Source organism: Gallinula chloropus (assembly GCF_964237585.1).
Source record: "Gallinula chloropus genome assembly, chromosome: 13".
Lineage (NCBI taxonomy): Eukaryota > Metazoa > Chordata > Aves > Gruiformes > Rallidae > Gallinula > Gallinula chloropus.
In genome coordinates, this window is record NC_140098.1 from 20,319,819 (window position 1) to 20,851,248 (window position 531,430).

General features: G+C 52.7%; 20 protein-coding genes across 24 annotated transcripts; 14 read left to right on the forward strand and 6 right to left on the reverse strand.

Moving 5' to 3' along the window:
* Positions 1 to 268: 268 nt before the first annotated feature.
* Positions 269 to 134,967, forward strand: GNAO1 (G protein subunit alpha o1; the record flags this gene model as incomplete). 2 transcript variants are annotated; one of them, XM_084270030.1, is made up of 8 exons in its annotated part: positions 269 to 386; positions 523 to 565; positions 51,788 to 51,929; positions 90,013 to 90,173; positions 112,244 to 112,372; positions 113,057 to 113,186; positions 133,019 to 133,172; positions 134,762 to 134,967. In XM_084270030.1, the coding sequence occupies 8 exons, from the start codon at positions 269 to 271 to the stop codon at positions 134,947 to 134,949; spliced, it is 1,065 nt and encodes a 354-aa protein (XP_084126156.1). The 2 variants fall into 2 exon arrangements, with proteins under 2 accessions (XP_084126156.1, XP_084126155.1); XM_084270029.1 differs by lacking the exons at positions 133,019 to 133,172; positions 134,762 to 134,967 and adding exons at positions 119,837 to 119,990; positions 123,548 to 123,735.
* A 3,741-nt stretch (positions 134,968 to 138,708) lies between these two features.
* Positions 138,709 to 167,532, reverse strand: AMFR (autocrine motility factor receptor). The gene is made up of 14 exons (XM_084270097.1): positions 167,235 to 167,532; positions 165,698 to 165,790; positions 163,642 to 163,806; positions 161,674 to 161,826; positions 157,289 to 157,329; positions 156,403 to 156,535; positions 155,747 to 155,880; positions 152,886 to 152,996; positions 149,939 to 150,129; positions 147,779 to 147,882; positions 146,079 to 146,213; positions 145,086 to 145,169; positions 141,491 to 141,675; positions 138,709 to 140,414 (listed from the first exon to the last, which is right to left on the reverse strand). The coding sequence occupies exons 1-14, from the start codon at positions 167,472 to 167,474 to the stop codon at positions 140,264 to 140,266; spliced, it is 1,920 nt and encodes a 639-aa protein (XP_084126223.1). The 5' UTR covers positions 167,475 to 167,532; the 3' UTR covers positions 138,709 to 140,263.
* Positions 167,533 to 169,147: 1,615 nt separating this feature from the next.
* On the reverse strand, positions 169,148 to 176,173 carry NUDT21 (nudix hydrolase 21). Its single transcript, XM_084270232.1, has 7 exons — positions 175,971 to 176,173; positions 173,636 to 173,836; positions 172,134 to 172,197; positions 171,449 to 171,538; positions 170,722 to 170,797; positions 170,270 to 170,384; positions 169,148 to 169,449 (listed from the first exon to the last, which is right to left on the reverse strand). The coding sequence occupies exons 1-7, from the start codon at positions 176,084 to 176,086 to the stop codon at positions 169,428 to 169,430; spliced, it is 684 nt and encodes a 227-aa protein (XP_084126358.1). The 5' UTR covers positions 176,087 to 176,173; the 3' UTR covers positions 169,148 to 169,427.
* Positions 176,174 to 176,387: 214 nt separating this feature from the next.
* On the forward strand, positions 176,388 to 184,524 carry OGFOD1 (2-oxoglutarate and iron dependent oxygenase domain containing 1; the record flags this gene model as incomplete). The annotated part of the gene is made up of 13 exons (XM_084269902.1): positions 176,388 to 176,550; positions 176,638 to 176,783; positions 176,870 to 176,916; positions 177,351 to 177,451; positions 178,636 to 178,752; positions 179,223 to 179,314; positions 179,686 to 179,814; positions 180,184 to 180,297; positions 180,997 to 181,076; positions 181,212 to 181,516; positions 182,460 to 182,582; positions 183,250 to 183,308; positions 183,780 to 184,524. 13 exons carry the CDS (start codon positions 176,388 to 176,390, stop codon positions 183,939 to 183,941), a joined length of 1,638 nt encoding a protein of 545 aa, XP_084126028.1. The 3' UTR covers positions 183,942 to 184,524.
* A 3,896-nt stretch (positions 184,525 to 188,420) lies between these two features.
* BBS2 (Bardet-Biedl syndrome 2) lies at positions 188,421 to 208,309 on the reverse strand. Its single transcript, XM_084270082.1, has 17 exons — positions 208,181 to 208,309; positions 205,271 to 205,498; positions 204,773 to 204,898; positions 203,957 to 204,019; positions 202,213 to 202,290; positions 199,948 to 200,052; positions 198,936 to 199,022; positions 197,564 to 197,699; positions 195,534 to 195,673; positions 194,030 to 194,174; positions 193,306 to 193,477; positions 192,206 to 192,335; positions 191,166 to 191,297; positions 190,559 to 190,696; positions 190,007 to 190,119; positions 189,439 to 189,587; positions 188,421 to 188,865 (listed from the first exon to the last, which is right to left on the reverse strand). Exons 1-17 carry the CDS (start codon positions 208,295 to 208,297, stop codon positions 188,759 to 188,761), a joined length of 2,166 nt encoding a protein of 721 aa, XP_084126208.1. The 5' UTR covers positions 208,298 to 208,309; the 3' UTR covers positions 188,421 to 188,758.
* Positions 208,310 to 217,023: 8,714 nt separating this feature from the next.
* LOC311196336 (metallothionein-1) lies at positions 217,024 to 218,468 on the forward strand. The gene is made up of 3 exons (XM_084269880.1): positions 217,024 to 217,205; positions 217,489 to 217,554; positions 218,194 to 218,468. Exons 1-3 carry the CDS (start codon positions 217,175 to 217,177, stop codon positions 218,286 to 218,288), a joined length of 192 nt encoding a protein of 63 aa, XP_084126006.1. The 5' UTR covers positions 217,024 to 217,174; the 3' UTR covers positions 218,289 to 218,468.
* Positions 218,469 to 221,665: 3,197 nt separating this feature from the next.
* LOC311196452 (metallothionein-2) lies at positions 221,666 to 222,642 on the forward strand. Its single transcript, XM_084270021.1, has 3 exons — positions 221,666 to 221,816; positions 221,995 to 222,060; positions 222,410 to 222,642. Exons 1-3 carry the CDS (start codon positions 221,786 to 221,788, stop codon positions 222,502 to 222,504), a joined length of 192 nt encoding a protein of 63 aa, XP_084126147.1. The 5' UTR covers positions 221,666 to 221,785; the 3' UTR covers positions 222,505 to 222,642.
* Positions 222,643 to 234,636: 11,994 nt separating this feature from the next.
* On the forward strand, positions 234,637 to 307,475 carry NUP93 (nucleoporin 93; the record flags this gene model as incomplete). Its single annotated transcript, XM_084269905.1, has 21 exons — positions 234,637 to 234,815; positions 235,348 to 235,465; positions 276,176 to 276,238; positions 278,432 to 278,560; positions 285,559 to 285,633; positions 287,590 to 287,679; positions 289,498 to 289,637; positions 291,960 to 292,092; positions 293,631 to 293,788; positions 295,407 to 295,572; positions 296,295 to 296,388; positions 297,431 to 297,622; positions 297,827 to 297,953; positions 298,051 to 298,123; positions 298,513 to 298,557; positions 299,872 to 299,988; positions 300,514 to 300,632; positions 302,151 to 302,268; positions 302,642 to 302,725; positions 303,478 to 303,606; positions 307,222 to 307,475. 21 exons carry the CDS (start codon positions 234,637 to 234,639, stop codon positions 307,330 to 307,332), a joined length of 2,460 nt encoding a protein of 819 aa, XP_084126031.1. The 3' UTR covers positions 307,333 to 307,475.
* Positions 307,476 to 312,817: 5,342 nt separating this feature from the next.
* SLC12A3 (solute carrier family 12 member 3) lies at positions 312,818 to 321,195 on the forward strand (the record flags this gene model as incomplete). 2 transcript variants are annotated; one of them, XM_084270319.1, is made up of 26 exons in its annotated part: positions 312,818 to 313,117; positions 313,352 to 313,501; positions 313,724 to 313,799; positions 313,970 to 314,065; positions 314,182 to 314,321; positions 314,523 to 314,633; positions 314,818 to 314,929; positions 315,188 to 315,318; positions 315,580 to 315,664; positions 315,945 to 316,099; positions 316,419 to 316,526; positions 316,784 to 316,907; positions 317,009 to 317,110; positions 317,210 to 317,365; positions 317,443 to 317,542; positions 317,828 to 317,939; positions 318,467 to 318,607; positions 318,759 to 318,865; positions 319,028 to 319,110; positions 319,293 to 319,368; positions 319,575 to 319,654; positions 319,831 to 319,942; positions 320,237 to 320,323; positions 320,413 to 320,548; positions 320,654 to 320,721; positions 321,043 to 321,195. In XM_084270319.1, the coding sequence occupies 26 exons, from the start codon at positions 312,818 to 312,820 to the stop codon at positions 321,182 to 321,184; spliced, it is 3,090 nt and encodes a 1,029-aa protein (XP_084126445.1). In that variant the 3' UTR covers positions 321,185 to 321,195. The 2 variants fall into 2 exon arrangements, with proteins under 2 accessions (XP_084126445.1, XP_084126444.1); XM_084270318.1 differs by having other exon boundaries at positions 319,293 to 319,364; positions 319,553 to 319,654.
* A 2,609-nt stretch (positions 321,196 to 323,804) lies between these two features.
* TMEM170A (transmembrane protein 170A) lies at positions 323,805 to 326,698 on the reverse strand (the record flags this gene model as incomplete). Its single annotated transcript, XM_084269946.1, has 3 exons — positions 323,805 to 324,546; positions 326,312 to 326,482; positions 326,578 to 326,698. The coding sequence occupies 3 exons, from the start codon at positions 326,696 to 326,698 to the stop codon at positions 324,416 to 324,418; spliced, it is 423 nt and encodes a 140-aa protein (XP_084126072.1). The 3' UTR covers positions 323,805 to 324,415.
* A 357-nt stretch (positions 326,699 to 327,055) lies between these two features.
* Positions 327,056 to 385,895, forward strand: CFDP1 (craniofacial development protein 1). Its single transcript, XM_084270087.1, has 7 exons — positions 327,056 to 327,176; positions 327,254 to 327,368; positions 327,906 to 328,134; positions 330,207 to 330,325; positions 340,290 to 340,394; positions 379,443 to 379,601; positions 385,127 to 385,895. Exons 1-7 carry the CDS (start codon positions 327,107 to 327,109, stop codon positions 385,215 to 385,217), a joined length of 888 nt encoding a protein of 295 aa, XP_084126213.1. The 5' UTR covers positions 327,056 to 327,106; the 3' UTR covers positions 385,218 to 385,895.
* Positions 385,896 to 391,973: 6,078 nt separating this feature from the next.
* Positions 391,974 to 398,759, forward strand: BCAR1 (BCAR1 scaffold protein, Cas family member). Its single transcript, XM_084270238.1, has 7 exons — positions 391,974 to 392,047; positions 393,000 to 393,695; positions 394,944 to 395,105; positions 395,324 to 395,428; positions 395,839 to 396,981; positions 397,184 to 397,273; positions 397,547 to 398,759. The coding sequence occupies exons 1-7, from the start codon at positions 392,036 to 392,038 to the stop codon at positions 398,060 to 398,062; spliced, it is 2,724 nt and encodes a 907-aa protein (XP_084126364.1). The 5' UTR covers positions 391,974 to 392,035; the 3' UTR covers positions 398,063 to 398,759.
* Positions 398,760 to 400,515: 1,756 nt separating this feature from the next.
* LOC311196369 (chymotrypsinogen 2-like) lies at positions 400,516 to 402,776 on the reverse strand (the record flags this gene model as incomplete). The annotated part of the gene is made up of 7 exons (XM_084269917.1): positions 400,516 to 400,677; positions 400,760 to 400,893; positions 401,193 to 401,373; positions 402,116 to 402,194; positions 402,292 to 402,371; positions 402,491 to 402,594; positions 402,716 to 402,776. 7 exons carry the CDS (start codon positions 402,774 to 402,776, stop codon positions 400,516 to 400,518), a joined length of 801 nt encoding a protein of 266 aa, XP_084126043.1.
* Positions 402,777 to 403,771: 995 nt separating this feature from the next.
* Positions 403,772 to 406,064, forward strand: LOC311196594 (chymotrypsinogen B-like; the record flags this gene model as incomplete). Its single annotated transcript, XM_084270181.1, has 7 exons — positions 403,772 to 403,832; positions 403,954 to 404,057; positions 404,177 to 404,256; positions 404,354 to 404,432; positions 405,192 to 405,372; positions 405,686 to 405,819; positions 405,903 to 406,064. 7 exons carry the CDS (start codon positions 403,772 to 403,774, stop codon positions 406,062 to 406,064), a joined length of 801 nt encoding a protein of 266 aa, XP_084126307.1.
* Positions 406,065 to 409,798: 3,734 nt separating this feature from the next.
* On the forward strand, positions 409,799 to 413,346 carry LDHD (lactate dehydrogenase D). Its single transcript, XM_084270235.1, has 10 exons — positions 409,799 to 410,012; positions 410,226 to 410,367; positions 410,466 to 410,607; positions 411,241 to 411,400; positions 411,474 to 411,673; positions 411,765 to 411,893; positions 412,463 to 412,590; positions 412,674 to 412,764; positions 412,852 to 412,963; positions 413,057 to 413,346. Exons 1-10 carry the CDS (start codon positions 409,813 to 409,815, stop codon positions 413,220 to 413,222), a joined length of 1,470 nt encoding a protein of 489 aa, XP_084126361.1. The 5' UTR covers positions 409,799 to 409,812; the 3' UTR covers positions 413,223 to 413,346.
* Positions 413,347 to 413,500: 154 nt separating this feature from the next.
* On the reverse strand, positions 413,501 to 433,196 carry ZNRF1 (zinc and ring finger 1). The gene is made up of 5 exons (XM_084270236.1): positions 432,260 to 433,196; positions 416,176 to 416,271; positions 415,519 to 415,624; positions 415,355 to 415,445; positions 413,501 to 415,194 (listed from the first exon to the last, which is right to left on the reverse strand). The coding sequence occupies exons 1-4, from the start codon at positions 432,708 to 432,710 to the stop codon at positions 415,388 to 415,390; spliced, it is 711 nt and encodes a 236-aa protein (XP_084126362.1). The 5' UTR covers positions 432,711 to 433,196; the 3' UTR covers positions 413,501 to 415,194; positions 415,355 to 415,387.
* Positions 433,197 to 433,766: 570 nt separating this feature from the next.
* On the forward strand, positions 433,767 to 481,938 carry WDR59 (WD repeat domain 59; the record flags this gene model as incomplete). Of its 3 annotated transcripts, none has more annotated exons than XM_084269927.1 (27): positions 433,767 to 433,820; positions 437,793 to 437,842; positions 439,903 to 440,038; positions 443,974 to 444,059; positions 444,823 to 444,903; positions 446,843 to 446,880; positions 448,165 to 448,253; positions 448,654 to 448,770; positions 449,714 to 449,791; positions 450,679 to 450,835; positions 452,498 to 452,577; positions 455,137 to 455,269; positions 458,091 to 458,215; positions 459,089 to 459,253; positions 460,682 to 460,777; positions 462,193 to 462,349; positions 463,627 to 463,696; positions 463,815 to 463,968; positions 467,349 to 467,405; positions 473,410 to 473,543; positions 474,624 to 474,705; positions 477,182 to 477,294; positions 479,039 to 479,186; positions 479,280 to 479,369; positions 480,312 to 480,418; positions 480,636 to 480,778; positions 481,703 to 481,938. In XM_084269927.1, 27 exons carry the CDS (start codon positions 433,767 to 433,769, stop codon positions 481,936 to 481,938), a joined length of 2,976 nt encoding a protein of 991 aa, XP_084126053.1. The 3 variants fall into 3 exon arrangements, with proteins under 3 accessions (XP_084126053.1, XP_084126051.1, XP_084126052.1); XM_084269925.1 differs by having other exon boundaries at positions 479,280 to 479,352; positions 480,292 to 480,418; XM_084269926.1 differs by lacking the exon at positions 467,349 to 467,405 and having other exon boundaries at positions 479,280 to 479,352; positions 480,292 to 480,418.
* Positions 481,939 to 487,935: 5,997 nt separating this feature from the next.
* FA2H (fatty acid 2-hydroxylase) lies at positions 487,936 to 498,561 on the forward strand (the record flags this gene model as incomplete). The annotated part of the gene is made up of 7 exons (XM_084270105.1): positions 487,936 to 488,199; positions 493,236 to 493,331; positions 494,725 to 494,867; positions 494,976 to 495,082; positions 496,596 to 496,768; positions 497,244 to 497,496; positions 498,306 to 498,561. The coding sequence occupies 7 exons, from the start codon at positions 487,936 to 487,938 to the stop codon at positions 498,386 to 498,388; spliced, it is 1,119 nt and encodes a 372-aa protein (XP_084126231.1). The 3' UTR covers positions 498,389 to 498,561.
* Positions 498,562 to 500,773: 2,212 nt separating this feature from the next.
* On the forward strand, positions 500,774 to 505,340 carry MLKL (mixed lineage kinase domain like pseudokinase; the record flags this gene model as incomplete). The annotated part of the gene is made up of 10 exons (XM_084270153.1): positions 500,774 to 501,230; positions 501,381 to 501,494; positions 501,601 to 501,775; positions 501,876 to 501,973; positions 502,097 to 502,232; positions 502,728 to 502,812; positions 503,178 to 503,326; positions 503,529 to 503,578; positions 503,898 to 504,038; positions 505,128 to 505,340. 10 exons carry the CDS (start codon positions 500,774 to 500,776, stop codon positions 505,178 to 505,180), a joined length of 1,458 nt encoding a protein of 485 aa, XP_084126279.1. The 3' UTR covers positions 505,181 to 505,340.
* Positions 505,341 to 508,322: 2,982 nt separating this feature from the next.
* On the forward strand, positions 508,323 to 527,870 carry RFWD3 (ring finger and WD repeat domain 3; the record flags this gene model as incomplete). Its single annotated transcript, XM_084270148.1, has 12 exons — positions 508,323 to 508,705; positions 510,125 to 510,378; positions 512,081 to 512,175; positions 512,303 to 512,500; positions 514,519 to 514,610; positions 516,764 to 516,878; positions 521,995 to 522,223; positions 523,322 to 523,472; positions 525,512 to 525,688; positions 526,480 to 526,694; positions 526,953 to 527,170; positions 527,727 to 527,870. The coding sequence occupies 12 exons, from the start codon at positions 508,323 to 508,325 to the stop codon at positions 527,868 to 527,870; spliced, it is 2,271 nt and encodes a 756-aa protein (XP_084126274.1).
* Between the last annotated feature and the right edge of the window lie 3,560 nt (positions 527,871 to 531,430).

Consider the following 531,430-nt stretch of genomic DNA (forward strand, 5'->3'; position numbering starts at 1 on the left):
CGCGGAGGCGCTGCGCTGCCCGGAGGCTCACGGCCATCTGCTTTAATTCTTTCTTTTCCCCCCCGCCCGCCGGTGGCTGGCTTTGCCCCTGCCTCCTCCTCTCTGCCCGCGGGAGCCAGCCCAGGCGGCGGCGGCGGCGGCGGGGGCTGCTTTTCCCCCCCCCCCCTTTTTTTTTTTCCCCCTTTTTTCCCCCTCCCTTTTTTTTTTTCATTCCCCCCCCCCCTTTTTTTTTTTTCCCCCTTTTCCCTTTGAAATTTTCGTCGCCGCCATGGGATGTACCCTGAGCGCCGAGGAAAGAGCCGCCCTGGAGCGGAGCAAGGCCATCGAGAAGAACCTGAAGGAGGACGGGATCAGCGCCGCCAAAGACGTGAAACTCCTCCTGCTCGGTGAGAACCCGCTGGCGGCACCCCCTGCCCCGCGTCCCCCCTTACCGGCTCCCTTCCCCGCGCTGATCCCCTCCTCCTCCTCCCTCCCTCCCTCCATCCATCCATCCCCCCCACCCCATCATCTCTCTTTCAACAGGGGCCGGAGAATCGGGGAAAAGCACCATCGTGAAGCAAATGAAGTAAGTCCCGTGGGAGAACCGGAGGGGTGGGGTGCGTGTTTTGGGAAGGGGGGGGGGCGGCTAAACGGCGTTAACGGGAGGGAGAACGGGGCGGGGGCTCGCTGAGGTGAGTGAGGGCCGCGGGCGCCATGTTTACCTGAGGGGACCGGGAGGGCGGGAAGGCAAACGGCTGAGAGGGAGGGAGGGAAGGGGAGGGAGGAGGGGGGGAAGGAGGCGGGGGGGGGGGGGGGGAGTGGGGGGGGGGGAAGAAAGGCCCCGCTCCCGCTGCTGTTCAGGGCCGATGTGGTGCTGAAGTCTCGCCCGGCGGCCTCGCCCCGCCGCGGGCGGGGAAAGGGGAGGGGAAGGTGGGATGCGAGCGGCCGCTCGCATCCCACCTTCCCCTCCCCTTCCCCGCCCGCGGCGGGGCGAGGCCGCGCAGATGTCCCCCCATGAAGCGAACCGCTTGTCAGTTAAGCTTAATGTCGGGGTGTTATCTACCGGCTCTGCGGACTTAAAACCGAGGGCCGCTCCAAAAGCGCTCCCCCCCCCCCTTTTTCTTTTTTAAAATTGAGGTCTTCAGCCTTTTTTAATTAATAAAAGACCAGTTTGGCCGCACATCATCCTCCATTCAATTCCCAGCTCTCCAATCCAACCCCGACCCTGGGGTAGGGCTTTCCCCATGGCTGCCCGAGGTGGGTTCCAGAGCCACGGGGCTCCCCTCTCCCTGTGTTTAATTAGACGTTACCGTGCAATAAACTGGTTTAAAAAAAAACCAACCCAACAAACCACCCAAAAAAACCCCCCAAAAACCCCACCGCACGGTCCCTTCCCAGCCACGGCTGGAGTAATTGCATCCCATAGGAAAAGCAGATGCAGGGGAAGGCTAATAAAGGGGTGGAGGTACTCCCGTGGCAGGGTTATTGTATTATTCCACCACCACCACCGCCGCCTTCCTCCTTTTTAATTAAAATACAATGAAATACCCTGGCCTCCCACCGAAACAGACGTGACAGGCAGGTTCGAGATGGGCGCCATCACGGAACAAGCCCGGGAGCTGGGTTTGGGGTCTGGATTTTCGGTCGGGGAGAGGCGCGGAGCGGTTGCTGCTTGGCGATGCTGGCGGTGGCAGAGGGAGGTACCCCCCCCCCCCCTCCTTCCACCCCTCCACCCGCTTCCCCCGGGAACCGGGGTTGCTTAGCGAGGGGAGAGGCAGCAGAGCTGGGTGTGGATGGGTGCGCGGGGAAGAGGGGGCGCAGGCGGCGCTCCGCAGACCCGGGAGCAGGTGCCTTTGCGGGTGTGTGTGTGTGTGGGGAGGGCGGGTGCGGTGCGGTGCCGGCCGGCGGGCAGGTCCCGGTGCGGCTCTGGCTTTCAGGCGGTTCGCGTGGTGGACAGCGCCCAGCCGGGGACTCGAACCGCTGGTAGCGCCGCCGCTTCGGCACGGCTCGGCTCCTCCCGGAGGCGGCCGAGCGCCGCCCTCGGCTGCCTTCGGAGAGCGCTCGGAGGCGGGTGGCCGAGAAGCCGAACGGGTTCGGAAAAAGCCGAAGGGGGGCTCGGCAGTCCCTTGCCTTGCGTTCCCCTAACCGCCCCGCGGGTAGAGCGTGAGTGTGCGTGGTGAGTGTGAGTGCGGGCGTGCGTGCGCCGCGGGGGGCTGATCCGGGCCTCCAGCCCAGCTCCTCTCCAGCCAGGGTGGCTTAGCGGGTGACCCGGATATTTCCGTATCAACTCCGCGGCCGTCCAGCCTCCCCCCCCGCCGGGGTTCGCGGCGAGCTAAGCCATCATCCGCGCCCGAGGCAGTGCTTTTCCCCAGGCGCTGCGGGGCTGGGAGGTCTGTCTGCGAGCATGCTCGCCTCGGGGGCACGGTGGCCTCCGCAGCTTTTCCCACCGACGTTTGCATACCCTGCTTCTGTAGCGGCTCCAAGCTGTCCCTTTAACGCTTGGAGCGGGGGGGGGGGCTTTGATTTGGGGCTAGAGTACGGTGGGTTTCATTTGCACTGGCTCGTGTGTGAAGGGTGGAACTGGTGAGATGTTACTGCAGATGAACACCAATGAATTATTTAATCTCTAGGAGCTGCTTCTGCGGAATGGCAGGCGACGAGGTGTTGGTTTGAAGGGAGAAGCTGTAGGTACCATAATAGCGGTGCAGCAGTGATACACACGGAGCCCACAGGCAGGAGGGAGGGCAGGCAGTGACCATGCTGGCTTACACAATTAGTGACTCTTGTTTTCCAAAGAGCAGAGCTCTTGGGGTTTTGAAGCAAATTGCATCAAGATAATACCCTGTCTGCTGGACTAGATCAGTATAGTGAAGACTGAAATACACCCTGGGTATTTTTATATATATATGTATATTTTTATATATATGTATATAATTTTTATAAATATATGTGTGTGTGTATATATATATGTTTTGGGTTTTTTTTTTCTCCATGAAACAGCCTTTCACACATTCTAGGCCTGCAGCTACAGTGAAAGGGCTCGTACGTAGTGTTGGGAACTGGGAGGCGCCCAGCAGTGTGGAAACTCCAGTGAACTGTGGGGGAGGCTGGGGTGGGGACAGCGGTGTTGCTATGAGCACAGCAGCAGGCATCTGGAGAGAGCCGCGCAGCCGCGGGCGCCGGGGGAGAGGGATGTGCAGGGAACAACTCGGGGAAATTAACATTTCTGGAAATTAATTTAAATATAATGTAGGCATTAGCATTTCACCTGGTCAAGCTCCATTAGGCAGGCTTGCTGAGAACCTAATGAATTCTTAATAAAGATTAAATCGCGTGTTCATTAGATTTTGATGAAAGAGACTGCTATTTTATTTTTTTAATACTGTGTTATTGGTGTGCTTCTAGATAATAAATCTCATCCTCATGAATGGCTAAAGCAGCTTCACGCTTGGATATTGCCTTGAAAAGATGCACAGGAATCTGTAGACAGATGAGAAAACGCTAAGACAAAGGAAGAGAGAGCAGACATTGCTACAGGGACTAAGAAGAGGTTACATACTGCCCCATTAATCCTTGAAATGTTGGGTAGCAGGAGAAGAGTTGACAGGTAAAAATTACAGAAATTTAAGAGTGTAGCCAGCACGGGGATTGGGATTTGTAAAATACATTCGGGATGTTTTAGTGACATATTTGGAGATACCTTTCAGCTGGTGAGGGGGAGTTAGCCAGCAAAGAAAAAGGTACTGGTGACTGGCAGAGAGCTGTCACTGGACACTAGCGTGTACATGTCACACAGTGGCAACGCAGGCCAGGAATGGCACTTTGCCTAGCACCCAAGGTCATTTTGATACCCTTAACCCTTGCACTTTGACTACACCCATCTTGTCTGATAAGGTTTGCTTGTTATTTCATCACAGGCCAGTCTTGAGATCCAGATGCCTCAAAATGCAAGGTCAGGGCCAAGCTAGCTGTGAGACTCCAGAGTGTGCCGCGGTGTTCAGAATCAGGCTCTGACCAGACTCAACTAGAAACCAGCTTTAACCAAGCAAATCTGGGGCCTCCTTTTGAAGATCCAAGCCAGAGGGTGAGAGTTACCAGACAAGAGAAATTAATCTTCCACCCCATCTCAGCAACTACACTTTGATGTAGGACTGCAACGGATGTCGATATGTTTTTAGACCTTATGTCTTGAAATAACTGTTGAGCACATACAGAATTTGGAATGTGTGATGTTCTTTTCCGGAATACCTGGATTGTAGCATGAGATCGAGACTGCTATTTCTGGGGGCTTCCAACTCTAGTGAATGTGTGTGCTCATCAAAAGCCCCAGCCTAGGAAGACACCAAGCGTGTCTCCGTCTGTTACTGCTCAGCAGAATACTTAAAATACGTGCAATGGTCCAGTGGTGGGCAGGGGTGGACTGCTCAGGTGAGGACACCATCCACTGCCATCAGCATGAAGCTTCTAGGGAGTTCAGTGTGTGATGCTAACGCAGAGAGGCTGAGTTAGCTGGCATGGCTTCAAAAACAAGGTCCTGCCACCTACTCAGCAGCAGCCGTTCTGGTTGGTGAGCCCGGGCGATACTTCGCCTTCCCAAAGGAGGGGTTAGTGATGGATGGGGCGTTTGGAAGGAGACATGGCTTAGCCTGCCCAAAGGAAAGATCTTGGGGTTTGGATTTTGCCTCTGCACAAGGAGCAGCTCCTGTCCCCCGCTGAGCTGGGAGCAGGAGAGCTGGGTCCGGCTCCCTCTCCCAGCATGCCAAAGCTTGCAGCCCCGCATGTCCTCCCAAACAGCTGTGTCTCGCTTTGCCAGCGATGCTGGCAGCTCCTCACTTGAGAAGCTTCTTTGCTGTGCCATTTTTTTTTTTTGCAAAATGCTTTTATGTTATTTATGCCAAGGATGGGAATATGCAATCAGGAGAAAAACACACCAGTGTATGATGCTTATCTTTAAATATCTCCTGTCTTCTCCCCAGCAGCCATCAGTCCCAGTAGCCATCTGATATATCGCTCTGACCTTTTTCAAAAAGCCCCTCCAAACAGCCCCAGGCTGTACTTGCTCTCTGTGTAACTGAATTACTTATAATCTAATGAACTTCTTCGGAGTGCGAAGCTGTCCCCGCCCACTGGTTTTGCAGCCCATCTCAGCAATTTGATGGTAAATGCCATTGAAATGGAATGATGAGTTGTGAACACCCACTTGAGTGCTCTGTGTCTGTGTCTCAAAGCTGTAGGGATTTCACACTTGCAGCCCCTTCCCCCAGGAATACCTCACCCCAAGGGGGCTTCTAGTGTGGGGCTGCTTCGCCTGTGCAGGAAGGCAGAGGGAGAGGACTGCAAAATGTGTCTCCATGGTCTGTCCTCAAAGAGACTTTTCTGGGCTGCGGCACTGGGTGCAGACCCCACCCAGCCATGGACAGGCAGGAGGATGGTCTTGCTGCTTTGCTCTGGTCTGGGAACTGATCACAGTGTGAGCTGGCAGCTGGGAGGCACAAACCTCACTAGAGCATCAGGTCAAACAGAGCCCTCCTTCTCTGTCCATGTCTCCTGCTCCATTTTCCAGGATTTCTATGTCTTAAGGCCCAAAGTAGGGCAGTGACAGGCTGTGCCTGGGCAGCATTTCAACTGGGTTTCAATAAGCACGGGAAAGAGCTGCGGCCTTTCTAATGATGTTGTGTCATTCTCCCAAGACCTGCTCCAGTGCACTCTCCCCTGGCTGTGGATTTGGCACAGCACGCGTTGCACACTGCTGCTCTTCAGGCCCCAGCAGAGAGGAGACTCTGTTGGGGCGTTGTTTTGGCAGTGAAACCCGTGTCTGGTAGTAAAGCACCTGCTGTGGCAGTTCTGGGGTGTCAAGGTGATGGCTACTGAGTGCATTGCCTGCCTCGAGGAAGGTAGGGTCTCCAGCCAGGGCAGGAGAGATCACCCCAGAGGACTCTGCTGCAGGATGAGCTCTCCCATCGTTGCAGCTTTTTTTCCCAGCTCCTTTCCAGATGCTTTCTTGCATCCCTGGATGCTGTGGGTGCCATGTTCTACGCCCTGCGGAGACAGAGCACAGGGAGATTGCCTCTCAACAAGGCAGGAATAAGAGCTGGGAACAGAGGAGCATGAGGCTGTTCATTTTGGTGTGTAGTTGCAAAGGGTAATCATGTTTTCAGCACTTCCTTCCTTTTGGATTATTAATTGTGCTCATAAGCCAAAACATTAACAACCATAGTTCATTCCTTTATATTTCAGGTTCTTGTTATTAGACTGAGAGAGACTTCAGAGAAAAGCAGTAACAATATTAGCAGGCAAGACAGAATACATTTTGGGTTTGGGTGTTTTTTTTCTTTTTCCTTGACAGTTCTTAATTTGTTTCTTGTTTTAGGGACTCATAAAAGTAAAAATATCTCTCAGTGACAACAGTGAACTGCATAGCTTCTCCTCTTTCAACCTAGTTTTAAAACCTTAGAAGAAATTTGCCTGTCATATTCTGACATGACACATCTAGTCCTGTTGGAAATGTTTTAGCAATCTAATGAGATGAAAGCGGTTCTTTTAATGAGCTCTGAAGAAAGAGACAAATCTGCTGCACAAATGTAACCAGGGATCTGTTTTGTTTTACGGCTTGGCTAACCCAGAAGTCATAAGAGACATTAGATTGAGTCATGACAGATGAAAAAAGGTTGTGGTTTTCCTCTTCAGTCTGTCCTTTCCCATCTGTCTGGGATGTAACTTCCTATCTGATGGGAGTTATTCAGTATGGTTACCTGGGGAGTCTGGGAAAGATGATCAAAATGGGGGAGGAAAGAAAAAGAGATGGGTAATGGAGGTAGAGGCACTTTGTTCACATTTTTGCTCAGGCTGGTCAAGAGGCAAGATGAAGAAATGCCTCATTGCTGGCCAAGGCGGTAGCAGGTTGCTGGTCACCTGGAGAATAAGAGCCAGGCAGTCAACAAAGGCTTACAGACTCATAATTGGCTACCTGTGGTAGAGCTGGTTTCCCTCACTGCTTCGCTGAGGCACAGCCTCCCCCTGCAAGTATCGAGCTCCCCTGGTTTCTCCTGGATTTGCAGGATACAAACCCACAAATGAGTGTTGAAGCTGGTGGATTTGCTGACGGAAAGCCTGATGCAAGCGCAGGGTCTAAGAGCTCGATTTTGCAAACTTCTGAGTTCATTCACCTCCTGCTCAAGCTGTGAGGAAGGTAAAAAGCTTTTCTTTCGACCCAGCAGCAGTTCCCAGGGCACAGAAGGACCTACCCTCTATACTCTTTAAGTCCATGCTTAAACCCTGAGCGTAACTGAGTGCAGAAGACTGGATTTGGTCCTTTATACATGGTGAGGGTGTGAAGAGGAGCTATGGCAGAAGAGAATTGGCAAAACCATGTCAAATTCAGGTGGCATGGGTATTTGAAAGTCTTGTCACTCTTCCTGGTGCAATTGCCAATCTCCTGAGATGTGCAGTTTTCTGCAGAGCCTGAAATTGCTTCTGTGGAGACTGGTGATTCAATGGACTCGCACGATGACAGGGCGAGCTCTGTTTTCAGGATTTCTTTGCTTAGTTCTGTGTTTTGTTTTTGAAAGAAAACTTGCAGCTCCCCTCATGCCACAGAACAGTTAAAAAATCAATGCCTTTATTTTAGGCTCTGCACTCCAGAGTTGGGAACAAAATAAAGAGCAGCCCAAACGCAGACAAGGGAATTAAATACATCTCACTTGCTTGGTTAGTTTTGAGGCTGGATTCCTTCCTCTTTTTTTTTTCCCTTTTCTTTATTTTTTTTCTTTTCTTTTTTCTTATTATTTTTTTCCTTCTCTAGCAAGATAGAAACCAGCAACCTCACTTATTTCAAATCAGTTTGAACGCAACTGACCCCAACTCCTTCCTGTCTGTGATCTCACTGGACTTTGGGCCAAGCTCTTCCTGTGGTGAAGATGATGTCTGCTCAATGTAGAATTTCTGTGAGATGTGATGAATTTCCAGTCTTTGTGTGGTGCTTGGTGGGTTACTGAAAATAGCCAAGTTTCATTCACAAAAACAAAACCAGGAGACAAAAAGGTCTGGAACGCACATTTTAAAAAGCACTGGCACGTTAAACCTGGGGCCATTTTTCTTGCCTCCAAAATCCTGTTATTTCATCCTTAGAAAGAAATACTAATGATGTTTGCATTGGTTTTCCTAGTGCTGAAGAAATGCTCTGCATAATGTAAACATCCACCTAAACTGTTAATTGAATCATTCCCATTTTATTTTTAAGACTGCTCATGCAAATGGCAGATGTCGGGGGGTTGGGGGATTACAGTCCTGCTTACAAGATGCCATTAGGATTCTGCTTAAAATCAGAAAATGCAAAAGGCTGAAAAATGCTGCTGGGTAACATACAAAGCAAAGGGACTGATGGTTTTCTAGTGCTGAGCAAAAGGGAGAAAAAAAGTCCTTTAATCCAAAGCTCGATCACTGTGTGTTTATTGTGATAATAGAATAAAACTCTTGATGGAGTCATTTCTTAGCTTACCAATAAAAATGCTTACCCTCTCCAGCTCTCAGGTTAATTGAGAAAGAACTGAGGAGTGCTCTCACAGAAGGGAGCGCAGGGAACTGTGTAGTAAGCTGACATCAAGCCTATTCCCAAATTGCTAATCGATAATATTTTTGACATTGAAAAAGAAGGATTGGCAGAGCTGGAATTGCTCTGTTTTTCTTTATTCTTGGGCATGTCCTGCTCTGCTTGGTCACCAAAAATTGTATCAGTTTATCAGCAGAGCTTTCATCCAAGTATAAAACATGTAAGCTTGAAACAAAGGAGCTGAAGTGCACCAGCGTGAGGGAGAGAAAAGAGGGGTGGGTAATAAGGGGTCCCTCCAAGATCCTGTGGGATTTTGTGTCCTGAGGGGCAAAAGGCGACATATCACACATTCTGTTTAATACAGGATAACTTGTGCCACCTTTCATCAGAAATCCTGGTGGTTAACACTGCAGGAATTGCTTCTGGGGCAAGGTTGGAAGAGCTGATCATGGAAGTGCCTTGAGGTGCTAATCACCGTTCTCTGAGAAAGCCTCAGGTGTTGGCTGAGTGTTCAGGGAAAACTGAGAGCAGGATTTGGCAGAAGCAGGATCCGATGCTAGTAGAAAATCCAGGGTTTAATAACAAGGAAAGGGATTTTCTTCTCTTTGGCATAGAAATGCAGGGTACATGTTTCGCCTTGGGAGGCCATGGGGGATGTTCCAGTGAGCGGAGAGGAGCTCAGAGGGCTTTCACTGGTGCAGAAGAAAACCCTACATCAGAAATACCCTCTTCAGGGAACTCCTTGCCCCAGTGTTGGCACCTTGGCAGGGTGGTGGCTGGGAATGGATGTTTCACCTCTGTGTGTGTCCCTCCTCTGAAACGCAACTCCCAGCACCTAAAACAGTCTGAAAGGCAAAGCTGTGACTCAACACACTTTGAAGCTCTCCAGCAACTTCAGACTTTTATTAAATGCTCTTGTCTGCAACAGCATCATCATCAGCAACTTCTACACACTGTAAACAGTCTGGTACAAGACTTGGAGCATTTCTCCATCAGCTGGGAGTCGTTAGAGAAGGGGATGAGATAAGAATGGGTCCATATTGAGCAAAATAGAGCTTAAGTGATAAAAATGTATACTACCTCCAAGCAGGATGTGGTGATGCATCCTCTCCCTGTTAGAGCTGGTGGGAGTTAGTAGCTCCAGCGTTAAAGCACTAAGCAAAAGTGGATAGGAAGGGCTGAGTGCACAAAATGGATGTACAGCAGAACAATCTAGATAACAAATGAGAGGTTTTATTGCTAGATCTCTGGAGCTGTGGTATGCAGGAGCTCGCAGTGATGTAGTGATGTTTCTTCACTGCCGGTACAGTGCTCCTTAATCATTACAGCCCTGTTCTTCACCGCCTCGGTAGCGTGGGCCTTGCTGTAATCCGGCTCCTGCCTCTACAGCAAAGGTGGTGGAGTTATGTCATTTTGACAGCTCTCAATGAAGTAGCACCGTGTCTGTATTTCTGGAGGAGTTTGGTATGGAACTGGGGCAGGCCAGTCCCGGGTCTCTCCAAAGTTCACGGTGAGATTTTCAAATCACTTCCAGGGCCCCGCGATGTGGATCTACGCGCCCTGATTTGAGATGGTTGGGAGCTGAGCCTACGTGAATTTGTCATCCGCTGTTGTGCTCCTCTGTGCCTGGCATGGCAGGGCACCTGCTCCTCCACAGCGTGGAGGTTTCTGCTTAGCTTCATCCACAGAAGGGATGTACCATCCCCACAAGGAGTTCTACGTGTAACAGAATCAGGTTGGCTACTTGAGTAGTGCATAACTGAGGTTTTGCCCCAGTATATTTTGGGAATCCTTGCTTCTTGACTCACAGCCTCTTTGCATCTTTAGGCAGTGCAAAAGGGTATTACAGCAGGGGTGGTTACAGCCTGCTGCAGCTAAACCAGCTCTTTCCACTGGCCAAATAGAGCTCTTGCACATGGGCCATGTGAGAATAAGAAATGAGTCACTTGTTGGCAGGTTGGTAAGATGCGCTGACACCCGTGGGGTGCATGTTCCTTTCCAAGGTTAGGTGGGAACCCTGTCTCAGTGCCTACAAACTCTAAACTGGGCAGATACATCACTGGAACGTGCGTACCCCCACCGCAGACACTGCAGAGCCTTCATCATCACTTTATCAATAACACTACCACAAATCACTGGGATGAAAGAAAATTGCTGTGATGAACATACACCTCAGAACATCATCACACTGTTCATTAATCACCAGTCACCCTTCGGTGATTAATTATTTAGCCAAAGTGGACAAATTTTTCCACATGAATGAGAAGATGTTTACTTAATAAAGCAGAAAGCTCCTAGTAGCATGCCCTTGTTTTCCTCAATTTAGCTGTACAAGAAATTTGTATTCTCCCAATTTACAGCTCAGCAAAAAAACCCTACAGTGCTGTGTCAACTTGGTACTTTCAAGGTGGTACCCCAGGTACCAGGTTGGGGACTGGCCTGCTGGAGAGCGTTCTAGGTGAGAGGGACCTGGGGGACAGCAGGATGACCATGACCAGCCCTCTTGGCTAAGAAGGCCAATGGCATCCTGGGGTGTGTTAGAAGGGGTGGGGTTAGTAGGTCGAGAAAGGTCCTTCTTCCCCTCTGCTCTGCCCTGGTGAGATCACACCTGGAATATTGTGTCCAGTTCTGGACCCCTCAGCTCAAGAAGGACAGAGAACTCCTTGAAAGAGCCCAGCACAAGGCCACCAAGATGATGAAGGAGTGGAACCCCTTCCTTATGAGGACAGGCTGAGGACACTGGCCCTCTTCAACTTGGGGGAGACTGAGGGGTGACCTTATTAGTGTTTATAAATATGTAAAGGGTGAGAGTCAGGAGGCTGGAGCCAGCCTCTTCTCAGGGATGGCAGCGACAGGACAAGGGGCAGCGGGTGCAGCTGGAGCAGAGGAAGTTCCATGGGAATGTCAGGAGGAACTTTTTCCCTGTGAGGGTGCTGGAGCCCTGGAACAGGCTGCCCAGAGAGGTTGGGGACTCTCCTTCTCTGGAGACATTCAAACCTGGCTGGATGCGTTCCTGTGGGATTTAGTCTGGGTGACCCTGCTCTGGCAGGGGGTTGGACTAGATGAGCTTCTGAGCTCCCTTCCAACTCCTAACAGTCTGTGACTGTGAAGGTGGTTGCTGCCCAGCTGGTTCTTCAGCAGGAAACCTGCTGATGCTGCTCAGTGCATGCATTTAAGATGTTTAAATTGAAGGGCAGATACATAAGCTGATGGTCCTTTGTTTGTTACCTGCATCTCAGTACACATTGAGCCCTCTTGAAGCACTGGTAGGAGTGCTTTGCCAAATCCCGGCATTTCTCCAACACTGATGGCACCAGGGTCACATTAGAAAAGAGAAAGGGCTCCCAAGACCCCTGTCCTGCCAGCAGCCTGGTGCTTGATAAGAATTCCCCTGCCAGCATTTTGCTGCGTTGCTGGGACCAGCCAGGCCCTACCTCTCCAGCGAGGGGGAATGAGTGAGAGGGATGAGAGCTGCTCTTGGTACTGGGGATCCAGGTGCTGATGGTGAACCAAAATCATGGTACGTTCCTCTGTGACACTGATGTCTGTTCAGCATCTTTCACTGCAGCTAATTATTAGAAGAAAACAACAATACAAAACCCAAACACAGGAAGAGGATAGAAATACTGAGAGAACTCATGGATGATAAAGAATTAGAAATCAGTAATTTTCATGTGGTTCAGTAAATAATTCAGAATTTAGGCTTTACTTATGCACTTTCTTATTTACTTGCTGCTTCTGTTTACTGAACCTTTCAAGAAATAAGTTCATTCTTAATTCATATTCGGATAAACAAATTGCAAAGTTTTTCCTACACAACGGAGCGTGAAAATTGAATTATCATGCTGGGACTTTTAGCTCTGATTGGCGAGATCAAATTGTACCCTCTTTTTCCCATCTATGATCAGACAAATAGGTGAGGCCTTCTGGCATAAACAGACAGGATTAAATTGAAATTCCCATATTTCTTTTTTAGGTGCTCCTGCACAGGACTTTGCAATAGTTTTTTTGAGTTTTGAGTAAAAAATAAACAACTACTACTTACAAAGTGTCTGTAACAATGACAAGGTTGTCACCAGCCAAGGTGGGGTATTTAAATTCCATGGGAACTGGGTAAATGCACTGAGATGTTTAAAATAACCAAGACCATAACGTTCTATTGCTCCCTCCTTAACCTGGGCACAAGGCATCCTGCTCTACCTGCTCTCTAGGAGAATCCTCCTCATTTGGCACAGTGGCTGTGTTGCTTCTCCCGAGCTTGGTGCATAACTCTCCCCTGTCAGTTTTGGGAAGCGCTGAGCCCTGCGGCTGGCTGATTCCAAGACAGTAACAACTGCTCAGTACTGCTGACAGTGAGGCCCCAGGACTTGCGGTGCTGCCAAATTAGAGATGCTACTAATCTGTGTGTAGTTAAGTCCCTGCGTTAGACGTGGCTCATGTTTCATTCACGCTCTGATCCCAAACCCCAGAACAATTGAGTTTTCTAATGATGTGCCCATCAACATCAATGGGCTTGAACAGATCTGGGCTATTGCACACAAATAGGTCTGCGTGCACCTACGCTTTGTTGAAGACCACAGCATTGCTGCTGCTGCTGCTGATCGCTGCCCAGTTTTAGCATCACGTTGGCATCCAACCTTTGTCCAAACACTCATTCTGTTTCTCATCCCTTTTGGGAAACAGAGAGCAGGAAAACAAAAATAAAAGAAAAAAAAGATTTTTATGCTGTGGTCTTTTTCATGCCGCCCACATTTCCTTTTTGCCTCAGGTGCTCTCAGGTACCACTCTCAAATTTATTTCAGTTAGAGTTATTTGCCATGTTACTTGTCTGGGGAGAAGCTCTCACAAGGCTGCATCTGAAATGTGGTGTCCAGTTTGGGTCTCCTGAACCCAGGGGTAAACTACTGGTAAACTGGGGCCACCACCATATTTGGGGCTGGAGCACAAGATGAGTGAAGGGAGGCTGAGGGAGCTGGAGGGGAGAAAGCTGAGGGAGATTTCCCTCCTCTCTTCCACCACCCAGAGAGGGCTAGAGATGAGATGAAGCCAGACACATCTTAGAGATACTCAGTAAAAAGATGAGAGGTAACAGGCAGGCGTTTTATGGAAGTTAAGATAGAATATAGGTTGATGCAGAAGTGGAACTGGGTCCCACAAAGAGAAGAACTGTCATCCCAGGGGATTTTCAGAACTCAACAGGACAAGGACCTGTGCAGCCTCTCTGCTCTGGGCAGGGACCTCTAGCTCAAGTTACTCAATGATTCTGTGACAATAAAATCCAGCTTAGGCTCTCCTTACTCAGTGTTCCTAACTTCTTCCATTCTAAGTAAAGAACTACCCCTCTGGAAATCAGTGGAGGGAATGTGTTGCGCAGTGTCACTGGAGCTTTCCTTAGAATGTATGGAGAGCAAAGCTTAGCTGGGAATATCTGATTACTGGTTGAAATGCCCCTTCTCACCACTCTGGTTTGTTTCTTTGCTTCTGGGTAGTGTTTTCTCAGATTTATTCCCTGCAGCATTCCACATGTGGCTTTCCGAAATCCTAAACTGGGGTTTGATTAACATCTCTTTGCTGGTCACCTCTGCCTGTCTCTGCTCAGCCCTGGTAGTATGGTGATGCTAGTGTCGTGAATGCAGTGCAGTGAACCAGACTCTGCTGCCATCTGTGTTAACCTAACTCTAAAACAATAATCAAAAACCACCCCAGAAATGTCCGTTTGTCCATCAAATAGTCCAAGTGCACATCAAATACTTCCGTAAGGCAGCAATGTGGTGATGGTTGAGATGTGGCTCAGTAGCTCTTGGCTAGTTCTGTGTTAATTTTTGAGGGTAAATAAGTCATATTCAAAGACCGTGGTTCCAAATGTCTCCTTGTACCTTTAGGCATTTAAATGATGGGTGGGTTGTGGGGTTTTTTTTTCCAAATCAGCTTTATTTTCTCTATTAGTTCCTGTAAAAGAAATGCAAATCTTTCACTGGCTTGAAATAAATTTCCTGTGATCACAAGGCAGTGAAAAGGAAGGTGCTGCGTTTCCTGGTGTCTCAGTGTGTTTAGCCCATCTTCCCTGCTCACAGAGGTCAAATCCATTTAATCTGGTTATGCTATTTCAATCACATTTACATTTTTAATGCAAAGCTCAGGTTTGCTTCACACCAGAATGATCTCTCTGGTTTTGTAACAAGCTTTAGTTGTCCTGGGCTTTGGAGACTTCTCTCTTTTATTTCCCCTCAGCCTCAGACACAGTGTTGGTAATTTATAAGGTAGCTTTCTTCCCCCGAGTTGCCAGAATGCTGCAGAGTCCTGATTACACAAGTGCTGAACAACATTTTACTGAGAGCAGATGTTGAAGCCTGTATTAAAAGGCCAGCATTGCTGTGGCTAGCCTGCCAGTGGTGCCCGAGGTGGCTTGCACAGGTCCCCACAGCCCTTTCAGGGCAATGAGCCTTTTTCCCAAGAACAAGGTGCCGTGTGTTAAGGAACTTAGGAAGGGACAAGACAACACGCTGGACAGTTTAGTGTTTTCTGAAGCCACACTTGCTTGTCTCCCAGTGCCTTTCACATATGTGGCCCAAGTTCCTGCATTGTCCCCTGAGGGAATGGAAATTAAGTGCCCCAGATACTTATTTTGTTGACTTGTAAGGTGACTTAGTAAGAAGGAGGACAGAAACAGCCAGCCTGGGAGAGGTTTGGCACCACCAGCCAAAAGGAGCACTTGGTGCAGACAGTGAAATGCAGACCAGAGGCAGAAAGAGACAGAGCTTGATCTCTGAAAGCAGGAGTCAGATGAAGAATCATCATCAAGCTCAGGCTCTGGATAACAAAACGAGGTTATTTCCTAAGCAGGCATCCAGACGGCTGACAACAGCTTGATACAACAGTGCAGGGACTGGACACTGACACCTTTATGTGAACCTTGCTCAAAGCAAGTGCCAAGACTAAGTGGATCAGAGCTGTCAGAGCTGTTAAGGAGGGCAAAGGCTGGCAGGGGAAATGGCAACCCCCCACTTGCAGTGTTGTTAGATGCCTGTGGTAGGATGTGACAGTAAGAGAATGCCAACAAGAGAGAGCCTAGCAAGCCCCCTCTTCATAGTAGGCCTTGAAGACTAACTTTCTAAATGAGACTGCAGAAGCAGGACCCAAAACTGAAGAAGGCAAAACGACACCATGTGTTTTTCCTTTCTGAAAACACATCCTTCCACAGCCAACACTGAAGCACAGAGAGAAGAAAGGGAGAGAAACTGTTTCACTGCAGCTTCAGTTCCAAGCATGCCTTCTCTGGTCTCTGATTTATTCTCTCCTAGAAGCCCTCCCTAAGAAGAAGTTATTATGAGCAGTGGTCCTGACTGTAAGTGCAGAGACTCTGGACCATTTGCCCAAAGTTCATGCAATATGATGAGTGTAAAAAATAAATGCAGGCGTACACAGGGACAGAAGCAGATCTTATATCCAGTAGCAAAGTCATGCTTAATTATTAATGACTGAGTGCTGTAGTCTTTCACTTCGTAGCAAAACATACCCTGAATGTCTCGCAGGTTGTGTCAGATTGACAGGGCATCACTGTCAGAGACAATGTCAGCCTTTTGCTGATGGGTCAGGTGCTGTGTTTAAGAGCAAGGAAGGTGAATATTCAAATGGTTTGAATATTCTTTTCCTCTGGTAAAGAGCCAGGAATTCCAGGTTCAAGATGTGATGGATGGAAGTTGCCCTTGTCACAGACAAAATGGTATACAGCTTTGGTATAATGAATTACAGGCAGAAATTGTACTAGTCAGTGGAAAGGTCATTTTGTCCGGCTCTGTCCTAATGCAGAACTCTTCCTGATGTCATATTCCTTCACTGTGCTCTGTGATTTACTTGTACATGACCTAAAGCCACTGAGATTTTCACAGCTGTGTGATACCCCTAATTGCAGATAGATTTCACATTGAAGAGCTTTGTCCAATAGCCAGCATTTTTCATCTGAAATTTCCTCTTGCTTCTCCTAATCACTTCTCTGGTACAGAAGAGCTCTTAACAGTATCAGGTGTTGGAGTAGAAGTGCAAGCTGGTGATTCTCTAAACAGTTATTTTGCCAAGGCTTTTTAGCAGAGTTTGGGTGGGATGTTGGTGGGGCTTTCCTTTTCCCACACCAGAGATTTCCAGTGCAAGGGAGGCTGTCCTCAAGCACAGACAGGAGCTGTTCAGTCCCTGTGGTGGAAGAGGTGGTTGGAGGAAGTGATACCCGTTCAAGGTGGGAGGTTGCAGCGGTCACAGCTCAGATCCCTCTTAGGGAATCTCTAATGGGTTGTGTCAAAGAAAGCTAAATGAAAACTGAGAAGAAGGATTACGGTGATGACAAACACATCAGAAGCAGAGAGGTCACGCCTAGGCTGCGTTTGGAGTGCTGGCCTGCCAGGAGCTCAAGGCAGCTTTTGGGGAGCGTGGAGGAGAAATCTGGAAGTGATTCTTTCTATGGCTGTTTCAAAGCCCTGGCTGGTTAGGCTGACCCAGCAAAACAGAGACCGTAAACCCGCACATGGCTTCTTGTTCTCTGCATTGACAGATGCGTCACTCTGCAGTCCTGCTTGCCTTGCCCATGCTTCAGAGGCAGCAGCAGAGTTAATAGGGAGACTGGTCTCTCTGAAAAGCAGCCTTCAAGCTTCGCAGAGCAGCACGGGTGTTATTTGGCCTCTTGGTGGTTTTCTAAAAGTAGAAGATGCCCAAGAACTCGCTGTATCTGCAGCTGGTGCTTGCCAGAAACGCTTGTATGATCTGTATGGATGAGTGGAGAAAAGGGGGGCAGGAGGGGGAAAGGCCTCAGAGGGGAAACAGCTGAGGAGATACAAATGAAAATTCAATTAAACAGAAGACAAGGAAGATTCAAACTAGCACTGACGCCCTGCTCAAGGCTGCTGACGAGTCTTGATTTCATCTCTCAAACTAGTGAATGAAGAAGGCGACAGTGAAGAAAATAAATGACCACCCTGGAAGGAGCTAAATTAGATGACCAGGCAGATAAAAACATTCAAATAAGGATATCTTTCTATGATATGCCTGGGGCTTGTAACAAATTCAGCCAGAACAATACGTCTTGGGCACGTAACCATTCCACAGCTTGTCCAGTGTGTGAGGGTTTTTTTTTTCCCCACAGGACTGAGTTTATTTGCCGACTGGAAGACTTGAAATGGGCAATAAAAGTAATCCCCTGTTGCTTTCGTAGCCATCAGACTGACGTTAAGTGGGTATATTACAGTCAAAATGGTGGCATTGTGCACTCATTTTACCTCCTGCCCACCGGTCAGGGATATAGAAAGTGTTCCATGGTGGTTGTACTGGTTGCTACTGGTTTCCCCTTCTGTGGGAGAGGCGTGCAAGTGCTTGGTGTTTAAGCTGTTGTAGCAGAGAAGCTGAATGGTCTTTTCTCTCTTAAGATAAACTGTCATTCCTCCAGAAAGTGGCTGTCATCAATTTATTTCAGCTTTAGTTTGCTCTTTGCCAGCTGTGTGAGGAGCGTGTTCAATATAACCAGTCATTCCAATGGCTTAATTTCTCCCATAAGTATTTTGCTTCTTTTAGGGTGTCACCACAATCCCATTTAAAAGCCTGCTCATTGTAATTGAAAGCCATTTTAAGCTTGCATGTAGCACCAGGGTTTGAGCTGTGTTTTATTTCTGTGAAACAGAAATAATAGTTCGCGATGACAAGAGACTGGGAAGCTCAACAACAGCCGGGGGGGCTACTGTGCTTTCTGAAGGAAGAGGCTCATGGTATGTAGGCTTGATCCAGAACCCAGTGGAGTGAGTGTGAATCTCCCTGAGGAACTCAGTGGGCTTCTGATCAGGCTCTGAGTGCCAAGAGTGGTGAGCAGTGGCCAGAAAGAGGTTAGGCACAAATCAATCAGGGCCTTTGCCTTTGCCTGGGGGGTGCCTGAGCTCTCAACCTGTGTTTAGGAGAGGTGTTACCGAACCTTCTACAGAAAGCAAAGGGCAACAGGAGCGAAAGGGTGCTGCCTGGGTTGGACTAACCTACGTTTAGACCAAGCTATCTTCTAGACCACTTGCAAACGGTTACCAGCTTTGTTGGGAAGGAGAAGCTGGCTGATGCTATCTGTTCAATTCCTCCTCCTTAATTATTTTAGCTGATATCATCTATATGCTAAGTCAATCCCAATGAATGGCGTTTGAAACATCCAGACCGAAGTCATTACATTATCACATTCAGGCCAGGCTTTAAGTAAAAGAGATTTGGCTTGTTCTTTACACTGCTTGGCCCTTGTCCCGAATGTACTGCCATTATAACAGAGGATTATCTGCACTGGAGGTTTTCTTCATTTCCATTAGGAGAAAAAAAATTTCATTCAGCGCAGCAAGGGCAGCCTGAGATGGCAGGAGGAGATTGGCTGCACGCTGACGCCCTTTGTTATCCGCCGAGCAGAGCCTGACATCCCCTGACACTGCCGGGGGCTTGGCAAGGGGCTGTTATTTATTTCAGTGTGTGGAACACATTGTTTTCCAAAGGGAGGAGAATCGGCCCTTTATTGAACAGGAGTCGCCGGGCAGTGTAGTCACCGTAGTCACTGCGCTGCGGTAGCTGGGGTTTGTTGATAGAGTTGGCTTTTCAGCAAGTGCCTTTGTTGGGCTTATCTGTTCTGTTAGGCTGCATCTCTGTGGTGGTGGTGGAAGTGGATCTAGGCTCTCCCTGTCTTTCCCAGCCCTTTTCTGACATCAAAACAAGGAGATATAGAAACAGAGGGACTCGTATTTTTCAAGTTTAGGGATCTCCATAAGGCCCCTTCTCTGTGACATATAACAAACTTCTCGTGCAGAGATGCCATCTGTCCTGCCGTGGGCTGCCTGCCTTCAAGTGGGTTCCTCCAGTCCGTCTGCAGAGCGCGGAAGGCCCATGCTGCTCCTGTAAGCAGCCTGAGCTGGTTTTGAGATTGCACTGCACCCACACAGAGAGGGCTGCTGCTCGCTGGCGTACACCAAAGCTGCAGCAAAGCACTGCAGCCTCTTCCTCACCACGCAGCCCCTTGTCACAGCCCCCGTGACACATTTGCCTTAGAGTGGAAGCCAAGCCCGTGTAGTAACCTCACATCTTCCCAGAGCCTAGACACTGTGCACATGGTGTGTCCCCCACCCAAGGGACAACATATGAACATTGGACAAACCATGGGAATCATTACAGAATCATTAAGGTTGGAAAAGACCTCCAAGGTCATCTAGTCCAACCGTCCCCCTACCACCTATATTACTAATTAAACCATGTCCCTAACTGCCTCATCCAGTCTTTCTTTCAACGCCCCGAGGCACGGTGACTCCACCACCTCCCTGGCCAACCTATTCCAATGCCCAATCACTCTTTCTGAGATGCTGGACCAGTGGCTCTCAGGGCAGTTCCTCCAAGACACAAACCCAAAAGGGAAGAACAGCCCCTATTCTCTGCCAGATAATTGGAAACCTGGGCACAAGAGTTGTCCAGTGACTCCACACCCACCTGTCCTTCCCCATGCTTGCTCATCTCATTGCTGCAAGGCTCTGGGTGCAGCCAACCTCTGCATCAGCCCTCAGGACCAAATGCGGTCACAAGCCTGCACTGTGCTTCACAGCAGAGTTTGCACGTGCATCACTCATGCTCAATGCTAAATTCAGGTCTCTCTCTTGTTAGGGTGGCTGCTAAGGTAAGAATTCAGAGGGCCAGGTGTCTCACCAGCCAGTTCACCAAGTGTTCCAAGGTTTTCAGCTAAGAGGCTCTGGCTATAAATAAGTTTTTCCATGGAGGGGAGAATACGTAAGCGTGCAGATTGCTTTAACTTACCTTTTTTAACTCTAGAAAGATGTCAGCAGCAAAGCAGAAGGGGCAGAGTATTTTGTCGTGTGCCTGTAATCATTGGCAGTAAAATGCGGTTTGCTGACCAGGATGGAAGTGTGACTTCAAATCCAAAAGGAGGGAGGGGTGGCCAGCAGGGACAGGGAGGGGATTGTCCCTCTCTGCTCTGCCCACATGAAGCCCCAGCTGGAGTCCTGTGTCCAGAGCTGGGACCCCAGTCCAAGGAAGATGTGGAGCCCTTGGAGAGGGTTCAGAGGAGGCCACAAAGGTGATCAGAGGGCTGGAGCACCTCCCCTACAGAGAGAGGCTGAGGGAACTGGGCTTGTTCAGCCTGGAGAAGAGAAGGCTGTGGGGGGACCTCATTGCAGCCTTCCAGTCCCTGAAGGGAGCAGAGAAACAGGAGGAAATCAGCTTTTCCAAACGGCAAACACTGGCAGGACAAGGGGGATGGAGTGAAGCTGAAGGAGGGAAGGGTTAGATGAGATATTGGGGGAAGTTCTTTACAGAGAGAGTGGTAAGGGTCTGGAACGGGCTGCCCAGAGAGGGGGTGGGTGCCCCATCCTTACAGGTGTTCAAGGCCAGGTTGGATGGGGCCCTGGTCAACCTTGTGTAGATCCAGGCCTGGAGGTTGGTGGCCCTGCCTGTGTCAGGGGGTTGGAGCTCTGTGATCCTTGGGGTCCCTTCCAACCCAGACCATTCTATACTATATGGGAAGACGACTTTGGAAGCCAGGTTTCCTCTGTTGTCCCCAGAATATTTGGTCAGCCCAGGGATGGGAAAGGGACTCTGTCCTGAAGGCCAGGAGTGTGTCAGGGCTCAGCCTGGCATGCAGGAGTTGGCTGCAGATGTGGAGATGTGGTCAGGCTGTGCAAGACGCAGCATATCCCACACTCTGGGAGAGCCTGGTTGGGGTCCAGTGGCTCAGCAAATTTGTGATGCAACCAGGAAGATTTTATCCAGAGGTGCTGGTGTGTTACTTGTTGGCGTTGCTCTGATCAAATTTGGTTTGTTGGCATAGTAGTAATTATGGTACATGTGAAACTCGGGGCCATGAGCCAGTCAGAAGGGACAGGATACTGGATGCTGCGTGAGCCTGTTACCATCTCCATAGCTGGAGCAGCTATTGGAAGGCATTAATCCCCCTTTCCTGATTATCGACTTGTGAATGAATCCTCGCACACTCTCCAGCAGCAAAACTTGTGGGTTTTCAGGCTCAGCAAAGCTCAACAGAACCCAGACCTTGTCATTTATTTTCACTGTTACTATTATTTTTCTATTTCAAAGCAGAGTTTTCTGCTGCGAATTCCCCACTGTTTGATCACAAAAGCAAGCGAGGGAAATTGTTATTTTTCATCCTGAACCTTTTGTCCTTTTTATTTTTATAATCCATGTGAGGCGACTTTGCTGGTCATTAGCCGAGTTAGGAGAGCGAGCTTGCTTTGTTGGGCGATAGCGGGGAAACATCAAATGTCTGGTTCCACGGGAGCAATTTGCTCTCGAAATAAAGCCAGCGTTGAGAAGTTGCTACCCTCAGCTATATTTGTCCTAGTAAATAAACATCATCAGGATTTGAGCACAAATACACGTTGTTTTCCCCTGTTTAGCTATTCCGAGATTGTGTCAGGCTATCAAAATCTCCTCTGCATCGGACAGGCTGGTTCTGCCGCGCTCCTGTTTCTGCACACTGAGCCAAGCAGGGATCTGGTTTATTTTTTTTCCTCTTGGCATTGATCAGCACAAGGAAAAATACCCCTGGAAACGCGGCCCCGTTTGTGCAGAGCAATGTGTGCTTTTCAGGGGTTTGCTTTCTGGAGGCCAAGGTTTCTCTCAGTGGAATGACTTGCCTGGGTGATGCCTTAGGGTGGTGGGTTTGCATAGAGGGAACCAGGCTTTGCCAGTGTGGGGCACGCGAGGGACAGCACACCCTCAGAGCCCGCACTGCCTAGCCAGCCTGTGGCCAGTATGTGGTTGCCCGTGTGCTCAGCATTGGTGAGGCTGCACCTCGAGTGCTGTGTCCAGTTCTGGGCTCCTCACCATAAGAAGGACATCAAAGTCCTCGAGCAAGTCCAGAGAAGGGCAACCAGGCTGGGGAAGGGGCTGGAGGGAAAATCCTATGAGGGGTGGCTGAGGGAGCTGGGGGTGTTGAGCCTGGAGAAGAGGAGGCTGAGGGGAGACCTTATCATCACCTACACTGACCTGACAGGAGGGTGCAGAGGGGTGGGCGATGGTCTCTTCAGCCAGGGGACAGGAGATGGGACAAGGGGCAATGGGATCAAGCTGCCCCAGGGCAGGGTCAGCTCAGATGTTAGCGAAAAGTACCTCACTGAAAGAGTTGTCAGCACCTGGAACAGGCTGCCTAGGAAGGGGTTGAGTCACTGACCCTGGAAGTGTTTAAAAAATGGATAGATGAGGTACTGAGGGATCTGGTTTAGCACAGGACAGGAACGGTTGGACTTGATGATCTCAAAGGTCTTTTCCAGCCTTGTCATCTTGTGATTCTGTGATATGCACTGGCTTAAGCAGGCCAGAAAAAACCCTGAAGATCTGTCCTTGAGAGAAAGATTCAGTTTGCTAGGATACACATTAAAAAAAAAAAATGGTCATCAACCACTTGGTGATGGGCTGTTCAGCTTAAAAGTGAAATTCCTCCTTTGAACCTCACCAAATCAGGACCATGCTTCTTCCCTGACAGGCAGCGGGACCCAAAATAAAACAAAGCAGCAGCAGGAGGCCAAGCGAGACACGGCAGTGACATTTGTTCCACTTGGAGCAGCGGAGCCACCGCTGATCTGGGCTGGAGGATCGGAGCACATGGCAAAAGGTGGTTTCATGGGTTCAGGAGATAAACGTGCTGGGTCAGCCCCGAGCCACAGGTTCCCCTTGCTCTGCAGCGAGGTGAAACACAGTGGAAACAGGCAAATTTAATAGCCTTGAGCTGAGCCAGGGCAGGGTCAGATCAGACATTCAGGAAAGATCCTTCCCCAAAGGGCTGTCGGGCTCTGGGACAGGCTGCCCATGGAGGGGGGATTCACCACCCCTGGGTGTATTTGATAGACGGGCAGATGAGGTGCTCAGGGGTACGGGTTCATAGAGGATGGGTACGGTTGGACTCTGTGATCTCAAAAGTCTTTTCCAACCTAGGGATTCCATGAAATTGAGCCTCTTCACCAGCACTTCCTGTAGCCCTTCCTAGGAAAATCAAAGGGCTTGTGCAGTGTTCAGACTGAATCCTGGTGTTCAGTGGGCGTTTCGGCTGTTCCCACATGCTGCAGGATTCGCAGGGCGCATCCCTCTCCCTGCTCAAACGAATGGATGTCTGTACTTGAGGAGTTGACTGCCCCACCTGCTGCGCACCTGAGACACAAAGAAAACACTTTTCTGCACATTCTGATTAGCAGTAATTAGATGAGGGAAGTTCACGGTGATGGAGGAAGTCTCTTTTCCATGGAGAACCATGCGGTGGGAGTCAGTAACGGAGCAGGACAGCTCTTCTACAGTGATTAACTCCGGGTTTTGCCAGAGCACACACAAGCTGTAACCTGAGCAAGATCCCAGCATGCTAGGAACTGTACATCCAGCACGGAAGGATGCCACAGAGAGGCACATGTTCTGGCTGACTCTCCCCTCTTCTTCTTTTAAACCCTCCAGACTATTCAAATCGTGCCCTGAGCAGGGGAAACAGCGAGGTCCGGCTTCAGAGGGTTTCGCCTCAGGAGTGAGCACCTCTGGGGTATGTGCCAGTCCCTAAGCGAGGCAATGATGAGGGAACACTGTCAATGCTCCTTTACCCTACCTCATATTTTCACAACATTTGTAGGAGCTTGGGGCCTTTAAAGCCCCTACCAGATCTGGCAAAATTGGCCAAGAAATGTAAGCCTCACAGAAAGGAGAGGCTCCCACAGGAGCACGTGGGCGGATGTGCAGCAGGTGATGGATGCGCTAACCTCCAACACGTTGGAGGAACCTATTGCCCAGGTTTCCAAAGCCACCAGACAAATATTAAACCTGATGACGTGTTGGGCAGTAGGCGTACTAAAGCCACCCTGAAAACATTCTCCACTGAAACGGGGTGTGGTTTTTTGACAAGGAAAACAAATTCTGGGCTTACCAACCGGTTTTGATAAATAGAATCACGCTGATGAACAGACACTGTTTAATTGTTGCGATAACATAGAAACCAGGAGCTCAAAACCCAGGCTGACAGCCCCCTTCTTAGCACCTCCTCCTCTTGTTTTCCCCCCAAAAAAACCCAACAAAAAAGCTCAGATCCACCTTCTGCTGGAGATCACTTACATGCTGCTTTTTCAGCAGAGTTTTGGCATATTATTCTGCCACTTAGGCCAAATTCAGGAGTGACTCTGGAGATGGTTAAGATGCATGTCAGGAGGAAATTGGTCAGAAAATGGCTGTTGGGTGGGTGTGGGCAGCGCGGTGCAGCGTAACGCGCAGTGCTTCGGCACTTGGTGGGAGAGCAGAACTGGTTTAAGTGGGAATAACGTCCACGGATTTTGGGCGGGGGGGGGGGATGGGGGGGTGGATGTAGAAGCACAAACCCTGAAAACGGCCTTTTTCTTAGAGGAGAAGAAAAGGAGAGGCCGGGGAGGGATCTGTCAGTGGCGTGAGGGGAGTACCAGCCCCTGGAACAAAGGGCCCTGTTTGCAGGATGTGCCCTGAGGAAAATACAGATCTGTTCCAGCCTCCCAGAGCTCCCTCTTCCCGCTCCGCTTTCCCGCTGCCCTGTGAGCCACCCTCCCTGCTGGCCCCACACCCAAGCATGGTGCAGAAGGATTCATTTCGGCTTTTGTTAATTAAAACAAAGCCACACAAGGGCCCTGCCAAAGCTGGGGGTGACTGGCAGCCCCCCAGCCCCCACAATTTCACTTCACCGTTTCCTAAGAGAGAGGAGACCGCACAGTGCCGATGGCTTTGGGGTGAGGGGGAAGGAAGTGCCGCGGTAGCAGGAGGACGCGGGGCTTTTTGCGTAGATGGCTTGGTAGGCCAGAGCCGGGACACGCTTTGATCTGTATTCCTGGTGGTGGGACACGGGCCCTAATTGGCCTGAGAAGCAACGGATCTTTGTTGCTTTTGTGGTTTAATGAGGAAAATATTGTGTAACACGGTGATTATTTCCTCATCAAGCAAGCGGAGGAACGGAGTGGGAAAGGATCCCTGTGAGTGAATGAAGACTGCAATTTTAATTAATATTTCCTTGTGCTAGTTGGTTGCTCAGCTCTACAACCAGTTGTTAGCCCCAAATATGCCCTAATGTTATATAAATATTATATAAATTAATATTTAATATTATGCTTAATAGTACAGCAGCATTTGCCTTAATATGCAAAGCACTTGAGCTGTGCATACTTTCCACACGTGTGTGAGCCCGTTCAAGGGACTGCCCAGGGACTAAACTGGGGTGTATATTTTCGGGGGGCGGGGGGGCAAATCACTGTTTCTGTTTGCCAAAGCAATATGCAGCCTCTCTGTAGAAAGCCCCATGTTTCAGGAAGAGAGGCAGAGGCACTTCCCAAGCCAGTGAAGCTGGATCCTGCCCTCGCTTATACCCAGTGATGCCATTCTCTGCAAGCTGGTGAGATTGCCCCGCTACCCATCAATAGGGTGCTTTGTTTTGGGAGCGTTTTGCTTTGATGTGGTAAGACCAGATGGATAGATGAGAGAAAGAGGGTAGGACACCCAACACACCGCTGCATTTCAAACAAAGAAGCGTGAAGGATCAGAAGGATAAAACCCCTGTGATGCCTGCAGCATTTGGAAGAACAGGTTGGTGCCTCTCTGGGTCCGGAGGACTGTTTGTTATGGCCACTTCTGTTCTCAGGAAGTATTCAGCATGACTCTTTGCTACCTTTGGGTCTTGGAGGAAATGAATCTGATTCACTGAGCTTTCCCATGACATACCACTGTGGCGCTGCAGCTGGCCTGAGAGCTTCTTAGCTGATAACCTGCTGGATTTTAGGGGCCCCTCACTACAAGAAAGACATTGAGGTCCTGGAGTTCGTCCAGAGCAGAGCAACGAGGCTGGGAAAGGAAATCTTCCAAGGAGCGGCTGAGGGAGCTGGGGGTGTTCAGCCTGGAAAAGAGGAGGCTGAGGGGAGACCTTCTCACTGCCTACACTGACCTGACAGGAGGGTTCAGAGAGGTGGGTGATGGTCTTTTTGCCCAAGTGACAGGTGACAGGACAAGGGGAAATGAGCTCAAGCTGCACCAGGGCAGGTTCAGGTCAGACATTAGGGAAAGATACTTCCCCAAAGGGCTGTCGGACTCTGGAACAGGCTGCCCAGAGAGGGGGGAGTCACCACCCCTGTGTGTGTTTAAGAGACAGGCAGACAAGGTACTGAGGGATATGGTTTAGCATAGGACAGGTACGGTTGGACTGCATGATCTCAAAGGTCTTTTCCAACCCTGTGATTCTGTGAAAACACCACCAGTCCCTCTTTGAAGCATAATGTAAGCGAATATTGTTTGAAATGAAGAATCACAGAATGACAAGGTTGGAAAAGACATTTAAGATCATCAAGTCCAACCATTCCCATCCTAAGCTAAACCATATCCCTAAGTACCTCATCTACCCTTTTTTTAAACACATCCAGGGAAGTTGACTCAGCCCCTCCCTGGGCAGCCTGTTCCATATCCTAACAACTCTTTTCAGTGAAGCATTTTTTTCCTAACATCTGATCTGACCCTGCCCTGGCACAGCTTGAGGCCATCTCCCCTTGTCCCATCTCCTGTCACCTGGCTGAAGAGACCATTGCCCACCTCTCTACAACCTCCCTTCAGGTAGTTGTAAGCAGTGATAAGGTCTCCCCTCAGCCTCCTCCAGACTGAAAAGAAGAAGGAGTGGGGTTGGTCATCTTTAAAACAGCCATAAGGGATCCTATGCTTCAGTTCAACAGACAGAATTTTGGGGCAGTCAGTGAACATGACCAGACCTTTGCTGTAGTATGTAACTGTGTATAATAATCAATCTGAGCTTGTTGATATGTCTTTAAAAAAACTAATTGTGCTGTTACAATTCTATGGCTCTACTCATAATTTCAGTGCTTGCCACGTTCAGAGACCACTGCGGGGTTCCCCACTCCTGCTTTTCTCTGAAGTCTCATGACAGCCCAGGGATTTTCCTTAAAAGCCCATGAAGGCATGTGACTGAGAGACCTCAGTTCCGGGGCTTTTTGTTTTTTGGGGGGGCGGGGGGGGCGGAGGTGGGGAGGGCAAGGGGAAGAAGAATAAAGTCATCCTCTGTAGCAGGACAGAAGGTGAACCTTGGACCCATAAACTTTCAAAATCCAAATACAAGTAGAAGCACGTGTGTTCATTATACTCCAGAATAAGGGCTGAAAAAAAATTCCATTTTTATATGCTTCAGAGCAGCAATTTCCTACCTGCCATCACTTCAACCACCTGAAAATCTGCAAAACATCCAATAATTGAGGGGGTTTTAATCTTTTTTTTTCCCCCTTGTGTATATACCTTTGCTCTGTGTCCATGGCTGCACGGTTGTTATCCCTCCCGGAAAGTCTTTTACTTTGAACTGGGATATAGCAAGGGGAGAGGGATCTGCTAATCCTACTCAAGGTAGGAGTTCCCTCTTTATAACTACTTGTGCTCTCTTGGTCTGGAGGTTGGATAATTTAATTTCTGGCCCTAAAAGCGCACCGGACCAGGGCCCACACACCCCCCCCAGGAACAGCCATTGCCTGAACGCACCCCATTTGCAGAGACGCTTTTGGAAATCGCTCTTTTACAGTATAATTTCTTCCCTGTAGCCCTTAAATGGCTAAAGTGGGAGCAGTGCCTGCCAAAAAAACACTGTAATAAATAAGTGTTTTCAAAGAGAATGGAGGGGCAGGGATGAAACCTCATCCCCTCTCCTGGCGCTTCACGGAGGGCAGGCCCCTCGAGTGGCAGAGCCGGGATGCTTACACAGAGAGTGGGGCCAGCTCCCCCCCCACCCTGCCTGCTTTGCAGCAGCACAGTGTTTTCCTTATAAAAGCTCAGAAGTGTTAATTATCCGGGTTGGGTAAGAGCAGTAGCTATTTATCCAGCCTTGCTGCTTTCCCGCGTGAGCGGGGCCTGCATCCCCAGGGGTTGACAATGACAGGCCGCGGCGGGCCTTTCAGAGCCCAACAAAGGTTTCTTCAGGGCTCGGAGCAGCCGGGGCTGGCTCCCGCCACAGAACGGGTCTGTCAGAGGCTAAAGGAGGGAGTCACGCGCTAAGGCACATTTCTCTCCCTGCAGTGGGTTTCTTTCTCCCTGCTTCTCATAGGGCTTCCTACGAGGTTTTAATGGGGGGAGGGGGGGGGGGAAGCCGAAGGCCCAGAAGGGAAGAGCGACTTGTACAAACTTTTCCGGCTGATGACTGTCAGAACAAGGAGCAGGAGCACTGGCCAAGTCCTAATTCCCTGGCAAACCCCATGCGTACATCCAGCTGCAGTGAAAGCCACTCTGTTTCCCTGCGCTTGACCTGGGAGCTGGAGGCAGAAGGGGAAATGCAGAGATTAACACACAGTTTTAGACCCATTTTCCACACCCTCCAAAGCCTCTTCCTCCTTCGCTGTGTCGGTTACTTTGGGGACAGGCTGCGCACGTGCCAGCACGGTGTACTTTGGGCACCATCCATATTCATACCAACCAGGCTCCAGTTTCGCTCTGCACAGGCTTTTCTCCAAGCAATTTTCTTTTTTTTTTGCTGCTGTTGTTGTTGTTGCACAACATTTTAATGAATCAGGAATTTTAATTAATTGTAACCCCGGTGAAAACGCCAAGACAAAAGCGCAAATACAAGGAGACAGTTGCTCAGGTCAGAGCATCCCCAGCAAGCTGTGCTTGCTCTGAGATAGTGCAGTGTAATTACAGACGTGGGCACAGGGAAAGCTCCAGGTTCCAAACGGTGTTTTGGTACTGTAAAGAGATGTGGTGGTTTGTCCAAGCTGGGAAGCTTGTTTTGGAGCTCCGATGGTGACGCTGTTAACGGGAAAGCCACATCCCAGGAAGATTACAATGGCCTTTTTTCTTCTAGTTCTTTGGCTGCTTCCAGCAATCAGTTTCACTGAAGCACTTAAAAGGTTCTGTGTTTTTATGAAGCTGAAAACCAGATCCTTTCTAGGCTGATTTCACTTGCAGTGAATGTATTAGCATGGCTGCATATTTCCACCTTCTCCTGGGGACACGGCGTACACCTTGGGATGTTGATGGCTGACTGAGATCCCCTTCTTGCTCAGCCTGTCTGGAAAAGAAAAAACCTCATTCCAGCCTTGTTCTGTGTCATCTGGCCACAGTGCCCAGCAAATCATGGCTCCTTTGATGAAGCCGTTGAGGTTTCTCTGCCCAGTGACACAAAGGCCTGGGCCAGCTCCAGCTGATTCAACCTTCCGAGCCTGAAAGGAGTTCTCTATTCCCTCAATGTGCCACTGGGCAGAGTCTGGACAACCCCCATCACACCCTGAATAATAGTTTCTGAAAATCTGTAAAAGCTTTATTTATCTGAACTCCTAAATATTTAGAACTTGTTCATATCATTGGCATAGTTGCCCTGCTTCCCCTGCAGCACAGGGGCTCTAAAGGGTTTCTGCCTCAGGAACCAGCTGCGGGCAGCACTTGCAGGCTCTTGGCTGTTGTGCAAGTAAGTTCACCCGCAGAGACCCTGCAGCCTGGCCCCTTCCCTTTCTGGAGAGCCCATTGGATGGGTGGCACTTGCTGTCATGGAAATGGAATGATCTGGGTTCAGCTCATGCCTTTTCCACTAACGCTGATCCTTTCTCTTGCCGTTTCCTTGCCCACCATGGCACGTGCTGTGACCTGCCGCAGAGTCAGCTCATGGATGCGTGCAGGGAAGAGGCCTTGCTGCACGCGTGGGTTGTGCTCTTGCCCTTGGCTGCCTTCTCCATGCCTAGAGAGGAGCTATGCCCCATCTCAGGGCTTTCTTCCTCTGCGGGCACTGCTGTTTCTCTCCCAAGCTGTGCACTTGTTCGCAGGGCACAGCAGGAGATGGACTTCAACCAGAGCAGGACCAGACCTGGCTTTGTGTGCAGAGACTCTTGCTCCCCTTGTAAATCCAGAGCTCCGCCAACCTCAGCCACACGGCTTCAGAGGGTGAAGGCAAGGGTAGCTACACACTGCTGCCCGGGGCTGATGGCTTACTCAAATTGATGAGCTCCTTGTGAAGATGGCTCTAAGTGACTCAGCTCTCAATCTGTTTAGACCAACTGCACGGACCGAGGTGGAAATTGAGCCTGAGTCAGGTTACTCCCCCCGCCTCAGGTTATGCCTGGAAAGCAACACTCGGCCCGTGCGTGTTTCTTTGTCAGCCCCTGAACAGCAGAAGCCCCTCGCTCAAACCTACTCCATTACCTGTTGCCACCATCCAAGGGAAGGGCTGTGCACTTCAGGCTCTTCCTGTACTTCCTGGGTTGTTCTGCAGATCACCACTCCCATGTGGCATCCCTAGCTGAGCCCATTCCTCCCCACACAGCCCGTGGGAGAGGCTCCAGGCCAGCATGGCTGTCTGTGCCTCCAGCTGGGCCCGAGGCAGCCTGTGGGGCTGGCTGTGCATTAAAGGGCAGCTCGCTTCACCTTCTCCTGCGTTGCGTGCCACAGATCCAGGCAGAGAGGGAGCCTGTGCGTGTCAGCATCAGGATCCCTGGAGAGGGGTGGAACTGCAGGATTAACCATAACAGAAATTGCCGTGCTAAGCTTGCCCTGCACATCCTTAACGTGGTGGTGGGGATGTAGAGGAGAGGCTGGAGTGTGTTCTGTGACCCTGGAGCACACCACAGGGGGTTTGGCCGGGACAATGGGTGCCAGGTGGAACTCCTGCAGGGTTCCTGTTCCCCTTGCCTGGGCAGGTACAGTAACACCATCGTGGTTAGCATGACGTTAAGCCACAGGATGCTTCCCGTGAATGAGAGCACCAAAAGGAAACACCGAGGGTGTGTGGGAGAGGGATGGAGGGATGGCCACACCCTGAGCTTGGTCCTGTTGAGTGGAGGGGTGGCAAGCAGGTGGGATGCTCCTGCTACAGGATCCTTGGCGCTGCAGAGGAGGGACACCAAAGGTGTAGGTGGCACAGGCTGCCCCTGTGCTGGCAGGGGAGGTGAGGAGAAGCACCAGCACAAAACTCATTTCCTTCTCCCTGGCAGAGAAGCAAGTGGACTGCAGGGGCTGGTGCCAGAGGTTCCCACCCAGCCCCCAGTGCCAGGGTGCCTGTGGCTCCGGGCTTCTTCTCCACGGAGAGCGCTGGGCACGTAGGGCCGCTTTCAGGGGAACCCCTGTGCAGACCACAGCAGGGGCCTTTACTTTCTCAGCTCTGATGGATAGAAACTCACCCCCGCAAGCCCCCAGCCGCAAAGGCAACCACCCAGTCTGTAGCTGAGCAGCCAGTGACCTGGCGCCAGCCATGACTGCACGGGGCCAGCCATGTCCCACCAAAACATGCAAGCACAGCTCTTCCTTCCCTGGGTCTTCCAACTGTCAGTCCTCCTCTGCCCCATGTAATATCCACTCGTTTTTATAACCTTTCCTCAATTTTTATCTTCCCCGTAAGCAGTTTTCCCCCTATGCTGGTCTGTTTTCTTCCTCTAGACCCTTCCTTTTGTTTTTCTAGGCATTTAGGGGTTTCTAATTATTTTCCTCATTAATCCCCCTCCCTCCTTTTTTTCCTCCTTCCTGTATTTTTCAGCCATGGGTTCTCACACCTCTTCTCCCCTCCCAGCCTTCCTGGGAGGAGGCTGGAGCGTACATCCCACTTGCCTTCCAAATGTTGACAAGCCTGTTTTGGAGGATGAGTGACTGGCAGACAAACACCAGCCTCAAATACTCCGAATGCTCTCTTACTAATAGCTTTATTCTTGTCAACACAGCAGGCAAAATAACCCCCGAAAAGGAGAGGCCATATTTTTAGCCAACCTTAAAATCAGCCTCTAAAAACCAGCCTTGTGCCCAGCCATCTGCCTCACTCCCTGGACTCGTGTTCCCCAGCAGTTATCCAGAGGGCTGCTTTATTGTGACCTGGTAGGGATGTGCAATTAGACATTGGGCAGCGTGTGTTTCCTTCAGACGCCTCGCATCCCTGCGTAGCTGGGGCTCTGACACTGTCACTGTGCAGGAAGGCAGGAGGTGCTGACCTTGGGCTTCTGCTCCGGGCTTGGTCCCGTGGCTTGGACCTGGTGTGAAGGAACCAAGCAGGGTGAAATTTGAAGCTCACCGAAAATAAGGAATTGCCAACAGCGCCAGGCTTTCCCCAGCCACTGCAGTCACCCCCAAATCCAAATCTCCATTATTTCAGTACATCCTGAAGGAGTTAAAATTGGGGATGGCTTAGGGAAGATAAACAAGGATGTTTCTCTGCTGGCCTCCTGTGTGTGTGACCTCGCCTTCCTCCTCTCCTGTTGGCCTTAGGACAAGCCAGATTATGGAGTGATCTCTTCTGAACAGCCTTTGGTTCGTTAAGCTTGTAAGCAACAGCAAGGGTGGAATCCATCGCAGGATGGATGAGTCTTAGAAAGGCGGGCTGGGGTTTCCCTGGGAGGTGCTTGTAAGGGCCGAGGTAGCAAGGCAAGTGGTTGAGCGGCAGGTCCTCCCAGCAAGTCCTCATCCAGCCTGGCCACTTGGCTCTCCTGTTCCTAAATAAGGCCACCATCGCCTTCAGAAAGCAAGCTCCTCATGGGATGTTAGAGAGGATGAGGAAGGGGACCTTCCGTAGCCCCAGCACAGGCAAGAAGGCTGAGCAGTGCCCCTTCAGCCAGGCACCCCACGCTCCCTGCCCTCGTACCAACTGTGCTGTGAGCTGCACTTGGACACCCAGCCAAAATGATTACGTGTGAGCTGTGCCGTGGTCTGTCTCCTCGCAGCACTTGGTGTCAACACATCCTTTGCTCGAGCAGTGCAGGATTGCAGGCAGCATGCTCAGCAAGGGCTTCGTGCCCACTGCTCCTTTAGGCTGGGAAGAAGCCGGGGAGAAGTGGGGGTTGGACTGTTCACCCAAGGGATGGGTGATGGGATGAGGGGGAATGGGCTTGAGCTGCACTAGGGCAGGGTCAGGTCAGAAATTAGGGAAAGATCCTTCCCTAAAGGGCTGTTGGGCACTGAGACAGGCTGCCAGGGAGGGGGGAGTCACCGCCCCTGGGTGTGTTTAACAGTTGAGTACATGAGGTGCTCAGGGGTACTGGTTAGTAGAGGATGGGTGTGGTTGGACTTGATGATCTCAAAGGTCTTTTCCAACCTAGGGATTCTGTGTGATTCTGTGTTCATGGAGGGGACAGGGAGCAGGGCTGGTTTGTGCTGGCCTGTTTGGGATCTTTCCCCAGCCACTCCCTCACCAGGGACACACACCAAAAAGACATTTCACAAAAGAATTCAGTGGTGGCAGTAGTGTTAGAAGAGCTCTCTGCATTGGTTCATGGCACAGCAGCTCCAAAGCCGTTATTAGGATGCAAATGGGGAGGTACACCTTTTATTGTACCCTGAAGGTACGGAGCGGGGGGGCAGAGGGAGACCAGTAGTTTAGGAGAGCAAAGAGGGATGCCAGAAGTGAATGGTTCTGTACCTGATCTCAGTAATGAGGGATGCCATCAAAAATTAACAAGCAGCCACATGAACAGCACCACGTCAGCCGTGGTGCTGGGCGCAGAGTGAGCGTGCAGCGGGCTGCTCAGTGCCCACGCTGTTTTCCTTGGCTTTCAGGCTGAGGGGATGTTTTCCCTCCTGCAGTCTGGTCCTGCGTTCCCATTCGCATTCAGGGTACTAGTGCTGGAAACGTACAACTCCAAAGGAGACATGGCTCAAACAGACTGGTGAGGAGCTGCAAGGGCTGAGCAAGGTGGCATCAGAAACGGTGCTGGAAAACAGCTTGGAACAGGGGATGAGGGGAAATGGTAACAAATACAGAGATGCTGCATTTAAGAGGGCGAAACGAGACTGTCCCAGAGCTGTGCCTGTCCTCTACCTGCTTCACCCAAGTTAAGCCAAGGTTCTTACATCAGCACACTGCACCAAACGGAGCCGTGCTGTAGACCTAGGGATGCGGGGCAGGGGACGTGCCCTTGCTGGCTGCAGGAACTGTGGCACTCCCACTCTGAAATCCCCCCCCATCCCCTGTGCAGGCATGGGGCAGAGCAGACATCCTTCCCCAAGCTTTAAGATGCCGCAGCTTCTTGGCTCGGGAGGAGGACGGCAAACCGTGTCTCCTGGCTACAAAGTGCTGGGAAGGGCTTTGCTCTCCAAACGGAGAGGCATCTTCTCCTCTAGTGGGGCTGCTTCTGTTCCTTCGGCAGTCCCAGCTGGATGTGGAAGCTCCAGCCCAGCTGCGGGCTTTAGGACATGGTTTTAGGACAAGACCTGTCAGGAGGAATGAGGCATTTTGATGGTGTGTGGCTTATGCTGTGCCTGTCACATGTGCAGAGGAGAGGCGATGTTTGCCTTTGTGCCCGCTGTCCTTTCTGTAACCAGAAAAAGCAAGAGCCAGCGCGGTGTTTTCCTTCGGCCGCTCGGCGTCAAACATACCAATAATAGCACAGTCACACAGTCAGGGTTTGGGGGAAGGGACCGTGTCTCCTTCTTAAGGGACGAGGTCGGAGCACACTGGGGACAGTGCTGCTACTCACGTCATGAACAGAAAGTGACGGTCCTCAGCAAGTTTCTCCGGTGGCCTTTGCTCTTGGCATGAAGCTTTGGTACCTGCCATATGGGAAGGTCAAGGTGAAAGCGGGTCAGAATTCCTATGCAAAAGCTTCCTCTAGTCTAAGAGGAAAGGTCAGAACAAGTTTCTTCAGCCTTCAGAATGGTGGGGTGAGGGATAATGTCAAGAATCATAGAATCTTAGAATGCTTTGGGCTGGAAGGGACCTCAAAGGTCACCAAGCCTCAACCCCCTGCCATGGGCAGGGACACCTCTCACCAGACCAGGCTGCTCAAGGCCCCATCCAACCCAGCCTTGAACACCTCCAGGGAGGGGACAGCCACCACCTCCCTAGGCACCCTGTGCCAGTACCTCACCACCCTCAGAGTGAAGAATTTCTTCCTAATACCCAGTCTAAATCTACCCCTTTAGAAGGGGAGGTAGACTGAAAAGCCCCATCACTCTTGAAGCTTGCAAGGAACGAAGGCCCAAGCCCCACAGCTGCTCACAAGGTCCTGTCTCACGGGACACCCTTCCTGTTTGCAGCACTTGGTCAGGTTGGGACATGTTGCCCAGACCAGTAAAGGAGAAGTGGTACAGGAGGGTGTTGCGTAGGAGGCCAAGGTCTCTGCTAAACCCTGACCAAGATCTGTGCTGCAGACCTCTGCTGAAGGACAGCCAGGTTTGTTGGAGCCGGGGACCCAGGGCCAAGCACGGGTAGCAGTGACCATGAGTTCTCTGAAGCCCAGTGATGGAAAGTCACCCACACAGGCTTTTCCCATCGTTCTGTGGTGGATTTTTACTCACCACAGGTTTGGGGGGATTTTTTCTAGCTTTCACCCCCATTTTCTATCCATTCCCCATCTGTTCCCTCCCCCTGTTGTTTTCCTGAGCATTTTCGAAGCCTGCTGCAAATCCATCAGCCCTCAAGTTCTTGTTGAACTTCTGAACCCGCCCTGGTGGAGTGGGTGCTAAATCAGGCAGGACAAGTCAAGCCAGCTCTAATTCTGATGACAGCAATTGTGCTTTTGGAAAATAATTGACAAACATTCTGCATTTAGACAAAGCTTGTCTAGGGGAGCGAGAATGCTTATATTCTCCAGCTCTGGTCTGCAGAGCACCAGCGTTCGAGTAGGACATTTTAATAACATCCTTCATGGACAAGTGTTTTGCTTGGAACCCTTTTTTCCTCCCTCTGCTCAGACAATTGTCAGCGAAGGGACTCGCAGGGAACAAAATGGAATTAAATCTATTCAGAAAATTAGAACAATCTGCATGTCTTTCTCTCGGCACTGGATTCATTACTAGCGGGGCTGTAATCTGCATTTTTCCTGCCCGCAGCACACTCCCACTCTTACCTCTCCACAAGGATGCTGCTGTTCACAGATAAACAGGTCCTCCCTGAATGGATTATAGCTGTCAGCCCAAGGCAGCCCGGTGACAAGGGAAAAACAAACAAAAGCATTCCCAGGGCTTTGGGAAGAAACCAGAAACCCTCCTGAATTTCGGTTGAGTTCCTATCCAGCCCTTACCAGTCCTTTTGCTGAGACTGAGAAATTTGGGTGGTGAGGATGTGGCGTCTTTCCAGCGCCCAGCTGGCAGCTCAGGGAGCTGGAGTTCCCACAGCCGCTGCTCCAACCTGCCCCAGTTGAACTCCTTTCAGATGCTTTTACAATGCGGTTCCTTCTGCTGCCGCAGGTTTGTGAAACTCTTGAGTTCCTGGTTGGACAAAGTGATGGAAGGAAGGACCCAAACTGCCAAAAGCAATGGCCAAAGGGATCAGGTCAGTGAGGGGTGACACCAAGCTGAGGCTGGTGTTGGCATTCACACTCCAATGAGAGGAGAGCGAGGAAAGAATCTGTGTCCAGTTCTGGGCTCCCCAGTACAAAATGACAGGGATCTCCTGGAGAGAGTCCAGTGGAGGCTACGAAGATGATTAAGGGCATGGAGCATCTGCCCTGTGAGGAAAGGATGAGTGAGCTGGGGCTGTTCAGCCTGGAGAAAAGAAGCCTGAGAGGGGATCTGATCAATGGTTATCAATATCTGAAGTGTGGGACACAGGGGGAAGTGGCCAGCCTCTTCTCAGTGTCTGTGGGGACAGGACAAGGGGTGATGGCCTCACGCTGGAGCACAGGAAGGTCTGCACTGATATGCAGAAGAACTTCTTCCCGGTGAGGGTGAGTGAGCCCTGGGACAGGCTGCCCAGGGGGTGTGGAGTCTCCTCTGGAGATATTCCAGACCCATCTGGACACCAACCTGTGTGACCTGTCCTAGGGACCCTGCTTTGGCAAGGGGGTTGGATCTGATGAGCTCTGGAGGTCCCTTCCAACCCCCCCTACAGTTCTGTGACTCTGAAATGAGGGGCAGCTGAAAGGAAAATAAGTAGCATGTGTGTTGAGACTTGTGGGGGAGAAGGGAGATGATGTGAATTGAACAGCCAGGACATCAGGTTGGGTTTGAGGGGGAACAGACCCTTGAGAGGGGGCTCTGTGTGTGTCCCCTTGCCCCTGCCAGAGTGTCTGCCTGCCTCTGCCACCACTGCTGCTACTGGTGCATCTTCCCATCCCAGCTCTTCATACAGCTCCCTTCCTTTGATTTCTCCCGCTCAGTCCTTGTGTGCTGCCGGAGCCAGGAGCTCTGCTTTTAGCAGTAATCAGCTCACCAGTGCTTTTATCAGCCCACTGTTCCTGTAATTTACCGTGGTTTATAGCAATAACGAGGATTTGGGTATGTAAAGAAACCCTAAAGTATATACACATGGAAATCAACCCAGGGGAGCGCAGCTCCAGCCTTGGGCATTAGTGCCTGCAGATGGGCGAGGAGTGTGGAGCACAGGAACCAGAGCAGGGCAGACAAAAGCCACACATAATCTTCCAGGGCTGGGAAATGCTGTTTATCTTATTTGTTTAAATGACTGGAGAACAGAAAGCTTTCCTTTCCTCTCTTGCTCTGTAGCTGGGGTTGGGTTTAGCCTCTGCTGTGCATGACTTTGGCAAGGAAACCATCCTGCGTTGGGCCTGGTATGGGACTGGGAGGTGGTCTGGAGACTCCAGGAACCGTGGGCATGAGTCCATCGCCCCACCACAGAAACCAAAAGGATCGAAGGATTCCATCCAGCGTTATTCCGCCTGGAGTTCCGCAAATAATAATCAAAAAACCCCAACCAAAGCCAGGGGGAGGGGAATTTATTTAAGATTAATGTTCTTTTGGGGGAAAAAAAACTGTGAAATGCTTCCTTGGCGGTGATAGCTTCTAGCAGCAGCCATCAGCTGTGGTCAGCCGGGGGGTGTGTGTCTGCTTCGGGTGGACCATGCGTGTGAGCGCGGGTGGAAGCGCGTTGGTTTCCTCCCAGGCTGCGTCGCAGAGCAAATGGTGTATTCTGGGTGCTCGATTAGTGCTCCCATCGATAACTTCAGAAGCCTCCTTGTAAGGCAGCGAGGGGAGGAGATGCATCAGGGCTGTTGCTTCTGCTGGCAGCGCTGGCACTGAAAATATCTGGGTGGGTGAGTGACATTCAGGGAGCTGTGTTGGAGCTTGTCGGTAGATCCGTTTTGGCTGGACAGCGGGAGGTAGTTCTGATGATGAAATGCGTCACGCTGTGGATTATTATTCCTGGAGAAGAGGTGAAAACATTGCTGCCCAGAGTCTTCAGAGGGAGTATTTAGGTGTGAAGAGGAGGGAGCACTCCTGCACCGTGTCTATGGTGTTCTGAGGGTTTGGGGTCCCCAACAAGAGGTGTCAGGGAAGAGACATCGCTAGCACTGTGGCTTGGTCCCCAGAGGGCCCCTGGAGGCCATGTCAGCACATGCTGCCTTGCAGAGGGTCCCCTGGGGCAAGGCATTGAGGGAAGAGAGCAGCCGTGCCCCAGCCGAATGTGGTCCTTGGTGATGCTCGCACAGCATTATTCCTGGAGAACCCCCAGCACGAGCATCAGGCTCCTTCCCATCATCCCCATTCCCTTGCCCCTTTCGCAGGCTCCTGTTCTGGCTTTAGCTGGGATAAATGTGAGCCCCAGCTCCCGTTCCCAGACGGAGACCATCCTGCCTGAGCTAGGATGGAGTCATCCGCCCAGCCTGCCTTGTCCGGCCCTGCCTGCTCCCTGCCAGGGCAGCCACTTAGCGTGAGTTATTGCATTTAACGTTATCAATTGATTGGGTAATGAGCCGCTCGTTTGCCTTAGGTTACTCGGGACTGTGGCCTCCGCTTATAGATTAGGTGCTGGTTTTTTATCACACATTTCCCCATAGCGTGGGCTGTAAATCTGTTACGCAGACGTTAGCACACTGCAGTCACCACCGGTTAAAGGGGACATGGGCAGCAGTATTCAGTGCTACCTCAGCACTCCCTTAGGCCAGGTAATCTTTCTATTGGCTTTCTTTTCTTGCCCCCAGTGTTGCCCAAATGGTAGGGGTGCTCCCCAGACCTCAGGGTAGCAAAGCTGGGGGCTCGTCTCGGTGGCATTGTGGGGGAGAGACGGGCCAGAAGGGAGAGGAATGTCCATGCTATTGGAGTCTCCTTCTCTGGAGATACTCAAACCTGCCTGGATGCATTCCTGTGGGATTCAGTCTGGGTGGCCCTGCTCTGGCAGGGGGTTGGACTAGGTGAGCTTTCGAGGTCCCTTCCAACACCTAACGCTCTGTGATTCTGTTTGGAAAACTCAAAAGCTTTGAGAAACTAATGAGATGTCCAAAGCTTCCCAGATACTTTCTGGAAAAACACAAGCCTACCCTGGCACATCATCTGAATGCCAGCAGCACACCCACTGCGTGGGTGGGGAGGGAGGCAGAGTGGGCCCCGCTAATTAAACCTCAGCCTCCATGAATCCAATCAAGCCTCTCCAGAAGGCAGGAATGTTTTCCTGCCTTAAACTCTGTGACGATCAGATGTGGAGTAAATTTATTACGAGGCAGATTTACCCTCTCTGGCTGGGCGCTTGATAATGCAGTTCCGACAGCTGCTTTGAACTGCTGGGCGACGTCGGCTCTGATGCTCCGGGGAAAGGCTTACAGGCATGTGCAAATTAAATCAGTCCGGGATTTCTCAATTGAGGATGAGGACATGGGGGGATGACAAAGACCGATGAAAGCCATAGCAGGAACATGCTCATTTTCCGAGCTCTCTGTCCCAGCGTACTGCACAGGTACATTTATACCAGTGCCTAAATGTGGTTCTGCTCTGTGTCCAGCCAGGAATGCAGCTGTGCCAATCCCAAACCAGCTCCTGCCAGCGCCACGCTGGTGTCACCACGTTCTGCTGGAGAAACTGGCTGCCACCAGCCTGGCCAGGCGCAGCCTCTGTTGGGTAAAAACCCGGCTGGGCAGCTGGACCGAAGCGCTGTGGTGAATGGAGCTAAACCCAGCGTGAGGCTGGGCTCGAGCGGTGTTCCCCAGGGCTCTGTCTTGTGCTGGGCCCACTCAGTGTTCTTATCTGTGACTGGGATGAAGGGATCGAATGTTCCCTCAGGAAGTTTGTGGGGATGCTGAGCTGGGAGGAAGCTTCGATCTGCCAGAGGGTGGGGAGCATCTTCAGAGGGACCTGGGCAGCTGGATCCATGGGCTGAGACCCATGGGGTGAGGTTCAGCAAGGCCAAGGGCAGAGCCCTGTGCTTGGGACGTAACAACCCCGGGCAGTGGGACAGGCTGGGAGCAGAGTGGCTGGAGAGCTGCTGGTGGAGAAGGCCCTGGGGGTGCTGGGTGACTGTGACTGAGCGTGAGCCGACAGAGTGCCTGGGTGGCCAAGAAGGCCAACGGCATCCTGGCTTGTGTCAGACCCAGTGTGGCCAGCAGGTCTGGGGCTGGACTGTGCCCCTGTGCTCGGTGTTGGTGAGGCTGCACCTTGAGTGCTGGGTTCAGGTTTGGGCCCCTCACTCCAAGAAGGACATTGAGGCCCTGGAGCGAGTCCAGAGAAGGGCAACAGGGCTGGGGAAGGGGCTGGAGAGCAAACCTTCCAAGGAGCAGCTGAGGGAGCTGGGGGTGTTCAGCCTGGAGAAGAGGAGGCTGAGGGGAGATCTTATCGCCGCCTACAATGACCTGACAGGAGGGTGTAGGGAGCTGGGGGTTGGTTTCTTCATCATCCAAGGGACAGGTGACGGGATGAGGGGGAGTGGGCTCAAACTGCACCAGGACAGGGTCAGATCAGCCATTAGGGAAAGATCCTTCCCCAAAGGGCTGTTGGGCTCTGGGACAGGCTGCCCAGAGAGGGGGGAGTCACCACCCCTGGGTATATTTAACAGACGGGCAGACAAGGTGCTCAGGGATGTGGGTTAGTAGAGGACAGGTACAGTTGGACTGCATGATCTCAAAGGTCTTTTCCAACCTAGGGATTCTGGGATTCTGTCTGGTGAGCACCCGGAGCAGAGCAAGAGCCAAGGGTGGTGGGGAAGGGATGCCAGACATCCCCCAAGTCTTGCTTCCCAGCAGCATCCACATCTCTTCTCGGTAGCACAGCACTCCGGGGACTCCCCTTAACAGATCATCGGCCTGCAAGGAGAGCTTAAGTGCCAGCCTGGCTCTAAGCCAGGCTTTCAGGTGCAAGTGAGCATTGCGAGGATGCCCGAGGTCTTCAAGTCCTTTCTCAAACAGTGTCATGCTAGAACACCTTGGGGAAAAACTGGGCAAAAATCATTCCTTTCTCCTTCTCGTGGCAGAGGTAGGTGGGAGATGGAGCTGGGGCAGAGCCTTGGGCCCTCACACAGTTACAGTGCCCTGATGGGCGCATCTGCTGAGTTGGAGCAGTCAAGGATTTGTCTCCTGCTGCTGTTTTCTAAACATCAGCTGCGTTTCAGGACCCCTGAAGGGTTAACGCTGTTTGACTGAGTCTGGTGGCAGGTGGCAGGGAAAAGCCATGCATTTGTCTTCCCTTCAGATAACCTGTTCTCTGAGCACAAGCATAGAAGTTATGATTTAAATATATCCAAATGCATGTAATTAATCACAAGTGCAACATACCTCCTTCCCGCTGCGAAACCTTATTAGCAGTGTGGGTGGAATCCTAAAATACCGTATCTGCCACGTTTCAGCTCAAAACCGCTGCAGCTCTGAAGCCTCTGCACAGCCAGCACACCCGAGCAAGAGTTCGGAGCTGGGACCCGGTGTTACCAGGCACAAGGTTTCACCACCTCCTGCCTCTGCTCCATCCAAGCTCTGCTCCATCTGATCTCTATTCCGTCCTATCCACTGCTCCATCCAAGCTCTGCTCCATCTGAGCTGCCGCTCCGTCTGAGCTTTGCTCCATCCGAGCTCTGCTCCTTCTGAGCTCTGTTCCATCTGAGCTCTGCTCCATCCAAGCTCTGCCCCATCCCAACTCTGCTCCATTCTATCCACTGTTCCATCCAAGCTGCTGCTCCATCTGAGCTCTGCTCCATCCCAGCTCTGCTCCATCCCAGCTCTGCTTTATCCAGCCACATCTCAGCTATGAGCTGAAATTTCCCTGAGGCTCTGGGAAGTGCAGAAACTTGGCAGCCCCGGGGTGAGAAACACCCAGTTAGGAAGGGGAAGGCTGGGTTTATGCTGGGTGAATAAAGGGCGGTGGATGTGCCACTCTTCCTCTGCCCAGAACCATCATCTCACCAGCACCAGACCTCCCCGTTTTGATTGGCAAGATCCTCCGGCAGCAGAGGATCCGTTGCAGTCTTCAGGGACTTTTTTCCCCAGCAGCCAGATACTGTCCCTGGGATCATGATCCAGGGGGTGTGGTGCTTGGTTATATCCTCTGGCTTCCGAGCCGGGAGCACCAGAACTCCAGAGAGCTGGGAGCTGATGTTAGTGGAGGCTCATGTCAGCTTGGCACACCCAGGGGCTGGAGGGAAGCGCACTGCTCCGAGGTGCAGCCCCAGAGCTGTAACCACACTAGGGAAGATGGACAGGACACAAAGAACGGTGTCATCACTCTTTCCAGAATTGACTCCTCCTCAGCTTAACATGTTAAAACATCAGAAGAACTGGGGAAAAAAACAAAACCCCAACCCATCTGCTACCAGAGCTAATCAAACACATCAATTAACGCTTTGGAAAGACAGTTGCTGCTAGATTTGCTAGCCCAAAAAAAGCAAAGCTGCTTTAAAGCATCCCTTTGATTTCTGCTGAGTGGTTTCATGACAGCACACAATTCCCAGTGAGCGGCAGTACAGCCAGGACACACAGAAAAATACAGCTTGAGACAGGGGAGAAGCAACTCTGCATCCCAGTGGCTTTTTATATGGGGGTATGACACATCCAAGGAAGACGTGGAACTGCTGGAGAGGGTTCAGAGGAGGTCATGAAGGTGATCAGAAGGCTGGAGCAGCTCCCCTACAAAGAGGGGCTGAGGGAGCTGGGCTTGTTCAGCCTAGAGAAGAGAAGGTTGCAGGGGGTCCCTGAAGGGAGCAGAGGAACAGCAGGGAATCAGCTTTTTAAAGGGCAGAGACTGACAGGACAAGGAGGATGGAGTGAAGCTGAAGGAGGGAAGGGTTAGAGGACATAATTGGGGGAAGTTCTTTACAGAGAGAGTGGTGAGGGGCTGGAAGAGGCTGCCCAGAGAGGGGGTGGGTGCCCTATCCCTGGGGGTCTTCAAGGCCAGGTTGGATGGGGCCCTGGGCAACCTTGTGTAGCTCCAGGCCTGGAGGTTGGTGGCCCTGCCGGTGGCAGGGGGGTTGGAGCTCTGTGATCCGGACCATTCTATACTGTATGGGAGGATGACTTTGGAAGCCAGGTTTCCTCTGTTGTTCCCAGAATACTTGGTTCTGGAAAGCAACATCTGAAAAGGTTTTGAAAGGCAAAGTCACCTTCCAGCTATCAAAACACTTCAGATGAGGCAGATGGGAAACCAAAAATATGATTTAGGTTTGGGCAGTAAAACTGGCATTGAACCCGTTTGCCTCATTTTTCAGGCTTTGATGATAGTTAATGACAGCTTACAGAAGTTGTAAGTGATCTAAAAAAGCCATAAAAAGCTGCTTTGTGTCCTTGTCCAGGGGATGAATTTAACAAAACCATTAGTGGGGCTTTAAAACACTGTTTTGACTTTCTAGAACCAGCTGCGGGATGATCCAGCTGCAGTTGGATCCCCCTTGCATCGAAGAGAACATTTAAGAGGATTAATCCCAATAATTTTAATTCAACAAAATGACCTTATGTAACGTTACTGAGGAATTAATGAGAATTCTCTCATGTGGGTCATCACCGGCCCAGTGGATTTTGGGGGGTTTTTGTTGGGTTTTTGGGTGGGTTTTGTTTTCCTTTCCCCAGGGGATCACATCAGGCTCAGGCAGAGCGTGGGCAAAGTACACTGACCACGTAGCACGTTGAGTGGGACCGGGAGAGAAGTCGCTCAGCGCAGGAACCCTTTTTCCTGGGTTAATAATCACTGAATGATTATTATTTATTATTCATTATGATTCTTTGGGAATGCACAGAGAAGAATGCAGCTGTCGGCCTCCACTGATGCTGTTCAAAACCCGTTTGGCTCTGAGGTTTCTTCCACGGGAGAAATGCAGTCTCAGGGAGCACAGAGGCTGCTGCTGGAATCGGTGTGATCTGGCTGCCTGATCAGAATCGGGAAGAATCCTGACCTAATTGGGTTTCGACTGCATTTCTTTGCAGTCCTTTCGGAGCCGAGCAGGATGTGTATTCCAGCTGATTAGGAGCATGTCGGGTGTTCAAGGTTTGCTCTTGATATCCAAGGCCCCAGGAGAGGGCACGTTATCAAAGTTACACAACCACAAGTTTTAGTAAAAGCAAACTATGCCAATGGCCTGACATTGCGTAAAACCCTGTCCCTGCTCCGCGTGGGATGGGGGGGTCGGTCTGGCTTCCCATCGGGGCAGAGCTGCTTTTTGGGAGCAGCAGCAGCTGATTTGGGGCAGCAAGTGGGAATATTTTATCACTCCCTGCCCCACGCCAATCCCGACTGCCCCCATCCCTGTGCCTCCATCCCTGCTCTCCATGCTTCAGGGCGGGGCTCTGAGGTTTGGGTCTGGTACTGAGCCAGCACTAGGAAGGGGATTGGGGGGTGGGGGCTGGTCCTCAGTGTGTGCCCATCAGTGTGTATGCCTCAGCATGTGTGCATCTCCGTGTGTGCCCATCAGTGTGTGTGCATCACTGTGCATCAGCATGCTGTGCATCAGCGTGCATCAGTGTGTGTGCATCAGTGCACATGCATCAGTGTGCCATGCATCACTGTGCCATGCATCAGCAGGTGTGCATCAGTGTGTATATCAGTGTGCATGCATCTGTGTGTCCATCAGCATGCTGTGCATCAGCGTGCATCAGTATGTGCATAAGTGTGCATGCATCAATGTGCATGCATCAGTGCACATGCATCAGTGTGCCATGCATCACTGTGCCATGCATCAGCAGGTGTGCATCAGTGTGTATATCAGTGTGCATGCATCTGTGTGTCCATCAGCATGCTGTGCATCAGCGTGCATCAGTATGTGCATAAGTGTGCATGCATCAATGTGCATGCATCAGTGTGCATGCATCAGTGTGCGTGCATCAGTGTGTGTGCATCAATGTGTGTGCATCAGTGTGTGTGCATCAGTGTGCGTGCATCAGTGTGTGTGCATCAGTGTGTGTGCATCACTGTGCATGCATCAGTGTGCGTGCATCAGTGTGCGTGCATCAGTGTGTCTGCATCACTGTGTGTGCGTCACTGTGTGCATAACTGTGTTCATCAGTGTGCATTGGTGTGGGCATCAGTGTGCTGTGCATCAGCGTGTGTCAGTGCGTGTGGTCAGCATGCTGTGCATCAGTGTGTGTGCACCAGGGAGCCTGACCTTCGGGCGAGGAGCTTATTTGCACACTCGTTAGCACCAGGATGTCTGCAGGAATGTCTGCCTGTTGGTGACTCAGTGGGTGACCCATGGGGTCTGGCTGCACTGGGGATGCCATGGGTCCAGCACTTCCAGTGACCCACGGGTCCAGCTGCTCTGGGGACCCCATGGGTCTGGCTGCTACGGTGACCCACGGGTCTGGCTGACTGTGGTGACCCACGGGTCCATCTGACAACTCCAGTAGGGCTCAGTATGCTCGTACCTGCCCTCCCAAGGAAGCAGCAGGATGCTTTCCTGGCTGCTGCCGTGACATCGCAGAGGAAGATTCCGATTTCTTCAGCAGAGCATTCAGGCTCTTAAACTTATTTTATACACATACTTAAACCCGGAGTATCTCGCTCTGCTGCTTCCTGATGGAAAAGGCAAACACTGAAGCAGTGCTGACAAAGCCCAACCCAGACCCCCACCTCCACAACCAAGGACTCATGGCCCATCTCTGGGATACAGAATGGGGATCGCTCCTTGACAGCCCCAAGCCAAAAAGAAGTGTCAGGTGTAGAACTCAATTAAAAAATAATAACGATTAAGCAAAGACTCAGGAGCTGCTTCCCAAAAAGCCACGGGGCTGCGGGGACACAGCGCCACACCGGGAGTTTTCTTTAGGGTGCTTCTTTCTGGTTTGGGGCTGGATTAAGCTGGAGACAAGAAATATTCTGCATCTGTTTTCTACGCAACGGAAAACAAGCTGGAATCAGAGGTTTTCAGGGAGCTTTAGAGCCTCTGGAGAGCAGGAATGCTTCTGCCCTGTCCACATCCACAGATCTTTTGCAATGGATTTGAATAAGCTCGACCGTTTCCAGGACCGTGGATTTTGGCAGCATTTCAATCCCCTGATGGATTTGCTTATTTTTTGCCTTAACACGACCCAGCCGGTCAGTCAGCATAACGGCTCCGCCTGCAAGAAATACTTTGGTATTAAGAATTTGGTTTTCAGTGACCCAAAGGTATTTCCTCCAGTACAGAGATTCCTCCTTCCCTGTCTCCCCCACCCCCCACCAACCAGGAGTTTATCCCGGGACTCCATCAATATTTCTTGGACTTTTTCTTTTTGACTTGGGCTCTGCCCAGTATCACCAGAATAACCTGCTTCATCCCAGTATGAACCAGTAGCAACTATGTTTGAAAGGAAAAAGAGGGGAAGAAGGCAGGGGGGAAATAATCCGAAAAGTTTGCTGAGCAAAAATAGATTGTATGTGTGTGTTCCAAAATGTTCCACGTGTGATCTGCTTTGGATCAGTCTATAGATAAACATAGAGGTTTATGAGTTATAAACTCATATGGATGGATGGGAGGTATGGATGGGAAGGGTAAAGGGTAGGGAAGGGTAAAGGGAAGAGGGAAGGGTAAAGGGAAGAAGGAAGGGAAGGGAAGAGGGAAGGGAAGAAGGAAGAGGAAAGGGGGGAGGGGGAAGAGGGAAGAGGGAAGAGGGAAGAGGGAAGAGGGAAGAGGGAAGGGAAGGGAAGGGAAGGGAAGGGAAGGGAAGGGAAGGGAAGGGAAGGGAAGGGAAGGGAAGGGAAGGGAAGGGAAGGGAAAGGCATACTTCCAGCACAGGAAGGGCAAGTTTAATATCCTCAGACCACCCACATTTAGGCAACCTCTCACAACAAGGGGTATAAGAAGTAGTACCTCTTACTACACACTTACAGGCTCTGCCGGCACCATCTCAGAATGCTTCTCCTTGAGAGCTCTCGGAGGGCAGGTGAGGTACCAGAAGGCAGGGAAAAAATGTAAACATGGTGTCTATCTCTAAATATAGAGGGAGAAAAGAGGAGTAAGAATTATAGACCAGTCATCTTCTAGAAGGTTTCAAGAGAATTGAACTATCAATCAAATAATTTGCAAGCACCTAGGAGATAAAAAGGGGGATGAGTGACATCCAGCACGGATTATGCAGAAACGAGGCACGCTGAGCTCATCTCTTTTGATTGCTCGGCAGAAGGAGGGGAGTAGTTGGTGCTGTATCTAGATTTTGGGAAGGGTTTGACATGGACCCACTTGACTTTCACAAAGTGACCTGAAAAAAGCTGCTCTAAGTAAAACTGCTTCCGACCTTGCACAGAAATGGCTGAGTAGCACAACTCGTCCCCAAAGAGTCCCATTCCCGGTGGCTCATGGCCAGCATGGAGGCCCCTGTTGTCACCCAGGACCCTGCAGGGTCTGGCAGGGGTTGATTTTCTTCAAGATTTCCATCAGTGGACTGGATGAAAATATGTAATTGCCCGCAGCAGTGACGTGGGGCTGGGAGAGGTAGAGGATAAGCCTTGGAGCTTAAAATGATCTTGGCAGGTTAGAGAAGCAAGGACCAAGTCTAGTCTACTCTAGACTGAGTCTACTGCCTACTCTAGAGTGGGAGTCTCTGCTCCAGGAGGTTTTCAGGTTGGATGAAGGACCAGCACCCTCCCAGAGTGACTATGGGGACTTGGATCAGCCCCGTCTGGGATCCAGCCCTGCCGTGCTGGAGCCACTGTCTGTGACAAGGGCTGGGGTGGTGTGTGGTGACGTAAGCCAAAGCGAGCCGCTCGCAGAATGCACCCCCTGTTTCCCAGCCTTCCCTTCTGTTGGCAGTTAAGCAGCAATCACTGAGGCATCGGGCACTTCTCTGGGATTAATGACTTGCTGGGGGGGGGGGGGGGGGGGGTGGGGGTGGGTGGCAGAAGATTGGAACCATTTTTCCCCATCAAACACCTGTCTGTTAATGTCTGATCACCCAGCGTGTGGACGTACTGGGCTTGCTGGGAGCAGTAGAGGGTTCCCATTCCCTTCAGAGCAGAGTGTTTCATTAGTTGCTTGGTGAATGAAAGGGCTTTTTAATTGCTCGGGATCACTTTTAAAAATTACAGCATCATCTCCCCCCTGCTCCACCACCCCTGGGGATCCTCTTAAATCCCATCTCTTCTTTTGCCCTGGAGAGACCCGGCTCTGGTGTTCCCTTCACATTTCTGACATGGGAAGGAATGCAAACTGCTTAGAGAAGAGACGATTCCTGGTTTCAGTGCTGAAAGCCCTCCCTTCCTGTAGGTTTGCTCTAGGACTAGCTCTGTACAGCTGCTGAAGGACTAGCCCAGCCTGCAGGGACATTTCCGGACTTCCCAGCCTTGCCACACTGCTCACGGCTGTGAGTTCCCACGTGCTTTCCATTTTTAATGGTGGGGCTCACTATGCCATCCAGACCCCATTAGAATCATGGGATCATATAGTCATAGACTGCATTAGGTTGGAAGGGACCTTTAGAGGCCACCTAATACAACCCCCCTGCAGTGAGTAGGGACATCGTCACTGGATCAGGTCGCTTGGAGCTCCATCAAGCCCAACCTTGAATATCTCCAGGGATGGGGCCTCCACCAGCTCTCTGGCCAACCTGTGCCAGGTTGCTGTTCCTTGTTCTTGTGTCCTGGGACCCACAAGCCAGCTAGAGCCCTCTCCCATAACCATGTCCCTGCCAGGAGAGCTGTTGGGGCTTTAGATGTCCTCTAGGCAGTAAAACAAGCGCGATAGTGGGTGAGGAGGAAGGTGCATCCCAGACCAGCACCAATGTTACCAAAAGGCTATGGAAAGAGCTGCCACAGGAGTTCAGCCATCAGATGACCAAGGCGAGCAAGAGCATATAGGACAGTAAACCAGTTCATGGTGTCCTAGTAGGCTCGTCAGCGGGGATTTGCTTGCTCCAGTATCAGGTGATGTGCTAGCGGTGCAATTAAGTCACCTGGAGGAACTTCCTACAACAAAACTCCAACACCAGCACCTGTGGCACTGTGTTCAGTTGCCATGGCTGCCTTCCCAGGGAGGTGTGACACTACAGGTGGGGTGGGTTTTATCTCCATGCTCTTTCCTGCCCCCTTTAAAAATAACTCTGGGTATCTGCTCTTTGAAAGATGCCAGTCTGTTCCCAGGGGGATACTGCGGCCACCCCATCACTTAATTCTGCTCCTTCAGCACAAGGAGCCCTGCTACTTGATAGGGAGCTTAGTGCCCCGTCGTGTTTAGAAACACAGAGTGAAAATGTCAGGCAACAACTTCCCAGTGCAAAGCCAGTGCTGGTTTGACCTCCAGAGAAGACAAAAGCCCTTTCCCATACCACTGCTCAGCCCTCTTCCTGCCGTATCACATCCCCAGCTGATGCCCCTTCCTCTCCACCCCCCTCCACATCCCCCTCCTATGTTCCCTTCTCTTGGATGCCCCACAACCAATGTTTAGTCCCCTCTGCCCCAAAGTCCAGCCCATCATGCTTTTGCTATCAGCCTGCCTGCCTTCCCGATGGAGCCCCACTCTGCCGTGCCTGTAGCTGGGGGGGAGCTGGCACTGTATGGCCAACTTGAATCCCAACAGGATTGATGCAGATCCTTGTGCTTGGTGCCAGCTGTAACTTTTTGGGCTTGACAGCGACTTTTGACAAAGAACACATTTCCCTGAAGTTCAGCAACTTCTCTGAGTAACAGTAAATGATCCGTGAGATCCAGTGCCGACGCTCTGCTCTGCTGGCTTTCCTCCCTCTCCATTACTCCGATGTTGCTCCTCCAACCTGGATTCACTCAAACTAAAAGCTGTGGAGTAAGAGGTCTGCTATTGCCTGTAACCTTTCATCAAACCAAAAACTAGCTGTAGGAAAAGTTTTGTCACATCAGCAAGTCCAGATTTGCTAAGCCAAGAAAGTTTTCATCCTCCTCTGCTCGTCTCAGCCTCGACAGGACACAGCAGCAGCCGCCCCATGCTGTTCCAATTCCCTTTCCCAGGGCTGGGCTCCCTGTGCAGGGGGCTCTGCCTGGTTCCTTGGATCAGTAGCTTAAACATTTCCTGGACACCAGGAATGCAGCACTACCCATCATTATCTGCCTCTAACCGCAGTCGTAGTTTTCCAGGAGTCGGGGCGTTGGGGCAGGTCTGGTGGTGCTCAGGACCTTAGTTTGTGTGGATCTGATTTAGGGAAATAAAAACAAGGAAACAAAGATCCTGCTGCAGGCAGGATGCTGGGTTGGATCGGTGACCGGATCGGTGACTGAAGGACTGTGTGCCATCCAGTGAGATCTGAGGATGAGGAAGGATGGACCTCATCTCAGCTGAGCAGATCATCCTCTCTGCCCATATTTAAGAGACAGGATCATAACTTCTGTCTTCTCCGGGAAGAATTATTGTCAAACACAATTAGCTTTGCAAATCCTGGCTGTTTGCTAGGCACACTGGGCTTAGTTCTTGAGCTCCTTAGAGATGAAGAAATTACAGGGGTCAGCCTTCTGACCTGAGCAAGGGCCGGTGAGAACTCGCTTCATCACGTAGCGAGCTCGGTATTAAACTCTGCAGAGTTTAATGGAGTCTAAAGCACAGGGTGTCCAGCGCGCGGAGCTGAGCACCACGGGTCTCTCTCCCACCCTGCTTTGGGAAGGGATAACATAAGGAGGCTCTAGGCAGACAAGCTGCCAGCACTGGTGTCAGAGGCGGGGGGGGGGGGGAAGGAGAGGGGACGGGTTGTGAGTGCCTGGGGTGCTACACAACTAAGTCACCCACACCTGTGGGCCCATGCAAACAGGAGGGCTGTGATACTGGTGTCTTTTGTAAGGCACCCCGGGAATCACTAGTGGAAGGACTGGATAGGAACGGGGTGGGGGGGTGGGGTGTGGCTTTACCGTTTGTTTCAGGGGTTAAAATCTGATTTTATGGTCATTGGAAACATTTGACAGAATTCCTTAGACCTTGAGGGGAATGATAATGTCGTTCTGTGACCAGCAAGCTTGCAGACATGAGGCCCCCCAGGCTCTGGTGTTCCCGGATGGGTTGGGAGGGGAGTGCTGTATGCGCCAACCCTGCATGAAGCCTTGAGAGAGAGGAAAAGGGATGCTAATTCCAGGCACCAGGCTCAGACACACTCCTGGTGAACAAGAAGAAAGGTTTAAAAGGAAATGCTGACTGAACTGAGTGCATTGAGCTAGCAGATGTGCTCTTCAGAAGAGCACAGCTCTCTTCTGAATGTCTCCCCCATGGAAATTACATTCTCAAGAGGTTTTTGTCCTTTGCATTTTCTTCAGGATCATCCATGAGGATGGCTTCTCTGGAGAAGACGTGAAGCAGTACAAGCCGGTGGTCTACAGCAACACTATACAGTCCCTGGCAGCCATTGTACGTGCTATGGATACCTTGGGCATCGAATACGGTGATAAGGAACGACGGGTAAGTTCAAGTCACCGCGGCTTGGGTAGAGAGAGCTGAGCGCCTGGAGACTCCAGAGCACAACTCGGAGGTGTTTGCACAGTCTGAGGGCTTTGGAGGGGGGAGGAAGACTTACACCCCACCTTGTGCGCCCGTTGTCTGTGCACCACTGTGTACGAGACGCAATGTTTGTATGTCTACACCAGGAAACGCAGCCCTGGGGACCTCTGTGCCACCACAGCTGCAGATCCTCGTGCTTTGGCGCTGACCAAAGGAAAAGGCTGTTGTCTAGGGGTCTGATGGGTTTGGGGGAGCAGCAAGAACATGTGTGTGTGTGCCACACATATGCCAGGTACACAGGCTGCAAGAAGTGCTTTGCCACTCGTCAGATCCCTGCCGTTCTCCTGCAAAGTTTTTTGGATTAACTGGACTTCTGCAGGGTGTTTACTAGCCTGTCCCTGTTCAGGTGTGGCCAGGCAGCAGCCTGCCTTGCAGACAAGGGGATGCTTTACTCCTGTGGACGGCAGCGCCGTTACCCTGCGCCTTATCAGCACAACGGCGGCGTGTCTGGCAGCCTCCCTGTGCCACGCACCTCAGCCAGCCTGTCCTTTTACAGTCACTGCTCTGTCCTTACTCCATCCAGCTCCCTATTTTTAAACAGTGGCTCCTCTGTGAGGTGCCCCTGCCAGCCTCCGCCTTTCCTTGTTGCATTTCTGGCTCCGACCGAGCCCACGCTGACAATCTCACAGCCCAGCAGAAGCCAAGACCGCCGGTTTGGGGTTGTAGGGGTTTTTTGCCTGCTCCCATCCCAGAGAAAGTAAAATTACTTGTTTTCCCTGGGAATAAAATCATTTCAGATTAAAGACCTGGTAAAGGCAAAGTCCGATATGGCGCTGAGTTTATCATGACTATTTTTAGGTAGCTATCAAATGGCAGATGTACAACATACCCCAAACTCCTTATCTGGGGGCTGATAATAAAAGCATTTGCTAGAGAGGATGCCAAAATCCTGCTGCAGTGTGAGGGTATCAAGGGGTACCTTATTTCTCCCAATCACAAAGGGGCGTTTTGATTTCTTTGCGTCTAGGGATTTTTCCCACAGGAACTCTAAATCCTGGAGACATTTCCATCCCCACCGTAGAGACGACACCATAATGGAGTTCTTGTGAGCTTGCCGAGAACTAATGCTGATGGCTTTCGAACCGAATACATTAATCTGTTGATTACCCGGTGACTCAGCTCTCAGCAAGGCAACGTATCTTGTCTCAGCTCAAAACCTATGCCCAGGAAAACAGAAACAAATCATTCTCCGTGGCTGAGAAATACTCTGTGGCAGACAGATTCAAAATGTGGATTTTCATTTTTTATTTTATTTTTTTTTTTAATGCCTGAAGTCCTAATTTGAGGAGGGAAAGTCAGCACTGCTTTAGTAGGGGGTGTGGAGGGGGGAAACTGTTACCAGGACGGCCAGGAATGAGGGATGGAGTACTGAGCTGCACTATGTGTTGCGTCCCTTTATCTTCCTACGGAAAAGGTGCCAAATGTTCTGTGGACCATACAATAACCTGGGCTGGGAAGGACCTCAGGAGGCTTCTAGCCCAACCTCCTCCTCCTCCAGCCAGGTCAGCTCTGCAGTCAAACCAGGTTGCTTGGGGCTTTATCCAGTCAGATCGAAAATCCTCCAAGGATGGAGATCACAGCCTCCTTGGACAACCTGTCCCCCACTTCACTGACCCCTTGTAGATTGTGAGTTAGATGAAATTCTCCCCAGCCTAGTTTCCTCCAAGGTGTTTCGTCCTGGAGGAATTACTCCTGCCTTACAACAGCCTTGTGCTGACTGCGTACAGGCAAGCCTGCAACCAACCGCTGTGAGCTGCAGAGCAGCTGGGGAGGGCTGAGAGCGTCTGTTCCCTCCTTGTCGAGGGGAACAGTATTCCTTCCTCCAGCAGCAGACAGAGGGGAAGGAAATCAGGTCCCTCCAGCCATGGTCTTCCACTGGCTCCTTTCTCTTGGTCACCCTCCACGGCAAGTTGCCACTACGCAATAGTATTCATTTTAATCTGGCAAAGAAGCGCGTGACTTCTGCTACCCTGCTCTTGTTATTAATTCCCTACAAAGAGAAGCCATTAAAGAGGCGATTTGTTGAGCATTACGCTACACGGTTCATCCCTTTGCAAGGGAAGCTTTGCTGGTTTAAAAGTCAGCCCTCAGCTGAGGGCTCCCAATGCAAATCGTGGAGTGGGGGGATTTTCCCCTACTCATCACTTAAGCCCCCAAGAGAAGAGAACTTGGGAGGGGGAGCGGGGGATGCGGCATCTCTGAGCCTGATAAAGCATCCAGGAAGGATGGGGCAGGTTCTCCCCAGGGATCACTTGGCTATTATGGCTTCCCGCAGCCCGATCTCATGGGAGATGCACCTGCCTCTGCATCCTCTCTGAATGGCATCCCGACAATGTTCAGAGCAAAAAGAACCCCCAAAAACCCCTTCCCTACTTAATAAATGCGATTGAGATGATTTGGGCTGCTGTTATTGAGAGGAAATGACCAAATCTTCTCTCAGTGGTGGTGTTCTTCTCCTGCCCATAATTATACCTCCAGTACCGAGCCGAGCGGAGCAAAGGACAGGGTGAAGAGCCCAGACCAAATCCCTTCACTTTTGACAGCCAAAGGGAGATCCATGTAGGAAACACGGACTAAAAAGACACAAGAAATCACAAGCAGCAGATGCTCCGGGTCTCACTGACCCTCTCTACTGACCAGGACCTGTCCCCAGGTTAAGAACAAAATGGTCCATGTGCTGGATTTCACTTCTGTCTGTGCTCCTTGCTCCGGGGAGTGGGTTTTCTCCCAGTTGTACCTGGCTCATGGGAGGTTCCGGGCAGCCCCTGGGTCCTTGTTTTGTATCCTGACATCTCATGGCGCATAACGGCCACGGGGTCGATCTGTCTGGCTACTCCAGACCCTCTGGCCAGCCCATGGGGCACTACACAGTCCTTACCTTGATAATCAGATTAACAGGCAGGGAAGAGTCAGGCTGAGACATGCAGCCTCTGGATTAAACGGGTCTCTAAAGTGCAAATGTATTAATAAAGCAAGCCGATTCCCTTTCAGTCTGCCTGGAGCAAAGGTGGAACACAGGTTTAAAGCCAGGAATGTGGAAGTCAGGGATCTGATCATGCAGGAAGGGCAGGGGAGCGATGGATTTATGTCTCTCCATTTGAAGGGCCACCTCCGAGGTCTAGCTTCAGGAATCCAACCAGAATGTCTCGTCCTTGGCGGGTCAATGCTGACCCGGGGAGCCACGTGGAATTGCAGCGCCGATCCCATGTGGGTGAGATGCCAGAGCTGCAACCAGGCAGGGGGTTGGGAGTGTCCACAGTTTGGAGGCAAGGAGCCTGCCCAGGCAAGCATGCTGCCCCATACAAGTTGGTGTGAAGCAAGGTTTTTTCTACTTGTCAAGGAATTTGAGGATTTTACTTCATTCCAGGGAGGTGTCGGTTTGGAGCAGCTGGTTACTACCGCCTGTCCCTAAGCCAAGCTCTAAGAAATGCAAAAAAAAAAAGCTGCTAATGACTTTGGGGAGGGCGGGGGAGGTTAATGAGGGGAGGAACCCAAACTGGTGGCCCATGAGGGGATGGACGCAAGGTTCCTGGGCTTCTGGGGACACAGACCTTGCTGGTCTGCTCTCCTAAGCAATGGGAACGTACCCACCGTGAAGCGTGACTCAGGGCCACTTGGCAGAGGAGCAGGATGGAATGGGGGAAAAGGGAAAATGGGATAGAGGGAAGATCAACCACCCCGGTTTTTGCCTGGGGTCAGCATTTGGGTGTCCAGCGGCAGTGAGCTTGCTTGCTGCATGCAACATCCACAGCCTGTATAACCCTTCCTGCCCTACTGGGCCTGCTGGATTCACCACGCCGGACAGATATTCCACCCTATCCTTTGCTATGGCATAAAGATCCATCCCTGTCTTCCAGTAAGACCAAAGCCACCCCTCTCACTCGCCTCCCTTGTCGTCGCTCCACGAGGTGCATTTCAGCTACTGTCATCCGAGGCTCTGAGCAGTGAGACAATAAAAGGCAGGGTGTTCCTTGAGAGGTGGGAAACGTAAAACACTTGTTGTCACAGCTGGCCTTTTTGCTGGGGAGATGGTGGGCTCGGTCAGGAGAGGCTTCTTGCTGCTGGCTGAGATGGCCAAGGTACTGGGAATTGCTGCTGGGAAGCGGGGCTGGAGGAGGAAGGGGAGATGGCAAAGAGAGAGGAATCACAGAGGAAGTGATGTGGTGTGTGGCTAGGTGCAGCTCTGGAGTCTCTCTAACCATAAGCCCTGTCTTCTACAACCCACCAATGTATTTTCCTCCCCTGCCACCTCCCAATCCCTTGAGCTCCTGGAAATACAGAATCATTCCCTAATAAATGATCCCAGTAAAGTAATTTTGGATTGTGAAGACAGTTCATGGTATCCCTTTGTGCCAGCTGAAACAGCCTGAATCACGTTGCGTCAGGGGAAGTCTGGGTTGGGTAGCAGGAAAAATTTCTTCACTGAAGGCTTGTCAGATATGGGACCAGGCTACCCAAGGAGGGGGTTGAGTCACCATCCCTGGAGGTGTTTAAAAGAAGAGTACACGTTGCACTTGGTGATATGGCCTGGTGTTGGGACTAGTAAGTCTGGATAGATGGTTGGACTGAATGATCTTGAAGGTCTTTTCCAACTGTAACCATTCTATATGATTCTATATGATTATTTATAAGTCTACATCCGTGACTTTGCTCCACCTCTTGGGAGAGTCAAACTCAAAGAGATCCCAGCCAAGTTGGTTTGAGACCCACAGCGGGACCTGGGGGACCCTGCTTTGCTGCAGCAGTAATAGCACAGCTTGGCTCAGCACTCCCACAGAGCTGAAGTGGTGGCCATCAAGTCAATGATGTAAAATTATCTCCATAGAGCGAAAAAGATCACCCCAGAACCAGGGGCTGCTTTGCTCTGGTGGTGCTACTAATAAAGACAGGGAGATAAAATAAGCTTGTGTCATGGCTAGAAACACACTGTGGCTTGCTCTTGCAGACAGAATTTGGCCTAGAAGGACCAACAGCTGAAACAGGCAGGTAGGAGGTAGCCAAATCTTCATGTAGAGGTTCACTTGTAGGCTGGGTTCGTCGATCTGCCCTCCTTTCCAGCCCAGGCAATGACTATAGAACGCTGGTGATTCATTTAGGGCTGAAATGTGACCTTAGCTCTGGCACCGCCTGGATTGCAGCTGCTTGTTGGGCAGCAGGAGTGGTGATGAACACCAGCCCTCTGCAAACATCTAACGGTGCTGGTGGGCAGGAAGAAATCCTGAGTGTGTGAAGGAGGGAGGTGATTCCAGCCCTGAGGAGAAGGGGAGGAACAGGCACTCAAATAAAAACAGCCTAGGAAGTGTAGTTAAAAACCATCGAGTATAATAGCAGAGGGAACATCTAGGTGCTGTAGGCAAGCGACCGAGTTGCCCGGACACTGCCACAGAAAACTCTAAAACCCAAAACTTTCCCCAGGGTGGCCCAATGCACCCATGTTTAGTTAAAATTCCTAAAGAGTGAGAAGAGGCCTTGTGAAATGGAGCCAGAGGGAGGCAGGGGAGAGTGGGCGGCAGTCGCGTAGCGAGTTGGAAACGCATGTGGTGTGGAAGGCTGGAAGGCTGCTCTCTGGAAGGTGCCACCGTACTGAGCGGTTGATGTGCCAACGTGATGTTTTTCACGTCGGTCCTGCTTCAGGATGTCTGTGGTGTTGGCATGGCAACGCTTTAATTCTCCCTCAGAAGTAAACACTGGGTCTGCTTTTTGGGTTCTCCCCAGACCCCGTGGGCTGGTGGTGAATGAGCAGCAGTCAGGGCATGGGGTGGGATAGAAGTTCACCTGGTCTTCCAGTCCATCTGTGCAGTCAGAAACCTGTTCCTAAGAATTGCTTTTCGAGGGAAAAAACCCAAAATCAATGCACTTCAGCATCATATCTGAGTGAGCCCAATGAGACTCACACCTCAAAATGCTGCCCAGATCTGGTTTTGGCATTGGCCATGCACTGATGGCTGGTGACACTTGCCATCCCTGCCTCCTTCCCAGTCCTGAGATCAACTTTACAGCTAACTGTCCCATAAATCCACTGACCAGAACAGATGCCATCAATTAAAATCAGCCTTTTAATTTTCTTTTGAAGAAAAACAGAGGGAAAGAGATATCTCAGGGGATCATTGACAAGAGCGTGACTAAGGTCATCTAGCTCCATCTCCAAGCTCTGGGTTGAATCTGATCACGTCTTTCACCACCTAAGGAGTGCTGAAGGTGGTGCTCAGAGAGACACAGTGGGAGGACAAAGCAGCGGCTGCTGGGGCCAGGATGGGCTCAGGGCACTTTCCCTCTCCCCTCACATCAGGTGAGAGGTGAGGACAACCTGATTTTGACAGGCCACCCAGCCCTTTGGACATCAGAAGCGCAGAGGGATGAGACAGACCTGAGGACGGCCGTGTGTGGGGGAACCTGTGAAAGCAGGCAGTAGCCAAAAGGCAATTGTTGAACTGTGGGTATTGCCTTCCTCCTCAGGAGGCACCAGGAGGAAAGCTTGTCAGGTGAATTCTCCTGGCAGCATCTGCTCCCTGGCCAGTGGCAGGCTCAACCTCTTCAGCTGCAAACCCAGCCTTAGAGAGCCACTTTTTTTACTCTTCTTTTTTGCTCTCAGCTGCCAATTCAGGCTTGATTTCTGAGTCCTCAACAATGCTGGTCCTCCAGAGGTCCCTTGAAGGAGATCCCCACCTCCCCCAGACCCATCCAACAGCCCTGTCCACCCAGAAGTACGCACACCCTGTGTGTAGGGAGATTACTCCTTGCTTGCAAGCTCTCCTTTCCCTGAGAGGGGGTGTAATTTTCCTCCACAAGCTTTATGTGCTTGATACCAGGGTGGGTTTTTTTTGGATGATGCAGGGAGTATTTTTAGTTTGAAAAGAAGAAAAAACCCACAACCCCAAAGCTGTTCCCTTGGAAGAAGAGCTGCCTGCCTTCCCCTGTGAGATTTGTTATTCAAACGCAGCCGCAGTCAGGGCTGCTGGGGAGGTGGGGTGGCAGGGAAGCGCCCAGGGGACGGTGAAGCATCCACAGGACTGTGGCATGAGCAGTGTGTTAATGAGAGGCAGGGTGCTGCTTTCCATCCCCACGAGGTACTGATGGGTGATGGCTTCTCCGTGCGCCCCTGGGAAGTGCCAGAGTGGGACAACACAGTTAAAACCAAAAAAATATACTTGGCAGAAGGGCATGGCTGGAGCAGGTGAATCCTTCCAGAGAGCTACCACCACATTTGAGACCTCAGCTCAGGATGGCTGCCTGCAGCCCGATGCAGGCAGGGTGCTCTCCTCAGGTGTGCCTGCGAGTCAGCTCTCCCGGCAGCAACCGCAGAGAGCAGTGAACTACTCAGCACATTTCAGCTACATGTCAGTTATTAGGTGGATTTATTTCCATCCCTTCTGGGAAGCGTTGGGAAGCGCTGCTGAGTCACACTGCTTACTCACTGGGTTTAGGAGTGCCATATAAAAGATGTGTTTCCTGGATGCCTTCTATGATGTTCCCATTGTCCGAACGGCTCCAGATGTAAAACAAAAACATTCAGACAGGGCATCCCCGGCCTGAAACGGATCTCTGGTGTGTAACTCACAAACAGGTGTAAAAACAGAGACCTCTCCTGTTGATGATGTTCCTTCGGGAGTTGCAGTGAGGGATAGCACAGGCTTTGCTCCAAAACAGCCTGGGACAGCCCGGGAGCGAGGTGGGAGAGCTGGGGCTCACCATGCTGGGCACGTGGGAAGGGAGGGATGGGATGCGTGGTCCTTGTTTGCACCAGGTGCTGGAGAACTTAGGACACAATATTCTCCTGCTGCTGGCCGCAGGTGTGCGGGGAGCTCACTGAGAGCCCAGTCCCTTCATACTGGAATTAACCCAGATGGGGACGGGACTGGAGTGGAGGGATGGCAGACATGAGGGGCTCCTTACTGGGACGCAGGTTTGACAGTACTGTGTGTGTTGGTTAATAGCTGATTAAAGGTGGGAGTGCACTTAACAGCTACAGTCAGTCACCATCACACACAGACTGGGGCGTGGGGGTGTCCAAGGGGTGCTGCAGGGACCGGCTGCAGGAGGAGCCCAGAGAGGGTCAGGGCTGCTGCAGAGGGAGGCCAGGCAGCACCAGGTAGGACTTCCTGGAGCTGCATTCAAAGGAAGGGAAAAGATCAAGCCGCAGATGAAGGTTACAAGTGGCGAAGCCTCAAGAGCTGCTGCAAACCAGTATCCTTGTGCGCTGTGGTAATGTTTAACCCCGTGGTCAAAGATAGGGAGAGACAATGTGTGGTGGGGACATGGGGGGAGCAGGATGTGCAAATCAGACCGTGTCTGGTTTAGGGATTTTGATAGAGAGTCACTGGGGGGGCGGCAGGACACCTCATCCTTCCCCAGCAGAGACCCCTGTCCACAACACGGCTCGCTGGAGTCGCTCCAGGCGGCGCAGCGCATCCCTCCTAAGTGTCAAAACCCACTTGGGAGCCAAAGAAAACCTCACCCACGGGCTTTGAACAAATTCCCCTCCTTTCTGCTGTGCTCTCCGTTTTCCAGGGCTGTAGGAGTTGCTGGCTCGCGGCACATTACATCTGTGTCGATGCCATGACTGCTGCTAGATAGCTGGCTTTCCCTTGGTAAGGAATAATTCCTCTAGGTCAGTGATTTACAATTAACTCTTCGTTTTCCTGTGGGTTGGTGTAAGACTAGATCAGCTCTGCTGCTTAAAAGGGAATTACTCTTGATTTAGGTGGAGATCAAGGGGATGGAGAATTGAGTGATGGTAAGGACAGTCTCACAGTGATGTGATCCAGTTAGCTACATGGTTGTCACCTGCTTGTGAAAGCATCTTTCTGCATTTTGAGTCTATACCTGGGGAGATGTGTGCTCCTTTTTGGGAAGGGACCTACCTCACTGATCCGATCTCACCTGTTTGGCATATGTTAGGGATGTATATAGTCAGGAATCCAGGCTGTTGGGCCGTGTGTTGAACACAACCAGAGTCAGGCTGACAGTAAAACAGGAGCAAGACCATCCCATCCAGCTCAAAGAGCTTTTATGAGTAGGGATGGGAAGGGAACATATTGCACAGAGGAAACAAGCATCCTTTAAGGAGAGAAGATGCAAATGGACTTACAGCTCCAGAGTAGGTATTCACAGGTTGGGGAAGCAGAAGGGGTCCCATCCTGCTCCCTGCTTCCCACCGGCAGCTGCTGTGCTCCGGAGGAGGGAGCCTCCTTGGGAAGCCTCCCTTGGGAAGGGCACGGCTCGCCCCTCGGCAGCACAGCCCGGCTCCTGCCGTGCCTGCCCATCTGTGCAAGCAACACCAAGCAAGAGGAGGCAGTGGCAGAGGAGCAGAGCGCTCTTTGTGGATGTTTGGCTTGCCACTTTTGTCGAGGTTTTAGTTGAATTCATGAGAGCTTTTAGATGGCATTCCAGGCGAGAGGAAGAAAGAGATCCCAGTAGTCACCATCCAGCAAGTTTGAGCTACTTCTGGGAAGTTACAATGTACTTTCTTCCAAGTGAGAAGCAGGTCTCATCTCCTGTCGTGTCACTGCATCTGTGTACTTTCTTCCCTGCGACACGGGGCAGGTTTTGGCAACACAACCTGTGTGGAGGCGCAGCGTGACATTTCCATGGGTGCCAAAGACAGGGGAATTTAGGGCTCATTTTCCCTCACCAGCACCTAAGCCAGAGGTGTCAAGGCTGTTTTTTCTTCCAGCTTTTATTCTCCTTAATTACTGCTACTGGTACTTTAAGCTTAGGAAAGCTTTTCTCTTGCCAAGTCCCACTGCCATATTTATGAGGTACGCAGAGGTTTTTAACCAGTGAGATCTGCACCCTCCTTGTTGGAGTGCCTTGGTTTGAAGCAGACTTTTGTTTTAGGGCAGCTTTCCCAGGGTGCACATTGCAGGCGAGTCTCAGTCCTGCTTCTGGTAGCTTCAGCGACACACCTCGTGTCTTCCCCTTGCTGGCTTCCACTGGTGAGAGAGATCCTTCACCCTGGAAGCGGCACGGGGTTAAATCTGCAGTTGCTGTACACATGCTGCTATTGCAGGCTGCTTTATTTAATTTGCTCCAGAGGCAAAAGACCTACCAAGGCCGAAAAGACCATATTCAGCATTCCAGCAGATCATGAGCCAAGTTCAGGCTGGTCTTGTGACGAGTGAGTAGGCAAAAATCCTTATTTCCTCAACTTTCTCTCCAAGAACAAAACCTCAGGGAAGGCTGCGGGAGGATTTGTCGCAGCGCACGAGGCTCCTTTGGCTCAGCTGCTCTTTGTGCCGCTGCGGACTCAGGGACAAGTTACCAACCATTCCTTGTTGGTGATCCAAGCAAAAAATGTGCAGGCACAAAGCAATCCCAGCCCTAAAGCCCTGTGCTGCGTACCAGGAGGAGGAAGCCCATTCCCTGGCACAAGGACTCGGAGCAATTTCAGCATCTCGGCTCACTCTCAGGCCATGTGGTTTCCAAAACCAAGAGGAACTGGACCCAAACTGCACCTCTACTCATCCCACAGCCATGGGCTGTACACATGGACGTGGTATTGTATCAAATCTCCTCAAAAGCCACCTCTTGGGCAGACAGCCCTTTCATGGCTACTGGGAGGAGCTGTGGAAGGAGCTGTGGGCTGTGAAGTCTGGCCTTGATTGGGCACTTGAGGTCCCCCAGCAGCATGCCACCACAAACCAGCCACGCTGCTGCCTATGGGCATCTCCAGGCTTCCTTCCCTAGCACCACAGCACAGGAAAACCAAGGAGTAAGCCATGCCCAGCACGTTTTGAACCAGAAAGCACCATCAGCTGATACTTCTACTTGGAAGAAGGAAAAGAGGTGATGAGGACAGAGCTGCTAATAGAAACCCACACGGGCAGCGCCTCTGAGCTGCCCTTCCACCACTAGGCATCTGTCCCCTCAAATCTGGGCAGGCAAGACCCTGTTTCTGGGGTCATGCTGCTTGTCAGCATGCATTTGCAGCTTCGTTCCTCTGGGCCGATCCGGGAGCACGAGGAACGGAGGGAATGGACAGGCGACCGCGCTGTGTCCCTTTCTCCTTCACCATCAACTTTGCAAAGAAAGAGAGGGCAGCAGATCAACACTGAGGGCTGATGGGGAGGGGAGGCCCATCACTCCACACGTTGTTTGACTTGCTGTGGACCCCACCCTGAGAGATGGCCAGGAGTTGGTTGCAGTGCTGGGGAGGCTTCAGCGATCCTTTTGGAAGAGAACTGAGCTCAGGGGCCGAGTCCGCTGCAAAGCACCAGCTTTCAGCGGGTTCAATTCCAGATGTAAACAGATGTTCTCCCCAGCAGCCCTAACAAACCCTGTTACATGCATTGGGCAACATGGGCACACCAGGCAGTTATAAGCCCTTTTCCATAAGAAGCTGTAGGGTGTCGCCTGGGATCAGGAAGAGTAATCCGGCAAGTTCCTTGAGCCAGAAAAAATCAGATTTCCCTTCAGCCTGATTAGGCAGTTCCTTGTTCAGAGCAGGAGCTCCTGATCAGATTGCTACGCTCCACACCATGAAAAAGGTTTAATAGTGCCAGGACAGTTTCCAGTGAAGCATTTGTCCCCATCCCACTCACCAGCGCTGACCCGGGCTCTTCTCTCGGCTCTTCTATGAGCAGGCTGAAGAGCAGGCTGAAGAGCAGGGTCTTCTCAGGTGATGCTGACAGCTCTGCTTCTCCCAGACAGCTCCTCTTGGGATGTTGTGTGAAGCAATTAGCTGAACTGTGTGCATGCACATGTTACAGCTCTAAATTTGGGGCATCTGAAGCAGCGCCTGGTGCCTAGATCTGGATAGAGGTGTCCTTGATGCAGGCAGAAGTAAAGCACTTGCTGGGCAGAGTGAAAGGAGACCCATTTCCCTGTGCGGGACCACTGGCAAAGCTCCTCAGATGGGTGCCTCCAGCTCAGATAGGGAGGATGGGGCCAGTAGGTTGTAGTTGAATGCTAAATATGGTATCAAGTAGTGGAGTAATAGAAGTAGCATCTCCGTAAATGTAACAGGTTGCTCTAAAGGCCAGGTCTCCTGGCTCTGGGAAGGGCTTGTCTCCAAGAGCAGGCTCTGCCCCGTGTGCCCACACAACATGGCAGTGTTGAGCCACCAGGGAGGGCAGGTGGTTCGTGTGGGTCATCCCCAGCACCAGGCCTTCATACCAGGGCCACAAAGGGGACAGTTCCTTTGGGTCTGCACATCGCCGTCATCTCCCAGGGAGCCACCCTGCCTTCTTCACACGTTGGTCCAGTGATGCTGGAGCCAGCCAGGAAGGCCAATAGATATATTTGCAGGTTGTGCTAAACCACAGGAGACTACAGTGAAAGTCCTGCTGCTGACACTATGTGTGTGTGTCCCAGGGGGAAAAAGTCCTCCAGCACCCTGGCCAGGAGCCCTCTGTACTGGCAGCCCTGTTTGCGAGGCAAAGTAGGTTGGGAGATGATCTCTCAGTGACAGCAACTCATCTTCAACCAGGGACTTTAAGATGTTGTCTACGAGCCCTTAGTCTACAACCAGGAGAGATCATAAGCTGAAAGACTTAGTCCTTGCTTGTGGAACTAGAGAAACTGATCTTCACTGTCCTGGGGAATGGCCATCTGGGGTTTGAGGCAAGTGCTCCGGTTTCTGGAGAAAGAGCTGATCCCATAATACTCTTTTGCATCACCAGATTTTTGAGAAGCAACTTTTTTTGTTGGTCTCTCCAGCTGTCCTATTTATAAAAAGTGTGTAATTCACAGTGCTTCCTAATTAGATGTTGTAACTACAATCCTGTTTCACGCCACTCTAATTTGCTCCAGCGCACTATTTTAAAGTTCTGCATTAACTATATCATGCAGGGAGAGCTCGTCAAGGGTTGGAAGGCAGCAATTAATGCGCTGCTGTGATTTGTGCATACAGCTGATGTGAGCTCACGTGGCGGCATCCCATCACGACGCCTGAAAACCTGACTTTAAAATCACAGACACTCTTAAAAGCTCTGTCCGAAGTTGGGAGTCGCTTAGTCCAAAGTGTGGCAACTCAGAGCCAGCTTGCCAGGCTCAAAAAGGTTTCACAAGCCTGGTCACTTCTGACCTTCCCAAAAGGACTGAATTTTTAAGAGTCCATATTTGGTAGATCTGCAGAGCAATCTGCCTCCCAAGTTTGTGGCTGACATTCAAATCTCTAAAAATGGAAATGGGCCTTTGCCACTTGAACTTGAAGATATTCATTACAGAGGGGAAGATCTTGGGAGTAGCCAGGCTAACGTGGTTTAAGCAAACACGCCTGGATTAGCAAAGGGTGGGATTAGACCTTCCCCCTCAGCCCACCAGCATGCATAATGGCAGGAGAGGTGTGGGCTGAGTCTGTCCATCGCTATGAGGGAGTACATGTGTACAGCCAGGTCTGTGCCCATCCAACAGCCACATAGGCTCAGCAAGAGACTCCAAAGTCTTCAAGAATACCAAAGATTTCCTTAATGCACTGGCAAAATGAGCCATGGGAAGACTTCCCATGCATCTTTGAACCTTGGACCTCTGGTAGGGTCTTTGGAAGTGTTTATTAAAAAAAGGGGCTAAACACATTTCCCTGGTATTCATAGAGGGAAAAAACAGGGTAAGGCTGTAGGGTCCCTGTGGCATTTTCAGGGGGCTGTTCTCAGCTATCTGTTCAGCTTCAGAGCTCCAATTTGGGAAAACCCAAGTTTCTAAAAGTGTTCTGTATCTGCCTTCACCTCCACCCTGATCTTACAGACTGAAACCTTTGAAATCCTGCAGCATGCGTTAATACAGCAGAACTGGCCTTGCCAGGCTTCTACATTAGAGAGAGTAGCAGCCCTAGGTCAGGACCTCCCTTAGCTGAGCTGTTGGAAGAAACTAGTGAGAAGATGCCAGGGAATGGTCTCTCCCTCTCCCCCAGCCCTCCCTGCTCCAGCCACGCCAGGCAGTAGCATCATCCCACCGGTCATAAGCATCATCCTGCCAGGCACGAGCATCATCCTGGCACTGTGGACGTGTCCACAGCTTGTGCATATCCAGCTCTGTGGAAGTCAGTCTGGCCCCAAGGCTTGTTTTGCTATTTTACAACAGAACAAACAGAGCAACGTTTCATAACGTCCTAATGAGGCACTCTGAAGAATGCCCAGGAGACAGAGACGGTATCAGTGATCCTTGGCACGGAGAGAAAAATCAAAGGCATTTGTTTGTTATCTGAAATGTTGATCTCTGCTCCTTTCCTTGGTGCGCAGGCATTTTTATAGGGTAGGTTCCTGGAAGTACTCAGATGCTCATGTGTTCCAAGAGCAGTATTTATTTTCAGCTCTACCTATAAAAACAGAGACCGAAGCAGAGGAATATTCAAAGCCAGTAGGGGGTTATTCCGCTTTGTGCTCTGCGTGGCCCCGAAAGACCTAATGCTTGCAGACCCATTCTTCTCCCCATCGAATGGGGATTACATCATTGACTTAGGAAAGAGGAGTCTGCCCACTGAATTGCCCAGGGTGGAACCAGGAGGACCCCAGCTGAGATGGAGTTGAAAAGACTTCAGCTACATCTGGCCAGGACATCATCTATCCACAGTATCATGGAATCACAGAGCTGTAGGGCTTGGAAGGGACCTCCAAAGATCATTGGGTCCAACCCCCTGCCAAAGCAGGTTCCCTAGGACAGGTCACACAGGTCGGGGTCCAGACAGGTCTGGAATATCTCCAGAGAAGGAGGCTCCACACCCCCCTGGGCAGCCTGTCCCAGGGCTCCCTCACCCTCACCATGAAGAAGTTCTTCCGCACGTCAATCCTGTAAGAGTGAGTGCTTGGAGCAGTTGACCTTAATCTCTGTTTCATATGTTGGAATCAAAAGCCGGTGCCGTGAAGAGACACCACTACAGCCACACATCCCACGTGGCATCACAGCACCAGACAGCTGACGAGTGTGGGCTCATCCCCATCCCAGGGAGGGTCCAAGCCCCATGGCCAAGGCCAGCTCTCTGAGCACTGCCGTCGTCCTCTCACCTGCAGAAAAGCCAGCGCTACCTCTGCATCATGACAGCTGCTAAAGTCTCACCTACAATCCTGCTGGTGCCTTCAGAGAACACACTGTTCGTGCTGGCAGGCTCACTGCTTTTTATAAAGTTCTGACACTTGTTAAACACCTTCCACTCCTCCAGCCTGGGTAGCCAGAAGACGTGTTCCAAAGGCAGGGATACCGGTATCCAGACACTGGTGAAGGCTGCTGGATTACTAAGAAACCGGGCAACTGGAAGGCATTATCCCATCAAAGGAAGTAATCTCCTGCAAAAAGTGTTTCCTAAGGATGCAATGCTCTTCTGCTAAGGTTGACCTTGACAGGCATTTCTCCATTCTCAGTTGGATCTGGGAAGCCAGTATGTTAATGAACTCACTGCCGAGCAATCTAATGTGATGCTGTACACTCTGCTCACGCTGGAAGCCCAATTAAGCGGAAGAGAACAATGAATTTTTGCTTATTTAATAACATTTTTTTCTGAAAGTCGCTATATAAAAAACCCCCACCAGATTAAATAGACGATCCCCCCTCCCCTCCAAAGCCAAAATTATCTCAGCTCAGTCAGATACATTCATTTGTCCATTTAAAGAGCTATAATCCCTCTGGATTATAATCATCTATCCACCCATCAGGACTGTATCAGCCATCCAGCTTGGAGAAATGAACACTCTTCTGTTATTTGGGAGGACACACAGGCTGTTCCACAAGATCAGCCCATGCCTATTAGTTCAGAATGCCTCTGCAAGAGGTGGGGGGGGAAGAAGGAGAAGGGTGGTTAAAAAAAGCGATTCAGACATTAACAATGTCATGGCAACAGCAAATTAGAGCCTCAAAAGCAGAGCTCAGCTCACTAAAGGTTTAGGGAGTCACTGCACTGCGGGGCTGAATGGAATATTCAGCACATAAAAGAGGTCCCCAAATGTTTTTGTATTTGGGATAATGACTCCAAGCCAACTGCTATTTAAAGTATATTTCTGCCTGACTGTGGATTTATTTTATTCCCCTCACCCCCACCCCAGAAGATTTAAAAATAGTGTACGTGTCAGGTAAACACGGGTGTAGTTTGAATCGTGGGGAACTTTGGCACTGGCGAGTGTGAGTTCAAACATCAGCCCTTGCGCCTGTGGAAAGTGGCCGTGGTAGTGGGAATGGATGGAAAGTGGAAACTGAGTGGTTTGGGAAAAGCTCCTGAGTGGGAGATGCTGTACGTTGAGTGAGGTGATGTAACACGAGGTGACAGCCTGACCCGGAACCGGTAGTGGGGTATGCAAGATCAAATTCTGTGGCTTCACCAAATAAGCCTCCTTTACCGGTCCTTCCCCCTCGCCGCCCTGTAGCTCCTCTTCTTGGTTTAGCAGCCTTTTGCTTCCCAGTGACATCAGGCTGTCCCTGTACCCAGTGGCCATCCCCACCTCCCGTAAGCTTCACTTGCCTGATCTTTACTTCAAGCTTCATTCTAGCGTTTAGTCTCTTGATTACATTAGCTACCCATGGCTGGGACCAGTAATGGGATGGGATCAGGGAGGAAAAACAACCTGCATTGTGAAAAGTGTCCTCTAGTTTTCATTTGGGCTTATGCCAGGCTGGCAGGGAGAGAAAAACTCCAGCAGAGTATGTTCCTTACACTGAAGAAGACTCAGAGGTGTGAGAGCACTCAGTTTTTGCTTGTCTTGTGTTTGTGTCCTTCCTTCTGTCTTTTCTCCTCCACACCCCTGTACTTTTTCCCTCCCCTTCGCTATACCAGCTTGGGGAGCTGAAACAAGGTTTGAAACTCGTTGGGACTTTCTGTCTGTGTACGTGGTTTCTCATGGAGCACTCCATGCTGGTGGTCTGCAGGGTCACAGCTAGCATTTCCAAACTCACCTGCCTGGCGCTGGGGAGGGGGGGACGTAAATCCCGAGCATCCCAACCTGTTGCAATATTTTCCCATTCGGCCGCCACACCCTGAGATTCTCCCCACTTTGAAGGTGCCATGCTGGCTGCCTTTTCACTCCATCTCTGCTTCCCGTTGCTCCTGAAACCCTTTCAAGTAATTTCTCCCAGTGCTGGAATCTTCTGGGATTTGAACTTGATCTCAAAGTGAAGTTGTATGTAGTGCTTACACACTGTAGTGCTTACACACCGTAGCGCTTACACACCCTAGTGCTTACACACACAGCCCTGTTCCGAGGGCTCAGGCCAGTTCAGCGCTGTGAACTTTCCCAGTATGCTTCAGACCAAGTTCTGTCTCCCAGTGACTCAGTACCAACGTGTCTTCAAGCCTCACACTGTTGATGCACGAGCATTAGCAGGACTGTAAAAGTTTCAGGCTTTTACAGTTGGGCAGCTGGAAGCTCCGGAGACCTGGATCCAAATCCGCTGTCCCCTGTACCACTTACTGAGATGTTGAATCGATCAGTACCAGCGCTGCCACTGAGCAAGGGTGGAAGCTTTTAGTGGTGCATGCGATTAAGCCTAAGCAAGATAAAGAGGGCTTTCAGCCTGCAACAGTGCCTTAAGTTAGGGCACAGTGGGGTTTAGAGTCTGCTGATGTAGCCCTTACCATTGTCAGTCCAGGGCACCCTCATGGGGTTGGCTGATGAAGAGGATTTTTGGCTGGATTTGGCCAACAAGTTGGGTGGCAAGAGATTTACATCACCGTTCAGGGGAGGCTGCACATGCACAGAGCAAGGTCTGAGTCACGTAGCTAAGAGCAAAAGCTGCAAACAGAAAGAAAAGGTGTCCAGACATCTGAGTCTGAGGACTTCCCAAGGGTCCAGCTTCCAGTTTATGGTACAGTTTGCCATTGTCCTCTTCAGTGTGTACTCACCTACAGACCCAATTCTCTCCCATCTCGCTGTCCACCTTGCTTGTGCTGGTACAGGAAATATTCATGGGTGGTGTGAACCCTTGCTCATCTGCCTTTCTTGTGGCTCTTCTTCCTCCCAACAAACCCACCGGGTGAAAGACAGTGGGTTTGGTGCTTTGTTTTTATGCAAGGGGTGTATTTGCATGAGGCTCAGGCAGCCTTTGTTTCCCGAGGGCGTGTGCCCCGTGGAGATGCACCCAGTCGTGCTTCCCTGTGTCTGTGCTGCTTGGTAGCTCAGCTCAGGAGAGCTTGTCTTTATCAGGCTCCCCAGGAGTGTGTGAGGAATGAGCACAACTTAGGCCCTCACAGCGGTTTGTTCCCCTGACATTTTCCTGGAGAAGCGTGGTCGCGGTGTGAACTGCGTGGGGGCAGAGCTGGCTCAGGGTACAGATTCCTCCCTGGTGCTGCCCGGGCTGCGATGTTACACACATCACTCTGGAAACCAATGTGCTGTTGGAAGCACCTTTTCCCTCCACCTCCTCTTCCTCATCACCTCCAAACCACCTACATCTGCACAGCTTTCGCCTCCCATTTGAAACTTCCTCTCAGGCTTGATTTCCATCAGCACCTTTGAGCAGAAGGGGCTGCCAACCTTGCTGTCACCCCACATACGTCTCAGATCTACACAACCGCTGTAAAGCCTTCTTCATTTTGCCCATCCCACGCTTGGAATGCAGTAGGTGGGGAAAGCAGGAGGAGAGGAGAGGCTGTTTTCTGGCCGGTGACGTGCTAGGTGGCATCACTGCCACAACACCAAAGGATGAAGCTGGGGATTGTTTCCCATCCCCGGAGCAAAACCACGCAGGTGCTGCCCTTGGTTCTTCACCCTTGGGGCAAAGAGCACCCCAGATACTCATTGCTAACTGCATCCTGTCAGCAAAACCTTCCCGATGGCCCATCTAGCACATCATTTCTGGGCATCTTAGTAGAAGGAGCTATAAACAAGCAGTTACCTACAAATTTATGGGTCTGCAGAGGAACATGTCCACTGTAAGCCTTTAACCTTGACGTAGCAGTTGCGCGTTGGGAGGGAATGACCACCAAGCCCAGCAGTGGCAGCTGGTTTCAGGGTCTTCTGTCTGTCTGTTCAAGGATAAAGTTCCCTCCTTGCTGCCTGACACGAACAGGCTCTGAGTGATGGACAGGAAACTGATATTTTTGGACGTTTTAATCATCAAAACAAATCAGATTCTTTTTTTTCCCCCCTCTCCCTGCACATCCATGTGGATGAATTTTAAACCAGCTCTCCTTCCCCTTGATAGAAGGACCTGAGCCCGTGTGCTCTATCCAATTTTATTTCTTTCCCTGGAAGTCATTTTCTGTCTAAAATCCCATAATTTTCAGGGAAATTGGTTCTGCCGGAATATTTGATGGTGAAAAGCTGAACAGAAGAACGTTTGAATGCCTCAGTCTTTGCTGTAGCAATAGCAGCACTTTGCTGGGAAGTGGCAGAGAGAGCAAAATGAAAACAAAAGGGAAAAGGCAAGGAGGACATTTTGTCATTACTGGTGTGGAAACGCTTGGTACTGCCTGAGCGAGAGAACTTCATACTGTCTGAACGTGGCATGGAGAGCACCACCTGCCAAAATCTGCTGGCAACAGGCGTTTGGCAAAACCCAGTGTAACTTCTTGTCATGGCACAGAGGAGAAACCCCAGCATCCAGCTGGCTCCGACGGACACGGGCTTGGCAAAGCCAAACAGGCGCCTAGCGTGGAGAAAGGGGCGGAGGGGGGTGGAGGGAAGAAGCCTGAATTAGCATGAACATCCTCTCTCCCTCCCCACTTAAATGGGTGTGAGCGATGAGTGATGAGGCTCATGGCAAGCGTTGGCTGCAGTTCCTTGAGGCTGGTGGCTGGTGGTAGGCAGTGTGAAAGCAGCCCCTGCCCCTCTCCTCTGCAGGGGGACTTCTGGATGCAGTTCATGGTCGGTGCTGCTTCTTTCTCCCAGATCCTTCATCTGGCACCAGAGCTTCTCAGAGCAGGAGGCAGCATCTACCCACCAAGCATCTGTCTCCTAGTCAGAGAATCACAGAATCACAGAATGCTTTGGGTTGGAAGGGACCTCAAAGATCATTTAGTTCCAACCCCCTGCCATGGGCAGGGACACCTCTCACCAGACCAGGCTGCTCAAGGCCTCACCCAACCCAGCCCTGAACACCTCCAGGGAGGGGGCAGCCACCACCTCCCTGGGCACCCTGTGCCAGAGCCTCACCAGCGCATCCTCCTGCAGATGGACACATTCCAGCCTTCATCTCACACACTCCTGTTGCCTTCACTCAACAGAAGAATGGTATCAGAGACACTGGAGGAGCAGGCTCATGGTCTCTGACTCTCCTCTCATGTACATTAGTGGAAACAGGAGCATTTTCACCGGTGTTGCAAGCTGGGAGAGAGAGGAAATGGCACATCTCCAACCTATGTGCTTCTCAGGGTTGATGTTCACCACCAGTTGCAGATGAGCAAGATGGAAAGTGTCAGCAAAGAGACAAGAAACAGACCGGGGAGGAAAGAGGGTAAATGAAGCAAGGACTGGAAGCAGGCGCTTGTTGTACTTCTGGAAACGCTTCTGAGCTTGAAAGCATCTGAAGTAGGGGAAAAACTCCGTGTTGCTGTCATGGTCCCAGGAGAGAGGGGCACAGATCTTCCAGTGTGTGAACTTCAGAGAAATGTAGTCATCTGTTCATGGCTCTGAGGCCTCTCCTTTAGTTTATTTTTAATTAAAAGAATATTTTGAATTCTTCCCACTAGCTGTCTCATTTTTCTTTCCTGATGTAGCCAGAAAACAGCTTCTGAGGAGAACTGAACCTGGAGAATTAACTCGATGGGAAAGCACTACCTCCTCTCTAAAATTAAGCTCTGGGGGACAAACCCAGCCCACAGAGACATCAGTGGGGCACGAGGCATCCATGTGGTGGGCAAGTTACCCCCACACACCCACCATCCCTCCCTAGGTAGGTGGAAGATGCCCCGAGCGTGCCGTGCAGGCTGGCAGAGCCTGGCATTTCTCTTCTGCCTGCAACGCCGGGTTGGCGGGGTCCGTAGGGAGCCGCGCGCCTGTGCCCAGACGTCAGTAGCTTTCCACTTCAGCTCCGCGAACACGCGTCCTGGGCGTAACTGTCTGAGCATCTTCACTCTCCCAAGATCCCTGTGATTTCAGCCGCTTCCTCTGACGATATAAATAATGTGGGCTATTCTTAGCTCTCCAGCAGGATAGTCAAACCTCCAGCTAAATTCTGCCCAGTTTTTCCATTTCAGGTGTTTAGGCTTCCAGAGGCAGCCCGCTGCTTATCCCATGCTTGGCATGAGTACTTTGATACGCCATCTAAAAATTCAATTTTCAGACCAATTACTGATTTTTTTTCTCCCAAATTTACAATGCAAACATGAAAGTTTGATGAAGTGTGAATTCCCACTGGACTGATCAGTGACGAGGCCCAAATTAAATCGGGGGTTTAACGGCTTTTGCCGTCCAGCAACGCACAAGGAGCGTCCGAATGGGAAAGCCTCTTTCCAAAGATCAAAAGTCCAAACGGGGAGCAGCGATAGATACTCATAAAATGAAATATATGAAAATGAAATCGCGCTGCTCCGGTGCCAGGCCAGGTGGTATCACAGGTGCTTTCCCAGTCAGCACTGGGAGCCAGCACATCGTGGTAATTACACGTGCAGTTGAACTAAGCAGAAGCAAGACGGGGTCTGGGTGTTCCTGGGTGCTGGACAGCATCACGAGGAGGAGGGGAGCAACAGGAAAAGAAACCTGTTCTTATCTGGAGCTAGATCAATGGCAAAATGATAATGGTGGCGGCATCCCATGGCAAGCTGAGAGACCCAGGCTGCTCCAGGCATTGCTCAGATGCCTTGCACCAGACCTTGCACTGGACCTTGAACCAGACCTTGCACCAACTTGCAGGTGCAGGGAAAGAAAATTTATGTGAAACATTTGCTCGGGGAATGGCTGAATCAGTGAAGGACAGAGATGGAGATCTGTACGGTTGCATCATGAATTCAAGTCTGAAAACAGAGCTCAGAGCTCTGCCAGCTTGTGCTTTACAAGCTCAGCGAGAAGGTGCAGGGCCAGTGCAAGGTCTCACTGGGACCTTCTGCCTGCTTTGAGTCCTCACAGCAGCCAGAGCTATGTTTCTTACTGGGGTTGGAGGTGAGGAATGGGTGCTTCCATGTAGTTATGACAGAGAACTGTCTGGAGAAAGTAGGGAATTTTCTAAAGGGAAGGTTGAAGAGTTTGAACTGGGGGGAAGAAACCCCTCCGGACACTGTGTCGTTCTTCCCATTTGCGTGGTGACAATTGGTGTTTGGGCGGGGGAGCCCGAGTTCCCCCAATTCCCCCCCACCCCCCAACATAGCTCCATCTTCCAACATGACACTGAGGCGTAAGGAAAAGCTCAGAGATACCTTTTAACCTTCAGCCTCCATCAAATCAGCCCTTCCTGACGTGGAGCACTAATGCATAATGTATCAGCACTTAGTGCTCCTCACGCTGAGGGGTTAAGGAGTGAAACGAATTGTATCGTGGCAGGGATGGGGCGGGGGGGGGGGGGGGGGGGGCATGGGAATGGATTCCTTCAGAAAGCTCCTCTCCCTTTCCCGAGCCTCTGGATTCATCTTTCTTAAATAAACACACTTCAGAAATCTTTTGGAGTGTAAATAAGTCAGGGCAGCAGCAAGAAAGCAATTGCCAGTGAATAATTTGTAGAGCTGCCCGTCCTCCTGGGGCCAGACCTGCTGGTTGGCAGTGCCCTGTTTATTCCTTCTCCATCTCGGCACATAAGCTCCTTCATTTAAAGAGGTTTCCATGATTCCCTGCTCCCATTTTGTTTGGGGTTTTCTTCCCCCTTCCCTTTTTTCAGCTGTGATAGCCACGATGCTGGTGATGGCGAGTACTTCAAACAATAACCTCCTGAATGATTTAGCAGCGCAGCTCCTTCAATAGCAGGTTCCTCTTGGATGAAGTACATTCGTGTTGATGTAGGACAGAGGTTTTGGAAAGCTATTCAATTTACATAGTGAGCTGGCAGAGTAACCATCTTCATCCGATACGGGGAGAGGGGAAAACAGCCTCTTCTCAGCCGAGGGAAATATTTACGAACACAGGAAAATCCTGCCAGCGTTCATTACCCCAGCTGGGGGATGAGGGCAGGTGACATTGAAATGGAAAAGCTTGGTGACTTTCCAAGTCTATCCAGCTGGCCTGGCGGGGTGCAATGGCAAGTTTGGGGGCATAGGTTGTACACAGGCTTTTTCAGTTATTCAACGTGCCTGTGATGCTGGAGGGGGGATTTGTGCAGCTTCTCGCTGAAATGAAGAAGGAAGAGGAGGAGACAAAACTTGCTGAAGTGTCACATCGCACAAAGTCTGGTCTGGGGATGGGTGGGCAGGTGACAGTAGCATCCCTAAGGGTGGGAGAGGGGAATTCGCACTCCCACAGAGGAAGCAAAGCTCAGCCCCTGAAGGGAAGGTGGGGAGCAGGACCCAACTCCGCAGCCCCAGAAGGATGCTCGCTGCAGAACGCGGTGCCTCAGCAGTTCGCTATCCCTAACCCCAAAATGTGCAAAGCCTGCAGATGGGTTTTGGAGGCTCAACTGACCAGACCCATGGCAATAAACAGCAATCGGGTTCACACAACATTGCCCACTGTAGATCATGACCCCTTCAGCTGAGATTCCAGCAGAAGAAGACAGACTCATCTCTCCAGGCTTCAGCAGAGTGTTAGTTCAGAAGCAGCCAGACAATTCCCGATCCAGCCAGAGAGCAGAAGAGCTTTGTGGGGAAACTGAGGCATGAGCAAAAAAACAGGGGTATGTAGCCTGCTCCGTGGCCGGGATGGGGGCTGCAAGGGAAAGGAACATGGGCCCACGGAGCATTTCACATGTCAGGGCTGGGAGCAGTGCTGCCAGAATGCCCTTGTGCCACCCCTGCATCATGGCACAGCACCTCAGCACTGCAGAGGAGTTGGATATCACCTCACGGTGAGAGCGGGTTCAGCACCAACAGCCAAAGGTCTGGCAGTGGTGGCCGTGCTGACTCCTCTGCAACACGGTGCTGACACAGTCGCTCGTGATAACCAGCCCCATGCACATTTGCTGTGTCGGGGACGCAGGAGCACTGCAGTGCTTCCAGCTCAGCCCTGCTCTCCCACCCCACAGCACTGTTCCCAGGCAAGCTGGCACATCAACCACACCACCAGCACAGTGTCACCCCAAACGGTGGTGCCTCAGGCTGCCCGGCGACTTGCGCCGAGCTGGCATCGGTGCACGCAGGGACAGATCACTGCGGCAGGCTTTCCAGCAAGGAGCAGAGCATCAGAGGAGGGATGCAGGGCTGCAGCACACAGCATCCTTCCCCACCGCAGGGCTGACCTACTTTTCCCTTCGATGTGAGGGGCCTGGCATCAGCAGAGAGATGCAACCCAGACCAGCCGAGCGACCTCCAAAGGGCCCGAGAGCAGAGAGACATTTACAACGGCGCCATGGCCAACCTCCAAAGCCTTGCAGATTACTTTTTGCCTCCTTAAATATCCTTTGTAGTGTCCGTGAGCTCTAGACACGCCAAAAGCACTGGAGCAGCTCCAGCTGAAACAGATAACTTGGTGTTATTCATCTGGCACAGCAATGTTTTCACCTCCCATCCTAAACTGTTGCGCATGGTAACTGGGCTGCTGCATAGCCCCAGCCTTTAAGCCCAGTGCAGCCGCCTCCCAGCCCTTGGCACCGCGGCGGCCCCATGGGAAACAACCAGTTTGGGAAAAGTTATTTGGGATCCGAAGCGCTACGGAAACGTGCAATCATCTCCCTGGGCTGGAGGTGGCAAGTAACTTCAGCGGTTCCTAAATGGCCTCAAAATACAGCGGCTGCAGAGAGGCAAATTAGTCATTTTATGCTCTAAATACTTAATGTCAGTGCTAAAAATGAAGAGATGGAAGAATGTCCTGGAGAAGTGGATCAGGATGCAGCTGAAAACAAACCCCCATCCTCATTGGGTGCAAATCAGTGCGGAGCACCAGCGGAGCCGGTTTACACCCGCTGCCCAGCTGGTAACACAAAGCATTGCTACAGGAGAGTGGCCCATATGGCACTTGGAATGTTTGTACTGAAACCCAACAGTCCCCTCTCATTTCTGACCAAGTGGAGTTCGCAACAGAGGCCAAAAAGATGATTCAAATGTGCAGCCCTCTGATGGGTCTGGAGGACGTGAAAGGCTCAGCGTGAAGCTTTTCTCCTTGGTGTGGGAAGTGAAGAGGGGAGAGATAGGAGGCTGGCATTGCAGAAAGGCATTTTTTCAAAAAAACATAAAGGACTAACGAGTACAGGCCGTGGTGTGCCTTGAGAGGGATCGATGCAGCGGCTTTCCGACTGAGGCAGCTGTAACACAGAGCAGGAACAGAAGAACCCCCACAGCTCTTGTCCTGGGATGGGCAGAGCAGGGGGCTGACCGGTCCAGGCGGTGGGTGTTGGATCCGCAGGCTCTGAGCTGGGAATGGAGCCCAGCACCAGGGTTCTTTCACTCATTTGATTAGCTCCTTTTCCTCTGGCAACTGCTAGGACACTTGGCAGCACCAGGGTTTCGCGTCTTGTTGAGCTGAATAGGAGGGAGCAGGGTTTTGGCAGGGACAAAAGAACATACCGCGGCTCCATCAATGGCCTCGTTACTGAATGCCGCGGCTCGCAAGGAGCGATGGAGAGCTTTATCCTGGTAGGCGAACACGGGTGGGAAACGCATTTCCAGCTTGACCTATTACTCTGAGGATATCGGCTCCAAGGGAACTTGAAAGCCTGACAGTTTTTATCAGCGGAGGAGATGTGAGCGCACATTGTTGCTCCCTGAGTGATGGGTCTGGGAGCCAGCCTGTGCACCACTGTCGAGGGTGAGCAAGCGAGCTAAGATGTCTAGAGCCCAAGGGTGGCATGGGGAATTGCAGGGCGGGTTTTTGGGAAGGGGTTGGGGTCCTCTGGACTCCTCCATGAGTGCTCAGCACCTGGCCAGGTTAGGTGATGGCTGTGTCTCCTCTTCGTGCCTCTTGAAATGCTAAAGCGACATGACAAGTCGGCCAGCATATGCTCAGAAGACGAGGTAGCTGGTCACCCTGCCGCGCCGATTTATCCTCTGCATTTGCTCTAGTATAAATCAGAGCAGTTTATTCATTTGGATATAACGACAGGGCTGTCTGTGCAGATGCCATTAATGACCTGAGCCAAGATTTTTAAAAACGTCTAGGTGAGAATTCTTAGCTATGCCAGTAAAAATGTATCCTGCAAAGTCTGTGTTCTCTATTCCCTGTGTCCAAGCAGCAGGATTGACAGGAGTACTCACTGTTCCCTGTTGATAAGAGCCCACAGTCGCGCTGAGTGACAGTCAGGCCAGGTCAGTGCCAAGCACTCTGGAAAATCCCAACCCCTGCATTGATATCCCAAGTGATGCTGAGAGCCAGCTGTACAGAGGGTGGCACAAACCAGCAAAACATGTCATGTGGGAGCAGGGCTGAGCTCTTTTATGGTGTATTTGCACGTGAAAAAGCTGACAGTCTGTGGGAAGCACTGCCTGCAGAAGCAAAGGTCAGCCTTGTAAGGATGAAGGTCATGGTGGTGGAAGGTGACCCAGGGAGGGCAGGAAGTTATCAGGTGCAGCTGGCAGGTGCTCGTGAGAAGGAAGAACTGGGGGGCAAGAGGGTAAAACAGCTGTACCGCTTTCAATGTGAGCCCAGGCTCAAGGCCCATGCTCTCCTGGTCCTTAAAATCGTGTCTTGTCCCTGTTGGTCCACCCCCATGCCCTGGGAGCTCCCAGACATCTAGGCTTGTCCCCACCAAGTGTCCCCATGGACAGAGCAGGAGCAGAGTGACACGTCCTGGTTGTCCCCAGCTTTTCCCCCAGACTGTCCCTCCCACCCCACAGCCAGTGACCCGCTCACCCCGGCAGCATCTTCTCACAACCGGAGGGAGGGTGCCCAGGCAGGCTTAGGGGGCTGGGGGCAGAGGCAGCCCTCCATCTTCTCCGACAGGGCCAAATTCCAGCCGTGCTCTGACAGGACAATCTCAGGGGAATTTCCTGGAGTTAAGGTAAATTAAAACGATTTCAAGGAGGGGGGGAGTGAGAGACAGACCTCATCATCTCAAAACCTGCTCAGATAGAGCTCTGCTTGGCATGCCAAGAGGAATAATAAATAGTGGGCCAGCTGTATGGCTGGCGTTGCTCTGCCCACAGCAGAGGGTGTGAAAGAAACGCTGCGAGGAGAGCGCATCCCAGCAGCTCTCCCTCTGCACACCTCTTGTGACATGGTATTGATTGGGAGAAGGTACAGAGGAAAGACATTAGCAAAATAAAATGTTTTAGCATCAGGCAGGACATCAATGGCTGAGTTGTTCATCATCCCAAAGAGTCTCTGAGGAGAAGGAGAGGGAGAACGTGAGCTCTAGGCTGGCTGCAGCCCAAGGCAGAGACCAGCACCAACACACACAATGTCCTCCATCCCTCCTGGCCACCCCAGGCAAATGCCTGGGCTTCCTCGTCCTCCTCTTCCTCCTCCTCCCCTGGTACGGTGGGCCTCATATGAGAGGAGCTGGGAACTGGCTGTGGAGGAGCTCCTGACCCAATGCCTATCACGTTCCCGAGGCATCCGTGCCACCTCCTGGGACACACAGGAAAAGCTCCAACGGCTCACTGGTATCATGAGCCGAAGCTTTTAGGCATTCCCGTGAGATGTGGTGGCGAGGAAAGGCAAGAGCAGGGCGTCTGCAGGCAAGTGTCTCGACAGGCACTGGGGAGCATCTCCCGATCTCCATCCCATAAATGATCTCGGGGGTGTTTTACCACAGCAGTCACTTAGGTAAGGGCATCGTGCATGTTAAACACTAGCTCACCGTGCTGTAAGAGCAGAACCATCCCCACAGCCATAGTGGGAAAACCCACAGCCTGGATTGCACCCAGATACTCACGTACTGGCGCCGGCTCTGGAAACCTAAAAACACAAGTGAAAGGATCTTTCTTAATGGGAAGAGCCGGGGGGATGCTCCCGTGCTCTGGCACCTCCCGCCTCACTGCCCCACGGCGCGGAGGGCAGGAGACAGCTCCGGCAGCGGGAACCCGGGGTGGTTCAATTCAATAGCACGGCTGAAAGGCTCCCGGGGACCCAGGAAGGCTCTGCCTTGGACAATGGATTATTTTTAACTAGCCCCAAGCTGTAGCTTAAAAAGGGGGGGGAAGAAGAAAAGAAGGGCTGGTTTGTGCGAGCTCCCCTGCTCCGGTTAAAGCAGTGGAAGAGGTGCTGTGCATTTCAATGGGGGCAGGACCGTGCTTCTCATGAGATAAATGGCACCCTGCCCCTTTTGCATGCCCTGCACAGCTAGTCCTGGCTTGCTCAGCTTTCCTCTTCCCTGCCCGCCCCCCATGAACACCCCTCCCTCCCCAATACGCTCCCCAGCAGATTTTTGTTGCTGTTGTTGTTGTTGTTGTTGTCATTGAGCTATTCATTTTCCATAGGCTGCCTTCATTCCCGTGGCCTTTTGCAGCTAGGAGACAAGATGTTGCCTTGGAAACAAAGCCCCTTAGATGTTTGGAGTCTCTGGGATTGCTCTGGCTGCTCCCGAGTACTTTTTAGGTTATTTTAATTAACCACACAAAGATGCAGCAGGCTCGGAGCCAAGGCAGAAAGTAGCCCCGGGAGGCGGAGGGAAGGCGAGTGTCTTACCGGCAGCGCTCGCTCTGACGGGGAGATATTATGGGGTTGGGTTTTTTTCTCTCTTTGCAATGCACCACGGGCTGAACGCCTGAGAGAGAAACGGCATCTCCAGAGAGCGCTGCGCACGCAGGGCTGAGCCTGGGGCTGCGGGCGGGCAGAGCCGCAGCAGCGCCAGGGAGAGAGGAGGGGATTGCCGGGGGAGGGAAAGCAAAAGTCATGGGGGAGGGAAAGGGGTGAAGAACGGAGAGTGGCAGCCGTGTGGCTCTGTCAGGGGTTCTCACTTTCTGACCGACTGACTGTGCCATGGAGGGACCCACTGGAGACATACGTGGTGGCTATGGGCCCGCTCTGCTTATTTGTATAGGAAATCAGATTTCCAGGCTGGCTGGACAGCTGTGAAAACCTCTGCGCTGAGGTTTTACGAGCAACGCTGCTCTATGCCACAGGGTCAGTCAGGAGCAGCATTAACAGCCCCCCAGGATGAGCTTTGCTCCCGTCCAGGCAGCTGGAGCACGTCGGCTCCTCCTGCCTCAAACCCATCCATGGGAGAGGTCCGAGCCCTTCTGCAGAGGGGCTTTGGGAGGCAGCGAGAAGCCAGGCTCCTCCCATTTCCCCTTCTCCAGAAGCATCACTGCATGACGCTGCCAAATCTCCGTTCCTCCATGGAGAACGTTGCAGACTAAGCTCTTACTCCTTCTGCAAAGACATAAAATAAAGAATCAAAACAAAAGCTGATTTAAAGAAGCTCCCTAAGCCCCTGCCGGGACTTGAACTACTTCCAAGCTGGCAAATGCATTCCAGAAAAAAGGGAATATATATAATTTTCAAAAAAAATAATCAACCCAGCCTTAAGCCCACGCCTTGTTACTCATGTCAACGTGGTCCTCTGCTGGGGGCAACCATGAGAGAGGGCTTTCCAGCTGCAGCATGACTGGCAGAGCCAGGGAGAAAGGTGGAGAAGGGAAGGAAGGAAGGAAGGAAGCAAGCAGGCAGGCACTGGAACAGGACGTTGGGAGAGGAGGTGAGCACTGCTGGGTCACAGCCACGGAGAGGTTCAGCCGTGGTACTTGAGGTGTCACAGCTATTTCCATTCTGGACTGCAGGCAGGCGCTGATGCCATCCCCACCGTTCTTTGGGGCTTGAGGTGCTCCCTGATATTATCATTGGGGTGTTTTAGAGGGAAATCCACCCTACATTCCCCAGAGGTATTATGTAGGATTACACACAAGGGAGCAGTTTTGCTCTTTTGTGGCGTTTTCCATCAGAGCTTAGCCTCACAGGCGCCCAGGCTAGCAAGATGCTTGCAGATCTTCTTATCCCTTCTGGTGCCTCCTCACAGAAGCAGGGATGTCTGCCTTGTCCTCCCAAGTGTCATCAACGCCTGGTGCTTTTCATTTTTCCCCCACCATGGCTGGTTTTCCCTGTCAATACTACGTGATGCCGTGGTTACAGAGATGTAGGACAAATCCCAGGTTATGGGCTTTTTGGTTTTGACATTCTTTGATGCTATATTTGTGCCAGAATAATAAATAATAAATACACACAACAGCATCAAAGATTTCTTCTGCCTGCTCCCCCCAGCACCCCCAGCCTATTTCTGCCTATCCCTGTTAAGCCATTATAAAGATATTTGCCTGCCAGCCTCTTATTTTACAGACTGTTCTTTCATCTAACGCTGCACCTGAGGTCCCACTTATTCACTCTCTCTGAAAAGAGCTGTTAATAAAAGAAAGTCCCTGTTAATAGCCCCAGGAACAGCTTTCCCTGGAACGTTGATGCCAGATTCCCGTTCCTTCCCCTCCATCCTCTCTCCCTTTCCCTCTTCTCCCTCCTTCCATCCGCACCTCGCCAAAGGGTCAGGGAACTTTCTTGACACGGTTGTAAGGAAAGCATGGGGCAATTTTTCTCTGCAGTATCTGAAATGATTGTCGTTGTTTCACCCCGGCTGAGAGCTGAGATCCATGCAACTCCCTGCTCTTAAAGGAAAAGAGGAGGGGGAGAAGTGGTGGGGGGAAGGAGGGAAGGGAAAAGGAAGGGGCAAATAACAACCCGAAACCAAGAAACCAATAACCCGTGGGTTGGGATAAGGATAGTTTACTAGAATAGCAGAAAGATAAAATACAACAATAACAGGACTTCAGAGCAAAAATCTATGAAACTGTAGATACCCAATGCAGTTTCTCACTGAACCCACAGCTCAGGCCGTGCCACCCAGAGCCGTCCCGGAACCCGACCGTTCCCTGAAAACCACGTGTCCTGGAGCTGCCCCTGCTCCTCCTCCCATCAGCCCCCTTTATACTGAGCAGGACGGAATTGGCAGGGAATACCCTCTTTGGTCAGTTTGGGATGCAGGAGAACTCGTTGGATCCAGGAGGATCTTTTATACCACCTAATTTCTTGTCACTTCCACCACATGGAAAATCCCGTGCTGTTTGGCTGCTGTGGTACCTCCTCTCACACCAGCAAGGCAAGAAATAATTTTGAGGCACCCTGCCAGGCAGAAGGTTTGGGCTACAGGCACCAAACCCTCCAGCTGATAGAGTTCTTTTAGCGGAGAGCAGGAAGAAATCCCAGCCCAGATACCCCAGTTACAGGTTAGAGAAGGAAAGGGGTAATGGGGAGCTGAAATTTAGCAGGATTTAGGGGACATGGGGGGATTTATCCTCTCCACCTTGCTCTCTAAGTATGTATCTACCTCACCAAATAAAATAAGATCTTAAAATGAAATAAGGGCCTTTCTGATTGAAACACCATCGCTTTCTTCAGGGCTGGATGATGGAAACCCACAGACTTCATCATACAAGGCACTGATAAATCTGCTAGATTAATTGTAGAGCAGAGATTAGCACCCAGCGTTCAGCATCAAGCTCTGAGCATTAAACTAATTGCTAGGCTCCAGCGCCGCACGGCTTCCCAGCAGGAAGGCGCTGCCCTATAAATCATCACACACGAGCAGCATTTAGCCAGAGATGTTAAAAAAAATATAAAATAAAACCCAGCTTTGTCCTGGGAATACTCCCACCATAGGGGATGGTTTCTCTTTCTGTTCCAAAGACAAAGCCCAGTTCCCCCCCTTGGGGTGGGAAAGCATATCCCCTCTGCCCTGCTACCCTTAGCATCTGCCTAGAGAGATGTCGGTGTGGAAAATCATAAAGACATTTGAAGAGAGGGAGATGTGCAGGCTGTAGCTGTCGGGAATTCCCAACCTCAGAGCGGGTTCCCAATCTCCATCACTCCCCCTTGGCCATGCAGTTTGCAAGGAATGTAAACCAGCCATTTCTGTTAGGAACGCCAGGAGATGATGCAGTTTCCTCACCACGGTACATTGGGCATTTCCCTGCTACACAAACACCCCGGTGCCCTCACGTTTTACAGACCTTTACCCAGCAGAGAGGATTTTACAGAGAAGAGAAGGGCAGTAGGCTGCAAGATTTTGCTCTCTGATCTTTCTGTGCTCCCAGCCTCCTCCTCGTCCCTGTGGCAGAGCATGAAGCCATGCGGCTGAGGTCCCCTGTCTCTCTCATCCCATCCCAAGCTCTTTTGTTCGGTGCTCATAGAACAGAGGTCCCTTCAAAGCATCCTGCCCTCAGAGGGACGCTGGTGGAGTTTGCAGTGGCTCTCAGTCTCTCAGGGATGCCTTCTTCCCAGTGGCTGGGACAGACAGAGTGACATCATCTCACCTTGCATTGCAGCTAGTGGGTCAGGACCTATTTTGAGACCATTTAACACATGTTTTCTGGCTTTCCTGCCCTTGCTTAGAAAAATCAGGTCAGCTATCCGCTGTGCTGGTCTCACCCAGCTCAGAAGCTCTTCTGAGGTCCTCAAGGACAGGGGAGGACCTTACTACTTCCTAGAAGAAAGAAAATTCAGGGCGTTACTTGCCCATCAGCAGAATCCCTCTTGCAGGCAGAGTTCTGCATTGTTGGTTGGTGGGGTTTTTCCACCTCACCGGTGAGCAAACTGCCATTTCCTACAGGACATAAGGCTGTAGGAACCCTTTCAAAGGAATAAAAGCAGCACCAAACACAAAGCCTGCCTTAGAGCCACAAGAATCTATAATGCCAGTCCTGCCTAACAGCTCCCCAGATAGGAAGCAGCAGATGGAAACCACAGCAGTAACAAGGCTTCAGGACAGAGATCCTACACCAAGTACCCAACACACCAAAGATTTTTGGCAACCCAGTTGGTGGCTCCAGAAGGATGTGAAACCCAGGGCTTTACTGACTGCCAGGAGGAGGGGTCTGCACGTCACCACGGCTGTTGGGTTATGTTTTCTGTACCAAACAGCCTGTCCCTGGGGACAGACAGCAGCCAGGCCAGTCAAGCTGTTGAGAACCCTTTCCCATGGGCAGGGTAGAAGATGGGTTGGATGATGTGGTGGAAAGCTGACCATCTCTAACTTAGTTAGGCTCAGCTTTGCTGTGTGATGGAAATTGCTAGAGAGCTCTATGCTGAGCTTCGTGTGGGTGCACACCCCTCTTCCCCAGACCGCTGGGATCCGTGGTGGTGGGATCTGAGCTTTCCAGATCCGATGCCGACTAACAGGTGTGAGGTGAGGGGAATGTAGTTTGGGTGCCCACCTCATGGCTGTTCTCTGAGGGATAGGTTTGAACAGTTTTCACTAGCTGGGCACCTTCCAGGGGCTCTCAGAACTGCATGCCCAGCAAGCCAGGTGCCAAGCAGATGTGGGAGGCCTTGGAGAAGTGCTGTGAAGGTGGACGGGAGAGTGGAGGAGGAAGGGGGGAGGTTGTCTCTGCTGCAATGCACAGCAGCTGCTCCATGCCAGACAGATTTCCACAGATTGAGAGGTCAGCTCCATAACAGATGTGAGGAAGAGAGAATGAGGGAGGGAGGAGTCATACGTGTAGCTATGTATTCAGCATCTACAGAAACTCCTCTGGACTTGGATCTGGGCCCTGCATGTCTCTGGAAGAGGCGTATCCACCAGCTCTGCTTTGTTTCCAGAATTCATTTGGGCTGCAAATGGGGTGGAAATAACCGGCTTTTGCTGCGATGCAGCCACGCTTCAGCTGGGAAGCAGGGTCCAGGCTTCTGAGATGCTCTGTGAGGAGGAGGAGGAGGAGGTTTTCGGTTTATGAGCCACATTCTGCCCCCAAGTTACAGGACCTGGTTTCTCACTGAAGTAGCAGAGGCACACATACAGCTCATGGGATCCAGGTCCCATGAGAAGGTCCTTCTCCTATGAGATCCTTTGTGGATGCTGGATGCTTTCTAGACATCAGGTCCCTGGCTGTTGATGGCCACTACTCTGCTCAGCTCTGCACCAGGTTGTTACACAGGATTGGCTTGCTGATAATTAGTGCAGTGCCTCTGATTTGCCTTGTGCTGACAGCAAAGTACAATGCTTGTCTTCCCCACCACCGCCCAGGGTATTTTCCAAAATGTTCTGGGACGCAGCTTTGAGTCCAACATCACTCCAGTGTGAACCTGTGAGATGGGCTGAGCGACCAGTACCCTTAATCAGAGTAAATAACAGCAAAAATGATATTTACTGGGATTCAGTCTGCCAAAAGGAAAGCACAGTACGATATGACAGCCAGGTCAGCTCTCATGTGGGTGTGAGCCAGTGCTGCTCCCTAAGGTTTAGCAGATCTGTACCGCATAGCTTCACACAAGGTGTTGCCTTTTCCTTCAGTTCTCCCCCTCCAGAACCCTAATCCTTTGGGAAAAAATGGAGGGGAAAAAAAAACAGTCCCCTAGTTAGTGTCCAGGCACTTTCGAAGGATGGGAGACAGGATTTACCCTGGGATGATGGGAGAGATGCGGGTCTGAGACCCACCCTGGCATGACTCTACATGGGCAGGGCAGGAGCGGCTCTGTTGGTACCTGATCGTGGGTGGTGGTGAGCAGCAAATAATTAGGGGTGGTCTGTATCGCCGTGGGGGTAAATGAGTTGTCCACAGAGACGAACATGAGTGCCAGTAAGGACCAGCTGCCAGAGGAGCCCTTCTCCCTTCCAGCAAGGTCTCCTTATGAACGGGACTTGTACCATGGGTCTGGCGCAAGAATGGAGACGCACTGACGTCCCGCTGAGCTCACAGGCTTCATGTTCACTTCTGCCCATGGACTTCAGTGCGGATGAAACCCACCCTGCCTGGCCCTACAGAGCCTGCTCCATTCCCTGACAGGTGTGGAGGTTTGTCCTTGGGTAATGCGGTTGTACAGCTTGATGGCTAACGGCTGGACGTGCTGTTCTCCATCCCAGGGGTTCGGATGCTTCCCCAAGCCAAACCCTGGCAGCCAGCTCCAGCTCCCCACTAGAGACAAACACAGTCAGCACTCATGGGGAAGCTGTGGGGATGGGCTAGGATGCTCCTGCCAGATAAGAACCGGAAAGAAGACAACCTGCCCAAGCCATCACCCTCCTCCCAGCTGGCTCATGCCGAGGGGACAGGAGACAGAGCAGCCAGAGAAAGGCAGGGACTGCAGAGGGGGAAGGAGCCCTGCACCATTCCGTGGCTCCTTCCAGCCATCCCCAGGGCAGAGCACTGCCTATTTTTAGTTCCCAAGGTAGCTGAAATACCACCGTGATATTCATTAATGAAACCCCCTTCGGATGGGAACTGCAAGGTGGGGGGCGTGGCGGGGGATGACGATGACAACTGGTTAGTCTGTTTTGTTTTGCTGCATTTAATTGCTGGCTTCATTACAGAGGCTGAGCGTGGCAGGAGGCTCGGCTCCTCTCACCTCGGGAAAAGCGGGAGCGCCAGACCCGGGGGGAGGCGGGAAGGGAAAAGTCAATCAGGGAGTATTTAAAAATCTACCTGCTGGGCCCAGGGGGGGCTGGAGATTTTAATGTCATTCCCAGCTTGAGTTGCGACCTGGAGAGTGAGAAAAGAAAGGGGTATCTGCTCTTCTTGGATCCTTAATTGCTCATTAAGTCATCTCAGAAATGCCTCAACTCCTGGATGGCCCCATGCTCCCAGATGGAGGGGCTTCATCCCTGGGGGGCAGTGGGGGGAGGAGGGAGAGGAGTATTTTTAAAAAGACTTGTTCCACCTGCTTTTTCTGTGCCTATAAGACTGAGAGCTCAGTCTCACTCCACAAAATAAAACTGAGTCTGGACTATTTTTATGAGCATTCAGCAGGAGTGATAAATTCTCCTACGAGCCTTTCCCTTGCCTGGCGACTCTGGCTGCAGGGACCCTCCCCCACCCCTAAAAGGGACCTCTGGTGAATGCAGGGGAGCAAGTACTAAAATACTCCCCCTGCCCTACGAGCTCAAGCCCTGCTCCTGTCCCAGACAGCCCTGACAACCACAGCCAGAGCCCCTGGTGATGCCCATTCTGCCCTGGCATCACTGTATATCCATGTCTTCTGCCCAAACCCTCCAGCACTGGGGAGTCACAGGGGACTCCTGCAAGTCCCAGCAGTGGAAAAAGTGAGGCGGCTGTTTCCCAGCACAGAAGCACCCAGGGCCGTGCCGTTCGCTCGGGTGCTTTGCAGAAGGCAGCCTGCAGTTAAATCCACATGGCTCAGGACCAGCTTCAGATGTCCTCTGCCATCTTCTGCATCTTGTACCCACCATCCCTCCCCAGCAGACAGGGCAACGTGCAAAAGGCGTTCAGTCCTTCCTACCCGACCGAAAGCATGGGTGCTCCTTCCACATCACCCGTGCATGCGTGTCAGGGCTGTGCCATCAGCAGCCTCTGTGTTCGTTGGGGGCTGTGAAAGGAGCAGGGTCACAGCTCCAGAGGGCAGGCAGACCGTAGCAATGATTTATGGACTCACAGAGCATCCTAAGGCAGGTTTTGAGATGAACTGAACTCTCTGAGGTTTTTTGTCTGGGCTTTGGAGGTGTGGGTCACCAAGACTGCTGCTCCAGAGCGAGCAGAGTGGGTACAGAGGGTTTGTTCCTTATTCCTGGGCACCAGAATAGGAAGTTAAATATTCTGCCAGAAGGACTTTATGTTCATAAAGTCTTCAAAGCGTAGAGACTCCACCCCATTAAGTTTTATGGCATGGTGTCTCCATACAATACTGAGACTTCTCCAGCCCATAAAGGCTGGATGTTCAGGACACTGGTGTCCTTTTCTCTGAGCACGGAAATCTCCAGTGCCTTCAGTCTGCAGCACTGGTGATTTTTTAACAAGATCAGTGTTCAACAGAGAGGCTGCGGAGGAGTCGTGTCATACACCGTGTCGTTCCCCACCTACACGATTAGGTTATTGTGCTGCTCTTCAGCACTGGCACTTCTCCACTTCTAATGGCACCCACGCCCCAAGGAGTGACCTGCTGGCTTTGTGGTACGCAGGGAGAGCCACCCATTTGGGCTGTTCCCACCATAGCTCCTAAATCTGAGCATTGGACAGGAGTGATAGCAGCACCAGGCAGGGCAGAGGAAGAGGATGGAGCTTGTTGTAGCCAGGGAGGATGTAGGAGCTCCCCAGGAGCTGCCCACCCAACTGTGGGTGGCTTTCTGCTCATGAGATGGGTCATGAGGGGCTGTTTGTCCATGGGACAGTGACAGCAAAGCACAGGTGCTGCCAGCACTCACTGCCCTTTGTGAGACTCCTGTTTCTGGTCAGCGGTTGATGATTTGGGCCAAACGCCCTGGAAGGGTGAAGATTTCCTCCTGCATTTGTCCCAGAACAGGTTTGATCTAGCAGACAAAAGGTAATCAAACCAGGAGGTTAGCTTCACTAGTTTGCTGTAAACACACATGAGGAATATGAGCTCCTCTTTTCCAATTAACTATAGCTGTATTAATTAAGTGGTAGAAATAGGAGATTTATTTTCCCCAAATTTTCAAAGCCACGAAAGAAAACCTCTGTGGATTAGCCAACACCCCTGGGGGCTCAGGAGCTGGGGGGGAGGTGATGTGGGACATCACCTTACTGCAGAGCAAAAGTCATGGTCATGGCTCCGGGTGATGTGGGTGTCCTGCACTCCAGAGGGGTGAAGCATCACCGACTGCGGGCTGTTATGGCAGGGCTGAACTCAGCTATTCCCAGGCTGTCTAGACATTCCCATCCTAAATCTGAGACATCTTCCAGACCCAGGCTGTGTCAGAGGATTATCTAAAGTTGCCGCTCCAGCGAATCAGTTTCCTCACCCAAAACTGGTGCTGTGGGAACACATCCCACTGGCTCTCCCCTCACCGCCATCCTCCTTCACCACAGGCCATTCCTCTCCCTCTGAGTCGCAAAGCACAGCAACCAGCTGGGGAGGTCTGGGGGAACTTGAGTTACCCCTGTAGCAGGGGCACATGGCAAAGAACAAGGATTTGGGAAAAGCAATAAACCAGCATCAGAAAAAAGATTCAATACAAGAATATTTCTGGACTTGGTGACATGGCCTAGTGTTGGACCTAGTAGGGCTGGACTCGACGATCTTGAAGGTCTTTTCCAACTGTAGCCATTCTATGATTCTATTCTATGATTCATTCCTGACAGCTTGCTGAACTGTTTCTGAAACCTCTGGCTCCCAGTTCTGCCCCGAGCATCGCTGTGACCTCTTGTTTCTTTCCTCTGCAGGCTGATGCCAAGATGGTCTGTGATGTTGTAAGTCGGATGGAGGACACAGAGCCCTTCTCTCCAGAGCTGCTGTCAGCTATGATGAGACTCTGGGCAGATTCCGGGATCCAAGAATGCTTCAACCGGTCCCGGGAATATCAACTTAATGACTCGGCCCAATAGTGAGTATCCCTTTCCATGGTCTCCTGTGTTAAGAAGCTGCATTTGGGCTTGTTGAAGTTGTAACTAACAGTAATGACATCATAGCAGTGGAGCTGAATGCAGTTCTGCTTGCCAGCTGGGATGCATGTTGTGTCACAGGCTGCTGAAGGCAGAGGGGATCAGGCAGGACATCCATGTCCCCTCTGAGGTCAGGTCCATGACCCTGAGGCCAGGTTCCCAACATGACAGTCTGATCCCATGGCTTTGGTTCCTCCTGATCTCTGCCCGTCAGCAGCTGCCCGGGCTCTGAGGAAATGTTTCTTCATTTCTAAAGATAATTGATCTGGTGCATCTGCCGCCACCCAGGCACAGAGGCTGAGGCTTCTCACCACATCGTTTCCATGGTGGCAGCTCCTGCCACCAGACAAAATGTGTCCCTGGCCCTGCTGTACCGGCTCATGGCCTGTACTTGGCAAATGTGGGGAAGTATAAGGATGAGGAGTGATGGTTCCCTCAGTTCTACCCTCGGAGTGCTTGGTCATCAGAGAAATAGAGGCTTCCCCAAACGGTGACAGGGCGATGCTACATCCATGCTTTTGCCTTTCACTGTATCCCTTGTCAGCAAGTTCACCAGCTGACTCATGCACTTCTGGAGCTGTTATTGTGTGTTTGGGCACCTCTGCTTAGGTTTTGCCTGGATATCTATGGAAACACGGCCCCAGGCATGGGCGTGGCTCCTGGTTTTGTTTGTGTGGTGGGGCTGGTAGCTCTGGGTCTGCACCAGCCCCTCCTGTCCAAGCTGTCAGGGTACTCAGGGAGCACAGGATCAGTTCTGCTCTTGCAGTGCTGCAGCAGAAGGCAAGTGATGACACATCACTTGGCGTTGACCAAAAACCAACTGAGAAGCCTGCAGATGTGTGGTTGGTGTCACAGCATCCTACCCAACCATTCCTCACCTACATCTCAGTGATGATCCTGGCATAACGCTGCCTTTTAATCACTGCTGGGTGGACATCCATGCTTAATCTCTATTTCATTGCCTGTAGGACCAAAATCAGCTGCCTCTTGCCAGTTATTTCTTTTTAGCTTTCTTTTTTTCTATGGAAACAGGGTCTGACGGCAAAGCCATACCTTTAGAGACATAAATGATATCAGGTGCCAGTCCTAATTGCATTACAACCTCGTGGAAAATTCCTCAATTGTTTTAGAGCCAATTACCTCGAGGGAAGTATTTTGATTCTCCTTCCACACAAGGCAGCAGTTGAAAATAATAAGCGCAGCCCTCCCGATGTGACGGGCTGCTGGGCAACCCGTCAGCGAGAGCTCGGAGACCACAAGCAGCTTCCACACATCGACTGAGGATGCTCTGTGCTGTGACGCGTGTGGCTGCAGCCCGGTGAACTGAATTTCAGTGTCTCTAGCAAAATCTCTTGCATCCAGAGCTGGATGCACAATCCTCCTTGCTGGGGGAGATCCGGGCTGCCTCCCTCCTTGGCCACGCTGCCTATCGTGCTGTGGCTGGATGCTTGTCTTCTCCAGGCTGAGTCAGGCAGTGATGCTGGAGATAACAGAAGTCCTTCGCACTGATGGACCTGCTGCCGTTTCGGAGCCTCTGGTGGTTCCGTCAGTGGGAGCAGAGATGCTGTCACAGGGCAGGGCGCTGTCACGCATCCCGCTGCACCTCCAGGCCCCGATGCCATCGCACCAGATGGCGATGCAAGCGAGAGCTCAGTTGGCACTTATTCACGCCCAGTGGACTCCCAGGGAACAGAGGCATATTTTTCATTTAGTCCTTCCATGCTTTGGGGTTGTTTCTTCTGAGTGAAAGATTCGAGACAGTTTTTCTATTCTCTCCCCTGCCCGCCCCGGGAAAGGGCTTATCTTCATTGACACTGATACCAGGTTTAAAACAGCACCTACAAACCGTGCTTTCATTAGAATCATAGAGTCATAGAACAGTCTGGGTGTGAAGGGACTCCAAGGATCACAGAGCTCCAACCCCCTGCCACAGGCAGGGCCAACAACCTCCAGCCAGGCTCTACACAAGGTTGCCCAGGGCCCCATCCAACCTGGCCTTGAACACCCCCAGGGACGGGGCACTCACCCCCTCTCTGGGCAGCCTGTTCCAGCCCCTCACCATTCTCTCTGTACAGAACTTCCCCCTAATCTCTCATCTCACCCTTCCCTCCTCCAGCTTCAGTCCATCCCCCTTGTCCTGCCAGTGTCTGCCCTTTGGAAAAGCTGATTCCCTCCTGTTTGCATGCTCCCTTCAGGGACAGGAATGAGGTCCCCCCACAGCCTTCTCTTCTCCAGGCTGAACAAGCCCAGCTCCCTCGGTCTCTCTTCATAGGTGAGGTGCTCCAGCCCCCTGATCACCTTCATGGCCCTAAGGCTGAGAATAACAAATTCCAGGCATGAGCCATATCTGAAGGTCCCCAAAGTCTGTCAGACAGTGATGGGCAGTGAGCAGGACTAGCATCGCTCCTTTTTCAGGTTTCTGGTGCTAAGCTTCAGGGACTGGTGTTTTGCTGATGGAGGACTGGGGGGAGCTTGCTGTGGGAGTCAGAGATGGCACTTCACCGATGCTCAGCACCAGGTCCCGCAGTGGCCAGCACAGTGGGACCTTCAGGAGTGGTCCAGACCCATCCCTTCACCCCAGAAAGCACCTGCTGAATGCCCTGAGTGCTTTCCAGACCCCCTTTCCTCCTCTGCCTGGCTGTTTTTAAGAAGCACTACTTGGGCTTCTCAGAGTCTGTGCTGCCGACATCCTACGCTGCTCTTCCCATGCTTTACCGTGAGGTTGTTTTAACGGCTTGGACAACCAGCCTTCTGTTCCAGCCCCTGGGACACCAAGGCACAGGCTGATCTACAGCCGGCAAGAGTGAGCAGCAATTAGTCTCTCATTAATTTCACTCAAAATAGATTTAGTATTTTGTATTAGCCTAACCAAGAAGTGAGTAATGGCTCTGCTCTCCTGGCCAAGATGGGCAGGAGCGGGATGCTTTCTACTCCACCCTGCGTGCCTGCCCGACAGTGCCGACTTCCTAGCAAAGCTTTGCTTCTTTAGGCTCCAAAGGCAGCCTGCCCTTAGCCAAGGGCTCCGAGCTCCTGTGAAGGAACAGGAGAGAACAGCACTTCTGCAAAGGAGTAAAAAACACCGTGACGGAGGTTGGGTAACGGGCAGTGAGAAGCAAAGCACAGCGAGAGAACGGGAGAGCGTAAGATGCAGCGGGCGGTTTCATCTCTTTTCATTGCTGCATTTTTTCATCATCTCCTAAGGCAACTTTACGGGCGGGTTGAGTTCCACATTCCTAATCTCTTGATTATGTTTTTATTCCTACTTTGTCTCCTCTTCCTTTCTTGTCTCTGTGCCTGGGAGCTAAATCTACCTCTGATCATCAAAGAGTCTGGGCACTGCTGATGTCTTTTTCTTCTCTAGCCAGTTTCTGTCTGCGGAAGCACATCTGTGACCCACATTTTGCTTTCAAAAATCAGCAAAATAGAGGTTTCCAGCTGGTTTCCTTAATCTCCTACTTTTGTTCAGATTTTTCAATTGTCTCGTGTTTCCTAGCCCCGAGTTCCTAACTAGCCTGGTCAGTGGAGTTCAGTGCATAGGCCAAGCTTGATCTAAACCACCCAGGGATGAGGACCTGCTTTGAATGGCCTCCAAACTTTGGGGAGGCGGGGGGTGGTGGGGGGGGAAATGGCACAGACGGAGCATCCACACGCAGACCGGTTCTCCGCGCGCATATCCATACTGTCATAGGCCTTGCAAGATGTGTAGGCAGAGGCAGTTTGCAAGTACATAGACACAAGAAAGCCAGGCTCCATCTCCAGTTATTCTCCTCCTGCTTCCAAGTACACTGAAAGATCAGTTGGTGACGCCAGGGCTGTGAAACTACCGTGAAAATGTGAAATATTTTAGGCCTGCGTTCAACCCAGCCATCTTCACACGTAGCGGAGGTGTCAGGGCTGGGAAGCTTGTTGCCTTTGGCTCTCTCCATAGGGAGCGAAGGGAGGGAGAGATGCCTCCGGAGAGGGATACAGCCCTCACTGCTCAGTGGAAAGAGAGACCAGTTGTGTCTGCTGCTCTACTGCCGCCCTGACACCTCAAGTCTGCACCCAGCGCCAAGCCCAAACTGGGCAACGCTTCAGTTGCTCCATCTTTGAGAACTCCTCTGGCAGTGCCTCGTAGAGAAGTGGCACCAAACTCAGAATAAAATACCCCTGCGCCTTTCATCTCACCCTGTCTCACGTGGGGCTGTGTTGTTCCCCACAAAAGAATTGTCTTGGTGTGATGGTCTCATCTTCCCTACTAACTCCTGTTGCATCCCACCACGTGGCAAAACACACTCAGGATGGAGAAAAACAGTTAAAGTAGAACCAGATATTGTTGTGCTGTGGTGAAGGGCTTCCAGACTGAGCCCTGACAAGGCAGCATTGGGACAAGCTGTCCAGAGAGGCAGTGAGATCTCCATCCTTGGAAACACTCAACATCCAACCACCTGAGCTAACTCCAGAGCTCCAATCCAAACCTGTGCTTTTGAGTTTGCTTTTTGGGTTCCCCCTTTGCTCCTTCTGTCATGGCCCTGGGTTTAAAAGGGAGAAAGATCTTCAAGGTTGGCTGTGGTCTCCCATTCCTAGCTATGCAGGACCACGCAGCAAACCCTTAGGACTTGCAGGGCAGGGATGTTACACGTGACTGTCAGCATGTGGTCCATCTTAATGCGCTGCGGTCATTGCTGGTGCTCCCAGACTGAAGAAGGAAAAATTATAGGTCAAGGTTTTGCATTAATATTCCCATCAGGTGTGTAGATCCATTTTCTCATCACAGCCCTTGCATTAAAATATGGGTTTTCTTGCTCGTGCCTCTCACTTGCGCTCGCTCAAATTTCATGGGAGGCAGGAGCAGCATAAATGGAACAGGCCGGTTAATGGGGATGCCTGGCACTGTGCTGTTTATTGAACAACCCACCTCTGTGTCCTGGAGCCCAAGCACCAATAAAGCAGGAAGGGGAGATACATCACAAGCGGAGAAGTAGATACATTTGTCTAAATTTATGGGTTAATTTACCCCTGTAAGTAAATATGCCCACCAGCTTTGAATAATTAAGTTCCAGCTTTGAATAATGAAGTTCCCCCTATGATAAGCAAAACAAAAGAGAGCTGGTTGACTGGAACCGCCGGCCTTGCTCCGTTCCCACAAATGAGATGCAAATAGGTTTGCAGGGAGGAGCAGCTCTGTGACGTCTGCTGGTGCCAGGCCTGGAGCAGGGCTGTCTCAGGTACACATGGGGAGGGGGAGATGGGGGGACCGGCTGAACATCAGCCTGTCAGAGCCTATGGCAGGGCTCATAGAGGTCTCATAGTCCTCATAAATTAAGTAAGGGTCATGGAGCCCTGGGACAGGCTGCCCAGGGGAGTGTGGGGTCTCCTTCTCTGGAGATATTCCAGACCCTTCTGGACGCCGACCTGTGTGGCATGTCCCAGGGACCCTGCTTTGGCAGGGGGGCTGTACTCAGTGATCTCTGGAGGTCCCTTCCAACCCTTACAGTTCTGTGAACCTGTGACTGCCGTACACTCAGGGATGAGTGGGAGCTGGAGGAAGGGCACAACAGGAAACATGTTGTCCTTGAGGTCCGCTGGATGTTTTCCAGCACCTTCCCCTCAGTCTTCATCCTCCCAGAGAGCAGATTTCACCAGTGTCAGCTGCAGCCTCTCCGGGGGCTGCCTCAGTTGACCCAAAGCAGGTTGGAGACAACATCACGGTGTCAAGCAACGTTCACCTTCCCATCCCACCAAACACTGCCAGGGGAGCGTGAGGATTGGACTTCTTCACCTGCACACTCACCTGTAGCCAGGGAGCAGAGGTCTGCAGGACTCTGCGTGGCACAGCTCCTCCGTAAGACATTGCTGCTGGTCATAACGCCCACCCTGCTTGGCTCCTCTTGGAGCCAGAGCTGCTCTCTCCTGGGACACAGCCTGTCCATGGTGGAGAGAACACTCCAAAGCACAGTCCCAGAGCTGGGCTCATCCCTATTCTCTTCCCAAGCTGCATGTGGAAGTCGTTAGGGAGAGGGAAAACTGTCTCAAAAGCCATTTCCTAGCTGGAGCTTCTTCAAACTCAAAGGAAATGAGGGAGAGCAGGAGGTCCTGTCCCTGGTTTCTGAAGGACTAAATCCCCTCTGGGTCTGTGGGAAGGTATCTGAGACGCCATCACTGCCCCACTTTACTTCTCTCATGAAGAGAAGGAGCTGCAGAGCTGGGCTTTGAAGCGGAGCTGTGGCAGCACCCAGAGACATGGGAACATCCAGGAGAGCATTTGCCAGCTGAACCAGAGCTCCGATGCTTCGCTCGCTGCCTTTCCATCTGAAAAAGCAAATTCTCCAGCCAGCTCCACTAAAAACTCAGCACCTCTTCAGTCAGGGGTCTTAGTGCTGTCACTTCCCCCCTCCTAATCCTCTTTTACCCCCCCAAAAAAATCTCTCCAAGCTGTCTGATGAGACCCAGGAGGTAACACAGGCCTCGCTGCAAAGAGCAGAGGAGTTAGGTAGGTAGGTGGTCCCGTGGGGACCACGGCACAGTGGTACCTGCTGCCTCCCAGCCACCTTTCACTGCCGTATCGCATCGTAGCAACAATGTCTTCTGCCCAGGGACTAGTCACATCTTGACATCTGGACTAAATGAAATGGTATTTAATGCCCTGCGATACCAATCGGGGCTGTCCTGCTCTTGGCAAGGCTCCTGCCCGGAGGGGTGGGAGCCAGACAGTAGTTCACGCTGCCTGGAGGAGGGAACATGCTGCCAGAATTTGGGAACAACCTCTTCCCTTCTCACAATTTGTTTGAAGCCGAGGAGCCGCCAGCATGACCGATAAACACAGCACAAGGCGTTCACCCCCCACTGAAACCTGCTGAACCGCAGCCTTGGCCCCTGGAGAATCCATTCCCAGCCCCGGCTGGCAGAGCCAACAGGAATTTCTTCCTGCCTTGCGGAGGGCTGCGGGTGACAGAGATTTGACTTCTTGTGGCTGAGTATTTGTGTATTTTCAGGCTGAAATGTCCTTAGGAGACCAGCTGGAGCTGGCAGGCTGCCACCAAGGGTTGGAGTTTGTTGGAGTTTGGGGTTTTTTGGTTCCCTTCAGGTCCCTTTTTCACTGCAACTCTTACTGCCATCCGCAGCCCCCCCCCTCCCAGTGCTCAGCCCACGCCCCACCACAGGCTCCCACCCTTTACCTCAAGCTCCCTCTCGCACTGGGGAACAGCAGCTCCATAGCCACAGCCCTCCTGGGAACCGCCTGCTCCTCCTCTCCCACAGAGCCAGGAGCCAGAGCTACCCTCTCCCTTGCTGGACCTTGTGCTTTGAAGAACCCCTAGCTCCTCCATCACAGCCTGCCCTGCATCCCTCCCAAGAGTCAGAGGTGGGGTCTCCTGCCAGTGCAGGTCTCCGGGCACCCCATCACTGTGTGAAGCTCCTGAGGGCATCAGGTAGCTCCAGAAAGGCGGATGTTCCCCCACGCGGGTGATTCCGGCATCGTGCCAGCTAGTCAGCTCCCAGCTCATCAGTCACCAGGGCTGTGAGCTCTGTGTTCCCCTGCTTCCCTGGCACATGAGGCCAGGTAGGAACCATCCGGCTGCCACATGGGTCTGCAGCATGTCTGCAGGAGAAGCTGTCAGGGACCACCGTGCCGTGGCTCTTCTCTCCTTCACACGGCTGGCGTCAGGTCTGGCACCGTCTGCGACGCGGGGAGGCGAGCGCGGCGGTGGCGCGTGGTTTCCTGACATCTTTGCTGTCTGTTTGAAACCCTTAAATGGCAAAGAACGGCAGGAACGCAGGGATTTCTTCACAGCCAGGCTGCAGGATGGAGCGAGCCGTCTTCCACGTGGGTCTGGAGACACCAGTGGCGACGGTGTGACAGGGAGATGCTGCCCCCACACCCCACAGGTCCTATCCCAGGGATCATCCCCGTTCGGAGGGAAGTCACAAAGGGACTTTGCCGTGATGTGGGGAGGACATGGCAGAGCTGCTGCTCCTGGCCGTGGGATAGAGCTCAGGAGGAGCTGCTCCAACCCGAGCCAAGCACTGCTGGGCAGGGCAGACAGCTCCAGAAGTTATCCCCCTTTCCCCATCCTTCATGTTTTCATGCCCACAATGCTGTGATTCCTCCATGGGTCACCCCGTCTGCCATCCCACCCCTGCTTGGGGATGCACTGTGCCGGGGTGATGCTGTTTTCAGGCCCCACTGTGCTGGAGAGTCTGAAAAGCATTTGAGTGACTGCTGGAAGTGCACAGCCACTGCCACCCCCGCCCCTCCCCTCACTCGGGGTCCGGTCAGGCACGCACATTCCCCACAAGAAGGGAGAGCGGCACAGCAGCATCCCCACGCTGAGGTGTTTAAGGTCAGGAGTTAAATCCAAACCCAATCATGAGCTTAGCCAAAAAGCGACCGCTTTTCAATATATATTAAGACAACCATTGGAAAATTGCTTTTATCTGCTGCTTCCTAAGCCCTCTGGCTTATATTTTAAAGCCTTTTGTCTGCGAACAGGAGAGCTGGAAAGTCCTTTTTTATTTCCTTAAGCAAATAGTCCATCTAATATCCAGCCTTGAGGGGCTGAGGCTTTAAGAGAGAACAAAAATGAAGGAGGGGAAAAAAAAAAAAGCAAACATTGGGGCCATAAAATGACAGGACCCAGCAGCAATGGGGATGAAGCACCCAGAGAAGGGAGGGCAGCATGACCCCTGGAGGAAGGCAGAGCTCCTGGAGACCTCCCCCCCCCGAACCCCCGCTGCCTGTCAGTCAGCAAGTGGGAGCTCCTTGTCTGGGTTCCTGGGTGGGAACAATAAAGACAGTCCTACTGACGTGATGCAAACGTCCGCGATGGTAAGAGCAGCAAAGGCAGAGCAGCCCTGCGAGGAGGGGTGGGCAGGCAGGGGGGCTGGGTGAGCCCCACCGGAGCAGAGTCCCAGCACCCTCCTGCTGAAAGCCAGATGCGCCTGGGGGAGCCTGGGGCTCCAATCCCATCACTGGCTAAGTGACAAAACGCTCTAATTATCCCTGTAGCAAATACCACTGGGTTTCTTGCTCATCCAGACCAAGCGCCCAGCCGATGTTCACACCCTGCCATTGATTTCCTGCTGCTTTTCAGGTGGGAAAGGGGGAAATGGGAGTTCCTTTCTCCATGCGGAAGACACAGCTGGGGCTTGGCAGCATGGGCACACTTTAGGGTACAGCCTCCCGCTTGTGGGCACCCAAAGATCAGCCCATGCCTGGTTTCCCCATCATCTGTGCAGAGGAGATGGTCCCTGACTGGGGCAGGGGGTCCAGAGGCAGCCCAGCAATGCAGCCGCATTGCTGCCACGTGTGCTGCTGGCTGCACAGTGAGCCACATGCTCTTGAGGGAGATTTTTGACCTTTTCCTATCATTATTGGGGTTTTGTTTTATTCTGTACAACACACAGAGTTAGTGCTAAGCCCACACAGCTCCTTCAGCTGTACCTCCACACCAGTGACCTGTTAGAGTAAAAAACAATGCTGAGACTGTCTGCAAACCTATTTCATCCCTCCAAATCTGCTCCTTGCCTTCCGACCACTGGTGGAACACCCGGCTCCAAAACCCCCAGCTCCTATTTTGCCAACCCTCGAATTCCCCACGTGCCTCTGACCCCTCTGGCAGCCCGTCCTCCAGCTCCCAGAGTAATTCTGCGTGGGCTGCCGTGGATGGACACATGCTCACTCCGCTCTGCAGGCATGGGCTCCAGGCAGGGCTGCTCAGTTCAGTCACGACAGCACGATTTGGAGCTGGAGGAAGCTGGAGCAGAGCAGAGCAAACTCCCATCCTTGTGCCAAAATCCTGGTGCTCAAACCTTCCCCACTTCCTAGACATCGAAAGCATGTCAGTGCTTGAGTACCTGGAGGAGGAGGCACCTCCTCCGGGGTCTCTGGGTGTCTCATCTGGGGCTGGATTTATTGAGAAGAAAGAGGAGAAAGGGTGCTGAGCCTGGATTTTTAGGCAGCACCTTCTCCGTGCTGCTGGGAGGGGAGGGAAGAGATGCAGGGGAGAAAGAAACCAGGCACAAACCGCACTGTGGAGCTGCGCCAGGGAAGTGTCAGCTCGGGGTTTGGCAGTTAGTCCAAGCCTCGCCGGGGATTTATGATGCACTTTGCTTCGCTGTAACCCCTTCCCTGCTGCTCCCCTGGGTCTTGCTGGGAGCGCCAGCACTGAGAAGAAATTCGGTGCTCCAAAATTGTAAGCTCAGGCCACGAAACACCCCACAACAGTCGGTACAGGAGGTTTGACTGTAGCCTAAGAATCATTTCCAAATCCTCGTTCAGGAAAGCACCGGCCAGTACAGCCTCTACCAAGCAGTGGGAACATCAGTTGAAACGTTTTCAGTTCAAAGGCTCCACGGTTTTGCAATCCCCCAACATGAGGTGTGCTGCACTGGGGAGCATGCGGAACAGCGCAGCCACATCTGCAGCGGGCAGGAACAGGAGGAAGGCAGAGAACAAGGAGGCTGAGGCTAACTGGAGGCTGGTGAGAGCTTGGCATTGGTAGCTGAGCCCAGGCAAAAATAAACTCAGGAAAAAAAGCTGCATGTTTCTACCCAGGAGCTCAACTACCTGTATCCTGCCTGGGGGCCACCCTTAAGGATGTCAGAGCCTCTTCCCCACTGACAATGAAGATCTGCATCCCACAATCCAAAGTCTCAGCCGGGTCCCACCTGCATGGAGTGGTGGCTGGAGGTGACAGAGGGGAGCAGACACCCCAGGCATACATCCGGGCATCCTCTTCCCACCCACAGCTGGTCTCTGGGCAGGGCTGGATGGGTTTCCCACTTGCTCCTGCTTCCCAGCACCGGCAGAGCACACAGACTGGGCAGCAAGACTCAGCCCTGCTGTGTTCGTGCAGACATCTGCGATCACTCTGGGAGACTCAAGAGCAGTGGGAAGTAGAGGAAAATGTGCTGCAGGCACAGAGGTCATCTGCATGACTTGTTTATCTTACCAAGGGTGTCTGAGAGCTGTGCAGGCATGCATCTGAAGGTCTGAAAGAACTGCCCAGACCCCTGGTCTGCACGGTTCAGTCCATCCATCCCACTTGGTTCAATCTATCCATCCTGTTCAGTTCAGACTATCCATTCCATCTGGTTTGGTCCATCCATCCCACTTGGTTTGGTCGATCCATCCTGCTCAGTTCAGTCCATCCAACCTGCCCAGATCAGTCCATCTATCCTGCTTGGTTGGTCTATCCTTCCCGCTTGGTTCAGTCCATCCATCCCTCTCTTTATCCTCCCTCACCCAAGAACATGGAGGGCGGTAGGTTTTGCTTTGACCCTGCTGACTCCAGTTGCTGTCCTGCTGCTTTCCCCCAGTTTGATGAGAAGTCTGGGGTAGGACCAGCCCTGGCAGTCCACCTGCACTCTCACAGAGAGCATCACAGAGTGGGGCTCCCTGGCTTCTCAGGGCATCCAGCAGCGACAGTGGGTAGCGAGCAGGAAGAGAGAGCTCCTTTGTGGACATATAGCCTGCACCAACAGGGAAAACCTAAAGAAAAACTGGACAAAATCAGGAATCTGCCTTTAAACACACTGCCTTGCATAAGGCATAACCAGAGCAGCGGTGCAGGTGCGACCCAGCGCCATCCCGCAGCCTTCCCCGTACGGCACAGGGGGGCACTCCTGGGACTCAGGCAGTTATTTTTATTTCCACTTTGCAGCGGGAGCCAAAAAGCTCTTTATTTTGAGAAGCTTCAAGCATTGATTGGATACGGCTGATCCTTCCATCAGCTGGGGCCGTGCCACCAGATGAATAACTCTGGCGTGCAGCTGTAATTACTGCTGCACTTGTGTTTAAACGCAGCGTCATTGATCTGCAGAGCTCATCAGAAACCATATAGGAATGCATGAAATTATACTGGATGGAGCAGAACAGTACATGACAACATCCATTTTCACCCTCCTTTGTTCAACAAAAAAAAAAAACCCAACAAAAAAAAAAGCCCCCAAGCATTTATTTATCTCTATTCAAATTCTTGGGCTAACTCCCAATTTAATCATCAATCACAACACCAGTTTAGAGGCTGCTCTTTATGTAGGGAACATGTTTATCTCTTATAACAGGCCAGCAAATCTCTACTGGCCTTGCAGTATCTGCCCCTGCGTGGGCAACATCACAACTCAAAGCATGGAGGAATATTGCTTAAGGGACATAAAGCTCAGTGCAGAGAGGTCTTGTGGTTAAAGCTGCAGTTTAGGGACTTCCAAGGGCCAGCACAGAGTTCCCATCATGTCCTTAGGCAAGTCATCTATCCCCTTAACACCCGTATTCCTCCTAAAGCAAGTGTGATTGATAGCGTTGCCCTGCTCCGATGGGAGGACACATCAATTACAATTGCCAAGAGTTGAGGTGCTCCAGCAGGAGAGCGCACAGAAAGGCTAGGTGGGCAAGGAGGATGCTCGTGTTAACCAGCCATCTGCTTGAGGTGCTCTCCTCCCCTCCTGTGGCCCAGAGGAAGCTCAGTGACAGCCTTTACTGGCAGTGAAGTCCGCATTGTCTGGAACAACTCCTGATGCTTTCCAGACCTGCTCCTGGTCAGCTCCATCCTCCCACTGGAAGCCAAGTGCTCCTGGGTTGGTTGAAACATCTCCAACCAAGCAAGCAGGGACTCCTGGTCCACCCACCCAGCTTACTGCAGCACCTCAGCTGGCAGCATGCTCCCAAGAGACTGGGAGGTCTTCAGGCTGAGCTGCTTCTGGCGGGGACGAGTCCCCAGGGCACACAGGCACATCTCTGTGCAACCTCCAGTGCAAAGACAGCAGCTGTCCCCAGCCTCAGAGGAACGTCCCTCGGAGGCATCCTTGTCCCTCAGAGGCAGCATCCTCAGATCATCCCCCATGAAGCCAGGCTGTCCTCTACTAGCTGCTTTTATCCCTCTGCTGATCCCTGACAGATCTTGGGCTGACCACAGGGATCAGCCCTTTCATGCAGAGACCTGGGAGAAACCCAAAGCGCAGCTTGGAGGGGGCTGCAGGGGTCCAGCCCTCCAGGGCTGGTTGTGTGGCAACGGGAGACCACGACAACAGACCCCTCTGAGGTTGCTTATGCCTGTGAGAGTGGGAGAAAGGAAAAGTGGGTGGTCAGCAGGACATCTCTCCAGCCCAGCCCAGCCCCGGTGAGAGCCTTCCCTGGTGGGAACGGTCGAGTTGTTTTGATGTACAGCGAGCAAATCTCCTAACGACGATTCTGCTGATTGTTTTCTAAAGGGATGAGAAACTCCATGAATTTTCCCTTACGTGTCTCTGCCTTTGGATCCGGCCTGGACTGAAACCAAATGCAGAGATACTGCAAGCAAAGCCCTTCTCAGCAGAGCCTCAGCCCGACAGCCGCTGAGGAGGGCCAGAAAGTCTGTTTGCATCGCGCAGGTTTTACATGCCCAGGAGACTCACCTGTGTCTGGGGTAATGGAGACGTTTTTAGTGTGCAGCCAAGGGTAAAATCAGTGGGTCACATCTGTCCACAGCAAAGCACAGGCTGGTTTTGGTACCCAGGGTTTCTGGCAGGGATGCTTAAGTGGGATTTGAAAGCTGAAATCCCTATAACATGCTAACGGGTCAGGAAAACAGACAGAGGAGAAGATCCAGCAGCACAATTCCCGCTCCGGCACCAGCAACCCGTCTTTCTCAGCACGATGTGTAAATAAATGAGGCCCCTTGATTGAAGTCGGCTCCCGACGGACCCACCCCGCTCTTGGTAATTGTGCTGTCATCCAGCTATGAGCATCCTCTATCTGCTTGGTCCGGGAGCAGAGATCTCATTAACTAATGCTTTCCTGCGTCACGTTACATCCAAATCCCTCACCGACGCTCTCCCTGCCACAGACAGACACCCAGCACTACAAAAACACTGCAGCTGGATCTATTTTGTTCCTTCCAGCTTAGGAATGGGGATATTAATCCACTTCCTCGACTGCCACAAGTGTGCAAATAGATGTCCAGGGTGTTGGCGCACTCCTGGGTGAATGTCCTTGGCTGGGGGCTGACCCAAGGGGTTAAAATTCCGTGGGGCTGGTTTCATCTGCAGTCACAGCCCTTTGCTCCGGGGTTGGAGTCATCAGCTCATGATATTGCCTTGGAGCCAAACTGAGCGGGCTGCAGTGTGGTGTCAGGAGTGCTGGGGTGAGCGAGCTAGCGTGCCTTTGTCAGCGTGTTCACCAGGGGGGCACAGCGGTGGGCTGGGTCTGGGGTGCGTGGCTCTGTGACCCATCTCTCCCCCCAGTTTGGTCTGAGCATTCGTGCCAGGGAACAGCTGCCACACACAGATGCCCCGGGAGCCCCGCTGCAGCACGGGGGCTGCGTTCTCTGATCAGGGCTCCTTCCCAGAACAAGCCCTTCATTATCTCAAACTCTGGCTTATTTTTAGCCTTTCCTTTCCTTTCCTTCCTTTCTCCTATTGGGTTTTTTTTTTTACAGTATGGAAAGCTGTGGGCTCCCCACGGGCTCCACTGTCAGCAGGATCAGAACAACAGTCCTGGAGCAATGGAAAACAGAAAAAGAAATCATCAAACCATTGCATAAAGGTTTAGGTGTAGATCCTGCTTCCATCCAGGGTGCTGAGGCCCGCCGTGCCTCATCCCTGCTTACATAAAGGAAAAGCTAGAGGGGCGCTGCTGAGCCTTCCCCTGCTTCAGCCCAAGTTCGGTGAGTGCCTGTGTCTGCCTGGTATACAGGGGACACCTGTCTGCAGGGCCACTGGGACAGACGGACCCCGCATGGCCCAAGCCGTGTGTCACCCCGGTGGGCTCATGTTCCCATAGCGCCGCTGGGAAGATTCAACCAGCCCCATATCCCCTGTAAAAATCTTTTGCTTATAAAACAAAGGTGAGGGTGCCCTGTGGGCAGCAGCTCCGCGCTGAGCGGTGACTTACATTGCAGAGGCTTTATAGAAACTGCAGCGCTGCCCAGGTGAGGACGCTGCTGAAGGGGACTGCAAACTGTCTTCACCGGATCTGCCGTCACACTGCTGGGTTCTCCCAGTACCGTCGTATTAAGTGGCTGTGAAGCAGCCAGTTTATGGCCATGTAGGACAAGGCGGTTGCGGCTCCCTCCTTTCCCCATCTCAGACAGGATCCAGGAGACTGGAGAAACCCCTCCCTGGTGTGACAAAGGGCTCTGAAGAGCTTCTGTGCAGGAATGTCTCAGGAGCAGGGCAGGGGGATGTGTGGAGGTTCATGGAGATGTCTACAGAGGAACAGGTGGGGAATAGGACACTCATTGAGGGGTAATTGCCCAGAGAGGCTGTTGAAGCCCAGAGACCCTCTCTGTCCTGAAGTACCTCTGTTAGACAGTCGCTATTTTAGCATCCACGTGCGATGCTAAAAATGATTCTGCATCCAGTCATGCCTGGGAAACTGCAAGTCTAACTAGGACAGCTAAACCCCAACCTGCTTTTGCACATCCCTCCTGCCTATCATTAGTATTAATATCTTCTCATCGAGTTGCTCTTGACGTTCAAGGCTGCTGCACCGGCTCCTTTTCCATGGACACATCTCTCACTTGCACTCAGCGAGGTGGGAGTGAACAGCCTGCAGCAGGGTCCTGCTCCAGCGCAGGGCAAAAGGTACATCGCAATGAAGCATCCCTCTCGCTGAGGTTTGGCAGCATCTTCTACTAGCAGGGACTGTCCTCCTCATTTCCCAGGGGAGAGTAACGGACTCTCGGAGCACCAGTGAAGTTCAGTCAGGAAGATTAGGTGGGATTTGGAGGAGGGAAGCTGGGGAGTGTCAGTGGTTGGATGCAAGATGAGGTTTATGGTCAGGACCAGCAGCAGGACAGGAGAACCGGCTCTGTAATTCATGTGATTCCCACTGAGGTGGGATTGGCCAAGTGGGGAATGCAGCCAGAAACACAAAACATGTTGCCTAAAGTCCAGGAGCCAGTTCCCAAGCCCTTCCTTCTCAGGGCTGGGCTTGGAAAACCCCAGGCAATGTTCTTACCCTCCTCGCTCTGAGACTGAGCTGGGCAGGGAGGGACAGAGTTCTCCCTCTCCCCCTAAAATACCACAGCAGGTATGGCTGGGCATGGTGTCTGCAGGAGAAAGGCTGTGGTGCCGCAGCCTCGGGATGTTTGCTGGGCGCTGGCAGCCCTGGGTACCCGCACCGAGCCGAATCGCACCTCCAGGAAGCAGCGCCCACACAATTTTTCTCTTCTCAGGGAAGATACTATGAGAGTTTACTACACTGTTGTGGAGTCAGTGCTGAGGCTCTCTAAGCCCCGTGCTTATCCTCTGAATCCTTACTCCACAGTCACTAAATATGAAGCGGGTTTAATGCTAAATGTACATCGAGCTGTTTGCTCACTGGGGAGCGAACTGGGAAGGAGCATGCACTTGGGTGGAGATATGTTCACACAAGCACCTTGAGTTAGATGAGATGACTCCTGCTTGAGGAAACCTTGACTAAACACCCTGGCAATTGCCAGGACCTGATGTAGGAACTGACCCTCAAGCGCCTCCGTACACGGAGTAGAAAATAACCCAGTGGTGACTCAGCTGCATCTGTTGGCAAATGGGGATCTGCTTTTCCAATCAAACACAATGTGAGCCAGCAAAGCGAGGCCGGGGTATCCCACGCGCAGCCTTTCCTTCACGGAGGAGATGTGGACAGAGGCCAGGACCAGCAGGATGGGAAGCAGCTGGGAAGATGCTGCTGGCTCCAGGCTTGCTCTCCCAAAGTTCCCACTCCGCTGCCTGCAGACCCCCCTGCTCCAGACCAAGGCCCAAGATGTGGTTGCCACCGCACTGCTGATCTAAGCACCAAGGACATGAACTCAGCCTCGGCTACACACTGTGCAAGCTGGATGCTGCCAAGGGGGTGAAAAAACCCAACAGGCCTTTAACCAGTTTATTGCCATCAGTGAACGTCAATCTGCGTGAGCACTCCCACAGGTACCCAGCTCTGACCACGGCCAGTGACCTCAGCCATGCTGCTTCTTCACCCAAGGAAGCAGCCGGCGGCGCCCTTGGCCTTGGTGGTGCAGCCCTGGGAGAAGGTGCTCGTGATGGCAGAGTGCCTGGGGGGTCCCCATCCACACACTGCACATCAGCTGCCCGTCTGGTCCCATGGGATAACTCAGACAACAGCCCTTTCTGCATACAGCATCTCCAGCATCATCTGGAAACAGCAAACTGAAGGCGCAAGAAACTCTCTTTATTCCCTGTTTTCAGTATTGCCATGAGGAGACACCTGGTGTTGGGTAGTCCTTACAGAGTGCCAGCCTTCCAGAGCCTCAGCCCGATGAGCTCCCCTCTCCCTGTGTTTGGGAAATGCCATCTCTTGTGCTGCCTGCTCTTGCCAGCGTACCAGAGCCGGGCTTTGCCTCCCTGAGCCCAGTGAACCGAGTGACTCAGAAACCTGCCATGTGCAGGTGGGATAAACGATAGGAGCTGTAATGGAGCTGCTGCGCTCAGGAGCATAAGTGCTGGAGGGTTACTCGAAAAGCTCCTAACCTTTCTCCAGCTTTCTTTAACCCCTGGAAGCCCTGGGCAAGGCAGGCTGGAATTGGAGCCCATGTGTCGTTTCGGATATGCTTCCACACCAGTGTGCAAAGCCTGGAGCTGGGAGGTGGAAGGAGCCCTGATGCCAGTGCTGTGCAACGAAGGCGACAAGGACGGGGCAGAGCTGAGCACTTGCTCCATGGCCTCCAAAGTGCTCTTGTTTCTGCTGGTTAAACAGATGCCAGCTTCTGAGGGGATTATGTGTCATCGAGCCTGTGGGCTGCGGCAACTAATTATCTCCAGCGACAGTTTGGCCTTGGGATTTGCGGTTCAAGGGGTGTACCAGCAGGTCCTCCCAAGCAGCACAGGCAGGGAGCACCAGCGCTCAGCCAAGGCCTCTGAGATACCTCCAGCAGGAACCGAGGGCAACAAGCAGCAGCTAAAATCAGCTCGGTGTCCAAACAGCAGCCTGCTTCAGCTTCCCATTCCCACAGATGGATGTTAGCGTGGCAGCCGTGCTGCAGCACGCCCCTGCGGCTGAGCTTGGTGGGGTGTGGGACCTGGCTCAGCCACCACCAAGTCCAGGGGAAAAGAAGCAGCTGCTGTAGGCTGAGATGGGAGAAATTCCAAGGGAGAGTTAAACAGGTTTGGAATGCAGCCTCCAAACCAGGACTGGGAATGCTGTGTGCCTTCATGTAAATTGATGGCTGACCCTCCTCAAGCCTACCAGGGACAGAGGAAAAGCAGACCCAGGCAGCTGAGAGGATGGAAGTCCTTCAGAAACACATGGAGGACGATGGGGAAGACTAGAGATGAGGAAGGAGATGAAGAGGGGAGTTAATAGGAAAGGCAAAGGGTATGTTGGCAAGCGGGTGTCAGAGCTGGGGTGCCCAGCAGCTGGGCTGGATGTGGCAGTGACCCTGTGGCTCAGCTCCCCTGAAGCCAGGACTGACTGAGTCCTGGGGATACTGCCCAGTATTCCTCTGCCGCAGCACCAGTGAAGCACTGGGAAGCAGCGCCCTCACCCAGGCAAATGCTGGAGATTCCCCAGACAAGGTTCCTATAGAGGGAGCTTGACTGGGAGCTGGATGCTCTCAGGAAGGAGCCGGTGGGTGGGATGGGTCCTGCTCGGCTCTCCTCCCTCTATCACTATTACACTGCTTCTTCAGGAGGTTGGCAGGCTGCCTCAGTTTCCCCGGGCCTCTGACCTCTCCCCCAGAGTAACTCGGGGGGAACCAGGCATGCCAGGCTGCCTCCCTGATGCAGATGAGGATGCAAAGGGCGGCGAGGCTTTGCAAGCCTCAGCACCAGGCTCCGTGCAGGATCCCATCAAACCTGGAGCTAATTCACTGCCGGGTGGCCAAGGGGAATGATTCATGGAAGAGCCGTAGGCTTTGCCCACCAGTAGTGGGAGCAAGAACCCCCTGAAGCCCCAGCATGTGGTTTAGGGTTTAAAGTGATGCTGCTCTTCACAGGCAAATCACTGCACGTCGAAGGCAGTAATTACAGTAACGAACTCCTCCATCACTGGGCTGCTGTGATGCTGATCTCTTAATTCGCTGCACCCCCAACATTAAAGGAGGATCATGAAGACAAGAATAATTAACAGGGAACATTAAATTAAGATATTTGAGACGTAGGAAAAAAACAGAAAAAGAAGATGGGGAAAGTGATAAAGGTCTTCAGGGCATTGCCTAGAGCTGTGAGAGAGAAAGAAAACCCTTCCCTCTCTGACACCTCACCTTTTTATCATCCCTTTGAAGTATTTTGTTCCTGGGGACGGAGGAGAGCCTGGGTCTCTGAACAACAGCTCTGCAGAGCCGCCTTGCACTGCAGGGCCATGTGAAGAAATGCAGCTGTCTCTTAAATAACAGGAGTTGACACCAGTTGTGAATAGATGAGTGATCGGGGCTTCAGCCGTCAGAGCGGAGGATCTGATTTCAAATGAAGCCCCATTCATCCATCCAGGGCCCATCATGAGGCTATTAAGGGAGCATCTGTCACAAAACCACAATGCCTTTAAACGCTTGGAAAAGGGCACAACAGAAATAAGCCTGCTTAGCTTATGGACTTCGCTCTGGGTGACGGGATTCTTGTGATTCTGTAGCAAAAACAAAGGATAAAGGTGATGAGGAGCCAAAGTACGTGACGTGAGCGGGGTGAGGTTTGTTTTTCACCTTTCCATGGAGTTTGGGTGGCTGTTTTTCCAGGCAAAGCCGGTGGCAACAAGTTTTCCTCAGGTAGCAGAGTTCACATCCCCGGTGCACCGGCTTGTAGGCGTCCTGCTCCGGAGCCCTGGCTGGGAGCACTGCCTCCAGGACACTCATGGGAATTCCTGGTGCAGCAGGGAAAGCGTCTCCAGTGGCCGCTCGGGGCGGTGTGTTCAGGCCAAGTGGGATGCCTTTTGGCAAGGCACAGGGGAAGTGTGCCTGTGAGCAAGTCAGCACCACTCGGTCACTCATTAGGACCAGGCCCACGCTCTTTATGTTAAAACCAATCACGTTTTTACAGGAGTGATTCTGGCTCTCACACTCATTGGTATAAACTCATACTGACCAGGGATGACAAGGTCTCTCCCTTCCCTACAACTGCTCCTCTTCCTGCTCTTCGCTCTCTGCAAGCTGCACTGGGCAGAGCTGCCATCCTCTGACCCTGCTGGCATGTCACCCCCAGCCCCCCAGCCTCTTTGGGGGACATCCAAGTGCAGGGATCGAAGGGCAAGGCTTATGCACAGCCCTGGCTTATCACAGCCCTGGTTTGTTACAGCTGTGGCATACTGAAAGCATCTTGTGTGCATCAGATTAGTGCTCGGGGGCTGGAGGTGGGAATTTAAGGCCCGGTAACACCCATCAGACCCCCCTGAAGAGGGACTGGAGCGCCTGCTTGCAGCTCAGTGTGAAAGACTTCAGGTTATGATGCAGCACTGCATTCATCATTCGTATTCAGCTGTCACCCACCTTCCTCTTTCCTTTACAAATCACATCCCCTGGGGCTGAGTTGGTTGGAAAAACTGCCTCAAATGTGGATGAACAAAAGGGATCGTGGTCATACAGTTTGTTGAGTTCCTCTACACAAACATGTCACGCCAAAAGACAGGGACTTCAGCCCATGGAGGCATAGATTTTTAAGCCTAGAGCAGAATAAGGGTAAATATTTTAAAACTGTCTGTTTTAGAAAGCTAAACCTCCCCTCTGCCCCCCAGGTCCCTCCAGTTTAGACTCACAGATGATCACCACTTAAGCGGGGCCCTGGATATTGTCCAAGCGCTGTGTCTCCCTGTGATGGGCTTCACACTGAAGCTGTGACTCACTGGGGCAGGTTCCTCTCCCTCCCTGTGAGGTGATTTCTCTGGGGGATGACCAGTTGGAGAGGAGTTCTGTGGAGAAGGACCTGGGGGTCCTGGGGGATGACAGGTTGGCCATGAGCCAGCAGCGTGCCCTGGGGGCCAAGAAGGCTGATGGGATCCTGGGGGGCATTAACAAGACCGTGGCCAGCAGGTCAAAGGAGGTGATCCTCCCCCTCTGCTCTGCCCTGGTCAGGCCCCACCTGGACTATTGTGTCCAGTTCTGGGCTCCCCAGTACAAAAAAGACAGGGATCTCCTGGAGACTCCAGTGGAGGCTACAAAGATGATTAAGGGCCTGGAGCATCTCCCCTACGAGGAAAGGCTGAGTGACCTGGGGCTGTTCAGCCTTGGGAAAAGAAACCTGAGAGGGGATCTGATCAATGGTTATCACTATCTGAAGTGTGGGAGAGAGGGGGACATGGGCAGCCTCTTCTCAGTGTCTGTGGGGACAGGACAAGGGATGATGGCCTCAAGTTGGAGCACAGGGAGTTCCCCACCAATGTGGGGAAGAACTTCTTCCCAGTGAGGGTGAGGGAGCCCTGGGACAGGCTGCCCAGGGGGTGTGGAGTCTCCTTCTCTGGAGATATTCCAGACCCATCTGGACGCCGACCTGTGCAACCTGTCCTGGGGACCCTGCTTTGGCAGGGGGGTTGGACCTGATGATCTCTGGAGGTCCCTTCTGACCCCTGCAGTTCTGTGACTCTGGTTCTGTGACTGACTGAACACAAGGAATCTCGTGCAAGCAAGCTGCCCCATCTCCCTCCTTTCCCTGTGGAGACGGCGGGGAAGCATCTCCCAGAGGTCTGCTCTGGGAGCCAGACCTATACACTGCAAACTCTGACCTGAATAAACCCTTACGGAACAGCACACACACATGTGCAGCGTCCAGCAGAACAGGTCGACTGGGAGCTCCATCCCTTAGGGAATACAAAGAGCAAGTAATATTGAGGCTCTGTGCTTTCACCAATGGCAATCGGGGCTCCCAGCACATGCCTGCTTCATTTCCTGCTCCCAGTTCACTATCAGATTTTATGCTGGGGTTAGTGGGGCTTGTTAATGCTTCTTTTCCCACAGAATAGGATTTATTTCTTTTCTCTTTTTTTTTTCCTCCTTTAACACTCAGCCATGAAAAATGAGATTGGAAAAGATTAATAGGAAGCTGAAGGATTCATCTGAGATCGGCAAAGATTAACACGTGCCTTGTGTTTTCTTTTTTCTTATGGTTTTCTTTTTCTTTTTCCTTCTTCTTGTAGCTACCTAGACAGCTTAGATCGAATCGGAGCTGCAGACTACCAGCCCACGGAGCAGGATATCCTCCGAACCAGGGTCAAAACAACTGGCATCGTAGAAACCCACTTCACATTCAAAAATCTCCACTTCAGGTTAGTCCAAACCTCTGTGGTGCGGTACATTTTGGGGGCATTTGTTTGTCATGGTGTTTTCCCCATAGTTCCCAAAGGAGAAATCGTTACATTGCTGTTTAATGCACGGGTGGCACCTGTTGCAGAGGACACAGCGTTTCTGGGGGTCAGCAATACGTGATGTTTGGTGGTCTTGTCTTGAAAATCGCTGCCTTTAAGGCAGCTCAAGGTCCCTTCTTCTAAGCCAGCCGATGCCTCTTTGGTGGCAGGTATGATTTGAGATTGGCTCAGAGTCTGACCAAGCCTCAGAAACATAAAAATATTTGGCCAAATCTCTCTCTGAAGCAGGTCTGTCCCATGCAGTGAATACTTTCTGTTGACCCTCGTGATGCCAGCTGGCAGAGAGAAGAGGGCACAAGGACGGAAAGCCGTGCTCACAGTCTTTAGAGTATATAAAACTCAAGGGTGGGCAGTCTGGACCTCCACAGACCCTTTGGGACCCAGCACTTTTCTGAAGCTCTCCCACACATGCCACACACCCCTGCTCCTCCTGGTCCTCCTCTGCTCCAGGCCCAGCTAGGGGTTAGAGACCTGTTGCTTTGTGTGTGGAGCCATCCAGGAACCATCTGGTCACCATTGCCAAGGTTGCTAAAAATGTCCTCCCTACCCAAGAAAGGGTGGGCATTAAGGGTCTTCTGTGTGCAGGCTCTTCGACGTTGGGGGCCAGCGGTCAGAACGCAAGAAGTGGATCCACTGCTTTGAGGATGTCACAGCGATCATCTTCTGCGTGGCGCTGAGTGGCTACGACCAGGTGCTCCATGAAGACGAAACCACGGTGAGTCTAACTGGGTCTTGGAGACCCCAACACCTCTTTACGGGATACTGCGTGGCCAAGCAACCCAGCGGAGGTTGCCGAATGCTGCCCCGGGGTGCTGCAGTACCATGCTTGTGTCAGCACAGCCCCTTGACTCTGAAGTCCTGGGGAGATTTATCCTCCTCCACACACTTCAAAAACGCTTCCTCACACCGGTAAAGCCACAGCGTTCCGTCTCTCCTTTCCAGCTGGCCTGTGGGTTTTCAAGACATGGTAAGGGGACCCTATATCCAGCAAGAGGAGATGTGGCTTGGTGGGCTTTGAAAGCAGGCATAAAGGAGCTGTGGTGCCGTGGGGCAGAGGCGCAGGAGGCTGTGCTCCCCCAGGCAGGCTCAGGCTAGGACTGTGACCTATTTCTCGAGGCTACAGGAATTCATTTTCCTGAGCCAGCCTGGCACTGTTTGGCTCCTCAGGTAATTTGCTCTAGGAGAGCTTTTATGAGTTCCCGCTGCGACATTAGGCTCAAAATACCATCTGGAAATCAAGGTAGCAAGGAGCTGTGTGCTCCCTGGTATTAGAGGGCAATTAATACAAGTGAATTAAACACGCGGAAAGGATGCAGGAAGACTCATTAGTGTCTTCTGAGCGTTCATTCAGTGTGTTGGGGACAGATGCTTTTGGGGCTGATGATGACTGCAGCAAGCTCCTGGCTCCGTTTGTGTAACAAGAAGGAATCCGAGGCCACACTCAGACTTTGGTAGGATTCAATCCATGCCCAGTCCACAGCAGCTGGAGGGCTCATTCTGTCTCTCTGAGTGTTTATTCTCCTGCTGGCAGAGGTGTCAGAAAGGTGTTGATGAGGAAGGAAAGACTGCTGTTAGGTAGCAGTTGTCCCCTCCCAAAAAGGGTAGGGCTGTGGTTTCCAGCCTCTTCTGAGACAGGTTTATGAGCTCTAGCAAACTGTCCAAGGAAGTCACCTGGTTGCGTGGCCGTATGGATGCCAGAATTCAGGATGATGTTGTCCCTCCAGACTGAGACACCCTACACCCTCTCACATCCACTTATTTTTAATCCTCATTTGGCCCTGACACGCTTGAGGATGCTCAGTCCTGTAGGATTTGGGGCAGGAACCAAAGTCTCCCAACATGCTGTGAAGAGCCCAGCCGTTAGCTCAGTGCTGGAGCTGCACAGGGGAAACACACCCAGGAGGCAACAAAAGGCTCTCTGGGAGAGGGCAGACCCACGGGGCAGGGATTGAAGTGGTGATCTGAGCAGGGGGCTCTGTGGGTATAACGTGGGCTGCGGCACCCAAGGCACAGGGCTGAAGGCAGCCTTTAACACACACTCAGTGCCTCCGGGTGCCAGGCTGTGCAAGCCAGAACCTGTATTTCACAGCAAAAACCTGAAAGGCTTGAATGCCAATGCCTTTTATAAATGTCAGCTGTAACACCCCGGAGATGGAGGTCCCAGCATTGCTCCTGGGGATGCCGAGCTCCACCAGTGACTGTCCCTCACCCAGTAGCACCCAGTGAGGAGCAGGGTGCCAGCTCAGCCTCCCCTCCCTTGAAGTGCCCCGCCGTGGAAAGTAGGGGGGTTTTGCAGCTCAAACTTTGTCCTCACCCCCTGAAAGCCAGAGCAAAGTCGGAGCTTCGTGCTGGTGCAGTGCTGACATTTGCTTGCTATTTCAAGCCCTTTCCACAGAGCGTTTCTGGGGCTGCTGAGCAACAGGAGGGCAGAGGCAGCTGCTGTTCATTCACACATTCGGCGTAAACGGGGAAAAGCTTCGGCATCGCCACCGCCGCGCCTGCGGGACGCCCCCGCCTAACCCAAATAAACAGCCCTGCACAAGGCAAATAGGAACACCCCACCCCACCCCCCCAAACCTACGGGGTCGGATCTTTTCTGCCCTGTTATACCCCCAGCACAAATGGCACATGGAAAGCACAGCGCCCACAGACTCGGTCCCTCCTCCCTGCTAACGTGGTCCCTCTCTGAAAAGCCAGCAGGACGAGCAGCATCTCTTCTTCAGTCAGCTGATTTGCTGTCTGTCTGCATCCGTCACATCTGCTGGCTTTAATGACGTAAATGGGCTTTTATTGCTTCTCACTTAGCAAACACAAAGAGGAGGCAGCTGAGAGAGTGAGCTGGATGCTGTTCCTCCATCTTCATCTTCTGTAGAGACATTTACTACAGTCTGGGCACTTCCAGCTATATTAAGCCGCTGCAGGTTTGGGGGGTGGGCAGATGTCCCTGTGAATATGAAAAAATGAGCTTTTTCTTACTGGCATGGAGCTATGAGAAGGCAAGAGCCCTCCTGAATCCCAGGTGCCCAAAAAACTGCTTGCAAAGCTGGGTGCACCGGGAGAACGGCGCTTCCTCATGTGCTCAGCACCCTGTGACAACAATCACAGAATTTCACAAGGGCTTCTTGCACTTCCCAAAGTTGAAACCACAGTTCAGGTAAAGTCCAGGCAGGGGCTCGCTTCGTTAAGCTCAGGTAGCGAGGGGGTGTTGGGTACAGGGTCATCTCATCTCACCAAAAAAAGCTCTGGAACAACAGGTTCACTGTGAATCCTTTCAAACGAGACAAGCAAAGAGCTGGTTAAACAAGGCTGGGTGAAAAACCCCCTTACCTGCCCCTGCCTTTAAAATTAAAATGCAGCTCGACACTCATAAAGGGGTTTTTTTGTGGTTTACCAACCTCTTTGTTTTAAAAGACTGAGCACCTGTCCCCCCACAGCAGCTGAGAAAGGGCTGCTCTGCACCAAGCCATCACTCTCCAAGAGTGGGTATGCTTTACAAGGGGTAAATTTCCCTCCCCAATTCCCTGCCACAAAGACCAACAGCGGCGGGAGTCCCAAGTACTTTCTCTCTACATCAGAGTATACAAACAGCACCAAATTCTGTCTCTCTGCCCATACCAGAAAGACATAAACAAAAGAAACTGTGTCTTCTAGGTCCACACACCCATAAGGACCACGCTTTGCCCAGGCTCCCCCATAGTGCTGTTGAATCCATCCTCTCCCACTGCTCCAAATACCTTCCTAAGCTGCTCTTGGGCAGCTCGGAGCTGCTCCCAAGAGAGAGGAGTGAGCCTACGGGGAAATCCAAGCACTGTTTCCTCAGTCCCACCCCTGCCAGCCACAGCTAGAGCTCAGGAGACAAAATGAGCTGCTCTGCCCAGCCCACCCAACACATGAGACGCTGGCTTCATGGCGTGACGCCTGCCTCTGCCCTTAGTGAGCCTGTCACATGGAATGCAGGGCGCTCTATCGGAGCTGCATGCAGTGGGAGCATCCCGCTTTGAGTGACCAAACAGCTCTGTGGGTCATGTCTTTGCGTAGCAAGGCTCTTGTCTTGTTTGCAGCTTGACTTTATGCTTTGTGAGCCCAGGTTGTAGGAGAAAAAACCTCAGGTCTGGAATCTGAGAGAGAGAGAGACCCTTGGTGTGCATTAGCTTGGGCCCGTTGGTTAATATTTCGTCGCATGACCTGGTGAGCATGTTCTCTCTGCTGTCAGTGGGCAAGGAAAAATGAGCTGCAGCACTTGGAAATTGCCTTGGGAGGAGCAGAGCGAGTAGAAGGGGCTTGGGCATCTTTGGAAATACAAGCGGGAGAGGGAACGCGGAGCTTCTGTCCTTAGGGGAACCATCGGTGTCCTTGTGGTTTGCATGACAGCACTGACTTGCCAAGGAAAGTCCGACCAAACCAAGCTTGAGTTGACAGCGTGTTGCAGAAACAAGTGGGTCTCCTCCCAAGCCCTGTTGGGAAAAAGAGATGGGCTTTAGGAGGGTGTTTGTGCTGGGGCAGTCGTGACCACAGCATCCTTTCCACTCACGCTGTAATATATACATAGATCAATATATGTAATATATATATATATCATCTGTGTTTTATATCAGTTCCTAGAAAAGGATGAGAAGTGCAATCTTTAATGCCTCTGGCAGTGGGTGCTCCCAGAAAGGGCTCTGGGGAAGATTTATGGGACCAAAAGGGTCTCTTACACCCTTTTAGAGACTGCCTCCCCATCCTCGCATCCCAGCCTGAGCTGTGGGAGGCTTGGTGTAACCCTCGTGTCCTGTGGGGATGTAACGGGTTGTGCTGCGTACAGATTCTGGCTGTGATGGGCTGCTGAGAGTCACCGTTTCTGGGGAAAACACTCTGATTTCCTCACAGGCGCTAATGCTAATTAATCAAACTGTATAAGCGAAGCAACAGGACGTCTGTGGGATCCTTGCGTAGTGGCAGTACGGTGGGAAAGTCAGCCTCACCCGACCGCAAAGCCCGTCTCAGGAGAAGTCTTCACCGTCTGTTTCTTAACCAAATCCAGTGTCACCCATCACGCTTCCCGTGCCACGAGGCGCAGCCACCCACTCCGCTCCTCGCTGGGGCTGCGCAGCATGGGACAGGGGCTGGGGAGGGCCAGCCTGGAAGGCTGGGGACAGCTTCCACAGACAAGGAATTGGTTTAACCCCTGAGCAGCGTTCCTGTCTTGCTCTGTGCTTTAAAAATGCTGTTAAAAAAGTTCTCCTAGGGACCCTGCTTTAACAAAATAGAATGGTTAATTATATTTGCTCTTCCATTCCCCTGGCTGCGTCCGCTTTCTTCCCTCCTCCCAAAGGCTTTGGGTAGCCAAGGCACATCCTCCCATACCAAACTTCCACAGGTTTCCACAATGCTGACACCACAGATAGCAAGGAGGAGCATTGCTCCAGGGCTCCCATGCTGGCCAGCATGAAATGGGTTAGCCAAAAGCATCCCGCGGCCGGGGGATGATCCGGATAAGTGGTGTCTTACAACTGAGACCCAATAAGTAAACGTGGTTCTGCATCTCTGCGCAGTCACAGCTTCCCCGGGTGGGGAGACGCTCGGTCGCCTCAAGCCTGGTAGCAAAGCGCGTGGTGTGCGGTACGGAGAATCACAGGCGGCCTGGGTCGGATGGGATGCTTCCTTTGTCCAGGGAGCCGCTTGTGTCTAACTAAAGCACTCGGCAGCAGTGACAGTCTGTCAATGAAATGGAAAGTGCTGATCGATAACGTGCTGGGCTTAATTACGCTGCCGGTGCGGACGCAAAAGGGAGTGGGAAAGGGGTGAAAGCGCCCGGCCTTTCTCTGAATTGCCAAATGCGGGGCAAGGGTGGGGGGCCACACACCACACCCACCTGGACAAACCCTCCGGCGGCAAGACAGTGCAGCCCTGTTCTCTCTAGCATCTCTCCAGCGGTCGCTGTAACCAGCCTCGTATGTGCACTAGCGGGTTTGGGGAGTGCTGTCCCAAGGAGATGCCGCTGGGAAAAGCCGAGGAGCCGGTCCGGTCTGTACCATGCTTTGCCTTTGATAACCCCCTGACTCTTGGGTGTGCTTCGTCCTCACCGCGCCTGCTCTCTCCGCTGCCCGGCTCCCGGCTGAGAGATGGCCACGCAACCGGCGTGCGCGCTCCGGCGTCGGCCTCGCGCGCCGAACATCGCCAGCCTCGGCACCTTCACAGCTTTTCCTCGGCCGTCTGACCTTATCTAGCCAAACAAAGGCCAAAAAATGAGCATTTGAGAGACCAACCAAATTTGGCAGGTATGGAGCTTCTCTTGAACCGAGACAAAAAAAAAATTAAATGAATAAAATAAAAACCAACCCAAAAGCAAAACGCAGAGTTGAAAGCAGCAGGGAACATGACACTTGGTTGACTTTGCCGTGAGCCGGTCCCACCACCGTAGAACCATGTGGCGGACTCTGCATCTCTCTAACTGGGCTGTTGGGGTTTGGTTGGGGTTTTTTTGCCATTCCTCTCACCTCTCTCCTTTCCTGTGTAGGTTTTTTGCATGACCCATAACCAACGACTCCTCGCTGGGTGTGCCTCTGGCTCTTCTGCCGGCGAGGAGCTAATGTTCTGCTAGAGGCATGAGCTAACACCCCTGGTAGCTGCCTGACAGTTGTTCTTAGATGCCCTTCATTACATTTTTCCTCTTTTTGGACTATTTCCTCTTCTTTTTTCACATTATATATATATTTTTTTCCCCTCTCTCAGACACTTTCTGTTGAGCCATCTTCCAAGAGAACTAAAACAAGAAAAATTAAATTAATTAAAAGCTCAACAGCAGACAACAACCACTAAACCAAATAACAAAGGGCACGGCAAGGTCATTTCCAAATGTCACCTCGATGTCTGCTTCCAACTCTAGATTAATTCAAGGATCTACCAGTCCTTGGTTAATGTATCTGACCAGTTGTGTGCCACACACACTCAAGAAAGTTAAAAACAAAAATCATATATATATATATATATTTAAAATTTTTAAAATAATGAAAATGGTTTCGCAAATCTGCATGAGCTACAACGAGACGTAAATCTGATCAAAGGGCAAACATAACTCCCCATCCATGCATGGTGCATGATGATTTCTGTGAGCTGGGACCCCATAATTTATATGCTATGTGACATTGGAACAGCTCTGCATAGTTAAATGCCCTTGAGTTACTAACTGTACGTCCAGTGGTAGAGGGACTGCATCTGTGTCTGTATACATTCAGCTGTATGTACACATAAATTCATTATATATATCATAGCTTTTCTTTTTGTTGTTTTCCTCCTTAATTTAGTTGGTTTAGATTGCCCTACATGTTGAACATCCCTGGGTCACTGGCTGTGGCCTGATGTGATCTTTCCTTTCTATTGCAGAACCGCATGCACGAATCACTGAAGCTTTTTGACAGCATCTGCAACAACAAATGGTTCACAGACACATCTATCATCCTCTTTCTAAACAAGAAGGACATATTTGAGGAGAAAATTAAGAAATCTCCACTGACTATCTGCTTTCCTGAGTATACAGGTAATGGGAAAGCTGGCTGTACAGGAACGCATAGCAAAGGGATCATGGAGCATTTCCCATCCAGGCTGATACCACGGTGTATCACGGGCGGTGAGGCTAAAGACACACAGCTAGAGCTCCCATCCCTTCCCCACAAGGTTTCCATCAATAGGTGCCATAGGATCACCCCCAGCCTGGTTAGTGGTCAGCAGGTGACTCCCTTCAGTCCTGCTCAAGGACACGATGCCTCTCACAGGCATGATGCAGTGAGCTGGACCATCACGTGTGGGTAACTGGTCTCTGGGAGACCAGTGCACAGGACTTGTTTGGGTCATCCAGCTTTGCTACTTCAGGACCCATCATGTTCCCCCGCGGGTCCTGGCCTGGCCACTGCAGGATCAGCCCTTCAGTGTGCAGGCAGCAGGTCCCACACCCTGGCTGCTTCGGCTCAGGCTGTAAATCTTCATCATGTTAGTTTAGGAGGTCCCCAGTTTGGCTCTTGGGCTCACTGACATCAAGTGTCAGGACATGGAAACGCTTCCAGTTAAATGCAGATAGAAAAGGCGGTGCTCAATCTTCTCATGCACTGGCCACCCAGCACCTCTCAGCCCTGGGAAGAGCCCCAGCAAGCCCTGCCCTGAGCTTGGCAAGGGAGGAGAAGTCCTGGCCACGCTTGGAGATCAGAGCAGAATCCCTCGCTTCTGCTAGCAACCCAGGCAAAGGCTGCAGCTGCATCCTGCCGCTTCCCACTGCCTCTCACCAGCTTCCACAAGCCCTCCTTACCCTTCCCAGACAGCACAAAAATAAACTTTTAGCGTCATGGATTATTTAAGCTCACCAGAGACATCCCTGTGAATCAAGCCAACAGGCAGGGAAGCAGATCTCTTTGTCAGGAAACATAGCTGTGAACCGGGAGCACCACAAGTGTCACATTTCTGGGCAGGCCAACAAATTATTAACTAGAGCTTCCTATCTCTGAGCACTTGGGTTTTCACTGTGAACAGGTGAAAGTGATGCAGCGTTCCTGCTTTGGGTGGAACAGTCTGTGACCAAGGAGCTCAGAGGCTCCAGCTGAATTCAGAAGAGCATCTGCAGGCTTGTTCTCCAGGGAGGCTCTGGGTGGCTGTCACTACCAGCACATTTCAGCCATCTACTCATCCGCTCGGTCCGGACGGAACCAACGTATCCCTGACACATTTGTCTCCAGAGATCCAACAGTGGAGATTTCATGGTCACTACAGTCAAAAGCTCATGGTAGTGCCAACCCCAGACCTTTCTAGTTGCAAATTAGCTTGCTGCTTACCACCTTTCAGATGCCTTGTGCAGCATCCATCCCCTTTGTAGCAGCACTTCTGGATACCAGAAGGAAGATTTTTGTCATGCTTTCTTGTTCTTTCCCTTTTCTCCATGAAGCAAACCCCTTTCCCCCCTTCCTCAGGGCATTTTGCAGAGCCAATTTTGTGTATCTCTAACTGAAGTCTCCCAGTAACCCCTCTCTGAAGTAATACATATCCCTGATGACAGAGAGACTAGAAGAAGATGGGGTTTCAGTTTAGATACTCCTGCGCAAAGCATCTCAGCCTGAGAGAGAGGACCTCAGCAGGCATCCAAACCAGAAGTGAAGAATATGGATGCCCCCTCCCTGGAGGTGTTCAAGGCTGGTTTGGATGGGGCCGTGAGCAGCCTGGTCTAGTGAGGGTGTCCCCCCGCCCATGGCAAGAGGTTGGGACTAGATAATCTTTAAGGTCCCTTTCCAGCCCACAGCATTCTGTGATTCTATATATGACCCCAAGGCATTTGGCAGTGCAGGTAGAAGTTGGAAGTTAGCTTGTGCTAATGTTAAGCCAGACTTTAGACCCAGAGTGGACACTTAAGCTCGCTCAGCCCTGCTTTGCTGACCACGGCTCAGAGGATGAAGCCTTCGTGGCATTGCAGAAATGCAGCATTATTAGAAAGTTGCCCTGGAGTCAAAAAGAATTGCCTGATGAAAGTCATCAGCCATCAAACAGGCAGACTGCGAGCGCCACAAGTCGGTCCCACTAAATGCTTTTAATAAAACGAAGTTTCTGGTGTCCGTTAGTTCTGCTGACAGAGAATCACAAGAGGGCTACGTCCACAAATTTGTGTGCCTTATCCTGGAGCACCGACCGTTTCCACCCCATTAATTCACTCCTACTTTTAACCAATCCACAATACTTAGCCAAGCAGCAGCAGAATCCAGGGCATGTTTTAAACCGAGCTGGCATGAATGATTCCCTGCTCTCCCAGAAGGACTCCAGCATCCAAACCCTCCTGCCTTTGAACCACCAGCTTCTCTTCCACAAAATACCAGCTTCCCTTCCATAAGACACCCTCCTGGTGGTGTGCAGCCTGCAGATCTCTTCCCAAACTCTTCACAGAAGTCCTTATGCCAGAACCTTCTCCAGGAAACATTTTGCTTGTCTTACTTCAAGCATATTCTCTCGAGTCTCATAGTCTTTGTGAGCTTGTGTCTTTCACCCCTAGGTCCTGCCAAGCACCCTGAAGGGCTCTAGCAGTGGTAACACTGCTAATGCTTGTAGATCCCACTCCCTCCACAATGCTTTGCTGGTGGGAAATGGTGTTACCTGCTAGAGAGAGCAGCTTAGGGCGTAAGATTTGCTGTGGTTGAAGGTAGCTGGTCTGGGAAGTCACCTGCACTCACCTGTACTCAGCTGGACCCAGTGCTGCTGGAGAGCTGTACCCCCCTGAGACCCCAGTTTCCAGCCAGAGCCACAGAGTTGATCAGAGCCCAGCCAGCAGGGAGCCGTGTGCATGTGAGCCAGGCCAAGGCTGGCCAGCTGAGAAAGGAGCCGCTCCTCTGCTTCATTCTAACACAGAGCCTGATGGTTTATAGAGTTCAGCACAGGCATCTCTACACACCAAGCCAAGGAACTCCTTGTGGCATGATTTTAGCTCTAGCAGAAGGGCTGCAGTCCCAGTTTCACAGAAGGAGGGACATTTTCTATTAGCTTTCTTAAATTCTGTTGTAGAAATCCCCACTTTGCTTCCTAACAGAGGCCAGAGGTTTTCATGTCCTCTTCTCTTTGCTATTCAGGGAAAGGAGGGCACGGGTACCGGTACCGCCCTCGATTCGTGGACATTTTAACTCCTCTCTTCCATCAAAAGCTGAAACTTTAATCAAAAAAATCTTAAAAATAAAAAAGCCAAGCCTTTGCACCAGGTCAAGCACTTAGTGTGTTCCTGGCAGGTTGGGGGTATTTTTCCCTCTTTATTTGTCACTGTGATGCGGAATTTCTTCTGGTTTTCCCATCGTAGCCGGTCCAACCCTCACTTAGCCCATCCATTTTGTCTCTATAATCAGCAACTCAGAATAAAAACACAGCTGAGCTGACAGTCAGAGAGCATCTCCTCCCTTGCAGCAATCCTGGCTGGCCAAAGTGCCCATCCCCAAGACGGAGATGGGGCAGCTGGCGTGGAGCAACCTTGTACGAGCTCCCCGTGTCCCTACAACAGGGTGCTTGCGGGCACCCTATGGATTTAGGCTTATGGGATTGCTTTAACCCCCTCTTTTTCCTTTCGTCTCGGCTCTCTTATAGGCCCCAACTCTTTCACGGAGGCGGTGGCTTATATCCAGGCTCAGTACGAGAGCAAGAACAAGTCCCCCAACAAGGAGATCTACACGCACATCACCTGCGCCACCGACACCAACAACATCCAGTTCGTCTTTGATGCCGTCACGGACGTCATCATCGCCAACAACCTGCGGGGATGTGGACTCTACTAAAGCCCTCTCCTCCCCTCCTCTCCTTGTGCCCACCGGGAGCATCCTCCGGTCCCGCAGACAGGTCCTCTCTCCCCATTTTTTTCCCCTCCCTCCTCAGGAGATGATGAGGAAGAAACACATAAAATCCCACCTCCCGCCCCAGGAAACGTTGCAGCAAGTCCTGCTTTCTCCAGCCCACCATTTTACTTTATTCTTTGTTTACTTTTGGTTCAGTCCCTCGCTGCCTCCTTCTACTCCCCCGCCCCGTTCCAGTTCATGGTGCTGGAGAGGGAGCTAACATGTTGCCCACAAAGTGCACTTCAACTGCCAAAAGACAAAAATACTTCACTTTTTTTAAAAAGGAAAAGACAAAAACAAAATACAAAGCCTTAAAATACTGGTCAGCATCACTGTAGTTTTGAACCAAACCCTTTTTTTTTTGTTGGTTTGTTTTTTCTTTTTTTTTCCTTGAAATTAAGGGATATTTTTTAATTCTCCTAGTTATTTATCTTTTGGAAAAACAACACTATTCCTTTGGGAAGTGCTAGGGATCACTTTGAGGGTACCTTATGGCTCCAGCTCCGACCCCAAAGCCGGAGGGCTCGGGGTCGAACGCAGCCGCTGCCGCTTGGGTTTACGTCTTTTCCTTTTGTCTTTTTTTTTCCTTCTTTTTTTCCCTCCAGACAGCTGTTTGAACAAGTAAACCAGCCATATCGAGTTCTGCTCGTGCCTGAGACAGGCACAGTAACAAAACCTACTAAGCCTTGCCTAAAACCATTCGTTGCCGGTAACAGTTTTACCTCAGGTCTTTCAAAATTAATGTTAAAATATGTCTAGTGGTTTGAATAACCTGTTCCTTAGGCTTTGGTGGGTGCCACAGAGCTGCTGGGCTGAGGGGGGGGGCAGTGCCAGCTGGGCTTGGACCCCCCAGGAGCATAGGCAGCAAGGATGGCCTGGGGACAGTGTCCTGACAGACACCCCACAGTGAGGATGGCGACCTGGGTACCCCAACGGCCTTTCCCAAAGCATCTCCCAGCCTCAGTGGTTAGAGCACAATCTGTGCTCCTCCTCCTGTGTCTCTTTCCAAACATCAGCCCTGAAACACGCCGTGGTCACTATGCCAAAAATATTTGGCACCAGCTTTTCATAGGCGGAGTTTGACCTTCGAGGTACCTGAAATGCGGAGAGGTGCTTTGGGAAACCTCACCCTGCTTGGGGGACAGCAAGGCCTGCAGGAGACTCGCAGCTCTTTATCACTCCTGGGGTGTCTAAACACCCTTGGCAAGTCCACCCTTGCCCTTGGAGCCTCCTTGGCTGAGCAGAAGCACATCGTTTGCCTGTGTTGTCCCCTGCTTGGGTGTCCCAAGAGGGACAGCTCCAGGTTTGGTGTCTCCTGTCAGGGCAGCTCTTTACCTGAAGTGAGAAGGATGGTTTATACTGGCTGCGTAGTGGCAAGAGGCTGTTCAGGGAGCTGATTAGAGCCAAGTGATGGAGAAGGAAGAGTGCAAGGAAGAGAGGGAAGAGAAGAAGGATGGGCAAGGGAAGAAGTGTGGAAAGGGCGAAACGGCAAAATGTGGGTATACAGCTGGGAGAACGAATGTGGCTGGGCTGAGGTGATGGGTGAAGGCAGAGCAGGGTGTGAGAGGTGGGGTGTCACCTCTGTGAGTGTGGATGGACCCTGAAAAGGCCACCCCAAAAATGGGTATGGTGTCTGGGTGTGACACCACCTCCAAGGTCCCACTCAGGTCATACCTGCCCCTTGGTGCAGGTGGGCAATGCTGATCCCTGCCTCTCCCCGCCTCTGCTCAAAACCCATCGACCTGGAGAGCATCTTCCCAGGCCAGCTGGGGGCTTGGCTGTCTGCTCCTGGGAGTCCGAGCTGGGGCTCCAGAGGTGCAATGGCTCTCTGGGGCCATGCCCAGGGACAAGCCCTCTCATCACGTCTCGGAGAGGAGGTGTGCGAGAGGCCCAAAGCAGCACAGCCCAAGGGCAGGCACGGCCTGGTGTGTGGCACGGAGCAGGGAGGGGCACAGGGAGCAGGGATGGGCACACAGGACAGAGAGGAGTGGCCAGGGAGATTTGAGACAGAGGGTGCAGAGGGGAGATGGGGCAGGTTGAGGCAGCAGGCAGGAGCCAGAGGAGAGCCCCCATCAGAGGTTGTGCTGTGCCAGGACAGTGCTGGTGGGATGTAGGGGACAAAGCCCAGCCAGGGACGCGAGCAGGGAGCCCCCCGGGAAAAGCCGCAGCCAGGGATGTTGGCAGGAGCCCCTGGGGCAATCAAGGGGCTGTCGCCATGTGAGCAGCCCACAGCCCAGCATGGTTGGCAGCCTGGGGGCAGTGACCCCCTCTGTAGCACTAAAGGCTAAAGCTGCATTTAGCACCGTACTGTGAGGGGCCAGTGCTGCTCTGCCCGACACTAACAGCAATAACTCCAGGGCTCTGCCTCCCCTGCACTGGCATAAGTGAGCACCTGATGGCTGTTCTGCCTTAAAATACCTCTAGCCAGCCAGCAAAGTCCCGCTCTGCTCCCCCTGCCACCTCCCACCCATTCGGCTTGTTTTCCCAGGCCCCATGCCCTCTCACAGCTCCATTTCATGCCAGCACACTCTGCTGTACAGCCATAAACCAAAGGAATGCTGAGCACAAGGCTTGTGCGTGTCGCATGGGTTGGTTTAGTTTAGGATTGAGAGTCAATGAGAAGGTTTTCCAAAGAAAGGATTCCCAGTGAGAAGCACCTCCTTGGATCTCTGATTCCTCAGAGGGGATGAGCCCATGACAAGGGGGTGGTGCTTCTGCAGTGGAGGGGCAGGGAACAAACTGGAGGGCTGCAGAGGGACAGGGATGCTCCCAGAGCTCATCCCTGTGGGATCCCATCAGTACCACCTGGCATCCAAATGCTCTGTCCACATCAAAGCGAGGGCTGAAAAGCTGAACATTCCTATTGAAAGTGCAGGTAACCAGCACCAGAGCAGCGTGCTGATGGCTTGCACTGCCAGCAAGGCAGCTCTTGGATCAGGCTCTGCTGGAAGAGTTTGATCAGCAGCACGAGGATCTGTGAGGCTCTCTGTTCTCACCCCGTGCTGCGGGTGACATTTCATCCGAGCGAATAAGTAACAGAAGCTGTTCCCAGTGAAGGCAGCACCAAGCCAAGACTTCAGGAGTTCCCAGCATAAAGCACACAGGAACATTTTGATAAAGATGATTTAAATTAACCCCAAACTCCACCGAACGCAGCCGAGTCACCGGTGCCGGCTCACCGGGCTGGATTCAGGCAACCTGTGTGTGACCGGCTCCGACCCCCCCCCACCCCAACTGCGTCTGGATCCCCAGCACGTTGGTGACAACCAACGTCCGGTGCTCCATGGCGAGAAGGGGGGAGAGGAAGAGGAGGAAATGTTGGCATGCAGAGCTTTTCCTTTCATTTTCTTGGGCGTATTGTGTGCCCCAAGCACCGTTTCAGCTGCTGCCACTGACATTCCCTCCCTCACCCGTGCCTGGCGAGGATTCACTGACAGAGGCTGGAAGCAGCGTTTGGAAAAGCGAAACGCTTCCAGTGTTTAACGCTGCCGCTCCTCCCGCTTGATGGCTGCACACAGAGTTCTGTCTCCCCAACTCCTGCCAAAGCGTTACTCACTGCCGACTCCCCGCATCCTCCCAAGCCTCTTCTGACAGCTGTGCCTTCCGCTTGCGATCTGTCACCCCAAGCGCCAGCAATCCTTGCAGCAGATGCCTAGAAAGAAGACCCTGAAATGCATCACCCACTTTCAAAAAAGCCCTTTTCTTAATAGCCCCTTGTGCTTTGCAACTGTGATGCTCCAAATCCAGATCCCTGCAGCACTGGTGGGGTTTCATGTGCGGTCACCATGTAGCGGGGACGGTACAGCCGTGTACGAAAGCATCTCGGAGCACGGGGGATGTATTTAAATCTTTAAGCGCAGAATTGAGATAGCTACATACACCCCCTGCTGCCCTTCAAAGCTAGCGTGGGGATTTGAAAAAGATACCCTTTTTGGGATGTGGGGCAAGGGGTTTAGTGCCTTGGGTCGCTAGTCCAGCAGCATTGTGCTAGGGGCTTCATGTTGAGAGCAGCGTTAGCCACTCGCTGTGAGCTGCAGCCAGCAGTAAGAAAGAAACTCACTCTGTTGGCAGTGAGAGGGGGTCAGGGGTGTGAAGCCGCAAGACAAAACCCAAAAATGCAAATAGCTCCGTTATTTAAACCCCAGTTCCAATGAAATAGGGGAACTCATAGGAGGACAGCCCCGAAATGAGCCTGCGGACCGGGGCTGAGCCGCAGAGCCGTGCGTTGCACAGGCTCCTTGGGAGGCTGCGGCAGCGGGGCTCATTAGGACGACCAGCAATAAACGAGCACCGGGAAAGCACACGCCAAGGCACAGGCACCAGCCTCAGCAGCCAGCTTTTCCTTTAGCGCATAGCGGTCACGCTCCTGTTTTTCCATACGGCCGGAGGAGCCCAGGGAGCGGCAGGGCAGCAGGACCTCTCGGCGAGGCCATCTGGCCCCTCCGTCTGCTGCCTCTGCCCTCCCACAGGGTCCCAGCCGGGTCTAGCGAGGGGTCCGTCAGCTTCCCACCGCTCCCCCTTCCCTGAAACACTTCCCACTGAATCTCTCTCAGAAGTTTTGTATCAGAATTAGCTTCTTGCCCTCAGCCAGCTTGCCAGGGTGGCCATCCAGCCTGTCCCTCCACAGAGGGGAGAACATCCTCAGTAGATGAGCTTTGGTTTCATGGGGCACTAAGAGTATTAACAAGAGTGGTCAGTACTGCAACGCCCATTAAACCCTTTCTGGTGGTTCTAATCTCCTGTGGCACAAGCCCAGTGCTCACTGGCGAGGGAACAGGCTGTGTCCTCAGGCCAGGAAGGGAGGCTGCAGGTGGTCAGGATGGGACACAGATAATGTCCTTTTGCCAGAATAGCCCAGTGTGCCCAGTTGCTGCTGAGCAAAGCATTGGGCAGCCCCTCACTGTGCAGCTCGACAGGGTGCAGATTGGGGTGGCAGGTGTCCCCCACAGGTGGATGGGCAGGCAGGGGAATGCTATGAGGAGAACCGAGCCTGCACCATTAGCCTGGGAGATGCGCTCGAGTGTCTTGGGGCCAAAAAAATTAGCACCTGGAGCCTGGGAGGGTTGTTGAGCTCCTGGGAACAAGGCTGACAGTTTGCCGATGGCATTAGAGAAGCTTAGTACTAGTGTGTGTGTGTGTCTGTGCTGGGCCAGGTTTGCTGCAGGCTCACGACCAAAAACCAACCCCACAACCATTCCCAGGGAGGCAAAAACACTCAGTAGCAACCTGAGGCCATTGGGGATGGTGCTACTAAGCATCATCCCCACCTACCTGAACCCATCACATGCACGAGAGAGCAGAGACACGGTGTAGGTAGCACAGTGGAGCGGACCACAGTTCTGCCTCTCCTTCCCCTGGGGACAGAGCAGACAGAAACACTCCCAAAGCGCCCCGAGACGCAAGCACACACTGTCATCTCTGAGCTACTTCCATGGCACAAGCTAATGGGCACTGACATGAGTTACGCTGAGAACGTGGCTGTGGAAAGGGACTTCCCACGGGACCACTCATGTCCCAACCAGCAGTCTATGAGGTCTTTACTGGTGCTGCAAAGGCGAACTAGCACTGCCCTGGGACACGGATGCATTGGTAGGAAGGGGAGGACCAAAGCCTCCCAGCTGGCACTCAGCAGGCAGAGGGGATGGAGCTGGACTGGAGATAGGGCAATAGCATCCCTGTCTCCCAGAGAGGGCAGCTCGGTTCCCTGTGGGCTCCAGCAAGGATGGGGAGGAGAGACCCGGGTAGACAGCGGAGGGCTGGGAGGCAGCCTGACACTCACTGCCCCAGCCCCTCTCCTACACAGTGCCTTGGAAAGTAATGTCAAGACCAAACCCTAAGCACGCTATAGCACAAGGCAAGTGGCTTCAGGTATAAACCCCCCCACCACAGGTGGGGAGAGGAGACCACTGCAGGTACAATGCCATTTCCAGCGCTGCCTGAGTCTCACCAGTCTCTCCAGTGCTGGAGCAGTTCAGTGAGCAAATAGCACTGTTTAAAGACCAGCCATTTCCCCACTTAATAGCCCAGTCCCTAATTTAAACACCCTCAGCCCTATTCCTCCCCCCTTCCCTTTCCTTCTCCCCCTTCTAGCTCGACAAGGGAACGGTGACCATCACCCTGCCTCCGGGCTGCCCTCTCCCCACCGCCTTTCTTCCCGAAGGATCACAGAGGCCACCACAACTTTCCTTCTGCTGGTTTCCCGCGGAATCGTTTCTCCTGCATGTTCGATGGCCCAAACTGTATTAACTGTAATTTTGTACGAAGAGTGACTGTCCATTGGTTAATAGAGCCTTAGTTATTGTAATAATTTATTGGCTGTCAGTAATGTATTTATTAGTTACAAAATGTTAATAAAGTGCCAGCTCTTTTCTAGCGTGAGCGGGTTTTTATTGTGTCTCCCTTGAGCACGCCCAGCTTCGCAACCCCATTCCTCACCCTACGACACATGTGGCAGGTCATCCACCACAGCCTTGTTCCCTGGCAGTGAGGGCTTGGAAAAAGGACAGAACCAAGAGGTATTTCATTTTAAGTAAGTATTTCCTTGGTAGTTTCCCCCCCCCCCCCCCTCTTTATTTTTAAGCAGACCATCTTCACCACGGTTTCTGTGCATTACTCGGCTTCTCAAAATGACTATTCCCCACTCCCAAGTCCTCTACCCCTGCGGATCTACATCACACTATCTGTGTTTTCTCTGGTGCTGCCAGACCCTGCTCCAACATCTACCCATCCGTCCACATCCAGCTGCAGATTCAGCAGTGGCGATGCTCAGCACAGGTGTGGGCAGGGCAGAGCATCCGTGCTGCACCATTGCTTTGTGCCTCTTCCCAGAAGCCGGGTGATTTTGGGTCACACATACTGCTTCTTCCTCCCCACAGTAACATGGTACTTGGAGCATCTTTCTGCCCTGCTGAAATAGCACTCACAGCAGTTCGATCTTCTCTGTTAAAACCAAAGATCTTCCCTGATTTGGGGCATGGAATAAAAGAAACCAGGAGAGTTTTCCACAAGCCTCATCAAAGGGAATTCACTGTCACAGTGATTGGCGACACTGATCACCAGTGATGGAACTTCAGCTGGATGTGTCCTTAGCTACGTGTCCGCACGCAACCCATCCTATGGATCCAACAGAATTACAGACCAACCCTGAAGAAAAACGAACAGCTGAGAGGGGAAAAGGATTTTTTTGTATCTATATGGATGGATTGGTGATTTTAAAGACACCTCCAAGCTGCCCTCCTGCCTGGATCTTCCACACGGGTCTATAGAAGTCACCAGGGTTATTTTCCCCTGCGCCAGGGACTTTCCTTTCCCCAGGCACACACTTTATTCCAGCTGCTCCTCCAACACCATCACTCCTTTATTTAAACATATATAGATGGGACAATACAAAGAGGGGAAAAAAAAATAACCAAACCCTGAAAACCCAGATAATTTCCATGCAAGCCTCAAGACCAGGCGTTTTGCAATAGCCACAAGTTAAGAGCAGCCACATCCTTTTGCAGCAGTTTTTTTTTCCCCATGAATATGCATTTTTAAAATATAAAACAAGAAAAAAAATTATAAGAATCAAATGAGGTCCTGAAGCTTTGGAAAGCAACTGCTTGGCATCCCCAGCTCCTCTTTGTCAAGGAACCGACAGTGCAATCTCAAAGCCTTTCAAGATGAAATCAGACATCTGCTAAATTTTGCATGCGAAGCTGCAGTTGAAGTGTAGCTAATAAAATGACTCACTAATAAAACATTCATGGAAAACTCCAAAACCTGTAATTGGGTCATCATTTCATGAGTTCTCACAAGTCTTACACGAATTTAGACTCGCCGGTGTGTGTCCCATTTGCTGCGCCTCCAAATAAGAGGGGCTCCGAGGGGGCGATGCTGCAGGAGGGTTTCCCACCAGCCCCCAAGTATCTTTTCCACCCCTGAGCATCCCTTCTGCTGCTCTCAGCTTCCCGCAAGGCTTCTCCAGAGAGCAGAGCATCCTGCACGAGCCCAGACTTGTGGGGCCTCAGCACTGAGAGGGGGTTGCAGAGAGGGGCACAGGGGGAGGCAGGGGCATCAGCTACGTTGAGCCCTGGTTTTGCACCAGAAGCTTTGCAAGTTCAAGGACTAAGCAAGGTGGGGACGTGTAATGAGAAAGGTACTGGGAGCACTCAAGACGTCTCCCCAGGATGTGAGAGGAGCAGCAGGAAATGGCTTGCTGTATCCCAGAGCAACTTCATGATGGAGAACAGTTCCCAAGAGCTCAAAGCTGTGTCCATCCAGCCAGCAGCACCTTCACACTCCCAGCGAGCACTCACCCCACACACACCCCACGGCTGCTCAAGCGAAGCGTGGATATAACTCAGCCTGATGGTGCCCTGCAAGAACCGGTGGACAGGCCAGGACAGCCTCACCTCCTCCTCCTCTCCTTCTGTCCACTCTCCACTCCTTTCCAGTAACACCTTCGGCAGTGTGGGGAAAGCCGGCTTCGTACGGCCTTCATCCATGTACAAGAGGACAACTACATTTTAATTGGAGATGTCCCTCTCTGTCTGCCCCTGCTGAAGCTGGTGTGTCCCCCCACCAGCACAGCACATGAGACCAGGGTGCTCAGGGGAGTTGTGGGCCGGGCTGGCAGAGGTGCCTGTGCCAGGTCCCTCCGTGCAGCACCACCAAGATTTCTCAGCCACAGCCCAGCCACGGCTGCTGCAGTCCCAGAGATGGGCTGAAGGCTCTCCCAGGGACAAAGGGCTCCTCTGGGACAGGACCCGGCCCAGTCTCAGGGCAGTCCCTCAGCACCCTGGTCCATAGAGCCACCTTGAGGTGGCCAAAGCTCCCTCCTTGTCCCCATGCTCAGCACACCCCAGCTTTGACTGCCTGTCAGCCCTTTGTTTTGGCTCTGCAAGCAACACTTCAGGGCACACAGCCCCTGAGGAGCCACGGGGCTGCTGCCACACTCCTCATCGTGCCAGTGAGGAGAACACAACTGCTTTTCCTAGAAGCTGCATGGCTCAGCCCCACCAGGACACGGTGGGGGACCAGCTGCAGCCTCCGCACCAGCCTTGTCCCCTGCCCAATACCCATCTCCTCCCGCTCCGTAACCAGCTCTCTCACCACTGCCTCAATTCAGGGGTTCATTTTTTGCTTCCTAACCATTTCCGCTCTGAGAAGTGTTCTCCTCTCCTCTAACTCTCTCTTTCTCTCTGCCTTTCTCTCCCCTCTCCTCCCTCCATGCTCCCCGTTGCAGAACCGCATGCACGAATCTCTCATGCTCTTCGACTCCATCTGTAACAACAAATTCTTCATCGATACCTCCATCATCCTCTTCCTCAACAAGAAAGACCTATTTGCCGAGAAGATCAAGAAGTCGCCTCTGACCATCTGCTTCCCCGAGTACACAGGTACGTGCCAGGGCTGACGTGGCACAGCCAGGCGTGAGACCCATCACTGCGCCGACGGGGCTGGGGCAGGGGGGTTGGGGCTGCATCTCACACCAGAGGTAGGCAGGGGGGATGGATGGGACAGGGCACTTACTTTGGGAGGTTGGGGAGGGTGGCAAAAGCATTGCCCACCTTTGAGATGCGCCAGCATCACTCTGGTGGGGCGGGGATCTGTCTGACACACCCAGGATTCCTGTGGCGAAACTGCAAGACCAACGGATGGGACAGAGAGACAGTCAAAATGGGTTTTTAAACAAAACTGAGGCAGCTTGGGGGAAAAAAGAACAAAAACCAGGGAAAGGGGATAAGAACAAACATCCTTCCCAAGCACTCCCATGGAAAGATGAGAAGCAGCTCAGACTCAGCAGCTCCAGCACCACGCAAACCTTTCAGTGCCTCCAAACTATTTCACCCACCCTGGATGCCAGACCCTAGGGACAGGGGAGTGCACAGGACAGTGGCACTCGTTCCCCTGTGGCATAAGTGCACCCATGTTTCTACCAGAGGCTTTTAGGCTTCACCACCACGAGAGCAGCAGAGCTTTTCCCCAGCCACACAGCAGGACACCTCAAACCATCCCACACGGAGTTGTACAACACATCCTGGCTACTCCAAGGAGGAGGAGAGGCAGAGGGTACCCAGACACTTCCCCTTTCCTTCAGCCACCCACTGCACCAGGAAGGAGGGGAACAGCAAGCTGGAAAAGGAAAATAAATCTCCGGATAACAATGACTCTTCCAAAGGCGATTTCAGGGGCATAACCGGGGCTCCGCAGCTCCCCACAGGGGCCAGGCACAGCCATGCTCGCTGCTGTAAGCAGCTTAACACAACAGTGCACGTTTTTCAGCTCAAACATCCTGCCCCTCTCCAGCCCCACTCCCCTGGCTCAGCCAGTGGGTGATGGCATATGTGGGGGGGACCCCCACCCCATCCCAGAGCCTGAGGTGAGACATCCAACCCCCCAGCCCAACAGCATACAGAGGGGCTCAGCCCAGCTAAGGAGACACAGCCAGCACCCATGGGTGACATCAGAGCAACCACTAACCTACCTACTGGCCTGGGGGGCCACCAGGCCCCCCGGCCTTTTTTTCCACCCCCTCCACCGTGCTCCCATAGGATGGGTGCTGTGGGATGCACCACAGAGACTCACCGATGGTGCTGGGGCAGCAGCAATGCCAGGAGGATCATCCTCAGGAACGGCACTGCCGAAGGTGGAAACCCCTTCCCCGGGGAGAGGGTAATAAAGGGAATGGGCGGAGAGAGCAAAGCAGCAACACCTGGGTGGGGGGAGGTCCCAAGAGCCCAGGTGCTCTGGGATTCAAGGCAGGAGAGGGAGAAAGTGGGGTGGAAAAGGGTGAGAAGGAGAAAAGGGGTCAAGGGGCCCTGCCGAGGGGCAAACTGGGGAGCAGGAATGGAAAATAAATGGGGTTTGTTGGGGGTTTTTGAGAAGCGAAGCAGTTTGCAGGCGGTGAGGGGCCAGAGGGTGATGACCTGCAGCCCTGATGCCCCCCCTGCTCTGTCCGTCCCCCCTTCCCCACCTCTGCCCACAGGTCCCAACACCTACGAGGACGCGGCCGCCTACATCCAAGCACAATTCGAAAGCAAAAACCGCTCCCCCAACAAGGAGATTTACTGCCACATGACGTGCGCCACAGACACGAACAACATCCAGGTGGTATTTGACGCCGTCACCGACATCATCATTGCCAACAACCTGCGGGGCTGCGGCTTGTACTGACCGCCCCAAACTACACCCCCCCCCCCCCCAAACACACACACACACACTTCCTCCCCCAACCGCGGCGCAAAGCGACTTCTTTGGTGGCGGCTTCGGCACCAGGAGAGAAAAGAAAGAAACAAAAAAAACGACAAAAAATCAAACCAAACCAAAACAAAAAAAAATCCAAACAAAAAAAAACACTAAAAAAAGTTTTAAAAAAAAGTTTAAAAAAAGAAACAACCCCAAAACCCCCCAAAACCCAACGCAACCACACACGGCCACGCACACACACGCACGCACACCACACACACACGCACGCACGCACGCGGGAAGGGGGGAGGAGGGGAGGGGGGAAAGGGCAAAAAGAACCCCAAAAAGGTGAAACAAAATGGGAAAAAGAATCAAAAAACCTGGATTGAACGAGAGGAAAAAAAAACCAAACAAAAGCGTAAGCGTAATCATGTGAGTTGGTAAATACAAAGGCGTAAGGAAAAATTATATATATACGTATATATATATATATATACACAATAAATCCATCCCCCTCCTGTCTCTCCCCCATCCCCTGGCAGGCTCCAGCCCCCCATCACCCCTCCACCCTATCCTGTACATCCCCAGCTTGTGGGAACCGCCCCCCCAGGGGCTGGGAGGGAGGGGGGGCTCTGCCCAGCGCCCCCCACCCCAGCAATCCCCAGGCATCCCCCTCCCCAGGGTGCTGGTCCCTGGCCGCGACTGAGGGGGGGGAAAGGGGCATCACAACAGGCCAGGTGCTGCCCGTGCCCCCGCCGCAGCCGTGCTGGTGCTCTTGTGCAGGGGGGGCTTCTCCATTCTTTTAATTATCTTTTAATTATTATTATCATAATTAATTATTGTGGATTTGGGGTTTTCTTTTAATTATTACTAATTATTTTTATTTCCAGCAGGGAAAGGCTGGGCTGCCCCCACCTGACCCCCCCCCCACCCTGATGCTGCCCCCAGACCCTAAAAAAGACCTTTTATTTGGGTTCTTTTTTGGTTGTTTGTTTCTTAAAACAAAAGTATTGGAAAAATCCCACACACACACCCCACCGGCCGTGTGTGGAACCCCCACTACCCCCCCCCCCCCCCCGGAGCTCTGGGGTGTTCCAAGTTCAATTCATAGGTATTCGCGCCCACGTTAGGCCAAGGCCTCATGAGCCGGGGAAGGCCGGAGGGATGGGGTGGGGGTTATTTTTGGTTTTGGGGTTCTGGGGGAGGGTTTTTTTGAGTTTTTTTTCTAATTTTCTCCCATTTCCAATCCCTCCCAGTTCAGGAATTGCCCGCTCCCAGTCGTATCCAAAAGCACAGCTCGGGCTCCTGCCCATCACCCCTCCAGCGGGGCCTATGGGGGGGGGGGAGGCGGGGAGGGTTACACATGGTGAGAGATTTTATTTTCTTTAATTATTATTTTGTTGTTGTTGTTTAGGAATTTTGGGGGGTTTGAATTCTTTATTATTTTGGAGGGTTGTTTTTTATTAATTTTTAACCCTTCCCAGTGAATGCTTTTTCGTGCTGCTTCTCTCTCTTCACTGCCCCCCCCCCCCCCCGAAAACACACACATCACCCCCAGGTCTTCTCCTCCCTTTTAGTGACTGGTGTTTTTTCTCTCTCATGTGGGGATGTTTGTGCTGCAAAATGAAACAAAGGGGAAAAAAAGGGGAAAAAAAAAAGGAAAAAAAAGGGGAAAAAAGAGAAAATACTAAAAAAAAAAAAATCAAATTTAAAAAAAAGGCAAAGATGGAAATAAGTTCTGAATTTTGAAAAACACACACACAAAACCACAGGAAATAAGTTAAAAAAAAGAATAAAAATGTAAAAAAAAAATATAAATCGAATGTAGTGTTTACATTGAAGCCACCGTTTTCATGACCAATCCCTTCGTCATTTCTACTTTGATTAGTAACCAGACGTCGTCACGGGGTTCACTTTTACCTTTGCAGAAGAAGAGCGGGGTCACGACCTGTTTAATGATAAAAAAAACCGAATAAACGATGAAGAAACTGGGGAAAAAATAAAGAAAAAAAAGAAAAAAAATTAAAAAAAAAATTTAAAAAACTAGAAATAAAAATATTATATATATATATATATAAAAAGCGCCAGGTCTTTCTAAGCCTTTCTATTACCAATCAGTGAGGTTTCTGTGATATATTACACACTGCCAATCTCTTTCTCTGACTAATGGAAAAAATTCATGTGTAGCTCAATAAAGAGAATGTTTGTCTGTACCCCGGGCTCCCCCCTCCTGCGCCTCCGCCTGCTTCTTTGCCCCCCGTCTCCGCGCCCGCCTGCCTCCTTCCTAAGGGAGGAAGGAGGGGAAAAGAAGAAAATAGCTAAATATCATGTTATTTTGGGGGGAATGTGCCTCTAGTAGCATGGGCAGGAGGGGCTGAGCTGAGATTTGGGTGTAAATCTTGGGAACCCCCTCCTCCTCCTTCTCTGAGGTGTCAGAACATCTGCGGGAGCTGAAAATTCCCCCCTCCTCCCCCCAAATAAAAGCGCCCTGAGGAGGAAAATATGTTTATGCCTTTGGGGAGGGCAAAGGCTGTCACAGGGGTAAGTCCTTAGGGCTGTGGACACGGCTGAATTCCCTCCAACATGAGTTTTGCCCCCAGAGATGGAGGGGAAAGGTCTCCAGAAGCACTGAGATTCCCACCAGGCTGCAGGAGCAATTTGGGGCTTGCTTGGTTGGGGTTTTCTCACCTTTGGGATGGAGTTTTTTTGTAGTTTGTGTTTTCTTTTTTTTTCCCACCTCCTTTGTCCCAGCTCCAACAAATACTGCCAATGGGCACCGTGACCACAGCCAGGATCCCCCAACCCACCTTGGTGCCACACCAGGACACCCATCAAGCACCCAGTCCCTCCCAGCATAATTTTTTGAGGTTCCCACCATTCCCAGTGATGCAGAAGCAGCTCCCATGGGCACTGGGAAGTCCCGCAGGTGCTTCCTCACACAAGCTCCCTTGCCAGGGGTGAGGAGCCAAGTCAGAGGCCACCATCAGTCCCTGGGCTCTGCACAACCCGGCCTCTCATGCCCAAACCAGGTTGTTCTGATTGTGCCACAGGAATGGCATCTGGAGATCCCCGGGGAGCAAAGGGAAGAACCACTGGGAAAAGGTCGGGAGCCCAACCAGAGGCAAAGGCTGGAAAGAACATCCGGAGGGGCTCTGAAACACCCCGATCCCTTCCCAGTTCAGTTCCAGGAGCCGCCCTCCACCCAGGCAAGGCGTGTGGCCCCTCTCCCCATAACCACTGCAGCCCGAGTGGGAAGGAGAGCAGGCATAGGAAATCAGGGATTGGATTTTTTACGTATATAGATTTGGTTTAGTGGTGAAATTGGAGGTGGCCACGATGCCGCAGAGCTCACAGAGCACTCGGAGGCGGCTCGCACGCTGCTGTGGCCCACCTAATTAATAACACCCAGGGAAGCAGTGCCACGGCCCAGCTAATTAATAACACCCAGGGAAGCAATGCCATGGCCCAGCTAGTAACATCCGGGAGCACTTCACCTTCTGCGCCTGGGGAGGGGCAAGGACAACTCCCCAGGAGGACAGAGCAGGCTGGCGATGTGACACCGACCTGTGTGACCTGTCCTAGGGACCCTGCTTGGGCAGGGGGGGTTGGACTCAATGAGCTCTAGAGGTCCCTTCCAACCCCTACAAGTCTCTGTGAAAGGGAGCGAAGTGCAGACACTACACTGAGAAAGTGACCCCAGGGCAGGAACGGGACAAGCCATGGTGGAGAAATTTCCAAGCAAGTTCCAACACTGACCAAGGTTTTATTTTTGGTTGGTTTTTTTTTTGTTGTGTGGTTTGTTGGTTGGTTTATTTTTTCTTAAACAATAAAACCAAAACAGCTGTGCTCTGAGCAAAACCAAAGAGCTCAAATAAAGATAATCCTTTGAGGTTTACTAACAGCATCGCAAGGTAAGGCTTCCCAAAGGGTTTCATCGAAATAAATTACTTTCACCTACACATGGATGCAACTCCTCTCCTTAAATTCACCCTCAAATGTCCTAAGGACCAACAAGTTAAAAATAGAGAGTTACCAACAATCCAGGATAATACTGGGCTCCTCCTAAAGGACGGTGATACTCAAAACTCTTCAAAAGTTTAAAAATTAAGTCACTGCCATGTAAAATTCAACTACGCAAGCGAGCATCCGCGGCTCTGGGTCGGAAGGTCTTTAGAGAGACGTGAGGTTAGCAGGTGGGGCCACAGCCAGCCTCGGGTCCAGCCACCCACCCCCTTTCCCAGCTCCTCTGGTCTTTCCGAACCAACTCGCCGTGGAGTTGTGGGGTTTTAAAAAGGAAAACAAGAGGAAAAAATAAAGATGAGAACGAAATAAGAAGCGAGGCGGTGGAGCCGTCGCTGTGAAGTCCCATCCGCGGTGCTCTGGAGTCCAGCAGACCAAGCAGGCTGTTCTCTCGCGCTCCCCTCGGCTTAGGGTAACACTGATTGGCAGGGGGGTGCCACCTCCTCGCCTCGCAGCCCCTCTTCTTTGCTCGGTTTTGCCCCCCTCAGTCTCTCATTCGTTTCTGGCCATAAAAGGCAAAGGAAAAACAGCACCATCCCAGGGCTCCACCTGCACGGAAGAGCCCAGCAACGGTAAGCTGGTAAACTTTTACGCAGGAATCGAGGCGTAGTGGCGCTCTGCTGAGCAATTCATGATCTCATGGGGGGTTTTTCCCCCCCGTTACGCAGCAAGACAGCTTCCATCCCAAGAACCGGCTTTCCAGCGGCGCTACCTTCACACCAGCCTACGAAGCTCTCCTTGCCATAACCAGGGATTGAAGAGCAGGTGCCTGCTCGTCTAACGCAGGGTTTGCCAGAAGTTTCTACGCTTTCTTCCCTCTTGGAATAACTCACCCTGACCTCGAGCCAAACATGCCAGTGCCCTCGGCACCCCACGAGTTGGGAACACGCTTTCCCTGCCTCTTGCTGTGCGGTCAGCCCGATACCTCGGACGCTACGCTGCGGAAATCGCGCCCCGTGGTTTAAAAATTGCCTTCTGTTTGTGGAGGGAAACGATGTCACATAGAAAACATTACAAAAAAAGATTAAAAATTAAGAAAGGGGGGGAAAAGAAAAAAAAAAAGGTTAATTTGTCAGCTGTCCAAACGTTACGGTCAGACCACATGCTTTATACAGCAGAGAGGCAGCCAGCTCAGGGCAGCGCAGCCAGCTGAACTCTGAAGAGACAGACACTTTCCTGCTGGTATAGAAAGCGCTGGGGGTGGGGGGTGTGGGGAGGTGTCTGTATTTAATTTATTTATTCAACATTGCTCACGAGGAGGAGGAAGGAGGGGCAACGGGCGCTAAGAGTTCTGCTGCATCTGAAGTCTCCGTTCGGCGGCAGCGGCAAGCGTCCTGCGACGCAGGGTGACGGGGTCGGCGGACGCTCCCTCGGGCGCTGGAGAGGGCTTCTCTGCCGTCAGCTCCTCATCCGAGGTTTTGTTTAAGTAACGCCTGCAAGAGGGAAAAGGAAGAGATGGGTGAGCAGTGCCCACCTCATTTTAGCTGTGGAAAACACATCACTGGCACAGCTCTTAAGTCAGGAAGGCGCAAGGCACGCTGGAAGCTGGGAAATACCTCGATGAAAGCTCACACAAGTTATTTTTTTTAAAAAGCCTGTATAAAACACTTCTGACTTTGCAGAAGCTCTTTGTGTCTGTGCAAGATCCTCGTGTCTGTGGGAAAGAGCCAGTTGTAAAGGTCAGAGCTCTACTCTCAAGTCGGAGCAATTCACCCAGACTGCAGGCTCCTGGTTCCTGTTACTCCGCCCCCTGTAAGTTGCTGGTGGGGCCCAGCATGAGCACTCGTTCACTGGTGACAATGAGTAAACCTCAGGGTACTGCAGCCCTGAAGGGTAAGGTAAGGCAGAACCACAAGCAAGCAGCTGCCAGAATTAACGTCCCAACGAGACAGAGCAGTTTGCGAGCCCACAGCTGCTCGGCACAGGGAAGGGACCAGTGATGTTCACCCACATGACTGGAACTCAAATGAGAGAAGTCACCACAAGGCACCTGTTACTGGTGGGGTAAAGGGAGCAGCTCTCCTTGGGGACTCTCTCCCCAGCAGTGTTGACTTGCTGGTGGTGAGCTCCTCTGGCATGCTTTAGGAAGGACACAACTTTGTGCTGCTTTATGCTTGAAGATATTTGCACCGATTTCTGAAAGAGCAGAGCGGGCTAGCAACCCCAGCACAGGAGAGCTAGAGGACTCAGTGCAAGTCATGCATTCTTGTGGTGGGCTCAGACTAAAGCCTACAGAAGCTGGAGAAACCACCCTGTGATTTCAAAGAGCTTTGGATCAGTCCCTTTTAGAGGGCTGCATACATGCTGGGGCACGTGGCGCTAGCACAGGCCTGGGTGTATCGGCAACAGTTGTCCCACAGAGAGCCCCAAGCCTGCCACAGCAGATGCACTCACACCTCTTACTACCTTTTGCACCAACCCAGGCTTTCAATGGTCATCATCCATTTGAAACCCAAAGCCACAGAACTACAACTGAGCAGCCAGGCTGGAGTTTTAGGGAGGAACGTACTTTCGAGCTTGCTGCAACAAGTCCTCCTTCCGCTGAACCAGCATGCGCTGCCTTTCGTCAGCTGACTTGGAAAAGCGACTCCCCCGCGCCTCGAAATCTTCCGCTTCACTCGGCTCCGCTTCCATCTCACTGAATTCCACCATTTCTTCCAGCCTGGAGTTGAGTTCAAGTGGCACTCTCTCAGTCTAAGAGGAAAGGAAAGAAAAAAAAAAAGGCGTTGAGTCTTTGCCAAATTTTCTAACAGGGAAATTGTTCATCTTCACACCAAACCCAGAGGGTACAGAGAACCGCTGCTTTCTGAGACATCAGAAGAATCACAGAACTGTAGGGGTCGGAAGGGACCTCCGGAGCCTATCAGGTCCAACCCCCCTGCCAAAGCAGGGTCCCTGGGCAGGTCACACAGGTCGGCGTCCAGACGGGTCTGGAATCTCTCCAGAGAAGGAGACTCCACACCCCCTGAGCAGCCTGTCCCAGGGCTCCCTCACCCTCACTGGGAAGAAGTTCTTCCCCATATTGGTGCAGAAGTCCCTGTGCTCCAGCTTCAGGCCATCACCCCTTGTCCTGTCCCCACAGACACTGAGAAGAGGCTGGCCATTTCCCCCTGTGTCCCACACTTCAGATATTGATAACCATTATTCAGATCCCCTCTCAGGCTTCTTTTTCCAAGGCTGAACAGCCCCAGGTCACTCAGCCATCCTGGGAGATGCTCCAGGCCCTTAAATCAACTTTTCAGCCCTCTGCTGGACTCTCTCCAGGAGATCCCTGTCTTTTTTATACCAAGGAGCCCAGAACTGGACACAATACTCCAGGTAGGGCCTGACCAGGGCAGAGCAGAGTGGGAGGATCACCTCCTTTGACCTGGTGGCCACAACCAGACTCTCACCTCCCGTACACCCCAGGTGCTGGGGGGCTCCTTTGAAAATCCCAGCCAAAATACAGGACAGAGCTAATTCAAACCACGTTCCAAAAGCCCGTATTCCCTAACACTGTATCTCTGTGGCCATGTTTGAAAGCAATCTCAAAGGCAAATGTTAATTACTCATCATTAATGCTCTATGAAGATGGGGCATTTGAAACAGTCAGGTTCTGCAGGCGACTTGAGAAGCAACACAACAGTAATGAGATGACCAAACTGAAATCCGGATACGAAGGGAAGAACAGGGAATATATTCCCAAAGAGGGTGTGCGCTCCAGAAGGGAATTTATGAGGCTTCAGTTCAGCAGGCTCTGCAACACTCCAAACTATGACATACTGGGGCTGCTGGAGCAAGGCTGGCAGCTATCCCGAGCACGGTGTGTCAGTAAGGGAAGCTGGCAGCCCCACACGTAGGGCCTCTTCACCCCTGACAGCTGGCCAGCAACGTGGACGTGAAAATGGAGCTGATGAATGAGGCTGCTGGAGATCTAGCATAGGTGAAACAGTGTATGCTGATCACACCCTGTCACGTAGCATCAGATCAGCTCCACGATGGAGGAGCAAGATGTTACTACGTGTGGCAGCATCAAGAAACAAATCACCTCCACAGAGGGCTTTAGGCTTTAGCCATCACTTGGCATCCTAGAGGATTACTCGAACAAGGAGGATGAATCAGAGGGGCGTGAGCCGAGCCAGCACCCAACACCTCATTTTGGGCCTTTGCTACACCCGCCGCAGGAGCCTCGACAGCCGGTTTTGCAGCCAAGCGAAGACAAAACACACGTCACTTCCCATCAGCTACACAAAGCAAGTGGGAATGGCGGGGCCCAAGCCAGGGCAGGACCAACACCCCAACCTCAAATACTCTTCAGGCAGTTTCAGCAACACCCATGGCTTCCCAGCATGCTCCCTACATCATGCCCCACAGTAATGCACCGGGGTACTGCTGGGCTGCCTTAAAGCAACGCCACAGAGTTACAGAAACAGATGTCCCCCGGTACAGGATAATCTCCATGTCCACTTCAGCACAGGCAAATAGCAGCTTGCAGGGAGTAGCTCGAGCTGCTTGGGGATCTGTTCTTACAGGGAGTAACAGCCAAGTCAGAAGAGAGAGGAGGGATGGCAAACACGACAGGGATGGAGAGCAAGTGCACAGAGCATTACAGAACCACAGTACTGTAGGGGTTGGAAGGGACCTCCAAAGATCATTGAGTCCAACTCCCCTGCCAAAGCAGGGTCCCTAGGACAGGTTGCACAGGTAGACAGAATCACAGAATTGCAGGGGTTGGAATGGACCTCCAGAAATAGGTTACACACGCTGCTGGAGCAACAGCATTTCAGTGCATGACTGAAGCGAAGTATGTGCGTGGCATCTTGCTCGGCATGCGGGCCAGGACTGTTAGAAGCAGCCAATGTTTAGAGCATTATCTCAGGAACCTTTAACAGGATTTATACTGCCATGGTGCTCTGAGATGTCTGAGTCTGAGTTACCCTTATGTTATGTCAGCACTGACATCCCAAAGCTCCCAGCAACATTTGGTGGGGAGGAATAAAACTGGTCATTATCTTAATTCTATCTAGAGTTCAAAGATGGTAAGTCATAACATGATGTGTGGCACAGAGGAAAGCCAACGCTGCTCAGGAAGAAGGGTTCTTGTATTTGAGCACATCAGCTCCCTACAGAAGTGTTTTTTCCAAGAAGCAGAACTCCATCGGGTCTGTCACTCACCATTGGAGATCCAGAAAGATGCTCAGCGGGGTATGTTGACTTTAAAACTAAAATAATCAAAGACAAGAGCTGGAAAGATTGCAAAACCTACTCTAAGGCTGCAGCAGAAAACAACTAGAGTTGCCATGCTCTCTCTCAGGGACTGTGTCATAAAGTGTGACGTCACACCTATCCATCACTTGAAAATTCAAGTCTCACCCAGAGGAGACGATGGCTTCTTACATCCCTTCCCACTCATGTTTAAGAAGTTGCTAAAAAAATAAGTAAAAAAAAAAAATGAAGCACAACCTGCTGATGAAACTTGTTTGCTGTCAGACCTTTCCCTGCAGACAAGAGTTTGACTGACAACAGCAACAATTTCTTTCTGGCAAGAAGAAAGAGAACATCTACGACACACCAGGTGCCGCACTCAAAACCTTCCTGCCACATTTTAGCCAGTACATGCCACTTAATAAAGGCCTTAGGGAAGAACAGCAAAGCCCACCCTTGTGTGTAAAAGGGCTCTTGATCCTGTCCACATCCCATTCCATTCACACCAAAGCACCCCAAGTCTCCAAGTGCTTCCTCCAGAACACAAAGCAATTCTTATTCCCAGCAGAGAAACACCACTCATTTTAAGGGAAGCATCTGGGGACAGACACAGTGAGAGTGGGAAGAGGAAGAAGAGCAGAGCATCCATGTTCCAGAGATGGGCACAGGCCTGACCAGATGCAAACAGAGATGTGGTGGTCTTCTGTTCTTTGGTTCACCTTAGAGCACTCTGCTTCTTGGAGGAAGGAGAGAAGCACACAGATAATTCTCTACAGGAGCACCATGCTGAAGTCGGCATTATCCTGGGATGTAGGGCAACGAAAAGCTGTCACCAACCTGCCCTGCAACCAAACCAAATGCATTTTATCTCTCCACACAGCTGCTAATTGTGCTTTTTGCCCACTTTGATGCCAGATTACCTGTGTGACAGCTTCAGTATCCTCCTGATCAGTACTGTGCCGTTCCACAGAGCTGCTCGATGCAGGCCGAATGCTATCTGCACGCTGCAATGCAAGCAGGGGGGTTTAACACAGTGCATGGAACTGCAAACCAAACCCAAGTGCCCTGAACACATTCCCACTCTGCCCTCTGCAACGTCACGCGTCACGTCCAATTTAGAAAGGGGTAAGTTAGCAATAAACAGTGTGCACTGTGCTGAGAGAGAGTTCCCTCTGCTCCCCCACACACAGACTCCAGATAACAGCACTATCTGATGTGCACAAGAGCAGAATTCAATCTTCTCAGCAACAGAAACACTGTCCCCAGACTGCTTCACTGAAATCTGCTATCGCTAATTAAGAACAAGGCATCATTTCCCCGACTGCTTTCTTTGCAGAAACCCTTCCTAAGTGATACAATTCAATTATCTGTCAGCAGAGAAATCAACTGGAAATGTTCTAAAGGCTCTGCACAAGAGCAACCAAGAAGAGCTGCTTTAACTGAGCAAATATTTGTCTCTACTCTAGCTGGGACATTTTCAATGTATTTTTGGTACATGACTGAATATACTGCATTTAAAGAGATTTAAACAAAGAAAAAACAAATCCTGAGCGTTTTTTTTACTAGAATTTGGTGCTATATACTGTGCTCCAGACTCTACAGGCAAGCACTCTGCACATCCTGCAGTCCAATCACACTAAGCAGAGGCAAGCTATAGGGCATGGATGGCAGATTCTGACTCTCTTTCCTAAAGAAAACACCCCATGGTGCAAATGGATAATGTTAAACCCACCTGAGACCCCTCCTGATAGGTTAAAAGGCCTTTCTTTAAGGGCCACAGCAAGGAACAGATACATACACCTCCATAACACCTTCAACGTACCCCCTTTGTGCCCCTCACTCACAATTACCAGGCACAGTTCTGCAGTAATCAAGCAGATCAATCATTTTAGGTGCATGGTCTTATGACTCACCTGTGTGGGAAAAGGCACCTGGATGCGCCCTTCTAGGATGTTGTCCGTGGTGATCTCCACAGATCGGGTTAGCTGCAGATCCTGCAGAACTAAATGATAAGGGACCTGAGGGAACATCTCCTGAATCTGATGGGCCTGGAGAAAACAAGGTTTACACGGTATGAGCAGTAAATACAAGTTAGCTGGGAAGTATCTCAACAGACAGAGGTTAAAAAAACCCAACAAGCAGGTCACAGATACTGTCTGTGATATGATAACCCACATGCAGAAAGAAATGCCAGGCTGGTGTTGGCTTACAGGGCAGTGTTTTGACTCCACTGAAGCCAACAAGCAAAACTGCATCTCCTATGGAGACACCACACGGTCCTGAAATTTCAGTTCCTGAAAGTGCTTCTAGAGGCACAAAGGCTCTAAAAGCTTCCCAACCTCCTCCCTATGACAGCCTTTTTAATAAAGACCTATACAATATTCACAAGTGACTGGAAGTTAGATCAACACTGGGGCAAGAAAAAGAAATCGTTTTCCTTTGCCCAAGACAGGTTCCAAAATGGTACTGGTAAGGACAAGCAGGGTAAGTTTTGATCCCCTCATCTCTCCAGCCACCCTGCCCACGAATCAGTTAAACAGGGTCTGAGAGCTCACGTAAATTGAACTGGAGTTGTCAGGGAATTGTTGTTATCAAATTTCAAGTTGCTTAAATAATTCCCAAATTAAAGAGAGAAAAGTAAGAGAGCAGACAAATAAATATTACACTTTTAGAGTCCAACAGCTAGACTTCATTAAATATTAAAATCTGTGTTTTAACTGGTGCTGAAAATTATGGTGGGGGTGGGAATGGGAACAGTAACAATAAGAGGAGAAGAGTGGAAGGAGTTTTGAGAGCAAAGCAAAAACTATGCCCCCACCAACGAGTTCAAACACAAGCAGCTACAGCCAACTTAACTCTGGTGTACTAACTTGTGATCAGAACCACCGATTTAGCATTTCATGGAGAGTTCCTGCATATTTAACTAGTCAATCATCTGCCAACACCTTCACTCTTCCCTGCCTGCCCTGCTTCATACCCCCTTGTCCCGCTGCAGCTGAATCAGCAGCACAGGCTGTGGGAGAGATCTCACACTCAGGAAACGTCCCCACTTTCACAGAACACCTCATGGAACATTCATTAATATGCTGTAGCACACGGTTGCTTTAAGAACTCAAAGGAAATGGTGCTTCTCTAAGAAAGAGGCCACATCCTGCTCTTTTTGTACTGCGTTAAGACTGCTTATGTACACAGCCAAACAAACCTCAACACTCCTGTCTATCATCATCATGCATGGGTGAGAGCTGACCATGATAAGGAGCACCCCACCTCACACCGGCCAGGCACACACACAGAAACAGTGTGTTCAGAGCTCAGTGCTACTGAAAACAAATACTAAAGAAATGTAAAGCTGCATATGGGTTCAATCAGTTACTGCTCACCCAAGGACAAGCTTACTTACCTCCAGACCTGTTCTTTTACATCTGCACATTTGAAACAGCACACAGCCCTAACTTCACTAAAATAAAGCTGCTCTCACCCCAAAAAACAGCTTCCACGTAGCATCTAAAGACCGTTTCGACTTCCTGCCCCCATGTTCTCTGCCTACAAGTCCCTCTTCCCCCCCACAACACTACCAGGGAGGCTGAGGTGCAAGGTGTTAAAGCAGGCTTACCATAGCATTAAGTTGGGAGTTGCTGGCTTGCGCGATACCGAGGATGTTTGTGGTATGCATCACTTCCACCGAAAAGCTGGGCAGCCAGCTGGCGATTCGAGAGCCTAGTGAGAAATCACCCAGAAAATCAAGCAAGAAAATTAAGTTCTCAGCAAAAAAAAAGTACTTTTATATGTATTTTACATTAAGTCTTTGTATTTCCACAAGGGACACACGGGGAGTTCTGCAGTGCAACTCATCCCTAAGTTCTCCCAAACACGGAGGTGGCTGGAGTCGTCAGTAACTGCCCTGTTGTTGTAGCATAACAATCTGAGGGCCAGAAGAGGATCAAGAAAATAAAACACCCTTGTTTTGTTGGTTTAATATTCACATTAGAGGGAAAATTAAAATAATCCAGAGCCAAATTCAGTCCTGGAATACATGAGTAATTCCAACAGTTTTCCTAAACAGGCTGAATCTGGCCCCAAAACAGGTCAGCTACACGTGGCTGTTATCACTAAGACAATATGACTACACAGGGTCCCAGTGTAACCAGACAAAGTGCCTGCTGCGATCGCGTGCTTAGGCTCAGAGTAAAGCACACAGCCAGCTGGCTCCCTCTGCCCCTGCATTCCCATTTAAATAAACACAGGGGTTGCTCTATGCCACTTCTCCTCCCGCCTCTGCCGTAATTCCGCAGGACTCCGAGCCACAGGAGAGCACCGCACAGGACAGCTACCAGGAACCAGAGTGGAATTCTCAATAGAAATGTCCCTTGGAGGCCTAAAGCACCATGTAAGAAGCTATGAGCCAGTCTCAGCGTACCCAGAAATGTCTGGCCCTTCTCTGCCCATTATTCTCCCCATGCAATTTCCAACGACCACAAAACCAGCACAGACGAAGAACAGGTCCCTGTGTCAGTTCTCAGCTACATTATGTCAGCTCCACAAGGACAGAGCCCAAAGCTGATTATCTCCATCAGCAAAACCTACTGGAGAGCAACAGGACTGCATCCAAACACCTGAGGACCCATGTAAGACAGGTACCCGCCAATACCAAAATCATACAGGAAACCCTGGAAGGTGAGCAACAGGACTTCTCTTTGGGAGTAAGTTTGCTGCACACACAAAACTCACCACAGTCTGAAATCCCATCTGCTCTGTGAGGACTTAAGGCACAACAGTGGGGGGAAAAAGAAAAATAAAGGGAGGAAAAAAGGGCAAACGTAAAACTCTTCTGGTTACATGATTCCTTCTAAGGAATCTTCCTTCTAAGCGTCCATGGGCTTCTGCGCCTAGCCAAGTTCTACAAGTTTCTTGCAAGCCAAGTGGCAAGTGGACTTTTGACAACCTCACTTCAGCTAGGGACAGGGGAAAGATCAACTTTTAGACTTCAACACGCTGGTTGTTTTTTTTCCTCTTTGACTGTCACTGATTAACCAGCCTCCTGGCAACCAAGTGAGACACATAAAAGTCCCATCCCGTTGGTCAACACGGCGCACAACATGTTAAAGCTGCTAACCACCACCAGTCAAGGAGAAAGGAGCACTTGTAAAAAGCTCTTCAAGAACCTCTGTAGCTCTGGACAACCTCAGGCACACTTACCTGAGTTCTTGCAAAAGAGCAGTCAGAAACACACGTTTGAATCACAGAACCATTCCTGTCCTATGCTAAACCATATCCCTAAGAACCTCATCTACCCTTTTATTAAACACCTCCAAGGATGGTGACTCAAGCTCCTCCCTGGGCAGCCTGTTCTATATCCTGACTACTCTTTCAGTGAAGCATTTCTTCCTAACATCTGATCTGACCCTGCCCTGGCACAGCTTGAGGCCATTTCCCCTTGTCCCATCTCCTGTCCCCTGGCTGAAGAGACCATCGTCCACCTCTCTACACCTTCCTGCCAGGTCAGTGTAGGCAGCAATAAGGCCTCCCCTCAGCCTCCTCTTCTCCAGGCTGAACACCCCCAGCTCCCTCAGCTGCTCCTCATATGATTTGCTCTCCAGCCCCTTCCCCAGCCTGGTTGCCCTTCTCTGGACACGCTCCAGGACCAATGAGACAGATGCAAGCAGAGGCACAGTTTAAATTTCAACTGAAACACGGACATAATTCCCTGCTGCAGACAACTGTTCACTTCATATATTTGGGGAAGGGCATCAAGCATCAAATCTGCTTAGCTCACCATCAAAGTGGAAGAAGTGATTGTGCTGGTTCAAGCGTGGTCTGCCCTCTGCCACTGCCACAGGGACCAGGTTCTCATCCAGATTCTCCCTCTGGTGATCGTCCCTCACGTGATGGCTGTCAGTGATATTAAGGGACATTCTGCAGGTCGGGCAAGACGTGTCTTGTTCCAGCCAGGACCGCAAGCACGAGCTGGCAGGAAAACAGTAACATTATGGTGAGCTTGCAGCATTTTTCCAAGACATCAGCAGCACCAGTACATCTAGCAGCTGCAGCATAATCTGTAGAGAACATCAACAAACACACACGGACCGCTCAGAGATAATTTGTGAGGTACGCTTGACGAGCTCCTGATGACTCTGGAATAGGATTCTTCTTTCTTTCAGCTGAAAGTGCTCAAGTGTTCACTTGTTATAAATATTTATCACAAATTTAAAATACCCTCCAAATTTGTTACTGTTCCCCCCGTGTCTCCCCAGGTTTCACCTGGAAGGGGAAACAAGGCGTTTCTCTTCTCCCAACAGACAAAAAACAACTGGACAGGTATTTAAAATACACTGACACTCATTCACAGCAGTTCTGCCAGTGTGATGTGGCAGTGGCACCTCCCAAGCTTATCAAGTATCTCTTCAAAAACACTGATACCCAAACAGCCACTCCAGGAGCACTCTGAACAGGTTATTAACACTAACCAGAGCTGTGCCATTACAGTGTGTGCTGAACTCTGAACGTTTGGTGTCTTGCAGAAAGCTAGAAGCATTTGAAACGTGGGTTTAGACACTCAGAGCTGTGCCTGCTTTTTGATTCAGGCTGATATAACCTGCTTGTGGTATTTGCTGGCATGCTAAACCTGATCTTCAGTACGGAAGAACTAGATTTCACAGAGCTGAATATGTCCCAGTTTTATACACTTGCAGGGTGGGGTTTTTTTGGGTTGTTTTTTTCCCAGCAGAAGCTCCCAAAACACTTCAGAAAGGTAGGGACATCGAAAAAGGTCAAATAAACCCATTTCCCAAATTGTCTGTTTGCAAAGGGAGTAAAGGCACAGGCCAGAGGTTTGGGCTGACAGCAAGGACAAAGCTCTAACGGCCAGACTGCAGCAAAGTCCAGGAAGCAAGCCCTCTGCTCACTCTTGAAGCTGTGGCATACTGACCTATAGCCCAAGTGTTTTCCATCATATTTAAACAGTAGGATAAGCAGCATTCAGAAACAACAACGATGGGGTTCCCAGAAACAACCACAGCACTACAACAAAAACCTACCACCATCCCACCGCCTTGACAACCAGCACGTTAGCACTGCCAACACTGTCCAGCTTCACCTCCATCCCTACAGCAAAACCACCCTGCACACTGCAAACTCAAACCTCTGCTACAGCTCCACTCAAAAGGGGCGGCTGTGAAACACCCAGAGTGACAGAAACCACTACCACCAGAAGAACCAACTACCAGAGCAACAACTCCTTTGAAATTACTTCCTAAAAGGTAAAGGAGAGAGTTTCAGCAGAGGCTAAAAGATTCAGACCCCCGCTCCCAATTAAACTCCCTTAATATACAGGCACAGAGCTGGTCTCAGCAATGTCAGCCTTCCCTGCCATCTTCTCTTCTATTCCAAATAAATGGCTAGGAAAAGAAGTCCCATGTAAACGAGGGCAGACACATTTTTTTAGTCTGTTGGCAATGTCACCCAGCTTTTATGAAGAGAGAAGCCATTCTTAGGTTGGAAAGAGGCTTATTCATTACATCTGGCTTTCTGTGCGAGCGTACGTCACCCACTGTAACATGCTCCCTCCCTAAACACACCGAGGAAGCAAGTGTAACTTAGCTCTGGAGAAAAATACAAAAGGATCCTTTTAGACACAGAGAAAACAAGTTTCTGAAGAGAAGACCCTGGGCTTCTCAAGTGCTCGGTAAGTGATTAAACATTCATGGGATTCAGCGGCTCTGGCAGAGGAGTTTCTGCTACGGAGGCACATTATCTCATTAGAGACTTCTTGGAACACAGATAAATATTTATGGCAAGGCTTGTCACAAATGACAACAAATTAGCAGACAGATTATAACTTCTGGTTTGACAGTTACCAGAAAACTAAAAAGCTCTTTGCAGAAAGGAATCTGCTCCTATGACACCACAGGGAGGATTTAACTGACCCACGCACGCCAATCGCACGGCACTTCAGAAACTCCCGGATCTCCCCTCACTTTTCAGCAGGAGCACGAAAATGTAAGACCTAAGAAAAGGCACATCTAGCTCAGCACGTTGCCTCCACAAGCATGTGCTGCAACTCAATCACAAGCCAGAACTGCAAGAAACAGTATGTAAAGAGATCCCCTGGCCTCCTGGTTCACCGCTTTGGGACCTCTTCAGTTAATTTCATTAACCTCTTTTATAGCCCTGACGAGCTCATCCCTCCCCCCGCCCCATGAAATCACATAACGGGATCTGGTGTCCACAACCATCCTGGAGGACTCATCACCATCCAAGGATATATAAAAAGACTCCTCTTCTCTTTCAAGCTGGTATCTGAAAGGTACTTAAGGATCTAACTCCAAATTTTTCTTCCTCACCTGAAAAGGGAGACACCCTCGGGGAAGAGGCGATGATGCAGAGGATAAAGTAAGGGGTGAAGAGCGTGCTGCGCCAAGCGGTTACACAGCGAGGCAGGGGACAGGCTTGCAGCTGAGATAGCTTAACTCCACACTAGCTACCCATAGTTGACAAGACGTATACTCTTAGTTTGGGGTGGAAAAAGAATGCACCAGGTTAAACAACTCAAACATCAAAGCGACCAAAGCGAAGGCGACTTGTACTTCATTAGAAGCAGACCAAGACAGCCCAGGCAGTGAGCAAGCACGGCCAGCTTCATGTGTAGTGGCTTACTACCCATCCTGCTGTAACTTTCAGGCATGCCCACACATCCCTTCCTCTCTCCAGCCCCAGAAACGTACTTGTGAAAGAGATGGCCGCAGGGGAGTTTCCGTGCGGATTGCATGGAGTCCCAGCAAATGGCACAGTCGTCGTTATTGACTGCCAGCTCCTCCGGCGTCGCGACTGCAAACCTACAAAGATAAAGGAAGAGACAAAAGTGATGAGGACACCAGCTCAGCATGGCCTCCTGCACCAAGAAAACCTTACCCCCTACACTACCTTCTCCTTGGGAGACATGAGACAGCAGCTCTGCTATTTTTTTCTGTAACTCAAGCTCATGCTGCAAAGGGGAACACACACACACACACACACACACATACACACTCCCCTCCTGTGCCTTCATCCAGGCACTCTTCTTGCACATCTCTGCCTACATGCAAAAAGCTTTGACTTCAAGTCTTCCAAGAAGTACGATCATTAGGCTGAGAACCTCAAGTCATAATCTGTATAGATTTGACTTATGTCAGTTTTCTAAATGAGTTTTAATAGCTGTACCCATTAAGGTGCCTTCTTGGGATCATAAGCATTTATGGTCTAATTTTGGCCTCCAATTTTGCCAACCCCCATTTGTCTTTAAAGAAAGGAAATAAAAAAATCAAACTACAGCACCATGCAGCAGCTGCTACCTGCTACCCAAACGCTGACAGCACAGAGGTGAGTGGCCTAACAACATTTCACAGTACTGCTGGTGTGGAATACACCTGAAATACTACTACATAAATACAGGGAGCTTGCTGCCACTGGCAGCTTCAGGAAGAAGCTGGAATGTGGTTCTTCCAGAACAATCAGAATGACAGAAACGTATCAAGTCACTCAGAGCAGAAGTCTGAGACACTTGCAACTCACACAGCTTTGTGAGCAGCTTAAAGGGTTTTAGCAGCTGCATCTTACTGGGAAATAACAACAATGCATTGGGAATTCATTCTATTATTTACAGAACTGTAGGGGTTGGAAGGGAGCTCCAGAGCTCATTGAGTCCAACCCCCCTGCCAAAGCAGGGTCCCTAGGACAGGTCACACAGGTCAGTGTGCAGACGGGTCTGAAATATCTCCAGAGAAGGAGACTCCACACCCCCTGGGCAGCCTGTCCCAGGGCTCCCTCACCCTCACCGGGAAGAAGTTCTTCCCCATATTGGTGCAGAACTCCCTGTGCTCCAGCTTGAGGCCATCACCCCTTGTCCTGTCCCCACAGACACTGAGAATCATAGAATCGTCGAATGGTCTGGGTTGGAAGGGACCCCAAGGATCACAGAGTTCCAACCCCCTGCCACAGGCTGGGCCACCAACCTCCAGGCCTGGAGCTACACAAGTTTGCCCAGGGCCCCATCCAACCTGGCCTTGAACACCCCCAGGGACAGGGCATCCACCATCTCTCTGGGCAGCCTGTTCCAGAACCTTGCTACTCTCTCTGTAAAAAACTTCCCTCCAATATCTAATTTAAACCTTCCCTCCTTTAGCTTTAATCCATTCCCCCTTGTCCTGCCATTGTCTACCCTTTTAAAGTTGATTCCACTCCTGTTTCTCTGCTCCCTTCAGGTACTGGAAGGCCTTCTCTTCTCCAGGCTGAACAAGCGCAGCTCCCTCAGCCTCTCTTCATAGGGGAGGTGCTCCAGCCCTCTGATCATCTTCATGGCCTCCTCTGAACCCTCTCTCTACATCTTTCTTGTATTGTGGGCCCCAGATCTGGACACAGTACTCCAGATGAGTAGGGCCCATGAGGGCTGGCCGTTTTCCCCATGTCCCACACTTCAGATATTGATAACCACTGATCAGATCCCCTCTCAAGCTTCTTTTCCCAAGGCTGAACAGCCCCAGCTCACTCAGCCTTTCCTAGCAGGGGAGATGCTCCAGTCCTTTAATCACCTCTGCTGGACTCTCTCCAGGAGATCCCTGTCTTTTTTGTACTGGGGAGCCCAGAACTGGACGCAATGCTCCAGGTGAGGTCTGACCAGGGCAGAGTAGAGGGGATCACCTCCTTTGAGCTGCTGGCCACGCTCCTTTTAATGCACCCCAGCATTATGCAGCTCTCAATCTGATATTACAGCCATTAAATGACTTTTCACAAAGAAATCCTGGAGAATTTCAAGAGAAGTCAGTCCTCTTCACCTGCACTACAGCAGCAGCATCAGAGCCAGCCAAACCCACTTAAGTGCACAACAAAAAAGGAATCACAATGTACAGAAAGAGTAAAACTCCCTGTTGCTCTTAAGATTAAGGACACAGGTGAGTTATAAAACATGGGATCAGAGACACAGCAGCACTTGGCACAACAGCAGGTGTTAGCAGGTGCCTCTGTTTCTCTACATTGCCTCAATACAGGGGGACAGACTACAGCAATCCCAAGGCGCTCTCAGCTCGACTACAAGTAGAATCTGTTTAGACTCAGCTTCAGCTTTAACATAAACATACTTAAAGCTGGGCAGGTTTTAATTAATATTTTGATTTCATTTCGGGCAGTAATTTCATTAGGCCATACCAATCAGTTAAGAACATTTATTTCTATCATGGCCCCAGCCAATATCTGACAACTGAAACAGGCAGAGCTCTGCAGAGCTTCTGTCACCCCGCCAGCGCAGTATACAAGACAGGAATCATTGGACAGGGGAGGGAGTTCACTTGTTGCCAGTAATATGTTAGTAGTAATACTGCTATTCCTACAAATCTGTTCAAACCACACATGGTATTCCTAGGAACAAATAAAACAGGTAAAAACATACTCTGAAGTATCAAGACTTCAGAGCCAGATTTGCAAGACTGCATCACTCCAGCTTACACCATGCCATCGTGCACCAAAGGAATGCTAAAGAACCCAAACTTATTCATCAGGATCCTCTCTCCTCCAAGATCCACATCAAGATCCCAGAGCAAATAAAGAGGCTCACCTAGCCTCCATGTTTCCAACCACACGCAGGTAGTTCTTGTGCCGACGAATTCTTCGTTGAACCTCGTGAAACAGGTAGCGCAGCTGCATGAAAATCACCAGGCTTGCCATCGACAGCCAGATGTTGCCAAAGAGCTTTGGAAGAAACCAGAACAGTGATTAGAAACAAGAAAAAAAGCCTCCACGAGGAACTGCATCGTGTCTTAAGAGAAAGAGGAATCAAGAAACCAGCACTGAAGAATTCTTCTTCCGCTGACAGCACCACCGTGTTCTCAGGTATTCCCCCTCGTCACCTCTCACTCGTTACAAATTAAGCAGCACAGCATCTGCACTAGGGAAAAACTGCATTCAGTCCCCATCAGCTCACTGTCCCCTGCTGCCAGTGAAAAGAATTCCCTCTGATATTACTCAACAGCAAAGCAAACTAAACACCTATTAAAGAGATAATTACAGGGTACTTAATACTCCGTAACGAAGTTACACAGGGGGAAAGAATGCCAGAACCCCCCCACACTGCATTTTCCTCTTTATTTAAATAACCTCTCTGTAATATTTGGTTCCTAAAATAAGCAAAGCAAAAAAAAATATCTGAAATACCCAGTACCCTTAGTTTGAAAGCCAGTCTATTTGCTCAAGATTATGTCCAGTATTCCATACCAGCATGTGAATATGATGCATCAAGTCCAGGGAAAGCAAGGTCAGCTCCATGACAAAATCTGTGTAGTAGACGTAAGTGCCTTTGCCCTCCCATGTTCCTTCATGGTTGAGATCCCACAGATGAATTACATATCTGCAAGAGCAAGAAAATTAATGGCATTCTGTCCTTTCTGTTAAACAGTATCGCCAGCATTCGAACCGCTTCATCATCTTGTCTGGATATGGGTTCCCTGCCCTTCCTAAACCCAGTGCCCACACTCTGGGTTTTCCTGGGAGGGTTTTTCTTCATGTCACTCCTTTCAAACTGCAACATTTTAAAAAGGCAAAAAGCAATCAATGCTTTAGCCCACACTGGCATTACAAATGCCACCAGCTGACAGAGAAGATGTAGCATTTGCTAAAAACCTCCTGCCTGTCCTGAAAGTCAGCCTTGGGATTGTAATTAAGGCCAGAGACCCATTTTTTCAGTTTCTCAGGTGAGGCGTTAGGGCTCAGCAGTGATCTGGACAAAGAGGTTCTGCACTACAAGTCACATCCTACATACACACAGACCAGATATGTGTGTATGCTGCTTTGTCAAAGAAAAAGTTCTGCAGATGAAGATCTTAAAAGAAACCTGGTAGGATGAGATGAAGTAGCACAGGATAACCCTCCTACAGCAGCACCAGCCCATTTTAATCCATCCTCAAGCTATTAGCACCCACTAAAGCTATCCCTGCGTTGCAGATTTCATTCTTACAGACAGCATGGGCTGAAGTTAGCCCCCTGTGCCCATCTCCAAACACGCATTTGCAATTCCATGAGGTAATTGCATACACCTCTTAAGTCAACAGGCTGCACACAGGATCTTCTTCAACAACCACCCCACCAAACAGAAGGTACTCACCGTAAAATCACATGAGCGGTCCTGACTGTCACAAGCAGAGACTGTGGAAGAAGAGGGGAGGGAAAAGGGGTAAGTTAACAAACAACATCCTGGCTGGGATTTAGTGGTTTTATAGCTAAAGGGCTAAAATACAAAGTGCATGAACCTGAAGTGCGCACAAAATACCTGTGACAGACATGAAGCTTATAAATAAATATGGCAGGAATTGTTCTCAAACACACAGTGTGCCTGGAACAGCCACTAGCATCACTGCTGCTAAGTGTCGCTTTTTCTTACCGCTCCGTGAGCGTCAAGGCTACAATCCCACAAACCACCTCTCCTCATCCCACCACTCAAGGAAATGGGAAGAACCAAGTAACAGCAGGAATCTGAGGAAGAACCATGGAAGTGCTTTCAAATAATTTCCCCCCTTTGCTGAGATGTGAACACTGCAAAACTGACTTCTCTCTTTAATAGAGCTTACCCCTCAGCTACACGCAGGCGAAAATATGGAGTATGTATCAAAAAGTCTAAGTAGATTAGAAGTGTAAAGGTGATTTACCAGAAAAAGCTGCTTCTAGAATACCCAAACAAATGTCCACAGACTCATATCATCTACAAAACATGCCCCCCCCACCTCTCTTAACTGCTCAGGGGCCACATTGCCCCCTGCCTCCGCTGCATCCTCCCAGGGAAAGAAAATGGGACAGAGCCTGCCCAGGCTACCCTGTCCTTAACAGGGGCCAAATGACACCAAGAAGCAGGGGATTTGTAACAAGCCACCCAAACCATTTCTGTAAGACTGCTCTGATGGCGTGCCTTTGGAGAGAGGACTAAAACCAGAACAGAATTATCAAACAGTTAACTTCTCAATGTAGTGAGAAAACAGCTGGTTTGAATAATTCTCCCATCTGTAAAAAGCATTCTTAAAATGTTTCTATGCATATTTAACCCTTAGCAATAGCCATCAAATCTGCCAGCTGTTCATTAACAGTTAAAGTAAGTGTTTACTAGCACTTAAAGTAAGTGTTCCTGTGTGATCTTTTATCCAAGGGCTTCAAGATAAGGTGCACCCATCATTCAAATAACACCCAGAAAAAAAAAAAGCCAGGAAGATGGCAGCAAGTCACCTAGCACGGTGTGCTGCTCTCATCACAAACACCTTTCATAAAGAGATTAGCACACTAGCTGCTCCTGCGAGGCACCTCTTGTGTCTCCTGTTACTCCACATATGGGCATCAGAGAGACTACACCTTGTTTCCACCAGGTTTTGTCTACAGAGAAGCTCTGAACAGACCACAGACAAGGAGTAAATACGTCCCAAACTCTAACTGTGCGGGTGGTGAGACGAAACGGCTGCCTGAGCTGCTGGGTGGATATGACGCTGAGCTCACATCTGTGCCAAAACAGTACACAGGGCATGAAGTCTCTGACAAAGACAACACCTGCCAGGTAGAAATCCTGTCTGTGCAACTTTTGAGAAGTTAAAATCTAAGTCAGCACTTGGAACCTGTGGCATTTCGCCAGTTCCCTTTCACTCACTGTTCTGTTGCCAAGACAGTATTTAGACTGGTTAGCACCGCAGCAGCAAGAGCATCAAAGTTAGAACAACTTAGTGCTAGCACAAATCTGGTCAGGGTGCTGGTCCCCACTTCCTCTCGTTTCCAGACATGCATTTCAGTGTTCTGACTCAAGAAACACTTCTCAGAAGGTACAATGTTACATCACGAGTTGCACAACTCCATCATCTGAGGTTCTAAACGTACAGCGGGACGTTTTCAGCGCCGGCACCTCAAGAGCTCTGCTCCGCTGCACGCACCCTGCACAGAACTGCAGGGGTCAGAAGGGACCTCCAGAGATCATCAGGTCCAACCCCCTGCCAAAGCAGGGTCCCCAGGACAGGTTGCACAGAGAGGCATCCGGACGGGTCTGGAATCTCTCCAGAGAAGGAGACTCCACACCCCCAGGCAGCCTGTCCCAGGGCTCTGTCACCATCACTGGGAAGAAGTTCTTCCCCACATTGGTGCAGAACTCCCTGTGCTCCAACTTGAGGCCATCACCCCTTGACCTGTCCCCACAGACCACTGGGAAGAGGCTGGTCTTTTCTATGTCCCTTATCCCCCTGGGACTCTGTGACACTGGCAGATACCAGTCACATAGGTTAGCACACACCACTTGAAGGCACTCAAACCCTAAAATAACAGATGTGGCATGAGAAGCTACACAGGGAAACACACTACTGCCTGTGAGGTTCAGTTCTAAGGTTGGAGCAGCTATTACATAGCCTTAACATGAGGTACAAAACAGGATCAGAGCATGGCTGCCATCAGAACGGAGTAATTCTTTCTTACGACAAAGAAAGGTGCAAAGGTAAGACCACTGGACATTACTTGCTCTCCTACAATTCTCAAATACCACATTTTAAAGCAAAAACCCCACCTTAATGTGTACTCAAAAATTACCAACTGTTCTTATTTGACCTTCTTTGGGCATTCGCCCATTTCACATCCAGCCTTTGCAGGGAAGAAAACGCTGACAAACTACTCAGAACAAGGCAAAGCCTAACTAAAACCTGAGAAAAACATCCATATTGCTCTACTGAAAGCCCCGAGGCAGCACACTAAATCGATGTTTGCAGAGTCAGGAGAGAGATGAATAGCTTAATGTAACTTAATGTAATTAAATACACGCTAATGGAATACACTTGGCAGTGTCCCTCTCCCTCCTCACACAAGCCAGCGCCAGGAAAACATTTTGGGCTGCAAGATTTAATGCCTTTTTTTGCTGAGAGCTTGAGGAACCACCACGAGGTGTCACCGCTAGTACCTCTACACACAGAAACCCAAAGGGTTTCTTGCCCTTACACAAGGTGCTCCTGGGGACCCAACCCTGGCAGAGCATATTTAAGAGGACAAGCTTATATGTGGGGAGGTTAAAACAGACCAGAATCCTCCTGTTTGGAAGAAAATCCAGAAGGGGAATGGGAGAAAGGTCTAGAAAACAACTAGCAGGGTAAAGAAGAGTAAACAGGGAATGATTCTTTGTGGGTGTTCACCCTAAATGTATGAGGAGGCAGCTGGAAGGTCCAGAACAACTAGAAAAGCTCTTTTGTGTGCACAAAGCCAAGTTAAACCTGCCTCTGGATACTGCGGAGGCCAAAGCTCAATAAACAATCAGACAACCTTCCAGAGTCCATCAGAGGCTATCAAACCCCACAAGCTTGTGCAACACTCAGCTCATGGGCCAATCTGAAGGCCAGCTCTGCAAGCAAGGGTGGGAGAGACCCTTTCTGCTGTCCAGCGATGGCACAGCAGGCTGAACAGACCCACGGCCTGGCTGAGGACCGCTCCCTTACGCTGACAGAGCCACTCCTTTGTTGCTAAGCAGATAGAACAGCTCCCACAGAAATTAAGAGCTGGGCCTCATCCTGCAACCCAACACACTTTGACAACCACACAGTGCAGCAGTAATGAGACCACACTTTGGCACTGGAAGCCTCCCTGATAAACCTGGCCCATGCTGGGATGAGGCTGATACATCCTTCTGCCAAGGCAAGATAAGAGATGCCAACGAGACCCCACCTAGCAGGGACACTGGCAGATCTTCAACACCCTGCCACTGGGTCACTGCAAATCTGGCCCTGCAGATGCTCGTATTTAGGGAAAAATAAACAGACAAGTTAAGAACTGAACTGTGCTGGGACCAGCACCCTGTGGAGATCAGAAAATGAACCGTACGCGCTGCTTGTTACGTGAACGAAGGACACGCTAACACGACGTACCTGCAATTAATTACACCGGTCACCGCCCCGCTGTTAGGATTATCACTTCCTCAGCTCAAGCACCACCACCCATCCCAACACCAAAACCAGCCTGAGGTTCGCTCCACAAACATACTGATGTTTACTCCACGCTCCAAAGGGCTGAGGAGAGCACAAAACAGGAGCTGCTCATCTGAGCAGAGACGCATCTCTCCACACAAACATGAGCCAATCCCTCGGGCATGCCTTAGGGAAAGGCTGTCAGGCTCGTTCTTTTTTTGGGAGGAATAGAATAGAGAATACAACCTCAAAGAGACAGGCTGAGGTGCACGTCATGCTTTCACATACACTCTCTCCCTCTCTCTAGCAGCCATTTCAACTAACCCTCTGTGCATGACGCACAACCATTACTTTTTCATGGGCTGCCATTTGATTTCAGCATCATCTTTGGGATTTACGTTCTCATTCTCTTCTTCAAAGTCTTTTTTTAAGCTGTAAAGAGAGAAAGCACACAGAGCTGGCACCTTGCTTGCATCTTCAGCGTTTCCTCCTTGTGGGGAACGAAAAGAAAACCCACTGCATGCCAAGATACCCCCAAGTGAGGGGCAAAACCAAAGCAGAATCCACAACACATATCAAGTCTCACCTCTGCTGCCATGAAAGCCAAGGTGTGCATGCCATGGGTGTAGCCAACAATGCCACAGATGACTGCTAATCCACAGCAGGACAGGAGCATGGCTATGAGCAGGGTCAGAACTCTGATGTGGCTGCTCATTGGTGTGGTAGGAGAAAATGAAAGCTGCAAAACAAACACAGAAACACAGAGCAATTTAAAGGAGTACTTCATGCACCCTGCCTTCCAGAGTCACCTCACCAAACTAGTCCTTATTCAGGATCATCTTCTGCTTTCTAGAATAAAACCAATGTCACCACCTCAACCATGCAACGATAAATGACAGAGAATAGAGGTGACACCACCAGCTGTCCCAAAGTCTCACTCATCTTGCTGTCACATTCACCAGGCTTTTAAAGCCAGAAGGGATCTGTATGATTATTTGATGTAATGTTTGGATCACCTGCACAAGAAACACCCACTTTCTCACACAGTCGTTTCTGCATAAAACCCACAGCATCTGCTTAGCGTGAACACAGAATCACAGATCAGTTTGAGGGACCTTAAAGACCCCTCAGTGTCACCCCCTGCTACAGCCTGAGCCACCCTCCAGTAGCCCAAGTTGCCCAAAGCCCCATCCAACCTGGCCTTGTTCTAAAACACATGTTTTAGAAAGACACTTGACCATAACATACAGTCTTTGAGCAACAAGAACAACTCTTCTGCCAATTTTTCACCTGACAGCTGATCTGAACTAGTCCAACTTTATCCTCCAGCTTCTAGTTCTTCCAATGCAATTTTCTTCTGGAAGAAAGAGAAATTACCCCCCAAAATTCAACTTGCAGCTGGAGGCTGCTGGACAGTGACTACTGAAAACAGCTGTCTCATTCAACAGCACACACAGTGTATTTATTCCCTGAGTTACCTTAACAGTAGGCTACAGCTAGGCTAAGTCAGAGGTGACCCCAGAGGCAAAGTATTTACATGCTCCATCCCCTTATTTTCAGGGCAGGATGAGGAAGAACAGGACAAGGAAAGGAGGAGCTGCCCAACACTTCTCTCTGGTCAGATTGATGAAGCTGACTCCCACATTTTGTTTTTTAAATTGGTTCTTTCTTCCTTGTTTGTATCTGGTTCAGTTCCACATCCTTTTGCCAGGCAGGTAACACAAGTAGCATCTGGCCAAGTAAAGACTTAGGATACACACTCTGAATGCAGGAGGAATATAAAACCCTTGTGGTTTAACTCAGGCAGCTAAACCAACCCAGGAGCCTGGTTCACTTCTGTCTCAATTTTCCAATCTAGTTCCAAGCTCAGTGCTCAGCTACTTGTGAATTAACACACCCCACTGGATATTAATGAAAGAATTTACAAAGCACAGAGCAACCAAAAGGAAATTCATGGATTCAATTTAGCTCAAACTTTCATTCCAGGACAGAAGAAAACACATGTCCATTACAGATATTTGACAGGCAAGATCTACTGTTCAAATCCCAGTTCCTTCTTCCTCACCAAGCCTTCAACATCTGCACATCTACTGAATTTATTCCTGATATTAACAGAAACTGGGATACAGCTTACAGAGAAGGTCACAGTGTATATTGTAAAGATATCAGCATCTGGTAAACAAGCAGAGAATCCACAGAAACAAGCCTTATGGACCAGTACTGAAGGGTACTGACCTATGGGATATTCTGTTATCAAGGTTTCTTCACTAAGGAGAGCGATGGAGCCACCTCACGGAGTTACGTAACAGTAATTACAGGGCACACACAAGGAGCAATTTATCAAAGAAAATAAGTATCTTCAGCTCCACTGAAGGAGTAAGATTGACACTGCACTTTAAAGCAAGTATTCAAAGCTACTGGGAGGTGCACGTGTTCAGCACCGCAGGGTGGGGAAAAGGACTACACACACCATCAGCTTGTCATCTATCATGAGCCACTGCCAGCACCAGAACTTGCACGCCCCAAAAAGACAGCCCTGCACCAAAACACTCACATATTCAAAGCGATCCTTGCAGAGCTGAACCATAAGATGAAGAAACACAAGTCCAGAGAACCAGAGGCACCACATCACCACTTCTTCCACTGTCTGAACATTCAGCACGCCGAAAATGAAGATGAACTTGTAGAAAATGAAATTCCAGAATTTATCCTTGAGATGCTGCCGAAGAAGACATTTGGTTACTGTAAATGAAGGCACTGACAATCCACGTGTAGAGGGGAAGGGGGTGCAAGAGAAAATAAATTAAACCCCCCCCCAAAAAGACAGAAGTAGAAATGTAACAGTAGGTTAGCAAATGCCTGCTGCATACACACCTTTAATAGTTCTTGGTACCCTTACTGAATTAAAAAGGTATTGGAAACATGAGTAGTCCTTAGCATCTAACTTTTGAACCCCCATAACTGTGCCAGGCAACACACAGCATAGCTTCTTGCCATACTTGTAAAACTTCTTAGCACAAACCAAGTTTGATCTCAGTCTGGTTCTCTACCAAACTGTCCCACAAAACACAAAGTCCTCTTAGCTAGAGCTCCTGCCAATGGTTTGATACACAAGATGCCCAAATAGCCTAGCATTTTGCTTCCAAAAACCTGACAAGAAGTGTGGATGATTAAGAAAAGATGACAGTCTGCTCTTAAAAAGCACAATGCCTACAGCAGAGAATGAGGTGGATGAGCAAGGAAAAAAAAAACCCCAGTAGTCCTACGCACACGCAGTAGGAAAGAAACAATACCATGGTCTCGAGCGAGCCAGCTTGCTGGGGCTAAAAAAACTAATGAAATATGATGTTTTGTTAAAGGACATGAAGAAATCATGAGGAGTTTAATCAGGACAGGTCCAGCACTCCACGATGCTGCCTTTTTTTGGCTGGCCAGTGTCAATAACCAAGGGAACTTCAGCGCCAAGTGAAGCAGACGCCCGCTGCCCAAACACAGGTGGATCCTCACTGCTACTGCTCCTCACTTCGGTTCTGAAGAGGGTAGAGAACAGCCCGGAAGTTCTCTCTGGTTAGAATTCCACATCCTGATAGTCAGCACGGACTGGAATGAAAACCTGGCCCGATGCAGTTTGACAGCACCTTGTTTTTAAGACACTTCACTCTACAGGGCATGAACCACAAAGACAACAGGCTTTGAGAGCGCCACGGCTGTTAATGAAGCTTCACGTGCCTCAGTTCTGTATGCCAAGAATCCCCATTTTTCCTAAAAAAACTGTATTTACACACTTTTTTATCTCTTTTAAGTACATGGACACACTTCAAACCACTGCTACTACACTCATACAGAGCAACTTATGCATCTTTCCTTTTAAAAACCAAACCCAACAGGTATTATTCAAACCACCACCGCTGCCTTTATTTGCTGCAGGATCCTATTTTAAAAAAGCCTGGGCTGAGTCTTTTAAAAGCATTCTCACCTAGCACAAGCACAGGATTAAACAGCTTGAGGCTTCAGCCCTGCTCACCTCCTTTCTCTGGGCATATGCCTGCTTTTTTTCCTATAAACCTAAGGGCAGACAAATCACTCACATGGGGGCTGAGGATGGAAAGCACTTCTCTGGCAGTCCAGGCACAAAACACAGTAAAAGAGAGAACTCGGACTGCCAGCGTCAATAACCAACCACGAAACACAACACAGAAATGCTGCCAAACACAAGCTGAATAGAGGGGAACACTTAATTCAGAAATGAGGGCGCCCTTGTAAGAAATCTGACAAAGTTCATTAAGGAAGCAGGGTTTTCAAGTCGACCTTAAGCTTATAAAATACAAGGGACGACAACAACAACAAAAAAAGCAAAGTTCCCTTCAGAAATACACTGGAAGCTTGTGGCTTGGACACCCTAGCTAACCACAAAGGGCTTCTTGGGCAGACTGGTTTCTGTACGTGCTTATTGGACAGCACTTCCAAAGGCAAGAAGTCAACTGATACAGATTAAGTTGTTCTAAAATTTAGTTTTCTTGGGTATTTTCAAGCAATTCTGTATAGAAAACCACACTGGTTGCACAGTGAGGCATTCTCAACCACCACAAAGCAGCAAACAGCCATCTTACCTGCCTCTCACTGACACGAAGAGGGCCAAACACCATGCACTGGATTAGTTTAGCAACCAACATCAGGAAACAGCAGGCAGTGTTCACTAGCACCTGGAGAGAAATAAAGCAGTCAGTGACAAACACTTTTGCCCTATTTAGAAAGGGAGAGAGAGGAGGGCAAAGAATGAGTCTAACAAAACCCACCATTGTTTGGGAGGGTGAAATTTAAGCCTGGGCTCTTCCAAGTAGCTGATAAGTCACTTAACTTTTTTCTTCTAGAAATACCAGCATGGTTGGCCTGATACACAGGTAAATCCAACAAACCAACCTAGCTCCTCAGGCTAAATTGTTTTCTATAGACCAGCAAATCTCAGCACCAAGGAATGTGGGGGCAAAACCTATGGATCACGGAGATGCTCATTTTGTTTAATGTATGGCTGTTGCCACAACTCCAGCCTGAATCTGTTGTTACAGGAGCAAGATTCAGGTATTGACTTGAAACACACTGAATAACACACGACTATTCTATAAGGGCATTGCCTAAATCCTTCTCAGAGAAACTGCTCTAAAGCAAAGCTGCGAAGAGCAGAATACACAGGCCTGGGAAAATCGCTTCTCACATTTGACACCACCCCTTGTAATTAACTTTTGACCTATAGAGAACCCTAAAATGGGGGGGGGGGGGGGAGTGATGAAGCAGCCTCACCCTGTCATTTATAAAGGACATACAGTCAACCAGTGCTTTTAATTTAAGGTCCCGAGACCAAGTTTAACAGGCTGAATGTGCTCAGTATATTCAAGAACCAGTGCCTCAGTCAACGAAACATGTTTGTAAAGCAAATGTCCAACTGCCACCACCCCTGACTGGCAGGCACGAAGAGTTCAACAGCAACAGCTCGGCGAGGTTTCTGATGTCTTCCTGCCCACCCTTTGTTTCTAGTACAGGAATGATCGAGCCAGGACTCACATGCCACTGCCGGGTTTGGGGTTAGAGCTGAAGTGGTGAGAATACCTGCTCTACGTGGTATTTAGAAAAACCCAAAACAACCCAAGGCAGAGCTCGGCCTTGAGCACCTGAGAGCGTCCCACTGAGACTTCGGGCCGAGCAGGACAGGCAGAGCTCCTGGAGAAGCAAGTGCAGCCCCCGCCAGGCACCGCACCGAAGTGCTCACCCGAACACCGCTCACGGCGAGACTCGGGGACAAGCACAAGCCGAGCTGGCCGGTCAGGCTTTCCCGCAGCCCCGGCACCCCGGCCCCGAGCGGGCCCCGGGCCGGCTGAGCCCGCCTCCCCGCCCGACTGAGCCCGCTCTTTATTCGGAAGCACCGAAGCCGCTCAGGGAGCGCTTTTCAAACGACGATAACGAAACGACCCCCCCTCCGAAGCCCGGCCGGGACAGCCCCGCAGTAAGGAGCCGGCCGAGGCCGCCTCCGGTCCCGTGGCAGGCCGCGGGGCCCACAGCGCCTCTCCGCCAGGCTCAGCCGCCACCCTCCCGGCCCGGCCCACAGGCCCCACCGCCGCCCGGCCCGGCCCGGCCCGGCCGCCCAGGACTTACCCAGACGCAGAGACTGTCGGAGAGCAGGTAGTAGGCGACGTCCAGGGCCCGCGGCCCGCCTCGGCGCGGGGGCTCGGCCGGCTCGCTGCCCGCCGCCTCGCCGTCCGGCGGGGCGCCGCCGGGGGCCTGGCTGAGGGCGCGGTAGGCGCTGAGGCTGGTGCCCAGCAAGGCCAGGGCACTGAGCGCCGTGTACGTGCGAAGGCTGGGCCAGGGGAAGCGCTCCAGGAACAGCAGCGGCATCGCGGAGCCCTCACCGCCGCCCGGGCCCCGGCCCGCCGCACACCCCCGGTTCCTGCGGCCTAGCGCCCGCCCCGCGGCCGCCGCCCCTCCCCGGGGCCGGGCCGGGCCGCCCCCGCTGGAGGCCGTGGAAGGAAACGGACCCAAACCGCCCCTCCCCGCTCCGGCGTCGAGGGCCGCGTCCGCCCGCCCCGTGACAAACGGCTCCTCTGCGCGCTGAGTCACGGCCGGGGCGGTGCTTCGCCCCTGCCCCGCCGGCTGCGGCAGGCGCCGGACCCCCCTCGCCCTGCCCCGCGGCCAGGGGGAGGCTCCGCACCCCAGCAGCCCGCTCGCTCCCGGGGCAGCCTCCGTACAAGCGAAAACCGATGGGGGAGGAGGGAAGGGGGTAAGGGGGCGGGTAGAGGTAATTAGAGGCGTTCCGGCAGCCCCGAAAGCAGAGCCGAGACCGCACTCGCAGCTCTCTTTCAGGGGGAGCTTGGATCAGCTCTTGGTCTGGCACCCACGCTGGAAGGTGAGGGGTGCTGTTCAACCCCAGGCCTTGACAGCAGTGCTCCGGTGCTGCCTATTCGGGTAGCACCTGACTGCCAACCCTCCCCCTGCCCTCACTTCCCTTCTGCACACCCCTGCTACCTTTATTCCCCACCTCTGGCAGCCACCTGAGAAACCATACATTCTGCTAACCATACACCCAGGCCTTCCAGCCACAGGACCCAAACGAACAGCATTAGTGTTGCATTTTCCAGTATTTTTTCATGATCAATCCCATACCACACAGCTCCAATTTAACCAAAGTGCTGGACTGGTGCAATTGCTCTGTGTGTAGCTTACCAGCACGTCTGGCAACAGAACCAAGCACTCTGGGCAAGCTTCAGTTCTCTTGGCAGCGTGTGCGCCCCACCCATGCCTTCAGAAATGCACAAACAACAGTGGATCTTCTGTCAGGGGCAGAATTTTGAAACAAGGCTTTTCAGGAGTTATTAAGCAAAACCAGGGAAGGTTAAAGGCATTAGGAAGTGACACATCCAACTGCAAATGATCTAAAAACCTCAAAAGTATAGAAAGCTGATATTTACTACCTGCAAGAGACTGAAACGTTGAGGAGAAAAAGCAGAACACGTATCCCTCGCAGCATGACACAGCACAGTACCACTTGCATGTTGGCATTAGCAAAACATTTCAACGTGACCCAAATTCTGCCATGAAGCTATAGAAAAATATCCAAAATTAATTTCACTTTCCCTACATTCACTGGACCTTGAGCCAGTCCAACAGAGTTTGTTTCCTTAGGGGGTGCAGAGGGAGAAGATAATACCTTGGATCTCCTCCACACCCTGTATAAGCAGCAGTGCTTCCACATGAGCTCTGGAAAGCTTTGAACGATGGCTACACTTGCCTTTGAGCACTTGCTCTGCCTCAAAACAGTAACTCCATTCTCTCAAAGACATTCAAAATTATACTGCACTACTTACACTGCTTAACATCTCCCTCAGACTAACTGTCTCCTCAGGGACACAGATCAGAGCGTCTGAACCATCCCCAAATGAGTAAGGTCCTCCCCACATTTCTGAGATCTTCTGTCTTCCTGAAGGAAAGTAATAAAGTTTAAAATATGTATCCAAAACTAGGAAACAACTAAACCAGAAAAAAAAAAAGAGAAAAATCAAAGACAAACAGAATCTTCAACCATTTTGTTTAATGTCGTACAAAAGAAATTTGGTGAGTATTACAATGAAAAGTGATTAAAACACTGGTTATCACATTGCCATCCCACTACCTAAACAGTTGAGACTCACTGCTCTATTCATACAATAGAAAGCTTAGTGGCCTTCAGGGAAAAGAAAAATGACCCCCAAAAAAAAAAATAATCCTTGTATAACACGTACTCTTCTCTCTACATTTTAAAGCTGTGCTCACAGAGACGGCTTCTTCTATCAGACTCTTCAGGTATACAGGAATTCAGTTGTAAATAAAGTTGAACCTAAAATTAAAAGGATTGTTACCAAGTGAGGAATTCTCATTCAAGTTTTTGAGTGCATAAGCAAGTGTTTAGTTTCTGCTCTTGACAAGCCGGTGTTTTGCTGGAGAAGGCATCTGCTGTCTTTAGAGCAGGAGGAGGGAGAAGCCCCCCAGCTCTAATTGCCAAAATTTGGGCTAGCCAACCCACAGCACAATGAGTGGTACCTGTGCTGGCACTCTAACAGACTTATTTCCAACCAAGCCAGTAGATGACAGAGCTACTTCCCCACGTAACAGCTGACAGGCAGTGGGACAGTGGCACTGCTGACCTCCTGCCCAAGTAACAGAAAGCAGCTAGGGCATTGAGCTCTGGGGACCCAAAGTACAACCCACTTTCAGGTGAGAAAACCAAAGGGCCCATACACTGGGAAAAGGAAGGAAAATACAGCTGTCCCTACAGGTATTTGCATTATAAACACGCTTCATGTTTCATCAGCACAAAGCTGCCATAACATGCACAGCTAATTCAGTGCTCCCAACACCCCTCTTTGCTTTTACTCTCATGCCAGCCCTAACACTTACAAGAAGCTGCTCCTCAGTCTGCACACAGCTTGTTATTTTTCCCATTTGCCTTTGCTACCACTGCCAGACAGTGCTGTGGTGCTGGCAAGTCGGGGTTGGTGCCTCTAGACCGTCCATCGCATCGTGGCCGAGGTAGACTCTAAGCTCTTTGGGACAGCTGCACCCTCTTCACAGCTGGTTTCTGTAATGCCAAGCCTTGCTCTGGTTTCCCACAGCAAACGCATTCCCAAGAACTCTAATACAAATCCATCATAAGATACCTGCTCAAAAGTTGAGGAAGGCTGGAAATAATGGGTCCGTATCCTGGTGCATTGTCATAGAGCTCAAACAATGGCGCAGCGACCAGCTTGTAGTTTTTGGGGACCGCAAACAAAGCTAAAAAGATCAACACACACTGATTAATAAGGAAAAGCACCTCACCCCTCAAAACAGGATGACTACAGAATGATACAGTGGGAGGTTTTTTCCCTTTTCCAGTTAAATATGGGGTTTGTATGCTGCATATTGATGCAGAAGCGGGGACAAGCATCGTCTTGGAGCTTGTGTTCAAAGGATCACCTACCTTAAAAACTTCATACTAGCATTTAATTTCTGCAGCCTACAAACAACTGCAAGCACACCAACCCCAACTCCCCACCACGTTTCTTTGCATGAAACACAAGCATTTACACATCATTAGAAATGCAGTCCTTTGTTATAGGCAAACACTTACCCTTTTCTTGAAGCTGGACCAAGAAAAGCTTTTTGTGCTCTTTTGGTTTTGTGATGTGAGCTGGGATATAGGGATACTGGAACAAAACCAATAAAAATCAGTTGTACTAGAGCTTTGAAAATACTGCACAATCTTAAGTGCTACTCCATAAATCATCAAGCACTCTGCAAGCTTTCAACATGTCATATACTATTCTTTCATGGCATCAAATAATGCAAACCACTTATATAAGAATGTATCCAGAAAGGAACACTGCTGCTGTCACTATTATTGACACCAATAACACTCACAAGGATTTAAAAACTCTCAGTGTCACCAAAATGCGTAACAGCAAACTGAGCACCTATTTTCAGTATTAAAGCATTCAGAAACAGGGCATGGACACTTATTTTCTTTCCAGGTTCCATATGCAGCAGTGGAAAAGTTTCCACTGTGGGCTGCAACAGGAATTTAATCGCTGCGTCTGGCTCTGCACAGGACTGGAAGCTGTGACATCCAGTGGCTTCTCATCCGTCGGGATGGGTGCAAGGATGGAGAAGGGAATTTCCACATGAAAAGAGTTTGTGGTTTCTCCTCAGCCACAGAAAAGAGATGTAATAGGCAAAAATCACAAAAAACTAACTGCTCATGCAGTGGGTTGCAAAAAAACCCAACTGGTAGGTTGAAGGTTTCAGGAGGAACAATCGATACTTGACCAAGAAAGATGAAAGCTCAGAGGAGCACTCACCTGCGGAGGTTCAAAGTTTGGTCTCCACCAGTTACCAATGCAGTCATCAATCACCCAGTCTTGCTGAACACCATCCTGACGGCCCAGTATCTACCAAAAACCCAGGTACAGTCAGAGCTCTGAATACCCCAGGTCAAGTTTTTTTAGAAAACACGTGCTGGAGGCATGAAAACTTGCTGCAGCATGGGTCTGGTTTAATTCAAGAACTGCCACAGAACAGCTTCTAATAGAATTTCAGAGTGGTTTTGTATAAACTTGACTTTCATTTTGTAGTAAAAGCCTCACAAGGCCACTTCTGAGAGCATTTCAAATTCTTTGCTGTGTTCAGTTGAACCCAGTCCCATCAGACCAATGGGAAGACCGAAACACAACGTTACCCTGGCAGAGTTAAAGCCCTCAGCAGTCGTGCTCTGTAACATAGTTGGTTGCCCATCTGCACTCTCGTTTGCCCGAAGGCAGCCAAAGAGCAGAGCTGCACATGAACACAGGGCTGGAGCAGAGGGAGGTCACACCCATCATGCAGATTAACTAACAAAGCTGTAGGGTTTTGTTTATTACCCAAGAACATCATAAAAGCATCAAAAGAACAGAAGCAATCAGGAGACTAGTCTAATGGTTTGGCTTACTCTGTTAACTCTAAAATAATCCAACATCCAATACAGCAACATAAGGAAAGAGAACAGACCTCTGTCATTAAGCGTTTGAGCCCTTCTACCTCATCTTCTCCTGGATTGAGTTCACCACCAGGTCTGTTAAAATAATCAACGATGAAAGCTGAAGTTAAGTTTTGTTGCAGTCACAGGCTTTCCAAGTGCTTCCAGGCAGGGAGTCCCAAAGTCACTCCAGGCCCTTAAGTCTGAAGTTCCAACCCTAACTTTGCTGAATGTGAAAAGGGTAACAGCCCTTTCACCAAAACCATGTCTACTCTACACCCCTTAAAAAAAACCCCCTCGAAGTATAACATACTTTATTTCCAAAATAGGTGGCAATAATGGGGACACTTAAAAGGTAAAGTTTTAGCAACAATGTAACAAGTCCAGAAGTTGAAGAAAAGAGTTGTAAATCACAGAACATTAGGAGTTGGAAGGGACCTCTGAAGATCACCTAGTCCAACCCCCTGCCAGAGCAGGATCACCCAGACTAAATCCCACAGGAAGGCATCCAGACTGGTCTTGATTATCTCCAGAGGAGACTTCACACCTCCCTGGGCAGCCTGTCCCAGGACTCCCTCACCAGAAAGAAATTTTTCCACATTGGTGCTGTTTTTATCTCACAGCAGCGCTCACTGAAGCACTCAGGAAACAGAAAACAAAACTCATGTGGGGAACCATCCCACACTTGATGCAAGGTTAATGAAAAAAACCCCCAAAACCTAAGCAAACCCATTTAGCAAGACTTTTAGAGTCTAGCCTACTTCATCCACAAACACCCCCTAAATCAAGATGTCAAAAAATAATCTGAATTAAACCCACACAAACAGATTTCACGGAGAATTCCGAACAAACAATGAAATTGATAAAAACATAAGACCAAGAACACAAGCAGAGTAACTCAAGACATGTCAAGCCTGCTCAGTTTAGAAAAGAAAACGAGCACCTCACTACGACCCAAATGCCACAATATCCTTGAGCTTAACTTTACCCTTTTGGTTATGCTTAAATACATGCATGTAAGCATAGCAGCTTCCACAGTGTAAGTGCAACACATTAAGAGTGGAATAGGCTGCCCAGGGAGGTGGTTGAGTCTCCTTCTCTGGAGATATTCAAGTTTCGTCTGGATGCCTATCTGTGTAATGTGAGATAGGGAGCTGCTTTGGCAGGGGGGTTGGACCCGATGATCTCTTGAGGTCCCTTCCAACCCCTAAGATTCTGTGATTCTGTGAACTACTGACTAGGACTTTTAAACAGGATTTTACTGTAGCAACAGTAATGAAGCCTTCCAGTCAGTTCCAAACTAGGTCACACCACCACACCCCCCACACACAAGCAGAGTCAGATAAACAACACTTCAGAAGACAACCCCACCGCTCAAAACAAAAACGTTTTCCCCATACTAAGTCTCTGCAACAAATTCCTCCCATTCAGAACATGCAGCACGAGTCACACTTTAACCCCCAGGCCCTGCAGGTTTAGTGGTCTGTGACAGGCAAGTTAAAGTAGAAGTTACATTTGGGGAACGGACACTTACAGCTTGAAAAAAGTCGTCCCCAGCTGCAGTAAGAGCACGTGGGGCAGCCTGTGCTCGTGCACAATCAGCACCCCTTCCACCGTCCGCCTCATGCCAATCTTGTCAAACTCTTCCCGCATGCGCTGGAAGCGAGCGGCCACCGAGCTGTCCTTCTCATAGAGGGGCTCCTTCGTACCAAAGGTGTAGTTTGTCAGAGGGTACCTGCCAGAGGGGAGAAACCACGTTACTGTGGAACAAGAAATCAAAACTTCAGTCACTGTGACGCCACATCCACCCCAGGGCAGACCCTCCTGGGCCTGATGGAGCGGTAACTTGGTCATAGAGGTTCTTGTGTGTGAATTACGAGTCCCCCGTCGCACAGATCTGCACTACGGTGTCTGCAAGTGCAGAAAGTCCTGCGGACCCACACGCAAGCACGGTGCTGATTTAAAGGCAGAAAGGCAGCCAGAAGAACCAGCAGCAACTGCTAGTCAATAACCACCCTCCTCTGATCTCCACACAGCAGCTGAGGCTCTGAGGGGAGCTGGGAAAGGGACAGGACAGGAAAGCTCTGCTCAGAAGGAAGGAAGCTGCTCAGGACAGCGGGGGGGTTCCTGCAGAAGTAATAACATCCCGAGAACTAAAGTGTTAGGAGTGGGTTTGTTCTGAAGGGGGAAATCAGACATCTGGATCACAGAAGAGGGGAAATGCTGAGTGTCTAAAGCGCAGGGCCAGGAGCCTGGGGTAAGACCAAAAGCACTGAGCTAGGTGTCAGACCTCTGCACTGGAGATATTTCTCCAGGTCAGAGGGACTGTGAGGAACCAGAAAAGGAAGGAATGCTCAGGCAAGAAATTAGTCAGTCCTAGATAGCTGCAGGAAAAATTTACCCTCCAGCAAACTCCAAGCAACACAGAGGCCTGAAGGCACGAGGCCTGGAGGGATGTCAGGATCATCAGGCTAAACCAAAAGAGAGAGGAAAGGTGTCCTGGGCAGAGCAGTAGTGAGTTACCACCATGGCCTTAACTGACTGGTGGCATACAGCAACTGAACTACCAGAATAAACGGCTGAGTTCATGGCAAATGTTTTCCTCGAGATGCATCTCACCCTGTATTCTTTCCCTAGGACAACTTTAAGTGGCATACACTCTCCTCACCTCCAAATCCCTCCTCCCGCCCCCTAATTTTCCTCACTGGCCAGCTGCTGTTGTTAGAGCCCTTTCTCACACACACAAGTGAGCCAACACAACCAGTTTCCAAACTGCAGATTCATTCATTGCCAAGCTCCCCCTTCCTTTCTCTTAGAGCTTAGAACCATCCACATTTCTTTTCCCATTCGTTTCCATTTTTAAATATAGAAATCCCTTCATTAATAACCTACTATGCTCAGCCACACTATCCTGATGTGGGCGCACCAGTCTGTGCTTTGAAACCCTCAGCCCATGCTTTTAAAAAAGGTGCTGATAGCACACCTTCCCACCGAGTCCCTTCTTCAGGAACACTCTAAAAACACTCCAGTCTCTGAAGTTCATATTCAACCTTCCACACAAATCTTCCTGACTGTGAATAAACTCACCCATCCCAAAAGAACCCCAACGCCGTAGGAGTCCATGATTAACAGCTAAAAGTGAACACTGGCTGCGACAGCACTGGCTGTTTCAGCAAGCCGACAGATGGGCTCATCCATCGGAGCTCGCTAGGAGAAGCTAAAGTACACAGCTACGCCTGCAAACCAAGGGAATACCTATTACCAGAGAGCTTATATCTATGTCAGAAGCGCAGGTTTCTCTGGGAGGAACAGCTCTGCGTGTACACACCGCGACCCGCAGCAAAGGCACGGGTCAGCACCCCAAGCACCGACCCACGCTCGCCGGCAGCCGGGGGCTGCGTCTCCCCGCGCCCTCGGAGGCGGAGCGGACCAGAGGAGCAGCGCAGAGGCGCCCACCACGCCTCAGCGCTCCCTTGCTGCCTCGCTCGGGGTTCGAGCATCCCGAGCCAGGCGCCGTTCCTACGTACTAAGGCACCGACGCCAGACGCTCCGCGTCCCCCCAAGGCCGGGGAGCTCTGCGGACCCCCGGGGTCCTACAGCGGGGCCTTCACTGCGCTGCTGCGCGCCCTGCGCGGCGCTGGAAGGGGAGGGGAGGGAACGGGGGGAGCGGACCCCTCAGGCAACCGGGCTCTTCTACCGCTCTTCCCTCAGCCCTCCGGCCAGAGCAGGGCCCGGGCGGCCTTTGCTGAGGGAATACCTGCCGCTGGCTGCCCGCGGGGCGGGTGAGGGGGCGGGAAAGGGCTCGCTAGCGGGACAGGGACGGGGCGGGGGCCGGGCCCGGGCCCGGGCAGGCCCGAGGTGGCGCTCACAGGTTGATGGTCCTCTCCAGCGTGAGCGGCTTCGTCTGCTGGATGTACTTGTTCCCGAACTGGTTCACCCCGCGGGGCCAGCCGGTCTGCGAGCGGTTGGGCGGCACCACGGACATGGCGGCGCGGCGGGAGGCGGCGAGGGAGCGGTCAGTGCTCAGCGGCGGGAACCCCGTCCGCCATTAACCGCCCCGCCAGGCCGCGCTCCCTCCCCGCCCCGGAACCGCCCGCCCCGCTTCCGCTGCCGGCCAGAGAGAGGAGCCGCTCTGTCTCCCCACATAGCGGAGGAGCGACCGCGCTCCTCCCTTCCCGCCTCTCTCTCATTGGCCAGCGGGTGCGCCGCTCCGCCCTCCGAGCGATCCGATTGGCGCGGCGGGCGGCGCAGGGGCCGCTGGGAGCTGTAGTCTGGCGGGGAGCGGCATGGGCGCCAAGCGGCGCGGGGCTGCGGCGCCACCGCCGCTGGCGGGGGGAAAGAAGCGCGGGAAGCGAGAGGAGCGCGCGGAGCTCTGCGCCGCCCTCCGGGACGCGGCGCTGCGGGAACGGGCGGCAGCGGCCTGGGGCCGCGGGGAGCCGCTGCGACACGGTACGACGCGGTACGACGCGGCCCCTCCGGGTCCTGCGGCGGCGGCGGGCACCCCACCTCCCTTCACCGCCCGCGTTTCCCTTGCAGAGGCGGCGGCGGTGGAGTCGGCCCCGTTCCGGCACGGCGTCATCCCCGGCTTCCTGGCGGGCCCGGCCTTCGCGGAGGCGCTGCGCGACGAGCTGCTGGGCCTCGGGTTCCGCGGGCGGCGCAACGACCTCCTCTCGCTGCGGCAGGTGGGCCCCGGGCCGGGCGGGCCCAACGGCGCCGCGCCGCGCCCTCCTAATCCCCGTCCCTTCTTCTCTTCCATGGGCCGCCGCAGTCCGAGGAGCTGGGGGGAAGGCCGGAGCCCCACGTCGCTGCGCTGAGGTAAAGTGCCGGGCGGAGCGCCCGGGGAAGTGGAGGGGCTGCAGGGAGCCGGGCGAGGAGCTGTCACGGTGGGAGGAGGCGAGGGGCCGCGGGGTGCGAAGCTGCCGCACGGTGGTCAGGCCGGCAGCCCGCCCTGGGGACCCAAATCGGCGTGGCCCTAACTCAGCGAAGGGTTTCCCTCCTGATCTGCATGTTCTTATCCAGCACTGGGGTACCCGTGGCCTCTGGGAGGCTGAGCTGCCCCAGCCTCTGTCACCTGTGCCGATGGTTAGCGTTGGGCTGGTTTCCTGGTTCAGAACTACACTGTGATGGGCAGCACCAGTGCCTCTAACCATTTAAATAGTCTGAAGGGAAAGAACAAATTCCTTGAGGCTGTGGTGATGTGCCTTGCACCGTAGGAGGATGCTTACCTTGTGCTTGTCTTGTCTTCCCAGGCACGCTCTGTGTGAAGAATTCCGAGCGTGGCTCTCTGCTGTGACCCAGATTGAGCTGGAGCCAACTATCGACATCTCCTGCGCTAAATACGAATACACCGGTCAGTCTCTAGGGGAGCTGTTCCCTAAGGCTTCGGTGGGCGGGTAGGAAACGAAACATGGGCAGAAATACCCGGTTCTGCCACCCACCCCAGTCCCTTTCTAGTCCCAGAGGGTCCTAGAAGCTGTCAGCAGCAAATCAGAGTCTGAGAAAGTGAAGTGCAAGTTACAAAGAAACCGTTGCTGTGGTTGTGTTGCCAGTGGCTTTAACCTGGCCTAGTGCTGTCACAAGCCCCCACCCTCTTCAGAGGCGTTCAGCCCATGTTTGCATTTCTGCTTCTGTGCAAAAGGGCGACATGTTCAGCTTCCAAATGCCACACTTGAGTTTGGGAGGTCTGGTGGTAAAACGTCACCTCAGTGAGTCCAGGTTACAACTAAGCCTACCCGATCAGTCGTGTAGGAAGGGGAAGGTCACCTGCTGACAGCTCTTCTTTTTACAAGTCTTCCATGCAATTAATTCTTGGCCCGGCTTTTCTGTTCTCTGGGCTCCCCCTCCACTCTATTCCAGCAACAAACCTACTCAAAAGGGCAGCTCTGTGTTTAAAAGAGCTCGAATCATAGAATCATACAATGGTCTGGGTTGGAAGGGACCCCAATGATCATAGAGCTCCAACCCCCCTGCCACAGGCAGGGACACCAACCTCCAGGCCTGGAGCTACACAAGGCTGCCCAGGGCCCCATCCAACCTGGCCTTGAACACCTCCAGGGACGGGGCATCCACTGCTTCTCTGAGCAGCCTGTTCCAGCACCTCACCACTCTTTCTGTAAAAAACTCCCACAACATCTAATCTAAACCTTCCCTCCTTTAGCTTTAGTCCATTCCCCCTTGTCATGCCATTATCTGCTCTTTTAAAAAGTTGAATCCCCTCCTGATTATAAGCTTGAGTCGTTAAGTCAGGAATCTCTGTCCGCTGTGCCTGGTGACAGCTGCGGGAGGGTGGATGGCGAGTTACAACTGCCTTGTACCTTCAGAGGGGGCTCAGCTCCCTGTTGAAGTGCAATCCCACAGCACTCAGTGTTGCAGATCTTGGGCTGGCGATGCTGGATGAGTGCAAACACGGTTCTTGGAAAGGACGTGTCTTTTCTTGTTGCCTTCCCGTGAGGACGAAGCTGGGGAGCTGCCCCTGGGATGACTCATTTTGTGTGCTGGAGAGGTGCTTCTGCAGCAAAGCCTGTGTAATTGCAGACATCCTCCTGTGCCACGATGATGAGCTGGAAGGTCGGAGAATCGCTTTCATCCTGTACCTCGTGCCGCCCTGGGAGAAGAGCGATGGGGGAACACTGGACCTGTACAGCGCCGATGGTAAGCGCTTGGAGCTCAGGTGGCTCAAAGTGCATGGGTTTACACACCCCACGCAGCAACTTTCTCCTCAGACAGTAAAAGGGAGATAAGGAGCTTGTCCTTTCTCCAGAGAAGCTGATGTAATGGTAAGATGTCCACCTCAGAGGTGATTTGTAGTGGGCTTACCAGTCTGATGGGTGACAGCAGAGGAGCAAGGGAAGGGGATGGAGAGAGGAATCCTTTCTTTCCTCTTTTTTCCAAGGGTCAAGAGTGGAGGCAGGGGGAAGCAATGTCAGTAACTCCGCCCAGAGCTCTGCAATGTGATAACTTCCCACTCCAGCAACCAATTCCTCATCAAGCCCTTGCTCCAAGCCCCATCCCTTAGAGCTGGGTGTCTAGCCAGTTGGAGCGTCACAAATTCAGAGAGAAATGATGGTTTCTAGTGAGTTCTGGTTCCTACCTTAAGCAGAGTGTGTCTTCTTCCTCCGCAGAACACCTTCAGCCACAGCAAATCGTCAAGTCACTAGTGCCATCGTGGAACACGCTGGTTTTCTTTGAAGTGTCTCCAGTCTCCTTCCACCAGGCAAGGAGCTGTCTTTGGTTTGGTTTTTGATTCTCATCGCTGGGGTTATTCATTCCATGTGTTCCTACAGCCCTGGTGGGGAGGGAGAAGGGACAGGGAGAACAAGTGTGGGCAGAAGGGATGCTCTGCCTAGTGCCCTGTTAAAGGTGGGTAACACCAAGGGCGTGGGGTGCCCTACGCTAGATACATTGATTGGTTAAGTCACGCTTTGTGGTGCTTGTTGGGAAGGTGTCTGGGAATGGAATGAAAGGGACAAATAGCCCATGGAACTGCACCAGACAAGCACCTGGCTGACATCTGAAACTGCGGCGTACCTGAGAACACCGCAGGCTGTAACACACTGACCAACACACTGCCCAACACTGTTCCAGGTGTCGGAAGTGGTGGCGGAGGAGAAGTGCCGCTTGTCGGTGAGCGGCTGGTTTCACGGCCCACCGGTAGCCAGACCTGCTCGCTGCCTCGAGGCTGCCCTGCCCAAGAGCCCACACATCCCCTGTGATGTGAGTAACAACCCTCCATCCCCTTACCTGCCGCCTTTCCACTTCCTTCCTGTCCCTGGGACACCTGTCATGGGATGCACAGATACTTAGGGATGCTTTCATCTTTAACTTGGCCCCTTCTCTCTTTCTTTGTCTCCTGTCCATAAAGTTGTAGCTGGTTTCTTCCTCCTGTACCTTCCTCGACTCTGCACGCTTGGCTTACCCAGAGCAGTGCAGAGCACGCAGCAAACACCCACAGTGCTGTGAAATAACAGAGGGAGTGGAGTGTGTGTGGGGAAGAACCCAGCCCTGGGGCCAGCTGGGTACAGGGGGAGTGGGGAATCCTTTTTACATGTGCAAATTCAGCCTTCAGATCCATTTCCCTTCCAGCACGAAATCCTGTATGAATGGATCAACCTTGTTTATTTGGACATGGAATCCCAAGCCCAAATCCAGGAGGAATTTGAGGAGCGATCAGAAATTCTCCTGAAGGATTTTCTTAAGGTGAGCCCAGGGGTTCAGTGGGACGCAGTCACGGGGCTGGCAGGTACCACGTGTCACACAGGCTGGGAAAGGGCCACTGGCTGCAGCCCCACCTGGCTTCACTCCCTGAGGGGGAATGGAGCTGGGAACCTCCAGAGATCCCTTCCAACCTCAGCTATCCCAAGACTGTGGATGGATCCCCTCTGCCTGCCCATACGCTGTTGCAGAGAGACCCATCCAAAAAAAGTAACCATAAATTTGCTTCAGCATTCTCATTTCCTAGCAAAAGCAAAGCAGAAGGCTGGAAACACATCATCCGCCCTGCTTCCTAGCGCTGTGGTGACTGGAGGGTCCTTCCCTGTCCCTCAGCCTCTCCCAGAACTCAGGGTGTGAAACAAATGACCCGTGAAGGTTGTGGCCTTGCGGGAAAGGCCGTGCTTCCCAAGGCAGATCCACCTCTGTTTTACAGCACTGCTGTTTCACCAAGAAAGCTGTGTCACCAGCTGACAGCCCCCGTGGCATTTGATACCTGTTGGTCTCTGGCACTGAAAAGGTGCGATGCCCGTCCAGGTGGTGCCTCTCAGGGCAGTGGTCCTTAGGAGCGAGTGAGGGGGGAAAGAAAAGCACCCCTTACCTGAGAGCAGAGGGTGCTGATTGTAGCACACCAAGGGAGACCTGGGATCTACAGGGTAATGCTTTTGCTCTGTCTTTGTCTCCCAGAAAGAGAAATACCAACTGCTGTGTGAAGCTTTGGAGAGCAAAGACATCCGGTGGAGTAGCCGGGGGCCTGCCAATAAAAGGTGGGGACGCTGGCATCTGGCACCTGTTGATCAGGGAGAGTGGGAGCTGCCATGAGGCTGCTGCCCCCATGGACATGGTTCTGGGTGGTTCTCTGCCAAGGAGATAGAGCCACCAGTACCCTTGCTGTCTTTCAGACTCTACGAGGCCGCAGAGGAAGAGAGCCTGCCAGATGTCCTGAAGAAATTCCTGCACTTCTTACGCTCCGAGGCCTTGTTTCTACTGCTCTCCAACTTCACTGGGCTGAAGCTGCACTTCCTGGCTCCCTCTGAGGAGGAGGAGGAGGAGGAAGATGCTGGGGAAGGAAGAGCAGAGGATGCTGCTGAGCTCAGCAGTCCCAAACCTGAGCAGGAAGAGACTGAACAACATGCTGAGAGTGACTGCTGTCAGCCAGACCAGCCCAGTGACATCCCTGAAGCACAGGACAGCGAGACACAGAATGGTAAGTCGAGCAGCCACAGTGTCAAGGGACTGGAGCAGAATCCTGACGTTAAGGATGTCAGCAGCAGAATCCCAGTCATTTTCATGGAACTAGGATTCCACCTTGCACAAGGCACCAGTGCAGACGTGGGGCTTGACACCCGACCTGATGCCCTTCAGAGTAAGCGACTGCTGACAAAATATTTGGAATCAACTACTGGCCTTAGGGTGGCGTGGGGAGGGGTCAGTTACTTGCCCCATAGTGTTTTGCCAACAGTTATAGGGGTTCTGCACCTGGATTCTTATATGAGGCACCACAAGATGCCAGCTAGCAGGTCCCAAGTAAAGAGAGCTGCAGAATTTGAAACCTGGGATTTAACCTTTCGGAAAGCACTGCCAGCTTGTATAAGGGCTTGGCTGGTAGCAGTGAGAGCACGGCACTGGTAAAGCTGGGATTTGTTTTGGGTTCATGGGTTGGTTTAAAATGGTGGCTCTGAAGCTGTAGGTGTGTAACCATTGGAAGCACCCATCTTGCACTGGGACAGGTTAGTGGTGGCTGGAATACAAGGTGCTCAAAGCCCAAGCCCTACAGAAAATCCCACTGGAGCGCCTTCCTGGCATGGAGGCTCTCTGATCCGCCGCGCTCCCGCCGTGTGGTTTTACATTCCCCTGTGAGGGGTGGCACAGCGCAGGGCTGTGTGGGTCAAAAACCAAGCTAGAGCCATGGGTAAAGAAAGGCCTCCCCAAATTCTGACATACCTCCTGGGATGGCGCATGATGAGCGAGTTCAGAGCAGTCTCCTGCTTCGCTGAAATCTCAGGATACTTCAGGCTGCTGGCTCTTGGTGTTAGAGCTCTGCTGTAAATCCAGGGCCTGGGGCAGGGGGGAAATAAAGGAAGAACTGGCCAAAGCAAAGCACACCCCAGTCTTACTGCTTTCCCTGGCTTGTTTGTTCCCTCTCTGAGGCTCGGGTACCCCGGTGTGCGCGGGGGAGCTGCGGCGCTGGACCCACAGGCATTACACGCTTGTCCATGATGCTCAGGCCACGGAATTCGCTCTTGACCTGCTCTTCTTCTGCAGCTGCGAGGGTAAGCCGTGAAAACCCAACGTGTCGGGCTCTCGGCCAACACTTCCGCGCTCTTTCCTGCTTGGAAGGGCTCTGTAGGCTTGATCTGATCCCTCTCTTACAACCCCGGTTTCCGTTGTCCCAGCCCAGAGGTTTAGGCCCAGCTTTGTCCCTCCCAGTCAGGGCCAGGAGGTGGCGCTTGGGCCCAGCCCAGGGCTCTGTCTGCCCGGAGTACCTGCTGAGAGAGGTCTGTCCCCCCTTCTTTCTGACCAAAATCACCCCCGATGCACAAAGCCCAAGGGTTTCACAAGTCGCTTTGGGCAGGCCTAGGCGTTTCCCTGGGGATTTCGCCACCATTCCCTGGCAAACAGAGCTCTGAACAGAAGTGCTTTGGACAAGGGTGGGCTCAGAACACAGGGCTGAGTGCTTGGCCTGCAGCAGTAACCACACAGGGCACATTGGTGCGTCTGCCACGCCAGAGCCACTCTGCACCCAAGGAGCAGGAAGGGCAAAGCCAGGACCTTGGCTTCCGATGGGGTTTGAACAGAGATGGGGAGGAAAATGCCCCAAACAGTAGAGCAGCGGGAGGTAAAGTGGGGATCATCTTGTATCTGTGTGTGGGGTGGGAAACCGGCATGGCCAGGAAGGCGGCTTGGAACTTCCTAAGGATCGTTCTGTTCTGTCTCCAGGATGGGATCCGGAATACGGCGGCTTTACTTCCTACATTGCTAAAGGTGAAGATGAGGAGGTAAGGCCCTCAGCTGCTAGCTACAAATTAGATAAAATCCTTGAGGGCAGGGGGGTGTAATTACACTTAGTTGTAACGCTAATGTAAGTCCTGAGGGTACTGAGAGTCTTCCTGCCAGAATTACCACTCAGAGGCCAGCGTTCCCCCAGAGCTCTGACTGGGACGGGTCTGGGGAGTGGCAGAGGGGCACACACAGCCACAGCAGGGGCGATGCTTTCCCATGATGGTGCTGTTTGCTCCAGCTGCTGGCAGCGTGGGCACTGGCAAGGGGGCTGAGCAGTTCCACTGATCCCAAGCCCTTTAGTGGCTGCTCAGGAAAGGCTGCAGGCAGAGGGGTGTTCGAGTAAAGCTGAGACAGTTTGTTTTCCAGTCCCAGAGCTTTGCTCTGGCTGGCTTTCCAGAGTGGTTGGCCTGTTTCTTCCTAGGAACGGTGTGGAAACCTGATTTCCTCCCTGTTTTACTGTCTTCTAGCTGTTGACAGTGAATCCGGAGGACAACTGCTTGGCCTTAGTTTATAGAGACAAAGAAACCATGAAGTTCGTGAAATACATCAATCATCGGAGCTTGGCACGCCTGGAAAAGCACCCCAACAGAACAGGGTTCTGGGATTTTTCCTTTGTCTATTATGAGTGAGGGTGTGGGACAGGTTCCTACCCAGGTACTATCACTGCCGGTGACTCTGTCACTCAGGGAGCTGTGGGCACCCCGTGTAGTGACTGTGCAGGGGGCAGCTTGACCTCCTCCCGCAGCCATGGTGGGAACACACACTCCCCACTGCATCCAGGGCTACCTGGGGGGTCAGCATCGTGCAACAGCGAGCGTTCTAGCTGTTACCTCACAGCAACAGCACGGCGGGACGAGCCTCTAGCCTGTTGGGGTGAGAACTACAGTTGTACAGTGACCTATTTTATTAAAAAAAAGTTCTAAATAAAAAGGAAATGAGTTGGTTAAATGCTGCAGGGCTCTTGTACAAAGCACCCCAGGTGTTTCCCAGGGCTTAGCTGTGTTCCCTGGGTGCAGAGGCAGAAACGAAGGAGGTGCCATGGGACACAGGAGGTTTTCCAGATGTGCAGCTCCATGGGGATGGGAGGGAAGCCAGTGAGGTGACAGAGCTGCTGGCAATGACAGGGCTGTGTCCCTGGAACAAGGAGCGGGACTGTGTTGTGCCAGACACAGCCCCTCTCCCCAAAGGACTTACCAGCTGAACAGCTGAGAGGAGAGACCTGCTCCTGCGTCCCTCTGCTTGCAGGCACCTGGTTGGCTTCATGCCGGAACTCTCCTCTCCCGGCTTGTCCTCCACCCACTGCGCAGCCTGGGTTCTGGCCTGGGAGAACGGCTCCCAGGGTGGCCAGCACGAGGCACAGGGTGCTGGTGGTGCAGCCATTTCCCCCGGCACCATGAGCTTTCGGCACTGCGAGCAGGACTGCAGCAGGCCGGGGCGCCCAGCTCACCAAGGTGCTGTTGCAGAGCCGCCTGGGCACTCCGGGAGGCACAACACCCTGGGGAAAGCTCGACCCTGGCCAGCACCTGCTCACCTGAAGCCCTTGTTTCGGGCAGTGAAGGGAAGGGGAGGTTGAAGACCACTGTGGGGGTGTAAGACCACCACGGGCAGCAGAGGTGCAGCATGCTCCACACCAAGGTTCCAGCTTCCTTTCCTACTTAGGAAGATCCAGGGATGAAGCGAGAACTAAGTCATGCAGCAAGGCCAGGACTTTACCCTTGTGACCTGCTGCTTCCAGGGACTGGTGATCCTGGAGACAGAGAGGCCATTCTTCTGAGCCAGCCCAGCAGAGACCAGTAATTGAGCTTTCTGAAGGAGAAAAAGAACTGGTATCACAGAATGTGTAAGGTCAGAAGGGACCTTTAGACATCATCTAGTCCTACCCCCTGCAGTGAGCAGGGCCATCTTCACTGGATCAGGTCGCTCAGAGCCACATCCATCCTGACCTTGAATGTTTCTGGGGATGGGACCACCGCCACCTTTCTGGGCAACCTGTTCCAGTGCTCCACCACCCTCATATTAAAGAACTTTATCCTAATACCTACTAAATCTCCCCTTTTCTAGTTTAAACCCATCACCCCTCATCCTATCACTCCATGCCCTCAGGAACAGTTCTTCCCAGCTTCCCTATAGGCCCCTTTCAGGGACTGGAAGGCTGCTGTAAGGTCCCTGTGAATCTTCTCCAGGCTGAACCAACCCAGCCCTCTCAGCCTGGCTTCATAGGAGAGTTGCTCCAGCCCTGGGATCATTTCTGTGGCCTCCTCTGGACATGCTCCAGCAGGTCTGTGTCCTTGCACTAGGGACTCCAAGGCTGGATGCAGCACTCCCAGAGCAGAGCAGAGGGGCACAATCTCCTCTCCTGATCTGCTGGCCACAGGCTAAAAGCAGCAAACTCCTTTGGGTCATCTCAAACCGAGGTGACAGGTACTACAGCAGCTCAGAGTGGGACCAAGGTGGGAGTAAATTCATTAACAAGTAGAGTTACTCACTCATTACTGCCTTCCCACGCCAAGAGCCAGCTGGGGAGATACTGGAGCCGCCCCCAGCGAGGATGGGGCAGCAGTGGAGCTCCCTGAACCTCACCACGTCCCAGCTGTGAACACCACACTAGAGGGCAGAGCAGCCTCCACCAGCGCCAGGCTCTGGCTCCTGCTCTCACCCTCAACCTCCCCATCAGCCCCCCTGGAGCTCAAAGTTCATTTAAGGAGCCAAATTTGCAGTTAGGATTTAAAAGTTTAAAAACCAAGGCGCCTCCGCGCTCCCACTTTCCCTGTTGGGGCCCAAAAGCCAGCGCAGCCCCCCTGCCTACCTGGGGTGCAGCGGGGAGACACCGCTCGCTGAAGGACAGGAGCTGCTCTGGGGGGAGGATGGCTCATCCATCAGGCTGCGGCGATACTGGGAGCCCACCCTGCGCCCTAAGATGCTCTTGCTGGAAACAAAACTGTGTGTAGCTGCTTGCCAAGTACTCCCATCACTGCAGGAAGGAATATGGAATACATACCTACCCACAAAGGATTCAGGGGGACTTACAGAGAAACCAGATCGCCAGCAAATGCAGTCACAGGACGGTCTCTTGCAGCTCGCTTCCCACCAGCCCCTCCAGAGCCTGGCACACAGTGCAGGGTGCCAGCAGCCCTCTCACCAGGGCACTGAGTTATGCAAACGCTTCACTACAGATTTGGGGGGGATTTGGTGGTCAGGAGCTCCAACATGGGGTATTCAGTGACTTATTAAGATGAGCAGCAGTCCCTGGGACTTGGAGAAATGAGGGTAAAAGCAGGTATCTCGCTGCCAGCACCAGGCCCCAGGGGTTTGTTGTGTTACTAAAACTCTGACCAGGGACTTGAATCAGGACACTGCAAATCACCATCACGCAGCTCCCTCCGCAGCAGGCGCGGTGCAGCAGCCTTGCCCATGAGTGTTTAGCAACTCGACAGCCTGGTTCCAGAGGTTATTCTATACTGGACCAGCCCTGAGCTTGCTGTGACCAGTTCCTCTCCCATACCCAAGGATGGGATCGCCAGGCGTTATCCATGGGCTGAACCATACCAGTGGGACTGTTCACCACTGCTGTGCTGGCACAGGTTCAGCTTGCTGCTGTGCCCCAGCCAAGGGCTGCTTTATTTCAACGGGCAACTGCAAACCTGGCACCACTTCAGCTTACGGGACGTGGATTTTACATTTGGCAAAGGTAATAGTTGATTTTACAGGAAAATAAATCATACATTTGTTGTCAGCAGCTTAGCTGGGGGAAGTGAGCCGTATCGGAGGCGTGGACCACGACCGAGGCCTGACCTCGCTGCTGAGAGCAAACAGAGCTGGGACTGGATGTGCCCAGTGCACAGCCCTGAGTCAGGCTGATGGGAAAGCATCTTTCCCAGCAGAGCTACTCTCTGGGCACCAAGTGTGCTACTCAAGCACCAGTAAGCAGGCAGCAGGGCCTCCAACGTAAGGAACAGAAGAGGTTGGAACAGTGGGAATGGTCCCAGCAGGGTGGCAGGAAGCCCAGCACTTATGCCAAGAGGCTGCTCCATAATCAAGTCCTGAAGCTCAGAGCAGCGTGGGTGGCTCACCACCCTCTTTACTGAGGGGCTGGATCTGACTAAACCAGGTTCTTAAAAGGATTCAAATGAACTCCCACTGCGGATCTGAAGAGACGGAGCTCTGTGCTCACAGCAGCACCAGCTCTCCATGGCCAAGGGGACGAAGCAGTGGGATTAAAAACACATTGTGAGAATTATTGTCCCCAGTCAACTGGTCATGTGCTCCCCAGTTGCTATATAGGGAATACTGGGAACTGTTGGCTTTAAGCCAGCATTGGCAAGCAAGAGGCAGAGCAGTTCCAGGAGGTGAGCGCTCCCGAGAGCCCCGTCTCGCAGAGGTGGGCAGCTGCCTCCCCACCATGGCAAACACCGATCCGTGGGGCAGCAGATGCTAGGCACACTGGGGCACAACCTCCAGCCTGCCCAGGGTATTTTTAGCTTCTCAAAGAAATTTGCTTTGGCAAAGGTTCTGAAATATCATTAGATCTAAGATACAGCCTTACTGTAATATTTTAATCCAATTCTAAGAGATCCCAAAATTAATAAACAGGTTTGAGCCAGGAGCCAAAAGATTTTTCAGCACGTCCTTTTGATCCCATCAAGTACTGCCAGCGCTGCATATGCACTGGTCTGGGTGTGTGGCTTGTTTCTGTTCTTCCTGGAACGCATCCCTTGCCCACCCTGGCATCAGCAGGTTTTTTCCAGCACAGAAGCAGTAGCTGGAAGCAAAAACTCCCTGAAATCCAGGTGTGGGGAGAACACTGGACACGGAACAGGCGGCTCCCTACCTGTGCATCGTCGGAACTGGATGGCTTTCAAAGTTCTTCTGGCTTAAAACAGCAGGGAGAGGTGATCCCCTTGGTGCTGCCAGTGCACCCAACGGCCACTTCCCTAGAGAGCAGCACATCCCTGCAATGAAACCAGGGATTCTCCGACACAGAGAGTTTTATGTGCACAGAGACCACACAGCACAACCAGAAAAGCAGTTTGGGGTTGGTGTTTTCCCCCCCCCTGCTGCCTCCAACAAATAATCTACATACCTTCCCACCTCAATCAGACCAAAGGCAGTTGAACCAGTCTATGTTTTAATGGAAAAGGTGATGCTGTAACTACAAAATATATTAAAATACATAAATAAGTTACTGTAAGAAAAATAACTGTTCCAGGGTTATACCTCTGCCTTGCATAAGTATCACAGCCCAGCTTAAAACCTGGCTGTTTCCTTCAGGAAGCTTCCTGTGCTCTGGCCAGCACACCACCACGACTCCCTGCCTGACAGCTGAACTACAATGCTACCGTTGCAACGACTTCACCCTACAGCGGGACAGGGGACTGAATTCACCACCTGTTGTTCCTGCTCCGTTATCTGCCGGCCGCACCGCGCGGCTGCGGCTCCGCCGGCGGGTCTAGGAAGAGGCCGTTCCCACCCGCATGATCCTGAACAGCATGTTGAAGTTGTTGCTCCTGATCGCGTCCCGACAAGCGCTGATCACTTGGGTTTTGGGTTTGCCAACTGCAGAGAGACAAATAAAAACAAGGAAAGAAGCAAAACACCCCAGTGGTTACTGAGAAACCAGTGAAGAAAACACCCAGTAGGTCTTGGCTCTGCATTTAGGGGTTTCTTTCAAGTATTTTTAAATGCACAGTGAAGTGCCACCTTCTTCTTTTCCCCTCATACGTGAATAAAATCCTTCCTTTAAAGAAGAATCTTCTGCAGTGGAGCTTAAAGGGCATGTTTGCAAGAGGAATCAGTAAACATACAAAGAAAACCTCCTTCCCCCAGCAACCCAGTAAGAGAGATTAACAGCCCTGCTTAAGCTGATAGCTGGTTTGTTTTTCTTAAAGCAGAATGATAAAGAACCAAAATGCTGCTTTAAAATTGTTTTTCATAATCGTGCTTGACACAACCAGCAATTTCTGTACTGTCCAGAGAGCTGGAAACAGCTTCGAGCTGTTCTTCTGAAAACTGGGATCCCAGATTAGACTGGACACAAGCAGAAAAAGGGAATGAGAAATGAAATGAAGTCCCTTAAGCATCCCAGGTGGCCTCTGAGACACACCATTCCTTCTGAGCACACACACTTACCACGTAGCCGCCCGGCCCGCTGGATCGCCTGGTTCACAGCTCGCAGGTTATTCAACAGCTCCGTGTGGTTGTTGCATCGGATCTTGTATTGATTTATTAAATCTCTGTTCAGGTCATACAGCTCCATGTACCGTGTCTTCATGCTTTTCCTGGGGGAAGAATCACCCTGGTTATTAACTGTGTCTCTGGGAACAGGGCAGTGGTTCCCAGTTTGTCCGTGTAAAGGTGCAGCAACAGATGGCTGTGATGGCTACCACAGCTGCCAGGTCTTCAGCACATTCTTCCCTTAATGGAGCTGTTCTAATGTATCCCACCACCATTCTGAGGTTGATTCACCCCACCGGCTCTGTACTAAATCCCTCCCCTTTTTCCTTCCCCAGGCTGGTTTTCCACCAAAAGAACAAGACAAAGCTCAAGGAGACCAGCAAAGGCACCAATTCAACATCACAGGTTACGAGGAGGTAACCCCCCCAGCACACCAATAGGTTTTTATGCTCTTCTCTGCCTGGAAAGACCAGCTGTTCCAAACCCCACACACACACACACAAGCTAAGCAGCGACTGCTCACATGTCTCCCAGGAGTCGTGCGTCTTCCGCCTGCACCAGCATGCCGCGGATGAGGTTGGAGTGTTCAGCCATGTCAGCCGTGAGCCTCTGGTTCACTGCGTGGTGCTCATCCACCTGCCCAAGGCAAACTGGGCTAAGGAAGGGCCCTGGCACTCTGGACACACAGGTTCAAGCAAACCCTGGCCCGGTGTAACAGGAAAGAACATCCCCAACTTCACCCACCCGCACCCCTGGGGTCATTCTTCCCCTCACCCTGTTTCCCCAGAAAGGGGTGATGAGGCTGAGATACAGAACTCAGGCTCTGACCCAAATATGCAGGTCAGTCTCCCAGGAGACATTTAAACATTGAGAACACTCATCAGGAGCCTGGGGACCACAGGCCTGCTCCACAGGACACACAGAAACCTGAGGGAGCCCCACAGTCCCTTTGCACAGAACACAGAGCAAGCTGTGACCTCCACGGAGAAGATGACAGCAGTGTGGGGACCCTGCCCTCCAAACACCCCTGATGACTGTTCAGCTGACAATTTAGGAACACCCAGAGCCTCCTCACCTTGACCAACACCTTCCGCAGCTCCTCAAAGTACGCAGGGAAATCTGCTTCCACCTGCAAGTCCTCGATGGCCAGGAAGGAGGCCATTGACTGGATGATGTCACCAGCCAGATCAATATCATCTGTGTTGATGGAAGTCTGTCAGAAAGGGAGGAATATCTTCTCAGTGCTCTCCTGGGCCAAAACATCTCCCTGAGCAGCCCGGCAGGACTGCCTCTCAGCTACTGCAGGAGCGAGCTCTAGGCTTTAATTGGGTATGGAGACCCTGATCTCAAAGGGGCTTTGATTCAGGTCCGGGGCAAAATGGTGTCTGCAATCACAGGAGCAGAGCAGAAGTTACAGGCAGCCTCAATCGGTGGCTCCCTGAACCCACTTCTGTGCAGGAACAAGCACCATCCCACAGATCTGGAGGCTAAGCAGACTTCTCCATCAACCTGCCCTGGGATTTTATCCACTGGCAGTAAAATAAGACACCAAAAGGTTTCCAAAAACACCCCTAAAACAAGAACACCTCCTCTGCCTGTTCAGCCCTCCTTCAGTTTCACTGCCTCATGCTTCACAAGAGGATAATTAACCTGGTGTTCCCCTTGCCCACCAAGGTACTCACCTCTCCACCAGCCTTGATTTTAAGGCAGAGCTGGCCAGCATTACGAAGGGAAGTGAAGCAAACCTGAAAGGGAGCGCTCTGAAACTCAGCATCCTCTGGCAGCAAAAAGCTCTGATTCAGCCACATAACAATCTTGGGAAAATAAGAAACAAAAAAAAAAGCCTCAGCAGTGGGGAAAGGCTGGAGACCACACAGCGTCCCCATGCCTGGCAGGTCAGAATGGGGACAGGAGAGTCTCTGCTCCAAAGCTGAATACTGCTGAGGAGATCAAATCCAACCACCAGAGACCCCAAGGTCAAAGCAAAAGCCCAGCCCTGGAGACTGGAGAAGGCTGGGATGCAAGGCTCGGTCCTACTGCAGGAATCCCTGTGTTTCATCTCACTTTGTCTTGGCAGTTTAACTCTCATAATCACAAGGTTGGAAAAGACCTTAAAGATCATTTAGTCCAACCATTCCTGTCCTGTGCTAAACCAGATCCCTGAGCACCTCATCTCCCCATCTGTTAAACACACCCAGGGGTGGTGACTCCCCCCTCCCTGGGCAGCCTGTTCCAGGCCCTGATGACTCTTCCAGTGAAGAACTTGGTAAAGGATGTGTAAATATGGCAGGGCCCTACAAGGGAAACGGCCAGCTCTGCTGCCATCCCACAACTCAGACCCTTTAGAACCAAAGCTGCTGCTCATCCACTGGGAAACCGAGCCTTTATCCAGGCCCTGTCCTGCCTTTTTCCTGGTTCCTGCCCATTTACAGACTCCAGGATTTGCTATAAAGGGCTCCTGCTGCTGGCATGCCATCCAACATCACACAGCCAGCATGATAACACCCAAAATGCCTCACGATCCCAGGCTGCCAGCTCCTGCAGGACTCCTGAGGCAGGGAACGCCTCGACTAGGGCATCTCAGCACTCAGTCAACTTTAACACACAGATCCCACCGTGCAGCTCACAGTGTCTGTTTTCCTTTGCTCCTGGAAATCTCCAGCTACCTTCAAACCCCTGACCCACACAGGCCTGGGCGACAGGGAGCACAGCAGCACCTCACCCTCTGCGGCCTCTCGTTCGTCGTGCAGGTAACGAAGCTCAGGGGCTCCGTGGCCGAGTCCGGGCTGCTCAGGGCGTACATTGAGAAGCGGGGAAGCTGTCTCGTCAGCTCAAATACATGGAACTGTGTGCTGGAGGCAAGCCAGAGGGAAAAGAGAGACACAAAACATACCAGGAGTCACCAACTGCAGTGGTTCCCTGCTCCTTTTAGCTGGCACAAATAACAGCAGGTCCCAGCTGTGCAATCAAGTTTACTGTTTTCCAGCAAAAAAACACGGTGCAACTTGGGAATTCCAGCTTTTCATCACGTCACAAGGTTGAACAATTCCTCCCCATTACTTACATTTTTCATAATCCTTCCAACAAAAGACATTCTCTGGGCTAAAAGGCTTCAGGTTTTACTATGTGATTGGGTATTTTCTTTACAGGTTCAGTGAAGTCTTATTAAAAGCAATTTATTTTTTTTTAAACTGAGAAGCCAGAAGGGAATTCAGTGCCATACAGTCTTTCTGCAGGGAAAGGACACTGCATCCTTGGGCACTGCCAGCCTTGAGCAGGGAGAAAGCTGGCATCAAGCGTACATGAAGGGCCATTTTATTCCTGTGGGAACCTGGGGAAGCATTGTCTTGAAATTGGGCACATGCTACTTCCTATGCACCCCACAGGCAAAGGGGTTCGGGGTTACCTCACAGCTTGAAAGACAGAGCTGTGCCCCCAGGCTCGCTCGAGTACTTCATGTGGAGCTGCCGCAGCTCAGGCAGTGCCTGGGAGCAGGGAGCCCAGAGACAGCCTCCCCCTCTCCCAGCTCCCACAGTAAGGGGTCCTCCGGATGAGAAACGCTCACTGGGGCTGGGCCAGAGCACAGGAGGCCCCAGTGACTCCTGAGCATTTGGACTTCTGTCTGGAGAAGAGCTCAGCATGGCAGCTGCAGGAGTGTTTTTAAGAAAGCATCCTGTCTGTCCCTCCAGTCACAGTGAGAAGCAGAGCACTGGGGAATTACCGGTGTGCTTCCCATGGGACAAGCACAAAGCCGCATCACTGCAGTTTCCTGGTCACACAGTTAGCCCCAGAGACCAGGGGAGATCACAACACACAACTCACCTGTTCCTGTAACCCACAAAGGCTTTGATGTGCAAATCCACAGGGACATCTTTGGGTGGAGTAAGGGGAACTCGAACGCAGCCCGAGAGGTTCTGGAGACTGGGGTGTACCACGTGGCTCTCTCCTTCAAATATGCCTTCAGCAAAGATCAGCACAGCACGGATGATCGTGTCTTAGCCACAGGAAGAAAAAGCAGTTCTCACATTAGCAGCTGCTCTCTGGCAACAGACCACCACTTGGTTCAGAAGGATGCACAGTCAACTCTTTACACCCTTCTCTGAGTTGTTAAAACACCCCTGGTGACTGGCACTACCACGGCTGGACCCGACTGCATCCTCAGCACACCTGGTGCCACGGATGTTTGCCATCTTGGGGTGCTTTCAGCTTGGCACTGAGGTCCAGCCACACTAACACAGCTGTGGGTTAACACTCAGCATCAACACAGGGAGAGGCACAGGGATCACCAGGACTTATTACATCCAAGCTGAACGTTAATTGCCTTGGAAAACCAACACATAACAAGAAACAAATTCCATCAAACTCCTCTCCCCTGAGACCCATCAAAGGAACACCACTTGATCCAAAACTCTGCGAAAGGAAAGCAACCACAAAGGGGAAATGGCAGACAATAAAGGGGAGACAGGCAAATCAGCAGCTAAATATAACTCAGTGTTTGCATGAATTTACATGAAACAAACATCAGTGGCTGCAGGTTACCACTCACCATTTGTGGTGGAAATGCACAGCTCCACGTGGGCAGACTGGCTGTCGGAGCCCAGATTAACTGAGAGGGCTGTCTGGAGCTGGGTGTTTGCTGGGATCACACCTCTCTGCCCGTCAGCTTCCTTCAGCTCAGCGTTCAGTTCAGCCTGTTGCAAAACACATACCCCCCCTTCAGAATGTCAAGATTTTCATTCAAGCAGCCTAGAAAACACACACAAAAGTCAGTTCTCTCTTCTTGGAGGAGAAGGTGGATTACAGCCACTCCCAGACACTTCATGTAGCACTGAAGAGCGGCTGGATTAGGCACAGGCTGCAAAGGCTCGTGCTACAATTGGAGTGCTTTACTGTCAGTGGAGCTCAGCTCTGTACCCAAACCTTTATTCAGAGAAGTGCTTAACATTGTCCTGGTTTCAGCCAGGATGGAGTTCATTTCTTTCTAGCAGTAGAGGGAATGCTGTGTTTGGGAGTTGGGTTAAGAGCAGTGCTGATAACACACGGATGTTTCTAGTTATTGCCAAGCAGTCAAGGTCTTTTCAGTTGTTTATATTTCCCCACTAACAAGAAGGGAAGGGACACAGCCAGGACAGGTGACCCAAACTGGCCAAAGAGGGTATTCTGTGCCAATTACACTGTGCTCAGCATAAAGGGGGGCTGGTGGGAGGAGGAGGCGGCAGCTCCAGGATGTGCAGTTTTGGGGATGGTCCAGGCTGTACAGCTGAGCTGTGTGGTTGGGTGAGAAACCACACTGTGTATCACCTGTTTCATATATTTTGCTACCAAGTCCTGTTATTATTGTTATATCTCTCCCTCTGCTATCTCAGTAACTATTCTTATCCCAACCCACGAGGTTTTGGATTCTTGTGTTTTCTTCTCCCTCCCTTCCTCCACCCTCAATTTCCACTCCTCCCTCTTAAAGAACAAGCAGCTGCACAGTGCCTGGCTCTCAGCTGGAGCAAAACCAGGACACATATATTCAGTTTCAAGCACAAGCTTCTGTACTCCCACACTTCCACTGTGGTGGGCATTTAGTGTCTAAATAGGAGTATGCACTCTCCTCAGACTGCTTCCCAAAGCTCTTCTGCACCTTCACCACTGAGCCACAGGTACGCTTCCTACACCCTGGCAGCACTCCCAGCCCTCACCCCCCACCATCAGCCTCTCACACCATCCCCACTCTGACCCCCAAGCTGGTTTACACACTGGAAATCACAATTTGCAGTTGCCAGCCAAAGCACATGGGGCTGAGCAGAACCCAGCTCCAAACAGAACCGCTCCAGTGAGCCAAAGCAGCAAGGGAGATGTTACTGCAGCACAAAGAGCAAGTTCTGAACTTGCCCAAGGAGCAAGGCAGATGCAGAAGCAGGAATCCCCAGCAGATAATCTCTCTGCATCCTACTAGGTTACAGCTCTGACTTGTCCAGATTGCCCCACAAAAGCTTCCCAGATTACTCCCTCCAGATTTACAGCCATAGGAAGGTGTGTTTTACACATTGTTTACGTGGTACCTTTGCATTTTCCTCGTAATTTCTTAACTCCAGCAGCAGGTTTTGCTTCTTTTGACTAAGCTCTCGGATCAGGTCCTGCTCAGCACTCGTATCCATGAGGTTTCCTTTCATCTCCTCACCTCCTGGCAGGTAGCCTCGGACTGTGCAGAAACAAAACACCGCCAGGTTCAGCAAAGCTTTTCACAAAGGCCTCCCCAAAACTTTAGTTTCTGTAACAAGAACCCCTTGTACATGTCAGCAGCAGACACTGATCCTGTTTGTCAGCTGGTAGCATTCAGCTCAAAACCTGAGCAGAGATTTACACACAGAGAGGCTCTCAACTTCCCTGGAGGATTAGGACAACAGAGCTGCATATTAAAAAAAAACCCAAAAAGGACTATTTCCAACCTGCCTTTAAGCTGGCTTCACCTGACCAGACAAGCGCAGCGCCCGGTCCTTCTGTGAGAGGATTCCCACTGTGATCATTCTTCCAGGTGCTCAGGCAAGTTTGCAATTATGCAAAATTAATAAACTGTATGGCTGGATCTCCAGAGCTGTTCAGAGGGGTTGTTACTGTCTGGAAGTGACTGCAAGTCACTGCCAATCAGCCACTAAACAAGATTTACCCACGTTAGTTTTTCCCCAACTCAAGGGATACTTCACTTCAAGGGACAAGCCCTGTTTCCCAGTAGCCCAGTGAGGCAGAGTTATGGAAATCATCTCCAACTGCCTGTGGAGACAAAAGAGCTGAGCCGGTGATGAGGCAGAGGTGCTTGCTGTAAACTTCCCTTTTGCTCTAGGGCTGCGTGCTCTGATTGCAGCTGGCAATGAAAGCCAGGGACAAAACTCTTACACCGGTGAAGAATATGCTGCCTGGCTTCATAAGCCCCATAAAAAGCTGGAGGAACTTGAAAAGCCCTCAGCGTGCACACTGTCCTCCCAGGAAAGGACAAGCTTGATTATTTTGGAGCAAATCGTTCACTTAAAATGAGAGCAAGACAGGAAAATACGCTGAAGCAGAGACCCCCACCTCATGGGAAGGCATGCTGGCCCCCCAGACAGAACTCCACTTAGGACTATGAGAACACACTGTCTGTGCAACCCTCAAAATGCCTAAAGGATCCTCACAGTGCCCAGGTTTGTTTCTGATGAACCCATCAGGAAAGGATGATCCTGACATCTGGTGACACCAACTTACAGAGGTGTGCTAAGCCAAGCTAGCTTCAGGACCACAGACAATGCTCCCCCTCTGTAGGCTTGGGAAGAAGGTTTCTCTGCTGAAGCCCAAGCGCAGCAAAATCCTGCAGCCTGTGATTAAGACAGACAGCAAAAACACTGTGCAATTTACCCAGGACAGGCTTTTGTTCCAAATGGGTTGTGCCAGACCTGCCTGTCTCAGGCCGCCGACGCCAAGCAGTTGGATAATCACAGCAGTACCTTTCCCAGAGCCACCCCTGTAAATTCATGCTCAAGTGATTTAAATAATCTGTGATCACATTTGTTTCCACTCACAGTAACCAGGTCTGACTTCTTGAGTGCATGGTGGACAAATCCACTGGCTCTCTAGCCTCAGGACAGCGTTCTCCAGGAAATGATGCACTGTTAGCATCTGACATCTCTAATACATAAATTAATCATCTTTAGAAGAAAAGTAGAGCACACGGCCCCGTAGCTCTCTAAACATCTTCACCCACTGAAAATGGCCAAAGAATCATCACATCCAGGAGATGAGATGTCCTACAGATCTGCCTGCAACAACGCTGCCTGAAGAACCACAGCCTGTACTGGATAGAGCTATCTTGGCATTATTAGGATGGGGCTTCTTCCGTTAGGCAAATGAACTTTGATGGCTTCTTGGATCACAATGAAACGCACGCTGGTTATCACAGAAAATCCCACTTGCAGATAGTGCAACCCAAAATTGCCTCAGCTTCACATAAAGCCAAGAGAATTTGGCACAGGAAAGCGCCTATGGAACCGAAACAGCACTTGTCTGACCCGAGGGGATGTGATGTGCCTGGTGTTATTACATATTGATGTCCTGAGCTCACCTTCGCCATCGATTGAACAGCAGATTAACTGGGTGCTCCCATCCATTCTGTAATCCCCCTCCACCACTCCTGCAATTGAGGAAGCAAAGTTGTCCTTAAAGATAACCTCTCCAGTTCGGTCACTGCGTGCATCAACCTGGAACAACACAAGAGTTCCCAGGCACAGCATGAACAGACAAGCCAGCTCCAAAATACACAGCATTTTACACTCTGAAGTGTCAGCTGAAGGCTCATGGAGCTGGCAGTGAGCTTGGAGCTCTGCTGAGCAGAGCAGCACACACGAAATAACAGCATCAAGAAACGACCTCTAGACAGAGCTGGCTAGAAGGAGCTGCTCTGCAGAGACACCAGCCTAAGCTACCAACGAGAGGAAGGAAAGAAGGGGACTGCAAATCTGTGCTGGGAATGCAGTCGTGGTGGAACTAAACCAGGAATAACCTCAGCGTGGCATTCGCCACCTCTCCTATTAGCTGCAGCCTTCAAACATTTCAGTCATTTTCACAGGAGAAGAGCAGTGAGGGGGGCTCAGTTCATGCAGCATGTCTTTTCCAAAGCCTGGGACCCAGCGTTACTCTTTCAAGGAGCCAGGGATTGTTTCAGGCTAGAGACTGCCAGTGGAAAAGAACAAAGTAGGGAGTAAAGCAGGGAGAGGCTCCCTTTGACCGTGTTATACACCTAACCCAATCTCAGTTACAACACATCTGGGCTCTAGGCTGCCAGGCTGATATGAAGTTAATTAAATTCCCCCCAGGCTAATGAGAGTAATGAGAGGTGTGAAGAAAGAAGCACAGCTTTACAAAAAAAACTTGGCAAGCTGCGTCCAGGAGAGATTTGGCAGCCAGAACAGTCGTTTCTGGCTAAGAAGAACACCAAGCAACAGGCTTAAGAGACTGGGACTGAGCTGTATAGAATGCCTTTACATAAAATTCACTAACGCTCACTGGATTAGTTCTAATCCTGCCATCATCAAGCCTGACGCCGCTCTCCTGTTACACAAGTGCTCTGCCTTCCCTGCAGCCTGAGAACATTCAGGAAACACGGCAGAGGACTACCAGCATGTGCTTGAGAGGCAGCTGATGAGACGCTCGAGAGCTCTAGGATGTGGCATATGATCTCTGCTACCACAGAAACAACTCACCACACCTTAGCAACTGGCTCTGAGCTAAGCAGATGAAGCAGCTTCTCTCTTATCATGCACTTAGCACCAGATTCACCACCCAAACTGGGTTTTGCTGCAGTAGTTCTTCAGCACTCTGTTTCCAAAAGGGGTTTTGAATTTTTCTGACTGTTCTCCTTCAGACAATTTAAGAGCCTTGTTCAAACATGGCTTCCAGATTCACAGCTCCTCCTTTTCCTCCCGGTATAAACTCACCTTCCCGTTGGACCAGCCAGTGATCAACTCGCAGACACCGTCAGAGTTCAGGTCGAAGGCGTGTATGCTCATTGCATGGTTCTTGGACTGTGGATGGAAGGAAGAACAATGAGTTAAGCCTGGGTGTTCCTCAAAACTGCACACGCTCAACATGCGAGGCCAGAGCACAAAGCTGCACAGAGGATTACAAAAAGGATTCCTGGTTACAGGAGGGAATAGGAAAATGCCTCAGCAGGAAGTCTGAGCATCACCACCTCTAGGGTCACCCGCATCTGAAACATCAGCTCTTGCATTCCACATCTAGCCCACTGTTCCCAAAGGATCCAATCGTTCCTTTAAATATATTTTCATCCAAGGAGGAAATCAGAACTCACAAAACCAGGGTGTAAAAAGCCAAATTCTCTAGAAAACAAAAACAAATATCAGAACTTCAACACTGGCATAAAATGAGACCACCAAGGAATGCTATTAGCCTCTTCCTGCCACCTCCGAAGGAATTCTGTCTTAGTGCCAAACAGACCGTTCTAATCAGCGTTGGATCAAGAATATTAAAATGAGCATCAGGAAAGGATCTTCCCAACATCATTTGCCACAGCAGCTAATTGCTTTTGATGCAAAAAAATCACCTCTGAACACAGAGAGTGCAAGGTTACTTCAGTCTCTGAAACAGTTTATTGATTCAAAAGGACAGCCAGAGGCATTTCCTAACAGTGAACCCAAGTTTCTCTGTTGCACCCCTGTTGCTTAAGTGACTCTGCAAAGCTGAAGCATCCCTGGTTGCAGCAGCGCTTCAGCTATCACCCACAGTCCCCAAAGCACTGAAGGAACTGACATGGCATTAATTGATACATTATCTATAAAAACAGGTAGATTTTCTAAGCAGCTGATTACATTCAACTCAGCAGAAAACTTCCAATTGACCTGAGGAGTCAGGATGAGATCAGGATGACCTGAGAGGAGGTACTCAGCAGCCTTCAAGCTGTCAGTGCTGACATGCCACCGTTGGACTAACCTTAATCCTCCAGTAGCGAGCGGTCTTGTCGTAAACTCCCACCGTCCCGTTGGAAAGAGCATAGCCAAACCGACTGCCATACATGGGGCTGAGGGCTGTAATCGTCTTGGGTGGGAGGGGAAGAGGGAGAGAGAGCATTCAGCAGTGAAAACTTCTGCACCTTTGAGGAACAGACTACACAATCTCTCCATCACATGAACTGTACACAACTTGGATACCAAGTCCACTGGAGCAGGTGTTAAATATTGAAGCAACTGTTTTTAAAAACCAGCTTGCAATCACCAAAGGCCTTGTAGGATTTCCTCACACAAGCTGCACTGCCAGTGCTAAGATACACTTCAGCAAAGATTATGGAACTGCCCTCAAATTGTGTACTTTGACCAAAAATTTCCTACCCCAAGCAGCACCACAACTGCTCGCAGGGTTCCTACGGCCACTGGTGCAACACATCATCACTGAAAACCTACACCAAACACCCAACATTCCTTAAAGCTTCAGGACCAGAGGATGCCAAGGAGTTCAGCAATACATGGGCTGGGAAAGCCCTAGAGATACTATTGGTAGAAAAACTTTGCCTGAGATTAGGGACATAACAATTGACAGCTCCCACAGTTGGACATTTTCTGGAACACAGCTAGAACACAGGGCTAGGTATTAACCTGAACAAGTAACAACTCCAGGGAAAGACAAGAGAGTCATAACTCAGCCTGCTTCTTGCTCCTTTTCAGACATATTTATGTCCTCATTGAGCTAAGGCTGCCAGCGCTTGGAAATGTGGGTTTTTCCATGCACCACAACCAGAGATTTTAATGTCATGAGGAACAACTGCAATCATCTGTCTGGCCTTCTACACAGGGTAGAACAGGAGACTTCCTTAAATTAAATCCTTCACCAACTTCTTAATTAAACTCAGCTGACTCTGCTCCTTGATTTTTTTTTTTTACCATAAAATAAATATGTTTCCAAACCCTTTACCCTTCTGTCTGACAGGACTTCTCCAAAGCCCTTCTCAAGTACCAAACCCCTCCGAACTGTGAGCGCCTGGGAAGCACAGAACACCTCAGCAACAGCCTGAAACTTATAAAGGTAGCAAGGCTCCCTTTAAAACCTGACTGTCCAATTATAAATCCATGAATCACAACAGTCTACCTTTCAGTCTGGTTTCATTTTCACCAGAGAAAGTGACTGAACACAGAAACGCCCACTATTCAAGCCTTCCAAAAGAGCCACAGCGTACAGAGCCACTGTTGCCCAAACTTTGGTGAGCTGTGCTCTTTTCAGTTACACCAGGAGGATGTTAACAGGCCTCTGAAGACTCTGAGGGTGTGAAGTTAAAACAATTATACTGTGGATCTGGAAATAAATCACACAAGAGAGTGATGGACCTTTAGCTTCCCTCCCACAAGGAATCACTGCACAGCTCGAGGCTGGCTACCATACAGCAGAACGATTATAGGCCCAGCTCTAATTCTGGCTATAGCAACAGCTTCCTTTCCTAGAACACTGGATTGATCTTTTACAGCTCTCCATAATCGGTTTAATAGGTAACTAAGCCTTTTAGTCCCAACTTGGGCAGCAGGGAGACCTCAGACCTTCAAGGACAAAGGCCTGCAGGGTGTCCTTACTCTGCCCTGGGCCCAGAAGGGCCATGGGAAGGGTAACTCCTACATGCAATGGCAAGGGGAGCTGTCTCCCATCCAAGCAACCACACTTTAACAGTGGCAATCTCTCACCTCTTAAGCCACCAAGCAACTCCCACACCTTTTGGGTATCCCTCTGAAAACCTATCTACCCATATTTTATTTCAGGCCCTGCAAAGGTGCAGCTCTGCTTATACAGCCAGTATGTAGTTCCCCCTGCCTGGGCACACACAGGGACAGGTCACTTCATCACCATCACATTGACATAAGGGAGGACAACTGCAGAAGATGTTCCTTTGCTCATAAGGCACTAAGAGCTTCAATCCCTACCCAGCAACCTTAACCACCTTTGGCCAGGGCCCTGACATTCAGCCAAGCCATAGTTAACTTTTCTCTACACCCTGAAAGGTTTGTAAATAAACAAAGCAAAAATAAACCCCAGCCCTGTGCATAACAGAGTCATTATTAACTCTTAACTGTTGCAGAATAGATGCTGTGCCAAATAGTTAAGTACCTATTTAACTCCACAATACAGCTGAACCAGATTAACCAGAGCAGCTTTACAGTACACAGTGCTTCCAGCTCCATCAGCAATTAGCAGAAACATTAGCAAGAAGTACTTTACCTCTGTCTCTGACATTTCTGCCACAATCTCATCTTCTTTAAACACCCGGATATCAAAATCTTCAGAACCAACGAGAAGCTAGGAAAAAAAAATAATAAAGTCTACCTTAAAAACCAGTTATTTAAGCTAAGGATATAAAAAAGGATATACTTCAGGCCCTGGAGAGCATATAAATGTAAGTCCAGCAATGAAGAGGTTTTGATAGCTGTATGAAAAACTGCCAGTGGAACAAAAGGTACCCTCTGTCAAGCCTCCCACTGACCAGGAATTAGTTATACTGGGTTTTGTCAAGCTAGGCTCTACAAATGCTCAGTGAAATATCTGGGGTAGGAATGAGGAAAAATACTTTGGAACATCAGGGCCACGCTCTTAATGTAAAAGATGCTGTGTCAGGATTCACTGTATCCATCAAAAATACTAAGCTGCCTGCGTTGAAGCAGGAGACCTGCAGCTCAGGTCACAGCTGTACTCCGTGGGTTACTCCTGGTTACTAGCCTGTGAGCAAACAGCTGGGGAAAAGCCTCATTGCTCAGCACTGCACATCCCTTGTTAAAAAAAAACCCCTCATAACTAATGAACCCAACTATCAAACCATCACTGCTCCTCCAATCTAAATGGCAGCTGGAACTAGTGCAAAGCATGTGTCAAATGGGCTTCAACCTGAGGCAAATCATCACATAAAGAGGACATCAGCACTGAACAAGGTCTTCCCATTCTCAAGGCTCATCGTTTCTTAGATCTTAGCTCCTTTCCTAGAGCAGGTAGAAGGCAGTAGAGTAAAAAGGACACCCCACAGGAAAGCACTTTATCTAAAGACGGTGGGTGGCAAGTCACAGCTTCTATTTTGCAAACTGAGAAAGCAGGGAACAGATCTGCTTAGCACCTGGCCCAGGGCAGAACTATAACCCAAGTTTAAATCCCAGTAGTGCCTTTCCCCAATGAACCAGTGAGGCTTCCACCTTGACTTGGCAAAATGGACAGGAATTCCTATCCAAGCCGGGTTTTAGAGAAGATTCAAGGTTTTGTTTTGGGTTTTTTTTGCAAAGCAAGTATGCTTTATATTCTGACAAACTACATTACACCTAAATTCAGGACTTCATCTGTGCACTGCAGCCTGTGCGATCAGAAGGGCAGCTGCTCCCTATCGCTTGTCTCGCGTCTTATCAGCGAGACACTCGCAGGAAGTCAGCTTCATTTTAAACCAGAAGCAGCAGGAATATCTCATCTCCCTGTGTCACCATGAAGAGACAGGACTGGATTCCTCGATTTTACCCATTGTGAGCGAAGATGGTCACAGTGAAGCTTTTTAAGAGCTCGCTTTCACGTGCAAGATGCTGACAGGCTGTTTCTCTCGAAGCGAACCACACTGGAGAAGCACCACTGAATCAGCTGCCTTGCAACCCATGGCCACAGGCACTTGGTTGTGTTTTCATTTTAATTACACCAGGAGATGTGAAAGAAGTTTTCCACTACAGTTGGCAATCTATCCACCAAAACAAGGCGGTGATGCTCATTAAGACCCCCTGATACATTTAGTTTTACGCACTCCGAGCGGTCCTAGAGGCCAGTGCTGCTCCCTATACCTGAACTGTGAATGCCTCTGCCAGACTGGAGCCCAAAAAAGGCCCAGCCTCCATGCAGTGTTCACTTTAACTGGCATTGTAAAGCAGTCATGGTTGATAACCCCTAATTATTACAACTCTTGCGATCAAACAGCTGGATTCACACTTCAATGGTTACAAACCTCATTTTTGCCATCCCCGTCAAAGTCACACAGCGCCAACGAGCGAACGTTGTCTCCAGTAACCTAAAACAAGACAGACAGTCCTCAATATCAACAGTAGCCACTAAAAAGCTGAGTTATTTTCATAATCCCAGCTGCAACAGAACCACAGAGCCAACATTCAAACATCACCTGTCAGGGAAAGCCTGCCTGCAGCCTAACTCTCCTCACACTGACCATGAGAATATCCTCATGTTCTCATGAGACAGGAAAAGTTACTGATGCTGAGAGGATTTTGATAATCACATTCTCAAAACACAGTGGCCCTGATGACAGGGGTACAGGCTACCCTAAACCAAGAAGTTATGGGAAGGTACTGGGGAGTAATGGAACATGTTAAGAACCAGCTATAATAAGATGGTCAAAAAAAGCTGGTGTGCAGATGCTTTTAGGCAAAGGTAAATATTTAGCTATAAGATATGTTTATCAGAACTTATTATAATCACTAACCAATCAGTGGGGTGTAAACAGTGTATGCAACCAATTAGCAGTTTTTTAGCTTGCCACGTTTGCAGTACCAAATGTCTAGAATCTGTGTGACTTCCCCCAATAAATGGCTTCACCTAAAATTCACAGAGTCGCGTGTCGCCCACCGCCAGTCTCTGCAATCATCCGAGTGCTCTGGATACACAACCAAAGGCAGCATAAGGTCCAACACAATTAGGAAAGCTCTGAGATGCTCAACAACAAAATTCATATTTGTGATATTAAAAGCAATAGAAGAGCAATTAGTACCACTGACAGAACCTTGTAATAACAGCAAGTGCCTAGCCTTACCGTCCAAAAAAGGTCATTTCCTTCATAATCAAAGCCCTGCAGGGCACAGTTTCCACCAATGATAGCAAGTGGAGATGAAATATCTCCCAGCTTTCCAAGTACCATTGCATTGGCTCCATCAGAAACCTACAGGGAAACATTAAAGGGAAAAGAAACAGCAGGCAATGAGACACTGGGGCACACAAATCAAAGAGAGCTTCCAGCATTACCACTGTTGCTAATTTAGCTGAGCTCCCCAATGCCTGTTAGCTGGGGTTTTTTTTATTTAGTATTGAAAATTTGCTCTCACACACATATACACAGCCACAATCACACTCACTGTGAAACATTCCAGATACTCTAGAAGCAAAACTTTCTGGATACAGTAATAAAACTGATGCAAAGAACAGAAGCACAATGAATTGGCAGGCCCGTAAAAAGCATCATCTTCAGAACAGGGGTGTAAAACACCCCCCAAACCAATGAGGAAACGAAGTAAAAGCAGCTAAATTAACTTGCCTCTCTGTAAAACAAATCAGAGTTGTTATATACATCATAAGCCAGTAAATTAGTCTGTGTTCCAACCAGGAGACAATCATAACCAAGCTGAGGGTTCAACACCCCTGAAGCTAGACAAGTGATGCCTTGGTTAACGTTGAGAAGAGAGATGTCTGAATCTTGGTTACTCTGCACCATTCGGTTTGTGCTTGTTCTCTGCCCTCGGGCGTGAGGATTATGAATAAAAACCTGCAGAAAGAGAGACATAAACACTGTCACAATGCTGGTATACATCTGTATACAAACACTGAGGATTGCTCGTAACCACGATGGGGAAGAAGGGCACCCAACTTGGCTGAAGTGAGGACGAAAGACTAAGGATTTTCACTGACAATGCTGTTTCCAACATGTTTTTTTGTTGCAGAATAGCTTGAGAAGCAAGGCCAGGAGCCTATGGAGCAGTTGTTTAAGCAGTCACCTGTGTAGCTTTGTAAGACTGGGCCCCACACTGTCTTGGTGAGAACAGAAGGGTCCACAATCGGTCAGCATATTCTTGTGTATCATACAGCAAGGCCACAAGATGCGGGAGCAGGAGGTGTGATAAGCATTCAGTGTTCCTGGGACTGAGAAAGAGACATGATTCCCAAGCTACCAGATGGCTGGAGTATGTAAATGTAACCTTTAGTTAAGGGCCAATTAGAACACAAGTATAACACGTGGTAGGAATAGTACAAAAGGAAGTGTGTGCTTGCAATGAAGTTGAAGCTGCTTTATCAATCACATTGATTGGCTGCATCTTCCCTCTCGTCGTGGCAGCTTTTTACCAACTATTCCATGAAAGGGAAGGGGCAGGGAAGCCCCAGCTCTGGCCAGCAGCACTGTGCCACCATTACTTCATTTCTGAAAACGGCAGGTGAGGAGCCTTCAGAGTAAGGCCAAAAAGCAAGGCAAAGGGAGCCACAACCAACCAACCACGACACACACATGCATACATTATAAACTATAAAACTAGAACCGAGCTACAGAACTTCTGTTCAATCAGCAAAGCTGCTTTGCCTTCTGCAGCCTTGGGCATAAAGTCCAGAAGAACTGTGAGATTCTCACAGCTCGCTGGCAGGCAGCTTCCCAGAAGTGACACAAGGGTTTCTGTGTACATGTGTGTTAGTGCAAGGAGTCTGTTTCAGTAATGTGGGCAGTATTTCAATCAAACCCTTGCACTTTATCTGAAGTTGAGAGGCTGGGTTATGCTATCCTGTGGTTGGCCTCAACAATCCCTGTGGTTGGACTCAATGTTCTCAAAGGGCTCTTCCAACCCAAGTGATTCTGTGATGATATCCACCTGGTAACAGCATTACCAAAAAGAACCCAACCCCAAATATTTAGGGCAATTGACCCAGTACCTATCTGTAACCTCCATCTGTAGGTAACCATGGTGGATTTCCTAGCCATAAGGAAGCTCTTATTCTCACTGACAGGTGAGATGCTCTGTGCCAAGTGGGATATTAGACAGGCTATTTACCCCTAACAGCCTCTGCTCCATGCCTGTGTGGTCCACCTCTCCAGCAAGCCTTTCCTCAATGCCGTCCCTAAAGGCTCCGACAGCGGGTCAACACCAGCGCTGGACCTAAAGCCTCTGGCTGGGTTTCTGCTTCGCCCGCTGTTGCACCGCGTTGCACCCTCTGGTCTGCACGTCAACCCTGGAGCGCCGTACGGCGGCCTCCGCTCCCGCAAAGGGGGGAACACTGGCGACAGAAGCCCGGGCACTGGTTCCTTCGCCGGCAGCAGAATCACAGAATCACAGAATCTTAGGGGTTGGAAGGGACCTCAAGAGATCATCGGGTCCAACCCCCCTGCCAAAGCAGCTCCCTATCTCACATTACACAGATAGGCATCCAGACGAGACTTGAATATCTCCAGAGAAGGAGACTCAACCACCTCCCTGGGCAGCCTATTCCACTGCTCCATCACCCTCACTGTGAAAAAGTTCTTCCACATGTTGGTACAGAACTCCCTGTGCTCCAGCTTACAGCCATTGCCCCTAGTCCTGTCCCCACAGACCACTGAAAAGGGGCTGCCCAATTCCCCCTGCATCCCAAGTCTAAGATATTTATAAACACTAATTAGGTCCCCCCTAAGCCTTCTTTTCTCCAGGCTGAACAGACCCAGCTCACTCACCCTTTCCTCATAGGGGAGATGCTCCAGGCCCCTAATCATCTTCGTTGCCCTTCTCTGGACTCTCTCCAGAAGGTCCCTGTCTTTTTTATCCCAGGGAGCCCAGAACTGGACACAACACTCCAGGTGGGGCCTGACCAGGGCAGAGTAGAGGGGGAGGATCACCTCCTTCGACCTGCTGGCCACACTCTTCCTGATGCCCCCCAGGATTCCACTGGCTCTCTTACCCCCAGGGCACACTGCTGGCTCATGGCCACCCTGTCACCAACCAGGACCCCCAGGTCCTTCTCCACAGAGCTCCTTTCCAGCAGGCGCAGCGCTGCGCCCCGCCGCCATCAATCCCTCGTCCTAGGCTGGTAAACACGGTAACACACCGGGGCGGCGGCCGCGTCTATCGGCGAACCGGCGGTCGCCACGGGACAGCTCTTAGGCCGGGGTAGCGAGGGAGCTCCCTCTCCCTAGCACGGCTCCAGCCGGACGCACCGCGACGGTGCCGGGGCCGCTCGGCAGAGCCCAACACCCACCTCCCCTCCCTCCCTCCCTCCCTCCCTCCCTCCCCAGCCGCGGCGCCCCGCTGTGTGGCAGGGCGAGAGGAGCGGGCCCCAGGCGCTCCGGGGCGGCGCTCCAGGGCAGGCCCCGGCGCCGCCAGCGGGACAGGCCCCGGCCCGCAGAAGAGCCGTTTCCCCCGCAGCTCGGCGGGCGCACGGAGGGGGGGGTGGGGGGAGGCGAGCGGTACGGCGGGCCGCGCCGCCCCGTTACCTTGCCCGCCTGCGTGGCGGCCGCCAGACAGGGGTGCGTCCCGTCGTACCGGCCCAGCGCCACCATGCGGGGCAGGATCTTGTGGTTGAGCTTCAGCGTGAACACGGGCACCAGCATGATGGCGGCGGGGCAGGGAGGCCGGGGGAGACCTGGCCGGGCCACGGCCCACGGACCCCGCCACCGGGACCGCCGGAGCCGGGCACCGCCCTCTCGCGCACGCCGCCGCTGCGTCACGGGGGGGCGGGGCCGCGGCGGGGAGGGGCGGGGGGCTGGGGGCTGGTGGGGGGTGTCTGCGGAGCTCAGGGGAGGTGGGGGCAGTGATGGAGCTGGGGGGGGAATGAGGGGAGCTGGGGGGCAGTGATGGAGCTGGGGGGGGTAATGAGGGGAGCTGGGGGGCAGTGATGGAGCTGGGGGGTAGTGATGGAGCTGGAGGGGGGATAATGAGGGGAGCTGGGGGGTAGTGATGGAGCTGGAGGGGGGGTAATGAGGGGAGCTGGGGGGCAGTGGTGGAGCTGGGGGGGGTAATCAGGGGAGCTGGGGGGCAGTGGTGGAGCTGGGGGGGGTAATCAGGGGAGCTGGGGGGCAGTGGTGGAGCTGGGGGGCAGTGATGGAGCTGGTGGGGGAGAATGAGGGGAGCTGGGGGGCAGTGATGGAGCTCGGGGGCAGTGATGGAGCTGGTGGGGGGTAATGAGGGGAGCTAGGGGGCAGTGATGGAGCTGGGGGGCAGTGATGGAGCTGGAGGGGGGGGTAATGAGGGGAGCTGGGGGACAGTGATGGAGCTGGGGGGGACAGTGAGGGGAGCTGGGGGGGGCAGTGAGGGACCTGGGGGAGCAGTGAGGGAGCTGAGGACAGTGAGGGGAGCTGGGGGCAGTGAGGACAGCAGTGGCGATTGCTACCCCAGGCAGCCACAGCAGCCCCCAACACCCACACCACTGTCCCATTCCTGGCTCCCTTGGGGATCAGCACTCACGTGGGGACAAGGGGTGCTCCCCCCCAACCCAGCCCCTTGTCTCACCCCTTGCTGCCCCTCCAGCCCACATAGCCCCCACCTTCACTGGGTGCTGCTTTTTGATGTCCTTAGGCACCAGTCTGCACCCACCATAGCCATTGGGATGTGGGAGAAGGTTGGGAATGGAGAGGGGGAACAGAGAGCGAGACCAACAGCAGTTCCCATTTTGGTACCCAGGCCCTCAGGGGTCCAGAGCATCCCCTCTCTGATTGCTCCCTGCTGATCCACAGGCTGGATGGGGTCACCCTGCCTCAAGCTCTAGAAATCCTTACATCAATTTGATTTTAACAAAGGAATTTAAGACAATAACCTCCACAGGTGCCATAAACACACTGGCCAGGCACTGCTGGCACAGTTATCACCCTCACCCCAGCAAGAGGCAGGTTTGGAGAGGGATGTCTGTGCTGGGACAACAACCCTTCTCAGCAGAGGCTGCCGGCTCAAGGCAATGCTTGGGTTGTTTCTAGGAAAGCTGGCAGGCGCTTCCCAACACATGTTTCCCTGTGCGTGGGCCAAGCCCTGGCCGGCAGGGCTGTGCCTGCCCTGCATGCAGAGGAGGGGCTCTCAAAGCCAGTGCTCAAGCAGAGATCATGCGACTTCCAAAGTGACAACTTGCCTTTTTCTCTTCTCTGTTTTTTGGGTTTTTTTTGTTTTGTTTTAAATCGTTTTCACCAGCTTTTCCTGGCAGCTCTATCAATGTGCCATTATACTTGTGGATAACACGGCAACAACCACGTGAGGCATATTAAAAAGGGGCTTTTTTAGGTTTGGGTCCCTCCTCCACACTCTTTTGTGGATCTGTTTTTGGTAAGCATGGGTCTCAGTGCCAGCCTTGCAACAGGTCTCCCCTCCTGGGTGCCCGTTCGGGTCCTGGAGCACAAAGGCAAAGCACTGGGCTGCATGTGGGTGGGTGGTGGGTGCTGCACAACACCCAGCAAATGCTGCTGCCTTCCCAGGGACAGCCCCCAGTTCCCCTGTCAGCAGCGCCTGGCATTGCTCTAAGGGGCTCTACAACCCCTACCGAGCCAAAAGGACGATACCCACACCTCCCCCTCCCCTGTGCTCAGAGAGCTTTTCAGGCTGGTAAAACCGTAAATAGATTAAAATTCCAACTTCTTGCTAAATATGTATGATCTGGGCTGTAAATAGCACTTTGCATCTCTAATTACGGCGTTGGGCTCGGTGTGTCTGCGCCGCGGCTCAATTACACCGCCCGTCCCAGCTGCCACTTTGAATTTGCCGGCTCTGAGGCTCTTAAAATGGAAATGGGGACTCTTCATCCTCAGCTCCCATCGTTTGAAAGCCCTTGTTGTGTACAGCACAGGTACAGCAGCAGCCAGCCCCGAGGTCGGCTCCTGGGGTCCCTTCCCTTTCCCCACCTCGATGGCTGGTGGGGAGGGGGGGGAAATCCTGTATAAGCCTCACTGAGCAGCCAGAGCTCGGCTGTGTCATCGGAGAAGGGGGCTCAATATCCAGCAAGAGACCTTTGCCATCTTCCTTCCCATGCCAGCCTGGAGCTGCTTGGCCACACTTGCTCTTCTCTAGCTCCTGGGGGAATATCAATCTCTGTCCCTCAGCTGCATCATAATGTGATACATTGGAATTGGGCTCGATGAGCTTTATGAATCAGTTCTGGGCTCCCTGGTATAAAAAAGACAGGGATCTCCTGGAAAGAGTCCAGAGGAGGCTACGAAGATGATTAAGGGCCTGGAGTATCTCCCTCACGAGGAAAGGCTGAGTGAGCTGGGGCTGTTCAGCCTGGAGAAAAGAAGACTAAGGGGGGACCTTATAAATGTTTATAAATATCTTAAGTATGGGATGCAGGGGGAAATGGGCAGCCCCTTCTCAGTGTCTGTGGAGACAGGACAAGGGGCAGTGGCTTCAAGTTGGAGCACAGGAAGTTCCACACCAACATGGGGAAGAACTTTTCCCCAGTGAGGGTGAGGGAGCCCTGGGACAGGCTGCCCAGGGGGTGTGGAGTCTCCTTCTCTGGAGAGATTCCAGCCCCATCTGGATGCCGACCTGTGTGACCTGTCCTAGGGACCCTGCTTTGGCAGGGGGGTTGGACCTGATGATCTCTCGAGGTCCCTTCCAACCCCTCTGATTCTGTGATTCTGTGAATCCCTTCCAACTTGAGAGTCTCTGTGGTTCCACAAACATGAGTTACCATATTATCCCCATATAACACACGGTGAAGCAGTCAAAGAACGTGCTTGGCCCCCGTTACTGGCTTTCTCAGTGGGTTGCATGGAGAAGCTGGTGGTGACATCACAGGAGGTACAGGGATTGTCAGCCACCCAGGAGCTGTTTCTTGGCAGAGGTTTGGTATCTAACCACGGATTCATGATGGCCCTCTCTGCCTGGCAGGGGATCCTCCTGCTTGGTCTGCCCTGGTGAGATGCAAAACCCCCAAGGAGGAGCGTTCAGATCTTGAGTTTGGGAAAAGATTGGCAAAAATAACCATCCCCCAGCCCTTGAGGAGAGGAGTAGCATGGCTGGGGGGAGTGGGAAGGGGCAAGCAATCACATCTTTACACCTAAATGCTACTTAAAATGAGGACTGAGCCTGTCTGAGCAGCAGCAAACCAGCTTTGCTCTCTCCTTCCCCATTCCAGTTTCACTGCCTGACCTGCAGCAGAGTTTCTTCCCCCCCCCTCCACCCATCCCATCCACTTTCCAGGGATGCAAGATCCTTTTGGATGGGGACAAGCTGCTGAGTGAATCACTCCCAGGTTAGACAACCACGAATCTTTGGATCTTGGGAGCAGGGCTATGAAAACGTCATGGAAAATATCCCATCCTTTTATTTCACGCCTTTGGACCGAGGAGGCTGGTGTTTTCTTTGCAAGTTCAGGCAAGTGTCTGCTCGACAGCCCAGGGGATTACTCATTCCCTCCACTCCTAGCTTCTAATTAGCAAGTAAAGGGGAATAAAATAATTAAATATGCCCAAGGTAACGATACTTGGAAAACATCAGGTCACGTTTCAGCTGAGGGAGGCGGTGAGCAGTTGCAGCAGGTGAGTTTGAAGTCTGTGGGAACCTGAAAGATGCAGAAGGGAAGAGAAGATGGAGGGGGAGGGAGAGGGGGGGGGGAAGGAAGAGAGGAAAGAAAGACATCCCAAATTGCACACTGGGAAAGTCTGAGATTTGTGGGTTGGAATGACACCTGGAGTTAAGGTGATGCTTAAAGCCGGTCTGTGCAGGCGCCAGCAGCGCTGGGCAAGGTGGGGGACAGCAGGAGACCCCCTTTTCCAGGAGGGTCTGCAGGGATGCAGGGCAGCCCCCAGCCCACCAGCACTCTGCTCCTGCAGGTGGGGGTCAAGATAAACCTGAGCCCTTTTATTTCCCAGCCAAAGCTTGGCTGGTCCTCACCCCCTTCCTCCCCTTGGCGGGAGCAATTCTGCCCTCGTTAGACCTCGAAGTAATTCCCATTAACATTTATGAGAATTTCATGATCAAAAGAGGAATCAGCCCTTTCATCTCCCAGACGTGCCTGAACACACATTGCCTGGCCCCAAAACCCCACACTGCCGGGCGGGGGCTCATGCTGGGGTGTCCCCCCCACCCCCAGGATGCACACCCCAAACCCGGTGGGGAGTTGGAGAGGTCAGGCTCGCCAGTCCTGCACCCAACTCCGTGGCATCAGCTCAGCATTTCTCCCTTTCCCTTCTCTCTAAGAATAACTAATGAGCAAACCACCACCCCCACCCTCCTCCCCACACGGGTTTTCCAGGGAGAAGGTAATCCTGATAGCTCGCTTCCAGATAAGAAGCGCAGAGTAAATGTCAAGCCCTTGCCTGAAGTCACAGGAGAAGGCGACGACGGCTGAGCCCGGCTTAGAAACCGGGATTTGCCAGTCCCAGGTCCAGCACAGCCGGCTGGGTTACACAGTGGCTCCTCAACCAGCCCACATCAAAGCGTGTGGCAGGGTTGATGAAATTCCTGCCTAATTAAAAGCTGCCCATCCCCTCGCCCCAAGCTTCTCTTGCTGCGGACACGGTCGTGAGCCAGCAAAGCCCACCCAGGCGGGCGTGCACTGGGGGAGACACACCGTGTCCTCACACAGACCTGAGCGGCACCAGGAGAAGCACCAGCCAGGAATTATTTTCCCAGAGTCCTGATGGAGGGGCAGGCAGGGATTTGGCAGGCAAGCTTCTGGGGAAGGAGTGAGGAGGGAAGGCAGACAGACAATGGGCTTAGCTCACGTCTGGAGCTGGGAACGAGCCTCTGCTCACCGTTTTCTGGGAAAAAACCCACAAAAACCCCAAAGCCTCCACAGCAGCGTGAGGTCACCCCGCCGATCCGGTTTGACTCCCAAACGCTTTCCAAGGCTTTGCCTGTGCACAGGGGGAATGGGGAGCGGTTAGGAACATCTTCCCGGGGCAGGTGAGGGGTGATTCATCCTCTTCCTCCACTGCCCAAAGGGCTGGCAAGCGCTGGCAAAACAAAACGACGTCAGCACCTAATTCCTGGTGTCTTCAACGCTTGTTTATCATCAGCAGTAATAAGCGGAGACACCCGCGGAGCAGAAGCCGAGCCTGCTTTCCAAGCAGCCATGGCTCCCGCGGCTTCCGGCTGCCTTTTGGCATTTCAAGGGGGCTGGGTGTCTGCTGGGAGACAGTGGGAACACCCAAACCCTCTTATATTCTCCACTTCACTTTGAAAGGTCGGTCCTGGCTGGGTTAGGGCTCCTCGTACCCCCCAGCAGCTCGGCCCTGGCTGGCCAAGGGTCTCCAGCCCATGATCCAACAGGAACAGGCAAGGCTGAGCTGCCCCAGCTGCTCCTGCAGCGCCGGGGACACCCCTGGGTGGCTGCATCAGCACCCTGCCCAGCAATGGCAAGGGGCAGCCTGCTGTCCCCTGGGGTCTCCATTTCAGAGCGGGGTGCTTTGCCAGCAGAAGGATGTGTCACCAAACCCCAGCACCACTGAGGAGGGGACGAGGAGCCCAGAGAGAGCATTTTTGGGGAGACACGTGGCTTCAGCCCGCAGCGACGTGCAGGCTCCCCGAAGGCGACGGGCTGGGGTGGCTGCCGGAAATGGCGGGGAACCGGCGGCAGAAGCGGGTTCCCCACGTGCTGCAGCGTGACTGCGGGTGGCTGGAGCCACACATCTTTCAGCAGGGAGCTTCATCGGGGCAGACCGATGCCAGCTCACCTCCTCGGGAGCCAGCGTTCCTCCTCGCCTACCTGGCACCAGCACTGAGTCACAGCCAGCCACTGGCTCTAGCCTGTCCCGTGCCTTTCAGCAACCAGCTCCAGTCACCCCGGGTGTCACAGGTACCCATCACAGCGATGGAAGCCTCCGCTGCATCCTCCTGAAGGTTGTCACCCTCCTTTGCTCCATGCCAGGGAGCCTGGTCCCTGCTGTGCCCCACAGAGCCGTTCCCCCCCACTCTGCCATCACTGTCCCACTGGCAAGCGTCATCTCCGGCTGTGCCCAGAGCACCCCGCTGACTCACCCCCGGCAGTCTTGGGGCAATCACCATGGATATACACAGGGACAGAGCCAGGAATCCCATGCAGGGGGTGGACAAGGCTGCCAAGGGGGTTGGCTCTGGCATGGCAATAATCACCATGCAGGGATCCTGCCCGTTTTGCTTGGCACTGGGGAGCAGCATCAGCCTCATTTAAATTATGGGAACCCCCCAGGCTCTCCCAGTAAATACAGGGCAGGGGCCAGAAGGCAAACTGGAGCTTCAGGGCCTTGTAACAGGGGTATTTAAGCATCAGGAAGGTCTCCCCGTGGTCCCGGCTCTGCAGCTCATTGCCTCAATTACAAGCTGCTCCTGGAGGTGTCCTGGCTGAAGTGTGTCCAACTGACCACCCACTGCTCCAGCCCTAGCCCAAACCAATGACAGAACGGACCAGGAGTGGTAGGAGACCTCCCAGAGCCGTGACCCCCAGTCCTGCATCACCTGGAAGATGCTGTTTTTTTCCTTTGTACAAAGAAAAGAAGGAAAGAAGGGGGAAAGGGATTGGGCCCAGGCTGGGAATAGGGGCTGGGGAGGTTTTCCTCCACCCCATCTTGCATGGCAGGGATAGCACAGCACAGCAACTGCTGTTCTGTGCCCCCAGCATGGCCCTCGCCTCTGTTCCCCCAGGCTGGAGGAGAGGGACCACTTTGCCCATCCTCTCATCCCTGACCCACCACCAGCAGGGACACAGGGCCAGCCTGCCCACCCCGTGGTTTCAGCTGGGTGGCCAAGGGCGCTGGGCAGAGTGGGAAGACATGGAGGATACCACAGCGTGTTCCCTGTGCATCCATCAGCACCACGGCTGGAAGCATTTCCCTGGGCACCTTCCTGCACCGTGGGAGTGCTCGGCTGGTTGTTTCAGGGACCCCAAGGAGATGTTTCCCCCCCCAGGCCGTGACCCCCACCGCACAGGGGGCCATAGCCGGTGCGGGGGGGTGGCCACTTGCACGTGCATTCCCTGGCACCCGCGCCTTTCCCTGCTCCCGCCGGAGCGACAGGTGCCTTTGGCATGCGCCTGCTGCCTGGCACCGTCCCCTGCCATCACGCCCCGGTGCATCAGCAGCGGCGTGATGCTCACGCGACCGCAGGGCCGGCATGCTGGGGCACTGAGGAGCCGCTGCTGGGGTGAGCAAGGGGCCCACCGGCCCTGCCTTCTTCAGGCTTTTATGTACCGATTTCCCACCCTGTGCTGGCTGGGCTGGAGGAGACGCCGAGTCGGGGTGCTGGCACTGTTCCCCACCAGGTCACCCAACAAGCTCTCAACATGCCCAGACAGCTGGGTGGTAAAAATACTCCCTGGCCCGCTGTTTTGGCTGGATTAGCATCGCCTCTGACAAACCGCCTTAGCCCAGCACCACGGGCAAAGGGCCAGCTGGGATAAAAACCCAAAGCAAAGGAGTTTTGGGGTGTGGGACAGCCAGGATGAGGTACCACTGACACAGGGGAGCACGCAAAAGCCCTGGGAGTGAGGAGGAAGGATGCTCCATGGCTGGAAATGCCTCCTGGCCATGGGGCAGTCCCTCCCTACACCCAAAAATCTCAGAAAGCATCATTTTTATCGTGCCCTGTACCCCCAAAGCCTCGCTGCTCTTTTGAGTGGGTGGGTAAAACCCACTGGAGGGGTTGACCAGGGTGCTCACCCGCCATCCTCCTCCTCCACTGCACACCCAGCCCATGGCGTGTGGAAATTCATTCAGACAAGTGGGACAGACGGACGGACAGACGGAGCGCAGCAGCTGGGAAGGAGACAGGGCCCCCGAGGTGCCACGCACGGCGCCGAGGGGACGTGGGTGCCGCTGTCCCGGGGTGCTGGGAGGGCACAGCAGACTGCTGCCCGGCCAGTTCGGCTTGTTGCTGCTCCCGCTCGCGGGGAGGGTGTTGGAGTCTTGGGACAGGGTCTGGGACAAGGACTACATCTCTGTCACCCAGCTGCCCAGCACCCCATCTCTGCTGGGTTGGGATGGGTGGGCCGAGTGCTCCCTGCTGCCAGTGCACACCCCACCCCCCACCCCCCCCAAAGACATCTAGGGGCTCAGATGTTGGATTTTGGCAAAGAGTCAAGCTGCGGGGGCCTCCCTGTGTGCACCCCCTCCGCCCCCCAGCCCCTAGGGGTGAGGCATCCCTCACACGGCAGGTGCCATCTATGTAACGAGAGCTGTCCGTTCTCTGCACACACACACACACACCACCCCAAACATCCCAGCCGGGAACCGCAGCCACACGAGCAGCACCCCCCTGCTGCCCCCAGCATACCGGGGAGGGGGGTTTGGTGTGGGGGGGTGGGGGTAAGGGGAATGTGGGAGCCCCAGGTCCTGCCCGGCCTCCCCGGGGAGTGAATCAGCAGCGCCCAGGGCAGGTGCGGGGCCGAGCCGTGCGCAGGCTGCGAGGGGCGGGGGTTTTGCACTCGCTCCCGCCTGGCCAAGGATAAATAGGAGGCAGCGGCGGCTGCTGCCAAAGCTGCTCTTCCCCTCGCTGTGCCCTTCGCAGACCCGGCACCAGCCCAGGCGGACATGGACTCCCAGGACTGCCCTTGCGCCACGGGTAAGCCAGCGCTCCGGCCGCCTGCGGGACCCGGAGCATCGCGGTGGGACCACCGGTGCCCCCATCCGCTATCCCCCCCCATGCTCCAGCCGAGCCGGCTGCTCAAAGCCTTTCCCGGCGTTTTGGGGACGCCGTGATCTCCCGGCCAAGCGAGCCCCAAGCAGCAGCCCCGGCCGGTGGTGTCGGGGGGCGGCGATGCTCTCCCTGCGCCCCCCGGCATCCCCGGGGGGGCATCTCCTCCCTCCTCCTCCTCCCAACCTTCTTTCTCCTGTGTTTTTTTTAGGTGGCACCTGCACCTGCGGGGACAACTGCAAATGCAAAAACTGCAAGTGCACATCCTGCAAAAAAGGTGAGGGGGGTGTGGGGGGGTGTCCCCGAGCTCCACGGAGGGGCTTGGGGGGGGGGTAGAAACACTGCTGGGGGGTTCACTGCACATCCCTGAACACCCTGAACCAAACCAGGCTTGGCGTTGCCACAGTCGAGTTTATTCCTCCTGTAGTTTTCACCCCCAAAGGAGCACAGGGTGGCACCAGCCCCCCCACACACACTGCTGCCCCCCTACCCCCCGCCGGGCAATACAAACCCTCCGGTATAACCCACACCTCGGTGTACCCCGAGCCCGAGCCCGGGCTCGGTGCAGGGAGATGCCCTGGGAGGAAACCGGCGCTGGGATTTCTTCCGGCTGCTCCTGATGCCGTCAGCCCCGGGCAGAGCCGTGCGTGGGAGGGTTTGCACAGAGAGGAACTGGGAGGGGGGGTCCTGCAGCCTCCTGCTGTGCACCCTCCCCTCAGTGCCAGTCCTGGGTGGAAAAACACCCTGGAAGATGCTGCTGGGGATGGACGTGCAGCTAAGAGGGAAGGACATGGGGTAGGGGGGAGGACTCCAAACCATCCATCCCCTCCAGGACGCCCCCCACACACCCTCTGAGCCCCCCCCATCCTGCCCCAGGAACATCCCAGACTTACCTTGCCATTCTCCCCCTCCACAGGCTGCTGCTCCTGTTGCCCGGCGGGATGTGCCAAGTGTGCACAGGGCTGTGTCTGCAAGGGTCCTCCCTCTGCCAAGTGCAGCTGCTGCAAATAGGGACCCCTGGCTGCACATCTGGGGGTCCTGCACATCTGGGGAGGGGGGGTGGTGAAGAAGAATAACCTTATGTATGTTGGGTGTCTTGTTTTTTTTTTTATATGTGTTCAGATTTCTCTAGCCTTTGTCAGGCACAGTATGTAATAAGCTAACTGAATAAAGTGATGTGTATATAAAGGTCTATAAGGAACCTGAGACTTGTGTTGGACAGGGCTGTTTTCCTGGGGAGCAGGAGGACAACATTGTTGGGGGGGTTCATGGCAAAAAGCCCACCTCTCATTCTGTCCCTTTCTCTCAACTTTGGCTCTGGCCCCACTTCCCCAGCAGCTCTGGCTCTGCTTTTAACCTTGTTGTGCAGGGAAAGTGTAATTTATAGGTGGTTGAGGTTTTTTTTTCCCCACCCTGTTGTTACCCTAGGGCAAATCCCATGCTCTCCTTCACCAGCAATCCTGGGGGCTAATGAGCAGCTCGTTAGAACAAGCCTGCACCTACACCATCACTACTGCAGCCCTGCCCATTTCCAGGGGAAACCTTCCCTTGGCAGGTGCTGAACAGGTTTCAGTTTCCCTCCTGGCACTTTAGTTGAACAGGTTTGAAGAACCATGCTGTTGTCACTCCAAACCTGGTGGGGTGCTTCTGGGGGGAGCCCCAGGTGACCTGGCTGCCTGCAGTAGCCAAGGTGGGATGCCAATGGTGGGTGCAGTGCCCCTGGTGTAAGTGGGGCTCTCTAACCATGATGGGATGGGGTGGCTGATGCTGGGGTTCACTACCTGTGATGATGGGAGGCTGGGCCAGTGTGGGTGGTTTCCCAAGCCCCCATGGCACCCTGCTGCTCCCCAAAACAGGCAGGGGGTCCTGTCTGTCCCTGTGCTCCCTAAACAGCTGCTTTTTAGCTACAAAACCCTTCCTGACCTGCCTACTCACTGTTGCCAAGATTTTGGCACAGCCGAGGCCACCCCTGCCCACAGGCTGCCCTTGGTGCAGATGCTCAAGGGGTTGCCCTTTGCTCCAGGAATGCTCTTCCTCCAGGGTGTCCCCTGAGATGTCACCATCACCCCACGCTTCTGGCTGAATGTAGGTCAGAGCAGGAATACAGTGGGCACTGCTGCAGCACTGGCTCTGGAGCTCCAAACTGAGCTCCAGCCTGCAAACCCCAGGGTTATCTTCATTCCTTCCTGCCCGGAGAGATTTAAGTGCCAACCATGCCCAGGGTGAGCCCACACGAAGTGTGAAAGGAGGGTGACTAATGGGATTTATCCCCGAACACGTGGTTGAGGCAGTGGGGCTGATGCCATCCACCAGTTATCACTGGCCCTGGTGGGTTGGTATCAGTCCTGCCCCACGATTCTGCCCTGTTCCTGTGCCCCACAGCAGTGGGATGGGAGAGCAGCGATCGAATGCTGTCCCCTGCCTGTGCAGGAGGGGGGGGGCACGTAGGGGTCCTGGCAGCTCAGCTCTGAGCCCTGAGCCCCATCCTGGACAGCTGCCGTTCCTCTGCTCGCTTTATGGCTGCTATAAATCCAGGGGGAGCTGGCACTCCTCTTACACGGGCACGGTCTGGGGATTAACCATTCCCTGCCAGCCCTGGGAAGCGGGAGCCCAAGCAGGGAAAGCCCCCGAGGATCCCCCTCCCCGCTGATGTCCTGAGTGTGCCCTGCACTCAAGTGTTTTGACAAGCCCGTGGCTCATCCTTCCCTGGACATCTGCGGAGTGACCTCATTCATCGCTGGAAATGCCTGGATTGGGAAACAGGGCGTTTTCCAGGCTCTTTTCCCGTCTGTGCTCCATGCACTGAGCTCCATACTGCGCTGCCCCTTCCCGCTCAACTTACGGAGGGGACATGGGGGAACAGACCATGTGTCCTGGGATTTCAGGGAAGCAGGATTGCCAGATATCTGGCAATTCTCCCACGTTTCAGTCCTGTCCCTGCACACTTACCCCCCCTGCCCCAGCTTTCAGCACAGCCCCACGTCAGGGTGCACCCCCCCATTTTCAGTGTCGGGGACACACACACACACACACCTGTCCTATCTTCAAACTGGGGTGCAGCAGAGCCCATCCCTGACAGTGGAGAGGGGGCTGGGGCGGGCTTACAGCGCTGGGGGTGTGTGTGGGGGGGTCTGGGCAGTGATTTCACAACCCCATCCATGTGTGGTAAGACCCACACGCGTGCTCTGGGATTCCACCTCTCCTTCCCGCTCAGCCGGCAGCGAGCGCCACGCGGGCTGGCTCAGCCTCCTATTTACCCGCTCCCTCGCTGCGAGTCGCTGCCAGTGGAAAAACACAAGCACGAGCCGTTCCTTGGCACCGGAGCCACCGGCCTGCTCCTTGTCCCGCTGGCACGGGCACCATGGGGACAGACCATGGGGACAGACGCCGTGCGCAGCGCCCAGCCCAGGCTCACCCCCTTGCCAACAAAAAACACCAAGAGCACGGGACTCGGGCCGGGGGACGGCCTGTCCCTGGCCCAGACACTGTTTTCTGTGCCGGGTGCCGAGCTGGCCACGGGCACGAGCTGGGTGGTGGAGATAAACACGGTGAGAAGGGGGAAGAGCTGCGGGCACTGCAGAGGGCAGGAGGCCCTGACTCCCAGCAGCCCCCAGCCAGACACGCTGCACCCCTCAGGTCACCCCTCCTGGGGGCCAGCTGAGCACCCCAGCCCCATGGCAGCTGTCTGGGGTCACCCTGCTCCCCAGCAGCGTGCCCAGACTGTCCCATCCTGGGGGACAGTTACAACCCGTGGCCTCCCCATGGGTGGGGGGGCACAGCTGCACCCCAGCCCTTGGCAAATGGTGCTGGGTGGCAGCACCGTGCCAGTGCCTTCACCCCCCTTGTCTCCTCCAGCACCTTGCCCTCCACGACCCCCTCCCCCAAGATGCAGCACTCTACGGGGGTGTGGCAGACAGAAAGGGGTGCAGGGGTGCTGCTGGGATCCCCTGGCTGGGAGGGAGCCCGCGGGGGGGGAGGGAGGGAGCCGGGGAGGGGGGGGGGGGGAGGAATGAGGGCAGCGCCTTGACCCACGGTGAGCACGGCCCCGGGATGAGCACGGCCCCATGGCACGGCCCCCGGCACCGCCTCCGGGTGAGCACGGCCCCGGCTTGAGCACGGCCCCGGGATGAGCACGGCCCCGGGATGGGCACGGCCCCGCGCTGAGCACGGCCCCGGGATGAGCACGGCCCCATGGCACGGCCCCCAGCACCGCCCCCGGCTGAGCACGGCCCCGGGATGGGCACGGTCCCATGGCACGGCCCCGGGCTGAGCACGGCTCCCGGCACCGCCCCCGGCTGAGCACGGCCCCACGGTGAGCGCAGCCCCGTGCTGAGCACGGCCCCACGCTGAGCACGGCCCCACGGCCCCGCCGTGCGCAGCGCCCAGCACCGCCCCGCGCCTCCACCCCATAAATAGCGGGCGGGAAGCGCTGCCCCGCACCGCTGACATCCCCGCCGAGCCGACCCCCGCTGAGCAGAGCTGAGCCAAACCCAGCACCCAGCCGAGCGATGGACCCTCAGGACTGCACGTGTGCCGCCGGTAAGTGGCCCGTCGGGTCCCCGCTGACGGCCGGTCCCGTCCCGTTGGGTCCCGTCCCGTCGGGTCCCCGCTGACAGCCGGTCCCGTCCCGTTGGGTCCCGTCCCGTCGGGTCCCCGCTGACGGCCGGTCCGGTCCCGTCCCGTCGGGTCCCTGCTGACGGCCGCTCTCCCGCCCCAGGTGACTCCTGCTCCTGTGCCGGGTCCTGCAAGTGCAAGAACTGCCGCTGCCGGAGCTGCCGCAAGAGTGAGTGGGGGGCTCAGTGGGGTAGGGGGGTCCCCCGGTGCGCTCCAGTCTGTCCCTAGGGGTACCCTGCCTTTCCCTTCCTGATCTCTGTCCCTTAGGAACCCCTCCTCGCCCTGTAGCACCCTCAAGGGAATCCCACCCTCCTTCCCAGGACACCCCCCTACTCCACTTTGGGCACGTCCCTGCCCTTTAGGACCCACATGGAGACCCCCAGCCACTACCCCTTTGGGATCACAGCCTTGCCCAGGGGATGGGGATGTTTTTCCCTCTCTCTGTAAGGTGACCCTGCCCCATGGGACCCCGGTACCTTTCCACACATCCCCTAACTCCCGGGTCTCCTCCCTTCCAGGCTGCTGCTCCTGCTGCCCCGCAAGCTGCAGCAACTGCGCCAAGGGCTGCATCTGCAAGGAGCCGGCCAGCAGCAAGTGCAGCTGCTGCCACTGAGCCGCTCGCCTCTGCCTGTAAATAGCTGGAATGCTTCGGGAATGGGGGGTGGGGGGCCCAAAAAAGCCTATTTTTTTCATGTTTTGTATTGTCTGTACCAGTGGTGAAACTGGGTGGAAATAAAGGAGTTTGCCTGGAGGTACGAGTGGTGCTGTTGGGATGGGTGGGAGGCTGAGTTCTGTTGCAATTCATGACTCTTGTGTGGGAATTGTTCCCCGGGGGATTGGGTGCTGCTCACAGACACCCCCTGCGGCAGTCCCTGAGTGGGCTCTGCACCTTCCTGGGGGAGGCAATCAGCTCCCCAGGGCAGCGGATGGACCTCATCCTGCATGTGGGGTGGCTCTGTGCACCTCTTAAGGTGCTGGTCCCCTGGTGAGGACAGGGGTGATGTGACTGGTGGGGAGGTAGGGGGGCTCCAGCTCCCTTCTGCCTTCCTCTGGTGTCTTCAGGAGTCTCCCAGGGCTTACTTGAGTTGAAAGAACTTGGGGCAAGAGTGCGGTGGGGAGGGGGGCTGAGGGCTGGCAGCTGAGCTGCTGCTGCCAGACCCCTGGCTGACCCCCCCCGGGGGGACGTGGCTATCTCCTGGGCAGGTAAAAACCCCTTAAGAGCTCATGCTTTGCGAACCCCAACCATCTCCCCCAAAACAGTCCCCTTCCCACATGCCAAACACCTCCCGCTGCACTGCCTGCTTCCTCCAGCCCCAGCCACTACTTTCCAGTGCTGTTTTTGGGGAGCACCTTTCTTGGAGCTGTGATGACCTCCAAACCCAAGAAGAGCAGACAGACATAGCCCCGGATAAGCCCCTGTGTAGGTTTTAAGTGCGCCACGTGGGTGCCGGGAGCGTGGTGGAGGGGTGATGGGAAGGTGCGTGGGACGCGTTTCCGAAAGCCTCTGCCAAGTGAGAGTCACTCTTTATGCACAGGATCTGCGCTGCGGGCTGGGGCGGCTGCTCCTGCCTGCACCCCTGGGTGTGCCCGCAGCCCAGGCAGGTTCCCAGCGCTGGCACCCTGCTGCCAGCACCCCTTCCCTCCCTGGCAGGGATGCCCCTTCCCGCCCAGCACCAGCAACGGCGTGAATTTTAAAAACAAAGGTGCTGGGGTGGTGGTAACCCTGGAACAGGGGCACCCCAATATCCTTGGGGATCCCTCCCTGAAGGCTCTGCCCAGCGTCAGCCCAGGGCTCTGCAGTGGGTGCCCAGCCCGGGGGGGAAGCCCAACGCCCGGCTCGACACCCGTTTGTCTTTTAAACGTGTTGTCTCGGTGCGTTAGTGAATCAAAAGTCTGAGCGCTGGAGATGGGGCGGAAGGACCTGCCTCGCCCTAAATGTGTTTACACACCAGTAAGTCCCACAAACGCATTTACACACCAGTAGATCGCATGGGGAAGATGCTTTGCTGGAAAATAGGACTCCTGGGGGTCTGACGCGGCCCCCACGCCGGAGCGGGGCTGCGACCCCAGCCAGTTCAGCCGAGGGTTTGTGGGTTGAGCCCCTCCCCAGGGCCACATCCTGCACCAAAAGCAAAGCTGGGGTGCAGGCGGGGGTTTCCCCTCTCAGGAAGCGCCCCGGGCCATCAACCGCTCCCTGTTCAGTGACGGGTGCCAGGGTGGTAGGTGGGTACCTCCCCCCTCCAGCCTTCCCCTCCTGCGCGCACCGGAGCTGCCCGAGCCGTGCACCCCCAGCACCGATGCCCTTTCCAGCCTCCCCAGTTGTAATCTGGGATGGGGAAAGCCACGAGGCCGGCGGGATGGGCAGAGGCACCCATGGGAGGCTACTGGCTCAGTGCCCAGCTCTGCGGGAGCCGCGCACAGCCGTGTACAGCGGGGAGGTGCCGGCAGTAAAGGCCCCACGGAAGAAGAGGCGGGGGTGCTTCCTCTGGTCCCTGGAGAAAAGCACAGTTCAGCCGGCAGAGGTGGTTTGAGGTGCCCGCGCGTCTCCGCTGAGCACCCGTCGGAGCCGGGGCAGGGTGTGCTGGGCACGCACCCAGCCGGGCAGCCCTGCAGCGGGGTGCAGCACCCTGGGGGGCTGCGCTCAGCACCGCTTCTGGCTCCCTGTGAGCCCTGTGAGGGTGGTGTGTCTGTGTGACCCTGCGGCAGAGGGGAAGTGTACCCTGTGCACCCTGTGCCGCCCTGCACCCTGCGCAGAGGGGACGGGCACCCTGCGCATAGGGGACGGGCACCATGTGCACCCTGTGCCGCCCGGCACCCTGCGCAGAGGGGACGGGCACCATGTGCACTCCTGCCCCCTGCGCAGAGGGGATGGGCACCCTGAGGGGTACAGCACCCTGCGCAGAGGGGATGCGCACCCCCTGCACCCCGTGCGGAGGGGATGCGCACCCCGTGCACCCCTGCGCCCCGCGCAGAGGGGATGGGCACCCCTGCACCCCGCGCAGAGGGGATGCGCACCCCCTGCACCCCGCGCGGAGGGGATGCGCACCCCGTGCACCCCTGCGCCCCGCGCAGAGGGGATGGGCACCCTGTGCACCCCGCGCAGAGGGGATGGGCACCCTGTGCACCCCTGCACCCTGCGCAGAGGGGATGCGCACCCTGCTCACACGTGACACGCACCCTGTGCAGAGGGGTCACGCACCCTGCGCAGAGTCCCCAGGTGCCGTGTGCAGAGGGGACGTGCGCCCCGTGCCCAGAGGACGCCCACGCTGCGCAGAGCAAATAACACCCGGCGTGGCGGGGACACGCACCGTGTGCAGAGGGAAACGCACCCTGTCCTCAGGGGACAGCGCCCTGTGCGGGGGGGTGCGCACCCAGCGCACCCAGCGCGCAGCCGGCACGCACCCAGCGCGGGGGGGAGTGCACCCTGTGCAGGGGGACGGGCACCCAGCGCAGAGGGGACAGGGCACCCGGAACAGGGGGGCTGGACACGCAGTGTGGAGAGGATGGGGACACAGTGCAGGGGGGGACAGGGCACCCAGCGCGGGCAGGACGGGCACCCAGTGCAGGGGGGGACAGGGCACCCAGCGCGGGCAGGACGGGCACCCAGCGCAGAGGGGACAGGGCACCCAGCACAGGGGGGCTGGACACGCAGTGTGGAGGGGATGGGGACACAGTGGAGGGGGGACAGGACACCCAGCACAGGGGGGCTGGACACGCAGTGTGGAGGGGATGGGGACACAGTGGAGGGGGGACAGAGCACCCAGCACAGGGGGGCTGGACACGCAGTGTAGAGGGGATGGGGACACAGTGGAGGGGGGGACAGAGCACCCAGCACAGAGGGGACAGAGCACCCAGCACAGGGGGGCTGGACACGCAGTGTACAGGGGATGGGGACACAGTGCAGGGGGGGGGGACAGAGCACCCAGCGCAGACAGGACGGGCACCCAGTGCAGAGGGGACAGACACTGAGGGCAGAAGGGCTGGACACGCAGTGCAGAGGCCGTGGGCACCCTGTGCACTCCATGGAGAGCGGACAGACACCCCATGCAGAAGGTATGGGGGCCCTGTGCAGAGGGGATGGGGACCCAGCACAGGGGGGACGCGCACCCAGTGCAGACAGGACGGGCACCCAGGCGAGAGGGGACAGGGCACCCAGCACAGGGGGGCTGGACACGCAGTGTAGAGGGGATGGGGACACAGTGCAGGGGGGGACAGAGCACCCAGCACAGGGGGGCTGGACACGCAGTGTAGTGGGGATGGGGACACAGTGTAGAGGGGACAGGGCACCCAGCACAGAGGGGCTGGACACGCAGTGTAGTGGGGATGGGGACACAGTGGAGGGGGGACAGGGCATCCAGCACAGGGGGGCTGGACACGCAGTGTAGAGGGGATGGGGACACAGTGCAGGGGGGACAGAGCACCCAGCACAGGGGGGCTGGACACGCAGTGCAGTGGGGATGGGCACCCTGTGCAGAGGGGACAGAGCACCCGGCGCAGAGGGATCGAGCACCCAGTGCAGACAGGATAGGCACCCAGTGCAGGGGGTACAGGCACCCAGCGCAGAGGGGACGGGCTCCCGGTGCAGGGGGTGACAGGCAGTGCAGAGGCGATGGGCGCGCCGCGCACCCCGCGCAGAGGGCACGCATCCCCCAGCCCGCAGAAGCAGACTCCCCCCGGGGCTGTGCCGAGCACTTCCATAAGGATTTGCTGCCACCTGCCTGCCCGCTCCCAGCCCCGCAGCACCGGCGGCCGCCCAGCCCCGCTATCCCCGCGTTCCCCCCCGCGCGGGAGGCTGCTCCCCTCAGCCCGCCCCGGGGGGCTCAGGACCCTTCTCTTCCCGCTGGAGAGCTGCCCCGGGAGGTGGGAGAGCTGAGGTGGCACGGCCAGGCACCCACGGCACCAAGACACCCACTGCACCAAGCCATCCGTTCCACCAGGACATACATCCCAGCAGGACATACATCCTACTAGGACACCTGTCCTGTCAGGTCCTCCATCCCACCAGGGCATCCCACTGGGGACCAGCACACCCCACAAAGTGGCTGCCCCAAAAGCTCCAGTGCCAGGAGCACTTTCCTTCTGCTTATTTTTTTTGGATGAAGCTCCATGGATGGTCTAAGTGGGCATCCTGGGACTAAGCCCACTCACAGCAGACCCTGGGACACAGGTCGGTTCGTGGCACAGGGAAAACACACTTTATATGTGCCAGGTCCTGCCATACGGCACTGACCACATCAGGAAGAGTTAAAACTACAGTTAAAACTGGCTCTGTGGAGCCAGGCAAGCACCCAGCAGTGGAAAACATGGATTTTTGGTGATATGAGCCATCCACTGAACAACTGACAAGTGTCACAGCACAGGGAAAGCGACCTGACCACCTTAGAGGGGGGAAACTCAAGGCTTACACTATTTTTCCCGCCTTTTCCTGAGGAAGGTGGCTGAGCTGGAATGGTTGTGAGTCTCTGCAGTCTCCTTGGAGACCTGAAGGAGGGCTGGTGGAACTGAGGCAGCTGCTGTGGGGTTGTAATTTATAGCAGAAGTGCCCTGCACTCTGATGCAACCCTAAATCTCTGCCATATGTCCCAGACAGTCCCGCTCTGGGTGTCTGGGGCATGGGCAGGCCTGGGCACCACACAGGCAGCTCCCTGGCTGGCTACATTTTGAAGCCACCACAGGTGTTTTATAAAAAACAGGAAGGGGAAAATCAAAAGTGGCAGGAGATGACTTATGAAGGCTTGGAAAAAACTCGTATTTTAGTGAGGCAAAGAAAAGCACCCCCCAGGAGCTCTTTGGGAAAGCCACGTTTTGATGCTTGTTATCCTCCATGCGAGGAGGCACCCGCAGGAAAATGAGGATTTGGGTGTTGGGGCAGGTTGGGGTGTGATGTTCAGGGTGTGGGCAGATTTCTGAGCAGCTGCTTTGTGAGCTGGGCCATGAGTTAATGGACAGTGATACATCCTGACCCCCCCCTGCCCCGTGCTTAGCGATCAGGGGGTAGTGAGTACAGCAAGCGCCAGCGCTGCCCCTGGGCTCAGAGCTGCCTCAGGCCTGGGAGCTGCTGGCAAACCCCTAGAATTGTGCACAGAGGTCATGGTACTGGGGAAATGCATTGGGCCTTGAGGTGCCGTAGGAAATGTTGGTGCTGCATCTGTCCCCTTCGCTAAGTATCACAAGATGGGATGTGAGGGGGTCACTGGGATCAGCTGGATCACGGCGCTAGGGGTTTCCTCCAGCTGGAATCACTCTTTGCTGGGGAGAAAGGGCACGGGATGCGGAGAGAGCTGGGCAAGTGGTGGGAATGCCGTTCAAACAAGCCTTGAGGAAGACAAAAGGCGTGGCTGCGGGTTTGATCAGTGGTGTTTCACACCAGCAGAGGTTCAGCCATCAGCTCATCCACAGGCTGGCTGCTGGACGTGCCCTCTCAGGGTCCACACGATTCCCAGTTCCCACACCTCGCCCCCCAGATTCCGGGTCCCCAGCAGGGCTGGCTGTGCCAGGGCGTGCACCAGCACCCTGCTCCCTTGCGTGGGTGTGCACGGGGGGACAAAACACTGAGGACGGAGACCATGGAGAGCCGGGCGCGCGCGGGAGCGGCGGGGGGCAGCCTCGAACCCGCGGCCCCAGGGAGCAGCTCCACCCCCCCCCGGCCCCCCCCGCCCCCAGCACGCTGTCCGCGTTCGCCTCCAAGCGCCTCAATAAAGCTGTTGTCGCGAGGAGACGGGAGCCGGCGCACATTGACGTGCGGCCAGCGGGCCAATGGGGGCGCGCGGCGCGGCTGAGCGCAGCGGCTCGGCCAATGGGAGCGCGGGGAAGGGCGTGAGGGCGGCCAATAGGGGCGCGCGGCGCGGGGACTGCCGGTGCGGCGGCCGGAGCGGCGGGCAGGTGAGGGCGCCGCGCTGGGCGCGTCATGGGTCTTCCTCCCCCGCTCCTTCTTCCCTCCCTCCCTCCCTGCGGCGGTTTTTAGCGCCGTCCCCCGCCGGGGCTTCAGCCCTCGGCAGCTGCCGCGCTCGCTCGGGCCGCCCTCTTCTCAGCAGCCGGCCGGGCCTTGCAGTGGGGAGCTCCGGTGAGGCCTCCCCTGAGGAGACCCCCCTCAGGGCCTGAGGCGGGGGTGTTACCGGCCTCGGAGCCGTGGTACGGCGCCTGGGGGGGTCTCTGGCGAGCGCCGCGGCGCAGGCCTCCCCCTGGGCCCTTCCCGGCGGTTTGTGTGTGTCCCCGCCAGCTGGAGAGCGGCGGGGCTGGCTTGGGGGGTGCGGGGTCAGCTCTGCATCCCAGCTGGCCTGTGCCTCCGGCTGCGGAGGGAGAGCTGGGCGTTTTAAGCAGCGATGGGGCCTCGGGGAGCTGAGGCTCTGTGTTGGAGCAGGGCGGTGTCAGGAGAGCGGGTCTGTGTTTGCGTGGGGCTGGGCCTCTCGGTGGGGAGTTCTGTGTGTGGAGGGTGTTCCTTGCCCTGGTGGGGCTCTGGGTCTTGCTGAGGGAAGCACACCTGCTGCCAGGTGGCTGGTGGTGGGAGCTCGTGGAAGTTGCAGTGTTCTCTGTCCCTGGCTCAGCTTCTGTTTCACATCAGGTTTTGGTAAGCTCACTCAACCAAGCTGCCAGGCATTGCTTTCATAGGCACCTGGCAGGATATAGAAGACCTTTCAGTGGAGAAGGTAACGCCTGTATGGTACTTGGGGCTTGTGTTTCTGGTCAGTAGGTTTGATGCAGGGCAGTAGCTGTCTTCACATGCTTAACATGGACCCTTCAGATTGTACTTGAATGGAAATGATGTCATTATCCTTTTCCCTCTTTCCCCCTACCCTAGCTCACAGGTCTTCTCTGGTAATGGTAGTGCTGACTTCTTGTGCAGAGCAGGGGAAAATGAGTCAGGATTTCTTAGAGCCTCTCAGATGCACAGCTGTATTTGTGAACTGAAATACTGTCCCTTCTAGGCAAGGGGACAAAGTGTGCAGAGCGACTTACTCCTGCTGCTTGGTCAGTGCCACAGACAATAGCTGAACTTCTGTGGCACGGTGTTGAACTGCTGTTGTGTCACAACTTCAGCTGTGTATCTGTATTTAATTAGCAGCTATTGTGGTGTTGTGCTGGTTTTGGCTAGGATGGAGTTAGTTTCTTTTCTAGCAGTGGATGGAATGCTGTGTTTGGGAGTTGGGAAGAGAGCACTGCTGATAACACAAGGATGTTTCTAGTTATTGCCAAGCAGTCAAGGTCTTTTTAGTTGTTCATATTTCACCCCTGAGAAGGGAGGGGACACAGCCAGGACAGGTGACCTGAACTGGCCAAAGGGGCTATTCCATGCCTGTTACACCATGCTCAGCATAAAGGGGGGCTGGTGGGAGGAGGAGGCGGCAGCTCCAGGACATGTGGTTTTTAGAACAGCCCTGGGCTGTATGGCCTGAGTTTGTGTGGTTCAGTGAGCAACCACTTTTTGTGTCACCAGTTTAATGTATTTTGCTATAAACTCCTATTATTATTGTTATCTCTCTCTTTCTGCTATCCCAGTAACTATCCTTATCCCAACCCATGAGGTTTTGGTTCCTTGGTTTTGTGTGGGGTTTTCTTTTCCCTGTTTCCTTCCCTCTCCCCCTCCCTCAACTCCCCTTCTCCCCTCCCCCTGTATAAGAACAAGCAGCTGCGTGGTGCTCAGCTCTTAGCTGGGGCAAAACCATGGCAGGTGTGCTGGGAGCTGTCTGTGTCTAACCTTATCCTAAACCAGATGGTGTTAACAGCAGGTAGAAGGGATTGGATCAAAAACTTAAGGGCAAACAAGGGCCACTGCCTTCCTCCTTCAATTTGGTTGTGCCTTATTGGTCAGTAATTAGGGAGAACCGAGGTGAGGGTGACAAAGAAAATCTGGTTCCTGTGTGCTTTATTGTTGTCCACCTGTGTCCAAAGGTGTTTCCTGCTCCTTGGAAAGGCTTCCAGGGGCTTACAAATAGGAAAAGCTTAAGAATTGCTTGGAGAATGTCTGTGACTCTGGGATCTAAATCCACAATGTTCCAGTGGCAGTAACATCATAGGAAATTCAGCAAGGGGGAAGGATCTGGGTTGTCACACAGAGTTTGGTATTTGAAATTCCTTGCTTAATGAGAGTCAGTTTGCTGCTCTGTGGAAGTTGGTGCCCTGCTGAGCTGGGTGAGAGTCAGGTGCCTGCAATAAGGACTGTGTGTTTGGGAGGGAGTGATGAGATGGCAGAACTGCCAGCTGAGTCAGTTGTGCAGGACAGTGGGGACCTGAGATGTCTGTGAGGACCTTCAAAGTGAGAGGACAGGTAGAAGGCAATGTTGACCAACATGTTATAGTACATGTTGGAAGAAATCATTCAGAAGGTGTGCTGTTTGGTTCCAGCTTAAGCAGTGAACAGGAGAGAGTCATGTGCCCTTTGTTTGTCCTTTCTCAAAGCACAGGAGCAAGTAACTCAGTGTTAGTGCCTTTCAAACTTTAGGGGGAAGAAACCAGCCCCAAACCAACCTGTCACTGTCTCTTCATTCAGCATATGTACTGTGAGAGCTCTTTGAGTCCAGGTGCTTAATAGCAGCCATAAAAAGACTGGACATTTGCATGTCTGCCTGCAGATGAGGTGAAGAACAAAACATACAGGACTGGAAACCTCATGGGTGGCAGGGGAGGAGTAACTGGGCGAAGGAGCAGTAAGTTTGGAAGTGTGGCCCATTCAAGATTTCCCTGTGTCAACCTCTTTATTGCTGGGGGACAGGCTGTTGTACTAGATAGAGCATAAAGTATGGCTTGGAGCTTGTAGGTATGTTTGTTTTTAATCTGGGCTGTCCTGATTTCATATGGTTGGGGTGTTGTTTGAGTGCAGCTGGGGTATGGCAGTTCTCCCCATGCTTATTATTGTGATTTAGATACTAGAGAGTGATCTGTTGATCCAAGTATCTGTCACCTGTGTTCATGCTTGGTTATGCACATGGAAAATAAGGCAGGAAGGGGCTTCCAAGAGCCTGTCAGTACGTGGAGTGCAGTGGGTGCTTAGGGGTGCACTGGAGTATTTCAGCATTAGGTCCTGCTGAAGCTCGTACAGCAGAATGTTCATTGTGGCCGTGTGTGGTGTGTAAGAGCCCTGGTGTTCTTCATTTGATAGCATTGCTGTGCACTTGAGGAGTTTGATGATTTCTTACCTAGGAAATCCTAAATTCACGATCAGTCTGAAACTCAAGAAACTTGTCATCTCTTCTAGTTTCTTTTTGGCTTAAATCCAATCACTTTGTACAACATGTAGCAGTTATTTGTGGTTTTAAATGTTGGGGAAACATTAAACAGGGGCTTAATGGCATAGCAGCCTAATGCAGCAGCTTCTATTGATAAGTCATCAAAGCTGTTTTACAGAATAGCCTTTCCAGTCCTGGCTCTTAGCCCAAGGTCGATCTGGCTTCTCAGAAGTTAGTTTAATTTCTGTCGTATTTTCTTTCCCTTAGGTGTCAGTTGTTGCTCCTTCCCCAGCCAGACGTGAAAATCTGCCGTCGCTCTGCTCGTTACTGTGGTAGCAGCTTCCATCTTGCACAGGAGCATTAAGAGGCAGACTGCAGTCTCCTGAATGCAGTAAATTCTCTCAGGGTGGAGACCAAGTTGGTGGTGCTGTTACTCACTCTAAATATTTGAATTCTGTCGCTTAGAAAAAAGCTGTCTAGTGTTGGCTCTCCAGATAAGCTTTGGGCTGTCATTTCTAGTGCTTGGTTGTAATTATGGATAGTTTATCTTGCTCTGAAATAACCAGTTTACTCTAGATTGGCTGGACTCAATTTGGTCTCACAGAGTTGTTCTCCTACATGGGCAGATTTGTGGGATGGACTTTGCATGTTGTTGGCGTGGAGTCTGGAGCTAAAAAAGCTGTGGCTTTGGGAGCAGTTTTGCAGTGCACTGGTTCTCTGTGCTTTTGGTATTGGTGTGCTCCGAGAAGTTAGTGCCACCTTATGCTGCCAGCTTTTTATTCCATTGGGAATGGAAAGAGGAAATGAACTGGGTGGGATCAAATCAAGCTGAAGTCTGTGCTGTCTTTGCAGCTTCTGCTCCCAGAGGATCTGATCGCTGCATTCTTAGTTGTATGGGAGTGTGGCTGCTCTGGTCTCTGTCTGCCAACTGAGGCTGCTTTTTGGCAGGGGTGCATCTGAGGTATCGCAAGGAAATGCTGGAAAGGCTTTCTGTGCTGCATTGCAGGGCATGAAGCTGCTTATTTCCACCGCCCTTCTCCGTTCCCCTCTGTCTCAGGGACACACTAATCTGTTCAAACGAATCGAATCGGGTCTCTGCTGCCTCACCCGATTAACAAGACAGTGCAGATCCGATCGCTGCCTCCCCCAGTAGCTCCCAGCTTCCTAGAAGTGCTTGTGAAATTCTCCATTCCTGGATGATGGCTGTTAGGGTTTGTCCCAGCACCCAGGCAGGATCAGTTTCCCTTTCTGATTACACATCTCTAAATGAATCATCATGCAGTGCTTTAAAAACCACTCGTCCAGACAGATGAAAGCAGTGCTGTTGCCACTGGTAGTTGTACTTGGGAACTGTGGTGAGACTGAGGATGTGAGGACTAGGATTAAATTGCTTTGGTGTCATTGAGGGGTGCCAAGAAATACTTGAGTAGCAGGCTGGTTTTGGGTTATGCTTGAGATGGGGTTTGTCTGATTTGATCCCAGGCACTTTGGGTTAGGGTGCAGATGTTGTGTGGGAGTGTGTGTACTGAGACTTGTGTGTCTGTAGCACTGTTCAGCAAGGCTGGACTTCTATGATTGTCTCCTGTGGCTTTGCAGAGGTGCCAGGTGCTTGTATCGTGTACCTGATGTAGCTGCAAATGGTGGATTTGGTGTGTGAAGCTGAGGGTTTGGGTTTCATATTTCATTAATGTGGATGCCAGTGCAGCTCTGTGTTTTTTCCACGTGGATCCCAAGCATGTGGGTCTCTGTCCTTTCTGTAAAGGTAACAGGCTCCATCCTGGATTTGGAACTGTGCAGTGCACTGATGACCTCATCTGTTACAGCCTTGTGCTGTAAGGTTTCTTTAGCTGTTCTCTTGTTTGGTCTTGTTGGCAAGCAGTGCTCTCAAACACCACTAAACCTTCCTGTGTGCATCAGAGTTGGGAACACGTCTTCTGTGGTGAAACTGTGTGTGCTTTTTTGGACTTTGGGGGTTGATGACGTGTGGATTGACACGTTGTAATAGATGAGTAGCTATGGCTGTGTATGTGCATGCACTCATCTGTGTTCCTGTTAATTGAACCTCATGTTTGTAAGTTACGTGTATTTTCAGCCCTCATACATACATATGCATGCATATATATGTCTCCACTTACAAGCTATAAAAATCTGGAATCGTGGAATATCTCAAGTTGGAAGGGATGGTTAAGGATTGAGTCCAACTCCCCAAATGCCTTATGTAGCTGTGTATGCAAGTAGTCTGTAGATAAACAAGAAGTTCTTCACAGGGATGTGTCTGCTTTCACCCTCCTTTGTATCAAGGCACAATGTGAACTGTCATACAGCATCTGCGTCCTATTTCTGATGGGTCCATGGATCTGCCCTAAGAACGCAGTCCTGCAAGACAAACCCCCCTGAGACCACTTAAAAGTATTTGCTTGATGTTTAGTGCTCGGGGAGGGTGGGCAGAAGAATATCCTGGTCTAGAAGCCCTGCTCTTAGTGGTTGGTCTGTGCCCTGTAAGTATAGAAAGTGTTTATAGCTAAGCAAGAACTTTGCCTTTCTTTGAAGGTTTTCTGTGTCTTGAGTGAAACCAGTAAGAGATGGACACTGAAGGCTTTGGAGAGCTGCTCCAGCAGGCAGAGCAGCTCGCAGCAGAGACAGAAGGCATCTCTGAGCTCCCTCATGTAGAACGCAACCTGCAGGAGATCCAGCAGGCTGGGGAGCGCCTGCGTTCCCGCACCCTGACCCGCACCTCCCAGGAGACTGCGGATGTGAAGGCGTAAGTACAGAGTGCCGGCACTGGAAACTCTTGGAAGAGGGTAAAGGCTCTTTATGGGTTTGCTTTCTGAAGTGGTGCTGGTGGTTCTTCCTGGGAAGGTGTGTCTGGGAGAAACAGAATGACTGTAAAGCTGTTGGGTTTTGTTTGCCTGTCTCCTTTCTCCTACTTTAAAAAAAAAGTAAAAATGCAGTATTTGAAGGATTCACCTGAGGAGCGACCATTCCTGATTTCAGGCACGGCAGCCAAAAAGTACAGCACCTTATTCTGGCTGCTGCTGAAGACATTTAGCAACATGCGACAGAATTTTTCTATCTGGGAGGACTTGGCAGCTGTGTGGTACTGCAGTGGAACAGCAGCAAGAGTTCAGCAGGGCTGAGGTGGCTGGGTACATGCACATGGCTGTTCAAAGCTTGGTGTTTGTGTACTTTTCCTAACCCAACTAGCTGCTGACCTAAATATTGGCATGAATTTTGGTTTAGAATTCTGTCTGTTCAATACTGATTTTTATACCTGTACAATCTCTTCCTTATAGGTCTGTTCTTCTTGGCTCTAGAGGGCTTGATATATCTCACATTTCTCAGCGCCTGGAGAGTTTGAGTGCAGTCACTACATTTGAGCCTCTTGAACCTGTGAAGGACACTGACATCCAGGTAGGGGCATCTCTGACATGTGAATTACACTGCCCTTGTGTTGTGGTGTAAAGCTCTTCTGTGGCTGCTGTGGAGATAGCCTTGCTCTGCATCTAATTCACTGGCTAGAGGAAGCACAGAGAAGAGATGCTGTTTTCAGGGTTGAAAGATGCTTGAGATGCTGCTTCTGATGGCTTAAGCAGCAGATATGCAGGTGTGCGTTTCAGTTCCAGACTCTTGCTTGAAGTGAAGAGGCGCAAGGTATGTTCTTACTGCCTGTGTGGCCCAAAGAGTTGTAAACTCTTCTTTTTCATAGAAGTAGTATGTCCTAAACTACTTGCCTGCCTGCCTTCCCTCTCTCCCTCTCCCCCCTGAAGTTGTGTGAAGTTAGCCTGCTTTATCTAACGGTATGTTTTGTTTAAGCACGTGGTGCTGTCCCTTTTGGGTGGACAGGCCCTTAGTCTGGTCTCCTGTCTTCAGGTGGGTTTACTTATTCTGATTTTGTTAGCTTCTCTAAGGCCTGTAGCCTTTCCAGGAGGAGGTGTGTGTGCCCTTGGGCCTGTGGAAGGAGGTGTATTGCTCGGGCTGCAAGGAAATCTCTCTGTATTGAGGCTGCCTTCAGCCCTCTTGGGCTGGGAGTGAGGAGAGGTGACTGGGTGCAAGAACTGTCTGCTTGGAGCACCTGAATGTTTATCTCAAAGATGAGATTCCTTGGGCCTTCCTTCTCTTGCCCTCCCCAGATGAATTTTCCACTCATTTTTGCTAAAAATCTGTGCACTCTGGAGACATTACCTATTGCATGATCATGGAGTGAGAGCTCTAAACCACTGGTACAGCTCGCTTTCTGTCTCTTCTCACTTTATTCTTTTGTTCCGTGTTCTGATGTTGTATTTCTAATTGATGTACATGTCTTCCTTGACCCCATTCTGTCTGGATTTTTTTTTCCCCCCCAAGAACTCTTCCTTTTTTTTAGGTTCACTACTGCTGTTAATTATTTGCTTTCTGGTGGTTTTCCCTAAGAGCAATCTTAATGTTGATTCTCAAGCCCGGAAGCAGTGGAGCTCTTGATGCTGTGCATCTGAGGCTTGTGGCATATAAAAAACCCAGATAGGGCTGGATAATACTTGCATTTTACTTCTTTTTACTGGTTACCTAAGCAAAGTGTGGAGGCTTTCTTATTTCTTTATTATATCCGATCTCAAAGCTGTATCATTTGATATGGTCGTTCTGGCATACTCTGGTGATCTTCTGGGTATATTTTTATCATCCCCAGTATATGTTTTTAATGAATCATGCAGTTATTTGAATCTTCTTCATTAGAATGCATTTATTTCTTTAAAAAAGGGAGTGTTGAAGTTTGAATTCATGGTAGTTGACATCATGTACTAAGCTTGCTATAAATTCTTAAAGTTTATTGAAATAAGTGTATTTTAAAACAAAAGGTGTCAGATTGCTTAGTTGGAAAAGCTTGAGGGATCTGGGAAGAGATGATTTCTAATATCTTATTACCTGCAATCAAGAGATTTTTTTTCAGGCATGCTTAAATTTGGTATCTGAGACCAGCTGATTCCAGTGACTTCTGTGAGAACTGGGTATTTATCTTGCCTGGGTGTTCTTGAAAGCTTTCTAAATACTGGTTTGTTTGTGTGTCTGGGTGCTGAAATGCCTCTATCTAGCCATCACTTCCAATCTGTCTCTCTGATCCTGAAGTTAATGATTTCTTTGGTCTCAGAGACTAATTTGAAACTCAAACATTCCAAAATGCAACCTCAATACTTTTTTTTTCTTTAAGGCATTTTAATTGAACAAATTTCTGTGGTCTGTTCCTTATAGGATTCTAGTCCGTCCTCGTGGAGCTTGACAGGAAGCTCATGTGTGTCTGAGTGTCATCTGGTAAATGAGAACTTTTTAATTCACTGGGATTTTTATGATCTCAAGCTGTCTGGCTGGTGTCACAGGAGTCTGTTATCTGGAAGTAGCTTGCTTAGAATATGGACAGGTCTGTGCACTTAGCTGTAAGTTCTGGAATGCAGCATCTTGCCCATCCAGAGTAGTTTTTCGTTGCCCCAGCAGGGAGGTGAGCACCACACAGCTGCTTGGGCTGAGTGGGGAGAAAGGGGAAGGGAAAAAGGGAAAAAACCCAAGGTAAACCTCACGGGGTTGGGAAAAGGACTGTATACTAAGATAGTGAAGAGAGAAATAATGATAATAGGACTTTTATAGCAAAAATACATGAAATTGGTGATACACAGTGCAGTTTCTCACTGAACTGTTCAGGCCATACAGCTCAGCTGTCCCAGAACCGGACTGTCCTCAAAAACTGTGTGTCCTGGAGCTGCATGCTTCTACCCTTACCAGCCCCCCTGTAAGCTGAGCATGACATAATCAGCACAGAATACCCTCTTGGGGCAGTTTGGGTCACCTGTCCCAGCTGTGTCCCCTCCCAGCTTCCTGGGCACCCCCCCTTCTCATTAGCAGGATATGAACAACTGAGAAGTCCCTGTCTGCTTGGCAGTAACTAAACCATCAGGGTCTTGCCAGCACTGCTCATCCCAGCTCCCAACACCATTACACTGGCTGATCCAAAGGAAATTAACTCTGTCCTTGCTGACATTTTTTAGGGATTTGTTGTTAGCTAGATTAGAGGACCCTTCTGTTATATGTTGTCCTCTAATTAGCTCTGTTAACCAAGTAGCTCTTAATTATTTGATGCTGTAGCTTCTTCACATGCTACTCTTATACCTTTCTCAGTCACAGAATCATCAAGGTTGAAAAAGACCTTCAAGATCATCAAGTCCAGCTGTTAACCTTACTCCATGGAACCACTAAACGATCTCCAGTCCTGTCTTCCTGTTGCTCATCACATGTACAAGCCTGTGTAGTTGGCAACAAACTTTTCAGCCTGAAGTCCTGTCAGGGACTTACTCGTGGGTTGTAGATTTAGGGCTTTAATAATTCTTGTGTGTGTGGTGTCCCTCAAGCTTTGGGGGGTGTGTGTGTGTGTGGCTGCTTATCTGAGTCCAGTGATTTCTGTCAGTCTCCTTGAGCTTCTCCAGCTTTAATCCTGAAGTACTCAGCGTCTCGGTTCCTCCTCTCGTTGTGGCCTGTTTGTGCTGCCCACACACAGCCTGCTCAGAGGGAGATGCTGGAATCTAATCTCTCAAATGATGGCAGTCAGCACTGCAGGAGGAGAATTCCAGGAAACACCCTGTTTCTTCCACAGAGTAGAATGCAGCAAGGAAAATGAGGGGAGCATCCTAGGGCATGAAGTCCCAGGATGCTGATGTGTCACTTCAGGAAAGTGTTAAGAGAATCTAGGAATTCACCTTAATAGAAGCCTCAGCTTGGGTTAACAAGCAAGAGGGCCTTTCTGTACAGAACCTCCTCTAAATGGTACTCCATAGTGCTGACTAGAAAGAAGCACACCAAATTGCAGCTCATTTAATTATCTGAATTATTTATCAGTCGTGAAATGTAGATTGCTTGCATGGAAAAGGGTTGTGAGTCCAGGAAATGTCTCCCACTAGAGCACTAGGCTGGGAAGCTTATGAAAAAGGTTCTAGGCATGCCATTAAATGAGATGGATTTGTATGTTTCCCTCTCTCATTCCAAAGGCTGTGTTCTTAAATTGCAGGCAACACAGCAAATGCTTCTTGCAGCAAATCCATGTCATGAGAATTGTAATGTCAAGAGTTTACAGAGACCAAGATTTTCTAAATTGCCAGAACCCCTTATTTTGGTAAAAATCCTGAGTTGAACATCATAGTTGAGTGATTCTTTGTGTTCTTAATGCACATAAATGCATGTTGGTTTTTTGTTTGTTCTTTGTGGCTTCTGAAAATGCTGGGTAAGGGTTGGTCTCAAAGATGGGGTATATGTGTACGTACAGATTTCTGGACTTTTCCAAACTTGGGAGCAATGATGCCATCTTCCAGCAGGTGCTGTCGTAGCAAATATCTCTCAGGTTGTGATACTGGGAGCCAGAGGAGGAATTCTTCCCAGTATATGGCAAGGCTGTGCTGCTGTAACGTTTAAACCAGGACCTGGCTCTTGCACGTGTCCCGTTGGGTTTATGTATGGCTGTTGAAGTTTGCTGCTGCTCTAACAACCTTGTTTGGGGTACCTGGTAGGGTTTACATTACACCTGCTAAGATAGTTTGTCCAGTTGCAGTATTAGCTCTGCTTTTCCTTGTGCTTTGTGTTTTGAACAGGTCATGATGGCTCAATGCTAGGTTTAGCCCCCCTGTATGCTTGTTTTGAAGAGTTTAAGCACAAGTCGTGGTGGTAACCTTAAGAAATGGTGTTGGTCTGGCTTTTAAGGCTTGGTCTGGCTGTATGCAGATCTGTGGAATGAATGCTAGAAACGGACACCAGCTCTCTGATCTCCTTACCTGCTTGAGGTGAAGCCCTGGCTCTGCTGTGCTGAAGGAAAACTTTGTTGAATTATTTAATTTGTACAATGGTTTCACCTTGGCCTTCTGATCTAGGCAGAACTGAAATTAAAGGTTGTGTACCAAGGTCTGGTTTTGATTTCTGGGTGTGGATGTTCAGAGTGTTGTCAGAGTAACTCTCTGGAGGTCGAGGCACAGAAATAAGAGCTTTTATCTAAATGAGGGCAGGAGGTCAGACTGAAATCTGTCCAAGGGGCAACTGAGGCAGACTGAAATGAAGCATCTGGGATGTTTTTCAGAGTACTGTAAACAGGCTTTGGATCAAAGGCAGCATTGACTTCTGGTTTAGTGTTGGTAGAATCTGGGTCCCAGGATGCTCGCCCCGGCACTGTATGTTCTGTTCGTACGTATGCGTATGACTCATAATTTAAAAGCTCTTACTCTGACATCAGGTACCAAAAGGGTGCATTATTCAACCAGTGAGCCCTTACTGCTATTTTATATTGCCATTTGTGATATACTTTGTGCTGTCTGCTCGAATCATACCAAAGCTTGTGGTAATCTACTAGAGTGTAACTAAAATCAGAGTTTATAAATGGAAATGCTGACACAACCTTAAAGGGGCAACCTCAAGTGCTGTTCACCATCCACTGTTTGCATTAGCTTAGCCTGAAAATGCATTTTTCCTTTTGCAGATTTTGTCCTTTCCCATTTGCCAAACATTGATTTCTCCCCCCTGCCCTCCCCCCACAAGTCCTTCAGTTCTAATGGAGCTTGAAATTAAGGTGGCTTTATTTTTCTGTCGCTTCCTTGTTCACCCTAATCGATGATGCCAGCACAGCTGCAGGGACCTCTTAACCATTGCAGAGCCAGGCTGCTGAGTGCAAGAGGACACCCTTCTCCCTTGTCTTTTCTTTTTAGGGTTGGTCCTTTGCTGTTGGTTTCTTTGTATGGCTGAGGTCTGAATGAAAAATACTATTTAAGGATTCTTTAAAAGCTGTAGAGATCTCATGCTCCAAAAATACCTCTCTACAAAGGTTCTCAGAAGTCCTTTTTCCCTCCTGTTACTAGTGAGAGCTAGTATCAGATCCTGCTGTCTTCTTTGCCTAGGTTGTCTCATTGATTTCATTCAGGATTTGACCCTTAATGTATATGTGTAGGCATGTAAATCAAGGCTATAAATATGCTGGCAATTAAACGTGGCCAGAGGCAGTTTTAACACAATTGAAGAAAGCAGTGATGTGGAATGAATGCTTTGACATGCAGCAAATGGAGCTAAGGGGTCTGGACCTGGGAAATCTAAATCACAGCAACTTCCTCATCTCCCCTCTGCTGTGTCTGCACATCTCCTTCTCTTAGGTAGCACAGAACAGTTTTATGTGAGCCTCTAAAGGAAAACTGCAGCCTGTCTGTGGTTCTCTGCCAGCGATGAGACTGGCAAGCGCTTCCGCAGCACACAGCCTTGGCGAGGCAGCCGGGGGTTCGGTGGCCTGTCTGCCACCTTCCTGAGGCTGGGCTGTCTCCCAGGACCCCTCTGAAAGGCACAGGTTGTCCCTGAGCTCTTCCAAGGTTTGTCCTGATCATAAAATGCTCTGGGAAATGCCAAGATGTGCGTGGGTTGGGATGTGACACTGCTTGAGAGTGCAGGTTTCTCTGTTTCATGGCCAGCACAGGCTTTTCCATGTGTGGTAGTTTCTTAAGTTAAAAAATCCAACCTGAGACCCTAAAAAAGCTCCTTTTGGCATAGGGTAGGTGAGAGAAGGGGTAAAAAGGGCCTAAAACATTTGGAATGTGTTTGGGTGGTGGTTTTTTGTTCATCACTCTTTCCCTGTTGTGCTTAGTTTATGGCTAAGCAGCAGTCTTCTCTAGCTTTCATTAGTGATCTAATAGCATGATTTCGTAGTGCATTTTGAAATTGCTCTGGCCTTATTAATCTTAAAAACACACAGCCTCCCCTGCCCCCCCCCCTCCCCCCCCCCCCCCCAAATCCCCAAACCATGGCACTTTTAATGTAGAATACTCTGGTGTTTTGTTAGTTGGTCGGATTAGTCACTGGATGAGTGCTGTGGTACTGAATTATTGCAAATCTGTTTGCTTGGTTGCATGCTAACTGGAGTAATTATGTGTGATCTTCCAGTTCATCATGGATTCCTAACCCCTTAGGGTTAGGAAGAAGGAGAGAGGAGGCACGATCTGCCTTTCTCTTTCATCACAGGTGAACAAGGGTGTGAAAGGGACATTGCAAAACTTTATGCTAATGCAAGGTCATGAGATGGAAAAATTGAGAACTCTTGTTCTAGTAGCTATGTTTATTGATCTATTTAAATTCTGCTGTGTCCTGGCACACTTTATATTTCCTGTCTGCTTAATCCAGATACGCTCTTTGCATCTCAAATAGGTACGGCTGTAGACTCTTAATAAACATCTTTGAAGTATCTATCATAAACAACTTAAAACAGAGACTGGAGTTTGAGTTGTAACACTTGACTTTCATTCCCCCCCCCCCCCCCGTTTTTTCCCCCTTCCTTATCCTGCGTAGCTCTGCCCTTCAGTGAATCACAGAATTGTAGGGCTTGAAAGGGACCTCAGGAGATCAGAGAGTCCAACCCCCCCAGAAGTTGTTCCAGTTCCTAATTGTACCCCTGCCAAGGGGCCAAATGCAGCATAAAGGCAGATTGGAGATCCCATATCCAAAATACAGCCTCTCTGGTGCTGAGTTGCAGACATCTCTGATTCTCCTGGTAGCACTGCAGAACCCTTCCAAACACCATGTGTAGCTGAAGCTTAAGAGCAAACCCTGGCTGGTGGGATGTGATAATCAGAGTCAGACTTTCCCCAGGCCCCTGCTTGGAAGCTCTGTTGCTATTGCAGGAATTACTGTGGGACTGTTAATGACTTCCAGGCTCTGTGTTGCATCTGACCAGGCAGTCATCACTTCTGGCAAGGCGGTACCTCTTAATACCGTGCGGTCCCATTGATTTAGTGCCTGTATCGACTGCTGACCCAGACAGCGTGTGCTCAGCATGTGCAAATGCACGACTGGAATCAGTGTTTGCATGGTGCTGGACAGACTTAACAACAGTTTCACCTCTGTGCTTCTATAGCTTGGTGAGATGTAACAATGCTGAGATGAAAATTCTTGCAACCTGGCAATTTGTCACTTCCATGGAAGATGTGATGAAGCCATTAGGCTGAAGAGATGGTTTTATTTCTTTGAGGCTCTCATGTAGCTTTTGCAAAGCACCACTCCATTTTGGCTTGTAAAATGCTGAGATTTCTGTCAGTTTTGAAACCGTTATGAAGAAAGCGTAGACTTTATGGGGGAGGATTTGGAGATTTCTAGTACCTCTTACAGCTCTGAAAGAAAAGATCTGCAGGGCTGTGCTGGAATTCAGCAGTGGAACTGGCTATATGCAGAAGTGAACCCAATTCATCTTTGTTGCTTTAAAGGGGGTAAAAATGTGAGAGGTTAGTAAGGAGGTAAATTAGACTCCTATAATATTAACAGCAGTTTGAATAGTAACAGCATAAGACCACAGTTTGGAGTGCTGGGTTGGAACTTCTTTTGTTTTAGTCTTTTAATTTTGAAGTAATTCAGTTATTTCCCACGTGGACCATGGTGTGTCCTTCTATTGCCTCTGTGGAAACTTGAAGCGAAGGTGCTGGGCTTTGGGAAGCCCTGCTCGTGGCCAGGTGAAGGTCTTGTTGCAGGGGCTTTGTGTAAATGGCAGAACATTTCAATCCCAGTGTTGTGGTGGGTTAAGTGACTTAATATATAGGTTTGGGATTGGAAACTGAGGGTTTACTTAACTCAGTGTGACTTTTCAGTTCTTCTGGAAAGGAGAAATAAAGAAAACCTCCCAAATGCAGTAGGAGGAAAAAGAGTTCTGATGTTCAAGAGACTTGCCTGAAACAGGGTGGAGTGGCCTGGTGCTGACCTGAACAAAGAGAAGTGGGTTTGTTACCTTCCTCCTGAACTATGGGTTCTGCAGGTACGTTGATAGTGTCTTTATTACTTAAATGTTGTCTTGAGCATCTTTCTCTTTCTCAACTAATCCCTCCTGGTGCCCTGAGCTGTCCAAAGCAAATAGCTTTCCCAAGGGCTGGTCAGGCTGTCTCACATAACTCCTGTGGTCACAAGCAGCCTGAAACCCTGGGCACTTTCTTGCCAGAGAGGCTCTTCATCAAATCTGTTTGGGGGAAAAAGCCAGCGGCCGCTGTAGCTCTTGACTCCCTCTCCTTTCAAGTCCCCCTAATTTACAAGCCCCCCCCTCCTGAAAGTTACTCTGCTGAATTCCACCAGGCTTTATTACTAAACTGTTTGTGTGATTCAGCAGACTGGGAAAGGCCACAGGTGTATTGTTGTGAGTGCCCTCCTCTCCACTGAGGTAATTAGTCACTTGGACTCTATATCCAAAATCTCAATCCTAGGCTTTATCAAGCTTGGGTTTAAAATAGTTGCTAACTAGTAGTTATGTAAACTCTTTACTAGTGCCTGGGCATCAAACTGTGGCTGTACTTAAGCTTGCCCATGCAAAACGGCAGCCTGAAAATTTGGCAGCTTGCTGCAGAAATGTTTGGGTTGTGCGTATGGATGTTTTTTAACTTTCCTTTTTGAAGTCAAAATGATTTCTTATTCCTGCCAAGATGTGCTCCTGAAAGAAAGTTGCAGCCTTTTGAGGTGGAACTAAGGACACGTGCCTTTGCTTCACTCAGATTTTTGGCACAACTTCTGTTCTTGCTGCCTCCTTTCTTTTTTCTTTCCTGTCCTTTATTTTGTCATCTATCTTCTGCTCTTTTTTTCCCCCTTCCCTTACTCCAGTTGTATTTATTCCCTTTGTTTTCCCTAGTTTAGATTAATTCATCACCTCCTGCCCACTCTTTTCTCAGGTCTGTTTGACAATATTTTGGGTGCAGAAGAATTACTTTCTTATATCTGAACTAAACCATTAAACTCCAATTTAAAACAAAAAGCAGTTGTGAAATCTCATGTTGATTTTCTGTGCACGTGGAAGTAACTGGAAGAAGCTTTGGGAGATGAGTTGGAAATTCTCTATGCTGTTCTATTATTTGTGCCTTGGCAAGGATGCAGGGTGTGTGGTGCTGCCACCAGAAAGGATCTGCTTTGTTGCAGCATGTTGAGCCACAGCTAACACAACTTTTTTAACTTAATTGGGACAGCGTGCTTAATTGTCGCTTGGTAAAAGCAGCTTGAGAAGGTTGGAGAGACTTAGTTTGAAAAGAACTTTATAGAGGGTAAAATAGGATGTTGGCAGCTTTTGTGACCATGGTGCAAGTCCCTGTGGACTGTCCTTCTTCAGGCACTGATTTCTGGATTGTGTAGCATCTTCAGTGCTTACTGTGGGACAGAGGAGGGGAAGGAGGGAGAGGTTTTCCAGCCCGTGCTGGTTTTGAAGGAGCAAAGGGGAAGCTCCAAGTGCCACTCAGGGGCTGGTGAATGGGGAAGGACTCTGGTAAATGTGTCTGTGCTTAATTTTAGCAGCTTTGTTAAACTTTTTTTAATGGTTTAGTTTGCTGTCCTGGACTTCAGTTGGAGACTTGGGAATAGCTGAAAAGTAAATATTTGTGAGTTGATTTATTAGATGGGATTTGGGACATGTCTGTTTAGTTGCTGTTATGTGTTGATGTCTGTTCAGAGGAGAAATGCTGCCAGAGATGTTTGTGGGGATATCATCTTGCTTCATTAGGCTTCACCCTGTTCCCTAGTGGTTAAATATTGGTTGAAATCCTGAAGCATGAGGGATAACAGTTCTTTCAACAACTCTGGTGTTAAACACTGCTCTAGCTACTGTCAATACCCATATACATACTGACTCACTTTTTAATCCCATTATGGTTTCGGCCTTGCCATCTTCCTGTGGTAGCAAGTCCCACAATTCAATTACAGATTCTGTTAATTTATTTCTTCTTACTGGTTTTGAGCTTGGCATCATTTTGGTGGACATCCTTTCCTTGTTGTTCAGGGCTGTACAAACTGGATTTCTGGATCTGCCCTTTCTAGATCACTTACTTCACAGACTTTTTAAAGTACCAGCTCTTCTCTAATTCCTTTTTTTTCCCTGGTGTTTCCCCTCCCATGTCATGGGGTGGGGGTCATATATGCTTTGCTGATGTCCCCCAATCTGTCCTGCAGTTTCCCTTTCAAGGGTGGCTGTCCAGCTTACATGGTGTTCTCCATAAGGCCACATCAGTGCTTGGTTCCTCTGATAATAAAACTCAGCGTGGCCAAACCGGGGGTGAGAGGCAGGAGCAGCAATCTGTGAAGGATTTGATTTTCATCTCAGATAAGGAGGAGCTCACAGGTGGGGATACCATACAGTATCATGACAAATCCTTATCTCTAAATGTGTTTGCAAGCTGGTAGGATTCTAATGTGTGAGAAAAGATGCTTCTGAAGAGAAGTGGGGGAGGAAATGGAGAGGAGAAAAAAAGCCCCCATGTTTCAAATAGATGAGTGGAAACCTGCTTGTTATCTCCAGATCCTCTCAGCAGTAATTGATTTTGCCTGCTATGGTTACCATATAGTAACTCTGAAACATTCATTATTTCTTTCTTTTCCTGCCCCAAGGCTTGTAACAGAAAACAGCATGTTTAAATCCTTCTGCCCTGTTAAGTAGATACAAAAACCTAAAGGCTCTAATGAATCTGAAATAAGCAGTAATTCAGTAGTCAAAGGACCTCACATTGTCTTGACTAGATGAGACTGTGCCCATCTTGAGGTCTTAATGAAAGCTAAATGGTGGAAGCAGGATGCAAAGACCCACTTCTCTGTAGAGTTACTCATTTGAACTCTGTTCTGTGTTTTTTCACAGACCTCACCCTGCTCTGTTTCTCTTCTTAGTACCTGTCTGGCTTGATTTTAATTTTTCCAAGGTTAAAGATGGCTTATCCAGAAAATGTGCAGCTCACTTCTAGCGGTAAGAAGCCTGATTACTCAACAGATACAGTGAATCAATATTCCTTCTCTTATTTTTGTTTTGCTATTTGACTTGAGGTTAATGTTTTGGCTTCATATTTGCTGGCAGGATGAAGTGTGTGACAGTGCTGTACGTAATTCGTTGACGTGTTGTGCTAAATGTTTTGTTGGTGGTCTGTGGCTTTGTACCCTTAAATACCATATTCTTTACCTTTCCTAATGTCCTCTTGATTATCTCACTCCTCTTCTGAGGAAGAACTGTGCCACCTCAGTGGTTTGTATTTGCAATAGGCTTGTGATTTATGGAAATAGGTACTCGAGGTGGACACCTCCTCTGGCGTGTTGCTGGAAGGGGGGAAGCTGACCTGAGAAGGAGTTGCCATTGACTACTTGTGGCAAACCTTTGGCTGAGAGTTATCTATAACTTGTCATGAAGTTACATTCCTGTTAGTTACTGTAGCAGGATTCCTCTGGCTTACTCTGTGTGCTTGCTTTTTCCTTGCTGCTTTGGAGCCTTTTACCTGCTCTTTCACAGGAATCCCTCCAGCAAGTAAGGTGCTCCAAAGTTGTCAGAAAGCAGCTGGGAACATCTAGGCCCTCTCCTGCCTATGGTTGTGGTAGGTTGTTAGTGTGGCTGTCTTCTGACCAGAAAGAATCTGGGGCTTGTTTTGATGCTGCTTGCTGATGTTCAGGGGGGCTGTGGAGGAAACCTTACTTGTGAGTCCATCCATCCCCAGGAATGCCAGAAACAGTGTGCCTCTTCCAAAACATCACTGGGAAGGAAGAAGCAAGTCTTTCTGTTCAGTCAGGAGTTACCCTGTAATAAATACTCAGAGCTAAGACTTGTGGAGAAATAATGTCCTTTTGCAGCAAAATAGCAGAACAGATCTCCTTCCAGCAGTAAAACAAGTGTCAGGGGATCGAATGTACAGTCTGTCTTAAAGGGCAGGATTTAGTTGTTTGTCTCAACAGATCTATCTGCTCTTAGTTACAGGTTTACTCTGTTTGTCTCACAAGATTTCTTCCTCAAACTCTTCTGCATTCGTTGCTTCTTAAGAAGTGCCTGTAACATTTTCTCTTCCAAATGAAATACTAATTTCCAGCCAATATATTATGTATTAGCAATGCATCTTGGCAACAAACATTGCTTGAAACCACATATTCCAAGAGGAAGGTGGGAAGCACGATTCAAAGACTCGTGTCGTTGCAGAGACGGCTCAGCAGAACATGTTGCATGTGGGAAGTGCCCCTGTGGATCCAGAGAACAACGTTCATCTTGCCACCTCAGAGGAGTTTTGAAACCCATTGATTTTATGTGGAGCTCAGGGGTGGGTCCTTTTGCCTTTAGCACTCCTGGGAGCTGTCATCTACAGGAAAGAGCACATCTTGCTACTGGGAAACGTGAATCCTGTGTTTGTTGTGTTGGGAGCATGCTGGATGGTTCCAGCTGTCGTGCACCATGGAAGGTAGTGTAAGCTTTCCAATGTTTCTCTGAAACCTGTCCCCTTCAGGTGAATATTCAGTGCAGACCGTTCTTTGCCTGGTCCATGGCTGTGTGTGTCTCTGTAGGAGTGTTTAACTGGTTCCTTGAAATGGGATTTTTCTCCCATATTTATGGATTTTATGATGGAGACTGAAATCAGCCAGATGCTGAGGCAGGAGAAGGAATGCTGCCCCTTACAATGGAGACAGGTTTGAGTGGCACTTTCATATGCTGGTTAATTGATGTTATGCAAGTTAAACAGGTGAAGGCTCAATTTTGGACTGCAGCTGGGGGTGGAGTTGTAGTCTGGCTGTACCTGCCACTGAAGGGCTTAGATAGCCAGGCGGGCTGTTCCCTTGCACTAGTGAGGCTCTTGCTAGTGTCAAGGGCAGCAGTTTGCTTGAGCTCATCCTGTTTGGAACCAGAGTTCTGGAGTGATGAATTGAACCCTCAGGAGCAGTACCCTGTGCCTGTCTCCCTTATATAAACCGCATGCAGTAGACAGTGAAATGGAATCGCTGTCACGTGTGACTAAAAAGGGCCTTTTGTTTCTTTCACAATTTATTTTTCAGCAAGTGCTGCGATTTATTTTTGTGAGCTGAATGTGTAGTTAATGCACTTGCTTGAGAAGCTGAGGAACTCTGTTCAATGTGTGAATACTTGGAGGCTTTTGTTCTTGGGCAGGGTAGGTAGCACAGCAGAGTTTAAACATAAAACCTGAGCTTATTAATCTATTTTATCCCTTCTCCCCCCATCTTGAAATAACCCTTTGCTACAGTGATAGCACCAGATCTTGGGATGTTCTGTGTAGCAGTGACTAATTATCTTTAAAAATGAACTTAGAACTTCTAGAACAAATCAGGAGTGGCACTGTATCAGCACCTGTAGTGGTGACCTCTTCCTTGGGCAGAAGTACTGCCCTTCCTGACACTGTCTGTGAAAGCAGTGCAGTGTGTTAACTGGGCTTTCATTTGGCTTCACAGGCTACCTCTTGTTTACTCAGACTGACAGCCTCCCAGCTGATTCCTTTGGACTCTTCCAGGGCCATCATGAGTGTAAATACTCAAGTGCTGCACCATCCTTCAAAGAGAGTTTGTGTCAAAGTGGTGCCTTTTGATACACTGCAGTATGTTCTCTGACACAGTAATCTCAGCTGTGGGATCAACAGAGCTTCCCTCTGCATTAAAGATTTAGTTGCTTGTTAACTTCTGATAGCCCAGCAAAACTAAAACTGTTAGAGAGCTGTCTTTTTCCTTGTTTTGGGGAGTTTGGTTTGGGCATGTGTTTGTCTTTGCAAGCCCTTACAGGGATTAACAGTAAAAGTGCCACCTGGAGCATCTCCTGAAGGAGGTTTTGCTACCAGGAGAAGCAAAGCTCTGCAGATGCCATGTCAAGTTTCTGCAGTCAGGAGTTAGGTGTGTTTTATTACAAGCAAATTTAGTGGTTCTTAGATTTCAAAACCATTTAACATACTATATTAATAGAGTTTTAACTTCATTTTCATGATGATAATTCAACATCAGCTGCTTTGGAGCACGATTACACTGACAGGTGTAGGATATAGAAGCGCAGGGAAATGAAGGCTGCAGCAGGAGCAGGTTCTGCTAATCAGTATTGAGTGTAACTGGTGGTTGCAGGACTGGAGTATCCAGGAGAGCTGCAGCTCGATGGATTGAATTGTTAGTGTGCAGCCAGATGGGATGTCAGCAATGGCTTCTGCCTCCCTCTGCAGGGACCCTTCTCTCATTGACTGGCACATGGGTTAAAAGCAGGGGCCAGGCAGGTAGAGACTAAAGTTAAAATGTTGACCTGAAACTCTGATAACCATAACTTACATTACTGACTGGTACCAAGTTGTTGTTTTTCTGTGTCAAGCTAAAATAAGAGATTCCACTGCACATGGAATATCAAAATGCATTTGTCACCATGCTTTGACTTCTTGAGATGTGTATTCAGATCTAAGCAAATATTATGTGCCCTCCTTAGTTTGGAAGCATCCAATGACAAAGTGTCTTGTATTATTTTACAGCACACTTTGTGAGATCAGCTGAAACAGAGCCCAGGCATTTAGCTTGTGAAGCCAGAGGTTATAAGTGATACCTAAGAATGGAGAGTGTTCTGGAGCTTTGTTTGGTGGTGGGTTTGTGGGTTTGTTTTTCCTGTTGGGAGGAATTTAGAACAAGGGCTCAAAGAGCCAAGGGTGTGGGATTTCAGCTTCCCAAAAGCAGCACGTTCCAGGCAGACCAGCAAACTGCTGTCAGATGTGCTGCAGACGAGCAGGGAATGGGCTGCTCTTCAGAGGTTCCACTGGACAGAAGGAAGAAGGGAATGTCTGTTACAAACTTTGTAAGCAAGCGGCTGAAATATGTTCCAAGAGTATTTTGGAGCAGGAGTGCCAGCTTAAATATTTATGCAGTGTTTTATTGCACTGATTCAAATATTGAATAGCGCCTGACCCTTCAATTTCTGGATCCTTGCCTGACTGGCACCCCACGATGGGTATATTTACTTAGAAAACAGCCTTCTGCAGCAGCTGTTTTTCAGTGCAGGGAATGGGGAAAGCTGGATTTTGATCCAATTTTTGTCATCGTTCTCATGCTCCTCTTTGAGTTGGAGAAACACTGTCCTAAGCATCAATATCTTCACCTGAGAAATACAAGTTGCATTTACCACTGGCTCTCACAGGATCTGTGAGATCTTGTAGTGGAGGCTTCTAGGGGTGTTTTCCTTTTTTACTACTTCCTCAGACCTCTTTACTATTCACCAATTGGATCAGGATTTGACAAGTTACCTGGCCTGCACCTTCCTTCCCTCACAATAGACCTTATACACACACACCCCTTTTTTTAAATATGTATGTATATAAAAATAAGGTGGTTCCTCTGTGTCAGTGGTTCTCTGGCTGGGCAGTGCTGCCCTGTGGTACCCTGACTCTTTTCTTTGCTGGACAGGAGAACCTGAGGCTGTGCTGCAAACACCCGTGGGTTGGCAGCTCTGCTGAAACCACCCTTTTATCATAAAGACCCCTGCACTGGTTAGCACCAGTCTGGGCTGGAGATCTCTGGCTTCTCTGAGCTGGATTTCTGCTTAAGGCTGGGATTAGTTGCTGCCCTGAGCTGGAGCTGTGGCCGTGCATCCCTTTAAGGTAGCGCTTGAGTCGCAGGCTAAAACTTGAGTCAGTGCAGCCACTGCCTGGTACCCAATGTAACTGTCCTGTCCAGCAGTATTTTGTAGCTGACTATCTCACTTGTGATGGATTATTATGTGCCTGACTGTAGAGAGTGTGAGAGAGAGTAGCAAAACCTGATGGTCAGAGGTCTGGTTTAGCCTATTGCTGGACATGTACCCAGCTGCTGAGCTTGGATGGTGCACCCATGGAGTGCTCTGTGGTTGGTGAGGGCTGGTGTAGTCCTTTCCTTGGCTGCCTGGCTTTCTGAGGAGCTCATCCTGCAGCTGCCCTGACTTCAAAACAGGAGCAAAAAGCCTTTCCCAGTTCCCAGCCTTGCTGTGTGCTTGTTTATAACCAAAGCCCCAGGGATGTGAGATAGTTTTAGCAAATAAATGCAAGGGATCTGTGGAGGGATTTCTGAAACAATCATTCTCTGTTTCCCTCTGTGTATTTGCAGACTCTGAGAAGAAAATGGAGAATTCGGTTGGCTTGTTTACCCAAGCTATTACTCTGGCTTAACTGTTCCATGATGAAGTTCCATTTCAGTACTGAGCTTACTAGGCTGTGGAGATAAAACCGATCAATTTGATTGGCTTTGTCCTCCTCTTTCTTTAATTCAGGTTTCATAGGGTGGGATCAATGGCTGCCACCTTTTATTCCTGAAAAACAGGCGTACCCTGAACTTCCAGCATCTGTAAACTGTGGGGGTGTTTTCCACTGTTCAGAACTGAAGTGGTGGCTCAGCATTGCATCTGGGAGTGGGGAGCCAGGATTAACTAAATTTAAAGCATTTGTACTGTGGTGGAGCAGAACTGCCTGATGTTTGTGCTTTCCAGAGGGTGTCCAAGTCTCATACTCTGCAGAGCTTGCCTTTGGCTTTGTTTGATCCAACTGATAGGATACCTTGAGAGGGGACATGCAGGACTGATGCTGTGCTGGCAATTAACATTTATGAATTGGATTAAACCCCAAATGTTAGTGTGCTTGGATGCAATTCCTTTTTATTTTCTTTTGACTGAGATGCTTTTTGGAGATAGGGTAAGTTAGAGCTGGGCTCCCAATCTGCACATGCGTGGGGCTTAGCTGTTGGAGGTTCCTTTGTTTTGCTGCTCTTACCTATTCACCTGCATGATTAAATTTATGTCTGAACTTCTCTCCTTTTTATTCCTGACTCTTCTGCCCTCTCAGTTGAAAAAAAACCCAAAACCAACCCCAAGCAGTCCAAAGGACCAATTAGGTCTAGACTTTAAGAAAAGTGTTTGGTGGCTGTGAAATATTTACGTCCTTTCTTGCTTCAAGACTTTTTCTTTTTTTAATTTGGAGCTGAGGTTGACAAAGGGATGAAACCAGAGGAGGTTCTAAAGGGTGCATTGTATTTTTACTGTAATACTGAAGTATTGATTGTTGACTTATTGGTAGGCTTAATGCACAACCATTTCCTTAGTTAGTGTTTGAATGGCCATTAAAGCGTTGGCTTGGTGCCAGAATGTTGAAATCCTGCATTTTATAATATAATTTGGCTATCCAAAAGTACTAATGTGGTTTGGATTTAAAAAAAAAAAGATAAATAGGCAAGTCTTGAGTTTCTTTGGGGGTTTTCATATTTGTTAACCTTTACTGAGATGAATCTCTGAAGCAGGAGATGCTGAGAAGTTGGCAGAGGGAGGTAGGCAGGAATCCTGATGTTTTGAGGTTTGTGCCTCTTCAAATTTTCCCCCTCTTATTTTTGAGATGCCCAGAGCTCCATGGATAACCTGTGCTCAGTTCCCAGGGCTCCTTCTCTGTGTTGTTTAATGGTTTATGTTCCTCTTTGTCCCCTCTGTTCAAGTCTCGGGGCCGTGCTGCTAACTGGACATCATCTTAGCTTGTGGGAAAGTGTGTCACAGGTTGGGAAGAGGGATGTATAGAAGACCTGAAGCTATTGCTCTCAAATGGGAACAATATTAGTCCAGAGCAGCTGTCCTGATTGCAGTGGTGGCTTTTTTGGCAATGCCAAGACAGGGGTGTAAAGGGTAATTGCTGTGAGTTGTTCCCCAAGCCCTTCCTTTCCAGCGTTCCTTCAGGTACTTCTCAAGTCTTTTGTCTGCCTTTCCTCCACCATCTTACAGACACAAGCTTTCACAAAGCCAAAAGGATTAAGCTCGCTTTGGTTTGTGCATGTCTCAGGTTTTGGGTGGTGACACAAACACACTGTGGGTGAAAAATGACATTTTTTGGGCTGTCTGACTTTGTCAGGTGGTATTGCTGCTTGTTACACCTTGCCATGAGGAATGATGGTAACACAGAGCCTAAATGCTTCATTACAGCTAGAAACAAACGCTGGTGATTAAGGAAGGCTATGAAACAGCTTTCTGCTCTATCAAATGTGTGGGGGGGAAGCACTTGACAAAAGGTGAGGAGCCAAGGGTTAGGGTTTGCCCTCTGGCTGCTGTATGGAGTTATTTAATCTCTCACTCAGACTCGCAGCCAAGACTTGCTGTGCTCCCTTTCCTGGCATTTCAGCTTTCCATTAAATAATTAGGGTTTGGAAGGTGGGGCTGCTGCCTGTTAGTGTCTATCTTTTGAAAAGAAATTAGTGTGATACTTTGGCCAAAAAAAATAATAAATGTTTTTCTCTTGGTGGGAAGAACTCAGAGGTGCATCGTCTCTGCAGCCAATACCAGTGTGAGTGGTATAGTGACCCAGGTGGAGCTGGTGCTGGTATCAGTGTTAAAATCAACTCTCTGCCATGGAATATTTTGCATTTGGTGGGTTTTTTACCTCACCCTACTTACCTTCTCTGTTCCCCTGTTTCAGTAGTCTGCCAAATCTGATTGTTGTGTGCAAAGGCAGCCATCTGCATTGTTCAGCTGCCCTCCCAAAACCTACAGAGATGCTGGAGGAAAACCCTTTCTCGTTTTTTGTTTCCATGCAGTTCGTATCCATTCAATTGCTGTGGTTGCTCTGTGGAGTTTATGGTGACTTTTTGAGTTTAGGTGCCATGTGATGAAGTAATTTGGAAGCAAGCCTCTTCTCTTTTGTACCAAGTGAGGAGGAGACAACCTAACAAGCCAGTTTGGATTTTCAGCTCATCTTTGAGTGCAATACAACATGATTTCCAAGCGCTGGGATTTGCTTTTTGGGGATGGGCATGGTCCCTGCTTACCTGACTTAATCAGAGTTTAGTTGGAAAAGGTAGAAAAGAAAGGACATTACCATACAGCAATTTAATTTACACTGTGGCAACAGCTATTTATAGACTTTAAATAATTGCAGTGCCAATTTAAGTTGCCCTGTTCCACTTTCTTAGACACCAGCGATTGCAAGAGATGATAAACTCCCTCTCTACAGGAGGGTGAATTAATAGGTGTCCCAGTAGGCCTGGCAGGAGCAGGATTTGCTTCTGTTCCTCGATCACTTAGCACCTAAAGCTCTCAAATTAGGTAGCAAAGAGAATGTGGTGAAAGACGTGCAAGAAAGGCCACTGCTGATAATGGAGGACCCTAGGGAAAATGTATTTTGGGCAGTATTAAACTTCAGCAGCTGGAAGATCTTGCTTGGATCACATATGAATTAAGTTCCCTTTAAAAAGGAAATAAAGTATTCTTTATCTTTGCCTCCAGCACATCCTTGGTTCCAGTAAATATACGCAGGAATTGATGTTGTTTGCAAGTTCAGTAATAGTATGTGACTAATGTTATGTTGTAGTTAATTAGGAATTAATATTTTTATGCAAAACACTGCGTTGATGTGCTTTATCATCACCATGCTCCTGACACGGCTGGTCCACAAGGATGCATTTGCTTGGTGAATTGTGTATGGAGAGTGGTTTGACCCAAGCTCCCAGTAAGCTTGCCTGCAGCCTTGTTACTGGGCCCAGTAATGGTGAGAGGGAAACTGCTTGGCTGGCTTGGTCTGTGTTACACAGTGTGGTGCAGTTGAGAGCTACAGTTCCCTGTGAAGATGGATGGGCGACACCAAAGTTTCTCTTGATGACTGAAGTTACAGCAGCTGCATTGCTGGATGTACCTCCTGAGTGCTTAACGTTGTGTTTTTGCTACTTTTCATTAGTGAAATGCATGTTTTGGAATCCTGTCTGCCTTCTTTGGGCAGCTTCTGGAAGGATCTGTGGTAAGGCATCCCATAATGTACGTGTCTGAGCCTGCAGTGCTGCAACATCTCTAGTGATAATTGGAGCCTCTTCCAGTCAGGGTTGGGGAAAAGGATAAATGATATTTGGTGGGTCTGTGTTTTGTGAATGTGAAGTTAAGTGATGTTAATGAATCAGCAAAATCAGTTTGCAGGAGAATTCACTGACAAAATCACACCTCAAAGCCTGCAGTGTGATCCCTCCACTTGCTTACAGGTGCCATGTGGGTATCTGTAGTGCTGTGTATGTCTTAGGTGTATCGTGTGTGTACATACTACATGTATCCAGCACCGCCCAGGTGAGCATGCTAAGGTAGAGTCACAGCTGGAAGAACCAAGTGGGGTCGTTTTGAGCAAGTGGAGCAGTGCAGCCTTCATGCCTCACCCTAACCATGGAGATGGGCACGTTGCCCTGGGTGCCCACCTCAGCCCTGGCTGTTTCTGCAGGGTCAGGGCCAGAGTAAGTTCTGCCTGCCTTTCTGCACTGAACTTGCAGTGTGGGCACTTGCATTGCAGGAGCTGACAGAAGATGAATAACATGTTTTTGTTGAAACCACAGATCAGTCTTAGATGCTTTAGCCTTGGCAGCTACTGATCTAGTTCATGTTTGAACTGGTGACCTCTATTTGAAAGTCACTTTGTCCTTTTAATAGTTTTTGGAGTCAGCCTCTGCCCCTTCCTGGGAGTCTCTTGATCTTTATGCTTGTAAAGGTTGCTCTTTTCTTGTGAGAGCCTAATCCCTGTTTTGTATGGCCGTGCACATAGCATTAAATGGAAGCTCTGTGTGTGCCTCTCACCCGTTCTGGGTGAGTTCTGGCTTCTCTTCTAACCCGACAGTTTGGAACTTGGTTTTTGGTGGGCTTTGTTACCTTCAGTTTTGGTGGGGGGCTGGATGGACAAACGGGAAGCAGGTGGTGGTGGGGATTGCCTCCCCTGCAGACCATTGTTTCTAAATCTCTACCAAATTCATCTTCTTGAGTTAAAGCTTTCTCCAGATGTTGGCTGCTTCTAGAAGTGTGTCAGTCTAATCACAACTAGCTGCCCTTAAGCCACATAGTGTTGTTGATCCTTCATCTTGATTGACCTCTGAGATTTGCCTCCCAGTTATTTTTCTTCTAACTTTTTCCATTCTCTAGCTTTCTCAATGCTCCCCACTGTCTTTGCAAAGGCTTACTGGGTGGTAACTCAGAAGCAAGGTGATTCAAGTACTTTTTCAATCTAAAAAGGATGGAGGGTCATTGGGGAAAGCGAAAGGCATGTGAGCACAGAAGGAAGAAAATCACTTAGTCTTCCAGTTTTGATATTCCAGGTGAAACCTGTAGCTGTAAGATGTGGTGTGTTTTGGGAGGGATTTAAGGGCAGGCAGGATAAGCTGCTCATATCTTTGTCTTCCTTTTTGGCCAAACTCAAGAGATGGACACTTCTGTTTCCTCTGTGTTGTCTAGTGTGAGATAACAAGGCGAGGAGAGCCAGGCAGAGAAGTGCAGTGATAACACCCTCTGAATTACTTCATTTAGGCTGTGAAGGACAGTGCTTGATTTGTCTTCCAGTTCTGCCAGTCCTGCTTAGAAATGTTACTGGGTGGAGACTCTTAATATGTACAACTGCTTACTCGTTCTGGTGGCATTAATCCATTGACCAGGCAGGCATGGCCAGCGTGTGCCCTGGGTGAGGAGGCTGAGCTGGGGCTGGAGGAATCTCCCTTTCCAGTTGTTGTCTGGCCAGTGACCCACTGGAATGCCACATCTTTGTTCCCCAAGGGCAAGGGAGATGTGAAGAAACAGCATGTGACAGATGTTAGTCATGTCACTTAACACAGGACTGGAAGGCACTTGGATATTAACGTAATGAGCACAGTGTAAGGACCTGAACAGAGTAGACCTAGCTTCTAATTAAGCCCACCAAGATGCCAATACTGATTTTGGTTGTACTTTCACTCTGAAAAATACAGAGGTGGCTTGACAAAGGAGGTGTACACTGCTAAGGTCAATTTTTAACCAATGTGCTTGTGGGTGTTTGTTTCCTGTGCAGCCTTGTGGTTCTAGTGTCACTTTCTTAATTCTGGCAGCTGTAATTAAAAGAAAAGCACAAATTTAGCTGCTCTAAGGAAAACCTAAACCACTGTCTTCACACTGTGCCTTTGCTGGTAATTGTGGAACTTCATGGTAGCCCATCCCAAGCAAACATCTCTGTGCACCTTAGGATTCAGCAAGTGTTCTCTGGTCCATCACTAGTGTGTGATGCCTCTTGGCACCTTCTGCTTTAATACTGGGAACTGTCTGGATTCCTTTGGCAGAGCTGAGCAAGTAGTTGTTCTCCGTTGGGATGCTGCTGGAGGCCCATAGGTTAACATCTGAGATGTGGGGTGGCCCCCAGTTTACCCACCTTTCAGAGGAAGGCCAGGGACGCCCTTTTGGGCAGCACTCATCGTAATAAGAGCTGGATAACATCTGCCTTTGTCTGCTGTTGGCGAGCAGGCCAAGAGCCGCAGCTTCTTGCGCCTCTGTGGCTGGAGATGGCCTCTGCTATGTGATGTAACCCGGGGAAGGATGGCTCTGAAACTGTGGGCAGGCTTCTGTGGCTGCAGGGACTGAGTAGTTGTGGAAATAAAGAATATGGACTAAATTCTACATGTTGCTTGGTCCGGTGATGCAAGGCTGTATGTCATCGCTTTAATATGGGGGGGAGGGGGGGGGAAAGGCAGAGCTTTCTCTCCTCAGACTGTTCACAGTGGATGATACAACCCTGGAGAAATGAAGGTGAAAGCACGGAGTTGTTTCTGCTCGCGCGTGGCGGCGTGGGGGCGCGCGGCGGCGTGCGCGGCGGTGTGGTGCCTGCTGGGCTCCGTGCGACAGAACTCGGAGACATTTTGTGTGAGAAGCAGGAGCACTGATAATTGGGTTCTGGTTAATCACCGCAGAAGGATGGTGATTGCTGCTGGCTGGTGCTTTGCAGCTTCTGCGGAGTTAATAATTCATTGGGGGCCGGTGTCAAAGCTGCTCTTCAGGCAGGGCCCTCTGTGGGCTGCAGGCACCAGGAGGAGTCAGAGGAGATGAAAGACAGGCTTAGCGTTTGACAGTCATTAACTTGGTGTGGGCCTCCAGGTTAACTTCCTCATCCCTCGCTGCCCTGTGCTTGGGAACGTGAGGGACGTGGGAATTCAGCTGCTCCTGAAACTGTGTTAAGCAGTTCAGGAGGAAGAGCTCCAAGAGGAAGGTGTGAATGTCAATGACTGTGCGGGTTGTACCTTAATGCTGTGGGCCTGAGCGGGCTCTGCCTGCCACGATGCTGAGGAGGTGGCTCTATGGAAGAGCCGTTTTCCTTATGGAGTTGAGTCGCTCTCCGAGGCGCAGTGCCTCACCTCCTGGGGAGAGCGTGCTTTCACCTCCAAGAACTTGGTGGTGTTGGTGCCCACAGTCATCTGCAAGAGGGATTGACGTTCAAGAGTCGCATATAAAAAAGGGGTTAGTGTTCTGAATTAAAAATTAACACGTTCTCTGCATAATTACAGACTTACAGCAGGCACTAATGCTGCTCGAAAGAGGGCTTTCCAGGCAGAGTTTAATGGCCCAAAAGCCAAGCCATGGCTTCTTTCCCCTCCTCCTTTTAAATTAGTTGGCATGTTTAAAGCACTCCTTAAATTCTGCTGTGAAATAGCTGTGTGGCTTCCAGTTGTGGGGTTTCTTTTGTGTGTTGGGGTTGTTTTTTTTAAGGTGATTATTCTTTTTAATGTTAAAGATGGAAAGGGGTTTGCATATTCATGGCACATGATAATTTTGGAAATAATCTCCTAGTAGATATTTAACAATGGCTCTGGGTAAATGGACACTTGTTGCGCTTTGTTTAAATGATTACATCTCAATTACTGCTTGATGATGAGAGCATGGGTAATACCCTCGGTCCTTTGTTAAAAAGGCTCTAATTAAAACTGGTTCCTGCTCTTGCCTCTTGGATAAATATGGACGGGGAGGTAGTTCAGTGACACTCTGTCAAATTGCCGAATGGAGCGCGAGTTCCCCATTCATGCTGACAAATGACACAGCTAATTGGGGTGTGGGGTGTGGATGGCAGGAACAGCAGTGCCAGGCTTGGTGCTAATCCTCTGCTTGGCTGGGCTTCCCCTGCCTCTGCCCTGCCTAGGACCCTCACTGCTGAGTTGTGCTGCATCCCGCCTGCTGGGCTGTAAGTAGCAGTGCTCCTCAGGCCGTGCTCTTTGGTGTGTTCCCCCTCCTGCCTCTTGTTTGGTGAACATTTAGCTGCTTTGAAGCTCAGGTCTCTCTTGAGCTCTGTAATAAACCAGTGACTACCAGTCTGAGTGTCTTGGCAGCTCTTCCCTGCAAGAGCACGGCTTTCTGTGACAATGGTACTGGGTGTTACTGTCGCTTCCCAGTTCTAGTTTTTGCTTTGACTCTGCAGAACTCCTGCTCTCTTTGTCCATGAGAGTTAGCCCTTTGCCCCAAAGCCCCTGTTCCCTGCCAGGCCAACCAGTACCATAACACTACACTCAGGCCATCTGACTTTTTGCTCCACGCAGTTTATATGAGACTACAGCTATTGATGTGCAAGTGTTAGTTTGGCTTTTCTTTCTATACACTTCACCACAACCCGTTTGAATCGCTCTCCTGAACATTCCAGCTTCTGTTCCCACATCCCTCTGAAGGGAGAGGCTGAGTGTGCAGAGCTGAAAGCAGAGGCAGTGTGCTGGGTGGGACAGCCCCCTTTTGAAGGGACCTAGCCTGTCAGTACTGCCAGATAATCACTCCTAATGCAGGGAGGGAGGGGGTGAACTCTTCAAGGCGCTCTCCAGCCCTGCTATGACAGTGCAGTATTTGCTGCTGCTGCAGTGCTGGATTAAGCAGAGAAGAAAAGATTTTTGGGAAGGAGTTACCTATCTCTGGTTTAACTTGCTGCCAGCCATGTCTGTTGCTGGCTGATGCTCACTGAGGATGCAGATCACAGCTGTAAGGCTCCAGGGAGGAGCTAATACAGGGGCAGATCCTGGGGTGCTGTTGGTTTTCTTCCCCTTCCCCTTGCCGAGTGCAAGACTGTGGAAGAAAGGGAGAAGATTACAGTGTGGTTTGCAGGCTTTTCTTGACTTTAAGGTAGGGGTGACAGCAGCTTTGATCTTTGTAGTGAAAGGAGCTCCTTCACTGCAGAGATGCAGCTTGTACCTAGGAGGGAAAGAGGTCATGGGGAGGGGGAGTGGTCCTGACACAGAGAAACATGTTCGTGTTGCTTCTGCACGATCTTTGCATCGTCATTCTCTTGGAGATGTGATACTTTCTACTCGGGAGGGAAATCTTTTTGCTCTTATCCTTAGCTGTGGCCCAGCAGCCCTTGAGCTGCTGAGCTTTCTCCCTCTCCTCCCACAGTCACATCTGAGCGCAGAAGTGATTGATGCAGGAGCTGACTGAACACTCCACTAAATTGATTGCCAGTGAAACAGATAGCAGTTCCGACATCTTAGCTGGGTGCCCACTCAGAGCTGTTTACACTAACAGCCATTCAGGGTGAGGACTTTCTCTTCCTATCCCTCCAAGCTGTTGCTTTAAGAAATCCGTAGGTAAGGGAACCCGGTGCTTCGCTGAGCCATGCTGGGAAAGCTTTCCCTGCAGTGTTGTGAGCTGGAAATGCAATATGGAAAACAGGGTAAAAAAAATTAAGTATATATACAGATCAGCACAGTTTATATATATATATATATATATAATATGTGTAGTTCTGCAGTTGGGAGTAGCTTCTGCAGTACGTTACATGGCCAGAAAATAACAGAGAATGTCTGTTGATAAAAGCAGCATCTTTAAAGTTGTGGCTTGCAGCTCCAGATGGATCATTATGCTCCTGAACCTCCTGACAAGTGCTGCAGCTTGTCCCAGAGATCCAACTGTCGTTCCAGGTAGTGCCCTCTACATGTTTTAAGGCTTTGTGAGACTGCAGAAGCTCTGTGTATCCCCTGCACCGCCAGTGGGCTATGCAAACCAGAGGTAAGTAGGGGGAGAATCCATCCAAAACCAGAGCAGCCTGTGTGAGGTGAGCGGCACCCTACTGAGGTGAATGCATCTGCAGGGACAGTGCTGGGCATGAGTGCTCAGAAAAGCAGGAGGAAAGCCAGAGTTAAATTGTTCCTGCAAATGTGGTCCCTTCTCCCAAAAGGGACTTTGCTTGTGCTCCTGGGTGTAGCTGACTGTGATCAGTGGCTTTCCCTGCACTGCAGCTGGCTGTGGTTTGCCTCTGAGAAGGTTGGTGGGTTTGGACCTGTCTTTCCTTTGCTTCATGAGATTGCCAGTACACAGACTTGGGTGTTCAGCACAGTGTTTGTTTGGTCACAAACTGGGAGGGCTTCCTCCTTGCAGCACTGGCTTGAGGATCCAGTTTGCAAGTTTCAAAGCCAAAATACCTTGTTGTTCAAGAGACTGCTCATCAGCTTGTGAAGCTCTGAATGGTGCAAGGTACCCAGTGATGCCTCTGGGGTAGGTAAGCCTGAGTCACAGAGCACCTTCTACAGACACAATGCTGTTGGTGGGAATCACTCCCAAACCAGAGAGCATGATGTTGTTTCAGAGGCTTGGTGTTTTCTCTATGTGAAATACCATGTGCCATTTTTATGGTACTTCATGGCCAACCAATACCCCTGCAGTGTTGTTGTAATTAATAATGACTTGGTGGTGATTCTGCAACCTTGTCAGTGTTAATACACAGTGAAACACTCTGAGTGTCATTAAATTAAACGTAGATATCCCAAGTCTGGGGTTTTTGTCTGTGTGTGGATACAAGACACACATTACTGAGCTGTGAAATGCAGTATTGTTGCAGTAGGGCTGGCATGGTGGGATTTTGTAAGAAACAACTTTGAATTTTGGGGGTGTGTGTGTGTGTGTGTCCCCAACAGTTTGCAGATGGACAGGAGCTGCCTTGGCACTGTGGGTTAAACCTGTGGAAGTAGCTGCACAGCACTGTCGCGTTGTGTGAAACGCTTCTGGACGTTTTGTGTATTAGCACAGGCATATTCCTTCTTTCCCCTGTGCTTCTGATTTATTTATTTATTTGCTTTAATATGGGGGTGGTCTGTTTCTGGATGTTTCTCTGGCTTTCTGCACTGTAATGATGGCACCATCACCTGACTGCTGGAATACACTGGTCCGACTTTAATCATCGGGTGACTGGCTCTTAGCGTGGCTTCGCCGCTGCTGTTTTACATCCTCTCTTGTAATGGGGTGTGTGCTTGCAGCATCTGGTTTGGGGTGTGGGGGTTTATTGGTGACAAGGAGAGGCATGCATTAGTATTTTATGTAACCTTGTGCTTTTTGTTTGCTCTTTAAAAGATGGGTGAAAAAGTGGGAATTTGTAAATAAAATGCTCTTTATTTCTAAGCAGCCTGTTCCTCCCCCCCCCCCCCCCCCCCCCCCCCACCTGCGATGGTTTAAGACAAGGTTATATGTAAAAACCCTGCTTCTAAGTGTCATATGGAGGAAGAAGTCAGTGGCAAAGCCAGTGTTAGCACCAGGCTGGGTTTCTATAGTGCCAGCAGGTTGGGTGAGGTATGTGTGCTCCTGGTGAAATAACCTGTTCAAAGCTACAACAGACAGCGATGCTTAACGTAAATAAGTACCTACGTCTTCTAACTGCTCAATACCCAAACCCAGCAAAACAATAGAGAACCAAAGCTCGGCTCTGAAGGATGCTGACACCAATTAACGTGCAGTGAAATTATCTGCCTGTACAAGTTGTCTCGACAGCTCTGCGGGTCTAAAATGGCAGGAGCTTTCTGTCGCTGTCTCGAAATCAAACTACCATTTATTTCAGCCTCATGGTATGTGCAAATTCATGCAGCTCAGTTAAGGGAATAGCTTCACAACTGGTGTTCCAATCTGTGGCTGGAGTGCTGCATCACAATGCAGCAAATGCATTTTCCACATTAACCAAACATGACAGCTGAAACGATTATTAACCATGCAATATGTCGGAAGTCATCAAAAATTCACATCAGAGTAATTGCAGCGGCTTGGGGAGGGGGGGAAAAAATAGTAGCATCTCTCTCCTCTTGCCTGCCTCACCCCTTCCTAATTCTTACATGGTACAGTCCGTTAACAATAAAATATCCTTCTGTAACCTATAAACTGTTACTCCCATCAGTTACTGGTTTCAGACTGATGCTTTCCCTAGAATTTGAATAAAGCACGACTGGGAGAGGAGGAAAAAAGAGAATATATAGATGCTTTACAGGCAGTGGTGTTCAGGCGTGGAAAGCAGCTGCTTTCTTATTGTCTTGCTGGACTCTTGACTGTCTCAGCCATTTCAGGACTTGCAGGTTTGATTTATATATTTTATTTTACTATTATTTATTTTTCTTTTTAAAGATGAGAGAACTTAAGCCTTGATACAGAAAGATCCAGCTGTGTAAGCCTAAGTACCAGGCAGCTGAAGTGTGGCAGTTACAGCCAGCATTAACAGGTTTGTAACTCCTCACTACTGAGATCTACAGGTAGGAACGTATGTGTTTAAAAATATATAAAATGAAAGTTTTTTTTTTATTTTAAAAAAAACCCAAGCTTGCTTTGCTAAGAGACTTTTCCTTCAGGGCTCTTGTGTGGTGGATTTCCTTTGTGCCGGTGCTGCAGGCTGTTCAGATTTCTAGGTGAGCGGTGGCAGAGAACAGGTGGGTAGCTCTGGAGGAATCCTCCTTTGCTCACAGAACAGAACCCGTAAGGTCTGTGCCTTCTTCACCTCCTGATGGTCTTTGCTAGAGCAGCTCTTGGGTGGGGCCGTCCAGCGGCTGCTTCGGGGTTTCGGTCGCGTCGCCTTTTTTAAAGACCCTCTTGACATTGCTGACTTGGCTTCTTATTTCAGCAGAAATCATGTAGCATAACTTTCTGAATGCCTTTTATCCCTCCTGTCTCTTCCCTAGGCTACTAAATGTCTGCAGAAGTGCCTTAAACAACAACAAAAATAAAGATGCTGCTTGATGATAGGATTTTTCTCTCCATTTTTCATTGCGGTGCAGAGGGTCCACTCTTTCCTCTGTTCCTACAGATGCACTTATGATTTATTTAGAAGACATGCTAAACTTTCTTTAGTTTTATTTCAAAGTAAGGATTTCAGATGTGGGCTGCAAATAAGATAGAAAATATCGCTGCTTTCCTGAAGTGAATGAAGACAGTTGGAGATTTTGCCTTTTTTTTGTTGCTAGCTCCTTAAAGGAGGAGGTGAAGTATATTTGCTTAGTCAACTTTGCAGCCTAGACCCCACCTCTCTTCCCAGTGAATAGGCTGCGTTATGAAAGGGGTTAAGCCAGTAAAATCATAGTGAAGGGAAGTGGTCGGGGGAATTAAATGTTGGTATAAATGTGGTGGTGGCCGTGACTAGCTGGGTGGGTTGGCAGCTGATCTGGGGACTGGGAGGCTGCATGCCAACTGAGAGCTCTGCCTGCCTTTGGTCTGGGGACAAAAGTATAGGGTGGGTTTGCTGTCTTGCCCCCCTGCCCCCCCTCCATGCCTTTTGATTCTATTTCTCTGTATGGGAGAGAAGCAGGTTAATGAAATGTGCTGTGTCGGGACGATGCCTGGGCTTTTGCAGCAAGGAATGACTTGCTTCCTTTGGGGCTCCCTCCCTGAATAAAGGTGCCTAAATGCCATCTTCTGCCCTCTTCCTATTGTCAACTGAGAAATGCCTGCCCTGCTTGGGGGGTGGGGGGGAGACACAGGAATGGGGGCACAGCATGGCCAAAAAGTTACCTCTTTTAAACAAGATTACCTGTGCTAAGGTGGGGGGAAATTGGGGGGGGTGGGGGGTGGAGGGCATGTCTTGCCAGAAAAGCAGCTCAGTGAAGTAAAAGACAATGAAATGTGTGGTTTGCATGTGTAAAAAGATGGAGGAAGCCATCTCCACTGACCCCGGATGGGAGATGGCGCAATTATCCTTGTGGTTGGTACAGTGTGGCAAATTATTTTCCTTTGTCTGAAGTGGGTGGGAGACAGAGTTCGACTAAGCTCCATAAATTAATGTACAGGGGGGTGGGGGGAATAAATAAATGACTGAGCCACAGTAATTATTAAATAGCTGTAGGTCTCTTCTAGCAGGGTTTTCCCTGATATCTGTTGGCAGCATCTGGAGTTGGCATTTCATTTACATTAAAGTCCACAAGCTTGTGTGCCTTGTTAATGCAAGGCACAAATAAAGGCACGCACTGCTAGAGAGTTCCTTAGCAAGGGTGGAGTACAGCTGGAGGAGAAAAATGGAAACCTTTTGTCTCCGGTGTATCCTCAGCACGCTGGTCTCATGCCCCAAGTCAGGAAAGTTTAAACCTTCGGGTTACTGCATGATAGGAAAATAAAAAGAATAAGCTGATTGAGGATAAAGTCTTTATTGTATCATTTCTTGCAGGGAGATTTAATCCATGCTTTTCTTTCCGAGTTTTATGATGTCTTGCACACTTCAATATAAATTTGTATACTTGTAACAGGCACACTGTAGATTTCTGGGGTTTGTTTTAATGATCTGTGATTAATAATTCATAAGTAATTTAAATAATTAACTTTGTGAAATGTATCGGTAATGTAGGAAGGAAACACCATTTCTAAAGACCATGGCATGCTTGAATTGGGGATTTAAAGAGATTGTGACACACACCAACTCCTCCAAATTGCTTGCTTTCACTGTCAGTAAAATATTTATATTTCTTCCAAGGGATGCTGCCACATTGAAAATAGCTTTTGGGTGAACAAATAGCCATGCTTTTATCTATGGATATTTGGGAAGAAGGGGCTGTAGCTGATTTGGGCTTATTTTTCCAACTCGGCTGGATGATTTTGCCAAATAATCTCCTGTTACTTTAGAGGGCTGCACTTTATCTGCTTGTCATCTGGAAATTCTAGCGTGTGTGTTTAAAACAAGCCACACAGAACACTTTGCATTCTTCACCTGAAAACGCCTGTAGTCGTTTCCCTGTAGCATCAGCCAGCCCCTCTCAGTGCAATGAAGTAGATTCAACTTCGGGGAAGGTTTTCTCTCTCTGGGTTTTTCTGGGAGACTTGGAATTGGGATAGAAACGTTACAGGGAAACCCCATCATGGAGACACTGTGCTAAGGATGGGGTTTAGGGTTGGCACCCTGGTTTAACTTGGCTGTTGCGTTCACGGCGCTGACAGGATTTTGATGGGGCTGAACCAGGCGTTGTCCCTTCGAGGCAGCGAGTGCTTGCTGCATGCATCACTTTGTGTCTGAAATACAGATGGAGACTGGAAGAGGGTTTTTTTTCTTGGCTTGTTTTTGAGCTGAAGCAGAAAGATAACTAGTGCTCCCAAGGAACGTTCAGGAAGGCGGGCCATGGGCTTTCTGCTGTGGGATGGGGGCACGGCAGCCAAAATCCTTCAGCGTGAGTCTGCCCAAGAGCAGGGAGAGTGTCAGGCTCAGCCCTGCCAGGCTTGCTACTTGCATCCGGAGGAGGTAACTGTTGCTATTTATTATACAGCTGCAGCTTAACTCGAAGGTGCTTGATTGTTTTATGCCTTTGAAATTGCAAAGATGATGTGCAAATACCAATGATGCTTTTCTGTACTGGAAAAGCCCAAGAACAGCCCTGTTTCTTACAAACAGCAAGGTTGTGTGCTCCCAGCCAGACAGGCAGAAGGATAAAACACTCACAGGAGCTGGGGAGACTGATGAATTGCACGAAAATTTACAAAAGTCTGTTAGAGGAGACTGGATGTTACTGGCTAGCAGGTTTGTTTAATAACTTGCTCTGCTTGCTGGTGTCCGCACCACTTCAGGCAGGGAAATAGTTTGTTATTATCTGATAGGGATGGCAGTTGGGCTTTAGGATGTGATCCCAAGAAGTGAATCTTCTGCTGCTGAGTTATATCTGCCTGTACTTGATGCTAATGTACAGTTAGTCCAGTGACAGGCACAGCAAGCTTGTCAGTGTGCCTCTTTTTATGCCTTTCTCTTTTCAAACTGCTCCCTTGCTATGAGCTCTAGTGTAGTCTGTGGTAGTCGGAGAGGAGCCTATCCTTCCGTACCAGGGCTGGACACTCCTCTTTCCTCAGCTCGATCGGTTTCCTTGCGGTGCTGACAGATTTCCAGTGGCTCTGTGGCTCAGCTTACACCATCTCAGGAGATTCCTTGTCAGCTCTCAGCACGGTAAATCGAGGTGTGGTTCTGTAACAGCACCCCTGTGATCCCTCCCTGCCATGCAAGGATGTGGCACAGGCAGATGCCGAGCACACGGGCTGTTAATTGTCAGCGCCTTGCCTGAGCGAGGGTTCCTCTTGGAGGGGTAAGAACCCGCGGCGACTTCGCGAGGAAAATGCGGAGTAACCATGATGCTAAAATGGCAGCAGAAGGGATAAGAAAATGGCGTCATCAGTGAAATTAGTTTCCATGGCTTGATTTGAGGGCGGCCTGCCTGGTGCAAGGATGTTTTCGGTGGGAGGTATTGCATTGCAAGCTTGGTTATGCCTATAAAATGAAGAAATGTTTTATTTTAAGTAAGTTAATTCTGCTTCTTTCCTCAGTGTTTCCTTAAAAAGCATGATGCCAAAGAGGTGGCTACAACAGCTTATTCCAATGGGTGATCAAAACTATCCTGGTTTGCATGCTATAAATGTGTTCAATATAAGATTTCATTATCAATCTCAAGCCCATTGGAATTACCTCGTAATATGATTTATTCAAGATAAACTCCAGAAAAGAGCCCAAGCCCTGAGTTTTGCTTTGACTGTGAACCTCTAGATGAGCTTGATGTTTGCCAGGATGTATTTTTTAATTGGGATGCTAATGCAAGGATGCCCCTAGCACAGAGGGAAGTCTGTAGCCACTCATCATAGCGCTGAGCAAAGCCCCCCACCTCTGCATTTCGAAACCTGGAGGAAAACCAGATAGCTGTGGATGTGGGAACTTGACAAACGAGCTCAGCTTTCAGGTTGGGTGGCTCGTTTGCTCTGTGCTGATGCCGAAACGCCGATGCCAAAGGCAATGGGCTGGCACTGGTCTTGCTGGCCTGATCCGCATGGACACTGTCCCTCGCTCAAGAGGTTGTATTCCAAGGGAGGTGATGTTGCCTTTAATTGCTTTTTGTGACATATTTGGCTCTTTTATCTTTATCAAGACAAGCAGAAATGCTATCCAGGATGTTTTCAGGTGTGATGTACCTGTGTTAGCCAGCTGAGTGAGCTCCTTTCAGGTGGCTCTCAAGTAATGCTTTCTCCGGCCATAGTTGGCAGACAAGAGTCTGTCCACCTTCTTGCTTTCTCTGGTTCAGGTACATCATTTTCCACAGTTTCTCTTGCTTCTGTTCTTTTTCGTGACCTCTAAGCAGGTTGGGGTTATCCAAGACTATGTAGTTTGTTACTGCACAGGTTTCCTTGGTGCTTCATAGCTTGGTAAGACCTGGGATTCTGGCTGCACAGCTCTTGCTTGCTTTGTAAGGAGGCAGGAAATGTGTAAATGCCTGGGAAGGAAGGGAAGCTCACTAGAGAAGGTAGCACTGGAGCTTACACTATTTTTGTGTTGTGTTAACAATTGCTGTCATAAATGATTTGTGCAGCGGAGGTTGGTAATTACATGTGGAAGAGAACCTTGTTCTGAGCAGCGTAGCTGAAAAATGTTAGATTAAAAAGGTATTGTCGTAGTTTTATGCTGTTCAAGTGTTTGACTTTGGAAAAAAGCCTCCTAAGCCTGCTTCTTACAACATTCCCATTCTCTGTGTAGTCCAGCATGACATGGCAAAGATTTTCAGAGCTGGAGAAATACTGAGCTGTGTAACTGCAGTTTTGGTTTTGGTTTTCACTCTGATAAGGGGAAAGACACAGCAAAAAGGATGGATAATTATTAAACTATTACACAGTGTAGCAAATGACTAATATATAAATTACGTGTACTATGATGGCTGATTATATTTCTGTAGGTTTTTGAACAGAGTGTCCCAATTTAATTTAACCTGAACACACTGAGCATCCGGTGTTGAATCAGAACGAACTCAAATGAAGTGGAGTCCCCGTGATCTCCGTTTACACGCAGCGCAAGAGGTGCCATATAGCGGTGAGAGTTCAATTTTGGGGCCGCAGTGTAAGTGCCTGGCACAATATTCCAGTAGGAAATCTAAGTGGTGATATTCTCCTAGACCTTTCCAGCGTGATAAAGGGGGTTGTATTTGCTACAAACACCTTGTACTCTCTCCTCAGTGCCTATGTGCTGCGAATGCCTTTGGGAGGACTGCGGTTGGGTGTGGGATGCGCTGGTGCCTCTTGGTGCTGGGGCGTGGTTTGACATCGGCCCTTCTTGGGGGTTGGACCCGATGATCTCTTGAGGTCCCTTCCAACCCCTACAATTCTATGATTCTATGATAACCCTTCTGTGCTGTGAAGGATGGGTGGTCGCATGGCTGAAGCGGGAGCCGAGGCGTAGTCATGTTTCTTCCCTCGAAGCCTTTTTGCTGAAGGAGTGCCTGTCCAATCTGGGCTTGCCAGATCCCAGTGGTCCCAGCAAGAGTCAGAGAGCACAGACCATCTGCCCTGCTTCTGTTAGGAGCCGATCCTGGGTTTCCTGAGGAGTGTGTCTTTTGGCAGTTTAAGGGATTTTTTTTTTTCTCCTGTCATGGCTGGAAGGAATGAGGGTATTTATCCAACACGGCAAAATCCAATAGTCCTGGATACGATCTGAAGTTGGCTCTGAAAGCTGCATGAGTTTCACAGATCAAACAGTCCAAACCAGTAAAATAATACCAAAATGAAGTACTGCATGTTTGTGCTGCCAGCACTAACCTGGGGCAGAGAGCACCTGACAAATACCTGTCGAAGGCTCACTGTGCAACGCAGATGATGGTGTTTATTTAAAAGCTGCATTCAAAACTGAGCACTACCCCAACAGCATGCCAATGGCGGGCCAGGGAAGCTCTGTTCCTGCTGTCCAACTCATCTCCAGCAAAGGCTGCTGCTCTGCACCTCCCACCCAGCTCGCAGCCTGCCAAAGAAGCCCTTGGTGCAAATGGTGGTGCCCCTTCTTTGTTCCGCAGGGTGTGCTGTGACTGGAGTTGTGAGTGTTGCCATGCGCTGGCTTTAGCACGGGGTGTGTGTGTGTTGACTCTTGCTGCCACCCAAGTGAGGTCTGTGTCACTGCTCCTCCATCGTGAAAGACAACGCTGGGGCTCAGCAAAGCAGGACTTTGCTGGAGCAGAAAGCTGATTTTACAACAATGAAGCAAGCTTTAAATTCATTGTGTGATGGAGCAGAGATGAGGGTGGGGTTTGTATATGTTAATGCCAGGTGGCCACTGAAATGCCTTCTGTTTGCTGGGTAGGGAGGACCTCTCCTACCTTGGCTTATCAAATGAATTGAAGGTGAGTGTGGGCAATAAGCATCAGAACACAGTCATGGTGCGTGGGGAACATGGTTTGAGACCCCTCTGAAGGCAGGTAGCAGTGCAGCAAATCTTGCCCAAGCCCCATGTTTGGCTGTGTGGGTGCAGTTTTGGGGTTACAGCTACTGACCTGTGCATCTTTTCCCTCTGAAGAGCTTCAACGTGGCAGGTCCTTTCCAAGTCTCTGATGCTACGCTGACTCTTGGGTCTTGGTAAACTGCTTCCCATGGGAAACACAGTGTAGGGAAAGTGAGAGATACCTGTTGTAGTTTAACAGGCTCAGCTGTCATGGGAACATTTTCCATTGCACAGCCCTTGAACTGAAGGCTGTATGGAGCTGTGGGACGAGACTCCTTGGACCTTGCTTTTCCATGGACCTCTGTGTCTGTGTTCAATGATGTGTTCCTTCTGCCTCACACAGCTCTGTAGTGGTGCTGACTGGTAAATTGCCCTTTCTTGGGCTCGCTGTGCTTGGCCCCTCAAGCCTGCTTTGGCCCCATAGCAATTTTGCCTTCTGAAATCCTCTAAGGAGAAAGCTGCTCTCACAAACACTGCTTGTGTTCAGTAGCTGATCTTTGGGCAGCCACCTCTCTGCTCTGAAGGACGCTGTATTGCACAGGACAAGGTGTGGAGCAAAGCTGCATATCTGCTCTGTTTTAACAAGACCCAATGCTTTCTGCAAAAGAAATCTTAGGAGACCTGCAGAACCTTCCATGAGATGCTGGGGTGATGTGTGCAGGAAGAGTCTGAACAGACAAGAGTGTTGCCTGTGCTACCCTGCCTTGTCCCCATCCTCAGGAACACAGTAGCTGGCCACGCTGTTGGTTATGGGCCAATCTGGTTAAAGCCATCACAGCAGTGATGCTTGTATCAGCATAAACAGTAATTAAATAAGATAATTTTAAAAAGCAACAGAGTGGCAGTGGGTTCCAGGTAGTTTTTTCCAGAAAGAATGTGGCTGGGATGGCTGTGCCAGGGTTCACCACCCTGGGAGTGTCCTTGTGCCTCCTCATGTTTGCAACGGGATTGTGTTTAGCAAATCTTTTCTTCAGATTGCTGCTAGAGATGATGATGATGATGATAAAATCAGGTGCTTCCTCTGGCACTACTGTTCCCAAAGCATTAGCAAAGAGTGATTTTTTTTTTTGTTAAATTTTATTTTATTTTTGTATTAACTGTCTAATCATCCCTGCTGGTCCTTTGCAGGATTGACTGGATCTACTGGAAATCCAGTGCTTGGAGATATTTTAATCAAAGAGCAATTGACTTGAAACAGCCCCAGATTGTTCATTTCATTTTCTCCTTTCTTCCCCTGCCAGTGAAAAAGTAAGCATTGCTGTCAACATCCAAGGCCTCAGCATACTATTTGGCAACACACACTTTCTCTTGACAGCTTGAATGTGAAGATCAAGTATTAAAAGTATGGCCTGGCTGATGGAAGTAATTAAGAGACTTCTATCAGCCAGGAGAGAGTTTACTAACCTCATTTACTCTGGTAAATGGAAGAGACTTTCAATCTCCTGTCAAAAAGAGAGCGTCAGTGCGTGCACACCCTTTTGTACTGATAATGAATTAGTTACTGGAACAGTTTCTTGCTGGAATTCAGGCAGGAGCAAGGCAGGTGCTGGTTCCAGTCGCATCCCCCTGTGTCAGGCAGCAGCTGCTCGACATGAGAAATGATGGTGGGGTGAGGAGCACGGCAAGGACAGGAACATGGTGCTGCTCCCCAAGTCCTGTCCCCCTCTGTTTCTGCAAATGAGCCTTAAGTGAGGCAGTGTGGGGCTGGATTTCAGCACAGAGGGGAGAATCACGCTGGAATCCAAGGGTAAGAGGTCCAAGAGGAACTGGAATGTGTTGGGCAGAGATGCTGAGAGCCAGCAGATGGGTGTGAATAAGCAGGTCTAGGTGGAAAGTGGGAACGTGGAGGGGGGAGAGCGGGTGTATTTCTGTGTCTGTCCCTGTTTTGCAGACAGCATCTCACCAAATATTGTACAATAAGTGGTGTGTAGGAAACATTCAGCAGCAAGTGTTACAGAGAACCTGCAATGGAGGTGTGCTGCTCCCCTTCTGAACTGGGTGCAGGAAGACTGTGTGGGAGTCCCCCAGTAACAGAGAGGAAAACTAAATGCCACTCACTAAAGCAGGACAGCCTGATGTGACATTAGGGCTCTGGGAGCTTTTGGTGTAAACTTGCCTCAGGGAAATGAGGTAAATTCTCATTTTTCAAGCAAAATCCTGGCAATGCTGGGACCCCTGCAGTGGCAGCGCTTGTGCTGGAGGGCTGCAAGGTGAGGATTCCACCTCAGAGGTTTAGCAGTGCTTGTGTTGGCTCTTCCTATCTTTGCCATCTGCTGCTGTGAAGCAGCCCTTTGTCTCCTAACAATATCTCTGTCCTCCTCCTGCTTCTCTCTTTGGATACTAAATAGCATCTTCCCTGAGAGGGCAGCTCCTGTCATGCAGGGCGTGTGCTCCCTTGGTCCCTTGTGCTTCCTGAACCTCTGTGTCCTTGTTACCATCTGTAAGTGGTGTTCATGGCAAAATCCAACCTAGCTTCTGGGGCAGGAGTAGGTCTGTAAGTGCAACCAGCACTGTTTGGGACCTGGGCTCTGTAGCCTGCAAGTCCCAAAAGCTCTTAGGTGAGGTCTGGTAGAAATTCTCTGGTGTAGTTCTTCTACCCTCGTTCCAGAGAGCTCTGCTTTTCCTTCTGACAGATGGGTATGTGTATACCTCTGTGTGATCGGAATGGGACCAGGAGTGGTACACCACTGGGTGGTAATGCTGGGAACCCAGGGAGCAGTAGACACTGTTCTGGCAGCCAGATGCTCCTTGCTCACTTAATGTGTGAAAATTTGGCTACCAAAGCCTGCGGTGACAGCCCCAGGAGCTCTTGTTCAGTCTAACTAAGCAGAAGCAGTCTCAGGAGCAGTAGCAGGAGCCCCAGCATCAGGTACTGAAACTCCCTCCTCTGAGGCTTAACAATTAGCCTGTAATTAACTGAAGCGGCAGTTGTCGTGCTACAGTCATAATGTTTAGCACGAGGCATAGGGCAACCTTTTTAAAATGTACCTCTCCTCAGTGAGGCATTACAGATATTATTTGGACTGTGGGAGGGTTTTGATTTGCTGAAGGAGTAGAATTGAGATTGAAAAAGACAATTATCGTGCCCTAATTGGCATTTGGCGTGATGGAATACCCTAAAAACAGACCTAGTGAACACTCTGGGAGCTGGGAGGTTTCATTAGGAAAGATACTCAGCCTGGATTTACTGACTTCAAGGGAAGTTCAAGCACATCTTCAATTACTCTGCCGGTTACCATCACCTAGGCTGGTACCTGCTTAGCTCCGGGCATGTGTCCCTTTGAGAAGAGCAAGGAGGACCACGGGCAGCAAGGTAGGGCTTGTATCTCTGTGGCTTTCAGGAGCCCAGCACTCAGAGTGAGTGGAGAACCAGGGCACCTGGGACTGCTGCAAGCTGCAGTGCCTGGCTCGGTGTGCTCATACCTTCCGTTGCATCGGCACGACTGTGAGTCTGCAGCTGGGAGGCAGCGGGCTTCCTGGGAGGCTGGCAGCACTGGTAGGATGTGGCAAGCACACGGCGTTCTCTGCAGGGTTGATCTATGCTGTCAGGAATGCGGCAGCGTCTTCTGCTTCTGTGCTGGTCTGTGCTTTGAAGGTCTACGAGCACTGCTTGTTAGAATTCTGGATAACTTGTCTCCAGTTTAGGTTGGAGGTGGGAAAATAATAATAATAAATAAAACCTTGCAACTTACTGCCAGCCCATAATCCTTTCACCTGTATGGGCGTGGGCAAACCTTACAAAACCATGTCTGTATCCCTCCTGCCTGGCACGGGGCTGAGATGGGGCCTTGGCCCGGTTAGGTGACTGCGGCAGCCCTTGCCTGGTGACAGCTGCTAGAATAGTTGGTCCCCAGACGTGTGCAAGGACCTACATTTAGCTCCCTTCTTCCAGACTGGAACTGCACTTTCTCTGCGGGCATCCTCTAAAAATAAAGCGGGACGTAGCGGATGGTGAAATGAAGAAAGGCTGTGTGGAAGCGGCTGCTCCTCCATACCTAACTGAAGGGCTGTGTCTGGGGGGAGCACGTCACATTGTCTGTCCTGGGGAACAGCAGTAGATTTATTTTTCCAGAGGTTTGTTTCATCGTGACAGTAGGCTTCTGTCTTGCCACTGGTTCTCTGTTCCTCTGGAGATCCTGAGCTCCACCTGGGTTGTATGGTTCAGTACTGGTATGGTCAGGTTGTTGGTTCAGGAATGGTTTCTTTGCATGAAGATGTGGGGTATGGAGGACACAGAATCTTAGAGCCGTTCTCTTAGTGGGGTTGGTGATGTTCTAGCTGATGGCTTCTGAGGGAGATGAAGGCTGCTTTTCCTTTTTCTCTGTTGTATAAAGATTAAGCTGCAGTCTGGGAGCACAAGTCAATCTGGTTGGTTTAATTGGGGATGTAATGGTTAAAATGCAAACCCCAGATCTTGGAGTGGGGCTGTAACACACCTGCCCTTTGCACTACTGCAGTTTACCCCATGGGTACCTGCTTAACATTCCAAGGACTGTGCGTTTCCTAGCATGGGCCACAGAAGTAACCTTTGGGCTAAGGGGCCAACTGCTCCTCTCAGTCTGGTCATGTCCACCTGACCTCTGAGGCTCATTGATAGACTGACAATTAACAATACAATTATTATGTGTGTTTTACCTGCTCAAGCAGTCTGCATGGAGAGAGGTTGAACAGTAAATTTCTCCTGTATGCTTTCCAACAGCTCGGTTATTCCATCCTTCCTTTTTAAGGCTCTCTCACAGTACCTATCAGGCCTCAGAGCTCCGTTCCTGCCTGAAGCTGCCAAGTAAAAACCTTTTTTTTTTTTTAATACTTTCTAAATTTTTTTTTCAACATCCTCAAGTCCAACAATCTTATCTTGGCTTATCGCTTCTACCAGCTTTCATCCCCACTCCTTCAAATGGAGAGCAAGAGGAAGCAGTTGCTGGGATGCAGAGATAAAAGAAAAGAAGCAGGATATTTCACTAGGATTTAATGCATATTAAAACAGGGGATTAATGTGTTTCCATTTTCACACTGCTCTGTACGGGCATCTTTTGGTACCTCTGGTGAAGTAAAGTGACCTTTAAACTTCTCGGAAGTGGATTGGGGAGAGAGCTGCAAGCCCTTTGCAGAGTTGAAAGAGCTGAGTATCTGTGTATCTGATGTGAGTGCAAGGCTGGCTTTTCACTGAAGCTCTGTTTTTCCTTTTCTGCAGGGATTCCTGAAGAATGAAAAAGATAATGCATTGCTCTCGGCCATTGAAGAGTCCAGGAGGAGGGTAAGTTGGAAGCAAGACACTTTCTTGTTTAATTTAAAAAATAAGTGATGTATCTCCTAAGGAACTAACAAATTAGATATTTAATAAGCTAGAGGAATTCAAGAGAAAAATCAGACCTTAGGAAAGACTTGCTTAGAATTTCCAGAAGAAATACTTGTCTGTTGTGCTCCATCAGCAACGTTTTGTAAGGTCAGGAGTGTTAAACCTGTTTGAACACTCACTCCGACCCTCTCTGCATGGATACTGCCTCTTCTAGAGATGGTGATGCTACGATGTGGGGTTTAATTTCTTTGAGACAAGCTGTGTGTGCTGACTGCCCGGACAGGGATGGTGCTCAGTGAATTTAGTGTGGCTGTTTCTCAGGCAGATGTGCTGTGAGGTTTAATTGGCACCTCTCAGAGCCAGAGCTCCACACTGCATCACACTGTTCAGAGCAGATCTCCTATAGTGGGGGAAAAAAAAAAGGCAGCCCAAAGGAAAATGCTGTGATAAGAATGTTGCAGTTGTCACATAGGCTCAAGATTAGCTGATGGAGTTCTCTGCCCTCAAAAGGAGCCAGCACTCAGGCAATCTATGAGGAAAAAAAGACAGAGATGGTTAACCTTCCCCCATTCATCTCCTGTCTCTTTGCCTCTGAACAACTACCAGTTTCAAGGATTTTCTGACCTAGAAGTTGTTTCTTATGTGAAATTCATCTGAACCCGTTGTTGAATCTTATTTCTGCTTTTGGGATCTGTCACATTCTGGGGCAGTGATTTCCGCAAGTGAATTATGGAGCATGGAAGAGAAACCCCCACGCTTCCTGTTGCCTGTCTGAAAACTGCTGCGTGGCAACGTCGTTGCACACTTCCTACTGCCTGGGCTGTGATTGTGCCCTTCTATATGCTCAGGGCACCAGGTTTAGAATGGAGCCTGTGCTGCTTTCAAACGATAAGAAATAGTACTTGAGCATTATAAAACTGTTTTAATTGCAGATAATTACACTGTAATTATTGAAGCTGATTTAAAACCCTGTTGAAACGATGATAGAGAAGGTAAGGAATGTAGGACCTGTATACTACCATGAAAGTATAAAGTGGGCTTATATGATAAACACAGATCTTGTGCTCCAGTTGCATGCAGGCACCCTAATGAAACGCTTGCCAAATGTCACTGCCCCTTATCAATCCCTTTATGGGGGGAACATTTTGCCCTTTAATTAACAGCATCCCAACAGCAGCCTGTAGCAAGGTCAAAAACCTACTCAGCTGACCACCAAGGTGTTTGGTTATGTGGACTGCAGCGCAGGGCTGTGTGGAACACTGAGAAGCTTGGGAAAGGGAGGGAAGCAGAAGATCCGTTATATTTATTCTTTATTTAGAGTTAGCAGGAATGTTCTTCTCTCTTCTCCTGGTATTCTCAGTGCTAGTTAGCATTGCCCCAGCAATAACAGGAGAGCTAGTGAAGTATCTTCTCTATCCTAATGCTGTTGCCAAAATAAGGAACACTGGGGGAAAAATCAGTTCCCCTTCTTGGATGTGAAGACAACGTAGCACATTTTAAAGTGTGAAAGGATGTTTCTTCTTAGGATGTGATTTTCCTATGTGCTTTCCTGAGTTACATTCACGATGACACTTCCAGATTCTTTGGCACCACTTAACTTTCCTTAATACCCTTTTTTGTTCTGCTGTCCATTTAAAAGCAAAACACACTAGTAAAGACCTGACAATGAAACATGGGCAGCAAACACATGTCTCTGTTAGTGCAGTAAGTGAGACCTCAGCAGTCTGTGGGGAGGTGAAAGCCTAGCTGCTGGTAGAGAACTGAATCTCAGCAAACAGCATGGGTCAGTGCTGACCTGGATATCGTGTGTGTGCTGCTAAACTGAAGAAAGAAGCCTATCTATTTCCAGTGGGCTCAGTTCCCTGTGTACTGCAGTCCTGTGGAAGAGGCACAGATTCCCTCCCTGGTTTACTGGCTGGAGCTATACGAGTTACCTTAATTCCACACACACACCCACTTTCTGAATCCCCTTGTACCTGAACAGGAAGCCCATTAAAATAATATGCAGCGTGTTGATAGCTCTTGAGGGCTGACCTGGTTGATTTATCTAGTTACTACTTTGTTCCATTTTTGAGCTATTAATAGCAGAGGAAGAGCAGAGCTAGGCTGTTCGGTGTATGTTCCTTAGCTCCTGTTCCTCTTCACCAACAGACTTTTGCTATGGCTGAGGAGTATCACCGAGAATCGATGCTGGTTGAATGGGAACAGGTGAAACAAAGGATTCTTCATACTCTGCTTGCATCAGGAGAAGATGCACTGGATTTCACCCAGGAAAGCGAGGTAACTCTGTCCTCCTAAACACAGTGCGCAGTCACGCGCAGCATGTACGCAGCTGGCACTGCTGAAACCACCCCTGGATTACTCTGTAGCTACAACTGTGTGAAAATGAGAAATACCAAATCTCCCTTTAGCTCCAGAATGTCAGTGATGAGCAACATGCATCGCCTAGTAAAACATCCAGCCTTTAGGCTCATTTTTATTGACTAATGGGTACAGGCAATGGAGCTGCCATCGCCAGAGCTGTGTTCCAAGCTACATATCTGCAAGCTGGGAACTTGGTCACGCTGATGTGTGCTAGGTTAGTGTACCCAGGGGACAGAAAACATGCCAGGGTGCACTTCACCTTCAGGGAGCCTTGGCAATGCCAGCGAGACCAGACACAGTTCCTCAGGTGCAACACATGTTGGTCTCAGTGTCTCTTTCTCTTGTCACTCTGTGCTAGATAATCCAGGATTTATGGTTTTTCTTAGGAGGGTGATGATGCCTCTTAGGTTTCTTGGCAAAACCAAGTGAATATTCCAAGACCACCACACTTTCCTCTTTACCTGGCTGTCTCATGCAGTGTGGGTTATAATTTTATGCTGCCAGGACCTCCAGTATTCAGCAGTTCAAGGCAAACCCAGTAGCAGGCAAATCCTTGAGGCAAGAGTGAGCCTGTGTTTGACAGGGGAAGGTATTAACTTGAAACTTAAACCACTCCTTATCATTTGTTACAGTGTGAAACTTCACAATGTATTTTTTCTCTTTAAGAAAATGCTCTGGTTATGTGAGTATGGCACAGTTAGGTGTGGAGTTGTGGGAACTCCATTCCTAGCTCTCAAGATAACTGCAACAAGACATCAGCAGAGATCCCTGAAGTGCAAAGTCACTTTGCAGCCCCTGTATCGTGCTCTGTGAAAGCTGTAACCTTGAGAGGAGAGCTGATAGAGTGTGGGGAGTGCCAGTTACCGTGCTTTCAGGGCAGAAAACAGGTCCAGGCTTTTATAGCTGTGTGTCCATCCCCCCTTCTTTAAAAATAAATTCCTGTTCATTGGAATGACTTCTAGAGCTGCAAAGTGCATTAAAATAAAAAAGCCCTTGGTGTTAATGGGGTACGACCTGTATAGGGATTTGGAAATAATTAAAGTTGTTAATGAAATGTCCCTCTCTGATTGCTCTTCTCTTAAATATAGGTTAATCCCAGTTAGCATACATCTTTTTATAGAGCTGTCTTCCCCGGAAAGTATTTTACTGATGCTTCTCTGTGACTTCTCAGAAGGTTGTCCAGCTTTCCAATATTAGAAATGCTAAATAATGCAGGCTGAATTCATTTAGAACTAGGAACAGCCATCCCATTATTTTCAGATGTGAGTCTGAAGACTTGGCAGCTTTTCTGATAGCTTCCAACATCTCTGATTTGTGTCTGAGTTACTGGTGTGGGGTTTTCCTTTCAGAGTGTGGGCATTAACTGCCAGGAGGAGCAATTTACTAACCTACTCCGTGAAGGTAAACCCCTTTTTTGGTGTTTAAGTGTCAAATGGACACTACCTCCCCAGTCCATGGCACATGAGATGCTGAGCATCAAATTGGTGGGAGGGGGGCAAAAAAAAAGCCCCTCTTATGGTTTTTCATGAATGAATTTAAAGACTCAATATACACTGTCACTCAGTAATACTCGAGTCTCTTTCAAAGCACTCGTAGCATCAGTATGTCATTTCAAGAGCATTTAAAATCCTTGATATATTCTAGTCTTAGCCTCAAGAAGTCAAAGGTCTGAGAGGTTTGAAGTGCATCTACTGAGTTAAAAGCCTGTTATCTAACCTCCCCGCAGCAGGTTGTTCTTCTAAAGCCTTGTTCCAGTCAAATAAGTTTTTTGTGTGTGTGTGACACAAACAGACACAGCCTGTAGAATATAGTAGAGGTTTAATTGATATCCTCTGGAGATGGAGAATCAACTGAAAAGGCACAGATCCAACCGCAGCAGGGGGCCAGTCTGCCTGCGAGCCAATTCTCAAGCTTTGGGCAAGCTAATTTGGGCAGAGTGAAATACCAACACATTATTCATGGAAATAAGACCAATTAACAGGCAAAGCTCGGGATCCAAAGAAGCCTAGTGTGGGACTTGCCACGAGGGGTTTCTGCTCCCCCTTGTCCTCCAGCCTGCCCTTCCTCCCCATGAGGGGGAAGCAGTAAAAAGGGGAAAGGAAAGAAACCCCACATTTTGTTGTTAAGCTGTCAAACACCTGTGCTCTCAAGGTGTTTGCTCCTAGTCTTGTTCTGCTTAGTGCTGAGGCGTTTTTGTCCTTTTCCAGGTGTTTTTCCTGCCCCAAGCTCTTGCACTCCCTCTGTCAGTCAGCCTGTTCCCACAGTGACTGATGGAGAGATGCTCTCACTCTCCAGTCTGCTTTCCTATCCCTTACACCCCAAGGGCTGCAAGATGCTTCCCGCTGCACCGCGGCGCACTGTGATGGTGTTTCTCCAGCTCAGTCTCCTGCCTCGTTATTCACCGTGTCTACTGGCCAAGCCATTTGGAGTGCTGACAAAATGTCTGCCCAGACTTCTGCTGAGGAATGTGCATATGAGGGCGATGAATAATGCATCTTTCCACGCAGGAGGGGAGGGGAGGGAAGGCTGAATGCTCGCCTGGGTACAGATGAAGGGAGGGCTCCTTTGAGAAGCAGCATCGTTAGGCTAAATGAATTGAAAAGCTAAAAATGCTCCGGCAGTGCGGTGTAGCTGCAGCTTTCACCAAGGGGTGAGATGCAGAATGAATGTTACAGTTGTAAAGAATGCTTTGGAAGGGCCTAAATTCAGGGTAGGAAGATGTGAATGTGGCTGATAAAACAGCACAGGCTGTTTAAGCGATGCTGCAGTAGAGATGCAGGAAGGGGGGTGTGTGTGTGTGTGCTCTTGCACTTACACAGCCCTTTGTGCATTCCCTGCTTTTCTCTTTTTTGCCACTCTAGTTAAGCCTAAGTCCCTGGCCTGGAACATGATTGTTCTCGTAGGCTGCTTGCAGCACATTTTCCATCATCTTTTCCTTGCTTGAAAACTTGAGGAGGTTCTGCCTTGCCCCTAATGGATATCTTCCCCCCCACTCCCTTCCCCAAACCCCCCCTCATCTTGTAGCGAGTGCTGCTTCAGGCACTGGTTACCAGCTCCTGAAGGATGCCCCTGCAGCTCTGTTTCCTCAATTCAGGGAGGAAACGCCTTCCCCACGCTGACTCACTGCTTTAGCTTTCCCGTTGAAGTTTCCTTGTAGCACAGCCCTGTGGTAGGTCGGGGAGCCAGTGCTTTTTTTCATGCTTCAAGATTCAAAGATGAAGCAAGACACTGAGTACGAGGTGGAAGACCCAGGAAATGAGTCTGCTTCTGCGGCTTTTGGCATAGGAGAGAGAAGTCTAAGACAAGCAAGGCAAATTCTGGAGTTCCTGAAGTATTTTATTTTATTTTTTTTTTGCAGCAAAGTGCCAAGTTGGTAGCTTGAATTTAAAGAATTAAACTTCAGCGTGGCAGTTCCCAGCAGTGGCAGGTTTATAAGGGATTCCCAGAGCATTTTCGGGTAAACTTAAACCTGGAGACAGGAAAACCCAACCCCCAGAGCAGCTTGTTCTTAGTTTCAGGTGTGCACTCCTGACTCTAAACTCCTTACCTGTGGGCTTTAACCCACCAGTCCCATACCACACTCTGGAGTGACAGCCATGTGGATGCTCTTTGGTGCTGCAAAGCCACAACGGTGGGAGAGGGAAAAGAACCAGAACTGCAAACCAAAGCCCTGGACCTTACGTTCCTGGTGCTTGGGCACTGGTTGAGAAGTTACACTAAGTCACACTGTACCCTTCTTCACTTGCTTTAGAAGTTGAAACCTCATCAGTAATTAATGACAACGTCCATAATTTAGTGTTACTTGAAATAACTCTGCAATTTATCTGGCACTGCGCAGGGGAAGGCTGCAAAGTGCTATTTCTGCCATGGTGTCTGTTTCCCAGGAAACCTGCTTTAACAGCTTCTTTGTTCTTTAGAACAAAGAATTTGTCGGGTTTTAGGTGGGTTTAAAGGAATTTGTGTCAGATGATTTGGCACTGAAAGAAAGATGCAAAATGCTTCTGAGTATCAGTATCCCTTCAGAGTGACTGTGAAGAATATTTTTCAGTGAAAGTTCAGTTGAAAAAAGAAAAAGTGGGATTTATTTCTTGGGTTTAAGGTGGTTTTTATACTGCCTGAGGTCTGAATGCTTCTGCTTGATCTTACAGTCAGGTTGGCCATCATTTAAATAGCACCATTGCTGAGAAATTCCTGCAGTGATAAACTAATTCCTGTGATTTTGAAGGATTGGCCAGGCTTGTCCTTGATTATCCACATTTATATTTCACTGTACTGGAGACAAACACAGCTGAGGGCTTTTTTATTATGTAACCAACTGTCCTATGCTCCTCAGGAAACAGTGGTCACAAACATCAGAAAGTTCTTAACATTTCTTATCAGAGGTTGGTGCCTGTGCTGTCATGTGTGAGTGCCTGGCTGACCTGGAACAGCTGCTTTGCTGGTGCAGTTGTGTCTCTTTCTTGGCCTTTAAATTTAAAGTTGTGAGAACTTTCCTGGTCAGAAGTACAGGGTGCTGTTGCCTCAGCAGGAACGTGTGCTCACAAGTGTAAGGGAGGTCCTGTGTGATAAGGCATAACCTGGGTTCAGTGGACACCAAATTAAAACAGCCTTTGGGAATGACCCCTGAGGTTGGTGTTTGGAAGTTCATATGTTTGTAGTATTTTAACTTCAGAGTTGGGCTCCCAAAAAAGTGTGGTTCTTCTGAAGACCCTGCCAGCATTTTGTCCTCACTTGAAACAAAAGAGCAGTGATGGTGCTGTCTGGAGAAAAGCTACCCATTCCTTGGATCTTATCCTGAAATCCATGCAAGGCAGGTCATGGCAGGAACATCAGTCCAGACCAGCATCAGCAAAACTCAGTTCTAAAGCTGATTAAACAGAAAGGACTTTTCCATTGCATTTGGGCCTCGTGGTGTTTGTGCAGGCAGCACATTTACCAGAGCTCTTCCAGGAAAGACTAGAACATGTCCTCAAGCAATAATCGAAGGTGAGCCTATCTGCACCATCAGGTACTGGCATTTGGGGAACTGATGTAAGGAAAGCTGTTTGACAGTATTGCTAAGGTGTAATATAATGGCTAACGAGGGTGTGCAGCCAGCCAGAACCGATTTGGATGGCAAACAGCTTAATTTTCAAACTCTGCAGATGTACCTGCTCTTCTCTTCTTCAGCCTAGAGAAGGCTGCAGGGGCACCACGTTGCAGCCTTCCAGTCCCTGAAGGGAGCAGAGGAACAGGAGGGAATCAGCTTGTTAGAGGGCAGATGCTGGCAGGACAAGGGGGATGGAGTGAAGCTGAAGGAGGGAAGGTTGAGATGAGATATTGGGGGAAGCTCTTTGCAGAGGGAATGGTGAGGGGCTGGAAGGGGCTGCCCAGAGAGGGTGTGGGTGCCCCATCCCTGGGGGTGTTCAAGGCCAGGTTGGCTGGGGCCCTGGGCAACCTTGTGTAGCTCCAGGCCTGGAGGTTGGTGGCCCTGCCTGTGGATCCCTTCCAACCCAGACTGGTCTGTGATTCTTTCTTGGAAAAAGTTTGCAGAGGAATATTGATGGACCTGAGTTATTACAGGATAACGAACAGAGGCAGAGCCAGGCCCCTTCTCAGTGTTTGCTCAGCCTCTTTCCATATTCAGCTTATGTGCTTTGCATCCTTTGCAGGTGGAAGCAAATAACTGTCTTGGGTAGAATTAGGAGGATCCAGGCCAGACACCCAATGCCAGCTGGGCAAGGTTTGTGTGGCGAGGCCATGTCTTATCAGCCCAGCTACCTGGGAGAGTCAAACAGGCTTTTTGGTTCAAAGCCTTGCAATTCAAAGGCTGTGGCTTCAGTTTCAGACCCAAAAGTCTGCTTGCTTTTCTGTTCCTTTCTGCTTGCCCCAGCTATGTCAGTTGGCTTCATAATAAATATTATGCTTCTATGCTGAGCTTGTCTTGCTTTTATCTTCCGACTGCTGTAGCTGTAGCACTGCTTAGAAAGCAGCTGATATTAAAGGACTGCTTACCTCAAAGGGATCTGTCTTTAAAGCGATTGCACTTGATTTTTCAAACCCAAGACTTGCAGTGCTGGTGCTGGAACCAAGAATTACTTTTTCAGGAAGCAGGGAACATCAGAGAGCGTCACATACTTGAGTGGGAGTATTCTTCCTCCCAGAGCGCTGAGCATCTGTGGTCAGTGGTGGCTGTACTGAAACCACTCCTGTGATATCTAGTGAACACTGAGGAAAGCAGTGTTGTGCAGCACTCAACTCTTGGGGCATATCTTATTTTGAGTTTTAGGAAAGTCTATGAGTTATCCCCACCATGACTCCCTCAGCTGTCCCTCCCTGCTCTGCACCAATGCTGGCATAGTCCCTGTGGGTAGAAATGTGATGTTTTTCAGGTCAGGATATTGCCAGCATCCTTCTTCCTCCTGCAACTGAGCAGCAGTGAGGCTCTTCTCAGCACACAGCTGAACGCTGCAGTCCCCTTTTGTGTCTGTGTTGTGGTAGTGGGACAACTGGAGTGTCAGAGGTGCCACTCTGGATCCATTTGAGCTGCTCCATGGCATTCTGTGTCCTGGCTGCGATGGAGGTTCAGCCTCAATGCTTTGCAGCAAGATGTGTCAACAAGCAACCTCTCAAGAAACAAAAGGGGAGACTTAAAAATTCTAAGATGCTGTCACAGGACACTGATGTCCTAATTCTAGAGTGCTAATGGTTGGTTTGTACCCTGAATGAGGAGGATTTCTGTCACTTGGGGAAGTTTAAGCTGTGTGGGGAAGATAATGGGGTGCTGCAGTGAGACAGTGTGTCTGACTCTGCAGAGTGTGCCGAACCCGGCTCTCTGATCCATCAGGAACATGGTTTTGCTGCTGTTCTTTAGGAGTGGGTGTATTGGGAGATAATCTCACACCTTTTCCCTGCTCATCATTGTCGTTTAACAGCCCAGCTACAGCGGGGAGTCGGGTCCTCCAGGTCGCAGCTCTCTGGACAGCGTGGAGATGGCGTATGCTCGACAGGTGAGTGGCAATGGGAAAGCCTGGTCACACACCTGTCTACTGCAGCAAGAGAGAGGGGTGGGGGGAATAAAGATCCACAAGCAAAGCATGTGGGAAGGCACAGCAGGTAAAACACAACAGCATCTCCCTGGAGTTAAAATGCAGCTGGAAAATACAAATATCTAGCCCGATGTCGTAGGCCTGCGTGCTGTAAGATCCTTTCTTGTTGAAAGGAGATCCTGAACGCTGCATTCCCCAGTAAAAGGAAACTCTTTTAACCTTTCCCCTCCCACAAAAAAGTTTTCTAGAACTTGTGTCAGTGTATAATTGTATGCATCTGAAGGCTTTACATTCCCTTTATTCTCACATGGGAAAGATGGCTTCTCTGTGTGCTGCAGGAAAAAACCACTCTGCAGTGTTAATCCTGATGTTTGTCAAATGATATCCCATTTTAATGGCATTGCTTAGGAGAAGCTTTAGTGCATCAGCTGTGAATTGCTGTGTCTGGTAGCATTAGGCTCCCTCAGAACATTTTGGGAGCAAACTGATAAACCTTTACATAACCAATTTGCTACTTTTGTTATTGGAGATGATCTGTTTACCAGCAGCGTTGGAAACAAAATGAAAGAGAAGGACTGGGGTTGTTTCAAAATGGAATATGTGGAACGCTGGAGACAAAGCAGTGCCTAATTTGCACACAATTACCGTTATTGTGTGCCTTGGCTCGCTCTGTGCTGAGCTGGGGAGCAGCTTGTAGATCTGTTTTCCTATGTCTGCGTTCGGTTTGGATAACCATGGAGAAAGGAATCACAAAATAAGGTGCATGGTGGTGCTGATAAAGGGTCCCTTTGATTTAGCAGTGGTTAATAGCATGCAGATTTGCTTTATAGCCATGGTAATACACCTGCATTAAGGGTCTGTCTGTAAGTGTAATTCTGTCTGTACTTCGAGGCTCTCAGTGTTATTCCCTGGTGGTTTGTGGATATGGGAAGCCCAGCATACCCAGCAGTACTGGTTCCAGGACTAGTACGGGACCAATACTACCCGTGGGTGGGCTCTCCTCTGTTTTACAGGCTCTGGCAATATGCTGTGGAAATGTGGCATTCGTGGCCAGGCTTCTGCTGTGAAAACCTTTGCAGCAGTCACTGTGTGTTCCTGGCAGTCCCTCTGGAGATGCTGGCCTTAACGTCACCCCACTAGGCTCTGAAACTGCCTGGGATTCAGCACTGGGTACAGGGCTCCTGTGGATTGCACTGGATGGAGTTAGGAGTCCTGGAGATCAGGCAGTCCCTGCCCTTTGAGTTTAGCAGTAGCCATGAAATACCTTTTAATTGCACGGAAATGATTAGTAGTTCAAACTGCTCCACAGGAACATGGTGAGATCCATGTATGTGATGTCAGTGACACTAGATTCTAGATGCAACCTGGAGCTCTGAAGTAGAGGTGCATGTAAAAGGGCCTTAAAGTACCCTGGCACTGCCTTGCTAGCATCAGGAGTGATTATTTTTCAGATGTAGTTGGAAGATCTTTAGGCTGAGAGTAGAACAACCAATAGTAGAAGCTGCTAAATTAAGACCATGCCTTAAATCAAAATGGCAGTGTGTATAGGTGTTCAGGGGCAGGTTTTGAAGGACCAGGTTTCTCTTCTCAATTCCCCATGTCAATGCCACAAGCCAGCAAAATCCTGTTTCTTCTATGCCCAGCTAGTTAAATTAACTGCAGCTAGTTAACTAATGGGGGGGTTGCTGTCCACCTTCTGGCTGGCCTGGGGCTCTGTCATGTTGGGGAAGCAGGATGGGTGCTGATGCTCGTTCTCCTTGTGCTGGATTAGAAGCAGCTACCGTGGGAGGGAAGCAGAAGGGCCACACTGGGGATGCTCTGTTCTTGAAACCTCGTTCAGATGTTGCTGCTGTGGCTGGTGAGAGGGAAGGGGAGTAATATGGCTTGTTAAACTTGCTTACTTTCAATATGTTTCAGATTTATATTTATAATGAGAAGATAGTGAACGGACATCTGCAGCCTAACCTGGTGGACCTTTGCGCTGCTGTTGCGGAGCTGGATGATAAGGTACTGGCAGTGAGTTAACAGGAGGAAATGTATTTAATCTCCTTTCAGCTGTGATTAAGAGCCTGCTGACATTGGTGGAAAAATACTGATATTGCCAAAATATAAAATAAAAAATGTGTGGCTCTGCTGAAAAGACAGAGCAGATGCTGGAATCTTCTCTGGCACAGCAGGGGCCACCTGGGATGAACTTGGTCATGGTGAAAATCTCTTAACGTGATGAGGAAGAACCTGATTTCACTGTCGTTGTCCCATCATGAGTGATGAGGTGTTGGGGGGCAAAAAAAATTGCTTTGAATTTTAAATGGGTTTGGTTTTTGAAGTGTGATTTCCTAATATCCTTTGAAAGCATTTACCTGTAGGTGAAGGGTCTTCAGTCACACCCTGCTATAGGTGAAGTAGATTCCCGTTGCAGAGCGTAGAGCCCCTGGGATTGGCTTTAAACTAGTGATCTGCCTGCTTTGCTTTTTGCCCACTTGCCTTGACCCACCCCCATAATCCAAATGTACAAACCTGGCCACCTCTGAGCAGTGCTGGGAGCAGAATACTGCAGGAGAACCAAGCCACGAAAAAACTTTGTGGATGGGGAAATAAAAGCTGAGGGGAAAATGCTTCTGTCAGGTCTGAATCACACGTGTGCATCTTCCCTTTCAACAGCTCCCTGTGTTTTTCTAGGGACAACGCGGTGAGGTTGGATGTTGGAATGTTGTGTCCAGTTCTGGGCCCCTCAGTTCCAGAAGGTCATAGAACTCCTTGAAAGAACCCAGCACAGGGCCACCAAAATGGAGTGGAACATCTTCCTTATGAGGACAGGCTGAGGGGAGCTGGGGCTCTTTAGCCTGGAGAAGAGGAGACTGAGGGGTGACCTTAGTAATGTCTATCAATATTTAAAGGGTGAGAGTCAGGAGGCTGGAGCCAGGCTCTTCTCAGGGATGGCAGCAACAGGACAAGGGGCAGCAGGTGCAGCTGGAGCAGAGGAAGTTCCATGGGAATGTCAGGAGGAACTTTGTCCCTGTGAGGGTGCTGGAGCCCTGGGACAGGCTGTCCGGAGAGGTTGGGGAGTCTCCTTCTCTGGAGACATTCAAACCTGGCTGGATGCATTCCTGTGGGATTTAGTCTGGGTGACCCTGCTCTGACATGTGGGGATGGGACTAGATCATCTCCTGGGGTCCCTTTCAACTCCTAACCTTCTGTGATTCTGTGAATGTTCTTGCTGCTTTGGAGCACCAAGATCAAACTCCTGCCCTTGCTGGAGCTTACAGTCCTCAGTTACTTCTCAGATTTTGCTGTCTCAGCAAGGACACTTGAGTGCTGGAGCTGTCGATACAATCTCCTCCTTAGGGATGAGCAGATCTGGATGGTTTTCAACATTTTTTGAGTCTTTGTCCAAGTGATCAGTGTCCTTTAGGCTTTTTACATAAACAGCTGATTACACAGCTTCCCAGTGACAGCTGGAGCCATTCGTTATGTGGAAAGCTGATGATGATGTGGGATTTATCGAGTGGGGTGTACCAGCTGGAAATGGGGGAGAGGCTGAGCACCAAGTACCTGGCTGAGCTTTGGAAATAATTGTTAATCTTGGGTGATGATCACAGGTAAAATATTTGCAGCCATCTTGTGTGAGAATTATGCAGAAAAGCCTGGGAGAACAGAAGTGGCTTACCTTCCTGACTGCATCCAGTATCTCCACATCGGCTCTAAACTGATGTTACTCCCATGGTTTTGTGCTTTTCTTAAGCCTCAAAACCACACGTAGCTTGAAACAGTGCTGCTGCTTCATCACTGTACTAATCACCATTGTGTGGGGTGCCTTGTTTGTAGAACATTGCTGAGATGTGGGCCATGGTGAAACAAATGACCGATGTTACCCTGGTTCCTGCCAGCGATGCCTTGAAAGTCCGGACCAACATGGAGGTGCGGATGGAGTTTGTGAGGCAAGCTCTGAGCTACCTAGAACAAAGGTAAGGTGAATGTTCACAGCAGTGTGGTTTATTAAGACAGAGTTCCCTAATAATAAGCCAGAATGATTTTTGTAATGCAAGCAAACCTTGTTAGCAAGGCAGTGACCTCTTGCTGCTCACAGAAGTGTCTGTTGCCTCTGTTATCTGTTCTGCAGGGCTTAGAGCAGCCACTTGAGTATAAAACTGATTTACTTAAAACCTGTTCTCGTTAAAAAGCCTTGAATCCCTGGGGAAGCTGTTTAGAAGACACAAGGACTTCTTTTTTTTCCTTCTGTGTTGCTCTTAAATATTCTGTATCTGTCACAGTGCTGAGTGCAGATTGCTCTTGCTTGTGGACAGAGATCTATCTTCTCTGTAGAAAAACTCTTTTTCCTCCCTCCCTTTCTGAGTGCCAATCGCTGCCAGGAGCTGGAGCTGGGTGGAAGCAAGGATAGCCATGGGGATAAGTCACAGAATCCCTAGGTTGGAAAAGACCTTTGAGCTCATCGAGTCCAGCCATACCTGTCTTCTACTAACCTGTACCCCTGAGCACCTCGTCTGCCTGTCTGTTAAACACACCTGGGGCAGTGACTCCCCCCTCCCTGGGCAGCCTGTCGCAGTGCCTGACAGCCCTTTGGGGAAGGATCTTTCCCTAATGTCTGATCTGACCCTGCCCTGGTGCAGCTCGAGGCCATTCCCCTTTGTCCTATTGAGATGCAGTGAGTGAGCCAGGTTCTCATCATACCGAAAGGTTTTAGTAAAGCTTGAAGAGGTTGATGCTAAGAGAGCTAGCAGATGTTTCCAGACTCTGGAAAGCTGCTTCCTGGCAAGTTTCATGGGGGCCTGAGCTCCTCGACCAAGAAAATACTTAGAATGGCGAGCTGTGGAGCAGGCAGAGCGGCTGTAGAGAGTGAGCCCAACACTGACTCCCTGGATGGCTGCATGACCTGTTCACAGGAGGATGTTGCAGTGTCTCTTACCTAGTAGCTGCCAGTGTAATGCCAGCGGGCTGCTTCAGCAGTGGAAGGCAAGCCATAGCCAAGGTGTAGTGCACGGGTGTTTGTTACGGGTATGGATCTGCCCTCTGAGCATGGGAAGTGCCGTGCTTTGACACAGCACGCTGGGGAGATCTTGTCTCCTCACGGCACAGCCTCTTGGTCCCTGACGGTCAGTTTCCGCATCTCATCACCACATGTCACCCAAGGGTGCTGTTGGTGTGCCTGCCTGCCTGCACAGGGTGACCTCATGTGTCACAGGGACCTCCTGTTTCCAGTTCAGCAGTGTGCCATGAGCCAGTTGCTCTTACTCTCGCTTGCTGCACATCCAACTGGCTACGTTTGCGCGGTGCCTTCGACTGAAATCAGGAGTCACCTCCATGTATTTCCCCTCAACCCTTTCATTTATTTTTCTCTGTAAATCAAATGCTTTGCTCTTTCCTTCCCTGGCAGGAACTGGCTGGCACTGGGGTGTTTCCATGCCTCTCAGCCCCTCTCATGTATGAGGAGGAGGTGTAACGCTGCTCACACCTGTCATCAAGCCCTGAAGAACATGTGCTTAACTCTGCTGTAGTGTTGGTTATCAAGATACGTGGGTGCTTGCTGATTTCAGTGTAGCCTTTCAGTTTTTACAGGCTGGTAGGGCAAGAGTTTGTCATGTGCTGTGGAGGAAAAGAAACCAACTGCAAGTAACCTCTTGCTGCTGCTTACAGAGGCATTCCTTCAGTGGGCAGACTTAGAGCCCTCTTTCTAAGCACGATTTTTAGTTAAATTAACCTGCATTGGTGGGTTAATTTAGAAGGTCTTAATTCCCTTTTTCTCTGTGATTTGTACCTTCCAATTCAAGTTGGACTCGATTCATATGGGTCTCTCCCAACTCAGGATATTCTGTGATTCCTTCTGGGAAGTATAGGAAGCTTCTATTCAGCCATAGGACAGGCAGGCAACACAAACATATCCGTGGTGTTTAACTCTTCTTTTGGGACAGGGTTAAGAGTTAAAGCAGCATCAGGATGCTTTTTTTATTGGTTAGGTAAAAGAAACTGGTTAGGAGTTTAACTTTTAGTACTAAGAGTACTAACCTACTAGTTACTTTTAGTACTAAGAGTAACTAACAAGAGGAACCTGTGGAGCAGCACACCGCAGCCTCCACCTGGCACTGCAGAATGCAAGGAGCTTCCTACATGGACAGAAGTGTTTTACCTCACATTGTTGTAACAATAGTGTTTGAGTTTTGGGTAATTTGCTTTGAACTGATTACTCTGTTGGATCCAGAAGGCAGTGGTTGTTTTTGAGGCGAGTAGGGTGCTGTCTGCTCACGGTTGGTTTTGCTTGTGGTGTTTTTCAGTTACAAAAACTACACCTTTGTGACTGTCTTTGGAAACTTGCACCAGGCTCAGCTGGGTGGAGTCCCAGGGACGTACCAACTGGTCCGCAGCTTCCTGAACATCAAGCTCCCTGCGCCTGTCCCTGGGCTCCAGGTATGTCCATCGCTTCTCCGTAAAAGAGTAGGACAGATCTGCTCCAGCACAGCCAGGAAATTAGTGCAGCTGCTGGTGGGTGGGTGGGTGGGTTGGTTGGTTGGGTGGTTTTTCTTCTGTTGTTCAAGCTGCTTTTAGGGGAGCAGGCAATAGACAGCTCAGAAGGCCAGTCGTATCCTGGGCTGCATCAAAAGGAGCGTGGCCAGCAGGTGTATGTAGGTGATTCTTCCCCTCTGCTCTTGTGAGACCCCACCTGGAGTACTTTATCCAGTTCACAAAACATAAGAAGGACATAGAACTGTTGGAACGGATCCAAAGGAGGCCATGAAGATGACTGGAGGACTGGAGCACTGCTCTTAAGATAGGCTCAGAAGGTTGGGCTTGTTCAGCCTGGGGAAGAGAAGGCTCTGGGGACATCTTATAGCAGCCTTGCAGTACCTGAAGGGGCCTACAAGGAAGCTAGGGAGGGCCTTTTTTACAAGGGCACAGAGTGATAGGACGAGGGGAATGGTTTTAAATTGGAAGGGAGTAGATTTAGGCTGGATATTAGGAAGAAATTCCTCACTATGAGGGTGGTGAGACACTGGCGCAGGTTGCCCAGGGATGTGGTGGCTGTTCCCTCCCTGGAGGTGTTCAGGGCTGGGTTGAATGAGGCCTTGAGCAGCCTGGTCTGGTGAGAGGTGTCCCTGCCCATGGCAGGGGGTTGAGGCTTGGTGACCTTTGAGGTCCCTTCCAGCCCAAAGCATCCTAAGATTCTGTGAAAATCTCTTTGAGTTCAGAGCTAGTCCCGAAGCACGGCAGTGCTCAGTGGTTGGAGTTATAAATGTCACAAGTTACGGTCTCTTCTGGTGGCCTCTTTAGAGGGCAGCATTCAAGTGTTCAAATACATTGTGATGCTTTAAAAAAGCAGGGACTTCATCTCCCTGCTCTGCTTTTTTTTTCTGGTTTTACACTTAGGCTAAGATGGTGACACCAGTTGTTGATGACTAAATATGTAATGAATTAATCTGAATTGTAGCCTGAGCCATTGATTTAGGAATCTGAATAAATCCCTGCTCACCTGTGCACAGCAGAGCACAAAATTACCAGCTGAACAGGCAGGCTGGGTTGAGAAATGAAAGTTAAGTGAAATGAAGTAATAAATTGTAGCTTTGGACACCTCACAGTTGCGTCTGGCTGTCCTTCTCTTACCTGTGGAGATCTGGGATTAGTGTGCTATCTTTCTGTGTTGGTACCGGTGTTTTTAATACCTGAGTGGTTAAATCCAAACCCACCTTCTGGGCAGGGAGGGTTTCTCTGTGGTGGATCTGGGATTGTCCAAAGTGAAAACTGGGCAAGCAGAGGAGTGTTCCATCCTTTGCTCCCAGGAGCGTACAGGACTTACACCTCATCATCTCTGTATCACAAACAGAGGTGGGTTTTTTACCCATGTCAGCATGTGGGTATAAGGGCAGAAATAACAAGTGAGGCAAATGATAAGGAAAATGAATTCAAGTAATCTGCTTTATTAATAAAAGTAATTGTTGCTTGTTTTTCAGGATGGTGAGGTGGAAGGCCATCCCGTCTGGGCACTGATTTACTACTGCATGCGCTGCGGGGATCTGACTGCAGCCATGCACGTGGTGAAACGGGCACAGCACCAGCTGGGAGAGTTCAAAACCTGGTTCCAGGAGTACATGCACAGCAAAGAGAAAAGGTAATGGGGAGCTGGGAAGGATCGTTGTGAGGGCTGGGAAGTGCTGGGGAGCAGTGAGATGATCTGGGAGGGTGTGATAGAAGTATAAGAAGCTCAGGTCTGTTCTGGTGGTGCTGGCTGCCTGGTGTGTTTGTGTTACCTACCTAAATCGTGTGTAGGAAGTTTGCATATTCTACTTTGTGGCTTTGAAGTCTAGAAATCTCCAGAGAGAGAGAGAGGTTTAAAAATTTTACATTTCAAAAATAGTAGTGGTGTAGCTTTTTACCAGAGGATCTGCCCTGTGTAACAGTCAGTCCATACAATAGATCAGATTTAATCTGCTCCCACGAGTCCTGTGTCTCTTTCTTTCCCGTGTTGCTTACTTCAGTCAGATTTCCTTTGGTGGATGCTTTTTCCTACACCTCTTTCCATAAGACTGCCACAGAACAAACGCAAGGAGTGTTTGTTGGGGAACTTAGAGCCATTCACTTGTTCTTACTGTCCTCTTACTTGTGCTCATTCTCCTCCCCCAGTTTTTGCTGTCTGCTGCTGGACAGAGGCCACTGGCCACACTGCTGATGGTGTGGTTGCAAGGAGTTGAGTTAGTGCGTTGTAAGGTGTGCTCTGAACGCTGCTGTGGTGGTTTGGGTTAGGTTTAGGTTTTATCTTGTATCTTCCTGCTCGTGCTGAATCTCAAAGCAAGCACAGGGTGGCTGTTGCGTTGTAGCTGTGCACCTCCCTTCAGGGGAACGGCACCATCTTACACTACTGGCTGAAACTGGGGGAACTGGAGGTCAGTGCCAGGACAGGAACTGTAACATCCCACCTCAGCCTGTGACTGTTTTCTTTGTACCCCTCAAAAAACCCCAAAACCCCAAAAGGGGGTGGGGAAATTAAACAGTGCCATTTAGGGAGTAGTGTATGCCATGTTATTCCACCATAAATTAACCTGGTTTGTAGAGAGTATCTAGGAGGGCTCATTATAAGATGATCGTTCCAGAAGCCTTAGTGAGGGTGCTGTCATGGTTCTCATTACAGGTGCTTTAATGAGATACAGTATAATTGATTGCTTTTGGTTGTGTTGCAGCCCTGGGAAGATACCCTGCCTACAGATTTGACAGGCCATGGCTTAGCCTAGGAGAACTCTCAATTGATTCAATTCTGTAAAATTCTCAGCAACGGCGTAGACTGACAAAGAACACTACTACAGTATTTAAATGACAAGGATGAAAGTGTCTCCTAAAAGATTTCGTGTAACACCGACCTGCTCACTTGCCAGTTACTAACCCACAGAGTTCCAAAGACTTTGAGCTGAAATGAGACAAAAATAGCCCACGTACCGCCATATGAATGCACCCTAAAGAGACTCTCATCTGGTTTTATTTGTAATTACTTTCCTCCCCACACAGCTATGGGTGTTTGAAGATGGTCTTCTGTAATTTAAATGTGCCTTTGAATTCACACATGTAAAACTTTTACCTACAGATGTAAAGAGGAAGAGCAAGAAACACCGTCACTACGCCTTTGCTATGAATGCACACGTATTTACAGTGCTTTGTACCCCCTGTCTGGGTTTCCTCATACAGGGAAAAATGGGATTTGGGGCTTTTCTTGCAGTCTGGTTTTGTTTTTGCCCTAGGCTGTCGCCTGCCACCGAAAGCAAACTGCGCCTTCATTACAGACGCGCTCTGAGGAATAACACCGACCCCTACAAAAGGGCAGTGTATTGTATTATCGGCCGCTGTGACATCACAGATAACCAGAGCGAAGTCGCTGACAAGACAGAGGATTATCTTTGGCTAAAAGTAAGTGTGGGGAGGGCGTTGGTTTGGGTTTTCTTTTGTGTTTTGGCTTGTTTTTTACAAAAACCAAGTGGAAACAATACTGCACTTTAGCGGTGCTCTGGTAACCTTCATACTTCATCTGATGCATCGCATCCGTGTGACTTTGACCTTGTGGATAGCAAAGGGCTAGCAACCCAAGTCCCAGGGATTCTCCATGACCCTCTATACTGCCAGGTGTTCGTTTGGGGACACTTCTTTAGAAGTGTCAGGTTCTTCATTTGACACTGATCTTTCTCAGCTTTCTACAGCAAGGTGCCTTTGAACTTTCCTTTCTGGATGGCTTATGGCTGAAATGTTAGTGTCAGTTGGCAGAAGAAGATGCTGCCAAAGTAGTCCAGAGCCCTTACAGTTTTGGTTGGGGTGTGATAGATGCTGGTCAGTACCCAACTGTCAGAAAGTGGTTACCACCTCATTTGTTAAAGCAACATAACAGTGATATTCAGAGTCCCAGCATTGGAGTTGGATGGCGTGGACAGATACAGAAGGACCCTGGGTTTACATCATGGCCTTCTGCTGTTTGAGATCTTTGCTTCCAAGTAATGGATGGGCTTGATGTGACTAGTTTCTGGCCTGTTGGTCAAATCTTAGGAGGTGCTCTGGAGGGAACAGTTGTCTTCTGAGTCCTTTCCCTGCACAAGGTGGAGTTGAAATCTGTGCTGCTTCTTTTTTGATGCATTTTTTAGCTGAACCAAGTCTGTTTTGATGATGACGGCTCAAGTTCTCCACAAGACCGCCTAACGTTATCCCAGTTCCAGAAGCAGCTGCTAGAAGACTATGGTAAGAAACCAGAGACGTGTTACTTGGTGCTCAGCTTTCCTGCTTAGGGCGCTTTCCCGTTGCTATTAGACAAACTCCATGTGAAACACTCCAGCTCCGAGTAACGGGCGTTTCTCAGGTGCTCCCAGACAGCCTGCTTCCCTAGAGTGACGGCAGACTACAGTGAGATGTCTGTTCCCAGCAATTCAGAGAGTGAATGTTCACCTGGGAAGAGTGCTGCTGCCTCTTGTGCTTTATCCATACTAAACTAGGGATTGCTCTCTCACTCCATAAATATGCTATGGTCTTTTAGCAGGATTTCCAGAACAGAAGAGCAATCGTTACCTAACGCAGACACGTATTCCCAAGGCTTTTTCTCCATGAGCATCTGTTGTTCATCCTTTCCCTTAAATTACTGTTTCTAGTAACTTTCTGGGGACCCAAATTACAGTTCCTTCCACTTCAGAAAATGTTAGGAACATCCTCAGTCCGAAAGAGTACCTTTACCTGTAATCCTCTTCTGTTCAGTCAAAATTTGGTCGCTTGACCTGGTCAAAACACAGAATGTAATTTCCACAGACGTCTGGTTTGTAGCATTGCTCACATCCAGGTAAAAGTGTGGAAAAGAGATGTCATAAACTGCTGGTGGTGTCACCAAGCAGGAAAATCCTAGCTTTAAATGCTTTTTGCACCACTTGGCCTAACTGTAAATGAAGGCAAGAAGTTGTGGTCTTCAAAGACTCTATTGCAGTCTGTCAGAGCTGATGGTTCCTTGTCTAGAAAGAAATGAGTAAGCTTTTTTTGAGCAGCTCTTTATTCTCTTTTGCTTCCTGAAAACATCTTTGTGCTGGGGCCTTTCATGATATATTTGCAGAGAAACAGTTACAGACAAGCCACTGGCGCTGTGATTAAGTATTCCATTTTATCTGGGGGGTTTATTGCTGTTGGCAGTGATTAGAACAACAGTAATGAACTGTGACGGGAAGATCTCCGGTTGCAAAATCACTTTCACTTACACTGTGTTGTGGTGTTTTGTTTTGTGTTTTGCTTTGGTTTTTTTTAGGTGAATCCCATTTTGCAGTGAACCAGCAGCCTTTCCTCTACTTCCAAGTCTTGTTCTTGACAGCACAGTTTGAAGCTGCGATTGCTTTCCTCTTCCGGACGGAGCGCCTGCGCTGTCACGCTGTTCACGTTGCCTTGGTCCTGTTTGAGTTAAAAATGCTCCTCAAATCATCTGGGCAGAGCGCTCAGCTATGTGAGTCCTGCTCATTTCCTTGGTGATAAGGGAATGCTTTTGGTGTAGCCGCTGTGTAATTGATAAAACAAGCAGCATTGATCCAAGTTAATGGTTTTAGCTGCATTAGAGCTCTGGGTCGTAGCTCTGCCTGATGTGGGTTGAAGATCAGAGCGCTGTTTCCTGGTGTTCCATGTGCTGACAGTGCTGTTCCTGCTGTTGCAGTGAGCCACGAAGCTGGGGACCCTCCTGGCGTCAGGCGCCTCAATTTTGTGCGCCTTTTGATGCTTTACACCCGCAAGTTTGAGTCCACCGATCCCAGGGAAGCTCTGCAGTACTTCTACTTCCTCAGGTAAGAGCTAACATCTAGAATTTTCTCCTGGTTATTACTGCTTAGCTATTCTTTTGGGGGAAACAAGAGTACCATCTTCTTTCCCTGTCTCTTGCAGGAATGAGAAGGACAGCCAAGGAGAGAATATGTTTCTACGTTGCGTTGGTGAACTAGTAATTGAAAGCAGAGAGGTAGGCTTGGCCTCAGATTGTGTTCCTTGCTTGAACTGAAGTTGGGGGTTGCACTCGATCTCTTGAGGTCCCTTCCAACATCTGCAATTCTGTGAAAGTTCATTTCTTCATTGCAATCCTTACTAGGCAGGACAATCTCACATGGTTGTTTACTTGTTCTGCCTGATGCAGACCTGGATGACAGGAGATCTCACAGTGACCTAATGTTTAAGACCCTTAATCACATCTTTTCCCTTACTATTTATATACAAATAGCTTTGACATCAATCCCTGTTTTTAACTTATCCGGGACTGCATCTCTGTACTGAGTAAATATGTTGTGAAATACGTGCAACTCATCTCTCTGCTTTTGTTTCCTTTTTTCCTGCTTTACACCTGCATGGATATAGTTTGATATGATTCTTGGAAAGCTGGAAAACGATGGTAGTAGGAAGGTGAGTTGTCAATTTATGTTTATTTTACAGAAAAAGTACCGACTATGTGTGCTTTCCAAACCAGTTGTAAGGCTGTCAGGCTCTGTTTTTCACTAACCTGCCTTAACAGGAGGCAGGAACTGCAGGGCAAATCATGTCCCTGTGGACAGCCAATGTAACTGAGAAACAAATGGCATCAGGTAACGTAGGCCTCAGGAGAAATGTGTTACAGCCCATTAAAAATGCTTGTAACTGAGGCAGCAAGGGCTAACAGACAGACTTCTCCATCCTCTCCATATAGGTGAGGGTAAGTATTGGATCAAAGATCAGCTGGTTTTGCTTGTGATGGATCTTACTTCTGCTGTAAAAGCAGTAATCTCAAAGTAAAATGTCAGCTTCTGTGGTCAGAAGATAAAAGGAAACCTTAAGGTTCCACCTGGAGATAGGAGGGTGCATGAAAGTGATTAAAATTTTAGATAATCAATGAAGCTTTTCAGCAGTTGCTGCAGCAACTTTGGAACCTTTCTGTGTAAAGGAGACTCCAGAGTCGTTTAAATCTTAATTTTAAGATTAGGGCTCATGCTGTCAGGAAAAAAAAGGGGGGGGGGCTATTTCTGGCAGGATTTTTGATGTTGTTCTGTTACTCTAAAAGCATTGAAATTGTGTGTGTGAGATTAAGGCAACTTGGTCATATTTACAAATATTTCCACAGTTCTCTGTAAGATAGATAGTTTTTAGAAGATGCCATTAGCGGGGAATCCTGTTTTCTTGCCTTTTACTCAGCTCCTTTTAAATGTGACTGTATTCTTCCATGTCTTTGTTGTGGAGCCACCAATCCTAGCTTTAAAACTCTCCTAGGTGATTTAGTATTACTGTTAAAACCCCTTCCAGATACCCTGGACTACTTCCTTGTCTTACTTGTGTTAATTGCTTTGTTTAAAATCCTTGTGGTGCTTTCTGCTGTCAGTGTAAGGTCTCACTTGCAGCCTGCCATGCCACTGTTGGCAAACAGCACCCTCAGAGACTGCCGTTGCCTGTGTTTTCCTCTCCTCTGTAATACATCATTAGCAGATGAAAATAATCCTGGTTTTGACCTGTCATCTGGGTCACTTTGAGTACCTTAGAAACCTCAGGGGTCTTGGTGCTCACTGTGTTTTAGGAAAAAGCCTCTCACAAGAGCTCTTTGGGATTTTGTCCTGTCTCTGTTGCACTTTGCTGTGGAAATGTGGCCATTCTACTCATCATCCACCGTGTAAAATACTAATTGACAGAATATTCAGTTCTTCAGCATTCTCACTTCTTCTTTCCCTCCTGTCATTTTTCTCTTCTCTTTAGCCTGGAGTGATAGACAAGTTTACAAGTGACACAAAGCCCATTATTAACAAAGTGGCTTCTGCTGCGGAAAATAAAGGGCTGTTTGAAGAAGCTGCAAAGCTCTATGACCTCGCCAAGGTAACCATCCTGTGTGCTACCTCAGATATGTACTTGCCTCATGCTTTTTTTTTTTTTCCTTCCAAGTGTTCTCACTGTGATTAGGAGGTTAAATTTCATCTTGGCCATCGAATTGCCCTTATTTGAGCAGATTATTTCTGCTGCTGCCATCCTGGTTCTTGATTAGTGTGGTCTTTTGAAGAAGAGATCACCCCACGCATGATTTCATTCTGTCTGAAGTTATTTACCTGGAGTGAGCTCTTCCAGTTTCATAGATGTTGAATTGAAGTCTGAAATAATTGGGCATGCTCTTGTTTCCTTCTGAAATATATTTGAAATAACAGTGGGTACAACCATAGCTGCTCTTCTAGATGAAAATTGGGGGAAATACTTTTTTTTTTCCACAAGCCAGCAGCATTATGTTGCTTATAGCTAATGTGATCTTGACTCTTTATGGGAGGGAGGCCTTCCTGCTTTTCCTATGAGATTAAAACACTGAGTCCCATCATGCTCCTTTTATTTGTGCATTAACTTCAACACCAACAGAACCCCGACAAAGTTCTAGAACTGATGAACAAGCTCCTCAGTCCTGTTGTTCCCCAGATGGGCACTCCTCAGTCAAACAAGGAGCGGTTGAAGAACATGGCCCATTCCATTGCAGAGAGGTAAGAGATTTACTGGGCACCTGTCTGGTCAGCAGGTCTTAGATCCTGAACATTCTACATTCATTCATTTCTGCTGGCTGCTCTGCAGTGTCCACAGCGAAGTATTGACTACCTGCAGTTCACTTGTTACAAACAACCCTGAGACTGGTAACTCCAGGTTGTAACTGTGAAGCCATGAGTTTGGTAGCTGCCTGAAAACTTTATTTCCCTGCCTAAAAGAGGAAGTGTGAACTGAGGTGTGTGCGTGGCTGATGTCACCAGCAGACTTCATCTGGAAGTGCCACATGGTGTTGGAAAAAGAGAAACAGAAGCAACTGGAAGGAATGTCACTGTGTTAATTAGGATCTGTGTTTGAGAATTCAGTGCTCAGGGCTTGTTAGCAGCTGGAAGTTAGAAATCATAGAATGGTCTGGATTGGAAGGGACCCCAAGGATCAGAGTGGTCCAGTCCCCTAGGAATAACCTGCTTCTTCTGCAGGGTTGTAATTCCAAAATGGCTTTGGGGATTTTAAAGCCATCGCCTTCTGGCACAGCGGCTGCCGTGGGCGAGTCGATACTTTTGTGAGAGCGGAATGTGGGCACCTGTGAAAGCAGCTCTTCTGCTGGGGAGGGAAGAGAAACCAACCAGGCACTCTCGCTGGCACTCACAAATTGGGAAGGCAAGTAGGGAAATGTATTGATCTTGGTCAGAGGCCTCTGCCTTCCTTCTGACAAGTGGTGTTTGCCAGTCACTCCGTGGGTTGGCCTGGCTTCCATTTAGGCTGCAGACCGGGCGGAAATCAGCGCTATATTGACATGATGAGAGATTTGTTTGGTAGCAGAGAGAATTAAACCTGGATTTGAGCTTCACCAGAGGCTGTGATGGGCTTTGTTTTGCTTCTTCCTTTGATCTGTACGAGAGCACTGAATATTGCTGTTCGATAACACTGCTTCGGCTGTGAACCTTCACAGCTGCAAAGCCAAGAGGCTCATCCTCTTGCCACATAAATGTAACACAGGGCTTTCTTGTGATGGTTGTGGCCTTGTGAGGGTTTCAGACGAGGGGAGACACCCAGCAGAAGCAGCCCAGACACTATCTGCCTTCTTTCTCCTCCGCAGCACCACTACTCTTGCTGTTACCTACCTTCATCTCCTTGCAGATGTAGCTAGAGAGAGCATGCAGAAGCCTCTCATCCAGTTTTAGGACTTTAACTTCTTGCTGGAGAGTCGTCCCACTGTAAAGCAGCGTGTTAAACACGCGTGTACAACGCTTACCCTGCCAGTCCCTCTTTTCCATGTGAATATGGGAAGTGCAGACTTTTAAAAGGAAACAGTGGATTTGATGGAAAACAAGTGAATAAAAGTATTTTAAGGCCACAACCTGTGAAAATTCTGCCTCCTGGTTAAGGAAAACTTAATCTGTCCCTTGTTTTATGCCTTCTGTCCTTGAGCTTGATGTCTCTGCCTCCAAAAACTGCCAGAGCACGTGTATAAATAGTTACCATTCTGCACAATAAAATTGTAAACTGATTTCTTTCAGGTACAAAGCGCAGGGAGTAAGTGCAAAGAAATCCATTGACTCCACGTTCTACCTTCTGCTAGACTTAATCACGTTTTTTGATGAATATCACGCTGGTCACATTGACAGGGCCTTTGATGTAAGTTCCAAGACTTCTGTTTGAAGTGCAGCTTTCCTAATGCCCTCGAAAGCCCAGAATGTCTCACATAGCATCACTTAAAATCTATTTAATGAGTTGGAAGGTGCTGCAATGCTGCTGGAATTTTAAAAACAGGTTTCTTCCCTGTTGCTTGATAATTGGGAAGATCTTTCTGGAGCTGTTTGGTAGGCATGGAACTAAATATTCCCAGTCCTCAATTAAGTGAAGAGATAAACCAACAGATAGCAGTGAAATTAATTTCTCTTGAATGGAATCCAGGAGCATTGCATTCACCCTTCAAAAATACCCTTGGTTAGTATATGGTAGGTGGGATGCTGATTGTTTACTCGGATCCCTGCTTTTCTTTTTGAAGATTATTGAACACCTAAAGCTTGTACCTCTCAGCCAGGACTGCGTAGAGGAGAGAGTCGCTGCCTTCCGGAATTTTAGCGATGAAGTAAGTCACACCTCTTGGGTTTAGCTTCCAAAACCCTTTTGCTTTGTTAAAAGTATCTTAAAGCCTTGTCATCTCATTGTTCTTCCTCCTAAACGGGGAACTCGGGTGGAATTCTTTTGCATTCGTACAAGTGGACTCTTGGCTTGTGGGGTTGGGTTTTTTCTCCTCCATGCCGCTCTTCAGAGTGCTGGAATTCCCTGCCCAGAAGTCCTGCCTGTGTTTGGCAGAAGGCACCTGCAGATCTCCATCTCTCTGAACTGAGCAACTTTGATTTGAGAATTTGGGATACTGAAAACTTTGAGCTGCACTGCTTAGTTCTTCCTGATGGTCACTGGGTATTTGTAGGGTCTGGCGTTTCCTTCCCTCCACATCAGAACAACTCCTGTATTTGGATGTTGGCAGATGAAGCATAAAGAAAGGCTACTACTGCACTTGAAAGGCTGTGCCTGGAGGGTGATGTTTCTCTCTCAGGCAGTGCTTGGATGTATTTGTGTGCTTTGGAGTGTAGTTGGGTACTGTGGGGTTTATCCTGACCGTTACTATCAACCGTGAAGGTGTCTGTCTCAAAACTGGGCATGGTGTTCTGCCAGGTGGTGCAGTCACAGCAGGGTAGCTGCCAACATTGGACTGTCACAGGAGGAAATACCAACCATCACTACTGTTGCTTGGTTCTCTGACACCATACAGCAAGGGTAATGATTCTGTCAGCCTGCTCTTCACTGCAGTCTATCTTTCTGCCCTTCTTTGTGCAGATCAGGCACAACTTATCCGAGGTCCTGCTTGCCACCATGAATATTTTATTCACCCAGTATAAGAGGATCAAAGGCACGAGCCCAGCCACTCCCGCCAGACCCCAGCGTGTAATGGAAGACAGAGACTCGGTAAGAGGATAATCCTCCCTGACAAGTTTGCCTACTTCACTTTTCCCCTGATTTCAAGGGATTGAGTTTTAAGTGGCTGTGAATCTCTAATGGATTTTGCTTTTGACTAGCTGGCTTATTCAGTTACTTAGTCCTGAGGCTAGTCTCAGCTAACTTCAGCTTTGGGTAAAGAGAGGATATTGCTGTGGATGGCATTGAGCTAATTAAGATATATTACACTTCCACCTCCTGGCAAGAGGAAGCAAGCGTTCAGTTCGCTTCTTGGTGGGGTGGTAACTAGCTAACAGATGTGGACAGTGCAGTGTCTCTCGGGTGGTTGGTGCTGCCACGTTGACAACTGAGCTTTCCAAAAACCCCATTTCCCCTCTTTTCATCTGAGGTAGCACCCTGTCTGTGCAGAACTGGTCAACAGAAGCAATGCCTTCCCTGACTTCTCTCCTTGGCTCATGTCCATGGTGACATGGGCTGACGTTTTCAAAGTGTCCTCAGGTGATGCACCAAGATGCTCGAACGCATTCACATGGTGGATGGCTGTAGCGGTGTCTGCCTGTGCTGCCTCTGCAGCAGAGCTGGTGGTGCCTGGTTTAAATGGCTGACACTTCATCTGTAAGTTGTAATATTGGTAGTAAAAGGCTTAGCAGTTTTAAACTGCATCAGAAAATGAAAGGCTTAAGTCTTGTGTCTGTGGGGTACGGTCTGTGTGTGAGCTATGTGATCCTGCCTCACAGCACCGCTGTTGGGAGAAGGACACGTGCCGCTCGAGATTCTCCTGCCTCAAATCCCACGTGTAAGACAGTCCCAGGCTAGCACAGTCTGCTGCTCACTGCGTGGTCACAAGGTTGGTGCTGAACAAACAGCCCTCACTCCTCACATTCTGAGTGAGATGTTTGGTTTGGATTTGGGATTTCAGTCCTGTGCTTTATGCACTTACCATCCCCAGAGGAGTGTCACACTGCCCAGTGTCATCTCAGTGTGAACACTGTGACCTGCCGAAGCTTGTTGGGCTGACTGACGATGGGTTCAGCAGCTTTGCTGGCAGGGGGTTGTGCAGAGGTAACCTGCCATGGCACCATGTCGTGTCAGCATGAGTGTGCCTCCTAAACACACTGTGCCCTCTGGCACTGTTAGGGTGGTGGAGATCAGCTCACACCTTGCTGGAAACCCTTGGAAGCTGTCTTCTTTCCAGGTTTTAAATTGTGCCTACCCACGCTTCACCCCTTGCAGCAGGATCTCAGGGCAGCAGGGTGTCTGTGGTGCTGGAGATGCAGAGTCATGGATCTCTCTGCAGTGTGCAATAAAAGCTGCAGTTGCAGATTGGAGGGCAGGAGTGCCTGCTGTGTCCCTACAGTCGGGGTGGTGGGAGAGGAGAACTGTGACTCTAACTTCAGCAGGAGGCCTGAATCTCCCAAGAGAGGATTAGCAGGAGGGGACATAAAATTACATCCCTGTAGCTCCTGGATGCCTGAAGATTTGCACGTGCAGAAAGCCACCGGGCATGCACATGTGGAAGGTAGGGTAAGGATAGCTTCAGCCTCTGCTCCCCATTTTCTCTTACCCTGAAGATTTTCCTCCAAGGCTGTGGGAGCAGGGGATCAGTCTGGGAAGCTACTCAGGGGATGTTAGCAGTGGGAAGAAACGAGGGCATCCTGAATGAGGGGAGAGATGTGTTCCTTCAGCAAAATCTCCCTGTTCACCTGAACAGAGCCAGCAGCTGTGAACTTCTGCAGGCTGTGTTCAGCAGGAATTGTTCTTTCAAACATCACAGGGAGAGAGGCAGCTTCTCCTTTTTCCACAGGGAAGCAAGTTTTAGGGGAAATTGGTCTCTTCCAGAAGCTCTAACAATCTGGGCTCATTGCCCAGTAGACAGTGCAAGCGAGAAGTGACCTCTCCTTGACTAGCTCCTTGAAATCCTTGGTTCTTCTCCAGACCTGCCAGAGCAGACAGATTCAGATCGCTCTGTTCATCAGAAGGATTTGAAAACACGAGATAGTGGCTGTTTGTTCTGCATTGGAGTCCCCTGGATCAGTCTCAGTGCAGCTCTTGAATTTGCCCCAGGTGCTGAGCGCTGGCACCCGCTGACTGCCCTGAGTTGGGATCCTGCCATTGTGGGTGAGGAGTGGGGTGGGGGGGGAGCTTGGCCCACACAGTTCCGGCCCTGGCAGTGGAATTTTTACTGTATCTGCATTAATTAGCCTTGGGAACAAGGGAGCAAAGTCCTGTCCCACACAGCCTGATCCCTTTTGTCAGATTTTAGGCAGAGATTGCAGCGAGCCGTGCCGGAAACCGCGGCTGCGGTGACTGACCTGACCCAGATGCTGTGAGGACACGCTGAGCAATGTCGTACATTCCCTGCCCCGATTCAGGGTGGTGAACTCTCTGGAGCAGCCCAAGGGCATTATCTTGGCAGCAGAATTAGGTCAGGAAGGGAATGGAATTCTTTTTTATTTATTTGTAGTCTTATTTTAAGTTGCAAGTGACTCTACATTCCCTCAGTAATTACAGCCAGTAGAACATCTAGAGCTCCAGGCTGCTTTTAACCTCTGCAAACCTCTGGTCGTTCTTCCCAGGTATTGCAGCCAGTCGTGGTGTTTTGGTTTGTAAAAATAGTCCAGCCCTGGTATCTCCACTGGTGGAAAGGTGACAGGAGCAGTAACTCACCCTGCTCCTCAGTAATTCATATTTTCCCCTCAGTCATGGTGAGAGGTTTTTGCCCCTTAACACTTTAAGTCTAAATAATCAGGTGTCTCCAAAGTGCCTTTTTCATCTGCTGCCTGTTCTGACCTCTGCTGAAAGCTGGAATCACACGACCTCACGGTGCAGCCGGGTGGGAAGCAGGTCAGAAGAAGGGCTGACCCTGCCTGGAGTGAATGAGTTGTCTTGTGGCTGCCTTGTTAAGGAGCCGACACATCAGTGTTAACTTCCAGCTAGGGACACCATGCCTGAGCTTCTAGCAGTCAGGTCAGGCTCTGTTTTGCTGCTGACTCCTGAGACCTGGTGATGTTGATGTGCCACGCTGCCTTCTGGTGTTCCTTGGCTTATTCCCAAATTCCTTTGGCTGTTACGGAGCTGTTGAGTGCACCAGGAGAGGGTTCAGTTAGTTTAGGCACTGGGCTTTATCCACCTGCTTTCACTGTGTGGGGGGACAAAGAGCCTTTAAGGATGGTGGTGTGTTGTAGGTGATGTCAGAGACCTGTGGGCACATGTGGTGCACCCCAGTTTGGTTCTGGTGCTTTTGCTCTGCGGATGCTACTGCTGCATTTCAGCAGGGTCAGCTTTATTGCTTGCAAGGTCAGAGGGAATCCCACTGCCCAGAGAAAGCCCATGTCACACAGAGATGGCCAGATCACTGCACCACAGCAACGCCCCATGTCAAAAATGGTTTTAAATGAATGTGATGATTTGGGTTTTGAGCAAAAAGGGGAGTCAGTACATGTTTAACAGTTGGGAAAGGAAATAATTTGGTTTAACACAGGGGTACCTTATCCAGGGAGCAGCTCCAAGAAACAAAGTCTTTAAGGTGCCTCTAACTCCACTTTCTTTGCATGTTCTGTGCCACTAAAATAACCGGACTTTATATTTTTGTCTTTTTCTTTTGTTTTATTTTTTCTCCTTTAGCAACTCCGCTCCCAAGCTCGTGCCCTGATAACATTTGCTGGAATGATCCCATACAGAACATCAGGAGACACCAACGCAAGACTGGTGCAAATGGAGGTCCTAATGAATTAGCACAGAAGCTTTTTTTGCTCAGGGTTGAGGCAAACCCATGTGTGTCCTTAGTATGTTCAGAGGGTGGGACCAGTATTGTTTTGTATTCTGTATTTTTTTGTTGACTGGAAATAAATTTCTTTGATTTCTCTTTGTTTTTTTGACACTTTCATTTTCACCAATTTTTGTTTTTTTTTCTCTGTGTGTGCTTTTATGTTTTTATTCATTTGATTTTAAATTGGTTTATATTTAGGAAATCATTCTTAGTGAGGTCGTGGGCCATGCAGAGAAAGGAGTCAGTGTGCTGCCAGAGGGAGGCGAGCGAGCGGTGTTATAGCAGAAGAGAAAGCAAAGAAACCTTTGATTTAATGCTTGCTGGATGTTTTAGGGCTGCTCACTTTCTTTCCTGAATTCATGTTAAATGTTGCAAGCCTGTTTGCACTGCCCCACACACGTGACACTGCTGTCTGTCTGTCCTGTTGTCTTGTGTGGAGCATGTGTTTACACGGCACGGATGAGCTCCGTGTTGTGGCGGAGTCTCCTGTGCACTTCATGAGGTTTAAACTTTGCACATCCTAAAGCTCTGCTGAGGCTTTTGCAGGAGCAGCTGCTGGGGCTTGGAAACAGGTATATTTTGGTAAGAGAGGTTATTTTTTGGGATCAGTGTGAGGGTTTTTAGCCAGTTGCGTTTGGAATGAGCCCATCTCAAGTTCACTGGGAGAAGCAAGGAAACATGGATGCACTGGGCACAGGTGGATGTTGCTGTTGGTTTACTGGGGAAACCTGAGGGGCATTAAAATGTCCTGAGCTGATTAAATGGGCACAAAAGCCCTGGGAATGTGGTATCCTATGAGATGAGAGGAATGTCGGTGGTTACAAGCAAAGGGAGAGCTCATGAGCTGCACAACCCTATGTTAGCAAACTGGCTCCTGGGGTTGCGGCCCTGGCCAAGGTGAATTCAGCTGAGGCTGACAGACCTGGAGCACAGCCTGCAAGTAACAGGCAGTGGGTGAGTTATCTGGGGGCACAGTCTCGATTCCCTACCACAATGTCAACAGGTGAGTGTGGGAAGCTGCTTTTTAAGAAGTTGTTACCGGTTCTGTGGTGTCCCTGTGGGAAAAGGCTGCTTGCTCTGTCTCCGTTGAACACTCGGCTGCTCCTGAGGGTACAGAGAAGTAGGAGGCAGAGCCAGAGCACCCTGCAGCTGGCCTGGGCTGGAGCAGGATTGCCCCACGCATGGGCCTGCAGGACAAGCCCAGCTCTAGTGCTCTTCCTGCTGGCACTTGTCCCCTATCCTGGAGTTCCTCCTGCCGCCAAACCCACTCATGTATGGAGGCTGGTGAGTCTCTGCCCGTCCTCAGGTATCCGCTGACCATCTGCTGGTGGCTGGGGGATGAAGGCCACCTTCCTGCCATGCTTCCCTCTGCACCCCTTGTGCAGGGACATTGGTCCTCAGGGGCTCAGCTCTCGTGCTGCTGTTTGCAGGATCTGGTTCTCCTGTCTCTTGCTTGTCCCCACTCAGCCGAGCAGCTGTGCTGCCTCACTGGTGTGTTTCTGATGCCAAATGTCGAATGAGTTGCCCTCTGTCCTGCCTGCCCTCTGAGGATGGCTCCAGCAGATGCTTCCTAGCACTCCTCAATTAAGCTCCTCTAAGCCAAGCAGAAACTGAGTTATTTTATACTTCAGAAACCAGGATGGTCCTTCCATGGTGTGGGGACTGAGGCAGCAAACCCCAGGGAGTGAGAGCCCTGGGAAGGTAAAGCCCAGCCCCAGTCCAGACAAGGTGTGAGATGTGGGTGTAACAGGAGATGCTACAGATAGTTGGAACCTAAATATTTGTCATGTGATATTTCCCTGTGACTTCTTGCTCCCATGCAGGTTGTGAAGGCTGCAGCTCATCCATGTTCCCGAGAGTGGCGGGTTCCAGCTCTGTGCCTAGGCCTGGTTTTGGCAAACCCAGCTTTCCTCTGCATGACCATAAGAGCTGTGCTGCCTGGAGGTAGATGCTGATTGCTGTGCTGGAGAAGGCAGCCCTGGAGTGTTCCTGATATTGCTGTTTTCTTTCCACCCCATGTTCATTCTGCTCCCCGAGGGCCAGACCTGCTGCTGCTAGAGGGGAGCTCGTTAACCCTTCATACCTGGTGTTTGTTAACCTGCTGCACTCTGGTCATGTGCAGTCTCAGCTGTGGTTTTCCAACTGCTTCACCTGCTAGAAGGGCTTTTGGGGTTCAATGATTACGTTGTGTTCGGGGCAGCCCACTCAGAGGAGGCGTCATTACAACAGGGAGTAACGCCCGTTTCCACAGCAAGCTGCTAAGGGCGCAGGGACAGCTACCTCAGTCTTAATCCTGCATGAAGAGCTTGGGTCTGTTCAGACAGCCCCAGGTCAGAGCTTGGTCAGGCTTGGGTCTGCTTGGACAGCCCTGGCTTGGAGCTTGGGTGTGCTCAGACAGCCCTGCGTGGCTCCAGTTGAGGAGCGTGGTGACGCACAGCAGCCTCTGAGCCAGGTGGGGGTTTGCCAGGTGTGGCTTGTGGCAGAGCTCTGGTGGTTCATCGGAGCTGGGTTTATTCTTGGCATAGACTAACAAACCCTCTCTAAGTCTGTGCCTGAGCAACAAGCACAGATGAAGGCTCTAGGCTACCTTGAGGATAATTCTGCTCTTTTCCTACTCTGGGAATAATAGTCAGCACTACAGATCCTCTGGGTAGGTGAGATGCCCCCAAAGGTTGCCCAGCTATCCTGGTCCATTTTCCACAGCTTGTGTGGCTTGTGCAGCATCCCTGAGCAGCTCTGAATGCTTTGTCTTCCACACATCCTCCAGATGAGTCCTGGGTTGGCGTGGACTGGATTTATGGGGGAAATAGTCCTCATAACCCCCTGCCCTGCGTTACCCTTCCAGTAGTGGGAAAAACAAGTCCAAGCTCTGTCTGGGGGTGATCCGGGGGCTGCTGGTAAAAACTAACCTGAGCTCCTGGAAGACACCCAGCTCGTGTGGATTTCCCAGGTACCAGCAAGCAGCACACTGGGGAGGGGTGCCTCTGGGGTCCCCGGAACCATGGCCATGGAGCTGCTGTCTGGGTCTCCCCTTCTCAGCTTGATTTCTTTGATGTTCACAGGGGTTTTTTATCCCCTCTCCAATATTCTCTCTGTGAACGGTGTTGCCTGTGCTGGTACCCCAGGGTCCAGTTGGGTTGCTGCCTACAGCCAGTCCTGCTTCTGCCTGCCTGGGCTCAGCTTTCCCCTTGGCCTGCAGCTCCTACATCCCTATCCTCAATTTCCTGTTTTGTTTTCCAGACAGGCACTGAGGTGCCTTCTCCATCCTCCTACTGCTGCTCCATTCATCCAAGAGGGTGCTTGGACCTTCCTCCTGGCAGGAGCTGAAGGAATTCTGTTCAGAAAGAACAAATTCGATGACTTTCCCTTTTGTTCTTACCCTCTTGATGCTTGTCTCCCCAACCTCGATAAACCCCAGGGTTTAAACCCTGCTTTCCTTCCAGCCAGAGGGTTAATTCCTGCTCAGTGTCCCTGCACTGGGACAGCTCAAACACTCCCACCCATTTTTGTCCCTGCACTGACATTTTTGTCCTGTTTCTTGTCTGGGGCTGAAGTTGGAGGGGATGGAAATGCTGTCTGGAAGAGGATGGGAGATGATCCCCAGTGCCTGGACTGCTGGCAGTGGCCTCAATAACCGTCTCTGTTCCCTTCCCAGGCTTCCTTCCCTGTGGCGCTGAGGGATCGGGTCCTGCTGCACATGGTGGGTTTGCAGTGCTGAGCCCCCACGTCCTTCCTGTGGCCTCACGTGGTAGGTTCCCTCTTCCAAGAGGATGACAGCAGGGCAGTGAAAATGCTGTTGAAGTTGGAATACAACACTGTGGTAAGAAGCTGTGGGCAAAGCATCGCCCTGTTCTCTGCCAAACTCCATTCGAGGTGTTTCACAGCCACAGGGGCTCACCTGGAAGCGAGGGGACACCCTGCAGCAGCTCCATGGTGGGAGGGTGCCCAGGGATGTGCCTTGGAGCTCCCCTCTCCTGCTCCCAGCACTGGATGGCCCCGGTATTGTTGCTGCAGCTGGTGTTGTGAATCAGGCCGACGACAAGCGCATCCTACTATCCGGCTATTTCACTACACCAGGGTTGCATCATACCACTCGCTTCGCTCTTCGCCTGGCGCCTGGATTCCTCCTGTCTCACCTGGATCGTCTTTGCCCGCGCGTGGTTTCACAGAGACACTGTAATTAGTGCTGTGCTGGGCAAATGAGTTGGCTTTAATGAAAGAAAGAGGTAATAAATAATAAAGGGATTCCTGCTGGGTGTGAGTCTGCTGCTCTGTGGGCTGGGGCTGGGGCAGCCGCTGTCTGAGGGTTGCACCAGGAGCTGGGGTGAGGCTTTTCCCTCTCCGTTGGCAAAGCTGGATGTGGGGAATGACTGTGGCAGCGCCTGCATGGGTGGGTTTTGCGCTGTGATGCCCAGGTGTTACCAAGGCTTCCCAGGTAAGTGGGACTTACACAACTGTGGCCGTTGTCAGCTCACACGCTGACGGTGCGCTGGGGTGAAGCGAGTCCTCGGACAGCGGGTTCTGAGCTGTGTGTGAAGGCAGGAGGCAGCCAGTGCCCCCAGGGCAGCCGGCCCCAGTTTTCCATTAACTGGTGAAGCTGCAGTTCCAATGGGCTGCCCTCCTGTTTTACTGCCAGCCCTGGGTTCCGGTCTTTGCCGATCCTATCTTTGCTCTGCAGGCACATGTGACAGCAGCTGCAGGGGTGGAAGAGTAGCGCAGCCCTTGCCTGCTGAGTGGCAGTGTGGCCTCAGCTCCTGGTTTGCTGTGGGGATGGGTGGAAGTGGTGTATTAAGTGGGAGATGGGAGTTGGGAGAAGCTTTCTTCACCCTCCCTGGGCTCAGGGTAGGGGCTGCAGGACTGTGGGCACCTCTGCTGCTGTCACTGCTCTGTCCCTGGGGCTCTCCAGCCCCTCACTGTAGGACCTCAGGCAGGGGCATCTCTCCCACCCCTTGCCCCTGGTTTCACCGGGAGAAAAGAGGACATTTCCCTCCCTGCATCCAGCCTAGGTCAGCACTATGGGCAGCTGAGATGATTTATAGGATGTGCTGGCTCTGGGGCAGTATCCCAGGAAAAAGGGTGAGTGGGTGTGGGAGTCTGCAGCTGTTTTCCATAATAAATCCCAGTGGGAACTGAATGTTCCTGGGTCAGGGCCGGAGGCGATCTCAGCACCGTGTTTCTCTGCTGCTCTGTCCTTGGGACTTAATCTCAAATCCGTTATCGCTGCCCCCATCGAGTGCTGGGAGTCAGTGGTACCAATTACAGCAGGTTTGATAGCCCTTCCAGCTATTTTTTTCCCCTGACCAGCTCGGGGTGGTTCGAGCCAATTCCTTTCCCCCCCGGTAGCAGCGGCAGCGCGTGGGTGCGGGTCGCCTGGCTCCGGTTTTGCCGGGTATAAAGCCAGTGAGCCCCTCTCTGCCTCATCCCTCGTTGGTGGGGACCAGGGCAGGGGTGATGGCTGAGCTGCCTGTCCCAGAGCTGTCGGCTGCCCTGTCCTGCTGCAGTGGCCGCTTCACCATCAGCACCCTCCTGGCTGTGGAGGAGGGTGGCCGGGGTCCCCACTTGCCCGCCGAGGGACCCGGCTGTGATAGCGCCCACCCCACCCACATCTCCAGCAGCCCCCTCTGCACCAGGACCTTCGGCTACAACACGCTGGACGTGGTGCCTGCCTACGAGCACTATGCTGACAGCAAGGGGGTGGGTGATAGTGGGAGGGGGAGGCCATCGCTGGCGGATCTCCACTCCATTCTCAAGGTAAGGGGGGGATTGGCTGTGCTGTGCTGCCAGCGTCCCCCACGGCTGGGCCGTGGCACGTGTCTCCCACTTCTCAATGCCAAACTGAGAACGATCCCAGGGAGAAGCTGGAGGAATAATCCAGCTGTTTTCTGCTGTGCACACAGCTGGAGCTCTGCCCTGGCTGCACCCTGCAGGGTGGGCTGGCTGCTGTCATCCCTCCCACCCTCACCCCGCTTCCCCTTGTCTCCACAGTCTGAGCCGGGCCGCCTCCACGCACCGGTGTCTGATCCACAGCGGAGCAACGGGCTGCCTGAAGCTGGGCTAGAGGAGGAGGTGGCAGGGGAGCCAGGAAAAGCCCCCACACTGGAGCCTGTCCGCTTCGGATGGGTGAAAGGTGTGATGGTGAGTGTGCAGCATCCCATGGGAAGCCTCCCCCTGCCCTCCCCATCCTGGGATGTGCTCGCCCCTCGTATTTGTCTCAAGCATCTGCTCTGAGAACAGTCCCACTGCCCTCCACGGCAGGTTGGGCTTAGCTCGGGGCAGCAGCAGACCTGGGGTGGTCCCAGCCATCCCCGAGCACCCATGTGCTGACAGCCAGTCCCCCTCTTATTGTCATCCCCACAGATCCGCTGCATGCTGAACATCTGGGGAGTCATCCTCTACCTGCGTTTGCCCTGGATCACCGCACAGGCAGGAATTGGTGTGTGCCACGGTGCCTGGAGGGCAGAGTGAGGGCACCGGGTTTGCTGTGGCCTGGAACATCTGGGGAGGGAGCGGGAATGCTGGCAGCATCGAGCCCTGGGCGATTCTGGGGGGGGCTGCGGGGCCAGGGAAGGATGCAGGACCAAAGTGGGACCTCTCTGCCCGCAGCCCTGACGTGGCTCATCATCTTGATGTCCGTGACAGTGACCACCATCACCGGCTTGTCCATCTCCGCCATATCCACTAATGGCAAAGTCAAGTCAGGTAGCACGCGTGTGTCCCTGTGGATGTAAACTCCTGGTATGGGCTGCAGGGGTGGGGGAACCCCAAAAATCTGTGGGTGAGGCAGCTGACAGCACAGGGTGCTCCTGCCACCTCAGGGGGCACCTACTTCCTCATCTCACGGAGCCTGGGGCCGGAGCTGGGCGGCTCCATCGGACTCATTTTTGCCTTTGCCAACGCGGTGGCCGTGGCCATGCACACCGTGGGCTTTGCCGAGACTGTCCGGGACCTGCTGCAGGTAAGAAAGTGGCTCCATGTGTCTCCTGGGACCTGTCGTGTGTGTGTCCGTCCCCTCCCAGCCTCCTCCATTGATTATCAATAATTGTCTTAGTATCAGACCACAGATAATCACCCCCCAGCCGCTGCAATGGGCGGCAGTCCCGGTGTTTTGGTGAGGGAGAGGGTTATTTCTGTGGTGTGGATGGTTCCCTCTCCCCAGGAGCACAACTCTCTCATCGTGGACCCCACCAACGACATCCGCATCATTGGGGTCATCACCGTGACGGTGCTGCTGGGCATCTCCCTGGCCGGCATGGAGTGGGAGGCCAAGGTAACAGCACTGGCTTCTGCTCACCTTATTCCCCTGGGCAGATAAGAGTTGTCCTCCCTGCTCAGCTGAGGAGTGGAGGGTGCCCACAGCTCCCCAACAACAGCCCAGGGTTTCTCCTAACATACTCTTTGCCCTGCTGGTACCCAAACCCCGACCCCCTAGCTGTCTCCTCCTGGTCTGGCAGGCGCAGATACTGTTCTTCCTGGTCATCTTGGTCTCCTTCATAAACTACCTGGTGGGGACGGTGATCCCAGCCTCTGCCGAGAAGCAAGCGAAGGGCTTCTTCAGCTACCGAGGTGGGTCTGCCATGGCGTGGGGTGGTGCTCAGCAGGTCCAAGCCCATTGCTGGAGCCCGGTTTGTTGCAGCTGTTGAGGGAGAAGTTTGCTACAGGAGGGTGTTCCTTGCTAAGACACATCATTATGTGCATTGTGTCTTCCTCACCTGGGTTGCCTACCACCAGCAGCGTGTCTCCACCCACCGCTGAGATGCCTCAGCCAAGAGAAAGGCAGTTGTGAGGCCCCAAACGTTTCTCCTCTCCTTCCTTTCTCCCCAGCCGAGATCTTTGCCCAGAACTTCGTGCCCAGCTGGCGTGGACCCGAGGGCTCCTTCTTCAGCTTGTTTTCCATCTTCTTCCCATCAGCAACTGGCATCCTGGCTGGGGCCAACATTTCAGGTGACCTGAAGGTAGGTTTTGAACTTTGCTGTCCAAGCTGGCGTTTCTTAGGGTTCAAGCCCAAATTTTTCCTGGGGCTTTGGTTTTGATCCAACTTCTAGAGCCTATTTTATTTCTTCTGGAACCTTTGAGGAGGGCTTAGCTGGGAGATGCTCTGCAGCTTTGTGTGGCGAGGATTTATAATTCCCCTGTATAGCAGCTATGATTAAAATGCCCTTGTAGTGCTGCTCCCAGCAAGCTGCCTTACATCTCTCTCTGACTCCCTTGGACAGGATCCTGCCGTGGCCATCCCCAAGGGCACCTTGATGGCCATCTTCTGGACCACTGTGTCCTACCTGGTGCTTTCCGCTACAATTGGTAAGCAAAACATGCTTGTGTGGGCTGGGTGGTTTCACAGTCAGGTGGCCGAGGAGGAGGCAGGGTGGCAACTGGGAGCAAGCCACCAATGCTGGTACTGATGCCCTGGGGCGAGCACCACAGTTTCCACATCTCATTCCTATCCCCATGGTGAGGAAAATCCTCCTGGGTGGGCAACACTGCTCGTGGTACCGCTCACGGCTGTTGTGCAGTGGGGCAGCCCCATGGCAGGGACCAGGGAGCGGCGTGGGAGGTGAATGGGCACTGCATGTCCCCACAGGTGCCTGTGTGGTCCGGGATGCCTCGGGCAGCCTGAACGACAGCGTGGTGCTGGGCTCACCAGGCTGTGAGGGACTGGCCTGCGGCTTCGGCTGGAACTTCACCGCCTGCGCCCAGCGGCAGAGCTGCCGATACGGGCTCAGCAACTACTACCAGGTGCTGCTCCAGCCCCTGCTCCTGGCTGGGTTCATGTGGCAAGGGATGGGTTTCCTGGGACAGCCCGATGCCCAGCATCCCCCTGCAGCATCCTGGAAGGGCCTGTGCTGTTAAAGCACCCACATAACAGGGATGGACCAGGGAGGGCGTTTTCCTCAGACTCCCGGACACGGCTGGGCTTTGCCACCCAGATTGTGTTGATAGAAAAGGGGGGAGAGCTGAGGGCAGCAGGTTGGGTCCCTGGGGGGGACTGGAAGTCCCTTAGGGCCAGGGCAAAGGCTGATGCAATGGGGGTCCTGACTGTCTGATTTTGGGGCAGAGCATGAGCATGGTGTCGGGATTCGGCCCCCTCATCACAGCGGGGATCTTTGGCGCTACCCTCTCCTCAGCACTGGCCTGTCTCGTCTCAGCCCCCAAAGTCTTCCAGGTAGGGGGATGACCTGTTCGTGTCCTCCAGCTCCCACCCCTGAGCCCAGCAGCAGGAGACATGCAGTGCTGTGGGACTTTGTGGCTGTGAGCCACCCCGGGGTGAGGAGGAGGATGCTGTTGGTGAAGGCACGAAGCCAGTTCAGCTCTTCACCTTATGGGTGTGAGAGTTTCCCCGGCGCTGCCATCCCATCTCCTGGTGCTGCTGTCCCACATCCCTGGCACTGCCCGCTGTGCCCAACGTGTCTCTCCCCACAGTGTCTCTGCAGGGACCAGCTCTACCCTCTCATAGGCTTCTTTGGGAAGGGCTACGGGAGGAACAATGAGCCCATCCGCGGCTACATGCTCACCTACGTCATCGCTGTTGGCTTCATCCTCATCGGTAGGTGCTGGCGGCCCTGGCACCCTCCTGTTTGCCTGCCACCAGCTGGGTGGCTTGGTCCCCCCCGCCAATGACTCTCCTCCTCCTCCTCCTCCCTGCAGCTGAGCTCAACGCCATCGCCCCCATCATCTCCAACTTCTTCCTCTGCTCCTACGCCCTCATCAACTTCAGTTGCTTCCACGCCTCCATCACCAACTCCCCAGGTGGGCAGTGCCACACCGCGCCGCGCTGCGCCGTGCGGCGGTCAGCTTCCCGTCCGGCTCCCCGTCCTGGCAGCGGCCGCTGTGTGTGTTTGCGTGCAGGCTGGCGACCCTCCTTTCGGTATTACAGCAAGTGGGCCGCGCTCTTCGGGGCCGCCATCTCGGTGGTGATCATGTTCCTGCTGACCTGGTGGGCGGCCCTCGTTGCCTTTGGCATCGTCATCTTCCTCCTGGGATACGTCCTCTACAAAAAGCCAGGTGCGTGGGTGTAATTCGGCATCAGCGATGCCCCAGGAGGCATCTGGCCCCATTGCTAATCCGTCTTCCCCACGTAGATGTCAACTGGGGCTCCTCCATGCAAGCCAGCTCGTACAACATGGCCCTCAGCTACTCGGTGGGGCTGAGTGAAGTGGATGAGCACATCAAGAACTACAGGCAAGGGCGGCTCGGTGCAGTGCTGGGCTCAGAGGGAGGGGGGATGCAGAGCCAGCCACCCAGCTGGCAAACATGGGATGGCTTCATGCCCATGGCCATGTCCTCACCACCATCCTGGGGCATGGCGTGGCTCATGCGTTTGTCTCATCTGATATAAGATGACCAAAGAGTGAGGCTTTGTCCCATCATAAAGACTGTCCCCACAGCTGCCGCTGGCTCTCCTTCCGGAGAGGCTCCATGCCTCCAAAGTGCCAGCCTGTGCCCCCTTGTCTCTCCTGCCTGCAGACCCCAGTGCCTGGTGCTGACTGGCCCTCCCAATTTCCGCCCAGCCCTGGTAGACTTCGTGGGGACGTTTACCAAGAACCTCAGCCTGATGCTCTGTGGCAACGTCCTAATTGTGAGTCACCTGCAAAAGTCGGTTGGTTCCTTGTTCCAGGGGCTCCAGCCACAAATCCAGATGCGTCCTGGTGGGCTCACAGTGTGGGGACAGAAACATGCCCATTCACATGCCGCTGGATGATGAACTGATGAGTGGAAGCCGCTCTGGCTCATTAGGCAATATTGATGAAGGGCCCTATGTGCTAATGACTTTCCTTTGTCGATTAATTGCCAAAGCAAAGATGCAGTGGGATGAGATGGTTGCTCAGAGGACAAGCAGCCCTGAAGCCTCTGGAGCAATGGGGGGACATGAGATGCAACAAGCACCAGCTCCTCTGTAGCTTGTGGGGGGGGGGGGTGGCATGGTGGGGGCCGGCTCCCGGCCCTCCCAATTCCCTGCTTTTCTCCCTGCGCAGCTGCCCGTGCGTGAGGTGCTTCCAAGACCTAGGAAGAGGAGCTGCAGCTCCTTGGTGACAGGACCAGCAGCTGGAAAGGGCTGTCAGTGCCTGAGGTGGTGACAATGCCCCTTCCCCTGCCCCCTCCCAGGGACCGCGGAAGCAGAAGATGCCGGAGTCCCGGCTGACCACAGACGGCCACACTAAGTGGCTTGTGAAGAGGAAGATCAAGGCTTTCTACACAGATGTGGTGGCAGAGGACCTGAGAAGCGGCGTCCAAATGCTCATGCAGGTAGAAGCCACCCTCAGTCCTTGGCTGTTGTGGTCCCTCCTCTTCCACCACTGCTCAGGGGGCTCTGACCATCCTCCGGGCACCCCCTTCGCATCACTCCCTGCATCCATCTGTCCCCGTGGAAGGGGCTGATGGGGACATCTGGCCGCAGGCTGCTGGCCTTGGGAAGATGAGACCCAACATCCTGGCACTGGGCTACAAGAGGAACTGGCGGACGGCGTCCCCGCAGAGCCTGGAGGACTACGTGGGCATCCTGCAGTACGGCCACGCCAGCTCCTCTGCCCCCTCTGAGGACACCGGCACCCGGTGGTGTCCCCAGTGCGGGGACGCTGTGGCCGCGTGTGCAGGGTCCGGTCAGGCCGGCAGTGCCACCTGATGTGATCCAGCCACTGTTAACTGCCTTCTCCTCCCTCCTCCCAGTGACGCGTTTGATTTCAAGTACGGCGTGTGCTTGCTGAGGATGAAGGAAGGGCTGAACGTCTCCCAAGTGCTGCAGGCTCATGGTAAGCAGCGGTGGGCAGCCGGGGCTGCTTGGAGACGTGCTGGAGCTGTACAACCTGCCAGCTGGCATCGTCTCCCCAAGCAAAGGACAGGGTCCTGGTGGGATGTCACTCCTGGGCTGGGACCACAGCGGGTGGGGATAGCAGGGTGCTGCGCTGCTGCCCATGCTCTCCTCCCTCCCCAGTGAACCCCACGTTTGAGACAGTGGAGCACCCCAAGGAGAACGGCACCGGTGGCAGAGCAGCCCCGGGCACAGGTCAGTCCTGGCTCAGAGTTCCCAGGAGCATCCCCGGCTCTGAGGAGTTTTGGGGAGCCGGGTTTGCAGGCAGGGCTGTGGGTTTTGAGCAGTGATGGGGAGCAGGGCTGGGGCCAGGAGGAAAAGCGGTGCCTTTCCCATGGCCAGCGCTGCCCCTCGCCGACACTGGGACCCTCTTGCCCTGGCAGCAGGCCCCGCCGCCTTGGCCAGCGAGCAGCAGGCGAGCACCATCTTCCAGAGCGAGCAGGGCAAGAAGACCATCGACATTTACTGGCTCTTTGATGATGGAGGTAACCTTCACCTCTGGCAGCCGCGGCTCTTTGCCGTCTGTCCGTTCAGCTAATGCCAACCCAGCACCTCCATCGCGGTGCCCGGGAGGGCTTGGTCCTTGCCAAGTGGTACCAGGGCATCCCCAGCGAGCCCATGGAGTCACCGCCAGGTCTCCCATCGGGTGTTTTGGGGGCAGGTCTCACGCTTCTCATCCCCTACCTCCTGCGGCGCAAGAAGCGGTGGGGAAAGTGCAAGATCCGGGTGTTTGTTGGCGGGCAGATCAACAGGATGGATGAGGAGAGGAAGGCGTAAGTGCTGGAGTCCCCTCGCACCCTGCAGCCTCTCTTAGCCACACGCCCACCGCTGCTGTCCCCACAGCGGGTGGCCAGAGCCACTTCCCATGGGCCCCCCGGCGCTTTGCCCTATCGGGGGATCTTGTGGGCTTTGGGCCGGCTCCTCCGAAAGCTGATGGGATTGCAGGGTGGGGTAAAGCCCCGCGCCAGCCGAGACTGGTGGTGGGGGGGGTTCTGCCGGGGATGGGTCCCTGCGGAGCCGCCGTGCCCCGCTCATTGTTTGGAAAGCACGTCCTTTCCCCCCGGCAGGATCGTCTCTCTGCTGAGCAAGTTCCGCCTCGGCTTCCACGAGGTCCACATCCTCCCCGACATCAACCAGAAACCCCGTCCGGAGCAGTAACCATCCCCCCTTTCCCTTCTTCCCTGCCCCAGCACCCCCAAACCCGCCCAGACCCCTTTCCCAGCACCGGCTGCTTGTCTTGCAGCGTCAAGAGGTTCGACGACCTGATCGCTCCCTTCAGGCTCAACGACGGCTTCAAAGATGAGGCCGCGGTGAACGAGCTGAGGCAGGGCTGTCCCTGGAAGATCTCTGATGAGGAGGTTGATAAAAACAGAGCCAAGGTAGCCCCAGGGCCCCCCGCAAAGGACCTCCTTCTTTGGAGATAAAATTTGGGTCTTTTTGGAAAGAATTTTGAATTTTCCACCCCCCCCCCCTTTGCTCCGCAGTCGCTGCGACAAGTGAGGCTGAACGAGATCCTGCTGGACTACTCTCGGGACGCGGCGCTCATTGCCATGTAGGTGCCAGCACCACCCTCACCCCCGTTTCTTGCCCCGTGGAAAGGGTACCTGTGGATGTTCCCTGCTCCCTGCACCGGGAGGGATCTTGGACCAACACTCAAACACTGTGGTGGGATGGTGCTGCACTGCAGGGAAAATCCCTTGGAGGGCACCGAGGCACCCAGTCTCGGTCCTGTTTTGGGGGGAGGAGGTGGCATTGTCCCTGTTTAGGGAAATAACCCACAAATTAGCACTGGATTGAGAGAGGGGCTGAAGCTGGAGCTCGGCAAGGTGGCCGGAGGAGGCTGCACCTCACCCGGCCCCTCACTCTGCCGCAGCACGCTGCCCATCGGCAGGAAGGGCCGCTGCCCCAGCTCCCTCTACATGGCCTGGCTGGAGACCCTCTCGCAGGACCTGAGACCCCCCGTCATCCTCACCCGCGGAAACCAAGAGAACGTGCTGACCTTTTACTGCCAATAAAACCTCCTGGATCCCTCCCGAGTCGGGATGTGAATTTTTTCAGGCTGGTTTTTGATCCCAGAGTGGACTCACACCGGTGCTGGGGAGCACTGAAGGTGTGTGGGCACAGGAAACACCCTGTTTTCGCATGTTTTCCTGATCTCAAACATTGTAGGTTGCAGAGAAGATAAAAAATAGCGCAGACCCCATAGCACCAGCACTGCTCTGACCTCGGGTTTAGCCAGAGCCAGGTGGGTGAGGGGGTTCTATCCTGTGAGCAGCAACAGGACAGTGGGACCCCCCTCAGGGCAAAGTCACCATCCAAGGGTGACAGGAGCAGGTCAGCAATGAGCGTGGGGCCACAGGGACCCTGCCCATTGGCTCGGGGACAGGGACTTGTGGGGTCCCAACAGACTGAGCCCATCCCCAACAGCAAGCTGTCAGCTCGGGCTGTGGCACTCAGCTGCAGGCACGTGTCCAGCTCCTAACAGAGACAAAATGAACCACCAGAACCAGGTTTCCTGGTGGAGATGACTCCCCACGCAGGAGGAACCGGCCCCATGCGGGGCCACAATCGGGTCCCCTTGTTGCGCTGCAGGACAAACACACGACTCCGCTCACCTCAGTCTTTCCAGAGTTTACTGAGAATCACCACCAGGATTAGAAGTGTCAGTAGAAAAATAAAATTTACAGAGTTTTTCTATCGTACAAACGTTTGTTCGCGGCGGCCGCGGGCGGCAGCGAGACGGGGACGCGGGCGGGACCTGCCCCGGAGCAGCACAGCCGATGGTCACTCACGGGCAGCCACCACTCTCGGCTCGAGTGGTGGGGTCTCTCCAGGCAGGTGATGTCTCTGTGAGGTGGTTCCCTTGCCCAATGTTCCTGGCCAGGCTCCTTGGTGGGGGTTTCACAGCCCTGCCCAGCTGTGGACACGTCAGCACTGATGTTTTTTGCAAGGTTTTCACAGCTTTTGGCAAGTTTTGGCTGAGCAAAACCTACTGCCACCTGTGGGAAACTGAGGCTATTCCTGTGCTCGCCTCTGGATGAGGGACACGGAGGGAAAACCAAAGCCAAACCTACCAGGAGCCCGTGTGTCAACTCAAAGCTGCTCCTCCTTCCCATGTGGATTTGGTTTTACTGGGGAGGGAGATAGGGAAGGCAGCCAGGGGAGCAGAGGATGCTTTGAGGAGACACAAATAACTTTCTCCCCAGCACTAATACCTGTCAAGACAACTCAGCAGCTGATTGTACACCTTTTATACAAGAATTCCCTGAAAATTTCATGGTGCCTGGGCTCAGAGAGGCATCACCAGCTCCAACCACTCCACTCCCAAACAGTGGCCGGGCTGCCAACTCTTCAAGTGACACAGGACCCCCTTGGAGCAGACCCTGGGCAGAAAACAGGGCCTCATCCCCCCCAGCTCCCAGTGATTTTATTGAGCAATTCATTCCCCACCCCGGCCCCTCCTTTTCTTCTGAGCTTTCAACATGCCTCAACCCCTGTGCTGAGAGGAACCACCCACTGATGAGGTGCCTTCCCTGCTGGAACCAGCTTAGTCCTTGCTCCTGAGGGACGCCAAGCATTGGAGTGTGGGGCAAGGGAGCACAGTGGGAAGCTGATTTCCAGCATCACCTGAAAGGCAAAGCCAGACCTGCCCACTCTAAATTCCATGAGGGGCCAGGGATGTATCCCAGAGATAAATCCACCCAGGAGAACGCAGGATGATTCAGGTGAGTTAAAGCAGACATGTGCTGTGGATGCAGCCAGCTGAAACAGGCAGCGGGAAGGGGGAGAGAAATCTGGGCAGCTCATTATTCCTGCAGAAGCAAAGAGGGAAGGAGAGGTCCAACATTCCCCGTGGGCAGGGAGACCGGCTCTCTACAAGCAGCACAGCACACGGGGCGCTCCAAAGATCCAGGTTTAGTGAGGATACGTTATACGGGCTGGAAACCAAAGGAGTTGGGCAGAACCACAGCTGGGACAGGTGTGGCACCTTCCCTCCCTCACAGCCTGTGCTCTGGCAGCTGGTTATAAACAGGTGAGGAGCACAGCAAAGCCACGGGGCCCAGTCACAGCTTTGGGATTCAACCTCAGCTCCCCCAAGGACCCCCCGAAGAACCAAGCCCCCAGAAAGCGCCCAGCTAGCTACCCCCGAGCCCCAGCCGCGTGGTGTGCCTCTGGCAAGGGAGCAGGTCTGAGAGTTAATTAAAAGACACTTCAATTAAAACGATTCATTAGAGGAGACCCTACCAAGTAAGGGTTGGGCTGGGTCCCTGCCGGACCCAGGAACCACCCGGGCTCTTCTGGGGAGCCTGACAGACACCCCAACCACTGGCACGCTCTGGGTTGGACACTGAAAACACGTTGTGCTTCCCCATCTCCACGCTTGGGAAGCCCCAAGTCACAACAACCCAGCCACCGCAGCGGGAGCCCGCTGAGGCCACAGACACCGCCCAGCCAGTTCTCCCATGGGCAGAGACACCCGGTTCCACCACCCCAACACATACAGGCTCAGCAAGGGAAAGAGACCAGTCTCCTGCAGAGCCTGAGGAGCAGTGGCACACACCCACCCCCACACCCTCAGGCAGGAGGGACACGGTGCCTGAAGCGTCTTCACCACCCAACAGTCACAACGCTGGCTATTCCCCCGCCCTGGCAGTCCTGGTTGCAGCTCTTGGCCTCAGATTTGCACTTTGATTCAGCTAAAATGAGTTTTTTCCCCCTCTTGCCGCTCCCAACTTCACTCCAACCAAGACCCAGGATTAGGAAGTTGGGGGCAGGAAAGAAACAAATTCAGTTTTTCAGTAAAAAATAGATAAAATTCACATTAAAAGAGCTTCAGGCTCACTGCAAGCGAAGCAGCAAGGGGGCAAAGCGTTAGGTGGGCTCTGTGTACGTGACATCACTCCGCTCTTCCTACCCCAGAACAGCTGGTGCCACGTTTTTGTTCCATCCTGTTGCTCCAGTTCATCACTGGTGAAAGGTACCTGGGGCCTCCTCCTCCAGAAGCCCTTTTCTCATCCTCCAGAGAAAGAAAGTTTCACTTGGCACTTCATGTTACCAAAAAGTAACAAAATTCACAAGGTTTAGCTTAATTTCAAGCCAGCCTGGAGGCAGGAGCAGGCCTTCCTGGAGCCTTTGACCAGTGGAGAAGCACCCGCCCAGTCACGCCGTGAGTCGCGCTCCCTCGGGATGGGGTCCAGATCCTTGGCTGTTCCTTTGCTCCGTGAGCTCTGGCGCCTGGGGAAGGGCTAGAGAGTGGCTAAAATGCGGAGGAACGAGACCACCACCACGCAGAAGGTCTGGCCCACTCCCAAAATGAGGGCCTCAAAGGGAATCATCTTTTTCCCCGCCGCTCTGTACACTCCAGCAATGGCAGCACCTGCGGAGAGGGGGGGGGAAAGCTGAAGGGTGAAGGGGAAGCACCGGCTGGGAGATCACCCCGGTACCCCACGGGGTGAGGGGGGAAGCCTGAGAGTGGGGGAAGCTCTGCTGAGGCCACCAGAAGGAGCAGAGATTGGGGTGGGGTTGGACATGCTCTTGTGGCAAGATCCTCCACACCACAGCCCGTGAGCTGCACGTGTCACCCGGCTCCCGGCACAGAACACCTGAGGGTGTTTCTCTGAGCGCTGGGAAACCCGAGAGCCCACCAGGGTCTGTGTGTTGGGAGCTGGAAGGGACCCCAGAAGCTCATCTAGTCCAACCCTCCCCTGCCAGAGCAGGGTCACCCAGACTAAATCCCACAGGAACGCATCCAGATGGGTTTCAATGTCTCCAGAGAAGGAGAGTCCCCAACCTCTCTGGGCAGCCTCTCCCAGGGTTCCATCACCCTCACAGTGACAAAGTTCCTCCTGACATTCCCATGGAACTTCCTCTGCTCCAGCTGCACCCACTGCCCCTTGTCCTGTCGCTGCCACCCCTGAGAAGAGCCTGGCTCCAGCCTCCTGACTCTCACCCTTTACGTATTTATAGACATTAGTGAGGTCACCCCTCAGTCTCCTCTTCTCCAGGCTAAAGAGCCCCAGCTCCCTCAGCCTGTCCTCAAGAGGAAGATGTTCCACTCCATCATCTCTGTGGCCCTGTGCTGGGCTCTTTCAAGGAGTTCTCTGTCCTTCTTGAGCTGAGGGGCCCAGAACTGGACACAATATTTCAGGTGTGATCTCACCAGGGCAGAGCAGGGGAGAAGAAGGATCTCTCTTGACCTCCTAACCCTCCCCCATCCTTCTACTACACCCCAGGATGCCATTGGCCTTCTTAGCCACGAGGGCACATTGTTGGTCATGGTCATCCTGCTGTCCCTCAGGACCCCCAGGTCCCTCTCACCTATGCTGCTCCCCAACAGGCCAGTCCCCAGCCTATACTGTTACCCAGGGTTGTTCTTCCCCTGATGTCCTTGTTGAATCCCATTAAACTTCTCCCTGCCCAGCTCTCCAGCCTGTCCAGATCTTGCTGGATGGCAGCACAGCCCTCTGGTGTGTCAGCCACTCCTCCCAGCTTTGAGTCATCAGCAAACTTGCTGACTGTGCACTCTATTCCCTCATCCAGGTCATTGATAAATATATCAAACAGTACTGGTCCCAGTACCGAGCTCTGAGGGGCTCCACTAGATCCTAAAGCTAAAGGAGGGAAGGTTTAGATTAGATATTAGGGGGAAGTTTTTTACAGAGAGAGTGGTGAGGTGCTGGAACAGGCTGCCCAGAGAGGGGGTGGATTCCCCATCCCTAGAGGTGTTCAAGGCCAGGTTGGATGGGGCCCTGGGCAGCCTTGTGTAGCTCCAGGCCTGGAGGTTGGTGTCCCTGCCTGTAGCAGGGGGTTGGAGCTGTGTGATCCTTGGGGTCCCTTCCAACCCAGACCATTCTATGATTCTATGATCAGGCCGCCAGCCAGACTCTGTCCCACTGATCACAACTCGCTGGCTTCTTCCCTTCAACCAGCTCTCAACCCCCCACCCTACTCTACTGCCCGGGCCACACTGCCTCAGTTTAGCCACAGGGACGCTGTGGGAGACGGTGTCAGACGCTTTGCTGAGATCAGGGCAGACCACACCCACCACCCTGCAGCCACCCATCCATCCCCCCCCCACCCATCCCGCTGTTATACCCCCCCCCAGGGGCCGCCCGGCCGCGCCTCTGGGGCAGTCACCGTACTCGTCAGGATGCCGGCGGTGATGGGTCCCACGATGCCCATCAGCAGGAGGCTCACAGACATGAACCTGCCGTACTTGTGGTGCCTGAGCGTGAAGAGCGCGAGCAGAGCGGCCGGGGCGTGGAAGGAGAGGGAGGAGACGAGGGCCCACAGGAAGACGCCGTACCACATCTCTGCGGAGAAGAAGGCCCGTGAGGCCGGCTCGGGGCCCGCAGGCCTCCGCCCGCCAGAGCCCCGCTCCGGGCGAGCCCCGCGGCGCGCACGGTACCTGGGAAGGTGGAGAGGGGGCTGGAGTAGGTGGTGGTGCCGTTACCCACGCGGGGCACCAGGCGCAGGCTGAGGATCTGCTGCAGGAGCCCCCCGCCGCCGCCCGGCTCGCCGCCCTCCATCCCCTCCGCGGCCTCGCCACCGCCATCCGCGGGCTCCTCTTCCGGGATCCTTTCCGGGCTCTCCTTCCGCCCGCCCCCTTCCACCTCGCTCCAGCCAATGGAAAGCGCCTGAGGGATGACAGACAGGCTCCCCCTCCAACCGCCGCCCGCCAAGGGAGCGTCCGGCCAGCCGGGCCCCCGTTCCCACCCCCACCCCGCGCTGCCATGGGAACGGCTGTCGGCCGCAAAGGCTGCTGGGAGCCGCCGGCAGCGGGGCGCTCTGGCTGGCTGGCGGTGTCCTTCTCGCTGCTCCCTGGTGTTGGCGCCGCGCGGCTGCCTCCCGCCTCGCTAGGGGGCGTCCCAGTGCAGGCGGCGGCGCTCTGGGCGGCGGCTGTGAGGCGGGCGTGAGGCGGCGGCGGGGCCGGGGCGATGTCGGGCTCGGAGGCGGAGGAGGACGGGCAGTACTCCTCGGCCGAGGATGAGGACTACGTGCCCTCAGGTGCGCGGGGCGGGCGGCGGCGGCGGCGGCGGGCGGCAGCCGGCAGCGGCCGCGGAGCTGACGGGTTGTGCTTGCAGGGGCGGAGTACAGCGAGGACGACGTGAGCGAGCTGGTGCGGGAGGAGGAGGAGGAGGCGGCGGCCAGCCCGCGGCCGCCCCGCGGCAGGAGGAGCCCCCGCCGCCCCGCCAGCAGGTACGGCCGCGGCCAGGGCCTCCCCCTCCCCCCGGCTCCTCACGGAGCGGCTCCCCGGGCGGCACAACCCGCCTCAGCGCTGCTCAGGGCTGAGGGGCCTGGGGGGCGGGTTTCTTCCTGGGGGGGGCGGTGCGGTGTCAGAACCGGTCCCGAGGCAGCGAGGGGCCGTGCCCGGCAGCCCTCGCCGGGAGCCGCTGGCTCGGCCTTTGCCCAGCCTTCTGCACCCACCGTTTGTTTAAAAGCGGTTTAAAACCTTACCCAGGTTCCCCCCCTCCCCCTCGGGGCTCCTGTTGTAGCCCGGAGTCGGTTACGTGCTCACAGATGGGCACACACACACCTGCTGGCCTGGGCCTTGCTGTGCTCTGAGCAGCAGGCTCTTTGAGTTAAGTGGCTTCACCCCGGTGTGAGGGGAAACCTCCCATGTGGAACGCCTTCTGAAGCTCTGGGTTGTTTCCCCTGGGTGTATGGTTGGGATCTGGGATAATGTTGCAGCACCTCAGGGTTTGGTTTGGGGGTTTACTTGGCGTCTGCTTCCAGGAAGAGGAAGAAAGGAGGCCTCCTGCTAGAGGCAGAGGAGAAAGAGGAAGAAACGGCTCAGCAGAATGAAGAAGAGGAGGAGGAGGAGGTGGATAATGTAGAGCAGGTGGAAAGAAACAGAGAAGAAGAAGAAAAAAAGAAAGAGGATGCTCTTTGGGCCAGTTTCCTTAGTGATGTGGGACAGAAGCCCAAAGCAGTGGCTGCCACACAAGGGACACAAGCTGAGAAGGTAACGGTGGCTGGGGCCCTCACCCAGGGAGCACCAGAGGGGCTGGAGCTTTAGGGCACGTGGTGGCAGTTGTCACTGGTACTGGTTACCAGTCAGACCTGGGAAGAGGCTGGGATTCCCCCCTCCCCATCTGCTTTGTAAGCCCCATCATGGGGCAAACTGTGAGCTGCTGGTGTCTTTCCAGCTGGGGGGGGGTCCTGTGGTCTGGTGGTGCTGCTGCTCCTGGAGCTGCTCTTCAGCACCTCAGAGCATCCCACTGAGCCCTGACGGCTTCTCCTCCTGCTCCTGGAGTCTCCTTGTCACACAGGAGCAGCACAGTGAGCTTTGCTCTGAGCTGTGCCTGGCAGTTAACAGCTTTCACCCAGGCTTGTGCTCTTCCTCATGCTCAAAGAAACCCCACAACAGGGAAACTGCGTGTGGGTGGGGAGGCAGAGGATGCCTGTGCTGATATCTCTGTATTAGGAGCCCTCATCTGGGAGATGCTGGCATGTTGAGATGGATGTTAGTTGTGTGAGTCTAGCTTTCTCCAGTTTCCTTTATACACCCCAGGGATGTGCTGTTGCTCTTGACCCCCTGAGGTTTTCTGTAGAGTTCTGTGTGTCATCAGCTGTTCCAAAGGATTTGGTATGTAGCAAAATCAGACAGGTGTATTTGCCTTGCAAAGCCTCTCCTGCTGAAGGTGGCAGGAAGGAAGGACCCAAACTGCCCCTCTCTTCCTGGAGTCCCTGGGTAGGGTGGGTTTCTGTGAGTGCTCAGCCAACAGAGTGTTTTGGAATGAAAGTCTGGACTCTCAGACCAGTGGTGCCTGGTGAGTACAGTGTGTGAAGCTTCTTTCTGCAGCCACTGGAAGGTTGAGGAACAAGTGTGGCTGTGGGATTTTTGCAGCTTTTAGAAGAGTCCTTTCATCCAAACCCTCCTGCTTCTCCCCACCTGTCCTGGTTCTGGCTAAGCCAGGGTCAACCTCCCCAAGCAGCCAGCCCAGGTGAGCTGAGTTAACCCTGGGCTGTTTCCACACCCCCTGACATCACTCCCCCATAAAAGGGGCTGGTTGGGGAGGGGTGTGGGTTGGGTGCCTTCAGAGCAGTTGGGGTGCAGGGTCAGCCCCTGTGTGTGCACTGTTGGGTTGGTAAGGTGCTCTGTGTTATCACCAGGTGTTGGTGTAATTGGGTGTTATTGTTGTCCTTTCATTGTGCTTTTGTCAGTCAACTGTCCTTATCCCAACCCACAGAGACTCTCCAGGAGTGAGTGAGCAGCATGTGATGCTCAGCCACTTTTTGGGGCTGAACCACCTCATTCAGGCAGAACTAGAGAGAAGGAGGGAGGAAAAATTCTCTTCTGAGCAATTCCACTTTTGTGGGCAGTGCTACAACACGAGTGGGTGGTGGAAGTTCCTCCCTGCCCAGAAGCATTTAGAGAAGTACAATTCCTCTGTTCTCTTTGTGAACTTCTGATTTTGGGCTTAAGCTGTCCACTGGAAGAGCTCTGAGGTGTGAGGTTGATATAGAGCAAGAATGTTGGGGTTGGTTTTGTTTGGTTATAGGGTCCATGTTTGTGTGTGCTGTTAGAAGCTGTAGTTGTGACTTAGTAAAGTAAGAGGTGTTGTTGACAAATAGCTTAATAAATGTATTTCCTCCTCAAAGAGATGTTGTTGACAAGGACCTTAGTATCTTCAGGGCTGTCTGAAGGGAGCACCTTGCTTTTCCTGCTGGTGGGTTGTGTTCTCCTGTGCTCTTGAGTAAAGCTAAAGAGGTTTCTGTGTAATGCTCCCTGGTCTCCCAGCACCACAGCAGCACATTCCTCCTCCTCTCTATGTTTAATTACAGTTTCACTTCTGGGTTTGGGTCTGGTTTGATCCTTGAGCTCCAGTAAGAGCCTGGAAACAAAGTGGGGAATTTCCTTCAGGTGGCAGGGGAGGGTTTGTTATCTTTTCTCTTGTCTGTGGGTGACTTGCCTTGACCAGCTGGCTGAAACCACAGTGCTGCCTGAGGTCAGGGTTAGGTCCTCACCCCCCTGGAGCCACGATTTGGCTCCACTCCACAGGTGTTCTGACTTCTCCTTTGTGTGTTCCACAGGCTGAAGGAGAGAAGAGTGGGAAGAAACTTCAGGAGAAACCAAAAGAGCCTGAGAAACCAAAAGATTCAGGAAAAGTGACGATCACCAAAGTGTTTGATTTTGCTGGTGAGGAGGTCAGGTAAGCTGGAAGATGCGACATGTGCTCAGAGCAAACCCGGTGCTGCTCCCCTGCTGGCAGGCTGGGGATGTGTTGTGAAGTGCATGGGGCATCTTCTCCTTTTTCCTCTACATGTGGTGTTTTTGTCTGTGTGTATCATGAGCACGTGCAGAGCTCAAGGAGAATGAGGCCAAGGCTTTTCACTCTGAGGGTGCAACTTCAACATTCCCCTGGAAATTCATAGAATCATAGAATGGTCTGGGTTGGAAGGGACCCCAAGGGTTACAGAGCTCCAACCCCCCTGCCACAGGCAGGGACACCAACCTCCAGGCCTGGAGCTACACAAGGCTGCCCAGGGCCCCATCCAACCTGGCCTTGAACACCTCCAGGGACGGGGAATCCACTACCTCTCTGGGCAGCCTGGTCCAGCACCTCACCACTCTTTCTGTAAGAAACTTCCCCCTAATATCTCATCTAAACCTTCCCTCCTTTAGCTTTAGTCCATTCACCTAGGCTTCCCTGTCCATGCAGTGTTCAAAGTGGTTGGCAAAGCTTCCCAGCAGCACTGGGTTGAGACAAGAGAAGCTGTGAGAGGCAATGGATTTTATTCCTCCAGTCTAGTCTAAGCCCAGTGCTGGGGGCAGGGTCTTTGCTTGTGCTTTCCCTGGAGATGTGCACAACCTGCTACAAAGATCTGCAGGCAGAAAGAGGTGCCTTAACCTCAGAAACAGCTGCAACAAAGGTGGTGGCCTAGGTAAAACCATCCTTTGGGCTGAGATGGGCTTGTAAGGTGCCTCTCAGGGTGTGATGGCATTTTATGAATGTGTCAGAGCAGAACTGAGGGGCTTGGGTGGACACACTTGAAATCTGAACGTGTTGTGACGCTGTGGTTGTAATCTGAAGGGTGGGACACAGGGGGACATGGGCAGCCTCTTCTCAGTGGCTGTGGGGACAGGACAAGGGGCAATGGCCAAAAGTTGGAGCACAGGGAGTTCTGCACCAACATGGGGAAGAACTTCTTCCCAGTGAGGGTGAGGGAGCCCTGAGACAGGCTGCCCAGGGGGTGTGGAGTCTCCTTCTCTGGAGAGATTCCAGACCCATCTGGATGCCTCCCTGTGTACCCTGTCCTGGGGACCCTGCTTTGGCAGGGGGGTTGGACCCCATGGGCTCTGGAGGTCCCTTCCAACCCCTGTGATTCTGTGACTCTGTGATCACGGTGTGTCTGTTCTTGGAGGTGTAAACCTGGGTTTGTCAGAGAATTTCGTCTCCGTTCTGCGTGTCAGCAGAGGGCAGCAGTTCCCAGCAGGGATGTGCTGCCTGCAGCCGGAGGAGGAAGCAGAGCTGGGGCTTCCGCTGCGCTTGCTTTGCACCGAGTCATAGTGCCGGCTGCCCTGTTCCCCTGCGCCACCCGGGCTGGAGGAATGGCAAAGAACCGTTCCCTCCAGCTTTTCAGAGTGTCTCTGCCTTTCTACGAGGGAAAGACTGAGTGGAGAGGTGAAACTGCAGACAGAAATCCCCTTGATCTGCACCCCTCCCTCAGCAGCCACTTTCCTTGTCTCCAGTTTTGCTGTTCAGGTTTTTTCCCAGGTTCAAATGGCTTCCAGGTGTCTCTCTAGAAAGAAACCCCAGATATTCATGATTTAAGGGCAGAATTACTCAGGTGTTGGGCTGATCCTAATGTTCTAGCTTGTGTGGTGGTTACACATTAGCTTTACCAGTGCTGCTGCTCTTTTATTGGTAATATTGGTGGGAGGGGTCAGGGAAACTCTCAGTGTCCTTCAAAAAGTCACTTGTCTTAGGTGAACACACCTTGTTTGGGGCTCCCAAGACATGTGAATTTGTGCTCTCCACACTGGTATCTTAACTGTAGGGTTTCTTTAATACTTACAGTAAGTAAAGCTCTCAAGCTAATCTAAACCTTCCCTCCTTTAGCTTTAGTCCATTCCCCCTTATCCTGCCATTATCTGCTCTTTTAAAAAGTTGAATGATGAGGTCATCAGGCACGAGCAGGAGCTGTGCTGTGTGCTGCTCCTCTCCCTACTCACTCCCCTTCCTCGAGCGCGGCTGCAGAAACGGAAACCCCATAAAACAAACCGAGCCAGAGCTCTGAGCCAGAGCACTTGCTTCTAAAGTAAATCGTGTTACACTCTGCTTAGTGTGCTTGGAGAAGGGGAACAGCCTCAGGAACAGCTTCTGCTCAGGGTTTTCATTAGCAGATGAGCAGATGAGGCTCCTGTGTGGGTGAGGAAGAGGAAGCACGGAGAGGCCGTGGCTCGCGAAGCGTCATCTGCACCAACACGCCGATGCCCATCGCCTCCTGTGCTTCTCAACATCCCCAGGTGACTGAGCAGGTGTCCACCTGAAAGGCATCCCCTGCTTCCCATGCAGCTCGAGGCTTTGAAGGAAGCAGGGGGTGTGTGCTGGTTTGGTTTGTGCCGTTTTGGTACTCGGGGTGGTGAAAAAGAAGGTGCTGCTGGGACCTCCAAAGGTGGGAGGGGTCTCAGAGCATCTCCCAGGTGACAGCTTGACCTTCAGAGTCATGTTGGGCTTCTAGGGCTTTCAAACCTGCAGTACCTGGATGCAGCTTTGGGAACTGGATAGCCAACTGCATTCTCCCATCTTTGGGTTCTTCCAAGTACTTTCTGCCTGTGTGGTGTAGAAATACTTAAGGACAAAATGCCACCCTTCCCTGGTAGGTGTGGGAAGAGGCTCTGTTTCTGTACCTGGCTCTCAGACAATTTCCTGACTTTTAAATGTCTGGAAACAGAAGGTGCTTGGTGACCTTACTTGGGTCTCCCTGGGGCTCTTCTGTTATTAGTAAGGAGACCTTTTGCCTCTCTGTCTGTGCCTTCATCACAGGGGCCTCGGATCCAGTGCCAGGGTTTTGCTGCTTGCTGTGTTTGCCTTGCTTCCAACCTGCTGCCTTGTTCCTGATAGCTCTAGGCCCAGATGGGGCTTTTGATGTCTGGTGAGATGCTGGCAGAGCCTGCTTTGCAGCCTTTGGGCCTGGGGTTTCCTCTGCAGAACGTGCAGCTTGTGAGATGGAATTTATTCCCTTTTTTTTTTGTTGGTAACTAAGAGCCTGTGAAGCAGGAGGGTTTCTGTGGTAGCCCGAAGGGAAGGCAAAGCTGCTCTCTGCCTTGCTATCTCATTAACATGTTACAAAGAGAGTCAAGCTTGGTCTGGCCTTTTCCCCATGGGGATGCTTTTGCTTTACAGCATGTGTTGGCTCCTGTTGTGATCTGTGTAACCTCTGTGACCAGCGTGTGTAGCTGTAAGGGAATTTTGAACCTCTGGCCCTTGAGACCTACAATACACCTTCCCTCAGCCAGAGAAATCTAACCTGAACATCGTGCTGCTCTGCAGGGATCTCCTGCTTTGGGTGTGCTTGCAAGTCATGGTTAATGGGGTGGAGGACTGTTGCCTTCACCCCTTCAGCAGCTGCATCTGTTCACCTGGGTGTGCTCTGTAATTGGGAGGGAATCTGTTTAGGAGGTAGAAATAAAACCAGTGGGATGCCTCAAAGGCTGAAATGCAAGCTGCATGTTGGGATTTGGGGCTAGCCAAGGGAGTAGTTATCCAAAGGTGCAAGCAGAGACCTGATACTTGGAGATTTAGAGAGCTTCTTGTGGTGGTATCCATCAGAAACCCAAAAGGGGCCTGACAGCTTGGCCAGCATCTCAGATGGCAGCACTATCCCTGTGCTTTCTGTGCATCTGTCACAGAGCCTTTGTCATACAGGAAACGGTGGGAGAATCGGTGGCTTCCTTCAGGCTTTGTGATGGTAGGATGTGGATGTCAAAAAGCACTTTTTATGCATGTTTAAGGTTAAAACCCCATTCATCTCTGTTTGCTTTCAGGTGAATTGGTTTGAGATGCAGCCTGGGCTTGACCGCTCGGGTAGCGGCACGTGCCTACTGTGAGGAGCAGCACCAGGCAGGCAGCTTGGTCTTCACCTGACTCCAGGGGAGCTCTGATCACATTTTGTTTCTTTTCAGCAACCAGCCAGCAGCTTCTGTGCAGATAAGCAGCCTGCAGAATTATCAGTCACTCCAGCCTGGTCTTGTCTGCATTGCTTCAGGCAATGGACTCTGTTTTGCAGGGAGCAGCTTCTCCCACCTGGTTTGAAGAGCAGGGTTTAGAGAATGTTGGCTTTTTTTTCTGCAAGGGTGAAAATCAGTCTTTCACATTGAAATTAGAGAAGTGATGGGGACCTGGTAACTCTAGCTCTGCTTGCTTTACACTAGGTAATCCAGTGTAAAATAAAGATGTACCCAGTGTGCAGGAAATGGCATAAAACTGCCCCAGAGGAGATGTAGTTTGGATAGCAGGAAGAATTTCTTTTCTGAAAGGGCAGTGGAACATGGTGCCCAGGGAGGTGGTGGATTCACCATCCCTGGAGGGATTTAAAAGGTGTGTAGCTGAAGTCCTTAAGGACATGGTCTAGAGGTGGGCTAGACTGTGGTTGGACTTGATGATCTAAAGGGTCTTTTCCAACCCAGGTGATGCAATGATTCTATGATTCAGGCAAATGTGACCTGGAGGTTTGGTTGTGTGAGGACTTAATCCTCTCCTGGAAGGTGCTGAGCATGTGCACTCCTGTGGCTTCAGGATCTTGCAGGCTGGAGCACTTGCCTCTGTCTGTGGAAGGCACCCAAAACACAGCAGCTCAAGCACAAGAGTCCACAAAAAAAAAAATATTGGGACAAAATACTCCTTTTGGCTCAGAAGGGATTAGGTGGGGGGTTGTTTTTGCAAACCCCTGTAGATGAGTACCGTTTGCTCCTCAAGAGATCATTCCAGAAGGCTGGAGGACTACTTAATGAGGCTAGGCACAGATGGGGAATATTGGGAAAGCATAATTAGCCTCATTTCCCCCTGCCTTGGTCTGTGATTCCCCAGAGCTAACAACATTCAGATCATGTGGAACGTTTCCTAATTGTGTTGGGTCTAAACTGGGGCAGGTTTCCCAAGTGGGGACAGAGCGTCCTGAGTGCAAGTGGTGAAGAGCTGGCATTTTCCAGAGCTTCCACTCTTGTTCTCCCTTTCTCAGCACAGAGGTCGGGTACCATCTCCCCTTAACTGCCTCTTCAGCTCCAAGTCCCCTCATCACCAACATGTTTGGTTGCTCTCTCAGCCTGATGTGCACCAGGCATTTAGAGGAGCAGAACGCAGTTGTGTTGAGCTGCCTGGGGTAAGTCAGAGGGATTTTGTCACCCAGGATGCCAAAGGTGGACAGAAGCCTGGTGGAAGCCTTCTTGACGTGGCTCTGTGTCTCTCCCCACTTCCCCTGTCCTGCCTCTGAGACCCTGCCTCCTCTTCCCCTCCTTGCCAGGATGTGGCATCCCTGGAGCTGGTTCTGTTCCTTGCCAGGAGTGCTGTATTCAGCTGGGCTGGAGTAGTGGCACCTGCCCCCTGAGCTGGGGAGAAGCCTGGGGTGCTATGCCATGTAACAGGAGTGGGATAATGAGAGGGATTGGGACCCTCCTTTTCCCACCTGGTAACTCCACACCTGGTGTAAAGACCAGCATGCTGGAGAAAACTGGCCTGTAAGACTTGATGCTGAAGAGAAGCAGGACATTTTGTGTTTAAGCCCCTTCTACAATTAGCTGGAGCTGTGGGAATGTGGTGCTGGGTTTAGCCTGTACTCCTCCTTCCTCTTGGCTGCTCAGGTGGCTACAGGGACTGCTGGGGCAGATCCAGCACTCAGGTTTCAGTTAGGATGCTACAGCTTGACATTGCATCTGCTCTGTGGAACAACTTTTGTGGAAAAATGGCCTGTGGCAGCATGTGAATTGTCTACATGGGGTTTTCTGCCCAGCAGACATCACCAGGGCCCCTTCCATGCATGCAGGCCACAGGCAGATCAGGTGGTAAATGGTAAAGGGAAGGGTGATGAGTTCTTTGGTTGAAATTGGAGGTAATATGCCCACAGCTCAGCATCAAAACAGCAGGCTGGGTAGCTGTGGGGGTGTGTGAATGCTTGGGTACCACATTGAGCTTGGCTCAGAGATGAAGGGCCCTGAGGAAGACCCCTGCAAGCACTTGAGGCGCTCAGGGATCTGGTTTCTAGCACTTTTTCCTTGTAAAACCATTAAAATACTGAAGACCCTCCTACTGTACAAGGTGCTGTGCAACTGTGAAACAGCATCGTCTGTGCTACCAGGCTCCAGCCCCACCAGCAAACTTAATAACTGCTCTGTGCTTTGCAAGTCTGATTGTGCAATTTAATAGCCTGGCAGCATAATGAAATCTTTAGGGGACAGGGATGAGAGGGAGAGTGGTTTTGTGTGTGAATTACAGGGTCTGCCAGTGGGCCAGACACTAGCTACTTGTTTTATTGCTGACAATATACTGATTTTCATGTTTATTCCTGGATTACAATGTGTGAATAGCATCCCAGTAAACAGTCAGGCAAATGGTTATTTATCAAGTATTTAAAAGTGAAAGGTCTTGTAATTTTCCTTAGTAATGACTGTGATTTCTTCCAGCTGGATTAATGGCTCCCTCTTTCTCCCCACGAAGAGCAAGAAGTGTTTTGGTTTCTACATGGGGAGTTATTGTTTCCCATAATAATGCAGGCCAGGGGACTAGTTTTATTTTTTCCTCCTTGGCCTGGGATCCAGGAGAGGCTGAAATGGGCCTAACCTGAATTAAGACCTTGGGAAGCCCTTTAATATCCTTTCTTTTGTCGTTCCTGGCAGAGCAGGGCAGGAGTCGCTGCTGGCACCAGCCCAGCAGCTGCCTGCCTCAGAGCTGCTTTTGTTTGAGTCTGAGGCAATCGGTGGGTCTTGTGATGGAATCACCTCAAAAGGTCACTTTTAATGACAGTTCTGACGCGTGTCCCCGCTCCCAGCTGGGCAGCCCTGGTGGAACAGGTTGTCTGCAGCTTTGCAGCTGAGTTTCTACAGTGGACAACTTCAAAAATGCATGCCAGAGCAGCTGCTGGCAGAACCACAGAATCATAGACTGGTCTGGGTTGGGAGGGACCCCAAGGGTCACAGAGCTCCAATCCCCTGCCACAGGCAGGGCCACCAACCTCCAGGTCTGGAGCTACACAAGGTTGCCCAGGGCCCTATCCAACCTGGCCTTGAACCTTTCAGGCCAAAGGAAGCCAAAAAAACCCCAAACTATTAAAATTGAATGAAGTCATGCTTTCTGTGCCCAGCCATTACTGCCCATACCCTGAGGTGGTGGTGGGTGGAGGCGAGTATCAAAGTGTTAGTAATCCCTGGGTAACAACCTGTCTGGTGCTCCTGGTCAGCAAAGTGATGTCTTTGCTGCTGAGGTGTCTGTTGTTGAAGGGCTGTGCCAGGCCTTCCCTGTGCTTCATGGTGAGTGGCCACAATGGGCTGCTGCTTCCTCACCCTTCCTGGGACCGAGCATCCTCCTGCTCCAAGCACTATGGATGTAGCGCTGGTGGAACCAACAGCGAGCTCTATCAGACAGCAGGTTGGCAAATCCCTGGGGCTATTTTTCATGCTCATCTTCCCTTCATGCCTTCCTCTACCTCAGCTTGTAGGACAGACCTCAATCAGTTTGTCTCTGGGTTGTAGGAGGCTGAAGGTATTTGTGAGGTTAAGACCAAGGGGCCTGATGTTGAGATCCCAGCTCTGCCAGAGGCTTTGAAGACTGACTCCCCACTGTGTGTGTCCAGATTCTGCAAGCTGTTTAATTGCTGGATTCCCATGGGTTTTGGGGAGCTGAGCTATGCTGACATCTCATAGTGCAGCATGCAGAGTTAACAGTAAGGTGTGCTTCCTGGGACCTCTGCTTCCTTTCCCAACCCATCTCCTCACCAAGTCCCAGAAACATTTCGGGTCTGACACTTGGGATCTGCCCCAGGAGGAGGTCCCATGGCTGTGTCAAGGCCAGCAGCGAGGGGCTTTTGTTGGGTTTTAGTTTGATATCTTATTTCCTTCCCTAGGACACATGGTTTCTATGCTACCCTTCTGAAATGTCTGCCTGCAGCTTCTCACAAGTTTCCTGCGTGCCAGGAAAGAGTGCAGGGGGCTGATGGAGGAGAGGAGAGGGGAGGGAGGAGAGGAACCAGAAGCCAACGCTGCAGAGAGCATAAGAAACGGTGCTTCCCAGCTAGGCAGGGGACAGAGTTGGCTCTTTGGACACTGCTTTTAAAACTAAATAGGCTGTGGGGTTGTATCAGTCTGAACCTGGCACTCATGATGAGGCAGGGGGGTGCTCTGTGGGGGCTCCTGGCTGATTGCTGTGTGAAGACACCCAGTTTATTCTCTCAAAGGAAATTCGTGGCTGTAGAGTGACCTGTGGCATAGGAGTGCTGCGTGGTGTGACTGCTGTTGCCAAGGGCTGCAGCTGGATGGTGTGGTTGGGATGCCCTACGTTGCAAGGATGCTGTATCAAGGCTTTTGTTCCTTCCTGAATCGCACTTTCCCTTTTCCCACCCCACCCCTTTTCCAGTCTGAATCAGCAAACACCTCTACATATTCATAACGTGGGATTTGTCTGGATCCGTGAGACTGCTGCCAGTTTGAAAAGCATGTGATGGTGCAGGGGGGGAACTGGGGTTAATCTCCTCCTGCATGGGCAGAACAAGGCTGAGCAGGACGTGTAGGGCACAAGGACATGCTTTTCTTTCAGAACATGCCTCCTTTTCTGATGTTTGCCATCTGTGGAGAGGGAGAGAGACATTTCCTTTCCCAAACAGCTGCTTCAGGTGCTGATTCACTGTCAGGACAGGGACATGAGTGCACTAATTGCACACAAGTAGGATTTCAGGGCATTGATGCCTCCAGGCTTCACAAATAACTCTGCAGCATTCTCCTTGCCAGTAACCCAGCTGGGTTTGTGGGTCCTCAGGTCTCTCTGTGTCCATCAACCTGTTATTCTGTGGAAGTTGAAGGGTCAGGTTGGTGGGTAGAGGGCAAACAGCAATGAGCCTGCCTTGGGCAGATCCTCTGACCAAGGAGGCTTTCAGTCTGGCATTGGCATATGGTCTAGAGGCCCAGGCTGTGGGAGACTGAGAACTGGGCCTCTGGCCTGGCCAAGCTGTGGGTCAGGCTGCCTCTGTCTCCACAGAGCTGTGGGGCTCTGGAGAGGCTCATGCTCCAAGGGGACAAAATTCTTAGCTTGGCAAACCAGGGCAACCTGATTAAGAGCTACTGGGAGCGTGAAAAGCGTGTTGCTGGAGGCAGGTCCTTGTAAAGGCTAAAGTAGCTGGGTTGTTCTAACAATTAATTATTGAGAGGTTTTTCCAGAGATTCCTTCTCATGTTTGGAATCCATTCCCTGCTGTAGATGCTGTATTGATTTATAATTTCTTTTTCTTAAAGTTCAATATTTTGCCCCCTTGGGGCCTCAAACAGAAATGAGCTAGAAAATGAGAGCAAATTTCTGTGTTCTGCCCTGTCAGAGCTTTCCCTCCCCATCCCCAGAGCTGCTTTTCCCTGCTCTGGTTTAGGCCACAGACGTTGCCAAGCTCGTGGGCTGGGAGATGTGGGTGGCAGAGCAGCTGTGGCAGAAGAGCTGCCTCACTGACTAACAACAGAGGAAATCCAGAGCGTGGAACTGGCCCCGGTGACCTGAACGGGACACACAGTGGCTGCTAGTGAGACAGGCCTGTTTGAATGAATCAGCAGTCCTGTCTGTTGGAAGGGGAAAACCTCTCCCCACTCCCCCTCTCCCAGCTCTAATTGGCTTCTGTGTCCTTTTTTCTGCCAAACCCAGTGCAGAGGGGTTTGTCACTGGAGTGAAATCCTAACAAGATGCAAGTTCTTCAGCTTGATTATGGGTAGATGAGGTACTTAGAGATATGGGTTAGGAGAGGACAGGTACTGTTGGACTTGATGATCTTAAAGGTCTTTTCTAACCCTGTGATGCTGGGATGATCTTGGTGCAGGTGGGCTGTACCCATTCTCTGCGTTTCCTTGCTGGGTCTTTGGTTTTGCTGTTGTGAGTGCAGCTCTTCCTTACCCTCCTGTTTTGTCTCTCTTCATTCTCCCCTCCAACAGAGTGACTAAAGAAGTGGACTCGAACTCAAAGGAAGCTAAATCTTTTCTGAAGCAGCAGGAGAAGATGCAGGTGGCAGCTCCGGCTTCCCTCCCAACAGTGTCTGGGTGAGTATGTGGTTTCCTGGCCTGGGTACAGCCACAGCAAGAACAATGGCACCCGAGCTGATGACACAGTGGTTGAGCTAAGGGCTATGTGTATTTTGTGCAGGATTTCAGCAGGAGCAGGATGAAGCCTGGAAGGTGTGTGACAGGGTGTGGGAGGGAGGCGCGGGTAGCAACCTGTGAGTCCCACTGACTCACTTTGTCAGGTTTCTCAATCCTCATAAATGGTTCAGCCTGGTAAGGAAATGCTGCTCTGTGTGTTTTGAGCAGCCTGACAAAACTGTGGGTAGCCAGGGACTGTGCCACCATGAAAAGCCCTGACAGGCTGGGCTGGGACTTCTTACAAACTTCCAGGGGGGAACTTTCGAATGAGGGATGCTTTTGCCTCTCTGATGTTCTCTAATACCATTTCCATGTGGATTTGTCACTTTCTGCTCAAGCACCTAATTCTGAGGATATCACAATGCTTGCCAAAGGTACAGAGAGGTCAGGTCCCCTTTGCATCTGACATGCCACTCTGTGTGGCTCCTGGTGAGCCTGGGACATGGCTTGCTCCCCAGGAACAGGGGATGTGCTTCTGTGTGCTGACAATGCTCTTTATTTCAGTCAGTCATTTGCATTTATATTTGAAAAGGCATAAGCTGGGTATGACGTGGTGGCACAGAAGCAACACCCCCCAAATAAGTACATTGTCCTTCCCATCTGCTGGGGAGCAATTCTCCAGCATGACTTAGGGCTGCCTTTCCCTGGGAAGGGCTGCTTGCTGTTCAGGTGCTGCAGCTGGATTGTCACTCGTTTCTCCAGTGTGATGAGGGTGCTGAAAGCACAGTACACGTGCCTGTGACTCCTGACAGCTGCTGCTCCCTGAGATGGATGAATGAATGAACACATAGATGAATGTGGGCTGTTTGTTCATGCCACACAAGGGTTTGTCCCTGCAGAGCTTGTCAATTGTAACCTCAGTGTCGGGTACAGGGTTTTGTGCTGGAAAAACTTGCCTGGAGTTGGCTGGGCGTTCTTTGTTCAGTCTGGGTGACTGGGGAGGAGGCTTGGGGGACAGTTCCTTGCTGTGCTCGTTGCTGGTGGTCCAATGTCTTCAGACCTGCCTTCCTGTTTTCCCAGTAAATGCCCTGCTCCTCCCAGTGCAGGCAGGTCTGGTAGCCCCCTGGGAAAGCCCTGTGGGCTGCTCACATTCCTGCCCTGCTGAGATCCAGCATTCTGTGCTGTACCTTCCTGGCCAGGGGCAGGAGATGGCTGGCCTGTGGACCTGCAGTGCCCAGTCATTACCAGGGTGCATGGCTGCTTGTGCTGGAGCTCAGGGGAAACAACCAGAGCCCAGGTTGAGTTAAGGCTGCAGATATGAGGTGAAGAATCCACATCAAATAGGGAAAAGATGGGATAAAAGCCAAAATAGGAAATAAAAAGTTCAAGGACTCCTTTAACTTTCCTCCAGCATGGTTATTTTGGAAGCAGCTTAATTAGGTCATCGTTCAGCTTGCTGATGTGTGATGTCCTATGGACAGTTGCCCACCCAGGAGATGCAATGACCCGACTGTGTGGGAGGGGAAAAAAATCCCCTGGGCTTGTGTGCCTTGCCTGCCTTCAGAGCAGCCAGCCCTGATGCAGTGGGGGCCTGTGGGGCTCCTCTCTCATGACCTGCTGCAGAACATCCTGGGTTTGTACTATGACACCATGACAGTGGTATTTTGATCAAAGTGTGGCACAACCCAACACTCCGGAGTCTGGGGTGACCTGGCCAGCGTGTGCCCTCTGGTCTGTGAGTGCTCCAGAGAATCTTCTACCTTAGGATGGTGCCTGAGATGGATCTCTTGGGCTGCCAGCAACCATGCTTGCCTTTGGGTTTAGGAGGGTACTTCCAGCTGGGAAGTCAGCCAGGGTATTTGCAGGTGAGAAGATCGCCAACAGACTTGAAGTGTTTCTTAAAGCCAGAGGCAAGTCCTTTACATTAAGAAAATTACAGAGGCTGGGCTTTTGACTTGGAGCCAAGCTCTTGTCCAAGCCCTGCTTCTCCAGAGCAAAGAGCCACAGACCTTGGCAACACACCAGAGCAGTGCCTGGGGACCGACAGAGCCTGGTGTAGCCTTGTGGCTCTTTGCTGGTGCCCTCTGGTTACTTAAAATACAAGTTTTTTTGGGGGAAAGAATGCATTTCTCCCTTCTGCATCACAGAAGGGAGAAATGCTGGGTCAGGATCACTAGTAGACATGCAAAATACGTGATTCCCCATCCAAGCTGTGCCTGTGGACACCTACTGTGCCGTGAGCCATTGTTAGCTCCCGGGAGCTTTGTCAGCCTTTCCCTGCGCGCGAGCAGCGATAGAGCGGCCTCTCCATCTGGCTTTCCTTTCTTCACCTCACAAGCAGCTTGTGTCACTCCTGGATGCAGCCAGCCTACCCCCCTGCATTTATTTTATTTCCCTTCTCTAAACAGACAGGAGTAATCCAGGAAAGCAGCGGTCACAAAACCAAACATCCGGCTCCGCGTCTCTCTCTGCGTTACCCACCCTCCCAGCCTGACTGGACCAGGGGGAAGGGATGTTTGGGGCTGAAAGTGCATTTCCTGAATGTGTTTAACATCCATACCGGATGTGCTATAAAAAGCAAGATTTGTGCTTGTGAGGGACATGGGGGTGGTTAGAGGGGAATAACTTAAACACTTGCCTGTAATTAAAGCCAGCAGTATAAAACAACCCACCCAGTTCTCTCGGCAGGCTTCACTAGAAAGGTCAGAAGCCCTTGGTTCCCAGGGATGGGATGGTTTTCCAGCCTTCCCGCTCTTCCCATCGTGTCCCCCCATGACACCCAGCTGGGCAGTGCTCTGTCAGCAGTGGGTATGGGTTTGTTGGAGGTGTTGGGAGTTGGTCCTCTGTTCCAGCCGCCTTCTGTTGTGCTTTGGGTTGGGTTAGGCTCTCAGTGATGCTGTCAGAGGGTTCAGTGTGATAAGGGGATCCACTGATCCCTTGTAATTTGCTGCTGCAAATGATGGGTGAAAGGCTTCCAGCAAAAAACAAAAGCCCCTCTAAGATGTCTCACCTCTCTGTGTATTTTGGGGCCCATTCCCCATCCCTACCACCGCTCTTGGGTCTTTTGGGGTCAGCAGCAGTAGTTCCCTGCTGTAACTGCATGACCTGAAGAAGGGGTCTGCCAGATCTGCAGGCATCCCTGTGACCTGTTTTTGGCTGTTTTTCTCTCCCCTGGGGCCAGGTGGGACCCATGAGCTGGTACCATCATCCTCTACTCTAGTAAATCCTATTTTGCAACACTGCTTCATATTCAGAGGCTGTTAAAGCAGCTGAAATCCTCTGTGCAGCTTACTGCAGGATAACCGGGTGCGTGTGTGTGTGCATGTGTGACTTGAGGCACGATGGGGTGGGGGGGAGTTGGGGTATGAGCTGGGAAATAGGTGCACAGACCTGGGGGGCTTTGGCCTGAGCATCTGCAGTCTGCCCGTTGGTTCCTGCCAACGTTCCAGCACTGTGTCAGGAATGTGGCTGCTTGTAGCAGTCCTGAAAATGCAAAGAAGAAAAAAAGGTAGTTGGTGGAGCTTAAATTTGAGGTTCTCCTCTAGGCAGCTGTTTCTACATGGCCTGAACAGCAGCCAGGGAGAAAAAAGGGAGGTTTCTCACTGGCTTTGTTCTTGCCTTTGCTTATTACCAAACCCATTTGTAATTAAACATGGACTTGCTCACTGAGCCCAGCTGTTCCTTTTCTGTTTGATCCTGCCTGAAATTACAGTGGTGGAGACGTGACCTCCCTGGCCTTTTCATGCCTTGTAGGCTGGTATAAACACAGGGTAAAATTTGCCCTTTGAAGAAAACGGGCACCTCTCCCATAGAGTTTGGGAGGTGGGGTGTTTGCTGACCCCTGGGCTGGCTTTGGTCCATCAGGGTTTGGACCTCGGAGCGAGATGCAGCGGGAAGAGGAGGTGGGATAAAGCTCCAGCCCAGAGTATGGAAATTTGTCCTGAGCAAAACAACCAAGGTGACTCCAGCCTGTTCGTCGTGGGTGCTCTTCTCCCCTGGTCTAAGGCAGAGCAGTTCACATGGGCTGAGTGTTGTATGGTGCAGAAAGCTTCAGGTGTTGGCTTTTAGCAGGTGTTTGCTGTGTGCTAATGCTGGAGCACAGGGACTCCAGCAGAAAGCCATCAGTCTACAGCTTCTCTCTGCCCCCTGCCCTTCAATGTGCAAGAGGAGGAACAGTGGCAGTCTTCCTGGGAGGACAGGGGTGGTGGGAGAACCTGGAGCCTGTACACAGCATCTTGATGTTAACTGCTAAGCTAACCTTCCCCTCAAGCCTAGTTACTCCTAGGTGCTGCTTTGTATCCAGAGCTTTTCCTTGTGAGAGATGCTCTTTTTGCATGAGCTGGCTGGAGCTACATGGACCCCTTTGCTGTTGTGGCTGAAACAGGTTACCTGAGACCTTAAGCAGACACCTCAGATGATCTAGAGCAAGTAAGTCCTGCAGCACTCGCGTGCCTCTGGAGAGCAGTTCCATTTCCCAGCAATCCCATGGGTCTTTTTCCTTCAGAAAATGGGAATTTACGGTCCAGCTTCAGCTCCACATCAACAGCAGGTGGCTGGTTAGCTGGAAGTCCTGCACCTTTATCTTGTATGGGCTGAACAAGGCTGCAAATAAAGCAAGCAGTGAAGGCCTTTTGGGGGGAGCTGGAGGTTTTGGGGAGGGGAGGTTTCTCAGTAGTCCCTTAAGCAATCAATAGCTCTGTTCTTGCTGGGGATTCCAAGGCTTCTGAGCTTTTCCCTGCGCTTCCCTTGCCGTGCTCCAGAGAGTGCTGTTCTCCTAGATGGAAACCTCCAGCCCCTTGCACCATGGCCAGTTGTCTGGGTGTGAGTAGTACATGACACACTTCTCTGTGCACAACCAGAGGAGCCAGCCAGGGGCAATGTTCATGTGCCCTTGAGCGAGTTTCACTTATTTCCTATTCATACCCTTTGGTTGTGAAAGATTAAATGTGACAGTAGCTGTTCTGAGTGAGTCATTTCTCTTCGAGTCGTAGATCCTTTGTTGGTTTTATTTTCGGTTTAATTATTCATTGTTTAGTGTCTGGCTACGGGTTTCTGTGGATCCACTCCCTGAATCAGCGTAGTAACGAGGCTGGGTGGGTTGTTTTGGGTTTGGAGCATCCTGGGTTTATTTCCTAGGTGGGCTGGAGTTAATTACCCCACGGGAAGCGGTGTGTGAGAGTGGGGGGAAGGGGAGGTTTGGCGTTAGGAAAACCAACGGCTGGGGCGGTGTTGAAAGGAAGGGTGTCCATCACCCGTGGTAAATAAGATGCTGATTGCTGAGCAGCCTCCTCCTCTGAGCATCTGCTTCCTCTCTGGAGGGGGACTGAGGCTTCCAGAATCACTGCTCGAGGTCAGACACGCCCTGGGGCCCGCAGCCATGAGGATGCTGATTTTAGGCTCGCGCAGGTTCGGCAGCAGCGCGGGCATCGGCGTGGGCTTCACAGCCCAGCTGAGCAGCAGTCTGGCTGTCCAAGTGTGAGCCATGGTTATCACATCCTCTCTGCTTATCCAGGGCTGCGGTCACCTCTGAGGCTTAACCATGGGTGGGACAGCTCTGCCATTTCGGGGCTGTGCCCCTTCTCCAGACAGTCGTTCCTCTTGAGTTTGGGTTAAGCCTTTTCCGATAAGAAACAGAGCTCAAAGCGTGGGAAGTTTGGTGCCCACTCTCCCAGGCTCAAAGCAAAATGCACATTAAGCATCCTTCCTTGAAATTAGTCTCTCAGGAGCAATCCCTTCTCATTCTCAGGCTCAACGAGTCGGTGCTTTCTACCCCAGCCTCTGTTCTGCAGTAGAAATGAATGAGATATTTAGATTTTGGGGTTTTTTAGCTCCCTTCTCTGCTGTCCCACCTGGGGCAACGGGATCTTATCAGAAAGCAGCTTAGCGGTGCCCGTAGGGCTCTGTGCCTTACTTTAGCCTTGCTGTGGCTAAGCTGGATCCCTGGGCTGGACTAACTGGGATCAGCTGTTTCTTTTCTTTTTTTTTTTTCCCCTCCCTAGTCTCGTGTGAGGTTCAGCAGAATGGAATTTCAGCTATTTGAGGACTTATACTCTCTAAAGCATCTGTCTCATAAAATACAAACAACCCCCCACCGGTCTGGGGCCTTTGATAATTCCCCAATGAAAGTTGTGGGGCAGTTTTCCCTTAGGGCAGCACAGGTTTTATGAGGCTTATTTTCATTTGCTTTCATCTCCTTAGATCCTGAGCATTTCTCTTTCTCCCTCTGTGAAAATGATTGAGGAAATTAACTGCTAATGGGGAACGAAGCCAGCTGCATGGGTTGGTTTTTTGTTGTGTTGGTTTGGTGGGGTTGTTTTTTGAATTCCAGACCCCTCGTGAGGTTGCAGAGGGAAACCCCTGTCACTTCCCACCTTAGGCTGGGTCTGGTCAGAGGTGAGAGGGGCAGCCTTGCTTCATGGTTGAAAGCCTGGGATAGGAGGTGGATGCAAAGAGCTCCCGTTCCCAGCTGTGCCGTGGTTTGGGGGTGTGTCTACTGAGAAGATTTGTTTCCACTCCTGTCTTATTTTGCTTTTCTAGCACGTCCTTGCGTATTAACTGAGCTGCACCATGTCCCTCGAGTGTCTCCCCCATACCAGATGCCTGTGTTACGTCCTCTTGCTTTCCCACACTCTCATTCCTCCCTTTTCCTCACATCAAGGAACAAGTTCAGCTGAATCATTCTTCATAAAATATGATCCAGCTAAGTAAGGCTGGAGCGGGAGCTGGAGTGGAGTGATGCTCCCCTGCTTTCAGGCAGTCCTGTTGCCCCAGGCTTTTTGCATACTAGTGGCTTCATTCATGGAAAAAAAATCACATACTGGTGGCCTCATTCATGGAAAATCAGCACACTGATATTTTCCAGCACGTTTGTTAGCCAAAACTTTGATCTGCACGCTTGGTTGTCAGCCTCATACAGGGCTAGGCTTAGAACATGGGCATGCCCAGGCTGGCTGGCCTGATACCAAGATGGGAAGTCAAGCAATTAAAGTTACCAACTAAAATGCTGGCTTTCTCCCTTCCTGCCTTAAAGGAGATGCTGGGGTGACTCTGGGCTCCTGTGTCTCTCCAGAACACCAGCCTCTTTGGATGGCAGCACTCTCCACAATTGTTCTTTTGTTTGCTTCCAGAAAAAGCCCAGGAGATGCTGAGTGTCTGCCCTGGCTGTGGGGGTTTCCTCTGCTTGTTCCTGGCCATGAAGATGGTTAGCAGGGCTGAGGTGTGCTTCAGCTGTCACTGTCCAGGCATGGAGGTGGTAGAGCCCCCCCTTCAAGTTCTTTCACTCCGCCTAACTTATTCCTGGCCAAAATTGGGAGTTTCGAGTGAGCTGGTGCATGAGCTGAGCTGAAAGGCACCTTAAACTGACTTCAGAGTGTCTCAAGCTCTCCAGGGTGTCCTAATCCAGTCTGCCAAGCAGTGGAGTGCTTTGAAACCCCTCGGATAGGGAAATAAAGCCTTCCTGATGTGTTGGCTTGCAGCCCAGTCGGCTTTGCCCCGGTGCCCTTGTGGTCCTTGGGGCAGCCACCATACCGAGGGACCCTCTGCAGAGGCAGATAACTGGTGTTGTGCAGGCAGCAGCAGCCATCCCCGTGTCCCTCCGGGTGCATGAGGACACGTGTGAGACACTCTTGTACCCCTTGAGGCAGGGTGGGAGCTGGTTTATTTGAAGTTTTTGCTGGAGACCGCTCCTTCTTTTTCCCTGGGAATACCAGGGGTAGATGTATTTTGTGCCCTCTCTTCTCCCAGCATCTGCTATCCATTAGCAGGAAATAATCCTGGATATGAGTTTGATCCAACCTTGTACACTGGCTTCCGTGGCCTTCTGGAAACTGGGGCTTGAGTGCCGTGGCAGTAAGTCTCCAGGCAGCCAGTGGACAATCCAGATGCCTGTTCATTGCTTGAGAACAATGATGGCACTTTGGGAAGTAACAAGTCCTGGGCATGTGCAGGGTTGGATTGTAGCACATTTTTTATATATATATTTATTTCTTATTTCCCCTTAAGCTGCAGGCTGGGTTGCAGCACCTGTGAGCGCAGAGGAACCTTGTGCCTTTTGGAAAATGCTCACCAAAAGAAAGCACAGGGGCTGCTGCCCGTTCAGCACTTGCCTGTTTGGCTCTGTGGTTGAGTACGCACGGGCTCTGTGCCTCTGGTGTATGTGTGGTGTTGGGCCAGCCGAGATGCTTGTTTGGCAGCAAGGAGGGGGTTAAAGCCAACTCGCAAAAGCTGGCTGATTGCAGCTTGTGGCTTTCATAATGCAAAGCCAGTGGGAATTCAGCTGAAGGCTTCTTCTCCCCCTACCCCCCTTCCCCGCTGCCAGAGGCAGGCTAACCTTCCTGGCTCATCTGGAGCCACGGCCCTGCCGGCACAGGGAAGCTGCAAAAAAGCCAGCAGAGGCGTCAGGATGTGAGAGATGAGATTATTAAACTTTCTTGGGAGAGCACTGAAAGAGCCCTTTTTCCAGCGTGGTCATGGCCTTTCCTTACACGATGGCTGGTGTGCGGCGTGCCGGCCTCTCCGCCTGCCACCCGCAGATTTCCCATTGCAGGGCGGCCGAGGAAGCAGCTGGTCTATACGACAGCTCGAACTCTCTGGAGACTGGTATGCAGGGATGTCCTTGGCTTTGCCGTAGGCTTTGGATGACAAACAGCAAAGTTGCTTGGGCCAGAAGGTGGTTCAGCAGTGGTTTGTACAGCACCCGGCACGCTGCCGGTGCTCCAGCCGGGAAGGGTTCCTGCGAGGGACACCCTGCCACCAGGGTCTCCGTCTCGCCGTGCAGCCTTAGGGAAGTGCTCTGCAGGCAGTGCAGCCCAGGGCCTCCTGTTGTGTGCTGTTCACTTTAAGGACAAGCACCATCACGGTATTTTTCCTAACGTGTAAAATCCCTTCTCCCTCCCTGCTGTTCGCAATAACCCTTTGGAAAGCTGGAAGGGCTCTCCGGTTCCGTTCCTGCTTGCACGCACGAGCCTTGCCAGCGTTGTTTGGCTGCTGGTGTTTGGGGAGGGAGGAATTGGGGGCTGTATTTTGAAATTTTATTTTCCTACATTTCCAAGTCAAAGAGTGTTAGCATTTGTTTTGAAAGCAAAACCAGGTCTAAATAATTATGTGGCCTCTGTAAACAGATCAGTACAGAACAGGTCATGTGCTTTGGGCTGACTCTGAAGGCTGGAGGAGATAGCTGCCTCCTTCCTTGGTTTAGAGTTCGTTTAACAAGGACTCTTAAGAAACCTTTGGAGGTGCAGCACATTGTCAGCTTTACTGGTCCTACGGGACAGTCAAGGCACTTAGCGGCTTTCCCCTGGCCGGCGCTGTGATTGCAGGTCAAGGTTTGGACCTCTTATGGGGCTGGATGTCTGCACTCAGACAAAGGGGTTGGGTTCTCCATACCGACACTCCTCCAAAGCTTTTGGCAGTAAAAGTATGTTGGTGAGTATTAATAAGAAGTGGTTGGTCATAGCTGTTGTGGGACACTACTGAGCTGACTGTCTTCAGCTTCCCTTGTTATAAACAGATGTCTCCTGGAAGAAAAATTGCCTTCTGCCTCCTTCCTTTAGTACTTGGGGAGATGGAAGTAGGTAGTGCTGCTGTTATGAGGAGAACTTTCCTGTCTCTGTGAGTCACCGGGATCCTTCAGTCAGCTTTGATACCTTTCTGCTCCACAGTCTTGGTTTGGTAGGTGTTTGTGCTGCCCAAGTAGTTTTTAATAAGTGTGGGACGTAGTGTCAGGTCCAGGGGACTTTGGGAGGGACAGTGTTGGCACTGTAGCCACCTGTAAATGAGTGAGCATTGTCTTTGGCTGTGGGGTTTCTGGCCACAGCCATCCTTTGGGAGGCAATGAGGTCATATTGAGGGGGCTGGGAATCTAAATCCATGTAGGCTCTGCCACAGGTTGTGGAAAACCTTGAGCGTGGTGTCCTGGGGCTTAACCACCAGGCCGAAATCAGCACGTTCCCTGCCTGCACTCATCTTTGTGTCAGAGCTTCTGCTTTGCTGGATGCATGGCGAGCTGGGAAGGGGAATGGCTGGCTCTCTGTCATCTTCTGTATCATACTTACAAACCGAGGGAGCCCGGGACTGTCCCAGAGACTCCCAAGTAACGCTCTGTCACAGATTCCCAAAGCAATCCCTGCAGTTGTCTCTCCTCCCATTTGCTGTGCTTCCTCCCTGCTTCCACACCTCCCACCTTGCCTTGTGGCGTTGATCGCCTGTTAACATAACCCCAGGCTGAGCCAGGTCTGACTTTGAGGCACGATCCCAAACCAGAGCCCCGGCCAGGCAAGCCTGCTCAGCGTTCCAGCAGTCTCAGGGTGATGGGGAAGGCTTCAAGGGTGCCTCTGTGTTTGGTGGTGGTGGTGGGTGGGCTTCATGGTTTGCAGCTCGGTGTGGTACATGGGAGGAGAAAACCCTTGGCAACACGCAGCTCTATCGCCGCTTCCCGCTCCGTAGGACTGGTGGCTCCTGGAAGAAGATCCCAGCCCTGAGAGCTTGGTAGCTGGGCAAACCCTAAAGCCTTACGTCAGCGTGCAGACCCATATCAGCTCAGGTACTTTTTAGCCAGGAAAAGCACAGGGTCCCAGGTCCCACTAGAAGGTTATTTGGAATCTGATCTGTTCCTGAAATAAAAGGAGGGCTCTGAGTGCCATCCAGCTTTCTCCATACCAGCAGGCTAAACCTGAAGCAGCTTTGGGCAGTCTGTACAGCTGCAGCAGGAGCACGGTGCCTTTACAAGCCCACCCTTACTGCTGCCTTGTTATTTTGGCTTTAGTTTGGAGTGGTGATGAAAAAACACAACCCTGCAGAGGCCCTTTCCTTTGCTGGGAGCTGGGCTTTGCAGGAACACCTCTAGCACTGTTCTCTAGAGAATATAAACCACAACAGTGAGGTTGATGAATGCTGAAGGTACCAATACTCTTACTGGAAGAGGCAAAAAAGCTTGGGACCACCTATCCTCTGTGTGTACCCCCCTGGAGGTGCCCTTTGCCATCACTGTGGCCTGGTTAATGTCTTCATTTAAAAGGGCAGCCACTGGCAGGACAAGGGGGATGGAATGAAGCTGAGGGAGGGAAGGGTTAGATTAGATATTGGGGGAAGTTCTTTACAGAGAGGGTGGTGAGGGGCTGGAATGGGCTGCCCAGAGAGGGGGTGGGTGCCCCATCCCTGGGGGTGTTCAAGGCTAGGTTGGCTGGGGCCCTGGGCAACCTTGTGTAGCTCCAGGCCTGGAGGTTGGTGGCCCTGCCTGTGGCAGGGGGTTGGAACAGTGTGATCCCCGGGGTCCCTTCCAACCTCTCTGGTAACAGGTTTGCACTAATCTTGAGTCAAAAGATCTGGATAAATGAGGAATCCTCTCTTTTCTCTGAGGTTACTTCATGGTGGTAGCTAATTGTTGTACAGACTGTTTGAAATGGTCACAGATACGCCAGCACTTTGGAGAATACAGCTACTTGCTTGAGCTCTGTTCTCAGGGGTTTTAAGATGTCACTAGGACACAGTTTGTGGGTTTGCCTGCCTAATTCAGAGGCCTCTGCTGCTGCCCCTCCTGCTCTCCAGCTCTCTCTAGGTGCCTGTCTCTGTATTTTTAGGATGCGCAGTAGCCGGTTTATGACATTTACCAGCTTGACCAAGGGCAAACTCTAGAGCCATATAGCTGGGAGTGATTCATCTTTCCTCCTCATATGTGGAGATGGATGTCAGGATGGATGTCAGCTGTCTGGCTGATGCATGAGCAAACCTGGTTCTGTATGTGCACTGTGAGCTGAGAGCACAGACATCTCTTACTTTTTGTGGTAGGCCTGGAAATGCAGATTGTGTTGGAGGAAGAGTGAAATTTGGTTTTAAATATTGATACTGATGTAACAAGGCCGTGGCTGTGACAATTTGGGAGCCCTGAAGCGTTAGCTCGGAGATTGTGTGGAATGCCATGGGGAATTGAGTGGCCTGCAAAACAAAAGAAGGGGCTTTGCAAAGTGATAACATGCTTCATGTGCAGAAATAACGGATGAAGTCCTCTTGGGTCCTCAGGCTGCGGGCTTGTGGGGCTGAAAATGGGAAAGGAAAGATTCAGAGCCTTAGGAAGAGGCCCCCTGACAGAGAGGGGGTTTTATTTCCCTTGATTTGTGATGTAACTGAAAAGAAAGCAGCTGCCCAGGAACCCAGGCGCCTGTGGATTGATTGCTGTGGAAGAAGAGGTGAGGACCCTGTTCCTTGGAAATGCTCAGGGCATGGTGAGCTGGATGTGGTAGGTCGTCATCATCTCTAGAGCCTCAGTCCTGAGAGTACCACGTAGTTCTGCTCTGTGGTTCTTCATCAGCTAATCAAGTGGAACAGTCACCCAGAAGGCACGAGAAGGGCTGAGAGACATTTTGGTTAACTGTCAGCGTTGTTCTCGTCTCTCAGGGGCTTCGAGCCGCACGCGGGGTTCATACACAGGCAGAACGCGCTGGGTTGCAGCTGCCCCTTCCCTAGCCAGGAGCCCATCACATGCCCTGCCAATAACCCATAACAGGGGCCCAGGAACCCCTGAGCTGGCTCCACACAGAGTGTACCTGCCGGTTCTTGGCGGGCTTACTAGCAAGGACATGGCTTTGTGCTGGCTGAGCCGCTCTGCTTCCAAATCCGAGCTGGCTTTGTGCCTTGTGCGCCTGGGCTAATAAGCACTCTCCAACTGGGATTTGTTGGGAAGTGCCTGTTGAGGCACGTGGGTCTGCTGCATGACAGCAAGCAGAAGCTTGGTGCTTTGTCTGGGCATCGCATGTCCCCTTCCTCCCCTGCTGCTGTGAAGATGAGGAGCTGACTGTCAGATATCTTCTGCATCTCAGCATTGGCTTTTACATTAGCTGGTTGTAGTAAGTGTAGCCTACAACATTACTAGCAGTCTATGGTTAGCTAATTTTTGCAGGCTGTTCCAGTGTAGGGTGTAGCTCTCACTGGGAAACACGCTGGAAATACAGGGGAGGTAGTTGGTGAGGGTAGCGGAGAGCATTGCAGCAGCTGGGACCCATCTGGGCTGGAGAGGAGCCACCTGATGCATCAGGTAGCAGCATGGGAGCATGTTGTCGTGAGTTAGCATGCACACTAGTTGCATAGGCTGCTGTGTAGAGTTTGGGCATGTTCAGTTGGTACAGGAAAAGCAAGCTCGTAAAAACCTGGGATCACTCTCTGTGTGAAAAAGGCAAACCACGCTGAGAGGCTGGGATGGGGGGGAACAACCACCCCGTCTCTTAATTCAACTGAAGTTTCGCTCAGTGAGGAGAGAGTAAATGAGAGGAAGTGATTTTGCTCTGCCAAGTCCTTTATTTAAACATAAAGGGTTTTCCTGGCTGCTTGCAAAAGATACTGTTCGCAGAGCGGCCCCGTGCGTGACGCTCCTTTTGGGCTGAGGCTCTGCTGCGGCGCCAGCCCGAAGATCTGCCTGCTGGCTGTTGGGTTCCCACTGTTCCTCTTACATCCATGCCCTTTGGATCTTTTTGCTGAGCTAGTTTGGTGTGCTGAGCTGAAACTAGCCCGGCTGCCAGCGTAGCATGTTAAATCAACCCTGCAGCAGCTGAGCGCTGGAGCCGGTGTCAGGGAAGAGGTGGATGGGGTTTTAAGACTGAAGTTCTTCCACAATTTAAAGACCCTCGTCTTTCCCAAATGAGCTTTGTTTCCTGAGGCATGGAAGTTACACCAAGGAAGGATAGTTTTACACTTGAACTTTCCTCTTTCCCTCGTGGCGTGCTCATGGGCGGTGTTAGAGACAAGGTCCCGGATCAGATGTGGCCTCTGGACAGCGGGTGTCTTGCAGTATCTCTTGTTTTGAAAGCTGCCCTATGTGTGTGTGTCAGGTGGCTGCTAGGGTAACGTCATTTGTTGTGTAGACGTGCAAGAAAAAGCATTTCACACCCCAACAGAGAGTTGCCACAGTCAAATACGTGCAACTGGTAGTGCCTGAGGCCTTTGCAGTCATTGCTTGCTCAGCCCTCCAGTGCTCTGATACCGTTTTCTTCAGCTTTTTAACAGAACAGAGCCCTGGATTCATGTATTTCTTTTCCACGCTTGTTCAAAGCTCTTATGTTCACCCCCTTTCCCCCCACTTCAGCTTTCCCTGGGTAGATTATAGCCTGCTGGAAAACATAGAGCACATTGTGAAGCCCGAAGCAAACGCTGACTCAGCGATCCTTCCTATTTAGGCTGCCACTGTTCATGGAAGAGGAGGCTTAGCCTTAAAATGTTCCTACCAAAAAGGAGTGCTGCTGTAATGGAACTAAGAGCCCGTTTCATTAGCTCTTACTGTGTCTTTTAGCTTAATTTCTTTAAGGAATATGGTCTGCTAGTGCTGTTACACTCTGGGAGAGAGAGTTTTCATTTCATACACTGGAATAATACTGATTTAGTAGAAGAACCTCTTGACATCTCTGGAGAAAGGCTCAGTCCTTGGCACAGCTCATGTGGCTGCCAGCAGTGGTCCCTGTCCATACAGGGTTTCAGCTCATGCAGGCTGAAGTCTTGGGAGCTGCTGGACAGACATGACTGGGCCTTGCACGTCAGCACATGGGTGTGTCATTACAGGCTCGGGCCTGCTCGTGGGCCTGTGGGTCAGGTCTTTCTCTACCTCCTGGGGCTTCTCCAAGCTGCTCTCAGATCTGCAAAGATCTACCAGCCAGTTTTCAACTCCTAGAAGTAGAACTGGTTGTGGAGCTGCCAAGTCTAGTTCCTACTAGGAGCATCTCCCCAGCTCCTCCATGCTGCATGGAGCTGGAGGGATGCATCGCTGCTCTTCAGTCTCGGGGAGGGGGTGGAATGGAATGGGGTCCTTTTAGAGCAGGCACAGGGCAATACAAAAATAAAACCCCTTCCTTGTCGTTCCCGCCCTCCTTACTACCTGGAGCAGCTCTGTTTGTGACCTTAGAGTAGAGGGGTTTCAAGACCTGATCTATGATCTCAGTAATGCTTGTGAAACTGGGTGCAGATGCAGCAGCAAAGCAGGACAAGCCAGCATAGTAACAAGAAAAGGGAATCTCACCAAGTTCCCGTGCTGTCCGTAAAGCAGCCCGTGACAACTCGGGTTGATATCCTGGGGAGAGAGAGGGTGGTGAGGAGGGAGCTGGCCAGAGAGCAGTGCTGTGCATGACAGTGGTGGGAACTGGGGGTGTCTGTCGTTCCCGGAAAGATTCCCGTGTCCTTTTTCCACCGGGGAATTAAGAAGTTATGCAGACTCGGCCTAGTTTCATCAATGGATTTAAACCAGGTTTTGGCAGAAAGCAGCCAAGCCCATCAGGAATGGAACAAAAAAAATTCTTCTTCCCGAGTCCAAGAGCCTGGAAACCGCCTCTCACACCATCAAAAGCGAGTGACAAATGCTGTTCTTGTTGCAATCTGAAATCTTTCTCCTTTCTCCCTCCCCCACATCCATCGGACTATTTATTAGCAAATTTAAAGCCACACGCGCAAAACTCTGGTGGAATCACTCTGGGACTCCAGGCACATGTTGCATTAAAAGGTACTTACCAGAGCAGCTGACTTCAGGCCTTTGATCGCCTTGGCTACAGCTCCAGGTACTTATTAAGTTGCTGTTTTTCCTTTTAACCCTTATTTCTTCTCCAGCCTGATCTGCATTTTTGACAGGCGATTATTACTGCTGGAAGAGCTGACAGCTCGGGTAGTCTCGAGTGCTGCAGGAAGCCCTGACGCAGGCTGCGATGCACACAGGTTGTCTTTGAGTATTTGGAAAGAGAAGCTGTTAGAAGCCTTGCACAATGACACACACCTAGCCTGGTCCCAGAGGCTGTACATCAGTGACCCAGCTTCTGGGGCTGTGTTTCGCTCTGGGTGCCTCTCACAAAACTCATCTTGCCAGTGGGTAATCTGTGACTCATCCGAGTCTGAATTAGCAGCTCACCAGCATCGGACCCAAGCCCAGGTTGTCAGTGTGCCAGTACCTTCCTCCTGTGCTGGAAGACTGCAGTGATGGGAGACCAGTCACTCAGGTTGTCATGCTCAGAGTTGGGGGTAACGCTGCTGTGCAGGCTGCTGTGGCACTTTGAGACCTCCTGATGGGAAGGAGAATATCCCACTGTGAGGGATGATGGGAGTCCTGGTGGGAAGCCCCACATGTGAGCTGTGAACATCTAGCAAACACTAGAATGAAATGTAGTCCATGGAGGGCCCTGGCTTTAACTCCTTGCCATACACCATTCTTTGTGGCTGTAGTTGGGCAGGGCCCTACCCCTTGCAACAGGGGTCACTACTTCCATACGACGCCAAAGCTCTTGTTTTCCTATTTTTACTCTGAGTAGAAAGTTGTTTTTCTAACACACTGTGACTCTGCGTGCTTCCCCGCCCTGAGACTCCATCTGCACACTTCAAAATAGTAGGAGGAAGAGGGCAGAGAAAGAACAAAGGCTGGTAATACAAATGGAAGGAAACTAGGGAAATTTGGGAGGAAATGGACAGTGAGAAATACAAAAAGATCCAGCTGCGCTGAATGCACGGGGCGTGAGCGGGCAGGGATGCTTTCTGCTCAGCATTCAGGGCTCAGGACCTTCATTGTGGAGCTGAACTTTCCTTTTGAGGCAGTGACCTATTCAGGCACCTAACAATGTCCATTATGTACGGTTGGCTTGTTTATCCCCAGTGCTGGGGTCTCTTACCTTACTTCATGGACGATAAAACAATCTCCTACTTGCAGAGTTGCTCAGCCTGGCTCAACCAGCAGCTTTCAGTGAGCATCTTTAAGAACACCAAATGTGATGATGAGATGCTAAAGGAGAACATCTGGTGATGAAAACTGTTCTTGGATGACCGATAGCTAAGGTATCTGTTCTTCAAAGGATGTGGGGGTGAGGAAGAGGTAGCAAGAGGTGGGTCACTGTCTCTCTGGAGTTACCTGAAGACAAATCCACAAGAGCGCTGAGGCTCGGTGGCACCGTGGGCACAGCCTGTCAGTGATGCTCAAGCATCTCTAGTGGGTGAGAGCAGTGAGGAGGCAAAGCCTGGGGAGCCAGAGGGCAACAGACTAGGTGGGGCTGTCAGCCTGTGTGAGAGCTCTGCTTAGGTTTGCTCTACAGCTGCAGAGACACCAGCTGCCCCAGGTTTACCCTCTGAGGGGATCTCCCAAGAGGCTCTGTATGCTCTCTGCAGAGCTCGGGGCAGCAGCTGCAGAAGTGCCTGAGCGTGGAGATGTCCTCTGCGACCTTGGGCAGCCCAAGGTTTTAGCCCTGTTACGTGGAAACAGTTCCCACCTCCTCTGCAAAACACACCATGAGTTGCTGTTGGGTTGTGTGGGGGCTCTGATGGCCAGAGCCAAGGTACAGCTTTCGGGTTAGGAGGACTCCTGTATGATACAGCTTGGCCTTAACCTGTGGGTTTGTGCCTGAGGACGTCGTTCTCAGTTGAGGGAGGTGCTCTTTAACCCAGCCTGCTGAGAAGCAACTGGTAAGCGGTGGTTGAAAGAGCTGGAGCTAGAAATGAGGGATTCGTTTCGCAGCGAGAGCAATTTGGGCATCAGAGCAAGTCTGTGCAGGCAGTCGTGTTTTCTCCTATTTAAAGAGAGAGAAGGCATTTTGGCAACTTGCATGTTCCCTCTTAGGCTCTTGTTTAACCACTGCTCGTTCAGTTACAGCCACTGAGCAGCTTTTAAGGCATTTCTTCAGGGGGGGAAGAGATGAATTCTGTGCATTCAGGGAAACATCTGTCATCGTTCGGAGCAGAAACCGTAGTTAACGCAGTCCCTGGAGCGTTGTGGGAGAGCTCCAGTCTCTTGCTGACACTATGGAATCACTTCTGGGAGAGCAGAGCTGGCTGTGGAAGGTGAAGACGACGGCTTAGTGCCGTGGCCCTGTGCCTAGAGAAATCGTGGCTCTTTGAAACCTGGAACATGAACACAAGATGTGCAGAGTGGCTTCCTTCATGTTTGCTCTCAGGAAATGGTGTTGCTTTGTAAGCCAAGTGTCTTTAGGCTTTGCACCCCAAAAGTCAGGCTTTAGCAGGCACTTGTGGGAGGCGTCAGCCTTGAGCTGCGTTTCCCTGACTCAGAGCCGTGCAGTAAGGACTGAGAACAGAGCATTTAAATAGGGGAGGAGAGGGGAGGGATGGGGGGAAAGCAGCTATAGCAGAGCTAGATAATGTCAATCTTGTCACTGCTTTTAATATTCATTGCCAGGCACAGCGATCAAACTTTGTCAGTTTTAAGTTAAGCAGCCCTTAGTCCTAGTCAGCTTCTGTCTCTCTACATGAAAGAGATGACTGAGCCTGCAGCTGCTGAAAGCATCTCGTGATTACTTATATTTCACTAGGTATTTAAAGATTAGGTTGGGGCGTAGAGGATGAAAGGGTTTGGGGTTTTTTTTTCTTTTTTTTTTTTTTCCTTTATCTTTTAATAGGAAACTTGTATTTGTAGATATGGAAAAGACCAAAGACCGGAGCGTCTTTTCCCTGCTGCTTCCTCTGAGCTGGGTGGGGGTAGGGGAGCATATGGAGATCCTACAGGGAATAAAACCATGTCCCTCTTGGTCTGCTGCTTACCACAGCCCTGCCCTAGTTCCCAAAATTGATGGGTAAGGATGTGCCGTGCCGGAGTTCTCATGACGTAGCCTTGTTTGCAATGCAGGAGACGGAGCAGTGTACGTGGGAATTAAATATATGGGGCTTTGTATGCCTGAAACGTGAACAACAAAGGGGAGGATGATCTCTTCTCTGTGCCTGTAACACGAGAGGCTTTGTGAGATTCCTGTTGTCACTTGCTTTGGCTGTCTCTGCTAGAAACCTTTTTTGGGGAAAGGATGCCTTCGTTAGCTGTGCGACGCTCCAGCCCTTCAATCAAAAAATAACCAGCCCTGAGTTTTCCAGAAAATTAGTCAGGGAGTCCCAGGCTAACGTTGTCCTACACCAAAAAGAACAGGCAGGGCAGAACAGTTTGCAGAGGGGCTTCCTGCTGCTTGTAGTTTTTAAAGTGTGGGAAGCGGGGTGAAAGGAAGGAATGAATCCCAGCGTAAAACAAACCCAGCAGTTCCCATGTCCCCTTCCAGGCAGACACATGGGGCAGGAAGAAAGATGCTCCCTTTGCTGTAGCTGCGTGACACCAGCAGCGAGCAGCATACGGGCAGCGTTCAGGCGGGTGCTCAGGAGAAGGGTGTGAACGGTTCCCACACAACCTTCTCCAGAGCAGCCAGAAACTGTATTTAAGGTCCTCCTGCCAGCCCAGGTTCGGCTTCGTGTTGGCAGGTTGAAACAAGTGATGGATGGAGTTGCTTTGTGGGAGTTTGCTGGTGAGCTGGTTGGGTACAGCATGACAGACAGACAGGGGTGCTTGCTTTGTTAATAGCTTAGCTGGGCGTAGAAAGCTCAGGTGTCATGATCGTTGGACTTGGGGGTGCGTGGGGAGCTGGGCACACCAGATCCAGCCCCTGCTACGTCAGCAGATGGGCATGGTGAGTGTGAGGAGGGCGTGAGGAGCTTCAGCCTAGATTATGGCAGCATGTGTGCCCGATGGAGGGTGGCTGAAGTGCCCAGCAGCCCGGGCACAGCCCTGCTTTGGGGATACCACGTGGATCCATGCATCCCACTGCCAGCGTGCTCCGAGCCGGCTTGGGTTTTCCACATGGCTCTGGGTGCAGCTGCTGTATGGGGGATGAAGACTTAGGGGAAGCCCCGCAGCTAGAAGTACCCTTTGTTATTTGTCTAATTTCTTCATTTGGATTGTACCCAAGCTGTCTGTGCAGCTTGGCTGAGAAAGCCACTCGCCGGGCTGGGTAAGTGCTGGTAACTCAGCCGTGTGCCTAATCCAGAGCAGGGTTTTTCCTTGCCGTGCCTTGGTTCCTTTGCTCTCTTAGCTTCTCCAGTTCTAACAGGCTCAGGGCCTGAAGGCAAGAAGTGTGAGGTGCAGAGGAGCTGATCCTGGTAGCCGGGTGTAGCTAGGAGCCAGCACACATCAGCCCTCATTAGCTCCCCCCTTTGAGCCTTGACTTCATCCCTCTGTACCGCTTTTCTCTCCCCCAGGATCCAAGGGGCTGTGGGGTCACGTCCACCCTCTTCTGAAGTGCAGCATCATGGTTTACCCCTCAGAGTTGGTATTTCCAGGTCACCTTTCCTGGAACTGGAAACTTTGGTCCCTCTGCTCATGCTCCAGCATCCCTTTGCTCCTTCTGAGTTGGAACACAGTTCTTGAAGCTTCGCACCTTCATCTCAACCGAATGTGCAAGGTCAGGAAGGCAGCAGGGAAATTCTGCCTCCCGCTCCAAATGCTGAGGAGCCAGGTAAAATAAACACTTGCCTTCTGAAGCAGCTCCCTGGGATTGCACTGACACCGACTCTTCCACCTGCTCTGCTCTCCATGGAGCTGAGCACATCAGGGTTTGCTCAGAGAAGCATCGCCCCACCTGGGAGATGTTTCTGTAGGATTTTGCTACGAGGGAGAGGGAAAAGTGATGGGGGTTTTTGTTCATCACATCAGAAGGCTGCTTCTAAGCTGTGCCTGTGGGTATGTATTTAAATGGTGAGAGCTGTCAGTTTTTCTTCTGTCAGAATTTATTCCTCTTGTCACTGTGTTCAAGGGAGGGTGTGTTGTGAAAAATGATCGTCTCTAGCGGCACCTTCGCTCCGCAGCCTTTCACCATGCAGAATTGGCCTTGTTTGGCTCTGCTGCTGAAAAAAGGCCCTGCCTGTGGCAGGGGGTTGGAGCTCTGTGATCCTTGGGGTCCCTTCCAACCCAGACCAGTTTGTGATTCTATGATTCCAGCAAGGAAAAGGAAGTTTCTGCCTCTAACGGGACAGCCACTCTGGCGTGGAAAATAGGAGGCAAATTAAGACTGTTCCTGGTATTCTTCTTTTCCTGCAGCATTTGGCTTTTAAACTGCCCTGGACTGGCAGGGATGTGGGGCTGGCATTGCTGTGTTTGAATTCTGGGGTTGGCAGCTCGAGAGAGCAGCTCCCATGTACTCTTGGTTACCCTGTCTGTGTGCCTACAAAATCTTGGTGTGTGCACTGGGTCACAGTGCCACTCCTTCTCAGCATGCGGTGTGGATGTAGGTGGCCTGCCCTCCTCTGTAATTGGGCTGGTACTGAGACATCAGTGCTCTGCAAATCTGCCTTTAGTTAGCTGGTTTCCTCTTTCCCAGATGTGTGGCAGCAGCTGTGGGCTTTAGGGATTCAGATCCATTGGTGGAGGACAGTAAATTGCCCTGGTTTAGTTACGTGTTCAGAGATAAGGCTTTGCATGGAAAAAATTGGGGGATTTTCTTTCAGCTTCTGGGTCACCCTGTAGTCCAAAAAAAACCCAACCCAACCCCAAATAATTACCTATTATTTGGTTGGGATAAAACTATTGGGTGAGTTCTAGGTGCATTCCAGTCTTACCAGTGAAGGAAGGGCTGAAAGAGGGGCTCAGCCGGCTTGATTTAATCACAGGAGTGGAGGAAGGCTGATGGTGGTGCTTTTTTTTTTGCCTGCTCAGAGGAGCACATCTCTACTAATTGACTATTAAACGAGATTGCTGGCTGAGGTGTGCTGTCTTGCCATTTCAATCCTTTAAGGAATAAGTCTCTGATCAGCTGCACGTAGGGCTCTTAAATATAATCTGCCTAATGACTGGAGGGCTTTGACCTCCTGGTATTAAGGCAATGATGTTTTGGGTTACAAACCAAACCTTTGGGGTGAGGGGGGTGGGCAGGGCTGAGTTTTTCTTTCTGAAATGCTAATGTTCCCAACAACAAAGGCTGCTTTTTAATCTCCAAGTGAGACTTGGAAGCAGCACAGAGTCAGTCTAGAGATAAGTCTCTCTCAGCCCGAGATTTCTAGGATTGCACGCGTGTTGCCGCACGCCTGGACCACCAGTTAGGCTCCTACCTGGCCACAGACCCTTTGTCCCAGTTGCTGTGCATGCAAATAATGCGTGTTTGCCTGTGTTTACTCAGTGGGGGGGGAGGGAGGGAAGAAAAAAATCTGAGCCCTGAGGGATTGGAGCTTCCTTTTGCATTATGAAATGGGCCATGCTGAAGCCACGCTCGCTGCCGGCTCGGCAGAGACGCTGCAGGCACCGGGAGGGCTTTGGAGAAAGGACGGTGAGTCCTGTCGCCATTTCCAAGACCTCTGCTGATGAGACTCTGGAGGGAATCCCAATCCCAGGCCAGGGAAGCAAGCAGCAGCTTGGGGTCCGAGTCAGAAAGGGCTGGGCAGAAGGAGGGGCTAGCTGTGAACAGGGGCAGGCTTGCTCTCTCCCTCTTCAAATCCTGCTCAGTTTTGTTGGCTCAGCCAGCCTGTGGAACCGTCCTCCACAAGCAGAGATGCAGGGGAGGAATGCTCCTTGTCCCAGGAAGCTCCGGACACCCTCCCCCTCTGGGGTGTGGGGAGGATGCAGATTATTTGGATGCTTTCCGGTCTCATTCTTCCCCCCACCCCAGCTGGTTGATACCCATCATCCCAAAGCCTTAATACCACGTAGTGATTGACGCAGCTGGAGATGGGAAGGCAGAAAAGCTGCCTGCTCACTCCTGCTGCCTTACAGCAAATGCTTCAGGAGCAGTTGGCATTTCATTGCTGATATTAAACCTGGATAAAGGCAGGGGAGGGAGAACGTGGCTGTTGCTGAACACCTGCCTCTGACAAATGCCCAAGCCACTGGAGACCCCGGAGTAATTTTGTAAATCACGAGCAGGTTTCCAGCCTTCCCAGAAGTGTGCCCTTCAAAACACTAACCAGCAAGTGGACTAAATTACTGCTCTGGCAGATTAATCTGTAAATTGAGGTAGGCTTAGACTAGCCATTGGAGACCAGCATTTAGTACACAGGATCTAGTTCAGTGCTCTCCATCCCTTCTTACCCTGACCTGACGGATAGCACAGCCTCTTGTTTGTGTTATACTAAAAAGCCATGGCAGGGAACAGCCGATGAAACGGAGCCTGACCCTGCCCCACGGCATATGGCAACGCTGCAGAGAAAGCAAGTGACAGGCTGTGTGGGTCATGAGCCTCAAAAACTCCAGCCCACCTGTTTTTTCCCTGCTGGTGTCTTCCTTCATTGCTCTTGTAATCAGAGAATGCTGAAGGTCTGTTATATTGCTCCTAATAAAACCTCAGAGCGAGGACCAGCCCTGTGAGTGGTGTATTCCTGTTGGCCATAGGCCAGCAGTGTGCTCTAGGGACCAAGAAGGCCGATGGGATCCTGGGGGGGCCAGCAGGTCAAAGGAGGTGATCCTCCTCCTCTGCTGTGCCCTGGTCAGGCCCCACCTGGAGTGTTGTGTCCAGTTCTGGGCTCCCCAGTACAAAAAAGACAGGGATCTCCTGGAGAGTCCAGTGGAGGCTACAAAGATAATTAAAGGCCTGGAGCATCTCCCCTACAAGGAAAAGCTGAGTGAGCTGGGGCTGTTCAGCCTGGAGAGAAGAAGCCTAAGAGGGGATCTGATCAATGGTTATCAATATCTGAAGTGTGGGACACAGGGGGAAATGGTCAGTCTCTTCTCAGTGTCTGTGGGGACAGGACAAGGGGCGATGGCCTCAGGTTGGAGCACAGGGAGTTCTGCACCAACATGGGGAAGAACTTCTTCCCGGTGAGGGTGAGGGAGCCCTGGGACAGGCTGCCCAGGGGGTGTGGAGTATTTTTCTCTGGAGAGATTCGAGCCCCATCTGGATGCTGCCCTGTGTGACCTGTCCTGGGGACCCTGCTTTGGCAGGGGGGTTGGACACGATGGTCTCTGGAGGTCCCTCCCAACCCCTACAGTTCAGTGACTCTGTTGTAACCTGAAGCGAAAGCAGAGCCACTCGGTGCTGCACATCCCGCTGCGGTGAGTCGAGTCGCCACCTCTTTCCAAGGTGACATTGCAGGATGTCTGTATGCAGGCTCTGGCCTTTTTATTTGGGAGGGGAGAGGAGGAGGGAGGTGGTTTCCTCTGCAGCAGCAAGAGCAAAATGGGCTTTTAATAAAGCTTAAACTCTGCAGCTGCTGACTAAGTTAAAAAAAGAAATGCTGGCACTCTGTCCTCCTGGAGATGAACCTTTCCCAGCTCTCTGCCATGACCCAGGGATGTGAGCCATCCCTTCTGCTCTTCTTTCCTTTGTGCCACTTTCTTGGATGAGAATAACAAGAGAGATTCTTCCCTTGGCAAGGCTTTACCCAGCTTGGGCTTTTCCACGCATGGAGACAGTTCATGCTGGGAATGGAAGGAAAAGTGCTGCAGGAAGAGACATCCTGGAGGGTGCTGTGACGTGTTACTGGGTGTAAACTGACTCCTTAAATCTGTGATTATAGATCCTGAAGGGAGCTAGACATTCAAAACCCAAGAGATAAGAAAAGGAGGAACAACTTTGCACATGATGCAATAAACCTTTCCCCCCATGCGCACGCGCGGATCAGCTGGGTGCCGCTGAAATGCTGGGTTACAGTCTGGCACTGTGGACAAGAACCCTTTATCCAAATGTTATCCAAATATTATTGTGATAGAGGCAGATCAGGGAATTTTTTTAATTGTGGTTGCTGCAGAAAGCTTCCTGTCTCATGCTGGGTGTACCAAGATGTTCAGCCTGACCTCCTTGCCATTTGCAGAGCCCGAGCCCAATGCCAGAGAGCCCAGTAGCATGGTGCAGTCAGGGAGGATGCACAGCACATGGCTGCTCCAGTGTCCCAATGAGCACGGGCTAGTATAGGTGGACTTTAGGGGATCTTATTAATGTTTATAAATATCTCAAGTGTGGGACACAGGGGGAAATGGCCAGCCTCTTCGGGGACAAGACAAGGGGCGATGGCCTCAAGTTGGAGCACAGGGAGCTCTGCACCGATATGGGGAAGAACTTCTCCCTGGTGAGGGAGCCCTGGGACAGGCTGCCCAGGGGGTGTGGAGTTTCCTTCTCTGAAGATATTCCAGACCCGTCTGGACACCGACCTGTGTGACCTGTCCTAGGTAGCCTGCTTTGGCAGGGGGTTGGACCCGATGGTCTCTGAAGGTCCCTTCCAACCCCGGCGATTCTGTGACTTCAGCAGAGTTGAAATACTATCCTTGTGTCTCCCCTGCCATCCCTACCTCTCTTCTCCCTTCAAATGTGTTTTTCTCCCCTGCTTTGCTGACAGCAGCCTCTGTGATGCCTGAGAATCCTTTGCATCTAGATTCTCCAGTGCAAACCGCTGGAAACCACCAAATGTTTTGGAGATGCTTGAGGCATCTGCAGTGATGGGAGGAACTTGGTGCTTGGCATCGTTCAGCACGCTGCGGTACGTGTGCCAGGGTGTCCCAAGGCAGCTCGTAGGCAGGGCATGGTAGCCTTGACCCTTGATGCAGTTATCACAGGTGAAGTCAAAGAAAAGGAAGGGTTGTGCTATGGGTAAGACTTGATCCAGCCTCTCTCTTTGCTGAGAAATGCCCTCCAGGAACCAAGAGAAGGCAGGGTGGTGAAGGACCTGTCTCTAGCAGTGCGGGCTGTCGAGTTCTACGTGCTGTGAAGGTTTTTCACTAGTCAGCTGGGAGTTTCACCAAGAAACTGCTGCTGGGGGAAGCGAACCTGAAGCAAAGAGGCAGAGAAACTTCCACCAGAAGAACTGGTGTGTAAATAAAAAACCCCAACCAAACAAACCCAGCTAGAGAGGCTGCCGGGTTCAGAGGACTGTGCCAAAGGGAACTGAACTGACCTGGTGCCCATCACAGAAACAGCTGGAAATTGGGCTGTGCAGGGGCATGGAGAAGGGGGATAGCCAAGAAAAGCCTTGAATCGCCACAGCAAGGTGCGAAGGGCAGGGATTTGTGTTGTTTTGTAGCCAGAAGGTCAGAAGGGGCTGCTGGGGCACCCAGCCTGAGCTCCTGCCTTCGCTGGGGTCGCGGCGTTGCCCTGATTGCTCCCTGCGAGCGCTTGCGGTTGGACTCCAGCCTGTGTTTTTGGAAGAGGCATCCACTCACAATGGAAAGACTTACAATTTGGGATCCACCACATCCTTTGGGAAGCTGTTCCCATGGTTAATGCGTTTACCGCGTAACTGTTACAGCTCCCTGAAGGAGCTCGGATCCTTGGCTGGCAGCCTGCCTGCCTTGCTCAGCACTGCTGCATAGCTCTCTGCCTCCCGAGGCAAAAGTCGTGCTACAAAGGGACTAAATGACCTGCCAAGGGTCATGCAGGCTGTCTGGGAGCACCAGGGACCCAAACCTGCTCTCTCCAACCCCAGAGTATGGGAATGAGTTTTGTGAAGCATTTTTTCTGTTCCTCTATCAGCAGCCCGCTGATGTTGTCTCCTCTCTGGATGATGTACGCCTTTGCTGGTTTACCCTCAGCAGCTGGTAGGTCACACAGGATTTGAGAAACGGCCCTGGCATCATACCAAGCAGAGGCTGTGGGATGCTCATCAGCAAATTCCAGAGATGATGTGTCATGAAAACCCCGTCCCTGCCACCCTCCCTCTGCACGGGGCTGCTGGAAGTAGCGGGAGCCCTGCCGGGTTGTGGTCTCTGCATTCAGCGAGAGCTGTGACTTCCAAGCAGCTTTTTGGTAGGTGGATATTAGCTGGAAAATCTGTTTGGAAGCCTCCTGCTTTGCGTGGGCAGAAGGGAAGCCTTGCTCCTACCCCTCTGCCTCTGGCTAGAAGGTGACAACTGAGCTTGCGGCTGGGAGAAGCCAGCTGTTTCCATCTTCTTCCTCAGGGGACTTGAAATCTATTTCCAGCGAGGTGGGTCCCTGGGAAGAGGAAGGGCAGCTCTTCTGCGTGGCCGCTGCCAAAGCTGGAAGGCACTGGGAGGTACCCTTGCCATCCCTCAGGCATCCAAAACACTCAGTCAAGCCCTGGAGAGAAACCACAGGGTAATCTTAGTTTCTCCTCTCACATACATTTTGGGCTCTCTTCACCATCCTCAGGTTTGTTACAGAGCCTCTAGATAGTCCTAGCAGAGAAGAAAAATCATGTCCTTACATCAGCTAACTTCTTATTGCCTGCTTTCTACTGGGCTGGCCTCTGAGTTTGATACAGCAAGCATCTGTAATGCTTTTAGGGTATTTCCCCCCTGCCATCACCCCTGTTCCTGCAATACCCTCTTTGATCCTGGACCTTAATCCAGGTTGGAATGCTTTTGTGGAAGGGAAAGTAATTGGGATAGATACCCTGGTGATGTTACCCTTCCCAAAAGCAGTTAAATGTGATCAAACCCTCATCCTTGTTTTACTGCTGCTTGTATCAGCGCCCAAATGCACGCTGCCAGGCCGGGCTTTCCACAGAAGATCCTGTATTAGATTCATGCTGTTTATTAGCTCTCATGACACTGTGGAGCAGCTGTTCCACCGGCCCCGGTGTGGTGCTGGCTGTAGCCACGTATTTGGGCTTGGGAGCCCTGACCCTCATTCACCCTGCCTTAATTTCCTTGGATCTTTCCCCTGTCCCAGGCTGCTGAGCTTTGCAAACGTCTGCCAGTGGAAAGCAGAGCATTGGTTTTAATCAGAGCTATTCTTAAAGCTGTCAGATTAATTGCTGGGGGAGGAAGGCCGGGGTGGGGGGGTGTGTTTGTTGCTCCCTCCCTACACTGCTGCCTTTCTCACTTCATTTTAATCCAAGCCTGGCATCGATCTGATGCAGAGGGAAGCGAGTGGGGACTGAGTGCTGGGGCTGTCTGTCGGTTGCAGGGACAGAGACAGGGACTTTGCATTGCTGGGTTTGGGGTGGGGGGGGAATGACACTGCAGGGGTGTTTTCTCAAGGCTGGCCGGGGTGTTAGATCCCCCTTTGCGTGGCACAGTGGGCCATGACGGGGGACCCGGGGAAGTCGCGCCAGCTGCTCCGCCATCCGCGCTCACTCGCTTTGAAATCCCTTTAGCGCTGGAACAATTCCATTAGCGGCACTTCTCCAGCCTGATTTGGGGGGGTTTCTCAGCCCATTAAAACCGAGCCCATGCACCAGTTTGGAGTGCTCCTCCTAACGTAACCAAGGCATTCCCCGCGTACCTCGGGGCTGCTGGCAACTGAAACCCCGAACAAAAGCTCTGCTGTTAGACAAAGGAGGAAGGGGTGAGCCTCCGAAGGGAGGAAGAATTTCTCCTCTGTTTGCCAGCAATCTTTTTTTTTCCCCCTAACTATTCCTTTTTCCTTAAGGATTGGTCGCAAATGAATCCGTGTCTTTTTGCAGGCAGAGCTGTCGACATTTTTAGGGTCGCACGGCAAAGTAGCTGTAGCCCTCTTGGTTCTAGCAGCTTTGAATGTTCTCAAACAAATGCCTTTTAAGATAAAAATGGTCTGTGCTTGGTCCCAGCCCAGAGTTGTGGTCGTTATTGTTTTATTTGCAGCGTCTCGAGCAAAGGCGGTGAAGTCAGTGAGAACTGCAAGTGTTTGAAAGGCAAGCCACACTTATTTCCATGGCTAAATATGGGCGTAACACAGGGTGTTACTCTCAAATGCTCCAGCATATGACCCAAACTGTAGCCCAGCAAACACGCTTCAGGCCACGGCAACCAACCTGCAGTTAGCCTGGCAGCTTTCCACCTGGGTACCAAAAGCATCTGGCCCACCTTGCTTTTATTCTCCGCTCGTGCCTGCATGAGATAGGGCTGTGTAGGAGCGTAGGCTCGATGGTAATGTGTTTACATGGGCCTTTTGGCTCAGAAAGGATGATGGTAGGAGCAGGACACCTTCCCCCACGCGCACGTGCTGCAGCGACAGCTCTGTAAAGGTATTTATTTGCCCCTTCTCAGGGGCAGCTCTTAAGATACCAAATGAAATAGAGCCGCCCGCCTCGGAGCCGGGCAGGTGTCCCGCTTCTCTCTGCCGCTGTAGCAAAGTGCATCTGAGTCGGGCACATCCACTCCCCCGGAATGTTTTCGGTGCTTGAGAGCGATGGGAAATGCACGTGCAGTGTGCGAGGTGTTTGTCAGTAAAGCAAGTGCTTTGAGGGTTCAAATCAGTCCATGCCGGAGCGGTTTGGGGAGTTTGTGGTCCTTTCGTGGTAGGAGCAGCTCTGGTTTGTCCTGCTGGGATGCCCTGGGTGGAGGAGAGCTCACGTGAGGAGTCGCTGCAGCTTCCAGCTGGGAAGGGGCAACTCTGTCAGCGCTTGGCTGCAGGGCTGAGGTGGGCTGGGCTTAGCAGAGCTGAGATGAGCTGAGATGAGCAGAGCTGAGCTAACCAAGGGCGTAGCTTTGGCTGCAGGTCCTTTACCCATCAGCTGAGCATCGGACAAGGCTGATTAGTACTGGGATGCAACCGTTAACGTGTTCATAGTATCAGGAGTCACTTGAAAGCAGCAGGTCTTTGGGCTAAGCTCCTGTCAAGCTCCGTACGCCGATAGTGTAGCGCAGTTGGCTGGCCCCCTGCAAATGCATTAGGAGAGTCCACTGCTGAAACAGCCTCTGTCTGTGCTCCGGGCTGGAGAGGAGCCAGAGCGAGCTGTGTTCTCCACACAATGTCATACTGATTAGGAGGGTGTGAGATTTTTGTTTTTTGCTAAAATCTCCCTGCCAGTACAGCCCAGAGGGCAGCTGTGGTTCTACTGGGACAGAGGGGCCTTATACCATTCTGAATCACGCCCAGGGTGGGTGATGATGCTGCTGGGAGTACCTTTATTCCTGCAGCACCAGCCCGTGCACAGTGTGGGCTGCCCAGCTCCGCGAGTCCAACCGAGTGTTGATGACCACACCATAGCAACTTTGTCTCAAGAGGCCCAAGGAAAATATTTTGTTTCCTCTGGCTGTTAGGAAGCAGGTTCTCCATGGCAGCAGTCCCTTCACAAAGGGTTCGGTCCTGCGCAGGAAACTCCGGTCCGTTCCCTAACGAGCCCTTCCTGCTGATAAGGGGACCTGCAGGTCAGGAGCTCTGCCTGAGCCAGCCAAAATCCCGAGAACTGCTGTGCCTCTTGATGAACATGTCCTCCAAAGCTTGTAAAATAAGACTCCAGCCTGCACTTGTCAGCCCCCAAGGAGGTCGGTGCAGAACTGGATGCTATGGGATGGGACCTCCTTGGGGAAAGGCAGCTCCAGCCAAGCTGTGCACCTGCGTTACCCCTGCCCAAGCATCCCCTCTCCCCAACCCCACTTAGAAATTTGTCTGGGTACATGGAGACCCAATTCTGGTTCTGTTCCTGGAATAGCTGTATTCATGCATGCAGTGTTTCTGTGTGCTTACAGCTGTGCTGTTCCCCTTTTGGGGAGCAGACTGCGCTGTCCTGTTTTGGACCAAGGCAACCCATAGGTCTTTCCAGCCCGGCTCTTGGGAACAGCCCATCCAGCCCAACTTATGACATGGACATGAGTACAAGGGATTTGTATATCTCAAAACATGTACCAGGAAAGAAGTCAGTAGCCAGGATCTCCGCTGGCATGATGCTCCACAAGCTCCTTCACCGCGTCGGTTTTGCTGCTTGGAAGCTGGTACACAGAATTGCAGAACATTAGGAGTTGTAAGGGACCTCAGAAGCCCATCTAGTCCAACCCTCCCCTGTCAGAGCAGGGTCACCCAAACTAAATCCCACAGGAATGCATCCAGATGGGTTTGAATGTCTCCAGAGAAGGAGAGTCCCCAAACTCTCTGGGCAGCCTGTTCCAGGGCTCCGTCACCCTCACAGTGACAAAGTTCCTCCTGACATTCCCATGGAACTTCCTCTGCTCCAGCTGCACCTGCTGCTTCTTGTCCTGTCGCTGCCATCCCCTGAGAAGAGCCTGGCTCCAGCCTCCTGACTCTCACCCTTTACCTATTTATAGACATTACTAAGGTGACCCCTCAGTCTCCTCTTCTCCAGGCTAAAGAGTTCCCTCAGCATCTCCTCATAAGGAAGGTGTTCCACTCCTTGATCATCTCTGTGTCCCTGTGCTGGGCTCTTTCAAGGAGTTCTCTGTCCTTCTTGAGCTGAGGGGCCCAGAACTGGGCACGATATTCCAGGTGTGATCTCACAAGGGCAGAGCAGAGGGGGAGAAGGACCTCTCTCGACCTACTTAACCACTGGGTGCTTATTCCCCTCTGGAAGGCAAGGTGTGTTCTGCCAGACCAAAGCAGCGCTGTGCAGCTTCCAATGTCCCGCAGAACCTCGCTGCACTGGATCCATAACAGACCCATCCCCCTTTGGTGGGTCGTGGCTCCCTGCTGCTGGGAGGTGGGACTATTCCCCCACTGACTATATTTAGACACAAATACATCCAGCATCAACCGGGCCCGCGGCAAGTTCCACCACTGCCCACGGCAGTCCCCGCCGAGGCAGCATCACACGTGCATTTAGTCTGTCACGTTGCCTCTCCACGGGGATGGAAATGGCATCACCTCAGCCAGGCTTTGATTGCTGGGCTGTTGGGGGGTAGCAGTCTGTCTGTCCTGGCCCGACAGTGGCTTTTATCTCCGTGTAGACCCTGGCTGTAGGAAGGGCAGGTGGGTGTGTGGGAAGCAGAGCTGTCACTCTTGCTTCTTGAGAGGTTCCACCTTCTCTTCTGCACGCATCCGGCACGTTGCTTATTGTAACAATAGCTGTGCTTTGTGCTGGGATCCTGGATTGCCTCCTCAGCACAGCAGAGTCGGTGTCAAGGACTTCCTACAAGCCAAGCAGAGCCGTGTTCACCTAGGGGTCTTCGCCACGAGGCTGCTCTGCACATTCAGGGGGCACGGGGGGACATCAGAAATCAGGAGGGACCCACAGCGTGGCTTAGCTCTTTTGGTTTTGCTAGTTCACATCGATAGCAAAGCAACTTGGGGTGGACTTGGGTTGGCAAGCCCGAACAAAAGCCAGAGGAGATTTAACTCATGCCGCTGGCTCAGCTTAAGCCCCGCGTTTCCTTGTGTGCTGGAAGAACTTCAGGCTGGTCCTGCTGCAGCCAGACCAGCACCTTTGGCAGGGTGACAGGTCCTTGGAGTGGTTCCACCCTCCACACAGTAGATACAAGTGTGCCTGGCTCTGCTGGCAGGGCAGCAGGCAGGGTAATCGCATCTTGCTGGGGTTTTTCCATCCCTGGGTCCCTCTGGACACAGCTGGCTGCTCCGTCAGGCCCTGTGGCATCTCCAATTGGGTTTTGCTGCAGTAGTGGCTGCTTCTCCACAGCAGTTTGGTGCCTGTTGCTCTGCAGAGCGCAGGGGGCATTATGCCCCTCGTTATGCTGACTCAGGTCTGTAACCCTGCCTCCCAAAATCACTGCTGCTCCTCAGACATGTTGGGCAGATTCTTTGGGATGTTTTGTGCTGGTGTTAGGGTGCAAATGCTGCAGATCGGCTACCAGCCTGGACAAGCAGAGCATAGGGATGGGTACTGCTCTCCAAGCCAGCAGCGAGCTCCTGGGATGGCGCAGCCCTGCCCCGGCCAAGCTGGGGGAATTGGGCTGTCCTCTCCCCGCCAGCCTGCCCTGCCTTTGCTCAGTCTTGGGTGCTGCCACCCAGACAGGACCAGCACCACGCTGCCAGCCCCCCCCGCACCTTCCACCCTGCCTTTTATCTTCATTTCCTCCTTGCTTGCTTCCCCCCACCCTTGGGATTTAAACATGTTTGTTTGGCGTCAGGGAGGCTGTCGTGTTTGTTTTTTTAAATACCTGTTGTGACAGGCAATGCTGGGAACAGGCTGGGCTGCTCTCCACATCCCTCTGAGTGCCCTTTTGGGGAATGATGCCAAGTGGGGATCAAAAAAAACCCATAGTTGGATTCATCCGGGGAGATTTTTCTCTCCTTGTTACGCAGGGTGAGGGATGGGGAGAGCTGGTCAGTTTTAGGGTCTAAAGAGAAACTTGTACCATTCTGGGGAAGGTTCTGGGCAATACCAGGCATTGTCATTCTTGCTGCCGCCTGCTCCCTCCAGCCAGACCATCCTGACCTGGAGCAGACAGCACTGCACATCCCTTTGTGCCTTTCCTTCCTCTCCACCAGCATGAAGGGAGACAGTCTGGAGGGGCTGGGAGTGAACAGTCAGGTTTCTGTGTACATCCTCCTCGTGCCACGTCTCTCACGCGCCCACACACGTTCTCGTGCGAGGGAAGGGTGATCCATGGGGCACTGGGCAGGAATCTTCCACTTTATTAAAAATGAAAGTATTTACTGGCTGCATCGGTTGCCCAGCTGTGGTTAGTTTATATGAGAACCATTTCCTGGCGCTAGGGAAACTATTCAGCTTTGCAGCAGGAATGGATCTTGCTGTTTACAGACCCCTGCACTCTCGTCTTTGCTGAGCGGCAGTTTCCCACCTGCATCCCAGCCATCCAAGTGACGGCACCAAATCTGGATGGTGGGATCTGACATGCTGCTCTGCGTTGCCAGTGGGGAAGCGGTTCGTGGTCGAGTGGGGTTCTTCTGCTTACAGGTTTGCAGAGTCCTTCAGCCATACCACAAGACCTGTGAGCAGATGCCACCTGCTCATCCTCTTGTGCCCAATGGCGTAAGCTTGGCCCATCGCAATGGTGTCATCATCTAATGCACAACAAAAAGCTATCCGTCCTGGTTCTCAGCCTTCCTCAAGAGCAGATCGTTTAGGTTACAGGTGTAACCTGCCTGCCTTGGTGGTAAATGGTAAAGGTGGTTTCCTCAATATTCTGTGTACAAAGGCAGGAGATGAGGTTTCCTTCCAGGCCTCTGAAGATTATCTTCTGTAGAGACAGGACAAGGGGCGATGGCCAAAAGTTGGAGCATGGGAAGTTCTGCACCGATATGGGGAAGAAATTCTTCCTGGTGAGGGTGAGGGAGCCCTGGGACAGGCTGCCCAGGGGGTGTGGAGTCTCCTTCTCTGGAGATATTCCAGCCCCGTCTGGACACTGATCTGTGTGACCTGTCCTAGGGACCCTTCTTTGGCAGGGGGGTTGGACCCGATGGTCTCTGAAGGTCCCTTCCAATCCCTGTGATTCTGTGACTCTGTGATTCTGATGAACTCATGTCCAGATTTCTTTCTGAAAACAGAGTCACCAGATGGTTTGGATGTATGCCTGAAGGTGACAGAGTGCCCAGCACCAAACCATCACCGTTCTAGAGGGTGCAAATCCTGTGGTGAGGCCAAAGACAATGTTGGAGCTGCAGGGCATGCAGGATGCCTTGGTAGGCTTCAGCATCATCTAAACAAACGTGCTGCTGCTTGGTCCAGGTCTTGCAGCAGCCACTTTGTCACAAGATCCTTGATGATGAAACAAGTTATTAGCCACTCTGTTTAACAGGGGTTTGGGGTGGGGGACTGGATTTCATTAAGATGGGGGAAAACAAGCATCTCGCTCGTGATTTGTGTTCATGAGTGACTGTCCTCTGAAGTGCCTTTACTCACACCAGTTCCCCAAAATATGAAGTGATGAAGGTGGGGGAGCACTGAGGTGTTAGCTAAGCATTGCTAACCTCCCGTTTTATGTTCGACGTTTGCGTCGTACAAACGGAGCCCTTTAAAGGTGCCGGTAAAAGACAGAAGTGGGACCTGCCTGGTACAGACGTTGTTATCCTCAAGGAGGAGGGTGACACAGGGCAGATGGAGAAGCAGCACACAGGCTGCGGTCAGTCTGCAACACTGCTGGGGAGTCAGCAGAAGGTTTGGGATCCCCCAGGGTGGAGGTGGAGCTGGGGATGCTGCTGGCCCCTCCATGACCACATGAGTAAGTGTCCTTTGAGCACACGTCGGACAACGTGGACAGCAGCTCCTCTGGTCAGACCTGTTGGGCCCCACTTCTGGCCATCAGCTTCATCTTGTTTGGCCAGCTGGTGCTGGTTCAGGCCACTAGATTGTCTCCATAGGTATTTCACAACGCTGGGAGGTGCTTTCCGCCGCGTTACTCTTCAGCAGCTGCCACATGGGTGCTGTGAACAGGAGAGAGAGGCTGATGCACAGTGTCATCAGTCGAGGGAAGCGCGAGGAGCAGCGCGGAGGGACCGGTGCACAGCTCTGCCTTCGGGTAGCCCTGCTCATCTGCCCCAGTCAAGGAAGGAAATAACCGGCTTGGAAGAAGCAGAGCAGACAAAAATTTCAGTGAATCACAGGCTCGGCTTGACTCAACGGTGTCACATGGCTGTGAAAATGGCACACGTCACGGGAGGCCGTGTGAGGAGCTGCGTGGTTTGCGAGGCAGCTGAAGGATTTCTCCTGCTCCTGGTGCCGGTAAAGCCGTGGGTGAAAGGCCCTTTCTTTGCCGTTTTGGGTGCTGTGCTTTGAGGAAGATGTGGGCCGATAGCCGAGAGCCCGGAGAGAGCAGTGAGGAGCGGTCAGAGGGCTGGAAAGCATGAGGAATGAGCAAAGCTCGAAAGGACCCGGGATTGTTTAGTCTAGGAACGAGCAGGCTGAGCAGGGAGGGGGCTGTGAAAGGCTTCCAGATACATAAAAGGCTGCTGTGAAAAGCAAGGGAATGATCTGTTCTTAGGAGCTACTAGGGATGAGATAACAAGTCATAAGCTGAGCGAGGAGATTTAGTCATTGGGGAAAACTTACCAAAGTGAAAGGCTGATGAAGTACCGAAACCTCTAGTGGGGTGTCGGGGGGCCTTCGGAGCACCCATCTGGGTGGGTGGGAGAGGAGCTCATCTGGCTTCAGCAGGCAGGATGGCCTACGAGGCCTCTGTAGCCCCGTTTTCCCGTTGCTCAAAGGGATGATGTCTGCCCCTCCAGAGGCAGGCACGCACCTTCCAGATGCTGCCAACCTTCACGTTAACAAGGCCTCAGGGATTAATTGTGATTAATTTACCAGTGGCACGGCCGCAGTTTGCCACAGCCGGGCTGCAGGCTGGAAAGAAGGCCTCCTTGTTAGGGACAAGGGACACTTGGCGCGTTTGCCTGTGGTGGGGCAGGAGAGGAGCTGTTTGGGTGATGCGTGGGCACGGTCCTTGCACTGAAGGCATCAGATGGGTGCAGAAGAATCCTCCTGCCAAGGCAGAGCTCACCAAGCCTGCTTGTTTGCTGGTTCAGGGCCTGATTTGGGCCATGCTTTTCCATCGTGGAAAGTAAGAGCGTGTCTTTTATGTCCTAAATAGGCGATTGTCCTGATTCTCATCCCCGGGATCCATTATGTCTTAGCAAATTACTTTCTCTCTTTTAAATGCCTTGGTGATTAAAGATGCCACAGCAGATACCTTTAATGAGTACAAAAAGGGTAATAATTCCTCTTGTTGGCACTGAATGCAATTAATCAGGCCCCTTTACTTGCTTTTTAAACAGATGAGGCATTTAAGGCCGAGCAAGTTTTTAATTGGACTTTAATGTCTCTCATTTACTTCATTTTGGCACGAGCCTAGGAATTCCCACCCCCAGGTTTGCTGCTGGATTCATTCAGGGTGATGAAAGGCTCAGCACAGAATGAAGGCTCAGCAGCAGACTCCAACATGTCCTTCAGCCCGCGACTGGCTCTGTCTTGTTGCCTGGCCCGGGCTTGGTCACTGAATTGTCCGTGCAGGAGCGGAGCCAGGTCACCCAGCCCAGGGCCAGGCTCCAACATGGGGCTGACACTGGGTGTAATTTTGGAGCAGCCATCAACATGAGGGTGCAGTGGCCTGGTTTTGTTAGGTTCCCTTGCCTTGAAGGAACCACTGGCTTCGTGTTCTTGTGGGCATCTAGAGGCCCCTCATGGAGGTCCATGTTCATAACCTGGAGTCTGTACCTTCAAACATGAGGTGAGTTTTATCTTTTAAGGGATATTCCTGAGATCCATGGCCAAGAGGAGATGCAGAGGGCTTAGGCGCTGCTGCAGATGGATGTGTGCATGTAGAGGTTGTCAATTTATGCCAGGAATTCCCATGGGGAAAGGATGTATGATGCATGACCTCCGTCTCACCCGCAGCATGTGAAGCCAGCACCGCTTTCACTTCTGCCCACGAACCATCTTGTCTTGCTCATGGATCTCCTCCACTGTGGCTTGGGGACAGCAGTGCCTGTCCCAGTCTGTTTCATGCAGGGATATGGCCAGCTGGCCTCTGTCCCAGCTCAGCTCTTCCCCACTGGCAGCCCGAGGCTCAGCCCAAAAGCCGTCGGTCTCGACGTGTGCAAGCCTGCCTCTGAGCCTGCTCTGCAGGGCAGGCATAGCTCTGGCACCCAGGAGAGACCCTGAAAGAGCTTCAGGGGCCAGGCAAACCCTTTCCATGGTCTTTTCCAGGGCCAGGCATGGCTGTAGCACAGCTCTGCAGCAGCTGCAGTCTCTCAGGTGCAGGTGGGTGCATCCTGATAGTGCCCTCTCAGGTGCATCTCACGCATCCGGCCTTTTTGCCCCAAAATCCATTCAGGAGATGCGCAGGGACAAGGGACAAGGTCCTCCATCTCTGCATCCCTGCTTCTCCCAGTGCAGCTTATGGAGCTGCTGTGCAGGAGCACCGGGCTCTGCCTTGTGGGCAGGGACTGCCTCAGGAGACGATTGCCTAATAGTTTGTTTGGTTTTTGCCTTCTTGCTTGTCCCGCCTCCTCTCCTCCCACTCCCTCACAACCTGAACTGTGTTTGGTGGTTGTGCTGGGCAGCCAGATATGGGAACAGAATCTGGTTTTATCTTGTGCTGAGAACGTCTTTGCCCCCGCCACCACCACTGCTTTCCTGCTACCTGCAGATGCTTGGAGCTGTGGTATCTCCAGAGATGAGGGAGAATCGGAGGCTGAGCAAGGAGTGAGGCTTTGTTGCTGTAGATGCCTCAGTGAGACATTCTGGGATCGCAGTGAATAAAGGAACATCCAGGTTGCTTTGCATGAAAGGTGAAAGCTGTGGGCTGTGGGCACGTTTTCCAGCAGCGAGCAGGAGCTGCAAGAAATGATGGGCAGGTCCTAGGACATTCCTTCTCCTCTGGCTGGGCAGTATGAGGAGGGGGAGGCAACTCCGTCCTGTGGCTATGGAGCTGGACAAGGTGCCTGTAATCCAGCATCTGTAGCCACAACATACCATGTCAGGACGCTGCAGCCCCAGGTGACCATGGCCAGCCATTCTTGCGTTGAGAATCTTCCAGATGAGGCTTCCAGAGATGTCTTTTTCTTTGATTTAATTCCACATAAACTGCAGAATTGTTTTCCTTCCGAGGCTCACAAATTACAGAAGCATAAACCACGCTAACGATCCGATAAGGACAGCTTTGGATGCCTTCCCAAGAACAGCTACCCCTGGCTGGGGAATGCTGCTGGAGAGCCCTCTGCCACGCTCACCTGGCTGCCTTCCTTGGTTTCCTCCCCTTCACCCCCCCCAAATTCCTCCATCTCTCAGGAACGAGAATCATTTCCTCTCAGGCTTCTTGCAGAGGCAAGGGCCCTGCAGACCTGAAGTTATCTCTGGAATGTGTGTAAACACATAGTTCAATAGGATGCTGTTTGCCCCAGCCCCCCCCATCTCCTGGGGGAGGGGGTTAAGAAGGGGTTAATACGAGTTTGTTTTACTCCCAGCCCTGAGAATTGCCTGACCTGTGACCTGAGTCCCCATGTGTGTGCATTTCCCAGCGTAAAGGGGGGAGACTCAGGGAGCCCCGCCACGCACGTGGGATGGTGGTCCTCTAAGAACAAGGAGATAAAAGACCAAGGTGGTCTTCCTGCAAGATGATGTGGGGCCGTGGCCTTCCTGGGAGACGGTGTGGGGGGGCTGTTGTCTTCTTGGAAGATGGTATAGGGGTGTAGTCTTCCTGGGACATGGAGTGGGGCTCAGTGTGCCGTGGGGTGGTGTAACGAATGGGCTTTAGGCAGTCCTTGGCCAGAAACAGGTTTGCAAACAGGGCCAGACAAAATGCAGTCGAAGACACCGATGAAACGGTTAATTCCTGGATGTGCTGTCAGTGCTGGTGACGCACTGAGGCTGGATCTCGTCCAGAAAACACCACTTTAAACCGAAGACAAAGAGCCGGGCTTAGCACAGAGGTGATCAGTGGAATGGCTTGGCCTGGTATATACAAGGGGTCAAGCTAGATGATTTAATGATCTCTTTTGGCCCGAAAGCTTTCTGTTCTCTTAAGAAGACAAATGAGAAAGCCCTTTCACAAAAAGCAAAGCCCTTGAGATACGTGTGTAATGAACTCCGCTGCTTCCAGGGGAGCAGCGGGGCAGGATCTGCAGGAAGCGTGACCTCGCAGGCCGCCTCGTGTTGGTGGCCATCTGTTCCGTGACAGTGGCCACCATCCAGGCCACCACTCTCAGGCCTGACGTTCCTCAGCTCTGGCTCTGATTGCTGACTGACGCTCCCTCCCTCCCTCCATTTAAGTAACGTTTGCTCCCTTATCTCCATCAGGGTGAAGAGGCCGAGTGGTATGAGCAGCCTCCTGGGCAAGATCGGCTCCAAAAAGCAGAAGATGAGCACACTGGAGAAGTCTAAACTGGACTGGGAGAACTTCAAGGAGGAGGAGGGGATTGTGGAGGAGCTGGCCATCCATAACCGAGGGAAAGACGGGTAAGAGGGACTCCACCTAGGAGCAGTCCAACGTTTCCCACCGCTTCCTGTGCATGTAGGAACCCAATCCCTGGCTGCAGAGAGCCCACAGGATCTCTAAGGATCCATCCTAGGGGTATATAAAGCCAGTGGCTGCACCGGGTATCACGGGGAGACAGGTACAGAGTCAAGTTGAGCTAAAGTAGAGTCTGGCTGTTCCATATCTTCTGTCCTGCTAGAGACACGCGCTGTGAACCACTCTGAACACACTCCCCTGAGGAAACACAGTTGCCTTCGCCCTGTTTCCTTTTATTTATTGATTTTTTAAAAGAGTCTCGGATTGGGAGGTATGTTTTTGTGTTCCATCCTTCGAATGACACGTTGCAGCTGCCTCTCTCCTCCCTCCTCCCATGTCAAGATGGATACGAACCCGGAAGAGCCAGCAAGGTGCAGTAAAACTTACGGCAGCGCTGGCCGGTGGCTGCGTGCGTCAAGCAGCGCTCGCTGCGGCGGTGCTAATGGCGGCCTCGTTAAAAGTACCCGGCAGCTGTAAATAAACCAGACAGTTAATAAGGTGCACTGCAGGGAAGGAGAATGAGATCAGGAATCACGGTTCCACTACCAGGGCTTGGGGAAGCCCAGCTTACTGGGCAGCTCGTGAAATGTGGTTTTGTTGTGAGCGGTTCTGTTCTGCGGGGGAAACTCCTCTGAGCTGCTGCATTCCAGCAGGCTGGGGTTTAGGGAGGTGATTGTGCCCCTGTGCTCGGCGTTGGTGAGGCTGCACCTCAGTGCTGGGTCCCTCACTCCAGGAAGGACATTGAGGTTCTGGAGCGAGTCCAGAGAAGGGCAACCAGGCTGGGGAAGAGGCTGGAAAGCAAACCATCCTAGGGGCAGCTGAGGGAGCTGTGGGTGTTCAGCCTGGAGAAGAGGAGGCTGAGGGGAGACCTTATCACCACATAACAGTGACCTGACAGGAGGGTGCAGAGAGGTGGGGGTTGGTCTCTTCACCCAAGGGATGGGTGACGGGACGAGGGGGAATGGGCTCAAGCTGCACCAGAAAAGAGTCAGATCAGACATTAGGGAAAGATCCTTCCCCAAAGGGCTGTCGGGCACTGAGACAGGCTGCCCAGGGAGGGGGGAGTCACTGCCCCTGGGTGTGTTTAACAGACGGGTAGACGAGGTGCTCAGGGATCTGGTTTAGCACAGGACAGGAATGGTTGGACTTGATGATCTTAAAGGTCTTTTCTAACCTTGTGGTTCTGTGGTTGGATTTTACATTTCAGATAGATACTTTATTGGGGAGGGGTTCAGTTTAGCCTCGCACTCTTCCACAGTACCCCTTCCCCATCCTATCTGCCCTGATCCATTACTGGACACTTGCCCCCTTGAACCTGCAGTGCAATTGAGTAGGGGTGCCAGAGGAGGGCAGGTGTTCCTCTGAGATCCCCAAAATCCGAGGGGGTGAGCGATTGACCTCATGTGCAAGGCACACGTGCACCCGATCATTGCCGTTGCTGTCTGCAGCACGGCGATCACTGCAATCGGAGCTAAAACAGCCTGTTGCCAGGAGTCTGGAGGCAGAGCCAGGCCTGAGGAGGAGGAGGATGGTGAGCTTCTCCCACAAAGCCCCATGAGGAGCTGTCGCCTGCTTTGGGAGAGCCCACCTCCAGGGAAGGGTCCTGTTTCTATCTCTGGCACCTGGTTGCTTTGTCCCGATGAGATGGGAAGCGGGAATTTGCCCTTTGCAGATGCCCTAAGCAGCTGCTAAAGGTGGTAACAGCTTTGGACCTTCATCTCTGGTCTGGGCTCATGGTGGGAGTACCTTCCTGTCTGAATCAGGGTCCATCACCCAGCTGGACCGCACACACCCCAGGCAGGCCGGGGTGCCCTGCACGAGCCCTTTGTGCCATCTCGTGTTTGGTCAGACCTGTCACACCAACCTTTCTCTGGCAGTGCTGTTTCCTTTCCCACCCTGTGCAAGCAGGACAGCTCACTCTTCACGCCTGGCAGCTCCTCCGGAGATGCTAACGCCATGGTCCTTGAAAGCTGACTAAGGCATCAGCTCGCTGAGAAGGATGAGTGCAGCAGAGCAGCGGCTTGAAATGCATCCGTAAGCATAGGCAGCTCTGCATTTCACTGCCCACTACGTGCTGGGCTAGAGCATCATCCGGGGCTGTTGGCAAGTGGTTCCTGTCGTTAAACAAGTGAGAAACGTGATGTCACTGCGGTAACTTCAGCACAAATCTGTTGGGGCTAGTCAGGCATGGAATGTGAGGGGATCAGCCAAGCATCCCTTGGAGGGAAAGGATGGGAGAAGGGAGAATGTGGGATGCCCGCTGAGTTTCTGCTTACGGTGAGCACCGTGAAGGGTGCTGCAGCCAGGCAGCCTGCCTGGGGACAGAGAGGCTGTCCCTTCCCAGCCACCTGTTTTTCCTTTAATAATGGAGGCTCCACTCACCCTTCAGCATGCAATCGTTTACACATCTCTATAAAACCCGTAACGAGCGGTTGTTAACCCTTCAACCCGGGAAGGAGGGAGCAGGGCGCTGCCTTTATCCCCGGTGCCGACACGCAACAGAAACCTTTGGTCCCTGTGTGGCCTGATTTCCCATTGTAAACATCTGCAGACATGTTAAAAACGGCTCCTGGAAGCGTCTGCCCTGTGCCACGCGCGTCCGTGCCACGGCAACGGTCCGTGTGTGTCTTGAGGGAGGCAGGAGGTGTCACCCCAGAGCTCCTTGCACCATGGAGCTCCCTGGCCCTTCTCTGGCACCAAACATGTGCTTGGCCAGCAGCAAGACTGCGACATCTTTCTGGTTATCAGCCAGCTCCAGCCTGGCCCCGGGATCCCCGTGGCAGAGGTGGACATGTGCTGCCCCCATGGCTCTGCCCACCCTCGCCTCCCATTTTCCACACCTGGTATTACTGTCCCCAGCTGGCATTTTGGAGCAGGTTCTGGGCCCATGTGTGTGTTGAATCCCAAGGGCCCGTCCTGGATTTAACAGGAAGGGATGAAGTAAGGAGCAGCAGCAGCTCTCCCCTTCGCTGCCCGTCTCTCCAACGTGCTTTATAAAAGGAAGTGCCGAGCGGGCTCTTAATTGGGCTGCCTTTGTAGGGCAGTCCCAGTGTGGGGGTGGATGGGGACTGGCAGGGGACAGGCAGCACTAGTGCCACCCTTCCTGCAGCACTCTGCAGCTGCCCTTGTTAGCAGACAGCCTCTCCTCCCACCAATCCATCCGTCCTCTGCTGCGGGTCACGGCTGCTGCGCTCCCGCCCAGGCTGATAATTTACAGGCAGGGGATCGATCCCGGTAGCAAAGGTTACTTGGAGAAGCACAGGCTGGGTGGTTGTGCCTTCCCCGTGCACTTTGCACTGCTGTTGGGCAGCACCTTGCTGCTGGAGCCAGGCCAGGAACCGGAGCCAAGGCTCAGGCAGAGGATTTGGGGTGCAGGGAGGAATGGGAGGGTGGGCTTGCAGCCACCCTATAGCCTGACTGCCTCCCTGCTTGAATCTGTCAGCACCTCCAGCCTCCGTGTGCATGCAGTACGTCCCAGCTGGGGTTGTTCCCAGGCTGCCAGCCCCATAAACCCTGGCCTGAGGGCAGGTCCTGCCTTTGGGGGCTACTCTGGGGGCTGCTCTGGCCCCAGCGGCCAGTCAAGGACAACTCCATGGGGTAACATCATGGTTCCTCCTCGCTTGCTGCGGCCGTTGAGACCACATTCCTGGTTCATGATCCATATCCATCTCCCAGGAGCTAGTCCCTGCCCAGCAGAGTCACAACAGCCATGGAGGAGGAAGAGGAGGAAGGCACTGACCCCTTGCTGGGGTTGGGAGTTGCAGAGGGGCTGAAGGAGCTTTGAGTGTGGTAGATGGGACTGTTGCTGCCCGGGCAGTTGAAGCGCTCCCGGTTAGCAGCAGTAACCCCTGTCCCTCGCCTTCCCGGCTGCGGTTGCGGTTGTTCAGTAGTGGAGGGGGAGGAAAACCACACGCCCAGGCGATATGACACACTAACATACAACGTGACGCCCCCCCGACTTCCTTCCTGTGGCCTCTCCGAGCCCGGCCCAGGGAGCGGGTCACCTCCCTGCTTGCGGGGACGAAGGGAAGCGACACTCCCCTGCCCGCCTTTCCTGAGCCGGCGTGGGGAGGGGGCCTCACTGCACAGCCCCCCTCTGATAGTGAGGAATGGAGGGGGGGGCAGAAAAATACCCCCTTGCAGCCAGCATGTGGTCTGCATTGCGCTGGGCCCCAGCCCCTCGCTGCCGGCGGAGATGAGCTGACCCAGTTGTGTCAGCACGAGACGCGCTTGAGCTGTGCTGGGGCTGGGGTGGCAGCAGGGCCATGCAGGCGACCGAGCCAGGGCAGGGGGGGTGATGGCTCCCTGTAGTGAATTTGGCTGAACTCATTTCCACCATGACTGGGTGGGCCGCAGAGCCAGGGCCATCCCTTGCAGCAAGGGCACCCCGTTCAGCGCTGCTTCGGTGGCCGTGGCGTAAAGCAGGGACCTCCCCACCGTGGCCTGTCCTGAAAGGACTCAGCACCGGTGCTGGGATGGGGCATCAACCTTCCCGCGCAGTTGGGTCTTTGGGCACCTCATGCACGCTTCCAGGAGCCTGGAGAACCTGCTGAGCTGGTGATGCTCATCTTCCCTTCCCCCTTGCTTTCAGGCAAGGGGCTGTGCTGGTTAGTGGGCACCGGCTGCCGTGCTGGAGAAGCGGTGACGGACAGACAGAAGCCGAACGCAGCAGCTCGTGTGTCTCATGCACGTAATGACCTTGTCGCGGTGGCCGAGCCTGTTGCCACCCTGGAACAAACGCAAAACAATTGTGATGATTCAATTACAGCTCCTGTTTTGAACTGCAACTTCGCTCCCTCTGTAGGTTAATTAGCAGCACAGCCCCAGGCTGTCTGTGGCAAGGGTTTGCTGCAAAGGCCGTGAAAATTAAGCTGTGTGCCGCTAACGAGCGGCAAGGTGCTTTCCCAGGCGCACACCGTGCCTGCCTTCTTCCTCACAGCGCTCAAGTGCCTGGCTGAGAGGGAGAAGGAAATGCTCCATGGTGGTTGGGAGCTGTTCCGCAGCTGGGAACCCCCTGGCCCGAATCCCTGCAAGCCAAGCAGCATCCCTAACGCTCCCGGTGTCCCTTCCCAGGCCCATCTCCTGGGCTGAGAGATGCTTTGCTGGGGGGTGCACAGGCAGGGTTTGCCCAGGAGCCTTGGAGCTGCCTCTCCCGCCGAGGAGCAAGCCCCAAGCACCGTCAGGTTGGTTGTGAAGGTCATTTCTCAACCATCAAGAGCAGAGCTGGAGCCAGACGCAGCCAGCCCATGGCTCCAGCCTACAGGGAGCATTCGCCCCCACACCCGGGAGACACCCAGCAGGCCACGGAGTGGCTTTGGTGGCTGTAGGAGATGCTCAGTGATCATCCCACAGAGGGAGGGAGGGAAGGAGGAAAGGAGGGAGAATGATGCCTTCCCAACCCATGCATCCCATGGGGGGTTGGCGCTGGCTGCTGGGGTCACCGCTGATCCCAGCCTCTGTCTCCCCACAGGTACATTGAGCGGAAAGCGTTCCTGGAGCGCGTGGATCACAGGCAGTTTGAAATCGAGCGCGACATCAGGCTGAGCAGGATGAAGCCCTGACGTGCTGGGGGTGGCCACAGAGGGATCCCGCTCCCTTCTGTGCCTGAGCACTGGCTGAGGACCGTCGGCCACCCCTGGAGCTCTGGGCACGGGAACCGTTCTCTACCCAAGACTCAGCCTGTGCTCTCAGTGCGGGTTCTTTCCTTTTACTGTAATAGTTTGTGGGGGAGGGGGGTTAGTGGGCAGGGGGTGTTTTAAGCGTTAAATGATACGGTTAAATGATCTAGCATGGGGCAGAGGAGACCAACGTGATTCTGGCAGGCAGCTTTCCCAGAAGTAGATGGTGGCACCTATCCTCCTGCTTCCAGCAGCAGGATGAACCCCTGAGGCTGGGAGGGTGCTGGAGCCTGAGTCAAGGCTCGGTGTTTGATTCAGAGAGGAGCTGCAGGAAGGTTTCACAGCTGCTGTGCATGCACAAGCCATGGGACTCGGGGCTGGAGCCCCTCTCCTTGCTCTGCCAGCCCCGCAACACTCCCTGCCCCTCTGCACCGCGCTCTTGCCTGGACAAAGCCAAACTGTCTGTACTTGTTTGCGGGGTCTGGTGATGCTGGGGGGGGTGGTGGTTTAAGCAAGCTGGTAAAGAAATCCTTCCTTGTTCGTGCTGTCAAGAAGAAGGGAGCAGCTGCAGCAGGCAGGACGGGCTGGGATCCGAGTGTTCACGTGAATAAAGTGTTCCACCCCAACACTCCTGCGTGCTGGTGGCAGGGTCTGCGTGGGAAGCAGAGGGCAAAGAACGTAAGGGTCACACACAGTAACGAGCTGTGGTGTGAAAATCCCCACTCATGGGGGGCAGCCCGAGGGGCCGGGCGAGTGCTTGGATCCCTTTACTGCTGCAGTGCTGGGGCTGGCGCTGGGATCAGCTCCAGAATCAAGGGGGTGGTGGGCACAGTGTGGTCCCGTAGTGGTGCTGTGGCAGTACAGAAAGCCACCCAAGGCCTGGCCATGTTTTGAAGCAGCCTGGAGGGCAGCCCAAGGTGCCGGGGCGAGGGCTGGAGTCACCTTGGCCATCACCCCCCAGGCTCCGGCTTGCTGAGGGCAGCAGCTCCCAGTGCCTGGCCCCTGCCCATCCAGGGAGCAGCGGTGCTTGCCAACCCTTCCCTGTGGGATGCTCGGAGTTCACTCCGTGGGGCAGCCCATGCCAAAGCCTTGCTGCTGCTGAGGCGAGCGATGCTGCTGCCGGCCCCTTGCCCGCGGCTCCAAGTGTGGTCTTCGCTTTGGACTCTCATGTCAGCTGCTGAGTCAGCCCTTGCTCTGCAGCTGCATTGTGTGAGGGATGAGAATCAAACACCCTGTGCCAGGGGGGCTGCAGCCTTTGGTGCCCTGGTCTGTGCGGGATCAGGAATGAAATGGGGGTGGCAGGGGGAGTGAGTGCACATTGCACTGCTGGGGCTGAGGAGAAGAGCAGAGCCTATTTGGGGTCTTCTCTGCCCTCTATCACCCCACGACTGCAGTCCTGGGTCCTCACACGCTGAACGGAGGTGGGGAAGGGTCATGTCACCCCCCACACAGGCTGCAGCCCTGTGGTGTCTGTCTCCCCAATGGCTGCCAACCAAAATCCTCACTGCAGCACAAGCATCCTGGCTGCGTCTTAGGGCTCGATCTGCTCCCCCAGCATCTTGGGGGGGGGGGGGGGGGGGGTAGAAACAGGAGATGATTCTGTGCCTTGTGTGAGAGGTGAGAGCTGAACGGAGATGCAGTGGGAACTTTTGGACATCCCCGGGACCAGAGGAACCAAACCCAGCCCTGCTCTTGAAAGCCTGGAACCGCTCCAGAGCGCTGCACTCGGGCTCCGGATGGCTTTGGATTTATGTGCACGCTAACGGTGCGTTACTGGGATCTGGCCAGCACACTGGTAAACTGGGAAAATCGGTGACACCCCCATGTAAGGACCCTGCCAGCCCGGCACCACTCTCCAAAAGTGCTGCAGCCTCTCTTCTCCAGGGCTTTTTTTTTTTTCCCCTTCCCTTCAGCTGAGCAAATGTGGAAAATTTTAACGTCTTGGAAGCAACCTGACCTGCTGGAAAAGTGTGGTTTAATGGCAGTGCCGAGAGCTTTGGCTCTCCTCTCCGTTGGGTTCCCCAGCTTGTGGCAGCGTGGCGTGCCCAACTTGGCTCGGCAATGCCAGGCTGCAGTGCCAGCTCCTGGCCCAGCAAGCTGGGACGGGCTCGTTGGGATGGCTGGGAGGCAGCCCCCAGCCCTGGGCTTGATTCCTGGCTTCCTCCTTGCGCGCTCCCAAGTGTCCCGCGTTTTTGCCTGGTTGGATCATGTATTCCTCGCCTCTCTTTCCTGAAGACGAGGAGTGATTTACAGGTCTCCAGAAAGCACAGCTTGGCTGCTTAGGAAGGGAAAAAAAACCCCAACCAACCCACCCAAATCCCAAAGCCAATCCGCTTGCTATTTCCATTGCCCAGCCGCCTTCCCACGAAGGGGGGGGTGGCCCCGGTACCCGCCAGCCCTCAGCATCCCCACGAGCCCTGAGCTTTCTGAAAGGAGTGAAGCTCCCAGGAACTGTGGGGGTCCCTCTCTTTTGAGAAGATCCCACCTCAAGGTGCCTTCTCCAGGAATCTTCCATGCCCTCTCTGGGTTGGGACCCACATGGGGCATTTGCTCAGGATCATTTCGGTTGTCCAAGGAGTCCCTCGTGGCCCGAACATCACCCCACCCCGAGGAGCTCCCCCCTTCCCCGGCTGCTTGAAGGGGCCCCTTGTGCAGCTGGGCCCCGAACAAGGCGGCAATTGTGTCTGCGTGCCCGGACGGTCAGGGCCTCTGCCACGGCAGCCGCGTTCCGGAGCCGCGGTAAAACTGGCTGTGTCCAACCCATGCCCGCAGGCTCGCCTGTGCCGAGCGGCTCCGAGGGGTTTGGGAGGCCGCTCCGGGGCCGCGGGAATGGCGGGCGGGAGGTAACGTCGTGCGATGAAAGCTGCTTCGGTTACAGGGAGGTGGGAATAAACAGCCGGCTCCGGGCGTGGGAGGAGGTTGAGAGCCGGCTGCTCCGGGGTTGCATCCCATGCCCCCCCCCCCAAGCCATCCCAAGGACCACAATGGGATTCGGGGTCCGGGTGAGCTGCCACGGGGTGAAGCTGTGAGGGTGCTGTGCCATGCTGCAGGAGGGAGCTGAGTGCAGGGCTGGCTCTGGGACACATCTCCCCATAGCCAGGACAGTCGTTCCCCAGGGGGCTGTGAAGGTCCTGGACATGATGTTGGGCACCACATCCACTTCTCCAAGCTGCTGTCTGCAGCCTCTCCCACCTCTTTTTCCAGCAGCAGTGTCCCCTCCAGTGAGATTTTGGCTGCAGTGGTTTTGGGACTGATGGGGAGTAACAGGGCTGCTTGTGGGTGTCCTACCCCATCTGAGTGAGGGTCCCCACCCCAGGGCATCCCCACTTTGATGCTGAGCCGGTGGCACAGCCAGCTCTTCCTGCTCCCAGCACTGGGGGCAAGGAGCAGCACCATCCCTCACCAGGGGATGAATGGGGAGCTGAACAGAGCCGCTACTGTTGGGGAAGCTCAAGGCCCCATGCTCTGCCTTGGCTCTTCTGGCAGCAGAGGGGATGCCCCAGCACCCCACTCTTGGGACAGGCAAGCCGTCTCCCTCACCATCTCCTCTCCTCAGTGGAAAACCGACACAGCTCCTCAGAAAGGCATGGGGATAAATCCTTGTTGTGATCCTGCTGGGCCCCGTGATGTTACAAGCCAAGAGAAATGTCCTCATTATTTCCAGAATATTGAAATCTAATAAATCCCATCCTGCCTTACAGGATTTATTTCTCCATCCGGTGCTCAGAGACTCAGTCCTGTGTAATCCCATTGCAGCTCCGGGAGGCAGGAGACAGCTCTCTCCAGCACAGACCTGGCAGGGCTACGGGCAGGTGATGGGGGCAGGAGCAGGCAGCCCCGTTTGGAGCTGCTGGTCCTCACTGGGGATGGCTCCAGCCTGCAAGGGTCCCAGTGCCAACCCCCTTTCCCACGCCAGACCTCTGCCCCGGCATGGGTTCACCAAAACACATCCAACCCAAGGGTTGGGGCATGGCTGGGCCAACGGGGCATCAGTCAGCAATTAGCCAATTAACACAGCATGGCACAGAGCAGCCTGCTCCCCCCCAGCCCATGCAGTCCTGATATGCTTCCTCCACATCCCCTCCAACACATTCCCATGCCAGGAGGTAGTGGGAAAAGCCAGGAGGAGCTGGGCTTCATGGGCACAGACAGCCCTCCGTGGCCACGGCGGCCGCCCACCCGGTGCGGAGCCAGCCGTGCCTGGCTGGATGACGCGGGGTGGGGGGGGTGGGGGGGGTGGAGAATCTCCTGAAGACAATGACAGACACGTGAATACGGCTGGAAATTTCGCCGCCGAAGTCTTTTCCATAGCAACCGTTGCTGGGGCAACCTGCAGCCCCAGCAGCATCCTCCCAAAACACCCAGTGCCGGTGGAGAACCATGGCACGGGACCGTGGGGCCCCCACCGTACCCCACTGCCAGCAGCATGGGGATGCTCCGGCTGCGCCGACCCGGCTGTGAGCATCCCCAGCGCCGCAGGGCCCGGAGAACACGCCACTTTTGATGTTCTTTTTTGGCATCTCGTTTTCTTAGAGGTTGGAGAAGCCAAAGGGAGACCTGTTGGTGCCTGTCCCCCCCCCCCCGGGTGCTTGGCTGCGGAAGCTGGGGCGGGGGGGGGGGGGGGTGATGCAGGAGCTGTTGCCAACTCCTGGTGTTTAGCAGATGCACGCAGTGAGTTTGGCTCCGATGCACCAAAAATGGCCGGGGCTGAGTATCGCCGGGGAGAGCTTTGATCTCAGCATCGCCCTGGGGAGGGGAGAAAATAAACCCCCTGCTGCTTTTATGCACCAAAGTGGGGAGCTCACGGGCCCCCAGCACCCACCCAAAGCCACGCGATGGCAGGTCACCCCAGGGACACCGTGGGGGTCCCAAGAGAGACCCTTACTGCTGGCCCCGGGGCCCCTTGCTGGGCTCAGGGTCTCCGAAGAAAACACACTTGTGGGCTTGTGGGATCGGCTGTGGTGGCAGGAGAGGGGCCGAGGAGCCTGGAGCCTGTCCTGGGAATGGCTGCGGGGTGCAGCCCCTGCGCTGTCACCGCTGTCACCAGCAAGAAGAAACCACAGTCCTGTGGTTGTGGCTGCCGCGATGGCTGCGGTTTGTGGGTGCAGCCGCAGCCTCTGCCCACCGGATGTCTCGTACTCTTGGCCATGCCTCAGTTTCCCCTTTTGCCAGCAATGCCCAGGGCAGCGTGCCTCAGAGCACAAGGCTGTGCAGGAGGTGCCGGTACTGGGGGGTGGTGGTTCTTGGGGGGCAGGACAGTCCCGCTTGGTGGGGAAGGGCCACAACTCTGCTGCTGGATGCCCGTGTGGCACAAAGGTAACCCCGAGGGCGAGCAGGGCAAGAGGAAACAGCAGGGGTAAAGGAGCATTCCTGGCCCTCCTCAGCAAGGCCTGTCCTTCACCGGCCCTGCAGCTCGCACACGGCCTCGCTCACCGTGCGCTTACTCACGGGGAGCCCCGTGGGCACCCTCCCAGCCTGCTCCCAGCTCCACGCCGGTGCCAGCAGCTCCGGGGCTGCAGGCAGGGATGGTGGCTCAGCGTGCAGCAGCGTCAGGCCCAGGCTCGCCAGCCATCGCGGTGCTGTGGGCTGCACAGCTGGGCTGCTGGAACAGGCCAGGTGGGCGGCAGCGGCTGCCCCGCTGAGCAACATGAGGAGCCGTGATGTGCCATGACGTGCCATGAGGTGCCAACCCCATGGAGCAGCACCGGGTCTGGAGCAGGACGTGTGCTGCAGGCAGAGCGAGGAAGAAGGGATCAGGGATCAGGCCTGTTTCAAATGCCACCCTGAGGGGAGACTGGCGTGACCCCCCAGGGACGGAGAGGGGCTGCAGGGGAGCAATGCCACTGACCCCCACCCGTACCCCCCATCGCACACATGCCCCGCCTCGCACACGCACCACAACCCCTGCCCCCCCACACTCCCCTGCCCAGACACCCCAGTTACATACACACCCCCCTGCTGCACACCCGTGTGTGCCCAGCCCCGTCGCACGCCTGTCACACACGCCCTGCCTGCTGCCCCTGTGCTGCTGCCCCGTTACACCCCTGTACCCAACCCCACCCCCTGCCCCTTACACCCCCAGAACACGCCTGTTGCACACCCTGCCCATTACATCCCCGCTACGCCCTGTTACACCCTGTTATCCCCGTTACAACTGACACGCAGCCATTATGCCCTGTGACGCCCCGTTATGGCCCCGTTACACCCCCGTTACACCCCCGTTACACCCCCGTGCCCATTCCACGCCTGTCAGGTGGCCCCTTCCCCCCTCGGGGCGCCCTGACACCTCTGCTGGGCGCCAGATACCCCCCACTGCCCCGCTCTGCCCCGTGCCGGTGGCACCCGTTACCCTCCGCACCCCCGCTACAGACCCCCCGCAGCCCCTCACCCCCCGCCTCACACCCTTTGCACCCCGTCACGCCCCCGCCGCACCCCCGCCGCTCCCCGGCCACCCGCCATGGCCGGTCCTTGTCCCCACGGTGCCCGCCCGGCCCGGGCGCACAGGCCACGCCCCATCTCCCTAAGCCCCGCCCCGTTTCGCTTAAGTCCCGCCCCCTCCACCGAAGCCCCGCCCCACTGGGCGGGCGCAGCCAATGGGGGCGGGCGGGGCCGCCGGGCCCGGGCGGGCACCGCGCTATAATGATCCCTACGGCGCCGCCGCCGCTGCCGCCGCCACCGCGCTGCCCGCCCGCCCCGCCGCCCCCGGCCCGGCCTCGGCCTCCGGCCGACCGGCGCTAGGGCCGGAGCAGCCCCGCGGGAAGATGAACTACCTGGTGAGCGGCCACCGCGGGAGGGGACCGATCGGGGGCGGGCGGGGGGGGGGGGGGGATGCGGGGGGCGGCGTGGGGATTTATTCCCCCCCCACCCCCACCCCCGCCCCAGCCCCGGGCAGGACGTGGGGCCCCGGCGCCGTGGCTGTGCGGAGGCGGGGGGCGGCCTTTGCTCCGGCGCGGAGTAGGGAGAGCAGCACCGCGGGCCCCCCGTCCCCCTCCCGGGGCGGCCGAGCCCCCCTCGCGTGACCTTGGCCCGGCCCGGCCGCGCCGCGGGCGGTGAGGCCTTGCCCGGCGGGGGGCACCGGGACACCCCCCCCCCCCGGGGAACCCCCGTGGGACTCCCCGCGGACGGGCAGCCCGAGCCTCCGTGCCCGGCCGCGGCGGAGAGGCCGGAAAGCCCGCGGGCCGTGGCGGGCGGTGGCGGGAGCTGGGGCGGGCTGCGGGCCCGTCCGTCCGTTCGCCCGCCGCGGCACCGGCGAGTCCCGGCCGAGACTGGCGAGCGGCGGCAGGTGCCTCCGGTGCCGCGGCACCGGCCGGACGCGACCCGCGGGGGCGGCAGGCACCGAGCGGCGGAAGGGGCCTGAGCCCGGCGGCGGCCGGGACGGGGACGGTTACGGTCACGGTTGGGGCTGCGGCTGACTCACGGCCCTGGCACTTCCTCCCCGGCGGGAAGGGGAGGGAGAGGCGGAGGAGGTCCCCCCGAAACCGGGGGAGGCGGAAGGGCCCGGCCCCTTCCTAGCACCACCTCCGGGAAGGATGGGTTGAACTCCAGCGGGGAAGGGAAAGGCGGCCGGGCCGTGGCGGGGAGATCCAGCCGGTGGGATCCGCTCGGGACGACCCCCGCCTCACCCGCCCCCTCCGGCCCCGCGGGGGGTTCCCCATCCCGGCCCTGGGTACCGGGATGCCTGCGCAGCGGCCCGGCTCACCGCCCCGGCGCGGGGCTCTCTTGCAGAATGTCTTGGCCAAGGCGCTGTACGACAACGTGGCCGAGTCGCCGGACGAGCTCTCCTTCCGCAAGGGCGACATCATGACGGTGCTGGAGCGCAACACGCAAGGCCTGGATGGCTGGTGGCTCTGCTCCCTCCACGGCCGGCAGGGCATCGTCCCCGGGAACCGCCTCAAGATCCTCGTAGGGATGTACGACAAGAAACAGCAGCAGCAGCAGCAACAAGCGTCCAGCCCGGCGCAGGGACAGGCTCCGCCGCAGCCGGCAGTGCCGCAGCCGGCTTTGCCTTACCACCACCAAGGGGGTTACACCCCGCTGTCGCCCGCCTCGCAGTACACCCCCATGCACCCTGCTTATGCCCCCCAAGGGGACAACGTCTACCTGATGCCGGTGCCCAGCAAGACGCAGCAGGGTCTCTACCCGGGCTCGGCGCCCACCGGACAGTTTCCGCCTGCCCCAGCTAAGCAGCCGCCCACCTACCCGAAGCAGACCCCTCCCCACGCCTTCACCGGCGCCGGCCAAGAGATCTATCAGGTGCCCCCATCCCTGGGCCAGGCGGCAGAGGCATACCCTGGGGGCTCTGCCAGCCCCCCCCAGGATGTCTACCAGGTTCCTCCCTCAGCTGGTCAGGCTCAAGACATCTACCAGGTGCCCCCGTCATTGGACATGAGAAGCTGGGAAGGACACAAGCCCCAGGGAAAGGTAGGATGGGGGGGGAAATCGAGGGGGGGGGGGGCGTGGCTAGAGGGTGGCAGCACAGTTCTGGGGTGCTCTGCTGTTCACACGGGTGCCAGGGCCATGGTGCTCCAGCTTATTTGACACCAACACTGTTTTTTTGAGAGGACTTCTTGAGTCTTCCTGTCTGTTTGGGGAAGAGGGAGGGGTGTGGGCATTTCCCCCCTGCCCTGCTCCTGGGGGGGATCCCTGTGGTAACTGAGGCGCCCTGTTTAGTGTGGGTTACCCAGCTGGAAGTGGTGGTAACTCAGATCCCCTGGTGTTCTCGAGGCCACAGCAGCCATGCCTGGGGTGGGCATGGGGCACTGGTTACTGAAAAGGCCATTTGTGAGGGGGGTCGGGGGTGGCCGTGGCACCCAGCGCTGTGCTGAGATGTCTCCTTCCTCTGGGAGCGCAGGCAGGGGCAGGCAGCCGGTGCCAGCGTGTTCCGGCTGTGCCAGGAAGCCTGCCAGCTCCTGCTGGTCGGGTTTGCCAGTGAGGCAAAGGTGAGCCACCAGTCTGTCCCCAACGATGGGCTTCCTGCTGTGGTGGCTGCGTCCAGGGCAGCCCAACGGTCACATCCTGGACACCGGGCTCCTTCTGGCTCTGCCTTTTCCCTGGCACGTCATCCTGGGAAGGGGGAGCGAGGCGCTTTCGGCATCACCTTTTCCGGGACTTGTGCCCCTGGGAAGTGATGGTGGGGCTGCCAAATCACAGGTGGGGCAGAGGGGGGCATCCTAGAAGGGGAAAGGAACTGCTGAGGAGTGCTGGTAGCTCAGCCCTGGCACTGGCTGGGCAGGATGCAAAGACCCTGTGGGTTGGTTATTTGCCGCTCTCTTGTCGCTGTGGCGGGGCAGGGTGGGCGCGGAGCCGCGGGCAGGGATCTGCCATCGCACCGCGGGCACTGGCGGGGTCCCTGCCTGTGGCTCGTTGCCCGAATCGGCCGTTCCCTTCTGCACGCCGTGGCCGTGCCGGCTGGGCTTTGTCTCTCGCCGAGGCTCGCCGCTATAAATAACTGGTGATATCATCCGCGTCCCCCCGCGTCACGGTGCGGAGCGCGTACGCCTGGCCGGGGAGCGCCCTCCCGTGGGCACCGGTTTGCCCGCTGCTGGACAGTCTGGTGCGGGCTGCAGCATCCGTCCTCTCTCCAGCCCCGTCGCTGGGTTTTGGGGGGGGGGTGGGAGGGAGCTGAGGGTGCTCGGTGGTGCCCAGAAACATCCCTTTCCTTCCTGCCAGGTGCTGGTGCCCACCCGCATGGGGCAGGTGTACGTCTATGACTCCCCCAAGAGTGAGCAGGATGAGTACGATTTCCCTCGCCACCTCCCTTCCCTGGGCTCCCAGGAGATCTACGACGTGCCCCCTGTCCGAGGGGGGGTCTCGAGCCAGTTCAGCCAGGAGGTGAGGCTGCTCGGGGGTAGGGGGGAAGTGGGGGAGGTCACCAGCTCCATCCTCCCTGGCATGGGAGATGCTCTAGGACCCAAACCTGGGTGAATAGCATCCCAAAGCTGGGCATGTTCTGGCCCTTGGGGCTTCTTCTGATGGCTTTATCCTTCCCAGCTGGTGCCTGGGTGCCCACACCATCCCTGACATGCTGTTCCTTGTTCCCCCACCTCCAGGTCTATGACACCCCCCCCATGGCAGTGAAGGGTCCCACTGGGCAGGACGCAGGGCACGAGATCTATGACGTGCCCCCCAGTGTGGAAAAGAACCTGCACCAAACTGTAAGTGCTGCTGGAAAGCTCCCAGCTTCTCTGCGTAACAGACACGTTTTACAGGGGAAATGAGCATCCCCCTGTACCCCCCCAGTAGGCACGGGGTGGTGTTTCTGGTGTGGAGGCTTTGTCAGGAATGGGGTGCTAAGTCATCTAAGGAATGAGGTTGGACCAAATGGTCTTTTGAGGTCCCTTCCAACCTGAGCTGTTGAAAGGGTCTGTGATTCCCTCCCTGGAGGGAATGTGGGGCACCTGTGGGGTGCAGGGCTCTGTCCCGGGGCACGCTCTACACCGTCTTGTGTGCCCGGAGCTGGGGCTTTACGCACACTGCAGCACGGTGTGGCACACCTGCAATGCCCACCCGTGACCCAAGCTGGCTGTCCCAGCGGGGCTGACGGTGCTGGCTGCTGTCCTTGCAGGTGTACGACATCCCCCCCTCAGTGAGCAAGGACGTGCCCGACGGCCCAGCACGGGAGGAGACCTACGATGTGCCCCCCGCCTTCGCCAAGCAGAAAGCCTTCGACCCCTCCCGCCTCATCCTGGCCCAGCAGGAGCCCTACTTGCCAGAGGATGTCTATGACGTCCCGCCAGTGGCCGGGAAAGGTGCCCCCGAGCCGCTGCTCTCCCATGAGATCTACGACGTGCCCCCCAGCCTCAAGAAGCTGGGGGGGCCAGCGTTCCCCTCCCAGGAGGTGTATGACGTGCCCCGGGACCTGCACGCCCCGGGCAAGGGCTCCTTGGACACAGAGGGCGAGTACATCTACGATGTCCCGCCGCAGGTGGACCGTGAGACCAAGGGCGCCGACGCCAAGCGCCTGTCGGCCTCCAGCACGGGCAGCACCCGCAGCAACATCTCCACCTCCTCGCTGGACATGGTGCCTGTGAAGGAGCCGGCCAAGGGAGCCGGCAAGGAGTTCTCCCTGGACTTGGACGCCGCCATGGAGATGCTGGCCAAGCTCCAGCACGGCGTTGGCGGCGCTGTCTCCTACCTCATGTCCTTCATTGGTGCCAACTGGCGCAGTCCCGAGCACATGGAGGCCAACGCCGCCAGCATCCGTGGGGCAGCTGAGGGCGTCCGGACGGCCCTCCGGGACCTGCTGGAGTTTGCCCGGGGGGCAGTGGGCAACGCTGCCCAGGCTTCCGACCGTTCCCTCTACGCCAAGCTTAGCAAGCAGCTGCAGAAGATGGAGGAGGTCTACCAGGCCCTGGCGCGGCACAGCCAAGCGCTGGACGCTTGCCACTGGGCCCCGAGCGCCCTGGCTGGTGGCAAACCGGGCACGGATGACTTGGAGCACTTTGTCATGCACTCGCGCGGCGTGCCCGACGATACCAAGCAGTTGGCTTCCTTCCTGCACGGCAATGCCTCCCTCCTCTTCAAAAGGACAAAGCCGGCGGCGGAGAGCGGTGGCCACGGGCCCCCTCACCCCTCTGACAAGGCCAGCAGCATCCAGTCGCGGCCCCTGCCCTCCCCACCCAAGCTGCTGGCACAGGAGTCTCCCGATGGTCCCTACGAGAACAGCGAGAGCGGCTGGATGGAGGATTATGACTACGTCCACCTCCAGGTGGGTGTGGGCAGGGGGGAGCAGCTCCCCACGGGTGGGTTTTGTGCCTGGGGATTGGGCAGCTCCAACCACAGTGGTGCCTCTGCCACCCACATCTCGCTCTTACCCTCTGGCATGAGGGCTGTGGGGAGTGGGGGGGGGGGGGCCAGGCCAGGTGAGGTTGGTGTTGCCCCCCATTGTCACACCCCTTCCTTCCCTGCAGGGCAAGGAGGAGTTTGAGAAGACCCAGAAGGAGCTGCTGGAGAAAGGCAACATCATCCGACAGAGCAAGGACCAGCTGGAGCACCAGCAGGTATCCGGGCTGGGGCGGGAAGGGGATGCTGGGCTTGGGGGCTTTGGCTGCTGCAGCCCTTGGACTCCTGCTGCTGGTCTGGACTGCAGCCCGTTCTTATGTGGCTGTCCCCATGGTGTGGGGCCTTCCTGCCAGCAGAGAAGGGATGTGGGTGCTTTGCTCCTGGAGAGTAGCCCAGTGTGGCTGTCCTGGGGCTGTCCCTTCTGTGGCCCCAGGGAGGGGAGCGGGCCCTGGCTTCGTGGCTCTCGTGTCTCATGGCTGTCCCTCCTGCAGCTGAAGCAGTTTGAGCGGCTGGAGCAGGAGGTGACGCGCCCCATCGATAACGACCTGTCCAACTGGAGCCCCCCCCAGCACTACGGCCCGGCGCGGGGCGGTGGGGCCCTGTGTCCCGCCGACCGCCAGCTCCTCCTCTTCTACCTGGAGCAGTGCGAGGCCAACCTCACCACCCTCACCAATGCCGTCGACGCCTTCTTCACGGCTGTCAGCTCCAACCAACCCCCCAAGATCTTCGTGGCCCACAGCAAATTTGTCATCCTCAGCGCCCACAAGTTGGTCTTCATTGGGGACACGCTGTCCCGCCAGGCCAAGGCCCAGGATGTCCAGCACAAGGTGATGCACTACAGCAACCTCCTCTGTGAGATGCTCAAGGAGATTGTGGTGACCACCAAGGCGGCCGCCCTTCACTACCCTTCTCCTGCTGCCTCTAAGGACATGGTGGAGCGTGTCAAGGACCTTGCCAACAGCACGCAGCAGTTCAGGATGGTGCTGGGCCAGCTGGCAGCTATGTGATGGCCCCTGGGCTCCTGCCCCATTCCCACAGCCCCCTCCCCAGACACGTTGTCCTCCACATGAGCCCTCTCCACCTGGTGCAAGTGGATGTGTACATAGAGACTCCTGCGTGCACCGGAGGCCTGGGGCTCTGCTGGTGGAGGGGCTGGTGGCCATCATCCCCCATCCTCTTCTTCCCTCTCGGGCCAGAGTGAGTTTTGGAGCCATGCTTGTAAGGAAGCAAAGCTGGGAGGTGGATTTGTGCCCGTTCCCTCCCTGCTGGCATCTCTCCAACGCAGCCAGCCCCAGCCTGGAGGCTGCAGGAGGGGGGCACGTCCTCAAAACAAGGAGGTGGCTGGGGGGGGGCCATGCTGTGGCTGTTCCCTGCTGGGGGGCTCCCCAGCCGAGTCCCAGGGTCAGGGGTTCTTACTGGTGTAGGAGCCCTCCCTCGCAGGGATGGACTGTGCTGCCTCCCAGGGGCCGGAGTGAAGAGTCGCAGGGAATGGGAGTCGGGGGGGGGGGGCTGGGGTAGGGGGGAACCGGGGCGCAGGAGCTGTCTGACGTGCAAGTTCTCCTGTCTCGGGTTTGCTGCCGTACCAGCTGTACCGGAACCACAAATGGAAATTGGTGCCTTTTGAACGTGGGGGAAGCTTCTGCTGGTTCCCAGAGCTACAGCCCTGCAGCCCCCTCCGAAGCAGCATAAAGATTTGCCTAGAAACCCCCCCCAGCTCCTGCGTAGCTGCATCTGCTTGTGGGGGGAGGGAAACCATGGAGGGTGTGGGGGGAAAGGGGTACTGGGGTGGGTGCTGGGGCAGTGTGGCCGTGGGGTGGGGGGTGCAGGTGGGAGGGGTTGCTGCCCCACTACTAGCTTGGTGCCCCCCTGCAGAGCACCTTGCTGGGGTTCATGCTGTAACAGTGCCACTGCCAGCACCCGCCTGTGGGCTGGAGGTCAGGGGTGGCACAGGGATATCCCCGCTCCTCCCCCAAATTCCAGCACTGGCCTCAGCCTGAGCACCCACCCCACACCCCAGGTGTGCTGGACCCCCATCCCTTGCCCCAGGCAGACATGCACACACCCCCCCTACCCACCCACCCACCCCTCCCCCGGATCATTGACCCATCACTTTCCTTGCTTCCTCCCTGGGCACCCAGCCCTGCTCCCCCCATCCCCACCCTGGGCACCCATCCCTCACCCCACGGCCCCTCTCGTCCCTCAGATCTCCCAGCCCTGGGCACCCATCCTGTGGACACCCCGCGGTCGTCCCCACCCCGTCCGTCCCCCGTCCCCCCCCCCCCCCCGGTTCCCGGCCCCTCGCCCCAGGGCACGCCCCGTATCCCTGGCAGTGGTGCTGGGCACCCACCCCGCACCCCGAGCCGCATTCCCGCACCCCGGGGCACCGCGCCCAGGCAGCACCGTGGGCTCAATCCTGCCGAGACCCCCGGCCTGGGGCTGCGGGGGGACAACGGCGGGGAGGAGGTGGGACGGGCGGCCCCGTGGGGGGGAGGGGTCCGAGCCGGTGCAGGGATTCATCGCGGCCGTGGAGACATTGGTGCCCCCCACCACTGCCCGCAGCGCCTCCGCGAAGCCGGGGGGCAGCGGGCGCTGCGGGGGGGGCGAGGGCCCCGCCTCAGAGCAGCGGCCACGGCGCCCCAGGGCCGCCCCCAGCCCCAGCACCCGCCGCAGCGCCATGGCGGGCACGGCCAGCGCCCGGCCACACCGGCACAGGGACCTGCCCGGCCCCCCGGGCCCCCGCCCGCCGCCTCCCGCCGCCTCCTTAAGGTGGCTCCGAGGAACCGGCGGCCCCGAGCCGGGGGGTCCCTGCGCCCACAGAGCCCCCGGGGGGCCCGTGCCCCGTGCACGTCCGGGGGTCCCCCCGCCGCCGCCCCGCTGTGCCCGCGCCGGGACGGGCGGCCGGTTCTGCGCCGAGGAGGGTGCCGAGGGCGGCCCCACAGTCCGCCGAGCCCCGACGGCTCCTCGGCCGCTCTCCTGATGCTGCCCGGCTGTGCCCACGGCTGTATCCCAGCCCTGCCCACGGCTGTATCCCCCCTGCCCAGCTGTGCCCACAGCCGCTGCGCAGCCGCCCGGCCCCATCCTGCTCAGGTGCCCCCCCCCCCCCGCCCAGCTGCACCGGCCCCATGGGACCCCACACAGCCCCACGCCCCCAGTCTGCTGGCACAGCTGTCCCTGCACCCCTGGCCTCACACCTGCCCAGCGGTGCCAGTGCCTGCACCAGTGTCCCTGTGACACCCCCAGACCCGGCTCCCTGTACCGAGCCGGCTGTCCCCACCCAGCCCATGTCCCCACAGCTCCAGCAGCACTGGCTGGCTGGCCCCGTGTCCCCACGCCCACCACATGGCCTTGTCCCCAGCCCAGAGTCCCCCAGCCACACGGCTGCCCCGCGCCCCCCGTCGCACCCGCCCTGGTGCCGCAGTGAGCAGACAGCTTGCTGAGTTAGCAGTGTTTATTGTCAGCCTCAGTTGGCCGCCAGGATGGAGTCGATCCAGCTGCGGAGCTTGGTGACGCGGGAGTAGACACCAGGCACTTGCGTGTCGCATGTGCTGCTGCCCCAGGAGACGATGCCCACCAAGGTCCAGGCGCCGTCCTTCTGGCACACCAGTGGGCCGCCGGAGTCGCCCTGCGAGCAGAGGGTGAGGGCAGGGACTGGGGGGCACGGGGGCCGGGGGATGCCGGGGGCAGCGGGGCCCATGGGCACTTACCATGCAGGAGGAGGCACCGTCAGCGCCGGCGCACACCATCACGTCAGCGATGCGGTAGCCCCAGTACTGCTTGCACTGTGTGTTGGTGAGCAGGGGCAGGGCCGCCTGCTGCAGCACTGCTGGTGTGTCCTCGTCTGCAGGGCAGCGGGGCAGCGTCAGTGCCCATGTGGACCCCAAGACCCCACAGTGGGAATGGCAACGGGGAAGGGGATGAGGAGGATGGGATTGGGGTGGGGATGGAGATGAGGGTGGGGGTGACTGGGGATGGGGACAGTTAGGAATGTTAGGATGGGGCTTGAGGATGCATATGGATGAGCAGGATGGGGATGGGAATAAGTATGAGGACAGGAACAGGGACCGGGATGGGAATGAGCACAATGATGTGAATGGGGACAGGAATGGGAATGGGGACGGGGAGAGGAAGGTGCTGTACCATTGGGGTTAGTGAGCCCCCAGCCAGTGGTGACACAGGTCAAGCCGCCTGGGAAGTCGTCATCCTCCTGGGGCAGGCAGACGGGGGACACGCGGGTGGACAGACGTGCAGGGGTGGACAGTTTCAGCAGGGTGATGTCATCACGGATGGTCAGCATGTTGAATTTGGGGTTCTTGAAGACCTGGAGCAAGCGGCACAGCTCCCAGTGCCTGCACCCACAGCCCAGGTGCAAGGAACTGGGGACACCATGGGGACCGTTGAGGACCCGACTACTGATGGGGAACTGAGGAATAGCCTGGTGGGTCCCAGCTGATGGGATCCCTGGGGTGCAGAGCCCAGCTCCCGGGCACAGGGCAGCAGGGATGCAGCCAGGACTCCAGGGACCTGGGGAGCAGACCCCAGCCCCCTGAGTGCTGGGCAGTGGGAAGCACCAGGGACACTGACAGAGTCCAAGGGGGCCTGAGGCTCAGAAGACACCAAATCCCCGTCTCTGGTGCCCCCAGGATCAGAGGACAGCAAAGATGTGTATCGGGTCAGACCCATGACCCTCGGGACGATGGGGCCACCCAAGAGCCCACATCCCACCCGGGGCTGTGGCCGGGGACCTGGTGGCTGCTCATGGGGAGCAGCAGAGACACCCCGGGTCACATCACCCCCAGGGACTGGTGGGGACACATCCTGACCCCATCCCTTTGGGGTGCTGGGTATGGATCCTGACCCTGGGATGAGGTGATAGAGACCCCCAAGGGAGCCAAGCACAGGGATATGGGGGAGGACCCCCCCCCCACCAGGAGCCCCAAACCTCAGCATGAGGAGAGGCAGGGACTCCACAGGGACCCAGCCCCATGACTGGGGCCCAGCCCTACAGGGCTCTCCACAGCACCCAGGGGACCCCAGGCACACAGCCCTCAAGCCAGCGGTACCTTCTCGATGGTCAGCTTCTGCTGGTCATCGGTTGGCGAGTCCTGGTCGTACGCACCCACCACCACGGTGTCGGTGGTCCTGGGCAAGGGCAGATGCTGAGCACCAGGCACAGGAGTGGGGACCCCCATGCCTGGGCCCAGCCCCCCAGCCAGCCAGGGTTCGAGCCAGTGCCTACCTGACGCCACAGTGGGCAGCGGTGACCACCCAGTTCTCGCTGATCAGTGACCCGCCGCAGAAGTGGAAGCCGTTGTAACGCTGGTGGGGAGAGCTGCCATCAGCACCTGGCACCACCGCCAGCCCGCTCGGTGCCCAGGCCCTGCCTGGCACCCACCAGCACCCACCCCCTGGCACCCAGCCCTGCCATGGACACCCACCTGCAGGGAGACCTGCCACGGCCAGGACCCCGGCACTGCCGGCTCCCCGTTGACGATGCGGTTGTAGCCATGGATGACGGGTGCGATGGCGGGCACGCCGCAGCCTGCCGGGGACAGACAGCCGTGGGACGGGGGCTCCGGGCTGACCAGCCCTGTACCCCCCACCACTGCCAGCCCCCCACCAAGTCCCGAGCCCAACCCACCGAGCCCCATGTCCTCACGTACTCTCCACAGCGAGGGCAGAGCCCACCAGCGCCAGGCAGCTCAGCACCCACAGCAGAGCCATTGTCACTCGAGGACAGACCCAGCCTGGGGCTCAGCGCCTCTTATACCCAGCGCTGGGCATGGCCCCGCCTCTGGCCTTGTCACCGCGGCCTCGGGAGATAGCAGGGCTGTGTCACCGTGCCAGCGGCTCTGTGCCAGCCCTGGCACCATGGCCATGGCCAACCCCTGCCACAGGCAAACTGGCCCTAGCAACATGTATGGACTCCGTGCCCCAGGCCAAGCACCCGCTGGGCCCAGCTCTGCCGCCAGCACTGCCCAAGTGCCGGTGGAACCACGCTGCCCAGGCACCAGCCACGGGGCCTTGTGCCTGCTGGAAGCACGTTGCCCGCAGGTCAATGGAGGGGTCCTGCCCCCCTGCTCAGCACTGGGGTGGTGGAGGGTCCACATCAGGAGTGCCAGGTTCAGTGCTGGGCTCCCCAGTACGAGAGGCAGGAACAGACTGGAGAGAGGCCAGGGAGGTTTGAGGAGGGGGACGGCTGCATCTCTGACATTGCAATGGGCACAGCCAGGCTCTCTGAGCCAGGAGCAGATGTGGTGGGACACACAGTGATTCAGTGACTTCAGCAGACAGGCAGGAGGGTTCTTCTGGCTCAGGAGACTCTGTATTGCTGCCCAAGCACCGGCACGGGATGCCCAGAGCAGCTGTGGCATCTCTGTCATGGAGACACTCCAACACCACCTGGACACAGTCCCAGGGTGGCTGCACTGGGATCGCACCAGGTGAGCTCCAAGGTCCTCCCCAGCCTCAGCCCCACGGCTCGAGGAGCCCACCCCTATGCACCAGGCCAAGGAGCACACTGGGACCCCACCGGTGTGCTCCCACAGCCAGGGCCAAGGCCAACAGCTCCAGGTGCCATGTTCCCAGGCCCCTTCCTGGCACGGTGACACAGCCCTGCTATCTCCCGAGGCCGCGGTGACAAGGCCAGAGGTGGGGCCATGCCCAGCGCTGGGTATAAGAGGTGCTGAGCCCCAGGCTGGGTCTGTCCTCGAGTGACAATGGCTCTGCTGTGGGTGCTGAGCTGCCTGGCGCTGGTGGGCTCTGCCCTTGCTGTGGAGAGTATGTGGGGACGTGGGGCTCAGCGGGGTGGGCTCGGGACTTGGTGGGGGGCTGGCAGTGGTGGGGGGTACGGGGCTGGTCAGCCCGGAGCCCCCATCCCACAGCTGCCTGTCCCCGGCAGGCTGCGGCGTGCCCGCCATCGCACCCGTCATCCATGGCTACAACCGCATCGTCAACGGGGAGCCGGCAGTGCCGGGGTCCTGGCCGTGGCAGGTCTCCCTGCAGGTGGGTGTCCATGGCAGGGCTGGGTGCCAGGGGGTGGGTGCTGGTGGGTGCCAGGCAGGGCCTGGGCACCAAGCGGGCTGGCGGTGGTGCCGGATGCTGATGGCAGCTCTCCCCACCAGCGCAATAACGGCTTCCACTTCTGCGGCGGGTCACTGATCAGCGAGAACTGGGTGGTCACCGCTGCCCACTGTGGCGTCAGGTAGGCACTGGCTCGACCCCTGGCTGGTTGAGGGGCTGGGCGCAGGCATGGGGGTCTCCACTCCTGTGCCTGGTGCTCAGCATCTGCCCTTGCCCAGGACCACCGACGCCGTGGTGGTGGGTGCGTATGACCAGGACTCACCAACCGCTGACCAGCAGCAGCTGACCATTGAGAAGGTACCACTGGTGTGAGGGCTGTGTGCCTGGGGGTCCCCTGGGTGCTGTGCAGAGCCCTGTAGGGCTGGGTCCCTGTGGAGTCCCTGCCTCTCCTCATGCTGAGGTTTGGGGCTCCTGGGGCGGGGGGTCCTCCCCCATATCCCTGTGCTTGGCTCCCTTGGGGGTCTCTATCACCTCATCCCAGGGTCAGGATCCATACCCAGCACCCCAAAGGGATGGGGTCAGGATGTGTCCCCACCAATCCCTGGGAGTGATGTGACCCGGGATGTCTCTGCTGCTCCCCATGAGCAGCCACCAGGTCCCCGGCCACAGCCCCGGGTGGGATGTGGGGTCATGGGTGGCCCCGTCGTCCTGAGGGTCATGGGTCTGACCTGATACACCCCTTTACTGTCCTCTGATCCTGGGGGCACCAGAGAGGGGATTTGGTGTCTTCTGAGCCCCAGGCTCCCCCTTGGACTCTGTCAGTGTCCCTGGTGCTTCCCACTGCCCAGCACTCAGGGGGCTGGGGTCTGCTCCCCAGGTACCCATTGCCCAGGGTTTGGGGTCTGCTCCCCAGGTCCCTGGAGTCCTGGCTGCGTCCCTGCTGCCCTGTGCCCGGGAGCTGGGCTCTGCACCCCAGGGATCCCATCAGCTGGGACCCACCAGGCTATTCCTCAGTTCCCCATCAGTAGTCGGGTCCTCGTCATTCCCTGTGGGGTCCCCAGTTCCTTGCACCTTGGCTGTGGGTGCAGGCACTGGGAGCTGTGCCGCCTGCTCCAGGTCTTCAAGAATCCCCAGTACAGTGACCTGACCATCCGCAACGACATCACCCTGCTCAAACTGGCCACCCCCGCACGTCTGTCAGACCGCGTGTCCCCCGTCTGCCTGCCCCAGGAGGATGACGACTTCCCAGGCGGCTTGACCTGTGTCACCACTGGCTGGGGGCTCACTAACCCATATGGTACAGCACCTTCCTCTCCCCATCCCCATTGCCATCGCTGTGCCTATTGCTCTGCTCATTCCCATCCCTGTCCCCATCCTTGTCATCTTGCATAATACCCCATATCCCCATCCCTAGACCCTTCTTTACCCCATGCCACTTGTCCATGCACATCCTCAGCATCCTCCTAATACTCCTAACTGCCCCCATCCCCATTCACCCCCACCCTCATCTCCTTCCCACCCCAATCCTTTGTCCTCATCCCTGGCCCCATCCCCGTTGCCATCTCCACTGCGGGGTCCCGGGGTCCTGACACTGCCCCGCTGCCCTGCAGACGAGGACACACCAGCGGTGCTGCAGCAGGTGGCCCTGCCCCTGCTCACCAACACACAGTGCAAGCAGTACTGGGGCTACCGCATCGCTGACGTGATGGTGTGCGCCGGCGCTGACGGTGCCTCCTCCTGCATGGTAAGTGCCCATGGGCCCCGCTGCCCCCGGCATCCCCCGGCCCCCCGTGCCCCCCAGTCCCTGCCCTCACCTTCTGCTCGCAGGGCGACTCCGGCGGCCCACTGGTGTGCCAGAAGGACGGCGCCTGGACCTTGGTGGGCATCGTCTCCTGGGGCAGCAGCACGTGCAACACACAAGTACCCGCCGTCTACTCCCGCGTCACCAAGCTCCGCAGCTGGATCGACTCCATCCTGGCGGCCAACTGAGCTCCACAATAAACGCTGCCAACCCACCATGCTGTCTGCTCACACAGCCTCTGTTAAGAAGAAAAGACGGGTCGTTGTCCTAGGGGATTCCCTTCTGGAGGGAACTGAGGGCCCCATCCATAGGCCGGACCCTTTACATAGGGTAGTCTGCTGCCTTAAGGGAGCCTCAGTCAGGGACTTCACAAAACGACTTCCAACCTTGGTCAGGCCCAGGGATTATTATCCCCTTTTTAATTTTCTAAGTAGGTAGTAATGAAATCCATAAAAGAAAATTGAGGACCATTGAGAAGGATTTAAGGGCTCCAGGATTCATGGTACGAGGATCTGGGGCATAGGCTGTGTTTTCCTCCATCACTCCTACTACAGGGAATGGGAGGGATGGAATGAGAAGAGCCAGGAAATTAATACCTGTCTCAGAGCATGGTGTGAGAAACAGATCTTTGGGTTCTTCAACAGTGGGCTGGCGTGAGCATCACCAGCCTTGCTGTCTAGGGATGGGGAGCACTTATCCCCAAGGGGCAGAAGGATACTCTCACAGAAGCTGGCAGGGCTCATTAATAGAGCTTTAATTGAATGAGAAGGGGGAAGGGGACAGGGCCTGGCTAGATGGAAAAGAACCTGGGAATGGTGGTCGAGTTACTGGGGAATGGTGTGCTGGCAAGGACCTCTGGTCTGCCACCCTAGTAAATGAGATGGATAGTGCTTTAATTTAGAGTAGACATGTAATTATTACTGATGAGCTAGGTAACTTAACCAGCTGTTACTTGGGAAGCAAAGCTCCCCTTAGGAGTGTAACAAGGTCAGTGGGCCAGCTGAAGTGCATCTACATCAATGCCCAGAACAGGCAACAAACAGGAGGAATTAGAAGCCCTTGTAACTAAAGGAGACCATGATGTGATTGCCATCACAGGAACGTGGTGGGATAATTCACATGACTTCAGTGCTGCTCTGGCTGGTTACAAACTATACAGGCGTGACAGGCTGGGTGGGAGAGGAGGTGGGGTATTTGTCTGTGTCAGAGGATGCTTTGACAGCCTGGAGCTGGAGTATGGTGAAGACAGGGTTGGGTGTCTCTGGATAAAAATCAGAGAATGAAATCAGGGAGATACAGTGATGGGAGTCTGCTATAGACCACCTGACCAGGAGGAGGAAGCCTCTGAGTTGTATTTTAAACAACTGTCTCACAATCACCAGCCCTCGTCCTTACTGGGGACTTCAACTCACCAGATGTCTCCTGGAGGTACAACACAGCAGGGAGGAAGCAGCCTAGCAGGTTCCTGGAGTGTTTGGAAGACAACTGCCTGACCCAGCTGGTGAGTGAACCCACCAGGGAAGGTGCCCTGCTGGACTTGTTGTTTGTAAACAGAGAAGGGGCATAGTGGGGGATGTGAAGGTTGGAGGATGCCTGGGGCACAGTGATCATGAGCTGATAGGATTCTTAGTACAAGGAGAAGTAAGGAAGGGAGACACCAGAACAAGCACCTTAGACTTCCCTAGGGCTGACTTTGGTCTGTTCAGAAAGCTGCTTGAGAAGATTCCATGGGAGGCAGCCCTTGAGGGCAGAGGAGCCCAAGAGGGTTGGATGCTCCTCAAGAAGGAAATCTTGGTGGCACAGGAACAGGCTGTCCCAGGGTGTCAAAAGAGGAGCTGGTGAGGACAGAAGCCAGCTTGGCTGAGTGGAGAGATCTGGGAAGATTTTAGAAAAAAAGAGGGGGGAAATAGGAGCTTTGGAAGAAGGGGCAGGTGTCTTGGGATGACTGTAGGGATGTAGTGAGATCATGTAGGGAGAAAGTCAGAAGGGCTAAAGCTGAACTGGAACTCAGACTGGCCAGTTCTGTGAAAGATAATAAAAAGTCCTTCTATAGATACATTAATAGTAAAAGGAGGGGCAAGGAGAATCTCCAGCCCTTATTGGATGCAGAGGGAACATTAGTGACAAGGGATGAGGACAAGGCTGAGGTACTTCATTCCTTCTTTACCTCAGTCTTTAATAGTAAAGTAGGATATTGTCTCAGTTTTGTGTAGCTGGGTGCTGGTAGAAGGGGGGCTGCAGAGATGGCTCCTGCAAGAAGCAGCCAGAAGCTCTCTGCAGGCCCCAGGGAGTAAACATCAGCTGATTTAAGGCCAGAGTTGCAGCTGCTGAAGGAGGAGCCCATCAGCAATGGTCACAGCGCCCCTGGGAATCACAGTTAGGAGAAAAACAACCACAAATAGCTGCTTTGTGCCCCCAGAGATGGGAGTGAGAAGGTGCCCCAGGTACAGGAGAGAAAGATGCCCCTGCAGCCCATGGAGAAACCCATGGTGGAGCGGGTGGAGACAGACAGCAGATGCTGTGACCCACGTTGGAACAAGCCCCTGCCAGTCCTTGCAGCCCATGGAGAGAGCCAGAGACACAGAGAGGAGCAAGAGAGAGATTTGCACCGGAACAGGTTTGCTGAGGGGAGGCTGGTGACCCTGTGGAGAACTGGGAATGAGAGACTGAGAGACACTGTGATTTATTACTGCCCACCACAGCAGTGACCCACGCTGGGGCAGCTGGGGAAGAGCTGAAGCCCCGTGGGAAAGGACTCAGGCTGGAGAAGTTCGTGGAGGACTGTCTGCTGTGGGTGTGCAGTGAATGGCCCCCCCAGCCCCAGCCAAGAAGGAAACCAGCCTGCAAGGGGCTGACTGAAGCCCCCATTCCCTCAGTCCCTGCCCCTCCCTGTGCCACAGTGGGGGGGAAGAAGGGAGTGAAATCAAGACTAAAGTGAAGTCTGCTAAGAAGGGAAGGTGCTTTAAGATCTGGTTGTGCTTCTCATCACTCAACTCTGGTGTCACTGGGGGTGTGAGTTTTCTTTCCTTCACTGTGTTGAGTCTGTTTTGCCCGTGTTGTTGGTCATAGGATGATCTCTCCCTGGCCTTATGTTGACTCCCAAGCCTCTCAATATCTATTTTCTCCCTTGTCCAGCTGAAAAGGGGAGTGCTAGACTTACTTTGGTGGGTGTCTTTTCCAACCTGGTGATTCTGTGATTCACTGCGGCACCGGGGCGGGTGCAACGGGGGGCACGGGGCAGCCGTGTGGCTGGGGGGCTCTGGGCTGGGGACAAGGCCATGTGGTGGGCGTGGGGACACGGGGCCAGCCAGCCAGCGCTGCTGGAGCTGTGGGGACATGGGCTGGGTGGGGACAGCCGGCTCGGTGCAGGGAGCCGGGTCTGGGGGGGGTGTCACAGGGACACTCGTGCAGGCACTGGCACCGCTGGGCAGGTGTGAGGCCAGGGGTGCAGGGACAGCTGTGCCAGCAGACTGGGGGCGTGGGGCTGTGTGGGGTCCCATGGGGCCGGTGCAGCTGGGCGGGAGGGGGGGCACCTGAGCAGGATGGGGCCGGGCGGCTGCGCAGCGGCTGTGGGCACAGCTGGGCAGGGGGGATACAGCCGTGGGCAGGGCTGGGATACAGCCGTGGGCACAGCCGGGCAGCATCAGGACAGCGGCCGAGGAGCCGTCGGGGCTCGGCGGGCCGTGGGGCCGCCCCCGGCACCCTCCTCGGCGCAGAACCGGCCGCCCGTCCCGGCGCGGGCACAGCGGGGCGGCGGCGGGGGGACCCCCGGCCGTGCACGGGGCGCGGGCCCCCCGGGGGCTCTGTGGGCGCAGGGACCCCCCCCGGTTCGGGGCCGCCGGTTCCTCGGAGCCACCTTAAGGAGGCGGCGGGCGGGCGCCCGGGGGGCCGGGCAGGTCCCTGTGCCGGTGTGGCCGGGCGCTGGCCGTGCCCGCCATGGCGCTGCGGCGGGTGCTGGGGCTGGGGGCGGCCCTGGGGCGCCGTGGCCGCTGCTCTGAGGCGGGGCCCTCGCCCCCCCCGCAGCGCCCGCTGCCCCCCGGCTTCGCGGAGGCGCTGCGGGCTGTGGTGGGCGGCACCAATGTCTCCACGGCCGCGGCGGTGCGCCAGCAGCACGGGCACGACGAGTCCATGCACCCGTGGGTGCCCCGGAGGGCTGGGGGGACGGAAGGGTCTGGGGGGGCGGGGGGCAGGGGTGCGGTTTGGGAAGGGCATGGTGGGGGGGGGAGATTGGGGAGGGCGCAGGGTCCTGGGCAGGGGCAGGGCTGTGGAGGTGGGAAGGGTCTGGGTTGGGGAAGGGTCTGGGGAGGGTGAGGGAGGTCTGTGGGCAGCGGTGCCACCCTCTCCCCCAGCGTTGCTCCCCCGGACATCGTGGTATGGCCGCAGACGGTGGGGCAGGTGCAGGAGCTGGCAGCACTCTGCTACCGCAGCCGCGTGCCCATGGTGCCCTTCGGCACCGGCACTGGCCTCGAGGGTGGCGTCAATGCTGTGCAGGTAACCCCGTGTCCCCCGTGCTCCCCGTCCCTCTGCCAACCCCTGCCCCCAGCTCTCAGTGCCTGGCCGTGCCCAACACCCCTGTGTCCTCCTGCCAGGGTGGTGTCTGCTTCGACCTGAGCCACATGGATGCCATCACAGAGCTGAGCCTTGAGGACTTCTCGGTGGTGGTGGAGCCCGGCGTCACCCGCAAGGCCCTCAACAGTCACCTGCGTGGCACCGGGCTCTGGTTCCCCGTCGGTACTGTGGGCACTGGGGAAGCATCTGGGGGGCATGTGGGGTGGCAGAACTGGGGGTGCTGGGGTCACTTTTGGGCTGGAGGTGCTGGGTGTAGCCACGAGGCCCCGGGTGCTGTGGTCCCCAGGGTGTAGGAAGGGTACTTGTGAGTACACTTGCTGTGTTCCTAGCAGTGCTTGGGGTCCCCTGGGGACTTGGGGTGTTGTGGTTCCAGGGCTGCTGGGGTGCCCATGGTGCTGGGATCCAAGGGGGGCTGAGGCCCCCCCGAGGTGCCATGGTACCAGGGTGCTGTATGTCTCCCGGGGCGCTGAGGTACTGGAGGTGCTGCAGGGTTGTCTTGGATGTGCTGTAGTCCCCGGGATGTACTGGGGTGCCCATGGGGCTGAGGGTGACGTGGTCCTGGGGGTCTCATGAGACTGGGGGTGCTGTTGTCCCAGAAGTGCTGGGGATGCCCTTGTGTGAGCTGTGGTCCCAGAGCTGCTCTGGGCATCCCCGCAGGGCACCCCGAGGGTGCCAGGGGACCCCACTGATGTGCACAGGGGTGTACAAGGGCCAGTGGGTGTCCAAGGGCCAGGGTTGTCCTGTGGGCCAGTCCCCATGCCAGCTGCCATCCCCTTCCCCATTCCCTGCCCGCAGACCCCGGGGCAGACGCCTCGCTGTGCGGCATGGCGGCCACGGGTGCCTCGGGCACCAACGCCGTGCGCTATGGCACCATGCGGCCCAACGTGCTCAACCTGCGCGTGGTGCTGCCGGACGGGCGCCTGCTCCACACCGCTGGCCCCGGGCGCCAGGCCAGGTGGGTGCTGGGGGCGGGGGCAGACCGGGCTGGGCAGGGGCTCCCTGGGTGCCCGCTCACCCTCCCTGTGCAGGAAGCGGGCGGCCGGCTATGACCTGACCTCGCTCTTCGTGGGCTCTGAGGGCACCCTGGGCTTCCTGACCCAGGCCACGCTGCGCCTGCACCCCCTGCCCGAGGCCACCGCTGTCACCATCGCCACCTTCCCCAGCGTGCGGGCGGCTGTGGACTGCACCGTCCAGGTGCTACAGGCCGCTGTGCCCGTCGCCCGCATCGGTGGGTGCCTAGGGGCTGGTGCTGGGGTTGGTGGCGGGGCCAGGGGACTGGGTGCTGGCGATGGGGCTCAGCACCTCCTTCTCGCACCCAGAGTTCCTGGATGAGGTGATGGCAGGTGCCTGCAGCCACTTCAGCGGGTTGGAGCTGGCGGCGACGGCCACGCTCCTCCTGGAGCTGCACAGCTCCCGGCATGGCCTGACCGAGCTGCAGCGGCAGATGGGTAGGGGGGGCACCAGCACAAGGATGGGCACTGGGATAGGGACAGGGTGCCTGGGGTTGGGGGAGGCATGGTGACACCCAGAGATGGGGGACAGGTGCCCAGGGCCAGGGGATGGGAGTGACCAGGGTGCCCCGGGGTGCAGGGCTGTGGCTCTGGGTGTGGGGTGAGTGCCCAGCACCACTGACAGGGACATGGGGGGGTGAGCTGGGGTGAAGGGCTGGTGCCTGGGGCTGGGAACTGGTGGGCCCGGGGGTCTCAAGGATGGCTGGGAGACCTGAGGGAGGAGATGGGAGGTTGGATGAGGGATGGGTGCCCAGGGTGGGGATGAGGGGAGCAGTGGGAAGTTGGCAGGGGAAGGAGGGGTTGTTGGGCAGGGGGAGTCTGCCAGTGGTCCTGGGGCAAGCGGTGGGGGGCCCGGCGTGTCCCAGGGTGTGGGCTGGGTGCCGAGGATGGGTCCCAAGCTGGGGGCAAGGTGCCTGGGCTGGGGAAGGAGGGTCCTGGGCTGGGGGCCAGGTGCCTGGGGCTGCTGGGGGTCCCATCCCCATCCTGGGGCTCTCGGCTGCTGGCAGAGGAGATGGTGCAGCTCAACGGCGGCTCTGGCCTGGCCTGGGCGGAGGAGCCGGAGGAGCGCAGTCGGCTCTGGGCCATGCGACACAACGCCTGGTACGCTGCCCTGGCCCTGCGGCCCGGCTGCCAGGTGAGGGATGGGCTTGGGGACGGGACGATGGCAGCAGCACCCAGGCAGCTGCTGGTGCCACATCTCCTCCCTGCCTGGCCCAGGGCTACTCCACGGACGTCTGTGTGCCCATCTCCCGCCTGCCTGAAGTGGTGGTGGAGACCAAGCGGGACCTGCAGGACTCTGGCCTAACCGGTCAGCGGGGCTGTGATGCCAGGGCAGGGGGGTGGCCAGAGGGGTGCCATGCCCCCTGCCATGCCTCATCTGACTCTCAGCCCACAGGCCCCATGGTGGGACACGTGGGGGACGGCAACTTCCACTGCATCCTCGTCTTCGACCCCCAGGACGCAGCCGAGTCCCAGCGTGTCCACGCCTTCACCCAGCGCCTGGGCAGGTGGGGACGGGGAAGCCCCAGGAGATGGGGGTGGATGGGGGGGGGGGGAACGGAAACAGGCCTGTGCTGTCCCCTGACCGCCCTGTCCCACAGGCGGGCGCTGGCGGCGGGGGGCACTTGCACCGGGGAGCATGGCGTGGGGCTGGGCAAGCGGGCACTGCTGCTGGAGGAGCTGGGAGAGGAGGGGCTGGACACCCTGCGCCGCATCAAGACTGCGCTGGACCCCCACAACCTCATGAACCCTGGGAAGGTACTGTGAGCCGGGGAGGACCAGCACTGACCTGGCAGGGGGTGGCAGCCCCCCCCCCCAGCCCTCCGAAGCAGCACACCCACCTGGCACCCACCCTATTCCCACAACCCCACAATAAACCCCTCTGCACACACACCCCCTCCCTGTGCCATGATGTCCATTTTTTGGGGGGGGATGACAGGACTCCCTCCACCCTCCTGTGCCATGATGTCTTTTGAGGGGGGAACAGGACACCCCAGCCTTTCCCCGGAGGTTCCCCATCCCACACAGAGATCCACATCCCCAGCACAGGAGGATGGGGCGAGAACAGACACCCACTCCACTCTGGAGCTGGGTGGGAGCCCTCTGGGATGTGCCGAGCTCTCCCGGAGCTGCTCCCAAGGCCACGCTGGACACAGGGCAGGGGTCTCACCAAGAAAGGCAGTGAAATAAAATAACAGTGACTATTTTATTGAACATCGGTTTAATACCATATCAAAACACCTTGACTGATGAAGGAAGCTCCCCCCAAGCTCGGAACTCTTCGGTTTGTTTTGGTTTTTTTTTGTTCCTTTCCCCCCTTTTTTTTTGTTTATTATATATAAATACAGAAAGGTTTCCCGCAGGGGCACGGCCACCGGCACGGGAGGTGTCACCAAAATGAAATCTGCGCCCGCCGCGCCGGGAAGGGGATGGGGATGGGTGGTGGGGAAAAGGGGGGGGGGGTCACTGCAATGAAATGACTCCGTTTTGGCACCTCCGGCAAAGCCATCACCACCCTCCCCCCCCACCATGGGTGAGAGGGGCACATGGAGGGTCTTTCTTCCCCCTCCCTCCCCATACCCACCTCCAAAGGGTTCGACTTGATCGTGATGGAACAGAATGGGGTGGGGGATTGGGAGGGGGGGGTGGCTGTTTTGGCAAGAGGAGCCCGGCGAGGGGGCGGCGGGGATGCTGCGGCTCTCCAGTCTCTGAGTGGTTCTAGCTGAGTTAAAGAGTGACCAGTCTGTAAACATCACCGGGGCGGGGAAGCTCAACTCAAAGGACACACCAGTCAACACCAAGCTTCGGTTCTGGTTTGGTTTTTTGTTGGTTTGGCTTTTTTTGTGTGTTTTTGTTGGTTTTTATCCTTTTTTTTTCTTCTTTTTTTGTCTTTTTTTTCTTTTTTTTTCCTTTTTTTTTTTTTTTTTCCTCATTGTAAACACTTGAAAGACGGAACCCCCCACGGTTCAGTAAGGATCTGGGGCTGGAGGGAGGAGGGGGGGGGGGAAGCAGTGGCCCCGCTCCCGGCGTGGGGCAGAATCCCCCCGTTTTCACACGCTGTCCGGAGCTGGGGTTGGAGATCTCCAAAAGGGAGATGGGAGAAAGGAGAAAATTCTCATTTAGTCAGTGCAAAAAAAACCGAGCAGAGTGTTCCCCCCCCCCCTAGGGTGAGTCCGGGTGGGAGGTCAAGGGGGAGTAAGTGGGGGGGGGGTTGCCGGTGAGAAATGCCGTGTGCTCCGTTTGGCCGGCTGTCCCCCGGCAGCGTTCCCCTTGGGTTTTTGGGGAGAAGAGCCAAACATCATGGCAGGGTTTCGGCCGAGGGCGTCCCCGGGGTCTCCCTGGCAGGCAGAGCTCTCCCGGTGACCAGCAGCTGTGGAGGGGAGAGCGGGGCGCTCCGCTTCGCTCACACTGTCTTCTCCTGGATGTTTCTTCTTCTTTCTTTTCTTTGAAATCTTTTAAATTAAAAAAAAAAAACCCAAAAAAATGACCCCAACAAAACCAAAAACAACCAACAACAACAACAAAAAACACAACCCCAAAGCAACACAACAAATAGAAATAATAATGTAAAATAAGAGTTAAAAAAAAAATAAAATAGTAAAAATTCGCCGTTGTCCCAAGTGGATTCAAGTTTCTGGGTTTTATTTTTGTCTTCTTGAGGAATTTTAAAGTCAGCCCAAAACTCCAGGTGGGGCGGGGGGGACGGGGAGAGGAGGTACAGCAGGTATAGCAAGGTGCCCTGTGAAGGCAGAGAGAGAAATGATTGCAGGTGAGGAGCGAGAGCCATGGCTGCCCCACAGCTGCCCCACGGCTGCCCCATGGCTACCCCCAGCACCCCCCGATCCCCTCCCGCACCCAGCATAGGTAAATGACCCCCAAAGAGCCCACTGCAGGCTCACCTTAAGAGAGAAGTCAGCAAGCAGCCCGGTGGGTCAATCGGAAGGATGCTCCGGGCAAGATCTGTTCACCTCAAACCATGAGTCTATACAGCTGGAGAGAGGAGAGCGTGTCACCCCCGTGTCACCCAGGCTGTCCCCTGCCACCCGCCTGCCACGGAAGGTACCTTTTGTGATAAATGCAGAGGCAGGGCAGCCTGGCTATCGTGTCCCCTTGCAGCAGCTCCTCCAGGCAGATCACGCACTCGCCGGCGTCCTTGGTCAGCACGTCATCTGCGAGGGGAGGAGGGAAGTGGTGAGACGCGGTCCCCTGGCCCGGCTGGCACGGAGGCAGTTGGGAAGGGGCAGCTGGCAAATGCTGGCTGGAGGCTTGGATGGAGGCACCAAACACCCCCCTCACCCCTGGCTTCCAAAAAAGCCCCCCACCTGCCCTGAGGAAGGGTGAGCATCGCTCTCCCATGGAGACTGGGAGATGCAGGAGCTTGCAGAGTGTGCTCAAGGCCCATATGCTTCACCAGCAGCAAGGAGGGGAGGAAGGCAAGGACCCTTCAGAGGGGCATCACTGGGGGGCCACATCACCTCGTGTACCCCCAAACTGGGGTGGCTCCCTCTGGCACGGCACATGGCAGCGAGCAACAGCAAAAGCAGTGGCGCTGAGCTGAGCCCAGCCGAGCCATGCAGGGGAGTGGAGCAGGGACCGTGAGCTGCAGCCTGGAGCACAGCCCTCTTGGCAAGCCCAGCTGAGCTGCGTGCCGGCAGCAAGCGCCTCGCCAGCCTGCCCGGATCCGTCCCGACGCCGTGTCCCCAGTGCAGCACCCCCTTACCGTTGTAGGAGAGGCGAGGTTTGCTCAGACACATGATAAAGTGCATTTCCATCTCGTCAGAAGCCACGGATTTGGAGCAAATGGGGCACTTGAAACCTGGAGGGAGAGTGGAGAGATGAGCCCTTAGTGAGGAGGGGGGAGGAGAAGACCCCATCCAGCATCCCAGGAGGCTGTAGTGGGGCACAGTAGCGGGTAGCCCCTCACCTGCTGCCTGCATGGTGGCACGCACCCCACACAGCGCCCGCCGGGCGCCCGCTCATCCTGTGCCAGCCGCCAGCAGCACCGGCGCTGGGGACAGCCACCAGACAGGGGACAGTCGCCCAAGGCAGCGCGGCACACAGTCGTCCCAGTGCCTGTGGCGCAGAGGGCACGGGGAGCGTGCCAAGGCAGCACACACGTGGCCATCAGCTGCTGCTGGGCCTTAAAGGGCGAGGAGCAGCCTGGGGCACGCAGCACCCCACAGCACCTCACGGCTGGCAAGCGCAGGGGCACATCCCCATTCGTCTGCAGGGCCACAGCAGAGGGTGGGCAGGCCAGAGGCACGAGCCGAAATTGCTGCTTCCTCCAGGTTTGTTGCAGGTGGGTGCTGGGCCCTGTGATGCCAGCCAGCAGCCCTGGGAGCACAGGGAGCCTGCAGGCAAGCATGTCAGGGCCCTGCCCTGACACCCAGACCTGCCCAGTCACCTGGACATCTGGGTGAAACCGGCCGTGATGTCATGAAATCATAGAATCCCAGAATCCCAGAGTCACAGGGGTTGGAAGGGACCTCCAGAGATCATAGAGTCCAACCCCCCTGCCAAAGCAGGGTCCCTGGGACAGGTCACACAGGGCGGCATCCAGACGGGTCTGGAATCTCTGCAGAGAAGGAGACTCCACACCCCCTGGGCAGCCTGTCCCAGGGCTCCCTCACCCTCACCAGGAAGAAGTTCTTCCCCATATTGGTGTGGAACCTCCTGTGCTCCAGCTTGAGGCCACTGCCCCTTGTCCTGTCAATCACAGACTGGTCTGGGTTGGAAGGTACCCCAAGGGTCACAGAGCTCCAACACCCTGCCACAGGCAGGGTCACCAACCTCCAGGCCTGGAGCTACACAAGGTTGCCCAGCCTTGAAAACGTCCAGCTCTGCTCTGCCCCCAGAGCATCATGCCAGTGCCACCACCTACCTCGAGTCACGCACACACCAACACCATCATCCCCAGCGTCACAGAGCGAGGCTGTCTCAAAATCCAGCTTTTTAAGCCCCAAACACCCAAAGAGCAAAACTCCAAACAATCCTGTGGATCACCTGCCCGGGACTCCCTGCCCTCCCCACCACAAGCCAATGTGCAGCCAGCTCAAGCCAACGGAGCCGAACACGCATGTGCCACCGCGGGTTTGCACCAGAATATCGAGCAATTCTACCCTGCAGAGAGGGAGAGGGGAATTTAAGGACCTGCCTTCTAAAAGCAGATCAGGTTTGACTGCAGTGCTGCTTAAGAGCTTTCTTCATATACATATGTGAAGGCTGCTGGGGAAGAAAAGCACCCTACACACATTATCCAAGGATCAATCAGGTTCTTCGTTTGCCACCACACGGACGTGGCAGGGGCACTTTTTTGGCTCCTTGGGAGGGAGAAGGTGCAGGTGGCTTTAGCAGGAGGCAGCTCAGACCTCTGCAGTGCAAACAGCCAGGATAACCGCTCAGCAGCCTCTCACTACCAGCGGAGATGGGTGCAGATTATGCCCCTGCTCCCCAGATGACAGCCTAGGACAGTGATGCCACCTTTGGAGTGGGGTTATTTCCCAGGAGGGCACGGCAAGGACAAGGGACCTGCCAAAACAAGGAGCCTGCCAGCCGAGGGGCCCCTCCTGCAGGGACACATCCCTGCCCCAGCCCGGCCGAGAGCCGCAGGCTCTGCACAGCAAGAGTGGCCCTGTTTGTCCTGAGCCCCAGCCGAAAGGGCAGCGCTGGCAGCCGGAGCCTGGCGGGCAGCAACACCCATCTGCCTGCTCCTCGCCAGCCTAATTTTACCCCTGACCGATTTATACCTTGTGGCAGCAGTGCCCATTAGCTGAAATAGCTGTGCCCTCCACACCGCCCCCCCCATCAATGTTTACCCGCCTGGCGTATTTATAGCGCGGGCTCAGATAGCCTCCCGGCTGCTTCTGCAAGCCCCAACCAGCCTCCCCTGGGAGACACCTTCCACATCTCCTGGTCCCCTGGCAGCTCGCCTGCCCCTGTCCCCAGCTGAACCCATCCTGCTTGGATGCCACAGGCACCACTTGCTATCAGGGGAACTCCGGGGACCAGCTTCCAGCAGCTTCCAGCCCCTGAAACAGGTCTCAGCTCCTTTGGGAAAAGGCGTTCGGGCTGCAAACTCCATGTCAGGATGAGGTTTGGTACCGTCCCCGGTGCACTGCACACCAAGACCTCATTTTCTCAGGCCTCCCCCCCCCCCCTCTTTTTTTCTGTGCTGCTGTGTTATTTTAAACAGCTGCCCCAGATTTGCTGGCTCCAGCAGCACCTGAAGGGATCCTCTGAGATGGAAAGTGCCCCGGACGAGACCGCTGCCGGGCCACGATTGCTGGCTGCCAGCAAAGCAGCCGGAGCTGCACGGGCTCCAGCGAGCGGCTGTCGCCGCATCTCCTCCAGGCCTGTTTGCTAGCTGGGGTGGCTTTAGCACCGTTATAAATAGCCAGCAAAGACACCCATCACGGTCCTCAGCGCTCCCCAGGCAGGTGGCTGGGGACCCTCAGCCCTGCCACAGCCCTGTGACAAGGACACAGGGACACTGCACGCACGGAGGGGCCCGGGCGCAAGCCCCCGGTGCATGTACGGCATGCTCCAGGCTGAAATGTGGGGCCAGGGGCTGAGCCCTGCATAGAACAGCACATGCTTTCCTGCTCCTGCCTTTCACAAGATGGAGGGGGAAAAAATTAATTAAAGATAATGTCATCATGGGAATTCCTGGGACTGAGCGGGAACACAGAGATGGAGAGGTCCCCGGGGTGGGAAGGTCCCCGGGGTGGGGGGAGGCAGGCTGCACCCCAGCTGTCCATACAAATACTTGGCATTGCAAGAGCTCTTCCCCCTTCAGCAGGCACTGGGAGCCACAGGGAGCCCACCCCAAAGAGGAAAGAGGGGGCAGAGAAGGGGGTCAGGCTCCCTCACCCCTTCTTTGGGTGATTTTTGGGGGAAGGCAGTGGAAGGGAAAGCCACTGCGGCCAGGGAGAGGTGAGCCCGGTGCCTTGGAGCATCCCTTGGCACCGGAGCTGCTCCCAGGGCTGCCCCCCACACAGCCACCCCCCTCCAGGCCACGGCATTTTCCACGTTCCCCCGAAATCCCCTTTAATTTCTCCTGCCTAAGCTGCCAGCCCGAGCAATGACAGCTGCTCATGGAAAATTCAGCTCCCTCCCTCCTCCTCCAGCCCTTTCCGCCCTCCTCCCACATGCCTAAAAAAATTTAAGGAAAAAAAAGAAGAAAAAGAAGTGAGAGAGGAAGGGCCCAGCTCTTCCTTCTTGCCTGGGCCTCCCACACTCATGGGAAAGGTTGGGGGATGCTCCTGGGAAAGGCCATGGACCCTTCCTCCTTCCCAAGGCGCCTGGGGCAGCTGGTGATGCTCCTGCCCGCGGCGTGTTAAACCTGAAGTTGGCACCATCTCTGCAACCAGAGACGCGCAGGAAGGCACCTGCTCTTGCCAGGAGCAAGTGAGGAAGAGGAGGGTGCTGAGGGAAGCAGGCTGGCCTGGAAAGGCAGGTTTGGATCCAGACCTGGACTCTTGTATCCTGGAGAAGACTTTGAGAAAGCCAAGGGCTTTCCAGGGCTGAGACACACATTGCTGGGTGATCTCATCTCTCCGATGGCTTGGTCTAGAAATCAGGAGCAAGCAGCGCTGGTGCTCTCCAGGGACTACTGCCCTCTGAGTATTTTTAGGAAGGTTACGTGGTTAAATTTAGAGAGCTGGGCAAAGTGGAGCTGGGAACCTCTGAAAACCTCCACCAGGTCCTATGGAAGCTGTGGTTAACCCTCATGGTGCCAGAAGCACAGCCACGCAGGGTGGTGGGCCTGTGATGGTGGTGGGAGGGTCCAGACACCTTTCCAAAACCCACCTGTAAACATCTCAAACACAGCTCCTCATGAAGCTGGGAGAAGGAATTCCCATAGCTCCTGCCTACAAGCGATGCCTTTGCTAACCTGCATGGCTCCAGAAAGCAATGGAGCACGACAGGGGGGTCACCTGCACCATGTCCTGCAAGCAGCAGCATCTGCTTCCCTCGGGGACGGGTGATACCGTGTCCTCAGGAGCTGTGACCCTACCCTAGACTGCAGGGAAAGGCACACACCACATCTGCACCACTCGCCCAAGCCCCTGCCAGCTCCATGTGCCTCCAGACGGAGCAGACACAGGTGGCACTGGGAGACGCAGCGTCACCCCAGCAGTGGGAGACCCTGGCTCCATCGCTAGCAGACGGCTGAAACGCAGGGAGCTGCAGCTTACACCGGGTCAGGATGTGGCCAGGCACAAAACCATGGGGAATATTTGGTCCAAGCACATGGCTGAAGCAGATTCTTGGTGCCTCCTCCTTGCTGAGCAAGCTCTGAGCATCCCACCTCCTCCCATGGTTTCCCCAACATTGCTGGCTGAACTGGCACCAGAGAGAAGCTGGAAGAGGGGGAGGTCATCCTCAAAAAACCACAACAGGGGCGACTGGAGAGGAGAGAAAGACTGACAGACCATGTCTGTGGGCCCAGCTGGCCAGCCTGAAGCAGAAGCTCACAGGGCTGGGTGAGGAGAAGGGACTCCAGACCTTCCTTTTCCCTTACCCTCACACAGCCCTGGGAGAGAAGAGATCACAGAGGACTCATCCTCCTCGCCAGCTGAGCAAAGGAAACCTGCAACACCCAGATACTCAGAGCCAGCATCTCCTGGAAGATCAATTCCTTACTGGCTTAAAGCAGCCTCGCTGTCCAAGAGCAACAGTGGCAGGACAGCATGGTGCTGGAGGTGGCACTTGGGGCACACTGAGCACAGTTCCAGCACACGGGCACCGCAGAGACACAAGAGCTGCAGACCTCCACGGGTGTCCCAGGAGCATTACCCACTGTGGAAGTGATGCTCCCCTGGCTGCTGAGGAATGAGGCTGGTGATGCTGCTGCCTTGCACCAGGGCCAGGGGACACCTCACAGCTGCACCAAAGACCTGTCCCAGCAAGGACCACGTTCCCTGTGCCAGCAAAGCCTTGAGTGCCCGGAGGTCATGGCAGCTGGTGAAATCAGGCCTGAACCCACCACTCCTTGCAGGAGGAAACAGCATTGGCTGCATGGGCAGACACAGGAGCCTGACACAGCCCTGCTGCCCTGGCAGGACACACAGCACCGGGTGAACACTGCAACCAGTGCTCGGCTACTGTGCAGCACAAGGGCTGACACGGGCTGGGACACGTAGGCAGGAAGGAGTAAAGCACTTGAACCGCCTCATTCACCGGCTCCAAAAAAGGGCAGCATGAGGATCCTTCCTCCCTGTTCAAGGCCGCAGGGTGGGGGGGGGAAGCTGGGTGTCCAGGGTAGAAACAAGACATCCCACCTTCCTGGGGGTGGGAGGGACATGGGGCTGGGGGAGGCCAGCAGGCCAGCCCCACACGATAAGTGATGCAGCAGGGATGGGACATCCCTGGATGGCAGCGCCTGGAGACAAACCCAACGGTGCAGGCTGCTGCCTTGGCAGAGGAATGGTCCTGCTCCACCCTCCCCACCCCACCATGTCCTTGCTCACAGAGTCGGTTCAGCTGGTTGAGCCAGGAGAACCGTTTGATGTGAAGCCGCTTCTATACCAGGCCAGGGCTTGCAAGGTCTAAGAAAAGCTTGTCCCTGGATCGCAGTGGCTCTTGGCAAAGCCCCCACGCTGCAGGTGTCTGCTCTCAGGTTGGCATCGCACCAGCCAAGGGTGGCAGGGACGTGCCACAGGCCACGAAGCTGGCCGAGGCCAGCGTCACCCTGTCGCTCAAGGCATCAGGCACTGGAGATGCCTCTGCCTGCTCCCACCTAACTCAGCTGTGAAGAGAAGATGCAGCTGCAAGGAAAAGGCACCGGTGCTCCGGAAGCCCCCATGGCCAGCAGGACGCAGGAGGGGCTGGGTGGCATCATGTCGCAGCGAGCCAGGAGGCAGAGAGGTGGGTATTTTTTTAGGCACTTGGTTGTGGCGCTGGGGGCGGCGGGGGAGGACGGGAAGAAGCAGAACAGATTGCAATACCGGGCCTGAGGAAAGCCGGAGAGTTGGGAACAAGCCAGAGACGTGAGAGGCAGCCTGGCAGGGATGTTTGCTTCAGAACATCCAAAGCCACCGAGCCTCAGCAGACAGACGGACACACCAAAGCCCCACAAGACACCTCCAGCACAGCCAACAGACGCCAAGAAGCGGAGGGTGACAGGACCTGTACATACAGTCACAAACGTCCAGAGCCACCCTCCTTGCAGGGAAGGGTGTATGGTCACAAGTGTCCAGAGCCACCCTTCCTCAGAGAAGATGTGCAAACAGTCTCTGCACCCCAAGCACCCCCCTGCCTGTCACTGTTTGAATACTGTCCCTTACAGGGGTGCCAAGTGCGATTTTGGCACACAAGTACCTACGCTACAGTTAGAGGCCATGTCCTTCCCACAGCCCTAGACCAGTCTCCCCAAACCTGGATGAGCAAAGCAACCTCCCAGGGTCACCATGCCTCCCAGCCAGTCCTAGTTGTCTGCAGAAACACCCCCCCAGCTGCTGGGAACAGACTTTGTAAGGAAGAGCGTGGAGCCCAAAGCTAATTTTAGCACCCTGGAGAAGATGTGAAGTTAAGCAGAGGGGTCCTGGGTGACAGCGTTAACACTTTCGACTCCTGTCAGGCTTGAGGTACGAGCTCATTCCAGGCTCCTGCTAGTTCACAAATCCAGCCTGGGGCCATCTCACCTCACAGAAGAGCTGCAGAGATGCCCCAAGCGCTGCCTCCCAACCTCTCAAGGGATGCTCAGGGTTTCAAACCCACCACTCAGAGAGGAGAGGGATGCTGCAGGCACACCTGGAAATTTCCAAAGGGTTTGCCTGCGTTCCTGCTTTTTTTTTCCCTCCTGGATATTCCTCATTTGGAGGAGGAAGCCCAACTGCAAACCCCACTGCAGGTAGCAATCACCTGCAATGTGCAGGGAACCAATAGGGCAACAAGGGGGTCCCACGTGCTGAAACCAAGGAGCACAGGGTACTCCTCCAGCGGCACAGTGGGACGCAGCAGCTCAGAAAGCGGAGCAGGAATGGAGTGAGTTGGACACTCCGGCTCGGCAGGGGCTGGGAAGGAGCCATGAGGCAACGTCACGCGGGGACCGGGGCGGTGAGTCACTTCTGACTAACCCATCCGCTGGGGAGGCACCCACGGAGTCCCCGCTGCCGCGCTCCAGCCGCTGCCGAGCTGCCAGAGGAACTCCCGCTTTCAGGAAAGGCTTCAAAGTGCGTAAAAGCTTGACCTGAGCCACTCCCAAACACAGCCGGATCCAACCCATGGGGAGAAGCGGCAGCTCTCTAGCTACCTTCCCTCCTGACCCTGGGGTTTCCCAAAGTGGGGAACTCCTGCCTTGATACCACTGAGGCTCTGTCACGCTTGGGCCGATCTCACCAGGAGGATGAAGGGACACTCTGCAGACACATGATGACCTGGCACAGCTGGCAGAGCGAGCAGAGCCCAGCACTGATCTCACCCACAGTTCCCAGATTCCTCCACCCCACCTCATGAACAGAGTGATGGCAGGTGTCCCACAGCACTTTATGCCCAGGCCACCCTGTGGTACGAGCCCCCAGCTCCCAAGGGACATGGGAACGATGGAAAGCTGCTTCACAGGGTAAGGAAAGGGCCAGTTTTATGGAGCAGGCAGCAATCGGAGCACAAAAGGCACACAGAGGTACCTGCACAGGCAGCAAAATGATTAAGGCCAGTCAGCGCTGACTGCTCAGGGATGGCAGCGACAGGACAAGGGGCAGCAGGTGCAAGCTGGAGCAGAGGAAGTTCCATGGGAATATCAGGAGGAACTTTGTCACTGTGAGGGTGCTGGAGCCCTGGAACAGGCTGCCCAAAGAGGTTGGGGAGTCTCCTTCTCTGGAGACATTCAAACCCACCTGGATGCGTTCCTGTGGGATTTAGTCTGGGTGACCCTGCTCTGGCAGGGGGTTGGACTGGATGATCTTCTGGGGTCCCTTCCAACTCCCAACATTCTGTGATTCTGTGACTTGACCTCCCTGCAGACGGCAATTTAAGCCATCTGGCTAGATCTGCACCCCCTGCTCTGTTCTTGCCGGCTACCGATGTACAGGCCTCGGAGGGATGGCCAGACTGGAAGGTGGATCTAATTCCCCTGCAGCGCTTCTCACAGCACACAGCTCCATCGCCTTGTAGGGAGCGCTCCAGAACCAATTACTGCAATTACCCCCGCTGCAGGAGAAGCTGCGGGTTTTCCCTCCCCAGTGACAAAAGATTCCTCTGAAAAAACACTCCCCAAAACGCCCACCACACCAAGCTGTAAAGCAATCGTCTGGGGCGCCCAGAGCCGAGCCCCCAACACCACCCTCGGGCTGCTGAGCTGCCACCCGAGCAACACGCAGCCGCGGTGAAAGGCGAGGGGAGAACGGAACCAGGTGCCAAGAGCCGAGCCCCCAACACCACCCTCGGGTTGCTGAGCTGCCACCCGAGCAACACGCAGCCGCGGTGAAAGGCGAGGGGAGAACGGGACCAGGCGCCTTTCAGGGCGGGAGCAGGCGCAGGGGCACAGAGGGCATGGAAACTCCTCGACGTCAGCGGCCCCGGCCGGGGAGGAAACCAAACGCTGGGCAGGGATGCGGGACGGTGGGGGGAGTGTCACTGGGTTTTCTTGCCTGGCTGGCTGCTGCTTTCCTTCTCTTGCGTTGCAGGCAGCTGGCCTCTAAAAATACCCGCTGTTGTCACGCCGGCCTGCCTGCGAGGGCCAGGAAACAGCTCTGAGCAGCTTTCAGCTCCATTCTTCATCCGTGCCATCGTGCCTCCTGCAATAGGGCCCGTCCCAGCCCTATTTCTGGGCCAGGGGGGTGACAGTCCTTCAGGAACCACAGCCATAACCTGACAGAGCCCCGAGGGCGTTTGCAGGGGACATACGGCCCCAGAAAATTTCCGCTCGTGCTGCTAAAGCTAGCAAAAAGAGTAGATATTTCCACCTCACCTCACTGCTCCTCTACATCTACAGATGCAAGAGCATCACGCTGCTGACAGGAGGCCCTCAGCTGCACGAGTGCCGGGCAGCAGGAATTTCCCAAGCTAATTCAGCCCGCAGCCTCCTGAGCAGCACGACGCCCCAGCCGTCCCCAGGGCTGACCTGCTGCCAATGCCAGCCAGCAAGGCTCAGCTCCCCGGGGGAAGGAGGGGAGAGAAGAGTCAGCTCCACCTCAGAGGGGAACCGCAGCGTCTCCTATGCAAGGTACCATCCACGCCTCGGACCAAACACCTCCAGCCACCTATAGACCTGCCGTCGGAGCCAGGGGAAGGATGACTTCAATGCCAAGTGATGCATCTGCTCAGGCTCAGCCAGCTGCATGTTGCACCATCCTGACAGCATGCAGGCATGGGGACGTATCAATGGAGCAACACACGAGGAGGACCTGCCTGCCAGCTCCCCAGCTCTCCCCACCACCCTCCTCCAAGCCCAGGCTGTGTAGAACCCGCAGCAGGCTGGAAGGCTAAACCCCATGGAGAGCAAAGCAGCCCCCGGCCCCCCGCTGCAGGCACTCCCCAGCCCTGCCTGAAGCCTGGCAGGGCAGGAAACCTGCCGGTAGCCAGGCTCTGCCCGCGGAAGCGGCACAAGAAGAGGCCCAGGCCAGCATGGCTTCCTGCAGCTGCACCTCCCCACTGCTTGCCACCAGAAAGCACAGAGCACACGCATTCAGCCAAGCCGTACCCACATGGGACAGCGGGAGCATCCCAGGAGGGGACACCTAACCCCCCTCTGTGGTTTGCCTATATTCAAAGCTGGTGCAGATGAGATCTCTAAGGCCCAATTTTAACCACCGTGCTACCTGAAATAACAGAAGAAGGGTCCGACCCTACCAGCTTGTCATACCCCGATGCCCAAAGCACTCCACATCACGTCCCACCACGTCACAGCACCTCCCCACCCTCTCGCACACGGCGGGCGTGCAGCAGGCATGTTTAACCCAGTCACTTGCATAAATCACTCCTACAGCCTGGTGATTTCAATTTTTAAAGGAGCCAGGGGAAAGCCAGGTCACATCTACTCCAACCAGAGTATTCTACACACCTGGGGTTGCGGCGTGCCAGCGGCAGAGGCAACGAGACTCGGCTCATGGTTGCCCATCAGCAACTAGGGTGCCACAGCACCAGTCCCTGATGAGGGGATTCATTCAGAGAGCTCTTTGCTGCCTGATTTGTCACAGAGGAGATTACATCGGGGGGGGGGGGGGAAACAAAAAAAAGCTGCTTTTTTTCCTTTTCCCCTCCTCCAAAGTGGGTTTTTCTCCTTCCCTGCGTTCCTCGTGAAATTAATTTCCAGCATTTAACAGCATTTTCCCATGACTCCCCGCGATCCCCTTGGCCGGGCGCCAGCCCTGGTACCGCTCCTCCACCAAAGATGTCTGCATCCGATTGATCCTCCAGCCAGGGAACAAGAGAGGTAGGGAAGAGAGGAGCCCTAATAGCACATTAATAAATAAGAGAAGCCTTTATGGTTATTCCAGTCACCAGAACAAATATCTCAGCAAAACAAACCAGCATGGGATAAACTTACGTCACAGGCTGGGATAGCAAATCCTGGCTGGGAAGTGGGTCAGCCCTGGGAGCATGAGAGCATCGTGCTCAGCATCTCCGGAGCGTACGTGTGCGGAGGGGGGAGAGGTCGCCCGGCTCCCCTGCGCAGATTTATGTCCAGGTTTAGAGAGGAGAGAGCCCAGCCAAGCCAATTAACACACACAACAATTAGTGCCTCGCTCCCGGACAATGAGGCCGAGAGATTTCAAAGGGCACCAGAGCAGGGGAAGCCTGTGCTGGGTCTCGCTGCTGCTGCTGCTGGCTTCTCACACACAACGCCAACGGTGACACACTTAAACTCCATCTGCAGGCTGCAGGGCTGGGATACACTAACGCTGCCTTCCAGCCTCCCATCTTCCGGCAATTCAGTTCTTCCCTCTTCCAAGGTAGATGCTGCCACTCCTTCCCCCATCCCTTGGTTGTGTGCTGTCCTGCAGCTGGCTTGGAGAAGGCAGAAGTAGAAGAGTAACCCCTCCAGACCCAGAGAGCCCAGCAGCTGAATATCACCAGCCTGGGGAGTCATCAGGATCGCTTCCCAAAGAAGCCGTGGGGTTGTTAATGCTGCGGGTGCCCGACCCAGCTGCCAAGCAGTCACCAGCATCAAGCCCACAGAAAGATGGTTTGAAGACAAGCCTCCTTTGGAAATTTCCACTGGCAGAAACAGATCCACAATGGCCAGTTCCTGCAGCCCTCAGGGTGTCCTATCCTGGCCTAGCTCCTCTCCAGGGGGGAAGAGAAGCATGCGAGCTGGTTGTGTGCAGGAAAGTCAGGGCTCCCTCCAGCAGCTTGCTGACCAGCCAGCTACAACCAAGCCTTCTGGTTTCAACATAGAGACTGTGATGGCAGGACAAGCTCAGGATGGAGGATCACCAAGTGCTGGTGAGAGAGGGGTCAGGACTCAAAATGGTCGGAGCACAGCGAGGATCCACCGCAGTCATCTCTCTTCCCAGCTGGGCAGAGGCCAGGGCTGCCCAATACAGGTGTTCACACACACCTTTAGCTCCCTACGGCACTGCCCTTGCTCCAGAGCTACACCAAACAGCACTTCCAGCTTGTTTTGCTCTCTAACTGCCTGAAGAAGGACCCAGCCCAGCAACCTGGCTGTGTTGGAGCCCCGTCTGTCTCCCCTAGGCTGGGCACTCCTGATCCAGGAAAAAAGCTGCTGAGAATGAAGCAGCCTCCTTGGCAAAGGAGCCTTCCCAACCTTGCTGCAGCCCGCACCCAGGCCAAACATGCCAGTGCATGGAGAGCCTGTGACATTCCCAGTGGCTCCACAAAAAGGGTGAGCTAGGCATTTCCTTGGGCTAGCCAGCAGACAGGGAGATACGGATTTATCAGAGCTTCAAACATTCGAGGGCTTTGGATGATGAGGGGGATTTCCAGATAAACTTTAAGCTACTTACAGCCTCTGCAAACTCCCTGAGATCCTCTGATGGAGTCGAGTAACATCAGAGAACCACAAAAAGCTGGAGACCTGTGGCGTTAAACCACGTCTCCTTCTTCCCCCTCCTTCCCACCAGCCTTGGCTTTGCTGAGAAGACCTGATGGTCCCGAAGCTGCAGGGACAGGGGTCAAGCCCTACGAGCAAACTCCAAAGCTTCACAAGATATTGTGTCACTTTCCTCCAGCACAGCCCAGGAAGTGGATCTCAGAAAGGCGAGCAGACAGAGCAATCTCAGGTAGTGCTGGAGCAGTTACATCACCATGGATAGGGAGGATGCCTGGGAAAATCCCCAGGATCTGCTTAGCCAGGGAGATGCTTCCCCTCAGAAGGAGGGACAAGCTCCACCACAAAGGTGCCCACCCCAGTTTTAGGCTTTGCAGCAATACTGCCCTGGAAGGGATAGAGGCCATCAGCATGTAAATGCTCCTGCTGTCCCTGCACCCCAGGGCGATTTGGCAGTGGGCTCTTCTTGCTGACCACTGTAACACTCAGCACCCTACAGCAATGCTGCAGCATGTGCTGGCCCCAGAGACCACACTGCAGCCTCCCCATGCACAGGCTTCCCAGCACGGCCCTCTCCTCTCCCCCTACCCAGGCACACATGGCTGTTCCACAAGCCTTTGGTTGCAGAGAGGGGAAGGAGCGACACCAGGCAGGGAAAAGACCTCGGCCTGCCCCAGCTCACTCCTCGAGATCCCTGCTGACGGGCCAGACGAGCCACGAAGCAGCCAGAGAGGCAGAGAAGATGGGCACAGCAGATAGAGAGAGCAGTGAGGCGCCAAGCCTATCTGTGCGCTCCCGTTATCGCAGCCACGCTGCTGCAACGACAGCGCCTTATCACTGGCGTTAAGCTGGGGCTCCTCGCTGTCCCACCAAGGTCTCCGCAGAGCCCAAGGTGCACTGTGAGGCTCTCAGCTCTCCTCCCAAACCCAAGTACTCCCAGAGGAGCGAGCCCACAGACACAGCCTCTCCTACAAGCTGGGAACGGCACCATCCATGTCTCCAGAAAAGGGGCAGGCAGAGCAAGGACCCGCTCTCCAGACCTGTTAGCCACAGAGTTTGGGGGTGGTGGGAAGACTCCTCTCCTTGAGGCAGTCCAGTAGATCCCCAAGACCTCCAGTCACCCTGCCGAGCGGGTTTGGCGCATCCCCTCATCCCCTCCTCAAGCCACCCTTCAAAGGGAGCAGTGACAGTCACGCGCAGCAATGTCAAAGCTCCTCTCCATTTACCGGAGCGGTGCTGCTTCAGCACTTTGCAGCGGCTAATGGAGCGCGCAGCTCAGCGCTGCGAGAGGAGCGGGTCGATGGGGAGGCAGAGGAAGGCTGGCAGAAGCGAGTCGCTCCCGACTGCCCCGCTGTAGGTTAACCAGCTGCGATGGGAGGTGAGCGGGGAACCTTCACAAGCCTTGTGGTGGCTGGCTTCCCCTTCCCCTCGGTCTCCAAAACCTCCATTAACCTCCCGCGCTAAGAGGAAGAACGGAAAAGTTTAACGAGCTCTGACAAGTTTTCACGGTGGTTTTTAAGCACCCTCTGCTCCCTGTTGCTGTTAATTAGCGACGAGGAAGAACCACCGCCAGGAGAGTCTTCGGCACGGGCCCAACGGCTCCCGCCGCCGCTCGCGCACGCTTCGGCTCAGCTCAAACGGTCCCGAGGGCCGCAAAAGAGGCGCCAGAGAAACCCAGTTCTTGCAGCACTTCCCGCAGCTCCCACTGCAAAGGGCACCAGGCTTCCGAGCGGCCAGGGCCGGGCTGAGGAAGTTTACTCCATTTTGGAGCCAGGTTTATTATTACAAATGGGGTTTTTGCTCTCCAGGTTGCAGTTTAAGAACTACCCTTTAATGTATCATAGAATCATAGAATGGTCTGGGTTGGAAGGGACCCCAAGGATCATAGAGCTCCAACCCCCCTGCCACAGGCAGGGACACCAACCTCTAGGCCTGGAGCTACACAAGGCTGCCCAGGGCCCCAGCCAACCTGGCCTTGAACACCCCCAGGGACGGGGAATCCACTACCTCTCTGGGCAGCCTGTTCCAGCCCCTCACCACTCTTTCTGTAAAAAACTTCCCCCTAATATCTAATCTAAACCTTCCCTCCTTTAGCTTTAGTCCATTCCCCCTTGTCCTGCCATTATCTGCTCTTTTAAAAAGTCGAATCCCCTCCTGCCTATAAGCTCCCTTCAGGTACTGGAAGGCTGCAATGAGGTCCCCCCGCAGCCTTCTCTTCTCCAGGCTGAACAAGCCCAGCTCCCTCAGCCTCTCTTTGTAGGGCAGATGCTCCAGCCCTCTGATCACCTTTGTGGCCTCCTCTGATGTAATTGATCTTCTCTGACCGAGCACCTCCACGTGCAGATGAGCTGCATGGTGCTCCTCTCCCGAAACCCTTCCTCGCCCCAGCACCAGCCTCAGCAGAAGGCCCCGTGGCACTCATCCGCGCAGAGGCTTTGCTGAATACCTGGAAGGATGCTGTGCCTTAGGGGTGGGGGTTTGGGGGTGTTGTTTCCATGTTTAAAAATGGCACAGCCTGTGCAAGGTCACGGAGCAAGAAAGTTTGAGAAGCGCTCGGTTTGAAACTCCGGCACCACATCCCAGCCAGCCCTCTCCATCTGCCAGGGGGGACTGAGAGCACCCGGCGTATCTGGATCAATAGAACTGGGCCTGGGGCGTTCTGCTGCTGAGGATGCAAGGCACAGCTCCAGCCTGAGAAGAGCAGCCCCTGAAGATGGGGTAAAGGGGAAAAACTCCCAAGATGGACGTAGCAAAACGGGTCCCGTGAGGCTCGTTTTGCACTTTGTTCTCATCCAGTGGTCCAGTTTCAAGCCTTCCTGAAAATGAGGCATTGTCCCAAGGCGTGTTATGAAATTCCCAAGCCACGTCATGCACTCACAGCATTTGCAAGGGGACTGAGTGGGAGAGAAATCCCAGACTATTCCAGGAAACTCAGGGAGACATCCCTGAAATGACTTCCCCTCTAGCCAGGAGGGGAAGGGAGGACCTCCCACCTCGCTCCCTGTACCCAGCCAAAACTAGGTCAGTGACACAGCCCTGCTCACTGCCAGAGCTCCTCTCCAGACACCAGGACACACGGAAGGGTCCAGCCAGGAGGATGAGGATGGAGGCAACCTTGTCCCCTCCCTTAGCCCGACATGTTTCCTTCAAGGGCGCCCAGCCGGCCCCCCGGTCCCCATTAAAGAGGCAGGCAGTTCCTCCTCCGCTTCCTCCCCAGCATCGCAACAGTGCCAGCTGGCTTGAATGAGAAAACCCGCTTTGGCCTCTCCCTGGCCCTTTATCAGCTGAAACAAAGGGGAAAAAAAAATCCCACACCTTGCTTTCAAAGGCTTCCTCTTGCCCCTTTCCCGGATTCTAAGGCATGAGAACTGCTATACCTGACTGCCATCCCCCCAGACACCTTGAGAAGAGACACGAGGAGCTCAGCCTGGGCTTCCGAACCAAGGGCTCAAGCTACAGCACCCTCAGGCCACTTTCACCCACGTTGAGGGGTGGGGGTGGGGGTATGGGGGAGAGTCACATCCACTACTTTGCATCCCAGAGCCAAACCATCTCCCTTCTAGAAAGCCTCCTCCCTCCGCAGCCCCTTGACCTTGACACAGACACGGGCCCTGGTGCTCACTCACCCACCCGCCCGCGTCAGAGAGGGGAGGGGATGGGATGGGGGCCCTTCCTTCAGCCATGGTGCAAGGGGGCTCGACTGGCTGGCCAACAAGAGGGCAGCTCCCTACCCCCCTTCCCAGCCACCCCTTGCTAGGTGAACTGTGCCCAGCGCATCCCCCCGGGAGCCGGGTACCCAGGGAGGGAGGGGAAACCGAGGGAAAGGCTCCAGGGAGCCAGTACTCACCGCTGTGCGAGCTGAACCACCGCGGTGCGATGTGGAGGGGCAGCGCATCGGCCAGCGAGGCCCTGGCGCCCAGGTACAGCATCCCGTCTCTATGGTGACCGCCTCCCGTCTCCTGGTAACCGTTGCCATGGGCGTACGTGGAGTCGGAGCCCGGACCGCCGCCGCCGCCGCCGCCGCCCGGGGCCCGCTCGGCCTCTCCCGCCGCTCTCGCCGCCGCCGCGTACAGCCCGAAGGGGACGGCGCCGGCCGCCGCGGGGTCCATGCCCATACCGGCCACTGAGCTGACGGAGCGGCTGCGCAGCCCCATGGCGCCGCCGCCGCCGCCCGCCCGGTAATGGCCGAAGGGGGGCGGCCCCCCCCCTCCTCCCGGCGGCGGCACGGCGCTGTCATCCGTCGACACCCCCGGGAAGGGGCCCCGCGAACGGGCCGCCGTGCTCTGCTTGCCCCCCATATAGGCTCCGCCGGGCCGGAGGGAGCCGAGCGACAGCCCCCCGCCGGGGAACGGGGCCGCGCCGCCCCCGCTGGGAGGCGAGAGGGGGGCGGAAGGAAGCGGGGGGGGGGGGGGGGAGCGCGGGGAGCTACGGGCGAAAACCCATCCCCGCCCCAGGCATCCTCCCCCCGCCGGGCCCGCAGGGGCGAGGGAGCCCCGAGTCCGCCGCCGCCGCCGCCGTCACCCCGAGGGCTCCGGGGCCGCGGAGGAGGAGGAGGAGGAGGAGGGGAGGGGGGAGGAAGGAAGTGGGGGGGTGGGGGGACCCGGGACGGCGGGGAAGGGGGGAGGAGGGGTGGATGCCGGCCGGGTCGCTCCGCCCGCCTCACTCCTGCCCGGGGCGCGGCCGGCAGCCGGGCGACGATCAGCTGCGGCCCATGAGGAGGCGGCAGGGGGGCGGCGGGGGGCGGCGAGCCCCGCTCCGCTGCGCTGCGCCGGGCACGGCCTCGCTGCCGGCCGCCGCCAGCCGCCTGGGTGCTCGGCGCCGCGCCGGAGACAATAGAGGCCGGCAGCACGCATGCTCCCGCCCCCGGCCCCCCCCGGCCCGCCGCCCTTAACCCCTGCGCTGCTGCCGGCCGCCGCGGCGGCTGCTGGGGCCTGCGCTCACCGCCGCGGTTCGCGGGGCCCTGAGGCGCCGTTACCAGGGCCAGAGTGTGCTGCCCGCGCCGGGCAGCGCCCGCCGGCCCGGGCAGCGGCGCTTCAAGGCCCCGCGGGCCTCGACACCCACCGCCCCATCCCGTTTCCCTGCGGCGGGGCTGTTACCGCCCGTAGGCCGCCACCGTGAGGGCTGAGGAAGGGGGGACTGCCCTGCCCGGCGCCAGTGAGGCCCCACAGACTCCTGTGCTTCGGCCTCGGTTCACTGGGGGTGCGCTGGGGAAAAGGGGGGCCGGGGGGGCTCTGTGTGTGGCGGGGACTACATTTCCCAGGCGGCCCCGCGCCGTGCCCCGGCCTTGGGCCTGCGCGCTGCCGCCGGCTCCTCCCCCGCCCCGCCGGCGTCGGGGGTTGCTGGGGCGGCCCAAGATGGCGGCGCGCTGGAGCAGCGAGAATGTGGTGGTGGAGTTCCGCGACGCCCAGGTCGGGGAGGGGAGGAGGAGGAAGAGGAAGGGGTATAGGGGGGGTTGCCGGGGCTGTGCCGCCCGGACCGGCCATCGGGAGGGGGAAGGAGGAGGAAGCGGCCGTTCCCGTGAGGAGCGGTGCGTGTAGGGCCCGGCCTGGGCGGGCTCAGCGGCCCCGCCGGGCCTGTCGCTGGCTGCGGCCGGGGCTCGGGCTGGGCCGCTCTCGGAGTCGTGTGTGCCTAGGTAGTATCTTAACTCGCCTGGCACTTCCCCTCTAATCGGAATTAACGCATGGGGGGCGGGTTCCAGCTATGTCGTTAGGCCTAGGAGAGGATACCCCACTTCCCACATGTCTTTCCTCTGAGGCCGTGGCACCTGTGTTCTCAGCTGCCATATAAGCTGCTCAATTAGCAGGGAGAGCAGGTTAGGGGTTTACCTGTAGCCAGAGGGTCTCTGAAGTCGCTGGTTGTGGAAGAGCTTCTCTCAGAGCTTGCTCAGAAGGTGTCCTGGGAAGTGTGGGGTTTTCTTCAGAGGTATTGGCAGCTGCATCGCAAAGCTGGCTCTGGTGCCTGGGCTGTGAGCTGCGGCAGCAGAAAACCCAGAAAAATTAATAAATTGGTTGTGGAAGCTGTTTAATTTTCTGCTTTGTCCTCCTGTGCTGGAGTGGTGTCAGCTCTGGTAAAAACAGCTGGGCCGAAGCGCTGTGGTGAACGGAGCTAAACCCAGCGTGAGGCTGGGCTCGAGCCGTGTTCCCCAGGGCTCTGTCCTGTGCTGGGCCCGCTCAGTGTTCTTATCTGTGACTGGGATGAAGGGATCGAATGTTCCCTCAGGAAGTTTGTGGGGACGCTGAGCTGGGAGGAAGCTTCGATCTGCCAGAGGGTGGGGAGGATCTTCAGAGGGACCTGGGCAGCTGGATCCATGGGCTGAGACCCGTGGGGTGAGGTTCAGCAAGGCCAAGGGCAGAGCCCTGTGCTTGGGACGTAACAACCCCGGGCAGTGGGACAGGCTGGGAGCAGAGCGACTGGAGAGCTGCTGGTGGAGAAGGTCCTGGGGGTGCTGGGTGACTGTGACTGAGTGTGAGCTGGCAGCGTGCCTGGGTGGCCAAGAAGGCCAAGGGCATCATGGCTTGTGTCAGACCCAACGTGGCCAGCAGGTCTGGGGCTGGATTATGTCCCTGTGCTCAGCACCTTGAGTGCTGGGTTCAGGTTTGGGTCCCTCACTACAAGAAGGACATTGCAGCCCTGGACCATCTCAAAGGTCATTTCCAACCTAGGGATTCTAGAGCTGTTCTGACCTTGCTCTCTTGTCTGGAACCAGAGAGCTGCAGTGGCTGGGGCTGCTGTGTCACCGCTTTAAATTAAACTCATACTTGTACTTTAGGGTTTTTTTTACTGAGTCTTTTGCAGGTGGGAAACTTGAGCAATTGAAAAACCTTGGCCACCCTGTATCAAGCTCAAGCTCTGCCTGTAAGCCATGCTGTCTCCAAAAGCCTTACCCCAAAGCCAACTGAAACAGAAGGGAGTCACAAGAGTGGGCAGCTGTTTAGGTTTATAGCCCATACATGCCTGCAAGTGCTGCAGCTGACTTCATTCACCATGCTTGAGTGTGTTGTGTGAAAGCTACAGTACCCAACCTGCAGCTCTTCAGGAAGTCTCTGTGTAGTTTGGGGCCAGCGTTACCTACAGGCATCATCTGAGCTGACAGAGGCAACGCTCTCTGTGCTCTTCTGGTTTAGATGTGGCCCGTGGGCTCTTGTCATGTTCAATGGTGAGGTGGTTCTGTTTGTAGCAACTCTGTGTGCAGACAGGAAGGACCCAGCTGCACAGGGAACTGGTCTTGATAAGAGTTTGCAGCTTGTGGAGACCAGCATGGCCTTGGCAAATTGGTTTGGCCTGTTGCCTTTCATGTGGAGAGAATGAAGTTGGACTCGAAACGAGTCCAAGTTCAGGCATGAAAAGGTGTTTTTCTCAGCTTGCCTAGCAGAAATCCAGTGAAATGCCAACGTAGACATTTGAAGTGTGAGAAGATGCTGCCTGGGCTGTGGGCTCTGAGCAGCTTTCCAAATGTCCAGTGCTCCTGCCATGCCCATTCATAACTCATAAACAGCAGTTCTGGCTACCCTGATTGTTGGCTTGGGACAAAAGCTGCTTTCAGGTGGGTTGGTTTGCTTTCAGCTCCCCCCTTCTGGAAGGTTGTGCTGTGAAGCCTGACATTGCAGTATGCCAGGCACGTTAGGGGGGAGCTGCTTGGTTTGTTCCTGACGCCTCAGTAAGGCTGCAGTATTGCAGGGAGCCACTTACTGCCTAAAAAGGGCTTTGTGACCCACCAGGGCAGCAGCCTGACATGAGGCTCTTTACATTGGTCTGAGTATGTTTTATTACATTCAGTGTCTGGAAAATACAGTTTATCAATGCTCATTAGTAAAACCAGTTTGTAAGGACTTGTGAGATCCTGCTGCCAACATGGGGGGGAAAATAAACTCATACACTAAATTATCAATCATTTCAAATTGATGGGGGGGGGGGATGTTTTCTGTCTTGATGCAAAATGGCCCCAGCTCTATGAAATGTGTCATCTGACTTGCTCTTCATCACATAAGAAAGTTCTGGGTCCAGTCATTGCCTTACAGTTCCTCATTTTAACTCCTCACACAAGTGAAATACTTGTCATTTGGGAAAATTCCCTTCTCCTCCTTGCTTTTAGTAACCCACTTTGTTGTTTTGTGAGGTGCTGTGGAAGCTGGGACGCTGTGTAGAGATTTTAAAACTGGCTTCTTATTTACAGCATTAGTTTCAGGATTAGAAAAACCTTGCCAGAAGTCTGGATTTGTTACCTAGAAAGAAGAAGCCAGGGAAGTTGTTTCTGGAGCAGCAAAAGAAAGGAAACTCGCTACTTGAGTGGTTGCTGCAGACTCCTGTGGCTCTTTCCCACATGAAGTCTTGGCCTCGAGCAAAGGACGAGCCCATGATGCTGCTTTACCCTTAATCAGGGGATGGGGCCTTGGTTGGAAATAGGAAAATAAGGTTTTGTGATGTTTATTCCCTTGTCAAGTGTGATTGAAATGGAGTGGGGTTGCCGTGCTGCCTGTCTGGTTCTCGGTGATGCTTACAAGCAGTAGCTGGCAGACATCCTGAAGTCCTGTTCATCCATGCTGAGAGTACTTAGCAGAACCCCAAACATGTCCTGAGCCTTCAGAGAGGTCACTTTGAAGATGGCAGCAGTTAGTGTGGAAGAATATGGGGCATACTCTGATTTTGTACTGTGAACATGAAGAGCTGCATTGAAGTCATATCTATGTTTATGGGCCCAACTGTTCGGCTTTCCAAGTAAAATTCTCCTTTATTCTCTTGACAATTAAACCAGATGATTGGCTGATTCCATTCTGAACTGAAAGAGGGGAAGACATTGTTCAAACAGTCTTTTTTACCTTCTTACAGCATTTAAGTCATCCCTTAGCCTTCTTTGTAAGCAATGCCAAAGTAAATTCTGATGCCTCTTTGCCATCTCTCATGTTCTGGAGGCTGGCCATACACAAATGGTTGCACTCCTATCTCCCAGGACATACATAATTAAATCCATCCCTGCAGTGGGAGAGACAGACAGACACTGAGAAAGCTCCTGCGCAGGAGCAGGGGCTGATTAATACGGATTATTAGAGATGGCTGATTGAAAAGCTGCAGCTGTGATTGCCATAGCATGGAGAAGGGAGCAAGGGCTCAGTTCTCATCATGGTGTCTGCCAGGTCTCCAGTTTGCCTGAACAAAGATAGTTCCTGTGTGCTGTCCTGCACCCCAAAATCCACTGCTATGCCCTGTTGCCCATCTGTGGTTCTTTAAGGGGATGTTACTTCTGCCATTCCTGGCAGATACCAGCCTTGGTTCTTCCTGCAGCAGTTTATACCTTGAAGATGAGCTGGCAGGTTTTACTGAATTCCTCCCCAAAGCTGAGCCGATGGTGTAACTCAGTTTCATTCTCTGTTTCCTTTTAACAGGCGACTGCCATGTCGGTGGATTGTCTGGGACAGCGGGCGGTACTCTCGGGGTGAGTGTGACAGTCATTTCCACAGCCAAATCAGCAGCCTTCAGGCTGACCTCGGTTGAAGGGTGTGGCTGAATCCTGTTCAAGGGATTCTGGGTCACGTTTCCAGTGGGATGCTGACTGGAAAGCCAGCAGCAGCACAGTAAAACCCCGGCTTTCCTGATGCATGCTCTCTCTGGTGCACTTGGGAGAGGTGGAGCATTATGAAGTTACTGTTTGCATTCTGCTTAAAGCACAGATTAAATCAGACAAAATTTGCCCCAAATTTTGTTGTGGTGTGTTGGGGCAGAGGATCCAGGCTCTCTGACCTGCTCCTAAAGCTAAAGGAGGGAAGGTTTAGATCAGATATTGGGGGAAGTTCTTTCCAGAGAGAGTGGTGAGGGTCTGGAAGGGGCTGCCCAGAGAGGGGGTGGATGTCTTGTCCGTGGAGGTGTTCAAGGCCAGGTTGGATGGGGCCCTGGGCCAACTTGTGTAGCTCCAGGCCCTGCCTGTGGCAGGGGTGTTGGAGCTCTCTGATCCTTGGGGTCCCGTCCAACCCAGAACATTCTATGATTCTCTGATTCCTGTGCTGGTTCAACATGGGCTGTTACTCAATGAGAGGTGTAGGTGCCATGGACTCCAAGCTGCCAGAGCCCCCATGAGGGGTTGGCATGATGTAGCCACCTGCAAGGCACGTCTCCAGGCAGCTCAGCAGTTGCCTGCCCAGCTGCTGCCTTTCAGCACTAACAGCTATTCCTGCCCCACTGCCGGTGACACAACTGCTGCACTAATTAGGGTGTTCTCTTCAAATTCAGCTGACCTTTGGTCAGTCTTAGAGGAACCAGGGCCTTTAAAACTTGGAGGTCTGCTAGTTTCCTTGTAAACCCTTAGTCCAGCAGCCGGGTTGTGTCTAATTTGATGTCTCTTCCTCCTTTTCACCTGCCCAGCATTACAGCTTGCTTATTTGAAATGACAGCAAGCTGGGCACAGCCTGCCTGCAGTTCAACATCAGGTCCATGGCCCTCTGCTTCTCAGGCTTCTCCTGCATGCTCAGCAGCCCTGTGGGATTTGCCTCGGTTATTTCAAAGCTGCATGAGTGCCTCGGAAGGTTCAGGATCTTCCCTCTTCAGAGCAGAGAGCCCTGAGGACTTTGGTCTGGAAAGGCAGCAAAGAGATTGTTTGTGTTCCTTCTCTTGGGGAAAATTGGCAGTGCTCAGAGCAGCTGCATGCTCGCTCAGCAGCTGACATATGTTGGTGTGGTTAATTATATATGGCTTGATATGATTTGGTGCTGGCCTTCCATTAGAGTTCAGCTGGCTCGCAGTGGTTTCTGGGTGGTTTATCTTGCTTGTGAGATGAATCACGCTGGGGAAGGAATGATACCTTGCCTGGCTTTGCAGGGAGGTTGGCCACATCCAGCAGGATGTATGAGCTCAGGTTTAGCATCTTGCAGCATCTAGGGTTAGCTCAGGTAAGTAACCTGACCAGCTCAGTGCAGTGCTGTGTCCACCCACGTTAATAACCTGCTGTGGCTGAGCTAGCACTGCGCAGGTGTACTTGTACTGTCTGCAGAGCCAAGCTCCCCAAATGGCCTGGTGTGGAAACACGCAGCCATGTAGAATCGTCTTGTGTTTGTCAAGGCTCATTAACTCTTGCTCAGAGCAACCTCTCCAGACTGATGCTGGCTCCTGTGAAGCTATTGCGTTGCGCTTCCAGCCCTGCGCTCCCTCAGCTCTTGCTGCTGCTGCATTAGGTCAGCAAAGTGTAGTTGGATGTGTTTGTACTATTTCCCAGCACTCTCTTCTGTATCCTGGTTATCTGGGGTTTTCTGGGGCCTGAGCTACCCATTACATGGGCAAATCCTGCCTAATCCCAGCATGTCTTTTAACTTGTCTTTTTAAACACAGCCCTCTGAAGTATGTGGTCAAACAGCACTCTCAGTAGCCTCTTCCTCTGCCTCATCAGGTGTGTCTCTCCTTTGGTCCTGTAGGCACAAGGCTGTGAGCTCCCTGTGAGCTTGGGGGTTTGAGATCAGTCCTATGCAATACAGCCTCTGTATGTGTGTGTGTGTGTGTGTCTTGCAGCCGCCGCTTCCTCTACATCGTCAACCTGGATGCACCAAACGAGGGTCATCGGAAGATCTCCCGACAGAGCAAGTGGGACATCGGGGCGGTGCAGTGGAACCCCCACGACAGCTGCGCCTACTACTTCGCGGCGTCCGTAAGTTTCACTCGCGTAGAAGCTGCAGCTCATCATCTGCCCCGGTTTGTCTTTCACGGGTGGACTTCTGCAGGCTTGGGAAGCTGTGTGGTGCTGATGCAGCTGTGCCCCTGGAAGTCAGCGTTGGGAGATCAAGGCCTGACCCTGAGTTACTGCTGGGGAGATATTGGGCTTTGTTGGTCAGTCAGCAGTGAATCTAGTTTCACTTGCAGGGTGTTTTGTAAAGGACAAGCCAAATAAGTCAGGCATCCAGACCACAGAATTACAGAATCTGGAAGGTTGGAAAAGACCTCTAAGATCATCAGGTCCAACTGTCAGCCTGCCACCACCATGTCTGCTTAACCATGTCCCAAAGTGCTGTGTCTACACGTTTTTTGAACACAAATGGTAGTTTTCTGGGAGGAATAGGCATTGCTTGCTCTTGCTGACTGCCGTTCTGGTACGAGGTTTGCACCCTTACTGAATTTCTTGCTCTGTGCCGGTTTGTTTCCACCTCCCTGCATTCCTGGTGGGATGTGGTGCACCAGGCAGTCTGTAAATAGCACGAGTCAGCGCTGCCTCACCGCTGCAGCGATCTAGGTTTGCAGATGGGCAGGGAGGAGTTCTTATTCCCAGTGTGAAGAAGTAAATCCCCCGGTCTGAAGAAGCAGTTAGTGGCCATCTGAGACCTGAGTGTATTTTGTAGCTCTGATCTTCACTCGGTCCATCAAGCTCTGTAGCTTTTTCATCTGGAGCCCTGAGCTTCTGCTAGCAGCAGTCTAAGCCATCAATCAGAGCGCTGCAGCAACCAGCACTAGGTGAGTGCCTCTGCTGCTGTGTTGCATCCACTTTTGTAGCCTGAGAGTCTTGGAATAGCTGGGGTTCAAGAAGTCTCACCTAGTTTTTTTGAGAAAACACTTAGCTGAAGGTGGTTTCCTAGGGTTTTTGTTCCATCCACTTCCTGGACTGGCTACAACTGAACTTACAGGCAGTGTTAAAACTGGACCAGTGGTATCAGTTAGAAGCCTTTGCTTGTTTGCTCTCTGCCATTCCCCAGCCTGTCTCCTCCCCACTCTGGTTCATGACCAACATCTTGGCGGTGCCTTCAGCAGCTGTGTGCTTTGGAATGGAGTTAGTTAAGCTTGTGAAAAGGTGTCCTTCAGCACTGTTTATCTGGGTACAGTCTGTGAAAATCAAAACCAAATAAAGAAGCGTGCTGTGCAGGCCACAAGTAGGGCAGGAAAGCTTCTTTTCAAACATGCTCTGAAGGCAATATCCAGCCATCAGTTAATGCTGGTCTGGCAGGACCTTGCTGCAAAGGGGGGCTGTGCCAATCTCACCCATCCAAGTGCTCCTGTCTCTTGCTGCCCTGAGCAGGCACAGGAACCCATCTTCTTCCAGACTGAAGCTAGGTGTAGCTGGCATCAAACCTTGCCATTCCCCTTTATAAACGAAGATGCTTTAGATTTTGCCACGCATCAGGTGAGGAATCCCCAAGAGGAGATCAGGCAGCTTTTCCCATTTGGGGCAGAAACACCTCCTTTCCAGCCATCTCACGGTTGGTACTTTGGTGCTGAGGCGGTACAGCCCTGTCCTAGGACTAGAATGTAGCCTGTCAGGTTCCAAAGTGGGAATCAGGTTTACAGCCCGTGTCCCAGGTGAGGTCTGGAGGCAGTGCAGATGTGTTTGAGGGCTGTACCTAAGGGGCAGAGATGCATCAGGAAGGTTAAATCAGGCTGCATTCAGCACCGTGAAGATGTGACTTGCTGCTTCTGGACTTGAACTGGTTTCAGTCCTCCATGACTCCACTTTTGAGGTGGTCATATGTTTGGTGTACCACAGAAGGAGTGTAGACAGCCCTGTGGATGGAAGGGGAGCATGAAACACTGCCACCCAGCTTGCCATCAGCTTTACCTGGCTTGGGGTGCTGTTAGTTGGAAGTGGTGCAGGCGATGGGGAAGCCTGTCCTTGGTTTGGATAAGGCCTCCTTATTTTTTTAGCTTCTTACCAGAACAACTGAAACACGTCCTCTTGCTGTGCTTGGCTGTGTGTCTGCCCTCTGGCACAGGCACATTTCTGAGGACTCCCAAGCTGTTGTTTCAGAAATGCCATTGTTTTCCATACTAGATCCTCCTTTCTTCTTTTGTGTAAATGCTCTCTCTAACAAGAAGATGGTGAAATCATTGGAAGTGCATACTGATCCTTGTCACAAGAACACATTATTTTTTTTGAAAATTGTGCTGGGGTAAGCTGTCCTTTTCTCACACCTGGTGCTCCAGGCAACACTTTCCATGTGAGATGCCCCACTAAGAGTCTGAGAAACTTCTGGAGATCCTTGTAGCATCAATTCTGGAGTCCTGGACAAATGCCAGTGGGTAATTTCATTCTACCCCCTTAAATACTTCTGTCACTGAGAAACATGCAAGGAATTTTCCTTGCCCTGAGCTCTTGTGCAGCTCTGCTGTGAGCTGTTAGGGAAATGCCATATATTCTTGCTGAGCTGGGAAGAAACCTTCCATTTCAGGGAAGGCTGGAGTGTTTTATCCATCTGTAAGTTCAGATGTGTATCAAGCAGCTTTGGGGTTAAAAAATAAACCAACCAAAAACACCTCCACAAAAAAAAAAATCACAAAAAGTGTAAAATAAATCTTTTCTCTGTTATCTTTTCCCTCCTATATCTGTAAGTTTGAAAACAAGGGTCTAACAGTCAAAATTGGAGGTCTTGTTATTTCTGGTTTTGCAAAATCACCACAAATTTCCCATCATGGCCCAAACCTCCCTGTGCTTGCTGCTGTGTCTGCACCCAAAAAGGCCATTCCTCCCCCAGAGAGATCAGAGTTGGCTTGGGGTGAAGGGAACCTTGAATGAGGCAGATAAGAACTTTAAAGCACAGCATCTAGATGCAAATAATGTTGTGTGTGGCTGTGTTTGGGGGAGGATTTCTTCCTGGAAGCCATAAATAATGTTCATTGATTCATCTGGTTTGCTCCTGTGGTTTACAGTTAGTGCTAAGCTTTCTTCCCCACCCCCCTTACCCTGGGCTGGTGAGGATGGAAGTGCCCTTGAGGAAGTGACCTTGAAGCCACTAGACTGTATTGTTCATCTTTGGCAGTGGCCCCTGTTATCCCAGAAGGGAATGGAGGGAGAGTTGAGGAGGACCAGCGGTGATCCATCATCCTCCAGTTGTGAATCTGAACAGACTGGCAGGCTCTTGCAGAGAGAATTCAGCAGCCTGTTGCCTGCAGCTTCAGCGTGGTGTTAGGAAATAAAAGTGCTGAGAACATTGTTTCACTGAAACATTTTGCAATACAATTACCCTTTTAAAAATTATTTCCCTTCCATTCTTGTTTATCTCCATTTTTAATGAGCTCTTGTAATGCTTTGCTGTGTTTTGGATTTGTGCTGAAGCTGTTGTTGATAACATAGGGATGCTTGTGTTACTGCTGGGTGATGCTTACACAGAGCCAAGGCCTCTTCTGCTTTTCATGCCACCAGTGAGGAGGCTGGGGGTGCACAAGGAGTTGGGAGGGGACATGGCTGGGACAGCTGACCCTGGTGCACAAGGGGATATCCCATACGGTGAAGTGGGGAATAACTTCCCTGGCTTGCTTCACTTCTGTGGCTTTTGCTTCACCTCTTAAACTGTCTTTATCTCAGCCATGAGGTTTCCCTCTTTAACCCTTGCCATTCTCTCCCCAGTGCTGCCAGGGGGAAGCTGGGCTCAATTGTCAGCTGGGGTTAAACCAGGACGTGTAATTAAAGTGTGATCTTTTGAGAATCCTTGCAGCATGTAGGCTCCTCTCTGCTCTCCTGCTTTGGGCAAGGACTTTGCTAACCGCAGTGTGACTCATTGGTAACTGAGGTTGTTCAGAGGGAGGGGAACCTGGTCCTGACACGGGGATTCATGTCCTACCTTGTTCACCTGACACTGTCTCCTTTCTTCCATCTGATTTCAGAGCAATCAGCGAGTTGACCTGTATAAGTGGAAGGAAGGTAATGGTGAAGTTTGCACATCGCTGCAGGGGCACACGCGTGTGATCAGGTGAGGAAGGAGTGATGCTGCAGGCTGCTGGGTGGAAAACAGCAGGTAGTTTCATAGAAGGTGAATGTTTTGGTCCTGGCCCCACTCTGGCTGTGCTCTGAGCCTCTTTTTGCTTGCTTTTCTGTACTGAACCACCTGCCCCTCTGCTCTGCCTTCCCGTTTGGAGATGACATCAGAGGAGAAGCTGCTCAGGCTCTCATGGCTCCCCCCCTATATCTGCTTAGCCTTTGATGGCTCGGGTGTCATTGCCCAAGGCTGCTGTCCTTGTAATGAACAGCAACCGTCATCTGGGAACAGGGGGTGCAGGGGAGACTTCTGTCTCCAGTTCTAAGGGTGTATTGTAGCACAGGGCTGGAAATGTGGGTGAAGGACTGTTTTTATTCCACTTTCTGACTGGGGAAAGTAATTGCAGCCCTTGAAATGCTGACCAGAGGTAGAGGCTGTGTGTGTCCCAGGTTCCCCCGGGGCGAGGGGCTGATGCCAAGCACACCTGGTAACTGGGAGCTTGCTGAGAGCGTTCCTTTTCCTGTGGAAGAAGAAAGCACACACACGATAGCTGTAAAGTCCAGGGCTACAAAGATGCTTCACTGGAATTTACTTAGAAGTATTTCATTGTTTCTTGGGATTTACTTAGAGAAATGATGAAGATCTGCCTTTTTACTTAAAAGGTTTCAGTAGACATGGCCATGAATTTGTTGGAGAAATGTCTTGGGGTCTGTGTGTGCTTTTCTGTGCCGACTCACTGTGATTTCTGTGTTTGCAGTGACCTGGACTGGGCGGTGTTTGAACCAGACCTGCTGGTCACCAGTTCTGTTGACACATACATCTACATCTGGGACATCAAGTAAGAGTCAGTATGTTTCTGCAGGGCAGGGAGGTCATGGGACTCCTTTCTGTAATGAGCAGCTCGCAGGGCAAAGCATGCACAGAGGGATGCTGCTCTTCAGCTGTGCTTGCAGGGGCTGCTTCTGCTGCCCATAATCTCAAAGATGACTTCTGTTCCCCTACTTCCAAGCCAGTTGAGAGTCAGTGAAGGGTGGTAGTCATGTGGCTAAGCCACAGTTGTGCTGCTGATTGGAAAAATTGCTGACTGGTTTCGCTCCCTACCCACTTCAGGTCTTTCCTAGGGAGCTTTTCCTTGAACCCAAGGGTGTTCCTCAACCAGTTGGGTTTGGGTTTTTTTGCTGAACAAATGAGCTCAATTTCATGATCCTGGAGCCTTTATCCACTAAATTCAGCGATTGTTGCTGACTCTCCCTCAGTCCTGGGAGTACTGGCAGTGATTTTCAGCAACCTTTTCCTGTTCATGCCTTCCCTTGCTTCGTGGTGCTGTGTCACATGTAACTTCAGCGTAACGGATCTTTCCAAAGTCAGTATTAAAACCCCACACTGTACACCTGGGAAGCACAGAGCTGGCATTGGGACTGCTGAGTTCTCTTGCTGGCTGTACAGCAAGTCTTTATGACCCCCAGCAAGTCACTGTGTTCCTCTCTACCTCCCTTGCTCAGTCGTAATAGGAGGATAATTACATAACCCCACTGCACCAGGCTACCCTGAGGCTTGTTTAGATCCCGTGAAGCACTTAGATCCTTGGTTAAACGGTGCTTGAGAATGGCAATATATTATTAATGTGTAATTAAAAGACAGAGAGAGACAATAACTGCTGGTTGTGTTTTCCTGTGATACTGTCTTGGTGCCAAGGAAAAAATAGAGTTCTCTGAAGGTTGTTATCAGCAGCCCTGCTTTAAGTCATTGTGCCCTCCCATCCTTCTGTGTCTGTGGGTATGACTCGACCAGAAGCGCTGGCTTGGGCAGCTCCTGACTGCCTTCTACATCCTGCCTGTGCTGGTGAGGTCCCTGAGCTTGCTGGGCTGAGCTCCTGGGGCTGCTGGCCTCCAGCAACCAAGTGTCCCGCTGGAGCAGCTGTCTCCCATGGCACCCTAGGGAGGTAGCCCTGCTGTAGGCATAGCTGGAAATTGGCTGCTTAATTTTTTTTGTACAACATAACTCTTTGTTCAGGTGGAAATTCATAGAGGGAGAGGTGCAGCGCGTTCCAGAAAATGCTCTGCTATTCAGCAAGCACAAAAAACCTGAAGGCTGTTCCTTATTTTCACCAGTGTTTTCATGAAAGGGCAGGTGAATTCCTGAGGAGCAAGGGCAAGGAGCACAGAGCATTGCTTTGATCCGTGCCTGGGCTGCTAGGAGTCGTCATGGTGCTGCACTGGCTTCCACCACTGCAGAAGTGTGATGTGGAGTCTGCAGGCAGCTGGGCTGATTTCCTGCAGATTCCATTGTATGCTAGGCATGAAGTCTTTGCTCTGAAGTCACTGCTCCATCTGCCTTGAATCAGGAGTGGCAAAGGCCTGACAAACACATCAGTGGCTTTTGTTGAGTTTTTCCACGGCTCTTTCTTTTAATCCTCTTGGGAAGGGCTGTTTTGTTGCTTCCTACAGCAATGCTTGGCAAGCCCAGTGTTTCCTTGCCTGCCCAGTTGCAACGTGCCACACTTTGCATGTGTTTCTCCCCACCCTGGTCCCCTCCAACTCCATCTTACATCCCAAACTTGCTGCTGTGTATGGTGGCAAGCCAGAATGGCAGTTATCCTCTAGCTGGTCACCTCTTTCTTTGCTCCATTTAACGTGGTGTACTTTGGTAAGCAGGAGGCACATTAGCTCCCAAGAGTCAGCAATAAAATCAGTCCTGGAATAGTAAGGAGCTCACTGGGGAAGCTGCACCTGCTGGGCCGTGCTGTGGGTGCTCACGTTGGCTCTGTTGTGTTTCAGAGACACCAGGAAGCCAACAGTCTCACTCTCTGCAGTTGGTAAGTACAGCATGTGTGTGATACAGGCTGTAATGCCTATGTTTAGTGTGCTATCCCCCTGCTGTTGTTTGTCCCTCCCTTTGTGCTCTAGGGCACCTGGCAGGTGCTGTGTGTGTCAGTCCTTGATGGCCACATGTTGGAACCAGGCAAAGTATGAACAACAAGCATTCCTGTCCTGAGTTACCATCCCCAGCATGACAGTGATCCTTACATGTATCTTGTGCTCTGCTGCTCAGATCTCCTTAGGCTGCCCACCTGCAGGGTCTCCCCCTTGCCTCCTGGTCAGCAAACCTCTCCATCACAGCGATCCAAAAGACTTAGAGAATCAGAGAGAAGCAGCTTTCACTTCTGGTGCCTGGGCTGAGGTTTCATGGCTCAGCTAAACTCCCCAGAAAGCTTCCTTCCTCCTCTGTCCGATTTTGTTTAGTGTTGGCCCAGATGTTTGTGTACCCTTCAGTGAGTGGATGAAATCAATCAGCTGGCAGCCTATTTGCAGCTTCTTTCCCTGTTTTTTTCCCCTCTCTTGGACTAGCTTTTTGCCAGGTTGTGGGGATGGATCTGCTCACCATGCAGCAGGAGGTGTGTAGTGAAGGTGGGGCATCGCAGCAGGCTGAGATCTGTTGAGCTTTCTTGTGGACCTCACCTCTCTGATAGCTTATAATGTTTGGAAAATCCTGGCAAAATAAGGATGAACAGAACGTGCAGTTCTCTGACAGTGTCTGAACAGCCCACGTGACCTGAAGCTGCTCGTTAGAAATAACCAAGCACCTTTGACTTTAGGCCCTTTGCCACGTCCCTTGAGTTACCATGTAGTCACATCCAGACTCTCACCAAGGTTCTTTACATTTAACTTCTGTGGTGTATTGTGACAGTTGGGTCCTTATGATCCAGCCAGTGACACCACCCCCCTAACTAGGAATTAGCTTGAGTGAAGACAGAAGGGATTTGGGATGGGGGTGATGAACCTCCAGTTCTTGTCTGGAGGAAGTTCAAGGATGGAGGAAGTCCATAGGAGCAACCAAGTGTTTTAGTCAGGTACAATCCATGGCTAGAAACTGCAAATAAGATCTCTCAGTATGGAACTGCATGACCCTTGCTTGGAGGTCTTCAGGATGCAAATGCTACGCTGAGGAATCTCAGGAGTTAGTGATTGTCATTCTGGTTTCTGAGTACCTTTCTTCTGAACATGTGCTAAGAGCAGCAGCTCTGTAAGCCCAGGTCAGGGGTTTACTGTGCCATTTACTTTTTCATTGCTGGGTTTGACCTGCTCTGTTTGTGCTGCAGCTGGAGCTTCCCAGGTCAAATGGAACAAGAAAAATCCCAACTGCTTAGCAACGAGCCACGATGGGGATGTCCGAATATGGGACAAAAGGGTGAGTTGAGAGTCTCTTGAACAGCCTGTGCATATTCCCACCTACCCAATACAGACATCCCACCAGTCACAGATAGATATTGATAAAAATGTCTTGCTTTATCCCAAATTTGCCTTGTGGATTGATTTAAACGAGAGAGAACTGGGAGCTCAGGAGCCTGTAGATAGCCTCCTTACCCAGAAATTGTGCCTGTTAACATTTTGGTCTCAGAGTACTTAACTGTTTCACTGAGTAAAGGTCCTTCACACAGGACCTTTTCTTCAGTTCCTTTTGCCGAGCTATTTGCCTTTCCCCAGCGGGAGGGTGTGCAACCTCTTGCCATCATTAAAGTGTCTATGACAAAGAACCAGACCAAGTATTAGGAGTTGTGTGCTGAGAAGGAAAATGTCTCTCCTTGCAGAAACCCAGCACTGCAGTAGAGTATCTGGCAGCTCATCTCTCTAAAATCCACGGCCTGGATTGGCATCCTGACAATGAGTATACGCTGGCCACTTCCAGCCAGGACAACTCCGTCAGGGTAAGTGTTGCTTCTGGGACTTCTGCTTGGGAGACCTCAGGATGGTGGAGCAGATCCCCTTCTGCTGCCAAAGTCTCTTGTAGTGCCTGCCATTGGCAAGGGCCGGGTCCTTGTGTATTATGGTTTCAGGCAGCCTGTGTGTTGAGTCAGGAGTGTGTTACAGAACAGGCAGAGGAGCTGTTGCGGGATGGGTGCGCGTATGCTTGCCACATACCTGTGGTGGTTTGGGCAATACGGAAGCTGCAAACAACCGCCTCTGCCTGTTGCTTGCCAAAAGGCAGCTGACCACAAGTGCCAGAAGAGCCTTCTCACCAAAGTGCTGCATTGCCAGCCTCCCAGCAGCTTGGGGGTGGGAGGGAGACAGACTCCCAACCCCTGAGGTTCCCCAGCCCCTGTTGAATTTGGGTTATCGATAAGAGACAGCCTGCAAGTGTTGCTGTGCAGGGCCTTTTACTTGAGGGGGAATAGCATGCTCTGCATGCCGGCCAAATGGAGTTCATTCACATTTAGTTATGCTCTAAGGCAAATGCAATGCATGTGCCTTCTAGTGAAGCAGAAGGTTAGATTCTTCATTACAGACTCAGCAGTAGCAGTGGGGTGGGCCTGCCTCCAGTCTGGACTGGCACGTTGGCTGGGAGCCTGCAGAGCACCTTGTAGCTCTGAGAGCCCGAGCAGGCTGCCTGTCTCCCTGCTCTAATTACTCAAGCTATGATCGCTGTGAATATGACCCCAAGTCGCTCATTGTCTCAGGGATCCTGCCAGATGCTGATAGTTTGATATTTGTCCTTTGGGGCCATCTCAGCTGTTAATGACTGGGATTACTAATGATGCTGAGGGCACCCTGGCATGTTTTTCACTCTGTTATATCTGCTAACTGCAGCCTGAAAGCACAGCCAGCTGACTCCTGCCTTTGCTTGTCTTTTTTGGGTGATGTTTTTTCAAGTTCTGGGATTACCGGCAGCCTCGGAAATACCTCAATATCCTCCCCTGCCAGGTTCCTGTCTGGAAGGCAAGATACACGGTGAGTGAGAAACTCCCACCGGCACCACTTGTGATGCCAGAGCACATGCACAAGGAAGGGGCTGCTAAGTAAAGATGTACTAGTGAAGGGCCACTTCGGTGGTGTGCTGCTGGGGGGTGAAAGCCCACGGATGTCTCTGGGAGCAGGGAGCTCAGAACGTGGCTGCTGCTCTCACTGTCCTGTTTTCCCACTCAGCTCCGGTATCAGTACCTGTGGCACAGAGCAATGCAGAGGGCTTCTGCCCTCTCTGAGTGCTCCCTCTACTCCCAAGGTTTCCAAGTGTGCCACAGGGGGCTCTTGAACACATCAAATCCAGGAACTGTTGCCTTTTATAGAGTAAGCACCCAGCCATGTGAAACTTAAGGCTTGTAACATCACTCATATCCGTTTTGCTCCCCTGACATCTGAACGTGGCCTGAAGCCAGCGCTGTGCCTTGAATCTTTGATCCCCTTTTCCTGTCCCCATGGTGTAGGTCTGGGTTTTAGTGTTCCTCTGAGGGTCATGACCCAGAGCAGCTTCTGGGGCTCAGTCCCCATATTGCAGTTCCTGCAGCTCCAGGCAAATCGCAGTAAGGAAAGTCAGTGGTGAAATCCCTTCAGCCTCACAGCTGAAAAGTGAGGAAGCAGCAGGAAAGAAACCCCAATTCATCTCAAATGAGCTGCACTGAATACCTACCTCACTGTACAACGTTTTAGCCCTTATAAGACAGTTTAGGTCAGCGGTTGCCTTAAGACCCTCACAGTTTTTGGGCTGGTTCTGTCTTTTGCTGAGCAAATGTCAAACCCACACGTTTTTGTGGGGGGAAGAGGGAAAAATGAGAGTATGATAGCAGCAGCATGGGAACATAACTCCCTGAGGCTAACCGGAAGGGTGTTTCTCTCTCAAGCCGTTCAGCAATGGGCTGGTGACAGTGATGGTTCCCCAACTCCGTCGGGAGAACAGTCTCCTCCTCTGGAATGTCTTTGACTTGAACACACCTGTGCACACTTTTGTGGGACATGATGACGTGGTGCTGGAGTTTCAGTGGAGGAAGCAGAAAGAAGGTGAGCTCAGGGCTGGGTGCGCTCTCTCTGCGGCCATCGGCTAACCAGGGGTGGGGAGCTCTGACTCCCGGCTCCAATGCTTATGCTATCGGCATTTGACTCCTGCCTTTCCTTGGAGTAGCTCCTACCCGCTTTCCTGCTCCCCCCCAAGCTACAGCTGTTTTGGACTTGCTTTATGGCAATGCCTGCAGAAGCATGGCCCTGTTGTTTCCATGCTAACAAAGCAAATCTACCAAACACTGAGTGGGGCAGCAGTGACTCTAATTGCTTCCGCTCTCCTGTGAGTCTATTTTTAAATGGATCTTTGTGAATAGATTGTACAAACTATTAGATTGGTACAGGGGTGCAGGCACCCTCCCCCTGCCCAGAGCTGCAGGCTAACCAGTTAACCCCTCGTGTTGCTGCCTCCAGCATATCCCAGACCCAGTGAACCCACCTTATCTGTGTGCTGACAAAAACAGGGGAGAAGAGTGTGGGATAGAGAGGCTGCTGTCAGAGCTCAGTCCTGACTACATTTTCCAGCAGCTAAATATAGGAGATTCCATGTTAGAGGTTGGCCAACCACACAGAGTACAGCTTTGTTCTAGCACCTCAGCTGCTATCAACAGAGCAAGCACGTCTGGCTTTGGTGTCACTTGTGGTACTGCTTTGCAGTGCCATGTAAAAGTTCTGATCCAATCCTCTGACACCGGCTCCAGAGGCAATTCAGTTAAGTCACCTTCTACTCTATACCCTGCTTTACCTCTTTGGAAGCTAGGAGAGCAATGTAGAACAGTGTTAGGGTCTGGAGACATGATCTAAGCCAGCTTGTGTGTGAACACTGAAGCAGGCTCGAACCACAGTTGCGTTGTCTTAGCTGAGTTAATAATGTCTGAGGCTGGAGGTCGTGCTCGTCTCGAGCCACGTAAATCAATCCTATGAGCATTCCAAGTCTGCTCCAAGGCAGAGACGACCAAGTTAGCACAAATCTTCCATCGAGTCGGCTGTGCTGTATTTAGACAGCCCCCGTGCCTCAGCAGAGGGGTGTAGGAAGCAGCTGTGCAGCAGCAAATTCCTAAACACAGCAGCTGTTTGCCAGGGGAAACTTAAACTGTATCCCAAGGCCTAAACATGGGCATAAATAAGCCTGCGTACCTTTGTCAGTTGACAGACAGCATGTGGCAATCTGTATTTCATTGCAATCTGAACTTGTCTTGGCATCATCCAAGTCAAAAGGGCGGGGGGAAGGTGGAACCAGCTTCTCTTCACTTAGAAATGTTGTAAGACACCCATATCTAGAAACAGATATGATGAGCTGTAAGATACCTTGATTTTATAGTTACTCTAAAAATAAATCCATTTGTGAACTATGTTATTTCTTGCACTGAAGTGAGTGTTGTGTTAGAGCTTTTACATTGCTAGTTGGAAAATCAGAATCACATTCATTATACTGGCTTTGTGCTTGTGAATTGTGCCCCACGTGGAGGTGTGGTACCCGTGGTGTGGGCAGGCATAGAGCTCCCAGGCCCATTCGGAGCAGGGAAGGACTCGCCCTGTGTTTTGGTTTTGTGCCTCATCCAGCGGGTCTCCCTGTTGGGTTGGTCAACTGTGTTTACACTGGGTGCAGAGCTCAGTCGGTCTCTGTTTTCAGCAGGGTCTGTGAGTTGTTTCTGTCCTTTTTAGGATCCAAGGACTACCAGCTGGTTACGTGGTCACGCGACCAGACCCTGCGCATGTGGCGGATCGACTCTCAGCTGCAGAGGGTACGGGAACGCTTCTCCTCCTGAACTGTAGGCAGTTTCCTTACGGGCTGGATTCGCCTCTCCTTGCACTCCCAGTCGCTCCTCTGATACCTTAGAGCTGCAGACACAGCAGCCAGCTGCTGTTCCACATTCCCCTTCGGCTCCAGCTTAGAAGCATCCCCAAGGGGACCTGTGGTGAGGCCTCTCTGTGTCTGTGTGAAAGTGCAAGGCTGTTTGGCTGTGTAGCAGCAAGTGTAGAAATTGTTTGGAGATTGGCTACTGCCTGCCTTGCCTCTGGAGATGCAGTCTTCATGGCTGTAAGACTGGTATGACTCTTGCTTGGCATTTTAGGTGTCAGGTATACACAAGGATCCTGCCCTCCAGTGCTTCCCCTTGTTTCTGTTGCCTCCCAGCCTGATGCAGGCAGCATGAACCCCGTTGTCCTGTGCCTGGCAGCGGTTCCAAATTGCTGGTGCAGTTATTAGGACAGCAGTGCTGGGTCAGACTGGAAGTCCATGTGGCCACCATAGCCCATATTGCCCCATCTCCTCTTCAACTGTCTTGGAAGAGGGTAAGAACAAAGCGAAGAAGGAGCAATGTTCTCTCCAAGGCCCTCCCAGCCTCCCGTGGTTTGCAGCGTAGAGGCTTGGCAAGTCTGGCATCTTTGTAGTTGACAGAGCTTGATGAGTTTCCCTTCTGTAGACCTGTCCTGTCTTTTCTTGGATCTATGTACATTTTTGTTGTCTTAAACATACTATGAACAAGGAGTTGCTCAGCTTTTCTGCGTGTTGTGTGGAAAACCAGCTCCTTTAGTTTGTTTATTTTACAACCTGCTAGTTTCATCACTCTGGAGATGAAACAAGCACTCATCTTGTACGTGCTACTCATGATTCTGTAGTCCTCTGTCATATCCCTCCTCTGCTGCCTCCTTTTTCAAGTCAGTCTTGAGAACTTTGATTGTTCTCCTGCCTTTTGTGACCCTTTTTTGGCTCTACTCTATATTTTTTTGAGATGGGGAGCTGAACTTTGTCTTTCCAAGACTCCCAGTACTTGTTTTTTAAATTGTTGGGCATAATTCTGTGAAAACATCAGCTTAGTCTGGCCTCTGTGTTCCCTCAGTCAGCTTGGACCTGACATTTCCCCCCTGTATGCGTTGCTTTGTATTTATCTGAGCTGAAGTTCACCTTTCATTTTAATACAGTTACTCCTGCAAGGTCCTTCTATGATTGTTTGCAGTCAGCCACTCTAGTTACTCCCCTGAATAACTTGGTGGCATCAGCAAACCTGGTCATGTCACTGTTCACCTCCTATTCCAGGTTTTTAAGGAATATGTTGAGAAGCATGTGTTCCCAGTACAGATCCTGCAGGAATCCTGCAGGTCTGTAACAAACCTTCTCTGTGAAAAAATGACCCTTTACTCTTACCTGATATATTTGTGAATGTTTTATTTCTTTAAATCTATTCCTCATCCATGTCAGAGCCTTTACTTTTCCTCTGCTGGCTCCCACTCTCTTGTCCTTGTCTTTGTCTGGATCGGATTGTACACATGATGGCATGTTACTGGTGTAATTCACTGCCTTGCACCCTTATCCTTCCTCCTACCTGTGTTTTTTTTCCTCTCCACCTTCCCTCTTTTCTTATGCTGAACTTAAAATACGAGTTTTCATGGCCTCTGGACAGGCTGGAAAGGTGGGCAGGGAGAAACCAGATGAGATTCAACAAAAGCAAGTGTAGAGTCTGGCACCTGGGGAGGAATAACCATCTGGATCAGTACAGGCTGGGGGATGACCTGTAGGAGAAGAGCTCTGTGGAGAAGGACCTGGGTGTCCTGGTTGATGACAGGTTGGCCATGAGCCAGCAGTGTGCCCTGGTGGCTAAGAGAGCCAGTGGAATCCTGGGGGGCATCAGGAGGAGCGTGGCCAGCAGGTGATCCTCCCCCTCTACTCTGCCCTGGTCAGGCTCCACCTGGAGTACTGTGTCCAGTTCTGGGCTCCCTGGTATAAAAAGGACAGGTGTGGAGTCTCCTTCTCTGGAGATATTCCAGGCACATCTGGATGCCACCCTGTGCAATGTGAGCTGGGGAGCTGCTTTGGCAGGGGGTTGGAGCCCATGATCTCCTGAGGTCCCTTCCAACCCCTGTGATTCTGATTCTTTACAGGATCTACAGCGCTGGAGCCACCAGTGTGTACCAGTCTCTCTGGCTCCTACTGAGGCTTAAATACCAAAAGCAGAAATATCTGATCTAATAAAAAGAAACCAGCTTTGACAAATTAATTGAAGGAATTAGCCATATCAGCTTTAGTTTCGACTGAAGTAAAGCTTGTGTTATTTAGACTAGTTGTACCAATTAAGTGGCTTTGTGAGTGGCCAGGCTGCCTGAGATGGCAGAGCTGAGGATGCTGCCAAGTGGAAGGTACCTGTCTTTGTCTCAGAAGCAAAGCTGAGGTCTCGGTCGTGACTGTTCATGTGGACAGACCTACCTTGAAACCCAGCTCCCAGCAGAAAGGAGTTGCATGGTGGTGGCTCTTTGTACCACTTGGTTTCTATCATGCAGCATGGGGCTGTGTTTGTTCTTTCCAGCTGTGTGCTAATGACATCCTGGATGGAGTTGAGGATCTCATCGATGGGATTTCTCATCTGCCAGAGCCAGACAAGACCCTTCACCCCCAGGACTCGGAGCCCCAGCATAACTCTGGACACGGGGATGAGGAAGGTGAGACGAACGATGGGCTGTAGAACTTCAAACACCAGCTGCCTTTGTGTTGGGAAGAAAATGTGTCTTGGCTAAAATAACACTGCAGGCAAAGCACAAACTGGTGCTGTTTCAGAAGTTAATGGATTCCCCATCTGGGAGGGGGAAAAACGCCAGAAGTTTCTTGGGATGGTCCTCTCAAGTTTTTCCTCCTCTAGCTGTAGAACAAAGCTCTGCCTTGTTACTAAAGCATTTGATTGCATTTTCTTTAGGTGATGGCTGTGGCTTCCTGCCAAAAATAAGTCAATCTGGAAGTCAGCCCTGGCTCTTGACAAGGTAGATGAGTGTAAGGTGAGAGACAAGCCCAGAGACACACCTGTGAGCAAGGCACTCTGACACAAGCTGCCAGCACCTAAACTCTTCCACTGGGCTTGCTGTGTGAACTCATCTAACGTGGAGATGTCTGAGGGTGTCTTCTCCATCCACCAGAAGTGGTGTGGAGAGAGCTTGTGGGTCTTTGTCTGCGGATCAATGGGAGGTGGCTGAAGGCTGGCAGAGCAGAGGTGGGGAGGGTATCTCCAACTTTCTAGTACCAGGTGGGTGGGAGTGGGCTGTACCCCAAAGCATTGATTCAGCGTTACGGAAGAGGCAGCGTACAAGGAAGGAATGCCAGGGAGGGTTTGTGTGGTTAAGGCTCTGGCCAGGTTAAACATTCAGGGTGTGAGTGTTTGAAGAGTGGAAGTACCAGAATAGGAGAGGTTGTGGCAGCTGAGAGCCATGATGATGATGTGTTTGTGAAAAGCTATCCAAAGAGGTTTCTGTCTCTGAGGAAGAGGAATTGGGTACTCCCGTGGCTTTGTGTCAGCTTGGGTCATTCACAGGTCTTTCTGTGGTACAGCAGGGTGGATCCCCATTAGGGGGTTACAGGAAAGCTATTGGAATCTACCTTGGGCTTGCCTACAAACTGGGGGGGCAATGGGAAGAAGTGGTCAGGTATCTGTCCAGTGAAGAAAGGAGGCATCTGTGAGGCTCCTTAGGAGAAAGCATCTCTTCCTAATGGGAATTGTCCTGCCCAGCAGATCCCAGTGAAGTTCCTCTCTCCCACCTCCGTGGTAGCACAGGAAAAACCCTTCCTTCTCATCCTGGCTGCCTGACCTCTTCCACAGCAGAGACTTAACTCTTTCACTGTCCCCAGTGAGGTCACGTTCATATGTCTTACACGGTTTCTGGGGCAGGGGTGTTCTGGCTTTGGTTCAGACTGTTAAGGTTTCTCCTGTGCCCAGGGGAATGAAAATGGCTTTTCTGTAGCAGAGTAGATTTTGCTGCAAATACTGTGACCGCAGAATCAATGCACAAAGCAGGTCCCCAGGTAGGAATTTCAGCTCCTTTTAGCCTAAAAGCTGTTGTGGACTGTTGATGTTTTACCCTGGAGGTGGCTGCATCTCTGCTTCAGACAAAGCTCCCCATTATATTACTGAAGCACTTTGGGGGATCTTTGAAGAGAGAGCAGCGCTCTGCAGATAAATCGGAAAGCCCAGCAGCTGTGTCTTCAGTGTGCAGCTCTCTTCCTGGCTGCTGCCTGTAAAGCATCAGCAGGAGTCTAGACAAATATGTGGGCTTTGGGGGATTAGAAACTAATTGGAAGGGAATGAGAGAGAAGACAAAAGAAGGGTACAGCCCGTATGGGGAACCTCAGATATGGCTTTGCAGCAAGCTACGTGGTAGCTTGAGCTAGAAATAATTATCTTCCCCGAGAGCTGCTGATCTTCTTTTAATCCCCTTTCCAGCTCCCTTTTGTGAAGTGTATCTAAGCACCATAATAAAATCACAAACAGGAATGAGTAGCTGAGCATCCCACCTCTCCAAACTCAGCGACCCACTGGGCAGCATTAAAACCAGATAGATTTGTCCCAGTGGCAAAGTCAGGATTTTTCAGGCAAGTGCCTGTAAAAGGGTGGGGTTTTTTGCATTTCTCGTTGGTTTATTTCTTTTTGCCAGGAATAGTCTCTGGACTGTGATATCACAGGTGTCAGAATGACAGCTGGATACTTGGGATTTCCCTTGTATCCTTGGAAGTGGCATCAAAAGAGGCACTCGGTCTTAAGAGGCGGTGCCACAGCCAAACCCGTTGCAGAAGGAGCTGCCCCTGCCCTAACAGGGTTTGCAGCAAGAGTTGAGGTACAAGCCAGGCTCACTGCAGGCAGAGACCCTAAGCTCAGCCAATTTGCTCTCTTAACCATAACTCCTTGTGCCCCACAGCGCTCACCTGGATTCAAATGTGTCCTGTCAGGGGTTACTGTCCTCCTGAAAACTGCTGCCAGTGGGACTGGACAGCCAGACCCTGTGTTCAGATGATTCTTTAAAGACCGTTAAAGCTCTAGTTGCTTTGCAGTGTTAAATGCAAATGGCTGCTGCAAATGAATTAAGCCTCCTGCAGGGCCAGAAATACCCCCTTCTCTCTCCCAAAGCCTTATTTGCTTTAGAAGCATTCCCTGAACACTAAGAGTGGTGGGGTGTGAGTCCCAAAGACCAGAGCTCCTCCTGGAAACCACTTTGGCAGCACTTCTCTGTAGAGTAGAGCAGAGCCAGACCATTTAGGTTACCTCTGTAACCTTCCTGCATGCAGACAGGTTCTGGTGGTTTTGAAAAGCAGGGCTCAGAAGTCTGCCTCCAAACAACAGCTGAGACCCTCGGGCTCACAGGTCTTTGCCAGGTAAAACTCAAACCACCACATGTCAGGAGAGCAGAGCAAAGCCTTCTGTCCTGGCTGCCTCCTGGCATTGCGTGCCAGAAGTCAGGCTGTTATCCTTCATCTCAACCTGTTCTCCATCCTTGTTGTCAGCCTTAAAAGAAGATTTCCTGAATGATCCTCTGGTGGGAAAGAAAACAGACCAGCTGGGGCTGCCTCAGACACTGCAGCAGGAGTTTTCACTGATCAACGTGCAGATCCGAAACGTCAACGTGGAGGTAAAGAGTTTCCTGTTCCTGGCTTGTTAGGAGGGGATGTGGGCAGGCTGGCTGATCTGAGTTTTGGGAAGGGGGAACCCTTTTCCTGCAGTGACTGCTGACTGTAAACAAGGTTTATTTTGAGCTGCAGAGATCCTCTTGGCCAGGGGTAGTAGGAAAGAGGATAATCCCAGACACTGGGACCGAGGGAAGTATTTCAGCGCAATGAGCGTGCTGGCGCTTGTCCCAAGGAGGCTGGATGGTGTTTTCCTCCACTTAGAGAGGGAAGTGACTTGTTCTCTGATGTCATTTCAACTATTTCTGACCCTGACCTGCCAAGCCCTCCCTGTTCTGCACCCTCTCCCTCAGGTTTGGCATCGTCCTTGTGTGCCAGACCCACCTGTGTGCCTGGAAGCTGGCTGGAGGCACAGTGCTGTACTGGGATGGGAGGCTTGAGGCACTGCCCATCTCCTGTCCCCACCCCTGGGGTTTTGCATCTTATGGCATCATCCTGATGTAGTTTTCTGAGACGGTGGCATAAGATCTTAGCTGGTGCCTGTTACTGCTGTGCTGGGCCTGGACGTCTCCTCAGCCAGCTGGAGTGGGCTGGGGTGCAGCAGCTTTTGGGAGTAGAGCCTGATTCTTTGCTATCAGGGCTCGCTGTGGTCTCCAGATGCTGGGATGTTGGGCTGTCAGTCCGCTGGTGCGAGTTGAGTCCATCCCCATCTTCCTGGGATTTTTTTCTACTGTCACTGTGTCCACTGCCCTTGAGAACAGCATGACTTCATCTTCCAGGTGTGCAGAGGGATCAGCCCCTCAGCATGAATTGGTGCCACTATAAGTGTAAAGGTCATTGGAGATGTAACTACAGAGCAATTGCTTTTCCTCACACAGATGGATGCAGTGAGTCGGAGCTGCACAGTGTCAGTGCACTGTGGCAACCACCGAGTCAGGATGCTGGTGATGTTCCCTGTCCAGTATCCCAACAATGCTGCACCGTCCTTCCAGTTCATCAACCCGACCTCGATCACCGCTTCCATGAAGGCAAAGCTGCTAAAGGTGTGTGTGTGTGTGTGTGTGTGTGTACATATAGATATATAAATACACAGGTGCCAGACACTCCTCCTGACAGGAGCTGACACCTGACCTTGCTGGAGGTGTACTGCAGATCAGTGTTTGAACTGATCCCCTGCGAAGCTGCTGGCGTCAGGTTTGTGTCAGCCTTGCAGTCCGGTACTTTCCTTTCTCTGCTGGTGCTTTTCAGACACATGTTCTTCTCTGCCACTGGACTCCTGTGGGATGTGTATTGCCTGAGGATCTCTGACATCCTTCTCCTCACACAGTTGCCCCCAACCTTTAACAGATAAAATGACTAGCTAAGCATCCAGCTGCAGCAGAATCATGTTTTTTGAGCTGGAATGTTTCTTCCCATTCTCCTCTGCAAACTTTCAAAAATGAGGGGACTTCTTACACAAACCCTGCTATTTCCAGACCAGGAGTTCGATCATCTGGTGTGGGAAGTCCTATCGCTGATTAAATCCTTTCCCTAGCAGCAAGTAGATCATAGAATCATAGAACAATCTGAGTTGGAAGGGACCCCAAGGATGAGAGAGCTCCGAACCCCTGCCATAGGCAGGGCCATCAACCTCCAGCCAGGATCTAGACAAGGGCCCCACCCAACCTGGCTTTGAACACCCCCAGGGATGGTTCACCCACCCTCTCTCTGGGCAGCCCGTTCCAGACCCTCACCACTCTCTCTGTAAAGAACTTCCCCCAATATCTCATCTAACCCTTCCCTCCTTTAGCTTCACTCCATCCCCCTTGTCCTGCCAGTGGCTGCCCTTTGGAAAAGCTGATTTCCTCCTGTTCCTCTGCTCCCTTCAGGGACTGGAAGGCTGCAATGAGGTCCCCCCGCAGCCTTCTCTTCTCCAGGCTGAACAAGCCCAGCTCCCTCAGTCTCTCTCCATAGGGGAGGTGCTCCAGCCCTCTGATCACCTTTGTGGCCTCCTCTGAACACTCTCCAGCAGTTCCACGTCTTCCTTATACTGGGGCCCCAGCTCTGGGCACAGGACTCCAACTGGGGCCTCACGAGGTCAGAGCAGTGAGGGAAAATCCCCTCCCTGTCCCTGCTGGCCACCTCTCTCCTGATGGAGCCCAGAATGGGTCAGTTTGAGTTCTTTCCTGAAAAAAAACTGATTCAGTTTGCCACAAACTGATGTGGGATGTATGGGTTGCAGTGGTATAGAAGCCCAAATCCCAGTTCAGAGCCTGCTGAATTGAGGTGAACCTTCAGTCCTCTGATCAAAGCTCACAGCTGTTCCTCAAAGCAGGCAGCACACCAGTGGGTTGGTGTGGCTCCAGTGGATATTATGGGATATCTTTTAGCATCTCTGGACCCTGACATTCTAGGTGTTCTGCAGACAGACCAGGACATGGGGAGGGTATGGATGTAGCCGTGATTCAAACTGCATCTTGTCTGTATTCCAGATACTGAAAGACACTTCTCTGCAGAAAGTGAAGCGGAACCAGAGCTGCCTGGAGCCCTGCCTGCGTCAGTTGGTCTCCTGGCTGGAGTCTGTCGTGGTATGGAGATCTGTGTGGGCTGCCTGCCCTAGTTTGTTGTCTTCTCCCCTGCTTCTAACTCTGCAGTGAGAGTCTGTCCTCATTCCACATGTAAATAGACCCCCGGGGCTGGGCTGTTGCATTGTGTGAGCACCTCTGGCTGGCTCGAAGGGAACTGAGAGGATGATCAGGGGTGGTTTGCTTCCAAAAATCAGGCCCCAAAGGTTTGCTGCTTCGGGGAACACCACGTGCTTACAGACATTCAGGTTAGCAGGAATGACTGGGAACTGGAGCATCTTGGTGGTGTGTGGTAGCTTCCCAGCTCAGAGTGTATCTCTGGGAGTGGTTGTCATCTGTGAGAGAAGGTAAGAGGCCTCTGAGAGCTGATGGATTCGTTCTTCTCTGAAAGTGGTGGCAGATCCTCCTCAGTTCTAGTCAAAGATCCTGCTAGTCCTTTTCTAGGGTCTTTGTTTTCTTCCCTTAAAAAGAAAGAAGGAAAAAAAAAAAAAAGCTGTGAAAGTCTTTTATTGAAGCCTCGTGCTGAGGCTCTGTAGGGAACCTACTGCTGAGAAATCCAAGTCGAACTGTGCCCTCAGCTGAGAGATGTGTGATACCGACTCGGCATCCCGGGGTCGGGTATTTAGGTCTGTGTGTGGGTGAAGTGTACTGGAGTGGGTGGTTTTAGCATTCAGGAAAAGATTGGAGAGTCTCCTCAGGTTTCTTTTCCAAGAGACTTGGTTTATTCATTGCAAATAAAGGGCTATTTTTTTTCCCCCTGGCTTTTTTTTTCCTCTTTTTTTTTTTTACATGGAAAGGCTTAATTCTGTCTGATTTCAGCAGCAATGTTGTAAGAGTGGGAACTTTCTCCATTGTATGGAAATTTGATGACTCAAGCGAGGCGCTGCTGCTTTTAAAGAATTCCTTTAGACCTAAGCTGTAGTACTCCTTGTCCAAATAAATGCAGATTCCTGCCAAAATTCCTACAGATAGGCCTCAGGTCCCCCAGGATTTTTCACTAGCTGCCTTCCTCTCCTGTATTTGACCCTCCCTAGTTGTGTGGCATTCCTGTTTAAGGAGGCTTTGTCTCACTTGCATCACTGAGCTCCCTGTCTTGAGAGATGTATCGAGGCTCAAGGTCAGATTTTCCGTATAGTTCCCTTCTGTTTCACCCCAAATTTAAGCTCTGCATTTCAACACTGCAATGATGGGAGAGAAATCTCTGGACAAGCAGCCAGAGGAGCCCTTCCCTCAAAGATAAGATGTGCTTGCGAGTGCCTCTTGCAGCCAGAGCGATAACCGTGCTCTGTGCTTGATCTGCTCCGGCTCAGAGGCCGAGCCCCTTCCGCGAGGCTGCTTGGCGCTGCGACGTCCAGTGCTCTGGCTGCGTTTCCTTCCTGTGGCAGCACGAGTGTGACCTTGGGTAACTTCTGTTTCAGAACCAAGAGGACAGCACGTCCAGCAATCCCTACGCTTTGTCAAACTCCGTAACACCCCCCTTGCCCACGTTCGCCCGCGTCTCCAATGCCTATGGCTCCTACCAGGACTCTAACATCCCATTTCCACGGACCTCTGGAGCCAGGTTCTGTGGTGCAGGTCAGCCCCATCGCTGATACGTTACGCAGCTACCCAGGGAATGCTCCTCTTAATAATGTCTTGGGGAACGCTTGCTGAGCCTTTGGTCACTGCCTGCCATGAGTGAAAAGTGGTGTTAAAGAAGCGATGTTGTGATAAATGTATAGAAAATGAGACTGGTTAGTGTCTGTTTGTGGTTGGTGTTGCATGTGGGGGTTTAGGATTTGGAAATCCAGGACTGGTTGAGGCTTGTGATGTGCCAGAGGCATTCTCAGACCCCTCTGTTACAGAAGACTGGGGATAGCTCTTTTCCTCACTTCATTCTCTCCTACCAGCATCTAAACTGCTGGGCATAGTCTGATACTCAGTCTTCACAAAATTCCTGTGATTTGGGGTTGAACTTACCCCTTACTGAAGTTGTATTCTTGTTACTAACCATCTCTCTCTCATTCTGGACCCTTTCTGTTGTCCAAAATAGATTTTTCCAAGGTCGTTGGGGGAACTTCTCCTAAATGGGAGATATGGAGTACAGTCAGGTCCAGGTTTCCAGGACAGTGTGCGGTGCAAAGAGCATCCCTAAAAAACAGGTTCAGGTCTGAGGAAGAGCTCTTAAGTTTCACTGAACTGTTTCAGATGCAAGCATGCTTCCTCCAGACCTGAGCATGTCCCAGTTCAAGCGTGTTTCAGAAGCTGCCTTCAGTCCAGGCCTCACCGAGTTCCCAGCAGGAGTAAGAGGGAGTAGCATTGCATGGAATAGGCTCAGTGACGCCCTGCTAAGTCCTGACGCTCTTGTGAGAACGGGTGGCTTGAAGACGCTTAAAATGCTGTAACTGATGGGGTAAGGCTTGTGAGGGAGCACTTTGGAGCTGGCTTCAGGTGGCTGGGGGTTTCCTTGCCAGGAGGAGAGCCATACGAGCCGCGGTGGTTTCTCTGGGTAGACAGACATCACCTCGCTCGCCTCTGCGGTGTCAGAGCTTGACGAGTTCTGGTGAAGGGTTAGGACACGAGTGTGTTGCTGGTTTTCTTTTCCTGTCTTTTCTCTAACATGTGTAAGCCACCTGAGAAGGTGCTTTTAAGATAATCATCTCAAAACCTACTCTGGAATGGCTTTGCAGGGGTGGATTTGGGTTGAGGAAACTTGGTTGTCTGCTTGCAGTTGAAAAGCGCTTGGAGTAGTGGATAGACACCCAGGCCCTTGACTCTTGAGACCTTCAGTGACCAGGTTTCCCCGTGTAAGCCACCCCTGAGTAATCTACTCCTTGTTGCCATGATCTTTATGCCATGTCCTGTCTCCTCAGGGTACTTGGTGTATTTCACGAGACCCATGACCATGCACCGTGCAGTGTCCCCAACGGAGCCCACACCCAGGTGAGCACCCTGCCTTGCTTTTGGAGCATGCTGCTGTCACAGCAGAGGGGGAAGGCAGGAGAATACCATGGCTGCTTGGTGGGTGTAAGCTCCCTAAAGTGTGTTCCCTTGTGTCTAGGTCCCTCTCAGCATTGTCAGCGTACCACAGCGGCCTCATTACTCCAATGAAGATCCGCACAGAGACTCCGGGCAATCTACGCTTGTACAGTGGGAGTCCGACACGCAGCGAGAAGGAGCAGGTCTCCATTAGCTCCTTCTACTACAAAGAGAGGGTAAGTACTAGGCCACAAAGTCTTTCCTAACCCTTCAGTTTAGAGTGATCTGTGTAGAGCTGTGAGCATTGCTAGTAACAGAAGCTTCGTATTCCTCTCGAAGGCGTCTTTTCACAGGCAGCTCTGTAAAAATGGATTTATCTCCTATGAGTAACTTCTTCACTGATCCTCTCTTACTTTGCTATCTCTCTACATGGACTATCACGCCTTCCTCCAGTGTGTTACGCTGTCTCCCTTAGCATTATGTGGGGTTAAAACCTCACACTTAGGAAGGTGTGGTCTCCAGATCAGTACATGTAGGCAGCTCTGCTTTTCCCTGCACTCCCTGATGAATATGGACTGCAAAGGGTTGTGGCTCTCTGCAGCTTACTGACAGCCTTGCCAGGATTATGGGTTATACTTGGGGTATTTCTTGTTACAGGTATCTCTTTCAGGGACGTGTGCCCCTTGGGACTTCCTTTTTAAACAAAAATCATTCCTACACGACTCTCCACATACTTCTGGTTTAGGTGTAGGTCTTGCTGTCGTTGCAAGGCTTTGAGGGAGAGTGGGACTGTTTTCTTCTGGGACCTGTTGGTAATTGTAGGGTGGCCATAGGGTAGTTCTGAAGTAGCTGAGGGCCTGACATCCCCGGAGCAGATCCCGTAGGAAGAATTTGACTCAGAAACAAACTCTGTGGTGCTTCAGCAGGGGGTGAAGGGATTTGCAAAGATACTGTAAGTTTCCAAGAGCCTTGAGAATTCAGAGCATTGGAGTGGTTTGCCCACTGTCTGAGCCTTGAGCTCTCATCCTTCCTGAGAAATAAGAGGTCTGAATTTTCCAGCTGTCCTGGATGTGAGAGCTGACCCCTCTGGGACTGTTCCCCGCTTACGTGATGCGAGCTAGTCATGCCACTGACCAGCCATGGGGAGAGCCCCTCTCCCCATTGCAAGCTTTGCCTCCACACAGACCCCAGAAGACTCTGAGTCCCCATTCTGCGTTGTTCCCCCTCCTCAACTTCTTTTTGATGAGAAGAAAAAGTGGTGCCACCTGGTGCAAGGATTACAAGCTGTTCTAGTCTTCGCAGGGGAGTTTATTTAAAGAGCTACCTCTGTCCTCCGCAGCGTGCTCGTCTCTGACACGCAGCTCTCAGATATGACAGACAGGGCTAAAAATAACATGTGGCAGCAGCTTGGTTGCAATTTCCTGTGACCTGTCTCCCCAGCCCTTATATTGATGGTGACAAGATTTGGGTTGGGGTGGGGGGAAAGTCAAGAGAACAAAGCGTGTGTGCAAGCCATGTCTGCTGAAAGGCAGGGGAAGTTCCTGCCGTCCCCTTCCCCTGCCAAGTGATCTCCTTGCACACTGGTTTGGGTGAATTGTAAGGGCCCTGGCAGGGAGCAAGCTTGAATGTTCTTGTAGATGAAATAGTTAAAAAAAAAACCCAAATCCCTGCTATTTCCAGTCAGCAAAGGTTTTCCCATTCTCCAGGAGTTGATGGGCTGTGTTAGATCAGCACTGTGTGTTTTTATGTTGTTTCATGGTGAGGATTTTAAAAAGCCCAGGCGCTTGAGTCCTGTTAGGTCCTTGCTCTGAAACTCAGGGTTTGTATTTGCATTAAATAAACCCTGAAATCTTCTGTGTTACATTCTCATGTTGTACAATATGAGCCCTGAACCTGAATGAGTGATAACCAGGTACTTAAATCCCACGTAGCAATGACTGGCATTGCTACCATTCCCAAAGAAATGGGATTGCCCACTGCTGGACAAGGAACACGTCATGTTCCCATAAGGCAGGGGAGCTGCTGAACCCAGCAGAGGTCTCCTTAGTGAGCAATCTGGCACTGGGATGTTCTGTGCTCATTTAAATGTGTGTATGTATGTATACACACACACACACACACACATATATCTTTCTCACTTTTTATTCACATGTGCACACTCCTCCTTTCTTCCTCCATCTTCACTCCTCAAAAAAGCCCCCCACTAACCAATAGTAGTCAGCAGAAGGGAAAAGCTGTATCCCTTCCATAGTGATACCCTCAGTGTTTCAAACTGGGATGTCCCTTGAAGAAGGAGCCATGGCTGTGTTTTCCTCCCCACTCCCAGTTAGAGGGTCGTGCCAGTGGGGTCCTGGGGATGGCTCAGCCCAGCCGTACTGGTGACTGCAGAGTCCTTGCACTTCCCGTTGGGGAACTTGGCAGGCCTTGGGACCTGCTGCTTCACAGGACTTTGCTTGGTGCCCCCCTGGTTGCAGCCCTCTCCAGCTTGCCAAGTGCGGGCTGGCAGCAATGATGCCCACAGCAGAGCAGGCTGTGGGCTTCTCCACTACAGCAAACTTCCTTCTGCTAATCCTTTTCTCCTTCTCTCATGAGACCTGGTGGAGAAACACGCAGTGCAAGGCTGCAGTCTCCTCCCCCTTCTCCTGTGGGGCCCTGCAGCCAGCCTCACCCCTCCAAACCCCATCTTCAGGGCTCTCCAGCAGGAAGCAAACCTCAAGTACATTGCCCACGACACAAATAACCCAGTTCTTCCCCTTTTTCTTGTGTTAACTCCTACAGAACTGTAACAGAAGGTGTTTAGTTTTTCAAGTGAGCGCATGGTAATGCACTTCGAGAGATTCACTTCTTATCACTGTAATACTGTGCTGAGAATGACATGTCTGCAATGAAAGCCTACTTTGGAGCTATCCTGCTTAGTCAGTCAGTGAATTGGGTTGCTCACTCATCCTGAATGAGTTCCTCAACCCGTAATGGGGATTTCCTGCCAAGTAGCAGGGTCTCTGCGTCCCTTACAATATCCTGGCACGTGGCTTTTACTGTTTGAAATGAAGGGGAACAGTTAGAGCAGCTTCTGGTGAGTGAAGTCCTGGAGGATGCTGGATGTTCAAGGGATGTCTGAGTAAGCAGGAGCGTTTCTGTGCTGAGGCACTGGGCAGCTCTGTTAAAAACAATGCACTTTGCACTTAGCTGCCTTCCTCTTCAGCCAGGAGGAGGAAGCTCGTTCTAGTGGAGCACCAGGGTGTTGTCTTTCACTCTGGTGCCGATTCACAGTACGAACGAGGTCGCACCACCACAGTAACACAACTCCAAGTGGAAGGCTTCATTCCACTTCATGGTTGCTTGAAGCCCTCCCACAGAGGCTGGCACGGGGCGCAGACACAGCAGCCCTCTCCCTGCCAGGCTGTGGGTAAAGTTGTGTAGTACAACTGTGTGTGGCTGTGGTGGGGAGGGGGGGGTCTTGTTTTGTGAGTGTTGGTTGTGTAACAGGACCTTTGGGGACGGTATCTTTTACTCTGCTGGTTCAGGGCACGTTTCATTTCAGTTTATTTACCTTTGTCTTTTAATTTTCTTGGTGTCTTTCTTCCCTTTTTCCTGGGTATAACCTTTTCACATACAGATGTCTCCTCGCTCTGCCCGGCGACGTTGGTCCATACAAGCAATTAACGACTTCCCGGTACTGTGCGCTGTGCTAATACTGTCCTTGATATAACCCTGTCTTCTGCCCAAGGGCCCAAGAATAAAATGCCACCTGCCTGCCTTTGAGTAACCTGCACAGAGGTGGGGAACTTGCGCTCCACACAGGGCTTTAGTAAGGCTGAGCGCACGTGGAAGCAGACGGGAGCAGACTCTAGCTTGAAGGGTACAAATACTGAGCTCCAACATGCCTGTTGTACCTGGCCTCACAGTTGGGAAAGGATGCCGGGGGGAATTTGCAGTGTTAAGGAAGGAGCAGCCTGTAAGGAGCAGAGTGTGCACTGCAGAGGAGCTGGATGATCATTGTGCATTGTCAAGGAACTGATGAGACTCGTGCTAGACAGGAAAAAGACATGCTGGGGAGGGAGGATCACAGAATCCCGGAATTGTAGGGATTGGAAGGGACCTTCAGAGCTCATTGAGTCCAAAATCCCTGCCAAAGCAGGGTCCCTAGGACAGGCCACACAGGTTGGTGTCCAGATGGGTCTGGAATATCTCCAGAGAAGGAGACTCCACACCCCCTGGGCAGCCTGTCCCAGGGCTCCCTCACCCACACTGGGAAGTTCCCCATATTGGTGTGGAACTTCCTGTGCTCCATCGCTTAAGAGCTGTGGAGGAAACCAACTGGCTTTGTGGCTGACCTGTCATCTCATTAAAAAGAGCTGCCTGTTCTCAGTGCAGGGCACTGTAAAGCCTTCTTTCCTGGAGCAATAAGTAGAATTTCTCCTTAATTTGTTATCTTTACCCATGGATTTGCACCACTCTCCATTCAGCTTGAGTGGTTGCGGTTCCAGCCACGTTCCAGCTCCCTCCTCCCAGCACCTGCCCTTCCATGACTGCTTTGACAGTCTTTTTCCATTAGTCAGGTCCACACGTCCCTCCATCTTGAACCTTAACAATAGCAGCATTGCTCAAGCTGTGCTGTAAATTTGGGCAATTAACTATCTCATCCCTCATCTGCTGAGCACAGGCAAAAGCTTAGGAAACTCCATTTCAATTCAGAGATGATCTTGTTAGGTCCAGTTTTACTTAATGCCTGTGTGAACAACTGCTTTTTCACAGCTTCAGGTCCTTCGTTAAGACAGCGGGGGAAGAAAACAGAATCCTGTGACACCTAATTTAACTTGGTGTAAGAGGATCAGGGCTTCCTAATTACAACAGCTCTTAAGACTACATGGCAAATAATAGCTGAAAGGAACCAGAAGTAATTTACTTGAGTCCATCAAAGCTTTTTGCAAAGAGCTAATAAAGAAATGAAGTTCTGCCTCAGATCAGGAACAGACTGAAAGCACCAAAACTGAGCAAGGAACTCACCAGCTTGGAAGGAAGAGCAGGTAGTGATGTGATGAAGGTGTAATTTTGTGTCGTGTATACTTAAAAATGATAGCTGGATAGTCCAAGCCTTGCAGGGCTGGTTGTGTTTGTGGGGAACCTTTGGAAGAGGCTAATCACACCCTCTGACATGGGCAGTGGTGCCCAAGGCGAAGACGCTGGCCTGCACCAAGAGAGGTGTGGATTATTTATGTGGACCTTCCAGCTTTCCAGCTTTTTTCTTCCAGCCTTCCTGCTGGAAGAAGAGCTTGGTGCTGCTCAGGGTGCTTGGGGAAGCAAGAGCTCAGCAAGTCCAGAAGAAGGAATAATTCCTCCTCCTTTCTAGGTAGTGACTCCCTTTACTTCAGAAATGCCTGTGCTGCAGGGCAAGGGCCAGGTATTAATTGATGGAAGCTGTAAGGAGATATTCCTGCTGTGGGGCACTCGATTTGGATTCAGCTTTCTTAGCCCCATGTGGAAGTTGCCTGGTACTGTGGGCGATGCTGGAAATAATACATGTGGATTCATTGGAAGAGGAAGATCCAGGCAGAGTTGTGTGACCTGCGTGGAGGAGTTTCTCCATAGACAGTTGTTTGGAAGAGAGGAGCGTTGCTTTCTGCAGGGAGGCAGCAAGCTTTATGTTTCATTCCCCCCCCCAAAAAAAAAGTAAAATACTGGGAGCAGCTTGGAGCCTGACTTGGAGCAGGTTTAACTCTTCATCTTGTAAATGCCTTGTTGCAGCTTAATCCTCGGCATCGAGCCTGTTCCCTTCTGGCCGCAGCCCTGCCCTTTGCCCTACTAACACCAGTTTAGACCACGAACCCTGAAATTTTGCATATGCTTATGTGAAAGAGGCTCTTCACATTTCATGATGTTACTCAGGGGACTGCCTGCCTCAGCAGGATCCAAAGACACCCCCCACACACACCCCACACCCCCCCCCCCAAACTGTTCAGCATCCTTTCCGCGCAGGCATGCAGCATTTTGTTACTACTTCTGCTGAGTGTGCAGCGATGACGGTGGTTGCTACGAAGCAGTTGGTGGCTTATTCTTGGGCTATCTGTTTCTACATGTAACCCATTTACTGCCATCCTTATCACCTCGGATTGCAGCAAATTACAGCCCTGGGTTTGGTAGTGCAGGTGCGGGCTGGGCTGGCTTTTTTAGTCATTATTCAGTGCTGTTCCCCGCTGTCACCTCCAACCCCATGACTGTCATCAACGCTCTGGTTTCTTTCCTCCTGGTGCTCTGAGGGACTGATGAGCCTTAATTTGTTAGCGCTGTAGCTATTTTCTTTCTTTCCTTCCCCTCCTTAAACCCTCAGGAGCAGCTGGGTAGACATAGTTCTCCTTGGCATGGATTGTAGACGGCAGAAAGAGCTAGAAATGGGGCGGGGACATGGACACACACAACACGGCGCAGTGCAGATGCCCAGTGTCTTTGACCTTCAGCTGTCAGTAGTTAGCTTGCTGCATGGATGTTGATTCCTGCTTCAGCTCCAACTGTTACGTTCCCTGCTCCCCCTTGTGACCTGTGCTCCATCCCCTAGGAAGAGATGTGTGTTCTGTTCTACCCTTGTGCTTGTGAGCCTTGGTGACACCTTTCCATAATGCCATAGTGGCAGATTCTGGGAGAAGAGGGGAGAGAGAAGGCAGAGAGGAAGCTTGTGGTGGACCTGGACCAGGCAGAGCCGAGCTACAGGTCTCCTCCCCTCTATAATCCCTATTAAAACTGCTTAAATGCTGCCTGGTGGAGAGCTGCTCCTGTAATTAGCACCAGCAATTATTTGTCTCAAAGTAGAGCTTCTGCTGTCAGTGGTGATGAGCTTTACCTCATCCATGATGGTTCCTATGCTTCTGATCGCATGGGTTTAAGGGGTTTAACGCTTTGTTGCTGTAGGTGAGGCAAACCTGAACTGCAAAAAGAACCCCCCCAAAAAAAACCCCAGATGTTTTTAACATGATGCTGCCTGCAGCTTTAGGGTTTTCTTCTGTGGCAGCTCAAGGGGCAGGAAGTGGTGGTCAGGGAAGTGTCGTACTGGCAGGACCCGTGGCCATCAGCTGACACTGCTCCAGGAGCTGCACCAGTAAAGAATTAGGGCGTCCTTTTTGGCCAGCAAATAGTGGTAAGAGGAAGAGAACAGGATGATTTTGTCACGAGTCCAAATTTTCAGGGGGTTCTGATAACATTTTGTGTCCGCATTTGTCTGGTGATGCGCTGGACCGCAGGGGTGAAACCATTCGTGGGATCTTTTTTCCATTCTCATCCTCATTTGTTGTTGTGCTCCTCGAAAAACCAAGTGACTGAGTTCCCTGTGGAAAGTGGTGTGTGTTGTCCGTGTTTCCAGTCCTTGCCATGCCTGTTGGGAGGCTTCTTCAGTCCGCTCTTGCAGGGGGCAGGAGCAGGTTGAGTCTGTTCCCAGTGATGGTGCAGTGAACCTGCCTGGCTCAGAGGGACCTCTCCATGGGGGAGTCTGGCTTTATGGGTGATTGAGAGATGGCCAGTCACTCTCCAAATTACCTGCCAAGCTCTGGAAACCTGTGGTGATGGACCTGCAGAACGTGGTTCTGCAAGCCAGGGTGCAGATTACCTGCTCAGACACAGCAGAAATAATCCCTTTTGGTGGGACAATATTGTGAGAAGCCTGGTAACCCTTCCAGGCCGGTACCTGTGCTCTTGCCCTGATGGGGCATCAGCATGCTGGGGCCTCCCAAGCTTTGCCTAAGTATTGGTTTTGGCAGTGTCAGCAGCTCCTTGCTGTACATAGGAGAGAGCATTTGGATGCCCTGATGAGGAATGAAGTCCAGATGCCCCACTATTGTTTGGGAACCTTGTGATAGAGCCTGCATCCTTCAGTATGGAAAGAGGAACTGCAGTTTTAGGAAGAGGGATAGCCTGCCCGGAGCCCAGCCACCTTGGCTAGGAGCTGACGGACCAAAGGGAGTTTGGACTCCAACCCAACCACCTTCTCACCATCTTCCACAGCATAGTGCTCCTCAGCTTCAGAGGGATGTAGCTGGTAAATACCACAGGCAGGTTCTGTGTGGATGAATTAGGGACTTGATGGACGTGGCAGAGAACAGAATTAGGCTCTGGCCAGCCGGCTTTTCCATGGTGCTGAGTGCTGGCAGCCCTGTTTGGCACCTCTGGGTGCATGCACACCCCACTCCTCTTTATTCTGGGGAGCTGGTGATGCTCTGTCATCCTTGGAAATATCCACCTTTGCCTCCTTGATGTCTGAACCATCTTCTTCACTTTCCATCCAGCCTGAGCTTGAGCCTCAGATCACCCAGTGCCCAGAGTGACTTCAGAGGCATGTCCTTATTGCTGCCCATGGCATGTGCTAGCAGTGTGCTCAGCACAGCAAGGTCTCCTCAGCATGTTGGGCCAGGCAGGCAGTGAAGGAGGAATTCATTAAGGTTTTAGGGTTGATGTGGGGTTTTTTACGGGCATTTTTGCCTGTGATCATGCTCTCTGGGTTAATGGTCTCGCAGACAAAGGCAGCTCCACACCAAGCCAGCCTGACACCCGCAGTAGAGGTGATCCAGCTTGCAGGTCTGAGTCCTGCCCTTGCTGCAGGAGCCTGCTCTTGAGGAGCACCACGTTGCTCCTCAGAGGGGTGCAGGAAGCCCACTGCAAGTGCCACAGGAGACCCTTCATAACTAAGTACGACCAGGAGACGCTTCTCTGTAGGACCATCGGCTCTGTGTGTCGGTGAGGGAACACACCACAGGGGAGCAGCATTGCAAAGCATCCTTCCCTGCGCTTAGGAGCCCTGCCAGCAGCCAGCGCTTCCCTCCGCACAGCTCCAGTGCCTTCTCCCAGTCCTGCTGCCCAACACTGGCATCCCTCCTGGAGTGAGGAGCTGGAAGAGGCCAGGATACCAGCCAAATACTCTACGGTGTTTCGTGCAGCCGAGGTGGCTTTATGCAGCTTGGCGTTGAGGTGGCCTCTGTGCCTTTCACGGGGAGTATTTGGGAATCTTGGCTTCTCTGTTTTGTTCCCTTGTGTTGCTCCCCCTCTTCTTTCTCCTGATGTCCTGAGCCAGCTGCACGTAGCTGTGAGCATGGTAGCTAAGGATCTTCTCTAGGAAAGCTTGGGCCCTGCGTTATCATCTGCCAGCTGTCTGTTTGAAGCTGGTAATAAAGCAGGAGGTGGGAGCCCTGTCCCAGGTCTATTCAAACATGGAAAGAAGAGACCAGAAGAGAAATTCTGGAGCTGTCAGCTTGCCCCAAAGCTAAGGGCAAGCAGAAGCTGCCTCCCATGTGTCTCGTGTGTTGATGTTGGCTAAAGTCCGCAGTGGTCTGTGTGCAGAGGGCTCCCAGACCCCTACTGAGAGCGATAATTGAAGTGTCCTCCTGCCAAACCTGTCCAGGTTTGCTTGGCATCCCGATGCTGATGTATTCTCTTACCAGCTTCCCCAGGGGAAACTCACAAAACCATTTTGAGTGAGTTTGACCTTAAGCTCGCTGCCTTGACCTGCTTTTCACTTCCCACAGATGGAGATGCTTGTTCTCCTGGGCATGTCATGGATGTTTTCCAGGGTAACGCAGAGCCTTCTGAAAGGCAGGTTTGGGTGCTGCTTGCGTTAGTCCTGACCCTAGTGCTTTGTTCCCTGGCCCAAGAAGCCCTCTGTCCTCCTCCCTGGTAACGCATTGCTGTTTCTTCTGCAGAAATCAAGGAGGTGGAAAAGCAAACGAGAGGGGACAGATGCCAACAACCGACCCATCAAAGCTGCCGGGAAAGTTATTATCCAGGATATTTCCTGCTTGCTGCCTGTCCACAAGCTGCTGGGGGAGCTCTACATGTGAGTAGGAGCTGGCATCCTTTCCTAAATGAGAGCAGCTGTCTTTGGTGTTGCTGTGCTTTAATCCTGACCTCAGCTGGCACATGTCTTTGAGTGTTTCCTTACCTTCTTCCTCTCTTCTTGCCCTGCTTCCTTTTTATTGTATCTCTTTGCCTGGGAGAGGCAGACTTGTCTTCTTATAAATCTGCAAAGCATGACAGAAGATGTTTGGGGTGTCATGCGTGGAGTTTGAGCCTGTACTCCAGCATCCTCACTGCAAATCAGGTTTCTGGGTTCAGGTTTTCATCAGGTTCAGGCTTTCATCATCAGCTAAAGACAGAAATTACCAGTACAGGCTCTCTGGCAGATCTCCTGTTAAAGTGAAGAACAGGCTGTTCCTCGGCAGTGTTACTGCTGTCTCCCTCCAGGTCAGTCAGAGCAGACCAACAGGCTGAGGGGTAACAGGACCCCATAACTGGTGGCACCAGCTTCTAGGGACAAGAATGAATCTTGAGATGTCCTGGCACAAGCTCGGTCCAGTACCTCCTTGGAAGCAGTGTTTCTTAGGATCGAGCCTAAGAAAGTTGTGGAGAGGTGGGTGATGGTCTTTTCAGCCAGAGGACAGGAGATGGGACATGGGGAAATGGCCTCAAGATGTGCCAGGGCAAGGTCAGATCAGATGTCAGGAAAAAGTTCTTCACTGAAAGAGTTGTTGAGATGTGGAACAGGCTGCCCAGGGAGGGGGCTGAGTCACCATCCCTGGGTGTGTTTAACAGACAGGTAGATGAGGTGCTCAGGGATATGGGTCAGCACAGGACAGGAACGGTTGGACTTGATGATCTTAAAGGTCTTTTCCAACCTTGTGATTCTGTGAAGCCCAGCTAGGTTGATGTGCAGTGTGTTAGTGAAGACGAATAGCAGGGAAGGATGGCAGTGATCCCTGATGAATAGAAAAGGAAAGGATGGGATCGTGGCCATGCTGATACTGGTCAAGAAGTCCTGAGCTACTCTCTGCTGCCAGCCCCTTTTCCCCCAGTCCCATCCCACCTTCAGAGGTAACATGCCAACCAGAGCTGAGCTATCATCTCCTTTCTGTTCTAGACTGAATGTGAACAATATCCAGGAGACCTGCCAGAAGAATGCTGCCTCCGCCTTGGCTGTGGGACGCAGGGACCTCGTACAGGTACGACACTGAATCAAACCTCTTCCTCAGCATGCCACACTACCCCCAGAACGATTTGTGTGGTCACCTTGATACCCAGACAGCTGCCTGGGTTCAGCAGAGACTCCAGCCAGTCTCTGGTTGGTGAACCAAGGCCTGAGGAACAGCTGCAGCCATGGCCTCTGCCTCACTGACTCTTGGCATCGTGCGATTCCTTCCCAGGGCTGCGAGCAAATTGGTTTGTGCCCGTTGCCAAGCTGAGTGAAGCACATCTTTCTGGGAATTCCTGCAGGCAAAGCAAGGACAGCAGCCTGCTTTTGAGTCAGCAAAGGGAGTAACTGTGCACACAGTTGCCTAGCTGCTGTCAGCATTTGGATCCGGGATTTTTTTGTCTTACATAATCATTCCCGTTGTTCAGCATTCGTCTGCGCCGGCACTGCCTGCTAACTGCAGCTGGCTTCTCCCCAGGAGAGCCTGAGCCAGCCCCAGAACGGGGCAGCCCACTTACCTGCAGCTAATGAAGGAGGAGAATGGCAATTGTGGCCCATCCTTTTCCATGCCATTGTCCATTTGACAGGGCTCGGGGTTGGGCTGGCGCTGCTGGAGGAGCCTGTGCCCCTCTCCTGAGCACGTGGCTCTTCCTAGTCCCAGGCAGGGACCATCAGGCATGCCTGATCCAAGCAGAAACAACCCCAAACCACTGTCTTGCTCCTTGGTGGGTTCTGGGAGCCCAGGAGAGCCGAAGGCAGGTCTAGCTTCCCTTCATCAATGCCTTATGTTGCTGTCTGGTTTGCCCACGTTGCACCAGCACTTGGGTGGAATAACTTCAGCAAGGTTTCTGTGACCCACCTCTGTTTCCAGCTTTGTTTTCCCTGTCTCATCAGACCCCAGCCTGTCTTGCAGCCTGCCTTGTTCCTAGCAGGCGCCATGGCTCGGCTTGCAGGGTCCATGTAAGTTGGGCTCTGGCATGGTGTGGGAAGCGGCACCGTTCCCATTTCCTTTCTGCGCTCTCCTGTGCTCAGCCCTGTCCTTGTTTCAGTTGCTCTCCTATTCCTTTCTCTCTGGTTTCCCAGTGAGCAGCTGTGGGGCTGCTGTTCCTGTCTGTCCTTTGTACATGGGCCACTTGTTTTGAAGTCACTTCTCCATGTGAATCATAGAATCATAGAATGGTCTGTGTTGGAAGGGACCCCAAGGATCAGAGAGCTCCAACCCCCTGCCACAGGCAGGGACACCAACCTCCAGGCCTGGATCTATTCAAGGTTGCCCAGGGCCCCATCCAACCTGGCCCTGAACACCCCCAGGGATGGGGTATCCACCACCTCTCTGGACAGCCCATTCCAGCCCCTCACCACTCTCTCTGTAAAGAACTTCCCCCAATATTTCATCTAACCCTTCCCTCCTTAACCTTCACTCCATCCCCCTTGTCCTTCCATTATCTACCCTTCTAAAAAGCTGATTCCTCTCATGGTTATAAGCTTCTCTCATGGACAGGAAGGCTGCAGTGAGGTTGCCCTGCAACCTTCTCTTTTCTAGGTTGAACAAGCCCAGCTCCCTCAGCCTCTTTTCCTAGGGAAGGTGCTCCAGCCCTCTAATCACCTTCGTGACCTCCTCTGACCCCTCTCCAGCAGTCACACATCTTCCTTGTACTGGGGCCCCAGCTCTGGACACAGGACTCCAGCTGGGGCCTCACGAGGGCAGAGCAGAGAGGGACAATCCCCTCCCTGTCCCTGCTGCCACCCCTCTCCTGATGGAGCCCAGGATCCCATTGCCCTTCAGAGCTGCAAGAGCCACTGCTGGCTCATGGAGAGTTTCACATCCACCATGACACCCAGGTCCTTCTCAGCAGGACTACTCTCAAGGAGCTGAATCCTCCCAGCACCATGCTCCTTTTCCTTTCCTGCTCTTTTTCTGTGCCAGACCTGGAGCTTTTGCTTTCCCTTGGAATGTTTGTAGTTGCACAGCAGAAAAACCAGTCCCATCTCAGAAGATGGAAAAGTTGGAGCTGTTTGCAGAGCAGAGGGTGATAAAGGAGGGAGGAGTTTCACTTGAAATTATTAAACTCTTGGTGTAGGACCTGGCAAACTGCTCATCTCTGTGCTGAGAGGAGCAGGGGTGTTCAGCAACCCTCACAGCTAACTGAAAAACACTTTTCCTACAAACCTGCCACCAGGCACCTCCAAACCCAAGGGCTGAATCAGACTGAAACCCTTTGGAGAAGATACTGATATGGTTGTCGAGCTACCCTGACAGGTCTGCTAGATTATAGGCTGTTCCTCAAAGTTTAACTCAAAGGTGGTGGGACAGGGAAAGCTTCAGCTCTGCGTTAGGCTCGATGTGGTATTTGTGACGCAGAGGCTGAAACTGCTCCCTGCTGCCAGGGGAGAGAAGAAAAAGCAAGCTGTGTTATTATCTGCAGTGAATTTGTCACACGCCTCTGCCCCAGGAGAGTGCTTATTACTAATTGTAGGCTTTGATGCTTTTCCTTCCTGTCTGCCAGGTTTGGTCACTGGCCATGGTAGCCACCGATCTCTGTCTCGGACCGAAGTCTGACCCAGATTTGGAGATACCTTGGGCGCAACATCCGTTTGGACGTCAATTACTGGAGTCCTTGTAGGTGTCTGGATGCCAGGGAGGGGTTGGGGAACGGTTGCCGAAGCAAAACCCTCCATAACTATGTACGTTGTAAGAGATCAGTTCAGACTTATTAGAGTAGTGCCACAGCTTGTATTTTTCACAGGGTCACAGAGTTGCAGGGGCTGGAAGGGACCTCCAGAGCTCATTGAGTCCAACCCCCTGCCAAAGCAGGGTCCCTAGGACAGGTCACACAGGTCGGCGTCCAGATGGGGCTGGAATCTCTCCAGAGAAGGAGACTCCACACCCCATGGGCAGCCTGTCCCAGGGCTCCCTCACCCTCACTGGGTAAAAGTTCTTCCTCATGTTGGTGCAGAACTCCCTGTGCTCCAACTTGAGGCCATCACCCCTTGTCCAGTCCCCACAGACACTGAGAAGAGACTGGCCATTTCCCCTGTGTCCCACACTTCAGCTATTGATAACCATTGATCAGATCCCCTCTCAGGCTTCTCTTCTCCAGGCTGGCCAGCCCCAGGTCACTCAGCCTTTCCTCACAGGGGAGATGCTCCAGGCCCTTTCACCTCTCTCAAGCCTGAGCTATGCCAAGGAGGGAAGCTGCAAGTCTGTTTGGCATGCAGGAGGTGCAGCGTTTGGCCCCCCATCCAGCACCCGGGTGGGTCTCTGGCTACTGCTGAGCGATAGGGTGGGTGCTGTCAGAGCTCTGCTTCCCAGCGTGCCCGCAGAGAGCCAATGGGATCCTGGGGTGCATCAGGAGGAGTGTGGCCAGCAGGTCACAGGAGGGGATCCTCCCCCTCTACTCGGCCCTGGTCAGGCCCCACCTGGAGTATTGTGTCCAGTTCTGGGCTCCCTGGTATAAAAAGGACAGGGATCTCCTGGAGAGAGTGCAGAGGAGGCTACGGAGATGATTAAGGTCCTGGAACATCTCCCCTGTGAGGGAAAGGGTGAGTGAGCTGGGACTGTTCAGCCTGGAGAAAAGAAGACTAAGGGGGCGACCTTATTAATGTTTATAAATATCTTAAGCATGGGATGCAGGGGGAAATGGGCAGCCCCTTTTCAGTGCTCTGTGGAGACAGGACATGGGGCGATGGCTTCAAGTTGGAGCACAGGGAGTTCTGTACCAACATGGGGAAGAACTTTTCCCCAGTGAGGCTGAGGGAGCCCTAGGACAGGCTGCCCAGGGGGTGTGGAGTCTCCTTCTCTGGAGAGATTCCAGCCCCATCTGGACACTGACCTGTGCAATATGAGCTGGGGAGCTGCTTTGACAGGGGGTTGGACCCGATGAGCTCTTGAGGTCACTTCCAACCCCTATGATTCTGTGATTCTTCCTCACTCTGAGTCTTCGTAGCCATCTGGAAAACCTGGAGTGGTGTTTTGCCTGGCAGGATGCTGGTGTGTAGAGGGCTTCATCAGGAAGGTGCTGTGGCTGGGGCCAAGTAATAGCTCTAGCTTTACGCCCAGCTAAAATTGCCTCTGAGGACACTGTTGCTGGAGCTGTACAAACTTGGGGTGATGGGGCCAGTGGGATTCACAGAGCTCTCACCTTTCTCCCACCTGTAAGGCCAGAGGAGTTTTCAGGAGGATGACTTTGCATCTCTAAGGTGTGTCGGGAAAGACACCCGCATCCTGCACGTGCCTCCTGTGGGCAGTAACGTGGCCCAAATGGGTTTATGCAACCGGCTTGGAATTAGCTGCCCCGGAGTCTGGGTGGTTTTGCCAGCCAGCTGTGCCTGGCCTCACGCTGCCTGTCCCTTTTGTTCCCCAGGCTGGCTCACTACTCGCAGCTCCACGATGTGCAGACCCTGGCCATGCTGTGCAGCGTGTTTGAAGCCCAGTCCAGGCTACAGGGGTGCCCAAACTCAGTTGGCCCCTTTCCTCAGCGTGCCTCCAACCTGGCCTCCCACAGCCGCTACGTACGACGGCCGTTTCTTTCCCCTTTGCCTTGCCAATCTTTTGAACATCTCTCCAGTAAATGACATGATTTCCTCTCCTTTCTCCTTCAACAGCCCAGCTTTACTTCCTCTGGCTCCTGTTCCAGCATGTCAGACCCTGGACTTGGCACTGGAGGCTGGAGCATAGGTATGGAGACCTGGGTAGTGAACAGAGGAGCCCCCTCCTACCTAGCCCAGGCTTCAGGTGGCTCCTGTGGTGGGCAAGGAAGGGAGTTAGTGCTGGCTGGAACTGCAGATGTGCTCCCCTGGGCTGCTCTCCGGGCTTTGGCCAAGGAAATGCGACTCATGGCTGGGAGTGAGCAGGGACTGCAGTAACCAGTGATCCCACAGTCCTGCATCACCTGCACACTGTCTGACTGGGCTTTGGGGAAACAGTTATGAACGCCTCAGAGGAGCAGAGCTGGGCCACTGGATCACGGGTTAACCCACAGCTCCCGCTCCGGCCTTGCCTGGCTGGGAGACGAGATTGCTGAACACATAACGAGGGTGGCCTCACAGTGTCATCGGCCAGCTAACCCCACGAGTTGCGGGGGGGTGGGAGGGAAGGAAACCCCCGTGCTGTGCTTTCTCCTAGCAATACGTGTGGCCTGGGGCAGCATCAGCCCTGTTAACACCACAGCGCTCTCTTTCTGGGGTGGTATTGAGGCATCGGTGACACGGGGAAAGTGGGGAATGGGTGATAACAGAGCTGGTGGTGTCTTGTCACTGTTACTACAGCCTTCTCCATGCCCCTGGGTGATGAGAGTCCACCCTTTTTAGGGAAGAGGAGCCAGGTCCCACCAGGGATAACATTCCTGTGCAGACTCCATGGGATCGATTCCCTGGACCCATTAAAGTGGAAAGCAACAGGGATCCCTCCGCGTTAGATTTCTCTGCCCAGTGATCCCCATTCCCATCCTGTCTCCGCTGGCGGGTGGGAGTTGGCACCAAGTTTCCCGAGGCAGGGTGGTGTTTGAAGGAATGTGTCTCAGAGAAAACCGGGGTGTGCAAAGTGGGGTCCTCCACATCTCCCTTCCCACCCCAGTTTTGGGGAGGCCGTGCCTCAATGACCTTTGTGTGCTTGCAGCAAACAAGGACCCCGAGCAGGCCTCCACTCCCTGGTGCGAGTCTTCTCCAGATGACTTCCGCTACGGAAACCTCACGTATCCTGATCCCCGGGAGCGGGAGAAAGACCAGCATGAGAAAAACAAGAGGTAGGTTGTAGCATTCCACAGCTCCTCACGCCCTTGAGTGTAGAGCAAGGGAACACCAGACCCGTTAGCACGCAGCGGCGGCTCGGCAACACGTGGGAAGCGCTCCCGATTGTCTTGCAGCCATGTGAGTTGGTTGCAGAGCCGTTGCTGGGATGAGGATTGAGCCAGAGCTGCTGGGAGTCTGTCGGGCGCGTGACGGTGCCGTTTGTTCCTCCAGGCTTCTGGATCCTGCCAACACGCAGCAATTTGATGACTTCAAGAAGTGCTATGGAGAAATCCTCTATCGCTGGGGCCTGCGGGAGAAGCGGGCCGAGGTGCTCAAGTTTGTTTCTTGTCCTCCGGATCCCCACAAAGGAATCGGTGAGCCCCTGCTCCGCTCTGCTCTGGGGGCTTGGGATCAGCACCAGGGAAGAGGAGTGTCCATCAGGATGCCCAGCGCTGGGCACTGGCAGCAAATGGATTTAGGCCCATTGTGGTTCTGGGTGGAGACAAGGCTTTTGCTGGTCGTGGTTCCGGGGCTTTGCAGACTACCAGCTCTCCGTCAAAGCCGGAATCCTCATGCTGCCACACGAGCGTTCAGCTGTCCATGCCAGTGGCTGCTCTTTATTCCCCATGGGCTGTCCTGACCTCCGATTCTGGGCTGAGGTGACCATGCAGTGCACGTGTAGACCCACAGGATCTCTGCCTGGGGGTGAGCAGCCCAGGAGTAGGAAGATAGAGAATTTCTCCCAAATATTTCCAGCGGGGTAGCTGCCTATTGCTGCCACTTGCAGACAGCTTCTGGCTTCCCAGGCCTGTGGGGAAAGGTGCCCATCCCAGGGAGGAGAGAAGCAGGTGAGGGATACCAGAGAGGCAGCGGTTGCTTGCTCAGCTCTTGTTGCTGTCTCACCTGGGACTGAAAACCGGTGGCTTCCACCACGGACACTGACGCCAGTACTGCTCATGTGTCGAGGGTACTTTGTGAGAAGCCTTAGTTACACTTGGCAGCGATGTGAGGTGGGTGAGACCAGTGGGAAGCCTCCTTCTCCACTCCCAGTGTCAGTGTGGCCTGAGTTAGGAACCCAACGCCCTTTCCCAGCCAAGAGCTATAGAGCCATTGGGAGAATCAGCCAGCCGGTTGCCCATGACGTTGCTCCTGTACGGAGACCAAACAGACCTCTGTTAGGATTCTCCCAGCCTGGAGAAGCCTGGAGGCGGGTGTCTTTGGGAGAGGGGGACGACAGTAGGTTTGCCTCTCACCAGCAGCACTAACCATCTTGGTCTCCTTTTCTCCCTTGGTGCCAGAGTTCGGCGTGTACTGCAGCCACTGCCGCAGCGAGGTGCGTGGCACCCAGTGCGCCATCTGCAAGGGCTTCACCTTCCAGTGCGCCATCTGCCACGTGGCCGTGCGGGGCTCCTCCAACTTCTGCCTCACCTGCGGCCACGGAGGCCACACCAGCCACATGATGGAGTGGTTCCGCACCCAGGAGGTGTGTCCCACGGGCTGCGGGTGCCACTGCCTGCTGGAGAGCACCTTCTGAGCGCTGAGTGTTTCAGTCCTGAGCCACGTCAAATCAGCTCTGCTCCGCCATGGCTGGGGGGGAGACGCCGCGGGGAGCCGAAGCAGGATGTCCTGGCGACGCGTTGCGGTGACGTTCACGAGTGCTTCCAGTATTCCGACACTTCCCAAGTTGCTTTCGGACTGATTTGACCAAACTCCCTGTGTCCATTGCTGGCGATGGATGCCAGGCTGTGAAACATGGCTCTGTCCTGCAGGAGATGGAGGGGTGGGGGGGTGAATATTGGGCTTGTCTCTGGTGGGATGGGGAGGTGGGGTTAAATCCCTCCTTTGGGGAGAGCTTGCCTGGCAGAGCCAAACCTGCTCCAGCGATGAAGCGTCTTTCCAGGTGCCTCAGAGTGAGCAAAGCATCATCCTAGTGCGGATACCACAGGAATAAGGTGCAGGCAGTGGTGTGGTTTGAAGGTGAGCAGGGAGCAAAATGGCTGGGGGACTGTGCTCCCAGTTACTGTCAGAAGCATCGGGGGGTCTGTATGTTAACAGCTCTTGGCATCACTTAGATTACCCCACACAGCAAAGGATTTTTTCAGGATTACATCCTAACTGGCTTCCTCCTCGCTGGGGGGGTGTCTGGGAACAGCCCAGCCCTGCGGCCCAGGGATCGGTTGCTTGCTTCTAGAAGTTTCTGGCACCATTGCTCTTAAGGTGCCCCCATCTTTCCTCTGGCAGGATGATAATGATGCACTTTGACAAGGCAGGGACAGGCAGTTAGTGAGGCGTCCTGGTGATTGGGAAGGGCCACCTGCCTCTCACGTTTGGGGTCCACATTGCTATTCCAGGGGTGGTGCCATCTGAGGGTGTTTCTGAGAGCTGCAGCTTCCTTCCCGAGGAGGCCGCTCGCTCCCTGCGGCTCCATTCGGCTCTTCTCTGGGCTCTGCAGGGAGAGTGTTTGATGCCGGGGAGGCTGAGATTTCTTGGGGGTGGAAACTGGGCTTTTGGGGTGGTGGTGGTGGTGAATGGGATTCACTGAGGCAAAAGGTTTTGTGCCTTTTCTCCTCGTGGAGCTTCAAGGGGAGAGTGTACCAGATTGATCCACCTGGGGCCAGGTGCTCCCATCCCGGCGACACCTGCATGGTTGTGCGTGCGCCCTTCGTCGATTCGGGCTGCAGAAGAGAAACACGGGGTGTATCTGAACCAGATTAAAGTTATTTTTGTAAGCACTGTGCTGAGAGAAGTGGTGTCACTCTGCTCCTTCTGCCTTCGTGGGGAGCCCCCCCAGCAGCTCCCCCTCCCACTGTCCCACCCCATGGCCCTCACCCCATCCTGCTCTGGATCCTCGTGTCCGATGGGATGAGAGACCTGTGGTAGCTGTGGGAGGCTCGTGTCCGATGGGACAAGAGACCTGTGGTAGCTGGGGGGGGCTGCCCGACCCTCCTAGGGGCCAGTTAGCCCCCCCCCAGCTACCACAGGTCTCTTCTCCTCCCCAGTCTTGGTTCCTGCAGCAGCCATGTCCATGCCAGGACGATGCCAGGACGATGCCACGCCGGCTTGGGAACTACCCGCGGGTTACGATGTGGCTCTTGCGAAAACGAAGCCGAGGTGTTGTCTGAGCTCCGGGCAAACCAAACCCCATGTCCCCTGCTTCGGGGAAGCCCCCCAGGGGGAAGCATCCGACCACCCCCCCAGCACGCACACAGGCAGGGAAGCGCTCCCAGGTCCTCCCCGGCGCCGCGATGGGTGCCACGCTGGCCCTCAGGCGAGGGTGCTCTCTGCCGAAAGCCGCAGGGAGAGGGCTCCCGCCCTCCACTTTCCTACGTGACAGCCATGCGGCTGGGAAAGAGCCCTCATTTCCCTGCGCGTGTGAGCTGGAAGGGAAAGGAGCCTTGTTATTTGAAGGTGACAGGCAGGCAGACCGTGGCCTTCTCTGTGTGTCATTAGGCTTCATTACAGCCTATCTCCACAGCATCGCAGTAACTCCCGGGCGGAGCGCGGCTGGTGCTCCGGAGGAAGGCGGAAAAGCTCCCGCTGCAGCTGTTTGTGCAACCCCGTGGAGGGAGGTGGAATTTCTTCCCGGACGCTGCGGGCAGTTGTCTCACACCCTGCAGCCTGTGTGTGTGTGTGTGTGTGTGTGGTGGTTGCTTTTGGGAGTGGTCTTGCCCAACACAGGGATGACTGTTGCGAAGCAAACAGGGATGGTTTATTCTCACCTGCCTGGAGAGGAACGCGGCACCTTCACTGCATCCCACAGCCCCTTGTCAGGGATAAAGCTGCAGGAACACCATGTGTCGCTGCCCCACCGACCCACACCAGCCCCTCCAGCTGCTTTGCCACCTCCCCTCCCCAAAGCTGTGTGTCCCCTTACCCACCCACTCCCTGAAACGACTTGGTGACGTGTAAAAAGTTCCCAAATTCAGGCAAATCTCGCTCTGGATTTCAGGCTTCAGAGAAGGGAGCAGAGGCCGGCACCGCTCAGGAAAGCGGGTCCTGGCACAGCGTGTGCCAAACCAGCTCTGGGGCCGCTGCCACAGGCAAACAGCCGACTTGAAGGGTGGGAATTGATTAAAGAGGGAACAGAGGGTAAAGCGAGAAATTCGGCTGCACGAACTCCTGGTATGGCTGCAGCCGGCATGGCCCTGGCTGTCCCCATCCCCAAACAGCGGCTGTAAGATGTGTGTGTGTACTTGGGATGGGAGAGCAGGTCTGGAAGGGTGTCCAGCCGCAGGACCGGGAAGGGAGTGAGCCCTCCATGGTCTCCACTGGCGCAGGAACCAGGGCCATCGCTGTAAGCTGGCTGCGCGGCGCAAGGCGGCAGTTTGCTCCTCACGCGCCGCGTGGGATGGGCGTGAAACCGCTTCCCTGGGGGCAGCACCGGTGTCACGGCTTTGCCAGGCCTCCAGGAGCCACCGGGCCCTTCCGAGTGAGGAAACTCCAGCCCAGACAACTGACCTGCTCTTGCGACCTTCCCTGCCCGTCGCACAGGAGGGTGCTGAACATCATCAGGGACTCACCCCAAGTATCGGCTTTGGCCAAACCCGCTTCAGCTCCCCATGGAGTGCAGCCACAGGGCTGGTACCAGCATGTCTACACGGGCTTTCCCAATATTTGCTGGAAGGGAGAGCTCCCCTGACAGCCACCCTGTCCCCTTGAAGCTCCCCCCTCCCCACAACAGCTTTTTAAAGGCTCTCCATGCACGGAGAAGGAAGATTCACCCTGGAAGATGATCGAGGTTTGGCAGAGACCACAGGGATGATGCTCTCGGAAATGGTGCCAAGGAGGAAAACCTCTTGCTGTGGCCACTGCCCCTGGCAGGGTCTGTTCCAGCCCCCTCCTCCTCCTCCATGGCCGCAGCCCCATTAACCTGGCGTCAGCCTGTGCCAGTGCTGCAGGGCCTGATCCTGCCCAAAACCCAGAGGCACATTCCTCCTCCCAGCGTCTGTCCGGCTGTCTGCTGGGCAAACCAGTTCAGGAACTGATGAGCCAAAACCATTTGGCTGCTCTCGTTTCAGCCAGGCCGATCATCACCCGGATCCTGTCCCCAGTGCTGCTCGCCTGGGGTGGGGGGGCTGGCGTGGTGCAGGGACAGGTGGGTGACGGGGATGGGTGGCCATGGGCAAACCCTCCACGGCTGATTCGGTGCTGTTTTGGTGCTGTCTGGTGCCGCTGGTGCCCGGCACATCGCAGCCGCAGTGTGTTGGGGCCACCCCATCCCTCACGTGGGGCGCAGAGCCCCCACCACAGAGCCCAGGAGCCCTCAGCACCCCGTAACCAGGGCGTTGCGTCAGGGTGTCAGCTCACACCGGGCTCCCCGGCATCCCTGGGCACCCAGCGGCTTTGCACCCTTGGGCCATTCCGGGGAACCGGGGCCCTTCCAGGGAACCGGCACGTTGCAGCACGTGGCGCCTAAGGGACGCGGTGACCCTGATGCCCGGGTGTGTGGTGCATCCCGCGGGCTGCTGGCCCATCGCTGTGGCATCCAGCCTGCCCTCCCTCGCCCTTCTCTCCTGCAAGCGCCTGGTGGGAGCGTGGGTGGGAAGGGAAGGGAAGGAAATGCCTTTCGCTGGTTTCGCAGGCCCCTGCGGCTGTGGGGAGAGGCTGGGATGGACTGGGAAAGGCTGGGACAGACTGGGAAGCGCTGGGCCTCCCAGCATGGGGCGTTGTGGCTGGGCTGGACCGTGAAGAACATACCAGAGTCACACCACGGGCAGGATCTGCCATGGTGGCACAGTGCAGCCACCAGTGGGGACGGTGTGGAGGGGTCACTGCTGGGGGTGCCCCCTGCCTCCCCCCAGCACCCCACGATGGGGTGGTGGCTGTCACGCCTGCCCCATGCACATTTGGGGTCTGGGGCTCCCGCCCCGCTCCAGATGTGGGTGCAGCAGGCTCTGGCTGAGCTCCCTGGCTCACCCCCATACGCCTCCACCCCCACCTGCAAAGCCGCAGTCCCCACCCCGGAGCCGCCCTGCAGCACCCCAGGGCTGCTGGGGCTGGGCGCACCCCCGGGACTGGAGAGTGGAGGGCATGGGGAGATCCCCCAGGAGAGCAGGATATAGGGGTGCTCCTCCACCCTGGCCCCCAAAGGATGTTTTTGGCCATCACCCCAAAAATCCTCCCCATGGGAGCCCCCTGCACCCATCTGCGATGGATGCACCGAGGCAGCCCCCCCAAAGGCTGTGCCCCCCCCACTTCCCCAAACCCCACTGCTCCCACAAAAAGGGACTTTCCCTGGAGCCGGGGCAGGGCCCTGCCAGCACATGGAGCCGCTTTGGCGCTTGGTTAAAGGCCACGTCTGTGCTGCCGGTGCCCCACAGCACCCCATAGCCAGGGGTCAGGGACGGAGTGAGGTGTGTGTGGGGTCCCCCATTCCTGTCGCCCCTTGATCTCCAGCCGACCCCAGCGCACACGCTCGGGGTCAGCCCCCCAGCCGCAGTGCTCAGGCTAATTGCACGGGTGAAACTTAATTAGACGTTGAAATAAATGTGCAGACAGCCCGGGGGGACACACGTAGCGCCTCACCGCAAGTAACGCCGGGTGGGGTGACCCCGGGAGGGACCCCACCCCCCTGGAGGTGTCTGAGCAGGGACTGGGGTTCCCTCTGCCTCAGCCGCCTTGGAGCTTTGGCAGGGGGAGCACCCTGAGGAGGGTGATACCCCTGGGGTGCCCCATTACCCCCCAGTTATTGCTGTGGGTACCCCCACAGTGGCTCAGTGTGGATACCCCCAACACTCCTTGTTGCCCGCAGCATGCCCACAGACACCCCATTCCCTCCCTGGGGTCACCCCAGGCCCCCATCACCCACACACAGGTGCCCCATTCCTCCCATCACTCACCTGGGGGTTCCCTCTTCCTGCCACCCCATCACCCAGCCATGGGTTCCCCCCCATCATCCACCCATGGGTGCCCCATTCCCCCCATCACTGACCTGGGGGTTCCCTCTTCCTGACCCCCATCACCCAGCCATGGGTTCCCCCCCATCATCCACCCATGGGTGCCCCATTCCTCCTCGCATCCCTGACCTGGGGGTTCCCTCTTCCTGCCCCCCCATCACTCACCTGTGGGTTCCCCCCATCACCCACCCATGGGTGCCCCATTCTCCCCAACACTGACCTGGGGGTTCCCTCTTCCTGCCCCCCCATCACTCACCTGTGGGTTCCCCCCATCACCCACCCATGGGTGCCCCATTCCCCCCATCCCTGACCTGGGGGTTCCCTCTTCCTGCCCCCCCATCACCCACCTGTGGGTTCCCCCCATCACCCACCCGTGGGTGCTCCCTGCCCCCTCCCCCAGGGCAGCGCTGCACCTGCTCGGGGGTTGGGTGGTGGGCGGAGCCTCCCCCCCAAGCCCCGCCCCCTCCTCGGCTCCATCCAACGGCCGGCGAGGGGGCGGGGCGCGCGGCGCGCGGCATATGCATGTCCGCGGATGAGCAGGTGCCGCCAGAGCGCAGCGTGTCCGGTACCGGGACGGGGACAAGGACCGGGACGAGCGGCGGGGCCGGGACCGGACCGGGACGGGCGGCGGGGCCATGGAGGCGCAGCGCTCCTTCAGCGCCGCCGAGGTGCGGGCTCGCTGCGCGCAGGGCGCCTGCCTGGTCCGCTGCCGCCGCCGCCTCTACGACCTGAGCGGCTTCGTGCGGCTGCACCCGGGCGGCGAGCAGCTCCTGCGGAGCCGGGCCGGCACCGACGTGAGCGCGGCGCTGGACGGGCCGCCTCACCGGCACTCGGCCAACGCCCGCCGCTGGCTGGAGCAGTACTACGTGGGAGACATGGAGCCCGGCGAGGAGGAGCAGGTGCGGAGCCGCCCCGGGCTCACCCTGGGTGGGGGAGGTGGGGGGGGGGGGGTTCTGGGGCTGCTCTAGGTCTGGGGAGGGGCGGTGTGCGGGGTCTGGAGGGTGTCCTGGGGGCGGAGGGCGCGTGAACGGGCTGCGCGGGACCTGAGCGGTGTGGCTGGTGTTGTGCAAGTCTGGGCTGTGTGGGGTCTGTAGGGCGTCGGGGGCTGAAATGCACGGGGGCTGCCCTGTGGGGGCTGTAGGTCTGGGGCTGAGACATACAGGGTCTATAGGGCGGTCTGGGACTGGGGCTGAGCTGTACAAGCTCCATAGGGTGCTCCAGGGCCAGGCTCGAGCCATACAGGGTGTATAGGGCACCCTGGATCCGGGCCATACGGGGTCTGTAGGACACCCCGGGCCTGGGCTTGAGTCATATCAGGTCTATAGGGCACCCCTGGTCTGGGACTGAGCCTGAACCATACAGGGTCTATAAAGCACCCCGGGTTCAGGTCTGAGCCATACAGGATCTATAGGGCACCCTGGATCTGGGCCTGAGCCATACAGAGTCTATAGGACACCCTGGGTTTGGGTCTGAGCCGTATGGGGTCTATAGGGCACTGCAGGTCTAGGCTGCTCAGGTCCAGGCTGTACAGGGCATGCAGAAGGTGTGTAGAGTCTGGGGTCTCAGAGGATGGGGTCTGGGGCATGTATAGGGTGTACAGGGCAGCCAGGCCCAACTCTGAGCTGTACGGGACGTGGTGTGAGCTGCTTGGGGTCTGGGCTGTGGAGGGTTGGGGTCTGCGGGGCTGTCGGTGTCTGTGGGGCTGGAGTCTGTGGGGCCTGAAGGTGGGGGGGACCCTGGGACATGTGGGGCACAGGCTCCTCAGGGGTGCACAGAGCATCTGGGGGGTCCAGCCCCATGGTCATATCCCACCCTGGTCATGCGGGGGGGGGGGGGGCAGGTGACCTCAGTGTGCCAGCACAGCGTGGAGGCGTTGGGGTCTCCGAAGGGGCGTGGGGACGAGGACAGGCAGCTCAGTGCTGTGTGGCACAGGGTGGGCACTGGGACAGCGCACCTTCCCCGGCGCTCGGCCAGCGACGGGGGCACTGGGTGCCGGGCCTTGCTGATGGCAAGAGGAGCCCAGTCACCTCCCGAACCATCCCAGGGCATGGCAAGGGTGGCCCTGTGACTCAGCACCGTCCCTGCACGCCAGCCCCGCGCCCGCCGCTGCCCGCCCGGAAGGCAGCGTGTCCCGGGAAGCGCCCGGCTGTCGCCACCGGCTGAACTTCCACAAGGCAGCGTGGCACCGGGAGCTGCCGCCCCCGTTAGCAACCCCCCTTGGCTGGCCCAGCGGCCGCTTTCCCTCGGGGATTTCGCAGCGGGGTCGGTGACCGCCGGGTCCCTTCGAGCGGGTTGTTTGTCTCCAGCCTCTGCCCAGAGCGGTGGCAGCAGCGGCAGCACAGACAGGGCTTTGTTCGGCCTCGGTGCGACGCTTGCTCGCTCTTTCCCCGGATCCCGGTGATGGCACCTCCTCCGTTGGGACACCACCACCGCCTCCTCCTCCTCCTCGCCGGCGTGACGAGCCCAACGGGTTGGGGCGAAGGAAGGTACTGGATAGACAAGTTCTCGCGCTGCCGCGGCCCGCGCCGAGGAAAGCTGCCACCGTCCCCAGTGCAAATAACACACGGCGTGATAACGCCGGGGCGCAGGGGAGATCGGACACTACCTGGCACTAGATAAACCCTCCCAGCTCGTAACACGAGGGGGAGGGAGAAAAGCTGCCAGGCTGGCCGTGCTCCATCCAGCATGCACCTGACTGACTCGCCCCCACCCCGAAATCCCCTTTGGAGGGAATCAACACCCTCCGGTTCCCACTTTTGGGTGTTGTGTGGCCCTGGCCTGGCTCTCGTGGCTTTGCCAATGCCCTTTCTCGCCTGTGGGGCTGCACCATCCCCATGCTGAGGACGGGCATCCAGCTTCCCCTGTGCTCAACAACCAGGGGAGCTTGGGGGGCGTTTGGAAAGAGAAGGGGAGGAAAATGTGTAAATGGAGGAAGGGGAAAAAGGAAGATGAGAGGTGGCATTTGTCCTGCTGGCACACCTCTTTGTACCCCTTCCTGCCGTCCTTCGGCCACAGGACCCCTCTTCCACATTGCCCAGCCTCGTTTGGCGCAGGGCTAATTAACCCCCAAATGTTTTATCTCCACAAGCAGAACACGTAGGGGAGATCAAAGCAAGGAACAATAATTGCCCCAACCAGCCAGTGGATTTTAAGAGCCTTGCTAGAGGGAAATCAGCTCATCTAATTACCCCGCTGATTTTGAGCAATGAGAGGCTTTCATCACAGCCCCTTTGGGGTGCGTGACGTGGCCGTGAGTCATGGCAGATCCCCCGTCCCACTCGGGCTGGTGTCCCTCCCCTTCCTCGTTGGCCATGGCTCGCCATCCCAGCCGGAGCTCACCTGGACGTGGGCGCTCGCGCGATGCCGGGAGGCGTTTGAACACCGAGTGCCTCTTTTTTTATTAGTGGGATTATCGTCGTCGTCGTCATCAGGACAAGTGACCTTCCACCTCCTTTTAACAGTCCTGCCGCACCCGGTGTCTAACGGGCTGCGCCGCAGACCCGCGGGGCTCTGCCCGCTGCGGCCTGGGGACCACTGTGCCGGAGGGCTGGGGATGCCGGGGCCGTGGCACTCTGAGCGGGCACCTCGCTTTGGGTCCCCCAGCCTGCCTCACCCACGCAGCTTGTCCCGTTTCTCATCGGTGAAGCGAGCTGTGTAGGAACTCAGAGAAGGTGCTGGAGGCACCAGGGCGATGCAGGGGCAGGGATCCCACGGGGAGTGGAGAGGCTGTCCGTGGGCAGTGTGGTGCCCCTTGGGATAAGGGGGGCGGGGCATGTCTCCTGCTCTCCCTCCTGTCTGTGTCCTGGGCATGTCAGACCCCGTGCTGGACCCCTTCCCCAGACCTGCTGGACTTTGTCTTTCCAGAGGAAGGTGCCGGCTCACCCCCCAGTCGCTGTGTCGTGCTGTGCCCTGGGTGTCTGGCCCCGGTGTCTCCTGGCAGGAGAACCGGCACCTTGGTCTCCGGGGCGGTGGTGCGGGAAGGCAGCGCTTCGTAGGCGTTAACTTTCCCTTCGTTACATCAGGTCTCTTGCGCATCCTCCCTGGCGGGACCTGTTTGCCCAGGGACGGCTCGGATCCATCAGCATCACCCACAGGCACTGGGCAGGTCCCCTTCTTCCTCCTTCAACCCCGCCTTGTGTTTGGAAGAGGAGGAGGAGGGTGGTCCAAAGGCCCAGCGCCAACCCCGGGTGCCAGTGGGGCTCGGTCCCCACAGGATGGCCACACGCTCCAGGCAGGTGGGATCACACTGTCACTCTGGAGAGCAAGCTGGGACGTGCTGGCATGGCCTGCACCCCAATTGCACCATGGCTGCCTGTCTGCCTGGTGCCAGGCTTGGGGTGAATAAAAGGAGAAAGCCTTTCTCCTGCTCCCTGGCTGAGGAGGAGGAGGAGGTGACTCAGGCAAGGCTGGGCAGGAACTGCCTCAGCATGCAGGGCGATGGCACCTTGCTGGCGGCACCCATCTTGCCCAGCCTGCGTGTTGCCAGTGAACAAGCGGGGGTCCAAGCCCCCCCATTTTCCTCCCTGACATGGGAAGATGAGGAAGCAGAGGGGCACGGAGATGCTGGGCGCTTTGTCCGGGGGACAGAGAAGCTGCCCCTCTCTCTTCAAGCCAAACATGAAGCTGGGGGGACAGTGGCAGAGCTGGAACTTGTCCGTGTCCAGATGTGTTTCCAGGCATCCCACCTGCCCTGGGAGGTCTGGAGATGCCCGGCTGGCGGAAGGACCATGTGGACCTGGTGTCGGTGGGGACCCTGGCTGAAGGAGGAGTGGTGGTGGCAAGGGGCTGCCTCGGGGCTGGGCTGAGGCTGGAAATCGTGGGAGTTCAGCTGGTAAGGAGTGCCTGGTGTTGGCAAACAGTGCCCGGGGCCCTGCTTGGTGTCATGAATGCAGCATGGAGTGAAGTCCTGTCTGCCCCGGCAAGGTGACACCGGTCCTCCTGCAGCCCCACTCCTCTGCCGCTGCTGCTGGGGTGGGGGCTTTTCCCAGCAAGGATGTAATGCTCTGGCATCTCCAGAGGGTATCTCACCCCCCTGGGAGCAGCAGGGAGAGCTGGGAGCCCCGCTCAGGCTGTGGCTGCTGGGAGAACACCCTTCCTCACCGCGAGCGTGGCGGGCGTCGCCGTGCCGGGGCTGCAGTGCCATGCCGTACCCTGCTGCCGGGTTAATGGGTAACTTGGGGTGACGGAGCGGGAGGAGAAGCGTGTTTGGCACATCCCATCCGGGGAGCCGGTGGGCTGCTGGGGGGCCACGTCCGGCTCAGAGCTCACGGGGGCACGTTGTGACCTCGCCAAGCCCCTTGTCAGCACTGGAGCCGGCACCAGAGCTGGCAGGGCCGCGGGAAGGCCAGTCCTGGCAGCCGGCAGCGTGTTTGCTTCCAAGCATCAGACGAGGCAGGTTTCTCCTGTTTCCTGGCCAGCCCCAGCAGCGGGACCACAGCCCAGGCTTCATCCTGCCGCCGCGGCCGCCGGGCCTCGGTGTGCCGTCTCTAGCCGAAACCAAACCCCCACCCCACCTTGCAGGGCCTGCAGCAGAGGTGTCCGTGCCAGGACCACGCTGCGAAGGCCGCCTCATCCTCCTCCCTGGGGTGACTTCCCTCCCACCGACTGTGCCACAAAGGGAATGGGTTGGGATCCTCTGCAATGCCCAAACACTGGTGCCCGGTGCTGTCCTGGCAGCGCGGTGAGGCAGCCCAAGAAATGGGCTTGGGGGGCGGGGGTGAGAGTGTGCGATGCTCGCTCTGTAGGTCGTGCAGCCGCATCCCTCAGGAACCTGCTCTGCAGGAACTGCCTGACTCAAATCCATCAGATGGTTTTTCCCCGTATTTATTCAGCAGGTGGGTGCGAACCCGCGCTGCCCGTGCCGTGGGTGCTTCAGCCATCCCCATTCCCAGCTGCGTCCTGCCGCTTCACCGCGGTGTTCTCCTTCTCTTTGCAGGACCAGCCCGAGCCAGCGGCTGAGGCGCCGGTGGGCACCGCGGCCCAGACCCCGGCACGGATGGATCCCCGCTGCAAGACGGTAGACATGGAGAAGGTGAGAGTTTCTCCGGCACACCCTGATTCCCAGAGCACTCCCCTGGGAGGGGAGGGGGGGGGCACACGGTGGTTCACCTTCCCCACACCGTGCCAGCCCACGGGATGCGAGGGATGCCGGGAGGGAGCTGGGCCCATCCGGCTGCTTCTGCCCTTTCTCCTGGAGCAGACGGCATCGCTGGTGCTTTATTGCCCAGGCGTGGCCGCGCTGGGAGGCTCCTGCCGTGGCGGCGTGGGTGGAGATGGCTTTCTCTGACAACAGCCGTGCCCTTCGAGCGCGACGCGCTGCCAAGCCGCACCTTCCTGCTTCGGGTTTTATTTTATTTCATTTTTCTTGCTTGCTTGGCTTATTTAAGGGGTTTTGTTTTTTTTTTTTTGGACCTCTGCTCCCCACCCCTGACCTTGGCTCAGCGCTGCTAAGAGATCCCCAGCCCGGGCAGGGTGCTCCCCACACATATAGGGTGCTCTCACCCCTTCAGCCCCCCTCTGAGCAGGGGGTTTGTCCCCAAGGTGCCTTTGGATGTCTCTGCCACCCATGGCACCGTCCGGTTGCTGCGCCTCGCCCGGCCCTGGCTCATCAGCTTTTATCTCACAAAAGGATTAATTTTGTCCCTTCCAGCAGGGAAAACACCTTTGACCCTCCACACCCCCATCTAAATATTTGGCTGCTGGTTGCCCTGACAAGCAAATCTGTCCCCCACAAAGTGACTTTGTGCTGGGAGTTTCCCCCACCTCCCTGATGGACGGCGTCCCCATCCCACATGCCTGCTGCCGGCTGGACTTGTTTCCCCTCCCAAGTCATCACATCCATCCCTGCCTATGTCAGACACACACACACCCTGGAGCAGGCGAGGGTCCAAGAAAGCCCCTTATCTGGCTGGGCCAGCAGAAGACTCATCTGTGGATACTGAGCAGCAGCAGAGCTGGTGCTGCCGGCTGGGTCCCTTTGTGCCCTCACAGCTCCTGGTGTTGGCATTCCCATCCCATCTCCCTGCTCCCTGTCCCTTTACATTTCGCTCCTTGCTTGCCAGAGTGCTGGAATGGCTGGAACTGACCTGTGTGTCCCCTCAGCCAGGAGCAAAGCCCTTGATCGGGGCTCCGTGTCCTGCCAGCCATGGGGAGTATTGCTGCTCGCTATCTAATCTTGGTGGCTCTCGGGGACGGGGAGCGGGGAAAGTGCCATGGTTATCAGGGGGACTGGTGCTGAGCCAGGTTTGGGTACAGTCTCCTTCACCTTGAACCATCAGCAGGTGCCTGGTACCGAGCTCGGCCCTGTGTTCCTGGGTCTGGTGGGATCAAAGGTGGTCAGGGGCCTGGATCCCACAGCTCCATGCCCAGTGGCAGGGTGGTGCGTGGGTCCAGTGGGGGGTCCAACCATCTGTCTGCTCCCACAGGACCTGGTGGACTGGGAGAAGCCCTTGCTGTGGCAGGTGGGCTACCTGGGGGAGAAGTATGACGAGTGGGTGCACCAGCCCGTGGATCGGCCCATCCGCCTTTTCCACTCGGATTTCCTCGAGTCCCTCTCCAAGACAGCATGGTGAGTCCCCTGGGGGTTTGCACCATGCCCCCATAGGGATGGGGAAGGGGGGGGACACGGCGCAGCACCCTGCAGGACACACCTCTGACGTTCCCTTCTGCGCTGTAGGTACGTGGTGTTCGCAGTGTGGGCTCCAGTGGTGCTCTATCTCAGCTGGGTCAGCTACACCTCCCTCGCCCAGGGCAACACCAGGCTCTTCTCCTCCTTTACCACAGGTACAGCAGCAGCAAAGCCTGTGGGATTGGCTTGCTGCACCCCTTCTGGTTCCAGGGGCAGGGAGACCCCTTGCTGCACCCCCTTGCTGCACCCCCTTGCTGCACCCTGCTTTGGCAGGGGGGTTGGACACGATGATCTCTTGAGGTCCCTTCCAACCCCTACGATTCTGTGGTCACACCTGCACCCCCCTCCTGCACCCCCCTCCTGCATCCCCTCCTGCATCTCCTCCTGCATCTCCTCCTTCCATGCCGCTTGCCACAAGCCACGTGCAAGAGCAGCAGGTCCCCGCAGTCACCAGCGCGTACCCCCGCACAAAGCCTGCGCCGCTCGAAGCCCGCGCTCACCCACCTCCATCCCCTCCTCCCACCTACACCTTCAGCCCCTCCGAAAAGGGGGGTCCGCAGCAGCACTGAGCTCGCTGACCCAGCCTGCAGCCCCCCTCACTCCCTCTTGCTCCCCACCCCTCCATCCCCAAATCGCAGCCCCGCCGGTGCTGCGGTGCGTGCCACCCTCCGCTGACGCCCACCCCGGGCCGCGGGTGAATGCCGGCGTGGCGGGCGAACAAACCCGGCTCTCAGAGCCGCCGGCAGCGCACAGTGCGGTGCTTGTTCCCCCGGAGCGCCTGCCCTTGAATCTCCCACTGTCTGTTCCCCCGGGAATAACAAGCGTGGCCAGGGCAGGCTGTCGTCTTTGTTGTGCTTGGGGGTTTTTTTTTTGTTGTTGTTTGGGGTTTTTTTTTTATATAAAATCATTATTTTTTATTTCTTTCTTTTCCTGGGCTCCCTATTGATTTATTTTTTTGCAAGGTGCCACCCGGTGCCAGCTGTGCCCAGCTATGGGGTGGGTGTCCTCTGCCCCTCTGCTTCATTCCCTGGGGTATTCGGTACCTTGCTGCTGAGGGGTGGGGGGGTTATTTTTTGTTTGTTGGTTTGGTTTTTTGGGGGGTTTTGTTGGTTTTCTTCTTCTCCTTTCTCAAAAAAAAATGCATAGGTTTGAGGGGAAATCAAATTCTGCTGGTGCTGCAGGGCTGGCAGCCGGCCCAGAAAGGAGGAGGTGGCTGAACAATGCTCTGGTGGGGGGGGGAAGCGCCCAAACAAACCTATTCTTTTTCCCCCCAACATTAAAAAAACCCCCACCCCAACCCAAACGCCAAGGCCAGCAGCGCTGTTCAGCTGCCACAACCATGGCCCACGCTGATGAGGTCCCTCCTGCCTTGTTCTGGTGGGCAAAGCAGTTTTGGGAGGACAGGGCTGCCCCCCGGAGCACACCTCTCAAGCCCCCATTGACCCCCCACCTGCCCAGCTCTGTGCAGCAGTGAGGGGCTGGCTCTTCCTATAAAGAGGAAAGGTAGGAAGGTGGCTCCCTTGAGGAAGCTCAGAGCAGGAGGCGGGTGAAGAGGTGATGGGGAGGGAGAGCCGAGCTTTGCCCAGATGCCGATGGGAGCATGGTGATGGATAAAACACCCCCTGCATGTCCCCTGCCTGGCTGACCGCTGCATGTCTCGTTGTGTAGAGTACTCCATCCCCGTCCACAAATACTACTTCCCCTTCATCTTCCTCCTGGGGATGTTCCTGTGGTCCCTGCTCGAGTACCTCATCCATCGTTTTGTCTTCCACATGAAGCCACCCGCTAGTAACTACTATCTCATCACGCTGCATTTCTTGCTGCACGGGCAGCATCACAAGGTGAGGAGCTGTGGCTCACGCCTCCGCCGGCGCCCGCCGGGCCGTGGGAACGGTGGCCTTTGCTCAGGTGGAGCCTGTTTGTGCACGTTCAACGTGACTCGTGGCATCTTCGCCCCGAGCAGGGCCCTTACCTAATACTGGCGAGGGCTGCAAGACGGGCTCCAAGGAGCTGGAGTCACAGCTGAGAGCTCTGGCTCAGGCTAAGGGGGGAAGATGGCAAAAGCCATGGGCTCCCTCTAGCTTTGCCGGAGGAAACATCTCCATGAGCTTGGGGATCCCCACCCAAAGCCACCTCGGCACAGGTGAGAGGCTGCTCCCTCTCTACACATCTCTTGGGGAGGGTGTCTGGGGGCCGCTTTGGTGTTGCCTTTACCCGAACGGTCATCCCAGGTGCTTGGCAGGGATGTTGCAGGGAGGTGGGAGACAAGGTGTGAGCTGGGAGCTGCCCTGTCCCACTATCCTTCTCCGTTTCCAGTCTCCCTTTGACAGCTCCCGCCTGGTCTTCCCACCCGTGCCGGCCTCGCTGGTGATCGGCTTCTTCTACGGCATCCTGCGGCTCCTGCTGCCCGAGGTGCTGGGGCTCTCGGTGTTCGTCGGGGGGCTCTGCGGCTACGTCATCTACGACATGATGCACTATTATCTCCACTATGGCTCGCCCAAAAAGGGCACCTACCTGTACGGGCTGAAGGCTTACCACGTCAAGCACCACTTCGAACACCAAAAATCAGGTTAGCGCCGCCTTCCCCACACGCGCTGGCGGGGACGAGGGTGCTCGAGCTCGGCTCAGCCCGCGCCGGCAGCTGATGCTCTGGAAGGAGCCGGCGTTTGGGATTTGGGGTGGGGGGAACCCGACAGCTGCATCGCAGCGATGTTATGAGGTGCTGTGGCTCGTTTCCCAGCCCCCCCGGGGCTGAGGATAGGGGAGCGGGTGCCGCTCCGCAGAAGCAGCGGCAGTCGGTGTCACCTCGGCTCACCTCGCCTCGCCGCCGGGCACCTGCCCGGGGATGCCAGGGCGGAGGCAGAGCCACCGCAGTGCCGGGATGCGTGTGCGTGTCCCTGCCTGGGGCAGCATCTCCTCCTGCTGGGAGGCGTTGGCGGGGGCGCAGGGCGAGGCTCTGGGCTTCCCCCAAACCATCCCACACCTTCCCCAGCCCCGCTCACTTGCTCAACCTGCCCTTTGCCCCGTTTCCTGGGGGAACACGCCCCATCCAGATAAGCTATCATTCGTGGGCCTGGTGGCATAGCCTGCTCTCACCTTGCCTTCCTCCCTCCCTGAAACGTAGGCCCTGCTCTCTTGCCAGCCTCTCTGGAGGGACTGCCTGGCATGGCTCTTGGTCGCTGTCACCTTTGCACCCGGCCGGGTGATGTCCTGTCCTGTCCCATGTGCCCCTTCATGCCACCCGCTCCCAGTCTCACCCACAGCAGCACGAGCTGGGTGCCACGTCGGCAATGGTGCCAGCAGCGCCCTGTCCCTGGTGCCGTGTCGGCGATGGTGCCGGCAGTGCCATGGGCTCAGTGCTCTCTCCCCTGCTTTCAGGCTTCGGCATCAGCACCCGCTTTTGGGATCACCCCTTCCGGACGCTCATCCCTGAGGAAGAGACCTTTGAGAAAGAGGACTGATGGTCTCGGCGCAGCCGCTGGCTCCGTCTGTCCGTTCCTCCCTCCCAGGCTGGGGCTGGCATCCCTCCCCAGCCCTTGGAGCTGCCGGCATGCCCCTGCCCGGTTCCTTCCCAGGGGCTGTGCCATAGCACTGGCTGGACACTGGAGCATCCCCCAGGGGTGCTGTGGTCCATCTGCAGGACTACCAAAGGTGATGGGGAGGGAAAGGGGGGGAGGAGGAGGAGGTTGTGGGGCTCCCTGGGGGGTGCTCCTGCCCCTTCCTTGCTGCCTTCCCGCTCCAGGCCACGGATACACGGGCAGATCTGCTGCCTGAGAGATGAAGTGCCTGCTGCCCCCTGCCACATCCTCCACCCTCCCTCCCGACATGCCCCTTCCCTGGGGCACCCCACATGCTGCAGTTAACCCCATCACCAAACTTCATGCCAGGGGGTTCCCGTGTCTGTGTGTCATCCCCCCATCCCAGGACAGGGTTTTCTTGGCCTGTGGCCCTCAGGCTGGGGGGTCCCACAGGTCCGGGTAGTGCCTCTTTCTAACCAGCACAGCCATATCTCTCTGCCAAATTTATCAAGTTAAACCCCGAACCCCAAGGAACAGGATTGCTCCAAGAAGTCATGGGGGTTTATTTTCCTTTTCTTTCCTCCTGATCCCGTGATTTTATTTTTTTCTCCTAATATTTGCTGCGGATATTTAAAAGTTTGGCATAAAGTTATATGTAAAACTGTAGACAGTACAATTGTAAATAAACTGTATATTTTGAAAAATAAAGCCTTTTAAAAACGGCCCAGCAAATGTATCCCTTGGCCCTCCCACCCTTGGCACATCCCTTCCCAGCTGCGGATGGCCCTGGGTGCCACGGTACCTCCCGCTCTCACCTCTCCCTGCTCCCCAGTGAGGGAAGCCGCCGCGCTGTTGGTCATGGTGAGGGCAAAGGCGATGCTTTTTTTGGAAGGAAAAGACTCTGGCAGACCTGCGTGACCTTCCTGGGTAAGCGGAAGGCGATGGGTGCCGCTCACTTCTCCAAAGTTAGGCAATGACATCACGTGGCACGCCGGTGCTTCCCAAAAATCAGCCTGGCCCTCTGACGAAGCCAGCCGCAAAGTTTCCTGCACTCCTGGCAGAGGTCAAGCACCGTTTCCAGTACTTTCTCTGATACTGGGGGGGGCAGGGAAGGGGGGTTCCTGGGAATGCAGGGCCGAGGGAGGGAGTGGAAGATCCCAAAGGACTGGCATCCCTCATGCGGGATGGAGCGTGCCACTGCCCAGCAGCTGGGTGCAGAGTTGATGCTGAGGGTGTTAAGGGTGGCCCGGCCAAGCCTTGCCACAGCAGCAGAAGGCCTTGGGATGCCCGAAATTGCAGCAAGAGTCAATATGGGGTAGGGGAGGGGGTGAGGGGCAGGGGGGTAGGGGAGCAGTACAGCCTCCTCCATCCCCTTCTTCCGAGGACTCCAGGAAGAGTCCTTCCTCCTCCCAGCTACTGGAACCCGGCGCAGGAAGGAGGGGGGGGTATAGAGCCCACCTGGGCACTTTCCCCACCACCCTGAGCAGCTTTCCGAGAACGGGGAGCCAGAGTGGTGTGGGAAGCCACGCTGGGTTGCACAATGCCCCTTCCGCCACCCGCCGGAGCCGCGGCCCCAGGAAAGCACCCTATAAACCCTTGGCCGTGCCGTGCCGCCCCAGTCCGCAGAGGCAGCCGAGGCGAGCGAAGCGGGGACAGGTAATCCCGACTGAGTCTTCTTAGTGAGCAGATGAGCTGCTTCCTTCTGCTGGAGAGAGCCTGAAGAGGAAGGGAGAGTGGCCACAGCTCCTTTCTGGGTGAGTTTTGGTCTCGTTTCCCACCAGCATCCCTTTCTTGGTGCTGGCTGCGTCAATGCCGTGGGTGGCCGCTGATGATGTCTCCGTAACCGGGGCCAGGTTTCTGTCCTCGCTGCCTGGATGTGGTCTGGGGAGTTGTCACTGTCTCTGTGGGGATCCCAGGAATGTAGAAAGGCTTTAAAAACCTTGAGCAGGCAAGCTGGGTCTACAGGGAGAAAATATGGAGAAGTTGGGGGGTGCCAGGGCTGTGAAGACGGGAAAGCTTTTATTGGGGGTAGGGGGGGCAGTGTGATAACAGGGAGAGGTGTTGGCTAGAAATGAGAGTGGGTCTTTGTAGTCAAAGATTTGGGCTTGGTGGGCAGGAACCCTTGGTCAGCAGGGAAGGAAAAGCATCTGGAGAAGACGTAAGGGGCTGTAGGAGACCCTGAGGGTGGTGTGTCATGTTAAGGCTGTTCCTTAGGGTGGAAGACCTGCAAGAGCCATATTCTGTTGATTGCCAAGTTGGTCTCCGAGAGTCACCTTCACCACCCACCGCCAGCCCGCGTCCCCCGTGGACGAGCCCTTTGCTATGAGCATGGATATCGTGGAGAAGGTCTTCTCTGTGGCCCAAGCCATCTACTCCCAGTTTGAGCAGGTGAAGTGCTGTAAGCACCAGTGCCAGCGCCTCGTGGAGCGCATCCAGATCCTGCTGGAGCCCGTGAGAATCCTCAAGGCTCAGTCTCCGAAACACATCTCTCACCACGAAGAGGAACTGTTGAAGAAGCTGCTCCAGACGCTGGGGGAAGCTCAGAAACTGGTGATGAAATACAGCCAGGCCAGCTGGATCCAGAAGTTCCTGAGAGCCCACAGCACCAGTGAGGAGTTTGTCTGGGTGAACACGAGCCTGGAGGACATTGCCCAGGGGCTCTCGCTCCTGCTGCAGGCAGAGCAGAAACAGGCTTTCCTGGAGGCTTTCCAGGCAAAGACCTGCCGCAGGCAGGATGCTGAGGATCTGAGGGATGACAGAGATTTCCTGGACCAGGTGATTGCAAGTAAGTATGCATTTAGCAAACCCCCTTTCCATGAGGCTGGCAGTTGGCACCCAGCCAGTGCTGCCCAGCTTTGGCTTGATGGCCATGGCCAAGGAGAGTCAGAGAGACATTTAAGCCATGAGAAAAACCTCTCCACATCTCTCTCCCCAGGTACCGAGGAGCCTGAAGATGTGATCAGGGACATCTACGTTGACAGGGAATGTATGGAGAGCAAGGTGGACTGGATGCAAAGGGAGCTGAACAAAATCGTGCGTGTGATGGACTGTAAGTGGGCGCTGCACCTCCAGAACCCCCCTGTTCACAGCTATCCTCTGCCCCTGAGCCCTACCTAACGTGTCCCTCATTCCCTCCTGGCACATGGTGGGAGCAGGCTTGAAGAAGGTCAATGTTGGTAAAAGAGAAGACATCACCGAGATCCAGCGAGACCACCTCACCTTCTACAGACACATGCAGGACACCGAGAGCTACGACCTCTACGAGGGCGAGTACCTCAAGTACCCTGTGGCCATCAAAACCTTCAAGAGGCCGCTGACCACTGACCCAGTGTGAGTTGTCCTGAGCTGGAGGGAGACGGAGCAGCCGGGAGGACGCGGTGCCATGTCATGCCTTGCTCTGTGGAGCTCACCCTGCTGTCCCTCTTGACAGGAAGGTGAGAGACATCTTCGAGAAGGAGATTCAGACCCTGAAGAAGTTTGAGTCTCCCAACATCCTGCGCATGTATGGGATCTGCATTGAGGAGAAAGGTACAAGGGGGTGTCACGGAAGTGTCACCCTTTCTCCCTCCCCTGCCTGTCCCCGGTGCTAGACAGTGGCAGACAGCTCGTCCTGGTGGCTCGAGGAGGGATGCTCAAGGCTTTGCTTTGCAGATGGAAGCCCCTGCTTCTCCATCGTTATGGAGTACTGCAAGCATGGGACGCTGCGGGACGTGCTGACCAAGCAGCAGCACCTCTCCTGGGATGTCCGCATTCGGATGGCCCTGGGAGCTGCCAGAGGCCTTTACAGGTGAGCTCCTGCCCAAAGCAGTAAGTCCACTTGGTGGTCCACAAGCCATGCTTAGCTTCCCAGTAGCTCTCAGTAAGCAGTGTTAGACACTGTTCCCACCACCTTTGGGCACTGGGATGGGAGGCTGGTGAAGATGTAGGCAGTGGGTTTGGATGCAGTAGCACCCATCTATCCTATTCACTAGCCCCTAAAATCTGCCTCCAAGCTTGCAAAGGCTTAGAAGGGAGATCCCCCCTTCCCCACACCCACAAGGGAGCTTCAGGAGCACCCAGGCCAGTTCTTCTCATGGGCTCTGCTCACCCACAATGTTATTCTGCTCAGAGCAGCTCTTTCAAGACATGCTAGAAAGGTTGGCTTGGCAGAGTTGGTCTGCCAAGACAAGCAGAGAGCTGTCAGCTTCTCTAGGTGCATGTGGGTCCATCCCCAGCATGGACAGAGGGAGTTGGAAGGTGAGGATGGGTGCATCACCCAGGCCTCGGGTCTGTCGGTCTGCAGGTTGCACCAGACAGAGGAGAAGTCCCGACTCCATGGCTGCATTTGCAGTAGCAAGTTCCTGGTGGCCGGGGATTACTGCGTGAAGGTAAGGACTGTGCTTGGGGAAGCTTTTGGGGATTTTGTGTAACTTTGCAGACGCCTTCCCTCACGGATACCAAAGGGAATTATGATGGCCCCTGGGCTAGACTCATCTCCCCTGCCACCATGGCCACTTAACACCTCAGTTCACCATTATCTCCTGTTTCATCATCGGCAGAGTGAGCATTTCTTTGCCACCTGCCCTGGGATGAGCTGAACCCAGGGCAACTCAGCTGTGTTTTCACTCCAGAAGGATCCCATGCTAGGCGGCACATGTGGCTGCTGCTCCTGCCCAGGCCACCTCTCTCTGTTTGCTTCAGCTTGGGGCAGTCGGTGTTTCCACCACTTATCTCCTCTCTTTCTCTCACCCAGCTGTCGGGGTTTGAGCTGTGTGAAACAGAGTCATCCATCAAGAGGAAAGCCAAGAAGAACTGGAAACAAGTCTCAATGTTGGCTTACATCGCCCCCGAGAACCTGAAAGACATCAACTGCCCCTACAAGAAGCCCTGTGAGATATACAGGTGTGTCTGTCCTGCTATCTCAGGAGAGATGCCCATGAGCAGGCAGATGCCTGGCAGAGCAGCTGTTGAGTTAGGGAAGCAGGATGGGTTCAGTCAGACATGAGTGGCTGCTTGTGGGTGGCAGAGCCGGACAGTCCCCCCTGTCAGAAGGGAGGACGAGGTGGTGGGGTGAATGCTGAGTCTCTTGCTTGTCTCCTTCCAGCTTTGGGGTCGTGCTGTGGGAGATCGCAACCTCCAAAATCCCATACGAAGGTGAGACAGAAGCATCCGATCCCCTGTGTGAAAGCCATGAGTGGCCCAGCGCAGCTGCTGTCTGGGGTTGGGATGCTCCCTGCTCCTTCCTGGAGCACACCAGTCATTTTTGTCACTGTTTGATGTTCCTGTGCACTGAACTATAAACATGACTGGAGCCCACAGGGGTCATACAGGGGGGTGGGGGGGGTCACTGCAGGCACAATTTGGGTGGCTTCTCCTGGGAAGGCCCTGCCTTTGTGCTGGGTTTCTTCCCTTCTTTGCTGCTGCAGCAGCAGAGCCGAGTGCTAACGCTCCCCTTGGAACATGTGTTGTCCAGGCTGCACTATCCAGCAGATCATGGAGAAAATCTGCAACCACTGTTACCGGGACCCTGTTGGGGAAGATTGTCCCGCGGAACTACGGAAAATCATTGACCAGTGCCGGGCCTTTGACCCTTCCCAACGTCCTTCTGCTGAGGGTAAGTGTCCTGGACATCCGCTCCTTGCTTCACAGGTGGTCAGTGTTCCTCAGGTGCTTCAGCCTTCACTTTGCCTCCTATTTTCCATATGAATCTGTCTGGCTTTGTGTTTTTGGGACCTCTTCTTGACCTACCTTCTTAGGCCAATGAGTCCCCTCATATCAGACCTCTCTTTCACCCATAGCATGATGGTTCATGCGTGTCCAACCCTGGACAATAATCACCAGGCCATTCATTGGGCATCACATAAGAGGAAGCTTTTTCCTTCAGACAAGAGCTGAGCTGGGAGCAGGGTTGATCCCCACTCAGGTCCTACAGATCCTGTAAGCTGGAGGGGCAGCCACAACATGGTGCAGGAACTTTTCCTGCCTTGGGCTTCCAGTGACAAATTGCCATCTTGGGAATCGCTCCGTGACAGGGGAGATTTCACTGGCTTTCAAGTCAGTCTGGGTCTGATCAGATAGATAATTGGTCTCTGTTGGAAGATTTAACAGAAACAACGGGAAAAAACTGAGGAGTCTTTCTGTTGTGCTTGAAGGAACAGAGGTCATCTCTCCAAGGGGAGAAAGGTTCCTCCAGTCTTGCCCACCCCACGGGGCCTGTTTCTATATAAGGGGCACGGGGACTGTTCAGAAGAAAGTACCCAGCTCCCGCTGCATGCGGTGCTCCCCATGCCTCCATCTCCTTGGTGGCAGCTCCCCCAGCAGCCCCTGCCACAGAGAATTGCCCCAGCTGAAATGAAAACACCAAAATAGAATCACCAGATACCCTGGCAAAGCCAGGCTGAGGATACAGTGAGTCTTTATTACTCCACTCTCACAGCCAGCGTGATGCTGAGTTGGAAGGACATCTTCTCGCGGCTGTTTCTGGGCATCTCTCCATATACACGGCTGCTCCTTGGGGCCGTAGGCACCTGTGTCTGTTCAGGGCTGTCCCCTGCGAATTGCTGCCCAGTCGTGCTGGTCTGAGGGATGAGTGACTCCACATCCCTGTTGTTACCAAGGAGGGACCGCTCTTTCATCAATGGGGGGGGGGTAAAAAGCCTACAAGAAATAACCTGCCTTGATTGATGCCTCGTGTGTTTTGCAGAGATTGTGGACTCGCTGGCTGACCTGGAGAAAAGCAGAAACCAAGGACTCTAGCTGCGGGAAGCGGGCTCTGCTGGGAAAGCTGCCAGGCGTCTCGGAAAGCAAGCCAAGGCAAAGCAGCAGGCCTCCCTCCCGCGGGCCAGAGCGTGCTGCTCAGCCCTCCTCCCTGCCTGGCCAGGACTGATTGTTCAATACATGTTTATTTGGTTCCGTATGCTGAGACCTTATCCTGCCCAAGGGACACGGGTGCGAGACCCTCACCTGACCAAGGGACATGGCACCTTCACCTGCCCAGGGGCTCTGGGCATGAGACCTTCACCTGCCTAAGGGGCCTGGGCATGACACCCTCACCTGACCAAGGGCTCTGAGTGTGAGACCCTCACCTGCCCAAGGGGTCTGTGTATGAGACCCTCACCTGCCCAGGGGCTCTGGGCATGAGACCTTCACCTGCCTAAGGGGCCTGGGCATGACACCCTCACCTGACCAAGGGCTCTGAGTGTGAGACCCTCACCTGCCCAGGGGCTCTGGGTATGAGACCCTCACCTGCCCAGGGGCTTTGTGTGTGAGACCCTCACCTGCCCAAGGGCTCTGTGTGTGAGACCCTCACTTGCCCAAGGGCTCAGTGTGTGAGACCCTCACCTGCCCAGGGGCTCTGTGTGCGAGACCCTCACCTGCCCAGGGGCTCTGTGTGTGAGACCCTCACTTGCCCAAGGGCCATGACATCATCACCTGCCCAAGGGCCGGGGCTCGTCTCTGAGCCACAGGCTCTATCCTCCAGAGGCTGCCCCCAGGGGACACGAGGGGGGGCCGGCAGGGCTCCCTACGGCTGAGGGCACCAGGGGCCGGGACGGAGCCGCTCCGCTTCCCTTCCTCCCGCCGGCCGGACTCCCTCAGCGCCCTCCCATGCCGCCCAGCGCCCCGCCCGCCCCCACTCGCATTTGAACCCGCTCCAGAGCCCGCTCTTTTCTCCCGGGGAGGGTCCCCCAATGGAAACGCGCGCGCCGAAGCTTGCCCCGCCCCCTGGGATTTGTGGGCGTCTGGCCGCCCAATCAGCTGGGCCCTTCCCTGCGGAGCTCTGGCCAATCACAGCAGACTCTGCCGTCCCGCCCTTCTGCCCTTCACCCTCCGATCCGTCGCGCTGACGAACAAAGCGGCTGGCCAGTGAAAAGGCGTGTCTGGCTCGGGTTGGCCCAATCGAAGCGGGCTCAGGGGCTGCGGCTAGCCAATAGGGCGGCGGGGGCGGGGCGGCGCGGAGCTCGAGCGGGGCGGTTGGGGGCCAGCGGGAGGTGAGCGGAGGGGGGTCGGTGGCGAGTGTTCTCCCGGTTCCCTTTGCCCGCCCTGGGCTGGGCCCGTCCGCCCCGGTTCGGTTCCTGTCCCCGAATACTGCGGACGCGGCTGGGCCTTTGCGGCCAGCCGGCGGGGAGCGGTGCGGAGTCCCGCCGGGGCCTGGCCTTTCCGGGCCTGAGGGCCGGGCGGCGGGAGGTCTGTGCGTGTGTGATGGCGGGACCCGGCCTGAGGGGGTTCGAGGGGAGGCGGGGGGATGGCGGCCGCCGGAGGAGACATTCTCCCCGCGCCGGTTGCGGGGCTCTTTAGCTACAGCCTTTCCCTGCAAACAGGCAGGGACAGACCCGCGCCCTTCTCCCGGGGTTCTCTGTCCGGTACCTTCGTGTCACTGTGTGCCCTGAGGAGGCTCTCGGCGGGCGGAAGCTGGTGCTTCAGCCTCCCGCTTTGCGTGGCGGAGGCGGCCGCAGAGAAGGGGCCTCCCCTTCTGCCCTGTCCCGGGTTTTCCCCTCCGGCCCCGAGAGCTTTGTTTGGTTTGGGTTTGTTTGGGCTTTTTATTCCATCTTCAAGCTTCTCCAGTGCTTGCTGGCTGGGCAGTGGCTGTCTCGAGGGCCTGTGCCCCTTTCAGTAAGGCTCTGGGATTTGCTAAGCTTCACAATACCCGGGATAAGTAAAGGATCTGTTATGCTTACAGGTGGGAGTTTTATCGTGAGTTCAGTGCTGGAGAAGCAGCACTTGATCTCTGGATATTATCCTGTCTCAGCTGAATTAACTGTTCTTGGGGGGAGGTGGCATTTAGAATCTAGTTTTGCCCTGACTCAGGCTGAATTGGTGTTTAGGTTAAGAATTATAAAAGGATTTGTAAGTTAGCATACCTTAAAATAAAATATTTGAGCATTAGTATGTCCTTCTCTAGTAATTCTTTTATCTGTTTTCTTGTTATTCTTTGTAGGACAAGCAGCCTTTGCTCTGTTTGCATGGCACCTAGCCTAGCATGGTTTTGATGTGTGCTTTGGGCTTTTAACTAATGCTGAAGGTCTGCAGTTCCCAAGGCCTTTTGCATTTATGATTGCCAAAGTATTTTTCAGTTTTCTTCCTAATCTAAGGTAGTGCTTCTATTTAGGGGGGTAACCTGAAGTCTTTAGAATAAAGATGTTTGCAGGGCAGCCATCCTTAAATAATGTATGTGAGGTTTTACTGCAGACTTCATGCTTATCTACTCTCAGGGTAGATATGAATGTGCAGATGCTGGTGCTGTAGGTAACTTGCTGCCCATAATGTCTTCTCAGTTCTGGGTTCTGCTGTAATAATATTCCTTAGTTTTCATGGTGTTGGTGAATATAAAGTACCTGCAAGGCCGGTTCAGTGAGCTGTGGGTATGTGTCACAGGGATCTGTTACCACAATGGAATTTTAATTGAAAAAACTTGAAAATAAACCCACCTCCAGAGAGAGCAATGTGACAGGCAAAGGGCTGTGCTGTGGAGCTTGTTTCTTGATGTGCTTGTGGGTGTTTGTGCAGTGCTGCTCGCCATGGAGAGTCTCTAGAGTACTTCCAAACTCTTGTTCTCCGAGATCCACGTGAATTTACTGGCAAGCAAATGATGCCAGCAAGAAATCCTTAACTTTCCATGTTCATCCAAAGGCTTGCTTAAGTCTGTTTGGCAGTGCAGCTTTGGTGTTAGGTGCTGTTGAGGCAGAGATTTTGAGTCAAGGACTCTGGGAGGGTGCTGTGTGCTGTGCCAGCTCCCGTAGGTGTATCGCCTTGAGTTGATGTAGCTCTGCTGTGAAAGGACAGGGTTTTTTTTTCTCCAGTCTGAATTCTAAAGGCTTTTGTAGTCGCTGGCTGCTGCACCTGATTCTTGCTGCTGTCAGGCTTGCAAATAAATGACCATGTTCTTCAACTCTTTGCAGAAATGGCTCAAGAAGAGATGGAAGTTGATCTCCAACCAGCGGCTGGTCTCTCTGGAGAGAACCCAGGGGTGCTTCCTGCAGAGCCTTCTGGTCAGGCAGGGCTGTCATCCCACGCTCTGGCACTCGGTGAAGGAGGCGACAGGATTACAATTCCTCCTGCCTATGATGCTGTTGTCATACCAAACACTGGTACAACGAGAGGAGCAGCTGCTGAGCCTGACCAACAGCTGAGTCCTGCCTCTGCTTTCACCATACTGCAGAGGTTACGAGGGACCCTTGATCTGCATCGGCCGTTGCCAGTGCCGCAGGTCCCGCAGCGTCCGCGCATGAGGAGAACACACAGGCAACAGAGAATCAGCAGTTCCCAGAGGACACTCAGTGCCAGGTAAAGCAGAAATGGGACTGGGTCTCTTACCTATTCCAGGATCAGTTTAAAACTGCCTGCCTTCCTGGCTAATAGAGCCAGAGCTTATAGGAGCTCAGTCCACATGTGCAGTTGTGGCCAAATTCTGGGCATCTCACATATCTTTTAAGCTCAAGAATGACACAGCACGCTCTGATCTCTTCTGGCAGGATCTTTGCCCTTGTTAAGTGAATCCCCCCACCATGTTTCTTGTGCTGGTGTGGTGTTGTTGACTTCTGAGCCTTTCTACACTTTCCATCTTGCTTGCAGAGCTCCTGCTGCACTGTTCCCTCTGCTCTGCCAGATTCCTGTTGGCACTTCCTGCAGCAGCGCTGACTCTCGGCAGTTCCAGCCAGCATTTAGCTCAGTGGAGCTTATGCTGTGTTTTGCGTTTCACCTTTTGATTTGTTGATTGCCTGATTAGGTTTTCTGGTGGCAGTTGCTGCAGAAACATTCAGACATGCAAACTCCTATTTTTCTATAGGGGCATGGGGGTTTTTTTGTGGTGGCTTGGGTTTGTTTTTGTTGTTGTTCCCTTCAGGCAAAGAAGTAAAAGTTCTATGTTTAATACCATTTGTCATGGATTTAAAGGGTGATTCGCTCCAGCCAGAAAGAAATCCCTGTTTCCGGTTTGTTTGGTTTTTGTCTCATCTTTGTAGCTTTTGTAAATGCCAAGGGTGAAATTATAATTAACTGGAGCATTGCCTTTAAATTCAGTGAGGCAGAGAACCCCTCTCCTCCCAGACGATTAAACATAACTGTACGGTTTGCCCTTGGATTGCCTGTGAAGGTCACTGGAGTTCTCTGGGCTAGAAGACAACCTGACAAACTTGTCTTTTGAATTGGAAGGGTAATTGAGATGATAGCTGAACTGACATGGGGAGAGGGGAGGATGTTTCTATCCAGGGATGAAGTTCCACTAGAAAAGAAGAGGGGAAAGTAGAAAGACCAGGCATGAAGCAGTCAGTGGACTGAGACTGCAATGCAGACCTCGTGCATCTGATACTATCAGTGGCTTTGGGAACCAGGTCCCAGTTAGGAGTGTTAAGTACAGGTTTGGAGTTCTTCTGGCTCTCAGTGACCAGTACCTATGTCTCTGCTTTGCTTTTCTTCTCTCCACCCCCCTGCACCACCTGCAAAGAAGAAAATATCGTTGTGCAAAGTAGGAGATTGTCTTTGAGCTGAGCAGAATGCATGGTTGCCACATGATGCTGCCGATTGATTATAAAGTGAGCAGTTGTGTGGGGCTGTCCTGCTACCAGGGAAGGTCTGTCCTGATAACCTTGATACCTTCCTGTTGCAGTCAGAGCCTAGGAGTTTTACCGCAAGCAAGCAGGGAGAAGCATGCCTAGCCTTTAGCTTACCTGAAATAACTGGCTTTCAATCCTTTTCTGGACTCAGGGTGGCGTTGGACAGTTACTTTCAACTCAGCAGGACGCAAGAATCAGCTCCAGGACGGGTTCTGCACCTGGAGCCTTCACTTATTGCCAGGGACAACCAGGAACACAGCTCCGGCAGAACCATAGAAGTGAGCGACTCTGACAGCAGCACTTCTGCCGAGGAGGAGGAGGAGGAGGAGGAGGAGGAAGTGGTGGAGGCTGCAGCGTTGCCGTTACGGTCAGCCCCGGCTACGCTTCCAGCATCCAGCTCTGGAGGTTTGTGCTGTGTTTGAGCTGTGTAGAGATGGATTGCAGAAACTCCTGGTGCAGTTTCAGAACTCAGCAGGGAAATCCTTTCAAGCTTCACAGCAGACAGTGCTAAGAGACGTTCCACTGGCAGCAGGCAGGAGCAGGGTGCTACCGCAAGGCTTTCTGGCAAGCAGTAGCAGCAATGGGGGATTGCTGCCACAATGTTAAATACGTGTGTGTGTGTGTGTTATTTGTGGGCTTCTGCTTATAAATAACCCTGGAAGTGTTCAGAATAACCTCAAGTTTAGAGATTAGTATTTAGCACGTTTAAATTACTAAGGTGTATTGTTAAAGACATCAAGTCATATCTGGAGGTCAGCAGTTGTCAGAGAAGGATCTGATGCAGTCTTTTTTAATGATTTAAGATTTCAGTCTGCTCCAGGTTAGAGCTTTCTTTTCCTTCCTGTGATTTCTTGTGACGCTGAGGAGCTGGAGATACTTAGGATGGTGGGCTTTTTGTTTGTCTGCCTTTCCTGGGCTTTTTTTGGCTCCCAATCCTTCATCCAGGCCCATGTTCACAGGCTGCCAACGCACTTCAGTGACATGGTGATGAGCATATGTAGTTTTATTTGTAAGAGTGACAAATAGTTAACTTGCCTGTCAAGGTTATTGATACCCAGAGAATAAGAGAACAAGGCTGTTGGGTTTTGTTTGGTTGTTTGTTTTTTTTAATTTGGTCTCCTTGTGCTGCAGTCCCTGCCCTTAGTTTTGGTTTTGACTGGCCACCCTACCTTGACACCCTTTCTTTGAGGGTACATCCATGAGGTGTCTTTTGAACACATTGATTCAGCCTGCTCCCAGCTAGTCTTACACGTGACAGGAGCTCAAGCTGTTAAGTGCTGTCTAATGCTGCATGAACATATGCTGTCTGTAGGGTTCTCTGGAATTCCCTCGCCTCTTGCTTATGTAAGCCACCAGTTCCTGTTCAGCCCAGAACCAGGCTTAGGTGATACCTCTCTACTGCCTTGAGAACATCAGCCCCAAATACTGAATGTGACCAGCAACTCTTTTGTTTTATCAGGAGATGGGGGGAACACAGTGATTTCTGCTCCTTTTTGAGCCTGCTAGTGGTGGCAATCCAAGCGTAGCGTAGCGTTCTGTGTGTGCCCGTGCTTCAACAGAAGGGCTAACAGAGCCCCACTGCAAAAACATATGGCCTGGCAGAATCGATAGTTCGGATAACTACCAGCTGGAAAACTGCTTAAGTCAGGGTGAATGGACCAACAGCATATGGTAAATGCTTTCTTGGCACATGAAATATGCACGCTTAGATCCCTTGGCCAAATAACTTCTGCATATTGGTGCCTGCTTTTCTCTGGGGATAATGACGCAGGGTGTAACCTTACATCAGCCTGACTATAGACCTGTGTGCAGGTCAGAAAATCCATAATAATTGCTGTCTTTAAAAGACCTCCCATTTTTTCACTGAAATTTTGCTGCCTTTTATAAAGGGAAACATAAAGTTCTTCAGCATTACTGCTGATGAGTGGAAGGGCTTACACAGAGACCACCTGGCCTTCAGTATCCAGGATGCTGATCCAAAGCTTTGTATGTCACCTGTGCCGTTGTTGTGCTGATGACCTTATGCCCTGAGGAGTTCAGATCAAGTTAAGGACAACTCCTTTTCCCCCCATTACTTCTCAGTTCATTACAGCAGTGCTTTCTTTAGTTTCCAGCGAGGGCCAAGCAGAGCCACCTCAAGCTTTGTCTCAAGTTTCTGTAGAACATGGAAGTCACGAGGAGGCTGAAGTCCAGCAAAAGCAGGTACAGTGGCCTAAATGTTTCTGGAGATGGGTTAAACATTGCAAATGCTGCACTTGTCTAAATTTTTGTGTTTGATTTTGTGTCTCTTGTTTTGTTTTGGGGTTTTTTTTTAAATTTTTGATTCTAGAGAACTCCACGAAAGGAACCGGAGCCATCGGTTCCTGTCGTGCCTTTGGACGAGGAGGAAGGGGATACCTGTGCAATCTGCTTTGAGCAGTGGACCAATGCAGGAGACCACCGTCTCTCAGCGTTGCGATGTGGACACCTCTTTGGTTACACCTGCATCGAAAAGTGGCTCAAGGGACAGGCAGGGAAGTGCCCCCAGGTAAGACAGACGTTTGTGTGCACTGGGAAGGATTTGCTGTCAGGTAGCTTCTGCTGCAGGTCGTGGTCAAGGGAACTGTTACAGCTGCTTGGATGAATCCACCTTTGCCTGCTGTCAGAAAGAACAAAAATCACCAGTATTTTGATGTAACTAGGCCAATAACAGCTGCTGCTGCTTTAAAGGGGGGGGCTCTGACTTGGATTTCCACCCTGAAGTAGGGTGTTTGTGAGAAGCGGACCCAGAGGTTTGAGAGTTCAAGTGCTAAACCTGTAATTGGGTTCAGAGCATCACACTCTGGTCCTGGAGCATGGGAGTGGCAGACAGATTCCTAGAAGCAATTAATTAAGCATAGAGGACAGGTTATTGCACCAGAAATTGTCTCAAGGACTGTTTTCAGTTGGTTAATCATCTGTTTTGGATTGTAGCAGATCACCTTGCAGAGAGGGAACTGAGAAATGAATTGCATCCTTTGTTGTCCATTTGCAAGTGGTAGATCTGCTTTTTAAGGCACTCTTTCCGGTCTTGTTCCCGTGGGTAATACTGATCTCTTTCGATTAGGTCTGTGCTTCTCTGTGATGTGCTTCCATTCCTTATTCCTTTTCTCCAGAAAGGAATGTTGACACACAAAAATAGGTCAACAAGTACCTTGTAAATAGGATTCAGTTCTGCCGCTTGCCGAGTCGGTGGCTGGAAGCCCAGGATTTCTTTGGCTTTGTCATTTTGAGAGCTTCCATAGTCTTCCTTGACTCTGTGCAGGATTCCCTCCTCTCAACAAGAACCCCCCCCCACATTGACACGTGCTGTGGTTAAACCTAAAGAATCGCTGTTGCCATAGCAAAGGCCCAAACCTGTCAGTTCTGTGTAAGCTTTTCTTCACCCGCTCCAGGCCCAGACAGAATTCTCAGACACCTTCCTGTCATCTTTGCCCCTTGGAATTTTGTGACTGCTTTCTTCTTGAACTCTTAACAACTTGTAAGGGGTGCTTGCTCCTTTTTTTTTCTTCCAGTGGTGTAATTGCAAAGGTTCCTGGGAGAACAACGTGCTCTGGAAGAGAACCTTGCATCTCAATCATCTTCCTTTCGTTTTCAGTAGCTGTCTTTGTGGCTGGGCATTCTCTGATTGAATAGCACGGAGTTGCTGTGCATGGTGCTCTGTATACTAAGTGGCTTGAGTGCAAGTTGTTGTGAAATTGCTGTATTCCTGATCCTGCCAGTGATGGCTGCTGCCTGCCAGGAAAGCCGTCTTGGCCATTTACTGCTCTGCAAGGCAGTTCTTGACAAAGTGAGGGGGCTTGTCTGATCCAAAACTGTTACCCATCCTAGTTTTGTACTACAAAATAACAGGACTTCTCTGTTTTAAGCACACATGGTAATTTAATGTTCAGTGGAGATTACTCAATCTGAGTATTCCCTGCCTCTTTTCTGATCAATAAAGTGTATTTGCAAAGCATTAAGCTTGCAGATGCTGTAATTTCTTCAGGGAGGTATTATCCCTGTTTTTTTCACCCAAATCTAAAGTGCTGAATAGTCACAGCCAGGTGCACACAGTTACTGAAATACCTGGCTCCCTGTGCATCACTGAAATCTGTGGGATGTCTGTGTTCTGTACTGACACTGGGATGCTTTCATGGACTTTGGCTAGAGGATTTGATTAAAGGAGTATAATATGGAAATAACAGAGGTGGGTGTTACTCAGGGCTTCCCAAACCCTTGTCTGTTGGCCAAGCTGCTGCTTTTGATATTTTCACAACAGAGGTTGGTCTGGGTATTATTAAAGGTGCAGTAGGATATGTGCCCCAAAATGTTGTTGGAGCCCTGGTTAGAGCTCTGGTGTCTGCAGGAGGGAGCAAACACACTGTGTTTACCTCTGTGGGTTCTGTGGATTTGTGCTTGAGTAGAGAACCCTGCTCTTCAAAGCCATGAGGATCTTTCAGAATAACACCCAGCAACCTGTTGGGGGGGGTGTGTGAATTTGGAGTTGAACTCTTGTGAGTGAACTGAACTTGTCTCTTATTTCAGTGCAATAAGAAAGCGAAGCGTTCCGACATCGTGATCCTGTACGCTCGCACTCTGAAAGCGCTGGACACCAGCGAGCAGGAGCGCATGAAAAGGTACGGTGTCGGCACCCATCGCGTGCTGCTGGAAGCTGCACTCTGGCTCTGCTGTCACGCTCTGACTTCCTGTGCTGGTTAATATGCTGTGTGCAACTTGGGCATTCCCATGGGGGTCACTGTGAGTGCGGCTGGCTGGAGCCACGGCGTTGGTTCCGGCTGTGTTGCGCCTGTCTTACCTGGCAGGAGAAGTTTTCTTTTGGCACGGAATTCTTGAGCTCACCCTTTGCAGCACTGGAATAGGATGAGCTGTCTTGTGTTTGTATCCTGAAATGGCATCATGGGAGAACACGTGGAGCTGGTGCCAAAAAGTAGCACGCTGCTAATTCATCATTAGATGAGAGAAGTGAGGCACGGCTAGAAATGCGAGGGGGGTGAATAGCTGACCTTTTCTGCCATCTCTTCTGCATGCATTAAACAGAGTAATCTCTCACATGAATCACTTTCCATCTTGCTTTGTCAAACTCTTTATGTAGCTTTACTTACAAAAGGTCGGCAAGCATTATTAGGAGTCTACTTCACCCTCTGACTTGTGTAGACTTTTTACTGAGAAAAGGAGAAGCACATAAGAAAATGGGGGTTAATTTCTTTCCAGTAAGATGCTGTCACTGATACTATTCTGAAATGAAAAGGCTGCAGATGTCTGAGTTCTCCTGGGTCTTACAGTGAATAGAATTTAATTGGGGTGGTCTTCATCTGTCTCTAGCTGTACTGCTGCTCTTTCAGTGCAGTCTTTCAACAGAAACCTTGCTATGCTGGTAATTATTAATCACAAATGAGGGAGGAGTAACTGTCCCAAAGGGAAACATCTCTTCTATCCAGATTGCCACTGCCTGATGGTGTTTGAACTGTAATTTAGAAGGGTCACACTACTTATACTGCATAAATCAGTATATTATACTGATAAATAAGAGGGTTTTTTCCCCTGAAAGCACAGAATGCATTTGTGTGTTTAAATCTTACTTCTCATGGGGCAGAAGTTGTTTGACTTCTGCATGTGTGTCACAGAGTCTTGCTGCAGCCTTTCCCCACTTGCCTGGCACCTCCTCTGCCTCCTGTTTCTTTTGGGAAGCAGACAGCAAGGGCCGCCTGTCAGTCGGGCGCATGTGCTGGCAGTGGCTGCTCCGTGGCGCGCGGCCATGGCTCGAGGACAATGTGACTGCTGATGCACACATCGATATTGTTTGCACAGAGCTCTGAATTAGGAATAAGATCATCAGGTTTATTCTTGGCCTTAAAAGAAAAAGAAAACCCAGCCTTCGGGCTCTGGTTATTTGTCTAAGGGGATGCGTTTGTGATGGTCAAGCACAGCGCTTCCCCTGCTTTATCTGCAGCAAAAAACCCTGTGTGAAAGCACTGTGAGGGCATGACTGAATCCTGTGCTGGGTAAGCATGCTGGGCTTGGTCAGTTTAGGAAAGCTGAGTCTGCCTGTGCCCAAGCTGCTGAAATAACTGGAATATTGCAGGTTTTTGAAGTGCAGAATGCAGTGGTCAACACTGTAGGTCAAATGTGCAGATAATTTAATGAACACCAGTGTTTCGTTCCAGTCTTTAACTATTCCTTTGTATGCAAAGCACATGTGAAAGTGAAATTGTAGCGTGTCATCAAAATGCTGCCACTGAAGTGTGTGCATGCACTTTTAGGCTCAAGGTGAGGTCGTACGTGTGGCTTCTGTAAGGATGCTCACAGGAAATGTGTCTTGTATCTATTTCTGACACAGCTGTTCTCCTGGAGTACAAGGTTAGTTCCTGAGAGTAGAAACAAGCTTGAAGGTCCTCATGACTCTCTGCATGACTGACGTGGTATTTTGGTACATTGATGGTGTAGAATTTGCTAAGCTATGTCTGTGGGGGCTGGGGTTGGGAAAGATTATGTTTTTCCCCTTTCTTTTCTAAATGAGCATGTTTGGAGAGGGTGAGGAGAAAGGCTGTGGCTTCTGTGGAACAATACTCCAGTGAGTCATTCGGTACAATTGCATAACGGAGAACGCCTCGAGGTGTGGATGTACCAGATGAGCGTGGTACCCGATTTTCTGTAACTTTTGGATTTACCTGAAAGGGGTAAATTTACCTGGGGATAGGAGTTGACAGCCTGGAGGAGCTGCCTAGGTAGTACCTAGAGCTAAGGATTGCTTTTTCTCTCATTCCTCCAGCTCTTTAGAAAAGGAGCAGAAGTTGCGGAGAGAGGCAGAGCTGGAATCTGCGCAGAGCCGGCTCCAGCTGCAGGTTTTGACAGATGAATGCAGCAAACTCCGCAGGCAGGTTCAGGTGAGTATCGTGCCACAGACACACAGAGGATTCCCTTTTCAACCTGGCTCCTGTGTGTTCCCTTAGAGGGAACAGGCTTCCATTTTAATAAGCAGCAAGATTTAGTAAACTCAGTGACTCAGGAGTATTCTAAACATAGCAGGCTGACAAGTTCAGGTGTACTACACAACACCAACCTTTCTTTTGTGCATCTAAGACTTAATCAAAGGTGCAAGTAGAGGTTGTTGGTGCTGATGTTGCAGGTTACTCCTCCAGGTTTTGTGGGGCCTGGAAAGGCATGGCAATACAGCACCAAACCTCCTGTCCTCATCTTTCTCTTTGCTGCATCAGAATAAGCTTTGAAAGTCTCTGGTAAACGCATACTGGGGCTTGTTACCACTAGTTAGTCAAGAGCCCTTGAGAAGTAGTTTGTGAAGAGATGGCTGTTTGTAAAAACAAAAGAAAGCAGCAAAAAAACCCCTTTTTACCCCCCTTTTTTGGTAAAGGTCAGTCAACATTCAGCATACCAGAAGGTGCTTAATTAGAGACCTGGAGTGTTCCATCAGTGCAAGGATTTCCAGTGGCCTGTTTCACAGTCAGTTTCTAGGCTTGATTCATTGTATGAGAGAGATCATATCTAACCTTTCACTATCTAGTAACTCAATTTTATGCTTTTCTCTACTTCTGGATTTTTTTATAGCCTTTGCTATTCGTGTCTGGTACATTAAGCAACATCCTCTTTGCTGAAGTCTTCCTGTATGATGCAAGATAAGACTTTATGAATTGCTTGCCTAAATTCCTGTATGAAGCTGTTTGCTCATCAGAGCTAATAAGAAAATTGGTCCACTTTAAACTTTGGCTTAAACAAAACGTGAGTGAGATAAGGCTGTGGGTCCATGTGTCTTCCTGCAATCCTTTTGGTGCTCAGTGATCGAGTATCTCTGCTAACTGAATTGAAGTCGTGTGTTATAAAGATTAAGTACCCTGTGTTCTTTAAGCTCTGTTTCAGTATTTATACTGCATTCATCACTGTCCTGCAGTGGTTAATGTGAATGCTGGAAGCAATTTCAAGGTGCTTGTTTATGCTGTGAATAAACTGGAAGGTAAAACGATTTGGGGAGCAGAAACTCAGCAGGAAGTCTGGAATAAGTCTCTAAGTTCCCTCTCTTAAGAGAGGTCATCTAGTAAAGCAATGACTCCACAGTTGGAAATTACCGGGCGTTGGGCTGGGTTGCTCAGGGTCCCGTCACAGCAGGTTTTGAGCACTGACAAGCAGCTCACACATCCTCCCTGGACATCCTGTTGTTTGGCCATCCTCACCAAGAGGGCTTTTCCCTGACTTCCAGTCTGAACTTGCCTACTCGCATCTGCGCTCTGTTGCCCTGGTCCTTTTGGCAAGCGATGAAGCAATGGTGCTGGTGGTGTAGGAGAACGTGTTTAGTTGCTTTCTGTATTTGCTTACAGCTCTGTATGCCAAAGTGCTGTGGGATTACTAAAGAAATGAGTGAAATCACCATACCAAATATCCCTGAGAGCATGGACAAGTTTGGTTCCATAGCACTTTATTGGAATAGTTATGTTTTCTGTTGGTTGTGTACAAACCTTGGTGTCTGAAAACAAATACCATTAGTCCATCCCTGTCCCCCCCAAAAAAAGTAATGGTGTGAACCCTTTTTGTTGCCAGTGCGCTTGAGCTGAGCCTCAGCAGCAGCCATGGCAGGAATTAGGACCATTTTGTAAGTTTATATACTGTTCACCCTTGTGAAAAGAAGACTGAGAGGGGATCTGATCAATGGTTATCAATATCTGAAGTGTGGAACCCAGGGGGACATGGGCAGCATCTTCTCAGTGTCTGTGGGGACAGGACAAGGGGTGATGGCCTCAAGCTGGAGCACAAGGAGTTCCACACCAATATGTAGAAGAACTTCTTCCCAGTGAGGGTGAGGGAGCCCTGGGACAGGCTGCCCAGGGGGATGTGGAGTTTCCTTCTCTGGAGATATTCCAGACCCATCTGGACGCCGCCTTGTGCAATCTGTCCCAGGGACCCTGCTTTGGCAGGGAGGTTGTACTCTGTGATCCTGGAGGTCCCTTCCAACCCCTACAGTTCTGATTGTGTGATTTTTTTATTTTTTTTTTCCTTCCTTTGGTCCATTAACAATCCTGTCCATCCTGCTTTGAAGTATTTAAGATGATTGAGGCTAGAAGAGGCATGTTTAAGCCTTTAGCAAGGTAAAAAATTGAGAGGAAAGGAACTTAAGGGAAGAGAGGGTAGGTAGGTAGCTCAGACTCTGGAAGAAAGCTCTCCCCAGTGGTGTTTCTGTATGTAAACCTGCAGCTGAGCTGTGCTGAGCCATGTGCAGCGCAGCAGGTTTGTGCTTGCATTTTGGATGCAGGGCTCCTGAAACCTTATTTTTGCCTAAAGCTTTTCCTTTGTGAGAGCAAAGAACATGGGACTCAGACATGAGCTGCTGCAGTGCTCCTGAATCTGCCAAAATTTTCAGTATACATTAGCTAACGATAAGCATCTGGTCTGTGGCTTCTGGCATTAATGCCACTGATGGACTGGGGCAGGAGATTTGTGTTGGTAAGTGGGAAATAGGTTCTGCTGGTGCATGGAGTGGTGAAGGGGAGACTGGAAGGGGAATGACAGGAGATGAGTGCTGCAGTGGGGAGGAAAGCACCTTGCAGAGGTTGGTGTATATCTCCTGATGGATTGGAAAAGCTTTTATTAAATAGGATTTTTGTCCTATTTAAAAAGAATTTGATGGCAAAATACTGAACCAAATGCCTTTGTAAAAACAGTAGAGTGATGTCTCTGTGGCATAAAAATCTTCCAGCTTGGCCATCTTTGTGTTCACATGTGTTCCCATGTCTGGGGAAGGCCTAGAAGTAAGCAAAAGCTGATGAAAGCATGCTCTGCATCCCTCTGAATTTGAACTGGAACCAAAGCCAGACCTGTGTCACTGCAGCTTGAGGGTTGTAGAGTCATGTGCTCACCTCTTTTAAAGGCAAGGCTGGGGCTGTGTAAAGCACAGGGCAGCGGGCAGGGCTTCCGCAAGAGGTCTGCGGGAGCACAGCCAGAGCGTGACAGGCATCTGATAACTGCCTCCATCTTTCAAGCTTCCTATCAGATACAAAGATCAAAACCTTATACTCAAAACAATGCTGTGCTGGACTTGTAGCTGCCTGCTTTCTACTCACTGTGCTCTCCTGCTTCTATTGCTTGCACATACTCCTCAGGAAGGCTTCTGTATGTCACCTTTTCCCAACTGCTGTGACTGTGCTCAGGCGTCACCACAGCGGCCAGCTGAATTGTAGGAGGCAGTCACAGCCTGTGCAGGCACTCGACTGTGCCCTCGAGGTCCTCAGGCAACACCAGGAAACCTCTGCAAACATCTCAAACCAAGGTACAGGTTTACACTTCAGGAGAGAGTTCTTCTGAGCACAATTAGTGGAATTTGTTCTATTTGTTCTGCTGTGCATCGTTGTGAATCGGTTTGGCAGCGGGTTTCCACTAAGACTTCCTGTCTCTGCTGGGTTTGTGGGTTGTGTTTAAATGTAAACGTGCTAATGGTGCTTGTGGTTTTAATTGCCTGGGTTTCTTGTTGACTTGTGTGAAAGTTGAGTGTTGAGGGCAGGTAACAAGGCGAGTTTTGTAAACTCCCCAGAGCAGCAAGTGAGTTTAACCTCTTCTGACCCTCAGTGGTGGTGGTGTTCTCCTGCCTTGTAGGAAGTAAGGAGTTGTGTTTTTAAATTTTTGATCAGAAATCACTTTCTGGTAAGCTACCCATGTCTTCACTGACTGCATGCTCTAAGCCTGAAGCTATAGCTTCCATCATAAGCATCCTGGTGCCCCACACACCTCTCATTCCTCCCCAGGTTGTTCTGTCTTTGCTCTAACAGGATCATCTTGAGTCATCAGTTTCAATTTTATTTAACTTTTTTTTTTATTCCCCTGGGGAATTTTCAGTCAGCTTGATGCAAAACAGATCAGACCTCTGTGAAACACTGGGATTGCCCTCCTCTTGAGCAGTTCCCAAAAGTTATAGGTCTTCTTGATGACTATTCATGTAGAGCTTGATCTCTGACCCCTCCTCTCAGAGAACTGCTGCCTTTGCTTAGATGTGAGTTAAGTGATAGTGGCTGGTTCGATACTGAAGCTGGTTTGCAGTCTACTGACATATTGGTAATACCACTCTTGCAGTCCTTAATTGTTTAAAAGTTACATAGTATTTGAAGTCTAATCTATGTTGCTCAGACAACAGAAAGTGAGTAGCAATCTTCTTTATATATATGCTCCCTCTAATACCCCTGGGGTTCTGTACTGTCTGGTTTTGCCCTTGGATTACAAGAAGCTTCTCAACATTTTGGGGTTTTTAGGGACACAGGCACGTTTTCAGTCAGCTCACTGTATCTCAGTGCCACTGCTCACATACCCGCCTCACCCCGGTGATCTCTGTGGGAAGAGGAATTTGAGGAATACCTCCTTGCTGATGGAAGCTGTCCTTGGCCTGTCTCTGCTGAGCATCCTTGAGCATTCATCAGCTGAGGTGGGGGAGGAGGAGGTGGCAGAAAACCGGGCTTGGAGCTCTTGAGAGTGGTGCCGTTCCTGGAATTTGCTGCCCAAGGTTTACAAGAACAGGGTCATCTTCATTAAATAGGCTGAGTTCTTTCCTGCAATGCCTTTTGTGTTGAGACTCAGGCTTTTATTATTATTTTTTTTTTTAATGAGGTATTCTGGAAATTCTGGAAAATGATTCTAATTGCCTTTCTCCTGTGGCTGTGCTGCGTGCAATACTTAGCAGTTCGTTCTCTTCTAAACAGCATTGATCTGGTAATAATTGTTATTGGCTTTTATGTGTTGCCCAAGAGCCCTCTCTTTCACAGGGCCTCATACATAGGATACCAGGCTGTAAGTACCCTCTGCCAGAACCTGCGTAGCATCTGAACGCTTTTGTTGCTCACTGCCATAGTCAGTGGGATTGGAAATTCAGCATTTCAGGAAGAGTGTGGAAATTGGACCCTATTTTCTCTTTTTATCTGAGAACAAGTACAGTTGGAGCATCTGGAACAGACAGCACAGAAGGTTACGTTGCCAGAGGCACAATTAAAGCTCTCCCGGTCTTTTTCTTTGCAGGAGCTGAAGGCTCTGGTGGCCCAGCACAATGCGAGCGCTTCTCAGCAGCCTGGCAGCTCCCGTGCCTGCCTGCCAGGCAGCCTCCCCTCCAGCCAAAGCCAGCGCAAGTACCACTTGGAAAAGGTTTTTGTGGTGTCCCAGAGTGGGAACTGCAGAGTGATGGCATACTGTGACTCACTGAGCTGTCTCGTGGTATCGCAGCCTTCTCCACAGTCTACTTTTATTCCTGGTAATTAATCAATTCAAGGTTTTGGGGGTTCCCAGGGGAAAGTTTAAATGTGGTTTCTACTTCTGTCTCCCCTTCTCTACCTGATGTTTGTGTGGGGAAAGCTCATGAGACTCGGGCCCCTCCATTGGTGACCTATGCCTTAGTGAGGCAGCTCGTTTGCCCTGCCACTTCTACAGCAGAGTCCAAGCAGAAGGTCTCTGGCTCTTCCCATGAAGCACCATGTCCTCAAGCATACACGTTGGTGTGTCTGCACACCACAATGAGACTAACCCTTTGCACAAAGGCACAAGGGGCCAGCACATGAAGGCCTGCAGAGAACCTTCCAGTGCTTGAATGAGGAACCCTGCTCCCCTAACTGTGGGTAGATCGATCCATGTGCAGCTGGTTTGTCAGTATATGTGCTTTTGAAAACCCAAAACTTCCTGCATGAGTGACAGGAATGCTGCTTCCCTGTGAGGAAACGGAGCCAAGAAGCCATGGGCAGCTCTGCTGCTGTCTGGCTACTGTGGCCTTGGGCAAGTGACCCGATGTCTGGACCAGCTCCAACTTGCTTTTCCAGGGAACTAGAAGCAGCAGTACAAGTCTGAGAGAGTTTATTTGCCGAGTCCTTCAGTGCTTTGTTAATGAAAGCTTACAGTCTGGAGGTTAACATGTCTTATCTCAACGTAACAACGTTGTTGTCTGTGTTCAGCTGACCTTGTTTTTCTTTTCTGGCTTTTGGAGCCAGGGAATGAATCTCTGAATGGTGGCTTTGTGGTGACACTTGTAGCACACAGGTTCAGTTCACCTGTAACCCTTCTTTGCAGTGATGCTTGTTCTCTTAACTAGCCGTGTAACCCTACCGCACTGTGTTTATCTAGGCAAGGCTGTCTCAAGAACCTGGCTAAAGAGCAGACAGCTCTTGTAACAGGAATTGCTGTGCTGAGTCTGCTCTCACTGGCTGGGATCCTTAAGGGTTTAACCCCATTGCCATCTGAACCAAAGAACAGCAAATAACTTTTAGGTGTTCATCCCACACCAAGTTTCACTCCTGACAATATCATTCTGGTGTAGAATTGTGCATGCTGCCTCCCAATAACCTGCTTTATCCTGTGACAGGTTGTGGCATTAAGATGATGAGTGTGGCTGACCTGAAGAGCAGTCAGTACATCCCTATCCACAGCAAACAGATTCGGGGGCTGTCTTTCAGCAGCCAGGCAGATGGCTTGTTGCTCTCTGCTGCTCTGGACAACACTGTCAAACTTACCAGGTGAGTCCTGCTTGAGGGAGCAACGTCTCCCAGACGAGTGTTGCTGTGTGCAGGAGGCTGGGTTGGATTTTGTTCACTTTAAATGCCTTGCAGCACTTGCTGTTTTGCTTTCCAAATGATGCTGTGAAGATGAGGCCAGGTCTGTGTATTCTTCCTGACTGTGGGAACTAACAGAAAGAGACTTCTTTCGTGGAGGTGTTATAGAGCTACATGACTTTGCTTAGTTTTCCTGTGGAGAAATCAGTGGAAACCAAGTAATTCAACATGGATTGGCCAAGTTGGGTTGAGGAGAAAATGTAGCATGATGCATGGGTGTGAAATTTACTGTCACTTGGTCTTGTGTTACTGTGGGGAAGTGTGGAGCAGGGGAACTTGTACATACAGCCTGAAACACTGATGTTGCCTTCTCTGACTTGAAACTTCTCATGGAGGATGGAATTCACCTGGGATACAAAAGGTGTAGACAGATGGATGGTTGAGCAGGTGGTAGAGGAGTGTAGGTTCTCTGGAGCTAGCAGAGACTTAAAGGAGCAGGCTGGGGACTCATAATGCAGAGGCTGAGGGAAGAAATTAATCTGCTCAGGTAGAATTCACAGCCTGTGAGTGTATTTTCTTGCCACTCTGCTGCCCTTCAGTCTTGAGCTTGAGTGGCTTCAAAACTTTGTTGGCTGATTCTTACAGAGTTACAGGGACGTCTGTATGTGCGTCTGTCTGTCAGTCAGCACAGGGTTAGGCAGGGTATGTGGCTGCAACACGACTGATTAGTCCCAGTTCTTGCCTAGGAGTGAGGCACAGAAGAGAACTTAATCCTGTAAGAATTAAATGTGTAAAGAATGTCACTTTCCTGTTCCCATGCCGAAGTGTTTATTAGACTAAAGAGCCAAAGGAATTGTCTCTGCTGGAGTCAGCACAACAGATTTCTGACCAGCCAGGCTGATCTCTTGCTGTGGTTTTATCTAAAGAGCAGCTTCTCATTGCAGTATCTGCTCAGACACTTGACTCCCATATCCACCCATGTGGCTGCATTGGAACTTGTGATCCTCTTGCCTTTGTGCTCAATCCTGGAATGTCTCAGAGTTCAGTGCTTGCTTCAGCAGCATCTTCGTGCTTCTTTCAGTCTTGCTCTAAAAGAAAAGTCCCCTTTTTGCCACCTCTCCTCCTCTAGCTACTGATTTCGCAGTCCTCCTCCCAAAAGGAATTGTCCAAGATGCCCTTAAGTCTCCTGTTCTGCTTTGTGGGTGTTTCAAATAGCACCGTGGCTTCGGGTTGGGTTTTCCTGTTGTTTTTTACCAGTCCCTGTTCTGGTATCAAACTCCCTTCTGAGTTTTTCCTTTAGAGCAGGTAGTTGCTGCTTTGGAGTTCTGGGTGTAATCCCCTTTTCCAGGGAGAAACCCACTCCAGAGAGATCTGGAGTTACTCTGATAAGAGTTCTCACTGCACTGAGCCTGTGTCAACAGCACTGCCCTTTCAAAACCCCTCTGACACCAGCTTCACCTGCCACGCTGGGTCGTGTGTTCTCTTCTTCCTTCCACAAATTGAGCTTCTAAAGAGTTAACACCATAAATGTGTGTTTTAACTGTCTTTTCCCCACTCACTGTCTCGCTCTCCCTTCAGTTGGATTCTTTTGAGGCAGGAGTGCTGTCCCTCGTGTGTAAGAAGAGGGAAATAATTAATGAGAGATGTAATCTGAAGCGATGAGCCCTGTGATCTCAGGAATAGGCGATATTACGGGATTACACTAAAGTCACTTCTCCTAATTGTTTCCAGAAAAGTAACTTGGCTTTCCCTTTCCAGTAAGGCAGCTGAGATCCTGCTCTGAGACTTCCTTTCCCAGTCTCCAATCTGGAAAAGGAAGTATTTTCCTGGAAGAATTAGCAATCACTTGACAATATCCAAGTGATTATTTTTGTCTCAGCTTTCCAGATTCGTGTCTGTAGTAAAGGAGGAGTTAACTCAGGATTCAGCCTGGAGAGAGAGGCTTCTGTCTGAAGACCTCAAAAAGCTACATGTACTTACTTCACTTGGCTTTTCTCCTGCAGCTTGGCAACAAATACTGTGGTGCAGACATACAATACAAGCCGTCCTGTCTGGAGCTGCTGCTGGTGCCTCGATGATCCAAACTACATCTACGCTGGGTTGGTCAACGGCTCTATCATGATATATGACTTGAGAGACACAAACTCTCACGTCCAGGAACTAGTCCCTCAGAAATCCAGGTATGGAGTAAGGGTTTTTCATTCCTTTCATCTTCGCTGACATATGTGAAGCCAAGTGTAGCTTCTTCCATCAGTCAGGCAGCAACTGTCATGCTTTATATTGGTCTGGATGAATCTGTTGTTCAGAAACTCAAGTTCAGCACAGATGGGAGAAGCCTCTCCTAAGGCTGCGTGGTGTAAGTTGTGTGAGTGTGTGGCCACTGCAGAAATGGACCCGCCATCGCAGCCTGAGTGGGAGAACCCACCTTGTTTTGGAACTAGGTTTAGGGCTTAATTTGGAAAGGACAGACTAGAGAGGTGTGAGATGCTGGTACTCTGTCCCCTCTGCTCAGGGAATCCCGTTCTGATTTACACAGGGCTGATGTGTGCTGTCTGATGCTTCTTTCAAACAAAAAGCTGAATTCAGTTGAATTTCATTCACCCTTGACAAAGCCACTTCACCGATAAGTGGAAGAACTTCTGCCCAATGAGGGTGAGGGAGCCCTGGGACAGGCTGCCCAGGGGGTGTGGAGTCTCCTTCTCTGGAGAGATTCCAGACCCGTCTGAATGCTGACCTGTGTGGCCTGTCCTAGAGACCCTGCTTTGGCAGGGGGGTTGGACCCAATGAGCTCTGGAAGTCCTTTCCAACCCCTGTGGTTCTGTGAGTCTGTTCCTTGCTTGAAGGAGCATTTTGTAGCCTGCTCAGGCCTGTTCTTTGCAGCGTGGCTGGAGAGACCGTAGCTCTGAAGCAGAGGCAGAACACTTGCATGGCTGTGGCAGGCAGCACTGACTCTTGCCATTGATGCTTTCAGGTGCCCCATGGTATCGCTGTCCTATCTGCCCCGGATGCCCTCAGCATCGCTGCCTTATGGTGGGATATTGGCTGGGACCTTGGAAGGAGCCTGCTTTTGGGAACAGAAAGCTGACAAGTCCTACCGGCCTCATCACCTGCCGCTGGAACCCGGAGGATGCATTGACATTCAGACAGAGATCAGCACGCGGCACTGCCTCGCGACGTACAGGCCTGGTACGGAACCGCGCACGTCGGTGACGGGCTGTATCGCTCCCAGTCCCATCTGCTGGCTGTTGCTCAGCCTTGGTGCCAAGGGCAGAGCAGGGACACAGTCCCTGCCCTCAGCAGAGCTGTGAGCGCCTGCACCAAGACAAGAGCTGGGCGAGGGCAAAGGGAGGCAGCTGCAGGGTGGTGGTGCTTGTGTCCTGCAGTTAAAGCTTGTCTGCAACTATATTTTCCAAAGGTTACCTCTCTTATTTCTTTACCACACAGGTAAAAATAACCCTTGCGTGCGCTGTGTGTTGATGGAACTGACCTGCAGCTCGCTGACAGAGGCCTCTGAAGATGTGGTGTGTTCTTCTCACCCGGTTCAGACTTTCAACGCTGGGCCCACCTGCAAACTGCTGACCAAGAATGCCATTTTCCAGAGCCCAGAGGAGGATGGCAGCGTCTTTGTGTGTGCTGGTGACGAGGCATCTAATTCTGCCCTGGTACTTCTCGTTCCTTTCCATGTGGTGCAGGGTTTGATTGCAATCCTTAGGAGAGAAACCTTCTCAGTCACAGTGCTGGCATGTTTTGGTGGGAAGTGGCTTGTTGGGCACCCTGGCCTGTGTGCAGGCTGGCCTGCAGGGCTTGCTGCAGCATGTGTAGCACCCCATATGAACTGAGCCCCAGGGTCCATTGAGGGGAATGCAGGCAGCCCCTGCTGCGCCCAGAGGAACCCGTGCTGGCTGGTGTAGCTGGGACTGGGAGGCACAGTGATGTGGTACATGCTGGGGGGGGAACACGGGCTCTTTAGGAGTGACAGGGATGGTGAGGAGGAGGGTTGCTCTTTATATGGGAAAGCAGCTTGGGTGCAAAGGATGGACAGTGGGCTGTGGGAGCGCTCGGGAGTCCAAGGAGAAGGCAGGTGGGGTGGTCTGTTAGAGACCACCCAAGCAGAGTGGGAAGTCAGCAAAGGGCCCCAGAAGTAATTAGAGGAAAGGCTTTTCTCTGGTTTGGGCAGGAGGGGAGAATCCTGAACCTCTGGCCTTGTCTGCCCCACAGCTATGGGATGCTGGAAGTGGCTCCTTGCTGCAGAAGCTGCAGGCTGACATGCCAGTGCTGGACATCTGCCCCTTGGAGGTGAACCAAACCCACCTCTTGGCCACACTTACTGAGAAGATGGTGAAGATCTACAAGTGGCAGTGAGAGTGGGCCCCACATCTGCTGCAGAGAGGCTTCTCAAATATGCTGCTCGTTACCCTGCACAACTGCTCACTCCCGGATCACTGTCCTGCACACAGGGGATGGGAACTGCTGCAGCACCTTTGCATCAGTGGGCAGGAACTGGGACACACTGGTGCCTAGAGCAGTTCCCTTGTTTCTTCCATCTCCCTTTTTAGGTCCCCCTTACCTCTTCAGTTTCCAACCTCTGCAAGCTGCCTCAGTGCAGCAGGATTTCTCCAGCTGTCTCCGGCGTGTGTCACTTTCTTCCAGTGTGAGTGTGGCTCGGGGACTTGAGAATCTCTTCTGTGAATCAAGCAAAACAGGAGCAACTCAAAGACCTGCGACTCCTGCTGCACTCTCTCATGTTGGTATCTCACTAGCAAATTCGCTGCTTGGGAGAATGTGCTCCCCTGTTCCCCTGAAGGCCTGGGGTCAGTCACCAGTTATTTCCTGAGGACAGACCCTGTTTGGCAGCCATGGAAGGAAAACAAGTTTGGAAGAATCTACAGAGAAACTTTTTCCTCTGTGGCTTTTTCCTGGAGCAGATAGTTTGCACTGTAATTCCTTAATTATCTGCCTCGTTTCTTTCCCCTTCTCTTCCCTGCTTTACCCACAAGCAGACTCGGGACTGTTTGCTTGTGGATAGTGAAACTAGAGAAGTACAGATGAGGAAGAGGCAGCGATTCCTGTGCTGTTGGCTGCTGAAGTCCACGGTGTCATTCCTTAAATACAGCCAGCACCTTGGAAATGAATACTGCCTGCTTTTATTTATGAGTCCGTTTCCTTTCCCTCCCCTTTGAGGAGCTGCTGGAAGCGCAGGGCTCTCACCAGCTCGATGTCACTGACCTTTTGCCATCCTGAAATCACAGTTGCCAGCTCACCAACCGGACACTGACAGCCTCTGGATGCATCTGTGCGCTGTAGACCAGTTGGCCAACGTCAGCCGCAGCCCTTCAGGTGGGATCACAGGTCAGAGGGGTGTGTGCCAGCCCAGCTGCCCTCACCCTAAATATGCTGAGGGGTGAGAGAGGGTCTATCTCCAGATCTGATCATAATAGAGGACTTAAGTTTTGTTTTCTGGTTAACGAAACCAAACTCATAATGATTTTGGAAGCCGCAAGACGAGTTCCCAGTCCTGGAAGCGCTTCCTGAGGCACAGCTCTGGTTGTGGTGAGCAGCATCCACCCTGTATGGGCCGAGCCTGTTGCCACTTCACCTGCCAGAATGGTTTGTATTTCCTAAAGTCTGGGGCTAGCACAGTACAGTCCTGTTTCTCTTCCCTCCTCAGAACGAGACAGAGAAGATCTCTGCTTAACTTTATATTTTTCTATATAGTATTTTGTTCCTTTATTTTTATATACAGTAAAAATAAAGTGTTTAAAGTTTATATAGGATCTCCCTTGGCAGTGTATGCCCCACGTGCTTTGTGAACCTAAACACACAGCCCTGTTTGTGGGGATGGCTTCTCATTGCTTCCTGGCATTTCCAGCTCCTAACGAGCCTCTGACTAAAGTAAGAGAGATGCTTGGTGAACAGAGTCCTGGCTCAGTGAGCTGCAGAGCAAAGGAGAGGGCTGTGCACCTGGGACAGTGCTTTAACTGGTTCTAAACTCGCTGCTGTGGGACTTGTGGGTGTTTTAATGAGGATGGGGAACAAGGGGTAGTAGAAAACAGAGTGACTGCCATGCCAGGTAAAATCAGGAGGAGCAGCCGCTTTGCCAGCTCGGTGGCGTGAGCCGCTTGCTCTCAGCTGGTTTGAGGCATCGTTGATGCTTGTTCACCTCCAGCCCCACAAGAAATTTGAAAAACATTAAACACATGAAGGAAAAGGAGTTAAAAGGCTTCCCAGCTTTTTGATTTTTCCAGATAATGCTTGTCTCTTATTCCTATAAGGAATGGAAGTGTTATAATAACAGGAGGTGATGCTTCCATGCTCTCATTTTCAAACCCTGAGTTTAAGAAAATTCTCAAAGGTTTGAGCTGTGAAGAGCCTCGTGCCTCTGCCCTGCTCCTGGGTTGGCAGCAAGCTCTGGGAAAGCACATGGAGGCTGTGCAGAAAGCCCTCAGCATCTGGCACTGAGACAGGTGGAAAGTGTTAATTCAATATTTGCTGGTCTCTGCCTGGAGTCAAAGGGGTGGGTTTGGGATGGAAAGAAGGGAGAGACCCAGAGCCTCAGCACAACGCAGGGCAGCTGCTGTTAGAGGCTGGGTTTAGGCAATAAGCTGTGCTGTGGCTATTTCTGCCTCTGTCTCTGGGAAGATTGTGTCATCGTGGAGCAGGGCGGCCCCTCGGCAGCTCCTGCAGGAGCTCTGGCGGGAGGCGATGGGTGAAGCTGGGCAGTGCCGCGGCTCCTGCAGCCGGGATTTGCTCTTAGCTGTGTGCAGGCACCAAAGCTCCCTGTGGAGATGCAGGGTCTGGGAAAGGGAAGCTGGAGTCAAAGGGAACCACACTTTTAGGAGAAGGGCTGCCCTCCACCTGCCCTTCTAACCCTGCGGTGATTTGGGCCGGGGAGGAGCAGGAAGGAGCCAGCTCCCTGCCCTCCCCACCCTGGGCACCTTGCGCCTGTAGCATCTCCCCCCACATTTTTTACTCCTTGGTTTGTAGTGGCTCAGGGGTGAGAGTTGAAGACACAGAATCCCAAAGGCTGCAGCTGCCAGGAGGTAATGCCAAAAAAGCATGAGAGAAGGAGGGGGCACAGCTCTGTGGGTGTGCATGTGGAATGGGACATTCCTGGGCTTCGCTTGGCTCCGTCTGTGTCTGACATGTCCTGGAGGGTGTGAAAGTGGCTATTTTGTGTCCCCTGAACCAAACTGGGTTAAAACCAGGCGATGCACCAAGCAGAACGTGCGGCTGGATCTGAACCTTGTTGTGCTGAGGTAGCCGGAGCATCCCAGTGGGATTTCATTTAGTTCTCCTCAGGTGCTGAGGAGACATGGTGAGGTTTCCTGCTCGTGTTGAGTGGCAGATTTTCTACCCAGGCAGTAAATCCCCACCAGACCTGGCTTTCTGCCAGCCTGAGGAGAGCAAGAAGGAGGAAAAGCAGTTCAGAGAGGAGGGAAACAAGGGCATGAGCAAGTGAAAACTAATCATTGGGTCTGATTTGTGTTGAGTGCCAGAGCTGGTAATGCACAAGGGCAGATTTCCTGGTGAAGGGGGGGAGAGGGGTGCACAGTCTCCCCTCGTGCGATGGCACTTCCACCTTTCTATCTGCAAATCTCTGGTGAAGGCCTTTCCCACCCTCAGTGTGAGTTCCCTGAGTGCTCAGGCATCGCTTAAGTCCTTTTGCATCCCTAATCCTTGCGGATTCGAGTGGAGGGGATGCTGAACATGCTGGTATAAACAGCCTCCCCCATCTTGAGAAAACGATACTTATCATCACTTCTCATCGTTTGCTTTTGAGATCATTAAAGATATTTAGAGATATCTTTAGCTGGGAAACTGATGCTGTGGGACAAGGAGTTAACTGACAAAGTCTTGCAGCATCTCAGGGGCCCTGAGGGCGTGGGGGGTGCTGCTCCTGTCCCACCCCTTGCAAAGGGGGG

Coding starts and splice junctions, on each gene's coding strand:
- BBS2 (XM_084270082.1), bottom strand. CDS start 208,297: ATGCTGGTGCCCGTGTTCACGCTGAAGCTCAACCACAAGATCCTGCCC. Junction 197,700..198,935: donor CTGGCTGGTCCAACGGGAAG/GTGAGTTTATAC, acceptor GTGTTGTTCCAG/GTTGATGCACGCAGTGACCG. Junction 191,298..192,205: donor CGAACGAGAGGCCGCAGAGG/GTGAGGTGCTGC, acceptor TATTTTCCCAAG/ATTGTTATGTGGCTGAATCA.
- LDHD (XM_084270235.1), top strand. CDS start 409,813: ATGGCGCTGCGGCGGGTGCTGGGGCTGGGGGCGGCCCTGGGGCGCCGT. Junction 411,401..411,473: donor GGCCCCGGGCGCCAGGCCAG/GTGGGTGCTGGG, acceptor CTCCCTGTGCAG/GAAGCGGGCGGCCGGCTATG. Junction 412,964..413,056: donor TTCACCCAGCGCCTGGGCAG/GTGGGGACGGGG, acceptor CCTGTCCCACAG/GCGGGCGCTGGCGGCGGGGG.
- CFDP1 (XM_084270087.1), top strand. CDS start 327,107: ATGTCGGGCTCGGAGGCGGAGGAGGACGGGCAGTACTCCTCGGCCGAG. Junction 327,177..327,253: donor TGAGGACTACGTGCCCTCAG/GTGCGCGGGGCG, acceptor TTGTGCTTGCAG/GGGCGGAGTACAGCGAGGAC. Junction 379,602..385,126: donor CATAACCGAGGGAAAGACGG/GTAAGAGGGACT, acceptor GTCTCCCCACAG/GTACATTGAGCGGAAAGCGT.
- LOC311196336 (XM_084269880.1), top strand. CDS start 217,175: ATGGACTCCCAGGACTGCCCTTGCGCCACGG. Junction 217,206..217,488: donor GGACTGCCCTTGCGCCACGG/GTAAGCCAGCGC, acceptor TGTTTTTTTTAG/GTGGCACCTGCACCTGCGGG. Junction 217,555..218,193: donor GTGCACATCCTGCAAAAAAG/GTGAGGGGGGTG, acceptor CCCCCTCCACAG/GCTGCTGCTCCTGTTGCCCG.
- LOC311196452 (XM_084270021.1), top strand. CDS start 221,786: ATGGACCCTCAGGACTGCACGTGTGCCGCCG. Junction 221,817..221,994: donor GGACTGCACGTGTGCCGCCG/GTAAGTGGCCCG, acceptor CTCCCGCCCCAG/GTGACTCCTGCTCCTGTGCC. Junction 222,061..222,409: donor CTGCCGGAGCTGCCGCAAGA/GTGAGTGGGGGG, acceptor CCTCCCTTCCAG/GCTGCTGCTCCTGCTGCCCC.
- AMFR (XM_084270097.1), bottom strand. CDS start 167,474: ATGCCGCTGCTGTTCCTGGAGCGCTTCCCCTGGCCCAGCCTTCGCACG. Junction 156,536..157,288: donor ACCGCTCATGTGATTTTACG/GTGAGTACCTTC, acceptor TTGCTCTTGCAG/ATATGTAATTCATCTGTGGG. Junction 141,676..145,085: donor ATACTGAAGCTGTCACACAG/GTAATCTGGCAT, acceptor CTTTCCTCTTAG/ACTGAGAGAGTGCCACTTGA.
- BCAR1 (XM_084270238.1), top strand. Junction 396,982..397,183: donor ATGACTACGTCCACCTCCAG/GTGGGTGTGGGC, acceptor CCTTCCCTGCAG/GGCAAGGAGGAGTTTGAGAA. Junction 397,274..397,546: donor ACCAGCTGGAGCACCAGCAG/GTATCCGGGCTG, acceptor TCCCTCCTGCAG/CTGAAGCAGTTTGAGCGGCT.
- NUDT21 (XM_084270232.1), bottom strand. CDS start 176,086: ATGTCCGTGGTGCCGCCCAACCGCTCGCAGACCGGCTGGCCCCGCGGG. Junction 171,539..172,133: donor TCAAACGCTTAATGACAGAG/GTCTGTTCTCTT, acceptor GGTTTTTGGTAG/ATACTGGGCCGTCAGGATGG. Junction 170,385..170,721: donor GGTCCAGCTTCAAGAAAAGG/GTAAGTGTTTGC, acceptor TGATCTTTTTAG/CTTTGTTTGCGGTCCCCAAA.
- ZNRF1 (XM_084270236.1), bottom strand. CDS start 432,710: ATGGGGGGCAAGCAGAGCACGGCGGCCCGTTCGCGGGGCCCCTTCCCG. Junction 416,272..432,259: donor GTGGTTCAGCTCGCACAGCG/GTGAGTACTGGC, acceptor CTCTCCCTCCAG/GTTTCAAGTGCCCCATTTGC. Junction 415,625..416,175: donor ACCTCGCCTCTCCTACAACG/GTAAGGGGGTGC, acceptor CTCCCCTCGCAG/ATGACGTGCTGACCAAGGAC.